Raw genomic sequence first — 576,716 nt, forward strand, 5'->3', positions numbered from 1 at the left:
TATCCCCTTCTAGATTCCTATTCTCCCTGGTCTCCCCATTGAGACAGCAATAAACCTACTATTTCTTTTAATTAGGTTGAGCTGCTACATGGCTGTGTATTCTGCAATATTTTATGGTAATGAATGAGCTTAATTTTTTTAATGCACTCCAGTTGTATTTTTGTGAAGGTTACATTATTTTTAATTGTACAGATCAATAAGAATGTGGATGTTGAGAGGGGAAAAGTCAGAGGTAAGACAGGTGGCATTTAAGCCTTGGGAATGTTCACCTGACCCATGTAGGTTTAGTCAGCAGACTTTATTAAAGACCTGATTTCCAAAGGAAAGGTAAATAATGGTATGAGGAAGGTTGGGAAGATCATCAGAATATTCTAGAGAATACCAAGATAAATTTCTTACCTAGTGAATTTTTTAAAGACTTAATGATGCCATTGTTTGCTGGCAGGGTAGGGCAAACAGAGTTGAAAATTCAAGTCAGAGACCACCCCCCACCCCCACCCCGACCAATTATTACATTATGTTTGGAAGTCTGTTGTGATTGTGTCATTCTAGCAGACAGAATTTAAAACCTGTTCTATAAAATGCATTATAGCCTTCTAGTACCAAGTCCCCAAAGTGTAGTAGATTTGAGTGCTCAGGAAACCTCAGTGTTGTTCAAAAACAGTCTGAGATTTCTTTTGGAAAATTAGCACAAAAATGGTATATTACTGATCATTAGCTCACTGTGAAGATTTTTGTTTTTTGTGTCTGCATCACCTTTCTATCCCATTTCCTAATTCTGTCTGAGGCAGATTTATTAATACTCATCATCTAATGCTCACCAGATTGTGGGCTCCTCGAAGTCAGGGAGAATGTTTGGGTAGTCTTTGTGTTTCCTTCCGTGCCTAGAACAATATACTCCATATTGTTAGGTGCTCTGGAAAGATTTGTGAAATTGAACTGAGACTAATTAAATTTCACGGACTGTTGTTTTCTATTACTTCCTTCCCAGGAACATGTTAGGTAAATATGGCAGCAGGTAAGTTTGCCGTGTCTATGGGACATCAACATTTCCATTTTCTTGTGAAATAGGAACTGTCCAAGATCACCATGCCAGTTATATTTAATGAGCCTTTGAGCTTCCTGCAGCGACTCACTGAATATATGGAGCACACATACCTCATCCACAAGGCCAGTTCATTCTCTGATTCTGTGGAAAGAATGCAGGTATGTGTCAAACTAGCACAGAAAGGGCATGAGTCTTAGAGACTTCTCTGCCATCTCCACCTCCAAAACATACACAGAATTTGTGTTAAATGCAATGTGAGTTTGGGAAATGTTATTAAAATGAGAGTGTTTGGAGTATCCTCTGTGTTCCCTCCCCCTGCCATCCTCTAGCCAGAGTGCCACCACGGTGGAAAGACCAGTGACAATTGCAAGACAAGCAGAAGGTGGTCCATAACCAAATCTGGATGTTAGTGAGCTGTTTCTGAGTCTCCATTTTAGAAAGTAGCATGGTCTTGGGGGAAACAGCTCAACTTTTCTTCTTTCAGACTTTCTTAGGCTGTTCCCAAGAAGGAACGAACACACACATACACACATAAATACGTATATTTATGCTTATGTATGTAAGAAGTGTACACACTGTTACAGGTTTAAACAAAAGACAACAAGCAATTGCACTTCTTAATTTTGTTTTGGGTAGAAGATGCTTCCATGGTGTGTATGGATGGGTTAGTTACAGGCGGAGCAAGTAGACACATTGTTCTCCTTCAGACAAAGCCATGGCATTCTTAACAGAATCTTTCTGTTCTTTCATTTATATCAGTCGGCTTTTCCCAACCTTATGGGACTTGATACCAGTGTTCACTTATGTCTCTTTTTCCCTATCCTAAAAATGTTGTACTTTTTAGAAATTTTAAGAGAATTAAAAGTAATTTGGGGTTTAAGAGTTTTTTTAAAAGTTCTTGAGAGAATCTGTAGCACTCTTAGGGTGTTATAAAAACCATATGGCTCGGAATGACTGGAGTAAGGGACTCAGTCGTTTTCATTTTGAATGCCCACACTGGCATATTAAGTTGCTAGAGCTGTATTAAAAATCCAAAGTAATTAAACTCCTCAAAATAATTTTGTAAATGACTGTCTTCGCAAAATTTCCAGTCCTCAAAGAATGGGGAGCAAGCTAGGCTCTTTTGAACTTCTAATGCTCTGTCCCACAGTGTGTAGCTGCATTTGCCGTGTCTGCCGTGGCTTCTCAGTGGGAACGCACTGGAAAGCCTTTCAACCCGCTTCTCGGAGAGACCTATGAATTAGTTCGGTAAAGATCTTTCACTTTTTGAGATGGGTTTTGTATGATTTATATAGCTTTTCAGATGAAGAGGGACCATTACCAACATTTTGCATTACTGGAGCAAGTTAAGAGTTTTGATGTTTGTTCTGTTTTAGAGACTGTGTCAAAAATGTGGAAATGTACATGTAATGCACCATTATGAAAAATAATTACAAGGATTTCAATATTTCTGATCATGTGGGATTAGTAATTCTTTTCTCCTTCTGTAGATCATAAGATATGATTGGAGTTTTTTTTAATACCCATTTAATATATACTAACATAAATGTATACTGTTGGCATAAAGGCAATGACTGCATCTACAGGTACAATTCTGTGTGCCTATTGTAGCCTGCTTCTTTACCCACAGTTAGGGAATTCATTTGGCTGTAGTTTTTCTGAATCTTCCTTTTCATCTCTGCACAAGTTTTGATATCATTTGTATTGTAGATGTTTGAAAGGGCAGGGACACATTAGATTCCTCTATCTTAATATCAGCGGAATAAGTTTTAAATTTGCATGGCTGATGTTGTCAATTCATTCAGGTTGCCCAAAGTCACGTGCCTGTTCTTTGATCTGTTCAAGTAGCTAGAACCAGTTTAATACTTTAACATCGCCTTTTGACTGAAATGACAGTAATGTACATATTGTATGGTAAGAGTTAATTATAATGCTTTTTTTTTTTTTTTAAATCTTAAGAGATGACCTTGGTTTCAGACTCATCTCCGAGCAGGTCAGCCATCACCCACCCATTAGTGCATTTCATGCTGAAGGATTAAACAATGATTTCATCTTTCATGGCTCAATCTACCCCAAACTGAAGTTCTGGGGCAAGAGTGTGGAAGCAGAACCCAAAGGAACCATCACTTTGGAGCTCCTTGAGTGAGTTGATATCAAGCCATTAAACTCTTTTCATGTATGCCTACTCATAAGTATATAAACTTGCACACAGACCTAACAGTGTTGTTCAAAAGCTGGAGAAAAAGAAACAGCTTTTATACGGTGTAAATTATCTACCTTTCTGTAAAAGAATTGAGAAGCACTGCCATAGCCCTTGTTTATCAATTTAGGTATGTATGAAAAATTGAACTTGATGTTTGACTGTGGTGTTTGGATCTATTTTAAGATAGAATGGAGTCAGTTACTCCATGATAGTTCTTAAGAACCGCTTTCTGTACATCAAGGCAATGTTTTCTTTAACATCTTTCAAAATGAATTCACTTTGAGAAATACTGAAATAATAATTGTGTGACCCATCTTAGACCTTAGGTAAATTTGAAAGTTCTCCTCTTTTGCAATAGGAAAAAAAAAAGATTAGCGTGGAATATCTTTCCATTTATTTATGTCTTCAATTTCTTTCACTAATGTCTTGTAGTTTTCAGCATACAGGTCTTTCACTTCCTTGGCTAAATTTATTCCTAGGTATTTTATTCTTTTTGATGCAATTATAAATGGGATTGTTTTCTTAATTCCATACTCATGGATTGTAAGAGTTAATACTATTAGTATACCCATACTATCCAAAGCAATCTGTAGTTTCAGTGTAATTCCTATCAAAATTCCAATGATGTTTTTCACAGAAACAGAGCAAAGAATTTTAAAATTTGTATGGAACCACAAAAGATACTGAAAAGCCAAAGCAATCTTGATAAAGAAGAAAAAAGCTGGAGGCATCACACTTCTTGATTTCAAACTATACTACAAAGCTATGGTAATGAAAACAGTATAGTATTGGCATAAAAAACAGACACATGATGAGATGGTTGGAGCAGAACAGAGAGCCCAGAAATAAACCCATGCCTATATGGCCAATTTATGAAAAAATGAGGAAAGGACAGTCTCTTCAACAAATGGTGCTGGCAGCTAGCTGCAAGAATGAAACTGGACCACTGTCTTAAACCACATACAAGTTAACTCAAAATGGATTAAAGATTTGAATATAGGACTATAAATTTCCTAGAAGAAAATATAGGTAATGAGGTCCTTGACATAAGTCTTTGTGAGGATTTTTTAAATCTAACACCAAAAGATAAAGCAAAACAGCGTGGGAGGAAAAAAGGAAAAAAAATGTGGGACTACATCAAACTAGAAAGCTTCTGCACAGCAAAGGAAACCATCAACAAAATGAAAAAGCTACCTACAGAATGGGAGAAAGTTTTTGCAAATCTGTATCTGATAAGGGGTTAACATCCAAAATATATAAAGAACTCCTACAACTCAATGGCAAAAAAGCTAAGAATCCAATTTAAAAATGGGCAGAGGATCTGAATAGACATTTTTCCAAAGAAGACATACAGTTTGCCAACAAGTACATGAAAAAGTGCTCAGCATCACTAATCCTCAGGGAAATGCAAATCAAAACCACGATGAGATCTCACCTCACACCTATCAGAATGACTGTTATCAAAAAGACTAGAAATAACAAGTATTGGTGAGGAGAAGGGGGAACACTCATGGCACTGTTGGTGGGGATGCAAACTGGTGCAGCCTCTGTGGAAAACAGTGTGTGGAGGTTCCTCAAGGAATTAAAAATAGAACTACCATGTGATCCTGTAATTCTACTTCTGGATATTTACCCAAAGAAAATGGAAACACTAACTTGAATAGACACCTACACCCTATGTTCATTGCAGCATTATTTACAATATATGGAAACAGCCTAAGTGTCCATCCATGGATGAATAAAGAAAATGTGTATATATACAATGGAATATTATTCAGCCATAAAAACAAATGATATCTTTCTATTTGCCACAACATGGATGGACTTTGAGGGACATTATGCTAAGTGAAATAAGTCAGAAAAAGACAAATACCGTATGACCTCTCTTACATGTGGAAATAAGTAAATAATAAAAAGTAAAAAACAAAATAAGCTCATAGGCACAGAAAACAAATTGGTGGTTACCAGAGGTAGGAGGGAGGAGATGGAAGAAATGAGTGAACTGTTGTTGTTGTTTTTCATTTAAGTAAATTGAATTAATTTTTTAAAAGACAAAAATTAGATTTAAATTCAAAGGTGGTTACTGTTCTAGTTAAAATGGAGTGAGCACCCTGTAGTCTATCTTTCCTATGGATTACAACTGGCCAGAAGACATATAGCAACTATCCAAGGACTCTGAAGAGTAAAGAATCACAGATTGATACAAATGTCAATATTTCTCCCTAATCAAAGACTTTAAAGCAGCTCTTATAACTGTGCTCCATGAGATGCTCCATAAAGATGAACACTCTTAAAATGAATAAAGACATTCTAGCAAAGAAATTGAAGTATTTTTGGAAACTTTAATACTGAAAATTACAGTAACAAATACAAAAACTGGGATAGGCTTAGTAGCAGAATGAAGATGAAAGTATGTACAGGATCTGTTCGCTGAACACCACACAATACTGGTGAAAATAAAGAACAGTTGAGTAATGGAAGACATACTGTGTTTCAGTATATTTGGAAGCCTTAATAAATAGTTGATGTCAGTTCTCCCCTAATTGATCTAAAGTGATCTATATTTGAACACAATCGAGATAAAAAGTTCCAGGATGATTTTTAATATAGAAAAGTTGATTCTAACATTTACATGGAAAGGCAAATGAAATAGAACAGTCAAAATAGTTTTGAAAAGGAAGAACAGAATTGATGGACTCCTACTGCCCAATTTTAAGACTTAACTCTAAAAATCAAGAGATCAAGAAAGTGTGGTAATGGCAAAGGGATAGACACATACATCATTGTAATAGAGAAAGAGAGTCCAGAAATTGATCTACAGAAGTATGGTCAGTTGATTTGTGACAAAGGTGCAAACACAATTCAGTGAAGGATAGTCCTTCCTACAAATGGTATGGGAAAAATTGGACATGCACATTTTAAAAATGAACCTCAATTTCTCCCTCACACCTTACACAAAAATGAACTCAAAATAGATCAGACTAAAATCAAATATACAACTGTGTAAAGCTTTTGAAAGAAAACATAGAAAATCTTTCTGGCTTTGGATTAGGCAGTGGCGTCTTGCAGATACATACCAAAGCACAGTCCAGAAAAGACAAAATTGATAAATTAGATTTTATCAAAATGAAAATCTTTTGCTCTGTGAAAGACACTTCAGAGAATGAAGAAAGAAGCTATAGGTGGGTAAACATTATTTGTAAATCATGTATCCAACAAAGGACTTATATCCAGAATACATAAAGAATTCTCAAAATTCAGCAATAAGAAAACGGAACAATTCGATAAGAAATTGGGCAAATGACACAGATACTTCACCAAAAGATACATAGAGATGGCTAATAAACACAGAAGATCTCAGTAGCATTAGTCGTTAGAGAAATGCAGAATTATAATCACAGTGAGATACCACTACACATCTACTAGAATGGCTAAAATCAAAATAATTTTTTTTTAAAACTGCTAATACCAATGGCTGACAAGGATGCACCATAACTAGAAATATTGTTGGTGGGAATATAAAATAGTAGAGTCACTCTGGAGAGCAGTATGGCAGTTTCTTACAAAGTCAACTGTAGGTTTACCATATAACTCAGCAGTCCCCACCTAGGTATTTATCTAGAGGAATGAAAATTTACATTGTCACAAAAACTTGTCCACAGATGTTTATAGCTGTAGTATTAAAAATCACCAAAAGCTGGAGGTTCCTCAAAAAATTAAAAATAGAACTACTGTATGATCCAGTAATTGCACTACTGGGTATTTACCCAAAGAATACAAAAATACTAATTCAAAAAAATATCTGAGCTTTCAGTGAGTCCTAATCACTGATCACAGATCACAATAACAAATACAGTAATAATGAAAAACTTTGATATCCTGCAAGATTTACCAAAATGAGGCCCAGAGACACGAAGTGAGCAAATGCTGTTGGGAAAAATGGCTCCAGTAGACTTGCCCGATGCAGGGCTGCCACAGGCCTTCAGTTTGTAAAAACACGCAGTATCTGCAAAATACAATGAAACCAGACAGACTGGTGTATACATAGTTTATTTGGAATTTGGTGAAAGTGTAGATTTTTCTCTTAAGTTTCTGTATCCTTTTAAGAAACAGCAAGAGCAATCAGACAATAACCTATTTTATTGTGAGTTAGCATCAATAGAGGTCTTGAAGTTTTAGAGCTTAGTTATGTCCAGCCTTCTGGTTTGTTATCCTCAGTAATGGCATTTGAGACAAATGCACTTTTAAAACAAAATAATGCTTCTCATATATTTTTCTGGGTTTTTGGTTTTTGTTTTTTTTTAGACACAGTGAAGCATACACATGGACAAATCCTACGTGCTGTGTACATAATATCATTGTGGGTAAACTCTGGATTGAGCAGTATGGCAATGTGGAAATCACAAACCACAAGTAAGATGCGTTAGGGTTCTTATCTATCCCTTCAACTGTCATCAACCCATTCCAGTGGACTTCATTTTTTTTTTTTTTTAAAGCCTTAGTAGAGGCCTATGATAATTTAAGAACCAGGCAGTGGGACTCTTGGGTAAATAGAAGCTCATCCATGTAATAAATGGAGTTCATTAAAGTTTCTGATTAGGGAAGACTGGGTGAATTCTGAGTTTTCACAGATAAAATTATAGTTTCATCCTCAGCTCATTTTGTTTATAGTGCTTAGTTTGTATTATTCACAGAGGGGGCTGAGGTGGGAAGAACATGAAAGTTAAAAAGAGCTGGGTTCAAATCCTACTTTGTGCCCTTAGTCAGATATCTTACTCGTCTTGGGCTGCTCTAACAGACCACGACTGATTGGGCAGCTTAAACAGTAGAAATTTATTTTTCCTAGTTCTGGAGGCTAAGAAGTCCAGGGTCAGGGTTCTGGCAGCCTTGATGTCTGGTGGAGGCTCTCTCCCTCGTTTGCAGCGGCGGTCTCCTCATCTCCTCACATGGTGGACACAGAGCTCATGTCTTGTGTCTCTTTAGAAGGGCAGTAGTCTCATTTATGAGGACTCCACCCTCGTGACTGAATTACCTCCAGATACCATCACACTGAGAGTTAGGCCTTCAGCATATGAATTTGGGGAGACACCAACATTGATTCCATAGCAGCATGAGCCTTGCTTACCTTCAGGTCTCTTGTTCTTCATGAGCCTTGCTTACCTTTTCTTGATGGTGAGTCCAGTACTAATTGAGGATCAGCCATGATAACCTCTGTGTGGAGCCTGGCATGTGTTAAAAAATCAGTCCAGAGCAGCTGCCCTAGAAAGGTCACCTTCCTCATTATTCTCTACTGCTGCTTCCATGGTGAATGGTCATCTGAGCTTAATATCTTTTTCACAGGACTGGGGACAAATGTGTGTTGAATTTTAAGCCATGCGGCCTTTTTGGTAAGGAATTACACAAAGTTGAAGGCTACATTCAAGATAAAAGGTAAAGTTTCCATTTTAAATGTTGAGTAGTTAGTATAGGTGTCCTCCACGAAATAAAATGTCAGTATTAAAATCTGCCATAACCTAGGAAACAAGCATTTCAATGAGTTGAAAATTTTTTCTTCTACAAGGAAATAGGTTTCTCTAAAGAATCTGATTCATAAGCATCTTCATAGTAAGATTCAGTTACAGCAAAACATTGGCTTAATTGTTGGCTGAATATCAATTTCTCTTGACAGCAAAAAGAAGCTCTGTGCCCTCTATGGGAAATGGACCGAATGTTTGTACAGTGTTGACCCAGCTACTTTTGATGCCTACAAAAAAAATGATAAGAAGAATACTGAAGAGAAGAAAAACAGCAAACAGGTGAACATCCTGTAAGGTGGTATCGAAGGAATCACTGGGCTCTTGAATTTGTACTAATCCTTTTAGAGGCGCTTGTTACTGGGTCATAGTTTGACTTTATTTTTTTGGCTTGTTGCTAATGCATGTAATTTTTTCTTCCTGCATCATCTTTATTTAATTGAGATATAGTTGAAATGCATCCTTGAATCCTTTTAACAACAGAGAACAGGCCCTGGTGGCGACTGTTTGCCGTTGCCTTCCACGGAGTCCGTGGCTGTGTGCAGTTGTGCGTGAGGCGGTGATTGGAGTCACATGGCTTTGGGAAGTTGGAGTTCAGCTTGGACAACCGTTCTCTTCCTTTGTGTTTACGTGCCTTAGAAGCTGAGATCGGTTGAATGTTTAAAATTGCCTCCCAAATTGTTTCCTGCATTTTCACGCCTGTTGGCAGTTCTGTTGCGCGCTCTCGTGTCTAAACCACAGGAGTGAAGACCCGCGCAGTTGAGGGGGTCCCTGGTGACCCCTCCACGAGACCGTTCACTCCGCACACGCGAGGCGCACAGCCCCTGCCGCAGGCCCCAGGGAGGCTCGTGCTGAGCACGCTGCCGTCCCTCTGCCCCATGCGGGGGAGCTGGGGGCGAAAGAGAGGGCGCCTGTCGGGACAGGAGATACCTGAGGGCTGGTTACTCCCCAGGAGCCAGCGCCGTGGTTAAACGAGCACAAACTCTGGGAAGGAAGCCTGTCTGCCACTGAGGAGCGGGTGGAGTCTTAGGTTTCCCACCTCCTCTCTGGTACCTTCAGTGCCTTCATTTGTAAAACGAGGGGGACAGCCGGAGGAAATGGGGTGTCCTCGGGAGCCTGACATCCTTATAAATCCACTTTGTAGTGATTGCGTTTAGGATCCCTGCTGGCTTTGTGTCATTGATACATGTAGTTAACTGTCCCAAGAATGTAACCTTTTCTTATTCTTACAATGTGCCCGTAAGTATTCCACTGAGTTATTTGGTCTTTAAGAAACAACAAAAGCTTTAAAAACATGCAGACACTGCAGTGAGGAGCGGTGATGACCGTCGTAAGGCCTCGCGCGCGGCCAGTACTGAGTAGCGCAGCGCACACGGCCGCGTGGGCTCACAGCTCCCCGCCAGCAGGCGCTTACGGCTCCGGCCGCCGTGGCGAGGCAGGGGCGAGGCAGGGGCGAGGCAGGGGCGAGGCAGGGGCGAGGCAGGGGCGAGGCAGGGGCGTGGCAGGGGCGTGACGAGAGAGTCGGGCTGCCCCGCCCCCGGCGGCGGACGTGCTCGTGCCGTGCCGTGCCGTGCCGTGCCGTGCCGCGCCGCGCCGCACGCCGTGGCTGTTTTTACAGCACTGAAGTCGTGTCCCTGTGTTGGCTCTTCCAGATGAGCAGTTCTGAGGAGTCGGACGAGATGCCAATGCCCGACTCTGAGAGCATGTCTGTGATCCCTGGAAGTGCTCTTCTGTGGCGAATAGCCCCACGGCCTCCAAATTCCGCCCAGGTGAGGTGGGCCCCGTGGCCGTGGCCTCGCTGCCCGTACTCCGCCCCGAGGGCGCTCTGTGCCCGGCACGTGCGGGGCTGGCCGCAGAGGAGCGCAGCTGGCCGTCAAGATGCCCCTGGGCTGTGCCTCGGCCAGCTCGTGTGTGCCGGTTGCCGTGTCCCCTGCGGTGCCGTGCGTCCGTCCCGTCTGGCGCCTGGCGGGGAACCTGTGGGGGCGGGGGGCCTGGGCGCCTTCTTCAGTCCTAACTTGGAGTAAGACTGGCTCTCAGCAAACATGGTGATGCAGACACTTGAGTCTTGGGGCCCCCAGATCCAGCAAGTACTGACTTTAATGAAGTAAAAAGAATGTTGATTTTGCTTCTAGTTCCACTTCAAGTTGACAGGGCCGGAGGATAGTTATCTGTGTGACCTGCTCTGAGATTTCTTTGAGACCAGCACTCATGGGTGGTGCAGACGTGGGTGAAAACATTAGACTGGTCTGAGAAGGCTGGTCCTCGTCCCCACAAGACGGAGGGAGGCCATGGTCAAGTCCTGCTGTCCTCGGGGGTTTTCAGGGTGCCTTATGCCTTGCTACATGTTAATTTGGACATTTTGCTGCCTTTCAGATGTATAATTTTACTAGCTTTGCAATGGTTTTGAATGAAGTAGACAAAGGCATGGAGAGCGTGATTCCTAAGACAGACTGCAGGTTGCGGCCTGACATCAGAGCTATGGAGAACGGAGAGATAGGTAACGAGTGTCCGAGGGGGTGACGGTGAATGAAGCCTCACTTGGGGGGGAGGAGGAGGTTTTGTGAGTGTTTGCATCTTGTGGTACAAGCATATGTCCTCTCTCCGAGAGATTTTTGTAATTAGCTTTCGTTTAGATTCATTACTTCAGTGACCCTCCCTGACAATTTAATATACTACATATGGCCAGAGACAGATCTTAAATGTCAGAGGGGAATTTGAGAAAAGAATTAGCATCATTATCAACTTGAAACTATATACTAATTAGTTCACTGTATATTTCAGAATTTATTTTTTTTTTTTTATTTTTTTTATTTTTAAATATTTTATTTATTTATCTGACAGAGAGAGACACAGCAAGAGAGGGAACACAAGCAGGGGGGTGGGAGAGGGAGAAGCAGGGTTCCTGCCGAGCAGGGAGCCTGATGCGGGGCTCGATCCCAGGACCCTGGGACCATGACCTGAGCTGAAGGCAGCCGCTTAACTGACTGAGCCACCCAGGTGCCCCTATATTTCAGAATTTAAATACTACCTTGTGAGTCTCAAGGAAGAGCGTGGCCTTGGTTAATTATAACATTTTTACCTGGTGTTACATTTCTAATTCAGTGGTTCTCAAAAGGGAAGCAGTTTTTACCCCCAGGGGATGTGTGGCCGTGTCTGGAGAGTTTGTCATGTCTGGGGATCTGCTGCTGGCATCTAGTGGCTAGAGGCCGGGATGCCGCCAGAGGTCCTGCAGCGCCTGGGACGGCCCCACAAAGAATCAGGCGGTGCGAGGTGTGGGGACACTGAGGTGGAGAGTCCCTATCTGAGTACCTTGGTACTCCTTTTGAATGATCAGTGAGACAGTGCACCAGGATTTTGGAAAACTGTTTGAATTTTTTATGACTGGAATGTGAAGGAGCTCTGTGAGGTCTCACCAAGGATTAAGAAAAATTCTGCATTTATTCAGTTTTTCCACCCAATTTTTCATTGAAGCTTTATAACATAATTTTTTTGACCTTAAGAATAAGCAGGTCGTTTTGGTAAGTACAGAGGTTGTTAAGGGTGAGACTGTAGAAGGAGACGACTGGGTCTTGAGGGCCAGCTCTGCCTCTTACTACCTTGGCTACGTGTTAAAATTTTAATGTAATGTTGGTTTTCTAATAAAACGGAGAGATCATGTGAATGCATGTGGGTGATGCTTCTCTGTAACGTTACTGTGCCCGGCAGTCTCTACTTGTAGAATAACTGGTTTTCCACTCATGTTTGTACCTTAGATCAAGCTAGTGAAGAAAAAAAACGACTGGAGGAAAAGCAAAGAGCAGCCCGCAAGAACAGGTCCAAGTCGGAGGAGGACTGGAAGACGAGGTGCGTGTGGCCCTAGGGTTGCGGGGTGGGGCGGGCGTTGGGCTGCAGAGCTTTCCCAGGACTGGAGAGAAAAGCTACTTCCTCCAGGTCTTCAAGCTGAAAGACTTGCATGTGTGATAAAGGAAAAGGGCTATTTGGAAATGAAGGTTAAAATATTCCCACACGATTAATGCAGGTAAGTGGTTTAAGCAAACCGTCTACCTTCCATGTCTGGCGAAGTCCTGTCCTTTTCTTGTTATAAGAGGGAAAGTAAAATCCAGAATGACAGATTTTGGCACAAAAATAGGTTCAGAGCCACTTGCTTATAGTATAAGTGAGTAAATACACAGAGCCATTTGCTACTATGTGTATCCAGGATATTTAGACAGTGCCTTTACTCTTCCAAACACAAGGGATTTGACATGCAACAGAAATACGATCTGTATAAAGTAACATCTTGAATTCCATTCAGAAATAGAAAGTGGGCCGTAAAATTTCTTAGTTTTGGAAATTTTGTTTTTTTGAGTCAGGAGTTGCATAGTGACTTTTTATTGAGTAATAGAATCACTTGTAAACAGGAATAGAATAAAAACATTTTCTAAATTTATATCACATAATAGAAACCATTGTCCCATTGTAGAGGCAATATGGACATATTTTTGCAAACATTCAGCAGACATTATTTGGTAGCCCTTTTGCATTTTAGGAAAAGATAATTACAGCTAGGAAATGACCTTAGATTTCATCTAATCCAGTGATTCTGGGGCTTGGTTAGTGTTAAAAATCTTTTTCCAGTGAATGCATAAAGAATCTGCAAATACAGAACTCATGGAGGCAGAGCTGCCATGGTTGGAGGGGGGGGAGGGGGATGGGACATGGGACACGCCCAGTCCTCACCTTCTCCTACCCTGCACAGACCCTGGCTCCCTAGACCTGTGCAGAATACCGTTTGAAAGTGGTCTAGAAATCCCTTCATTGTTCAGAGGAAAACAAATGCTGATGTATTTCATTTTGGAGACTTGCTCAAGGACACACAACCAGTGAGCCCTAGACCTCTGACTAGATACATTACTGACCTCCAGCAGTCCTTCAGGCAGAGCTACACGCTCCCCTCCGATCCCTTTGAAAAGATTGGATTCATTTTATCATTATTTCTAGTCTCTTTTGCAGAAACCCCACTTCTGTACTGTATTTCTAATTATTAACTCCTTTATTTTTCTAGTCACATTTTCAGGTGTACAAAGTAAGTGCAAAGTCCACTAAGAGTTTTTACGGTCAGAGTCTTATGTAATTGAGAGAGCAGTGAGCTTCAGACAGCGGGGTGGTAGCGTGGAGCTCCGACCAGGCACTGCGCCCGGGAGCTGCCCCCTCAGGCCTTTCCTCCAAGGCGCGCTCCCAGCATCAGTAGTGCCTGTGTGAATACCCGTGGTTTTGAAATGATCCCACTGACTCTTTGTCAAAAGAATCTGCTTTGAGCTCTTTTTTAGTGGCTGTAAGGAGAGTGCATGTTCACTGACTGGATTCTTCTCAGGATGGATGATGTGTTCAGCTTGAGGTGAGGCAGGGCGGTTTGTAAAGGAACATTTTCTGCTGGTTAGCGCTAACTAGCCTTCGGAGAAATCAAACCCAGAGACTTACTAGAATCTGTCCCAAATTCCTCCACACTTAAAGCTGGTATTCCTGCTAATACAGGATTCACTGGAAGAGTATAGGCTCCAGAATTTTTCAGGCTGGAAACTGTGGTCCCTGCTGTGAAAATGCCACTTGTAATCCTGACCTACTTCCCCAGAGGAATCCTCACTACTGAGTGAGGACAGGGTTTGAAGTGGCGGTGGGGCTGGCGGCGGCGGGGGATGTGTTGAGGCAGAAACGTTGGCGGGGTGTCTCCCGGACAGTCTGAGCAGCGTGCAGAATTCAGACTTGATAGACTGCTGTTTTACTGATACAGACCCACGGACTCTGGAGAGCCAAAAATATTGGAATAAAAGGTGGTAGCAAGGAAATCTTACCCTCCTCTTTGCTGTTACCGTGCTTGTCTCCAATGTGTGCATTTAGAAAGACAAATCAGCTGGACTTTTTGGTATATGTGGGAGGGGTAGGATGATAGCAGCAGAGGTTTCTAGACATGAGTGTTCAAAATTAGAACTAGCAGTTGAAGGAAACTCTGGTCCTCTACATCAGACCATTGACTCTGAGGTGCTCCCCTCTAGTGCAGTATTTGGACTCTCTCCAAGGGCACGCAGCCTCGAAGAGAGGCTGTGGTTGCAGACATGGTCTTTATTTTTTTAGACATGGTCTTTAGAGAACTTTGCTTACACCGTGGCACATGGCCTGAGGCTTGGTTCATTTTTTAAATTATTTTTTATTACCTTGATTTTGATGTTTCTGCTTTTCTGAAGCGCTTGACTTTGCTAAGCCTAACTAACAAAAGTGCTTTTACTCCTTGGACTTTGGGGACCGAAAGGAGTGTAACTGTATACTTCATATTATTAGACAGAATTTTCTGACTTTCTGATAATGGTTTAATATATTTCTAGTCTGGTTAACCAGATCTGATGTATCTTGATCATTTAAAGTAGACTTAAATTTTCTAATTAGGAAAAAGTCCCAAAAGCTAAATAGAGAATTTAGATATTAATATTCTAGAAAATGTGGTCTAATGGGCTTTTACGATGTGATCCTTCAAGGAATCTGCCTTTCTTTCTCTAAGGGCATTTTGTGCTGCTGTAGGGATAATAGAAGCATTGGGGACTTAACAAACACGTCTAACCTCATTTGAATAGTTAAGCTGCTTCTAACATTTTTTTTTTTAGAAAGAATGGAAAACACCTGTGAAACTTTTTCACAAATGTTACTCTGAAAGCAAAATCATACTTAGAAAATGTGACGCAAATTTAATTGTGAACCTTTTGAGCAAGTAATTTTGCATTTCCCTTACCTGAAGGAAGCTGGGACTGTGGGAACTAGGTGGTGTTTTTAAAGGGCAAGGAAATGATTAGAGCAGCTCTTTGCAGGATTAAAGATCGATCGGGATGTTAACAGCAAGGTGCAACCTAAGAAGCCATATTATTAGCATGAGGAAAATGGAGACCCAGGAAGATTAGGAGTAATTTCGGTGGATTCAGTGTAGCATAGTAGATTTAAAAATCATGGTCTTTAAAATCAAACCTGTTTGATAACAGTTACTGGCTTGGGCAAGTTATTTAACTTCTCTGACATTCCACTCCCACTTTGAGTTTAGGGGGCATTAACTCTGAATCCGGTACTTTCCATGTTATTGTAGGTATGTTGTAAAAGTTCATTTCCTTACCCTAACTCCTTACCAAAAAAAAAAAAAAAAGCCTTCTGGTGGAAGATAAGGAATGAGGCTAGAGGACAGTCAGACAAATAGATTGGTTCTTATGCCCCTACTAGACAGAAGATGTTACTTCTGCTGAGTACTCCTGTCAGATGCTGTGGAAAAATCCATAAACCTTTTGTGTGGTATCATTACATCTTTTGGAATATTATTCTACATAGGTGCTCTCTAAAAATGGCAGGACTTCTTTAAAAGTCTCTTTGGAAATCCCTAACTCAAGAGTGAGGTGAATTGCTACAGGAGTTAGTGAAGTGGCAGGAACCCTGTGATTTCAGTTTCCCCCCATGAATCTTGTCCTTTCTCTTCAAACAGGTGGTTCCATCAAGGTCCTAACCCCTATAATGGAGCACAGGACTGGCTTTACTCGGGCAGCTACTGGGACAGAAACTACTTCAATCTGCCTGACATTTATTAAAGTGCAGACAAGTCAGGGTGTTTGGCTAATCTACAAATAAGTCTTAAACCTATGTTTTTAAATTTTTTCCTTGGTTTCTACTCATCTTTTAAGAAAAAAAGCCGCTCATGAGATAACTTGCATTTCACCCAACAAAAGTAGGGCATAAGGTGATATTGGTGATGAAAAGAAAAATGGGTAATTTTGCTATCCAAATAGACTTACTGATTTGAAATACTGTTTTATAGAGGTAAGAGAAACGGTGTGGAGAATATGCTTTTTATGGTTGTTACTGCCATATTTACTGAAGGTTTATACCCAACTGTACCTTTAGCTTTATGGAATTATATAGTAATCCCAAATCAAGTGACTTTGAATATTTTTATGCCGTCATGCTTGAATGTTTTAGATGTAACTTTGAAATGTTTAGAACTCTTCTATACAATGTTTATGTGCTCAAATGCAGAGAAGGTTATGTCATTTTGTAAAGACTACTTTAAAAAGATGGCTTTTCTTCATACTAATCCTCTCCAGTTTACCCCTTCCCACCTCCAAAAAGAAAAAGTACCTGAATATTCAGAACAGGTGTTCCTGATTTGAAAGCTCTTCTAAAGAATTAAACTGGAAAAGGTATTTCACTTATTTTAGTGCTCTAAATTTATTTTTACAATTTTCTGTAATCAAGGTCCTTAGAATTAAAAGGTGTTTGAATTGAAAATTTGTATAAAATCTAGCAATTCACAAAAATGCCCTAGAAATAGATTCTAATCACCATCATTACATAATGACAAACCTTTTTAAATGCGTCAACTTTGTGGCAAATGCCACCAGAGACATTAAGTTGCACTCATGTATTATAAGTACCAAACTATAAAAGGAGGTCTTGTGCATTTCAAGTTTGCAAGGTACCTGTATACTTAAAATATGTATGGAGACCTCCTGTACAGTAGCTTTGCCCCTTTAATTGGGGTACATTAATCTTACGGTATTTATCCATCCAACCCCAGACTGAGATCTTGCTCCAAGGGGCTTTAGGTAGCTGACAGTAAATTATTTTAATTGCCATCTTGAAGTTAACAAGTGTTATAATGAAATAATCTACCTGATGCTAAATAAAGGCTTTAGAATGTTCCCAAAAAGTGTGGTTTTTGTTTTAAGATTTTGTGAGAGAGAACACAAGCAGGGGGTGCAGCAGGCAGAGGGAGAAGCAGGCTCCCCACTGAGCAGGGAGCCTGATGCAGGACCCAATCCCAGGACCCTGGGATCATGACCTGAGCGGAAGGTAGATGCTTAACCAACTGAGCCACCCAGGCGCCCCAAAAGTGTGGTTTCTTAATCTGATCCTCAGTTACCAAGTGTCCTTACCAAGAAGTCCCTGTGCTGCCGTCCGCAGGGCCCCGGAGCCAGCCTGGCAGCTAGCACTTGCTGAGCAAGTGCTGAGTGGTCTCTGGGTGAGTATTCTCGGGAGGGCTCCCCTAGCCGCCTGGCGGGAATGCCACACACAAACTCACCGAGTGGGAAGACCCGCCTAGAAAGCCGAGTAGCTCTGCTAGTAGAGTGGGAATGTTTTCTTCTGCGGTGCATACAGAGTTGGGAAAGGCTACACTGGTCTGAAAAGATTACAGGCCTTTGGTAATCGATTGTCCTAAGTTACAAAATAAGAGCACAGGGTTTTATGCTTGCATGAGGTTTATTGACCAAGTACGCTCGGTGGCGGACTCCACCTTGAACGTTGGCTCAAATGGCATCGTTTCCAGCATCTGTTAGAAATGTAAACAGTGAATTGTTTAGTCACAAAACCGAACACGTAAAGTGAGTGGCAGATCAGAAATGGGAGGTCTACCCTCCCATTAGTAAATTCTTATCTAATCATGTAGCTGTCTGTGCATTTGCACTGAAATATCCCAGCATTTCATGCTGAAAACAGCCATTCTGACAATTCCACTGAAAGTCTACAAAGGCGGAGAAGGGCACATAGAGCTAAGATTTGATATTGGAGTTATCTCCTTAAATACTGTCCGTAGAGTACTTGAGCCTGCCTGTGAAGGAAATCTAGCTTTTGCCCATCGGATATTCAGTGTGAAATTCCCACACATTGAAGTAACTGAACTCGTTGGGGTGTGGGTTTGAGCCTTGCATTGTACCTTCTTGTCTCCCTGCTTCCTCTAGTGACCTCCTCCTGCCTTCTAGGTCTGTCATTCTTCTGGCTTCCTGCTGAGCTGTCAACCCCAGTGTCTGTCCTATGGATCTAGGGGCCCTGAATCATATGGTCCCCCCCTTCACAGCTCCAGCGTCATCTTAGGGGCCGTCCCCAGCTCCTCCCCACCAGCATCATTTTGGCCTCCTTGCCATGTCGGAGTCCTGCTGTTTCCTGCCCTAGGCCCAGTCTGTAGGCTCTCTGCAAGGCTGGTTCCTTCTTGGGACTCGGGTCAGCTGACATCCGGGCCTGAACACCGTAACAAAGGAGGGTCTATGTCAGCATTGTTGTCCTCACCATTCTTCTTAACATGGTGTCCTGAACTCTCCAATCCATTCCCCCACAGAGGGGGAGGTCCGGGCCTTGCTCTGCCCACAGCGGGGAGGTGGGATGAGCACGGGACAGGGCATTAGGTACTGGTGGGACGAAGAACTTAAAGATGATTTGTGATTAAAGGGTCTGATTCAGGTAATGCTAGTTGTTTTAGCTCCCTCAGGTGTTTCCAACCTGCCCGTGCTGTAAATCTTCACTCTCCAAGGGAACAAACCTCCTACAGTGATGGGGTGCTCCACGGCATCTCTGACTTCTCACCTCGCTCTCCAGTTGGCTGCAGTGCTCTCGTCTGGCACCTGCTCCGACCCACCCCTTCACCTACCAATTAGATTAAAAGTTCCTACCTAATGTCTTTTTTCTTATAAAGCCATCCCTTTTTAGCATCTTCCACGGGGCTAGCTGAAGAACCAGGTATTCAAAGGTGATTGGGTGGATGGGTTCATGTCTTAGGCCCCAAGTCCTCAGTGTGAGTCATCCTGGTGACTACACAGACACTGCATGTACTGTGCATTTCTTATTAATCGGGGGTAATGAACTTGGGAACCCAGACTCTGCACATCTCCATTCAACTTCTGTAAATACCTCTATCTCCAGGTCAACAAATCAAAGTACTAGTGTGTTAAGGCCCACATATTATGGTAGGAAAATTTACCTACCATTTTTAGGTTTCTGCTCTGCGAACATGGGCAGTAGTCACGGTTATTTCTCCAGCAATACCGTAACTTCCAAAGGGAGTACGTTTGTCACCCGATCCTGAACCTTTTTTGGCTACATCTTCTACTGGGAATGCAACAGAAAGAAAAACTGGGCTTTGTGGCCTGGGGACATCTTGTCCACTTGGAGGAGGACTACCATTCTGGGGGTTTGGGGTATGTTTCTGGAATTTCTGATCTGCAGGAACAGCAATGGGTACTTGGACTGCAGCGTATCTCTTCAAGGCATCTGACTGAGAAACAACAGCATGTCCAGGAAGAGGTTTCCAATCCTGAGCTTCCTGAACATTCGAGCCTACTAAAATAAAAGGTGGGGCACTGGTCTTCTTGCTGTCGTCCATCATCACGTAAGTTGGAGAAGTAACTTTCGGTGGCTGCTGCAGAAACTTTGGATCCTTAGGATTAGATAAATAGAGGGTTGCTTGGGGGAAAGGCCCAGGTGCAGGTGGCGGTGATGGGCGACTTTGTTGATTCATATCAGTTAGACAATAAAGGGTCCACATGTTAGAGTATGGTGGTGGTTGTCCTGCTTCGCTTGCTGCTATGGCTATAAAAAAAAAAAAATTTGCAGGCATTAAAGGTTGGTCTCTGTATCAGGCGCTATGCACAGAAATGTCTTTGTAAGTTTTCTTTACATATAAACAAACAGCTGCAGTAGTAATGTGTGCCATAAAGCATGCTATAGAGAGGGCTAAATCGTGTTTGGTAATGTGAAAGAAGCGAGGCTCTCCACCGCTGGAAAGTGAGAACAGCGTCGTGCTAGCAGGTGGCAGGGGCACTCGAGTTGTGCCTGAAGCAGCAATCTCATCCGAAGCCGCCGGTCCTGGGGCGGCCAGCTTGAGACATGGCCACCGCAGCGCCCGCACACACGATGTGGAGGATCCACATTTGGGGCTTTACCAAAAGAATCAATTGAAGTGTGTGTGAAGCCAGTGAAAAAGTGTTAATGCATCTGCATAGTGACTTTTTCTTTACTAAAGAAGTCCGCATGGGGGCATCATCTTTTGGTCACGTTATCAGTTATCTTTGCCCCTTCACAGGCCCCACAATCTCACATTAATTGGGCACCACACACAGAACATCACATAATCTAGGACTCAGAACCCCAGAGAGCTCCCTCTGTAGGCAAGGCTTGAAATCACAGGTCCTAGGTGGCAGTAAAAGGCTGGTTGGTCCCAGAGGGGTTCTTTAAGGGCGGGGGGGGGGGGGAAAGCCTTCTAGGAGTGCCACCCGTCTATTTACCACCAAGGCATCTGTGATGGCAAGTTTGACTTGACTAATGAAGACAGTACTGTCTTGGAGAACTAAGTCCCAGAAGATGGGACGGAGGCAAAACTCCTTCCCGACGGAGGAGTGGCATGGGGCCCAAATTGTACTGAGTTCACCGTTTGAACGCTGGGCCTCGCATCCCTGGTGCAGCTTTTCTTCCCCAGAAAAGAACAGCACACTATGCACATGATTAAGCTGGTCAGTTTTCAATAGCTTCAGATGCAGTCAATGGATCCTTCCGCAAGCCAGTTAAAAATACATACAAGCCTAGTCTTCCGTTTGAAATCTCCACGTGGTGCTTTAGAAAAAGGGCAAGGCACTGGGGAGCGGCGACTGGGGAGCCACTGCTGCTCCCGCCACAAGGCGCGTGCCCGTCCCGCGCGCCAGCTCCCAGCGCTGCCCTCGGCCTTTTCAGAGGTGCGGACCCCGCCACACTGCCAGACAGAATTTGATCCCAGAACACCTGCTTTGGTATCACTTGACCGTTCCGGCTCTGGGAAGAGTCAGCGTGGAGAGGGTTTCTGCAAAAGGGAGCGGGGAGGTCGGCTCCATCTAGCCCTCAAGGGGAGGGGGCAAGAGGGGGGCAGGCCTAAGTCCGGAGTTGGAGGGAGGGAGAGATCAAGCCAGGTCTGTGTCACGGGCAAGCCCGGGCGACGTCCGGCAGCGCAGCCGGCGGTGCGGTTTTCGCCCGTCGGGGTTGCTGACCGGAGGCCAGTCGGCTTAGCTGCTGCCGCCTCTGCGCTCACCCGGGGGACAGAAGTGCGGCCGAGCCGTCCCCTCCGTCCAGCTCTGGGGCTGCCCCCACGGCTGCAGGAGCCCCCCCCCCCACCACCCCCCCCACCGCTCCGGCAGGGAGCCAGGGCTCCCCGCACCCGCTTGCAGGGCCCTCTCCCACTGCAGGGCGAAAGCAGGGGCGACACACCACCATGTCTCTCCGGAGGGCGTTGTGTGGTTGGAGGTTTACACTCACAAGTGAGCCATTTCAAAGCAACACCCCGTGGCCCACGTTCGCAACAGCGGATTCGGATCACAGATTTGGGGCCTGACAGGAGGCTCTTCAGGTTTTTCACTCCGTGTGCTGTCCGAAAGTGCTAGGTGACCCAGCTGGGAGGCCAAGCTGTGGTGATGTCACTTTAAAATCACTCCTCTCATAAGAGTAAAATCTCAAGTACGACAAGGCCTTTACAGAGGTTTGCCATCTTACAAGCTATTGAAAATGGAGCCTTTGACCAACCTGGAGGGAGCCCACGTCCGTGGTTACCTGAAATACAGAGGTCACCTGAAAATGTAATCAGTAATTTTGTAAGTATCTGGTTTTCTTACCTGGCTCCATCAAACCTTGTCCGAGTGCTGCTTCCCCTTGTGGTTCGGGTTCTGGAACAGGAGGGGGGGTACCACCAGCTGCCCTTCCCCGCGCAGCCGAGAGCCCTGCGGTGGTAGCTTCCCCAGAGAGCACGAGTTTGGCCTCCATCTCCTGGGCTGCAGAGTTTCCCCGGGACTCCTGCGCAGGGTTGCCAGGGACTAGGGCAGTGAACTCCGTTTCAACGTGCAGAGGTTTTTCAGAGCCTACTGCTTTGGTGGAGCCCTGTGCATCCGGGAACTGTGCAGGCTGACCTTTCAAAGAGGGGTCAGGGAGCAGAATGGCTGCTTCTGCTTCCATATATACTGAGGAATAATTTGCATCCTCCTCCAGCGGTTTTACCGAACCTACAGGTTTCTGGGACATGCCTGTGGCGAGTGCTACATGAATGGGACTAAGTGGTGGCTCATTTGCTTTAAGAGAAGCAACGTGATCAGTAAAAGGGATAACTATGTGTTCTGGTATTTGCTCGACATAAGTAACTCCTTCAGTCACAGGCTCATTGTTATAGATAGACGATATGCGAATGAATGAGGTGACCTCAAGATCAGCCTGCAAAGGGACCTCGGGAGCTTGATCGTAAGCAGGAGGGTCTTGTTCATCCTGCAAGGGGAAGGAGGAAGCCGCTGCTGGTTCAGCTTCATCGTCTTTAAGTTTAGAACCCAAATCTACACGGACAGCTGTTTGGCTCAGAACCTGCAGGGCTGCCCCCTCTGCAGAATACGCAGGAGTGGCCACCCGGGCATCTTCAGCAGCCTCTGAGCTCAGCACCTCGTCGGAAAACACAGGCATACTCGTGGCCACATCCACCATTAACACGTCAGACCGATCAGAATGAACAGATGCAACTTTACCTAACATCTGAGCAGCAAACTGAGCTGGGTCCGCTGGGACATAAGCAAACTCGGGTGACACGGCTGCTGGAGGTGGTGATGAGGGTGGGGCCATCCCCTTAGGGGTAGACGGTTTCGAGCTGGAACCACGAGCTGCTTCGGGTGTCTCCTCGGGTTCCTGGAGCACCTCCAAGTGAACTGATGGGAACTGAGTGGTTTTGTTCATAAACAGTGGTCCAGCGATATTGTCCTCCGCTGTGTCCGTAGATTTCTCCATCCGTGTAGGTTCTTGGGAGACTGTAGATGTTCCTACCTGTTCTTTCATACATTCTGCTTTCTTCTCTTGTGTCGTTCCTTCTGACCACCTCTCTACTAAAAAAGCCAGATGGGTTAATAAGCGGATATCCCCCCCCCCAATTTTAAAGCAGTAATAGGTTGAACTTTCAGATGTCAATACACAGAGAAGCACAGAAGAGTTTTGCCTAATTTCAGCATCTGTGATTTAGAATGGGTACTGAAACTTCCCTGTCCTCACCGACTCAGAAGACACCTCAGCTCATCTCAGAAGTCAGGGACTACATAGCACCGTGACAAAACGGAATCCGATACCACCTTCAGCTGGTCCGCGTCAGGGGGAAAGACCGTAACTCTGCCTAGAACTAAGGAAGCTGGAATCCTCCATGGAAAAAGCTCCTGATCTAAACTTCTACACAAAACCCAAGGGTTCTGGGAAAGGGGGTTCCACCTGAGCAGTAAGTGATCTGATCTTCAGCTGATGGAATAGCTTCTTAATGAAACACATGCTGGCATGTTAATAAAGGCAGTGCTCAAGACAACTGGTATAAAATTTAACAACGAGTGGGAAAACGGGGCCAACAGGAGATTTTGACATTAGGAAACATCCTATAGTTTGACCTAAAAATGGTAGCCCTTGCTGGCGAGGTATGATAACGCAGCAGCCAAAGTTGAACTGACCCAGACCAGAGGGGCAGGAAGAGACCTCCAGATCTGTCAGCAGATGACCTAGAGGAGCTCCTAGGGTGGGGAAGATGCTGTGAAACCCTCTTCTCTGTCTGTGCCCCACCCCCCTCCCTCATCAGCTGCTTTCACAGCTGCTTGCTCTACTGCGCATTTTCTCTTGGGGAAGCATGTCCTGCGTATCACAATGACATCGACAGGAAAAGCAGAAAGTGGGTGTGTTTCAGCTTGGTTCTTACTCCTCGCACAACTGTCTTTATTCCTCAGCTCTGACCTTCCTGGGGTTCACTGCATCGCCAGGGCTTCACAAGCCTCTTCGTGTCAGTTGGGCCCAAACCCACCGCCCCCGACAGCACCCCACTTCCGAAATCCCCACTCAGCTTCTAGTCTCCCACCAGCTCTTCCGTGCTAAGCCTCACACTGTCCTCCACACACAGCTCGGGAGTTGGCCAGCAACCCAAAGGAAATGGCTTGGCAGACTTTGGGGGGCTCCTTCTCTGCAAACACCCCTCTCTGATGCTTTGTTGCCCAAATCCCAGCCATAGTAGTAGCCCCAAACTCTCCATTTTCTCTTCCCAGACACGCTTCCACTCTATGCTGGGTCTTGCTTGCCTTGTGCAAGAAGTTGAGAAATGCTGCTAGGGTGAAGAGGGGGCTCACTTTCCGTGAACTCCTTCTCCCAAGGATCCAGGCACTGGGCTTCGGTTTACAGAATTGCTCCAGCTTTTATGATGGTCAATGAGAGGAGGCTGAGTGTGGTAGCAGCCCCCCCGTCATAGCTGACAGTGAAAGATCCCTTCCTGCACTGACTTTCCCTGGCACAGCGTCTGGCAATGGGGAGGAATTGAAAGATTTGATAAGTGAACTAGTGAATTGGACTTCACAGACAGGTAGGATTTGAAAGGTGCGTAGCGACTCCTGGAGAGGGAAGTAGCAGAAGCCAGAAACCAGGCGATGACAAGCTGGCTGGCTGGTGCAGAGAGAGAGGGCGGCAAAGGGAGGAGAGATTCAGATTGCAGAAAGCTTAGTTCGCACGGCCTGGTCTTGGAAAGGGATCAAAATTTATGACAGAGTTGTCAGCATTACTTGCTCTATTTGCATTAAAATGCTTATCTCCAAATGGCAAAATTTACTTGATATAGGTTAAAAATATTTAGCCCTTCTAGTTTAAAAGTCTCTTTGGTTAATTATTCAATCTTTTGGGGCTATTTATCAAAGATTCGCCCACTTCTAAAGAAGGAAGCCGAATGCTAGAGTCAGCTCTGGCTCTGACCCACGTTGCTCTTCTCTGCTGGCTCTCGGGTGGCCTCGAGGAGAGCCCCCGCTCCTAGTGCTTGCACTCTAGGCGTTGGTCCCTGACGTGGTCATAGTCACTTAAGGATTTCCACTTTGTGGAAAATGAGCCTGTTATTTCCTGGGAGATGCCCTTCCTAATTTAATTTGGTCCTCTTTAGCATCGGAGGCCTAGCTGCCAATTTTTATTTTGTCCCCAGCTTGGGCAGTATGCGCTATAGCGCTCTGCCAGCAGGGTGAGCGACATCACTGTGTCCCAGCCCGATTCCCTGCTAGTCAGCACTCCGGGACCATCGGAACACATCTGGACCAACTACCGGCCACGTGTGGGCCCTGGCACACCAGAAATCTCATCTGTGGCCCACCTGAGAAAGACTCTCCGTGATTTCTAATCTACCTCTTCACATTTAATTCTTTTATTCAACACTTACCGCAGGTCTGATCGTGACAATTACAGCACAGGTGAACATAGCGTAGCATGTGTTATGCTAAATGCAGAGCCATGCTAACCATGCAGCCGCTCTGAGAGGCCCCCGGGAAAGCAAAGCACAAGCCTTTTGGTCAGGGTTTAGAGCATTCCAATCACAGATTCTCCCCACCTTCCTAATAACCACCTTCGGTCTCAGCTAGCACTTGGTGTGCACTCCCCACGCCCCGGTACCACAGTCCCACGCCAGGAAGGACTTCCTATTTCCCTTCCCTTTGCAGCAGGAAATGAGCTTATATCCTATGGCATATATAAAATAAAAACTTGATTCTGGTACCTTTGGCTCTTAAGTTAAAAGTCAGCTCTGGAAATTCCAAGAAAATCTTCTCTCAACAAAAACAGGCTCCTGAAAAACTCCGAAGTGTTTCTTACTATGAACTTTGGAAACTCACTACTGAGTAATGACTTCCTATTCGCATTTCCCCTAAAGCAAATGAATGCTTCAATGGGTGGAGATGGACGGAGCTAACATGAACAATGGGAGGCTATCTGAAATCACTATACACTAGTTTAATATTTTTCAGAAATATCCCTGTGACATTGAAGAGTTTGGATTTTATGAACAATAGGGCGCTATCAATGTTCCCGGAGAGCAAAGAGCTACACTTACCTTCTCAGGTCCAAGATGTTCTTCCTGCTCATACTGACTCTTGTGTCCTAGTGTCCCTGACCCCATTGTCTTCACTTTCCTGGTCTGCCGTATCTGCTTCCTCTCTTAATCCTAACCCTGTATTTCTGTCCTAGGCTGCCAGTCTGACCCCAGCTCTTGCCAATACCATTGACTGGTTCCATGATTTGTCTTCTTTAGTATGGACTATTCCCCAACTGATTAATCCTACCACAGTGTAAAACATAAATGACCCAAGTCCCCCTCCCAATATCACAACCAGATAATCATTTGAACCTTTTTTAAACTTAATGAAATTCTACCTTGGTACAAATTACCACCCTGCCTAGGCAAATACGAGACTTCAAGAAATAAAAAGGATCATTTTGGCACAATACCCATCCCTGTTTAGGGAATCAGTATAGCCTTACTTGACAAAATGCCCAGGAAAGTGCAGAGTAGCACCAGAGCTTCACACAATTTAGTATAGATTGTCCTGAAATTGATACATTTCTCATTTACTTAATAAGAGAGAAGAGCCACAAGTATGTGTAACCAACTGTGAAAATAATGCATAAAAATACAATTTGGCATAAGAATTAAACTAAAAACATTATGAATATTTAATATGAATAACTCAAGACAACATTTAATGATATGCATAACTGCTGTGGTGCTGCATAGAAATTGAAATTGGGCCCAATGATCAGCAGCAGTGTATGATTATAATTACAATTTATGGCCAAGCCAAGAATGTCCAGGATCAGTAAGAAAAGTTAACAGTTTGGGGCACCTGGGTGGCTCAGTCGTTAAGCGTCTGCCTTCAGCTCAGGTCATGATCCCGGGGTCTTGGGATTGAGCCCCACGTTGGGCTCCCTGCTCGGCAGGAACCTGCTTCTCCCTCTCCTCCCAGCTTGTGCTCTTTCTCGCTATCTCTGTCACTATCTGTCTCTCTCAAATAAATAAAATCTTTAAAAAAAAAAAAAGTCAACAGGTTAACTCAGTTGGGCTAGGCCTTCTTGATTTTTCCAAAGAGTTAGCTATGTCCTGCCTTTGTTGGATATGGGACAGGGCTGATACTAGAAACTAGACTCAGTGAAGCTGAGGAGGATGGAAGGGGATGGTGTTGGGATCTCATTTGCCACTCTGCATGGGGAAACCACTGTCCTACCCTCACTGAGTGGTGAAAAAGTGAGAACTAGCACAATCTGGCTTTGGGTTCTACACAAGGTGACCAGAGAGGAAGAAGTGAAAGAGTAGGAGATACTATGGGGAAAGGGAGATAAAATTCTTCTTTACTCTTTCAGTTCAAGAATTTCAAGTTTTTCCAAAGGAATCATAGAATGTTATTTACTATGGGAAGAACATGAGTTATGCTGCTAGGAAGATCTAAGTTTCGATCCTAACCCTACCAATTAATATTTGGAAGTTTACAAGTTTTTTAATCATGCCCAAGCATCAGATTTCTCTTGAGTAAAACTGTAATGATGTCACCTACTTATAAAGTTGCCTTAATTGACAAAATATTTTTAAGTACCTAGGACAAAATATCTCATTTTACTGCATTTCACTTTATTTCACTTCACAAATACTGTATTTTTTACAAATTGAAGGTTTGTGGCAGCCCTATGTCAGGCACAAATGACTGGCTGTTCCCCATCTGTCTCCCTCCCTTAGGGCCTCCCTTATTCGCAGAGACACAACAATATTGAAATTAGGCCAATCGATAACCCTATAATGGCCTCTAAATGTTCAAGTGAAAGGAAGAGCCACATGTCTCGCACATTAAATCAAAAGCTAGAAATGATTAAGCTTAATGAGGAAGGCATTTGAAAACTGAGACAGGCCGAAAGCTAGGCCTCTTCTGCCAACCAGTTAGACAAGTCGTGAATGCAAAGGAAAAGTTCTTAAAGGAAAATGAAAGTGTTAACCCAGTGAACACACAAATGATAAGCAAAACAGCCTTATTGCTGAGATGGAGAGGGTTTGAATGGTCTGGATAGAAGATCAGACCAGCCACAACATTCCCTTAAGCCAAAGCCTAATCCAGAGCCAAGCCCTGACTCTTTTCAATTCTGGGAAGGCTGAGAGAGGTGAGGAAGCTGCAGGAGAAAAGTGTGAAGCTAGCAGAGGGTGGATCATGAGGTTTAAGGAAAGAAGCCGCCTCCACAACATCAAAGTGCAAGGTGAAGCAGCAAGTGCTGATGGAGAAGCTGCAGCCAGTGATTCAGAAGCCCTGAGATCATTAACAAAGGTGACTACACTAAACGATAGATTTTCAACGTAGATGAAACATTCTCATATTAGAAGATGGTATCTAGGACTTGGATAGCTAGAGAGGAGCAGTCAATGCCTGGCTTCAAAGCTTTAAAGGACAGGCTGACTGTCTTGTTAGGGACTACTGCAGCTGGTGACTTTAAGTAGAAGCCAAAGCTCCTTTGCCATTCTGACAATCCTAGGGCCCTGAAGAATTATGCGAAATCTACTCTGCCTGTGTTCTAGAAATGGAACAACAAGGCTTAGAAGACATCATGTCTGTTTACACTACAGGTTACCGAGTAGTTTAAGCCCACTGTTGAGACCTGCTGCTCAGAAAAAAAGACTCCTTTCAAAATATTACTGCTCATTGACAATACACCTGGTCACCCCAAGAGCTCTGACGGAGAGGTACGATGAGCTGAATGTGGTTTCATGCCCGCTAATATGTCGGTACTGCAGTCCATGAATCAAGAAGGAATTTCAACTTTCAAGTCTCATTATTTAAGAAATACGTTTCGTAAGGTTATCATTGTAAAAGATAATGATTCCTTGGATGGATCTGGGTGAAGTCAGATGAAAACCTTCTGGAAAGGATTCACCACTCTTAAGATGCCATTGAAAACATTTGTGATTCAGGGGATGAGGTCAAAATATCAACAGTAACAGGCATCTTGAAAAAGTTGATTCCAAAGTCATGGATGACTTGGAGGGGGGTTCCAGGCTTCAGTGGAGGAAGTCCCTGCAGATGTGGTGGAAACAGCAAGAGAACTAGAATTGGGAGTGGAGCCTGAGGATGGGACTGCACTGCTGCAAGCTCATGATCAAACCTGAACAGATGAGGAGTTGCTTCTTATGGATGAGCAAGGAAAGTCCTTTCTTGAGATGGAATCTACAATCCTGGTGGAGATGTTGTGAAGATTGTTGAAATGACAACAAAGAATGTACAGTATTCTATAAACTTAGTTGATCAAGCAGCAGCAGGGTTGAGATTGACTCTAATTTTGAAAGAAGTTTTGTGTGTAAATGCTGTCAAACAACATTCATGCTACAGAGAAATCGTTCCTGAAAGGAAGCGTCATTCGGTGCAACAAACTTCACTGATGTCTTATTTTAAGAAATTGCCATAGACACCCCAACCTTCAGCAACCACCACCCTGATCAGTCAGCAGCCACCAACATCAAGGCATCTCTCTGGAAGCTCAGATGGTAGTTAGCATTTTTTAGCAATAAAGTATTTTTTAAAATTAAGATACATACACCTTTTTTTTTTAGACATAATATTGCGCACTTAGTAGACTACAGTATAGTATAAACATAACTTTTATGTGCACTGGGAAACCAAAAAACCATTTAACTGGCTTTATTGCAATATTCACTTTATTGTGGTGGTCTGGACCTGAACCAACAGTCTCTCCAAGGTATGCCTGTACTCGATAATTCCATTCCTCTTTCCTTTCCTTTCCTACCTGTGACATAGTAAGTGGTAGAACTTAAGAGACAACTCTTCTGCCTTAAAAGATCACCTGAGTTTCTAAAATCCCCTCAATTAATGATTCAGTGCTATTAATGAAGAAACTCTCCTGAGAAGACTGAAAAATGGGGGCACTTTCTCTGATTTATATGATAGTGCGATCTGGTTCATCCAATTGCAGAATTAAACCAGGAAGTGTTTCACAGCATGAGCTGCTTTGGAAATGGGCATAATGTGGGTCAAAAGCCACAGGGGAGGCCTGGACAGAGCCAGGGCCATCCCAAAATTCCTAGGCTCTGGAAAACGAGGGAAGCGATGAGAGAACAGAAGAAAAGTTTGCTCTCGTGTCTGGTTCTTTCCCTCCTCCCTCTTCCATCATCTGAGTTTACATGAATTTTTAAAGGCACTGGGGAGATGGGTAAACACTACTGGTCCTATAAAGAAGCCTACCAAAAATGGGCTTCATTCCAAGAAAAATCCAGGATGAAGTGTTCAAATAAAACAAATGATATGTGCAGGGATGTACGGTGGACATAAAACAAATTGTCTTTCGTGCTCACATCTGATAGCCGGGAGATGAGAGGGGACCAGGGCACCAGGGATGTGAGTGAGCCTCTGCCCCACATTACCAAGTGCTAATACCTGATGCTGCCTTTAGGTTGACCTCGCCTCATGCTGAAGAGACCAAAAGACCAGAATAAGGGTCAGCAGACATAGTCTTCAAAGAATGGTCCATGTTCCCATATTGCAAATCACGGAAAGCCTGGGAGAGCCACAATCCCTGGGACCGACAGAGCATGTAGGGCATTAAAGGTGCCACCATCCATACCTAACACAGGGATCCACGTAAGGGAAGTGTATTTAGAGGAAGCAAAAGATGCCACCTGTTCTATCCACATTTTTATTGTAGAGAACCGAACCACCATGCAGCCAAATGTGCTTGGCACTCCCACAGGAATAGCAGTTGAGGAATTAAACCAGTTAGAAGATAGGAGGATGTCATTCAGGGGAGGAAAAGCCCTACCAAATGGAAACCTTATGGTGTATATCCCTACATAGTCCCTCTTTAGCCCAGAGTGATGCTTTCCTGGATGTAGATGGGACTCGTGCAGTCTCTCTGATAGGACCTAAGTTAATGGACACTGTTTGCCAATAAGAAACCAGTTGATATGACAATAAAAGGCAGATAAATGAGCCAAACTGGTATTAGACAGTAACAAAGAACTCTGTTTTCTGGTCATCTGGTCATACTTTCATGTTACCTTCCCATCTCCCCAGTAAACTAGAACAAGCAATGTTCATTTCTACTCTACTACCAAAGAGCAGTCTATATCTACAACCATATGGCGAGCTCACTTTTAGGATAATCTGCACGTTATGTAAATTGCCTTGGTATCCGTAGTTACTGGAGGAGAAAAGTATCTCCCTCTTCTTACCTCCATCGGAAGTATAGCTGTTCCATTAGTTCTGTCTGTTAATTAAACTAATCCACATTAGTTTAGTCCACTTGCTAAGTTGAATGGTGGGTAAGTTCCTGAGTAAACAAATTAGCCTCAAAAGCTTCCAGTTAGTTACCTCCCACTATAATGATTCACCAACTTTACCACCATTCTCAAACACAGGAAGCCTGCTCACTCCCAGGCCTCTCAAACATAGCTCCTGGTGTAGAGGGCATGAGTACAAGCCCATAACCTTGACTTCTTGGGAAACCAGCCTAACAGGGAAGGGGAGAATGGTCAGTGTTCTAGCACTTGTCTGCATATCCTGCTGGAGGCAAGCAAATCCCAGACCTAAGTCCCATGGTAAGCTGAGAATGCCATCAGGACCCTGCAGGGAAGCAGTCAGACTAGAGAGTAAAATATTCCTGAACCACAGCGCTTCACTCTCCCTTCAAATGCGGACTCTTGCTGATTTTAGTCTTGTTTTCTGTTTTGGGCATGTCTTTCACTGCGTATCCAAATCCTCAATTTGTACATTTTCCTACATTCTACTGACTTCTCCCCAGCTTGACTAGATATTGGCATCACCAAACTGGCAGAGTTTAAACGTGGCTCAACCTCACCGATCCTACCTTTTCTTTCTCTACAGTCATTCCAAAATATTGGCCAGCCAACGCAGCAAAAATTATTTCCTTATTTCCGTCACTGACCACGAGTCTCCGTTTTCTCCACAGAATTCTGCCAAAAGCTGCTTCTTACCATTCTTTTAGATGTGGATGCCTGTCTTGGGATGACCAATTTAATTGATCTTCCCATCATGTAAACTGTGCCTTTCTCTTTCTCCCTGTCTCTTCTGTCAATGCAATTTCATGCTGTCATGTTCACATAGGTGTTTACACATATACACATAAAACACAACTTCTTTTCTAAGCAGAGGGATGGCCCTAGGCCACAGAGATGGGCTGGAGAAGACCACTTTCTAGGAAAAACTTCTCTTCACTATCTAGAGACTCTTGGAACAGACAAGATGGTCAGTAACCCCTAACTGATCCCCTGCCCTCCAACTGGACTGCAGTTAACCTATCACAGGGAGGAAAAAAGAAAAAAGGATGTTTATTTATTTAATAATATTAAAAAAATCTTCCAAGAAGAATGTTTATATAACTTTCTTAGGTAGTGTAACTCATTATAATTTGAGTCTTCATTACTACAACATCCAATTTTCTTCAAAGTTCAGTGTACTTCCTTAAAGATGGGGACATTGGAAAGGGTTTGAGTCCTAGCTTATCCACACTGTTCGAGGTCTCATTGTACCAAATGGCTTGCAGGAGATGAGTTTTTCCTATTTTTTGTTTTTTAGAGATTTAAAATCCTCCAAACTATCTCCAGATTTTTTTAAAAAATGGATCAAATAATTAAATAATCACACTGATGGCTTATTTTTAACAAACATCAGTGAGATAAAACAGAAAATATTTATGGGCATCATTCTTAAGCTTAAATGTATGGTAACAATGATGCACTAATTTATACCTAATATTATTTAACTGTTACCACTTGTACTTACCTTTAATCTGATGAAATTGTTTAACAAGATCTTTTATATCCAGAGAAGTATTCCCTGAAGGAATAAATACAGGAAATTAGATACATAAAATGCCCAATTTAAAATGCCTTCCTTTTCAAAGCAACAAATATATAATCTAAAGGAATAACAAACCTTCTCTAAACACAATAAGTTCTTTAAAATAAAATGCTGCGAACTGGGTGATGTTTGGCGGGTTGGTTTTGAGAACGGCTCTGCTGATTCCTTCAAGCAGAGTCTTGAGGCCATAAGGTACGACAAGTCTGGGCTTTGAAGAAATCATTTTGGCAGGATGTCTGTAATCTCAACTATAATGAAGAAAAACAAAGTCTTATAGTATATGTTTTTTATTAAAATGTTCATGAGTTAACTATAGTTTCTAAGAATAAAACTATGTCCTATTGAAATTATTAGCTTGAGTTTAATCTCTAGGCATTTATTCTAGCAAAAATGGGGTAATTCCTCACACACACACACACACACACACAACCAAAAGCTTATTATGTGCAGATGAGCAATGTGGTACTATTAAAGAAACCCATGGGAAAGCCCTGCCAAGAACTCTAGGATGATATTAAAAACAAAGAAGGAAAAATCAAACAACCAAACTTGTTCCTGTGAAATTCAGTATTTTACACAGTACAATTTCAAGAAAGATAAATCAAGCTCATGTATCTGTGTCTAAACAAGATCCTTCCAAACTACATGGGCATTGGCTTTTCTGTGCCTTCATCAAATAGAAATGTAGAATTGGGTTTTTCTACAAGAAAATGTCTTTTTCCTCGTCTTTCTAAATCTATCCCTGGACACATTGATCAGCTTTCAGTATACAATTTTTAGCTTTAAATTTAATTTTGCTTTAACATTAATCAGAATAGGATTAAGTTACTTGTGGTATCATACCACCCACCACCATATGCTTTTCTTTTCTCATATCCTCCCTTAACCTCTGCCCTTGTTTTCCTCTCTCTCCCCCTCCTCCTGCCTTTCTGGATTTTAAGTGCTACCAAGGGTATTGCATAGTCTAACCTGCAATGCTCAAGAGTTGCAGAGGCTGCCATTCTAAACTGTGTGTGTGTGTGTTGTTTCATTGTAGAAAATGATTTGAGAAGGTTTATAAATATATGTAAAGAACAAAACTAAGTATTTAAGGAAATGAGTTCAGTGGTAAGGGCAAAATTATGCTAGGAAAATATGATGAAGCTACAGCTAAGGTTGGTATCCCACTACAAGCCATAGGCCCTACACTTTGATAAAGATGGGGTGTCAAATCAGCCCCTGAGCTACCAACCAGACATCACAAAATAGCAAACAGTTGGTTAAATGATTCATGTTTCCTGAGGTTTAAAAAAAAAATCAGTTGCCTGGGAGAATCACAAGTACTCTGAACACTGAGACCCAGGAGAAGTTTCTCCTATGAGTCCTCATAAAGGGGAGAATAGTGTGAGATAATGAATCATGTCAACAACATCCCTACAGTAAAGAGAGTAATGAATTTCATGGGGCTAAGCTGCACAGTTTAGTTATAGCAATTATACAAGAAGCCAACCTCTAATAAAAAGTAATGTGTCATAGCAAAATGCTGAATATTTAAAAGCGCATTTCATCTTCCCAAAGATAAGGGAAAAAATGAATCTCTATTGGCCAAAGCAAACACTTCGAGGATATAATTAAGTGTATTGAATCCTTTAATGAAAACCTACTCTTAGAGTATAAGTCAATGGGACCTTTACTAAATTTAACCATCTTTAAAAAACTACTGTAGCAGCTTTGGCAAGCCCACATGCTAAACGTCAAGGGACATAGGCAGTAATTTTATGTATGATCCATATATATACTTACACTATATTTGTGTGTGTGTGTATATACGTATATCATTTTTTAAGTACACACTTTGCACTCCAGTGAGAGCAGATAGTCGTGTTCGGGTAAGTGGCTTACTAATAGCCATGACGGAGCTACCAAAACACCCTTTCTGCAGGCAGTTAGCAGTTGATGGCGACCAACGGTGGCGAGAATGGCCGTGCAGGGATCCTACTGGTTCTCAGCGCAGGTGGTAGCTGCATCCCCACCCACACCAGACTCTGGGCCTGTGCGGGGCTTTTCTGTGCCCCGGGACCTGGGATGCCGAGCGTCCTACAACACAGTCCCATGCAGGGAACAGTCCTGAGCAAGTTGAGAAATCCTGGGACACCAAGCATGACTACATCAACGGGTACTCTCACACACCTAGGTTAAAGATTGCTTAAAAGTGACTGCGTAATTCTTCCCACATCTCTCCTTTAAAGATTCTCAGAAACAAGTTTTACGACCCCGAACCCCCGCGCTTCCATTTTACCCACTCCCCCAGGGCTAACGCCTGAGGAGGACAACAGTGCTGGAGGCTGACGACGCGCCAGTGGGGGACTGTTGGAAACGTCCAACGCTACACAACCATTCATTCCCTCAAGACCCACGCTGAGATCTGTGCTTGGTCTGCCGTTGGATTTGTTTGGTGGCAAGGGCAGCAAAATGGGGGAGAATGGGCGTCCCGGTTCCGCGTCCACTAGTTCAGGAGGCGCAGGTGGCAGACCCTCCTCCCGGGATCCGGGAGCTCCACCACACTCGCCGGTGTGGGCCTGCCCTTCCCCACCGGCCTCCCACTCCGGAGGCCCTCCGCCTTCCCCAACACTGGAAGAACCGTCCACCACCGCGCGAGGCGCCCCGAGGGCCTAACTGCCTCCGGCGCCGCAGGGTGGGGGCCCTTTTCTCCAGATTCGCCCCACCTTCTCCTTTCCGGCTATGCTCTAAAGAGCTTCCTCGTTGCCCCCTTGCCGGCGGCTCCTGTAGGAGCCCCCGCTCCTAGCGGGGCCTTTATACCCCTGCGGACGTCAGGCCGTGCGTCACAAAGCCCCTCCCTCCCGCTGGGGGCCCCCGGCGGCCACGGAAGGAGGCGGAGCCTCGGCGCCCCCAGCCAATGAGGAGCAGAAGGGGACAAAGGCTGGAACTCCGCTGGGCGGGAGCGCCTCGCGTTTTCGGACAGAATACGAAAGAGCGTAGGGAAACTGGCGTTTTCAAACGGCCAGGAGTCAGTCAAGGCGATGGCCTCTCCGCTTTTGGTCGCTCAATATAAAGTAAGAGCTGTTGTAGAAGGAAAGAGAAATAGATTTATGGCAGTTCTCGCCGTCACCGCCGCGCCTCTTCACACTACTCCCTCAGCCCAACATAATGTTACTTTTCAGTCACCTTTTCGAAGAATTAATGTCACGATATACATAACAAACACTCGTATAAAGACGAGTAATTTCATGCAACACAGTACTTTCTCTTTTGAGAAAAATCCCCTGTGGAAAGAGAATTTGGCCCCAATCCTGAAGCTTCCAGTTCCCGTTAATTCGGGTCTTGCACTACCTGGGGCACGACCCATCCTCCCCAAACCACACCGGCAGCAGCCGGCTGCATTTCAGACCCAAGTGAGGCAAGGCGCACTCCTTTCCAATACCCGCTCTCTCACCAGTCAGGCTCACAGGGTTGTACTGGGCGTTCACCACCACCATAATCATGAGGCCCAAATTCCAAACAGGCTTCATTGTCATCCATTTTCATATATTTAAAAAACAAGAACCACTGGAAATCAACCATCAAATAACATCTTCGGGGCATCTATCTGATAAAAACATTTTTTTTTCTTTTTTTTTAAACTCAAACAGTTAAGGCTCTTAACTTTTATAAGAGCTCTTATAAAAATAAGAGGCAATGTTAAGGCTCTGGTCTACATCTATGATGCACAGAGCACTTTCTATGGATATTAATTCATCCATATAATAATTACTGAATTCCCCTTACGTGGCAGGCTCCCTCTTCTCACGAAAATTATATTTTAAAAGGAGAAATGCTAAGTTTCCACTTTGAGTGTGATGACAGGTCTGCAGATGGTACATTTTTTTGTCCTTCATCCCTACCCCCAGCCCTGCTGTGGTAGATACAAGTGAAATGAAGCTGTCATGATTTCTGATGGTTTGGTTCATAATACATTTAACCATCAAAGATAGAAACTGACCTACTAAAAACCCCAAGTACAAACCCCCTTTATGGTGTCTTCCGGGAATCAGAGACATTTATGCTTATGTAGCCAAACCTTAACAGGCCATCTTGGACACACAGGTGTTAGATACTGCGCAGAATATCTGAGACTCACGTCAAGCCCTTACTCTTTCCACATTTCTTCAATAACTGTTTTGTCCAAGTCCCTCTGAAATGCAAATTGTTACAGTGAAAACATTTAAGCAAACATTTTCCAACGACCATTTGCTGCTTTGATTTCTATCCTAATGATTTCATGTGGTTTTATAATCTTCTTGTCCTTCCCCTTTCAGTCACTAGGGATCTAAAGGCAAAATGCAAATCTACTTCATTTTCCATTGCTCCCTGCTCCCCACACTTAATTTACAGAAGTTCAAGGTTCTCGGTGGGACCTCTGCCTAATTCAAATCTCATTTAGTCCATTTTCACCTGACTACATCCTTCTTTAAAACTCAGCTCACAGGGCACCTAGGTGGTTCAAATGGTTAAGCATCTGCCTTCAGCTCAAGTCATGATCTCCAGTTCCTGGGACTGAGTCCGTGGGGCTCCCAGCTCAGCAGGGAGTCTGCTTCTTCCTCTCCCTCTGACTCCTCCTGCTTGTGTGCTCTCTTTCAAATGAAGAAATAAAATCTTTTAAAAAAATTAAAAAATAAAACTCAGCTCAGGAATATCCTAGTTTAGAAAGCCAATCGGTTAGAAGCATTTCCTCAGTGGCCCCATGATGACATACTCTATGAGCACAGCCTTGCTATAGAATTGTTTGTGTTGGTCTCATCTCTCAGCTTTACAAAATACTTAACAAAAGATGACGACCTAGGGCAGCGTTTCTCTAATTTAGACCACCTGAATTAGAATCATTTTTAGGAGCTTGTTAAAAATGCCTTCCTAAGGTCCATCAAAATCCTAAAGGAGAACACAGGCAGCAACCTCTTCGACCTCAGCCGCAGCAACTTCTTCCTAGAAACATTGCCAAAGGCAAGGGAAGCAAGGGCAAAAATGAACTATTGGGACTTCATCAAGATAAAAAGCTTTTGCACAGCAAAAGAAACAGACAACAAAACCAAAAGAGAACCAACAGAATGGAAGAAGATATTTGCAAATGACATATCAGATAAAGGGTTAGTATCCAAAATCTATAAAGAACTTATCAAACTCAACACCCAAAGAACAAAGAATCCAATCAAGAAATGGGAAGACATGAACAGATATTTTTCCAAAGAAGACATCCAAATGGCCAACAGACACATTAAAAAGTGCTCAACATCGCTCGGCATCAGGGAAATCCAAATCAAAACCTCAATGAGATACCACCTCACACCAGTCAGAATGGCTAAAATTAACAAGTCAGGAAATGACAGATGTTGGCGGGGATGTGGAGAAAGGGGAACCCTCCTACACTGTTGGTGGGAATGCAAGCTGCTACAACCACTCTGGAAAACAGTATGGCGGTTCCTCAAAAAGTTGAAAATAGAGCTACCCTACGATCCTGCAATTGCACTACTGGGTATTTACCCCAAAGATACAAATGTAGGGATCCGAAGGGGTACGTGCACCCCGATGTTTATAGCAGCAATGTCCACAATAGCCAAACTGTGGAAAGAGCCAAGATGTCCATCGACAGATGAATGCATAAAGAAGATGTGGTATATATATACAATGGAATATTATGCAGCCATCAAAAGGAATGAGATCTTGCCATTTGCAACGACGTGGATAGAACTGGAGGGTGTGATGCTGAACGAAATAAGTCAATCAGAGAAAGGCATGTGTCATACAACCTCACTGATATGAGGAATTCTTAATCTCAGGAAACAAAGTGAGGGTTGCTGGAGTGGGGGGAGGCGTGGAAGGGATGGGGTGGCTGGGTGATAGACACTGGGGAGGGTATGTGCTATGGTGAGCGCTGTGAATTGTACAAGACTGTTGAATCACAGATCTGTACCTCTGAAACAAATAATGCAATATATGTTAAGAAAAAAAAAAAAAGAAGAAGGCAGGAGTGGAAGAATGAAGGGGGGGAAATCGGAGGGGGAGACGAACCATGAGAGACGATGGACTCTGAAAAACAAACTGAGGGTTCTAGAGGGGAGGGGGGTGGGAGGATGGGTTAGCCTGGTGATGGGTATTAAAAAAGGCACGTTCTGCATGGAGCACTGGGTGTTATGCACAAACAATGAATCATGGAACACTACATCAAAAACTAATGATGTAATGTATGGTGATTAACATAACAATAAGAAGAAAAAAAAAAAAGCCTTCCTAAGCCCTATCTAGTACCTCCTGAATCAGATTCTCAAAAGAGGGCTGATTTGTAAAACTAGAATTTGTGAATCACTGGCCTGTGATTGGAGAAAGTGTAACCTAGAGCTCACTCAGGTTACAATACTCCCAGGCAACTAGGAGCTACAACTCAGCCCCCTTACTAGTTTTCACAAGAAAGCCAAGTACAATGCACTGGGTGATTTACACTTTACAGAAGAAGGGGCACATCTTCTATGGACGGACTTTCCATTCCCCCCCCCCCCCCCCCGCCACCGCCCAGCTGTCCTTTTCTCTTTCTGGATTTCCTCTTCCTAGCTTCTAAGTCTCCTCCCTCTACTATGTGTCTTCTTAGGATGATTTGAGCTTAACCATTTTTTTTTCTACAAAATATACCACCAACAGGATTCTAAAAAATTTAAGAAATACCAAACAGTACATCATGACTATGAATGTGTATGTTCATAGGTGCAGAGCCATATATATTTGTATCCTTGCCACTACAATTGGCTTAAGGAAGCAGTCAACTAGGAAAGTTATACAGCAAAGAAATACACACGTGTGTGTGTATTTTAGAAATCAGCTATGCGCTGTCCTTTTAGTTGGCAGAAGTAAAAAAGTGGAAATTCTATAAATAATTGACTTGTTCAATATGCAACAATAAATTCCTACTTTTCTGTGACATCTGAAATACTTCTTCACTTGGTCAAATACTTAGCTATCATGTGTTAAAATCAAAAAGATACCTAACCTAATAAAAAAAATCTTAAATATTTTAACCACAATGTTACATATATTACATTAGACCATGCCTCCAAAGTGTGTCAAATCATAAATATGTTCAGAGTACATAAATATACATTAGATATTTCTTTCCTCATAGGCAAAATCTAATACAAAAATACATTTGACACTCATAAATTAGAAGATCCATTTGAGAGCCTCCAAAATAGGAATGGGGAAGGAGTACGTGATGCCAACAAAGCACACATAGATGCAACTTGTTCTGGTTATATGATTATTTTCTTCATCCGCGAGGGGTAAAGAGCAATTTACACCAAGCTAAGTTTCCAGGCAGATCATAGTTCACAGGTTGGATAAGTCATGGCACGCAGGCCAGAGAAATGTCATGAATTACTCAACTCAAAAATGTACTCAGATTTCAGTCAATCTAATGGTACCATATACCTGTACTGTGGTTTTGTTATTTTAGAGACTTTAGAATCATCATCTACCCCATCTCCATACTCTACCACCCTGTTAACACACAGAAACCACAGGACGAACCAGGGGCTACCCTGCACCAAATGTAGGAGACAGTTCATAATCAAACCTACTCTCTGTTAAAGTGGTAGGGCATAGTGGTCTATGCAGAGAAGCGAACTGGACACAAACTTATTTGAAACCCTGAAATCTCTCTGGAGAGATACAAATAAATTTTTAAATCAATTAGTATAGGAACAACTTTTCATTTTAAAATACAGGGCTTTATGTAATCTTTGAATACTGAATAATAGTTCAAACAATATTTGAACTGAAAATTCAAGTACGTATGAACTAAAGCAAGAACTCCATGATTCAGAAGGCGCCGCAACCGTAAGTGGGAAGTTTGGCTCATATATGTTATAGCCAAAGAGGACAAAGTGGCAAGAGCCATATTTTACAGATTCATAATGTTCTTCCCTCAAGCCTTGATGAAATCAGGTATCCAATATTTTTAAACATCATTTTTTTCTCTTCAGAAAGCATCTGCTTGGCTTCTTGATCTACTCATTCACTGAATGTAAGATAGCAATCTTTTCTCTCTGGCTAGTGTCAAAAGTCCTATGCAGGATGCACACCAGAAAGAAAGTCAATGTGAATAAACACTTGGGAAGTGAGGAATCATGAATATAGTTTAGTCAAAGTCAGTGAGGAATAATTATCTCTTCCAAAGAAATGATCATTCCCTCAAAACCAGATTAAGTAGATTAAAGCTGTCAACATTCTAGCTGCTCCTCTGTTTTATTTTGAAAAGAAATATTAAAGTATTAACATCACATGGGATCATGCTTCAGCTAAAAGGATATGTACATGACACCCCAAGATGATACTCTTTAACTCAATATAAATTTTAAAAAGTCTAACCTTAAGCCTGAGCCAAGTTAGTCACACAATTATGGCAGAAATTCTTAAGTGGCTGAGGTATTTAGACTCTTCCAAACCACAGGTGTGCAGTACTGGACAAAGAGGTAAATTAAATGACAATAAAAATTAGCAATGAAGAATTAATAAAAATTAACTTTGAACTCCTTTTATAGAATAACCTGAGCTAAGGAGAAAATGATTAAACCCTGGCAACAGATAGCCCAGCAAAGCCTTCACCAGCAAATATTCTGAGGCAAAAAAACCCTATGTTCATTCAAGAATAACCTTTTCAAGTAATTTGTTAAAAGACTTCCAAAAGCTGGTAATTAGACAATTTATCACAAAGAAAAGGAAACTCCTAAAATGTAGGTATTATTTATCTAGCCTATAGATTAGGCTTTCTAATAAACTAGCAAAATAGTTCTATTTTTGGTTGTAAAACTATCTATTTGCTCCTGCTTGGTTGGCTTTCAAAGGAAGTAAAGTGTTCATTACTTTAAAACATTTTGTAGATAATCTGAAGATAAGCATTTTTTGATGACACAACTTCAGCTGAAGAGCATTTGTGTTTTAATAAGGAAAACAAAATTCTGGGTTAACATTTTTTTAACAAGAATATTCTATCTGGGATCAGGAGATCTGCGTTCTAGTCATTGCTCCACTGCTAACAGGAATAATCAATTGGGACAAGTCAATTAGCCTTTTTGTGCCTGAGTTTCATTGTCTAGACAATGGGGATAAGAATATCTGTGCTATGCTATGCTATTCACAAGTTAGAGGATAAAGGAAAACACTAGAAAGCACTTTTTTTTCAAAACACAATATAAACGCTATGTCATAACACTGTTGATAATTTTACAGGTACTTCCTAGCGTTACCCAGTCAGATGTGTGCTTAAGGTAGGTGTTCCTAGAAGATCACAGGTTGAATATTTAGTTTGATTTTATTTTAAAAATAATAAATCACAAAACTAAAATGTTTGAACAAGGTCACTTAGCCCTCTCCCCAGGTGGTTAGTTATAATTACTAGGATCATCATCATTACTTCTTAGCTATACGTTTAAAAGAGGAGATCTTGAATATGTCAGCCTAAGTGGGAAAATGTGTCCCTGGCACAGGTGGTTTTCAGAAGAAAAGCCGATCTTCGGAAGAGCTGTGTCCTCTGCTTTTATTTTAAAGTGCAGAACCTGGTGGGGAGGGACAGAGCAGAAACCCCGTGTCGTCACTGAGGAACCAGTTCCCTCAGAGAGGCCAGAGCAGCATGGATGCGCACATGCAATCTGTTTTCAAAGTCGTAGCCAGAGAAATCCTCCTGCAAGACCAAAGAAAGAGGGTTATGGACTCTCTTAGCTAAGCTTTCTGAAATACTGCAGGATAAACCACATGGCTTTGTGCTTCCCAAAATAAAATCCCTAACACTCCTACCAACGGCTTCCCATCCACTTGATTTTCTTATTCCCTTAAACCTCAAACTTTGGGTTCATGTTAAACGTCCAGGGGAATGTCATTATTGCCGTCTTTGGAAAATTTTCCTCATGTTATTCCTGAAACGGTAGTCTTAAATTGTGCTCAATCTAAGTTGCTGTTAGAAATTCTTCACTCAAGATTATAGTTATGAAATCGAAGATTATTTTCCCAAACAAGAAGTGTGTTTATAAAGTGGGATAGGCAATTTCATGAGTTTCTTAGGATATTGGTAAATTGCACTTAAAAGATCAAGCGATCATGGGGCACCTGGGTGGCTCAGTTGGTTGGGCGTCCGACTCTTGGTTTTGGCTCAGGTCATGATCTCAGGGTTGTGAGATCAAGCCCTGTGTCGAGCTCCACACTCAGCAGGGAGTCTGCTCAAAATTCTCTCTCCCTCTTCTCCCTCTGCCCCTCCCTCCCACTCTCTCTGGTGCGCTCTCTCTCTCTCTCCAGAATAAATCTTAAAAGAAAAAAAATCAAGTGATCACTGAATCAATTAGTTATTACTTTTCCTTTCCAGAAATATCCATCAGAACAATCATCTCACAAAACTTCTTGAATTCAGACTCAAGAGGACACAACAGAGGGTAAGAAGCACCCCGGAAAGAGGTGGTAGGTACAGTATTTTTACCTTTGCTTGAAGAAGTAGAGTTCTGCCTCTTGCTACAGTCTATGAACGTAAGAAAAACATATTATCTTTTAATACCTACATTTATACATACTCAAGCAGAAAATGCTTATTATAAGAGGATAGGTAAATGAAAACAATTCTCAGTAGACAAAGAGTGAGTCAGCTGCTCATTCAAGTTTAATGACTCCATTTTTCTTTAATGATGCTTACAAGTTCGCATCAAGGCACTGCTAAATAATTGTGCATAATCCTCACAATTCTGTAAGAGAGAACAACTTAGAAGAGTTACGATAGCTTAAGATCTTACTGAACAACCTAAAATTGATGACAATTCAGAAGTTTACTTGACGTCAGTAAGTTAGATCTCCTTTTGAAGGCATTACTGGTTGAGGGCATCAACTTCATCTTTCAAGAAACAGACCAGCCTTGTTATATATTAAGTATATATTTTAAGGCTGCATTAAGCGTAACAATGTTCTTAAAGAATACAGTGTTAGGATTTTCTACCAAAATTCACAAAACTTGCCTTTTCTATTTTGGTAAAATTAGAATTTCAAATGAAAAGACTTACCAATTAAAAGCCTATCCTTGGTGAGATAGGCTACCTGTTTAAGGGTTAGGCTAGCATCCTATTTCTGTTGATTTAGCTCAACTTCTAGAAAGTCCACATACTTGAAAGTGGAAGTGAACTTACTAAAAATTAGAATTTTATAAAGCTAATATTTTATAATTGAGCTTCTGAAAGTATCAACCAAATCGTTTTTTTTTAAAACAACACTGTCCCAGTGTACTTAAATACACAATAGTAACCGTCAACTTAAATTTATATGATATTCTAAAATTTTTGAAGCAATCATCACATCATCCTCATTTATTCTCACCATAATCTCTACTAACTTGGCACGGCAGGTATTTTTTTTATCCTGTTTTATATTATTAGGAGGAAGGTATGCGGTTAACCAGTATCCTATACTGAGTTAAACAGAGAACTGGAACCATAATGCAATTCCATGTTCTTCTGAATAAGCCATACTACACCACGGCATACCATCCTAAAAAAGGCAGTGATTTCCCCCTCAAATGAGTTTTGGTCCAAAAAGTTACATTTATACTTCTAATTCCAGAGAAGAAGTTACTTCCTTCAACACAGTAAGATAGGATTAGCAGCTTCCTGGACTCATCCTACATGAAATCAAGGAAAACAAAACAAACAAACAAACAAAAAACCCCCACTATGTTCAATCAATTGACTTGAAGTGAAGGACGATGCTTTGTGCCTGCTCACTCGCTTTTTTTTTTTTTTTTTTTGCCGAGGAACATCATTTAAGGAACTATATAAGCTCTTACCTCTGGTTTGTCTAATAGAAGGCAGCCAAGCTCATAGCAGGCATATGGCTGAATATATAAGTTATTCTGACGACACAACTCATCTTTAACAGCTCGCTGGAAGAACTAAAAGTAATACAAATGTTATCAGAATTAACTCATTTCCCCACGTAAGCTTCATAACATCTTCAGGGGGCAGGAAGGGGGGACTTATTTCTGTATTCTAGATCAGATCTTCTCTTTTTTTTCTTTGAATCTTTATTTCTTCCTGTCCCTCCTCATCCCTGTCTTAGAAGTTCCCTCCGTGCCTGCCTCCAGGCTATGCTACCACCAGTCAGCCCAATCTGTGCTACTTATTTTTCCAGTGGATACACTAGCCTCTACTGATTGTATTGCCAAAAACATCTTTATCTGCATCTCAAAGTCTGAACATATCATTTTAGTATTTAAAACAGAAAGCCCACAAGCCATCACTTGACATGCGTCTTGCTGATATCTAAGCATATGATCTAAACAGGCTATTTAGAGCTGTAAAATAACTATTATGACCCCACACTGAGAAATTTGAAATTTGTAATACAAGTGCATCAACACCCTAGGATTTAAAAGTCAAAGGCCTCTACTACTGTACATAAACTCTTTCAAAGAGTAATCAAATAACACTAAGGTATACTTCAAAACATCCAACCACACAAAAACCTCAGAAAAACCCAACTATATTGAAAATAATGAAAGGTTCTTTTCCATATAAGATGTACCCCGAAGAGCCTAAGCTAACACCTTTCTCGACCTCACCTCCAGTGCTGCATCAGTAATCTGCTGCTGCAGAGACAAGAAAGGTGAACACACACCTGATCATTTTTGTATTTCTCTAACTATGAAGCTTCATTCTTTTCCTTTAAAACTATCTGCATCCTCATTTCCTTCTCTGAGACTGTCATCTTTGATAAGTGGCTAGTGCCAGAAAAGAAGCCAGTATGTAAAGAAATATTCTAAGAATCTGAAGTTACATTAAAAACTAGTATTAACCATCATCAGCTTCTGGCATCTGAGATGACCTGAATCAGTATGGTGGATAAAACTCACACTGTCGTGGGAGGTTCAGTTTTGTTGAATGCATTTCTCATTGTTCTTATTTCTAAGCACACATACAGGTTTTCAGTTTGTTTTCCTTAGCCACAACAGCAACATTAAACAGTTTACCTGAACAGCATCTTCTGAGTTTCCTAGACATTTGTGTATGGCACCAAGAAGCAAATACTTTAATCCAACGACAGATGAATCATCCACTGCGTGGCAAGCTTAAAGAGAAGTGAAAACAGCAGGAAGAACATACATTCCCTTAATTTCTTAAATATCATCAAGAGTTAAGTATTTCATTATTTAGTGACTTAGTCACAGTTCATGATCCTGCCCCCCGATACTCAGAAGGTTCCTTTTCCTCAACCGGTAGTGAATATCCTTATTCAAAGAAAGGCAAAGATATCAAACGTCATAGCAACAAAAAGACTCGCGATTGCATCCTATTGTTACTAAGAACAAGAAACCAATCTAAAAAGGCTGCATACTGTCTGGTTCCAACTATATGACATTCTGGAAAAGGCAAAACTATGGAGGCAATACAAAAGATCAGTGGTCGTCAGATGTCTGGAGGGGTGAGGAACAGATGGAGGACAGAAGATTTTTAGGTGAAACTACTTGGTATGATACTACCTGTAAGAGTGGATACATGTCATTACACATGTGTCAAATCACATAGAATGTATAAAACAAAGAGTGACCCCTAATAGAAAACTAAACCTAATGATGTGTCCGTGTGGCTCACTGGCTGTAACCGATGTATCGATCGGGTGGGGGATGCTGACGGGGAGGCTGTATGGACGGGGTAGTGAGGGGCATGGCAGGTGGAAACTGTATTTTCTGCTCAGTTTTGCTCTGAACCTAAAACTACTCTAAAAAATTCTTTTAAAAACTCCATATTAATGTCATAAGCCATAGAGTGGGCACCTCCAAATGTTTGTACTGATGCACTGCACTGGTCACTGAGGGGGGATCAGACGTAATCCCCCCAAGAAGCTCCCCATCTCCGGTGCAGGATGCGCACACATACAGGAGGATGTTACCGAAGTTTTCCAAGGACATGAGAAAGGTGGAAATTGGAAACACAGTGGAGCTAATAGGAGAGGAAAGGAAGTAATTGTTTCTGTGGACCAACAAAGATACTGAGATTTGGTAAGATTTTATAGACACATACATATATATATATATATGCACAATCACTTGTATGTGTGTGTATATATGCATATATATTTATATACACATAAAATGTTCAAAGTTCCAGAACAAGTAATTGAAAGAGTTTGGCACTGTAGCAACGAGGTAACTGTGAACAACAGAGTCTGAACTTACAGAAGCAGGAGTTGTCTCAAAAAGCTAGGCTGGGAATACCTCCTTATAAAAAGACCTCAGGGGGCACCTGAATGGTGCAGTTGGTTAAGCATCTGACTCTTGGTTTCAGCTCAGGTCATGATCTCAGGCTCGTGGGATGGAGGCCCGTGTCAGGCTCTGCACTCAGCACAGAATCCACTTAAGATTCTCTTCTCCCTCTGCCCCAACCCCCTCTAAAATAAATAAATCTTTAAAAAAAGATTTTAAGGCAAGAGTATCAAGGAAAGGGGAACACAGTTCATGTGCTCATTCATTCAATATTTACTGAAAATCTACTATGTGCTAGACAGTTCTAGGTGCTTGGAATACAGCAGTGACAAAATAAAAAAAAATTCTGCCCTTAAAAAACCAACGTTTTGTGGAAAAGCTAGATGATACAAAAGACAAATTGGTAAAATACGTATGTTAAAAAAGTGTTAGTGCTAAGGTAAAAAAAATAAAGTCAGGAAGGGGGATGGAGGTATGCATGTATGTCAGAAAGGTACAATTTAAGCCTCAATGTAAAGGTGATATTGAGTAAAGACCTTAAGGAAATGAGTCAAGGAGCCATGTGGATATTGAGAAGAACATTTGCAGGTGGAAAGAAGAGAAAGTGCAAAGGCACCGCGGTCAGCATGTGCCTGGTATGTTCAAGAACAGTAAGGAGTGTGGCTAGAGCCTGGTGAGCAAGGGGGGAGGGCAGTGAGAGGCAATGGGATGGGGAAAGGGGGGTGGCTGGTGGACAGATCACAGAACACTGCAGGCCACTGAATAGACTTGGACATTTACTTTAAATAAGATGAAACCACAGAGGGTTCTGAGCCGCAAAATGACATGTGACTTTAATAGGATCACTCTGGGTGCCGTGCTGAGGATATACAGACACATCCTTGCAACACAGAGGAAGAATGCAGTGCATAGGGGAGGGTGGGTGGGGGGAAGGGCTATGAGTGAAACCACAAGGATGTAAAAATCCAACCACACGTGTTGATGAAGGGAGCTGCAGATGAGGACTCGGAGAAGGTGAATGCACAAAGCTGGGTGGGCATTTAATTAATCATCCACTACCTATTTTTTCTGGAACTACACTATTTCTCTATAAAGATCTTCTGTGTACTCTATACAGCAGAGCAGACTGGGGTCATTACTGCTTAACACTGGGGAATCACAGAAACTAATTAATCGATCTCAAAACTGCACTAATATTTAACAAAGATATTAAAGAATTATATCATGTTTACTCAAGAGCCTCCCTTTCCCCATGACCACATCTTTGCTATTTATTTTGATACCTGGAAAGTGGTTCTGAGAATATTTAGTCACATTAAGTGATAATCGTTCTTGTGCCTGCCGATTACAGCCTATTTTATATTTGCATTTGTGTCTGAATTATCTCTACAGGATCTTGCATTTGCACATTACAAAGAATACTTAAAATTCTGTGTTGTTCCTCTGAATTAGGCATTGGTAGATATTCTAGACTTGCATCAACAACTAGGGATGGGTTTAAAATTATGCATATCCTTTTGAAATGGACATAGCAGAACTTGTGCATCCAAGAAAATTTTGTTTTCTTTCAAGCAATCCCCCTTAGGAGGGTTACACACTCTAATTACAGGGCCTCTGCACACAACTTCTTTTGGACTTGTATTGCTTTGATCTCTAGAATATCAACATTGACAAAAGTTTTTTACTTTTGAGGGGGGACTTTTTTTTTTTTTGAAATAAGCAAAAGGTGCCTGCAAGGAAGTCTGATCATAAAAGTATGTGATACAATGGATAATTCTATATTTGATCAAAAAGTATGATTGTACAGAAATCTGACAAATTTCCTTCAATGCCTAACAAACTAGTTTTGAGTAAGTCCAAATATCAATATTAAACCTCTTTTGAAAAAGGGCAGTATGTATGTGAATAAGAATACATTTCTTTTCTATAAAACCATCTTTCTGGATGTATGTGTTTTTATTTTGACGTAACAGTCTCCTGGTGCAATCGTACTTCTAGCTCCATGACCTAAATCTCGTCATGCTCCTAGAAGATGAAGCTGTAGGAGAGCATAAAGCTCTGCTACTCGATGTGCTCTCCTCAGACCGGGAGCAGGAACACCTGTTTCGATGGGAGCTGGGCACGTCACCTAACTCTTCTGAGCTTTCGTCTCATTTATAAAATGGCCATGACAATACTGTCCGCCTTTCCTATGTATGTAGAAAGCAGTACAGAGCAAACTAAACGATTTGCCAGGTTAGAGAGCATCAAAGGTCTGCCACTAAGCCTTTAAAAAATGCTCTAATATTTCTTTAATAACCAATAAAGCTTTATTTCACTTGAAGATTTAGTTTACTCTTCCTGTCACTTGAAGATTTAGTTTACTCTTCCTGTGAACTTTTCCTACAGCTATAATAAAAATGACTATGAAGACTACATTAGCATAACCTATGGTCCTATGATTTTCTTTTTTTTTTTTTAAGAAGATTTTGAGAGAGAGAGAGATAGCATGAGCGGGGCGAGGGGCAGAGGGAGAGGAACAAACAGACTCCCCGGTGGGCAGGGAACCCGACGTGAGGCTCGATCCCAGGACCTAGAGATCATGACCTGAGCTGAAGGCAGATGCTTAACCAACTTGAGCCACCCAGGCGCCCCAGTCCTATGTTTTTTCTTTCTTTCTTTTTTTCTTAATACATGAGTCAAAAAATCTAGGCTTCTAGTTACATTCCTAGGTATTTACTCCCGAGAAATGAGCATGGGATGTCTGCAGAAAAGACAAGTATACTTAGGTGTGTAGCAGCTTTACTCAGGAGAGCTCAAAAACCAGAAACAAATCAAATGCCCACTAACAGGAGGAAGAATGAACACACTGTGGTAAAGATGTAGGACCACGGATCCAGGCCACCACACAGATCACTCCCACAGAGCCTATGCCGGACAAAGGAAGCCAAGCAATAAAAAGTACACGCGGTCTGAACTTACATGAAGTTCAAGGACAGGCAAAATTAATCTGTGGAGAGAGAAATCAGAACAGTGGTTGCCTTCAGCGGCGGGGGCGGGGGGTGCTGACCAAGAAGGTGCACAAGGGAAATGAAATTACAAGGGTGGTGGAAATGTTCCGGATCTTCACTGTGGTGGTGGATGCCAGCATGTATATATTTGCCAAAACTCAACGAACCACACACTTAATATCTGTGCATCTTAATACATGTGAATCAAACCTGTATGAAACAAAGGGCTTTTGTTGGGGAAAAAAATGTATGCTTTCAGCTACCCCCAGGGCTACAGAATCAAGGACGCTTAGAGTCCGCGTGCCTCAGCACACGCAGCTAACAGCGCAAACAGTCCGTAGGTTCCCGTGCCGCCTGCGCCGATCACCTGAGCGGCGGCCTGGTCTTCATCACTACACCATCTCTCCAAGAACAGCAGATCTGTATTCTCTGAATCAGGTAACATTAATGAGAAACTGAAGAAACCCGGTGTATGGTTTTGTGTTTACCTTGACTCATCCTCTGCAGGTTGGGGAAGGAACAGTTGGGAAGGGCTTTCCACAGGTACAACACCTCGATGGAGGCCAGCACACACAGTGCTCTGGTTGGAGCTTGCTTCCGAAACCTCTCTGCCTGCAGGTGGTCAGAATGATCAGCTAAGTTTGTGCCAACAAATTCAAATAAAAATATATTCTTTGGAGATAGTCAAAAACGCACGGTTCGTGTTTGACACAAACAACCCCCTCCAGCAAAGCTACAAATGAGAACACTCGAAAAAAATGTTTGCTTTCTAACTTTTAATGTATCAGTAGATGTGCCTTTCACTCATTCTTCAACTCAATCTACCATCAGGATCCAGGGTGCATTCAGAGACCGTGGGGATCAAACTAGATTAACTCCAGTTTAAATCAAAGGAATTTAAGTAATAATGAATGGGTTTACATGGAAAATGTAATACTAGATGCCTTTTAGTTATGGTTTTACTGACTTTTTAATTTTCTCTTTAGTCCTAGTGGTCTCAATGGCATTCCACATTACAATCTAGTTTATATTCAAACTAACTCCTTAAATGTTCATTCATTAAAAACAAACTAAGATCATGGAAAATTCAGGATATGACAAGTTGTCATATAATCCACAGTAATTCAGCTAACTTTTATTCTTAGAAGTGTAGAATAAATTAGGGACTTTGTCCCTACAGTCCTGGGCCCTTTCTACTGGTAAATCTGATGCATACTCCTCTTGTTTATTAGGTCAAAATGTGATGTGGTCACTAGATTGAGAAGCAAGAGTCTAGATCTCTTGCCTAGATTCTGCCCATTTCTATTCTTCTGAAATCACCTAACTCTTTAGACAGATGCTTTCCCTCTCTAGATAGGCTCATTAGCTCTGCATGGTCTGTAATGTGTCCACCCACTCAAACAAATAACCACTGCTTTAATTATGTGCAGCAACACAAGCACTTCCCACTCAAAGGAGAAGTGGGACCATGGGAGTATATTTTCTTCCCCGAGGCGAAGCGCGTTCTGCACGGCAAGTCAGTCACCGGCTGTGATTAGGATTTCCTCAAACCAGTCTGAGGTGGCGTCGATTACAAATGCCCATCATAAACACCACACCGGATCAAGGGGCTCCAACATACCTTTTTCACTGAGAACTGTTCAATCTGATTGTTTTTCCTTTTGAAGAGTTTCTGAACCTCTTTGAAGACTATCTGTGCCCCATCCACGTCACCGGTGGCTCCCTGACAAACTGTAAGAAACCATTGTTGCACTCCTTAAGTATCAGGGGGAAAATACCACCGAAAGATACCCAGGTTGACGGTACTTGGAAAATGTTACCAAAGAAAAAATGGGAGCACATATTTTAAAGACTGTTACACTATATCATCCCTGTTGACTGTCATGCCACTGATTCAACTATTTTCCAGCTAACTGGGCTCCCAGAGCTTTGTGGGGACATACAGGGAAAACCACGGTCCTAGTCCTCTTGTTGGGCACTAGTCTCGGATGTGACAAAATTCCCAGCTACTGTCACAGTGTGCCGTCTAGCTGGAGCCCACATGCTCAGCAAGTGGAGTAAAAGGGAGGAGCCAAGAAGATCATAAATCTTCCTGATGGAAGGAGGGTACCCCTGTGTCTGGAAAGAAAGTCATGAAATTTGTCTTACATGTGTTCATTGGCCAGCTACCATCTACAAGCCACCCGCAAGAATGTCAAGAAGAAACACATGCTTGACCCCTAGAGAGGTGTAAATTTCAGCTGGCGAAATAAGACATACACATAGTCCCATAGCTACAATGTATAAGGTGATAAGAGCCTCAAGGGTTGGAAAACCCAAGTGCTTCGGGAAAAGCTCAGGAAGAGAAGGGATCATTTCTCTTTGGAGTGATCAGGAAAACTCTGAGGAGCTAGGAGTCAGGCTGAGCCCTGGAGAAGATTTTGAAAGTCTGTACACAATCTTCATCCCATCCCAATCCCCAGGCAAAGAATTAATCATATATCCTTCACTTCATCTTTGAAGGTGAAACTTTCCCAACTACTCTCTGTCATTCTCTTCTCAACTCCAATGGCACTGAATCCATTTATATCAATTTTTTCTTAGATGTGGTCTTTGGCACATGTTGTTTCTCAATGCCTAGCTGGGAGGACCTAGTTCCTTCTCCTTTATTTGAGCACTCCTAAAACTAGCTGGCCCTCTACTCACAGTTTGGGGCTTGGCCAAGCAGAGCACTGGGCCATCCCATGTGAGAGAATGGACAGCTGCTGACAGGGCCAAAGCAGCAAAAGCACCAAGACTCACAGAAGGCTGCAGGCGTCAAGGTGATGGGAGGGGCAGAAGATTTTCTACTGGAAGCATGAGGGATTAGGCTGAATGTTCAAGGGAAACACAACCACATTCCCAGTTAGGGGAGCAGCCCTGGTCCATAGGTAGGGGTCTGAATCCATCCAAAAAGACCTCATCTCTCACAGCATTTCAAAGCCAGAAGGAAATGCAATGACTGTTTTGTAGACCAACACTATCAGGCTATAGATCAGAGGATGTAAAGTTCCAAGATAGTTAAAGACGTGCCTAAGGTCACAGAGTGAGCCAGTGACAAAAGAGTAATGTCTGTTGCAGCTAAGCCTAAGATCCTCCTCAGATCACTCATAACATTTTTACAGAGTCACAGAATTTAAACAAGAGATGGATGGCGGTCACGGCTGCCTAACGAGGTACCTGTATGTAATGCCACTCAACTGAATGCTTAAACATGGGTACAATGGTAGATTTTACATTACAGATATTTTACTACAACTGAACAGTACCAGAAATGAAGCCTCTGGTGGCAGTGATTCTGGTCCCTGAGTGCGCTTCCTCTCTAGGTCTGCCTGTCGACAAGCACCTGTCCTTCAGGGCCAACTCCAATGGCAGCTTGCAGGACAGAAGTGATCCGTGCCCTTCCCGGGAGCTCCTGACACACCTTACCATCCACACAGGATGCCCTCGAGAAGGCAGAGACAAGGCTGTCGTGCTTTACCAGCTCCTACAGCCTGTGATAATCCTGGGATTTCCAGTATTTGTAGGATAAATGCTCCCGTACACAGCCACACTGTACATTTATTTCTTTGTGTTCTATGCTCCACAGAGAGTAAAAAAAGAAACCGCTGCCCACAACCGACTGTGTGAGTCCGTAACACGTTAACAGTCGATGGCTGGGTTGTCGTGAAGACCTCCGCTTTTCAGTTCACCCACTCCTCGGCGTGCTGGGCACACGGAGGCCACTCCGCAGATAGCTGCCACTGTCATCTGAGAGGCTGTGAGCTCCACGCAACAACTCTTAAGGTGTGAGACACAGTATCCGAACCCATATACAGAAAATAATCCCATTCGAACATCAGCGACAGAGCCATACAAAAACAGATGCCCTGCGGGGACTGCTGTGAAGAGTGTGGGTGTAAACGGTTTCATACTCAGTCCTAATGAACTGCACTTTTTGAACATCCAGGGCATGCATTCTTGCCACTGTTAATTCTCTTATTTTAAATAGATCAGTTAAGGGACTGGAATGACAGGAAATGTTTCATTAATTCCATTCATTAATTCTATTAAGGAATTGAAATTCATTAATTTAATTAAATCCAAATAGAGAAATAAGGAGATACTTAAAATTTAAAATTATGTTTGGATTAGTCTTGAACTTTAAGTAAAGTTATATGGCTGGATAAGGAGAGGTCAGCCTTAGAGGCAAAAAACCTACAGCCGCTGGGTTTCTCGGGTTCCCACCTCTGCAACAGTGCTTTAGGTCCCGCAGGGCACAGACAACCCTTGTGTCCACCAGGTGGCAGCACATCTTTATCTCCTGATGGGAGGACCAAAAAGGCAAAGCTCGCTCATTCAGCTCAGCAAGGACAGATGTTCCTGCTAAAAATGATGGGCAGCATTCAAATACCTCATGCTCTGCAAAATCACACTGTAAACAAGGTTGATAGGTAAAACAGGTTTGGAGCAGACTGCTCAAAATCTATGCAACTTTGTAACCAGGGCACTAACAATCCAAACAGAAATACTAGCACAATTTAAAAGATGTTAAATTCCTTCAAAATTGTTTACAAATTCTTAAAGACTACAAACCATGCTGTAGAAAGCAAAGGATAAAAGTAAGGGTAGGCTGAGGCTGCTGAGGGCAGAACGCACAGAAACCGTCACGATACGCATTTTCAGGACAGAGCCGGTGACCAAACCAGCCCAGGGAGGGAGCTGGTCTGCAGGCCTGCAGGGTTCCGCTGAGTCAGTGAACACTGTAGCACTCCGTAGTACAAAACATCAACATTCTGGGGGAAAAGTGAGGAAGGAGAACACCACGTCCTCCCGCCAGCCGATGTGTGTGGGAGACAGAACTCACAGAAGTGGGCTACTCACCCGCAGTTAGATAGGCGTAATAGCACTGTGACCACCTGGACTCGTTTTTTAGCCTCTCAAAGGAATCAAATGCATCCTTGAAGTTCAGCTCTATCATGCTGCACCAACCTATGAAAGAAATATTTTTAGTAGGCGACCCTGAAGTAGTGATTTGTACCCCATCTTAAGCCAGGAATCTGGTCACTGCTGATTATCTTTGAGTGTTGCATGTATACTACCAGAAAACCTAAAGATGATCTTTTGTCACTTAAGTATTTGGAGTGAGACAAGGCACTTCTGATTTCATAACCCATTAAGCAGGAGAGCAGTATAGCGGGGGGCACCTGGGGGCGCAGTCGGTTGAGTGTCCGACTCTTGGTTTCAGCTCAGGTCATGATCTCAGGGTTGTGCGATGGAGCCCCGCCTTGGCCTGTGTTTAAGACTCTCCCTCTCCCTCTGCCCCTCCCCCCCAATAAATAAATCTTTTTTTTTTTTAAAGCAATATAGAGGGACATAAAGATTTCTATGAAAACACTCTAATTCATATCCTATGCTCCAGTTTGGGTTGTGAGATTAATCTAAGCCCAGCAGTACTTCTCCAAGAGCGGCCCCAGGCACAGAAAAAGCAGCAGTATCGTTAGACTGCATATAGTGACTACCTCAAAAAGTCTTCAAGCACTCACGTGGCTCCTTAATGATTACTATTAATTCTCAAACCCTTGTGAGAAGTGGAGATAAGCCAGTCAGAAATTAAGTACTTGCCCACCTTCCCTCTGCAGGTTGGCAGCGGAGCTGAGAAAGAACCCTATCTTTCCTGGATCAAAACACCATGAGACAGGCATTCTGGCAGCCGCGAAAATGCAAGGAATTCTATCCTCACTTTCAGAAATATACCTCCCCTTGCCTGAGCCCCTCCACGTGCCAAGCCCTGAGCCAGGCACCTGGTATAACTCTAATTCTACTAGGGGCTTCCTGAGGTGGCAGACGGTATCCTCATTTTACCAAGGAGAAATGCTAAGGCACGGAGAGGTAGGTGACTTGCCCAAGTCCACAGAACTAGGAAGAGGAAAGGGCCAAGGAGTGAAGGCCATTGCTCTCTCCTGTCCATAATATCCCCCCCATCATAAATTTTGGTATCTTGTGTCATCTTGGATCTGCCTTTGAAGTACAAGGATGAGAGGGATCCACACTTCTAGAAAATCCAGTGTCAAATTCTATGGGATAGGATATGAAGTCGACATGGTTTCCAGTAAAAATTGGGGCTAATCATGTCCATCCTAGAAGATGGGAGTTAAATGCAAAGTAGGGGAGAAGGTGGCACTGAATATGAATAAGAAGCCTGAGTTAGGATTGTGCTACTTTTTCTTGGGTTAACCTTCCTAAGCCTTGGAGGTTAGGCTTCGATGATCTCCAAGCCTCCTTCAGGTCTAACCCTCCATTCTGCCAGACCTTGAAACGGTGCACCAAGAAAGGCCATCATAATCACTTTGCAATACATGTACGAATCAAATCATTATGTCATACAACTTAAACTAATGCATTATATGTCAATTATATCTCAATAAAAGTGGAAGAAAAAAAAGGCAGCAGTATCTTAAAAACAAAAAAAGGCCACCAAATCTAGGTGTTAATTCAAGTTCTTCGAAATACATTCCATCCTACGTTATGGCTACTACCCAGAGCTCCAGCGGGATGGATGACATAAAAATATATTTTCCATTGGATTACACTTCAGCTCTTTTCCCTAAACCATAAGAGGTGCTTAAAACATTATTTTACTGGGAAGTTCCCAATCTTTTAGTTTGTACTTTTCTTTAAAAAGATTTAAAATCATCCAAGAAGACAATTATGTCCACAGCATATAAGCAAGTGGCAAGCATCATAGGGTCTCAACCTGACAGACGGCAAATGCCCCCCGAGCACTCCCCATTTCTTCTTCCCCTCTCTGCAGAGGGCCTGGGAGTTCCGATCTTCCCGTTGAGTCCATCACTACCGCATCACTTCTCTGCTCCCCGGCTCCTTCATTCCCTTTCTAGGTACCGTATAATGTGACCCTGTCTGATGTGACCCTGTCGTACTGGGCTGAAACCCTAACAACATGAACCCCTTACTACATTGTGTCATGGTTGTTTCAAACCCAACTGTTGTGTTGATTTTCCTCAGCATCATAGAACAACTACTACTTAAAAGGTTGAGGGAATTGCTAATATAACAGGACAGAATTTTAGTGCAGTCAGCAAAGAAACTCATAGTAACAATTTGGGACAGGGAGGAGAAAGTGTAAGCAAATAAATATTTCCATGTCTGCTTATAAATTTGTCTGCAGGAGGGGAAAAGCAGAAGGAAGGGGCTCACACATGTGGAGGGCCTCTGTGTGCCAGGCACCACCTGATGCTCATTCCGACTTCATTTAAACCTCATGACCACTGAGGGCGGGCACCTCAACGCTCATGGTAACCACGAGGCTTACACAGCTCTTCCCAGGTCTCCGAGCTAGTCGGGGGAAGGGCTGGGATTGGGGTGCACACGCCCAACTCTCACCCAGGCCATATTTTTCTTCCCAGGTAGACACTGGTGCAAGGGAGGGAAACATAGTTTAGATTCTAATGTGCAATCAGATAAAGTAGTTACAAAAGTTTTAGTCCATTCCTTTTAAAGAATAAATTCTAAAGCAGTAAGGACAGTCACTGAGATAAGTATCACGGCTTGTGCTATGGTAACAAAGTCTTATTCTCACAAAAGGTAGCAAGCATTTTACAAAGATCCAAACTGAATAGCATTAAAAAGGCAGACGTGCACAAAAATGCATTAAGACCTGCGACAAGAAGCTGGTCATCCAGCCGGACATAAGCTGAATGCATTAATGCCATTTCATGACAAGAAGCTGGACAGACATTTCATATTTACCAATTTCATACAGACAGACATGTTGGATTTCTCGCTGATCTATCGCAAGCTCCAAAGCGGTATGGAAAGAAGTCAAGGCACTGTTGATTTGACACTGAAGAGAAAATGAAAACAGAGTTACTGGCTAAAATCTGTCATTAATATTATAATTATCTTCATTCCAAAGCATCTTCTTCCTTAACAGTTATTTTAAACAGATTAAAACAGCATAGAGGAGAATGATCTCAAAATTTCTGGAACATTCCAATTTGCCTCAGTTGTGAGACGAGCCTTGGCACAGAGCACTTCTTTTGCTCTGGCGGGAAATTCACCCTCCTGTGTATACAACAGGCATACCTTGGAGATAACCATAGGTTTGGTTCCATACCGCAACAAGTGGATATTGCAATAAAGTGAGTCGGAACAATGTTCTGGTTTCCCAGTGCATACAAAAGTTATGTTTATACTATCCTGTAGTCCCTTAAGTGTGCAAGAGCATTGTGTCTAAAAAAATAATGTACATACCTTAATTAAAAAAATACTTTATTGCTAAAAAAATGCTAACCATCTCTGAGCTTTCAGCAAGTTGTAATCACAGATCACCATTCACAAATATAACAATAACAAAAAAGTTCCAAATACTGTGAGAATGACCAAACTGTGACACAGAGACATGAAGTGAGCAAATGCTGTTGGAAAAACAGGTTGCCACAAACCTTCAATTTGTAAAAACAAAACAAAAAAAAACCCCACCCAGTATGTGCAAAGTGCAATAAAGTGAAGTATAATGAGACAGGGTGTGTCTGGACCCACCCCAGGCCAGAAAGAGCCCCGTCAGTGCTGAGTGAGTGTGCGAAGCCTCCTTTAGGCCTGCCCTCAGCACACTCTCCCCGCTGTGACCCACGGACCCTGTCATACAGCCCCTAGTACGAATCTGTATCCAGAATGCTTTGTCTGATTGCTGCTGGTCCTCACATCTCCTCCACTAACACTCACTTCTGACTTTTGGGTTCATCTAGCACTGTCCAGAGCCCAACGGACTCTCCCATGACTGTTCTTACTCCTGAGGAAGTACATTTAGTGTTGCTTTCCACTAAAGACCCCTTTCAAAGTCTCCCAACCTCATGCCAGAACACCTGATAGGAGTACCTGAAAAGCATCAAATTCAATCCTAAATACAGCAATGATAGGTGTTAATAAATGTAAATTCTAAATGCCCTAAAAATTTGTTACAGCCTGCTCTCAGTGATACATGCCCCGGGCCGTACCCTGGCCCCACACTCAGCCCTCTGTGGTCTTCCCTATGTGCCCCCTTCTGCTGCTCCTTGGCCACCCCCTTTCCAGTGCCCCTTCTGCCTCTCCTCCCCACAGCCAGCCAGCCAGGGGCAGAAAGGATCGTAGAAGAAAGGCTACCCCATTCCTTGGCGTCTTCAGTGATGCATGGTCACTGCGTGAGGCCTCTTGCACACCACAGACCACACAGATGAGGCAGGGAGGTCCTTAGGACATCCTGTGACTCAGGAACACCATAAGCCAAATGACTCATTAACCAAGGCCTTGGCTGGATCAGTAACTGTTCATGCCCAAAGTAAGGTTTCATTCTGCCAGGATGGTTCAGACGGCAGCGTTCAATCCCTTGTCCCCATCCACAAAGGCTAAGAGAGGACACGCATCCCCACACCAGTGATTCCTGGTCTCAAGGAGGTTAACATCTAGTTGGAGGGACCCTCCTGGGAATGTGAGACAGGCCCCAACCCCGTCAGACGTTCACACTGGGCTATGAGCACAAAGCCACCAAGGTCCCAAAGAGGTGTAAAAAAAATTTTGTTTTTTGAATTTAAAAATCAATCTTGTATGCAGTGGGTGTGTGCGTGTGCGCCGGCGTGCTGCAGAGTAAGCTAGCTGGACACTCATTACGCCCACCTCTAACTTTTCTCTTTCTGGATCAACCGATTTTTCCCTGCTTCTTACGTGCACTCAGTTTAGCATATCTGCACGAAACCACCATGCTACGGATTCTGCTCTGCACGCGTCTCCTCAGTTTGCTAAGTTCCTGCCACTCAACTATCACGCACAGAATATTTCTGGATGAGCCATCGCCACCAAGCTGTGTCCAACTGCAGGTACCCTGCATGACAATGCAATGCCACACTGCCCTTCAGAAGACCAAAAACTACTTGGGAACGCTAATTAACGGGCAACTACTAAGTCCTGGGACGGTACTGGCTTGAGCTACAAAGACAAATCACAACAAGGCTTTAAAAGCAAGTTTAGAAACAAAAACAAACCAAGGAATATTTGAATCAACACTGTTTCTCTTAGCCCTTTCAAAAAAAAAAAAATCTGAGATTGGCATGTATTAGTTCCATTTTCAGATGGAGAAACCAAAGTTCAAAGAGGTGAAGTAGCTTGGTCAAGGGCAACAGGCTAGCAACGGGGTAGTATTCACTCTGCTCTGACTGCCTCCAGAGTATGTGTCCTTCCAGCAGAGCATAGACACGTATGATTAAATTAAGGGCTTTGAGATGGGGAGATTATCCTGGATTATCGGGGTGGACCCTAAATGCAATCACAAGTGTCCTGATGAGAGGCAGGCAGAGAGAGCTGACGCACGCAGTGGGGAGGCAACGTGGTCACAGAGACACAGACTGCGGACACAGCCACAAGCCCGGGAGCCACCAGAGCTCACAAGAGGCAAGAAATGGACTGTCCTCCGAGCCTCTAGAGGGAGGGCCACCCCCAATCACCTTGACTTCAGCCAGTGAAACGGATTCTGGACTTTTGACTCTCAGAGTGGTATGAGAATAAGGTCTGCTGTTTTAAGCCACCAAGTCTGTGATAATTTGTTCCATGGCCTCAGAAGATGAGCACAGGGTGTTACTTTCAAAATTGAACTGTGAAGAAAGTACGACTGTTCCTTATGTTTGTTATAAGCACTGTGACGGAACTAGAAGGTATGGAGACCATTACAGAGCTTAACGATATTATCCCAAGAGTAATAAGCATAACTACAAAATTAATTCTAGTTCTAGCCTGATTACTCATTAAAGAATTACAATGAACAGCCATCAAACCGGTGAAAACTGATTTCCCCTTCTTTTTCACCAAATAATTTACTTTTTTTTTTTTTTTTAAAGATTTTATTTATTTGACAGAGAGAGACACAAACAGGGGGAGGGGAGAGGGAGAAGCAGGCTTCCCACGGAGCAGGGAGCCCGATGTGGGGCTCGATCCCAGGACCGTGGGACCATGACCTGAGCCGAAGGCAGACGCTTAACGACTGAGCCACCCAGGCGCCCAAATAATTTACTTTTTAACTTTATTACTTTTTTTTTTTTTTAGAGAGAGAGAGATGAAAGAGAGAGAAAGCATGCATGCAGAGGGCAAGCAGGAGAGGGGGGCAGGGGGGTAGTTTGCAGAGGGAGAGGGAGAATCTCCAGCAGACTTCCCAGGGAGCATGGAGCCCAATGCAGGGCTGGATCTCACGACCCTGAGATCATGACCTAAACCAAAATCAAGAGTTGGACACTTAACCACTAAGTCACCCAGGTGCTCCTTCACCAAAATAATTTAAAGTAAAAATGACCTAATAGGAGTTTTTATGATTATAAATTACAATATCCACAACATAATAGAGAAAGAAGAATTATTTTCAATATAATACATTATTCACAGTGTAATTTTTTTGAGGAAATACACACATGCTGGGCTGAAGAGAATACAGAAAACAGGCTAGAATGAAATAGCCATGAAGCCAAGAATTGGAGGTCAAGTACCATCTAGGCTTGTGTCCCATGAATTATGCACGGACACTCGAGATCACAAAAACTACCTGAAGTCTCAGTTTCCTCACTGGTAAAATGAGGAAATAATGTCGGCAAGCATTATCTGCTTCCAGAGGAAGCAATGGAGAACAAAAGCACAAGTCTTTGCCAAATTAAATGGAGTGTATCTGTTGCCGAATTAAAATCAGCACCATGTAGAGCTACCGTTTTGTTGCCACAGAGATACAATGTGTTTTTCTAGTTTTTCAGGGCACCTTTCTTGACAGCTGTGTTCCTAGGCGTTTGATAATACCTGTGGCAACTGTCCATGGGATTTGTTCCTCCGTTTATTCTCTGGGTGAACGTTGCTGGTGTGTCGGAAAACTCTGGATTTTTGCAAGTTGATTTTGCATATGTCACATTATACTCGTGAACCCTCATGATTTTTTTTAAGCTTTTTCTCTAGGAGTTTCTGGGGAGATATTCAAATCATTTGCAAATAATGATAGTGTTGTCTCTTCCTCTACAAGAGACTTCTCTAATTGGTGAGAACCACCAGTTAAGATTCTATTAGCAAGCACCACTCACATCCTTGCTTTATTCCCGTCTTCAATGAGGATGTTCTGATGTTGCACCATTAAATATAGTTTGTGGGGTGTTTTTAGTAGATGCCATCGTTACCAAACAAAGAAGTTCCCTTTCTTTTTTTTTTTTAAAGATTTTATTTATTTATTTGACAGAGAGAGACAGCGAGAGAGGGAACACAAGCAGGGGGAGTGGGAGAGGGAGAAGCAGGCTTCCCGCCTGAGCAGGGAGCCCGATGCGGGGCTCGATCCCAGGACCCTGGGATCATGACCTGAGCCGAAGGCAGACGCTTAACCGACTGAGCCACCCAGGCGCCCATCCCTTTCTATTTCTAATTTGCTAATAGTTTGTTTAGTTTTCAAAGTGGATTTCATTAAATGCCATTTGAGCCATCTAGTGATAGGACTATGTGGTTTTATTAATTACTTCCTTAATGCAGGTTACAACAGAAAGACATTTTCTGAGGCTGAACCATGCTTGCTTTTTTGAAATAAGCCCTACTAAGGTCATAATGTGGCATTTAAAAAATACACTGTTGGATCTGACTTGCTAATATTTATTTAGAGTTTCTAATTTCAGAATGAAGTCAGCCTGCAGTGTTTTGTTCAGTGCTCTCCTCTAGGAGTTTTGGTATCAGGATAATGCCAGAACTTGCAGACTTGTAGGAAATATTTCCATATTTTCTATGCTCTGGAACTATGTAAATAACTAGTTACTATAGAGCCATACCTTTCAACCGAATAATTCATTTAAAATGTTTAAAATACCGGGGTGCCTGGGTGGCTCAGTTGGTTAAGCATCTGCCGACTCTTAGTTTCAACTCAGGTCGTGATCTCAGGGAGATGAGATCGAGCCCCACATCGGGCTCCACACTCAGCACAGAGTCTGCTTGTCCCTCCCCACACCCTGGCCCTGGGCTCTCTCTCAAATAAATAAATCTTTAAAATGTTTAAAATACAATTTAAATTTTTTCTTTTAATGGACATACAACATAACAAAGAGTATTAAACTTTAGTTAATAGTACCAGATTTCAGTGCCAACTTCATAACCAACACAGTTTTGGACCTTGAGAAATTGTTTCATTATAAATGAAAATCTCAGGAGATACTAAAATAAATGAATTAATGCACATAAAATGCTCTTAAGGAAGGTATATTATCTTTAAAAATAGGTGTAGGTCACCTGTTAGTGCTGAGAAATAAATCACAGTATTGTTTTCCAACATTTAGAAAGATTTGCAATTAATAGCAATTAAGTTTCTATATTTTTTTTAGACCACTGGAAGAAATTCTAGATTTTTTCCTGCAGACATAATTAAGAGCTGTTTAAGATTCTACCACAAATACCTAAGTGTGTATTCTTGCCTAAGAGACAGGGACAAAGAAAAAGGAAACATGTAAGCGACCACAAATCACATTTTCCAATTTTAAAAATGTAAAATATTTCTACAACAATGTATTTTTCAAGCCCTTTAGAAAGTAAGTATGAAGACACAAAAAGTCTGAATAATTTTCAGAGTCAGCACAGTGAGCTTGGAGTTTCTAATGTTATACTCTGTTCTACTGGAAGATTCCCACTAGCAATACCAAGCTGGGAGGATACATTAAATTCAGCTACCAAGCAAAAGATTCCCTTTCTAGAATTGCAAAAAAAAGGAAATAGAAACAAAGCCAAGTTCCTCTGGGGGCCTGACCAGACTCTAGTGCCAAAAGGACAGCAAGTTCCAGACTTCCCTGAATCTCTGAGGCAAGATTCCATTTCCCAAGCAGTTTCCTTTGGTGCCCCCTCCCAATCGCATTTAACACCAAATGACACCACTAGCTCACAAACAAAAAGGTCTCAGCTCAGAACCAGTCTCCCGGCATTCAAACAATGTTGGTATCACTCAATTCTGCTGTGTTCCACACCAGAGAGGAGATCACTGTTGCAGGAGCAAATCAAAGAACACGACAGTCCCCGTGGACTCAGCTGCGAGGAGAGGGTGATGCCCACACAGAACACTCTAATACTCACTGGAGAATTTCCAACTCTATAAGATACAGAAGTTTGTAAGATAGAGGCACATTCTTTCGAGAGGTTTTAAATAACCAGTAAGCAGAGTTTTAGACACAGGCCGAATTCCTGAGATGTGTCAAGAATACAATACGTACTCTGCAAGTAGACAGAGACTGTCTGCATGTGTTAGAGCACTAAAGGGCCACGAGGTCTCTAATATTCATGAGGCACCTGGGTACTAAACACCAGGAGACTGAATAGACAAAAAGCACAAAATATTCAAGACACTAACTATACATGAAACATTAATATGTAGGTGGCTTAATGTGACCATCCATTGGTGACACTCATTCTCACACCATGTGTCCTCTACTCAAGAAGCGCTAATAAAACCCCTGAGGGTCCACTGTTTTAGCTGTGGTCAGTGATGCGCAGAGCGAAGCAAGACATTACCCGCTGTGTACCCCAGGACTCAGGTAGCACGGCCTTTCCACCTGCCCCTGCACACTACCCTAAGAGCATTAACCTACGCTATCCTTTTCCCCTTGCTTCTTGCTGTGTTTTACACTGATTTAGTAAAGTGTGTGATTCAAGCTTATTTTAAGTTGGCACATGAATCTTTCTGTTTTGAGACCTCTGGGGGAACTTGCTGGGCCCTGTATTCAGAGGCTACCAGGGTATTGGGGCGTCAATGCGAAAAGAAAGGAAAACCCCAAGTGCCCGTGAGGAGACACTAGGTTGGCACTGACAGCTGTTATGGGCTGAATTGTGTCCCGCACCGCCCCAAATTCAGAGTTTGAGGTCCTAATCCCTAGTATCTCAGAATGTGACTGTATTTGGAGATAAGGTCTCTGAGGAGGTAATCACATTAAAATGAAGTCTTTAAGGCAGGCCCTAATCCAATATAACTGGCGGCCTTAGAGGAGAAGGTGAGCGCGTACGCACACACGCACACGCACACACACACACACACAAACACACACACAGGAGAAAGACCACATGAAGACAGAGGGAGCAGGTGGCTATCTACAAGCCGAGGAGAGATGGCTCAGGAAAAAAAAAATCAACCTGCCAACACCTTGATCTTGGACTTCCAACCTCAGGTCTATAAGAAAACTAATTTCTGTACCCGCTCTGTGGTTCCTTGTTAGGGCAGCCCGAGGAAACTAACACATCAACTGTCAGACGTATCCTTTCCTTGGGGAGCCATTCTCCTATGTGATGAGAATGGGAAGGGTCCTCCTTTTCTGGAAAACCTTTCTGGTCTCAGCAAGGGTATGAGTACCTGACCTAAGCAAGGCAGATCACAGCACCTTCTCCTCCCTCCCACTCAGCATCTACTCCTGGAGTTTCCTCACAGGTGACGAATGAGGGCTGGTTCAGTCTCTGCGTGCACGTGTGTGTATGTATGTTTTCCAATGTGTGTGCATGCGTTTGTGGTACATCTAAGTTATTCCCTATACAAATTGCTTAATTTGTATAAATACTAGACCAGTTGTCCCAAAGGTTTTATCAATGTACATATGTACCAACAGTTTATAAGAGGCTTATTTCCCTAAACCTTTTCCCAACAGAGAATACTTTCAGTATTTGCCAATGATTTTTTTCCCCTTGTTTTAATTTGCATCTCACTGATTCTACCATGAGAGTCATATGTTACTGACCATTTGTGTATCTTATCTTATGGCTTGTCTGTTTAGGTGTTTTGGCTATTTTTCTTTTTGCAGGCTTATCCTTTTGCTATGTTCCAAGTTTGTAAGAGTTCTTCCTATATTAAGGATGCTAATTCTAGCTTTAGTCTTCATTTTTTTTTAACTTTATGATATTTTTTAATATAGAAGTTCATTTTTATGTCAGATTTTGATCCATGTACTATCAATTCTATCAGTCTTTTCCTTACTGTTTTGGTTTCAGAGTTCTGTTTACACAGTCCTTGATGGAGCTTTTAATACCACTACACACATGGAATCTATGAATTATGCATAATGAGGGGAACTTTTCAAAATGCCATAAATATGGCTGCTCTCATTCTGACAAAAATCCAGGGGCTATAGAAATAGAACTATCATCAAAGCACAACCAAAAGAGGCAAAGGGCAAGAGGCCAGAGTATTCACTCAAGGTTTACACAGTTGCGTGCATGCGCACACACAAACACACACACACACACACAAACACGCACACACTCACTCTGAGCCCTGCTGTCTGGGAGCTGGGCACTGGTCGAGGCATTTGAGATACACAGTGACCCAGACAAAGTCCCTGCCTCACAGAGCCTGAATTCTCATTCTGATGGGGGGAAGAGAGAGACAATGAGCCAACAAGAAAAGCACCTTACTCTGTGTGTCCAGTGAATAGGAGTTTCTGGGCAGAAATGAGGAGGGGTGGTGAAGGAGACAGGGAGACCAGTGGCAGGAGCGAGGCCAACACGTCCAATACTATAGTCACAGAAGGTCTCCCTGAGAAGGTAACCGAACAAAGTCAAAGGAGGTGAGGAAGTGGCTCTCTCCTCCCTCAGGTTCCACCTCCTCTGTACCCCCTTCCCTGATCATCTCCACCCACAGTGACCACCAGTTCATCTGGCACTTTTATTGCCTTGAGGTATTACCTTTCATGCATTCAGCATTGCTATTCATAGTTAGATTATAAGTTTCTTTTGGGGCAGGGGCTTTTCCTAGCCCTCTTGGCATCCCCCAGGCGACCTTTTATATCACAGGCAACAAATCTTCGATTATGCACAAGAAATGGAATATGGTAGATCTATTTTCAGCACCTCCACACAGATAGCAATTCCCCTGAAAAAGGAGTTTCGTAACCAAATCCAGCTCTAATGAATGGTAGAACTGAATAATGCACTACTTACAACATTTCCTTGGTCTCTCAACAGTTACACACAAGATGTCAACAAAACCTGTGATGGAAAGTGCTTTATACTGGATTTACAACCTAGACACAATTCTGTCTAAAGAGGAAAAGCCCTGACCAAGCACTGTGTGCTTAGCACTCTGCCATATCCATATTACATTATTTAAGGCTGGCATGGGAGGCACTGTCCTCTTTCTACACACAAGGACACAGGCTCAGAAAGCTCGGCCAGTCAGGAAGTGGAAGAGCCCATTTTGAGCTGAGCCTGATGCTTTTTCAGCTACGCCATGCTGCCTTTTGAAATGACAAGGAATTTATATGAGAAACAGCAGTAAATTTAAAAGAAATGTGTTTATGTCCGGTGGAAAAAAGACAGTCTCTTCAACAAATGGTGTTGGGAAAATTGGACAGCCACATGCAGAAGAATGAAACTGGACCATTTCCTTACACCACATACAAAAATAGACTCAAAATGGTTGAAAGACCTAAATATGAGACAGGAGTCCATCAAAATCCTAAAGGAGAACGCAGGCAGCAACCTCTTCGACCTCAGCCGCAGCAACTTCTTCCTAGAAACATCGCCAAAGGCAAGGGAAGCAAGGGCAAAAATGAACTATTGGGACTTCATCAAGATAAAAAGCTTTTGCACAGCAAAAGAAACAGACAACAAAACCAAAAGAACCGACAGAGTGGGAGAAAATATCTGCAAATGACATATCAGATAAAGGGCTAGTATCCAAAATCTATAAAGAACTTATCAAACTCAACACCCAAAGAACAAAGAATCCTATCAAGAAATGGGCAGAAGACATGAACAGATATTTTTCCAAAGAAGACATCCAAATGGCCAACAGACACATGAAAAAGTGCTCAACATCGCTCGGCATCAGGGAAATACAAATCAAAACCTCAATGAGAGGGGATTAACATAACAATAAAAAAATTAAAAAAAAAAAACCTCAATGAGATACCACCTCATACCAGTCAGAATGGCTAAAATTAACAAGTCAGGAAACGACTGATGTTGGCGGGGATGGGGAGAAAGGGGAACCCTCCTACACTGTTGGTGGGAATGCAAGCTGCTGCAACCACTCTGGAAAACAGTATGGCAGTTCCTCAAAAAGTTGAAAATAGAGCTACCCTACGATCCAGCAATTGCACTACTGGGTATTTACCCCAAAGATACAAATGTAGGGATCCGAAGGGGTACGTGCACCCCGATGTTTATAGCAGCAATGTCCACAATAGCCAAACTGTGGAAAGAGCCAAGATGTCCATCAACAGATGAATGGATAAAGAAGATGTGGTATATATATACAATGGAATATTATGCAGCCATCAAAAGGAATGAGATCTTGCCATTTGCAACGACGTGGATGGAACTGGAGGGTGTTATGCTGAGCGAAATAGGTCAATCAGAGAAAGACATGTATCATATGACCTCACTGATATGAGGAATTCTTAATCTCAGGAAACAAAATGAGGGTTGCTGGAGTGGGGGGTGGGGTGGGAGGGATGGGGTGGCTGGGTGATAGACACTGGGGAGGGTATGTGCTATGGTGAGCGCTGTGAACTGTGCAAGACTGATGAATCACAGATCTGTACCTCTGAAACAAATAATGCAATATATGTTAAGAAAAAAAAAAAGAAGATGGCAGGAGCGGAAAAACGAAGGGGGGGAAATCGGAGGCGGAGACGAACCATGAGAGACGATGGACTCTGAAAAACAAACTGAGGGTTCTAGAGGGGAGGGGAATGGGAGGATGGGTTAGCCTGCTGATGGGTATTAAAGAGGGCACGTTCTGCATGGAGGACTGGGTGTTATGCACAAACAATGAATCATGGAACACTACATCAAAAACTAATGATGTAATATATGGTGATTAACAATAAAAAAATTTTTTTTAATTTTAAAAAAAGATGTTATCAAAGAACTAAAATTAAAAATGCAGAAGGTAATGTAAAGAATTAACTCAGAAAAACAAAGACCATGGAAATACAGATACCCTAATCTACACAAAGTCACACTACTCAAAAGGCAGGAATTCAAGATAAACATACACACCTAGAATATAGATGCAGAAGATCCACTATGCACAGAGATTGGCGTGAGAGAAAGAGAAGCCATAATCAGGAAAGCAACTTTGAGAAGTTTTTCTACAGCTGAATGGCATTCTCTATAAAGAATGGCAAATAGGCAAGCTCCTATATGTTTTTCCCCCAAAGAGGAATTAAAGACAAGCTATAAAAGCTGAGGCAATCCCAGGTAGTTCATTCTGAAGGTTAAAGAACCATAAAAAAATCTTTATGACAGCTTTGTTGACATAGATTTCACATACCAGAAAACTCATCCTTTTAAAATATACAATTAAGTGGCTTTTAGTATATCTACAGAACTATAACATTTGAAAGCTGGAAAAAAAAAAATTAAAAATTATGTAGTCTAGTGTTTCTCAAAGTGTATTCTACTGAACCCTTCAGGTCTCACAGGCTACTGTATAAAAATGAATTTTCCTGGGCAAGTAAGTTGGGTAAACACGGACAGCGTATCTGCACAGTCTAGCCACCTCAACGGTGCAAAACTGAAGTCTCCGAGCAGTCCCAGCATATCTGGATTTGCCTGACACAGAACCTCTTTTCATGGAACACGTCCAAACTAGTCCATCAAATCAGGGCTCTAGGGCAGACGCTTCGGAAAAATCCTAATTCTCCAGGTGAAGAAACAGAGTGCCAGAGAAGGCTGACTGGCTTGACTGAGGTCTTACAGCTCTTTCAAGTTGTCTGGTCTGTGAGCAACCACTTGGAAGGAGACCATGTCTTTACTGTTTATTACAGAGCCAAGCCAGATCCTCAGACTTAGTCCAGTGCTCTTTCTACACAGCACACCCTGAAGCCCCGAAGCAACAGGACAAAAGATTCCCAGAGCTGACAAGCCCTCTATCAGACATCATGGAGAAACGAAGACCATTACAACCAAACAAAGGCACAGATTCAAGAACTCTGTGTGCCCACACGTTAAGAGTCCAAAGTTATAAAGAAAAACAGGAGAACTCAAGATGATGCTATGAGAAAATACAAGATTTCCTACAAGAGCTCTGGACAAGGGGTACGTAAAAGTGAGAAACACTCTTTCCTAAAACCAGACTCTGTCACCCCTCAAGGAGTTTACCATATGCACCTTAGCATCAAGAGTGAGGGACAAAGGACTGGAACACTCTATGGCTATGTGGACCCATGGTTAAAACAGGAGATAAACAAGTAAAACATTAAACTCCTCTTTTCAATCTGATATTAAAGAAAAATCTATTCAAAAACAGGTAAGCAGAAATGAAAACAAGAACAATCAACACAACCAGAAGGGCAAAGGAAAACAACGCACATTCATCACGTACATGATTAAATATGAAAAGGAACTCCTCTATGAGAAAGTAGATTTGGGTTGAGAAACAAAAACAAATGATCTCATTTCCCTAGTCATGCCTCTTCCACCCACCTCTCTCCACCAGATGTTCCAGCCCCGCTGAGCTTCGATCTCCCAGTACATGGCCTCTTCTTGGCTCTGGCCTTGAATGCAGGCTAATCCCCCATGCTCTTATCTCTACGTTCAAACTCCCACATACATTTCAACAGCCTGTCCAAAGAGCCCCACTTCCGTGCTGTCTTTCCCTGCTGTGAGGGCGGCACCATGGGTGAGCCACACTGTGCCTGACCTTCCAGCAGGCCTGTGTGTATGTTGCTCAGGCCTGGCCACATCCCCGTCTGCTTACTGCCTGCCTGCCATGCAGTACTCTCCCCACCCCGTCCCCCGCAGGAGCTCCATCACTGTCCCCACAGCTCTGCAGCCTTCACAGCGGCTCCATCATCATCACAGCCAACGATGACTAGCACTCACTCAGAGTTCCAAGACCAGCACAGGCCTCCCAGATTACCACCTCATTGAATCTTTTCTTTTAAAGATTTATTTATTTGACAGAGAGAGACACAGTGAGAGAGGGAACACAAGCAGTGGGAGTGGGAGAGGGAGAAGCAGGCTTCCCGCGGAGCAGGGAGCCCGATGCGGGGCTCGATCCCAGGACCCCAGGATCATGACCTGAGCTGAAGGCAGACGCTTAACTACTGAGCCACCCAGGCGCCCCCACCACCTCACTGCATCTTAACAGCAAAACTATGCCCTAGGTTCCCTTAGCCCCAGGGCTCCTGCCAGGCAGAGGATGAGGGCCACACTGAGACTCAAACAAACCTACCAGACAGCAGGCCTCACCACACAACTTACATAATAAATGAGATCAATCATAACAATGAAAGACACTAGGCAATGAACATTTTATAGCACTAAACCTTCAGGCGGCCGAAAGGAAAGCCGTTTCTTCTACTCACAACACTGCTGACACCAGCTGTGTGGGGTCTTCCCACAGCAACGAATCCCCCAATTCTCTCCTGACATCAACTGGGTGTCCTACAATTTAATTCAATTCTAACACTAACTCTTTGGAGTGAATATAGTCCCCATCAGTTGGGGTCTCTGTCATACAGGACCCAGGGAAACACTGTACTTATTGTTACTGGTTCATTATAAAGGATATTATAAAGGATACACATGAACAGCCAGAGGAAGAAGTACACAGGGCAAAAAGTAGCTAAAATTAAAAAATAGGTATTTTTGTTTTGTTTTTTTAAAGATTTATTTATTTATTTTTGGGGGGAGGGGCAGAGGGAGAGATAGAAACCATGAGCAGACTCCCAACTGAGTGCAGAGCCTGATGTGGGGCTTGATCTCACAACCCTGAGATCATGACCTGAGCCAAAATCAAGAGTTGACTGAGCCCCCCAGGCGCCCCACTAAGTAGATATTTTTAAAGGCAATAGTGATATATGTTATTCAAAACATTATAAAATCACAATTATCAAAGCTAAGGAACATTCATTTAAATACATCTATAAAAGGCGGAATATACAGACATTTCAATAATAGAATCCATCTGTATCTTTACTGACCACAATACTATGAAACTAGAAATCAACCAGAAGAAAAAATCTGGAAAGAGCACAAATACATGGAGGTTAAATAACATGCTACTAAACAATGAATGGATCACCAAGAAATCAAAGAATAAATCAAGAATTACATGGAAACAAACGAAAATGAAAACACAACAGTCCAAAATCTTTGGGATGCAGCAAAAAGGGTTCTAAGAGAGAATTTCATAGCAATACAGGCCTACCTCAAGAAGCAAGAAAAATCTCCAATAACTTAACCTTACACCTAAAGGAGCTAGAAAAAGAACCCAAACCCAACAAAAGGAAGGAAATAATAAAATTAGAGTAGAAATAAATAATATAGAAACTGGGGAAAAAAAAAAACCAATAGATGGATGAAACCAGAGAGAGCTGGTTCTTTGAAAAGGTCAACAAAATTGATAAACCTCTAGCCACATTCATTTAAAAAAAAAAAAAAGACCCAAATAAACAAAATCACTAATGAAAGAGGAGAAACAACAACCAACACCACAGAAATACAAACAACTCTAACAGAATATTATGAACATCTACATGCCAACAAATTGGACAACCAAAAAGAATTGGATAAATTCCTAGAAACTATAACTTACAAAAACTAAAGCAGAAAGAAAATATGAACAGACCAATCACTAGCAATGAAATGAATTGGTAATCAAAAAACTCCCAAAACACAAAAGTCCAAGATCAGATGGCTTCACAAGCGAATTCTACCGAACATTTCAAGAACAGTTAATACCCATTCTTCTCAAATTATTCCAAAAAATACAAGAGGAAGGAAACCTCCAAATTCATTCTATGAGGCCAGTATTACTCTGATACCAAATCCAGATGAAGACACCACAGAAAAGAGAACTATAGACCAATACCTCTCATGACTACAGATGTCAAGATCCTCAACAAAATATTAGCAAACAGAATCCAACAATACATTAAAAAAAAAATCATACACCATGATCAAGTGGGATTTATTCCCAGGATGCAAGGGTGGTTCAGTATTTGCAAAACAATCAATGTGACATATCACATCAATAAGAGACATATGATCATTTCAATAGATGCAGAAAAAGCATTTAACGAAGTACAATATCCATTCAAGATAAAACCCTCTGCAAGTAGATCTAGAGGGAACATGTCTCAACATAATAAAGGCCTTATATGAAAAACTATAGCCAACATCATACTCAATGGTGAAAAACAGAGCTCTTCCCCTAAGGTCAGAACTAAAACAAAGATGTCCACTCTCCTCACTTTTATTCAACACAGTCCTCGAAGTCCTAGCCACAGCAATCAGACAACAAAAAGAAATAAAAGGCATCCAAATTGGTAAGGAAAAAGTAAAACTCTCACTGTCTGCAGATGACGTGACACTATATATAGAAAACCCTAAAGACCCCACCAAAAAACTACTAGAACTGATAAGTGAATTTGGTAAAGTCAGAGGGTACAAAAATCAATGTACAGAAATCTGCTACATTCCTATACACTAATTATGAAGCAGCAGAGAGTGAAATTAAGAAGACAATCCTATTTACAACTGCATCAAATACAATAAAATACCTAGGATTAAACCTAACCAAAGAGTAAAAGACCTGTACTCTGTAAAGTTTAAGACACTGATTGAAAGACATTCAAATAATCCAATCAAGAAATGTGCAGAAGACATGAACAGACATTTCTGCAAAGAAGACATCCAAATGGCCAACAGACACATGAAAAAGTGCTCAACACCACTCGGCATCAGGGAAATACAAATCAAAACCTCAATGAGATACCACCTCACATTTGGTGAGGATGCGGAGAAAGGGGAACCCTCCTACACTGTTGGTGGGAATGCAAGCTGGGGCAGTCACTCTGGAAAACAGTATGGAGGTTCCTCAAAAAGTTGAAAATAGAGCTACCCTACGACCCAGCAATTGTAATACTGGGTATTTACCCCAAAGATACAAATGTAGTGATCCAAAGGGGCACATGCACCCCAATGTTTTATAGCAGCAATGTCCACAATAGCCAAACTATGGAAAGAGCCGATGTCCATCAATAGATTAATGGATAAAGAAGATGTGGTATATATATATACAATGGAATATTATGCAGCCATCAAAAAAATGAAATCTTGCCATTTGCAAGAACGTGGATGGAACTAGAGGGTATTATGCTAAGCGAAATAAGTCAATCAGAGAAAGACAAGTATCATATGATCTCACTGATATGAGGAATCTGAGAAACAAGACAGAAGATCATAGGGGAAGGGAGGGAAAAATGAAACAAGACGAAACCAGAGAGGGAGACAAACCATAAGAGACTCTTAATCTTAGGAAACAAACTGAGGGTTGCTGGAGTGGTGGGGGGTGGGAGGGATGAGGTGGCTGGGTGATGGACACTGGGGAGGGTATGTGCTATGGTGAGCACTGTGAATTGTGTAAGACTGATGAATCACAGACCTGTACCCCTGAAACAATAATACATTATATGTTAATAAAATAAAAAAATAAAAAAATACCCCCCCCAAAAAAAGACATTCAAGACGACACAAAGAAATGGAAAGACATTCCATGCTCATGGGTTGGAAGAATAAATACTGTTAAAAAAAACTGGAGGTATTACAATTCCAGATTTCAAATTATATTATAAAGCAGTAGTAATTAAAGCAGTAGTAATTAAAACAGTATGATACTGGCATAAAAACAGACACTTAGATTGATGGAGTAAAACAGAAAACCCAGAAAGAGACCCACAATTACATGGTCAATCTTTGACAAAGCAGGAAAGGATATTCAATGGGAAAAAGACCATCTCTTCAACAAATGGTGTTGGGAAAACAGGACAGCCACATACGAAAGTATAAAACTGGACCACTGTCTTTCACCATACACAAAAACAAACTCAAAATGGATTATAGACCTAAATGTGAGACCTGAAACCATAAAAATCCTTGAAGGGAACACAGGCAGTAATCTCTCTGACATTGCCATAGCAGCATTTTTCTAGATATGTCTCCTGAGACAGGAAAGTAAACCTAGAATTCTATAAACTACTGAAACATCAAAATAGGGTGCCTGGGTGGCTCAGTGGGTTAGCATCTACCTTTGGCTCAGGTGACGATCCCAGGAACCTGGGATGGAGCCTCGCATCAGGTTCCCGCTCAGTGGGGAGTCTGCTTCCCTCTGCCCCTCCCCCTGCTCATACTTCCCCCACCCCTTCTCTCTCAAGTAAATAAAATCTTAAAAAAACACACACACACATCAAAATAAAAAGTTTCTGCACAGTGAAGGAAACAATCAACAAAACTAAAAGACAACCTACAGAATGGGAGAACATATTTGCAAATGACATATCTGACAAAGGATTAGTATCCAAAATATATAAAGAACTTATAAAACTCAACACCCCAAAAATGAATAATCTAATTAAAAATGGAGAGAAGACATTAACAGACATTCTTCCAAAGAAGTCATCCAGATGGCTAACAGACACATGAAAAGATGCTCAACATCATTCATCATCAGGGAAATGCAAATCAAAAGTACAATGAGATATTACCTCACACCTGTCAGACTGGCTAAAATCAACAACACAGGAAACAAGTGCTGATGAGGATGTGGAAAAAAAATGCACTGCTAGTGGGAATGCAAACTGGTGCAGTCACTGTGGAAAACAGTATGGAGGTTCCTCAAAAAAATTAAAAATAGGACTACCCTACAATCCAAGAATCACAATAGTATTTACCCCAAAAATACAAAAACACTAATTTAAAGGGATACATGCACCCCTATGTTTATTGCAGCATTATTTACAATAGTCAAATTATGGAAGCAGCCCAAGTGTCCATCGATAGATGAATTAAAGGATAAAAAGGTGTGGTATGTGTATATATATATATACACATATACAAATGGTGTTGGGAAAATAGGACAGCCGCATACGAAAGAATAAAACTGGACCACTGTCTTTCACCATACACAAAAACAAACTCAAAATGGATTATAGACCTAAATGTGAGACCTGAAACCATAAAAATCCTTGAAGGGAACACAGGCAGTAATCTGATATATATATATATAAATAGACACACACACACACACACACACACACTAGAATATTTTTCTACTGTAAAAAAGAATGAAATCTTGCCATTTGCAAGGACATGGATAGAGGTAGAGAGCATCACACTAAGTGAAATAAGTCAGAGAAAGACAAATACCATATGATTTCACTCATATGTGGAATTTAAGAAACAAATGAACAAAGTAAAAAAGACAAACCAAGAAACAGACTCTTTAACTATAGAGAAAAAAGTGATGGTTACCATAGGGGATGTTGGTGGGGGGATGGGTGAAATAGGGGATGGGGATTAAAGAGTAAAAAATTAATGGAGATGATGAAAAAAATTATGGAGATGAAAAAAATTAATGGAGAAAGCAAAAAAGAATTTACAAAAAAAGGAGATTCCATCTGTCTTAAGGGATTTACCTCAATAACAGGAGGAAAAACAAAAGTGTTAATATTCTTGAATTACAGTAAGTATCAGAATTAAACCATATCTTTATCTCATAGATGCAAATAAGTATGAGACTATAATAAGAGTTCTTAAAACATCAGTGTACAATCTCGAAAAAAACAGAATTGTCTGTGTGTCCCAGTTTAGGCAGAAGATACATTTCTGAAGAAATGAAGTCTGTTATAATAAAAATGTGTACATGTTTGAATGTTCAAATTTTCACAACAAAATGCACTAATAGTTTTCAAATCAATGTATTAGAAGAGGGCAAGATAAATGAGTATTCCTTATGATTATATTATATATTAGAATTTGGGCAAATACAGAAGGAAAATATTTTTTATTCAGAAGTCACATTTGGTTGCATCAACAATTTATATCCAAAGGGAAAAAAGAGACAGTAAATATTTATACAAAAAATACCCTCAGTAATTTTTTTGAAACATCTTTGGAAAGAATTCAAGTTCACCCACTTAAAGGATACAATTCAATGATTTTTAGTACAGAGTTGCACAACCACTACCATAATCTAAGTGTAGAATATTTTCATTATCCCAGCAAGAAACCCTGCACCAACAATTACTCCACTCTCCCTCACTCATCCCCACCCCCAAGTAAGCAATAATCTATTATCTACCTCTATAGATTTGCCTGTTCTGGAGATTTTATATAAATGGAAACATATAATATGCACTCTTTTGTGGCTGGCTTTTTTCACTTAACATGCTTTCTAGGTTCACCCACGTGGTAGCATGTATCAGGACTTCATTTCTTTATATTGCTGAATATAATTATTCATTGTATGGATGCACATTTTGTTTATCCATTCATCAACTGATGGACATTTGAGTTGTTTCCAGTCTTTGCTCTAGAAGTACTAACAGGGACATATGTTTTCATTTCTCTTGGGTGTATTCCTAGGAATGGGACTTCTGGGTCATATGGTAAGTCTATGTTTAACATTTTGAGGAACTGCCAAACTTTTCCAAAGTGGTTGTACCATTTTACATCCCCACCAGCAATGAATGAGGTTTCCAATTATACCACATGCTTGTCTGCACTTGTTATTGGCTGTCTTTTTTATTATTATTATAGGTAGCCTGGCAGATAGGAAAATAGCATCTCACTTGGTTTTGATTTGCATTTCTTCATAATGACTTATGATGCTGAGCATCTTTTCAGGTGCTTAATGGTCATCTGCATATTTTCTCTGGAGAAAGGTCTCTTCGGAGCCTTTGCCTATTTTTTTAATTGGGATATTTGTCTTTTAATTGAGTTGTTAGAGTTCCTTACATATTCTGGCTGCAAGTCCCTTGTCCTATCTATAACTCGCAAATATTTTCTCCCATTGCATGGGCTATTTACTTTCTTGATGATACCCTTTGCAGCACAAAGTGTTTGATTTTGACGTAGTTCAATTTATCTGTTTTTCTTTTGCTGTTGTGCCTTTGATGTTATGTCTAAGAAGCTGCTGCCTAACCCAAGAGTTTAATAGTTTTAGCTCTTATGTTTAGGTCTATGATCCATTTGCATTCATTCTTATGGATGGTGTGAAGTAGGAGTCCAACTTCATTTATTTGCGTGTGGATATTCAGCTGTCCCAGCACCATCTGTTGAAAAGACCGTTCTTTGCCTATCTATTTACCCTTGTCAAAAGTCAGCTGATCCGTAAGTGGAAAGGTTTATTTCTTGATGCTCGCTGAACTATAGGTCTACTCTTACGCCATACCACGCTGTCTTGATAACTTTGTGGTAACTTTTGAGGTTAGGAAGTATGACTCTTCCAACTTTGTTCTTCCTTTTCAAGATTGTTTTGGCTGTTCCAGATTCCTTAGATTTAGTATCAGTTTGTCAATTTTGCAAAAAAAAAAAAAAAAGCAAGCTTTGATTTTGAGAGGGATTGTATTGAATCTGGTAACTCAATTAAGGGAGTACCGCCATCTTAACAATACCAAGTCTTCTGATACATGAACATGAGATGTCCTGTCAGTAATATCTTAAGAACTACCTTTAAACTGCTTAAATTTGCCTCATTATGGAAATAAGAAGAAAACTATGCAGCAGAACACGCTGCTGAGACCATACAGAAAATAATGAATGATTATACTCTGGCCCACTATTTGAGTATAATCTCTTACCACGTAACAGGAGCTCCAGAACCATTCATACTCTTTGATTCTAATAATGATACCACTGGAGCTATAACCCAAAGAAATAACTCAAAAAAGAAAAGAAAAGAAAAATATGCTAGCTATTGAAGTACTTACTCTCATAGTGAAATACTGGGAAATAATAGAGAAACAACAATAATCAAATATCTCAACAATTTCCCAACAAGGAAATATCAAATTATTAACACAACAGAAATCTAAATAGCCTGTATACCAGTTACTTAAAAAAAAGATATTAAAACAGATTTGTAAATGAAATTGCATAAAGTCTCATGTGCATATTAAAGATCACAAAATAATTTGAAAACAGCTTAGAATTTAAGTATCACTGGGTTATTTTTATGAAGTTGCTTAACATCTTAAACTATTATGTAGGTGTTTTAAAAGGAGAGGCCTCCCTTGTCACCTGTAGCATGCAGGAGGGCATGCTGTGACAACCCACTCATTATTACCTGTGATTCAGCATTAATGCTGCTGACTAGCAGAATCCGTTTAGCAATACTGTTATCAAGGACACCTAACAATAGATCGTGCTTTTAACCCCTACCCTTAGGACTAGGGCTAATGTAGGCAAGGGAAAGCTCATCCTCTTATGCACACGTAGTGAGCTTAGGGATAAAAATCATTAACCTTCTACGTGCTTTTCAGCCCAACAGCCTGTAATGATAGAGTTGAAAGACCAGCATATGTACTTAACCTATTAGCAATTTGGGTTACTATCCTCTTCTCATTTCAGTGAACAGTTATTAATCTACATGATACAGATTTATCTTGCTGGAAAGTGGAGACAAATATATCCCCCCATCTCTCCTACACCAGCTTGAACCAATCTCTCGTTTTGTGTTCTTCTAAGAATAAATGGCAACTCTATTTTTTGGCGCCTGGAGTAATAAAGAGAACCCATGTAGGATGGAGGAAGGAAGACTACAATTAACAGAACTTCAGGGAATTATTCCTCTTCCTGCATCGCCTTTTTCCTGATCCTATAAATAACAACATGACATCATGCTGGCAAGGCCTGCTGTTCAAATACAAGAGGCAGGCTTGCTCTTCGACAGATGCAAAGAAAACGCTGCTACCGAACAGCTCCCATGATCCTGTCCACACGCCCCAGAGACGAGCGCTCAGGCCCAGGCCCTCCGGGTGTGCGGCACTCCTGCGCTGGCCCCCGCTCTCCACCACCCCTGCGGGCCTCCTGTCTCTTTTCTCTAGCTGATACATTAATCACCAAGGGGATCAACCTCCACTTTTCTGTCCCTGTCACAATCATAAACGGATGGGCTAAAAAGCATCACAGACCTCCCACTGATTCTGGGGAGCATCAGTGAAAAATGTCACTTCATCTTAATAAAAGTACAGAGAGAAAGCACTACAGTCCATTTTTTAAAAGGGGCCTCAGACAGCTGAAGTCACCGAAAACAACGGGCAGAAAGGTCCACAGACAGGACACGCGCTGGCGTAGATGTGTGCAAGCCTTTCCCACAGAACTTCGTAGCCAGTCGAAGGAGAAGAACCCCGACCCTCTTGGAAGGAGATGGGGCGGCAGACTGACGTGAATGTGGAGGGAAGGCCAACCATCAAACCTGTCCCAGCAGGGCTCTGTTCTGGGGAAAGAAACCACATCCTATTGCAGGCCTTCTCAGAAGGAAGGAGAGGGAGGTCAAGTACAACACAGGGGAGCGGACTGCAACAACAAGGCTGCATTTCTCAGCACAAACAAGGTAGTTTCCAATAAGAGAGAGAGGAGATGCTCGGGGGACAGACACACATATGAAAGGTAGGGTTCATTGTAACTTCTTCAGCGTGGCCTCCAGGAGGCCTTGCACAAACTTCCTTTTGTCCTCACAAAGCAGTACTGTGATTGTAATGGTCTGAGAGGCAGTTACAGTCAAATGCCTCGCGGGCTGAGCGGTGGTGGGGGGCGGTGGTGAGGGGGCACGGGGTGGGGGGCACCGGGGCTCACGCCTGCTCATCTGGGCGCTCGCTGCCATAAGCAGAGACTCCATTTCGATCCAATTGCTTTTTACCTCGTTTATTCAGTTCACTTCTTTAGAGTCGTACTTCTCTAGCCAGCACATCAGCACTTAAATACCTGGTTCTGTACCCTCCTTAGGAGGACAATCTCTTTTTTCCAATTGTGAAGACAGTTATGCATCTCCTTTCTTCAGAACTGGTTTCAGAAACAGGCACAGGTTCCACACAAGAGAAGGAGACAGTCCTTGATAATCAACGTTTTTTTTTTTAAAAGATTTTATTTATTTGAGAGCGAGCGAGCGAGAGAGGGAACACAAGCAGGGGGAGTGGGAGAGGGAGAAGCAGGCTTCCCGCGGAGCAGGGAGCCCAATGCGGGGCTCGATCCCAGGACCCTGGGATCATGACCTGAGCCGAAGGCAGACGCTTAACGACTGAGCCATCCAGGCGCCCCGATAATCAACTTATTCTTAAGAAACGACATCACTCTCGTTGATCAGTGGATTTCTCATTGATCGATGGATTCATCTGTTCATTCAACAAACACACTGAGGGCCAATCTTATGCAAGGCCATGACTATTGTTGCCCAAATCCAAACCCAAGGTTTTAAATGCCAGCACTCGGGATATTCAAAAGGTAGGAGTCCCAGATTAGAAGTTTCAAAACAAGAATTCTCAAAATGCTTAACAACCTCATTAGAATGTTTATCAACTTTCATTTATTCAGATATTAAAAATTAGTTTCATTACTAAGTAGTCATGATATAGCATGTGTATATGAAAGTGTATACTTATAAAATCAAATACATATATATATTATATACTAAGCAGATGGTTAAAACTAAAGGGGAGGGAAGCTGTGCAAATCTGTACTGTTTAAGGGAAAAAAGAGGACTAGAGAGAAATAAAAACAATTAAAATGTAGACTTGTGTCAATACTTTTTAAATAACCAAGAAAAATACTCATTCATCACTTGTACGTTAATGGACTTATCACTACCATAGATTTACTGAAAAGTACAAAAATTCAAAAGTAGAGCTATAAATTGACATTTTAAAATTGAGATTACTATACAACATCTAGGACCAACTTCAGGGAAAAGTAAATATAGGTGCCCTATAGTACCTATAGCCCCTCTTGCTACATGCCACCCACTTTGCCAATCATGGGCTCAGTTTTACTGACCACTTTCAACAGCAAAACAATTTTTTTTCCCCTCCTAAAAGGGAAAAAAAAAAAGAAATTTGATAACCCTACTTCCAGGCTTATATAAGAATAATAACAATAATACCCATCACACACTAGTTATATATCATTTATCCCATGCTAAGTACCATAGGAACCCACCTGTGCCTCCCAGCAGCATGACAAGTCACATGGGAGAAGTCAACAGAGACCGGACAGGTAGTGAGAACACAGGAGGGTGGAGAAGGCTGGAGGTGGGAGCACAGAGACATACAGTGGGGAGAAGCAAAGGCAGTAAAGAGAGAAGATTCTTTCTGCAGTCTGGCTGAGCTTCATGCTTCAGCAGCCCCAAAGAGCACAGGGGGCACCCCATCCTGACACACCCCACGTACCACCAAAGGTGTGGAACTCCACTGCTAGGTCAGGTTAGGCCGTAACAGCAGGAAATCATGAAACCACAACAGCAGGGGTTACCAAAGGTCAGGACGGGGTGGTTGTGTCAAAGACCCCCTCCACCCCCCAGACAGACTCCAAATTGTCCCAGAGCACATAAACAGTTGTTCATGAAATTAAAGCGAGAGCGGGCAAGTGCGCAGGATTTGAAAATAACACATACAGAAAATGAAAACTAAGCAGCCCATACTGAGCTCGTCACCCTGCATGACAGCAAGCTTACACAAAAGCAGCTGTTCAAATTATTTTGTAGATTGACTCACTGAACACACTTCGTGTCATATGACGCATCTGCCAAAGTTAAAGCCCGCAGACCGTGTTCTCTCAGTGTTTGTTGATAAAAAGATCTCAGGGGTCCTATCTCTAGCCTAAATGCTTACTGAAAATTAAAAAAAAATTATCTGCAAGCAGATGTGTCAGCAGAGCCCTGTGTTTTCAGAAACCAGGTCTGGGACTTTACAGGCCTTACCGAAAGCCTCCGACAAGAGCGGTGACAGCCTCTCTGGGCTGTCCCCCCTCCGGAAACAAAGCCTTCTCCACCCCCAACCCCACCCCTGGCAGCTTCCTCGGGGTCACCTGGGAAGACAAATGAAATGCTGCTGTCTGGGCACTGTGAGGACAATCCCAATAATACTCCAAGTTAGCCCCAAATCCTTTCATCTTCTGGGCCTGGGGGAAGGGCCGAACAGAAACCACCGGCACATTCCGTTGGGCCTGAGGCTGCAGCTCACTAATTAGAAGCAGAAACAGATCTTTTTTTTTTTTTTTTGAAAACCAAGCATCAGTTCGGCAAGCAAGCTGCTTCACGGTGAAGTGGTCCTAACATCTACCACCCACACTCAGATCACAACTCTCCCCCCTAGAAAGAGCCCGAATGCCTGCCAAGAATTATATAATGCCAGTTATGTACAGCCCCAAACTGTATTTAGAAGGGTCCTCTGACGGTTGTGGCTTCCTCATTTCTAGGAGCATCCCAACAACAGTGAATAACCACTTACTTTTACATCCACTCAGTCCCTGACAGGAATGAACTGTGGCGCAAACTAAAACCATCACAAATTAAGTGCTGGGGGGGGAGGGGTGAGAAGGCATCAGTTTAGCTAAAAGTTAAGCATTTTTGTTTTAAAATTAAAAAATTTACGAAAATAGCAAGCTTAACAAGAGATAAACCCTTACTTTTACATTTCTATTTAACAGCTTCAAAATCCAATTTAGAGCATTCGTTGATCTGGGGGAGTAAAGAGAGAGAATTCTAATAAATGCCCAATGCTAAGGTGGCTTACTGCACACAACTGTAACTTCTGGCTCTCACCCCGGGCGGCAAATCTGTTAACACCGAACCTAGTCTCATCATGTTCAGAGTTATTCAAAATGTATAATGCCTGCCCTTTAAGAAATGGACATTTAATGGGGCACCTGGGTGGCTCTGTTGGTTAAGCGGCCAACTCTTGGTTTCAACTCAGGTCATGATCTCGGGGTTAGGAGTTCCAGCCCCGCACTGGGCTCATGCTCAGTGGGGAGTCTGCTTGAGATTCTCTCTGTCCCTTTCCCTCTGCCCCTCCCCCTGGCTCATGCTCTCTCTCTAAAAATAAATAAATCTTTTTTTTTAAAAAAAAGAAAAGGACATTTAAGAAAGCACTGACCCTGTAACCCAACTTCCATGCAAAAATGGTCACTGAAGTGAGAAGGCTTAGTCAATTTAAAATGTCCTTATACAGTGTGATTTCGTCCTGCACAAACCCAAGGGAGCAGAGAAACTTTAGTAAACTGAACATCCTTCCCTACATGGAAGACCATAACCCTGAGCTTAAAAGGAATGCTAACAAAAAGACTGGGCTGCACAAGAAATTGATCAGAACTATGTTTCTAAGACAGGAGGGGAAAAAAGGGAGAAACAGAACTGAAGGCTCACAGGCCTAACTGCAAAGAAAAACAGTTTCAAAATAATGAGAAAAAAAACAATTCAGACATAGGTGCAAATAATTCAGATCCTGGTGAGCTTTCTGTACTATGTTTCAATTATAAATCATCAGTACAGTCTCTAAAATACAACTTCGATATATAAAGGTGAGGAGTCCTCGGATTTAAGGAGGCACTTCACGAGGGAAAGGAATTATTCGAGAAGTAATATACACTCTGTTGCCAACAAAAAAAATTAATGAATAAATCATCCCTGTGCTCGCAAAAGCATTCCCAGGCAAAAATCTTCAAATGCACTCATGGCGTTTCTTGGGGGCTGACTTCTAGAATCAACTGTGCTGCAGAGCACCGGGTTACCTGGAGGACAGAGGTTGTAGAAAGCTTGCAATGATTCTCTGCAAGCTGCTGGTGCACCTGGCATAACAGATCCCTTTTTCTATAAAACGCAGATGACATTTTGTATCTATGTCCCAGGGTTCCTCTGGGGATTAAATGGGATATCGTGAATAAAGCGCCTGGCACAGGATTGGCCCAAAGGAAGCCCGTGAAAAAGCCACAAAAGCTATAGTGTTTCAAAGCTGATGGGGCCCTTGCTATTTCACACAGTAACTTAATCATAAATCAATTGTTAACCAAGATGAAAATTTAGAAACAGATTATTAGTAACTCCAGAAAAGGAAAAGGATCGTATTTTGTGTTCTTCAACGAAGACATGTGCTCATGCTCCAAGTACGCCAATCTTGTCTAATTACCCGGGAGAGAGTTCACCCCCCTTCCTCGCCCACATCTCCCGAACAGAAGGTTACTGACTAACATCCTGGGTTCCTGGAAGAGGCTTTTGTAGCAACAGTGCAGCGAAAAGCACAAGAACCAAACGTTCCTTGGCCCAATGACATTTGGGCTCATTTTGACAGGAGTACCCGGAGTGAGAATTAAGATCTGACCCACAGAAGGCTTTATTTAAAAACATGCGGAAGGCACAGTACCTCTAATCGTTGTATGCGTCCCTTGAAAAACATGAAGAGGGAAGAATTTGGATAAGCAGCTTCTTTTTTGAGAAGAATTTCCTTCGCTTCGTCCAGGCCTGCTTTGTTATCACTGCCGTCCAAGGCAAAAAACGGACGGACTACAGTATGATACCAGAGCAGAGCCAATCTAAAGAAGAGGGAAAGAAATGTTGAGCAAGACTTTTCTTATAGTGGTTCTACTTTTTAAAAACTCAGTAGGTGCTCTTCCAGAACACTCTCTTTCCAAAAAGCTTACTATGCAGTCTTTGAAGAAGTAAATTCAGAGTATCTTTCTCCATATTATCAATATTTGGGAAAACTGACACTTTGGCACAGCATATAAATCAGCACACTCCCATCAGGTGACAGGAGAACAATATGATAAAAGCAACTAGCTTTTCCGAAACTTCCAGATGGCTCTTGAAAGTATGGACTGATGTAAATCTCTGAATTCTGAACTTCACTCATCAATGCACCAATCAGAAACAGTAACTGGTTACCATGAATTTACTGTCCCCTGATAATAAAAGCATTACTTTTTTGCAAAAGGAAAATGCTGTTTTCTCTTGTGTTCACAAAGTTAGAGTGTAAGCCCCAGAATTCAAATTTAAATATGGGAACCACAGACACAAATTATACTAAAATGGGTTAAAATAAGTAAGAGAACCAGAAAAAAGGCTCTTTCTCTGGCCTTTGAGGATGCTCAATTTGAAAAACAAATAATTACTTAAAATTCCCTTACTTCAAACTCATCCTTTCAAGAAAAATACCATGTTAAATAAACTCGATAACTAAAATAGATTCATTAGGATCTGCTTTAATGAATAGACAAAAATGTTTCACCAACACATCAAATATTATTACGTAAATGCACGCTTCTAGCATGTTTATAAAATTGGTTCTCTTCTGGAGATCACACTAATTTACATTACCAATTCATTTCTTTCCAGAAAATACTAAGATATAAATAGACAAATTATCACATGTTACAAAACTGTTAAATCAAATTAAAATACCACTGTTTATGTAATTTAATGACTTTGGGGAGGCACAGATATTTTTGAAATGAAAATTTAATGATCTTTTTAATAGCTACCAACGGATTAAGAGTGAATATCCAAATTCCTCAATCTTGATAGGAGTAGAAACAGAGCTTACTAAAGTTCTTTGTGATACCAACATTTTTTGGAAAAACTGGTAAGTAGTGTAATGTCAAAGGACATCTAGAGTCTGGTAAAATTACTCAAATTGCAAATGGTAGATATTTACCAGACTGGAAAAAAAAAAAAAATCACACTGTTTTTAACCGATGGAGGAGACGGTGAATCCTTGCTCTGGAGAGTTATACCAGCTTCTCCACACTCCTATTTAAATAACTGTCATTTCAGTTTACTCTAACATGACTCAATTTAGATTAACATGACTCAATTTAGTTGACCAGCACAAAATATCCAAGTCACATATGAGAGACCAATGAACCAACCAGGATCAAAGAAAATTACGCAGTATCAAGATTCTCTGTAAGAATAAAAATTTTAAAATCACCAAAAAGGCTTATCGAATTCCTATTCCTTAAAAAATTCAAAAATCAGGATCATGAATCTCAGTGACTGTGGTCAAGGTCACAAAAACTGCTTATAAAATCATTTGAGGTTGAAAAAGGTGATCATTTTACCTGTTTAAAATAATACAGGACTCATGAGAGTCAGGAACAATGTCCTGCTCTCCTTAACGTCAGCTCCAAAGTCAGCTTATAAATACCACCAAAAATGCAGTTCTCAGGGTTGCATTAAAAGACATAACGCATGGCATCACGTCAACCAATGAAGCTATTTACCTGAAGTTTCCTTTAAAGGCTTTGATTGTCGTTTACTTACTTTCAACACTATATTATCTACCAAAGCATTGCAATACAGCTACTCACGTAGCTAAAGGGGCCTTCATGTCCTTACTTTCGCTTGCATACATCAGTGAAGAAAGCCCTTGCAGGCGGTCTCCAGGAAAACCCAGCAGGTTGATGATTTTGAGCAGGTTGGGGGGCACCATGGATATGCAAAGGTGAAAAAGGCCATATCCAAAGCTAACAGCACCTTTCAGTCTGTTTAGAGACTCCTCAGACACCCCTTCAGCCACAATGTGATTATCATTTGCAGCGTCAGAAGTCAAAGGCTCTTCAGTTAGCTTCTTCTGATACAGCTCCTGAAGGGCACTGATGTCCAGATAGCATTTATTGTAAATCTTCCAGGCTTTCCTAAGGATCCACCCACCTTTTATATAGGCTACAGAGAAGGGGAGAAAGCATGAGAAAAATAAGCATTCAAAATAATTTTCTGTGTTGATAAGGGATATTGAAGAATGACCTGAAATTCAAGCAAAAATTAAAAAAAAACAAACACACAATAAAAATGACCATCTCCCATTGCACCTTGTTTTCTGCAGAGGGCTTAAATTCCTTATTTGTTTCCCTTTACTACACTGGATGACCACTCGGCAAGAACCACGTATCTTTTTTGGTTCACTGTTCTATCAAGCCCCTCATACACAAGCTGGGACGCAGTAGATGATATACACCGCAAGACTAAATGCGTGATGACCAGCCTGCAAGCATCACGTGAACCCGACTTCTGTTCACGTGCTCCGTGAAACATGAACCTCCACCGTGTTTTTCTGAACTACCATGGCAACTTCACTGATAAACCTCTTTTAGAACTCTTACGTTTGTCTACCCCGTGTTTCGTTCCTCCGAAAGAGCAAGTTTTACGTCTAATTCACTGCTAAAAGCACACCCCAGCATCATGCATGGCAACTTGCCAAAAAATAAAACAAGCAAACAAAAAGGATGAATTTGTACTTACTGAGTGAACAAATGGGCAGTTTATTAAGGTGTAAGTCATCGGTGTTAAATGCAGAAATGCAAACTATCCCCCATTCATCTGTATCTAATGCCTACTGTGTGGCTTCAGCGCACCTTACTTAGGATGGCGTTATTTGGTCTATGAGGATGACACTCATCCCCTGTCCCAGCCTACATCTAGACAGATCCAGTGAAGGAAGGTGGCAAAAAGAAGCTACTTCACACCAGAGGTGAGAAGCTGTTATTTATAAAGCTGCTTCCATGATTTCCCGTCAGACCAATTTTTAACACAGCCCTCATAGTCTCTGAAAGAGATTTCACAGATACGACATGGGATTGACCCACCAGTTCCAGGCTCCACTGGCCCCTCTCACACAAGCCCACAGGTCCTGCCTCACCCTCTCCTCCTGTGAACACTTACACCTTCTGATGGAGAAGGGAAGGGGCAGCTGATTTATCTGTGCTCATCTGAGTGTATCATCACCATACTTTTGAGGAAAGATCTTCTATAGGGAATTTTCTGCAGAAAAGAGCTTATACACTCAGCACTGTTACCAATATGGGACCAGTCATCTGAGCCCAATGCACCAATGGAAAACAAAATGAGCTGTCCTGGGTTTCCAGGCCCTTTAGACAGCAGAAAAAGAAGTCCGTAAAAAGTTATTTTTAAATTACAGAAAATACGTAACATAAAATCTGATTTATAAAAGTCTAATCCCTAAGAGTGATCTAAGAACACACGGTATATACAGAAAAGACCTACCAGAGCGGGCCTACTGCTAGCCTTTGAAAGGCCTGCTTACAAGACTGGCCTTTGGCTGGGGTCTGTGAACTTGGACTTGGGAGGGTTCCCAGCATTCTCAGAACTGATAAGAGTGGCTCACTGTGCCTACCACCCTGCTTGTAGAAGTAGTATGTTTTATGTTGAACACCTATGCTTTCCTCCTGGGGCCTGGAATTTGGGTACGTGCAAGACAAGGGTATATCTACGCATGGTCAGCCCCCAACAAAAAGTCTGGGTGCTGCTCTCTAACAAGCTTCTCGATTGAGAACAAAACTCACTGCCCAGAGAATTAAGCATGTCCTATGCAACTCCACTGGGAGAAAACTTTGGGTCACTTGTGCCTGAGTTTTCCTGGACGTCATCCCATGCATCATTTCCCTTTGGTTGTTTTGCTTTGTATCTTTTGCTATAACAAATCACAGCCATGAGCATGATTATATATGGAGTCCTCCTGGAAAATCACTGCACCTGAGGGTCTTAAGGATCCTCAATCCATGGAATCAAGCTAAAATTTAATCAAGCTAATATTTTACTTAACTGTATCAATTTCTTGACAAATGATAACCATATCTCCTATGGGATCACAATTCAAAACACAACCATCCCACAAGTTCCAAGTTCTAGATTGTTAATGTCCTGTAGACTAAGTTCACTGAAAAGAATACTTACTGTAAGAGAGGATGAACAAACAAAAGCTTAATTTAAGGGAACTATTTTTATAACTGTATAAAAGTTATACAAGTAATACACATTTGAATACACATTTAGTTCAATTTAACAAAAAAAAATTTTTTTTTTTTTGAGAGAGAGAGAGAGTGAGAGAGAGAGAGAGAGAGCGTGAGCAGGGGGAGGGGCGAAGGGAGAGAGAGAATCCACGCCCAGCACAAAGCCCAATGCAGGGCTTGATCTCACATCCCTGAGATCATGACTTGAGTCAAAATCAAGAGTCAGAGGCTTAACCAACTGAGCCACCCAGGCGCTCCAATTTAACAAAAATACTTACTGAGCAAATATTACATTTCAGGCACAGTTCTAGGAGAATCAAAGGGAAGTAAGATACAGATCCCAGCTGTAAGAGGCACAATGACTCTTCCCTTCTAAATGGAAGTACTGCGGGAAAACGAAAGGTTGGAGAAAATCCTGAAACCTGTATGCTAACAAAGCACTCAGGTTGATTCAGTATGCCCACAAACTGGAAGCTCAGTTATGATCCAAAAAGCCCAACGCTGAATAGAAAAACAGAGAAAGAGAAAAGAAACACAAAACCAACTGGGATCTAATAAAGAGGAAAACACTGGCTACAGATTTAAAAAATGAAAAAAAGAAAACTCGCAAAACTCTAAAAATGTTAATTAGCTATTATGTTCCTATCATGTGCCTAGCACTGTGCTTGGCAACTGAGGGATACAAAAGGACCAGAAGACATAATCTCAGCCCTTCAAATGCCCACAATAAAACTGAAAAATAAATAAAAAAAATAAGTGCATAAGACTGTATATATCTTATGTGTTTGTTTATGTGCCCCACTGGGGTCCTATGGAGAAAAATGAAAACAAATCATGTAGGGATGATGGGTGAGTTTTTCTTTATTTCCTTTTTGTCACTAAATTTTTCTATGTAATGAATATGTAAATGAATTAGTGCAGAATAAGTATTGCAGGATTTCAGTAGAAAACTTTACTCCCTCCTCCCCCCCAGGCCTAACTGGAAATCTTAAGGAAAAAGTTTAATTCCATTTTCTCCTGCATTTCCAGGCTGCTGAGGCTTCATTCAGGAAGCAGAGCTTCCATCTAGGCAGAGGCAACATTCCAGGAGCGAGGAACACGAGTGTGAGTATGAAGGAACAGGTGAGCAAGCTGTTCAGAGCCAGAGTCCAACAGGGGACACAGGCCAAAGGGGACACAGGGATGGCATGCTCGGGTTATGGGGGCCCCCTGATGTCCAACTAAGGACATGCACAGAAGCAGCAGGCCACTTCTAAGATTGGGGGTGAGGAGACCTGCAGTGTTAGTAATCCAGATCTCAGGTGAAGAGTCATAGCAGAGAATGGTAAGAATAGAAGCAAATGTCAAAATCCATCAGTGCCAACTGCACAGACTCCGTCAACAAAAAATGACAATGGTAAAAACCCTATTTTTATAAAATAAAAATGTAATTCCACATGTCTTTCTTTTCTTGCCTAAGAGAGGAGTTTAGGTGCCAATGTTTAAAGGCATATGTTAAAATCTGTCGTAACAAGTTTTAACACCTTTAATTTGAGCCGGGTAAGTAGAACCCAAAGTTTCGACTAAGTCGAAGACTGTAATTTGTGCAAGACAAAGTTAGCATGCATGTAGGGAAAGATTTTGTTTTTGCTACTTTCTAAGCTCAGAGACACAGCTTCCCCAGGACTCTCACCCTACTTCCCTGTCCCAAATGCTGTGACCAAAACATCTGAGCACAGCCGGACCCTGCCTACGGAGCAAAGGCTGAGTGAGGATCCCGCAGAGCTGGACGCGTGCCCCACGGCAGAAGCGCCGCAGCTCCTGCAGGGGGGACCCTCCGCCGCCTTGAAGCTACAGCAATGCAGCTAATGAGCACACATTTTCCCAAAAGGTAGAGAAACAGTATTCAAGAGCCTCACATCCTGCACAGCCTTCCATATGGCTCCTCTGAAAGGTCAAATATAAATCAGGCAGCCACTGCTCTCTATGCTTTTGGAGACAGCAGAAAACCACAGACCATTTGCCCTCCCTTTTTAGGGCCAGCCTCAGTCAGCTGAGAGATGTAGGGGAGAGAGGAAACTTTGTCCCCATTAAGGGAAGTGTGGCATGGGGGTGGGGGCAGGGAGTGGGAGGCCTTCCCAGGAAAGGGCAAGAATTGTCTAGAAAGTGAAAATACCAAGTCATACTAATTGATGTTGCGATAAATCTTAGAGACTTTTCAGCAGGGGATTGTATCTGGTGGGATCTTCTACCATAGCATTCTGTCTGTTCACTTGTCCTAGATGAGGCTGGTTAACCCTATAATGAGAGACTAGTTCAGGCTTACCTTTTTTATAACCCACATAAGACTTCGGGAGAAAAATGGGTTTCTTTTCACTTCTAAAAGACTTCTGAAAGACTCAACTTTTCCAATCTCAACTATTCTTGGGGCTCAGTGTTGAGCCACTTTTTCCTGAATGGCACCACCCCTCCTTCATCCCTTCAATTCACATATTATACACCCACCATGTGCTAGGGAACAGCGCAGCAGGTGCCAAGGACATAGAGGGGAAAATGGACTTCCGGTTCTTTATCACCCTGCTCAGGATCGTCCTTCATCTTCCCTCCTCAGAGTTTCCCAACTGCTCACTCCCTGTGCACCCAATCTGTGACTAACTTACACGTCTAGTGGGTGAAGTATGACCCTGAATTAGAATTGATGCATTCCTGCTTCTCCTCTACTAAACCTGCAGTCCCCTCAGGGCAAGAGCTACATCCCACTCACCTCTGAGCCCTGGCGCCTATCACCCCACAGTGTGGGATGCAAAGTAGGAGCTCAGTAAGTGTGGGCAGAAAAGACAGCAGGTGGCCACTGTTGCTGCCCTCAAGGAGATTACAGTCAAATACCGTGGGCAGACATGTGCATAAACATTTGTATTACTATGTGATGAATGCTCTGACGAGCCACAGAATACATGGAGAACAGCAAAGGGCAGACGATGAAGTGAGGAAGGAATGCATGAAGGAAGCTGGCCTGGGATGCACCTGGATAGGCAAGAGAAAAAGAAAGGGGCTGAGGGCCCTTCCCAACTGAGAGGGTAGCACACACAAGGGCAGGAGGCAAGCACAGGGCATTCAGGGAAGGGCTAGGAGCTCGGCTTAGCCGGCTGCGGGGCTGGGAAGGCAGGCAGGTTCGCACAGGCCACCTGAGGAAGGAATTCAAACTTCCCCTTGTAGGAGACGTACAACAGCTGAGTGTTTAAAGCACAGGTCTAACGAGCCTGAGGAAGATGGCTCCAACGGAACACAGAGAACACGGCCTGGAGAAGCAGGTGCATCAATGGCAGCCTGTGGCACGATGATGCCAGGGGCGAGCGCCGGGGGTCGGCCTGAGAGCGAGCGAGCACCGCAGGGCGGCCCGGCCTCTCAGAGGGCGCGGGCCCATGGAACCAGGCTGAGGCGACGGGAAAACGGTGAGGACACTGGGAATTCCGGTATGAAACAAGAAACCCATGGCTCCGGCCCGGGTTCTGTCGTCACTAACAAGCTGTGTCAACTGTCCAACCTGATCCAACATGCAGCCTCAGCTGCCTCACCTGTGAAAGCCAGCAAGCAAACTCATCTGAGGACCACGTATCGAGCCTACGTCATGCCACGAACACACAGGTGAGTACAACATAGGGCCTATCCTCAAGTCTAAAAGGAAGGAAAGGAAACAAATGAGGTGGGCAAGCGCCATAAAATAGGTTTTAAAAAGAGCTTCTTTTTGTTATGAAAGTAATGAATATCTGTTCATTGGGAAAAAAAAGCAAACAAGCAGCCCTGGACAACAGAGTAAATTAAAAAGATGATGGGATAATTCATTACAAAGAAGTTCAAATGAGAGAAAGCACAGGAGTTCTTTTACAAGTATGAAGCGTTTACAAATTCACAGACTCATCCCTACCTGGAGCTCAGGTGAGTGTGTGCGCCCCCACCCACTTCGGCACCACCCACTCGGGGTGGGGGAGGGGCACCTATAACAAACATCTCCAAGAAGGCAGCTTTTCCCCAAGAAAATTAACCATCAAGAAAGTTTTCTAAGGGGGACGCCTGGGTGGTTCAGTTGGTGGTCATGATTTAGGGGTCCTGGGAGCGATCCTCCCCCCCCCCCCAAGTTGAGCCCCTTGCTCAGTGGGGACCCTGCTTCTCCCTCTCCCTCTGCCCCTCCCCCTGCTTGTGCTCTCTGGCTCTCTCTCTCTCTCTCTGTCAAATAAATAAATAAAATCTTAAAAAAAAAAAGTCGTTTTCTAAGAAATTTATTCCGGGGGCACCTGGGTGGCTCAGTCATTTAAGTGTCTGCCTTTGGCTCAGGTCATGGTCTCGGGGTTCTGGGACCGAGCCTGCTTCTCCCTCTCCCTCTGCCCCTCAGCTCATGCTCTCTCAAATGAATAAATCTTAAAAAAAAAAAAAAGAAATGGATTCCCACAAAGTAAGTTTTTTAGAGTTTAAAAACTTCTAAAAGGCTAATGAAGAGCCTTTTTGGTTATGTTTGTTTGAAACAAATAAGGAGATATTCATAAAGCAAATGACCACTGTGTATATTTATGTCTGTCAGAATTTCATTTCAATATCAGTATTTGTTCAGTAAATTATATGGCTTCAGGAAAAACCAAGAGCACTGTTCAAAATCCATGATAAATAGGATTAAGTAATTGATTAATATCAACCTATTAGGAGAATGGGAAAAGGCTAAGGCAGCAATTTATGAAAGAAATACAATTAACAAAATATAAAAATAGGTTGACCTCACTAATATCAACAACAACAACAAAAAAGGCAAAGCAAAGAACATTGGTTCTTTAACCAAAGGGAATTGGTTAAATAAATCATGGCACATTCATATGAAAAACTACTGTTACTATTTAGTATTTTGAAACTGAGTAACAGAGAAAATATGTAAAATACAATCTAAGAGGGAAAAGTTGGATACAAAGCACTATAGATTCCATTTTGTAAAAGAGATATGGAGAACATAGAACATTAGACATTAGCATTAAAGAGTAATTTCTCCAAGTGGTAAGATAAGACATGACTTGCTTTCTTTTTCACCCTTCTCTATTTTCCAAGTTTTCTATAACAATGTTCAGTAATTCTTAACCAGAATAATAATTTTAGAAATAAACAGCACGAATTGATGACTCTAAGTTTCATGAGGGCAGGGAGCATAGCTTGTATTGCTCACGTAACACAGTGCTTAGCACATCATCAGTAATTATTTGTCAAATAGACCCACGAATGAGCAAATGAAGGATATACTAACTTTTACAATTTTTATATACTTTGACTTACAGAAGAGTTGTAAGATTAACACAAAGAATTCCCAGATGCCCTTTATCCTGATTCCCCAAACTTTAAACTACATTGGACTTATCCTTCTCTCTAGACAGAGATTTTCTCCTAATAGCTAAAATTAGCTCCTCTAAAGTCCCTCTTGAGTATCAGAAAAAAAGGAATACAAGAAACACAGAAAATGCCAGAGCTCCTATCTTGACCCAAGAAGTCTGACAGCTCTGCCACTTTTAATATATACATGAATGGAGAACTTCAAGTGGGAAACTTCACAGATATTTCACACCAGCTATGAGCCCTCAACCATGTAAGTATTAGGCAAGTCCCAAGAGGAGGATTAGAGAGAAAAACATAGGACAGCGGACCCAAAGCAAAAGGCCAACATATTTTAAAAGAAGGATAAATTCTAGTAAGTCCAAATCTTGGAGGTCAAAATAAAAGTTAAGCTGCATGTCTGACTTGAGCCAAACGGAAACAAAGCATCCTCAAGGATGAGGTAGAGGGAGGGAGAGAGGAAGAGACAGTAGAAAGAGAAGGGAGAGAAAAACCAGTGCCCGGCGGGCTAGAAAGCGTAGTGTACGCTGTAACTCAGCAGCAACAGACCCTGCTTCAGTTAAGGTTTGGAAGGAAATGCTTTTGTGGTTGTGAGTTTTAGTTGATTTCCTTTTGGAATTTTCATTTTTCCCAAGTAAATCCTATCTGCCAAAGCAGCAAATTTTTCCTGGCAGTATCAGACCGATACCCACATAAGCTAAAGAACTGGTGTCTGTGTTAGACAGTCTTCCAGAAGCTGTTAAAGACTCGATTTGAGTCTGTAGCTCACAAGATATCAAAGCTACAGAATCCTGGAAAACAACAGTCTTGGACAAACTAAGAAATTAGTTGACAGCCCTTACTCAAGGTTGTTCAAATGTAGGTCATTCAAGTACTTTAGGAAATATTTGGTACCCATTCAGGCCCTCAATAACAATTTCCTGAAAAATTTAACTTAAACCAGTTATATTTCACTTTAAAGGTTATTCACAACTTGATTCTCACAAAGGAAAAGTAGATCTATCTATCTGGCACTGGTAATTTCTCTAACTATGACAGAATTATCTGTGAAACACTGACTTCAAGTCTAAAACTACTCCCCTAAACACGCATTAGGCACTTGTGGTTCCAATTTCCTAAGTAAAACTCAGTATCATGCCCCAAAGAGGTGCCACATATTTTCAAAGACTGAAATACAAGGCATTGTAAAAAAAAAAAGGGGGGGGGCATTACTTATCGTGCCCACTGAATTTTGAAAGCCATTAAAAGTAATGCTTTGGCATACCTGACAATTCTTGTTTCACAAACGAGAGCACAGCCAGATAAACTTGACAATCGGCTATGATTATCTGCCTCTGAAGCCGATCAACCATAGAGGGGGCAGATTTTCGGACATCAACCTGTTTGGTGGAAGGAAAGTACACATTGATCAACCACACACAAGAACAAGACTCCATCCAAACCACCATTACTTTACTGTGCAAAATAATTTCACGTAGGAACTGTGAAACAGGGCACTAAAAGCCAAGACCAAATTTATACCATATTCCCATGAGATCTGGCTCTGTTTTGTTAACCATACGATGAAGAACATTGTAACTCAAAGACAAATATCCTAAGCGAGAACAATGAAGCTCATGGGAAACCATGAAAGTCAACACGAAAATTTAGAGGTTTACCTTTTTTGAAACAGTTTAAGTTGTTACTTATCCAAAATAAAAACCACTAAAGGTAGAAAACATCCCCCAAAATAGATAACCCGAAAAGCCACTTTGCAGCCATCTACCTTCATTCATATAGGATGAACACTGGGGTTCGTAACTTCTGTGCACACAGAGATGTGAGGGTCGAAAACTGATTACATTTTACTTAAGGATAAAATAGGTTTGAATGAACCACAAACTGAACTCAGAATTTAAGCTATACCTCTAAGGTGACTACCTCTATAAAAGAAGCAAAACATAAAATTAAAAAACCCACTTTTTATAAAATGTTGGTCCTTATGCTAAAGAATGTTTGTAAGTGAAAAAAATTTACCCCAAAATAGAATACTGCATTCTTAATACAAAGTGAACTTGAACAAGATAAGCTAAATAGTTTTCATAGGCTTTCACAGTGATGTAAGAAATGATAGGATCTATGGGGCGCCTGGGTGGCTCAGTCGTTAAGCGTCTGCCTTCAGCTCAGGTCATGATCTCAGGGTCCTGGGATCAAGCCCCACATCGGGCTCCCTGCTCAGCGGGAAGCCTGCTTCTCCCTCTCCCACTCCCCCTGCTTCTGTTCCCTCTCTTCCTGTGTCTCTGTCAAATAAATAAATAAAATCTTAAAAAAAAAAAAAAAGATAGGATCTTTGCAAATACGACAACAGCATATATAGTAGACACAAAAGAATGAACTGTTTTCCTTTTTTCTACATTAGCATAATCTATTATGGTCACTATTGTTGCAAATGTAGTCCCAGAACTCATTACTTTGCTTAGGCAAATGTCAGTCTATTGATGCTCCTGGTTCTTTGTAATAACATCTACTGTGTCGGGTTGTTGGAAGGGCTAATGAGGTACTGTATGTGAAAATGCTTTTTTAAATTGCAAAGACCCATTACCAGTGTTAATTCCTAACATAGGTGGTTAGGCATGGAATTAGATACAGAAAACAAACAAATAACTTATAGTCTAATGAGGGAACGCTGACTTCATTACCATGTAACGTAGTGAGTGCTCTGAAGGGTTGAGTACAGGGTACTATGGGGACAAGGAGGAAACCTACTCAACACAGCTTTGGGGCTCAGGCAAGAGTCCTTGGAGTAAATGATCTAGAAAGAACTCAAGAAAGTGTAGGAACCAGGTCCAGAGGGAGGAGAATGTTCTAGGCAGAGGAAAAGGAAGTGCCAAGTCAGCCACAGTAAGGAGTTCGGCAAGGTGTAATGTAATGGCAAGGGTGGGGTAGGGACACCGAAAATGAAGCCAGCAACCTATTATTTGCATTTTAGAGACTGTATTATGGAGAATGAATTCAAGAACAGTGAGAGTTGTTGCAGGCAAATGGGGATGGTGGCTGACCTAAGGACATGGCAGGAGTGGGGAGAGAAGCGCATGAGAGGCAACAGGACTCCGTCACTGATCAGATGCAGGGTTTGCAGAAGGAGCCAGCAAGGAAAGCTCCGGCCCTTCTGGAGCATCAGGAGACTGTACTTTTGGCCCAACAGTGGCTTCCTCACGGTGGACACCATCAGCAAGAGCAGAGGTGCAGCAACCTGGACACAAACTAGCTGAAGAAAAGATGGGCAGCTTTTGAGGACTATAACCCAAAGACAGGTTTGTCAGTTCAACAGGTAACAGAAGGGAGACCTCTGGGCACTCCAGAAACATCAGGGGTAGAAGGAGGTCTTCCCAAAGACTAGACTTTCGCACTGGAAGATGAAAGCAAAATCAGGAAAAGTGAATTACAATGTTATTGTGACTTTATGTGTAACCAAAGGCTGGTAAGGAAAAATTAGGTAAATAGCTGAATTCCTCAGTAATGCCAAAATGCCACATATCTGAATTACAGATACATGAAAGCCTCATTACAAAAGCTCTTAGCATGTGGCCCATTATGGAAGAAGATAATCTTAAGACAGCAAAAGAATTAATGCACTGAATGGTTTTAATGACAGACAAGCAGGTGGGGGTAGGGTTCCATTGTTTTTAAAAAAATACATTTTACTTAATCAAAAGCCATAAGAAACATGTAGTGCTTTCAGTCATATCTGAAATATTGAAAACCAAGTAAAGGAGCAATGCCCTACGTCAGTGGCACTCCATTCACAACCTAAAGACATAGTGCTTACATTCTTCTTAATTTTATTCTTGATGGTTTCAATTACTCCAGCCTCTTCGCTTTCACACAGTTTCTCTGTCGTCTTTAAGTCATCACACGCCAACTGCATTTTTTCTTCCTCAAATGTCATCATGGCGTTCTTCCAAGAAAGAAATAAGGAAAGAAGGAATGAATCCGTAAGTGTCTGAAAATTTAGGCGATTTAATACAACAAAATCCCAAATTAGGAAGAAAAAAAAACATTCAAATTTTATTTGTCGCAAGTAAAAGAATGTTACAGGATACCCTAATCATTTCCAAGAACTATAATCTCAATATGAAATAAGAATATACCTCTATCACACCTACACGAAAAAATACAGGGTAGTAAACATTCTCACAGTTACTGTTCCAGGACCTTTTTAGTTGTTATGGAACACAGTAACCAAAGCCCTGCATAATTTCTGATTGGTCCACTTCATTCAGTTTTTATAGCAGTGTCTCACTGAAAAGTTCATTCTCCCCACACGTGGACCCCCGGCCCCATCAAGTACTGTACAGAATCGCTAGTAGGTTCACCTTGAAAAGCGTCAGTCTTTTCAGGGACAGCAATTCCAAGGGGTTCCCTTATTTGGAACTCATATCACACCGTCCACAGTGAAAAATTCCACTGGCAGCCTGGTGGAGTTTTCCAGGCCACATCTGAGTGGGTAGGGGCAATCCTTCTCTGCTGAAAACCTGCTACTTTGAACAGTGGCACGGAGGTTTCTGAGGTTATGAATGGGCTGCCGGGGCAGAGACAGAGACACCTGGTTCTTGGAAGGACCTAATGAGCTCTTCGTAGCGAGCTCTCTACCATGCCCTATCCATTCGGCAAGCCCTCCCCTTGGCATTCTAGGTCTCCTTGGTAGGACTCCAATATACTCTCCCCTTGTAGCCAAGCCAGACCACTGCCACCTTTGCCCAAGCCCCCTGCCACACTTGCTTTCCAAGCAGATCCCAGACCTGTCACAGCCTCCCTCCCCACCTTCCTCCTCCACCAGCCAAGCTTTGGCTGGGTCTCCCTCCCTGCCTTTGTAGTGAACCAGGTAATCATGTTGTGATTCCCACAGAGTACTGTTTTCCTTAAAGTCGGATGCTGTGTTTTCTTGTAAATGGCAAGGCTTAAAAATTAGTGTTGTATTCCCCGGCGAGAGGAGGAAATAAATAGCTTGAATGAAAGTCCGTGCCACCAGAAGCTGGCCGGGTACCTGAGGTTGGGCACGGAGAGCCAGCCGGCACAGGACAGGCTGGTTTGCAGAGATCTTCCTAGATCTGAAATCATTTAAATGCTTTCTCTATTTTACTTCACTCGGTCTCTACACATACTGATTATAAATATGTACACACACACACACACACAATTTGCTATTATACCATTCTATGAGTGTTTTTTTTTAATTATGTGTTTGAAAGTGGTTTGTGTGATGTTATACATATTTCTAGAAAAAAAAGCATCCGATTTTTTACATTGCCGAATTTTCTTTAAACACATAACTGCAACCTATTCCTTCAATTCCTAAATACTAATATTTAAAAATATAATAGTAACTAATAAATTTCAACTCTGCTGATTTAAACTTGCTTCCCAGTCCACATTTATTCAATAATTTTAGAGCAAAACCTTTAGTATCCAAAGTCTGGCCTTTTTTTTTTTTTTTTAATCTCAGTTTTATTTTTTGGGAAGGCCTCTGCAATTTTATTTTTATTTAAAAAATTTTTTTGATTGGGAAAAACAATTCTCTGGAAGGTATTAGCATTTTATTTTTTAAATTAAGGGAAAAAGGATGTCTCATAGGTGTTGGCTAATAGGCAAAACTTTACTACACTTTTAAATGCTAAAAGATCTATATCTATAGGGGCACCTGGGTGGCTCAGTTGGTTAAGTACCCGACTCTTGATTTCGGCTCAGGTCATGATCTCAGGGTCATGAGATCGAGCCCCGCATCGGGCTCTGTGTTCTGTGGGTAGTCTACTTAAGATTCTCTCTCTCCTTCTCCCTCTGCCCCACACCCCCCACCCTGTGCACACTCTCTCTAAAATAAATAAATCTTTAAAAAAAAGAAGATCTGTATCCATACAGCTAGTAACTCTAAGACATACTTTATATACTTGTTTCCTTCACGCCAATACCTCTTCCCATACTAACTTACCAAGAAACTGACGAAGCTGGCTCCAAAACTCATTAATGGGCTATGATTTCTGTTAAGGAAACAAAGTAAAAATATTTTTAATATATACTTTTATAAACATTTGATATATTAGGATCACTATATATTTCTTAACGACTGAGCCACCCAGGCGCCCCAGGATCACTATATATTCCTAATAATTGGACAGACAGTAAAGTCTTAAAGCTGATTAAATTACCCTAAGAAAGGGGCACCTGGGTGGCTTAATCAGTTAAGTGTCCGACTCCTGATTTCAGCTCAGGTCACGAACTCAGGGTTGTGAGATCAAGCCCTGTATCAGGCTCCATGCTGGGAGTGGAGCCTGCTTGAGATTCTCTCTCCCTCTCCCTCTGCCCCTTCCCTCCTCTCTCTTGGCTTCTCTCAAAAAAAAAAAAAAAAAAAAAAGAGAGAGAAAGAAAAAAGAAATTATCCTAAGAAAAATGTTGGAGGCAAGGAGGTTCACAGGTCTGTCTGCCAAAATAGAACCTGGCTGATTCTTCAAAGCAAGGCACACAAGAAAATCAAATGATAACAGAGACTGCTTTAGTAAACCAACCTGACATCTGCACACATGTGGCCAAAGGAAGATGATTAATATTCATCTTAAAAATGCAAAACATGTTCAAAACTTTGCACACATAAAATATCATTTTTAATGTAGATCAAAGGGTTTCTACCATGGAGCCAACCTTGAAAGTTCATTAATTCCATCTAAAGAACTTTAAGAATGCCTCACTAGGGCAACACTCTTGGGTCCCCTCCCTCCTCAGGAGCTTTGTACTATCACTTTGCTATTGCTCAACAAACCCTGCTTCGCTGCCCACCTCCCCCCACCCCCCGCAAAAAGGCGCCTTAGTGTCAGACACTCCACCACTGTAATACAGTCATTATGAAATTACATATGTAAGCCAAACAGAAACCAAATCAAACTAATACCAATCCAAGGAATACAGGAATATAAACTTTCCACTTCAAATTCACAACCAGTACAAATTCTAAATTTCTGTAAATTTCACTAAAAGAGAAAACAAGTGGTAAATGCCTTCTTAAAGAAAATAACTTTACTGATTTTTTAATTATGTAAGATAACATATGGTCATTCTAAAAAAGGAGAGAACAATGCATTTAGTCAATCCCCTACAGGAAATTTAGTTTGTGTCCAAAGCGAATGTGTGTTTCGGGGTGGGGGGGGCAGGGAACATGCACATTTGAATGTATATATGTACATACATGCATATATCCAATGTATGTATCAGATGAATATCTTTGTACATGTATCTTCTCAGGCATGTCCAAATATATTCTTGGGATAAATGGCTAGAGATTGCGTTACTGAGTCAAACAGTATGTACATCCATTTTCCTCTTGGAGGCAGGGGGTTGGGCAGGGGAGTGAGTGGAGGGAGCAGGGAAGGAGGAAGGTGGGAGGAAGCGGAAGGGCAGTAAGGAACCTGATTTATTTGGAATATTAACTTTCTGCTACATTCTTCCCCATCTATTTAGTACTTATTTAAATTCTACAATGAATAATAATTTGTTTACCCCCACCTAATAGGATACTAAACCAACAAGAAAAAACGTAGGAAGGTCAACTCATTAGTGATGTATCCCCTACTAGCATTCACATCCATAAACCAAGCTCAAGCAGCACATCTCGAGCCCACTGCCAAGTAAGCTTTCCCCCCACAATGCAGCAGAGCAGATGGCAATTTTCCCAGCCCACGGCTCTGCATGGACATACCATTATAGGCTCCCAACCTAATTTGGTTTGCCTATCAGTGTCCCTTCTAGAATGTTATTTTCTGCTTCTTATCCCTTATCATGCCTTACACACAACAGGCTTTCAACAAATACGCATCAGTGAAGGAATGAAAGACAGAGCCCTGCCTTTTAGGAACAAACACATTTCAGTCAAGTGCTGACGAGTATGGCCTTCCCCTTTCCTTGCTTACATGTTAGCCACTTTGCCGTCTGAAAAATGAAAGGAGTTGAAACTAGGGCCTGGTGTTGCCACATGTGCTTCTTGTTTTGGACTAAAATTGGGTGTCTGGGAGCCAACTATTAATTATTCATGGTATCCTAGCCTGGCCCTCAGTAGTTCACATACCATCGTGGGTGAAAAACCAGCCCAGTGGGAACACTCTTACCTCCCTGATGTACAGTCTCCACAAACCCCACAGCATCTGGTACATTTGACAGTGTACCCAGCACAATAAACTGATCAATAAATACACACCCTCTCATATCCTGCACAAGACCTGTTGTTTTAAGAATTTAACAAGGCTCACTTGACTTTTTAAGCCTACGTTAACTTACGTCATCTTGATCATTTTGGCCCACAGATGTGTTTCTACATAAAACTTACTCATTCAGGGGATTTGGAAATGTTCCCAAAGAGTACAAGTCTCATTACTTTAAAACCGAAGCTAAGGAAGGAGAAGGAAGAGGCTCCTAGCTCACCTCAATATGCTCATATTGGAACCAATAAACAATGACCCAAACTGGAGGGGAGTTGAGGGTATTATATAAAGACTGAGTATAAAAGTAAGCGTTAGAACCGAAACACAAAATACCAGAAGATCTATAAGAACAGAGGTGAGGACAAGTGAAATAGACCACCTGGTAAAAACCTCCCTTATTTAAAAGAAGAGAGGATATAAGTACAGAAATATATACATATTTGCTAATATTGAAAAAAATGGTGGAATAACCTATCATTTAAAAAAATGGATACTACAAGGTGAGAGAAGGAATAGGGAAGAAGAAACAAGGGTAGAAACAAAGCTTCTCTGTGGATTAGACATTGGAACCATGTAAATATTGCACATGATAATACCAAATTTTAATAATGCAACCCCTAAAAATTAATGCAAATCCAGTTGGTAAAATAACCACACAGAATTATTCCAAGTGATGTTAGAACACAATAATCTAACAGTGCACTTTTATTATGAAATACCCTTAAAAACAGACCCCAGAAAATGGCAAAAAAAATTTGTTTCCCGTAATCATATTCTCACCAGTCAACTTGGTATTGTCATTCTAAGGCTGCTGGGGATGTAATTTGTGATAAAGCAACATGTAGGTATGATGGTGTTTGTTGGGACTCAGGGCTTTGTGAAGAGGAAAAAGAATGAAGTTAATTAAAAATCTTATAGCCTAGAATAGGAACTCATCTTTAAAAAATACATATTTTCTGTCTACTGAAAAAGCCTAGAAATAACACCGCCGGTAGCCCTGAGAATGCCTAACACCTTCTCTAAATACATTAGGTAAAAGGGACCGTGGCTCCTTGAAGAAATGACTGATTCCAGGTCAGGGATAAGAAATGTTCGAGAAGAGCCTGGAATATCTTGTTATAGCAGAAAGCAAGGAAACTTAAAAGTTATATTAGTGTCTTAAGAGGTTCCCACTATGCAAATATGGAACAATTTAATCCCTAATGAAGGTAAAAACAGCAATGGATTGAAACATCAAATATGGTTAAACTGTAAGTTCATAATAGTACTTTTAATTTAAAAACAAAACAAACCCTCTCTGGTTGTCTATGAAAGATCCTAAGGAACGAATTCATTATTTTGGAAAAGGATTTAAAAAAAGAGAAGGAATAAGCATTTATCCTGTCTTTCTCTAGGGACTCAGTAATGAATTAGGTGGGTGGGAGGGCAGTCTTTTTACAAAAATATCCTGGGATAATAAATGAAAAGCAAAAGATAGAATCAGTGTTTCATTTTGCAGCTCCCAATGAAGTAATGGATATGGGAAATGACCATAGAGACAAGGGAACATATTAACCACCACCACACTGATATGATCAGCAATATCCAAGCTGTGGAAAACTCTACAGGACAAAAATCCTAGTTTCTTCAATGACAATAAAAAAGTATATGGGGGGGGGTACTGAAATGGAATCTCCAAAATAAAAGGTACAAAATACAACAGACACTTAAAGACACAGACACATCAAACAATACATACACACACACACACACACACACACAATCTACAAACCAGTAACAATTAGAATATGAAACGAAAAATCACAATAGCACCAAATCACTAAGTATCTAAGGATAAATCTAACAAAGATGTGCAATATTGTCACACTGAAAACTCAAAACATTACTAAAAAAAAAAAAATAAAGACCTAAATCAGGGTTTCTTAACATTTTGGGTCAGATAATTTTTTCTTGTGGAGGCTGTCCTAGGATTTGTAGATGTTGGGCAGCATCCCTATCCTCTATCTACAAGTTGCCAGTAACACACAGCCATTCTTCCACCACAGATGTGACAACAAAAATGTCTCCAGACATTGCCAAATGTCCTCCGGGAGTAAACCGAGCCTGCCTGAGAATCACGAATCTCAATACAGAGATATACAATTCTTGTGGGTTGGAATTCAATATTGCTACAATGTTAATTTCTCTTAAACTGAACTATAACTTAAATGCAATCCAAAGCAAAATCCTGGGTGTGTGTGTGTGTGTGTGTGTGTGTGTGTGTGTATTGAAAAGTTGATTCTAAAATCTACATGGAAAAGAAAAATACAATTAAAACTAAGAATTCCTGTTCACTCATTAGAGATTACAAAAGACAAATCACAGACTAGGAAAAGATAGTTAAATATATTTATCCAACAAAAAGCTCATCCTCAGAATATGTAAAGAATTCCCACGAATAAAAAACGTCAACCCAGTAAAAATGGGCAAAAGTCTTTAACAGGCACTTAACAAAAGAGGGTATCTTAAAAGTCAATAAGCATATTAAAAAGTGTTGAAAAGCACTGGTTATCAGAGAAATACAAATTAAAACCACAATGAGATGCCACTATACTCTTATCAGATTGGCCATACTTGCAAGGACTAACACTACCAAGTGTTAATGAGAATGTGGAGCACCTGGAACTCTCACACACTGCTTAGCAATATCTACTAAAGCTAAACACATGCCTACCCTGTGATCCAGTAACTTCACTGTTTGATATATATATATATCGTACACACACACACACACACACACACACCCCAGAACTGAATTATTATTATGCCCACAAAAGATATGTATGGCATGTTAATAGTACTATTCACAGTAACCTCAAACTGGAACCAGTAGAATGATCAAATAATTGCAGTATATTCATTCAATGAAACAGAACAGTCCACAGCTACGAGAAAGAACAGCTCCTGCTAAGTATAACATGAATCAATTTCATAGACAATGTTGAGTGAAAAAAGCCAGACACAAGATTATATGATTCAGTTGATATGAAGTTCAAAACTACTGTTCTGACCTCTGTCTTCAGAGGGGATAATTACTGACTGAGGAGGAGCTCAAGGGAAGATGCTGGAATGCTGGAAACATCCTATAACTTTGTCTGGGCTTAAGTAGTTATACTGTGGTGTTTACACATGTATACATTCTTCACTGTATGTAAGCTTTTCCTTATGAAAAAGAAAAAATTAAAGAGAAAAAAATCAGATAAATGATCATTGAAGGCATTTGATTAGATTGATGAATTATTAATTTATTAGGTATGGCTACATTTTAAAAACTAATTTTTAGAGATGTTTATGAAAGTATTTACAGATGAAATGATGACTGGGACTTGCCTCATATACAAACTGAGGTAAGAGTATTAAAAGTGAGAAGTATAGATAAAACATGATTGGCCATGTCTTAATTCCTAAGGCTGGCTGACCAAAAAATGGGAATTGATTATACTATTTTATGTACTTAAGAAGATGTAGGATATTTTCAAAATAAAAAGTTAAAAAGCAAACAAATCAAAATCCTCTGCAAAAGAGGTCTTTTGGAATTTTTTTTTTTTTTTAAGATTTTATGTATTTGAGAGAGAGAGAAAGAGAGACGAGCTGGAGGGATGGATGGAGAACAGAGAGAGAGAGACAGAAGCAGGCTCCCCGCTAAGCAGGGAGCCCCTATGTGGGGCTTGATCCCAGGACCCTGGGATCATGACCTGAGCCGAAGGCAGACGCTTAACCTACTGAGCCACCCAGGCACCCCTGGAATCCTTTTTGATGAGAAGTCTTATTATGGTCATTGCCACTGTTTGGTTTTTGAAAATGAACCACCAGTAAAAATAAAATGGCTCTAGATTTTTCTCTCTGTATATGGAGACTCCCAAAGGCAGAAAACCTGTTGCAAATACCAAGGAGCAACTGATCATCTTTTCCTCAATTCATCAACACTGCCAAAGTTTAAAACACATTTCTCTAGGATATTAAAACCTGGGATAATGAAAATTTTGTTCCCTGAAATATAGCAGAAGATAATGTATGCATCTGATTTTCAAAAGAGTATTTTTTCCATTTGGGCATAATTACTATAAGTCAGTCCCTAACAGAAAATGCTTTTTCAAACAGGATTTTAACCTCCTAACACAGAGGCAAATGGCTGGAATTTTTTAAACTTTTGATTTTTGTGAAAATGTTCTATATTTATGTAACATTGAGCTCTTAGAAGAATTCTCCAAAAGGACTTTTCTCCCCTTCAAATGTGCAGGAAGATTGGACTTTGTGTGTAAAAAAGGTGATCCAGGACCACCTGAAGCTAATCAGCCATGGCAATCAACTTCACCTTTCATTGCAGCCCCAAGATCCCAGATTGAGGGTCAAAGAAATAATCACATAAATTCACTCCCTGTTGCTCTTTAAGGGGACTGTGCCTTTTCTGTGATCCAGGCTGCTCATGTGACCCATGCCATTTTAAAAAATCACAGTCCCTTGGGGCACCTGGCTGGCTCGGTTAAGCATCTGACTGTTGATTTCGGCTCAGGTCATGAGATCAAGCCCTGCGTCGGGCTCCAAGCTGGGCGTGGAGCCTGCTTAAGATTCTCTCTCCCTCTGCCTCTCTGCTCTTCCTCCCTCTTCTTTCCCCTTCTCTTTAAAAAAAAAAAAAAATCACAGTTCCAAAGAACGATAGGAGCAATTAAGGTATTGAATGCTTCTGTAGATGCTGCTCTCCTTGCCTTCAGAAACAAAATTTTGCTAACAAGACAAGTGATATCTCGTGTCTCCATGGGCTCTAATGGGACAACATTGGTTCAGTACTTCATTTTTCTCTCTGAAAGTAAACAGTGCCAACAGAAGAAAAAAACCTAAGTGCATAAAGCCATTCACTGCAGCATTATCCAGGATAGAAAAAAATCTGTTTAAAAAACTGTCTACATAGGGGGAAAGCTTCATGACATTGGATCTGGAAATGATTTCTTGGATAGGACACCAAAGGCACAGGCAACAAAAGTAAAAAAATAAACTGGACTGTATCAAAATAAAAACTGTACATCAAAGGACATGATCAACAGTGAAAAGGCAACTGCAACCCACAGAATGGGAGAAAATACTTGCAAATTATCTATCTGGTAAGGGGTTAATATCTAGACTATAAAAGTAACTCCTATGAGTCAACAACAACAAAAGACAACCTAATTAAAAGACATTTCTCCAAAGAAGATATACAAACAGCCAGTAAGTACATGAAAAGATGCTCAGTATCACTGATCATTGGAGAAATACAAATCAGAACCATAATGAAATACCACCTTACATCCATTAGGATGGCTATGATGAAAGAAAGAAAATGAAAGTGTTAATGAGGATGTGGACAAATGGGAACCCTTGGGCACTGTGGGTGGGGGTGTAAAATTGTGCAGGCACTGTGGAAAACAGAATGGCAGTTCCTTAAAACATCAGACATGAAATTATCCTGTGGCCCAGCAATTCTGCCTCTGGGTGTATGTCCCAAAGCACTGAAATCAGGAATGCAAACAGATGTTTGTATGCCCATGTTCTAGCACTGTTATTCACAATAACCACTAAAGCACATGAATGGATAAACAAAATGTACACAAAATGAGGCATACACATACAATGGAATATTATTCAGTCTTAAAAAGGAAACTCTGACTCATGCTGCAACACAGATGAGTTATGACGATGTTATGCTACATGAAATAGGGCAGTCACAAAAAAGTACTGTATGATTCCACTTACATGAGGTATTCTCAGTCGTTCAATTCAGAGAGACAGGAAGTATAATGGTGCTTCCCAGGGGCTAGGGTCAGGGAGGAATGAGGAGCTCTTTAATGGGTACAGAGTTTTAGTTTTGCAAGATGAAGAGTTCTGGAGATGGAGTGAACCACAATGTCAATGTATTTAACTAAACAGCACCCTTAAAAGTGGTTCAAATGGAAAATATCACGTTATGTGTATTTTATCATAATCAAAAAATTTCTGAAAATGGACAGAAAGCCTCCAAGAGAATAACCTAGAAAAATGCCTGTGACAGAATGTAATGTAAAAACAAAAGTTCCGTGTACACTATGTTTCAATACATATAGACAATAAAAAAATGAAAATTCTTGTGGGGGAGGGCAATAAAATTAATGGTGATTTTATTCAATGTTAAGTGTATGTATGTGGGATGATAAACAGTCACTAATCATCTGTTTCAATAACGTCATCATAGACACACTCCCTACATTTAGACAACTTTTAGAGAGAAAAAAATGCATCATTTAAGTAAATTTACTTGTTCTAAATACTCCGTGATTTAGTTGTTGCTTTGATAAAATTTCTCAACAGAACAGATCATCCAGCCAACCAAACAGAATAATGGGGGGATTCAAGAGCAAAACAGACAAAGCCTGCTTGCGTGGGAGTGAGTTATTCACTCAGTGGCAACTGAGGTCTGCCTCTGCCCAGCTGTGGCCCAGGGTACTGTGAGCTAGGAGACAAACGGTAGCAAATGGAGAGAGAGATACTTACAGGGGGTGACGCCCCCAAAACAGTCTTTGATTGTTTTCCAAAAATGAACGCAAATGATTTGGAGACTGCTTTTCATAGTATCTATGTAAGTAATGCAAATAAGATTTTTAAATGCATCTTCTTCAAAATATTAAAAAAAAAAAAAAAAGGAAGGAAGGAAGCCAATAGGCCAAATAGAATCACAGGGTTTCTTGCTTTTTGAATTATTTTATTGAAAAATTTTTTTTCCATTTTAACAGTGAAATCTTCCCTCTACCATGCTGACTTCTCCCACCCTGCCAAGAAAAAAGTAACTCCTCACTACAAAGCCTTCTAACAAAAGCAGAGTTAAACTAAAATATGCCAAGGTCAGTACAAAACAGATAAAGCCTGGAAACTGTCTACATTTCACAGCACACTGGCCACCTGAATGTAGACCTCATAACTTGTCCTTCTGGCTCCTGGGCTATTCCCTCAATTTCACTGTCCTGTATTTCAAGTCCTCTTCTGAGTACACTGTGTTAACAATCAATAGAGAAGATTAATGGACTCTTCTGCAATGAACTGTTTTCCCAAAAGACTGAACTTACTTTTCGACACCACTCAGCCAGGGAAACCATTATGGTGAGCTAGTTGAAGGGCTTGATCTTGATCTGAAGATGCTCAGCAGCAACAGAAAGGAATGCCTGGCCTGCCGGGGCCAAAGAGCAGGACAATTTTTACCACTCACCAGCTAAAGAGACTGCAAGATTGATCTCGGCTTCTACTATGACAGTGACCAAGAACAGCAAGGTTTCCAGCCCCTTGTTCTTGTAGAATTTGTTCAAGAAACACGCGTGCGCACGCCTCCCCCCTGTGCAGGGAAGGGAAAGGTGCCTCCGTAGTGATGAGGGAAAGGCTCTAGCCCATGGGTCTAGGAAGAAAAGTGCCCTCTTCCCTCAGATGGTGGCCGAGGAAAATAAAGGTGAAAAAGTTCATTTGAAAGGTTTTTCTTGACATGATTTATAATAGTTATTAAGAACATTTTTCAAAACAGAAAAACCTGATTGATTCTGAAAGTATCTTAGTTAAAAAGTCCTACAAAGGCTTCCTTCACGTACAACACATAGCCCCTACAGGTCTCCTGTATGAATGGAGAGTGTTGGTACAAAGTTCCCTTTTGAAGCTTGTTACAAATCAGATTATAATATAAATTAATTATGTGTCAGGGCACCTGGGTGGCTCAGTCAGTTAAGCGTCCGACTCTGGATTTTGGCTCAGGTCATGATCTCAGGGTTGTGAGATCAAGCCCCGAGTCGGGCTCCATGCTGGGCATGGAGCCTGCTTGGGATTCTCTCTCTCCCTCTGCCCCTTCTCCCCCACCCCCACCCCCCAGGCTCATGCTTGCTCTCTTTAAAAGAAAAAAAAGGAAAAGCAGTGGATCTATCCCATTCACTGTTTCATCCCCCAGGTCCATGCGCCCCACTGCTCCACATCTCCTAAGTCTCCAGGATAAATCTCCTATTTTAAAGCAGCTTCCTGGAGTGTATAGCCAACTCTGAGCCTGTTCAGTGAGGGGTTAAATTGTCAAGCCTATCCAAGTCAAACAATTATGAGAGTGATTAAGAAATCAGGCCCAACCACAAACTATACAATTTACTATCAAAGTCAAATAATAGATGGCTTTCCACAACACTCCTTCCATTCTTCAACAAATTTAGATTATTTGAGAACCATAAATTTTATTTTTAAAAAGCAAAAGTATGTTTTTAAAAAGCAGGCTATTTAGGGACGCCTGGGTGGCTCAGTCAGTTAAGCATCTGCCTTCGGCTCAGGTTATGATCCTAGGGTCCTGGGATAGAGTCCCATATCAGGCTCCTTGCTCAGAGGGGAGCCTGCTTCTCCCTCTGTCTGCCACTCTCCCTGCTTGGGCATGCACGCTGTCTCTCTCTTTCTGACAAATAAATAAAATCTTTTTTAAAAAAAGCAGGATATTTAATTTTAAAATCACACACCCAAGTCTTAACCAGATAATGTTCTGCAGTTTAAAGGAAAATAAATGAAAACTGATGTCTTCTATACATTAGGCAGAAAGAAAAATTCTAACAAATCTACTTTTGTTTCATTCATCCACTCAAAATATACTCACTGTACACCAAGTATACAGTAGGCGCTGTGCCATGCAGTGAAGAAACAAAGATGAGTAAGAACATGCAAGCTCTTCAAGGAAACTAAAAAGTCCAGTTTGGCTGCTGGAAACATTCCAGTAATAATAAATGGAAAGTGGGCAGATGGTTGCTACTCTTACACAAAGTCATCCTGTGTCACCCCATTTTTCATGGATGAGCGAGGCTCCCTCTAACACCATATCTGATGAAATCTGTAAGAAGCTACTTGCCATCTTTGATTTCCTCTTTTCTAGAGTTTTTAAAAAGGGCATATTAAGAAACCTCCACTCTCTTCTACATCTCTATACTTTAAGTCTCTGCAGAGAAATATTTGCTACTTGCCCTGTTATTTGTTTTCATAAATGTAAGTCCCGAGAATGGGAATACCATCTCTGCCATGTGCACCTGTCCTGACCACGCAGGACAGAACCTGGCATATAAACAGGCCCCCGATATAGATCTGTTAACAAACCAACCATCTCCTGCAGAATCCATGCTTCACGACATTTCATCTAATGGACCTTCCTCCACAGGTTCCAAAAAATTACCAAATATAAGGCTGTCCTCAACCCAAGCCCATAAAAACTACTTCCACTAACAAAAAATAAAGGTGCTTGCTTCCTTTATCAGAAAGGAGCAGTGGGGGGAATTTCATGGAAAGTCTCTACTCTTACTTTTCAGACACAGTTCAAAGCATGATCCTTGGGAAACTTTCTATCTAAAGGACAGCATGTGTCTGGAAACCCCGATCATCACAGTCACTTCGTTTATGACAGAGAGTGTTCGGAATAGGTCCAGTCTCCTGTTCAGACTTGTGTTATGGGGGGCCCACTCTTCTTGGGGCTATGGGAGGCTGAAGCGCACCATCAGCTGGCCACTGGCCACTCCACTTCTGGTCAGGGACACCTCCAGGCCACGGGGACGGCAGTCCCCAGGGCGCGGCCGCTCCTGTGTGTGCAGCCTTGTCTGCACTCAGCCACTGGAGTGTCTTACCATTTACTGTTGTTACTGGATGCAGCCTTGCCTCTTATCAGAGAGAGACTTTGTAATTCACCAGCTGGTGCCAGGGAGCCATGAAAGACTCTCCTGTGAGCAGGGAAGCCATCAGCTGTGGCAAGCACGGGAGCACTTGGGGGGCAGGGTGAGACTCAGGCTCCACCCCACATAGGGACAAAATAAGCAGGGGTCTTGGGCATCCCCTACGTCCCTTGACGTAGAAATTATCTACGAGCATGTAATTAATAAGCCACTCTACCCCGCATCTGAAAAGAGTAACTAGGCCCTAGAACCTTACGTCCTACGGACAACTGTTCTGATGGATTCATTTCTAGATATACATACGTATGTTATTATTAAGATGCATCTCATGAATTTGTCAAGATGGCCCTCAAAGCCACTGTGGTAGTGTTTTTAAAATTTTTTTTAAGATTGTATTTATTTATCTGTCAGAGAGAGAGAGAGAGCACATAAGCCAGGGGAGCGGCAGGCAGAGGGAGAAGCAGGCTTCCCGCTGAGTGAGGAGCCCAATATGGGACTCTATCTCAGGACCCTGGGATCATGACCTGAGCTGAAGGCAGACACTTAACCGACTGAACCCCCCAGGGGCCCCCCACTGTGGTAATTTAAAATATAAACAGCTTCTTTAAGTGCACCACAAAACCAGAGTTTCACTTTTTAGGCTTGTCTCTGGTATCCTGCAAAGGAAAAGCTAGCAGATTCAGGGGTACGCCTCTGAACTTGGGGTGGAGGAAGATTTGGGGAACGACTACAAAAGAGAAATGGTGAGCAGGGCAGAGGACACAGAGGGTTTGGCTGGGTCGGAGGCTGAGGAGCCCGAGCCCAGACTGCCAAGTGCCATCTACAGAGCCCCAAATGGTGGCCCGGCCCCCAGCCAGCAAGGCCAGTGAGGATGGAGAGGAGGAAAGCCTGCAAAAGCCAAATAAAAGCCAGAGAAACCACTTTGGCCCTGAGTCCCCATCTTTTAACTTCCAAATGCTTTCCTGAGTTAGAATTAATATGACAGACTATTTAGTAAGCTGATATTTAGAAAATAAAAATAAAGTTTGTCTTGCTACATGCAAAAGAATGAAACTGGGCCACTTTCCTATACCGTACAGAAAAATAAACTCAAAATGGACTAAAGACCTAAATGTAAGACCTGAAACCATAAGACTCCTAGAAGAAAATATAGGCAGTAATCTCTTGGCCTTAGCAATATTTTTCTGGCTCGGTCTTCTCAGGCAAGAAAACAAAAGCAAAAATAAACAAATAGGACTACAACAAAGTAAGAGCAGAAAATCAACAAACAAAAAGGCAACCTACTGAGTGGGAGAAGATACTTGCAAAGGCTATATCCAATAAGGGGTTAATAGCAAAAATAAAGAACTCCTACAACTCAACACCAAAAAAAAAAAAAATCCAAATAAAAAATGGGTAGAGCCCTTGGATATTTTTCAAAGAACACAAATGACCAACAGATGTTCAACATCACTAATCATCAGGGAAATGCAAATCAAAACCATAATGAGATCTCACCGCACACCATGTGGAGAAATGGGAACTCTCATGCACTGTTGGTGGGAATATAAATTGGTGCAGCCACTGTGGAAAAGAGTATGGCAGTTCCTCCAAATATTAAAAAGAGAGGGGTGCCTGGGTGCCTCAGTCACTGAGTGTCTGCCTTTGGCTCAGGTCATGATCCTGGGGTCCTGGGATCGAGCCCCGCATTGGGCTCTCTGCTCAGCGGGAAGCCTGCGCCTCCCTCTCCCACTCCCCCTGCTTGTGTTCCCTCTCTTGCTGTCTCTCTGTCAAATAAAATCTTTTTTTTTTTTTTTTAAAGATTTTATTTATTTATTTGAGAGAGAGAGAATGAGAGAGACAGCAAATGAGAGGGGGGAGGGTCAGAGGGAGAAGCAGACTCCCTGCCGAGCAGGGAGCCCGATGCGGGACTCGATCCAGGGACTCCAGGATCATGACCTGAGCCGAAGGCAGTCGCCCAACCAACTGAGCCACCCAGGCGCCCTCTCTGTCAAATAAAATCTTAAAAAAAAAAAAAAACTTAAAAAGAGAAATACCATACAACCCAGTAATTCCACTTCTTGGTATTTACCCAAATAAAACAAAACACCAATTCAAAAGAGTTATATGCTCCCCTATGTTTACTGCAGCATTATTTACAATAGCCCAGATAGGGAAGCAACCAACTCGTGTCCATCGATAGGTGAGTGAATAAAGAAGATGTGGTGTGTACACACACACACACACACACACACACACACAATTACTCAGCCATAAAAAAGAATGAGAACTTGCCATGTGCAAGATGAACCCAGAGAGCATTACACTGAGATAAATCAGACAGAAAAAAAATACCATATGATTTCACTTATACACGGAATCCGAAAAACAAAACAAATACTCAAATACAGAGAACAAACTGGTGGTTGCCAGAGGGGAGGGGAATGGAGGCATAAGTGAAGGGGATTAAGAGGAAAAAAACTAACAGATATAAAGTAAGCCACAGGAATAAAGAGTACAGCATAGGAAATATAGCCAATAATATTATACGGTGACAGGTGATACCTGCATTTATCATGGTGAGCATTTCATAATGTATATAATTGTTGAATCACTACATTCTACACCTGAAATATAATATTGTACATCAAACATACTTCAACAAAAGTATTTTGTCTTGAGACAAGACAGGGAAAATATAAAAGGTTTCCATTTTATTTCCTTTTTCATTATTACTTTATCCTGTAAAATTTCCAAGTCAAAATGCCAACAATGAGAAAGGAAGATCATGTTCTCTTGCCGTGGGCTTTGGCACATGGGTTCCCCTGCATGAGTCACTGACCTGGTACCTCTTTCCTCACTTAGCAACTGCTCATCCTCCAGGCTTTGGTCCAAAAAGTAGTGGTTCCAGACCTCCCTTCCTGGTCCCTCACATCAGGCTGGAGCCTTCCTCTTCCGTGCTGCTGCTTGGCCTTCACCCCCAGAGCACTACTCATGTACTATTGCTGCTTTTCCCACCTGAATGGTGCCCAGCACAGAGTATGGCATCTAGAACACCTTCGAGGGGTACTTGAATGAATTAAAGAGTGAGTGAATGAATGAGCGGCATGATAAATGAGCAACTAAAAGAAGGTACAGAAAGTGATATCTATAGGTTATTCAAAGTGGCCATGTGATAGGTGAAATTATTTTTTTATGTTGTAAAGCTATTTTACTGAATGAAAAAATTAAATGGTGCCTAACATATAGCAGGTAAAACACGAGTATTTACTGAATGAAGTTAACAAATAATGAATTAGTCTAAATAAAGAAAAAACCTTTTCCATGCCTAAGAAGCTACTCCTGAAAACAGGATTAATAGTTGCATAGTTTCCAGAGTACACAAAATGCTTAAAGCGATTTGCTTTTATTGTTAATTCTCCTTAAAAAATTATTCTCCAAGTATATTTCTTGAATTGTTCATCTATAGGACTCTGAAAATTATTTATGGTGGCATTTTAAAGGCAGCTTCTTAAACTAGGACTCCTTTTATTACATAATTATAAAATTTTCCCTTGAGTTGGCAAACATCTTAAGAACTACATAATTATGGATTGACATGTTCACTTTATAACTATTTTAAATTTTTAATAATTTAAAATTCAAAAAATTACATGTAGAATATATTCTTTGTGAAAAATCACAATAGAAAATAACAAATCTATTTTTCCCAACATACTTACAATCTCAAACTAAAAAGAATTCCCTGCATTTGAAAGTCCACTTAAGAAAAAAATTAACTCAGGGGCGCCTGGGTGGCTCAGTTGGTTAAGCGACTGCCTTCGGCTCAGGTCATGATCCTGGAGTCCCTGGATCGAGTCCCGCATCGGGCTCCCTGCTTGGCAGGGAGTCTGCTTCGCCCTCTGACCCTATCCCCTCTCATGTGTTCTTTCTCTCTCATTCTCTCTCTCTCAAATAAATAAAATCTTTAAAAAAAAAAAAAGAAAAAAATTAACTCAAAATGGCAATCACGGATATTTCTCAGGAAAATAGTATCTTAAGAGATACTGTTATGATTTTTTAATAAACAGGACTGCTATGCACCAAAAGAGAGCAGTAGATGCTCAAAGTTTCACTAAAACTAATTGCTATTCTGGAAGAACAGAGGCAGAAAAAAGTTACCTGTTTTTTGTTTTTTAAGATTTTATTTATTTGACAGAGAGAGACACAGCGAGAGAGGGAACACAAGCAGGGGGAATGGGAGAGGGAGAAGCAGGCTTCCCGCAGAGCAGGGAGCCCGATGCGGGGCTCGATCCCAGGACCCCGGGATCGTGACCTGAGCCGAAGGCAGACACTTAACGACTGAGCCACCCAGGTGCCCCAAAAGTTACCAAAAACTTTACATTTAATTCAAATGTTTATCACATCACTCTTTTTAGAATAAGTAATTCAAAGAGAATGCTCAAGGCCTTCAATTTCCCACTCATACCAGTATGACTGCCTTCAGGCTACGTGCGCCTTGCATAAATGAAGAAGGGCAGCAAGTAGAAACACATTTATCTAAGGAAGTTAGAGTAACTCAACCGAATTTAACAAAGTCTATTCACACTCCCAAGTTCTTAAATGCTTAGGCAACTATCATTGTCTTATAGTTTATCAAGTATTTCAAAATCACAACACGATGGAACATATTTGGGAAAGTACACATATCAAACTCACTGGCTTCTCTGTCTCCCACAAATTATTAAACTATAAAGTTACATTTATTTCTATTCCAGTAGAGGCATTATCAGACCACAAAGTCACAGATACAAGTCACACATGAAACCGATCTACAAGAGATTCTGTTCAATGGAATGAAATTTTTTTCTGCCAGATTCAAGTTGCTGTGATGATATTTGGGAAAGCTACAGTGCAGATAAAAACACAGGCAATGTATCAAATAAACATGGCTAGATGAGTAAGCTCGTGTTCTACTTTCAAACTGTTTATCTTCCTTTAGTGGTCCTGTCTCCAATATAGAGTTATTATATTTTACAACGATCTGTTATGATTCCAAATATTAACACCAGGAGTTATTTCCTTCTTCAGCCACTTTATTAAAAAGTATCAAATATTTCCTGTAAGTCCAGTGTTGAACTACTATGGAAATAGGAAGTGAACCCTTGCTCCAGATTTTCTGAAGAAACGCAGTGTATAAAATATTAATCATTTGCTTCTCTATGAAAATGGGTCTTATTACAAAAAAAAGGTATCAAATTAAGCTACACATAAGCAAGAGTTCATTTGGTTTTGCTGTTGTGATAACACAGGCTTTCCTCTGCACCGTCTTTCTGCTACAAAAAGAAATAAGGAAGGGAGGGAGGGAGATGGGGGAAAAAATACTGTCAGTCTAAGAATGACAGAGATGCCATGATTTCTGAGAAGAAAAAAATGGTATTAAATACATACTAAAGTTGAGTAAGTTGTATAACCATAAAAAACTCACAATTTAAGAAAGAAATTCTGAGCTTAACACATCATTTTAAACTGTGGACTTTACTAAGCTAAGGTTATAAGCAGGGCAGTATGAATGTTATGCTAAAATTCTGTGTAATTTAGAAGCTGATATTGAGACAGCTAAATATTTGGTAACATATATCCATTAAATTTTGTGACATAAAAGTCAAATTATTTAAAATTAAAAGAAAACACATTCAAATGGATTTTTTCTGAAGAAGTACGGTGGACATATTACTTTGCTCCTAGGCATTCAAATATACAACATTACAGTGACTAATGGGAATGAAAACTGGTGCAAACTTTTCAGAAAGTTCTCCATCTTTCAAGAGAATTAAAAATAAGTATGAAAATCTACCCTATGAAAAATGAAATGCAGAAAAATAATTTTACACAAAGTTGTTCACCGTAGTATTTCATATATAGTATTGTCACCAGCAAGACCCGCTGACCCCTGAACTCAGGAATGACCTCCTGAACTCAGGACTGCTCTCCTGAACTCAGAAAACTCCTAGAAGCTTCTGTGTAACTGTCCATTTCACCTTTTAGAAACTAACAAATTGCTGGATAGGAAAAGAAACATTTGAGGACAGAAAGCTCACAGTTACTTCAGCTTCACTATCATGTTAAAATCCCCCACTGAATATCCATCCTGAGCCCCAATAAAAGGAGCCCGCTTACCCCTGGGTAACCCTGCTTACCCCATGTGATGTCCTTATTTGTCAAATAAAGATGACTTTGTGCTGGAACCCCACCCGGTGTAACTCCAGTCTTTGTAACTCACCAAGGGGCGGACCCGCCTTGGTCTGGTAACAAGTATCAAGAAATAAGAATACTAGAATGTTGACCAATAAAGACTGTTAGATAAATTACAATATATTCACCTAGCAAAATATCATTTTATGCAACCCCCCCCAAAAAAGTCCTAACCAAAGAAATGCTTACTCCAGTGTGTATGAGAAAAGTATGGACTTCAGAAAATGGCCCATTAAAAATCTGAATTTGATCGAGGATCGGCAGTGTGCCATCGAGCAGGATATGTGAACTTTTAGCCTGTGTTTCTTTAAAATTTTGATACAATGCCTTATATAGGTGTAATAAGTAAATAAGTATCTAAAATGCCTCTTGTGAAACTTGGCACACAGTAGTCACACAATAAACCAGAGAGTCTGCGATGACAGGTGAAAAGCAGAATTCCAAATAGTATGTGCTTATGACAAACTATGTAAAAACATTCACAATGGGAAATACCCTACAATGTTATCTATGAGTAATGGGAGTAAAGAGGGATTTTTCTTTTTCCTACTTTTCTTTCCTGTCTAAATTATCAATAAATAAGCATCTATCTCCTCTGCAATCTGAAAAGCTTATAATCAATAAAGCATGGTTTAAAAATGTGCACATAAAAGTAATTTAAAATACCATTATTTAGTTAAAATTCATCCATGTATATTTGCAAAACATTACAAATATCTTTTGAGCACCTCTATGTGCCAAGCAGTGTTCAGGCACTAAATAAGACCGCTTTGCATGGAGCTGATGTTCCAGAATGGAAAGACTGACAGAGAACAAATACATATTTATTGCTAAATCATCAGTTCTAGAACTGATCCTAGAAGTACTTTTAAAATGGTATTCTTGACATCTATTACACACTTGCAGAAAAACAAGACAATATATCATAAAAATTTAAGTCACAATTTTTTTTTTTAAGTCACGACAGTGTGTTGGAGCAGTGTTTTTTACTATGCATTCAAATGCCCCCTTGTTAAAATGCAGAATCTCATTCGGGTGATCTGGGGTGAGGCCTGAGCTGCTACCTTGTAAGAGGCCCCTAAATGGTACTGATACTGCTGGGTCCATAAACCATACTTTGAGTAGAAAAGTCTTAGAGGCATGGCGAGGACTTTTGTTTCAAAAAAAGTGCTAAGTTGATAATGCTGGTAACTAATATACCCCATATTCTAATGTAAACCTTTTGGAAAGGAAAATTTGAAGACATTGCTAATATTTTTCTACCTGAAATAAAAAAAAATTCTTATATTTATTAAGGCCAGCTTTGTTGAGCCAAATTTAGGATCCCATTCCCCAAAGTATTTCTGTCTTCCTACTATGATCACTAGCACCACGTCCTGTCAGAGGTGTCTGGGAGCAGAGGGCCCTGTCTTTTCCTTTTCTCCCGTTTCCGTCACGCCAGCCTCCACCTCGGGCCTTGTCTCTCATGTCTGGCCTCCCCCAGACTCCAGTCCACACCAAAATGCCAGGAAAGCAGTGTTCCCTGGGAGACTTTTCCACGCGCAGTCTGTCCCTGACCAGTGCCTCTTCCCAATGCACATCAGGACAAACCATTGCCAAGACCGGGTGTTTACACTGCACCAACAATCGCTTGGTGCCCTTAACCACTCCAACACTGCCGATCTCTTCCTCTCAGACTCTGCATGTTCTCCCCACTCCTCTTCACACCCCCATTCAAATCCTGAAAAAAATCCGACTTCCTCCAGGACGCCTCCCTGTGAGGTGTACCCACACTGTCTGTGTCCAAGGCCAAAACCAAATTCTTGGGTTCACACCACGGAATTGGCAAGATGGGTTATTACACACACACACACACACACACACACACACACACACACACACACTGATCTATCCTTTCCATCAACTTCTGGTACAGCATAGAAATCTCATCCCATAGCTAAAATGAGGTAGGTAAAAATACCCATAGGTAAAAAATCCCATAGCTGGAGATAAAAGACTTTTGGACAGAAGTTATGCTGTCCTGACCTAGGAGATGCTAAAACGTAGAGGCCAAGGTCACAAAAGCCTGGTGAGGGGTTCCTGCAAATGCTGCACAGATGCCAAGCAGCTTCTTCAATCCTCAGCCTGTGGTGATCACCTTAAAGCCAGATGTTTCAGATGTCCCCCCCCCGGGGAGCACCCCCGCATCTCTCCGTGTACCTTGCTCAGGGACTTCTACGGGCCAGAGAGTGACGGCACAGGACCACAACTCCATCAGCTCAGAGTACAAGACAGACAGCAGGAAACATGGAAATGCTGAGTGTGGCACTGCACAGGACGCCGTGAACGCTTGGGGCTTTGTGTGGAGCAGCCACAATCCCAGGTGGCGGACCGGCAGCTGTCGCGTCCCCGGCCTCCCACCCAGCACTTGGTCCCCATGTCTCTGGCTCAGTCCATGCTCGGAAGGCTCTGGTGTTTCTCCATCCTCGTGCTTTTCAGTGTTTTGACTAAGTGCTCTAATAATAACTTGTTTCTCTAAATATTCAGGTCTAAGGTGGGGAGGAGGGGCTAGGAAGAAAAACAATAGTGTCACCCAATAGTTTCTGATTTTACTCTTTTTCAACATACACTGCTTCCATTTAATTTTCAAGCTAGTTCTATAAATTGTATTTCCTGCTACTCTTGGTTTGCTTCATCAATGTCTATCTGTCCTATGTGTATGTTGTATAACCCCAGCTAGACTCTAAATTTCTTGAGGACAGAGACCACGCCTTATTTTGTCCATAGAATTTATTTTATCACTGGCACAGACTCCTCTGCAGGCTCAGCGCACAGGAATCTTTGAGAGGCACGGTACCTGCTCACGAACTGCTCACAGGAGCTCCCACAATGCCTCAGCGCACAGGGGATGCTCGATTCATGACTGGCTAAATGAAAAAACATCCCTGAGACCCTACATGTCATTAGGCACACTCCTTATTTACACTGCATCAGTATAAACAGTATTTTTGTTTTTTCAATCTTTTTAGGTCTTAAAATCAAAATTATATTCTATATGGGAAAGGAGAGGCAGTTAAAGAGAAATCTATAAGCCCCCATAAAGCTCCCAGGAGAGAGATCTGACAATATACAGTAACACTGTCCCTTCCACCCAACAATTCCATGTCTAGACATATACCCACATAACGTTCTGCATGTGTAGGGCGTGTGCAAAGATGTTCACTAAAGCACTGTTAAGGACCGTAAGGAAATGGAACTCATCCATATAGTTATTGGGAATGAATCACTACATCATCTATATATATATATATGATGAAACACTATGTTGAACAGTTAAAATGATTATACTTAATTTACATATATAGTAACAGGGTTAGACTTTGAAAATTTAAAAATTGAGTGTAAATGCAAAGTGCACAAGATACTCATAATGGACACTTAAAAACACAAACCTATATGTTGTTTATGGGGAGAGATGTGTAGTAAATGTGTAAATGTGGATGGCAGAGACCCATGACAACTTGAGGACAGTCGAGCTGCCTCTGGGGAAGGAAAGAGGGAAACGGGAATTGGGCTGGAATACAAAGGGGATCCTAACTGTATCTGTCATGTTTTATTTCTCTGAAACAAATCTGAAGTGAATAGGGTGAATATTAATATTTGTTAACTCTGAGTATGAAGGACATCTACATTTTTATAATATGCTGTACTTTTTTGTATGTTTAAAACATTCAGTGATTTAAAGAGAAAAAGCAATATCATACTTCCATTAAAATTATTAAAAGGTTCAATTTCTCCCCTTGCTAAAAATAACTAAAGCAAACCAGGGAAATAGAAGAGGGAAAAGGTCACTAAGATATTTCACAATTACTAGCCATTCCTAACCTCATAACAAAGGCCAAGATTTCTACTGGACTGTGCATCACAGAACACGTCGCACCTCCATTTGCTCGGTGTCTTTTGAGCTGGCAAAAGCACCCCTGGGTCTTCTGCACTGTTCTACACTGCTAAGCCACTAGTTGGGTGCTTTCTACACTGCTCAGCCATCCACCAGAGCCCCATCAAACACAGGCTCTCTGCAAAGTGGAGCCAAGTGTTCTCAAAAGCCAACAGCCTTCTCTTCCTGTGCTAGCTAATCAATGCTAATCCTGTCATCCAGGGAAATAACCGAGTTTCTGCTATAATGGACTACATGCGCAGGCTGTTTTAGAAGCTACAATTAGCTGTGCTTTTAGCTTTGCTAGAAAGTAGGTGGGCTGATTTTGCAGCAGTGATCATTTTAACTGATGGCATCAGGAATCTAAGAAGTCATCAATTATGAAATGACATCTGTAAATCGAAATTTCCTTTTCCAAAAGAATTACTTCTGCTCATCTCTCTCTGGTAATTCAACAGTCCCTCAGATCCCCCACATTTTTCTTGAACTCAATTCATTTCATTTCACTACTATATTTAATGAGAATTCCACTAACACCAGTTTTGCACAGTGCTTCCTACAATCTACATTTCCTCTTTGTAACTGCTCTAAACATAATCAGAAATTTAGAATGTAGCCCAGAAAAATATGGTGCTATCATTTCAAACTGATGTCTAAAATTATTGTTTTCTATGCATAAGTGCACACAAAATACACACCACAGTAGAAACTCAACCAATATCCACTCACCTAAATCTCCAGATTAACCGATATCAGAGGGAGAAACATGGATGTCCTTCGCCTACTGAACACTCAACCTAGCAGGCTCTTCTCCCGTGCCTACTGAGATTCGCTGGTGACTGTTCCCAAACACATTTGTGCCTACTGATTTTATTACTACAACTATATAATTCATTGTTTACCATGTAAATAGATAAAATAATGGCACGAAAAAAGTATTACGTGGATGAAAAATAATTAAATGTTTTGAAAAGACTGATGAAGGCAGATAACTACAAAGGTTCCTCTTGGATTAATGAGTGTGAGAGAACAATCAATTTGTAAAACTAAGGAGCTTCCACCCAGACCGCTTTGGCCTCAGTGTCTGGCTCTTAAAGCCCCTAATATTGAAAATCACAGGAATGCATTAGAGGTATGGTTTAGGCAAGAAAGCCAATTTGAAAATCCAGAGCCAACTCACAAAGGAAAGGCCCTGGCCTTACATCAGAAGTCAGAACAAAATGTTTACTCTATGTTTTTCCATTTTTATAATCCCAAATTGCATAATCAGTAGTAGTCCAATCATGGTGGGTAAGAGGCCTCCAATACAGTCAACTAGCTACTTCAAGTCCTTTTTCAATATTCAATACCACATACATTTCTTTCCCAAGAGAGTTAAAACACTTGGTGTAACATTTCCCAATTTATGCCAAATTGGTAAAGAAACTCATATTACTTAATCTTTCCAAGGTGTTCCTCTTTCTGTATTCCTACTCTCTCAATGGCAGCACCATCTAGCTAATGACCCCAAACATTCTCAGTGTTCTCAACAACCAAAAAACAAACCAAAGCAAGACAGTTCCATTGCTTATACCTCCTAAAACCTCTTACCTGTATTGTCACTATCCTGGCAGCCCCCACATGGTCTACGGCAACTGCTACCTCACTTGTTTTCTGACCTCCAGATTTAGTGTATACCTTGCCCCCAGAATTAATTTTCTAAAACAAAATCTTGTCACTCTTCTGCTCAAAAACCATCAATGGCTCCCTACTGCCCAAAAGGCAAGGCTAAATTTCCATGGTTCCACCTACTTTACTGGCATCAACCTCTATCACTGCTTATAATACACGTCTCTGTGTGTGGCTAGGGAGCAGCGTGTCCCTGCACATGAAATGTGTGGAGTCAGAGGCTACTCCTCATCCAAGTGCCCCAGGCTACTTCACTCCTTATCCTCAAGGCACCTCCCCTGACACTTTCCTAATTCCAGGGCCCTGGGTTCAAACTCTACTCTGCCAACTGAGCGGGCTTGAAAACCAATCCTTCTGAGCCTCAGTTTCCTCATCTGTAAAAGAGGGGGAAATGGCAGCATCTATCTCACAGGACCGTAGGGATGACTGAATTAGAACACACAGCGTAGTGCCTGGTTCACTGTAAGTCCTCCATAAGGATTGGTGTCCCTGTTACTATGGACCCGTCACACTGTGACTGTATTTGGAGTCAGGGCTTTTAGAAGGTAATTAAGGCTAAATGAGGTCATGAGGGTAGGGTCCTAATCTGATAAAATTGGTGACCTTGTAAGAGAGAGGGATCTCACTCTCCACATGTCCTCAGAGAGCAGACCATGCCAGGACAGAGTGAGAAGGTGGTCCATCTGCAGGCCGGCAAGAGAGCCCTAACCAGAACCTGACCATACACCCTGCTCCTGAACTTCCAGCCTCCAGAACAGCGAGAAAATTTCTATTGTTTATGCCACCAGTCTGTGGTATGACAGCCCGTGCCGCCTAATGTATCTGTTCTCATTTCTAGTTTCATGATGAGACTTCATTTAAAATCAGCTGCTGTATGGATGGATCTTCCTCACCAGATTGGTACTTCTTTCAGGGCAGAGAATGGGTATTATGCACCTTCGTCTCCTCCCTAGCACCTACCATGATTTGAACACAGTGGGTGTTCAATAAACGTCTGATTTATTAATGAAAATAATGAAGATTTGTTTTATGCAAACATTACCCTTCTATAGAACCTGGCGTTGAATTATAAAAGCTAAATGTCATCACTAGATGTGCTTTTGACTATGCAGAGGACATGGATATGCAGTATGGCAAGTGCTGCTTCTTTGTTGTATTTTTACTGGCCTCGAGTGAGGCCCCACCTGCAGGGAAGTCTCTCTATGTAGCCTGAGGAATGAAAAGAAGTTGAATGTCTTTTCTCTTAACCTGACCCATGATGCCTGCCTTCCACAGCTGCACAGCACCACAAAATGCCGTAGTCCCTTCATGACCTCCTTGAAGCACTTCACAAAGCAACCCTGCCACCAACTACACTTTACTACCAACCATACATTTGTACCGAATTTTGTATTTCAAAAATCATGTACCGTGTCCGAGTGCTAAATGGGTAACACCAAAGTGTTACAATAATCCATGAACACGACACACAATGTCTGATAAATGTGAGCATTAAGTGAAAGAAATCCATTCTTATCTAATATATCTTATTCTCCTAGTGAGAGAGTCTTACCTAATTCACCTAGTGAGAGACTTTAGCTCCTAGTAGACCCTGCAACACTCCTTTGCAATAGCCCACACAGATCTACCACAAAGCAGCCACACATTTGAAAGACAGGACCCCAGTGAAACTCATGTTTGAAAATAAGGATCATTCACACAGCATTTAGTGACTAAGCACCTACTACATGCCAGACATTAGGCTAGGTGCTGGGGATGCAATCGTGAGCAAATCACACAATGTTCTTCCATCCCAAGGAGCATGGTCAAACAGAGGGAAGCGTGATGCTAGGGACTTGCTTCACATGCTCATGCAGGATCCCAAAAAGGACCATGCAAGCTGAAACCATGCAAAATTATCTTAATAACTGTGAAAAATTACGATTGTGCTGTGACCTTTAAGTTTTTTTTATCAAAATGAATATTTACCACAAATACTATTCAATGGTTAAAGACTGAACAACATATTCAACATAGTACCAGAAGGCATCCAAAATAGGGATAAGTGAAATTATCTCTAGTCACATATGACATGATCTTATGTGTAGAAAATCCCCAAAATACCACAAAAATGTTATAACAAACAAATTCTGCAAAGTATCAGAATACCAAATCAACACATAAAATTCAGTTGCATTTCTATATACTAACAATGAACAATCTGGAAAGGAAATTACAAAAATAATTCCATTTACTATGGCATCAAAAAGAATAAAATATTTAGGAATAAACTTAACCAAGGAGGTCAGGACTTACATACTAAAACCTACAGAACAATCTGAAAGAAACTGAAGACACCAATTAATGGAAAGGTGCCCTGTGTCATGGATTATATTGCTAAGATGTCAATACTACCCAAAGCTATCTACAGATTCAATGGAATCTCTATTAAAATCCCAATGATGTTTTTCGAATAGAAAAATCCATCTTGAAATTCATAAGGAAAAATCAGTGGATCCTATATAGCCAAAATGATCTTGAAAAAGAATAAAGTTGGAGGTCTCACATTTCTGATTCCAAAACTTACTACAAAGCTACAGTAATCAAAACAGCATGGTACCGGCACAACGACAGACATATAGACCAATGGAATAAAACAGCCCAGAGATAAACCCTCCCATATATGGTCAAATGATTTTCAACAGGGATGACAAGATCATTCAATCAGAAAAGAGTCTTTTCAAGAATCAGTACTGGGAAAAACTAGATATCCACATGCAAAAAAAAAAAAAAAAAAGTAGTTGAATGGCTTACCTTACACCATACACAAAAATTAACTCAAAATGGACATAAGTTTAAGAGCTAAAACTATAAAACTCTTAGAAGAAAAACATTGGGAAAAGCTTCATGTCATTAGATTTGGCAAGGATTTTGGGATGGACAGCAAAAGCACAGATGATTATAAAGAAAAAATAAACTGGACTATGCCAAAATTAAACATTCCTCCATCAAAGGCCACTATCAACAGAGTGAAAAGACAACCGTGACCCACTGATTAGGAGAAAATATGCGCAAATCATAGCTGATAAGGATTAACATCCTGAATATATAAAGAATTCCTATAATTCAACAAGAAAACCAAACAGCTGGATTAAAAATGGGCAAAGGACTTGAATAGATATTTCTCCAAAGTTGCACAAGTGACCAACAGCGCTTGAAAAGAAGCTCAACATCAGAATCATTAGGGAAATGCAAATCCAAGCTATAATGAGATACCACCTTACACCCATTAAGATGGCTATTACGAAAAAAAGAAAGAACAAACGTTGGCAAAGATGCAGAGAAAATTAGAGTCCTTGGGCACTGTTGGTAGGGATGTAAAATGGTGCAGCCACCATGAAAAACAGCATGGTAGCTCCTAGAAATAGAATTATCATATGATCCAGAAATTCTACTTCTGGGTGCATACCCTAAAGAACAAATTAGGACCTCAAATGGACGTCTGTACGCCCATATTTTAGCAGCATCATTCACGATAATCAAAAGGTAGAGGCAACCCAAGTGTCCATCAATGGATGAATGGATACACAAAATGTGGTACATACATAAGACATATGTATATACAAGATGTAGTACATACATACAACAGAATATTATTCAGCCTTAAAAAGTAAGGAAATTCTGATGCTGCAACATGGAGGACCCTTGAGGATATTATGCTAAGTGAAATAAGCCAGTCACAGAAGGACAAATACTGTATGATTCCATTTATACAAGGTACCTAGAGTAGTCAAATTCAGGGAGACAAGAAGTAGAATGGTGGGTGCCAGGGGCGAGGGGAGAAAGGAACAGGGAGTTAGTGTTCAGTGGATATAGAGTTTCAGTTTAGAAGATGAAAAATGTTGTGGAGACGGACTGTGGTTACAGTTGTACAACGTAATTGTACTTAATACCACTAAGCTGTACACTTAAAGATGGTGAAAATGGTATTTTTTCCTGTTTTAGAATTAAAGAATAATTTTAAATATTTTGTCAGTTACAAATATATACAGAAATGAAAAAAACAGTAAAACTCATTTAATAGGCTATAAATTACTTCTTTGTAAAAACCTATCGAGAATATCTGAACAGCACTTGCCTTCTTGTCATGTAACTTATGATGCACATCGAGCATTTCTGCTTTGCCTTGATGAATTGTTATACTTCTTTTTTTTTTTTTTTTTTTTAAGATTTTATTTATTTATTTGAGAGAGAATGAGAGACAGAGAGCATGAGAGGGAGGAGGGTCAGAGGGAGAAGCAGACTCCCTGCTGAGCAGGGAGCCCGATGCGGGACTCGATCCAGGGACTCCAGGATCATGACCTGAGCCGAAGGCAGTCGCTCAACCAACTGAGCCACCCAGGTGCCCCTGAATTGTTATACTTCTTACTAAGTGTGAATCAACGTCCAACATTTTAGTCTATGTTGTGAAATACCTGGCCTTTAATGTGAAATTTTTTGCCTGAATCACCAACTCTGGGACATCATCTTTTTCCTTACATCACTTTCCTCCTTTATGTCGATAAGAATGCCTTCACCAGGGGCGCCTGGGTGGCTCAGCTGGTTAAGCATCTGCCTTCAGCTCAGGTCATGATCCCAGGGTCCTGGGATAAGCTCCTTGTCGGGCTCTCTGCTCAGCTTCTCCCTCTCCCTCTTTGTCCCTCCTTATAGCTCATGCTCTATCTCTAATAAATAAATAAAATCTTAAAAAAAAAAAAAAGAATGCCTTCACTAGGCACCCATGGCTGCACGTGTCATCTTTTTTTTTTTTATCATCTCTTGAAAGGTGGCTGGGACATTCTCACATTAGCTTTTCCTTCTATAGTTCCATTTGTGCTTGATTCACTTCTCAACTCCAACATTACCACTTTTTGTTGCCCTTTCATCTTTGTTGGCCAATTCCCTCTTCTGGTTATCCATTTTAGTACAATGTCCCGTGGGTTTATCGTTATGAGACAAAGAGTCCACACAAGGACACGCTTTGTGGTCTGTGGTCCGAAGAGAAGCACGGTGACCAATCAGAGGCAGACTCTGAGAGAAGTGACGCAGTCACTGATCATGACGTGTGTCTGTCACACCTGTGGTGACTGGCGGGCTGCGCACCTAGCAGCTTGCAAACACCTCCACTCAGGGTTCGAACACAGGCGTAACCGAAACGTGAACCCTGCTACCTGGTCTTCTTTAACTCAACTCTGGTAGCTGAAACCCACGCATATCAGAACCAAGCAAGGCAAATGCTAACTGTATAATTACAAGCCGAGATAAGAAGACCAGAGGAAAGGAACAGGATTCCTAGAGAAACTCTGAGAATCTGAAAGAGGACTATGGTGGTTAAAGGTCAAAGAGTAAGGAAAGAGCGCAACAATGTAAGAGAAGGCTGTAAGAGGATACAACTGGCCAAAGTACTGATACTTTAAATGAAGGTTAATATAGATTCTAAAGCTTAAGACCAAAATCACTGTCAATTTAAAGCTATTTTACTTTTCCATTTTTATATAAAGCGTCATATGAAAAAAGGAGCTACGAGTCTACTTTACAGTGTGAGCTTCCTTGGCTTTGTACAGCTATAGCCTATAAGGAACACAACGAAATTATTTTAAAATATAAGAAAATAAAAAGATAAGTTTGTAGATGGTCAAGGGACAAATCACACAGAGCCAAGCCACACCACAGGGTTCCTGTCAGAGGTTCTGGTCCTAATCCTGAGGGTAGTGGTAGGCTGTACTAGTTTCCTGGGGTTGCTGTGACAAATCACCACAAACTTGGTGGCTTAAAAAGAATTTCTCTCTCCCAGTTCTGGAGGCCAGAAGCCTGAGCTCAGTTCCACTGGGCTGAACTAAGCTGGTGGCAGGGCTGCACCCTCCCCGCCCCAGAGGCTTTAGGGGAGAGAATCCATTCCCTGACTACTCCAGTTTCTGGTGACAGCTGCATTCCTGGGCTTAGGGCAGCCACCAACTCCAATCTTAAGACCTGCATCTCCAAATTTTTCTCTCTGCTCCGTTTTCATTCCGCCTTCTGCATGTAAAATCTCCCCTTGCCTCCCTCTTACAAGGATATGCGTGAGTGCACCGATGTAATCTGGGTGGACCGGAGATCCACCTGGATGATCTTCCCATCTTAAATCTTTAACTTCATCACACCTGCAAAGACTTTTTCTTGGAGGCTGCTAGATAAGGTAACACTCTGAGGTTCCAGGGATTCAGACATGGGTATTCTTTTTTTTTCTTTTTTTAATTTAAATTCAGTTAATTAACATATAACGTATTATTGGTTTCAAAGGTAGAGGTCAGTGATTCATTAGTCTTATATAATAACCAGGGCTCATTACATCACATGCCCTCCTTAATAAGACCTGCGTATTCTTTTGGGGGACCATTTTTCAGAGGCAACATAGTTAGACTCACACACTGAAAAACCACCATGGTGGGGGTGGATGAGGAACAGGGGATATAATGAAGACAGCTGGGCTACTAGTGATCTAAGTCAGAGATGGCTTGGACTAACTAGGTGGTGGTGGAGGGGGGATGAAGAGAAGTGAATGGAGACACTCAGACTAGAAGGTGAGTAAGAGGGAGGTGTCAAGAGGGCCTCCTAGACTTCTGGCATGCATAACCTTGTTTCAAGCGGTGCCATACGCCGAGCCTGGGAGCACCAGAAGGCCGAAATGTGCAGGAGACCATCAAACTAAACAAGGGACCTGCAATAGTGCTGGGTAATGCTAAACAGAACAAGACCGTTTCTTCTGGAGGAAGCAAGGAAATAGCATACTCTGGGGATGGGCCCACCATCTTCCACTCACAATCTTTTTAACTTGGGTTCCGTAAGCCTTCAAGTTGTCACATGCAAAGTTATAACACTACTACTTATCCTCAGGGCCAGGGAGAGAATTGGGATTAAGGAAGAAATGCACAGGACTCAGTGCACATTAACAGTAAGCATTGATTACCCACTTGATTACCATTGACTGATTACCACTTGATTACCATTCACTGTCGCTCTTTGCCTGCACGGTAGTAATGCATAGACCAAGACCTGTATGATTACAAGATTGTAATATGTCTAACTTTATTCCAATTCCTCTCTAGCCTTGCTAATTCATATTCATTTATTGCTCAAGGCCTGAAGCTCATTTAGAGTTACTGATACATTCTGAAAATAACTCTTCAGGCTAAATAAAGTCAACTTTTCTTAGTTTTCCTAATTCTGTCATTAATGTGTATCAAATATCTTCCTAACTCATTAGCATTAATCCCTTCTCTATCTCAAATAAATAACTCAATCATCTCCATGCTCTACCAATAGAGATCACCCAGACACATTTTATCAATTACCTAAAAAGCCTTTCCAACCAATCCTTCAACAGGGGTTATTTTTAAAGTAACAAAATTGCTTAACATGTTTTATTTTCTCATCTTTAAGTCATAATACGGTCCCTTCATTATGTGCGGCAATAATCTACAAACTGCATGAATACTTTAATTGAAGATTAAACACACTCAGCTGTTCATACGAGCAGTTCAAATACTATTTTACATACAGTTAAGAGACAGTTCAAAGTGAAACTAGAGACTTATTTTTCATAAAAAAGTTTTAGTAAATAGTTCTTAGTACACAACTCTGAACTTTATATGGAAGTGTGGGCCTCTCACCAAGGCACCTATGTTTTCCTTCAGTTTTTAGTAGAGCCATAGGTGAAGAAAATTTCATTTGTGTTTTCTTCATCATTCCTAAGCATCCTTAACTATAAATTTAGGCTTGCACAGAAAGCTGTCCAATGAGGTCTGGTTTTATTTTACCCAGATAAAACTCAACATTCTTCTATTAAGAGAAAAGCTCACAGTTTCAAGTTAGACGCAACTGCTCTCTGTTATCAGCCAAGCCCACATCTGAGATACCACACAAGGGCTACAGAGAAACACACAAACCATTCTCTTATTTCTTGCCATTTTTATAATAGCAATGTCACCAGAACAATAATCTCTAAGAATTCCAACATGACTGGTCTTGACACTTGGCTAAACGACTTTAGATAGCCATTTCCCCTCTCCCATGGCCCTTTTTTTTCCTGTGCTACTTCAAGAGGAATAATTCCTAGCTCAATGTGTAATTTTGATAATTCAAAGTAACGAGTGTCTCGTCAATCATCAGTCCGAAAACCATTTGGATCTACGTGGTTGACAGCTGAAGCAAATGGCATTCCAGATAGAAACAAAACTTTCCCGGGCAATTAAACTGACACAGACTTTGCTAAAATGTGGAGGAAAGGGAGAAACCCAATTACTCCAACAACTGCAGGGCTACAAAAAAGCAGCCCCATTCTCGCCTTGAACAGTTCAAGAGTCACAAGTATGCAGGTGAATTCAACCTGTTTCTTATAGACATAAAGAAGAGGGCAAGCATGATTTACAAGATGCAAAGGTAAAGTCTTTTGTTGCACCAGAATTCAACTGACAATACATAACTTGAGATTTTGCAATTCACTGCTCAGAATGGGGGGGGGGAACCACTTGAAGGCTTGACAGTGACTCATTATACCGGGAACAATCCTAAAGAGGTCATGCAGCATGAGCTTAGTTTAATCCAATTGTTTCTCAAAACCTGAATCTCAGTTATTTAGCAAATTAAACTTGGATTCAGATACAAAACACCATTTTCCCTCATTTCCTGGCCTGTTATGATAGCACAATTTTTACTTGCGATAAAGAGAAAATGATACAAACGTTTAAAAATCTGTTTATCTGGTGACGGTTACTTTATGGATGAATAATCTACATGAAGTAAAACCTGGAGGGCTGCTGCAGAGGCACGAAAGCACAATGCCAAGGCACAAGGCCTCAATCTCGACGGCAAGAAGGCTGAAGCAGGAAAGGCAGCAGATCATGCCGTGAACTGTCGGGGCTCGGAGACAGACGCATCATGCCCGGACTCCTGGTTTCCCCAAGCCAAGCCCAGAGAGGAACAGGAGGGTGCGATCAAGCACGTACGAAGAGGTTGAACCAAAATGTATTATGGGATGCAGCTGACGTCATGGTTGAGGGTGGGACCAGGGAGAACCCTTCATCTGTGTATCGAGGCACCCTATCTAAATGGCATACCACTAAATGGTATGTGTGGGTGTTTCCTACTCGCTGCTTCTAAGTACAATGGGACAGAAAATCGTCATGAAGCATTCTGCCGTATTTCCTCCCACTTTAGAAGAACCACTTTTATGGTTTCCTTGGTTATGAAACTTTGGGGTAACTGCATCCTGACTCCTGGGGATTTGGCCTGTGTGTATGTGACCTACTTAGCAAAAAGCCTGCTCACTTCCTGGGAAGGATGTGAACCACGAGCCGGTTTAGACCTGGAGATTTACCGTTAGGAAGACCTGGTTGGGGACAGGGCAGAGAGAGTAGGGCTCTGAAATAAAGTTACCTGAGGCTGGAAAGACACAGGTCCTGCAAGCTGGCCCCACCGTTAAGGGGTTCCTGGGGTTCTGCATACCCACACGGTGAGAGACAGAAGAACCAGTGCTAAGATCCATTCCTGGAGCTCTCTGGGCCCTAGAAACAGGCGTGTGTGTGTGCGTGTGCGTGTGCGAGTGAGCTGGAAAAGCCGGTGTGTAGGAGCAGTCACCCCAGGGGCCCAGCAGTGGAGGAACCCCACCCCTGGGCTCTGCCCTGGTGCCCGTGGTCGCAGAGGCAATGGAGGCCCCGCCTTCACCACACCCCTCCAGCGGCAGCCATATCAGCCTGGGCAGCCCCTCTCCTGCTGTCACCCCTGTGCTGCTCCCGGCAGCCCCAGGATTCCAGCTGCAGAGCCCAAACCTTGTCTTGAGCCTCACGCCCCCCCCCCCCCCCCCCCCCGCCCCGAGCTCAGTGCCTCTCCATGGAGGGGTTCTGGAAATCCGCGGGGCCATCTGGGGATGCCACGATGACAGGAGTGCAAGGGGCCGTGGACGTGAGGCGGCCGGCAATGCGGGAGAGTCCTGCATAGTGCCATGTCCTGCACGACTTCTGAACCCTACTTCCATCGGCACAAGAAGTACAAAGTCATGCCAGCACTGTTTAAATATACCCTTTACTGAGATTCGTTCACAATTTTAGAGAATTATGTCACCAGCAGCAGCACTGCGTGTGGCACTGGGCCTGCCAGCCCGCGACAGCTACCCCAGCCCGCGTGTGCAGCTACCGCAGCCCGAAATGCAGCAGGGATGCCGAACGCTCCTGCAAGCACACGAAGCCAAACACTTCTGAAGAGCCAGGAAATCCCGGATACCAGTTATTTTCATTAATATATTTCATTTTTGCCATCCTATATTGAGAATTTGTCACACACTGAGATTTATCACAAAGACCACATACAGAAACGATTTGGGGTTTTATCTTCATTTTTCTATCCTACTGATACTGTCCTCAGGGGATGCCCATCACCCCCACCCCAACTTCCCCGTAAGCTTTTTAAATTCATCCTCTAATCCTAGACTTCTGTTAAAGGTTTTGGTCTCCAAAGTACTTGGCTTGGTGAGGGATTTAAAGATGGGAGACCTATTTCCTAAGACACGTTGTCAGCACACATCCCAGGTCCTAATGCAGGAAACTAATTATTCCAATGCCACCCTGACACAGGCAGCCTGGCTCATTGCAAAAATGTCACCCTTCCTCATCTGATCGACTTCAACAGTGTTTGGCCTTGGCATATTATCCCTATCTCAAATGAAGGTATTTCCTCACTTTCTCTTAACATAGAGAAGTCTGGTCTGTTACTTCTTTTATTACAAAGTGCGCCTACTCTCTCATTTTTCTACTTTGGAATAGGTTCTGATCTTTTCTTAAATCCAAATGTATTCATTACACACACATGCCAGCACCTAGCTACTTTATCACCTGATGAAGGCATAGTGAGCATTTATATTTTGAAACATATGTAGTTTTTTTATAAATTTCTTTTTACTTCTCCCTTATAATATGGACCTTTAGACTTTTTGTGAGCAGGTTATGTCACCTATGAATTTATTTTAGGATCATAGGAGGGGAATGACAAATTTTTTATAAAAAGAAGGCATGAGATCTGATACAGTTGAGAGCCCCTGCTCTAGAAAGTTTCCCTTCCCATCCACCAAGTTCTTCCAAAGACAGTTCCTTCCTGAAATTCAGGACAGGGATTTTGGAGTAGGGAAGCTAGATTTCTGCCTTCTCAAGCCACAGAGGCAAATAACACCAGCACATGTCATGCCACCACCACCCAGGGGTAGCCCAGAGCCTTGCAGGTGGACTGATAAAAGACCAAAAAGACTGGCCAGTTAGGGTAGGCCGCCTCTCAACCACACACAACACGGAGCAGGGGACAGCGCACTCAAAGGACTGTGACCCCCAGAGCTGCCACTGCTGGGGCCAGGCACAGCTGAGACCCGTGGCCACTTCAGAAGCAGCAGACTTCATCAGAGCACTCCGCATTCCCTTTGATGGCACCTGTCAGGACTAGCATGTGCTCAGTGGCAGCTTTGCTCCCCACTGCCCCACACTAAGCACTGGGAAGCCTGGATGCACCGAAGGGAAGAGGCTGAAAGCCCAGACAGGAGTTCTGAGAAGCAGAGCGTCAATTCAGGGGGCATGCGGGAGCACCTCCATGGGTCAAGAGAGATGCCTGGTGCACATCAGTACGGGGAGCGGGGATGAATAATCAAGCTTTCAGAGCTCCTAAAGGACACTGCCCCTGGGCTATACTTGCCAACTGGCAAATAAAGGGGTGCTGATATGCCCCTAAGACCTCTTGGACCTCACGCTACTCCAGCGACCTCAGGAGAGCCAGGAACCCCTGATCAGGAAGTCCACCTATCTCTACAATCTCAGCTTGCTCATACAGACAGGCAGCCGTGTAAACAACGTGCAGACATCACCAGTGCTGGAGAAAGGGACAGAAAGAGCCTGCAGGGCCACTGAGGCCTCCTACCACCTTGGATAAGTCAGAACAAGTTAGCTGATACAAAATACCCCAGCACGACGAGTGGGGAGGGGACAGACACTGTGTAGGGGTTCTCCCCATAATAACAGATCATCTTCCTGTAAGACAGGAGTAACTACCTGTTGTGTATATATATATATATTTCTTGTGTTCTGAAATCCTTGAGCAAGAAGGAAGAGATGGAGAAAGCAACCCCAGCTGAGGAAAAGGACTGAGACAGCAAATCATCATCCACCTTCACACATGAAAAAATAAAAGCCCCTATTTCAATCTCCAAATCAGTTGCCAAGAAGTCAGGACTTGCAGCAAATTTATGGATAGTTTTATACAAAAATATGTTTTTGTAACTATGTATGGTGAGGGATATCAACTAGACTTATTGTAGTGATTATTTCACAACAGATGCGAATCATTTAGGTTGCATACCTGCAACTAACATCTATGTCAATTACATCTCAATAAAAGAAGAAAAAAAACAAAAACCAGACATGCAGGCAAAGTCACTGACTCAAAAACTGGAATGCATTTCCCCCATTAAAGAAGGCTTTCAGTGGTGACTATGTTCCCAGGCTTGCCCACAAAGGCAATTCAATCTCAAATTGGACCTATGTATGGGTTGAAAGTTTACTAAGAATTCGGGGAATAGAGTAAGTGGTGGAAAAGGTATAAGACAGAGTTGAGTCCCCCCCCCCCCCCAACCGCAGCCCGGGCACTAGGCAGTTTTGAAATAACAGGAAAATTCTTTGCTGCACAGCCATCTACTTTCTGTACCTCGTTTATACTCTTCTCAAGCCCTTCTCAGCATTAGCCTTTCGAAAGTCCCACTGCTGTTGCTGGGGAAGGAGGAGAGTGACCCTGGCAAAAGAGCCTGGGGTGCAAAAAATGGAGCTAAAACAACCTGAGCAAAAAGGTCTAGGCCCCTGAGATATGATGATGTGTTTGGGGATCTCCAAGTGGTTTCATGTAACTAGAACAGGAAGTGTTCTACACTTCAGTATTCTTGCTCTCTTCCTTTGTGTTTTCTTACCTTCACCAAACCTTCATTTCACCCAGTACAAGTCCTCTAACTAGGGTAGTGACGAAGGCAATCTTCCAGAACTTGTTAATGCAGCACGCAGGACTCAGAGCACACAGATTCTTTAAGGGTTCACATCTTTAACTTTGTGTGCTTTTGGGTGCATGCACATGCGCGCGCGCACACACACACACACACACACACACACCTGCAGTATATTCATTTTTTTCCTGTTAATATCCTATACATAAACTCTCCCATTAGTCTACAGGCAGTTGCATTTTTAAGAATCTCAATTAAACAAAATGAATCTTTAATGAATATTCAATCGGGACCTTTCCAGAAAGCACAATAATTGGGGAAAAAAAATATATGAGCCTTTTTTTTTTCTTTTTTAAACAAACGCGGCCCTAAGTTGAGAAGGATAGAAAAAGGCAACAGAGGAGTTTCCTGTCTTTACTGCCAGTTCCCCTACACCATTTCTGCTTTTCATCGCTTCTCCTTTTCTTCCATTTCTGCATCTATGGACTTTCCATAAACTCCAGCAGCAAGACACAGGCATGCTGCTGTCTGGGAACAGCCAGATCATAGAGAAAACACAGGTGTCCTACAAGCTCTTCCGTCCTCTAAAGTACCTGCCACAGCTTTCGGCAAAGAGGCTCAGGCACCTACTGACCCAGGTCTTGTGCACAGGCCTTTTGAGTTTTTCCAGACAGAACTCTGGTTTGTACCAGGGGCCAGTAATTTTTTTTTCTGTAAAGGACCAGAGAGTAAATATTTTAGGCTTTGTAGGCCACATGGTCTCTCAGCTATTCATTACTGTTGCTGTATTGTGCAACAGCCACAGAAAAGACATAATCAAGCAAGAGTGCCTATGTCCCAATAAAACTTTATTTACAAAAACCGACAGTTGGCCAGATTTGGCCCGTAGGCCACCGTTTGCAATCCCTGGATTATACTGAGCCACCTCTATGACAAGACTGGCTTGTAATCAACATGCTCACAAATAAGACACAGGTAATAAGGCCTTGTCATATGTACCATAATTTGTGTTAAATAATTTAGGATCCATACTTGCATTTGAAACCTAAACATATTACCTACCATGAATTTTTCTTGCCTTTTGTTAATAAATTTTTGCCACTTTTACAATTTAAAATAGAAAAGAAAAACAATCCATAACACCAACTATTTACTAGTTCTATAGCAAATCCATATTTATTTGTGCATATTTATCCTCAATGAACATTCTTTATAACCACTATATGCTTCTTGTTTTAGAGGACAATGGTTTTTTAATATGACTTTTTAATAACACCTACAGCCAAAAATTGGTGGTAGTGTTGGCAGGGGAAGAACTGCAGATATTTTAAGGTCAGAAAGAACACAAGGAGTTAAAGCAGGAGGAGATGATGGTGGCACCAAGGAGAGGAGGGAGATAAATGTCCAGTCCGGGAAAGAAGAACAACAAATTTCATTCTGGCCAAGAACTCCAGATGTCTCCTGTCTTCCTCCTAGCTTAATGTGCTTCACCTCTCCGGATAGTTCTCCAATTAAAAAAGTAATATCACAAGCCAAAAAGAGAAAAAGGCGCCAAGAGTCAATTATGGCCGTGAGGGCCACGGTGAGGAACACGGTGGTCATACAAAATGAGTTGACTGGATGACCAGCAGCAAAGTAACCCTGAAAAGCTGCACTGACTCACAGGAAACGCAGACTGACGAGTGATCCGCGAAAATGCCAAGTGCGGAATCAGCCAACCAACGGGACAACCTAATCACATTGATCAGCTTGCTGTGCTCACCCATTTCCACCCCCCTGCCAACGCCCCCCCCCCACCATGATGCTCAGACAGCATTTCCTCCACTAAAGTTTCCTTCCCGCTGAGTTACACTCCAGCTGCTCTCCACTCCCATAGGTCAGAGCGCGCCCTGGGCACATCTCCCATTCGCCACACCGCTGTCAACTGTACCTACACCACAACACCTAAAATCTAGGGCCTGTTCCTTGTGCACGTAACTAGCCCCTATTTTATCGTGTGTCTGAGTACCTAAATCTCTGAGTCTCCGTCACACACGTGAACATCAGTTAAGAGTCGGGGGGGAGGGACGCGCAGAGGGGGAGTGAGCTCAGCTGCATTAGATCACGAAGCCCAAAGGCCAACAATAGGAATTTGATTTCGGGTAGTCAGTCTCATGAAGGTACAAAGTTGTGTCCTCAGGCTCAAAGCAGAATGCCCCCACAGCAGCATCCATCTGTCTCAACCTCTGGGAACACATCCCCAAGTGCATGATGGGGTCTCAGCACCAAGAAAAGGGCACCTTGTTACATTATTACTACAGTTATAATAGAAGTGAGTTATATTCTGAAAATCCCAACTAAGGAGCCTCTTACAGCTCAAAAGAAAGACTCCACTGTGCATATATTTCTAATTCCTATATGTCATATCTAAATTACACAATCCAGGCTTTCCATTAATTCAGAATGGCCTTCTGATAGGTTTCTATGAAGTAACCATTTCTCCTCATTCCATAGCTGTCCATGAAACTTATCATGCTAGTAAGGTGGCATGAGAAAATGATCTTCTTGCTTTAATAAAGATGTTATTGTTACACTAGATGCAAAATATGTTTCTTTTGTTAAACTATGAGGATAAGCTTCTGGAAGGTTTCCTAGTAGGGAAAGGATGGTCTTCTGTGACAAAACAATCCTAAGAAAGGAGAAAACCAAATAGCTTTCTCTTCCATAAACAGAGTAGAGGTGTTCTGGAGTACTTATAATAAAGTCACTAAGTTTTCCAGCAGACCATTCAACTCTGGAACAGAAGACACATTTCCCAATACATAAGAGGATCTAAATCTTTCATACACCCTCTGTGAGGCTAACCTTAAATATAAAAGCTACCTGCAGGGTACCTGGGTGGCTCAGTCGTTAAGCGCCTGCCTTCGGCTCAGGTCATGATCCCAGGGTCCTGGGATCGAGCCCCTCATTGGGCTCCCTGCTCCATGGGAGGCCTGCTTCTCCCTCTCCCACCCCTCTGCTTGTGTTCCCTCTCTTGCTGTGTCTGTCAAATAAATAAATCTTTAAAAAAAAAAAAAATATATATATATATATAAAAGCTACCTGCACACAGGATGTTTCTTCCTTCTACTCAAACTATGCCATCAAGAAGAAAGCACAATAGTGCGGAAGGCATCAAGTATAAAGCTAGCTAGCGTTTACTGAGGGCTTACATTGTGCCAGCTACCATGGATTATTTCTTTTAATCCTAACAACCACATTATGATGTACACTACTCCCATTTTATAAGCAAGGAAGCAAATTTTGAGTAACCAAAGTCAGCAGCTACAAAAAGTGGCAAAACTACAACTGTAACCCTGGTTACAGGATTCTGGTCCACAACCACACATCTACACAAGTTATGTTTGCCAAAATATGGATCAGCAGCACGTTGGGAGGTGGCAAGAATGCAAGGCCATCCCACATCATGGACAAATTAGAGGGATCAAGGGAAAGCTCACCGCATAATGCTACCACTGTCTACACCTTTAAAAAGTTTAAATTACTAGATAATAAGATCAGAAGGCAAATCACAAAATACAGTTGACCCTTGAACAGTGTGAGGGTCAGGGGCACCAACCATATATAAGTTTTGACTCCCCAAAAACTTAACTGCTAGTAGCAAACTGTTGACCAGAAGCCTTATTGATAGTATTTTGTTTGTTGTATTACATACTGTATTCCTATAATAAAGGAAACTAGAGGAAAAATTCTTAAGAAAATCACAAGGAAGGGACGCCTGGGTGGCTCAGTCGGTTAAGCGTCTGCCTTCGGCTCAGGTCATGATCCCAGAGGTCCTGGGATCGAGCCCCACATCAGGCTCCCTGCTCAGCGTGGAGCCTGCTTCTCCCTCTGCCGGCCGCTCTCCCTGCTTATGCTCTCTGACAAAGAAAATCTTAAAAAAAAAAAAACAAAAAACACAAGGACGCAAAAATACATTTACAGTACTATTAAAAAATACATGTGGAAGTAGATCCATGCAGTTCAAACCCATGTTGGCCAAGGGTCAACTGTATAATAATTTTAGTGAGGCAGCAGAATGAGATAATGAAAAGAGCCCTGATTTAGAACCACTGCGCTTGTGTCCTGGTCCAAGCTAAACACAGAGACTCAAGCTCCTCATGATAAAATTGTCATGATAAAAATACAGCTCACCCTTTTGTTGTCACCAGAATAGTGAGAATATAAGAATATAAGCGAGAATATGCCAGCACTGTGCCTGGCAGAAAACAGATACTACAATAGTTTGTTTCATCTTTTATTTCAAAACACAAGTAGGGGCGCCTGTGGGGGGGCTCAGTCGGTTGAGTGGGGAACTCTTGATTTCAACTCAGGCTATGATCTCAGGGTTGTGGGACTGAGCCCTGTGTCTTGGGTGCCCTGGCTCAGTGGGGAGTCTGCTTCTTTCCTTCTCCCTCTGCCCCTCCCCCTGCCTGTCCGCTCTAAAATAAAATGAGTCTCAAACACACACACACACACACACACACACACACAAAGACAGCTCCTGTCTATACTGTAAATCCTCCCTGGACACCTCCCCCTCCTCTACCCTCAACACACTCACCCACAGAGAAACTCCTTTTTAGGTGCATCAGTTTCTCTGAGAAAATAACTCTATCACTCATAATCTGCCTTCTTTTAACGGCACATGAAATAGTCTAGATAACAGTATTTCTGCCTTATTTCATGCTTTCAATATACAGAAACAAGGTGCTATTTAAGTACATGAAAGCAGTTTAGAAAAAAATGTTAAAACAAGTAAGATAACATTTCAAAAGCAAGAAGTATTGAAATAGGCAAGCACAGTATCTTGAGTCAAAGAGTAAATTTGACTCAGGTTTTCTCCAGCCTTCTCTCTCATACAACACAACTGGTAATCTTAAAAAAAAAAAAAAAATCAGAGCACTGTACCAAACACTCACATGTGGTTTTTTCATGAAGTACATTCTCAGACTGAAATCAGCCTGGTAGCCTTTAAAAATAAAATGGCCTGAGTAAAGCTAAGATGTTTCCACTTTGGTTTTTTTTTTTTTTTTTTTAAACAAAAAACTGACTTAAGAGTAAACGGTCTTTAGTGAAGAGTTCATAGTTGTGAGATATTCGCTTTGCCATTAAAAAGTGAAAGCTCCAACCGTAGAACCACCAATCTTTGAAGTCAGAAAACGAAACGCATCTGTCTCTACCTCCCCTATCCCTCCTCTCATTTCCTTACAGACCATGGCTCATAATCACAGATGCACAACGGTCCCTTCATTCCTACCAAACCACCCAGGTCTGAAAAAGTGTGAAGCATCTGTCCCTTAAACATCTACAGGGAAGTTGCTAATCAACATCCTTGAGACTCAACACGGAAGGGCAAATCACAAACTTGTTTCCTAAACCAGAAAGCAGATGCTTCTGGTCCCCAGTGAAACTGAAGGCTCCTCCCACTCACAGAAGAACGATAACGGGTTTCAGTTCTTTTGATTCATTTTTTAGAAGACGAATTTTTAAAAAGCAACTAACTGAGCACACGTGTTCTCCTTTCCACCCTTACATATATTTACAATCCCTCCATTTTCTTCTTCAAGTTAGAGAAGTCCATAATAAGTACACTCGCTTGAAAGGCATTAGGAACTCATTTTGAGGACTGAGGTCTAGAAGACAGGCAGAGAGAGGTGAGCAAGCCGAGTTCGGTTGAGTTTTCTTTCTCATTCCCGCACTAGCAGGCAATTACGCATATGTGTTTTCAAACAAGAAAAGCGTTTGGAACGCACAACCATGCAAAGTAATGCGAGGCACAAGACAAGGGCACGATGCAGCTGGCGTGCTCTGTGTCACAAAGGGGCTCGGGCACAGCACTGAGAGTCTGAGGCTCCCAGCTGCCTCCCATCGCATCCGGTCCCAGGTCCCAAAACCAACGGGCTCGGGACCCGTGAGAGCGAAGCGGACAAGCACTGGGCGCCCCTCTCGGGGGGGGGGGGGGGGAGAGAAAGTGACGGGAGACTGCGGGAGCGCGGGGAGGACGGGTGGCGGGTCCCGCGGGGCGAAAGGACAACGGAACGGGGGTGGAAGGGGGCGATGTGACAAAGGCGCAGAAGCGCCGGTTGCAGCGCAGGCCGAGGGTGGCGACCTGGGCACCGGGGCCGGGGATTAGTGACCCACGGGAGGGGGAGGAGGCTTCTGGGGCCCGCGGCAGATCGCGGCGCGTGAGGCAGCCCGGAGGGGCGCGTGGCCCGGGCGGGGGAGCAGGGCGCGTCAGTCACCTGTATTGTTTGAAAAGCTGGTCCGACTCCCTGAAGCCGTTGTTGAGCAGCATGTTGATGCCAGCCAGGGCCAGTTCCGCGTCCTGCAGGGGTGCCGCCGCCGCCGCCGCCACGGTGGAGTCTCCGTCGTCCTGCCGCCGCGGCCGCTGCTGCTCCGAGCCCGCCATGGGCGCGCGAGGCTGTGCGCAGGGCCGAGGCGAGGTGGGGCGACAGCTGCTGCGGCCCCGGCGCGCCCGCAGCCCGGCTCTACCTGCCCGGAGCGGCGCGCAGCCGAGCGGGGCGGGGGAGGGGCGGCGCGCGGCTGGGCGGGCCGGGGCGGGCCGGGGGGAGGAGCCGGGCCGGCTGCAGCGCGGCGGGGGACGTGAGCGCCCAGGCCGCCACCTCCCGCCGCCGCGGGAATTACTCAGCAGCCGCCCGCCCGCCTGCTCCTCCCGCTCCCTCCGAGACGCTCCCCTCGCGCGGGCACCCAAGTGGAATCCGTTTCCGGGTGTCTCTCACCCCGCCGAGCCAGGGCCCGAGCGGCCGCCGCCCCTGCTTCCTGCAGCCTCCGCGCGGCGCCCGGGTCCCTCCCGGCCTGGGTCCCCACCCCGCACCCCTCGCCCCGCCGCCCTGGGCCAGCGCGCCGAGCCTGCTCGGACACTCGCGAGGCACTGAGGCCCGGACTTTGACTCTTTCCTCCAAAAGAGCCGGACCTGGAGGTAGCGGGGAAGCAAGCGGGCTTGAAAGGGGGACGGGGAACTGCGCCTGGGACGCAGCGAGAGCGCACGGCTGGAGACCACCTGGCCGCACTCGGCGCACTCTACCCTAGTGTGTAGCGCCTGAAACCTGGAGCCGGCGGCGCCCGCGACCCCCAACTTTGTCCCGACCTTGGGGCCGCCCCCCTAGCCCAAGGTAGCCAATCCCCGAGGAGGTGGGAGGCGGGGGCGGGGCCCGAGGGTACCTGCCGGCCAGCTGCCGGGAGCCCCGGGCTGAGGAATAGAGCCGGGAGGATCCTGGATCCTGGTACGCACCCTCTCTGGCCGCCACCAACATTTTTGCCCGATGGGGCAAGAGGACAAATGGAGGCTAATGTGGCAAATACCTAAATATTTAAAGTTTATAAATTAAGCTCTTCAAGTGTTTTCTATTATTACCCTGACAATTATACTTTCATACCAATGAAACAAAAAATAAGTATAAAGCTCTGGTTTATTATATGACCGAATATCAGTAAAATGTCAAAGATGACAGAACTCAGTCATTATTGCATATGTCTGACTGTTCTAATGATGGGCTGGTAATGTCTGCGTGGGTAATATTATGGAGACAATTCACAAGTAATGTTTATGTTTTTCCAGAAATTTCTATTTTTCACCTTTATTTTAGCAAAATCACTAAATATGTTGTGACAATCAAGATTATGTTCTTAATGTCAAATCGGACCACCTTTCTTAAGTCATTGTCGTTCTTATAGTGTGGTTTATTAATTTCAGTTTGGAGAAATGGCTCTGCTGAAGCATTTACAACTGAAACTTTTAAAAAATTAAAGCGATATTCGGGTTTAGAGATTCACCCATTCACATCCAGCATTATAATGAGGTCAATATGATAAATTAGCACAGAAAATACTTCAAAAATATTTTTATTTCATCATACAAGTTGCTATCACTTATTTGTGATTTGTGCCATCCCTTGCAAGAATATCTAAACCCAGAGTATTTCCAACATTCATATACTTAAAATATGTGAATTGCTGTCATTCCTTAGCTGTCTTTTGTCAGAGCACCATGCTAATTCTTGAGTACATCTGGAGCCACAAATTGGAACATCAAAAGAAGAAAATGGATGATTCTCACCTCTGGGAAACAATGCTTTGTACAAAAATACAGGAGTCACTGCGTTCATGTGATCTGAAAGGATAGGTTTGCCAGGTTTTTTATCCAAGTACTTTTGGATGTAAAATAGTGTTAGATTCAAACATAATAATAATAATAATAAAAAGATTCCAATATCAGCAGTGCCACAGATCTATATGGCATTCATAGGCTGTAACCTTTGTTTTTAGGACATTGAGCAAGAGATAAGTCACATTGCCTTGCGGTCTGAACATTGTTAATTGTGAGAATGGGTGTTAAGGGTTCTAAGTTCTTTGAAGCCAGCACCGAGTGCCGGATCCTGAGTGACAGAAGTGCCCATGTGTTCTTTAATACATCTATGTGTGTGTCTGTATCTTTTACTGGGCCATCTAACACACGTCTTAGGTACTGTACTGACCATGGGGCTCTTGACAGAGTGTTCCCTGGTCACACATCCCCAGTGGTAACCAGAGCTGACAACATGCCCAGTACTTATAAGCTGCCTGAACTTTGGATCTGTGGAAACATCTACCCCCTAATCCTGAAACAATCCAGTCAACAAGGGAGAGAAGCCAAGAGGGCAATACCAAACCTAGCAGATAACCTGTCCTCCCCCACCTGGAGAAAGCAGCCAAGCCCAGTTCTCCATGTCCATCAAGGAGTTGATGGCCCCGTGGGCATTAACAAGTTGGATCTGGGACCCAGCATCTCAGAATGGGGGGTGGGGGATGAGCAAAATCAAAGCAATCTGTCTCAGAAACCTAGTACAAATGGTTATACAGACTTAGTGAAATTTAGCTGTTGAGCAATTGGGGCAAGATCCAGTGCAACTGCCCAACACCCCATAATAGGTGATATGGATAGAGAATAACTCCGCCATGTAATTTACACCAGATATGTGCCAAATTGGATCTAACCAAATGCCACAATTAGATTAGCAGCAGCATCTTGAATGGACATTTTCAAATATTTGCTCTGCAACGAGGGATACAAAGAGGATTCAGAACAGGGCTCACAACCCGGAAGCGAGGCAATACCTGACCCAGGAATTAGATCTGTAACAGCTGTGGTTGTCACTGACACCTGCCCAGCGTTTACACCTGGCAGGCAGGGAATGAACGCTGCTCGTGTTTTCTTCACTAGGTAACAATGGCACATAATGATGGATGTTTAAGAGGTCATAGTGTGTATTACCTACAAAAGGAAGGAAAATTTAGATTACCAACACGTTAGGACGCCATACACTTGAAATGGTAAGATTCTCAGCACCCGTTTGTTGCACTAAAGGCAGTCTTCAGTGCACTTGGCTCAGCCTAATAGGATTTACCCAGTGTTCCCTTTGGCAGGAGGAAGGAGCAAAGGAGAGGGAGGGAGAGGAAGAGGAAAAGCTCTCAAATGGAGGAAAAAAATGATTTCCTTTCTACATACTTCTTGTGGGTATTGTCAGTATTTTGTGGTTCTTCATGAGATTTCATTGTGAAAATGAAACTCCAAGTCTAAATTATTTGTGAAAAGTTTTAGATGTGTCTTACTTTTTACACGGTAGATTTTTTGTAAGTTAAGACATCTTGATGGCAAGTAACAGAAAAATCTGACCCAAATGGCCCAGAAAAGCAAATTTATTGGTTCATAAAGGGGATTTCCCAAAAGGAGGCTGGGCCAGGGCTGCAAAACTGTGACTTGGACCCAATTTCTCCACCTTTCTACCACCGTGCTTGGTGGGTCTATTTGTAGGCCCTTCTGTCCTAGTACCCAAAAAGCTGGAAGTTTCCCGGGGCTACCTGCTTGCTTTTTCACATCCAGTAGCAGGGCATTACATTTTCAACGCTTAACCCAAAATCCCCTAACTGAATCTCATTGGCTTTCAGGGTGCTCAATTTTTTTTTTTTTTTTTAAGATTTATTTATTTGAGGGAGGGAGAGAGAGCGAGCAGGGGGCAGGGGAAGAGGGAGATGGAGAGAAGGAGACTCCCAGCTGAGCACGGAGCCCGATAAGGAGCTGCATTCCAGGACCCTGAAATCATGACCTAAGCCAAAATCAAGAGTCCAATGCTCTACCAACTGAACCACCCAGGTACCCCCATGTGCTCATTCTTAAACCAATCAATGTGGTTAGAAGGAGGTGGTTTATTATGACTGGATTAAGCCAATCAGAGCCTGCTCCGGGAATTGGGCAGTGAAACCAATTCCACCACTGGGAAATTCTAGGCCCACTAAGAAAAGGAATGTAGGAAATGGATGTCAGAGGGACAACTAGCAACATTCCCTACTCTTGTCTTCCTAAACATGTTTTGAGTTTTTGGAATTGTTTTAAATGCATTTAGAGAATATACTACCTTAAGAAGTCTTGTATGTGCTTAGGTCATATTAACATTTTTTAGGAATACTAGTAACCATGCCTTGATGTATCTTTCTGTAAACCTGCACCACCAGTTGAAATAAATATAGGTTCCCAGAATGTCTGGAACTCTAAAATGGAGGAGAGCTGGGAAATTAATGTTACTGCATTTTCATGGTATGCTAGCTTTGCTATCAAACTCAGCCCTGTCACTCTACCGGAGGTGAGAGAAGATTGAGTTAACTGCTTTTAATTAAAAAGCACATCAAGTCAAGGGTTGACATGTAAAACTGTAAAGCAGGTTCCTTCCTTTTCTCTGGCCTCTAAGGAGAGAAGCACGTGGTGGACCCAAGGGGATCCACCTGGCTGTTTCTCCAGCAGGGTGGATGCCTCCAACAGTCACTCCCACTGCCCTGCAGACCACAGTGGTGACCATGAAGCAGGAAACTATCCCCTTCAGACTGGATGCCTTTTCATCTGCTTTTCCCCAAACCGAATACCCAATGGACATAATATAGGTTTAAGCAGGTATTTACTAGAGGTGAGAGCATTGTTCTGCTGCTGTATAGATTTGGAGGCACGACTGGGGAAGACATCATGTCCTTCCTCCAGTGGCTTAACCCACCCACCCCCACCCCCCCCCCCCCCCCCCCCCCCCCCCCCCCCCCGGGTAAGTAAGTCAAGCAGTGAGGCCTCCTGCCCAAGTCCTGGATTACGATGTGTTTGAGTGGGAGCTCAGCTCCTCTCTCGGTCTTCACAGAGGTTCTCTCTTTCCTTCTCCTTCTCCCTTCCCGTTCCTTTACGTTTCTGCATCCCTTGCCTTTAACCTGCCTCCTTGCTTTTCACTGACAATTGCTGCTCCCTAGATCTACCACCCTCCCTGCTCCTTACAGAAATAATCAAGTCTCCCTCTCCCTTAGTACCTTCTCATGATTTGCACATTTTTCAGCCTCTGGTGAATGCCCATGACTTCTCTGTCCACTGATTGCTGCTCTGAAAAGGAAGAGGTTATCCCTGGTTTCAAGGTCTGGGTCTGCTGAGTCCCGGGGGTGGGAAGCAAATGGGCTCTGGGCCTATGGAAGAGGACAGGGAAAGGTGTCGAAAGGAGGTTTCGTTTAGTACACTGGTGGATTTTCTTCTGGCGTATCTAAAACCAAACCTAGTGGCATGCCTGGGTGGCTCAGTCGTTTAAGCGTCTGCCTTTGGCTCAGGTCATGATCCTGGAGTCCTGGGATCGAACCCCACACTGAGTCTGCTTCTCCTCTGCCCCTCCCCCGGCTCATGCTCGCATGCTCTCTCTCTCTCTCTCTCTCTCTCTCTCAAATAAATAGAATCTTTAAAAAAAAATCAAACTTATCTTGCCACTATGATACATTTTGATCTGGAATTTCCGTTTTTATCTAAAAAAATTATTTTCCTTCCCTCCATGTAACTTTACCTTGTTACTAACAAGCCTAGCCTTAATATGCTAAGATGTTATTAAACCTTTCCTACATTAACTAATAACAAATGTCATATCCCAGTTCTTCTAACCACCAGGCTTCTCCCTGACTGAAGGAGAAAGGAAGAGATACCTTTCTGTTCACCTAACCACATATGTGAATCTATTTTGGGCAGAAGCAGCAGCCTTGACATTTGCTTCTCAGAGTGGATTTATTTCCAAATCTTCGAGTGTAGTCAGATTCCCTAGGACTGTCTAGAGCACGTAATAGGTGCTCAACACCTGTTTGTAAGTTATGTATGGCGAGGGTGAGCTACCGAGCGGGTGAGTTGGAAGTACAGGGGGAAGGAGATTGTGCCGGGAGTCTAAATCAGAGATTACAATTCTGGTTCTGCAGTGCATTGACTTTGTGACCGAGGGCAATTCTACTTAAACCTCTTTCAGGCTTAGTTCTCCCATTTGTAGTATGAAGACAATCAGTACCTTCAAGGCAAGTAAATGAAATAGTGGACCTGTGTTTCGTAAGCTGTCATGGCAAGATATTATCTGAATCCATACAATTAGTGTTCTAATATAAATTGAAGCCAATTGATCCTTCTGTTCATATATTTACTTGTCAACGGTATTATCTTGAAATATCCAGCCACAAAAAAAAGCCTGTGCAATTAAATAACCAGATGCATCATATGGAGATGATTAATTTAAACCATTTCTACTGTAAACATTACATCTTTGCTGTTATTAATGCAGCCTGAGGAGGAAGTGCAGATTTTCTTCTGAATGTATAAAACATATAAAGTAAAAATATCCAGGTTTTAGACATCTTCATTTGGGTCTGAATTATCTCTGCTTTAATAATCCATTAAAATATTTTTGACACGACCTGAAGGGTTGGACAAGGAAATCAATTAATATTTGGCATGAAGATTTTAAAAATGCATCTTCTGTGTCCTGTGTATGTAACACGTTTTACAGTCAGCTCTTACCTTTGCAAAGAGGGATGCACTGCTAATAAAAAATAGTGCCTTATTTATAAGTCACTTGTGTTTTGCTCTGGGGTTCAGGTAGCAATCTAGGTGTTCCAACCCATAACTCAGCACCACTAAATTCCCCGTGGTAACTTTAGGAACTAGTTGAAGAAAAAGTTTTCTAGCAGTGCAGGCAATCCATACAAGTATTATCTGTGCAAATACTTGGACATCCTGGAGCTGAGTGTCCTGAATCTCTGTTATTTCCCAGGGCCCTCACTGAGTGTTCCCACTGTGCAAGATTTAGACATAGATACAAGCCCTCTCATTACTGCAGATGAGACATGTAGCCAGATACACATTGATAGCACAATATGGTAAGTACCATAGTAGACCTTGGTACAAAGTTTGTCAGAATCCATTTAATTCCGGGCTTTACTCCTTAAATGAGTACAAAAAATGTTTACTTTATAAACTGATAGATGCTGATTTTTCTATTAATTTGTTGACTCTTTCCATCTTTAGAATTAGATATGGACCACACCAGAACAGCTGTCTCACTAGTGTATAAGCCAGTTCTTGAATTTTGAGTCCCAAATAGTATTCGCCGGTTTGAGTTCCCCCATCAGTCGTCAAGGGGAGCTAATCACCATTCCTGATCCCTTTCATGTCTATCTTCAAAAGGGGATCCATCACAACTGCAGATATTTTAAACAATGGGAATAAAATTTTGAAGACAATTCCAGAAAAGGAACTCAAGAGATGAAAAAATAATATCTTAAGAAAGTATTTGTAGTCTCCCAAGGTAGGTAAAGGAAGATATATCTGCTACAGTGTATAATATTGTATATTTTCTTTAAAAGATTCTATTAAAAGAGCTGCTTCCCTAATACACACACACATACATGCGTGCACTCACACGCAAAATTCATCTTGAAAATATTCTAAAATTATATAGTGGTGATGATTGCACAACTTTGTAAATATACTAAAAACCACTGGATTATACGCTGTAGATGGTGAATTTTTCAGTATGTAAATCGTAACTCAATAAAGCTGTTAATTTAAAATTTTTAAAAATCATTCTAAACCACAGGCTGCAAGACAGAGGGAGAAGGGAGTTCATGGTTTGCTTCTTTGATGTCACATATCTGGGACTGAAAAACATAGTTTATTATGCAAAATAAACCCTCATCTTGAAAAGCACCCATAAATCAGAAATGGCCGTTGGCTGCCATCACTACATGTCTGCTGCTAGATTAAGACTTTACATATGTTGTTCTGTTTAATTCTCAAAGTAACCCTGTGCGGTGGGCTTTATCCCAAGTTTACAGACGTGAAAATAAATATGAAGAAGTTGGATAATTTTCCCAGCGCCATGCAGCCAGTGAGGGCTGAAGTGAGGTTTAATTGTAGGTCTCATTGCACATACTGGGTAAGTCCTAGTCGTTAAAGTAAAACCTAGTATTTTCTGGAGGCCTGGCTGAGGGAGTAGAGACACACACGCCCTTATGAGTTTTATTTGATCATCATCATCTCTTCCTGAAAGCAAGAAAGAGTATCACTTACATTTGGAAGGTATTTTGAAGACAGGTAGATATATGATCTCATATATGATCTGAGTCATTAAAACTGAGGTGGGGTCCAGGCATCTGCATTTTATCTGGAATCCCAGGCAGGTCTAATGTCAGCAAACCTCACACAGCCCCAAGAAAGAGTTGTCTAGATGGAAACTCCTAGAAAGCTGAGCCCGTATTGCTCATGTTTGTGTACATGGCCTGATTTCTTAGCCTCAGTGTATGTTATAGAAATATTTCATCAGTAAATGAGTTGAAGGCATAACCTAGTATGTGATTTTGATGGTAAATCATTTTTATATTGTTGGATACGAACAGCTGTATTATTAAACTGAGGATAAAGGTGCATATTTAGACCTTTAAATAGAAGGCATTTTATATAACATCTTAAAAAACGGTATGCATTCCACTGGTTAGTGATTTATACATCCGGAGTTGAAAGAAACACTCTACAGAGGGTAACCAGTCAGAAGAAGACAGGCCCCCATTAAGGAGGGAAGAGGATGTGGACACTAAGAAATCACTTAAAGCCTAACTCTTGACATTTATTTTTAAATGTGGTTGTGAGAGAAGACTCAGAACATTGAGCTGTGTCATGGCTAAAAATACACATTTCTTCACTTCTCTTCACCCTCTTCACCCTGCCATCTTCTTGGAGACAGAAACAGTGAAAACAAGGAGATCTGGGAGACAGCAAAGGGAAAATGAGAACACAGATTATATCCCCAGATAGGGAACTGGATGCCCAGATACCACAGAGACTGGTTTCGTCATTTCTAAAACCAGACCAAAAAACAACAGTTTTCTGAACTCGGGAGCAACCTGACTTCTCTTACCTCTCTGAAAAGGAAATGACCTCTGGTGGGCAGCCCCTCACTTCTGCCTGCGAGCAATGTTACTGTTTCTGCACCCCCACCCCACCATACTTGCCTACGAAGCTAACTAACATTGCCTTGTGATAAACAGAAAAAAAAAATGCTTTCATTCCTCCACACTTAAGATAGCAGTTCTATTGTTTTCCTTTATTCAATTAAGTAATCCAAGCAAATTTTAGAATTATTTGCCTGTATGGAACTCTTTTTCATGCAAGTGTCATACCGAGACAGTAGGATAAGCAAGAGGGACCTAACTCCTATAAAGCCACTGGTCAGAGGCAGGGGTTAAAAGTTTCCACACACTCAGAGACAAATCCCTCCTTCTGGGAAAGCGATCAAACGAGAGATAACAGCCATTAGGGAGTCATGGTTGTCTGGGTAAAATTAGAAGTAACAATTTAAAGACGGCTTGTACCAGTATTTCTATTTTTCAGGAGCCCTAAAAGTATGTCGACCATGGAGAAAGGCATCCTGCGATTGTCTTGTGTCCCCGAAGAGTAACGATCACGAGATAATGACCGTGGGACTGAAGGATGCTTGGCCATTCCCAGCCCCTCACTCCTTGGGAAAAGTGCCTTTATAAGTCTGGCACGCTACCCCTTTGGAGAGTGACTTTCCTTTTTCTTGCTGGCTCCTCTATGTACAAGCTATCTCTAGTAAACTCTGCCTATTTTCTTTCTTTCAAGTTCAGTGTTCATTTCTATGACTTTCAGACTCAAGAACCTGGTCTTGGGGATCCGGTAACAATACAAGTGGTCATAGGTACACTAGTGGTTCACTCCAAGAAGGACACATTACATAACTTGCAGGTTAACCCAGTTGTTGTCCAGGATGACTTAGTTAACATATATATCAGAAAGACTATCATATTTTACTTATGTATAACAAGGTCCAGTTCAGTTCAATGACGTTTTTTTTTCGAGGACTACTATGTGCCAGCCGCTGTAAGCTGGGTGCTGTGGAAGACAAGATTGAAGAAAGTACAACCCCTGAATCTGAGAATCTTCTAGTCTAGTGGATGAGATAGACACATCAACAGATACTCTAATATTAAATGGTCGTAAGATAGAGGTATATGCTGTGTGCTATGGGAGCCCAGAGAGGGGGCAGTAGTCCATCTGGGGGTTCCTGGAAGGCTTTCTGGAAGGGTTATGATAATAAGCTTAGTCTGGAAAAGAGAGGTAGGAAATACATCCTTGGTAAAGGGACCAGCATGAGCGATGGCATGGAGATTTGAAACAGCTGAAATCTGCAAACACCGCAGTTGTTCTAGAGGTAGGAAGTGTCATGGGCTGAGGCTGGGGAGGTAGGTAGGAGTCAGGACACAAGAACTTTCCATGCCTTGCTAAGGAGCGCACAGGCAATGAGGAGCCAGTAAGGAATTTAGAGGCATGGGAATGACATGGTCACATTTGTGGGTAGATGGAAGGCTCACCTGATTTAATATGAAGGGCTAATTTAATGTGAAGAAGACCAGAGACTTACAAGAGCCAGTTGCAGAGAACCAGATCACTTGTTACTCCCTAGTGTGTGAAATTGTAAGTTCCCTTTCTGTCAAACAGGCTTAAATGGAGAAGGTGCAGCCTGAGGTTGGATCTCTGGTATCTGCAGGGCTTGATACATGTGTTCGTTCGGAGACACCAGGACCTCACTCCTCTTTACAGATTGGCATTTTTCTCTCCTGCAGTGAGAGATCAGGTAACAGGACAATTCTTCACTTGGTAGGCCTGTCCTATACATTGCAATAGTCTAGCATTCCTGCTTCCCAACGCTAAAAGCATCTCCCAACATTGTAAAGACTCAGAAATCCTCACACGTTAAAAAGAGAAAGAAAGAAAAAGTCCCGAGACTGGTACTATTCTCCACTTTGAGCCATCACTCTAGGGTATGAATAATTCAAGACCCTTGTTTGCCAGATTTCCATTTTCTCTAACACCCTCAGCCCTTATAACTCTAAATGATTGCTGGTCAACTCGATTTCTGTGACTCTATGAGCTAGTAACCAACATGAAAGATCTTCTCAAGCAGTGGTCTCTGAATCTAGATCCCACTCCCCACTTCTAGGTTTTTTCTGTGAACATTGGTCTCCATGCTCGCTCACTCCTACAGGAAGAGAGACCTTCTCTCTTCAGCTTCTACATACCCATTGCCAAGGATGATTCTGGTTGGTGCTGCTTGAGTCACATGGCAATTCCTGACATAATCACTAGAAGATAGAACACTCTGATTGGCCAGCGTAGGTCATATGGGGAGGCAGCGAGGGGGGTAGAGCACCCCTGTCTAAGAGCCCCACTGGACGCACACGGAATGGGGAAGTTCTTTCCAAAGAAAGGAATGTAGGCACAAACGCATGTCTACCTCAGAGGATGAATAAACAACAACGAAGTATAATTATGGGACACCTCACCCTATGATATTCCATTCTGTGGTAAAGAAAATTTAAAAAAAATCCAAACCTCCTTCTACTTCTTCCAAAAATTTTTGTGGGCTTGGAAAATGATGTTTGCTTGGAATCCAAGAGTAAATTAAGTGCAACTTTATGCAGTGTTTCTTTAGGACATTGGTTATATAACTGACTTGGAAATCTCCAGGGGACGCTGGTGACGCTGGGGACAGAGCTGTGAAGGGTGAAGTGACTATTAGGAAACTATAGTAGGACAGGGCTGCAGGAAAAGGTAGGAACATCAAAGGAGTGTCAAGGGACCAAGTTCATTGGCCTGCTGGAAGAGCACCAGTCAAGTAAGGAGAGAGAGGACAGAGAGAAGATAGACCAGGAGAGATGATGAAACTCTGTACACAGATGAGAAGGGTTGGTTTATCTCAGGAAAGCCAAGAGACTGAATATCTAGAACCAAGGAAGAGGATCATCAATTGATTCTTGAAAGTATTTCTCTAGGTCCTTGACCAAGGGCACAATCCAGTGGCCTGACGTCAGCAGTTTCTGTCTGAACCCCAGCCAGGAGGCCGGCAAGAACTCTGCTTCTTCAGAGATATGGTGTCTAATAGATAAATAAATAAAAGTAGACTAGAGAGGACCAGCAAAAAAAGATGGTACCATCAGTTGAGGCTGGTAGAGGAACTTCTTAACTAGGAGGCCAGGGACATTGAGGGCCACGGAGAAGGTACTGAGCCTGGTTTCACATGTTCCATGTTAGGCAAGATAATGGAGTGAGGGCAGGGCAACAGTGTCAAGGTTTTAGGTCCAAATTGTCTCAGTTTTTACATGAGTTCTAGAGTCGCAGAATCTCAAAACTGGATGGAACACAGAGGTCACTGCATCAGAAACCTCAGTTCCTGATCAAACTCGGGTAGATACTGAGAACATCCCCGTTTACCTGACAGTTTTGCTCTGATAACCAGGTGACAGGATCAGCTATAAAATTTGTAGGGCCCGGTGCAAAATGAAAATGTGGGGCTCCTCCTTAAAAACTATTAAGACTTTTAAGATGGCAACAGCAGACCATTAAACCAAGTGCCAGGTGCTTCTGAGAGCAGAGCTCTGAGTGACGGTACAGGTCTCCGGCCATGAAGTCAGGCCTGCCAGGTAGGATGATGTACATCAAAGCGTTTAGCAATCTACAAAGAGTTCAACAGACTCCTGAGGGGTTTTCTCTTCCCTTGGCTCTCCAGCATTATATTAGTTTGCTAGGGCTGCCATAAAAAAAGGAACCACAAATTGGGGGGCTTACACAACTGAAATTTATTGTCTCACATTTCTGGAAGCCAGAGTCCCAAATCAAGGTGCCAGGAGGGCTGGTTCCTCCCAAGAGTGGTGAGTGAAGGACCCGTTCCAGGCCTTTCTCCTGGGCTTGTATCTCCTTATATCTCTTCACATTGCCTTCCCTCTATGCATGTCTCCAGGGCCAAATTTTTCCTTCTTATAAGGATATCAATCGTATTCGATTAGGGCCCACCCTAATGACCTCATTTTTTTAATGACCTCATTCTAACTTCATTACCTCTGCAAAGACCCTGTCTCCAAATAAGACCACATTTTGAAGCACTGGAGGTAAAAACTTCAACATATGAATTTGGGAGGGAGGACACTATTCAAGTCATAACAAGCATCAACCCCTTCTATTATTTGGAGGCACGCCTGATGGTGTGTGGTCTCATGGGGAGGCAGTGACGTTAGGCTGCGGTGGTAGAGGGAAGGATCTGCCGCCATGACAGGGGTGTGGGGCCACAGTTTCTGCTACCTTGTGCTCATTGCAGCTCTCACTGCTTGGTCTATAAGACCCACTCTTCAGTCGCTTAAAGCTCTTACGTGTACACCCAATAAATTCCTTTCTGGCTTAAGAAAACCAGAGTATGTTCCCGTGGCTTGCACCCAAGAACACTAACTGATACTCAAATATTACATTACAATTGGAAAGGATTTTTTTATTGGACTGGAGTTCTCTGCCTCCCCAGACTGGCTTGGCACCATCTGCCTCCTGGGCCCTGGCAGCTTGTTCACGAGGAGCCCTAGCTTCCCACTGTGGCCTTATTTCTGCCACCCTCTGCAGACACAGCCTCCCCGGCGTGAGGGCCGAGGGCCACGGCACAGACGCCACAGCAGCTTGGCAGTCGGGGCCCCACTGAGGAGACCTGCAGGGGCACCCGCCGGCTCTTCCCAGCACTCCCGTGAAGCACCTTGCCACCTTGCTGGGGGCAGAGAAGATGGCTGCCACACCGCTGCATGGAGGGGCCAAGTGACATCCTGGAACTGAGGCTGGCTGAATCCCCATGGGACCAGCTCTGAACAAACAAGGAGAGTCAGGAGATGGAGGGAACCAGCGGGTCAGCTCCTCTGCCTTCCTCCCTGATGACCGATGACTCCAGCCTGTGGTGGTTCCATTTGGCCTCCCCACAGAGTCCCGCTGGCTCAGCACTGGGTGTGGTTTGTGTGGCACGTGGCCAGCGTTGTCACTCATCACCCTGCATTTGCTCGCATTCTCTCCCTAACACCCTTCCCTCTCCCCTCACTCTTCTGCTCCCGGATAGAGCCTTGGAAACAACCCAAGCTTCGCCTCAGGCTCTGTTTTCTATGGAGCCTGTTTTCCTCTCCAAAGGCAAGGAGACTTGGAGGACGTCCGCCTTGGGTGTAGAGCCCGGGAAGGGAAAAGAGGAAACCAGTTCATCACACCCACGGGGCCGTATGTCAACTTACCTGAGGCTCAAAGACACGAGATGGCAGGCAACCAGGAATTACGAACAATGAGACCAGGCATATTATGAAAACATCCATTATGTCAAAGCTGCTCAGAGAACTGAGGCAATCATTGAAGATGATTCAGAACGTCAGCTGGAGCACAAAAGAGCTTCCACTTGGAACAGCCTTGTAGAGGTGGCTGTGTAAATGGAGGCCAGGACCCCAAGTGTGCATTTAAAGGGCATGGCTTGGGGATGCGTGGGTGGCTCAGTCGTTTAAGCGTCTGCCTTCGGCTCAGGTCATGGTCCCAGGGTCCTGGGATCGAGCCCCGCATCAGGCTCCCTGCTCGGTGGAGAGTCTGCTTCTCCCTCTGCCCCTTCCCTTGCTCATGCTCTCTCTAGCTCTCTCTCTCATGCATGCTCTCTCTCCCAAATAAATAGATAAAATCTTAAAAAATAATAATAATAAAATAAAGGGCATGGCTTCTCTGCCCTTGGTTACAGGCTCCTGAATAGCAGGATGGAAATAATTTTTAACCCTGTACAGTAGACAACTACTTCAGGGCTCCCAAGAGCTGCACTCTCTCTATTTAGACGCAGCTTGACTTTACAGTTCCGGCTGCAGTACCGCTCCAGAGAATTAGGAAGACAGCTTCAGTGTGGCATTGATGCTCACTGCACAAACGGTGACCAGTTAGGCTAGTCGGGCCGTGTAAATATATTCATATGTTCTTTTCTTAAAGTGAGGCTCAAGTAGGTCCTCTAAAACAAACAAAAAACCTTTTTTTGGGGGGTCAACCGAGGACAAAAATAAAGGGAAATTCCAGAAGGAAAGACAGTTCAGTTTTATGACCTTGGGCAAAGAACCAGACCGCCCTGAGCCTCAGTTTCCTCTTCAATAAGATGGAGAATATAATAACACCTTTCTACGTTGTTATAAGAATTAAGGGAGCTAGGGTGTGGGAGAAGCCTAGCACATAATTGGTGCTCCATAAATACTAGTTATTATTATCATTATAGGTTACTACACTTGATTACTTCTCAATATAAAGGTATGATATGCGAGCACTACTTCTGGAAGACCAGTTTGCAAGTAGGCAAGCACACTGTCCTAGCTCTCTTTGTACCCCTTTTTAAAAAAAGATTTATTTATTTATTTGAGAGAGAGAGCATGCATGCACAAGTGGGGGGAGGGGTAGAGGGAGAGGGAGAGAGAGAATCTCAAGCGGACTACCCACTGAGTGGGGAGCCCAACACAGGGCTTGATCTCATGACCCCAACATCATGGCCTGGGCTAAAAGTAAGAGTCGGCCACTTAACCAACTGAGCCACCCAGGCACCTCTGTTCCCTACTTTCTGAAGGAGAACACAAGTCTCTGTGCCCCCAAAGTAGCTCAAGGACATTCCTCTTGAAATGATTTTCTTAATGGAAGGGCATCCACGGGGCACCTGGGTGGCTGAGTTGATTAAGCATCTGCCTTGGGCTCAGGTCATGATCTCAGGGTCCTGGGAACAAGCCCCATGTCAGTCTTCCTACTCAACAGGGAGTCTTCTTCTCCTTCTGCCCCCACCCCCCGTTCTCTCTCTCTCTCTCAAATAAATAAATAAAATCTTTTTAAAAAAATAGAAGGGCACCCACCCATGCCCTGAAGATAAACTCCAGCAGTAGAGAGTGGGGTCACTAGTCTTCCTTGAGTCGACAGACTTCAAGTTTTTGAGAGCATAGGAACCATCTGGTGTGTGTATGCATACTTCTAGGCGCCATCCTCAAAACTTCTCGTTCAGTACTTCTGGGGTTAGGGACCTGGGAATTAACATTTGCACACATGTACACACACACATACACACATACACACACACACACCATGATTGTGAGGTAGAAGGACTCTGGTCCACAGTTCCAGAATTATCCTCTGGAGTTCTCATTCTTCCAGCTCTGAGGTAAGCATATGCAAACAACCTGAGCTCCCAGAAAACACTTGCAGTTCCCTTGCCTTGGACTGCAGGCATGTTTAATTAGCTAGTCCTGCCCACACAGACCTATTTTAATGTTAACACTGGTGCAACAGCTTAAGTTTAGAGTATACCTACATAGAGAGGTTATCACAAGGCATTGCTTCCCAAGCTTAGCGGCATATGAGTAGCATCTGGGGCAGCTTTTAAATTTATTTATTTATTTTATAGAGAAAGAGCACGTGCGTGCAAGCGGGGGGTGGGGGTACAGAGGGAGAGGGAGAAGCAGAAGCAGACTCTTCCCTGAGGGTAGAGCCCAAGGAATCAGGGCCCCATGCCACAACCCCGAGATCATGATGTGAGCCAAAATCAAGAGTTGGACACAACGAACTGAGCCACCCAGGTGCCCCTAGGGAATCTTTTAAATGCCACCTCTCTTATGCCCAAATCCAATCAGAAAATGAGCAAAAGACATAAAGAGACATTTCACTGAGGAGGATATACAGATGGCAAATAAGCTCATGAAAAGATACTGGACATTACTAGCCATGAAGGAAATGAAAATTAAACTGCAAAGAGATATCACTATACACACATCAGAATGGCTAAAATAAAACATACTGATAATACCAAATGCGGACACGCATATAGAGGAACTGGATCTCTTATACATTACTGGTGGGAATGTGAACGGGTACAGCTACTTTGGAAAATAGTTTGGCAATTTCTTAAAAAACTAAACATACACTTCACATATGACCTAGCAATTACACTCCTAACATGTATCCCAGAGAAATGGAAACTTATGTTTACACAAAAACATTTTATACAAATGTTCATGGTAGCTTTATTTTTATTTGAGTATAGTTGACTGACACACAATGTTACATTAGTTTCAGATGAACAACATAGTGAGTCAACAAGTTTATACATTATGCTGTGCTCACCACAAGTGTAGCTCCCATCTGTCACCATACATCCCGATTACAGTATCATTGACTACATTCCTTATGCTGTGCATTTTCTTCCCGTGAATGTCCCACTCCCCTTCACTCATTTTGCCCATCCTCCTCCCCACCTCCCCTCTGACATCCACCAGTTTGTTCTCTATGTTTATAGGTCTGATTCTGCTTTTTGTTTGTTTATTCAGTTTTTTTGTTTTTAGATTCCACATGAGTGAAATCCTGTGGTATTTGTCTTTCTCAGTCTGACTTGTTTCACTTAGCATAATATCTTCCAAGTCCATTCATGTTTTCACAAGTGGTGTGATCTCATCCTTTTTTGTGGCTGAATAATATTTTATACACACACACATACACACACACCACATCTTCCTTATCCATTCACCTACTGATGGACACTTAGGTTGCTTCCATATTTTGGCTATTGTAAATAATGCTGCAATAAACATAGGGGTGCATATATCTTTTCAAATTAGTATTTTCAATTTCTGTGCATAAATACCCAGTAGGGGAATTATTGGGTCATATGGTAGTTCTATTTCTAATTTTTTGAGGAAACTTCATACTGTTTTCCACAATGGCTGCACCAATTTACATTCCTACCAACAGTGCACAGGGATTCCATTTTCTCTACATCGTTGTCAGCACTTGTTTTTTTTTTTTTTAAGTATAGGCTTTTATTTTTATTTTTTTTAAGGATTTTATTTATTTGAGAGAGAGCAAGAGAGATAACAGAGGGAGAGGGAGAGAGAGAAGGAGAAGCAGACTCACCACTGAGTGGAGAGCCCAATGCGGGGCTCGATCCCGGGACCCTGAGATCATGACCTGAGCTGAAGGCAGATGCTTAACTGACTGAGCACACCCAGGCGTCCCAGCACATGTTATTTCTTATCTTTTTTAATTTTAGCCATTCTGACAGGTGTGAGGTGATATCTCACTGTGGTTTTGATTTGTATTTCCCTTATGGTAAATGATGGTGAGCATCATTAGTGTGTCTGTTGGCCATCTGGGTGTCTTCTGTGGGAAAATGTCTATTCAGGTCCTCTCCCCATTTTTTAATCAGTTTGGTTGTTTGGTGTTGGGTTGATAAGTTCTTTGTATATTTTGGATATTAACCCCTTATTGGATATATCATTTGCAAATAATATCTCCCATTCAGTAGGTTGCCTTTTTGTTTTGTTGATGGTTTCCTTAGCTGTGCAGAAGCTTTTTATTTTGACATAGTTCCAATAGTTTATTTTTGCTTTTGTTTCCCTTTCCTGACAGCTGTATTTGTAATAGCCCCAAACTGTAAACAATCAAAATGTCCCATAATAGGTACCATAAACAAACTGTGATACATCCACACCATGGAATACTACTTGGCAATAAAAAGGAATGAACTATTGAGACACACAATAACTTGGATGGATCTCAAGAACATTATGTTAAGTGAAAAAGCCAATCTCAAAGGCTACATACTGTATAATTCCATTAATATAACCTTCCTGAATGACAAAATTAGAGAGATGGAGAACAGAATAGTGTCTGTTGGAATAGTAGGGAGAGGGGGGTAGGTGATAGTATAAAGGCGTGAGTACAAGGGCGATTTTTTGGTGATGAAGCAGTTCTGTATCTTAACTCCAGTGGTGGTTACAGGAATCTACAGGTGTGAGAAAATGACACAGAATATGCACACACATTGTACCAATGCCAATTTCCTGGATTTAATATTGTAACTACATTTACGTATGATGTAGTAATCATTAGGGAAAATTTGAACCTCCTGTGAATCTATAATTATGTAAAAAGAAAAAGAAAGAAAAAGTCCTGATGCCCAAGCTGCCCTCCGTCCCCCAGACCAATGAAATCAGAATCTTGGGGCGGGGAGCAGTCCAGGGATCAGCATGTTTCAAAGCTGTCAGGTGACGGTTAAGGGCAGTCGAAGTAGAGGTCTACTGTAATTGGCATTTCATAGCTTCTGTGGCCACTAGAGTTTCTGCTTAGCATCATACTTAGTAGAAACAGCCATCCAACACACGGCAAGGCTATGAGTGCCAACATGGGTTGCATAGTGATGAGGCTTTTTCAAAGCCTTGACACTGGGCTGGCTGATAATATTCCCTGGGGAATCAGCGTGTGGGGATGAGCTCCAGCAATGGGGAGGGTCGGGATGGGGGCCCATGGTGTTTAACTTAGGCTAAGGAAGACCCAGGATTTCATTACCCTTTGTTCCTCCAGATTTCTGGACAAATGCAAAATGCTCTCTTGGATTTCCATTTTGAAGTTCATAACAGACTCCCCAAGTATTTGTAAAACATCTGCTGACCACTCTGGTGGGTTTCCTCTGGTGACTACAATCGATTTCATCTCCATAACTGTCTTCTCTATCATCTTATTGTAAACAAATGAAAGCCATTGCACCAAATAAAGTGATAGTTCTTGAGGGAAGGCATATTTATATATTTTTCTTTTTTGTACCTTTGGTTGAAATACCTAAGGGCTGATCATAAAACTAATAGAACACCTTTTGCACTGATTGTTTACCCCGTTTTTAGCTTTCACTTATTTCTTGCTATAGTTTCATATTGTTTCAGAGCCTCCTGTGCCTGATGCTTCTAAATGCTTGCCAAAATGAATTTCTCCAGCCGCATTTCAGATATGAAAGCTTTGTTAATTGTAACGGTTCATTTATGATTAATATGAAGCTTTCTGGTTGATTATTGGTGATGTCCCATGAACTCCCCGTAGTTCAAATGGTATCCTTTCCCACTGTATTTCTCGATATAATTAAACTGCTGTATTGTTTTTAAAAGATGGATATTTGGTTTATAATATGTGTAGTGTCTTTGAATAATTACCCGGAATGGTATTGCTAATTGTGATATTATTGAAATATTTATGAAAACAGAACTTTGATCTGCTATTTCACTCACAGTAGCTCAAAGATGGTGAAAGATGAGAGTCCAAACCTCACAGCCGGAGGGCTACATTTTGCTCTTTATACAAGCTTCAGAATGACTTTTTGGGTCATTTTTACATATTCTCAACCAAGTAAAAGCATAAGAGCTATGAGTGGGGGTCTGCTAAATTATTTGATATCAAAAAGGGGCCACTGGGGCGCCTGGGTGGCTCAGTCGTTAAGCGTCTGCCTTCGGCTCAGGTCATGATCCCAGGGTCCTGGGATCGAGCCCCGCATCAGGCTCCCTGCTCGGCGGGAGGCCTGCTTCTCCCTCTCCCACTCCCCCTGCTTGTGTTCCCTCTCTCGCTGTGTCTCTCTCTGTCAAATAAATAAATAAAATCTTAAAAAAAAAAAGGGGGGGCCACTAACTCTATAAGAGTCATTACAAATGCAATGGGCATTTACCGATCTAGTACATATCTCACATGTGCAGACATGATAGTATACCTTTTCTGCTAACCTGACATTAACATATGTCTTTTCACCTGACTCTCCGTGGGAGACCATGGAAATGCTTTAACATCTGGTATCTGTTCAAATATTAGCAGAGATTTTTGAGAATGGCACTTGAGAAAGTCTTATCACGCGATATGAAGTCCATTCTGGAAGCATTTTTTTAACCGCACTTCTTGTCTATTTCATAGTGAAAGGCCTTTTATTGTCCTCAAGTGCTGCAGTGTTGTAACATCAAAGCTCAACTTAACCAGTGCAATGAGATGCATGATCAAAACATAAAATGATAGAAGTGATTCTTCTTACCACTCACGCAGTCTCATTAAGCCACTTACCACAAAAGAAACTTGGGATTTCTTAGGAGCGAGACGGGAGCCTTTCTGAGCTGATGGCAGGATGGTTCTTCCCAGTGACACTGAACATAGCTGCAGGAGGTACTAGGTGTTCAGTAGGGACAAGAAAGGAACCCGAAAATAATTCCACATTCGGCCACTCTTGGAACAAAACTCTCTTTTCTTCCTCAGCGTTGCTCAGAACCCGCTTAGGTGACTGCGACTCACCTGGATGTGGAGGTGGCATTAAAAAGACGGACGCAGTGGCGCCTGGGTGGTTCAGATGGTTAAGCATCTGCCTTCGGCTCGGGTCATGATCCCAGGGTGCTGGGATCGAGCCCCACATCAGGCTCCTGGCTCAGCAGGAAGTCTGCTTCTCCCTCTCCCTCTGCCTCTCCCCCTGCTCATGCTCTCTCTCTCTCTCTGTATCTCTGTGTCTCAAATGAATAAATAAAATCTTTAAAAAAAAAAAAAAAAAGGCAGACACAGCCCAGGCAGTCTTTTCTGTCCCGAGCACCCAGGAGCACAGGCTGTCTGCTGGACGTGGTCGGCTGCTGGTTGGTCCCTGTGTGCCACGCAGCCGGCTGGCCTGCCTGTCCATGACTCAGTGGTTACGCTGAGGGAGAAGCGGGCTGTGCTTGTCAAACAGGTTGTGGCACTCGGAGCACAGAACATATCTATCAAGTGCACGTAGTTACTGCTGATTTGAAAACACACAAAAGCACAATTAAGGGGGCCGTGGGGCAATGTCTTTCCTGTTTCTGGGGAGAACTAAACTTACAGCCAGGCAATATTGTAAGCTTTCTCTGCCACCTAGTATACACACCTCTTTTTTGTTTATTACAATGTGTGATGACATATTTATTTTTTTTTAATTTTTTATTGTTATGTTAATCCCCATACATTACATCATTAGTTTTAGATATAGTGTTCCATGATTCATTGTTTGTGCATAACACCCAGTGCTCCATGCAGATCGTGCCCTCCTCAATACCCATCACCAGGCTAACCCATCCTCCCACCCCCCTCCCCTCTAGAACCCTCAGTTTGTTTTTCAGAGTCCATCGTCTCTCATGGTTCTTCTCCCCCTCCGATTTCCCCCCTTCATTCTTCCCCTCCTGCTACATTCTTCTTCTTTTTTTCTTTCTTAACATATATTGCATTATTTGTTTCAGAGGTACAGATCTGAGATTCAACAGTCTTGCACAATTCACAGCGCTTACCAGAACACATACCCTCCCCAGTGTCCCTCACCCAGTCACCCCCACCCCCCCCCCCCACCCCCCACTCCAGCAACCCTCAGTTTGTTTCCTGAGATTAAGAATCCCTCATATCAGTGAGGTCATATGATACATGTCTTTCTCTGTTTGACTTATTTCGCTCAGCATAATACCCTCCAGTTCCATCCACGTCGTTGCAAATGGCAAGATCTCATTCCTTTTGATGGTTGCATAATATTCCATTGTATATATATACCACATCTTCTTTATCCATTCATCTGTTGATGGACATCTTGGCTCTTTCCACAGTTTGGCTATTGTGGACATTGCTGCTATAAACATCGGGGTGCATGTACCCTTTCGGGTCCCTACTTTTGTATCTTTGGGGTAAATACCCAGGAGTGCAATTGCTGGATCATATGGTAGCTCTATTTTCAACTTTTTGAGGAACCTCCATACTGTTTTCCAGAGTGGCTGCACCAGCTTGCATTCCCACCAACAGTGTAGGAGGGTTCCCTTTTCTCCGCATCCTAGCCAACATCTGTCATTTCCTGACTTGTTAATTTTAGCCATTCTGACTGGTGTGAGGTGGTATCTCATTGAGGTTTTGATTTGGATTTCCCTGATGCCGAGCGATATTGAACACTTTTTCATGTGTCTGTTGGCCGTTTGGATGTCTTCTTTGGAAAAATGTCTGTTCATGTCTTCTGCCCATTTCTTGATTGGATTCTTTGTTCTTTGGGTGTTGAGTTTGATGAGTTCTTTATAGATTTTGGATACTAGCCCTTTATCTGATATGTCATTTGCAAATATCTTCTCCCATTCTGTCAGTTGTCTTTTGGTTTTGTTGACTGTTTCCTTTGCTTTGCAAAAGCTTTTTATCTTGAGGAAGTCCCAATAGTTCATTTTTGCCCTTGCTTCCCTTGCCTTTGGCGATGTTTCTAGGAAGAAGTTGCTGCGGCTGAGGTCGAAGAGGTTGCTGCCTGTGTTCTCCTTTAGGATTTTGATGGACTCCTGTCTCACATTGAGGTCTTTCAACCATTTGGAGTCTATTTTTGTGTGTGGTGTAAGGAAATGATCCAGTTTCATTCTTCTGCATGTGGCTGTCCAATTTTCCCAACACCATTTGTTGAAGAGACTGTCTTTTTTCCATTGGACATGCTTTCCTGCTTTGTCGAAGATTAGTTGACCATAGAGTTGAGGGTCCATTTCTGGGCTCTCTATTCTGTTCCATTGATCTATGTGTCTGTTTTTGTGCCAGGACCATACTGTCTTGATGATGACAGCTTTGTAGTAGAGCTGGAAGTCCGGAATTGTGATGCCGCCAGCTTTGCTTTTCTTTTTCAACATTCCTCTGGCTATGCGGGGTCTTTTCTGGTTCCATACAAATTTTAGGATTATTTGTTCCATTTCTTTGAAGAAAGTGGATGGTATTTTGATGGGGATTGCATTGAATGTGTAGATTGCTCTAGGTAGGATTGACATCTTCACAATATTTGTTCTTCCAATCCATGAGCATGGAACGTTTTTCCGTTTCTTTGTGTCTTCCTCAATTTCTTTCATGAGTATTTTATAGTTTTCTGAGTACAGATCCTTTGCCTCTTTGGTTAGATTTATTCCTAGGTATCTTATGGTTTTGGGTGCAATTGTAAATGGGATCGACTCCTTAATTTCTCTTTCTTCTGACTTGTTGTTGGTGTATAGGAATGCCACTGACTTCTGTGCATTGATTTTATATCCTGCCACTTGACTGAATTCCTGTATGAGTTCTAGCAGTTTTGGGGTGGAGTCTTTGGGATTTTCCACATAAAGTATCATATCATCTGCAAAGAGTGAGAGTTTGACGACATATTTATTTTTTGATCTACCCTCTCCCCATAACCTTCACGAAGGCGGAGACCATATGTCTGTTTTGTCCTCCATTATACACATCCAGGACAGTGGAGGAACTCAGTGATGGTCTGTTTCGTGAACAGATGACCATAGTATTTCATCTGTGGGCAAGAACTTCCAAATACATTCCCCCACATTCATCCCCACAGTCCCTTGTTCAACCATGTTAACTGGACACTCAATATAACCTCTACGTTGTTTATGTTGAATTCTTGGGCCACATGTGGGGGATTGCCGAAGTGGCCTATTGATGTTTTATATAAAGCATGATGGCCATGAAAACTTGCACATAAAAAGTCATAGGCAAGGAGTTCAGTAGCTGATAATATTTCCCATTTCTTTGTCTCTGGAAAGATTGGCACCTCTCTCATGCTATATAGCCGTATTCTGTATCCAAATGATAAAGGCTTCTTAGAGAGATTTCATTGCCTCCTGTAATTTATTCTAATACTTAACAGTCTTAAAGATGACACCAAACTGTTGACACAGAACAGATGTTAAATAAATATTATTGTTTTTGTGAATTGAACTCGGCAGCTAAAATGAAAATCGCAGCTACTAAATATTTGGTGTGAGCTACAGCAGTTCTCTTTAATCTCTGGTTTTAGTTCAGCTACGTTTGCATGAGTTAAATTGCCTTCCTTCTAGCACCCAATCTATATGTGGCTTTTCCACCAGAGGCATGAATTTTCCCCACCATTTTGATTTTGCCCCGCTCAGCATTTCAAGGTAGATGGCTCCAGGCATACGTCGGATCCCAAGTCCCTGACTGCATCGTTGTTCTTGGGACCCCTTGCAGGGTAGGGTTTACTAAGTTGTTCCTTGGTTTTCTTTTGTGTATTTGAAAGAAATACATGCTCTTGTCATGTGCAGTGCTTCATAGATATCACCTCTTAAATACAATTTACTGGAAAATCACATTTTTACAGTTCTTTGGTTAGTAAATTTTTAGACCCATGTAACTATACGCATGAAGTATTATTATTACACACACTTTCTATGAGCCAGGGGCTAGAACTACAGCTATTATTATGATTAAAGCATGTGTTCACCCCTTGGCTTACCTCCAGAAGTGAAGGTGATGTTGCTTCCTCTGCAGAGAATTATATAGGAGAAGTCATCTTGACCAAGGTCAAGGGCTAAAAGGTAGGAGCATTATTTGTGGATAATTTTTAGCTTAATCTTTTTTTTAAATCTTGATTTAGATATAACTGACATATATTGCACATTAAAAATGTACTATTTGATAAGTTTTGACATATGTACAAACCAGTGAAACCATCACCACCAATACAGATAGTGAACATATCTATCACCCCCAAAAGTTTTCTCCTTTGTCATCCCTGCCCCCAACCCCTCCAGGCCCCAACCTAACCTTAGGCAACTACTTATCTGTTTTCTGCCATTATAAATTAGTTTGCATTTTCTAGAATTCCATGTAAGATGGAATCTTACAGTATGTACTTTCTGGCTTCTTTCACTCAACATAATCATGTTGAGATTCACCCAAGTCAGAGCATATATTAATAGTTCATTCCTTTTTGTTGCTGAGTAGCATTCCATTGCACAAATATAGCACCGTTAATTTATTTGTGGATAGAAATTTGGGTTCTTTCTAGTTTCTCTCTTACAAATAAAGCCGTGATGAGAATTCATGCACATGGATTTGTTCATAGACCTATGTTTCCTTTCTTCTTGATTAAACACCTAGAAGCAAAGGGCTGGATTATAGGATAGGTATATGTTTAAGTTTTATTTTTTTTTTTTTAAGATTTTAACTTATTTATTTGACAGAGAGAGAGACAGCAAGAGAGGGAACACAAGCAGGGGGAGTGGGAGAGGGAGAAGCAGGCTTCCTGCTGAGTAAGGAGCCCGATGCGGGGCTCGATCCCAGGACCCCGGGATCATGACCTGAGCCGAAGGCAGGTGCTTAATGACTGAGCCACCCAGGTGCCCCAGTATATGTTTAAGTTTTAAAGAATTTGTCGATTGTCTTCTAAAGTGTATCATTTTCCATTCCCAACAGCAGTATAGGAAAGCTCTGGTTCTTCCACATCCTCACCTACACTCAGCATGGTTAATTTTTTAATTTTAGTCATTCTAATGGGTTTGTAGTGGTTTCTCACTGTGGTTTTAATTTGTATTTCCCTAATGGGTAATGATGTTGAGCATCTTTTCATGTACTTGTTATCGGTCTATCTTCTTTGGTGAAGTGTCTGTTCAAATCTTGTGCCCAAAGTTTCTGTTGAGTTGTTAGTTTTCTTATAATATAGTTTCAAGATTTCTTTATATATTCTGGATACAATTCATTCATCAGTTACGTGATTTGCAAATATTTTTGCCCAGGCTGTGATCTTTTTGTTTTTTTGGAAGAGCAGAAATTTTTAATTTTGATGAAATCTAACTTACCAATTTGTTATTTGGTGGGCTGTACTGTTAGTGTTGTATCCATGAAATCTTTGAGCAACCCAAGGTCAAAAGGTTTTTTCTTATAGAAGTTGTATAATTTTAACTTTCACATTAGGATCTATAATCCATTTTGAATTAATTTTTGTATATTATGTACAGATATGAGTCAAAGTCCTTTTTTTTTTTTTTGCATATGGATATCTAATTGTTCTAGCACCATTTGTTGAACGGTCCTCTTTCTCCACTGCATTGCCTTTGGGCTTTTGCCAAAAGCTCTTGCCCAGGTTTTTGTAGGTCTAGTTCTGGACTATTTTCTTCCATTTCACCTTTTGTCCATCTTTACGCCCATACCACCTCTTTTGACTAGTGTAGCTTTGTAATAAGTCTTGAAATCAGGTCACACTAGTCCTACGACTATGCACTCTTTTTCGAAATTGTTTAGACTATCCTAAATCCCTTGCATTTTGGAATCAGCTTGTCAATTTCTACAAAAACTCAGCCTTCTGTTATTTCAATTGACAGTGAGTTGATCTATAGATCTATAGATCAACTTGGGGAGAATGAAATCTTAATAATACTGATTCTTTTGACCCACGAAGATGCTGTATCTCTTCATTTATTTATTATATATGATACATATATTATACATATATAATACAACATACAATATATCATTATTATATTATTATTATAATTCCTGTCAACAGTTTTGTAGTTTTCAATGTAAAAGATTTTCACATCTTGTGTCAGACATATCTCTGAGTATTTCATATAGTTGATGTACTGTAAATGGTATTGTTTTTTTAAAATTTCAGTTTCTAATTGTTCACCGCTAATAGAAATACAGTTTATTTTTGTGTATTTATCCTATATCCCATGACGTTGGTAAACTCATTTATTAGTTCTAGTGTCTTTGTAGACTCCCTCACATCGACTACATAAACAAACATATTGTCTTAATAAACAGAGCCAAGATTATAAGCAATACTGATCTGTAGTTCTCTTGTAATTTCTACCTTAGGTTTTGGTATCAGGGTAATGCTTGCCTCATCAAGGGATCTTTCAGTACATTTAGAGAGATTATTGCATTGACTTCTCACTCGCATTGTTTCCAGCAAAAAAATGTGCTGTTGTCCTTATGTTTGTTCCTCTGTATGTGTGTTTTTCCCCCATCTGGCTACTTTTAAGATTTCTCTTTCTTTATTATCAAACTTAAAAAATTTTTTTTATTATTATCATTTTTTTTTTAAGATTTATTTATTGATTTGAGAGAGAAAGAGTGTGAGAGCAAGGGGAAGGGCAAAGAGAGAGGGAGACAAGCAGACTCCCTGCTGAGCTTGGAGCTCAACGCGGGGCTCAATCCCAGGATCCCTGAGATCCTCACCTGAGCCGAAACCAAGACTTGGATACTTAACTTACTGAGCCACCCAGGTGTCCCTCTGAGCAATTTAATTATGATGTGCCTTGATGTTGCCTTATTTATGTTTCCTGCATTTGGAGTTCACTGACGTTATTGGATTTGTGGGTTTATAGTTCTACCCAATTTGGAAAGTTTTTAGCCATTATTTCTTCAAACTTTTTTTTCTATGCTTCTATCTTTGTCCTCTTTCAAGGACTACAATTATGCACATATTAGCCCAGCTGAAATTGTCTCACAGTTAACGGATGCTCTGTTCGTTACCAAAATTCTCCCTTCTTTGTTTCATTTTGGATAGCATCTATGTCTTTGAGGTCACTATTCTTTCCATCTGCAATATCTAATTTGCCATTAGAAAGTGGAGGAGGGACAGTAGAACATCCTCCAGACTGAGAAGGCACTTTGAAACTGAAAAATGACCCTTGATACCATTTATACAGAGTTCTATTCAGGTTAACTTCCTGACGGGGGATCTCGTGGACAACAACTCAGGTGTCATGCAGTTCTTCTCCACGAAGTCCAGACGTTACCCCACAGATTTTATAGAGCAAGGGTAGATATCTAAAGTGGCACCATCTACACAGCAGACCGAAGATCAGAACAAGCCCTCCTGCATTCTGGTCAGGCATATATTAACTTCCAAGGGGCCAGGAACATGTGGTCCCTGAGGGAAATTCCTGCACAAACAGGAACAAGATGAAAGGCTAAAGATAGTCAGTTTTAGAGGTACAGGTCTGTGATTTATGTTAAAAAAAAAAGATACTAGGAAGGGAAAAATGAAGGGGGGGAATCGGAGGGGGAGATGAACCATGAGAGACGATGGACTCTGAGAAACAAACTGAGGGTTCTAGAGGGGAGGGGGGTGAAAGGATGGGTTAGCCCAGTGATGGGTATTAAGAAGGGCACGCACTGAATGGAGCACTGGGTGTTATGCACAAACAATGAATCATGGAACACTACATCAAAAACTAATGATGTAATGTATGGTAATTAACATAATAAAATTAAATTTAAAAAAAGATAGAGTGAGTTTTGTCAGTACTCCTATAGCCATTAATAATATTAACTGTACTTAACATCTCACACATTATAGTTTTCATGTCTAGATGTTTGACACGGATCTTTTTTTTTTTTAAAAAAGATTTATTTATTTATTTATTTTTAGAGCGAGAGCTTGGGGTGGGGAGGGGCAGAGGGAGAGGGAGAGAGAATCTCAGGCAGACTCTGTGCTGAGCACAGAGCCCAATGCGGGGCTTGATCTCATGACCCTGAGACCATGACCTGAGCTGAAACCAAGAGTTGGACGCCTAACCGACTGTTCCACCCAGGCACCCCAGGAGAGAAATTTCCAGCAGACTCCCCGCTGAACGAGGAGCCTGATGCAGGGCTCAATCCCACAACCCATAAAGATCACGATCCGAGCCCAAACCAAGAGTGGGTCGCGCCACTGACTGAGCCATCCAGGTGCCCCAGATTTGGATCTTTTTTGATATCTTCCATGCATCTACTTTAGTTTTTTGAACATATAGAAGTGTTATAACTATTTTTTTAAGTTTTTTAAATTTATTTTTCTTAGTAATCTCTATACCTAACATGGGCTCAAACTTACAACCCTGAGATGTAGAGTTGCATGCCCTTCTGACTGAGCCAGCTAAGCAACCTGTTATAACTGTTTTAATATCATTGTCTGCTAACTCTAACATTGGTGTCAGTTCTGAGTTAGTTCAATGGATTGATTTTCTCCTTATCACGAGTCACATTTTCCTGTTTCTTGCATGCCTGGTAATTTTTTTTTTGGATTCCAGACATTGTGGATTTTATCTTCTTGGGTGCTGGATATTTTTGTATTTCTATAAATATTGTTCTGGAATGCAAAGAAGTTACTTAAAAATAAATTGATCTTTTTAGGTCTTGCTTTTAAGATTTGTTAGTGGGTCTGGAGGAATGCTCAGTCCAGGGTTAATAATTATTCCTCACTATTCAGCCAAAGTCTTTTGTACTTTACCAATGGCCTGAGAATCATGAGGTTTTCTGTCTGGCTGTTGGGGACAGAGGAGATTCCTGGACCTTTTTGAGCACTGAGCACTGTTACTTCTCATCCTTTAAGGAGTAGTTTTTTCCCTGGCCTCGGCTAGTTATCTCGTTTGCATGCACTAATCAGTATTTAGCTGAATACGTGAGGGGGCTCCTCTTCAGATCATTGGAATTTTTCCTCCCTGGGCAGCCATCTCCTCTTCTGGACTCTGTCCTGTGAACTCTTGGCACGTTGGTCTCGCCTGACTCAGCGTCACCTCTTCAACTCACAGAATCTGCTGATGTCTACGTGTGTTTCCCGTCACTGCGCTGTGACCTGGAAGCACTCTCAAGGCAATGCTAGGCTCACCTCCTTTGTTTCCTGTCCCTCAGAGACTATAATTCTTTGTTGCCTGATGTCGAATTGCTTCCGACTTTGTTTCACAAATTTTGTCTCAGTGACAGTAAATCCGGTCCTGGTGACTCCATTTTGGTCAGAAACAAGTCTTAAAATTTTTTTGAGTCTCTGAACTTTAAGCCTAAATGGCTAGTTTTGTCTTGGCCTTTCAAATGCCGTTGTCCTAAACTTACCACGTGACATGGTATTTGGACTTCTTGCTTGACTGTATCTTTTAGAAAACTTCAGATTGCTGTGATGGTGTGTATTATGGATGTTGTTCTGAACAGAGTTAGGCAAGAGTCATGTTAATTGGTAAAATAGCTATTTCAGATAATAGCAAAATGTTAACATTGTTATTAAATAGTTATCCTTTTAGTAAGCATTCCTTGAGCCCCACTATAAGCTGGGCATTCTGCCAGACTGAAGATACAGTAATGAATAAACATCATCCCCACCTGCAAGGAGCTGATGCTCTAATGAGGGAGCAGATGGGTAAGGTGGTAGAGTGGGCCACAAGTGCGAGGGCCCCGTGCTGAGAGAAAGCATAGCACCTCTGGAAAAGAGCAACTGGTCCTTCATAGTTCACAATTTAGGAGAGAAAGTTTTACTCTTGTAAAACAACATCCCCCAATAGCGTGAGCCCCGAGGTGGTAGGATTTGATGACGATCATAACAACAGCTAATGTTTATAGAGTTGTCATAATATGTCAGTGACCACTTTATGAGCTTTCTCACTTAATCATCAAAACAACCCCATGAGGGGTAAGGATTGTTATCATGCCCTTTTTATAGATGAGGAAACTGAGACAGAGCAGTTAAGTAAGAAGGCCAAGGCCACACTCACTGCTCTGGTTAAAGGGCAAACTCACTTAAACTCATACTTTGACCACACATCCAGTAACCGTACTTCTCTTTCGGCAGTTAGTGGCGTACTCAGCAGCAGCAGACCTTGCCTTTTGAAGAGTCGGCCACATAGTATGTAAGGTGCAAACCAAATAATCTGTACCTGAAAACTTAGTCCACAATCTTTTTCTCCCTAGAACATCTTCTGGAAAAAGATAAATTCTCGGATGTTTCTATTTTTATTCCAGTTTCCTTTTCTCTGTGTTAAAGCAAAGGTTACCCTTTACTTTCACTGAGTGGTTAGTCCTCTGATTTTCTCTAGCTATGTTACTGGAATAATCACTGGCTTCCGTTCCCCCTCAGAATTTTCCTTTAGTACCTTGGATCTGCTCTGGAAAATACTAAGTTTAAGAGGATGGGGGATTTTACAAACTTCCAGAGTTTTATTAAGTGTTTGAATTTCACTTGGAGAGTGCAATTTGTTTCAAAAGACTTGTAATTTCATTCTTCATGCAACCATTTTTTATTGAGTTCCTACTATGTGCCTGACGCCAATGCAGAAGTGCACAAAATAAAAAATAAAGCATTTCCATATGGAGCTTACATTCATGTGTGTGTGTGAAGGAGGGGGGGAGGGCATACAGACCACACATAATGAAAATATAGTAGGTAAAATGAAAAATACAAAAAAACAAAGAACCAAACAGAATGCCTTCACACATGCCTATAGTTATTTCATTGTAACCTACAAGCATAAATTATTTAGGACGTCTCCTGATCTCATATCTAGTTGAGGTGATCCAAACAAGAACATTTGAGAAATTTCCTTTTGGTAATGCTCTATATTTGATTTACCTTAATATTTACCTTTATATTCTTATTTACCTTGAAATGTTTTGTCGTAAACATTTTATAGACCCTTTTTTGCTAAATTCCCACAATCAGTCTAAAACTCAGTATTTACTTTACAAACATATAATTGAAGACAAATTGCCCCTAGATCACGGTATTGCCAGGATACTTTTGCCTAGATCCGACGGGTCACTTGAATAGGAATTTTCAAGTCGCGACTCAGTTGAGAGTGGCTAGATGTTTACTTTGAGGATGTTCCCTTCTTGAAGATCAAGATCAAGCCTAAGGAAAGGGTTATAAATATGAGTGTGTTTAACCATCCACTTCATCTACGCAAAGACTAAGTCTTCTTGGTTAAAGGAATCAGCCACTTGAGGTAGTCATCTAAATAAAGTTGGCACGAATTCCACTGATATTTGTACTATTTCAAAAAATGACATTAAAAAACCCAAAGTATTCACTACTGGGCAGAGGAAGGAACCCAGATGTGAAGTTAGCGGTTGATGGCATTTGTCTTTGGTATTCTCTTCATCTGTCCCTCCGGCCATGCCCAGAGCCTGCTGTCAGCAGGCATGAGTGGGCATCTGTGTTGTGACCACAGGGGAGACGGGGAGGTGTAATTCTATCCCTCGCCCATCTGTGACTGATGCCCAAGATGCCCATTTGCCGAGTCTCTGCTACGTAGGTACTAAGAATTCAAGCAATAACATTAGTAGCTAGTACTCACATGGTACGTGGTAGGTCCCAGTTGGAGTACTTTACAAATGTTAACCCTTTTAATGATCAATGACCACTACACCCTATTCTCTCCATTATTCTCTCCATTTTACAGAAGTGGAAACTGAGGCACAGTTAGCGACTCAGTGACGGAATGTGGAGTCTGACTCAGGCAGTCTGGCTGTGGAGTCCTGCCTCAACTAGGCTGTATTGCTTTTCAGACTGAAAGGTTAGGAAGACAGCAATGCTGCCTTGGAGGTGCACCAGGCCCCGCAGGGAAAATCCGCATACTTACTCATTTGTTCCTTCCTTTGGTCAGTGTTTACGATGCCTTTGCTCCACGTTGAGAGCTATGCTAGCTTGGAGCTTGGCATATCCCTTGTCCCTATTGAACTCACAAGTACACAACCTATTATAAAATGTGGCACAAGCAAGATGGAGAAATTAGAGTATTAAGGGAGCCCCAACTGGAAGCCATTGACATGGGGTAGGGAGAGCTTGCAAGAAGGTGATACTTGAGCTGCATTTCTAAGGATGGATTTTACATCTCCCATTTAAAATATAACTCCTAGGAGACCAAATGTCTTAAACTGGATCATTGTACAACTGTTTGGATGAATTCTTCTTCCCTGATGCACAGAGGGTGAAGCGGGTGAGTGAGCAGTAGGTGAGAAAGGGATATTTCTGGCTTTGGCAGCTGGGGCCAGGGAGAGGGGTCCCACTGGATGGAGGGGGAGAGGCAGAAACTTCTGAAAGGGACTTCTGTTGCTTCTCAGTTTCCCATTTCTAACGCTTTCTCCAGCTTGTCCTCCAGGGGTCTGATGCTCACCTGCCCTGAGAATGGCTGGAGTTCCAGAGTCACCACACGCCTTGCTCTTTATTCTTGGGCAAATTCTCAGTTCTTGATGGAGAAACCCACTCTTTTAAATCTGTATGTGTTTGTTTAAAAGTAGTTTGTTCTGCAGATATGATCATCCTTGAAATCAGAGTTCTTTTTTCAGAGTTCTTTTTTTTTTAATTTTATTTTATTATGTTATGTTAGTCACCACTATGAAAAGGCAGGAGTTACTCAAGACACCATTTAACCCCAAGCTGTCCATGGGCTGGGGACTTGGGCTGCCGGGAATATTCTTACTTTCCGAGGAAGGGACACCGCCTTGGGGAGTCATCTGCCTGCATAATGGTGTGGTCTCTCTCTTACAGGAAAGCATGGGAAACATGGTTGTCTCTCCTGTACAAAGAGAGCATGTGGGTTGTTATATGGAACTTATATTCTTTATATTCCAGATGGGCTACAAGTAGACCTTTATAGCATGGGCATATTTTATATAAAATTAGGTAGTTAATAAACAGAAGGAAAAGAAAGCATCTTACTAAATATTATAATAAATAATACCCTTACAAATAAAGGGTAAGGGACAACGGATAGACAGGAAGCAATTTGGGGTGGGGTAGACAGGAGAGTACTTTCTGAGGGGGGACACTGAGATAGGAGAGCACAGCCATTGGCAAGATGGGAGAGGGGAGGGATGGGTCAGGCCAGGCCCGAGGTGGAGCCACATTTGATGTAAGGCTGGTCTTTGTCACTTTGCCTGAGGAAAGAAACCAGCTTCTCTGAGAGAGGTATCATCCTAGCCTGTTGCCACCTCTTCTTTTTCTCTCCGTCACCACTCTGGGGTCGGCAGGCAGACATCAGGGCCTGGAGGCCAGATGCTGGGACGCAGGACAGGCTGATTGGGAGAAGGAGGAAAGGTTGCAAGTGGGACCCAACCTGACTCACCTAAGGTTGCCACAGTTACGGACCCTGGGCAGGTTCCAAAACACAATAGAGAAATGGGAAGGCAATGAAGAGAAGCTGCACATAAATTCAAAGTTTTTCCAGATTCAGGAGCAGGGCCTCTCTCCCTGCCTCCTTCCTCCCTCCCTCAGTCCACCTCTCCTTCCCTGTCTTTCCCTTAGGGACACAAGATTTTGTAAGTCCTAACTCTTACTCATAACACTGTCTCATCCTGGTCTATGCAGTGTCTTGGTGCAGAGCATTTTAAAGCCTGGGGATTTCCCTGCTTCTCGCCTCGGGGATCTTGAATCCATTCAGATGGAGGCCCCCAGTTACCGGAAGCTGACAGCAGGCTTGGAAGCTGGCTGCCTGCAGCAGCGCCCAGTGACTGGATGGGGCACGGAGACGGGGCTATTTCTATGCTTACTGACTTGTCATCGGATTCCAGGCAGACCTAAGTCTCCTTTGGACAACCTTTGGTTTCAGAGCCCACGCTTTCCCCAGACACGCCGTACTGAGTTGGGTGCTGCGGTGAGGGAACCTGGGCCATGCCAAGGGCTCCCCTGGGGCAACTTCGTCCGTCACTAATGCAGAGGGGCTGCCGGCCAGAGCGAGCCCCGCAGACAGCTGCCCACCCACCGCCTGCCCGCGGCATCAACTGCAAGAGTCCCAGGTCACAGAGGCATTCGAGCTGAGCCCAGCTAGCTGCTGCCGGGCCTGCTATTTATAGACCTCCCTCTGGGACCGCAGATATATGTACCCAAGAGGATTTCTGAGCTGGAACTAGGTTTCCTGTCACTTACAGCTTCCAGTGGCCCTTTGCTATTAATCCTTCTGGAGGATATGACCTGCGCTTTTTCAGACTTTAGCAGGACAACGAGTAGTTATTAGAAAAGAAACCTCAAGGGGCTAGGGGCTCAGGTATGCAGCTAAGCTCTTGCACACGGCCCACCAGCAGATCTGCCACAGTCTCTCCGAATCCACGCTGCCTTGTGAATCACTGCACAGCTCCCTCACGGGGGTTAGAATACCTTTAAAGATGCACTAACATACTCTTGAGGATTTGAAAATGGAAGGAAGGTGAATAATTGGACAATTGTGTATTGCATAGACATACTTAGTAGGATGCGCAAAGCTCCCTCTGGGGAGATTTTGATGTAGTGGGTTTTTTTGTTTGTTTGTTTTTTAGAGAGAGAGAGAGGATGCCTGAGTGGGAGTGGGAGTGGGGGGGGGAGGGGCAGAGGGAAAGAGAGAGAGAAAATCTTAAGTAGGCTCCATGCTACAGTGTGGAGCCCGACATGGGGCTCGATCCCACGACCCTGAGATCATGACCTGAGCTGAAATCAAGAGTACATGCTTAAAAAAAAAGAGTAGATGCTTAACTGACTGAGACACACTGGTGCCCTGATAATGTTTTTTTTTAATAATACAGATGATATTATATGGGTGACGTAGGTAATATTATTTCCTTACCAGTATCAGTTTAATAAATGTAGTGATACTAACACTGATTAGTATTAGTAATACTAATAAAGGTAGTAATAACAGGTAATAATAATACAGGTAATATTATTTCCTTAACAGTATCAATTCCATCATCAGGCAATACAGACTAATACATTTTCAAAAGGTCTTAGCTCATTAAAATAGCTGAGCTCCATTTCATTTTAATAATATTTAAGGTATTAAATTCCTTCCAAATAGCATAAATCATGGTGACAACACTTAGAAATAATAAATAAAATTTATAATTAAAAAATGATCACATAATCTTAAATTACCAGAAGCCAAGAGCCTGTTAATTATTCATTTGAGAAAGGTATAGGTTTATTACAACTTACAAATTTGCCTAGAAGTCTGCAGTTTCTAGAATTTAACTGCCCTTGAATCCATTCCAGAGTCATCGAAGACTAGGTATACGAGTTCAGTGGGGTGGGGAATATAAGAAATATGGAGGTCAGTAAAAAGTATACCCATTATCTTAGTTTGGGTGTCCCGTAAACAACGCCAGAGACAAGGACTTGGCTATTTGGAATTATCCTGGAGAGTAGGAGTTAGGGAGCGGAGAGAGACAGGGAAGAAGGAAAAAAACAGTATAAGTGCATATTATTAAGGGGATGGAGTGTATTTGTTATCCATTGGAGTTCGTGGTTAGCTATTAACACGACACAATGTAGCACAGTTTAACCGCATTATCTGATAGTTCTGAGAGCAGAAGTCCAACTCAGGTCTCGTGGGCTAAAATCAAGGTCTTGGCAAGGCTGCATTCCTTCCTGGAGGCTCTAGGGGATGATTCTTTTCCCTTCCTTTTCATTTCTAGAAGCTGCTCTCATTCCTTGGCCCTGTCCCCCGTCTTCAAAGCTGGCAACATCCCATCTCCCTGACCCTTTTTCTGTCATCAAGGCTCATTCAGAGCACAGCTGGGAAAAATTCTCTGCTTTCAAGGACCCATGGGATTAGACTGGGTCCATCAGGATTATCCAGGATACTCTCCTGAACTCCAGGTCCTTCACTTACTCCCCTCTGCAAAGTCTCTTTGGCCAGGAAAGGCAACATTCACAGGTTCTGGGGCTCAGGCATGGACATCTTTGGGGATGTTATGCTGCCTCCAACGGGGGCAATTGGCACTAGGCAGGGGCCCGGGGGCAACGGGGAGGGCCCTCTTCCATGGTACTCTGAGGAGCATGCGGAAGGCCAGAGCCATCCACCTAAAATAGAGGCTGGAGCTCTCAGGCCCCATCGGCGGAGGCCTTCTCCTGTAGGAAACTCGCTGCGCCCGCAGCTACACCTGGAGGGGACAAGGGCACTCTGGCGTGTTGGGGCGCAGAGGTCCTGGACCCCATCAGCACAAACTGAGGAGAGCTGGCAAGGAAGGGTCTCCCACAGCTGCTCTGAAAACAGAGGTGGCCGAGAGGATGTGAATTGGGGAACTGCTACATCTGGGGAACGATGGCGCTTGGTGACCTAAGACTCACTTAGGCCTGGAAGTTGGATACTGGAGCTCAAACCAAGCCCGTCACTCACCGTGAAGCCTTCATGGGTGTTAACCCTTCCCTAAGCCTTAGTTCTTCCCGTCTGTCAGAGGAGAGACCACTAAGGACCACACGGAGCAGCAATGTGTATTAAATGCCCTAACATATGTGAAACAGCTGATGTGTGGTGATCGTTCATACATACGGTAGCAGGAATTTTTATTTATCTACCCAAAGACACATATCTTGGTTGCCAGGCACTGGGGATGCATTTGTGAACGAGATCGGCAAGGTCCCTGCCCTCATGCAGCTTCCCTTCCAGTGGGGGACATAGGCAATAGACAAGTAAATAAATAAATATTCAAGGCCTTCCGGATCACAGTTGCTGCAGTAAATGACATGAATAGGGTGACAGTATAGAAAGTAAAGGGGCAGGGATGTGGCAGAAACTGTCCCTCCACTCCCCACCCCCACCTTTCTATTCTAGCAGAACCTAGTGGATTCAGAGGGCATGTGGGGGTTCCTTGATTGTGAGAGCAGAGCCCCTACCCCTGCCCCAGGGGTGAATCACGGCTGGTCTAGATCAGTGATGATCATCCCGTTCCCCTTGGCCAGCGACGGGCATAAAAGCAGACATGAGACTCAGTGAGATTCAAGGGGTTGTGGGGCGTAAGTGAAAAGAAAGCCTTTTGCCTCCCCCCGCCCATTTCTCCCACCTCAAACAAAATGAGTGAGCCATCTGGACTGGAAACAGCTTCTTCAGATCATGAAACAGCAAGCATGAAGATAAAAATCTGACAGAGCAGTTCTGAAGGGCTGAGTCCTTGATGATGCTGAGGAGCTGCTGAAGCAAAGCTCCTAACTACTTCTCAAGAGGGCTCGCGTAGGAAAAAGAAACCTCTCTTTTTTTCCTCTGTTTTTTTTTTTTTTTTTTAATGCTCCAGCTAGTCTGGTTTTCTGTGGCTTGCAACTGAGCATGCTCTTAGTCAACACAGGGATTCCAGAAGTGATTTTAATTGGAGGCAGGAAGGATCCGTTATGGAAAGAGCCAGGGAAGAGCATTGAGGCAGAGGGAAGAAGTGGGGTCTGTGATGAGGTCTGAGGATGGTGGGTGGCCAGAGGGGCACCAAGATAGTGGGGAGAGAGGTGACCGGAGGGCACACTTCCAGGGTTGTGACTTCAGGAAGAGGAGGAGTTTCAGAAGCGAAGTGAGGCTCCACAATGATTCTAAGCAGGAGAGTGACAGGTGGTCACAGGGACTTGTCAATTCCACATTCTTTAACGTGGAAATGGGAAAACGGTGCGACCTATAATTTTGATAGGGCTGTAAAAAAAAAAAAAAGATGATACTGACACCAGAAACGTGCAGGCCTCTAATAATCGGTTGTTAGCAAAGAGTCTTGGGAAGGTAAGAGTCTGATGACTCAGTTGTCTTGGGAAGACAAGGCCCAGAGCTATAAAGCCTTTTACAACTAATTAATTGTTAAGGAGAAAGGCTCCCAATATTAGTAGGATATTCAACTTGGAAAATCTTTAGAATATAATCCTTACCCACGTTGGGGTAAAGGCCCCATTGTGTCAGATTGACTTGTTTTGTATTTGGTTACTATGAAAATGTCTTGGCCAATCTGTAAGAATTATTTTAGAGACATCAGGACTTTAAAAGTGTAATATACTGTCTCCTTTAGAATGAAACCATCAATTCTAAAGCAACATATTAATTGATTGGCATAGAAAATTGCACTCGGCCCACTGTTTATAATTCCTTAGGGACATGAATTCTTCTTTTTATCTTGTTTTTTTTTTGTAAGAAAGTATCAAGGCTTCAGCTTTCTCCCTTCAGGCCTGATTGAGATAAATGACTTTAACACATTCATTGTAATAAGGAGCTCTAACATCTATTTCTTAACAGAGAATTCTCTTGACAGATGTATTTGTCTGGTGCATCACCAAAAATCGCTCTGGCCACAATGGTAAGAATAATGTATAAGGACCTAGAGCTGCTACAGGGTGCCCAGGGAGGAGGCCGTCACAGTAACCAGGGAGAAAGACTGACAGCCTGATTTGGGGCCACAGTGAAGACACAAACATGTGGGCAGATCTGAGGTGTGTGTAGGAGGAGGAACTGAAACGGCAGGCTGAAGGGACCAACGATGAGTCATAGAGTTTTGGCTTGAGCACCGAGATAGACAGTGATACTATTTACTGAAATTGGGACATTCGGGAGATGAATCGTTTTGGGTGAATAAGCAGTATTTAGATTCAGGCATATTTCAGCTTAAGGTGCCTAGTTGGTATCCAAGTGGAGCTACAAAGTTGGAGGAACTTAAGTCTGGGGTTGCACACAGAAGAAATTGTGTGCCCAGAGATCTCAGGTGGGGCTCTGGGGGAAAGCCAGGATTTACAAAAGTAACACCACCCCCATTTACAGATAGGGAGCAATCCGTTACCAAAAAGAATAATGCCAACCAATTTTTCTGGCCCGCTACGCTCAATCGTCTTTTGGAAGCTCTGCAGATGTGAAATCTTGTTTATCCTATGGTAGAATCTGCCACCCCATCCTTCCCGAAAGACCCTCCCCCGATTACTTAGGTACACATACTGGAAGTTCACACTGGCGGTGAGTACCCCGTGTCCGCCGAGGACAGCAAAGCCCCATCAGCTGTGTGACTCAGAGGGTTGAAAGCTAGCCCTATCTTGGGTGACTAAGAGTCCTTTGAAAAGCATGCCTTTGAAAGCAGATGTGGCGTTTGGGTGAAGTTTCAGGGCTTGGATGTTGGAGTGCTCTGAGAATTTTCTATTCACGTGCAGAAGTCACTTGGGGCAAGAGAGGAGGAGCGGGAGGAGGGCTGTGCTGAAGCCCGCGAGCTCACCCATGCGCTAGCGGCTTTTCCTAAACGTGGGATTGGGCTGAGATCAGCTCCACGGAGTGGACAGTCCTGTGTGAGGCGGGAAACAGGCTGAATCAAGTTATTTTGGTGATTAATTACTATTTTCAACTGAAGTCTTTGGCTTAATGATCTAAGTATGCTAATTTGGCCCCCTGGCCCTAGGTAGCTAACTTTACCCCTAAGTGAAAAGCTTCCATCTAGCATGGAAGAACACTTTCTGGAGGAAGAATGCCCACCCACCAGAGGGGAAGGAGGACTGTGTTTTAGTCTCACGTTCTCAGCCTTTTCTTTTCTTTTCTTTTTAAGATTTTATTCATTTATTTGAGAAAGAGAGAGAGCACAAGTAGGCAGAGCGGCAGGCAGAGGGAGAGGGAGAAGCAGGCTTCCCGCTGAGCAGAGAGCCTGATGCGGGGCTCGATCCCAGGACCCTGGGATCATGACCTGAGCTGAAGGCAGACGCTTAACCGACTGAGCCACCCAGGCGCCCTTTTCTAACCCACTCTCGATGGAGTGCAAATCAAGCCCCCCCCCCCCAGATATTCTGACACTTTCCTTCCCTGTCACCACAGTGCCATTGAAACTCAGGGGGAAATGGAAGGCCGCTATGGATTAGTGGGTCTGTGTGGGACTATGCAGGTTGGACTAGTTAGTGGTCCTTCATGTCCTTGGAATATATTCTTGAAGGCCTTCTTTTGTCTTTGAAAACACCAATCCAACTAATAAACAAGACAGGATGTTTCCCTCTTGTGTTTCCTCTTTCATGACTCAGGTTAGTGCAGGGGTGACCCTGGGTGGGTGTATTAAAAAGTAGGTCTTATTATTTTTCAGGTATGGTGAGATCAGAAGACAATCGCCATTGAAAACAGCTTGTTACACTCATGGATCCCAATGGGGGGGACACACCATGCCGTGGGGGGCAGGGGAGCCCATGAGGAGGCATCAGTGCCACTGGGGAGGCAGGAGGAAAGGGTACAGATGAGGGCAAGAGCCTTCCTTGCGGTTTCTGTGGAAGAAATAGGCAAGGCAGGGTAAACAGGATTGGAAGTGGCTGATTTGAATAATTTCGATGGACTGGGGTGGGGGGTTATAGGGCCTCTCCCTAGCTATCTGGTAGGGGGATAGTGGCCCTGAGCGTGAGAGCCACAGAGGAGTGTTGGGGCATGGGCTCTGGACTGCGGGGTGAGCATATGTAGGGCACGTGCTCACAGGTGATTCTTGCACCGTCTCTGCTAATTAGCTAACCCTGGGAGACGCAGTCCCTCCAGGATCAGCAAGCCTGCCCTCCCCCCATGTTGGAGCATCAGAAGCACAGGGTTAATACAATGTGAATCATAGTCCTGCGAGGACTGACCTGCTTCTGATCTTTGACCGGGACAAGCTGGGGCTGCAGAGCACCTTGGGGTAACCTTGGGCCTTACTCCCCAAGTCTGTTTCCTCCTATGCTAAACGGAGGAATAATACCTGACTCTTAAGGTAGTTGTTGAGATTAAATGAGATCGTGCAGTCAAGAGGTTAGCACAGTGTCTGGTACCTGCCTTGTGCTCAATAAGTGGTACACATGTGTTTGGGGTTTTTTTTAATAGTGTCCAGATCCTGAGCTCTGGTTACAGAAGCCTGAGTTGTCTGGTTAGAGAAGCTCTTGGGCAGCTTTGCTCCTGCAACATGTGATTCTCCTTGTTGGAAGGCAGTTCCCATCAGGACCCAGGGGTTTCTTTTCTCTTTTCAATTATTTTAAGTGCCCAGGGAGTTACTCTGCGTGTAGGTGATGGTGTCACTTTGATGAATCCACAGGTGGAACTGAATCCACTTGCTTAGGGAAGCGTTGGACGTAGGAGAGAGGAAGTGGTTCCCTTAGTTTTCACCAAATAGTTGAATAACCAAGCCGTTTCTGAAAGTCTTCCACTGATTGATTAATGGATCAATTTCCCATTAACCCTTAGTAATAGAATACATGATGCTATTGAGAGCGGTGGGGGGGGGGGGGAATCTTTACATTTTAGTTCATCTCCCACTTGTGCAATTTCTTTCTTTCCTTCCTTCAGTGAATATTTATTATGCCTGAAGCACAGGGAGGAAGCAATTTCCAAAGTAGAATTTAATGGGAGGACACAGGGCATAGGAGGCTCAGGGCGCCGCACATTTTCTTGCTATGTAACCAGGTTTGCTTTTATTTTAGATTTCTCTCCATTTTTGTGAGTGTGTCAGTGAAATTATTGAAAGAAGAAAATGAAGTCTGAGGCCAGTGAATGCCTGCCCTGGACAGTAATTAGTTGCCTCTGCTTTAAATTTCCCTTTCCTTTGACGTGAGGGCTTTATCCAGCTTCTAATTATTCTGCCGTGTCTTCAGACCAAATGGTGTTAGCGCTTGGATTTGTGGGACAGCTGACAACGCAAAACAGTGTGGATAAAAGGACCTGAAAGACCCACCTGCCAGCTCACCCTCTCAGCCTTCATCTGCTGCAGCAGCCCCAGCTTGTCTTGGTCAAAGATCAGAAGTAGGTCAGGACCAGATGCGGAGAGATGTTCTTTAAAAAAAAGGCCACAGTCTCTCCAAACCTAGTCCTACTGCCTCTCTTTATGTCCCCCGCAGCTTGGCCTTTCCAGTTTTTGTCCTCTTCTGGGACCCAGTGCCAGCTCTCCGAATCAGAGCTCCCGGTTTGAATCTCCACAGACGCTTAAGCTTGCTGAGCCGGAGCTTCTTGGTCTGTTAGATGGGCCAACGGCGCCCACCCACCGTCAGACGGGTTTCTGGAAGAGATCCCAGCGCTGTCCCTGACCCTTGCGGAGCCTCGTCTGGGGCTGCAGTGGCTTCCCTCAGTGTATGGAGCACAAAGGACCTACCAGGCCAATGCACCCTCTCCCGTACCAGGCAGAGCTTTGACTCAAATCCCCTAAAGTAGGCTGGGTCCCATGTAAAGCTTTTTTTTTTTTTTAAAGATTTTATTTATTTATTTGACAGAGAGAGAGAGAGCACAAGCTGATGGAATGGCAGGCAGAGGGGGAGGGAGAAGCAGGCTCCCTGAGGAGCAGGTCGCCCAACGTGGGGCTCGATCCGAGGACCCTGGGATCATAACCCAAGCCGAAGGCAGATGCTTAACTGACTGAGCCACCCAGGTGCCCCCCATGTGAGTCTTAAGGAGTCTTTGCCCTTTTTATCTTAGGGCTAGGGGTGGGCCAGATGATTTTTCTTTTTCTTTTCTTTTTTTTTTTTTTGGCCAGGTTAGAAAACCTGCACAAGATTGTAGCACCAGGCTGCATCAGACTAGGTCTCCAGCCCATCTGCTGAGTCCAAAACCCACACTCTTTCCTCCGCATTTCTGTTTTATACCGTGGGCATGAAATCCCAAGGGACCCACTTTAGTGGCTGAGAGATTAGCGAGAGCTCAACAACAAAACAAACATAAACAACGCAACAACAAAACAAAATGCTCCAGCTGACACTGGAGAAAGTGCTCGAAGGGCTCTTGGGCTTCCACGCCCTTCAGTGTAGGTCATCATGGCAGGTGGTGCCCACCCCCCTTCCATGGCTTCCTGAGCTTGTCGGATCCCCCTTTGTTACGGAAGCCCCCGTAACTCTGCTCTCCGGCCCCTCGCTGAAGACTAACCTCCTGTGGCCAAGAGTGACAGGTGGGCTCAGACAGGGCAGCATCTACGTGCAGCTTGCTTGCTGTGTGACTCCTGGGTGAAATCAGGATGGATGGGGCGCCTGGGGGGCTCAGTCGGTTAAGCATCTGCCTTCGGCTCAGGTCATGATCCCAGAGTCCTGGGATCGAGCCCCGCATCGGGCTCCCTGCTCAGTGGGGAGCCTGCTTCTCCCTCTCCTCCCCGCTCAGTGTTCTCACTCGCTATCTCTGTCTCTCGCTCTCAAATAAATAAATAAAATCTTAAAAAAAAAAATTAAAAAAAAAATCAGGATGGAGCCAGTGGAGACACGGCTTAATGATGCCAGCAGAGTGCCTCCTACCATCGCGTGTGGGGCACCAGATTCAGCCATGAGAAACCTGGCAAGTCAGCCTGCAGAGCCTCCTGCTCCCCACTGTCCCCATCCCACATGCAGCATCAGTTGTTCCCGGGGCGGGGGGCGGGGGTGTCATGGTGGCAGCTCCTAACGCTCTGTGTCCCTGAGGTAAAAGCAGGACTTTTAATGTGCTACTTTGCAAAGAAGGCCTACAGCAGGCCGCAAATCAGGGTCAAGATCAGAGGAAGGCAAGGGGTCAGCTTCCCCTTTCCTGACCCACAGTAAGGGTCAGCCTATGAAGAGCCTCGGAGGGGAGAAGAGACGTGAGAGGGGCTTGCAAATGGTACCACAAGAGAGAGACCCTGGGAGTTGTTATCCTGGGAGCTTCAACCATACATACCCTGGGCTACGTAGCCACCAGGGGACGTGACAGACACACGGTCCCTAGCAGCTGATTTTATTCAGAGGGCTGTGGAGTTCCTGGACTGCGTCCCTGGTCTGAGGCAAGGGGACGATCTGGCGGTCCTCCACGTACACTGAAACGTCACTGCAAAGGGCACATTTGGCACACCCTCCGCTGGTGAGACCCATCACACACCACCTGTTTCCGATTCCCCTCCACCTTCTCTGGAACACCCACTCTTTGTTGCAGGTTGGGGACTCTGAGAGGGAGAGACAGAGATAGAGGGAGAGACAGAGATAGAAGGAGAGACAGAGATAGAGGGAGAAAGAGTGTGGGCGTGTGTGTGGGTGTGTGAGTGTGTGTGAGAGTGTGTGGGTGTGTGGAGTCTTTAGGACCCACTACCAACTACTTGGGAGCTAGAAACATCTGCCTTGTTCCTTGTGCCTTTTCCTACTTTCTTTCCAGGAGGGGCCCTGCTAGCGTAATGAGCAGCACCCACATTTCAGTCAGGCTGAAGTACCTTCCATCCCACAAGGGATGCTCTCTTCCTGAGAGACTCATGACTGTGACGGTCAGATGTGGTCGTCTGGGTCCAGGTATCGATGTATCACTGCGATCTACGTGCGCATCCACCCCTCCCCGTCTGCCTAAAACAGTATTTAAAGGAGTTCTTCAACCTCAAGACTTTGTAGAAATTCAAAAGGTTTTGTTGAAAAGGACACTGCAAAATGAAAGCTATATTAAGCTGTAATGAAATGAAAACCACAGTTAAGGAAACATGTATAGAACAAAGTTCAAAAGACTTTCAGTGGCCACCTCTTATAACATTCCAGTTGTTGCTCACCAAGCAACTGGAAAGGACTCTTCCCTGAACATGGCTGACATCAGGGGATCTGGATCCCAGCTGTTTTTGGGAATCACTCGGGCTGCTTTAAAAATGACTTGATGTAAAAAAAAAAAAAAAAAATGACTTGATGTCTTTCCTCACACAAGATCAGATCTCTGGGGATGTCTGGGGTATAGACATCTGTATTGAAAAGAACTGCCCAGATGCTTCTGCTGCACAGTGCAGATTGGGAACCCCTGGACGAGCTAAGCCAACCAGGCTGTGAACGGAAGAGGGTAAAGAACCCTTGGCACCCAGAAAATGGAAAATAAAAATTGAAGGAGAAAAAAAAAGCTTTATTCTTTATTTCTCTACCCATCTAAGTATTAGTTATGTGAGTCAGTGCCACCAAAAACCTACCTAAAAACATCCCACGAGAAGCCCCACGTTCTCCGCAGTAACCGTTGTACATATACCTGGCAAGCTGATCCTCATCACGCTCACAATGCCCATTGACATTTTGGTCTCTTGTCCTCAAGCCTCCTCCCCCAGACCACCTTATCTCCTAAATCTCTGGGAAAATAGAAGCTCCCTAAGTTCCCCATGCACATACAGCACCCCTCTCCACCCACCCTCACCACCTCTCCTCTAGGCTCAAGGGAAGAGCGCTCCCTCCTTTTATCAAGGCCACTCCCTCCAAGTCCATTCCCTGCCCCCTTACCTCTTGAGCAGCATCAAATACCCTCCCTCTGCCCTTCATCTTTAACTTCTCCTTATAAACTGACTCTTTGCCAGCCCACAAAACACTCTATTCTGCCTTCTTAAATCAAAACAAAACAAAGCAATCCACCTCAATCATATGTTCCCCGCCCCCAAGTTCTTTCTCTTTTTCATCACCATCAAGCTACCTGAAAGAGCAATTTCCATGAACTGCTGATACTTCCTCACCTCCCGTTCACCCCTCTTGGGTCTCCTAGACTCTGTCACTCCACTGACATTCCCCTCACCCACTACCTCTTTCTTGCATAGTCCAGTCCCTCACAGCAGCTGGCAGAGGTCGCCATGCCCCAGGACTTGGCTCCTGCCCCATCCCCAGCACTCTCTCTTGACCTGCACCTGCCTTCTTATGGTCACACTTTGCCCACGCAAGCTACCCAGGGTTCTCGTCAATCCCCCTAAGCCATGCTCACTCTTTTCTCTGTGCCTCAGCACATGCTCTTCCCTCTGCCTGTAATGTTTTTGCCTACATTTTTTATCCCTGAATTACACACAACTTAGCTTAGATGGCTCCCCATTCTCTTTTGACAGGAAGAGTTATTTCCTAGTTGAGATGAGAGGGAAAAAATGGCTTCCACCACTGGGCAGCCCCATGGGCTCTCTGACACTTTCTGTGCCATGCTGATAGATGTCCCCCAGCTGCAGCAGCTCAGAAGGTTGATTTCATCATTCTACTATAAAATGACACTAGACCCTTCCTTAAATGCAGATTCTCGAGCTGAAGGATAACTGGTTTGGATGCTAGTAATAGGATTATTTTCTAAGCAAACCTACCTATTTGTAGAATCATAATGGAGTGAAATGTGGAGTCCTATTTAACGCAAGTACTTGTTCTATAATTCTGTATTTCCCACATTTGCTTGATTAGGAGAATCACCTGCTATATTGATTAAAAATATAGATTTCTGGGCCCCACTCCTACCTTGGGAATCAGAATCTCCAGGGGAAGAGCTCTCTTACTCATGAGTCTTTAAACATCTCTATCTCCTAGGATGTAGGTTTGTGACTTATGGATAGCACGGCCAATTACCTGCCCATTACCTATTGAAAAAGCAAGAAAGACCTTGCTGGCTGAACTGGAGAAACTGGAACATTTGAGCAACGTATGAGTTCAAGGCAAAACTAAATGCTCATTAAGCTTCCTCCTCATGCATGGGCTCTTGACTGGTACCCCTCACTCCTGCCAGGATTGGGCTTCTCCAAATGCATTATCATTTTGCACAAGGCATGTGGGGGAGTGGGGAGGTGAATCTTTGTGGGTCCCAGTAATCTTTTTCTATCTCAGTGCTGTCATGGCATTGCAAAAACTGTGGTTCGAGTTTTAGGGCATCCGGTTCTGTGGGTTCTTTACACTCACAGAGAGCACAGCTAGAAAACACATAGAGTATGGGCAAAACCTAGGACAAGATCTATGGGGCGCTGGGTGGCTCAGTTGGTTAAGCGTCTGCCTTCAGCTCAGGTCATGATCTCAGGGTCCTGGGATCGAGCCCCCAGTTGGGCTCCCTGCTCCGTGGGAAGCCTGCTTCTCCCTCTCCCACTCCCCCTGCTTGTGTTCTCTCACTCTCTGTCAAATAAATAAATAAAATATTAAAAAAAGAAAACTTAGGACAAGATCTACTCTTTAGAGGGTGCCTAAAGTTTGGGGTCCCCTGAAGCTGAGCTGAGCAAGAATTTGAGTACAGGTAGTTTATTTAGGAGGTGACAGAAACACCAGTAACGAGGGAGGAAAGGGAAGGAGGAAGACACAGAAGGGAAGGCAGCCGATGAAGTGAGCTCTCCAAGCCGGTTTCCATTCTGGGCGATCGGAGAGGAATCCTGCTGGAGAAACTCAGGCAACCAGTATAGAACACGTGCTTCCAACACGGGTGGGAAAAAGACACCAAGTCCCAGGAGTCATTGGTAAGGGGCACACCTGGGGCCTTAATCCCTGCGCAGCTGGCTGCACGAGTGGACACAGCTGACTTCGGCAATCAAAGGAAGGCCTCAAAGAAATAGGGGTGCTGGCATTTGGAAGTCAGGGCGGCTAGCCCTGCAGGGGGGAGAGTGAAGGGATATGAGCTGGCGACAGGCCGCGTCTACTACACTTTCTTCCCCTGAAATATATGCTTGCGTACACAGCAGTGCTAGAAACACAGGGGGAAGTTGACTTCCTCTACTGTCTCCCTGGAATGGCAAATCAGGAAAAGTGATAAACATAAGCCACAAATAGAATAGGAAATTTCCTCATTAGGTTTCTGGCTTCCATACTCTTGGACATTTGAATTCCTTTCCTAGAAAAAAACTAAAGGCATAAGGAAGCATCCAACTTCTGATACGTCTGTTCCCTGTTTTACATTGTTAAGAGTAGGTAACACCCACAACGACGTGCTAAAACAGTTTATATTCATCATCTCATTAAACTTTCTGAAAAGCTTTGTGAAGTAAGGGATATAATTTTTGTCCCTCAAACTTCTAGAATATTCTAAACCATCTGACAGAAAGCTTGCATGCCTGAAACTCCATTGAAATTATAGGCCCAAGAGAGCAAAAAGTGGCTCAGATTCACATGACTTCCAAGAGCAAAGGTTTTTTGTGAAGGGGGGGGGGGGGGTGGCTTTTCCAAGGGGCTTCCCTCTAATTGTGAGGAAGTGGGAAGAGATGGATTATGGGGAATAGTAGAGCAGGAGACAAACCCCACTGGGATCCGGACTTGTCAGGAGCTGTCTCATCAGCAGCTGGACATTTTGGTTCAGGAAGCAACTAGAAGTCCCACGGCGCCTCAGCCCGCAAGAGAGGCCTCCGCCTCACCGAGGACATCCCAAAAACATGACATTAAGGATCGCATTCTCTGTGGACGGCACTGCAGTTGAATGCTAGATATGCTCACTTATTTTTCAGAGCACAGACGGCTTCTGAGGAAGCTTATTTCCTATAGGAATAGTAGTACCCACTGACATTTGTCTTTTGAATGGACAACATGCCAAGCTACGTCACCGGATACCCAGCCCCATTCGATCTGTCCAGGAATGCACGCTCCCTGAGTGTGAAATGATTAACATTACTGATTAATTAGCAAAAGCCTTTTGAGCCAGGGATGGTTTAATCAGTAAGTGTACGCTGTGCTGTGTGCATTCGGGAAGACCAAGAAATGCTGCAGAAAGTTCCAGGCCTTCACCCTCTGAAATTCTCAATTCTCATTTTATCAAGGATTCCATGTAGAGTAAAATAAACCACACATTCAAAATTTATGGGGACTAAAACCTTCTGGCAGTGGAAAGGTACACTTCACATTCTGAGGTCATAGAAGTCTTTATGAACAAAGGAGAAAAAACCATTTTCAGTAAATAGTATTCATCATCTCAGGACCCTGCCCTCTGGGAGAATAATTGTTCCTCACCTCGAGGATGATTAACAGAGATATTCCAATTTGGTCTCTGCTTTCCACACTCAGGCATGCAGACATTATGCTCGCATTTCAATGCTGAGGAATTAAGTTATATTGTTTGGCAAATTAGGGAACTGGAAGCATGACGCATCTGTCACCTACCACTGGTGCTATTATTACCATTATCACTCATGTTAGGAAAAAAGAGTTTCTGTTTTGGATTTCTCCGTTGTGGGGGGAGGGGCAGGGTGAGGAGAGGGATGGGGGCTCGAGCTTCTACCCATTTAAACCCTAGACATTTTGCCTCAGCGAATCCTTATTAAAGTTTCAATCACAACGAAAGCAAACTTACAAGATGGAGGGGAAGTAGCCGCTGGCTGGACCTGTGGCTGAGGTCCGGTGGCTGCCCAGAGAGCACAGTACGTTCTTCAGATCCTCGGATGAGGGCCTTGCTCCTTTCTGGAAGCAGGTGCCAGGCCTGGCCCTGGTTTGGAGCTCTCTGAGAGTAACACGTTCTGCATAGCTGGCTCTCTGCGGCTCAGCACTAGTTCTTAGGGGCAAGTGATAGAACGGCCCGTGTTTTAAGGCTTCAGGTGTTGTGCAGAATTCCCCATCAGAGCCCAGGAGCTGACCGTGCATTTCCAGGTGCTGGGATTTGGGCTCCGATGAGCCTGGAGCACGGTGGCCGTGTGTGAGCTGGCGTGCTCCAACAGCTGCTCCCCGTCTTGAAGGCCAGGGCCAGATGGCGGTGAGTTTATAGTTGGTGGCATCAGACCCTACGGTCAGTTCAAGAAGATGCGAATGTAAGCCGATACATAACCTTTGAGGAAACGACATGGCAACAGTTACAGCCACAAACATAAAAGTGTTCCTCCCCTTTGACCTAGTTCTACTTCTGAGACTAAGAAAACAAATAAATAAGTTTATCTTCCGTGACATCTTCATTCTAGTGTTGCTTATAATCACAAAAAGTTGAAACAACCCCATTGTCTAAGTGGTTGGAGGTTGGTTAAATACATTATGATAAATTCATGTGATGGCATGTCCTATAGTCAAAGACCTGGGAAAATTCACCATATACTTTTTAAAACCATAAAAAAATATATACAGTATGACTGCAATTTTGTAAGGAAATACATGTGCATTTAAAAAGAATACAGATGTCGTACTAAAGACCTACAGATTTCTGAGTGATGAGCTCTGGGTGATTTTCATGCCTTTCTGCCTATTCTGATTTTTCTATAGTGAACATAGATACCATTTGTATTCAATTGCTGGCTTTAGGCCATCATTCCTGAGAAAGAATCTGGTCTATCTGGGCTGGCACCGACCCACCCGAAGTTGGAGACCAGGGAGCTGGGAGAGAGACAGGAGTCCATGTGGTTGGGAGGGCAGAAGATGCGGCCTGGGGATTTTGTGTACAGCATCGCCAGGGGAGTGGGCAGAACGGAACTGAGTCAAAGTTCTCTGTGGGGAAGTGAGACCACTTCCCACCTGGGAGGAAGGAAATGTCAGCATGTTCTGCTCAGGGCCAATGTCCTCTGCCAGGGGGTGACTGCGAATGTGACAAAAGCTCAACAACCCCCGTACTGAGAAGTGAGGTCAGGAGGTGCCCTGGGAGGTGCTAAAGGAAGCAGCCCATGAAGACACGTGACTGCTCCGTAGTCACGTGATGCCCCCGGAAGTGACTGATGTCCAGATTGTTGTGCTGTGCTGTTGGTCTTCTCACAGTCCGGGTTTCTCACCCTCCCCCGCCCTCCTGGACCAAAAGGAAACCAACTGTGGACCTGTCACGGTCAGCGAGCCTACTGTCCCTCCGGAGCCTCCTACCCCAAGGTCGGCCCAATCCGGGAGGGACTTTGAGCCAGGAAGAAGACACCAGTGATAATATTTGTATGGCACTTTACGGTTTACAAAGAATTTCCACGATGGTTCAGTTGAGGAGCTGTAAACATTCCTTTCAGAGAACACGCATGTACAGTCTGGGAAGGGGCACGCCGAGGGCTGTTTCCTTAACTGTAATTCCATCCGTGACACCCTCGGCTGCCTTCTGGTGGCAGGGATGACACTCGGATAAGGCGGGGGGACAGCTGGTCTTCAAGCTCCTACCAAAGGGAAGGAAAACCGGTGGTGTCAGTGGATTCGCTGCCCCTTTCTAATGAACCTAGGAAGTGCTAATGAATGATCAGCACTAGTAAATCACTTTCAGTTAGGTTAACACCGGAAGCCGGAAGAGAGAACCACCCATCTGGTGTAGCTGGTGCCAAGGCAGGTAAAATGGAGGCTCTTCATGCAGACTCAGTGTCTGGTGGTGATCGCCTGATGAAGTTTTCATTGGGAGGTCCAATGTTTTCAGAAAACACCTAACTTAAGGTCGTGCAATTCAATGTCTGAGTCAGCACAGCAACCCTAATGCGCACCAGCCAGCCTCTGTTGAATGCCCTCTGTGATGGGGAACTTGCTACCTCCCCAGGAGAATATTCCACAGTGGCGTAGGTGTGGTAGCTAGAAACCACGCCCGCAGGCCTGCAGTGTGAAGAGCTCGGGGTTGAAAGGAGTGTGGCTCCATTCCAGAGGGGGGAGGGCAGGGAGCAACAAGGATACCATATAGGATTACTATGTCCAAATTTCAGAATTATTATTTTTCTTCTGAGGGGCAAATACCATGGAGAAGACACAAAAATGCTTACATAATCTTCTTCGTTAGGAAGAGTGGTGCTGGGTAATAATAGTGGTCTAGTGCATGGCTCATTATTTTGTCGGTAAAACCAGAAGCAAGTCCTCCTTCTTATCTGTTAGCTTGTCATGCAAAGCTCTAATTATAGGATGTATAGCCACCTCAACTCCCTCCTAGACAGTCTTTGCCCTCAAGGAATTGATAATCATAATTGAGACTTGGTTGGTAGCAGACTATATGTGGGAAACCAAAGGGAAATAGAGGGTCATTAATTCGGTTTGTTAGTTATTTACTATTTTATGAATATTGTGTGTCTCCCCAGTAGGACTGCATATTCCCTCAGGGTAGGAATTACTTTTTCTGCCTGATTGTGTGTCCAACATTGAGCACACACGGTACCTTGCCGGTATGTGCGTAACGATCACCTGCAGAAAACTGTGTTGTAGGGGGCCCACTGAACACGTGCGGAGGAATTAGTACGATTAACAATGCCCATCGAGCCATCGGTTTAATGCTAATAAAACATCATCATTTAAAGAGTACACTGCCTTTATTTAACCCCATAAGTTATAACCCCTTAACACATGTACAATTTTTGTGTTTTTAAAGTGCTTTAAAAGATATTTATTTTTTTTTAACAGGTGGAAGATAATGTTCTTTAAAAGACATTTCATTTTTAGTGGGAAAGGAGATTACCAAAAGCGTGTAACAATTTGTTCATCATCTTCAAGAAATGGGATTTCTATATAAAATACACATGGAGCACTGAGTGCCAAGATGATGAGTATGGGTGGTCAGAATTCAAAATGAGACTTGCTAGCAACCCGGTCTAGAGGGTGTCTTAAGTCAAGAACGATCCTGCGGGGAGAGAGAGAGGTGTGTTGGGGAACTGGGCTCTTGGAGGTGACTTCCCTTGCTGTGTGATGGGTTTGAGTTAGTGGTCAGGACAGCCATTCAGACTGACAGTCCCCTGGGTGCCCACGGCTTCTGTGACAGGGACGGGAACGTGGTTCACTTGAACATTCTTCAGACAGCCAAAAAATGATTTCCACACCGGGAGCTTCAGTGTCTTCAAACCAGCTTCAAGAGAAAAGAAGAGGCATTCAGTGGATAATTCATACTGTCAAGTGAATGTACCCAATTTAAAAAATAGTCTTCTTCGAGCTCAAGGGACCGAGGGTCTCGGGCCACCCGGTCACCTCCTCCTTTGAGCTGGACCCCCACACCCCGGCCTGCTGTGATAAATCAGCAACAAGGCTACTCTTCAAGTTCTTCAAAGGAGCCAATTCCACAGCCCCAATCAATAAATAATAACTCTGAACTCTTGTGCTTTTTAGGGGTCATGGAAGACTCATAAAATTAACAAATCATTTGGAGGAACATAAAAGAAGGAAGAATGACAAGGCTCCTTCCAGGCAAAATTCCAGAACCTGCATGATCCTCCCATTCTGGCCCCCCAAAGCTTAATAACTCACCAGTAAAACTAAACACCTAGAGAGGAGAGACCAGTTTCTCAGCCCCTTTCCTGATTCTTTGCTGATATCAGGCTTCTAGGTTAATGCAGCCTCTTAAGAGGGGCTTATAAATGATAGGCTTGGGACAGAAGAAGCAGCAGTAAGATGGCCTGGGCTAGACAATGTGCCCATTGCTAGCAATTGGGTTTTCCCATGTGTTGGAGCAAAGGGCCTCTCTGTCTCCACCATTCAGCCAACCGCTGCCCAGCTAATCACCCATGGGCAGGGGCACTGGGTTTGCTGGGTTAAGATGGACATGTTAAGAGCTGACGTGGGGCAACACAGGTGTAGAAGAAGCCAAGACGAGAGTTACCTGGGACACCTCCAATGTGTAGTGGCTCAGGAGTGCTGGCAGGTGGGAAGGGGAGCCGTCCAGCTGTGTAGCTATTCTCTGCGTCCAGCTCCAGGTGTAGGATGTGTTGTTTTATGGTGACTGGGGGAAAAGGAAGCTCGTCAGGTCAGTCCCCCGAGGAGAGCCCTGCCCAATGTTTAATGTCTATGCTAGGGTGTCACCACGGGCTTCTGCTCAACTCATTCCCACGAGAGTGCTGTTGGTAGGAATTCGGTCAACCTAGACTCAAATTCAACTGATTTCTCAACACCAAGTGGTATTTAGGTGTTCCACATATATTACAGAACTTAATCCTTAAAATGAATCTGTGAGGAAGATATGATTACTCTTCTTTCCCAGAGAATACACTATGACTCTCAAGCATTGAGGAGCCTGACAAGACAGCTTGGTTGTAAGTTGAATGAGTTGGGAATTCCGACCCTCCGCTCCAGAGGCCATGTTTATTTCATGCGATCTTAGCTTCTTTCCAGGGAGACGCTGACTTCTAAAAACGGAGTCGCTTTTGACCCTCCAAATAAAATTCCTCCAATATTAACAATTGTAACTAATCGCCATGGAGTTAGCATTCCAATTAGACAGGGAGAGACTAGCTTTTTTATAAAAGGTATTTTAGCCAATGTGGTTTAATGTATCTCCAAACTAACGTGCCCAGGTTATTCATAAAACAGCAGATTCGGTTTGGGAGGCTATGCCCGTTCTCCACCCAGTGGTGTATCTACATCGCTTGCTGTAATATTAAATGGTGGTTGGAAAAAACAGCCCAACAATGAACTTCAACAACAGTAAGAGCAAATACCTACTGGGCACTTACTACATATTGGACCCTGCTGCGCACTTTACATACATTATCCCATTTGATTTTCACCCCGGGAGGTGGACGCTACTTTTCCCTCCATTGTGCAGAGAAGGAAACTGAAGATAAAGAGCAATTAAGTGGTTTGCCCAAGGTCACTCAGGTATGGGCTGGAACTGAGATTTGACCTTTGTTCTTTTTGATTTCAGAGCCAAAATCTAAATCATAATGTTATACTGCCTTGAAAACAAACAGAGCTTATCAGTTTTCTGAGCTAAAAAAGAAAGAAAGAAAGAGAGAGAGAGAGAGAGAAAGAAAAGAAAAAAGGAAAGGAAAGAAAAGAAAAAAGCAAATCCTGTGTAGGCGACGGAGGACGGGCTGCAGCGACCCCGAACGGCAGCGGTACGGCTGGGGCTGACAATGGACGTGTTCTCACCGCTGTTAACCCACCGGGGCTGAGCCTGGTCAGATGCTAATGGACTGAGGAGCTGAGGCTGCCTCTGGGACCTTCAAGTCCAGAAGGAAAGGGAGACTGTTTCAGTGTGTGACCAACAGGCCACCGGACATCGTACCTGTCACGGGGTGCCACTGTCCGTCACACAGAGACCGCTTCGGTGTCACCGATGTCAAGATCCCACCTGCCTCGCTGTCCACAGAGGCCGTGACCTGGAACACACGTGCATTTTCCCTTCAGAAGGGCTGGTAGAGCCAACTTCCCTGGCTTCTTCCCTTCCCGACCCCTCCCACCGCGCCAGCCCCGGAGCACTTTAGACATAAGCCCCCGCCCATACCAGGTGACCATACGGGGGCCAGTGTTTGCAAGAATCTCTCGGCTGCATCCCTCCTAGGCAAGCAAGCTGCAAACCCAGGGCCCAGCCTGAAGTTGTTGCCAAAGGCCATGAGCCCTGTCCTCCCAATCCCAACCCCTCCCCTGTCAGGCTGAGCTCAGAGGGCGCTGACGAGCACTGAAGACCCTCCTCAGCTGTTAATACGTGACGGCGGCTCTGTTTAGAAGGATGTGAGATTTGGAAGGCAAAAATGCTGGCTGAGGCGCACACCGTGCTGCAAGGCCCAGACAATTATAATAATTCCATGAATGCATGCCTTACACAGGGGTCTTGTTCAAGGAATTTAGCGAGCTCATGGATGGCATTTGACTGGGCACGCAGCAGGGGTCCGGCACGCATGCTAGGGTGTAGAATTCTGCATGCCCACTCTCTGGGCCAGGGCCAAGGGCTGAAGCAAGGTGAACGAATGCGAGGACAAAAATAAGCGAGCTGGTAACTAATTTGCATTAATTTGCATGTAGCTAGCCCAGGCAACTTTCCAGCTAAACAACGTCACTGCCGTTATGAAGGTCATCAGGTCTCGATTTTTGTGTGCGTGATTGTTTCCTCTCCAGAAGCCCTCCTGGAGCCCCTCCCGTCCCCTGAAAAGCCAGCCTTCTCTCCAGGCCAGCAAGCTGCTCCTGCCTCTGGCCTGAGGCCTTGCTCAGACTTAAAGGCTGCATCTCAAATACAAAGAGTTCTAGGAGTTTGGGCTCTTTTATCTTCTTCTGGGAGTTTTCTCCTCACCGTTAATAAGCTGTGGAAGGGTAGAGGTGAAGGAAAACTGCTTATTATGGCTGAACAGAAAAACACAGGCCCAGAATGGAGCCACTCAAGGCAATTCATCAAACCAGTGCTGAAGACCTAACCTAAGTAACGTCTCAACCTCCCCTAGAAACGTAGTCTTAATAGATCAGTCAGGAATTTTCTGAACAGCACCCATGACATTGTAATCTGTCACATGGACCTTCTCCAGCACCACGCCCCCAACCCCACCCTGAAAGTTAGGTGAGGTAATCCACCTACTAAGACCCCCTGCCCTTCCCCTAATGGAAGGTGACCTTGCCTGGAAGAATCCTTTCTTTTCCTTTTCTAATGACTTCCTTGCCCCACCCTCATTCCTATAAAACCCTTCCATTTTGTACAACTCAGAGCCCTCCTCTACTTGCTAAATGGGATGCTGCCTGATTCATGACTCGATTAATAACGTCAACGAGATCTTCGAATTCACTCAGTTGAATTTTTTCTCTTTAACATTATCATGATTTGCTCTTTGCCTTGAGGCCTTCCTGGAAGGATTTGGTTTTTAAAAGAGGTTTTGAAAAGGAAAGAGATAGGACCCCAGGGGTGAGAGTAGGGTACTGACCAGGCCCATGCGGGATGGGCAGGAGGCCACAGAAGGCTACACTGAAAGAGGATTCCATGCCAAGCCAAAGGAAGCCTGGGGAGCAGACCAAGGGCCCAGGCTGGCTGCAGAGGCCAGAGATGCTGGTGGGTGGTACAGGGACCATAAGGGAAATCTGAAACTGACTCAGTAGACACCAAGCCATGGGCATAGACCTGGTGTAGACAGCTGTTGAGAACATCTATCCCACAACTCCTGGCACTGCCCTTAGGAATAAAAGTAGAGATGTGACAAGGGTGAGGGGGAAGAGAGAAAAATGAACATTTATTGAGTATATGACAGTTCCTATTCTCTTGACAAAAGCCCTAAGATATAAGCATTATCATCCACATTTTAAAGATAAAGAAAGTGAGTCTGAAGTAGGTTAAGTAGCTTCCCTAGGGCCATATAACTAAGTGGTGCAGGTAGAATTCAGCCCGGCTTGTTTGAGTTTTCCCAGTTTTAAAGATGATGAACAGGAAACATGATGACCAACTGACTTGCTAAAGGAAAACACTAAGTTAGCCCTGAAATCAGGTCTCTTAAAACAAGATGGGATCCCACTCCCTCACAACGCCCCCTGCTGTGGTCTCCGGAAATGAAGGTGGTTCTAACGGAAACCCACAGACCCTGTCATCACACGGTACGCACCTTTCCGGCCTCCATATAAACACATAAGTGCCTCCCCGGCTGACTCCCGACGTGTATTAGGATGCCAGTGAGGCTTCTTGGGCGAATGCTGAAGACCAGCTTAAATTCGGGCCCCAACAGCACAGAGTTAGCTTTCAAAAGAAAAAAAAATTAGAACATCATAATTCAAGAAAAAGGACCGAGTTCTTCAGACTCCAAGACATAAACTCTTCCAAACTGCCCCTTACCTAGGATGACATGACCTCCTTCCTGGGAGAAATAAATGCCTTTCTCCAAAGAGCCGCCCACGCAGGGGGACACACCAACGCTCACAGAAGGGGTGTCCAGGGGTTTCAGATCCAACCGAAAGTTCCTCAGGCATCCCACAAAGCTGCTTTGGGGGAGGCTCTGCAACCAAGCGGAAGAGAAAGCAAACTGCATTCAGCCACACCTCCCAGACACACTGGGGCAGCCAAGGTTAAGGGCAGGGCAGTTGTCTGCAAAAGCGGGCAGGTAGGGGGATTCAACTATCCTGCCGGAGACAGGTGGGCCTGACGGTTGTATTTGGCTCCCTGCCCACACTGCCAAGAAAAACCTGCATACCAGATGTCCGGTGGGTGGCTGAAGTTTGAGGGGGCCACCAAACCAAGCGGTGTGTGTGCAGAGGGCAGGGGCGGTGGAGGCTGCTGGCCAGTGCTGGTCAGGGACCTGACCCTGGTCCGCACAGACGGGGCTGTAACAGGGGAAATTTCCGCCTTACGGTGTACTTAGCTCACCGTCTCTTTGCAGGTACAAACCACTTCTGAAGTTTTCATGAGCCTATGTGATTGCTTAATGCAGGGCAGCTGACTGAAAAAGAGGCCAAAACATTCCAAAAATAATAAAGTGTAAAAAAGCTTCCTATATTGTTGGGCTCAGTGCACCACCAACAAATCACGAATGCTGTGGAGTTAAAATAAGACACAATGCGTAGCATCGGGGGCATGCGTGGAGCACCTACAGGTGGCCTGGAACAAGGGCTCCTCACTTGGGGCCCAAGGATGCACCTCTGGGGATTCTGTGATCCCTTAAATTATATACCTATGTTCTCTGTATGTGCATTTTTCTGGGAAGAAAGACTGCAACTTCTAAGAAACTTTCAAAAAAAAAAAAAATGAAAGAATCACTGAATAAAACCCTTAAACTCCCTTCCAGAATAAATGCTTTTAGGACCCTGGAATCCTACACAACAGATACAGTATATGATAATTTTAAGACATGGTGATATTAGAGACGCATATTATCAACGATAAACTACCAAGTGGACTCGGCGATGAAATTTTTAGTTTCTTAAGATTTACCATCTAATACAATGAAGAGCCTGTATCTGAAACCAAGCTCAGACTGTCCAGCGAAGGTCATCACCTAACACTGGATCCCTAATGGCAGACTGCAGATTTTGGTTTCAGAGGCAGACGCTGACTGGATGTTGTCTGCCCTCTGAAAGGATATGGAGGAGAGTAGTCCATGGTTTGTACCCTCAAGGGGGAGGAATGCTGCAAGAAGAAGCTTGGTTTGTAGGAGTGATATACATGGAGTACTATGGGTTGTCCCGTATATTACGATGCTGAGTGTGACTTATTCAGGTCAAAAGAATACCCATATTGTGCTCTTGAATAGCAACCCCACCCTGTGATTTCTCTGAGAGGGAAATAGGTATAGAGGTTACAGAAAAGCAAACATTAACATTGAGGATTCTCTTTGGCAATTAATGTTATCTATTATATATGTATTATACCATATATCACATAGGTATTACACTATATTATGTAATATTCATTACATATAATACATATGTATTATTATGTACAGTATTAATATATACTGATTATATATAACTATATTATATATTATAAATATATATGTATATTATATGTATAATATAAAATAAAGCAAAACAATACTTTCTGACTTGCTGGGGCTTTGGCCCAAACCCCAGTGCAAAACTCAGGTGGGCCAGGCTGAGCCTATGCCCAGGCTGAGACATAGCGGCCGAGGCTAGGCCAGCCTGACCGCCTAGAATCCAAGTTGGCTGAAATTTCCTCTTCTAATTATGTCCATTTCCAGGCCCAGATTTGAGTCTTGGCCCTTCCTCCCTCACTGCAAGCAAACATCACAGCAGGACAGGCCAGCAGCCCCGAGGAAAGGGGCAAGAGGGGCTGAGCGTGGGGCAGCACATTCAGGGGAGGGCGGTCCTAGGCCTGAACTGTCGACAGGACCATCTTCCTTCACTGTGTGGGAGTGAAAGGCAAATCAGGGAGAAGACAGACAGCTGCGTGTGGTGCCCCATGTAAGGCAGGTGAGGTGGGGGCTCTGTTGGCATCGGAGGAGAGAGGAGGGACAGGGCACTCACGGAGCCCAGCCTCGGAGCCATGGCCACATCGAAACCTTGGCACTTTCCTAAGTTTGGTTCTTGAGATAATTTTATTTCAGATACCAAATAACATTAAAACACATATTCACTTATTAAGTTAGTCCTTTTTCACTTCCCTTTCTAACTTTCTGATTAAGACAAGGAACACATTCTAGTTTTGCGTTAATATGTCTTAAATGCCACTTATAATTACCTAATATAACGATCACTTGTCAAACTCTTTTTTTTCTCCAAATGGAGTATAGGCACACTATCTGACCAGACTTTAATAACACTGTTTTGTTTACATATATTTATATTTATGGTTACCTACTCTTTATGATAAAAAATACTGGGTTTCCATTTATGGGGAGACAAAAACATCCTTTAAAAATAAACTTAAATTTGGGGTGCCTGGGTGGCTCAGTTGATTAAGTGTCCCACTGTTGACTTCGGCTAGGTCATGATCTCAGGGTTGTGAGATCGAGCCCTGCCTCTGGCTCTGTGCTGGACGTGGAGCCTGCTGAAGATCCTCTCTCTGCCCCTCTCCCCCCAACAAGCGCATGCAAAAACAAAACAAAACAAAACAAAAACAACAAAACTTAGTGAGTTGACCAAGAGCAAGCCATTAAGTAATTTTTTTACCTGTGTTTGGCAAAGATGATGAAGGTGACACAAATTGCTAAAGTTTGGAAAACATTATCTTAAACAAAAATCGCCATCTACAACCTAAAACCTATGTTTCTGCATTCCCTGGAAGAGAAACTAACAGATTCCCATCTATAAAGCCATGGAGAAGCCCTAGATTCATTCCTCCAGGCCTGTGTGTCAAGCTGAACCTTAAAAGTGAAGGGTTGGGGGGGTGCCTGGGTGGCTCAGTGGCTTAAGCGTCTGCCTTCCCAGGGTCCTGGGATCGAGCCCCACATCAGGCTCCCTGCTCAGCGGGGAGCCTGCTTCTCCCTCTCCATCTCCTTCTGCCTGCCGCCCCCACCGCTTGTGCTCTCTCTCTTGCTATCTCTCTGTGTCAAATAAATAAATAAAATCTTAAAAAAAAAAAAAGTGAAGGGTTAGGAATGGGGATCATTCTCTGTGGGCTTTGGGACATTAATTAGGTATTTTAAAAAATTATTTAAAATATTTCAGATTCTTGAATATCTTGTATCTTATATAATTATAATGATTATATATTAAAATGTTTTTAATTGAGATATAATTGACACATAATGTTATTTTCAGGTATACAACATAGTGATTCTCTCTCTCTTTCTCTCTCTCTCTACATATATATATATTTATGTATATGTATATAGTGGTATGATTACCACAATAAGTCTAGTTAACATCCATTGCTACACATAGTTACAAATCTTTTTCTTCTTGTGATGAGAACTTTTATGATTTACTATCTTGGCAACTTTCAAATATGTAATACAGTATTATTAACTATGGTCACCATGTTGTACCTTATATCCCCAGGACTTAATTATTTTATAACTGAAGTTTGTACCTTTTGACCACCTTCATAATTATATCATAAGGTGAATTATTTTTATATATGGTTTTAAAACGTAACTATTTTCTTTTGCACCAAATGCTCACCATGCTGAGTGTACTTACCGTCCATCACCAAAGTTATTACAATATTATTGACCATGAACCTGCTGTACTTTTCATCCCCATGACTTATTTATTTTACAACTGGAAGTTTGATCTCTTAATCCCTTTCTCCTATTTGGCCCATCCCCACCTCCCCTTCTGCCAACCACCAGTTTGTTCTCTGTATTTATGAGTCTATTTCTTTTTTGCTTGTTTGTTCACATGTTTTGTTTTTTAGATTCTACATATCAGTGAAATTATATGGTATTTGTCTGATTTATTTCATTTGGCAAGATAGCCTCTAGGTCCAGCTCTGTTGTTACGAATGGCAAGATTTCATTCTTTTTTATGGCTGAGTAATATTCCTGTGTGTGTGTGTGTGTGTGTGTGTGTGTATCACACCTTCTTTATCCATTCATCTATCAGTGGACACTTGGGTTACTTTCATATCTTGGCTATTGTGAATAATGCTACAATAAATGTACGGGTGTATATTTCTTTTTGAGTTAGTGTCTTTCTTCATTTTCTTTGGGTAAATACTCATCAGTAGAATTACTGGATTGTATGGAATTCCTATTCTTAATTTTCTGAGGAACCTCCATCCTGTTTTCCAGAGTGGCTGCAGCAGTCTGCATTCCCACCAACAGTGCACGAGGGTCCCTTTCCCCCACATCCTCACCAACACTCATTATTTCTTGTCTTTTTGATAACAGCCATTCTGACAGGGGTGAGGTGAGATCTCATTGTGCTTTAGATTTGCATTTGTCTCATGATTAGTGATGCTGAGCATCTTTCCATGTGTTGATGAAGCATAACTACTTACCTTTGGCTTCCCTGAGGGGGATGATCCCAGGTAAACTGGTGCTCTGAGGCTGATGGTGGTATTTCCAGGCAAACTTCCCTCCTGGGCCCTCAGACCATCCACAACTAAGTGCCCCTTCTCTCCATCTTGCCCAAACACCACCTTAAGAGTAAAGAAAATATATTAATCATGTTTTACCTCTGACAATTGGTGATGTATTTTATTACTGGTCACAGGACATTTTTTAAAACAATGTTTTTCTGTTTCTTCAAGGAGCTTTAAAAGATCAGAAATTTTTTCCCTAGTATTGTCATCATCATCACCATTTTGTGAGATTATGTTAGATATTGAAGACAGTAAGCTAGAAAAGTGAGCTTTATAAGAAGGATTCCTTGGTGCGCCTGGGTGGCTCAGTTGGTTGGGTGTCGGACTCTGGTTTTCAGCTCAGGTCATGATCTCAGGGTCCTGGGATCGAGCCCCACTTTGGGCTCCATGCTCAGTGTGGAGTCTGCTTGTCCCTCTCCCTCCCCCTCTCCTCCTTCCCCCTCATGTTCTCTCTCTCTCATATAAATGGGTAAAATATTAAAAAAATAAAAAATAAAAGTCCTTCGGCAGGGCTCCTGGAGCAAGGGGCCATGGCTACTTCTTCTACTAACAAGGGAGGACACATTTTCAACTCTTTGCTAAAAGTCAAGATCCCTGGGCTCTAGGGTGGACTCCTCCATCTGACGGCTATGAGACCGTTCACTAATGCCTCCCCAACTTATACTCCCAGCTGTGACCTCTGGCCTTTACTATCTAGAATGGTGGGCTTGAATGTCTGACAGGCCACTCAACCCTAGGAGGTTCACAGCAGAACCCTGGCTCTTCCCCAGCTCTAAATTGCTCCTTCCCTGGCCACACGCCCCTTCTCCCCATTTTCTGTGTCTCAGTAGCAGTCCCTCTGCCGTCCCAATGGCTGGCCCCAAACCACAGGACTTGATTCGGACCCCTCTTTCTCTCACGCTCTACATGCGACCCCTAAGCGAGCCCTCTCGGTTTTCGGAGAACATGCTAGACAGTTTACTCCGTGCATGTTCCCCGCGGCCTCTTGAAGCGAAGGCAGCGGCGTCCATCTGGCCACTCGTACCCCCATTTCATCTCTTCAGCTAAAGACAGCTTTGAAAATATCCATCTGTTCCTACAATGCTCCTTATTTAGTTGAAGATTCTTCCGAAGCTTCAGAGACACTCAGAATAAAATCCGAGTCCTCACCTTGGCTTCAACGCTCCTATGATCTGGGCCCTGCCTGTCCCTTGAATCCCAGCTCTTATCCTTTCTTATCCTGTATCTCTTGCAATCTGGGATGCCTTCAGGCAAGATCTGGAAAGCTAGGGATGTGGGTCTTTAATTAGGCTTGTGTTATGCAGAAGGCATTCCGGGCTCAGAGAGGGGTCCCAGAGACCTGGACAGTGTCTTGACGGAGAGAAACGGTCCAGGCAGCAGGGGTGGGAGGGGAAGGGGACAGAGCCCAGGGAGGTATGGCGGGGACTGAAGAAGCAGTGAATAGAGCCCATCTTGGCACCGAGACATCCACGCACGACCTCCTTGCCCGGTGTGCGGAGCGATCTCCGCTGCCAAGGTGCTGGGGTGCTCGGTGCCTCTGGACACACAAGCTCGGCCAGTGTTGGGCTCCACGGCAGGCAGGAGGCTGAGACCCCTCTCCAGGTTAGTCGGGGGGACTCCGCGGCGGTGGCGGCTTCTCACGCAGCCCCGGCTCTCACCGTGTGCCACTGCCCATCGTTGCACTTCTCTTTGCTTTTCAGCCTCAGCTTCTTCCCACCTGCCCCCAAGGCAAAGACGAGCCGTCCCTTGGAGAGATACAGCGCCATGTAGGAGTTCTGAGAGCCCCAGTAGAACACGAGGCCTCTGGGGGAAGCCGTCCGCACGTCCACAGCAAACCGTGACCTGTCGGGAAAAGAAAGCAACAGGCAAAGAAGGAAAATAGAGGGTTTTAGTGTTTTTAGTGTTTTTCTGAGTCCCTGAAGCCGGAAGAGAGGGTGAGGTGCAGACACCCCAACCCCCGTTATTCAAATGAATAAACTAAGGCATGTACTGATTCAATGACGTATCTCTTTGGGAATTTTTAAAAGCTATTAGAGTCCAGCTATTAAACGTTGTGCATATGATTTTCTTACACTATTGGGGAATAATGAGGAAGCTCTATGGCACACTTAGCTGCTGGTGTAAGTGCTGGCACATGGCACGAAAGAAGGTGCCTTACTGTTTAAAAAACATCTACATTTTAAAAAGTCATGGCAAAGTATATACATAACATAAAATTTGCCATTTTAACCTTTTAAAAGTGTATAGTAGGGTTAAGTACACGCACATTGTTGTGCATCCAGTCTCCAGAACTCTTCCCACTTTGCAAAACAGAAATTCTGTACGCATCAAACAACACCTCTGCATTCCCTGTCCCCCAGCCCGCCGTGTCCACCATTCTCCTTCCTGGCTCTCTGAATTTGATTACTCTAGGTCCCTCATATAAGTGCAATTATATAGTATTCGCCTGTCCGTGACTAATGGCTTATTTCACTTAGCAGCCTGTATCTTTTTAACCCGGTGAATATGCATTCCATTTTGTACACATGCAAGGAGAGGAAAGTTCTAAGGGGAAGTGTGTTGGGGGGGCGCAAATGGAATAACAAGGATTTGATTTAAGCATCAGGTAAGCATTTTCTTTCTGCAAGACATAGGCAGAGGCAGAAAAGTACAGATCTACCTTCTCCCACCCGCTTTTATGTTTCTTGGACCTTAATTAAGACCCCACTGACGATGGAACAGGAATTAAGCGAGCACCACGCAGTGAAAGAAGAAAATGAAAGTTAATACTCCTTTGCATGGTGGTTACATATCATATGCACATCTGGCTAAACAAGATTTACTTTGCATGAGAATTTACATTCACTCCTTTACCCAGCCACCCGTGCATCCAACAAATATTTAAGGAGGCTGCAGCACGCATAAGCCTCTGTGGTGAGCCCTGGGAATGCAGCAATGGATGTTTCCCTCTCGAGCTGTTTCTGGTGCACAGGTGCACTGACGAGGGTGCCTAAAAGGACAGCGTGCAAAGGTGGTGGGGGACCCAGGTATCAGCAGGCTGTCATCACCCACTCCTTGGGTGACAGAGGCAGAACCTAGGTCTCTCCTGTTTAAAGCTGCATCCCCAGGGGGTGCCTCATACACAGCAGGCACTCGACAAATAGCTGAGTTGAATTAAGTAGTTAATTGAATAGCTGAATTAAATGGTAAATGGAAAACTTGGAGCAGAATCAGGAAATGAAAGAGAAAATGGCACTGTTACTTCTCTTTGCTTTTTAATATCGTGAGGCTGAGCAAACACTGAGAAAGTTGAATCTTTTAGATTAGGGAGTTTCCTTGAGGGTGATGTTCTTCAAAACGAAAGGGAAATCTATATATGTTAAATTAAACCAACCAGATGGTGACACCGCTCAATATTTCTCTTGGTGTAGCTATGTGCGGAGGCTTGGAGAATGAGGGTTAGCCAATTTAAGGAGGCTATTCGAACTTGCTACAGAATTAAAGTACTTTACGTATGTGGGCTTGCTTATCAGGCTTGACATTTGCTTTCCAGAGTTATTTCTTAAAGCAGCTTTCTTTCATAAAAGGCTAACTGACTAACACCCAAAAAAGATGCCAGTAGATTCAAATCCCAGCATATGATACAGCAGCTCAGACTCTTCATTGCTGGTGGATGGGAGAATAAGGCAGAGAGTGAAGTGGCATTTTTATACATTCACCAAAAAGATAAAATAGTGGTGCAGCATTTTAAAGGAGAGGCAACGAATTGCTAGAATATAAATTAGAATGAAAACAACGGAATAGCCCATATTCTGGACTTGCCTCATCCTGAAAATATACTCCGATGGCTACAATATTTGAGACTTCAATAATTTAAAAATTGTATCTACTAGTGATTGCTTTTTGCCACTTCCCTGTTAAAATGTTCCTTTTCTCATTTATTATGTATATGTTAGTGCTGCAAGGGAAGGTGCTGGGGTTGAATCATCAGAAGAAGCCAGAGAACTCGCCACACTAAGTGTGCTCTGAGAGGAGATGCGAGACAGGAAGGGGCTTTGTGGGGTGAGGGGAGGGCAGCGCTGGTGGGGGAGCGCCAGAGCCCAGGCAGGAGGGCGGGGAGGCTGGGCAGCATCTACACAGAGACTTGGTCTTGACCAAGAGCACGGTGATGGGGAGTGGGCCTTCCTCCCAAGAGGTAGCCCCGGGAAGGGCAAATAACTGAGGGGGACCTCACTTCTCAGTCTCCCTTGGCAAATCAGGGATCCCCAGCCTTTCGGTGGCACAAATAGAGATGGGGGGCTGCTGGCATAGGGTTCTCCTTCTGAATGCCACCCTTCCCTTTTCCGGCCTTCACATCTGCCTGTGAATCGTGCACTTGGCTTATTGAGTGGGCCTCCCAGGGCCAGCTCCTTGCAAGCTACTGCATCCCTCCCTGCAGGGAAAGCATTATCAGCTCCATTTAACTGATGAGAAAACTGAGGTTCAAAGAGATGTAGCAACTTGTGAAAACATTGATGATGTCAAGTTCATGGAGAGAAAGCTGAGGCTTAGAAAAGTTGAACAACAGCCTGTGGTATCCATCGACTTGCTGCTCCAAACCCCCTTTGAGTGAACCGGCTGCAGGGACACCGTGGGTGGCAGCCCCCAGCCCCCATGCCCTCAGATCTGCAGTGGCATATGGGTGACTCCCAGCCAAGGACTGAGCTCAACAGCAAAACTAGAGCCAGGCCATTGATGCCCAACATTGGACTCTTCTAAGGGGTGACCTTTGCTGCGGCGGCCCCATCGTTCACAGGTGCCGGGCCCCAGTCTCAGTGGAAGGCTCTTCCCACCAGCCCCTGCTGCCTCCACCTTTATCTCCCACAGGAACAACTCATCTCTTGCAACATCTAGTCCTATCTTCACGTCTGCATCCCAGAAGACCGATCTGGCAAATGGCCTGAGGTCACACAGCCAGCAAGTGGCTGAGTGGGGATTGAAAGCTTGGTCTTAAAGCCAGGCCATTTCGACCCTGGGAAATTCTTCTGTACATAAATCATAAAGGAATTTTGGCACCTTGTTATTTATGTCTCCAAATCACATGAAAATGACAAGCCTTGTTTCCCTTTTTTTTCTGACATAATTAATATCTCTGTTCACTCCCTCCTCCCCAGAAAAGAGGCAACTTGTTAGCACAAGAAGTCCAAAAGTGCTCTCTAAAAATGATCTATCTGGCACTGAGTCTACTTACAAGAATTATTTTTCTCTGACTATAGAATGTAGAGAAGAAAGGTGATTTATCATAGAAATAAATAGCAGCTTTGAAAGGAAGTATCAGTCATATTTTTGGAACGCCGTCAATTCTACACCAGAGTGGAGCGGATTGTTTCAGCCTCTGAGCAGCGCACGCGTGCTTTCCGGCGGCGGGGACGGAGCGCACTTGGGGCAGTCACGCGCCGTGTCCTGTGCAGGCCAGCACCTCTTTCCACAAAAGTGGTGTTGCCACTTCATTAGTGGCAGGTGCGTGGTGTCCTGCCGGCCGGCCTGCGCTGGGATACGATTGTGGAGTCAGGTTCTGAGTCGGTGTGGGGGCAGGAATATTCAAAATACCTGGGTTTCACCAACTCCTGGGGAATCGTGAATAGCAAGTGGCTGGTGGGCCTGTCCCCAAACCTGAGGGCTCCCTGACTGGCCTGGGCCCGGGGAGGTGGTAGGCAAGACTGGGCCTCTCGCCACATGTCCATGCTCTGTGGGAAGGCCACCGGCGTGTCCTGCAACGGCTGCAAGGTAGAGAAGCACAAACTTAGGACAGCTCATTATCGGGGGAAAGAGTATAGAATACTTATCTTGCTAAGAGCCTTGCTCAGTTTTTACTTCGATCCTAGGAGATTAATTCAATGGAGATGAATTCATCCTTGGGGAGGATGCACCTTCTTCCCATCTGACACAAGTCTGGTCTCTTTCCTGACAGCTGCTGCACCTGGGCCAGTGGGTATCCAGAGCCCCCCCTCCCCCCCCAACCCCCCCCCCCCCCCCCCCCCCCGCCAACACACACACCATGGAGCTGTGGAATAATCATAGTGCCTCTTGAGAGAGCCCGCACTGGGCCCACAGCCTGAGCCTGCACCGCCCAGTCCCCGGGCCATGCAGCCGCCAACCCGCCACCTCTCCTGGAGCCATTCACTTGGGTTTCTGCAGCAGGGCAGTGCAAAAACAGAGAGCAGGAACCAGAAGGGGTGTGTACGGCAGGGCGGGTGTGTGTGTGTGTTGGTGGGGGACCCCAGCCTGTCTCAACTTTAATTAGAATTGAGCCACACACAGAAGTGTGTCCTGAGCTTAGACAATGTGTTGAACTTTTGAACAGAACAAAGTTTTAATGCTGAAAAACAACTGTAATAAATATAAAGTAGGACTAGAAAAAATGTTGTTAGAAACTGAGACTCTCCAGCCATTCCTCCCTTTTTCTCGGCTAGGAAGAACCCAGATTTTGATCCTGCGTCCACGACTCCCACAAGACCAGAGCTCAGCTGGGATCTCTATTTGTTGAAGGGAAGAGTGGGGATTCGCTGTGCCAGGGATTGGATGAGAGAGGAAGATGTGACCTCCCTCTTGGCCAATGAGCCTGGAGGGGACGTAGGGGGCGGGGCCTCTGAGAAATAATATCTTTACTAATAAAGTCAAGCTGATCCGTGGCTCTAGTGCTGGGCATCGTCCCCTGAGTATATGAAGCTCCGAACTACGCAGGGTGGAGCTGAGGTGAGCTGAGACCAGCCAGGCCTTAAGCCTACCTGTCCTCAAGCTGTCCGTTATGTGACTTTATAGATCCTCTTATTGTTTAAGTCATTTTACACTTGGAGCTAATAACTAAAGGCTCCCCAACAAATTTAAATTCCTTCAAGATCAGGTTTTCCTCCCGGACCCAATTCCTGGACAGGGTGCTCAGAATGGAAACCTGATACCAGTTATTTAAAACGTTCTGTGCTTACACATTGCTGAGTGGAGATGAGCAATCATGCCCACGAGAAAGTTAGATGAATTGCTTAAAACCACTTCAAATCCAGCCAAACCTGGATGCTGGTGGAGCTTCCTGCCTGGGGCTCGCAAGAGTGGGGCCTCACTCCCTCCCTGAAAGATTCTTCTTTGTGTATCAAGAGCAGTAACATCAAGATGAGCAGATTTCATAAATAACTTTTGTCACCAACTCTTCCTTCTCATAATGGCTCCCACGTCTTTCGGGGCATCCAGGCCCTACATCCTGGCCATGGTGGACACCCACCTCCCTTGCCTCTTCCCCGAGTTTAGCTTCCGTGTCCTCCTTTGTCTCTGTGACACGATTGCCACTCCTTCCTTTTCAGTCCTAGTCCCTCTGCCCTGAAAGTCAGGCTCCTGACTCTCTTGTCTGGACTTTGTAGTACTTTGCCAGTTTGACTCCTTGTCTCTAGAACTTTCCCTCACCAAACCATCCCACAGGCTCCTGCCAGTTTATTTAAACATGGCTTAAAGCAGGCCTTTCAATGGCTTCATGCTGACTATAGAAAAATGTCAAAATTATGTCAGGCCATCCTATGCCTGATGAGGCTCAAATGTGGAATTCTGAGTTGACCTTGTCACTCTTTCTCCACCCAATTTCCCCTGTTCACCAAGCTTTCCAAGCCTATAGAAGCCACAGGATGTAGTCTGAAGAGAACATCTGAGATCTACAGCCCTAGGTTTGAATTCTGAGTCTACCATTTACTGACTGGGTGCTCTTAGGCAAGTTGTTGTTTTTGTTTTTGTTTTTTTTAAGCCTCTCTGAGACTCAGTTCCCTACCTATAGAGTTGGTAGTTTATTCTGCTCTCCGAGGGGTGTGGTGAAAACTGAGAGAGCCTGCAAACTACTGAAGATGAGAGAGAATGCATGGAAAGGGTCTTGTACCTGAGCTGCACCCACATCCCGCCTCTGGGCTTTGGGCTTCTGCTCACGCAGCAGCGACACTCACTTGTCTAAATCCAACCCATCCTCCAGGCCCAGCTCCTGTGTCACCTCCTGATCTCTGGGGCAGGCAAACTCCTGCCACCCCAGGCCTGTTGCATGTTTTGTGCCTTTCACTTAGGTTATGAGGGTATATAATGATCACAGCTGATGCTTACCATGTGCCAGGCACTTGGCTACATGTTTTGTGTTTAGTACCTCATTTAACTCTCACAACACCACTACAAGATATTACTTTATATATCCTCATTATGTTGCAGGAAATAGACCCACAGAGAGGTTATATAATCACTCAAGGTCACACACCTAGTAAGCCTGATGCAAACCCAGTAAGTCTGATCCCAAAGTCTAGTCCTTCACCACTAAGTTTTGTGGCTTGTTTGCTTTCTTTCTGGCAGTGAGCTTTTGGAGGCAGAATCAATGTCTTATTCCACATAATCTGGGGGCTTGCACGGAACAGGGGTACAATTAAATACAGTGTGTTCATGGCGGCTCCCACATGGATAACTCCAGACCCCGCGCCCGCCATCCACTGAGGCCCACTCAGCGACATCTGACAGGCCCCCACCAGCTTTCTCCCTGTAGATGTCCTGCGGGCACCTGTCACTCAATATAAAACACGCTCCATTCAGTCTCTTCCTCTAAATACTTGTCCTTCTCCTATCTCCATGAACTGCACCTCCATCCATCCAATAACCTGGACTAGATGCTTCGGAATTGTATTAACTCCTGCCTCTCCCTTACCACCCACATTCAATTATTATCTGGGTCCTGTACATTCTGTCTTCTAAATAGCTTTGAATCCATTTCCTTCTCTCCATCTCTACCATCGCTGTGTTAATTTAGTCTCTCCGTAACTTTCAGCCTTCTGATGAAAAAAGTGATTTCATGTGATTTCATTCCTGAAGGAGCCGTCCTAAAGATGTTCTTCTCATAACAGTAAAATGACTCCCCTCTATGAACTATATTTCTTCTTAATAGCGTAGAACATTTCTGATTATGTGCTCTCTATTCAACTCCTCCAAATCACTGTGCCGCAGGGAAAATATTGGCAGGCAAGTGGCATGGGGTTGACGGTGAGCGAAAAGTGTGCTGAACAGAAGCGCGCTGCTTTTAAGAGGGCACAGGCTGTGGGAGGAGGCTGTCTGGTTTTGAATTCCAACTCCACCTTCTAGCTGTGGGAGCTTGGGCAAACTGCTGACCTTTCTACACTGCAGCATCTTGTTCTGTAACACGTGGCTGCTCATATACTCGCTTGCTATTATGACTTTAGTATGATGATACGAAAGTACAGAAGGATAGTACTACTACTTCCTTCACAAGGTTACTTGTCGATTTAGTAAGAAAAGCCACTTAAAGAGCTTAGCGCAATAGCCAGCACATAGGAGGTGCTCAGCCTTATCCATTAATCGTTTTAATTGTAACCTCCAGACATGGGGAGGTCAGACTGTTGACCTCGGGCACAGCGAGGAATTCCTTAAGTCCTAACCCTGTGTCCAATTCATTATGATGCTTCTGCTCCTTCAAACCAGAAACTGTTCTTCCTTTCAGCCTCTCTTAGTGCTGCACATTAGGATCCCCTGGAAGCTTTATCAACTCCTGCCGCTTGGACCCACCTCAAGAGCATCTGACCTAATTGGGTGGGATGCAACCTGAGCATTAGGCTTTTAAAAGCTCCCCAGCTGTTTCTAACGTGCACTCAAGGTCAAACCGCACTGGTCTTGGCAACGCCTGGGTGCGCGCATACGTGCTGTCGTAAGAGGCAGGGTCGGGGGCTGTCTGTGGGCAGGGGAAGGGGCATGACTCCTGTATTCTAGAGAAACTCATTGTGCCTGTTGGAGACACAACAGAAGTGTCAAAAGAGCAAGACATCATCTATAGGACTTGAGAAACCTAGGTTTTAATTTGTTCTGTCTCAAAAATTGCCAAATTTTCACCAAGATACAAAGTAAAAGAGAGGAAACATTTTTTACACTTTGGTATAATCCAACTGTTGCTGACCCATCAATCCCACTTCCTGGAGGCACCGACCACCAAGGGATCAGGCGATCTACACCCCTCCCTCCACTCCCACCCGTTCCCCAACATCTCACATGAGGTAGGATTCGCTTCTGAGAATCCCCAAGGGAGAAGCAAAAGCCAGTGTTGGGTACACTTACCTGGTTGATATTCAAAGTGTGGGATTTGTTAAACCTCGTAGAACCTCTGAGCAACAGGAGGAAAGGTGGTGGGTTTAAACTGCAGCCTCCCAGGGACACATCTCTCTTGAAAGTTTTATTGGCCAAGTCCAGGACCGCAGGGTTCCCTGATTGCCTGGAATGAGGGCGAAGAGGCAAACCACTGTCCAACTCTGAAATCTCAAGGAAGATGCACTGGCAGAGAGAGCTTGCTTCAAAACTACGCATTCTTACTGTCAGGCTTTAGGTGCACTTTCATCTCCTACCCGCGCATTATATCTAGAGGAGACACCAGGCTCAGAGAGGAGGATGGGCTGTGACCCACTTCTGCATTCCCTGTAATACCCAGCACCATGCCTTGCCGGCAGGAAGGCTCAGAAATTTCATTGACTTGAATGGTTAGGGCTGGGGCAAAGCCAGAGTATGATAGTGCTTTCTTTGGAACAGGTGTCATTTAGAAATGTGAAAATGAACTATGCAGAGAGGAGAAAAGTGGGCACCGATGACCTAGAATGATGGTGAACATCAGGAAACCTTAGAGGTGAGTTTGCAGAAAGGTTGATCTTGCTGCATTTGAGCAGGAGAGTCTCACAGATAAATCTGCTTATCTTATGATTGTTGTCTGAGCCTTGATGGACAGCAGGAGCCCCCAAGCTCCCCACAGGTTGCCGAGGTTCCTGACCAGTCCTGGGCCCTCCTTCTGCCCTGGGGAGGGTTTTGGCTTTTATCTAAAAAGCGATCATTTTGAATCATGGGGCGCCTGGGTGGCTCAGTCGTTAAGCGTCTGCCTTCGGCTCAGGTCATGATCCCAGGGTCCTGGGATCGAGCCCCACATCTGGCTCCCTGCTCTGCGGGAAGCCTGCTTCTCCCTCTCCCTCTCCCCCTGCTTGTGTTCCTTCTCTCACTATCTCTCTCTGTCAAATAAATAAATAATTCTTTAAAAAAAATAAAAAAATAAAAAGCGAACATTTTGAATCAAAAGAAAAGAACATCTAAACATTTGCGTGCAAGGACCAGGCTCCTCTCTCTATGAAAAGTCACGGTCGGGTTCGACATGGTAGCGATTTGGCTTCCCAGCAGTGCTGGCCCATGCAAGTCCCCAACCCCCCAAAACAGGGGAGCACTGATGAAATCAAATTGCATGACCTTGATTAAAATGAAGTAAAATTTCAGTATGGAAAATCTTCAGGGCCATAATCTGAAAGTTAACTTTCACTAGACCTTTCCCAAGGTTCTGTGCCAAAGCTGTTCCTACAAAGGGAGGCTGGGCCCAGGTGAGGTGTTCGTGGGAGGTGGTTTCTTTCTAGTGTGTGTATCTTGTCTAAGAAGGCGTTTGAAAGTTGGCGGAATGAGAGCCTCAGGCTGCACGTGGTGACAAATCCAACTCCACTACTAGAGCAAGGGGATGCCCTCCCGGAGGCAGGCCACGCTCATCAGCCGCACACCCGCAACAAGGCACGCACCTCCGGATGAAAACGTTGCTGATGCAACCCTCGAAGTGACTCCCGCCCAGATACAGGGGATGCTGGGAACCCGACAAGTCCTGTAGCCTTTGGTTACTTTTCAGAGTTTGGTCATCAATGAGAAGCCGGAGTCTGGACGAAGAGGAAGGCAAAACAAGAGTGAGAATGGCGGGGAAGAAAAGTTTCTCACCACATGGCCCACTGAGGCTCTTCGATTCGGACTCCATATCTTTAACCTAAAGTAACTTGTTAAACTAGATTTATTTTTAAAGAGCATTTAATTTTTAAAAAATTTTTTTCATGTATTTCTTTTTTATTGTATTTTTATTAAAGCAGTCTATACATACAGAAAGTGCACATATCCTGTGTGCTCAGTGAATTTTTTGCAGCGTGAATACACCAACGACAGGAGCACCCAGCCACAGAAGCAGAACCGACCAGCACCCAGGAACCCTGCCTTGTGCCCCCTTTTCCCCGTCTGAGGGTATAACCCCCGAGTCCTGAATTCTGATAAAAGAAATTAATTTTGCCTGTTTTTGAATTTTATATAAATGAAATCATAGAAGATGAATTCTTCTATGTGCGACCTCTTTCACTCAGCAGGACGCTGCGAGGTTCATCCACGGCATTCTATACAGTTGTAGATCTTCTGTGCTCATTACTCCGGTTTCATTCCCACATTTTGAATAGACCACAGTTGGTTTATCCACCCACCTTTTGGCTGATTGATTTTATTATTATTTTTTTTAATGAGGACATTGATACAGAACCAGGAAGAAGGCTAAGACTTACTAGTAAAATAGTGTTAGCATCAAGGACACATACTTCACAAAAAAGATACTAGAAAATTCCATTAAGCTAAATAAAAGTCTTAGAGCTCTGGCGAAAGTGCCATCGTACTCACCCAGAGTTGTCACTTATTACAGATACATAATGCAGTGAACCATCCGTGTACGTCTGCGGAGATCTAAAAATCGGGCTGTTGCTATCCCTGGTGTTCAGTTCAATGTGACCATCTTCCAGGGAGACCTGCAGGTTCCGTGTCTGAAACCACCACAGAACATACCCATCAATGTCATTAACTTCCACTGAAAGATTAGGACGGTGTCGATACTGAAGTTATGATCAACACTACGGATAAGACAGTCAGGATGTTTTGGCCCAAATGTTTTGACTTCACTATTTCAATCTAAAGATTATTTTTGAATATTCTGACTCTGTGTTTATGAATATAAAAGTGTTATGCAAAGTATTTCAACACTGTTGAATCTGTCAAAAGCATCTTATGGACCTACGTCCGTAAACCATTTTTTTTTTTAAAGATTTTATTTATTTGACAGAGAGAGAGAGAGAGAGAGCACAAGCAGGAGGAAGGGCAGAGAGAGAGGGAGAAGCAGACTCCCCGCTGAGCAGGGAGCCCCATGTAGGGCTCAATCCCAGGACCCTGAGATCATGACCTGAGCTGAAGGCAGACGCCTAACTGACTGAGCCACGCAGGCACCCCCCCTTTTTTTTCTTTTTTTTTTCCATAAACCAATTTAACTTCTCCATAAATGATACAAAACAGTTAAGCCAATCTGTTGAAGTTATTTTCATCAGGATCAATTCTTTTCTGAATCAATTTTGTGATGAAGACTTGATTCATCCATTTTTTAAAATATATGATTATAGCAATGATATCTTCTCTTTAGTCATTATGAATTTTTTATTTTCTGGTCATAATTCCTAGGAAGTTCAATTTTCTGATGTCAAACTCTGCAGATCTAAATTTTGGCACGATGATTCGATTCTGTTAATTCTTAATAAAAAAAATATGTGTAGTTTTTGCAGTTGTCATTTTAATTCTGTTGATTTTTTTTTCTACCAAGTACAATTTTTGCAATTTTCAACAAGATGTGATCATTCAGTGAGCTTTTAGTCTAAAACAATTTTTATATGGCCGCTTGGATGGCTCAGTCGGTTAAGTAGCTGACTCTTGATTTTGGCTCAGGTCACGATCTCAGGGTCCTGGGATCGAGCCCCACATTGGGCTCTGCACTCAGCGGGGAGTCTGCTTGCGGATTCTCTCTCTTCTTCTCCCTCTGCTCCTTCCCCACTCATGCTCCCTCTCTCTCAAATAAATAAATCTTTAAAAAAACTAAATAAAACTATTTTTACAATGTGCGATTGTAGCCACTATCAGTTTAATTTGTTTTTTTTCAGTTGGCAATATTCATTATGAGTTGGGTAAAGGAATGCCAATTTATATGTATGACTTAGCTAACCCATTATGAAGTTGAGGGCAGTGTTCCTGGGGTATTTCTAGGATCCCTCCATTGTCTAGGAGTGATCCCCTCTTTTGCTCAGTCAACTCTTCTGCCAGTTTTTAACCATTTTGTATATTGTGTACTCTGTGCTCCTACCCTTGGCAGGGGAAACAAGCACTGGGTGTCAAAAGAACTAGGTCGAAACATCCTACTTTGATAGAAAAGGCACTCTTGCAGTCAAAATGCTGACACATGTTCCTTCAGGGGGTAGTTTAAAAAAAAAAAAAGATCTCTAAAGGCTGATGAGCAAATATATATCAAGAGAGACAAGGCCTTCTAATATGACATCGCCACAGAGTCGGCTACTCTTCTTTCTTTCGACAAATACTAAATGTCTGTTGTGCTGGCAATCCTAAAGAAACACATCCAAGAATGTCAGTATTCTACTTCTACTTCTGTGTTAAAATCCCCCTCATTCCACAAGGGGATTTCTAAATATTAGTTGACCTCTATACCTACATGACCACACAAATGAAATCCTATGAAGCTATAAAGCGTACCTTGTCGCTCCGTTGTACATGAACAAAGAGCCAAGGACCCTATTTTCTCTCATTCCCCAGATGTAAATATTGTCCAACCAGCTACTGCTGCAAAAAAGGAATCTGAAGAGCTATCTTTTGTGGAATCAAAAAGGAATAGTGGGGACACATTTGGATTTTTTTCTTGGATCTAAAACTTTAGGTTACATTATTACTTATAACAGTTATAATTCACCTTTACTCGTGAAATAAACCTAAGAAGAATGAAAATGAGTCCATGAATACATATGAATTCAACTCTGTAAAGTCTAATGTACTTTCTTAGCCTTATTTCTTTTAGGACTTGCCCCAGGATGAAGAGTAACCTCCATGGTTGAAATATGCAATGTCATTTACCGTGTGATAATGGATAAAATGCCCAACTAGTTTACCATCAAAATCTCTCTACTGTTTTTGACATCAAACTTTGAGTCAGGTTTAAGTCTTATTCAGTATTCATGCAATATTTCATACCTGTGCCTGGAGATTAAACAACATGCCACCCGGTTGAAAGGTCTGAAACCCAAAGGAGGCCTGGAATTCGTTGGGCAAAGGGAGGTCCAAATTGTTGAACCTCAATTGTCCACCCCTGGAGAATGAGGCAGATCGCACGAGCTGAAATGCAAATGTGGAATAAATTACTGGCATTGGAATGATTTGATGGCTGAAATCCAGGATCTTATCCTGTATTGCTTCACCTGAGCTGATTAATGTGGTTTCTGTTGCCTCAGGAAGAAACAGTTTCCTTTTCTGCATGAGTTGTGTGTAGAGTTGGTATTTCTTTTTTCTTACAAATGTAATATGCAAATGTGAAGGGGTTGTGTGTCTTGCAAATATGTGGGAAGTAGAAATGAACCAGTTCGCACACATATGTGGGAAGTAGAAATGAACCGGTTTGCCATAATACTGTGTGCTACCAGAAAAACTCTAGCGCTGGTCTATAAATGACTACAAGATGGGTTGGCCGGGGAGCAGCACTGCTCTGGAAGGTTTTGAATTCTTACCTTCCAGTCTTCTGAGCATTTTTTTGTGACTCCCACAGTGTCATTCAACCTAACAACACCGCTGGTTTTCTTCAGATTTTTCATGCAGCCTCGGAAACCAGGTGTAGAAATGTTAAACCTGATTTGGGGTACAAAAAAGGAAGAGATGTACCAGACCCGGTTTGTCTGAGAATTGGAGCTGAAACTCTGCACTGTCTGGTACTTCTCACCCATAAACGAGTATGTATTTTATGGGTATCTGTTCTCATGGGATTTCTATAACTCTACTTATTTTGTGAAGCTGAGAAAATCGACTTCCTTTCTCTGTGATTCAGCATTCTCAGCTTTAAAAATGAACGTTAATAGTGTTGACAGAAGAATGGCCAGTGTCCTCAAAAAGTACAGTGACAGAAAATGTACGATATCTAATACTATAAATATTATATCAATACATATTAATAAGTACATTATTTAGTAGAGCCAAGAATGCCCTAAAAAACACTTTGCTTTTTCTCCTGTCCACTTTTAAGTTAGTTACTGTTAACTCAGTAGAAACAATCGGTTGCATTCTGGTTCTAGTCAGCGATGGAAAATGTGGCTTGGTATTTAACCAATGCCAGGCTGGAACAATGGAAAGCATTGTGAGGATTAAACAAGTTAATGCACAGGAATTGCTCGGTACCATGTGTGGCCTGCAATTGTGACCGCTCAGGAGCTGCTTCTTTCTTTTTTTTTTTTAAGATTTTATTTATTTATTTGACAGAGAGACACAGCGAGAGAGGGAACACAAGCAGGGGGAGTGGGAGAGGGAGAAGCAGGCTTCCCGCCGAGCAGGGAGCCCGATATGGGACTCGATCCCAGGACCCTGGGATCATGACCTGAGCCGAAGGCAGACGCTTAACGACTGAGCCACCCAAGTGCCCCCCAGGAGCTGTTTCTGAGAGCTGAGGGCTCTGCACCCACATTGCCTGGGTTCAAGCCCTATCCCTGCTGCTTGAGCAGGCGATGTAACTATTCTGTGACTCTGTTTCCTCCTTTCTACAATGGGAATGTGTTAATCTGTTTCATGGGGTTGTTACAAATTTAAACGAGTTAGTAGTATGTGTGACACACTCACATGGTGCCTGGTACAGAGTGAGGACTCCATGTGAGATGGTGGGGTTAGTAACTCTCCCATTATGAGGAGAGTCCTGATAATGAGAGCAATTTCTTTCTACAGCAGTTCTGCCTTTGTGGCTACCTTGGCATTCCGCCCCCTACCCTCTTCTTCTTTTTTTTTTTTTGGCATTTCTCCTTTGATTTGACTTTTGGGTCTGTCTGGAGCTGACTTCCCATAAAACATTAACACAGATGAACTGCCTGGAGTCCAGGCAAATATTTGTGTTTCTTAAACAAGTGAAGTACGACGGAAAACACAAAGCTGATTTCCTTATAAATCCCTAAGGCGGCTCACCTTTCTAAATGGAAAGGTATCTGCATTCATTTTTATTCAAATCATTATAAATAGTTGAGCTACAGGTAATGCGCACGAAATTAAATTTCATTAGAAGGAAAAGGAAGAAATGAATCCTCACTGGCACAGCAGCTTGAGCTTAATTATTTTATAAAGATGGCTTTTTGCCTCAGAAAAGAACGAAAGTTCATATTAATTCCTGGCACTTGTCTGTTTACACATATTTTAAAAATCCATTCTCTCTTGGGTTTCCCCGTGGTTCGGACCCCTCGCCATCCCCTGATGTCCTTCTTTCCAGATAGTCTAGGTCGAAGTTAGAAGAAAAGCAGAGGGGGGAGGAAAGGCAGCAGGCAGAGAGAGATGGAGCCCTATGCTGTGTAAGGCACTGTTATTCTAGCCTCACCATGACCTTCTGAGGGAGGTATTTTGCTCTCTAACGTTCACCGAGCTCTTACCGCGTGCCTGGTGCCTCGCCAACTCCTCGACTCGCTTTGAATCCTCACACAGCCCTGAGAGATGGGTAGCTACTCTGACCCCGTCCCAGAGGTCGCACGAGGAGGCGTGGGGGTGGTTAAGCAACTGGTCTAAGGTCATGTGGCAAGGAAGTGGCAGCTCTGGGATCTGAGTGGTCAGTGTGTCCCACGAACTAGTGTGACTCAAAGTCCCTGCTCTTTACACTTACACAGTCTGTGTGCCCACAGCGCTCAGAAGAATGAGGACCCTTTCCTACAGAAGAACAGTCATCTCCAGCAGAGATGTTAAGATGGAAGATTTATTTCCACTCTTCTCTGGGGTGTTCTGGTTACTCTGGCTCATCGGAGGGCCTAGACTTCCACGTTTGCTCCAGGATGCAAGGGCTGAACACACTTGCTGGAGGAATGGGATCGTGTAGGGGTGCAGGCTGCCGCATGGCAGGGTTAGCACACTGGGGTGTGCATGCGCACCGGGGGCTGGGCCATTCACAAAGGCCCAACTGGTCCAAGCCTGTGGTAGGCAGATTTCAGAGCCCTAGGAGCCAAAGGTAATCCTAAACTGTGTAAATGTCCAATAGACCCCTGACTGATTTTTACTTTTTGAATTATTTTCATTTTAATGGTTTATTGTTACACTGACACAATGGGGTAGGTTCTCAGCAAAGGTGTCCTGTTGGCTTGAGAGCCCCTGGCATTATCGGGGTGATTTTCTCTTCTTATGGGAAGCAGATAGGATTAACAGATTGTGATTTCTGACTGGAATCCTGAAAAAGTCATTCCCAGAGCTGGGCCCCCATTCCTAGAAGACACACTATAGTGAAAGAGGAGAAAACAAGGCATCCACAACATCTCTTGGTCAGAGCTGCTTTAGAGATTGGCTTGCTTTGCCCCAGACTAGGCTTAAGGGCTACATTCTGTAAGGGCCTTCTCCTCATGCCGGGGTCAGAACACCTGCCCCTTTAGGGGGATTGCTTGCTTGCCCCTCAGAGCTCGGTCATGAGTGATCAGTAGGGCTCCTCTCTTCCCCCCCGTCCCGCCCCCGGTGACCCACATCAGAGGGAGTTTCCGAACTCTCTGGACCATCAAAGATGTCACCAGAAGGACGCAGCCAGGCCAGAAACAGCCATTGCTTAGCATTTTATTTGCAAGTGACTAAAAGGCCAGTGAAATCTTTTGACTGGCTTCTACCTCCTACATTTTCCATGTTCTTGTGATTTTAATAAAGAAAACAAAGTATAAACTTGCCCAGAAAAAGGAGTAATCCCTTGTTTGGAAGACTCTAGGACAGATCACTAGGAAAATTCTCTCTGTACATCTATCTGTATATGCATAACTAGATCCATGTATGTATTTCTTAAATGGATAGGGATGACAAGGGAAAGCAAGCCTGAGTGCTGACTTAACTCAAGGTCACATTGCTCTTTGGTGGCTGAGCCAAAACTAGAGCGACTTCTTTTGGTTCGCACCCACTACCCTTTGCTAGGAAACCCTGGCTGACTGGCATCTGCATCGTTATCTGGGGGTCTTGTGCTAACACTGCACAAATTCAAACCACCGGCCAGTGACTTCCTTGTTGCCTCCAGAAATTCCTCAGCCCACCTGCCCTAGAACCTTGACAAGCACCTCTACCTGAGCTGCATTCACCCTTTCTCCAGCCCAGACTTCTCTGCGGAGGGCCAGACCTTTTGTCCTACCGCTCTCCCTCATCTCCATCTGCTATCTCTCGGGCTCCAGGAACTCAGCCTGTCTCAGCCTGAACCAGTCCCCCTGGCCCTCTGCTGGCGCTGTCCACCCGCCCAAGCACTGGAGCAAGCCCCAGGTGTCATCCTTGAGCGCTTTCTACTTTCCTCCCCAAACCCAAGCTATCGCTCAGTAGTACCCAGCCACTGTCCTAAATATATTGAGAATCCATTCCCTTTGCCTTATCTGCACTGCTATTTCCCTGTGACTGCCTTCATCTCTTGCCTCTGTGAAGATGCTCATCTGGATGCTCTACCTGCCTCTGCCTTTTTCCTCTCGAATCCAATCTCTGCCCTGCACCAGCTGAATTTGATAATGTCCTTTCTCTGCTGGTGTCCCCTGAGTGACAGCTTACTGTGACTTTCAAGATCCTCTGTGTTCTGGCCCCTGCTTCCCACACCAGCCCCATGTGGTAATCCCGGCCTGCTTCACTGGTGTCCTGCAGTTCCTTGGAAGGTAACACTTTCTTCAGCTCTTGGTGCTTCCCATATGTTGATTGCTCCTGTTTTTCAGGTCCAAACCAGAGGCCATGTTCCGGATGCCCCAACTGGATTAAATTCCCTCCCTGGGCCCCAGAGGACCTCGAGCTTCCCCTCTTGTCACACCCGCCACACTCTATGGTCTCCCTCCTGCTATGCTTGAGGTTCTGGCCTGTTCACCATCGCCTTCCCCACACCTGCCACACTGCCTGATGTCCCTAGATACTCAATGAGTATTTGTGTAATGAGTAAATAAACGGGAACCTCAGATGGACACAGTAGTGCTGACTTCCTTAAGTTAATCTATTTTATCACATTTAATTGAATAAAATCAAGATTATTGCTCATTCATAACAGCAATTCATGGTTGAATTGATATGATATTGATGATATTAAATATGAATACCACCTCTCTGGTTCTCAATTTCTTCATCTATCAAGGTCAGCGGTTATGTCCCATGCAAGGTCCTTTCTAGTTCAAAAAAAATCTAAGGAATTCACTCCCAAACTCTATTAAATAAAGTGCTGAGCTTTCCCATCTGCATTTTTGTCTTTGAGGGCAACCTTAAGAACTTTAAAACAAATATTAGTTCGTCTTTACTATAGATGGACAGATGCCCAAATACATAAGGATTCTTGAAGACAGACTACCTTTGCACAATACCTTATAAATCACATCTAGTACTCTTTCCAACTGATTTATAAATTAGAAAAAGAGTTAACTAGCCTGAGATCTCATATAAGAATAATCACAATTGGGCACCTGGCTGGCTCTATCATTAAGCGTCTGCCTTCGGCTCAGGTCATGATCCCAGGGTCCTGGGATCGAGCCCCACATCCCTGCTCCACGGGAAGCCTGCTTCTCCCTCTCCCACTCCCCCAGCTTGTGTTCCCTCTCTCACTGTGTCTCTCTCTGTCAAATAAATAAAATCTTTAAAAAAAAAAGAATAATCACAATCAAACAATGTGGAAGTGCTCTTCACTCAGTCACAAGTCTGTACTAACCCTTCCAGAAAATCTTCTTTCCACACATTATCATCAGCTGTTAAAAAGCCTTTTTGGAGGATTCAAACACATTTAAATGTAAAAGTTATTTTTAAGTGCATTCTTGAAGTGGTGTTGTTTTTTACTCATTCAGATTAGGCTTCACTTCCTTTCCAATTAACTTAATTCATCCATGTATTCATTATCCAAGAAGCAGTTATGCACCTGTTCCTTACTTGATAACACGTAAGGGGCAGGTAATGCAGACACGCCTTACATTCTAGAGACAGTTCCTGAAGGCAGCAACCCCAACTTTCAGTGCCCAGCGTTGCTTGTCAGGCCATAGAACTGCCTGCGCTCTCCTATGCTACCGTTAGGGACCCCAGGGCCACAGCTTCCCTTCTTATGAGCAGCATTGTCAACACTAACCATATTCCCTATAGTTTCTCTCTTCCCGAGAATGACACTCGGGGGTGACCCACGGTTCCCTCACTCTTCTTCTTTCAGTGGCCAGTCCCATAATCCAGTGTTTACAACATATTTGACTCTGTTGGCTATCACTGTGAATACTGAAAAGTTAAACTTTTTGTGTTTGTTTCTTGCTAAATTTTATTTTATTTTTTTTTAAGATTTTTTATTTATTTATTTGACACAGAGAGAATGAGAGAGAGAGAGAGACAGAGAGCAAGCACAAGCAGGGGGAATGGCAGGCAGGGGAGAAGCAGGCTCCTGGCTGAGCAGGGAGCCCAATGAGGGACTCGATCCCAGGACCCTGAATCATGACCTGAGCTGAAGGCAGACGCTTAACTGACTGAGCCACCCAGGTGCCCTTCTTGCTGGATTTTAAAAAGTCAAACTAATCAGTAGCAATTGTAACCATAATCACTCAGAGAGGTAATCTGCTTCTTTGTTTTTAAAAAAAAACAAAAAACAAAAAACATCATCTTACCTTTCCCTGATTGAAATTGGAATTCCTCCCAGATAATATGTGCTGAAATCAAATATGTCACCATTAATTATGCTGTTATAAAAATCCACACTTATCCTCATCAATTTTTGGGTTTTTCCGATTATGATCTGTATCTAAAATAAATGAGAGATGAGTCAGTAAGCAATGGGGAATTAAAGAATCCTATTCAGCATGGGTCAGAGCTATTATGTTTTTATTTCCTTCAGATTGATTATATATGTGGTAGGAAGACTTTGAGCAGTAGCACTTCTGGATAAAAATATAATATTAAAACATTTTAATAGAAATGTTTGCATTTGAAATTAATCATGTTTTATATATGCCATATATATATTTCATGCCCAGGTACTCAGATTTTGAAAGGAGGTATCCCTCCTCCTTTAATAACTGTAAGTTAGTCTGGTAATAGAAAAATGTTTTGGGCACTGACTTAATTTTAAAGGACCGAGAATATTTAATAATTCACGCGAACAGACTGAAAGGACATACCGAATGGTCTTTTCCATTGTTGACAACCTGTGTAACTTCATTTTCTTTCGGTGGCTCTGAATTCAGTTTGTATCGCACCAGGAGCTTGCCATCTTCTATATTTAGAGATATGAAGCGATCCTAGGGCATGGAAACAATGTAGATTTACCAGGAGATTCCCCCAAAGAAGACCTAGAGGTCTGGAACACAAATTACTCTCAAGTCACAAACTGCTCTCAGCTGCAGCCCCCTCCTCAGTTAACAGGGACAACAGTGCTGTAATATCCACCTGCCAGGTTGGGCATGATGTGTAAATATTCTAAGTCGTGTTCAACATCATGCTCAGTGGCCGGCACACAGAAAAGACGCAATAAATGCAGCTATGATCACGATTTTGTTTCATACGATCCATAACCAGCATGCACAAATGGGAAGGGAAAAGATACAGGTCATTAGTACCATTTGAAAAGATGACCGCTACCTTTCGGAGAGCGGTATGGTCTTTGTGAAACCCCCGACATTTGCCCCCCTCTGCTCGCCGACTGCTTGCTGTCTCAGCCTCATTTGCTGGCTCATCCCCCCTCCAGCCCCCCTCCTTCCATTCGAATGTGGAGGGTTCCTCGAGGGCCCGCAAAGACCTCTTCTTCCCTCCTACCCTCTCTTTGCTTCAAAGTCACGGTCACTTTTGTAGCCCCAATGCAGGTGTGTGCCCATGAAGCCCAGATGCTTCTCTCCAGCCTAGACGTGTCTTCTCGGGGCCAGGCCCACACATCCGGTAACCTTATTGTTACTGCGGGTGACTCTTGGATCCCTCAAATTTGAATACCACAAGCAGGGCTTGAGATCTACATGCCCCTCAGCTGCCAAGCCTGTCTCTCCACCCTTCCCATTGCTCTCTCTCCTCCTTTCTCTCTCTCACCAGTAAGCACCTTGCTGAGTCAGCCACAAACCTACCAGGAGTCACTCTTAAACGTTCCCTCCTCTCCCTTCCTATCAAATCTTGTCAGTTCCCCCATTTTTTAACTCTCTTTGTTTTGTGCCACCCAGGGTCAGCCACGCTTGTTTAGCCAGACTACACAGCAATAATGCCCCGTCCCCCCCGTCCCCTCCTGAACCCACTTGCCACTCTGCAGCCAGAGTGCTCTGTGGGAAAGGCCAGTGCGAGCTCATTACCCTCCTTTGCTCTCAGGGGGAAGCCCCGGCTCCCCCGTACATGTTGTGGGGCTCTGATCACTCCTTCAGCTTCTTCTGCCTCTCCTTGCCCCAGCCACACGGGCCACCATTTTGTCCCTGAGCGCTCCCTGCCCCTCCCACCTCCAGGCCTTCTTTATGCCCCTCTCCCCACAGCGATCACCCCTCTGCCCTGTCCCCTCCAAATGCTGTCTTCTACTTCCCTCCGGGTCCCAGATTACCCAGACTTTGCTCAAGTCTTTTATACATCTTCATTCACCCCAAACTTTCCCTCTATACCACTCATGGCCATTGTGATGAATTAATTAACCAATTAATGAGTATAGCTTTGTGAAATATTTGTCTTCCGCTCTAGACTAGAAGGTCCTTGAGGACAGCAACAGCTTGTAACTGCATCCCTATCCCTGCATAAAGCACATACTTGAAGCAGGTCTTTCCTTAGTAGAAAGATACACTGAGGAATTTCTGATATAGGGCTTAAAGCCTTATTCTTCCACAGTTCCCTAATGACAAGAAGACCTCTCTTTGACATCTACAGACAGAACCCTTACTTAAAAGTAACATCACTCCTTATCTGGATCCTAAATCTTGTCCTTGGGAGGCAGTTAGGGTTCACCACACTCAACAACAGAGTCACATCAGCTCACTGAGTCATGAGCCACTCTGCCTAATAACAGCGCTCAAAATAATTTTCTCTTATCTGGCTACTAATGGAGTTCCATAAATTTTCTTCTAATATGAGTAGTAGTTCTGGTTCTTGGTCTCCAAAATGTAGTACAAGGAAGACCTTGTTTTGGAAACAACCCCCTTGCCCTGAAGATGCTGTGTGACTTCTTGGCTCCTTGCATGCTGTCGGCAGGTCAGGACCTTCCCAAATCCTCAGAACTGGTTCAGCCTTGGAATCTCCCAGAGGGTCAAGACCAGCCCCAGAGAGGAGAGTTGGATCAGGTCTCTGTCCCCACCCTGCAGGTAGAAGGGGTTGGTCAAATCCCAAGCTCTGTGTCAATCCCATGTTCTCAGACAAAGATCCACACTTCTCCAGAAATGCTACCTGTAAAGTGACCACAAAAGGCCCTGTGCCCAGGAGCGGCCACCCCAGGCCTGTCTCCTGGCAGGCCCTGCGCCCAGGAGCGGTCACCCCAGGCCCGTCTCCCGGCAGGCCCTGTGCCCAGGAGTGGTCACCCCAGGCCCATCTCCCAGCAGACGGCGCTGACCATTACTTGTAGAGTCACTTTGGATTTCTCCAAACTAGACTTAAGAATGGCCTCCAGAAACTTCAGTGGCTTGAAAACTCAGAAGCTTCCAGGTCTTGGAAAGCCAAGGATCAGGCGGAAAAGACATAATTCCACAGAGCCTGGCAAAAGTCGGACCAAGATGCAAACAGCAGGAAGTCAAACAGTCTGACTCTCAGAGACCCTGGGAGGTGGTCACGTGATTTCAGGCCGACTAAGTATATTATCAGGCAAGCCATGATTTTCAAAGAATAAAACTGACAATGACATGTTTGGGTGGCATGTTCTCAAATTCCCAATTACTTGCCTCATTAAAACACACATTCCCATAGCCAAAGACAGCAGAATCGGGCCAAGAGAAAAGATGTAGGTAATATTTGCACACTTTTTCAGACCTAGTTAATTGTTTATAATAACCCAGTTACCCCAAAGTTGCTTAATTGAATGGACATACTTGGTACTATTTGGATGTTTGTTATAGAATACCTTGTTTTCTGCAAAGAACAGCAGTCCTCTATCCACAGTGGTCTGAATTGTCTGTCCAAAGGTTGGGATGGGAGCGTTTGGTTGAGTTGGAATTCGAGCATAACCTGTACCTTCAAAATAATTTTTGTCTGACTCTTCCTTTCTCCTGTCAACGTCAATGATCACACATTAGAACACAGCAAATGACCCCCACTCAAGTGTGCTTATTAATACAAGATGCTGCTATCTGAAAAACAGAGCAAAGCCCATGCAGTGTAGCTGTCATGATTTTGTTCAAGAAAAGGAAACATCTTTAAAAGGTTAAAATAGCCAACCATTTCTCCTGGATGTGCTCTTATGCTCCATGATAATCAAACCCTAACTCAAAAAAGATAATAGTTAAGAGTCCCCTTTGGAAATATCTACTTAGGAAGATGTAGCCTAGCTATTAACTTGAAATATAATTTTATTCTGAGTAATAGTTTGTCCAAATCCTTGTAACTACAGGGAAGGTCAGGAGCTTAAGACAGCAATTTCCAAATAGGTCCAGCTGCCAGAGTACCTAGAAAGTTATGGTACATTTCATGGACTAATATTTTTTTTTTGAAACTTACAGTAAATATGTAACTTTGTGCCTGAATCAGGTACCATCTAATATTGAATATTTTGGGGTAGGAAGCACCAAAAATTGAAGAAAGATTCATTTTTTTCAAAATTGAGAAAACTCTTATCAATCTAATATTTTATACAAATGAGGAAATTTTAGGGGTGGACCAGCAGTATTGCATGCAGTCATAATTTAAGATCTACTGGCCCAAAGCTCTCAGTGACACCAAAATCACATCTCATCGGCTCATCCCTTTATTATATGTAATATAACTGCAAGTTACCAAAAATCACAGTTACAGAGACACTGGTCCCTGGTTGTTTCGTTGTTGTTGTTGTTATTTGTTTTGTTTTGTTTTTACCTTCTACAAGGCTCTACTTCAGTTGTGTTGAGATTGAAAGTTTTTTTGAAGTTGTACAGGCTCAGGACATTTTCATTGAGGTCATCTAATTCAATACAACCTTTGTATAAAGGCAACCTCAGTCTAGCAGGAAGCTGAAAAAAATGAAACAAAAAATCTAATTCAACAAAGGACACTGATCAGGCTGGGCAAGAAATAGTATGAATCCATCACTTTTAACTGTCATTGTAGCATAGGGATTAAGAATGTGGACCCTGGAGCCAGAGACCCTGGCTTTGCTATTTCCCAGCTATCTGACTTTGGACAAGTTATTAAACTGCTCTGTCTCAGTTTCTTTATCCATGAAATGGGAATGGTAATGATGCCTATTTAAATTCATATACTTAAGTCTAGATCACTGCACATAGGAAGTACTCAAAAACGGTTAGTTTTTATCACTGGATATGCTTTAAGAATATATAGTTAAATCCATCTTATATATAATGGATAACTGAAATAGAGACCTGAGGTTCTTATGCCAAATTCAAATGTAAATATTTTCACTCAGTGAAATGACATTCACACTTACTCTAAAGTCAGGTGGGTAACCTCCAACATAAAATACAACATTTTCAGGATCCAGATTGAGGAGCATGTGGCTGTTTCCACCACCCATTTCATGGAATTGGGGTGTTCCGGGTTTACTGGATGTGGCTTTTTTGGTGTAATTTAGACTTGCAAACTGATAAATTCTGTTTAAAAATAAGTTAAAGTTATATTTAAAAATTATACAAACATCGAAGAAGTCAAAGCCAAGATACTGAAAATGGGGTTTAGCAACACATACACTGGGGAGTTTGGTGAGTGTGGGTCAGATTCATAAAGAGCAGAGGTCAATGGGACTTTTACCTCTGAAATTTCACCCGGTCCATTACTGCCTCCTGAGTGTCGCTCTTGGTCACGCTCTGGTCCACTTGGAGTTCAGACTCCTGGTCGCCCAGGTTGTAAACACACGTGAGCTTGCCGTCTACAACTGCCATGCCGATGTAGTCCCTGGAGGCCTGGAGACATCAAGGCCACTTCAGAGCCCTTCGAACACACCCTGGTCCTCTCAACTTCCCATCCCAAGAGAGTGCATTTCAAATAACTAACAGGTTTTACACAATAACCCTTGGGCAGGCAGAATAAATGAGGTACCTCCTTGTACAGAACAATACAGACAGAACACTTAATGTCTGCACTGTCTTCTCTCCCAGATCATTGCACTCATGGATTCACTCCCCCATTTGCTCAATCTGCAAATATTTGCCAAGCACTTGCCATAAAGATGAACCAGATACAGACTCAGGTCTCCACTGGATTTTAGTCTAGAAATAAGCCATTTTTGTTCTCCCTGTACCATATAATGATCTCTTAACACTTCGCACATGCCTTTGTTATAATACCTAGAACCCTCTGTTATCACGGTCAGCTACATATGTATCTTTCTTTGTTAGAATACCAGCACCTGAAGGTACATATGAAGTTTTAAAATTGTGGTAAAATATACATAACATGAAATTTACATTCAAGAATCAAATTTTTGTGTATCATAAATACAGTGTTGGTGCCTTGTAGGTAGATGGTATAAAATTGTTGAAGGAATAAAGTAATGTGCATTTTGTCAAGATACAAAGCAGAAAGTCATGTCATAAGAAAGCTACAAATAAAGTACCAACACTTTAAAGCATTAGAGAGTGATTAATAATAGTGTCAATTTTAGGAATCTTTAAACACCCACATGCACTAATCACAGCCAATTACTTCCTAACTGACCAGAATTTTCCAGAACCATGTTTCAGACATTTTTTTCCCAGCCATTATATCCTAACCTAGCCAGCGATTACTTTTTCCTCTGACACTTAAGTTGAAAAAAATGTATTTTAAGAGGAGGGACTAAAGGCTAAAATGAACTGTTCAAGAGGTGCCAGGGTGGCTCAGTCGGCTGAGCATTGGATTCTTGGTTTCGGCCCAGGTCATGATCTCAGGGTTGTGAGATCAAGCCCTGTGTCGGGCTCTGTGCTGGGCGTGGAGCCTGCTTAAGATTCTTTCTCTCCCTCTTCCTCCGCCCCACCCCACTGCTTGCTCTCTTAAGAAAAAAAGAAAAAAAAAAATGAACTGTTCAAAATGCCTGTAACAGTAGTGGTTTAAAGAACTTAGAATTAGAAAGAGATAGGGCAACTGCATGCCTTATTAATTAGTCAGGAGTGGCTTCATTTCACTCCAGTCCTCACCCACAGATGGTCCCATCCCTGCCGACTTGAGGAAGAGTCTGCAGCTGGGCATTCTGAGGAGGAGGGCAGGGTCACGATTTTGTGAGAAAGAACCACTGATGATTTCCGTGAAGGCTTGATATTGCTGCCCTGGTTTTTTAGGGAGGGGTGCTGAACTTTAACTCCCGGTGTGCATGTGCTCACATGTGTCATGTGCTAAGCCCATTGGGCAAGGTCTCTCCATCAGATAAGGCCAACAGATAACAATTTGCAATTGATGGGTGGCCCCTTGGGATGCCATCAGAGGTGGTGGAGTCTGCTGACATATTGGTGGGATTTCTTCCTGCTGTGCCAATGGCAAGGACACACTTGTGACATGTATCTCAAAAACCATATTCTTTTGGGCCACAATTCAACCCACAAATAGTGGAATTCCCCAAGGTGATGGTAGCATGAGCACTCCAACAGAGTTCCAAGGGAAGCCTGCTGCTGCGTCATGAGGACACTTAACAGCCCTATGGAGAGGACCATGTGGCATGAAAAATGCCTCCTACCAACAACCAGCACTAACTTACAAGACATGTGAGTGAGCCAAACTGAGAGCAAATCTCCAGCCCCAGTCGAGCCTTCAGATGACTGCAGCCCTAGCCAACATCTTGACAGACAGCTCATGAGATCCCCTGAATCAGAACCATCTGGCTAAGCCACTCTTGAACACTGCACCATAGAAACAGTGTGAAATAATAAATATTTACTGTTGCTTTGGGCCACTAAGTTTGGTGGTCATGCAGCAAATATAGAACCAATATTAAAAAAAAAAAAAATCCCCAAACCAAACAAGAGAAATGTCAAAGCGATACCTACATCTTTATTTCCAAGGTACATCACAAACATATTCTCAGTCCTCCCATATTCTCTTGATTCAGGTCTTTGGAGAAACAAAGAAAGAGATGTGTATCCTTTCAAATCTTCTAGGTCATTCGGCAGCCGGACTTCAACTCCAGATTTACCATTGAACCTCATGGGGACAGCAACCTGTAAGGGAAAAGATCTAGGTCATTAAAGATTCTTCTGTGAGGAAAGGGGGTGTGCTCAGAGGGACAACCTGGGACTCTGCCACAACTCCTTTCATCTCTATGTCAGCATTTCCCAGTTGTTATGATAAAGAGCAAAGGAGTGTGTGTGTCTCCTAGGTCTGGGTTATAAACTCATGAAGCTGTTTCAGGAGCTGAGTAGTAAAGCATTCATGTTCTTCCTGTTTACCAGCCAGGGGTCTTTGAGAAGTGCATCTAATTCTCTGCACCAGAAATGATAATCATTATTATAATCATAGTTGCAACCCTACAAGGTTTTTGTACAGATGACCTCACATGTATGGAAGCACTTAGCATGGCGCCTGACGTGGTGTACATATATAATACATCAAAAATATTTTTAAAATAAATTCTTTAAGGAATCATTCCCCATTAATACATTACATGTTGTGGTTGTATTTATTATAGACATTCAGTCCTTAAAAACGAGTGCATCAGGGCTCTCTAAAACAGTGCTTCTTAAACTCAGTGGGTGAAGGACCATTTTTTTCCCCTCTCTAATCTGCCCTGGACCAATACTTTTGTAAATATATTAAAAATCAAATTATTAGAAAAATGAAATAAATAAGGTGTGCAAAATACATGCCTACTATCCCATGCTTGAATTTTGAGGCAATTCAAATTATTGAAAGTTTTTAGACATATACATTCAACTTTATATTTACATATAATGGACCAGTAACAAAATTTCTCTGACTAGTGCTGGTCTGTGGACCAACTTGGGTAGATGGCATTCAAACACAGAAAATAAATGTTCCTTAATAATCTAAAGAATAACACTCCTGGAATGATACTTACACCAACTATATTTTATCTATCAAACTTTAAATATTTATGGAAAACCTGGTTTATGCAAGGTATTATGTTGGAGTGGGGTACTTAGCGATGGTGTGGGCTGTTTCTCGAACGTGCTTGTGACTGAGCACCCCTCATCCATTTTACAGGCTCATTTTATTCCTCTTTCTCTACTCCCCTCCACCCTCCAGTCTACCCAACCACATCCTGAGTCTTTCCTGGCATGCCCTTTGACAAAACCTGGAAAACTCTCAGTCTTTTTAATTAAGAAGCCATCTCATGTATACATAAAAAGAATGGAGAATATACCTGTATATTCATTACATTCCTAAGAAATTAAACATGAGTGGTATAATAGAAGCTCCTTGCATATCTCACCTTGTCCCCATTCCTCTCTCTCATCTCAGAGGTCACCACTACCCTGGATTTAGATTCCCATGCACGGTCCACACATGTTGCAATATTTTTACTAAAATGCATCTATCTATAAACTGTAATTAGTTTTATTACTCATGTTTTAAATACTTTAATATAAATGGTATCTCTACATATCCATCTACAACTTGCTTTCTTGGCCTCACTCTGTTTGTAGATTTATCTGTATTGACACATCTGCTGGCTCCAGCTCATTTATATTTATTGTGGTGTGGTCTTTCATTGTATACATTTATCACAGTTTTATCCATCTCCTATTGATGGACATTTGGCTTTTTTCCAATTATCTTTGTGATGACAAGCTGTGTCGCATTGAACATTCTTCTCTGTGTCCTTTAGTACCATTCTGAGCCTCTCCAGGTAGAAATGAGTATTGTCAAGACAAGCTTAACACAGTTTTATCCAGCTTCTTAGTGTATTCTGCTCACCAGCTGCCGCATGCAGCAGCTGGTGAGTAACCTGAGGTCAGGGTTTTGGCTTACTAATCTCTGTGTCCTGGGCACCCAGGAGAGCGCCACACAACCCAGGCGCTCAAAAGCGCTGGCTTATTTTTAAGTTATATTTTATTATTTTCCACTTACATGGTACTATTAGCCAGGAACTATTTTACATTACCTAGTTTAATCCTAAAAATCTCATGGGGGCAGTCTTATTATGTACCCTGCTCTACAGATGAACAAAGTGAGGCACAGAGAGGTGAAGTGGCTGGCCCAAAGTCCCACAGCTCATAAGTGACAGAGCTAGGATCAAAACCAAGGCAATCTGGTTTTGTTAACAAGCTCTTAACCATGGTGTTATTACATGCTTCAAATTCTGTTGGATAAATTAGTGAATGAACATAGAAGGGCAAAAGCTAGAAACATTAATATTTTTCATTTGGTTTATATAAAGCATGAATGGGTGTGAAAAAGTAGTGTCTTCCAACTGTGCCTTATGCTCTTTGTTTTCCTGTTAAAGGTTTTTTTTTTTTTTTAAGATTTTGTTTATTTATTTGACACACAGAGAGAGAGAGCACAAGCAGGAGGAGTGGCAGGCAGAAGGAGAGGGAGAAGCAGGGTCCCTGTGGAGTGCAGAGCCCAATGTGGGGCTCCATCCCAGGACCCCGGGATCATGACCTGAGCTGAAGGCAGACACTTAACTGACTGAGCCACCCAGACACCCCGCTGCTAAAGGTTTTACGTTGGGAGTATTTCTCTTTCCCAGATGTAAGGGCTCAAAAGAAGTAATAGTGAGCCTTGGAATCAACCACAGTGTCCTTAGGGCAGTGATACTCTGAATTGGTTTCCCAACCCTCTGTCTCCGAGTATCTCGCAGGGGGTGGATGAAAAATGCAAGATGTTTCATTAATATTATTTTAGGACAAAACAAATTCTTAAGAGCGAAGTGTCAGGAATTCAGGTAAATACTGTCAGGTGAAAATGAGAAAGGCTGATGAATTTGTGTTCCAATGACGAAAATCTGCTATAATCCTCTGTCCTCAGGAAAGGTGGATTCTACAACTTTCAAGCTATAATAAGAAACTAGGGCTTGTGAAGTATCACATCAGCACATTCTGATGGATAGAACCCTTACTTGAACTTGCAATAACACTTCCCAACGAGGGTCTGGAGGAGAACCCTTCTTCCCGCCTGCATAAACTCAATGGGGAGGAAACTGCTTCAGGTCTCTGACATACCAGATCATTTAGGGCATGAACGTAACGTGCACTTTTGAAGGTTGACAGGAGGAAGTCAACTTTCACATTCCAAACCACCAAAGAATTAGAGCAAGAAGGACAACGAGTTCATGTGTAAACAAATGCCTTCCCTTTCTTGATGAATGTGGTGACTTCTCAAAGATGGAGGCTTAGTGCCTGGCAATGTGGGGACACACCTACCTTATTTGCAGCATCTCTGGCCTGCTGAATTAGCTCCCGGATGCGGTCCACATTATCAGAGATGTTGCCCAGTGGCAAGAGCTGTTGGTTGATACTTTCAATCTTGCTCAAAAGACCGGGCAGTTTGTTGGTTAATTTCTTTACTGTGGGTGAGATTACAAAACAAATTTATAATTGTGAGTTGAGAAAAGGTTAAATACAGATCTTCTCATTGACACTATTTGTCAAGTGTTATGTTTGGTTCCCAAATATTGGATAGGATGGCTCAGAGTCAGGTAATACCTTTCCTAAATACATCATGGATTTTAGCTTGCGATCTAGTTATCAGATCATCTTTCTTGACCACTACAGAAGAAAATAAATCTTTGTTTTTTGATCCTTAATATCAATTATACTTTAATACCTCATGATTAAGGGATCTGTATCTCCACTCTATAACCGGAAAAATCAATAACAATGTTAATGGGTTAAAAAAAATTCTACCTAGTCTTTCCAATTAATAGAATGCCCATATTCTTTGAATGTATTGCATGAAGCTGCTTTCTAATATTTTAATTTCTAATTTTGGGCTTTACCAGGGAAGAATTTAAATAAATCAACCAAAGCACATAACAATGCAGAAACTGGATAAGATGTCCTGGCCAAAGGATGCCTGATACCTGAGTTATCCGCGTCGGTGAGAGCCTCGTTGAAGTCTTCACTCTGTGTGCTCCCATAGGTATCCTTAATTCTTGTCACATCTGTCTGAATGGGGCCGAGCCCGTCGAGCACCTCATTTGTGATGTCATTGGCATTTCTGACCATGCTCTTTGTGCTACTGATCACACCACTGATGTCATCTAATGCACACACACAGAGGGAGGTGTAAGTATCTGAAATGCTCGACAAAAGAAGCCAAGTCTGGTGGGTAGGGAGATGCTGACCTCTCTGTATCCCACGAAGGTCATCACGGATAGCAGTGAGATTGGTGTCAATCAGCCCTTTCTGAACTGTCAGAACTTTCAGAGTCTGCTGTAGGTTGTTGAGAGCCGGGCTGATTTCTACAATAAAGCATCATGAGGCAATTACCTATGGATTTTGATCTTCCATTGGTATTGGTGGCGCCTGAAGTAGCCAGCATCGGCAGATCACTGAGCAGACCTGCATCTCAGAGATGCCCACTGTGTGTGCCTAGACCCACAGCTCCCCCGGACTCTGGTTACAGAGGTCAGGAGCATTCCCAAGCCTGTGGTCCCAGGCTCCTCAGAAATGCCCATGAAGAGAGGGAGAGGCTTCATCATTTAGGGGAGGTTTAACTTCCACTCTGCTCAGGGCAATTGTCTCTGCTCAGGGAAGGAAAGGGAGGTGACTGTCTTATTCACTGCTGTGTCACAGTGCATTGTCTGGTACTAGTCTGGGCTTAGTATTAGTACATACTCACTGAATGAGTGAATAATGCAGAAAGGATGCCTCTTCAGTCAGAATATAATAAAGAAGTGCCATTGAGAGAACCTTATCCAAGCAAATAGACACACAAAGTAGGCATTGTTTGTTTCTGTTCATTTCCAGACTGACACATTTAAGGCGATTCAGTGAAAGGGAGGGAGTTCACAGACATTCCTAGCTGATAATATTACCACTTCAGGATCATGCAACATGACCAGTGAATGCTTTAAGACCCAAGTGATGATATATGGCTTAAATTATGATTCCAGGGCTGATTTAAATAACAATGTAGACAAATACCATATGATCTCTCTTATATGTAGAATCTAGAAACATGCCCAAAATGAAAACAACAAGCTCATAGATACAGGGAACATATTAGTGGCTGCCTGAACCCGGGGGTGGGGGTGGGAAAAATGGGTGAAGGGGATCAAAAGGTAAAAAGAAGCAAGCAAGCAAGCAAGCTGGCAGAAAACGAAAGAAAAAAATACCAACAAAGTTAGTATCCTTAACCCTATTTAAAACACCAATCCTCACCTCTTAGCTCAGATTCTGTAAAGGGAATAGATGTTATACCAGGAAATTTTAATTCCTGCAATTTGCTAATCAAATCATTCTAGGTCACTACACATTTTTTTGGATGTAATTTTTCATGCATTGAGTTTTTTTAAATAAAAAAGAAAAGATAAATACATTTATTTACTGTCAGAAGGCATCTAATCACTAAAGGGCCTAAGATAACTTCTTGGCCATGGAGGAACAGGAGAGACCAGAGAAAAATCAAGAGACAGCATTTTCAGAACACTGGAATTTGGTGAGATTGAGATGGTTTAATTGTTTTGTAAAAAATTAAATAAATGGGAAATTTTCAAAGATAAAATGTGTGATTCAAAAATTCTCATGCTTCACAATGGTAGTGATTTTGGTACTTTTACTTACTAAGGTTCTAGGACTTAAGAAATTTTGAAGCACCAGTGACCTGGAACTATTATCTGGGCCTTGAAAGAGAAACCACACCTGCACACGCCTCTATGCTGTGTGGGTCTCCAATACCATGGTCACATGTGGATTAAATGAAACAGGCCCCCAAGTCCAGGCCCAAACAGGCCTGTCGCCTTCAAGATTTATGTATACTCATGAGGTTCTAGTTAATTTAGTACATGTGAGAATGTTGGGTGGAAACATTAAATCTATAAAATAGACCATGAATTTCCAGAGTGTCGTCTGCATTGACACTGAGGTTCAAGAAGAGCATTTGCTGCTAGAATTTGCTGCTTCTCCTGGTCTTATCAGTCATTTTCAAGCCCTTGGCTATCCCAGCCACCCCCTACCCACCAACCCTAATACCTTGCCGGAGCTGCTTCTGTGTTATCTTGGCTTGCTTTAAGAGTTTATCACTGTCAAAACTCAGAGTTTTCGCTTTTCTTGGAAGATCTTCCTTTATCACTGTCTGAAAGCAAAGCATTTATCAGCCTTGAGCATGTGGCATGCCTTAGGAAATGTGAAGTGAGATTTTCATCCTACTCTGAAAACCTTTATCTTCAGCCTTTAAAGGATGAGGTTCAAAGGTGGGGAGGAGCCTTAAGACTGTTTCTTAAAAGATACAGTTAGGGCTGTAGGTAGATACTCGTCACTTGGGGAGGTGGACCCTTCCCTGGTGACAGACTGACAAATTATGTGACACCTGTCTCATTTTTCTGCCTGTTGTTTGCACAATACCCTCTACAATAACTGAGACAGAACTGAATTGCTTTTAGGTTTTCAATATTTGGGAGAGAAACATCTTTAACCTTCCAAGAAGGCCTGTCCCCTAATTCTTTGATGTCTAATATTTTGTTCACTTTTAGGTATAGGAATATTATATGGTGCAGAGAAGATCCCACAGGACTCCAAGACATGCCTAGGTGTTAAGACAAATGGCAGGAAATAAATGTTTACCAAACTGTATATAAAATCTTTTTTGGGAAATGTCAATACTTAATCACAGCCTATATCATTCCTAGAAAGGGGCAGGATATACTACTCATCATTGATAATCAGTGTCATTTCCATTTGGTTTTACAAATGGTTCTTTCAACTATGCTACATATATCAACATGGTCAAGTGAATACAGAAACGGTCCACATCTAGAGCAAGTTCAAGTCTATTCCATACAAGTTCTGATTTAAAATAATGCTTGGTTATCGTCCTCAGTGTTTACAAAAAAGAAAAGGTGCCAGTGCAGGTGCCCACCTGGAGGGCAGCCTCGGACGCGCTGGTGGCCTTGTTGGCGGCATCCTCAGCCGCTTTGATCGCGTTGAGGATGTTCTCATAGGCGGTGGCGGCATCCACCGCACAGCGCACCAGCTCGTTCCCACTGGTGTTCCTCTTGATCCTGGAAGACAATGTGGCTGAAGGACTCCAGCAGCCCCCACTGCTTGCAGCTGAGGCCCCCTCCATCACCGCGCCCCGCCCCCCCCTCGGATTCAGTGCGCAAATGGGAGACCAGAGGTGGCGAGGACGCATCTGGGAATCAAGCCCCTCTTGCAGGTGGGGTTGGGCCCTGGGCCCTGGGTCCCACCCTCCACCCTGTTCTGGAGACCCAGCTGTCGGGGAGGCTTTCACGCTAGGCTCCAGCTACCCGTTCAGTTAGACCTCGGGGGTCACTCACTCCTCCAGCTGCTTCGCCAACACTTGTAAAGACTGCGCATGCGCTTCTGCCTCCGCCACCAGGGACGCTTTGCTGGCGGACTGGGAAAGTTCTCTCACTTTGCCACTTAGCCCCTGTCTTTCTTCATTTAAAGTGGCAGCTAACTTTTCATATTCCTATGTTTTCAGGTAAACAGAGACAGTGTCAATTTAAGCAAAGAATGTACATGCCGTTTTCTTGAACTCTGTCATAAACTTCAGGCTCCCGGGATGCATTACTTCAGTAGTGGTGCTGATAATATTTTTCTAAGTTTTCCCACCATTTGAACATTTTTCTTATGGTGGGTAGCCCCTTTGATAAATTTTATAAAAGCACACAGTTATCATTAGTGTAAAGTTGTTTTTTTCTGGTTTAAAAGTTTTTTCTTATTTAAAAATAGCTATTATAAAAGATATTTTCCAAATACCTGTTGGGCTGCTAATGTGGTCAATCTTTGATCAGTCCTAAATAGGTCCCACTAATAAAAGTAGGCTTGATATTTTAAAAACAGCATTCCAATTTTGTTTTGTTATCACAAAAGCAACATTTGCTCACTGTGGGCTAATTAGGTGGTACGAATAGACACAGGGAGGACACTTCATTCGCACCCCTGCACCCCAAGGGTAAACACTTTGGTTTATTTCCTTCCATCTAAAAGACATACGTTGCAGAAAAAACACAGGCTAGCCTATCTCCTAGTTTCCTCGGATATGATCTGAACGTTTTTTCAATTTTCTGGAGAACGAGTTTTGTCTCTACCTCCTGGCTTTTCCCTATCCGCTGCAAAAGCATGTTGGTCTGCAGTAAGGAAGAGTCCGCGGTGGCTAGGTACTTGGAGAAATCACTCTGCAGGGAATTCATTTCTTGAACCTGTGTCTGGAGAGAATAAAAAGAATATCTGCTTGAACTACATGATATGTTTTCGGAAGGCAGAGGCATAACTAGACCACAGCATAGAAGTAATTTCAGAGCCAGAACGTTCTCTTGAACTTAAAGATCATCTAGGCAGCCTCCGAGTGAGGGGAAATCAGTTCACTTTGCTGTGTGGGTGTGTTGTCATGGTTTCATGGTTTCCTCAAACTCCATGCCCGGGAAACAATAGTTAGCACTGTAGAAGAAGCTTTCTATACCAGTGCGACTCAGCCAGTGAGATGAGTCAGCTCTGGGTTGTGAAGCAGAACGAGGGATTGTCACTAAACAAATCAGCACCAACCACCACCATGCTCTACGTGCCAGGCCCCATGAGGACGCAGAGGTGCTTCAACGTCCTCAACAAGAGGGCACACAGGACCTGGGAAGGCCAGGCAAGGAGCCGCCAAAGCTCCGAGACCCACAAAATTGGATCACACTCCATCATCATCAGTGACTTCCAACAGCAGAGTCGCTGTCTAAAGAGGCTTCGGGAGTTAAGGGTATTGCCATCTACTAAGATATTATTTATTTTCTTTTACCAAATTCTTCCTGTTGGGGGTCAGTCCTGTGTTATTCCACTCTGACCTTACTGCCATTTTGTAACGCCTCACACTCGTGTTGCTATCTCAGCATACAATGTGCACCACTGGAAAAATACATATACTATGAAATCTCGAGCCCCAAACCCTGTCTCTGCAGCTCCTGCATGAGGCCCGTATTTTAATCTACTTCCTGTAAGGCAGATAATGGCTTAAAATGCCTTTGCCGGTGACTATGATAATGATGTTTACCCAGCTGACACAAAAAGCCAGTTATTTAAAACATATATTATATACTTGGATTTAATTATAGCAATATTGGTTTCATTTCTCATCTACTTGGCAACATTATTCCTCCAGTACTCCATTAGCCCGGGCCAGGGGTAAAGCAATTTGTTCCGCTTTCTCTGTGGTTTAAGTTCACAATCTTTTCTGGTGGCTGAGGAGTAGGAATGACTTTGGTGTTGCCTTTAATTCCTGATTCCTGTTTGATGAGCATCTGTTGGACGGACAGGTGCGCACAGACTCAATGTACAGATGGGCCCCCGGCCAGGCCGCTTTGTTAATGATAAAGATCCCCGCTCCCTCAGCCTTGTCATTAATGAAAGCGTGCAGATGCTGACCGTGGACCCACCTTGATGGATTCCAAAGCCTCCTCGTTTTCTCGGTTGAGGCCAGTGGCCTGCTTGGCTTGCGCAGCCGCCTCCTGTTCAGCGGCATGCAGGTCACGGAGTTTGGCTTCGTAGTCATGTAGAGAATCCCGTATACTCTTAACAAGTGCCCTGTTCTCCCCTTGGTGCTCTTCCAGCCAGCTCTTTATCCGATTCAGCACTGGAATACATCACGTTTTTTCACTTGAGAGATGAGTACCTTGAAGCTCAACTATAAAGACTACAGAAGATTGAGTTTCCAATCATTTTCATGGTTTTCCTTGAACTTGCAAGTGAACAGGAAAGGAAACTAACATTTATGCAGTGCCTGCTGTCTGCGCACACATAACCCACAGGAAAACAGTCCCACCGGTCTGAGGTTTCATATACGGAAAAGGACAGCCCGCGAAACTCAGTTGTATGGCCAGTCAGTCTCGGCACTTGAATAAGACCTGCAAAGTATAAAGCACACGCTCCGAACACTACTACTAACACTACCAACTAACTACTACTACTAACTACTACTACTAACTACTACTAACTGCAAACTAACCCTGTCTCCTCAGGCAAAAGCAAAGATTAAGATTAAATTTGAACACCACAAATGCTAAAAGAAAACTGTTACCTTCTGCATATTAACCATTGACATACCATTTTACTAGAGAAGAAAGATCAGTATTTGAAAAACTATGCAACAGACTTATATTTCTCACAGTTTTGAACTAATGAGGCATTTTCCCTAAGCAGAACCTTTAGATATATTCAGTATCTATGCCCAGTGTTTGGTTTCTGCAATAGTAGTGTTAATATCAATTTGTGATTCCAAACCCCGACGGTGGTGAGGTGACCATTAAAAAATGGTATCATGACAAAGTTGGGTGGAGCTGAATGAAGGAAGAATCAAGATGTAGTTAAAAAGGAAAAGGAGGTCCCAGTGTCTAATGTCTTAGGAGAAGAATCTTTTTTTCTTGCATGATGGTAAGATGTTATATTCTTACCACCTCTTGGAAGCGTGGAAGGGCTACCCATTTTCACGTGATGCTCTAAAAGTCGTGTATGCTGGGGCTCATGGGTGGCTCAGTGAGGTGAGCGTCCAACTCTTGATTTTGGCTCAGCACAGAGTCTGCTTGAGATTCTCTCCCTCTCTCTCTGCCCCCCCACCTCTAAAATAAATAAATAAATCTTTAAAATAAATAAAGTCCTGTACGGTAAAATGACGAGCCTCTCCACCCGTACCCGGGGACCTGAAATTGTACTTAGCACGCTGTATTTCAAGCCCATTAGAATGGACTGCAAGCAAGGATTTGGGAATGTCCTTACAGAGCCGAGCCTCTGTTTTTTCAGCTTCTGCTTCTCTCAGGTGCTTTCCAAAGTTGCGGTTCCGTAGCTCTGTCATCATGCGCTCTGCTTCAGCCCACTCTCTGGAAAAATCCCCTGAAGGCAGGTTGTTTCCTTCCCCACTTGTCCCAGAGATCTGCTTCAAGAGAACTAGAAAACATTGAGTAGTTTATTAAACTGGGAATTCTGGACTCCAGTCGACTACTAAAAAACAAAAAAACACTGAGATTTTTATGGAGGGTTCATATTAGTTTTTTAGTGTCACTACAGGATCTTTTTCATAATGTTGAACTCTTAAGGAGAAATTCTTTCAGGGCACAGAACAGGCTATGTAATAAAAAACATATTTAATTGGACTGAGTAACTCCTTACTGTGCACATTCTGGATGACATTTTTAATCTTGGTGTCCAGCTCTTTTGCACTTTGGGTTGTCCGATCAACATTGTTCTGTAATGCTTGTGCTTTTCTAGAATTTACTTGAACCTATATGAAAAATACATTGATTAGCAACAAACCATGTTGATGGCGGAATACAAACAATATTTTGGGGACAACAACAACAGTTAACGTTATTGACTTAACATTACCTTTTCTTGCAAAGTTTCAAATTCGCGATTCAAACTACCCAGTTCCTTTTCTAGACCATCCATTTTTAATCCATGATTTGAAATGGCAGAACGGTAGGTGAGTAACTGATTCTGAAAGTAACATGCAAAGTTATTCTCACATTAGAGCAGAAATTTGGCATCAGTCCTATCCACTTGGTAATCCTGGTAATGATACACAAAGATTCATTTAGCAAGCCCAATGCTGGTCCACAGGAAAAGACTGGATTCTTTGAAATCGGCTACTTGAAGAATCTACTTTTTTTTAAAGATTTTATTTATTTATGTATTTATCTATTTATGAATTTAGAGATAGAGAGTGTGGGGAAGGGGCAGAAGGAGAGGGAGAGAGAGAATCTTAAGCAGAGTCAGCGCTAAGTGCAGAGCCCGACACGGGGCTCCATCTCACAACCCTGAGATCATGACCTGAGCCGAAATCAAGAGTCAGACGCCCAACCGACTGAGCCAACCAGGTGCCCCAAGAATCTACTTTATGACGCAAATTGTGACAAGGCTCTAAAATAAACTTAAAAACATAAGGAGACAAGAGATACTTTACTTGAGTTAGTGACCTAACCTTAAAGAAATGAGGGTGGTACCACCTACCTGATGTATTACTTTCCAGACTATAATACATTCCGTTGCTTTGAACCTATATTCAACTTTATGATACTAAAAGCAGTGCCTAAGGTTACTTTAATGAAGGACCCATTCGATTCAAAGAACCTAATGGCAGGAAGGGAACTGAGAGCTCATTTAATCAAATGCTGTCATATTACAAATGAGAAAATGGAAGCCCAAAGAAATTGGGTGACTTGTTCATGCCACAGCTGTAGAGCTGATCAGTGATTGCTTAGGGACCAGAATCCAGGTTCCCTGTCATTTTGTGCATTGTTGCACATAATATCTAGAGTAGTGATTGTTTTCATTTTTTTGGAAAAAAAACTTGTTAATATCTTAAAGAAATGTACAGGAAAAAGCAATACTATTACCTCCACTTGCATGTGAGAGAGCCAATGTTGGGGGGAAAACACAGGCTTTACAGCTTAGGTCCAAACCCGAGGTCTGCCACTTTGTAGATAAGCCTTACTGAGTTTTACCTCCTTCATCGGTAAATTGGGGAGTATAATATTAAGCTGCAGGGTTGTTTTGATGATATTCTAAAGTGTCACGTACACATGAACATTCAAAAATGTTATTCCCCTTCTCACACTTATTCCTAGGGAATTTTCACAGTGTATGTGTGATCCAGCAAGAAGACAGTTCTATTTTAATTTTACTATGGGAAAGCTGAGGCATATCATTATATAGACCTGGATAAGTACAGTGGGTAAAGCGTGGTCTTTGGAATTTGATCTTGGTTCAAATTCTAGAACCACCTTGTACTAGCTGTGTGATGGTGGGCAAGTTACTTAGCTTTAACATGCCTGGTAAATGAAGATAACACTATTTTCCTCATAGGACACTGTGAGAATTCAATAAAGCACTTATCACAGAGTCTGGCTCGTAAGACCGGCACTAAAATGCTGGATCCCTGTCCTTCATTGAAGAAGTGCAGGGTTATATTGATGACATCAAAGTGACTCCAGCGACTTCTTTTTCTCTCAAAACAAAATGGCCTTTTTCCTCTCTATATTAAACCTGTAAATCACGGGCTAAAATTTACCCTGATGGGATGGAAAAGAGCCATTTTTCTAGCATGATTTTTTGCCATATAAAGTTCACCCTTGAACAACATAGGTTTGAACTGCATATGTCCACTTACAACTGGATTTTTTTTCAATAAATATTTTGGAAAATTTTTTGGAGATTTGTAACAATTTGAAAAAACTCAAAGATAAACCATGTAGCCTAGAAATAACAAAAAAAATTAGAAAAAGTTAGGTATTATTATAAGAATACAGTATATAATACATACACAAAATATGTGTTAACTATTTTTGCTATTGCTAAGGCTTCTGGTCATCAGTAGCCTACTAATAGTTAAGTTTTTGAGGAATCAGAATTTATATGCAGATTTTCAATTGTGCAGGGGGTCGGTGTCTCAAACCTCCACATTGTTCAAGGGTCAACTGTATACTCAGTTATAAGCACTAATGGGTTTAGAATCAGCCATTTCAAGAGCACTTATTAAACTTTCCCCAAAGCCTCTTTCACTATGTCTAGTTTAGGGTTTATCTCCTCTACTGAATTCTTTCACTTCAATGAGTAAATTTTTTTTCATTTCCATGATTTTTAACTGGATCTTTTCATATCTACCCCTCTTGTTTGGTTTCTAGTGTTTTTAACAATTTTCTAATTTCTTGTTCTTTCAATTGAGTCATTATTCTTCAAAGTAATTTTCAGATTGTCTTAGGATTTTCATTTTATCTAGAGGGACCTCATCTCTTTTTTTTTTTTTTAAAGATTTTATTTATTTATTTGAGAGAGAGAGAATGAGAGACAGAGAGCATGAGAGGGAGGAGGGTCAGAGGGAGAAGCAGACTCCCTGCTGAGCAGGGAGCCCGATGCAGGACTCGATCCCAGGACTCCAGGATCATGACCTGAGCTGAAGGCAGTTGCTTAACCAACTGAGCCACCCAGGCGCCCAAGGGACCTCATCTCTTAATGGTTGCTTCTGTTGGATGTCTTTTGTGTTGATATTTGTCTATTCCAATGTCTGCAGGTAAATATTGTCTCCCTTTCTCTCTGCACTCTCTGTGCCCTGACCAGTGATCTTATGGTCATCACCACTCCCACCTATGATCCCCAAGGCCAGAACCAGGTCTTACATTGGCAGCTTAGGACTGTGATGTTGAGGATGTCACATTCCAGTACAGACCCTGGTTTGTGAATCATGTCCAGGTCTGTAGCTTTTCTAGTTTCTCATATACTCATTGTTCAACAATGAACACTGGGCAGTTTCAAGGTTTTGTTTTTTTTTTTTTTAAGGTTCCATTCATAGGCAGAAGTGCCCTCAGTTTCCCCCAGGGAGCCTGACTCTGGCTCTGTGGGGCACTTCAGGCCCTATTACTTCTCCTCTTGGATATCCTCTGAGTTACCTTCTTTCCAAGTGCACATAGAATATTGTCCCAGATGAACCATATCCTGGGCTATGAAACAAACCTCAACACATTTTTAAAAACTGGAATCATATAAAGTATGTTCTTTGAACACAACGGAATTAAATTAGAAATCGATAACAAGAAGTTACCTGGAAAATGCCCAGTTTGGAAATTAAACAACACATTTCCAAATAATTCAGGGATCAAAGATATGACATAAGGAAATTAGAAAATCTTTTGAACTGAACAAAAATGGAAAACACAACACTTCAAAATGTGTGCAATATAGCCGAGGTAGTGCTTTGGGGGAAATTCATAACATTAAATGCTTATATTGGAAACAAGAAAGGTTTGAATCAGTAAGATAAGCTTTCATCTTAAGAATCTAGAAAATGAATAGCTAATTAAACCCCAAAGCAAGCAGGAGGAAGAAAATAACAGCAGAAATCAATGAAATCAAAACCAGAAAAATAATGGGGAAAATCAATGAAATAAGAAGATCATTAAAACTGATAAACCTCTAGCCAGAATAATCAAGAAAAAGAGCTAAGACATAAATTATCAGTATCAGGAATGCAGGAGAGGGTATTACTACAGATTTTGCAGATATTAAAAGGATAAGATGGAAAAACTATGAACAGTTTTATGTCAATACATTTGATAATTTAGATGAAATGAAAAAATTATTTGAAAGGCACAAATTACCAAATATCACTCAAGAAGAAATAGATAACCCCAATAGTCCCATATCTATTTTTTAAAGATTGGACTTACGGTTTATTGAAAGAAAAAAACAAAACTCAAAAAACAAAAAAATCTTCCAACAAAGAAAATCCCAGGCCCACAGGGCTTCATTGGAGATTTCCATCAAACATTTAAAGAATGAATACCAATGTAATACAAATCTGTTTTTGATTCTTCTGAATGCAAGATACTTAGCTAAGGGTTCTAGAAGAAAAATTAGCCCAGAAACATGCAGTAAGTAAAGAATGTTCACTTAGAAGTATCAGTTTTGTGTGTTCACTAGTACTTTCCAGCAGTAAAAACCTAGTCATCATTTGGATCAGGGGAAGGAAAGCCCCCCGAGCCTTAAACAGTCAACATCTCCCCCTCTCCTGCTTGAGGGGCACTCATGCATGCAGCATCTATGCACCAAAGAGCTATTCTGGGCCTGGCATTTGTGCTGGGTGCCCAGGGTATTTACCCTCAGGTCCTTGATCTGGGTCTCCAAGTGCTTCATCTGCTCCAGCGAGCCAGCACTGGCTCTCAGGCCGTGCAGCTGAGACTTGACCAGGTGGAGTTCATCACCCATGGTGGCCAGGTCGTTCAAGAGTGTCATCACACAGCTGTCACAATCTGTAGGGGCCACAGTCAAAGGCAAACGTGCTGCAGGCTGGTGCCACAGGAATGCTAACAGAACACAAGAGCTGTAGAGCCCAGTTAATATGCACATAGGACATGACAGGCAAAAATCACAACCCTGGACTTCTTGGTAGGGATGCAGATTCTGCAAAAGAGAGATCTCTAGACTGGGAGCATTTTTAAAAAGAAGTGGTGGAGTGGGGGAAATGGGTAAAGGGAGTCAAAAGGTACAAACTTCCAGTTATAAGATAAATAAGTCCTGGGGATGTAATAATGTACAACAGGGTGACTATAATTAACAACACTGTATTGTATATTTGGAAGTTGCTAAGACAGTCTGTCTTAAAAGTTCTTATCACTAGGAAAAAAATTTGTTTAACTATGTGAGGCTATTAACTAAACTTACTGTGATAATCATTTCACAATATATACAGATATCAAATCATTATGTGGCACACTTTAACACATGTTGCATGTCAATTATATCTCAATAAAACTGGGAACCATGGTGATTCTATGCAACATGTTACTCATTTTGTATGTGGAAAAATAATAATAAATAGCTTTTATTTATCAAGAGCTTGCTATTTACCAGGCACTGGGATAAGAGATTTATCAACATTTTTCCAGCAAATCTGTGAGGTACGTATAGTTATTATGTCCATTTTACAAATGATGAAACTGAGGTTTGGAGAAATCAGGTCACTTGCCCAGGGTCATACAGCTATGAGTTGACAGAGGCTGGACTTGACCCTAAGAAGTCCTCCCCCCACTTCCTCCCACCTTTGCTTTCCCAGCCTGGAAATTGCACGTCCCAGCATGAAGCTCACATATCTTAAACTAAACCCCGCAAGTCAGAAAGGAGAGGGGGCTTTCTTTTCTCACCATCACATTCTTCTCCAGGGCTGCTGTCTTTGGGCTCTTGGTTTATGCAGTCTGAAAAGAGGGATAACCAAAGAAGATATTATTATTAAACTTCCGCTTCATCTGCTTTTTAACTTGGCTTTCAGAAAAGCTAATTTGGGAAGATTTTAGTCACCCAACTATCCAGCATTGCTGGCTCTTCCCTTTTCCCTTCTTTACCCATACCATTGTTCCAGGAGCTTTCCCATCTCCCACCAGTCTTGCTGCAGGAACTTCTCTCGTGACCTCCCTGACTGTATATTCAGTTTCTTCTCTAAAGGGTCATGATATTCTTATCTAATTAAAACCCTTAATCATTAGTGTTAAGGCTTTCTTCATTTGATAGCTTCCTATATAACTGCTGACATCTCTTCCAGTGGTATTCAAGAACATTCAATAAACATTGAATGAGCACCTTTGGGCGTCCACGGTGTGCCATGGTGTTGTGCCACATACAGGAAATACGAAGCTACTAAGACAAAAATCCCTGCTGTACTGTAGTTCCCTGGTGCCATGGGAGAGGCAGAAAAATCACACAACAGCGTGACAGATACTGAGATAGAGAGATATGCACACAATGTTAGTGGACCCAAACAGCTAATTACCAGAGATATAAGCTAGATTTGAGGTTCTCAATTATAGTCAGGAAAGCCTACTGGTCATCCTTGGACATTCTTTATTCTTTCAATTTCTACTCTTTCTCCCATACCATGCATTGTTACAATGAACTGTCCTGTCCCTTCCCTCTAGAAAAATAATCTAACTTCACCACAGGAAATCTCAAAGCTCAAAATTTTCCTAGACATGCTACAAGGAGACTTTCATGTTTTGTCTTCTCAGCAGCAGGCAATAATCCACACTTTGTGTGTATATACATATATTTTAAACCATATTTATTTTTAATTGTAAAATAAATAATGTAAGTTCACCATGGAAAATTTGGGAAAATCAGAAAAATAATATAAAGACATCACCTTTGATCCCACCACTCAAAGACAATGTCTCCTTTCTATATATTTGTAGACTTTTAAATTTATTATATATATAATCATAGGTTTTTCTTACTCATCCTTTTTTTAAACTCATTATTATGTGTATGTATTGTTACGTCACTTCCATTTTCTCGATTAGACTAAAAATGCCTTAGGGCCAGGAAACATGGTTTTATTTTCTTCACAATCTCCCACAGCATCTCAAATAGTCTAGGGGGGGACTTGGCTCATGCAGAGGATTGATTTATCAGTGCAATTTTCTCAACAAGTTTGAGTTTTTAGGTTATTATTTAAAATATGAGTTTTGGGTTATTAATTAAAAGAAAAAGAAAGAATGAAAAAGAGAAAAAAAAAAGCTCACAGGAACAAAAAGTCTCATGTGTGAGCATTTTGTTCCATTTGGGAAACACATAGTTATCATCCTCCCTTCAGGTTGCTTTCGTTGTTGTTGTTGTTGTTGTTAGAGTAGGAGACAAAGAGGGTTGAAAAGATATTAATCTCATGAGTATGCTGTGTGTGATGTTGAAGCTTCTCTTTGAATACCTACAGTCATAGTAGAAACTCATTTTTTCTAAAACAGTCCTTTTCATCTTTAAACCCCTGACACATCTTCCTTAGGATGAGTTAAAGTAGATCTCCCTCTAGCTTCCACTCCTTGGGTTCTACCTCTTATGCCACATGAATAAAACCAACCCTTCTCCCACACATCAGCCTTTCAAACATGTCCTTTCCAAGTCTTCTTTTCACGGTCCTGGTTTGTTGATCCTTCATGTGACATGGCTCCGAGTTTTTTCAAAGTCTTACCCTCTTTCTGAACAAACTGTAGCTTGTCTATTGTCTTCTAGAGACATAAGCCTCAAATGACGACTTACATGAGCAGCATACCAGGGAACGGCAGACCACTTGGTTTTAGACTAAGATCATATGAGGCGTCCTAGGGGCCACCTTACTCTCCTGAACCATATTGAACTTGGGGCCGATTAAGACCTCAGTCTTTTTCACCTGTTGCTACTAAGCCACATCTCCCTTATCACACACTTATTTTTATGCCATTCAATTATAGGACCACGTGCTTATCCCTAACATAATGGTATCTTGTTAGAATTGGCCCATTGTTTCAGACTGTTGAGTCCCTTAAGTATTCTAAATGTGCCATAGGAGGCATTTTCTGTCTCTCCCAACTTTGTGTCATCTGATAACTGGATGAGCATGCCTTTTATATTTCCATTTAGGTCAACAGTGTTGAACAAGATGGAGCCAAGAATTAAGTCCCAGTGCATGTCAATAGATACCTCATTCTAGACTGATAATAATGCATTTACTCTACATTCCTTTGGAACAGTCACTTGAACAGATCTAATCCACACATTCTGGGTTTAGTTCTTCATCCTGTCCATAACCATAAAACAAGATATTTAATCTAAGGTTTGGCATTACATATATCCGTGATATTTTCTTGGTAAATCATGTTAATATTCTCTGTCAAAGAAAGAAGAAAACCATCTTCCTTTTTCTTCCAAGTTATTCCTAATGAACCCATACTAACTCCTAATAATTGTCTTTTCCTTGGCATGTGAAATCCATCCCAACTATACCACCCACATCCCAGACATTTACTGCTATCCGAGAAAGAACGTGTTGACTTCTTTAGTTATATACATGAAGAAAACTGATGTGATGATAATCTTATAATGCCAAGGGAGATCTTAGCAAAATCACCAAAGTAGGAGCTGAGGTTAGTTTGGCTATAATTAGTTGAGTTTTAAAACAATTTATCTTTTTAAAAAAAGCTGACTTGAAGTAAGTTATTTACCAAACTGTAAATACTACCTAAGCATTCCCAAGGTTGTCAAAACAAGGAGACAATCTGACAATTTGTTCACTGGACTTGTGTATTAGGCCTCCTGGAAATATGTGCCAGGGTTCTTTGCCTGCTATTTTATACCACATTGATAAACGCAGGTTAACAAAGGTGTGAGTCCATCTTACCTCCAGTCAGGGGGTGACAACTGCCCGACTGGCCATTGCTGTTACAATTGCATGGTTGGCAGCTACCTCCAAGCTTCTGGGGATTCCCAAAATATCCTGGTGCACACCTACCCAAAATAAAGAAGAAGAGGAGAAACACCCAAAGAACTCATCATTTGTTCCATCCAATTTTCTTCATCTTCTAACTCCCTGTTTGGGACACTGCAACCCTACAACAGGATGGCTGACACTGACTTGCAGGAATGAATGGGTCTCAATACAGAGAGATTTATGACTTGAATGAGAACAGAGAAAGTGGAAGGCGGGCAGAGCTTGGTCCCTCCTCCTTGATATCAGGACAATAAAATCCTCAATTACCCCTAGAGTTGAAGGGCAAATGAACAAAATACACACAGGATCCAGTGGTTTGACCAATATGGAAATCAGGGGTGGATGAATTTTATGCAAGAGTTATGTTCCTGAAGATATCACACAATGAAATATTGCTTACTTTATGGCTAACTTCCTCAAAGAAAAATTTAAAGTAAAATTCATGTAATTTCAAAATTTGTTCAAAAGGGGATTTTATTAATATTTCCTACTGGACTATTTCAAGCCTGCATAATCCATATTTGCACTAATTAATTGCTGCAGTGCTATATTTAACCACCTTAAATAACTGAGAGCAGTTACAGTGCCTACCCTTGGCTTGGAGCCTTTATTATTCTAGATAATTTAGTGATGAGAACTCAGTTCCTTATTTAAGTTAAAAGACATTTCCTTGATTCTGAGTTTCTATTTAAAAAAAAAAAAAACGACAAACAGGGGTGCCTGGGTGGCTCAGTCAGTCAAGCGTCTGCCTTCGGCTCAGGTCATGATCTCAGGGTCCTGGGATCAAGCCCTGCAGCAGGCTCCCTGCTCAGTGGGGAATCTGCTTCTCCGTCTCCCTCTGCCCCTCCCCACGCTCGTGCTCTCTCTCTCATAAATAAATAAAATCTTAGAAAAACAAAAGACACATGTTAATTTTCTGGAATTGGGATGGAAACTAAAATATTTCCGTCTATTAGCAAAGTTCCACACCCACTCTATCCCCCCAAAATTGTCATTAACTCAATGTGTGTGTGGTATCTTATCATCAGTGGAATTGATAGAATCAAGAGAATGTGGTATTTGACTCTCTTCCCCAAAGTTAAGCTTTGCATCAAAGCACTGTTAGGTAATTTACACAGGCTTCACCAATGGGGACACTGGTGATACAGAGCAAAGGACATAGGCTCGCAGTCTGGAAGACCTGGCTGGACCCCCACCTCCACCATGGGCTGTGTAGCCGTGGGCTGTCATCTTCACCCTTCAAGCTTTGGTGCCTTCATCTCCTCCTGTCATGAAAATGTAAACCCCACAGGGGCATGGATTCTCTGGCTGATACATCGCTAGCACCTGGGAGAGTGCCTGCGCCCATATTAGGTGCCAGATAAGTATATGCAGAAGGAATAAGTGAATAATTGCATTAACAATACCTGTTCTGATGGATGAATATGAGATAAAAATGTAGTGAAGAATCTAATACAATGCCTGCACATAATAGACACTCAATAAAAAGTAGCTACCATTTTAAGACATGATGAAATATTCATGTACATATGCATCTCTATATAATCGGTATCATTTGGAATTATTACATTTCAGAAAGTAGACCAGAAGCAGAAAACCCATGTATTCCCTAATTATCAAGAAGGTAACTACGCAGAGGTGGCTTATCTAAGTCTACTGAGTAAGTTGGCATAAGGCTTTACTTTGTGTGACAGGCCCCGTATTCTACTTAACAAACCATCCTATGCAAAAGATCTATGTTTTTTTTTTAAGATTTCATTTATTTATTTGAGAAAGAGGTAGTGAGAGTGATAGAGATGACATGAGTGGTGGGGGGAGAGGCAGAGGGAGAAGGAGAAGCAGACTCCCCGAGGAGCAGAGAGCCTGACACGGGGCTCAATCCCAGGATCCTGGGATCATGACCTGAGCTGAAGGCAGACGCTTAACCGACTGAGCCACCGAGGCCAAAGATCTATGTTTTGAATACTTTATTTTTAGATGGCTCACCTATATCTAAACTTTCCACGTAAAAGATACATAATTTCAAAATCCTTCATATTAAAGTCACATAAATACTCAGGAAGTTTGATTCCACCTTTCCCTTACTCTTGCCAAAAGCGTTAATTACCCATTACAGAAATAACTGGTTGCCTTATTCTCATTTTAAGGTAGTGTCCAAACACAATGGAGTGAAGTGAAACTTCCTGATTTCCTAAATGGCATTGGGACAACAAATAAAGAGCAGAGAACATATTTGTCATCTGTGGCTCTGAGGGGCCGAGGGAGAAACGTGCCCCAGAGCACAGTACGAGCTGGGAAGCCTTTCCTACCCCAGTCCTCAGATTGGCTGCTCCCTCCTCTGCCCCGCCGGCTCCTGCTTATATTTTTCCTTTTCACCCTACCCTGTCCTTGTACCTACCACTGCATCGCTAATGACTAGTGCCGGGATGATGTCTGGCACAGAGTGGGTCCTCAAGAAATGTTTAACAAATGAAAAAATTTGACATTAATATGGCATTTACCTGTGGAAAAGTTTAAAAAAAAAAAATAAGAAGGACTCGTTTGCTTTCCTGAGACAGCAAATGTAACAAACATAAGCTGTGAGAACTGTTAATTAAGAATTTCTCTTTTCAAATCTGCAGCCTGCCGAACGGATGTCTCAGCCAGTCTGTTGTCGCTTTCTGCTTCATTGTTTGTGAAGAACCTTAAGGAGGATTACACTAGGATGCCTCTCCCAGGTGGGAGTCTCACAGCTTTTCAACCGCAGAGCCTGGAAGAAACTTCCCATCGTCCATCCCACCCACCATCCTTCCTGCCTCAGTATAGCAGCCCCTTCCGTCCCTCAACCTCACCCCTCGAGGCTGGTTGGAGGCCCCTCCCACAGCAGCCCCACCCAGCCCGGTCATGGTCATGTTCTTGGTCACTGTTTCAGCAGCGGGTTTGTGTACCTGCCCGCCTCGGGACTGTAAAACCCGGAGGGCAGAGTCTCTGCCCCAGCTGCTGCCGTCTCTCTAGTGCTTAGCCCAATGCCAGGCATATACTAGGATCTCCATACATTTTTCATTGAAAGAAAGAATGAATAATAGATGTGAGGCAATTGTGGGCAATGTTCCTCCTGCGGAAATGGAAAATAGAACCTTGAAATTGCTTCTTTTTATCACAGGACAGTGCCCAGCCCCGAAGCTGATGCTCAGGGATCCCCATGATAAGGCAGTCTGCCCCTTCCTCCCATGCCAAGTATCCTAGAGGCCCTTGGGTTTTCTTGCATTACTTCGCTGACTTGAGCCACCTTCCAGCCCCACCGGGCTCTTGTTATCCCTTAGATCTACCTAGATCCCACACTGTCCATCAAATGTCTCAGATAACCCCAGTCTAGAGTGGCCCTGCCTTCTTCCTATGAAATCCAGCTGAATACGTTTTCTGGTTATTAAAATTAGGTAAAACTCTTCTAAAGTTTATCCAGGAAAATAACATGCCAGAATGGCCAAGGAAAACATTTTAAATAAGGGTTATGGGGGAAGCCTTGCTCAATCAAATATCGAAAGGTCTTTTACACTTTCAGAAATGACATGGAAATGATAATGGCACAAAGATCAAATAAAATGTACAGAAACGAGTCTAAGTTCATGTTGAAATTTTGTAAATGCACATTGACCTTTAGTGAATTCAACTACATGTACTTGACAAAAGAGAGAGAGGTGGGGGAGAGAACAAGAGTGTGACAGCCTGAGAGGAAGAGAGGGAAAAGCTGCCCCATTTACTCCATGAGCACACATCGTGAAGTGAGTGTGACATGAGGGCTGGGAATCTGCCAGGCCCCTAATTGGCCTACTTTCCTTGTGCCTCCCCTAGTGTGAACATCTCACCCTACTGAGTTTGGTTCTGGGATGCAGCCGATTACTATGTGTATTTCATGCAGCCTGGGCCCCAGGTCATGTGATGGGATCCTGGGATAGTCAGAGTTACTTGGACCCTGGCCGATTCTGGCTGTACGTGCTGACCCTAACTCCACCTGCCATGTGAGATGCCATGACACCACCAAAAGGCTAGCTTCCAAATCTTCACCAACATGAAGAAATAAAACCATAAAAGTACCAAAAAACTGCATAAACATTTTTATAACCTCCCTAAGCATAACTCCAATGACTGACCACCTGAAGAATACAAGAATAGATACATGTAACAAAACAGAAAGCCAAAAAAAAAATACAAACAAAAAACAAACTGAGAAAAATATCTGCAACATCTAGTATGAAAGGTTCATTTCTTTCCAAAGAATTTGTACAAACCAATAAAAAAAAGGAAAGAACATTCCACTAGAGAAAAAAAATGAGTAAAAGACCCAGAAAGCGATCCAATAAGATCTACAAATGGTCAATAAGCACATGAAAAAAATCCAATCTAATTATTAAAAAAAGAAATGCAAATTAAATGATAAACACTTGCCCCCAACACCTGGGGATCATGACCTGAGCCGAAGGCAGACGCTTAACGACTGAGCCACCCAGGTGTCCCAAACTGGCAAATATTTTAAAATTTGATCATTTCGGGCGCCTGGGTGGCTCAGTCGTTAAACGTCTGCCTTCGGCTCAAGTCATGATCCCAGGGTCCTGGGATCGAGCCCCGCATCGGGCTCCCTGCTCTGCGGGAAGCCTACCTTCTCCCTCTCCCAGTCCCCCTGCTTGTGTTCCTGCTCTCGCTGTCTCTCTCTCTCTCTGTCAAATAAATAAATAAAATCTTTAATAAAAAATAAAATTTGATCATTTCTAGTATCACTGGCAGCAGCACTTGCTCTTTTGCTACTGGTAGGAATAGAAACAAGGATGACTTTTCTGGAAGGCAATTTGGCTAAATGTATCAAAAGCCTGAAAAACGCACCTATCCTTTGATCCAAGGGACCCACTTCTGTTAATTATATCTTGAGGATTTACGCACACAAATAATTCGCTGCAAGGATTTCCTTTTAGCGCAGCTTTGAATGGAAAACAGTAAAACTATCTCAAAGGCCAGCAGTAGATTCCAGAACTTCTTGGTTCTGACACAATGTTATGAGTGAATACTTACTGATATGGAAAGATAGTGCTAACCTTCCACTAGATGAGAAAGCAAGTCGAAACAAAGTAAAACGACAATCTATTCTTGTTTTTAAGAAAACATCTGTGCACACAGATTGATTAGTAAGAATATACAAGTTTTAACTGGGGTTTTCCGTAAATAAAATGATGATAAGTAGGATTATGTGGGCATGCACAAGTATATAGGGCCACAGAGGTGTAGTGGGCCTCCCATCCAAGTACTAGCCAGGCCCGACCCTCGCTGGTTCTTTGCTCACCTGTATGACATCATTTTTATAAGTAGTTATTTTAAATTTAAAAATATGTTGTCCATATGATTCAAATGCTACACTGTTACTTTTTCAAATATGTATGTGCTCTCTTCCCCGGGTAGACTGTGAACACCTTTTATAGCCCTTACAATGCTTGGCATTGCCCTATGTATGGTAGCTAATCATGAAAATTTATTCCCGAATAACTAAAGCTTGGCTCCACGGCGCTTCATACTTAAGTTCATAGTTTCCATTTTGCAACATTTATTCTTTTGTTTCATTACTGAACACCTGTTACATGAACAGTGCCGAGGTAGGTAGTAGTGATTCAGAAATGAATGCCACAGACTGTCCTGCAGGTGTTCATAATGGGTGGGGATAGAGAGGGGATGATGTGTAGGGATAGGTGTGTGTGTGTGTAGGAATATTTAGGGCTGTGGATATGTGTGTGCATATAGGAGTATGACGAGTTGTATGTGTGTGTCCAGGCAAGTAGGGTTGTATGTGGGGTAGGGGTATGTAGGGATGCATCTGTAGGGCAAGGAGTATGTAGGGATGAGTTTCTACGGAACTAGGGCTAGGTAGGGATGTGTGCCAGGAAGGGATATATAAGGACACGTGTGTGGTGGGTGGGGATATGTAGGGATGTGTATAGTGGGGTAGGAGTATGTAAGGAAGAATTTCTATGAAGGTAGGGGTAAGTAAGGACACGTAGGGGGTATAAGTCTGTAGGGATGTGGAGGGGGAGGGGTACGAGGGAGTGTGCAGGGGGAGAGGAGTATGTAGGGATGTGTGTTAGGGGTATATAGGGCTATGGTATGTTGGGCCTCATTCTCAAATTTCTGAAACATGTAAAAAGAAAGAGAAGGAAGTTAATGATTTATTAAGTGAGCAGTCTTGTATTTTCCCCTAGGGACCTTTTTCCAGCCTCAGTGAACCAACAGCCCCACCCAGCTCCGAGCCCTGACCCAGCACAGCCCCACCCACAGCCCGAGCCTGCTGCAGCCTGACTGCAGAGCCCACCCTCCCCTGGGCTGGGGGGATGAGGGAGGCGAGGGGTGGGAGTGGGGGGAGGGGCCGCACCCACCTTTCGCACTGTGTGCCTGTGTATCCGGGTTTGCAGAAGCACCTCATGTTTCCCCCATTCACAACACAGCCAGTGGCAAAACTTGAAGGAAGACAGAAAAAAGCCTCAGTAAAAACATAAATCGATAGGCTTCCTGCTCATTATTTTTTTGCCACAAAGCACTGACTTGCATTAAGTGGAAATAGACACCAAGAGTCTGGTTGCTTTTTATGTGAAGAAAACTGTGTCCATTAAGACTTGTTAGATAATGATGTACTATTTCAGCTCACATTGGGCGTATCTTGGTAAATAAGGACTGAAGGCATTTATCTGGTTTTATTTTTGGCTTAGAGAAATACATTCCTTCGCTTGAGACAGCAAAGTAACTCACTTTGGAAGAGATGATTACAACAGCATTTTTTCCAGGAATAACAAGGAAGGAATAAAACAAGTCTAGGCAGAAAAAAAGAACACAGAGTTCTGATTCTTCAAAAAATTTTCCTCCTTGTTTATTCTAGTTCCTTCATATTGGGGGTATTATCTCCCAGGAAGAAAAAGGGCCAGGCCAGAGGGACCAAGGTACAGAGCAGGCTTGCCCATCTAGGTATTTCTGTGGGCACAATCATTGGTGATTTTTACATTTTTCAAATCAAGTTGTGGCATTCTGATTCTCTCTTTTCATCCTAAACTAGTGCATATTTGAGAAGCTTTTTTTTTTTTTTAAATTAAGTGAGCAGATCATGAAAAAACTGTTGCCTTGGGAAATGTCTATGAACATTACACTGAGTAAATCTGAGGGAAAATAACTCCATTTATCATTTGCTGATAAGAGAATTCTTATCTAGGAAGCTTCTCTTGGCCTAATAGATGGATAGAGTTATACTTCTAAAGGGACAGTTAGAAATTCATCAACAGGGGCGCCTGGGTGGCTCAGTTGGTTGGGCGACTGCCTTCGGCTCGGGTCGTGATCCTGGAGTCCCGGGATCGAGTCCCGCATCGGGCTCCCTGCTCAGCGGGGAGGTCTGCTTTTCCCTCTGACCTTCCCCCATCTTGTGCTCTTTCTCACTCTCTCTCAAATAAATAAATTAATTAAATTAAATATATATATAAAAAAGAAATCATCAACAGTACAAATATCGCTGGAGGGAGAATTAGATAAAAATAGTGTTTTATTGATAAATCTGAGGAACTGTGCGTTACTTCGACTGCATGAAAGCCAGAAGCTGGCCTTCGTGATAACAATACGTTTTGCAACCAAAGATGAAAACTTTCCCCGAGCACCCCGTGAAAATCTTGTTTCTACTCCCTCTGGCTTCTGTTCCAACAAGTCTAGGCAAGTATCAAGTGATAAATCCCTTTGCAAATAAAGCCGCAGGACTGGGCAGGTTTAAGGAGTATCAAATACACAGAGAGCACAGCAGGGGCACATATCAAATACACATCTTCAGAAAAGCCACAGCTGGGCAGGGACTTCTGGCAACGTGGCCAATTTGTCGGATACTGGCCTGATATTAATCAGCCTTGTGGTCTGCACTTGTTCCTGAGCCAGTGTGCTGCTGATACTCTTCGAGGTAGCTTCCTGACTTTCAAATCAACTCTTGCTTCGTTTAGTTACATGTTATATTTTGCTTGGACCCACTGCGAACGTGTCACAATGAGCAAGAACAGGACGAGGTACCAAGCCCAAATAGAATATGAGTTACCATGAAATGTAAGTGGCAGGTTGCGAGCTACGTAACGTATCTGCCGTGCTGGAGTCTGAATGACAACTCAGGTCACATCACTCCGTGGCTCAGGACTGGCCTGTGGCTTCCATCACACTGAGGATAAATCCAGTGTCCTACTAGAGCCTGCGAGGTCCTATGGGGTCTGAACCCTGGGTGCCTTGGCCCCCTTGCCTCCTGGCCCTCTCTCCCACACAGCGCTCCAGCCACCTCCTTAACTCCACGAACACATAATCACAGGGGCTGTCTCTTGTCTTTTCCTGGCCTCAGACCCTCATTGCTGAGATATTGCCTGGTTTATTCCATTTCATTGTTCCCTGGTCCTTGCCCAGAGAACCCTCCTACTCCTCTGTAAAGAGTCTGCTCACTCGCTACCAATCACATAACCCTGTTATCAACCGCATAGCCCATCTCTATCTGAAATTATGCTTATTTATTTGTGCATTTACTTCCTGAGTGTGACAACCGCCTCCGCCCACATTTTCCAGGTGAAGCCTCATGAGATCAGAGACTTTGCCAGTCTTCTTTACTTTAGTTGCCCCAGCACCTAGAGAAGGCTAACTCCCAGCCCCGTATTGGGTGCTCAGTAAATAATTTTGTTTAGCCATTGAATGAAGAGTGAAAGGAGAGAGGAAAAGGAAAAACGCACAAATGTATGCTTGAAAAAACTGTTCTTGTTGGTTTTGCTTTTGTTTTGCACTTTTGTGTGTTCTTTTTAAAATATAACTGCTTTATTGAGCTATAATTCACATACCATGCCACTCGCCCATTTTGAGTGTACAATTCGATGGCGTTTAGTAGATTCAGAGTTGTACAAACTGTCAGCATGATCGATTTTAGAACATTTTCATCACCCCAAAAAGAGATCCCACACCCTTAGCAGTCACTTCCCCTATCCCCCCACTCTCCACCCCCAGTCCCAGGCAACCACCAAAAACTACTTCCTGTCTCTACCGATCATTTTCAAGCTCCTATAGTACCTGTTTGAATGAGGACACATGCAGACGCTACAGGACCCCTGGATGGCGTTCCCGTAGTGACCCTCTCTGCAGCGCTCACAGTGTTCTCCCGCAGTGTTGTGCTGGCAGTTCTTGGGACAGATGAACATACAATTAATAGCAGCCAATTACATTTATTATTACTAACATCATTATCACCTTCATTACTCACACAATTATAACTCAAGTCCTCTGACTCTGTACGGTGATATCAGTCCATGAATGGTATATTTTTTCCTGTCTATCCAATTATTGTTGGTGCTAAAAAAAAAATATAAGTGCCCTTCCATCAGCTGTTTGGTGCTTGCATCGGGAGGATGAAATGGAGGATCCAAACTCACGCCAATGTTTCATAGCTGTGCTGTCTTGGGCAAGAATCTTCACCTCTCTGAGCCTCCGTGTTTTTTACAAATCAGTTTTATAGATGTATGATTTACATACATCTATAAAATGATGGCAAAGGATGAAGGGCAAAGAATGCTAATTCTCTTAAGATGTATAGTTGAAATAATACCCACGTTCCAAGGTTGCTGGGAGCATTTTAAAAAGCATACTAGAGCCTCAGCAAAATGTAAACCCCCTTCCTCTCCCCCTAAGAATACCTTCTATGGAAATTAGCTTGATATTGCTTCGTAATTCACTTAATGGTGATATACTAAAGAGGAATATAGTTGCAGTAAGTTTTTAATATGTGGAATTTGTTAAAACAATGAAAAGTTGCACCGTATCTGAAGAAAGCCCTCAGTTTAATTCCAGTGTCACAAACAAGCAAGATAAGTTTATCTATGTTGTATGTTTACATAAATCCAATTATTTTCATGTCAGAGTCAAAGTCTGTTGAAAGTTGTTCTTCAATAAAGCACTGAGATGAGACAACTTTTCAACCGAGCAGTCCAATGAGACAAATCCTAGCAAACTGTATCAAATTTATTTTGTGGAATTTTTAGCCCTGTGTGACATTTCTTGGTTTTACTCTAGTGATAAATATCTAAATGAACAAAACTATCCAGGAAAACTCCCCTTACTATGGGCATTTGAAAATGCGGAGATACTCTGTGTTAATTATACGGCCTGGAATAAGTATAATATTTTAAAAATTGCTCATAAATCTTACCTCTGTATGTAGAGATGGGGCTTGGTAGGAAACTTTAATGGATGTGAGTTTTCAATAATATCTGAAGCCAGGTTGCAAAAAACAACCCACACGTATATCCTAAGTGGGTGTGGTCCTGCTCAGAATGTGAAGCTGTCCCTTTCTCATCATGTCATCAGTTTCTTTAGCTTAAACAGATCCATCCTTCACAAACCTTTGAATAACGGCCAATTACACAAGCCACTAAGATGTTAAGAGATCTTTTCATATCTTTTCTAGATATGAAATCGTGCTATACACACAAGGGAGGCTGCTCACCCATTAACATGGGATCATCACCAGAAAACTCATCCCCGCCCTGAATCCTTCCCTCTTGCCCCAAATGTCCCCACCGTGGAGGTTTCTCCTGTAGGCCTGGAGGCTAGGAACAAATCCACGCTGCAAGTGCAGATCCACAGAGGGGTCTCTCCTTCACCTTCACCTTGCTCCACTGTCCTCACTTGCTCACAAAACAGTCATTCTTTTGAACCAATTATTTACCTCTCCACTTTAGTTTCCTTTCTTTTTAACTCTAAATGGCAATCTTAAGGAAGAATATAGCTGCTGAATAGATATATGTTAATCCTATATCTATTTAATTCTGAGCTGATAACATTGGGACCCAGCAAGGACGTGGAGAAACAAGAATTGAGATGTGGCCATCTGTGACCTACCGGAAATGCCCTGAACTCTGGTCCTCCTCAGGAGTGGGGAGAGGACTGTAGAAAGGGGTGAGAACCTGTGTTGCTTGATAAGGTCCCATAAGAGTGTCTGAAATACCCCCACCCTCAGTTGAGAGCATCTACCCTGGAAGATGTCTTTTTCAGTCCTGCAAATTTGAGACATCTGCCTATCAAGTTTCCTTGTGGTTTACTGCAAATGAATGACTGGATAGATAGATGAATTAATGAATGAGTCTACATCCACTCCCACAGCATGTGCTCTCCTAGCTCCATCTGACACCAAACATCCACTGGGCATTTACTATGTGTCCACCCATGCTAAGTACCAGGAATGCAAAGATGGATCAGCACCCTGACCAGGGGGCAGACAGAACCCTGTGAGTGGACACGTTCAATATAATGTGGAAAATATGATGACCAACGTGTGCTGGCACCTCATAAGAGCAAGAGGAACCTCCGGGAAGAGCCTCTGGAGGCCATGATGCCTCCTGCGTGGAGGAGAAAAGGAGAGGAATTGGCTGGGTAGAGAAGGGAGGGGAGGGCCCACCAGGCACGGGGAACAGTGTACACAGGAGCTCAGTCTGGCAGGAGCCTAGCAGTGTATGTAGGCAATGTGAAGCAACCGGTATTCTGGAGGGTGAAGGGCAAAGCGGGGCGGGATGCAGCTGGATGCAGCTGGATGCAGCACGCACCGGGGAGTGTGGACATCTGGCCGTGAGCCTCAGGAGAGCACTGTGTCAGCTGTGAGCCTCAGATAAGTCATGCTGGGGGCTCAAGAGGCAGGGAGTAAAAAATGAAGGAAAACCAAAGGCAGAGGAAGGGACATGGGAATAGAGAAGTAGATGAGGGGTGACGGAGACAGTGGAAGGTGAAGGGAATAGGGGAGAGGTGGAGATATGGGGAGAAAGCTGGCAAGGAGAAGAGGGAGAGGCAGGGCCTCGGCAAAGAGAAGGGGCCTGTCCCTGCAGGTCCTTCGGGCCGATGGCGCCCACGCAGCACATGACCTGCTGTTCCTGGACGCACACGGCTTTGCTGGCAAGGACCCGGGCTTTACAACTTCAAAGTTTGTTCTTGAAACAACATAGAGATTTGTGCATGTGTGAAGGTCCCAGATTTCAGAAATTGACTTGGGACGTTGAGCGGCGAAGGCCAGTCTGCAGAGGAACCAGCCCATTCGATGGTGACAAGTACTTGGTCTCGTCATTCCTGTTCTTTGAGAATGAGGGCTGCATTCTTGGCTCCCATGCAGTGGCCCCCCCCCCCCCCCCCGAGAGAGCAATGACAGCACTCAGGGCCTGCCACTGAGCAGCTAAGTGAGTGCAGGCAGGCGTTCCGTGCCTGTGTGTGTGTGTGTGTGTGTGCGCGCGCGCATGCACAGACACATTCCCCACCGGAGAGCAGGCCTCGTGAGAGTGGGGATTATGTCGAATGGTCTTAACCACAGCATTTAGCTCAGTACCTCCCACAATAGCAAATGCTCAGTAAGGGTTTCCTGAATGAATTCTTTCTAGAGGCCATATGGCCATTAGGGACAAGTGAAGACAGAGCTACAAAGAAAGGAAATGGGAAAGAAAATCTTCCTGTTTGATTAAAACGGATGAATTATGACTCACCAGTGATCCTTTCACTGGGTGAATGGACTACAGAGAATGCCTACGTTGTTCTTTGGCAGCTTTTGTAAAATGGACTCGACATCTAGCAATGGGTCGGTGACAAGATAAATATTTATTTTAAAAGAAAGCATCTACCTGTGGTACATACAACATACAGTACAAAGCATAAACTTATATAAGAATACTTCTGAGCTGAAAAATCGTCTTTCCCAATGTCTTTTATTCCTTTTGAATTTACAAGGTTAAAGTCCTACAGAATATTCTACCAGGCTCTGTACAACAATGTCCTGTCCTGGCCTGTCCCATCTTGCAGAGGAAACAGTTCCCTGGGACATGCTGAACTTGGCTTAATACAGTCTAGGAACTCAAAGAGTTGAAACACACTCTCTATGCATTACACAATGCAAAGGAAATCTGTGCAAGAATGTATTTCCAAATAGCACCGCATAAGTAGGGGCTTGTGTTTCTGGGGGGTACTGATGCTCTCTCCTTTTCTCTGTCACTGTCCATTCTCCTTCAAGGTAGGGAGGCCCTGGTTCCCAGGGATGAAAGAGAGGAAGGCAGAATAAAAAATGTCCAAAAAGGATACAAAAGAAAAATTTCCTGAAAATCTAATTTTCTATGGGAAATATTTTTTTTTTAAATATTGTTAAAGAAGATTGTTTTCCAGGGGATAAGCCATAGACAGCAAGGACTCACTTCAGCCGTCTTCCTATATAAGCCCACTTTTTCTCAGCAGCCATGGAAGATTGGTGTTTGAGTGATTGAGAACGCCCCTTGAGTCTTTCTTAGCATCTTCTCCCCCATTACTTGCTTGAGTCTATGGCTCATCTAACAGCTACAACGCTCCCCTCCTGCAACTTCCTGCCACTCCAACAAAATGGGGGCCCAAAGTGGTGGTTCTGATTTGCTATCTTCCGGCAAGAATTAAGTCCCAGGATGCACCCATTAGCAATATTCAATGAAGCAGAGATTTAGAAGCTAATGTGTAATTTCACTGTTCACAGACAGAACTTCTCCGATGGCACATGTTAAAATGGAGGAAAAAGAAGAATGTACAATATTTCGGCCTGATCACACTGGAGCCTCCTACGTTTACATAGCAACCTCTATTTAGGGTTTGGTTGGAAATGTGACATTTGATGTCTCAGGGCCCAGGAGAGAGGGGGTGGGCGGAGGGAGGGGACAGAGAGACACAGATTGCCTGCTAGTAGCACTAGAGTATCAGTTTACTCACGATACATATTCCCGAGCCATCCTGACATCGACTGGAATGTCCGTTGCAATTGCAGGGAACACATCGTCCGGTATACGGGCCTTTGTTATCGCGATAGTACCCAGGGCTACAACCCTATTTTTCAAACAAAGCATTTAGTCAATATAAAGAAAGAATTATTATCCAAAGCATGTGACAATTCTGTCAAGCATTCGCTTGTTCAATCTTTTCTCCTTTAGTTGGTGTGTGGATTTCTACTTTCAAACACTAGCCAGTCCACTGGCTCTTTTTGTCAGGTTCTACCTTGTTTCCACACCACGGCAGGAATGTGTGCTTGTGCCAGAGTGGTAGATGGGGGGGGGGGGACATCAGAGAAAGGGGAGGAGTGGAAATGGCTTCCTCTCCTTCAACTGATTTAGGGCGAGTGGAGGGGTAAAGAGGGTCAGGATATCAGTCTTTAGCAGGGAGGGTCTCTAAGCAAATCCCTTCAAGTTCTCTTTGGGTAGGCATTTCATCTCCAAGGGTGGGTTTGGACTGGAGGCGGAGGCGGTATGGGAAGAAGGGGGACTAAAGAGTCTTCACTGGGATCGACACAATAATGGCAGAAGCAGAGGAATCATGTCACTGCCACTCACTGTTCTATGGACAACAGGGAACCCCGGGGAGAGGAACACGCTTGCGTTCTCTACAGAACCCTGCAGGGATGTTCGGTTCTGATGGGACACACAGAGATGCAGCTGGAGGGAATCTCACTGGGCGTGGTCTTCTTCTCTAGTGCAATACTGCTTTGATTATTTCTATCTCTAGCACATTGTCTCTTTCCAGTATGAGTAATTATTTTTCATATGGATGAAAGGAATTACAGTTTTCTTTTGATGAACTGATATTAAAAAAAAAGATTCTAGTTAAGAATGCTCCCAAAAGAAAAGAAACAATTCTTCCAACACCAGCCATTAAAAATTACTTAGATATTTTTCTGTCTTTAAAGAGAATCACAGACATTTTGCTTATTTTGGCAGAGTGCATCAGTGCACTGATCAACACCAAATGCTGCCCCCAGTTTCTTTAATTGACCTCCTCCCATGCCCTATCTAAGACATCCAGAAAAAAATAATATTTCAAGATAGAAAATCATCTTTTATTTAATCCTCTTTAAACAGTACTATGTCTGTAAGACTCTGAAGCTAAAATCAAGGGAAATTTTTAAATGAACAGTCCATTGTAATTTATTCAAAGGCTCTACCTGGTCACGTGGGAAAGAAGAAGCAGCCAACCTGATAGGGCTGGCGAGAGAAGCCTCATGTACTCCCCAGAGTAGAATATCCCAGTTTCTGATTGGAGCTTCTCCCCAAATTACCAATTACTACATATTGTACACAATAACAAGATTATAATTTCCAATATATTTTTCCCTTCAGCTATTAGAAACCATGTTTGGGCAAAAGAAGCTATTGCAGAAAATGAGATTGCTTTACGTGGTATATGAATAGGCTTGTCTACAGGAGAATCGAAGTATGAAAGGAATGTTCTTTAATTGAAAACATGACTGAGAGATACGTTCAAACAAAATTCAGCCACTGGTGGTGTGATCGTATCTACAAGCAAATATTCTCTACTACTAAGAGGTACTACTGAGTACCTCTTAATTACTACCATATATCATGTTACATGCTTATGAAACAACCATATTTGGTAAAGGACAAATTACCCAAATAAATATATGTGGTTCATTTATGACAACATGCCTCAGTAAAAAGCCTTAATTAAACATGCTTTGGAGGGAAGATAGTCCATCCTGATTAAAATTAAACCACCCACCCTAATTTGCTTTTGATTAGAAACAGAAAAAGTCCCCTGCAAGAATTATGTACCTATCACGTGACTCTTCGGTAGAACATTTGTCAGTTACTGAAATATAATCATTCTCTCACCTCTGTAAAGCGCACGGATTGTACGGAAGACTTACCCTACACGAAAATGAATGTATCCTAGTATACAATTTCAGTAAAGCGGTTTAGCAACTAACCATTTTTTTAAGTGACAATTTTTCAGGATAACTTTTCCAATAAACTTTTGTAGTACAAATGAGAAAATCATGTCCCTGTCAGGTTTTCAGGGCTATTTCAGTAGCCATAGGATCTATTTCTCTGAGTATACATGTAAATATCCAGAAAGTTGAGAGACAGAGAGAGAGAGAGAGAGAGAGAGATCGAGTGCACAGAATTTATGAGTGTTTAATGCCTGGCAAATTGAAGCATGTCTTGTTAGGTGTTCTACAAACTTGATCTCATCACTTTTCTTAAACACGGATTTCACTGATTCTCGTGGTTTACTTTATAGGTAAATTTTCTTCTAAGCAGAATTTGGAGATCTGCTGGGGCTTGGATTACTCTCCAAAGGGCACAAAGTTTCATAGTGTACTAACATCCCACAAACATTCAAACTCTGGCCTGTCTGGGCATTTCTAGGTGGGCTGATGTTTATAGGGTTTGTGGTTAACAGCTCAGGAGAGCAATCTGTCAGACTCCGTAATAAACCCTGCCAGTCAACCGGACAGGGAGGCTCTGGGCCCCTCCCCCAGCCCACCCATAACTCATTCATCCCCTTAACATCAAATGTCACAAAGCTCGGAACCCTTCCCCATCCCAAACCAGAATGTAAAAGGGATGTTACCTGGCTGGGTTTAAAGTCCACATAAGTTGCTTGCAGATGGCTTTGACCTGGAGGCTGAAGAAACGCTAACTTCTGCTGCTGTGAATTATATCCCAGACACTGCCCCAGGGCTGCCCCCAAGATCCACAGCCATCCGGCGCTCCTGGCTGACCACCTCACTGCTGGGGGCATCCTGGTCCCTGGGCGTCCTGCTGGCTGCGCGCAGACCTCTGCCTCTTCCTCTTATACCTGCCCTTCCTGCTCGGGGCCCAGGCCCGCCTGACTCAGGTGAGGCAGGCTGTCTGCGGCAGGAGGCCCCACCTGTAAACTTCACCCATGAGTCAGCCTGTGAGAGAGCACACATAACAGTCCCACAGGGAAGCATGCCGCTCTGTAATTCCTGCGAGGTAGGGCAGGCATCACCTTCTACCCACCTTACCCTGCAGACGGCACTAGCCGATTAGAGCCGCTGTAAATCACAGGCTGAGTCATGCGCAAAGAACACGCCCTGGGCAGGAGGCTGGTAATGGAGAGCTTCCACTCCTTCCCTGGGGCTAGGATTTTATTTAGGCGGGCTAGAAAAGAGATAGGAGGAAGAGGGAAAGAAGAAGGAAGGCACCTGTGGACTAAAGGTTACAAGACCGAAGTCTCCAGAAAACCAGGACAGGTCATCTATTTGCAGGTTAAAAAAGGAACTTGCGCGCAGATCCCCTGGGGGCTTCCTGCAATGGGGGGGTGAGGACAGAAAGGGAAGGATGTTGCTGAATGTACACACACCAGGTGTAGGGAATACGCTGAGCGACAATGTTTGCTATTTCCTAATAACCGCACTAAACATCGTGCTTTCTTTCCCTCCCATTAGGAAGAGAACATACTTACAGCTTGAGATATGAAACAGTTTCATTTTATGGCACATTTTAATCATCTGAGGCCAAGTCAGGCTGGCTGAGCCTCACATGAAGGTCTGCTGGGAGCTAGGAAATTGGGCCGCAACTTCCCCTGGAAGGATCAGGACATTCTCTGGGCTCTGAGTCTATCAGCAGCAGGTGTTGGAGGGATCCTCCATTCGAGAACAGCCTGAGAATCCCAGGTCACCTAATGGGAAGGCAGTGGCTCAAATCCTGGGATGCCCACTGGCGGGCTCCTTCCTACTTCCTGGAAAGTCCCGATTTTAACAACCCCCAGGACCCATCATCGAGTGCCGGTGGCTTTCCTGCGGAATTTGAATGTTTGTGATTTCTTTCTCCTATGTAAGACCTGGAGGTGGTCCAGGGACGATAGAAGGTAGAGCCCAGCAGACACCCGTCCGATGGGTGGAGTGCCGCAGACCATCCAGCAGTGCCGGGCACCACACGAGCCCCGGGGCGAATTTTACGGGCGAGGAGAACTTCCTACCTGGCATGAGTCACCAGTGTAGTCAGGGGGGCAGGCACACATCTCGACGTTATGTGCTCTGCGTCCACTTCCTGTGTCAGAGGCCTCCTCCAGCCCCACCCCGCTCAGAGAGAGCCGCTGGGTCTCAGTGAAGTAGAGGCCTCGGAGGCGCACATCTTCCAGTCTAGACAGTACCATCATCAGCTCTTCCCGGGACACCGGGGCACCGCTGCTGGCCTGTCGGAAGTTTCCCTACGTGTGAAAACAGAGAGGCATGGTTTCCCTTCGGCAAGCTCACTTCCGGGGGTTTCAGAGAGGCAGACACCCGGCACAAGTCAAAGGAAAGACATTTACAATGCATATGGGAGAACAGAATAGAATAGAATAGAATAGAATAGAATAGAATAGAATAGAATAGAATAAGAAGATAGTGGATTTGTATTCAGAAGTCAGGTGTCCTAGGTTATTCCCAAGAAGAGAGTGCCACATGAAAGGGGAAAAATGAAGTCAGGAAATAAGGAACAGTAAAATGAAATGAGATTTCCCAGTGTTATACTTATTTTAAAATGTACTTTTGTGAGGGGTGCCTGGGTGGCTCAGTCATTAAGTGTCTGCCTTTGGCTCAGGTCATGATCCCGGGGTCCTGGGATCGAGCCCCACATCGGGTTCCTTGCTCGGCGGGAGCTTGCTTCTCCCTCTCCCACTCCCCCTACTTGTGTTCCCTCTCTAGCTGTCTCTCTCTCTCTGTGTCAAATAAATAAAATCTTTAAAAAAAAAAAAAATAAGTAAAATGTACCTTTGTGGGTGCAAGCACACACTGAGTGAGAATGATATGGGAGAGAGGCACATGGAAACCCATTGGGTCATGCTGTTAGATCATTCATTAAATGTAAATAATTGGGACAGAAAGCTCAATCTTTTCTTGCATACGCACATTTATATTATTTTATTTTACTTTTACAATGGTAAAAAAACACATAATGTAAAATTTACTATCTCAACCATTTTTAAGTGTACAGTATAATAGTGTTAATTTTATTCACATTGTTGTGCAACAGATCTCTAGAACTTTATCACCTGGCAAAACAGAAACTCTGTACCTATTAAGCATTAACTCCCATTTCCTCCCTCTTCCCCCATTCCTGGCAACCACCATTCTACTTTCTGATTTTAAGAATTTGACTACTTTAAATACCTCATATAAGTGGAATCATGCAGTATTTGTCTTTTTGTGACTGGCTTATTTCGCTTAGCATAATGTCATCACATTATTCTCTACCATCTACCTACCTAGAACTGTCATATTCTAGGAAGTGACAGGATTATAGAATATTCCAATATATGTATATATCATATTTGTTTTATTCATTCATCTGTCAATAGACATTTCAGTTGTTTCCACCTCTGATCTACTGTGAACAGTGCTGCAATGAATATGGGTATGCAAATAGCTCTTCAAAACCCTGTTTTCAATTCTTTTGGATATATACCCAGAAGCGGGATTGCTGGACCATATGGTCATTCTATCTTTAAATTTTTGAGGAGCCTCAATACTGTTTTCCACAGTGGTTACACTGTCTTATAGTCTCACCAACAGTACACAGATGTTCCAATTTCTGTACATCCTCCCCAACACCTGTTATTCTGTCTTTTTATTTTTATTTTTATTTTTTTAAAGATTTTATTTATTTATTTGACAGAGAGAGACACAGCGAGAGAGGGAACACAAGCAGGGGAAGTGGGAGAGGGAGAAGCAGGCCTCCCTTGGAGCAGGGAGCCCGATGCAGGGCTCGATCCCAGGACCCTGAGATGATGACCTGAGCCGGAGGCAGATGCTTAATGACTGAGCCACCCAGGCGCCTCTGTTTTTTATTTTTTTAATAGTAGCCATTTCAATGACTATAAGGTAGTATCTCATTGTGGTTTTAATTTGCATTTCTCTAATGATTAGTGATGTTGAGATCTTTTCATATATAACTTTATATTCTGCTGCCTCCTTTAAACTTGGTTTCCACATCTCTTAAATGGGCATAGTAATACCTAATCTCTCAGGACTATGATGAATATTAAAGCAAATTAAATAATATAATGTATATAAAGTGTTCAGCTCAGTGCCTAGCACATAGTCAACATTCAGTAAATGGTGACTACTGTTATTTACATATAAATATGATAGTAATATGATTTTAGTTTAAATTTTTAACAGCTTGAGGTATGATTTACATACAGTAATAGTCCCTTACTTTAAGTATACAATTTTTAGTAAATTTATAGAAGTATACAACCATCACCACAATATAGTTTTACATTTTCATCCCCCAGAAAAAAGACCCTTTGTGCCCATTTGTATTTACTACCGAGTCCCACCCAGAGCCCCAGGCAACCACCAATCTATATTCTGCCTTTATAGATTTGCCCATGCTGGGCCATTTATGTAAATATGAACTGGATTTCAATAGTCCACAAAAACTTTGCTTCTATTCACTTCATTTCCTTCCCCTCTCTATTGTGCTATTATTGTCATATACATTACGTCTTTATAAATTGTATGCCGATCCACACAGAACAATAATTATTGCTTTAAGCCATTATCTTTTAAATCAGAAGAAAAAAAAGTTACAAACAAAAGATGTATTTTTACTACCTTTTATATTTACTTATATAGTTACCTTTACTAGTGCTCTTCATTTCTAATATGTATTGAAGCCATTGTCTATAGTGTCCTTTCATTTCAGTCTAAAGATTCCTATTATTATTTCTTAGAAGGAGGGTTGGTTAGCACTGAATTCTCTCGGTTTTGTTTATAATGTAATGTTTTCCTTTCTCCTCCATTTTGGAAGGACATTTTGCTGTTTATGTAATTCTTTGTTGACAGTGTGTTTCTTTCAGCACATTGAATGCCATCCATTGTCTTCCAATTTCCATGGTTTCCAGTGAATTGTCAGATGTCAACCTTATTGAGAACCCTTGGATGTGAAGTGCTTCTCTCCCACTGCTTTTAAGATTCTTTGTCTTTGTCTTTCAGAATCTTTACTATGATGTTTCTGTATGTGGATCTCTTGCATTTATCCTAGTTGGAGATTGTTGAGCTTGGATGTATAGATTAATGATTTTCATCAAATCTGAGAAGTGTTCAGCCATTATTTCTTCAAATATTGTTTCTCTCCCCTTCTCTCCTTCTGCTACTCCAATTATGCATATGTTGTACAGTTGATTGGATCTCACATGTCTTTGAGGGTCTTTGTTTTTCTTCATTCTTTGTACTTTCTGTTCCTCAGACTGGATAATCTCAGTTGACCTTCAAATTTGCTGCTCCTTTCTTTTGCGTGCTCAACTTTGTTGCTGAGCCCTTGTCTTAGCTCTGGCTGCCATAAGAAAATACCATAGACTCAATGGCTTAAACAAGAGAAATATATTTTCTCACAGTTCAGGAGGCTAGAAATCCCAGATCAAGATGCCAGCCAGTTTGGTCCCTGGTGAGAACTCTCTTGCTAGCTTACAGATGCTTGCCTTCTCACTGTGACCTTAGTTGGTGGACAGAGAGAGTTTTCTGGGATCTCCTCTTATAAGGACATTAATTCTATCAGATCACATCTCTACCCTCATGATCTTATTTAACCTTAATTACTTCTTTGTTCCAAATACACTCAAACTAGAGATCAGGGCTTCAACACATAAATTTGGAGAGGACACAATTCAGTCCATAGCAGCCCTTCTAGTGAATTCTTCATTTTGGTTATTGTAATTTTCAACCCCAGAACTTCTATTTGGTTCTTTTTAATAATTTCTATTTCATTATTGGTATTTTCTATTTGGTGAGATATTATTCTCATATTTTCTTAAGTTCTTTAGACATGGTGTTCTTTAGTTCTTTGATGTATGTTGATTTAAAGTCTTTGTGTAGTAAGTCCAATGTCTGGGCTTCCTCAGGGACGGTTTACATTTATTGCCTTTCTCCCCTGTGTATGGACCAGGCTTTCCTGTTTCTTTTTCAAGTCTCAAAAAAAATTTTATTGTTTGTTTATTTATTTATTTATGACAACTGGACATTTAACATAATGTAATGTGGCAATTCAGGGAATCATATTTCTTCCCCTCCCCAGAATTTGTTGCTGTTACTGTTTACTGTTGTTGTTTGTGTCTTTGCTTAGTGACTTTTCTGAACTAATTCTGTAAAAGCTGTATTCTTTGTCATGTATGGCCACTAAAGTCTCTGCTTGGTTAGCTTAGTGGTCAGCTAGTGATTGGACAGAGATTTCTTTAAATGCCTAAAACCAAAGTCTCCTAGTCATTGCAAAAGTGTTCTGTGGGTATGTTGAGGGACCCCTCAACACTCAGCCAGGCAGCTAACAACTCTACTTTAGCCTTCACTTCCTGCTTGCTCAGAGCCTCAAGGTGAGTCAGAGGTGAAGGCTTAGGGTCTTGTCAGGTGAGTCAGAGGTGTGTGGCCTTCTACCTTTCCATGATTGTGTTGGAGCTTTTCAAAGCCCCTATGTATACCTCATTCCCAGATTTTTATTTTAAGCTTTGTGATTAGCCTATTATTAGCCCCAACTGTTATCCATCACCTCAGCCAGCTATGAAGTTAAGCAACTACCTCTAAAAGTTTTCAGTGACACCCCTAGGGAAAAGGCTTTTAATTTTGGGAAAGCTCCAAGTTAGGTCAAACAAAGACAGTCTTGGAAGTAGCGTCTTCCAGAAAACCTCCAGACAGGTCAAATCATGACGATTCTCTGGGAGTGAGGCTTTGCATAAGTTCCAATACCATTCTGTCTCCCTTGGTGGCCACTGGGCTACTGGCTTTCACCTTGCTGGTGGGCTATTGCTTTTCAAGGCTACTGTGGAGGTATGGGTGGGGGATGGGAACAGAGCAAGCTGACTGCCACAGGGCCTGAGGTTCTTACCAAGATTCAGCCAGTTTTCTTGATTAAACACTCTTCAGATTGCTGCAAGCCTATGGTCAATTTCCAGAGTTCTAAATAGTCGATTCTGACCATTTTTGCCAGTTTTCTCATTGCTTTAACGAAAGAGAATTTCTGGGGGTTCCTACACTACCATTTTTGCTGGCATGGCCACTCTCATATAAACAGAATCACACACTATGTGGTCTGTGTCTTGCTTCTTTCACTTAGTATATTGCTTTTGGGGTTCATCCATGTTGTCCTAGGTATCAATACTTTGTTTCATTTATTGCCAAATAGTATTCCATTGTATGGATGGACCGGTGCAGAAATGTTAAAATAGGTCTACAAGTTCAAAGTACTTGAAAAGTATCACCTTGAGGTATTGGACATATTTAATAATACAAACGGAACACTATTTTAAAGAAGTTGTCATAACCAAGTAAATGTAATATAATGTTTTATGATTTGATAAGCTTTCCTTTATTTATCTATGTTAATCCTACTTCTTTTGGTGTTAGACGTTTTTGTGGCTTTTCTATCCGTTCGTCCCAAGCATTTGTTGCCCACTGAGGAAGGCATGAGGATGAGAGGGAGCTACATAATAGCATTTACAAGCTCACAGGGTTTATAAGACAAGGCTAATTACCTCTAAGACAGGGGAGACTATGTTAAGTGCCATACAGATAATATAAACAAAGCCCTGTGAGGATGAAACTCTGTATATTTTATGTAACTTATATTTTAAATTTATATATACGAATTGTATGTATATAAATATAATTAACATTTTAAATTCATAAAATAAATAAAAAATCATAATTGCTTGAAAGAACTAAGGCGTAGAACAAAAGAGGATCAACAAGAACGATTTTATGTACGTTTTTCCTTTACCTCCACCACCTGCACACGCACATGAAACAGCCGGTCTGGTCGCGGGTTACTTGGTTCCTCGTAGATGACGGACATGTGCTGACCCTGTGTAAAGAAAAACATCAATGCCATGGTTGAGATATTCTGAGGTTTATAACTGATAAGAACAAATTTCTATGGATCTGCATTATTTGGAATGCCTGATTCTAATAAATAGTGAAATGAACAGACTGGCAAAAGGATTAGTGAATGGAAACAGAAAAATGATATCTAATATAGTACATGTTCACAGATAGGAAACCAGGAAAATCCCCTTGACTGAAAGTGGCCAAAAAGATGGATGATGATGATGATGATGATGATTTACAAAAACCATCCTTGGCAGTCAGTGTATTAGGTGCATTCCATTACAGCTGACAGAACCAGACTTTGGTAGCAAGAAACTGCTTTGGTGGCTGAGTTCGTGAGGAGGGTGGGGTGGGAGGAAGGGCTGTGTAGACAGGGAGCCACAGAGCGGCCACATGCAAGAGGGAGAGCCCTGCAGCTCACTCCCTGTGGGATCCAGCCTTGCTCACTCTCAGCCTCTGAACTCCCCCTCTCTATAGCAGGAGTTCTTTAGGGACTTGTAACAGGGCATAATGGGAAGGTCAGCCCACACCATCAGCACCTCCACCCCAAACCCATGCAAAAAAACCTCGGCTTTTCTGTTGTAGCCCCAAACCCAAAAGGGTTCCATACACTAGCACTGGTGTTTCAGAAAGAAGACCATTATCTGCCATCACAAATCACTGAAAACCTTCATTTAAGAAACATGCCCCATAGGCTTTTAATTACAGTGGTTTGGAACAAAGCAGCAGAGTGAATGTTTCATGAGCCTAAATTATTTTCCATGTTCGGAGGTAAAATTAAGGAGAAATTCTGGTCATCGCTTTTCCATGAATTCCAACCGTTTGTGTAATAAACTCTTTGGCAATAAATATACTGGTACACTAACGGCCGGAGCTTGAGATATTCTGAAAAAAATAGGAAACTGAAATACAGCCCTGCCAGGATGGTATTTTTACGGTGGAGCTATTTTTCCTCTAAAATCTCTGGTGCTTCATTTTCAAGATGTTTTACAAAGGTTCCTTGTAGTTTTTAAAACAACAGTTCAACAAATTTGGGTGCCAGTAACAACGAAACACAACACAGCAGTGCCTAATCACAAAAATCTACCAGAATGCAAGGCTCTCAGCTAGTCCCTACCCTACGGTGAAGGACACACAAACAGGAAACTTCAGGAAGCTGTAATTGCACTGCATTAACCAAGCACTTAAGCCAGAGACAGAATCAAGTTCAGGCTTGGGCACCTCAACCTGTGTTCAAGACACTGGGCCCTGGACTGTTGGAGATTCAAAGCAGAATGTGACATGGACACGGAATGTGACACGGAATTTTCTAGATTGCTGTTCTAGATTATGTGGCTGGTACATAGTGTATAGATGTCACTTCTCTTCTCAAAAAACCAAAGTGGCTCCCTGCTGTCTACATGAACTCAAATTCCTTAGCATAGCATTAGACATCCTCTTTTCTACCCTTCCAGGCTTGTTTTCTATGACTCGGGAATCACTGATAACACAGCCAAGTTGGACAGGTCACCCCTTGGGCACTGCCCCTCTGCCGTGGTTTATCTTCTTCTTTGCCCCTGGGAGGGCGCTTCTCCTGTCATGCCCATGCTGAAAGGTCTGGCTCAAAATTAACCCTTTCCACGAAGCCTTCTGAGGGTTTCTCAACTACATAAGCCCGCACTTGGACCCCAGCTCCAACAGAGCCTTGGTTGAACTGCACCTCAAATACATATTGTTCAGTGGATTGTAGCTACATGCATATTTCTTCCATCACCTCTCTTAGCTCACACTTTAGCGAAGGACAGGAATCACCTGTCCTTTATGAGCCCAGCAATGTGGTCTTGCCAGCAGGAGGTCTCAAAAACACTGGTGAGACTAAATTGAAAGAGACATTACATGAAGCAATAACTTAGGAGAAGCAAGCATGAGATATAGGTATGCTCTTTGGGAAGGGGAGACAAGAGAAACAATGGAGGCTGGATGGGCAGGGGAAACAGAATCTTGAGGAGGGGTTTACCTGCTCTCAACTTCCCTTTCAATTTCTACAAAGTATTGGACATGACTTAATCCAATCTTTTTATAGGCCTTTTATTAAGATGTCCTAAAGCTGACTCAGCAACCAACTACCACTGCCACTTCCGGCCACTTGGGCTGTGTTCCAATACCTACAGTGAGCTGCACATCTGGCATCTTTTCCAGAAGAACCATGTCACCAGGCAGGCCAAACGACTTGATTTGGTAGGTGAGGTAGCCACCATATGAAGAAACCTAAAATTGAAATGACAGGATCAAGAGCACAAGCATGAGAAGAGCCTACGGCAACATTAATCCGCATAAAAAGCACACAGGCATGAAAGATCCGGAAAGATACCAACAACCTGTTAGTAGTCATCTTGGGAGCGAAGAATTGAAGATGGTATTTTAACTTTCTACTTTGTACCATTTTATATTATTTAAAATGTTTAGCGTGAACATGATTGTTTTACAAGCAAGAAGATGCTTCTCTTAAAAAGAAAAAAACTAGTCACACAGAAAGAAGTAAGATCCTCCTATTCCCGACGACTACTAAACCAGTGTTCATTTAACCTATAGCTATCCTAAGAAATCTAGGTCATTTGTTTCTTATTTCACTGAGAGAATTGGTTAATATCTATCTGTTACAAAATGAACCTCTAGAAATAATTTTTTTTTAAAAAAAAACTTCCCGAGAGCAGATGGTGAGTCTTTCCTACGTGATCATACGTAAGCCATGTCCAACTGCGCCAGCATGTATGCGACCCTTTCTCAATGCCACCTTCGTAGCACGATCATGGTGGAGGCCTAAGGTTATAGTTTTGTGACGGCTACTTCACCTCCGGTCCTGACACTTCCCACCCTCAAGGTAAAAAAAACCAGTCAAGAAAGGAGTAATTGAGAGATGAAAGTGAGAGGCACTATCACCTCAGAGTGGTAGTGAAGGACAGAAGGCCCTTCATGAAAAACACAAATAACTTGGAGCAGGGGAGAGGGAGTAGCATTTCTGGGCCCCCAATTTACTGAAGTCCCCTAGAAACTGCAACCTGACAAAGTCATAGAGTTATGATCGTAGAGTCTGGAAGTATTCCAGGATAACATCTTAAATCATCCTATGGAGATTAAATATTGCCTTTCTGATGGGCAAAGGTGGTTTTTAAAATATGTCCACAAATTCTTTGATACTCTTGCCTTCAAGAGGTGGAGCTTCATTCTCCTCCTCAAGTACGGACTAGACTTAGTGACTGGCTTCTAATGAATAGAATATGGCTGAAGTGAGGGTATGTTATTTCTGAAATTAGGTCCTAAAAAGACTGTGGTTTCTATTTTGAGTTTCTTTCTTTTTTTTTTTTAAGATTTTATTTATTTATTTGAGAAAGAGAGAGAATGAGAGAGAGAGAGAGAGCATGAGAGGGGGAGGGTCAGAGGCAGAAGCAGGCTTCCCGCCGAGCAGGGAGCCCAATGTGGGACTCGATCCCAGGACTCCAGGATCATGACCTGAGCCAAAGGCAGTTGCTTAACCAACTGAGCCACACAGGCGCCCCTATTTTGAGTTTCTTTCTTTTTCTCTCTCTTTCTATTGGTTATTTTAAGGGAAGCCAGGTGCCCTGTCAGGAGGACCCTCAGGCACCACCTGGGGGCCTCGTCTGATGAGGCCCTGAGACCTCGGCTCAGCAGGCATCGAGGAACAGAGGCCTATAACAACCACATGACTGGGCTTAGAGGTGGACCCTCCAGTTCTGGTGACTCCAGCCCTGGCTGACATCTTGCCCACGACCCTAGGAGAGACCTTGAGCCATCCACTCCCGAATTCCTGATCCACAGAAACTGGGCAAGAGGACTGTTGCTTTAAGCTGCACCGTTTTGGGGTAATTGTTTGCATAGTGATAGATGAGCTGTATGTGGACTCGCCATGTGGAGGTGAATACGGGCATTAAGTGAGGGAGGAGAGGGGTTATACGAGAGGAGCAACATTGCCCACACTCAAAGGTCAAAACCCAAAGTCCTTCAACCAGAAGATAGAATTACAGACCTCAGGCTGACAAGGCCCTAATATTTAGTGATTCTAAGAGAATACGGTGCCTCCTGAGCTGGGCCCTGTGAAATCTACACCTTCTAGAACACTCTACCCTCTGCTACCCAGGTGCATATGTTACCTGATGATGTTTCTACAGGAAGCCCACACGTCTATCCTCCAAAATGAGTGTAGGGGGCCAGGCTATGCCAATTTATGCAGCAAAGGAAGAGTAACTCGTTTATAAGCTCCCCGAGGAGCGTCTTGCTAACTGCATGTGATTCAGCTAATGGCAGCCAAGCTGCCTCCGGATCCTGCGCTTCTTTTAATAAGCTCGTGAGTCACTTTTCAGCTTTTGTTTTCCTGACAAGGAGCCTTTCTTCTCCTTTAAAACAAAGAATTCTTAGCACTGACGTTTAAAAGCACACATGTCCCATTTGCAACAGATATTATTTAAATGGTAAAGTAAAAATGGAGAAAAACATGGTGCCTGATTTCCTTCGCTGGGGAGCTAATGCCTGTCGGGTACATGAGGCTCCTAGGCCCTCAGCCCCTCCCAGGGGAGGGCAGCATCTTTTCTGCATTTGTAGCTCATCTAATTTCTTCAGCTTTAGTAACCTGAACTTCCTGATGCTTCCTTCGGGACAGGAAATGATGCTCACGCCATGACGGAGGAGGCGCGACGAGGGCTCAGGAGAACAACAGGACGTCCTTACCTTGTCTCCCAGGTAGGAGAGAGGTGCGACCCAGGATGCACTGTGGACTGTGGAGGGCAGCTCCTGGAGGTCTGCAACCATGCTGCTGCCGCCCGGGTTGAAGGAGACGAGGATGTCGGCTCTGTCTGCCGTCTCCAGGCGCCAACCCATCATGTCCACAAACTGGAACACAACAGCAAATGATGGAAACATGTGTGTGCCTGCAGCGTCTCTGGTGATGGCTGAATTATGCAGAACAGAAAGAATCTTGGGGCAGCCATCTTGTTCCAGAGGCTTCCTTTATATGCCTCCTCCTGAGCTTGCACAGAACTCTCAGCCAGCACTGCCTCCCAATGACCCATGACAACTAGGAGTTCTCAGACAGTGGTGACCAAACGTATGTGGGATTTATCTTTGTATCCCAGCACACAACCTGGTTTTGACATTTAGTAGGTGTTCAGTAAATGTCCGAGCAATAGATATAAATAAGTGTGGGAATAATAACTAGGACTGTGGGCACATTTTAATGGTAAGCTCCTTAGGGAGCAAATGTGAGGGGGAATACAATGGCCTGCTATCATTACTTTTCTCAAAATAAATCCTCATAACTAAATATTTCCCTGATCATCAAGGAAGCCAAGAGTTAAATAATGAGGGGGGAAATAAAAGGAACTGACAGGACATTGATTAGGAATAATGCTTCCAGGTTCCCCTGGGCGTAGAAGACTTCCGTGGATTTACAAACTAATTTTTTTTCCTTAACTACAAGCCTACATTCCTTTTGGGAATGGAATATATAAAATAATCTTTCCTTGACTATCTGTTGGACATAAGACATTACTCATACAAAGAAAGCAAGCACGAGACTGCTGGTTCATGGAATAATGGAGGCAACAAAAGTTTTAGTTTCGTGGAGTTAATTTAAAAACTCACGTAAATAATTTAAAAATTTAACTTAAATATTCATGTAAAGTAGATGAGACAGAAAGAAAACAAGCAGATAAGAAGAAGCGAGGGGGAAGATCAATCAACTCCATTTAGCTGATGAGTGTTTATTGAGCACCTACTATATTCTGGATCCTGCTGTAGGCACCAGGAATGTATCAGGAGTTTACATGCTAGTGTTGGAGGAAGACACATAATAAACAAACTTTATAACTAAATGTATAGTATGTCAGGGAGGGATAAATGCTAGAGTACATTAAGAAGGGTGAGGTATAGAGTGACGAGGGTGAGCTTCATAGTGAGTGGTGAGGGAAGGCCCCTCTGAGCCGGGGACACTTGAGCCCACCAGACAAACTGAGGCACTGAGCATGAGAACATCTGTGGGAAGAACACTGCAAACAGAGGAATGGTGCAGGTGAAGCTTAACCCTTTAACAAAGTAAGATATAAAATCTCCACAAGCCCTTCATGCTTCATGACAATCCACTTCTTCCCCATTCGGAAGTACTAACTAAAAACAAAACTTCTAATCCCTTGCATACCTTAGCTCTTCTTTTATGTGTACTGTGACAATGATTATTTATCCCAAAACAAAAGCAGCTGGTACAACCCTTGGGATTTGCTGGGTCCAAGTAGAACGATCCTTCTCGACACACATTACATTCTGTACCCTCCACATTCTCCTATTGAAATAAAACATGAAACAAGAGATCATTTCCTCTAAAGTTTCCCTGATTGCAGTTAGCTTAAGTGCCAATACAAGATGTTAGAACATGGATGCTAACAAAACATGAATAGTTACATCATTATTAAGATTTCTGTCACATTAATTGTTTAAACTCTTCTACCACACTCAAGTGAAAAGAGAGAATTTTCTAGATCTCACAAGATGCCCCTTGGAATCTTGAAGGTAGAGAAATAGCAGCATGAGGATTCACAATATGGGGGTCTTGGTTCACCCCACTTACCACCACCTCAGAACATCTGCTGGGACTTAGAAGCTCTCCTACCACCTGACAGAACACCCTGGAGCAGATTATTAACCTGGAGTCTACGAGCTGGGAATAAGCTTCCGGGGAATCTATGAACATCTTAAAATTGTAGACTAAGGTTTGTGTCAGTTTTTCTGGAAAGGGTCCGTACCTGTCTTGTGATTCTCCAAAGGATAAGAGGGGTCTTCCCTTCTAACTATTTCTATCAAATGAGCTAAGAACTATTAAATGCTACGTGCATTTTGGAAATCGATTACAGTTCAGTCCCACTTCCCATATATTTTTATATGTGGACTCAACACGGAGAACTTCCTCACTGACCAGTGGCTGACGTCCCTGGTATTGCATGTTCTGTCTTACCTTGCAGAGGCAAGCTCCAGTCACTGGGTCACAGATTCCTGGCTCGGTCCCATCCCTGTTGCAATGGCAGGGAAGGCAGTCGGGGAAGCGGTGAAACCCGGAAGCACACCGGTCACACTGTCGCCCTGTGACTCTGGGTTTGCACCTATATTCAAAGCAAAGGAGGCAAAAGCTTTCATCATTTTTCCCACATAGTTCTGAGGTCCACCTGCGCTGTAGCAGAGCAGCTCTGACCCTGCTTCCCTGGGGGAGGTGATGCCTGAGCTGAGCCTAGAAGGACAAGTATTGTGGGGGTGGGTGTCCCAGACAGAAGGAACAGAGGGTGGATGAGTGGAAAAAGCTGACCCGTGAACTGAAGAGGGAGGCAGGAGGCAGCTCATGTGGATGGATGGAGATGCTGGCCCTTCTGACACTGTCCAGTGGCAATGGAGCGAGGTAGCTGAGCCCTGGGCACTGAAGGCCCTCTGGCCGGAGTACCGAGCAGCTCTGGCACACAACAGCTACAGTATCTTAATAACTTGCTAAGGCCTCAGATTCTCATCTGTGAAAGGGAAAAATTGCTAGCTGCTGCCTCGCAGGACCCCCGTGGAGTCAGATGAGGCTATGCCTGGCACATGGCAAGCTCTTGGACAAGGAATCGCCATCTTGAAAAGTTTTAAGTAGGAAAGAGTGTGGCTGGAGTCAAGAAGGAGCAGGGAGTGAACTAGGGCAAAGACACTTGGGATGGAGAGGAAGGATGGGTTCTAAGCTATTTTGGGGTGAGGTTGCTGGGGCTTATAATGTTCTGGACGAGGGAACAGAAGAGGGGAAGGCAAGAAAGACCCTTGGTCATCCAGCCTGAGCCCCAGAGTGGATGCTGGAGTGGGCAGGGCTGTGCCTGGGCTCCAAGGAAGGCTCTGTGGGGAGCGAGGAGCCATCCACATGTCTGTGCACTTGAACCACAAGAGTAGAGGGGAAAGCACAGAAGCTGACAGAGGGAGAAGAGCAGCGGGCTGCTAGCAGAACAGAGAAGCTCACCACCCTGTGGGGTGAGGAGAGAAAGAGGAAGTGGGGGCCAGCCTTCCGAAGCTCAATCACAGAGCTCCACGGCTGACGTCTGGTGGGACCCACATGCTGATCTTTTCTTTTGTGGGTCTAAAGAAAGTACTAGGAAATGTGCTTTATATCAGAACGTTGGGAGTATATTCTTTAAGAGATTTTTTTTTTAAAGATTTTATTTATTTATTTGACAGAGAGATAGAGAGAGAACACAAGTACAGAGAGGCAGGCAGAGGGAGAGGGAGAAGCAGGCTCTCCGCCAAGCAGGGAGCCGGATGTGGGGCTCGATCCCAAGACCCCAGGATCACGACTGAGCTGAAGGCAGCCGCTTAACCGACTGAGCCACCCAGGCACCCTGGGAGTATATTCTGATACGAAATATTTTATCATCAACTTCTACCAATACCTGTTAAAATATCTTACCCAAGGGACCATCCTGAAAAAGAGAAATCTAACTTGATTTCCCACTAAGTTTGTCTTTGGCAAATATCTGCTTATAACGAGTACAGAATTTTGTGTTTGATTAAGAACACACACTGGAGACCAGGCAGCCTACCTTTGAATCCCAGCTTTGCTACTTACTAGATACAGAACCTTGAGCAAATGAACTTCTTTACAGCTGAGTTTACTTATCTGTAAACATGGAGACAATAATATCGACTTTGTAGGATTATTGTGAAAATTAAATAAAATAATATATGGAAAAGCCTTAGAGCAGGGCCATGCACACATATAAGAATTTGCTATTATTACTCTTGCGATGGCATTGGCTAAGGGGAGTGAATGGGACTCCCTTTATCCCACTTTGCACACCTAAAAAGACACAGTGTTTTACCTGCAAGGCCTATTGGCTGGTCAAATGTCATTTCAGGTGCAGGCCCATCCCCTTGTCTTCCTCCCCACCTGATACCTGTAGAAATTCTTTTTGTAAGGAAGTAAATGGTCTCCAAATCATACATATGGCAATATAGATAGAAAGGGTCAACATTCTGCTTGAAGTGATCACTCCAGTGTGGTGGATGGAAACTTTGGAAGGGGGTCAGAGACTCTTCTGGGAAGCTGGATAAACTATGGGCCACTCACAGATTTTTCTTTCTTTCTTTTTCTTTCTTTCTTTCTTTTTTTCTTTTTCTTTTCTTTTCTTTCATTCATTCATTCATTCATTCATTCTCTTCCTCTCTCTCCAACACACACAAATTTGCATTCACTCTCAGAGGGTTCCTAGGCCCTGATTGATAATACCTGCTCTCTTCTTGTGAATCTCAGACTAAATGCAATCAGACAGTCCAGCAAAAAATAAAAAAAAAAAAAAGAAGACCATTGCCAGATGACTATTTCTGGAGGGAGTAGAGAGGGTGGAGCACAAGACTCCGGTGGTCTAGAGATGGGAATGAGGAGAGTACAGACAGCCCCGCCCAACCAAAATTGTCAGAAAGAGGAACCTTCGATCAGGAGAGGAACTTGGAGATGGCCTGACTTAGCCTGAGCAGGCTCCACTCCTCTCACCCGGCTGGAAGGAAAGGATGTTGTGCAGACTGTGCTATTGTCACCAACAGCCAACTGAGCAGCTTGTCGAACCAAAGTCCATGTTTCTTTTAGCAAACACGCAGGGCTTCTGGCTTACAGGTGCCTTAACTGAATGCTGGTGCCAAGGGAGCCACTCACATACTGAATGCCCTGGGTGGACAAGGCCGAAAGGGGCCCCTGGAGCAAATGACCTGGACCCGGGCCTTGAAGGCGAGGACAGGCATACGGGAGCCTATTTTTTATATTTTCACTTGAGTGGAAAAGAAAGGAACTGGAGTGTTTTGTAGGGAGGGCAGCGTGGAAGCTGCTTGTTGAGATGAGGAGAAATGGAAGCAAAATCATTCCTCGCCTCTGTATTTCAGCATGCTGTGATGGTGTTGGTGAAGACAGGTGGGCTGAGGCCATGTGGCCACGTCAGTGACGTAAGCTCAAGCTCTGGACCTCACTCCATACCCAAGTAGCAACTGAGCGCATAGGAGTGGATGAGAAAAAGCAAAAAGCCGAGCAGAGTGAGGAGAGCGGGGACCTATGAGTTGACCCTGAGGACCCCAGATGGGACTGACAGGGAAGGGTTAACCAAAACACAGAGAATATAACCTCAGGATTCCTGAGCACTGAGTATATGAATCCTGGGCAAAAAAACAAGCAACCAAAGGACTTTTTGGTGGTACCATGACAACAGGGAATAAAACTGTAAAGTCTGGCTGAACATCTCTTAGAAACTACCTGAAGTCAGCCTGACCTCGACACATTTCTCCAGAGAGATGCTGCCCAAGGATCTGCCCTCAGTGCAAAGAAAAGAAGTTTCCATCAGAAGCTGCCTCTAGGAGCAGAGTGGCAGAGCTGGGGGTACAAGTCAAGTGGATTCATCTCCAAGGCAATGGGCTCATGGCCAAGCCTTATGTAATAACATCTGTGCATGTGTGGGTGCTCTCCATGTGCACAGACAACTAGAAAATCGAGTGTTAGAGTGAACTCTACCCTTTGCTCGTTAAGTACACTGGGTCTCTTAATATCACACTCCCATCAACTCCAGTCGTAATCTAGAATCCAAAGTCTACTTCTGCATTCATCGATTCATTCAATAATCCCCGAGTGCTTCCTACACACATATCCTTGTGTTAGGGGATGCAGGAGGGAGGGGAAAAGTAGAGTAAGTCCATCTTGACCTTGGCACATTCTCACTGAGAACACAGGACAGAGAGATGCAGGAAGTGAGGTAATCATGTGAGAAATGGGAAGACTAGCTTGAGGCATTGAAATGAGGAGGATGTCCCTGTGGACGCACAGGCTTCATGCCTTCCAGAGTTTGTGCTTTTCACACATAATCCTTGAAGGATATGCAGAATTTGGGGTAACAGTAGAGCGGGGAGGAGAACTGATACCTGGAGAACTGAACATATGTAAAGTGTTTAAAGAAAGTAAGAAAACCAAGCCAGAGAAGAAAGCTGAAAAAAGGCTTAAGTTAGGGAAGGGGGTGGCCATATTACCACGAAAGCTGGTCTTTATTCTACCAGGGAGTTGAGACAGGTTCTTGTGCAGAGAGATGTGATGGAAGTGGCACCTGGCAGACCCAGGTGCCCCCAAGGCAGCCTGCACACAACATGGTGCTCGCCATGCCACATTGCCATTGGTGGCTAGTACAACTTCCCCTGCCAGACCGTGACCTCTGATGCATGAGGCACAGCACCCAAACTGGAGCAGGTGCTAGATATAGTTTGAGCAATAAAACATGCTGGTATCTGACACCATAGAATTTAAGGCAAAAATAAAAAATCACAGTAACTGAGAAAAATGTTTCACCCTAGTTAAATAAAAATACTGAGAAGATAAAATCATAAACCTATATGCATTTATCAACATTGCCTCAAGTTCTGTAGACTAGATTAATAGTTCTATGTATTAGCGCCAAACTTATGGGGAAAAGAGATTTTTAAATCCCAGGATAATTGTGTACTTGGCATACTCCCTTTCAATTAAGGGGCCAAAAAAAAAAAAAAAAAAGGAATGAATGAATGCATGAGTAAACCAGGAAAAGGAAGGTCAATTAGGAAACCACCAATATCATTCAAAGATGAGGGAGTCAAAGAACTTAACCAAGGTGGCAGCAGAGAGCAGAGAGCCATGGAAAGAAAAGGGATAATACATACCTTGCCAGAAGTTGACACCTGATCAACTGTAGGGAAAAGGGGTTGATTCTAAGATGATACTGGGATTTCAGGCTTTGGGGACTGGAAAGAGACTGTCACCAGTAAGTAGAATTAAAAAAAAAAAGTCAAAGAGAGAAATGGTTTGAAAGGCAAGACAATGACATGGGTTTCCGCTATGGAATCAGAGTTGGAAGAATTTTGGAGTTGTGAGGGCCCTTCAAGGTCATCTACTACTTCATCATACATGTGAGGGGACAGGTGCTCAAAGAGTTTAGGGGACTTGTCCAAGGTCCCTTAGGTAAAACCTATAAAAGAACCCAGGTTGAATTGATTTGCAATGAAGGTGGGATAAGCTAGCCATCAAGGGTCGGGACCAGAGCTCTGGATCTGGAATCATCCAGGAGTGGGGGTGGTTGAAGCCAGGAGAATGGTCGTGGTTTCAGGGGGACAAAGTATAGAGGGAAGAAGGCAGACAGCCAAGTACTTGGCAAATAGTAATAATAGCTAACACGTACTGGGTGCTAGTGTGTCAGATACTGTTCTAAGGTCTCCTGCACAGCATAATCTTCTAAAGAACTTTATGAGATAGGTGCCTCTACCATCTCTATTTTATAGATGAAGAAATAAGGCAAAGAGAGAAGAACTGTACTCCGATCACCCAGACAGTGAGAGGCCATGACTGATGCAACCTTGTGCAAACTCACACCACTCATCCTCCCAGTCTTCAGGAGACTGAACCAGGGACATAGCCACAGAGAGACATGGAGAAAGACACTGTTATTTCAGAAGATGAAGGAAGACAGAGAAAATGTAGGTAAGAACTCTGAGTTCCATCCCTGTGGCAGGAGCCCCATCCACCCTGCTCACCACCATGGCCCAGTGTCCCCCCGACACTGCCTGGAATTTACCATTCCTATTAATAGATGAAGTGCATCAAAGGAATTGCTTCTCCAAGTTGGTAGGGCTGATGGAACTATGCCTATAGCTGGAAGCACTTCGTCCCAAGAATGCCAATTCTATGACCTTTCTGGGTATTTTATTTTTACATCTAACACAAACATTTAGTAAATCTGTGAGGATTCTCGGAGATAGAGGTCCCCCCCAAAAGGCATTCCTCTTGCTACTGCTCTTCTGAAAAGGTACATTTGTACATATGGCTTCACTGAAAGATCCAGGTGGATCACCATCTCCTTTACTTGAGCTCAAAATAGACTGAAAGTGGTCGGTATCACGCTAGTTTTTAAAGCAGTGATTCCCAGCTTCTCATATCTGTCAATGATTGACGAAATCTTCAGAGGATATTCTAGCACTTTTGTTTGTTCACAGAACCCAATGACATAATCTTCCATTATTAAAAGCAAGGCAAAGTACTTTTTCCATCGGCCTTCTATCAAATTGGATTAGTGTTGCTATTAAAAACAAAATCTTGATCAATATAAGGAACTTTAGGACCTCAGCCTAGCGTTGACCAAAATAATGGACTCTTTGGCATTTGTACAATTTTGCAATATTTTGTGTGTTACAGAGATTGAAGAGGAAATAGAACAGAATTTTAAATGTAGGTAGGAAGGTAGAGATAATTTTACCAAACGTTTAATGGCTTAGGAAACTGAGACCCAGGAAGGCAGAATAACTTGCCCAGTCTTCTAGGTAGTTTATGACAAAGGTGAGTCAAGGACTCAGTTTTATAGCCCCAACTTAATTTATTCCCAATTGCCTCTAAAATTACACCAGTTTTAATTAGGTAGAGATTGAATATTGTGGATTGCTACAATTATTTTTGTAACTTATTTTAAAGTAGATTAATATTTATAACAGTTTCATTTTCTTTTAGTATGATAAACTTGAACACCTATAAACAGTGAAATAAAATTTGAAAATTCCAATTTTTAAGCTTTGTGATCTGTGACAATTTGTACAACTGCAAGAGAATCTGTTGTATCTGAGAAAGTATGTGTTTTTCTTCTTGTTGCAAGTTCCAGGTAGCTTTGATCATTTCTTTCCCATGAACTTTAGTTTCCTCTAAACACATTCTTCATTTTTATTAGGAAATTTCCTTTGGGGTGGGGGAAGAACATTCTTTCTTCTAATTTTTTTTTTTTTTTGCATTTTTGCCCAAAGGGTTTTCTTAATTTTATATTTTAAAATATCATATGGTAAAATTGACATTTTCTTTTGTTGTAGAGTTCTATGAATTTTAACACACATAGAAATTCATGTAACCACCACCATAATCTAGGATACAAAATAGCTCCATGACTTCAAAAATCTCTCTTCATAGTCAGATCCTCCCTCTACTTCTTACCCCTGGCAATCTCATATCTGTTCTCCGTATAAATCTGTCTTTCTAGTATTTCCTAAAGAAATAACCCTTTGGGTAATCAAAAGCTTTTTCGGCATCAACAGTGGAATTAACACGAGCAATTTGTGTAATTTATAGTCATAATAAACTGAAAGTTTTTCTTACATTATCTAAGGGCCTTTTCATGACAAATCTACTTTGATCATGGAGAGATAAGTCATCCCATCAGATTATTATAGTCTCCTTGGTAATGTCAAGATAAACAATTTCACATCTTGATTTAGGTGTGGTACAGGATAATGAGATTCCATTCCTGTTGATGTTTCCTTGGGTTTGGGCAAAACTATGCAGCATGCCTTGGTCCTGAGTTAGGACTTTTCTAGTCTACTGAATTGTCATTGCTATTTGCAACTAATCAATCACTGAACACTACAAAAAAACTAATGATGTACTATATGTTGGCTAATTGAATTTAAATTTTAAAAAAATGAAAAACAAATTGTCATTGACTAGTGAGAGTTTGTTAAACACCCCTTATGATTTCTACCTAAGATACTATAGTAAATCTATGTATCTATCACAGATGGCACCCCAATGCATTTTTACGATTTTTAATGCATTCTTGATTTCCTTTTTCTGTGGCAGCAGAATTCAGAAACAATGTGTGAGGCTGTGTTTGCAGCAATTTATTCTGTTGACCAGTTTTTACCTCTTAAAATTCTCCCATTATTTCTCAGACAGAGAATTCCTCTCTGTCTCCTGCCTGAAAACTGTTTCTCCATCTCCTTGGTTCCTTTGCCTCCTACAGTTAAACAAAGGTACCCCCGCAGAACACACACCTGCTGTTTCCTCCTGCGTGTCCACACCTACTCCTTGGGGTCCTCATTAGTCTAACCTATTCCCAAACTTCCATCCCAGCCCCAAGCTCTTCACTTGGATGTTCTGCTTTCAAAAGAAAAACCGAAGTAGTCATTATGGAAAAACAGCACTCTGTTGGTCTGCCTTACACTTATTTTTGTGGCTTCATTTTTATTTTAATTATATATGGGAGTACTGTAATGTGTTCAGTATTTAGGGCTTTAAGTTTCTTCCTGCAGATGTGATGGAGTCTACTACAGAATCCTGGGCTCCATCCTCTGCCAGGACTCCCACTCCCTCATAACCGTTCCATGCACACTTGTTGATCTTCCTCCCTTGCTCCTCCCAGAGTTTTTCATCCTCCAGGTTAGGCATTGCTTATTCTGCTGTTCAAATGGAACCTGTTCTTTTGGCCTTTTTTTTTTTTTTTTAAGATTTTACTTACTTATTTGAGAGAGAGCATGCGCACAAGTGGGGGGGGGCAGAAAGAGAGGGAGAAGCAGACTCCCCTCTGAGCAGGGAGCCCCATGCTGATGTGGGGCTCGATCCCAGAACCTGAGATCATGACCTGAGCCAAAGGTGGACACTTAAACGACTGAGCCACCCCGGTGCCCCTCTTTCAGCCTTTCTATACCCAGATTCCTGCTATGATACCTCTTGAATGAGCAGAGGATTTTAATGGTAAGGCCTCCCCTTCTGTTCATCCTGCATTTTCATCAGACTATTCTTTATGCTGAAGGATTCACACAAACCAATTCCACATAAAGACACTGAATTATTTCCTCTGATTTGTTCTTCAAATATATTAAAATGAAAACAATTATTCCTAATTCAATCTGTTTGCCTTTTTAGTAACACCCTGGATTTCCTTTTCTGAAGCCAGTTCTAATTCCACGGTTTCCTTGGTCTGCTAGATATACTAGGGGAGCTCTCAGGATGTTTGTGTGTTTTTTAATTTATTTTTTATTATATATATATATATATTAGGTGGGAGGGGCAGGGGGAGAGGGAGAAAGAGAATCTTTTTTTTTTAATGTTATGTTAGTCACCATACATTACATCATTAGTTTTTGATGTAGTGTTCCATGACTCATTGTTTGCGTATAACACCCAGTGGTCCATGCAGTACGTGCTCTCTTTAATACCCATCACCAGGCTAACCCATCCCCCCACCCCCCTCCCCTCTAGAACCCTCAGTTTGTTTCTCAGAGTCCATAGTCTCTCATGGTTCATCTCCCCCTCCGATTTCCCCCCTTCATCTTTCCCTTCCTACTATCTTTTTTTTTTTTTTAACATGTAATGTATTATTTGTTTCAGAGGTACAGGTCTGTGATTCATCAGTCTTACATAATTCACAGCGCTCACCATAGCACATACCCTCCCCAATGTCTATCACCCAGCCACCCCATCCCTCCCACCTCCCACCACTCCAGCAACCCTCAGTTTATTTCCTGAGATTAAGAATTCCTCGTATCAGTGAGATCATATGATATTTGTCTTTCTCTGATTGACTTATTTCGCTCAGCATAATACCCTCTAGTTCCATCCACGTCATTGCAAATGGCAAGATCTCATTCCTTTTGATGGCTGCATAATATTCCATTGTATATATATATACCACATCTTCTTTATCCATTCATCTGTTGATGGACACCTTGGCTCTTTCCACAGTTTGGCTATTGTGGACATTGCTGCTATAAACATCGGGGTGCACGTACCCCTTCGGATCCCTACATTTGTATCTTTGGGGTAAATACCCAGTAGTGCAATTGCTGGGTTGTAGGGTAGCTCTATTTTCAACTTACTGAGGAACCTCCATACTGTTTTCCAGAGTGGCTGCCCAACTTGCATTCCCACCAACAGTGTAGGAGGGTTCCGAGAAAAAGAATCTTAAGCAGGCTCCACACCCACTGCGGAGCCCAAAGCGGGGCTCGGTCTCATGACCCTGAGACCATGACCTGGGCCGAAATCAAGGGTTGGACATTTAACTGACTGAGCCACCCAGGCGCCCCATGTTTGTGTGTGTTTTAGACAGAGGTACTGCTGACATGTTTCAACAGCAACAGAACGGCTTGGCTGACTGTTTCAACTGTTGTTCTAACTCTCCCGTGACCACCTTTTCATACCCGAGATGGAAGACCTTGTTGGTGTTGCTCTCTTGGCTTCCTGGAGAGAAATATTCCATCCTCCTTAACCTTGTGTCTGTTTCCATTGAGAGCCACACATTTTATTTACAAACACTCTGGAGCTCTGGTGTCAAATATTCATGACTGGCTACCAGTTTGCTGTCTCTAAGAGGGTACTGATTTTCAAGAAAGGGAGACTGGTACCTCTGGGAACATGAAAAGGGAGAGGTTCAGTGGTAAGGGAGTGACGGAAAATAATAGTGCACGTTCGCCATTTGAGGGAAGAAGACCCTGGTAGAGACAGAAAAGAACAAGATGAAAAGCATAGTGGGGCTGATAGCCCCCAGACGGAAAGTGATACCCATCCATGAAAGAACAGAAGGAAAAAAAGACAGCTCTGTGAAATGAAGAAGTCGGGAGAGGAGATGCCAAGAGGAATACCAGACAGCCCAGCTGCTATGAGGCAGCATGGCCGTGTGATAGACCAAATCCACGGGATTCTGGCATTTGTCCAGCTACTGTTTTGGACCAAGGGCTCAAAGAGAGGGAATGGAGGCAATTGTCCCTGGGGAGGCAAATCTAGGTCAGTAATGAAGTCACAGGATCACACACATCTTGTCTTTCTCTCTCCCTTCTATACAGTTGATTGCGTCTTGATCGGCACAGCCAGGTTCTCTTAGCCTCCCAATCCTCCACCCTCTGCAGCCACAAGCCTGCAAGCATCTCCTGGGCACGGTGCATCTCTGCTCCTAAGCATTCCTGCAGGTCTGTGCTTCCAGCCCAGGTGCCATTGTCTTTCTCCATCAGTTACTAACTGAAAATAAGCTAGACGTTTTCATGGACCCATGGGTGCATTCGAGACCCAATGTAGCATCTTCAGTAATGAGCTCTAAGAGCCTGACTTCCATCCGGAGAATAGCTTAAGCATCGGAGGGAACAGAACCTGATATATGTTAACTAGTGGTGATGAAATAATTCTGGATATCACCTCAAAATCCTCTGTGCAAATCGCCTTCAGTGTAGGCTCACAGTTTGAGAAGGATGAGCAACTGAGCTGACTCAGGGCGGACTCACACCTGTGGTTTTAAAGACTCGGAAGGTTTCATGACTCAAGTTGTTACTCAGCTTCCTTTCCTGTGGCACAAAGGGGCTGTGAGGACCCCGGCAACAATTAAAGGTGTGGTGAGGTGTCCTTCCTTAGGAAAAGTGAACGTTGCTGTTACAGAGAGTTAAATTTTGTCCCCAAAAAGATATGTTCAAGTTCTAATCTCCAGTACCTGAGAAGGTAATCTTATTTGGAAAGAGGGTGTTTGCAGATATAATCAAGTTAAGATGAGGTCATGCTGGAGTAAGGCGGGCCCTAATCCAATATGACCGGTGTCCTTCTAAGAAGAGACACACAGAGAGAGGAGAATGCCATGTAAGGACAGAGACACACCAGGAGGATCCATGTGATGGCGGAGCAGAGACTGGAGTGACGCGTCTATGAGCAAAGCAACGCCAAGGATTGCTGGCAGCACTAGAAGGTAAGAGAAAAGCATGGAACAGATTGTCTCCCAGGGACTTTAGAAGGGCACGGCACTGTCAACACCTTGATTTCAGGCTTTTAGCCTTTAGGACTATGAGAAAATAAATCTCTATTGCTTTAAGTCATCCTGTTCGTGGTAATTTGTTAGAGCAGCCACAGGAAATGAATACAGCCGCCCTTGAACTCGAGTCGCGGATGCCTGCCACCCGCAGTAACGGCCCTCCACCCCCCCACCCCGGCTGTCACACCCAGATCACCCACACAGACCCCAGAACGTCTACCCCCCAGAGGTAGGGGGAGTGCAGGGCGGGCGGTGACCCTCACACTTGCTCCTGCACACTGCCATATGCCAAAGCCCCGGCTCAGTTTCCCCCCCCCCAACATAAGCCCCTTGCCGACTCCTTCCAGCCTCTTTTCCTAGAAGACTAGATCCATTCTGCATCCCCGGGGGCCATTCTCCAGTCCTGCTGAGATCAGGCTGATCACCTGCAATCGTGTGACATTGGCCTCTAGTTCCCCACGCAGAGCTCAACCCACAGAGCTGAACCTCTTAGCGACACAGCATCTGTGGGAGCCGACCTTTGCCACTGTCCCTTACCAGTCGTGCCCTGGGCCTCTCAGTCAGTCCCAATGGCAGCCCCACTCTCAGGTCGGGCTCTCCAGCGTGTACCTTCTTCCCTTGCCTGCCCACCGCCAGCCAAGGCCCACCGTGGACGCCCCAGCACCCCTTCGAGTTGCCTGTCTGAGGGCGGCAGGCCTGAGGCCTGCGGACTTTGTCACGCACTGTCCTCAACAAAAACACCATGAAGACTTAGAGCCCAAACCTAAATACCGATAGACAGGTGCTCACCACACAGGGACACAGTCAAAGAAAGGATAACTTAATTATGCATACATATGGGCCACCCCGAGAACAATGCTGCAGGGCATGGGCAAAGCGGTTTATGACCCCAGGCGCCTGGCCGTCCACCTGCCCTGGCTCTGCCAGGCTACCCTGAGCCTGAGGGGCCCAGCTACTCCACACACCACACAGCCCATCCAGGGTGGGGAGCTCCACCCTGAGGTGAGCCCAGTGCTGGCCTTGAACCCGTGAGACACAGGAAGGAATGGTGACTGGTGTGTGCAGAGGACATCTTCCGTTCCCATAAGACGACCTAACAGGGCAATCCCCCCGGGCTCACCTGCACTGCCCGTGGTCCCTGTCGCACTCCGGGGTGGCGGCCCCAACGGTGCCCCTCCTGGAACAGTTGCAGCCTTCGCAGCCAGCCAGGGGGTGGAAGCTGAAGGAATGCGTGTCACACACCTCACACTGGGGCCTGACCGTGTGGGGAGGGCAGAGGCACTTCCCCGTCATCTCTTCACAAAGGCGTGGGCCACAGTTGCATGCTGGCCAGGGAATCAAGAGACACGGTGTAAGGGAGAGACGCCACCTGGCCTCCAGCAGGACTTCACCAACTGCCAACATTTCCAGAAGCTTCCAAGGGGTCTGGGAGAAACGTCTTGCTTTTTCTTCATTATGCCATTATTGAGTGTGGCTGATCTGAAAGGTACCTCTCTTGGGGCCCAGACCAACTATACCAAATGCTCACAGCAGACACAGCGTGTGAACGCTGACTGAGGCACAGCTGCGCCCACTGGCACCAAGACAGGAACTCAAAGGAAGCCACCCAGCTGTAGTTACAGGCCATTCTAATGAGACGCCTCTCATCTGTCAGAGGGGCCTCTTCTTACAGGCCCCCTGCAGGGGCTCCACGTCACCTTAGCGCAACGGAGCTCCAGGTCAGGGCATAATGCAGCAGCAGGACCCTCATTAGACAAAGGCTGGTCTCCAGGTGAAGACTCTGTTTGCACCACACGTGCACCCCTCACTGCCACCCATGGCCTGTGCTGACCCTATGTCTCAGGCCACAGCATGTTCTTCGATAAAAGTCCCCAGGCTTCCCCTTCAGAAAGCACTATGCTCCTGTGACCCTGGCTCTCCTCCTATTTCAATTGAGTTTTGGTTAGGCTGAACAAATTGAAGGGGCTTCCATGAGGAAGAGGGATGGAGGAGTCCAATAGTTTGATCCTTAAGGCTCTTTAAATTCACCTGCTCTGCCAAGCACATGGGTCACATAGCACGGGAAACACAAATTTTTATCTTCTAGAACCTACCTACTCAGACTGTGGTCCATAGACCACTGGCATGGACATCATCTGAGTGATCAAAAGAAATGCAGACTCTCAGGCCCCAGCCCAGGCCTCCTAAATCAGAATCTGCTCTTTCACAAGACCCCTGGGTGAGTCTCCAGCACAGTGAAACTCAAGAAGGTCCACCCTAGATGAGCAGCACCCACCTGGGACCAGAGACAACCTTGGATGCGCCGAACGTGCACTTACGCTTGCAGTGTGGGAATCCGTAGTAGCCCATTCGACAGCGAGTGCACTGCCGCCCAATGACACTGGGCCGGCACGGGCACTGCCCGCCCTCTGGGTTGCAGTGATGGCCAACGGCCCCAGTAGGGTGGCACTCACAAGGCAGTGCGCCCTTGTGGTAAAGGGCCACCAGGGACCTGGCGGAGTTCTTGCAGAATCCAGAGGCCGTCTGGGGGCTATGAAAACAAAAACAGCTCATGGCATTATCCCGGGAGGCATGCCCCACAGTAAAAGTCCCAAACTTCTCCTTCCCATTTGCTCCACCAACTGGTGTTTTGGGGGAGGGACTCTGGCTGTGGAGTCTGGGAAGAAATGAGAGAATACCCCACTCCTGGATTCACAGTCAGTGACAGCCAGCCTTCCTTCCACCCATCCACTCCAGAACACATCCCAGGACTGGTGGGTGGGAGCTTTTGGTGGCTGAAATAAAAGGGTGAAAATTCACCTATAGGATGAATTCTATGGTATGTGAATTATGTCTCAAGCAGTTACAAAAAAATTATACCTAGATGTGTATGCACCAATAACAGTAACAATGGGAGGGGGAGGCAGCAAAGTGTCTACTTTTATTGAATGCTGTGTATTAGAAGTTTTGCCTACATCTCACTGAACCTCACAACCATCCAACCAGTTAGGCCTAAGCCTCATCTCATAGGTAAGACAACAGAGGCTTCTAGAAGTTAAACAACACATCCAAGGCCACAGAGCTACAGAGTGGCCAAGCAGACTTTCAAACCCCCTAGCTATTGGACTTCAGAGCTTTTACTCTTAATGTTTTCTATACAGGAGACTTCTGCTCACCAGGGCCCCCTGGAGCTCCTGGGTCCCTCAGGAAATCTGCAAGGGGACAGGGTGGGTCTGCAGAAGAGAAGAGCAGGAGCCCACACGCAGGGCTATCCTAGGCTCTTGGCATTCAAGGATCCAGGGAGAGGGGACAGGGAGGTCCGCCTCTCTGTGACACTCCCCACTCAATCAGATGGCAAAGGAGAGGGAGAATCTAGGCTGATGTGCTTCCCGGAGGAGGGCACCCCACATGGTATCTTTTAGGAATCTGAGTTGGATAATAGGATGCAGCAAAGAGGCCAAGAAACTCCTAAGCAGCCCATGAATCCCAGCTCAGAGGGTGAACATCTGGAGGGATCAAAGTTGAGGACAGTAATCTTGCCCAAATGGGCAGCACAAGGTCTGGTGTAGGATGGTGAATGCAGAGGAAAAGCATCTCCCTCCCCGGACCCAGGACGCACTGCCACTCCCATGGGCCCTAGGAGGAAGAAGACAGACCCAAAGGCCAAGCCCACCCTGGACCTTGTGCTGAGCGTGAACGTGGGAGAGGCTGAGGAAGCTCCACAAAGTGATACTTACTCAATATAAAAACTGTTTCCTCCACAATTGGTGATAAACTCAAATGACTTGTCCACTGATTTTTTGTGAAGTATTTGGTAGTCGTAATCCTCCGCAGGCACCACTAGAACACGGACCTAAAGGAAACCTGTCAGCATGGCTTTGGATTTCCAACAGCAGGGCACACCTACGGCTATTTATTATACTTTCTCTTCACTACGACCAGCGTTCTTTATTGTGAAGCCCAAGACCACATGAAACAGGATTTATGAGAAAAGAATCGCAAGAACAACCCTAAGCCAGTGTTAAAGGTTCAACCCACATTCCTATGTTAGAAATGGAGTGTGCTGGGGCAGATCCCTCAGAGCACCTGCTCAGAGAAGCAGCAGCCTCAAGTGCTTGGTGGCGACAGGACATCTAAGGGGTCATCAGGGGCCTGTTAGGAGGGCCAGGGCCCCATGTGATCTATACCGGGGATGACCCTGGATCACCAAAGGTCACATTTTGTATTTTTAAAGGTGAACAAACCAAAATGGCAGAACCAATGGGGGAAACTCATACCATGGCTTGCCCTGAAGCTTATATCATGTCAGATATTCCGTTATGAATAACTGCAGCCCTAGTCTTTAACAGTGCTGCTCGGCTCTCTGTGCCAGTTTCACTCAGACTATTCCAGTAACAAATGCTATAGGAAATTTCAAATGTCTTTGTCAACTAGTCACCAACTTATAGCTTACAGAGAGCTCACTGCTCTCGTGTTATTCGATCAGTAAGCATTTGCCGAGCACCGTGTGCCAGGTGGTATCCTAGGCACGGGGGATACAAAATGCATCAAGTCAGGCCCCTGTCTCTAGGAAGATGGCCTCCTCCCAGACAGAAGGGAGCATGAGCAAGAAACTATAGGCTCACACAGCAGGGCCTGGACAATGTTACCTGGCTCTCTGGAAAGCTTTACAGGCTTTGAGTGACCTTGATTCCATCAACCAAGATCATGAACAGGGTAGAGGATACTTGGGGTTGTGCAGGTAACAGGCTTACATTTGAGGGACTCATGAGGTCCCCAGCTAGGCAGATATGCAGTAGATGGTCCCATACTGGGCCCAGAGCTCAGGAAATATCAGAGATGAATTCAGAGATGTGGTGTCATCCCCCCACCCACAAGAGAGAACAGAATCAACGGATACAGATGATGTTATCCAAAGAGTAATGACAGAACAAGGGGCCTCAGCATCACACCCAAGGGAACGCCACCATATGTGGACAAAAGGAAAGAGAAATCACTGAAGGAGCACTCCAGAAAGTGGGAACAAAATGAGAGAAAGCAGCTATGGAAGCTCAAAAAAGAAAGTTGCAAGAACAAAGGAAGACTAAATGCTTCAGAAAGAGACCAGTCAGGTGAGGTGTGAGGAGGGACTGATGCAGAGTGAGACCCTGGTTCACCAGAGCTTCCTGCCAGGGAGTTTTTTCTTCCTAAACACTTACTCATTATGCCAACTTCCCTTGACCTTAATTGTCACCTGCTTCTTTTTTTTTTTTTTTTGCAAAAGGTAGCTATAAAATTTAAACATTTTTCTATAAGACTTCAATTCCTTGGAGGAATTACTGTCATGAGCCAAACAGGTACAGAGAATGGCTGGCCAAGGCAAGCACATGAAGAGCAAGCTGAGGGAGAAGTAGACCATACCAATACTAAGGACTTTCCTTCTGGAACCTTCACAGTCACAGCCACCTCTGGCTCTGAGATGTCAAACTCAACTTGATCTTCAGCAATGACTTGGTCCCGGCAGCCAAGCACATGGGGGCAAAAAGAGGCACGGAAGACACCTGGAGGCAGAGCGAGAGGAGTTCCTGTCATGGTCCCGGAAGGCCCAGCTGGGTACGCAGCTATGGCGTCTGCTCCCCGATGCTCACCTGGCCACAGCCGCCCTCCGTCCACAAAGACCTGTGTGGGAAATGTTGGGTGTGCTGCTTGATAAAAATGGATGACAATGACATACCGGCCTAGGTGTGGTACAAGTCCTCGCAGGGTCACTTGGTTCTAGGTAGGAAAAAGAGGATAAAATAACTTCTCAAGTTGCAGAGCTATGAACATTTAGAGTTTAAAAACCAAAACCATCTAGATATTTAACCAGGTGAAATGAAAACCTATGGTCACACAAAACTTTCACTTGAATGTTGACAGCTGCACTCTTTGTAATCAGAAATCCTGGAAACAAACCAAATGACCTGCAACTCAGAATGGATGAACCAACAGTGTGGTCAGCCATAAATGATGTTGGAGGGAATGTAATTTGGTACAATTACTTTGGAAAACTGTCTGGCAGCTTTTACCAAAGTCAAACATGTCACTGAGCAATTGCACTGTTAGGTACGTACCCAGTAGAAATGCATAATGTTTGCCAAAAGGCTGTGCGAGAATGTTCCCAGCGTCCACATACTGCTTGGAATAACCGAGTAAGAAAGACTCAGGCTCCATTTCGGATGCTTGACTGATAGGTGTCAAGCCCCATCACTCATCTTTAATCTTTTGCCCCACACGTGCACAAGCCAAGAAGGCCCAGGTGCACATCCCTTGTCACAGGCAGGAAGTTCAAGCCACACTAATTCTAGCACATGGGAAGGGAGTCCTCACCTTGCGCTCCTCCACCTTCCCCTCACCCCTGTCCAACCACAGTGAAAACCAGAGTCATGCTCCCACTTTTGCTCTAGCTTGAGTGTGAGCCCTGCTCTCTCCAGAAAACCTCACTCTGTGAGATGTAAGTCTTTTCAAACCCTCAAAAAAACAAGAAAAACAGCAGCAATAAAAGATTATCTTCATCTTTCAGTTGAGAACTGCGACTTGAAGAAAGCAAATAATTTGATAAACGTCATAGTCTAATTTAAGAGCAAAACCAGGACTAGAACTCCCTTGTCATAATTTCAATTCATCACCCCCTATGATTCTGGGTGGACTTCCCCATACAGGCTCTTATTAAATTTTCTCTCTCAGATCCTGTTCGTTTTCTAACTTGATGCAATGTGAATGGATATGAGCCATCTCTAGGATTAAAAGGATATAATATCATCAGGGCAAATTGTAAGTCCTGCAATTTCATAGTTTACGGTGAAAAAAATACAGTCCCTTACTATATTTCACCTTCATGCTATTGATTATTAATCAATAAATGTTTATTGAGAATTTCCTGCCTGCAAAGCATTTTGCTGGTAGTTGGGGATGCAAAAACTCTGTTAGCCAGAGCAGCTTTTGCAAGTGCTTACATTCCAACTTGGGAAGATAAGTGATCATCTCAACAATGTTACGTAGCAGTAGCCCATGAAAATATGACCTATGACAAAATGGGCCACGAGAAGTTGCCAAATGACTGTGTAGGTAGAGATACAGAAAGAAAAGAGAACATCAGGATGGGGTAGTCATAGACAAGATTAGCCAGATGCCTCACATCCAGGATTCTCCACAGTTGAGAGCAGAGGGCCTCAAACTTCAGGGGCATCCAAATCCCCTGGAGGGTTTATTAAAACACAGATTCCTGGGCCCCACCTCCAGAGTTTCTGATTCAGTAATTCTGGGGTGGGCTTGTAAACATGCATTTCTAACAAGTTCCCAGGTGATGAGGATGCTTCTGGTGAGGGCCATGCTTTGAGAACCGTAATTCAGAAACAACACCCTTGAGGGGAGTCCCACCTGTGGCGCCTTCAAGGTGACTCCAGTAACAACATCTGCAGAAGGCGAAGGATCCTGGGGCAGGAAAGGGGAAGACTCACCACTCGGGACCTCCAAAATTAATGCTGTTGGAGGAGTTTCAGGGACCAGGGAGACACAAGAGGCACTGAAAAAAAAGAATATTAAAAAACAACCGAAAATGGAAGAACCATCCATTGGTGAAGATAGCGACTGTGAGCAAAAGACTGTGTGACATCAAAAGGATCTAGTCTCGAGAGAACCACAGGACTGTGGAGGGATCTTTATACAAAGACACTCAGTGTAGTCAATTGGTCAAGTGTATTCCAGCAAACCTGCTCAATACAATGAGCTAAAACAGAAAGAAAATCTTAATTTTGAAAAATAGTAACCAGACAGAAACTTTCCCTCCTAGAACTAAAATTCATGTTAAATGGGGTCAATGCAATGAAACATTATTATTCACCTCTAAATATAAATGTCAACATAAAATCATATAAAAACAAAGAAGACAAATGCACATCACTTCTTTCAGGCACAGGCAGATTTCACTGTCTTGGTGGCTTCTATAGGCCTAACCATATGCCCAAGATTTCACGACTGTGTCTATAAATTATTTTTGAATCTACAACGAAACAACCCTCCTGAAACCCCGATAATCACTGGTTAGCTAATCCTCATAACACAGTGATGAGATGGGTCATTATTTTCACGGTTTTTTAAATGAGGAGCCTCAGACACAGAGATTAAAGGATTGGAACAAAGTGAGTCTTTGGGAGGGCTCAGAACAGCACTCAGTAACTGCCCTTGAGGGCAAAGCTTAACCATTCCCCCCTGTTGCTACTGTGTCAGCTTCCTGATATTATGGAATCCTGGAAAGACTGCTGGGGGAAATGATTTAACTGATTTTTTATTTTAACCCATCATCAGCCTTTAGTACCTTGGCCTACGATCCCTTCTGACATTAAGCATAAAGTCGCAGCCTTACGAGCATTATAGTACCACTCAGAGCACAAACAAGGGAGAAAGGAAGGAAAGCCATTACCTTTGATTAACATAACCGCAGTAAGTGGCAATGCATTTGACTTGAGGTCTCAAGTACTCAGCTGCGAATTCTTCACTGGGTATGATACAAACCTGATGCTGTTGAACAAACACAACGCAAAAAGGTAACATCACGTTATCGGCAAAGCCGACGGTCTGGTCAAACGTACTCTTAAAAAAGCTGTTAAGTAAAGAAATTACAATAGCTATTTTAAAGTAGAAAAAACTGCAGAATGGCACTCCCTATTGCATCATTATGTGCCACAAATCCTTTTTACTGTCACACAGGATCAATGCGTGAATGTTCTTGGAATAGCAATATGAATAAATAAAATCATGAAGTTCAAAAACAGTGACTCTTGGTGCCTGTTTTTCTCTCCTACCCTGGGCTGATGCTGGCTTTTCAAACCCCTCGGCAGGGAGAGGGGGTACGTGGTAGGCAGCCAGGGAGCCTGCCTTTCAGAGCCTGTTGTCTGTAGCTCCTGCCACAAATACTCTTTCTTAATAGAGGACGACCTAAATCTCAGGCACATTTGGACTTCACTGAAGGAAGTGTCTCCAGAGCTAGTTTTTGAGTCACACCAGAAACTCAGTTATTAACTTATCAGTACATTTTATTTTCATCAAAACTATATTACCAGCTTGATCACAAACCCATTCAGTAACAACAAAACTTTTTATTGAACACCTACTACATGCCAGGCACTAAGACTAAGGGATCCCACAAGACCAGGATGGAAAACACCCCTGCCCTCATGAGCTTATATTCTAGTTAGACATCCAAATGATATTAGAGTATTTCAAAAAGGGCAAACTTATGCTTAAAAGATGAAAACTGGGTCACTACATCAAAAACTAATGATCTTTGTATGGTGACTAATATAACGTAATAAATAAAATTAAAAAAAAAAAAAAAAGATAAAGACTCAGCCCTGTTATAATTCCCAAAGATGAAGAGGTTAGATTCACTCGGATTGTTATCTTTAAAAAGAGAGCCACAATTTTTAAAAGAAAGTCTTAAGCTATTATATAATTTATGTAATAACTTTTAAAAACTCAATTCCAGATAATTCTTAAGAGAAGGCTCAAAGTTTTTAATACTGTCAAGCACGAATATTTAAAACACATTAGAACAAGCTGGCCTAGCATTTCTCAGAGTGTGATACATGCTTAATATTAGCAGTGACAGGAAGTTGCTTCATACTTAGATAATCTTCTGTTCTCTGAGACATTTATTATAAATCTGGCCACCCTTTCCTAGCCCAGTCCCACTGCCTGTGTTTATCACAATTCTCAATATTTAAGTTGTGCTATTAAAAGGGAGGCATGAAGACATTTAATCTGCCAAACTTGGTATTTTTAACTCTTAATGGTATATATCTAATTAACTGAAAAATATGCTTTTTGAGATAGAGTAACAATAGTCTGGAAAAGAAATACTAGGTCATTGCAACCTTGAAAATTCTGAAGGAGTCTGCCAAGAAGCTAATAGACATAATAAAATAGTAAAATGGGCAAGAAAATAAACAGTAACTAATGGCATTTCTATACACCAGCATAAAAATAAACTAGGAACTATAATGACAAAAGAGATTTCACTCATAATAGTAACAATGAATAAACAATAATGAAATAGAGTTCTGTGAGATGTGTTCAAACTTAATGAGCAAACTTTACTGGGTGCTATAAAAAAAAGGCTCAAACAAATGAAGAGACAAGATAAGAGTTCCAGATGGGAAGAAAACACATCATTAAACTGCCAATTCTTCACAGGTTCATTTTATAGATGGAATACAAACCCAGTCAAAGTTTTCGTAAGTTTTAAAATATAGAGATATCACCAAAATGCTTCTAAAATTCAAAGGGCAAAAGAGAAGCATACCAGAAGGAACTGGGCCCTGTGCGCTTTGAGCCGAATGCCTGCATCTGCTAACAGCTCAAACACAGCGAGGCGACTCCTGCCATCAGTCACGACACTCCGGCAGAGGACACTGTGAGAGGAAAGAGTGTGCTTAGCCTGACTCCTCTTTGGTCTCCCTGACTCCGTGCCTCCCTGTGCGGTAGCTGATTGCTCTTCTGTTTCTCCTGTTTATAACCAGGTCACTGACAGTACGTTTTCCGGCACAATGAGTTTAAGAGAGATGCAGTCCACAATCAGTACAAGAAAAAGAACCTTCTGACTGGGGCACATCTCAGGGCTAAAGGCCTTGTTCACTTTTTCCACCCAGCTTTATGCAATACTTTGTCTAATCATTGGGAGAAAAAGCCCCCCCGCCAGGGTCAATAATGTCTGATCTCCAAGACACAACCTTCTTGGAAATTTATCAATATTCTTGGTACCGTCAGTGATTAAAGTTGCCTATTGGCCTCAAAATGACCAATGATATACCACACCACTCAGCACTGGGGCTGGCCTTACTCCAGTCATGAGAAACCAGAGTTTGCCACTGGAAGCTCAGTCTGCTCCTCCCATCCCTCCTTCCTTGTTGTACCAGCTGCGCTCCTTCCTTCCACCCCATCAGGTGAAATAGAGTTCAGAAAAAAAAAAGAAAGAAATATGGAGTTCAGGAACATTTAAAAGGCCACGGTTTGAAACCAAAGAATACACCCTAACCCATTAAGGAAGTATTTTTTGAGGAATGTTTCTGATTTCATATCCTGTAGCAACTTTTCTGTCTGTAGATATAATTTGGAAAATAGTTCGGAGGCAAACTGAAAGAAATGACCATCTCTGGGAAATATTTGAAATAATTTATGCAATGACTTTTTGGTAAGGATTAAAATGAGATAGTATATAAAGAGCCACAGTCAGAAACTCAAAGAACAGCTGTTTTCTTTTCCCTTTTGAGCACGTGTGTGTGTGTGTGTGTGTGTGTGTGTGTGAAATTAAAATGCATTCCTTTTGGTTCAAGCATAATCCTGGGAGTTAAATATATTAGGTGATTGACTAAGATTTGGTTTTATCCATATCCTTTTAAAATTCTTACTAAGAATAGACTAATGATAATAACTGGATTGATTTAATCATGAGTGAACATCTCTTACAGAAGGGCGATCAGATTTATCACAACACTGTTTTGAAAAGTGGTATTTTAATTAGCACCACTACTCTTCTGTTGGGATATTTTTTTAAATAACACCATTAGAACTCACTTGAGAAATGCTAAGAAAGGTTCAACCCTCAGCAGGAGAAGCTGCAATGTTGAAAGGGCCTGTCATTTGAAATAGGCTTTTATGGGTCAAATACTTTCCAAATGCACCACATTTTTGGACTACAGTACTTACAGCCTGTTCATTTTCACTTGTCCACGTGACAGCCAAAGTAGAGAAGGAAGAAATATTTTAGACTAGTGAAACAGTATCACGGGGCGTTCCTGGAAATAGTTAAATACAATAAAAGGGAGTCCTAGTCTAATACAACCCTGTCTTGGAATTCTAATGTCCCTGGTAAAGAAGAACTTGGTGCTGTCGTGTCCAGAGCCAAAGTGATCTACAGAATACCGCACAGTTGTCTGCCCCAAAAGCCATTCAGACAGAGGTCATGAAACCAAGCTCATGGTTTATGGAATCCTGGAAGGGTGCCCTTTCTTTCTTTAGCTTTGAAACCACTCCTCTGCTTGGTCTAGATGTTCTCAGACTCTTCTGAGATGGGTCAGAGAGCCACCAGGGACATTAGGAGTGTTTCCTCCTGGGCCCTTAGCCATCGGCACCTTGTATCCTGTGGAGCAGGGATCAAGCGACATAATCTGGAAGGTGGAAAGAGTCAGAGGGCTGAACCAGAGGGTGAACAGGGTCTGGAGAAGCCCTGCCCCAGCCCTGTGGCCAACAGTCTCCAGGACTTGGGTGGTGAGGTGACTCACCCACCCGGGAGTGTACATTCCAGTGGTTGCTGATGTCATCCACAGATGAAACTAACATTTTTAGGTAATGAAAGAACATTCTGGGGCACTTTTTTGCCCCATTAAAAGTCCAAATGCAATTATATTCTTTGTTGTTGTTTTTTTAAATCATCACCCCAGAAAAAGGGGCTGATTAGATTTTTTTAAAGATTCTTAAAAGAAGCCCTCACAGTTTCCTTTTTAAGGTTGCTGAGAGCATGATGTTAACTCAATAACCATTTCATTAAGTCTCATAAAAGTTTCCATTCTAAGCCCCTAAAAGTAACTCTTTCCATAAGTTCTTTTATTCGCAAAACAGGGAAAATGTCCAACTACTTCAGGTCATTTGGAGTTTGACAAAAAGTCATAGGCAAGTCGTGGTAACAAAATTGTTTAAGGCCTTGGCCAAGAACTGGGTGCGTTCACTGCAGTTCTCCACCTGCTGTCTAAAGGGACAGACTCCCAGTGCCATTTATTATACAATTAATTTCATGTTGAAAACACCCCTTGCACAGATTCTTAAATTAAAGCATATTCTGGACATTTGCATAGATCTTGAAAGAGTATACAAAGAAAACAATTTTTAATAAATCTTTGTCAAAGTTCTTGGAAGAGAGTAACTGAATCAGGGTGAATTTTTAAATACAGCAATCAGGGTTAATTCTTTTTCACCTGATGATCATCAAACATTAAGTATTCCCAGTCTCCTAAGGGCGTGTTGTGAAGGCAGTTGTGACGGAGTCTTTTCTCCTTTCCCATGCGCCCATGTGCTCTACCCAGCATTTGAGGCGAGAGCACTGAGTTCCCTGAACGACTCAGGGTTGTGGTTGCTTCATGGGAATCTGAGCCAAAGTGGTGAGTGGAACACCCAGCTTTTCAAGAAAATGCAACATTTTCAAGATGTCCACAGAGAAGCCTTCCAATACTACACTGGGGGTGACACCCGAGAGCATAGTCTCCTGCTTGTTTTCAAGATCGGCCTCAAAAAGAACACAACTTCCCAATCCAGATAAAAACCAAAGTTCCCAAGGCTGACCTCCGGATTGTTCCAGTACAAAGGAATCCCCCATGACAGGACTGATTACCTGTACTTGCAGCTGTAGATGTTCACCTGGCTGACCAGAACAGACCCAGAGCTCTCCATGTGCACATCAACCACAGACAGCTGGTCTACCTCTGTGGCATACTCGACCACGACCACGTAGTTACCGACCTGTGGGACCTGCAGCCGCAGGTGCAGGTCCACCTGTGAGAGAACCCGAGCACATGGACGTGAAATGTACTGGATGCATTTACATAGGCGACAGTGAAACCAGGGCTAAGCAGACACCAGGAAATAGTTTTATATGTTATCATAGTAAGGAACGTGGTCCTCTAGGTAGGAATGCCAGATAAAATACAGGATGTGCCATTAAATTTGAAATGCAGATAAGCAACACATAACTATTATTTATCTGCAATTCAAATTTAAATGGAGCATTCGTAGTTTTATTTTCTAAATCCAGCAACCCTAATTATAGGGGCTTCTACTCCTTTCACCCATATATTTTTCTTGTTTCTCAAGGCAAAAGACACTCTAAAACTTGAGGTAAAAAAGAATCTCCAGTGGGTGATAAGAGGAATAGAAGTATGCCTTGAGGCTCTTCTGCTGTTCTTCAATTTAAAAAATGAACTTAAAATTTTGTGGATGCAGATAATGAGAAGTGATACATGCACCCCACTCCTGGGACAGTAACTAATAATAGTTTGGTTTCCATACTTCCAAACCATTGTCCATGTCTGAAAATACACACGCGTGTACTTTTCTTTTTTTTTAAAGAAAACTGCTCATAGGGGCGCCTGGGTGGCTCAGATGGTTAAGCGTCTGCCTTCAGCTCAGGTCATGATCCCAGGGTCCTGGGATCAAGCCCCATGTCAGGGTCCCAGCTGGGCGGGGAGTCTGCTTCTCCCTCTCCCTCTGCCTCTCTCCCTGCTTGTGCTCTCTCTGTCTCTCTCTCTCTCTGATGAATAAATAAAATCTTTAAAAAAAAGAAAAAAAGAAAAGAAAACTGCTCATAATAAGCAATCATGGATGCTTTCGTGCCATCACGGCAGAGCTGAGTAGCTCCGACAGAGGCCATACGACTCTCAAAGCCAAAAATATTTACTATCTGGCCTTTTACCAAAAAAAAAAAAAAAAAAAAAAAAAATGCCCACACATGGTTAGGAGCTTGGAGTCTGGAATCAAACTGCCTCCAGCCGTGTGACTTTGAGCAAGTTACTTAATGTCTACACGCCTCCGTGTCCTCCAGTGTATGAATGAAGGTAACAACAGTACCCACCTCTTAAAGTTATTATGAGCATTAAATGAATTAATATATGAAGAACTCTTAGAAATGTATTTGGCATGTCACAAACACTACATAAACACTACATACTATGATGATTATAATTGTGATTATTGCCTTTTGCCATGACTTGCTTTTTTTTACTCAACAATATTTTCGCTGTTCACAGCAGCACAAGCAGATAAACTTCATTTTCCTAATGGCTTCCTACCATTCCATTTGGTATGAGCATAAAATGATTTAACTAATCCCCAACTGATGGACACTTAGGTTGTCCCTAATTTTCCCTATAACATATAAAGCTATATGATGATATATATACATCATCATATATATGCATATATATATGCATATCCTTAGGCTAGTATTTCTGTAAGATTCCTAGAAGTAGAATTGCTGAGTCAAAGTATATTTGCATATTGAATGTCTGAGCCAATATTAGAACTACATTCTGTAGCAGTTTAACCCCCTTCAGTCTGTAAGCTCAGGCTCAGCCAAGTTTTACCACACTTAATTAAAATCCTCCTGCCCCTTGCCTTCAGGAAATTCACATTTACTGTTCTCTCTGCACAGCCCTGAGCCACACAACTAATATTTTCCACAGTGATTTTTCTATCACTTAAATAATAGAAAGACTTCCCTCAGGGATAAAAAAAAAAAATGGATTATCCACACCACTTTTCCACTCTGTTACAGAGTGAAATATTGGTCCATGTGTGCAGGTTATTACCAGCATTTCTCCCCTGGGCATCTCCAAACAAGGGTTTGTCTGTCTTCACCCACCATAAAGCCCACACAGGCCAATGATGTATTCACTTTTCTCCCAGAAGTTATTATTGGCTGCCAGTTTTATCACAGCACTCTATTATAAATTTCTATTGTTCTTTCCACTCTGAGTCCTATAGATTGATTTTTTGGAAGACTTGTAGGAAGGCTTTTGAATACATCTGTTGGTAAAAGTAGGTTTTGGGAAACTCAGATAAAAGACAAATCATGGCAAGTAGAAATTTTATTATTTGCTGTTTGTTATCAGTGATTTATCTTAGTAAAAGGAAACTTCATCAGAACCAGTGTCAAACTGGAAGGATCCTTCTGGTTTTATGGCATAGAACAGCCCTCACCTAGTTGTGAGTGTTTCAGATAAAGACATAAAATGTGGGCATATCAAATCTGATGCTTACACAAAGCTAAGAGGGATGGTGAACATATCTGATGTCAAAATGAGTCTTCAAAATGATTTGGTCAACCTATACTTATTAAACACCTACCCTATGCCAGCTCACCTGATGGGCATACAATGGGAAACAATACAGACCTGGTCTCTATCCTCAGACAGACTTTAATCAAATACTTAGATAATTAGACCAACACACTGTAAAATTATATGTATGACAAATGTTCTGACTAGGTGCTCAGGAGGCTGCCTGAGCTGTTCAGGAAGACTAGGGAAGGGGGGAGACTTCCTGAAGAAGCAACAACTTAGTTGAGTCCTTGAGGACAAGGAACAGATAGCCAGGCCCCAAGGGGAGGGAAGAGCATTCAGGCAGAGGGAATATCCTGCAGTAGGAGGTTACCCTATGACATACAGTGCTGTAGGGTAGCAGATATGTAAGTCCCAGAGACTGAAGGCAGGCCACAGTGGTGAGGAACAGAGAGCAAGAAGAGCTATGATAAAACTGGGAGGTAAGAGGGGTAGCCTTAGAGACCACTAAAATCTTTTATCTCTATTCTAACAGCAGTAAGATGTTATTGAAATTTTCCAATTATGTATGGATTAGGATGGGGTGAGAGGGTCAGTGATGATTAGATATTTCTATCAACATGAGTATGCTGACAATCGTATGGAGTCAAGATTGTGATATGCAATGGGCAAGAGCCAGTGTGAATGAGCTAATTAAGAGGTTACTACAGAGATCCTTATTAAGGTGATCATATATTGGGCAAGAAAGATACATGGAGAGAAGTAGAGACATTTAAGAAAAGTTTGGGATGTAGATTCAGAGATGGGTTGTCTTTGGTGAGGGAGGGAACAGAAGAAGTCATGGATGACCCTAAGGATTCTGATTTATACAATCTGATGGATGGTGGTACCATTTACTTAGGTAGGGACACTGAAATGTAATTTGAGATCCCTCTGAGACACCTAAGAGGTAATGTCAGGAAGGAAGCTGGCTATGCTGTTCTGCATCTGAAAGGACAAGTATGACTAGACGTACCAATCTGGCAGTTATCTATGTAGAGTTGGTATCTAACACAACAGGCACAGAGGAGGCTGCTTAGGCAGAGAATATAAGGTAAAAAGACAAAGGCTAAGACTGAGCCTGAACAAATTCCAATATTCAATGGCTAGACAGAGGTTAAGCCTGTAAATGATATTCTGAGGAAGAAGACAGAGAGGTAGGAAGAGATCCAGACCACTCTTAAATTATGGAAAACAAAGTAAGAGAGTATTTTAAGATGTAAGGGGTATTCAACAAGTATTGAAAGCTGCTGAGAAGTTAAATAGATGAATAGGTGAGGAATGAAAAATATCCACTGGATTTAGTGACAAGAACATCATTGGAAACCCTGGGAAAGAAAGAAAAGATGGAAGGAAGGAAGGAAGGAAGGAAGGAAGGAAGGAAGGGAGGGAGGGAGGGAAGGAGGGAGGGAGGGAGGGAGGGAAGGTGGGAGGGTGAGAGGAAGCAAGCCAGCCAGACTGGTGTGGGTTGAGGTGTGAATGGAAGTGAAAGAATTAGAAACGGTATAGAATTATCTAATTCTTTGGAGAAGTTTGGTTGTGAAGGAGGGAAGCGTTATGGCTGAGGGACTGTGGGAAGGGAAAGGAGGGTTTTGTTAAAAAAGAGGACAGAATTTAGCATCTTTAAAAGGTGACAGTGACTTCCAGCTCAGATGGCACAGTGAATTCACTTTTTTTGCGCCCCTTCTGCTCCAAGAGATAGCAACTATGGATAAAATGTTTTAAAAGGAAAACAAAAAGATATGTTTGAGATTAAAAGTGATGGAATATAAGTAAAAAAAAAAATTCAAAATGTATGGCGGCTGAAGTCAGGGGCCTGTTGTCCTCCAAGTCTGGAAGCACGCTGTTTTGGTCAGCAGTTCAGCTCATGCAGAGTAAAGAAAACTAGAGATGCCTCATATGAGACAGTGGTCAGATCCAGGCTCATTTTTTTAAGACAAAGATAAGTGTTCCCTCAAATCATGAAAAGCTGAAAAAGTTGCTGACAATCTGCCACTTAGATTTCAGCATTATAAGAAGCTGTAGAATTTGGGAATCAAATATCAAAAATGTAGCCTCATGACCAAGAACTGATTTAAGCCACCCACTGACTCAGCATCTGAATCTGTGCTAATACTAATATCACAACAATAGAAGTGGCACATTTTAATGCTTGCCTCTGAGCTTATGGTCCAGAGGACTGGTAAGACGTTGCAAAACTACGAGGCTGAGATGGGTATAAAGAAAAAGGGAGAGGATAAAAACCTTCCATTCAAAATAAGCCAATAAGCCTGCAAACAAGATAAGCCTCCAAAACACATAAAGAAATCTAATGTTAGAAACAGGCAACAATATCAGCAATCAGAAGATGAGTTTACTTCAGATGAAATGAATTTTATGGGACAGTCTGATAAAGACTTTAAAATGAATATACTGGTCCCTAACCTGAAATCTTCAAACTTGGAAAAGGAAATTATTTTGGATCTTGTTTGGTGGCAAAACCTAATCTCACCTAACCAATTATCACTTGGTGGCAAAATCTGACTTGAATTAAGTCCATGTACACAGTCTTCATGTATTTCTCTTGGAGTGCCTACTCATGCTTTTCATTGGGGAAATATTAACATGTTTGGTTATAGGGTGTTGGCCAGGACCCCCGTGGAGATGGTGTGTGTGTGTGTGTGTGTGTGTGCACAGAATCTTAAAAATTCTGAATTCTGAAACATACCTGTCTCCAAGGACATTAAGACACTCAAAAATATAAATGAAAGAGGAATGTCTTTAAAAAGTAAATAGTTATGAAACTAAATTGACAAAAAAAACAAACAAACAAGGAAAAGTAAATATGAGGAAGAGCCAATTAGAAATCTTTGAGATTAACAGTATAAATTAAACTGAATCAATAGGCTAGATAAAATCTAGACTGGAGATAGCGAAATATTCATGCATTCTAAGGAAGTCTTGAGGAATTCACCCACAAAGTAGCACAAAGATCCAAAGAGATATAAAAATATGAAAGAGCAGTTTGGAGATTGATTGTGAGGCTCCAACATTCATCCAGTCTGATTTCCAGAAAAGAAGAATGTAAGGAATGGCAGCAAAATTATATTTGAAGTGATAACATAATGAGAATTTCCCAGGGTGAAAGATATGAATCTTCATTCTGAAAGTGTACCTGAGGATTAAATAGATAAATAGAAATAAATCTACACCTAAGCATATCATAATGAAACTTTAGAATGTCACAAATAAAAGTCCATCTTAGGATTTCTGGTTAAACATAATGGATTAAACACTTATATTTACTGATCTTCCCTCTCAGAACTCTGCAAAAATTAGAGTCAGTGTTTTTAAAATCATAAACCCACAAAGAAGAAGAGAATAGGGAAGAGGGATAAAAACCCAACAGACCAGAGAAATCAACAAAATTTTGGAAGCTGGAAAGCAGATGAATGTCAACTAATTAGACCAGAGAAAGCTGAAACCTAAGTGTCTGTATGAGCAGAGCTGGGGTGAGGGTTGGAAGAAAAGATTGAAGAAATCTCCCAAAGCATAAAACAAGATCAAGAGATTGTAAATATTGATTAAAGATAAAGAAATAAATTATCAAAGAAATAACTCAAGAAAGTTTCCCAGAATGATGGATAGAAGTTTCCAGGCTAAAAGACTGAGAGCCCAGCACACTGGCCAAAACATTATCTATATCAAGGCACATCCTTGTGAAATTTCAGAACACAAGAAATAAAGAAATGACCTCAAAAGCTTTGAGAAAGGAAAACCAGATTGCAGTCAAAGCACTGGGAACCACAATGTAACTTCTCAAGAACAGGACTTGAAGCTAGAAGTCAATGAGGAAACATTATCAAATTCTGGGGAGAAATGACTTCTAATCTAAAATCCTATATCTAACCAAGTAAAAAATCAAGATTGAGAGTAGAATAAAGATAGTTTCAGATATACAAGTTCTTAACAACAACAAAAAGTAGCTCCTATGTGACCTTTCACAGGAAGCCTCTGGAGGATATAATCTACCAAAATGAGGAAGGAAAAAAAAAAAAAAAAAAGGGAAGTTCCAATAGTCAGAAAAAAGAAGATTCAATACAACGAAGGTTAAAAAGAGAATATTTAAGACGGTGGGTGTGGTGATGAAAAATTTCAGGAAATGGCTGTACCTCAAGCCCAGAGACTATATTCCACGGTAAAGAAGAGAGATGAAAGATTCCAGGAGAGATATCTCCACGAAGAAATGGAGAAGAGAAAAAAGAAGAAAGGAAAGGAGAAGAGAGGGAGGGATGGTATGTGGTGTATTTGAATTAAGATGAAACTTACAATCTATCTGAAAGTCTGGGGAAAGGGTAAAAATAAAATTTCTAGACAACAACAAGTTGGAGATTGGTTTACAATTGGTAAATAAGAATTCTAAAGTCTGCTTTGTGTAAAAGAAGAGATCAGAATTACTGAATAACTTTAGACTTTTCTGGAAAATATATACTTAAGAGCATATGTTAAAATATTAAGGGTAACCACTAAAATATCAGAAAACAATCTATACCTATCAAAGAAGGAAAAGATAGAGAAAACTGTCTCAATCAAACAGAAGTAAGGGCACCTGGCTGGCTCAGTTGGTAGAGCATGCTACCCTTGATCTCAGGTTCATGAGTTCAAGCCCCATGTTGGGCCTAGAGCTTACTTCAAAAAAAACAAAAACACAACAACAACAACAAAAAACAGAAGTAGGAAAATTAGTTTTAAGAAGGTAAATTAAAAGCTAGTAATCATTGGATGATGGGCGTTAAGGAGGGCACTTGATGGGATGAGCACTGGGTGTTGCATGCAACTGATGAATCACTAAATTCTACCTCTGAAACTAATAATATAGTATATGTTAATTAAATTGAATTTTAAAAAGCTAATAAAATAAATAAGATGATAAAAATAAGTCCAAATATGTCTGAAATCACAAGTATTCAATAGAGGCTAAATGAATGTTTAATAAGGATAATTTAGAAAGGATTCCTAAACAGGAAGGGAAATCAAATGATTTCTAAGACCTCTTCTAAAGCATTAGTCTTTGAATTTTAGCACAATGATCTATTATAGCACTGTCCAATAGAACTTTCTGTGATAGCAAAAAAAAAAAAAAATCCTATAATCTGTGTTTTCCAATAAGGTAGCCACTAGACATATGTGAGTATTGAGCCCTTGAAATGTGGCTAGTGCAATTGAGGAACTGGATGTTTAGCTCTACTTAGCTTTAATTAATTTAAATTTATATATAGGCACATGGGCTAGTCACTGCTGTACTAGACAGCACAAGTCTGTAAGCATTTAGATAAAATGGTAAAACAGACTGTTAAATAAAACTGGACAGCCCAGGGCTGTATGTGTGTGTGCATATTTATGTATGTATATGCATATGTGTGTATGTACACAGCATGGGTTGGGAGGGACACAGAAGACTGTTAGAATGGAGTGGAAATGAGATCATTTGTTTTTCTTTATGCATATCTGTATTGCTTCACTTGTTACAACAAGTATACATATATATATTTTTTGCAAAACAAAAACTCAAATAAAAAAATGAAATGAGGACTAAAGAAATATCCTTAAAATCCTATAACAGCTACCCTGGAAATGTTAGTAATATAGTTTACAAAAAGGTACACATCTAAATATTCAGTGAGAATTAATACCATATATGTTATCAGTCTACACATTTAAGCATGAACATTGGACTCGAAGGTACAAACAGAGAATGCTGTAAAAAGTCAGGAATGGAAATATAGTAAAGGAAGTTTTTTTTTTCAGTGTCTTTTTTCTTTTTGAGGTGTTGCACTGTGTGTTCTTAGTGTTGATATACAGGATTTCTAACCCAAATCTTAAATCAGTAGAGTCTTAGATTGTTTTGAGGCTTACAAAACTCAGGGAAGAAAAGCAATGCCCAAACCTGTAGTAACCTGTCCTCTAAGCTACGAGGGAGGTGCATTCGGATGCAGCAGTTCCAGATTCTGAGCTCCAAGAAATCAGCCCTTACAAACTGCTCAGCCTGAGGGGCTGAACAGTCGGTGAGCATTGCATCCTTTTAGGGTAAGCTGTGTAGTTTCTGGAGGCCATTTAGAAAGATCTTGCCCCAAATCAGGTAGAGCAAGACACACCCTTATAAGTCTAGGGAATAAAAAGGAGAGGCTTCTGTGATTGCCCACATTCCCTGCCCTGTCTAGAAAGTGCTCAAAGACGAACCTTACTATGCTCCGTGTGGCGTAGCGCCCAGCCGCAACCTGGATCAGAGAACTCAGTACACCTATAATTAACACCTCTGAGAAATTCTTCCAGGTTCCCCTGAATTTGAGAAGCAACTGCGGCCAAGGGTTTTCAGCAGACACAGACAGAGAGGTAGTAATAGCTTTGACAATAAATAAAAGGCTGCCCCACCTCTCTCCCACTGAGGTCCGCCAGGACTGGGTGTGCGGGGGTGGGCTGCCTCACTGCCAAGGGTCTTGGCTCCCCGTCAAGCAGGAAGTGTCTGGCCTCACAAGCCAGGGCACAGGGGAATCGGGTCACTGGCAAATGCTGGTAAAGCAAGCAACTTCAACAACAACAACAAAATACAACAGTTACAACTGAGAACAAAACACAACATCAAAGTGCAATCCCCAAAGGACTCTTTCCATTCCATTCACTCCTCACTCCTTCAGCAAACTCCTACCATGTGCCTACTGGAGGAATCGGGTAGTAAACTGTCATCTGCATGAACAATAAGAAAAGGAAAGGTCCATAAACCCAGATTCTATGTTAAGCCCTTTCCCTCAGCAGATGCACAACCTTGAGGGTATTACTTGGTCAAGCATCAGTATTTCCACATACTAGAGGGTGGACGTCACTCTAAATGCCAACCACAGGGTGCAAAGTGCTCTGTGATTCTTGTATATAAGACAGTTGACGGCCTCAGAGAAAGACCACAATTAAATAATTATCCAACGCATCTTGCTGCAGTTGTGATGCTGAGGCCTCTCTCAAATCCTTGCACCAAAGGTTCCTAATTCAGAGGACCCCAATGACGCCCCACTGCCCATACTAACTTCTCTTGGGGAGGTCCTGAGTCGGCACACGGCTGGGTGACTGGCAGCTGCAGGGAGGGGGCCTCGTAGTAGTCTCTGGGAAGCAGCACCAGGTAGTCCTAGGAAATGAAGACCAAGAGGACAATTATTCAGATGATGGTGGCCTTTCTTGAGTAATAAAACAGTCAAGCATGCCAGCTCGGTTACTAATAACCAGGTGAAGCTCACTAAGTTAAACTCTCCCCAGCAGCTGCTTTGTTCTGCCCCCTGACTCACCAAAACACACAAAGCAACTTGTCCCAGGTGGGCTCCAAGCATCGGAGATAAGGGTCTCAAGGTGGACGTTTTTGTATTCACAACTCGGGGAAATTTTACCCTCCCTTCTGGATTGTGTATAAATTCAAAAATAAACAAAGATAATAAACTATCAGCTGATAATCTGGTCCTTTGAAATACCGGTTGCTTTCATCACCACACATCAGAACTCTGAATTGTGGGTCGGGCATTTCGGTTTTATTATTCCCACACCAAAGCAACGCTCGCCTGGCATGGTATAAAAAACGATGTTTTGTGATCCTGGTGAATCACAGGCTGAGACTGGCTGACTGCCTGTCCTAAGAGATGAGCGGAAGAACGTGTTCCACGGAGTGTGCCAAATGAAGCCCACAGCGTAAATCCAGCTAAACAGATCTTCAGGAAAGAGCAGAGCTCCAGGTTTCTGAGACGCTGATGGTTTGACAGCTTCAGAAGAAGGTTGGCACCACTGGCTGTGTGTGGAGGGAAGGAGGGGGGATGTCTGCCACAACTGTGAAGAGACTCATACACCGGCCATAAGGCTTTTTCTCTTGTCAGGGCCCTTAATTTGTCTATAATGGAGAAGAAGAGAAACACATGGAGAGGAAAAGTAGCAGATGGTGGCCCAGGGGGCTCCGTGGTCTACCACGGGGGTCTCACTACCTCAGTGGGCTTTAATTTAACAGTGGTTATTGTTCTCTTACTGAGTTTCCTTAGGTTGGGACCATAGCTCCTCATTGGTTTATGGTCCCATAGATCTTAGAGCAGTAAAGGTTGATAGCAGGTGTTCAATAAAATGTCTCTAGAGAAAACGGGATCATAACATGGAAGCATATATATGAGTCGCTGTACAACTGCACTAAATGTCATCAAGCATCTTCCATGCCTGTGGAGTAACATAATGACCTTCTTCCCATTAATCCAACTTTGTACCCATTATTGGCACCAATGGGATTTTCCTTGTCCTCATTTCTAATGTCTATGAAAAATTCTAAAATTTTTGTAAAGCAACAAAGCTTGCTACCAAGAAGATGCAAGAAAAATAGGGACTGGATCAATAGCATAAACTGTCACATTATCCTCATAAGATCCCAGATTTGGAAAGGACCTATCTGGATAAACATTGTCCCTATTACAAGGAAGAGGCAACTGAGGCAGGCTTGGAGTTAAAGAACTTGCCTAAGATTTGCTAACATAGCCAATCAAAAGGATTGTGCCAGAAGGAAAGGCTTACTGTTTTCCACTCTGGCCAAAACCAAGCTTTTGCCAAAGACTTCATTTTCAGAAGACTTTTTATAAGATATCAATATCTCAGATAGCAGTTTTCATCTCTTAATTCCCCATGGTTTCTCTGGCTATTCTATTAGTGTGCAGGGACAGAGCTTTGCCCCTGATGCGGGATTCTTTGTCCAAGATCATCTGTGTGGAGACTATTGCCTACGTTTGAGGTAGAAGGAGGGAATGTCAGAGAAGCACGGGCTCTCCCTTCCCTTTCTGCCACCACCAACTTCACTGATATTAGGATCTGCTCTTCTCGTAGCTTCTTCTGATTCATTCTGCACAATTCCCAGAGAGGCTAATTTTCGAAGATGTCCTTCTGATTCATAATGAAAAATCCCAAAGAAGCTTTTGAAGGGTGAGGACATATGCACATTAAGGTTTTGCATTTATTCTGATATCTTTGAGTCATTATGAGTTATGGTTGGTCTGGTTTTTTTGTCTGGGATGAGCTGGCTGAAGAATACAAAAGATATTTTAGGGGCGCCTGGGTGGCTCAGTCAGTTAAGCGTCTGCCTTCAGCTCAGGTCATGAACCTGGGGTCCTGGGATTGAGCCCTGCCTCGGGGTCCCTGCTCAGCGGGAAGCTTGCTTCTCCCTCCCCCACCCCCTTGTGCTCTTTCTCGCTCTCTCTCTCTCAAATAAATACTTTTAAAAAAAAGATATTTTAAGTTGGCTTCTCTGTCATTTGAGGGCAAATGTCACCATAGTTTCTTATGTCTAAAAGGGAGCTGCCTGTGATTTTGATATCTTATGGTCACTGTGGGTCACTGTGGGTGGGACCATGCTAAGGGGGGGGAAGAATCCCACAGAACTCTCCATGCAGGAGGTCTCTTACCAGAAGGACTCCCTCTGATTTGATACAAGCAATCCATGTCCCTGGTGCAATCGAAAATGGGTCTGCCAAACCATATCTGGGGACGGCGACAAAGGCTGGCTCCCTACTTGGTGGGAAGATGACTTCTTTGCTTTGAGCAGCACCTATCAGAAATAAAAAAAGAACTGCTTAAGGCACTTGTCTAGCAGTCACTCTTAGGATTTTGGATATTCAGTTTTAAACATTCAATTTACATCTGAAAAAGTTTAAGGTGGTTACTCATCATACTTACTGATCAGATTTATTTATTTTATATTTTTTAATTGTATGCTTGCATCGCATATGTGTAAAACAGACCAGAAAGATATTGATGTTAGCAGTGATTATACATCCTGGGATTGTGAGTACTTCTTAAATTTGTTAAGTGATTAAGTATATTAATACATGTAAACTGTCTAGAGACGTTCATTGCACATAGTAAGCGTTCAATTCATTACATTTGATATTAAATTATTTTATTCTTTTAATTTCTATTGAAGAACATGTGTTCGTTCTGACATAAGAAAAAGTTTTGGTTTTCTGTTTGTTTGTTTTCAGGATGCAAAGGTTTTCTTCTGCGTGAAACACAGAGAGGACCTCCTATAGAAGGTTCAGAAACAAACCAAACTGCTGTATCTGAGCCCACCTGAGCCTTTTTCTTCAGAAGAAACATTTGCTCCAAATCCTTGCATTTTCTCTACGAACATTCATGAGATCTAGGTTCAGGACAGGAGGCCGTGCACACAGCCAGCACGGCCTTTGTTCCCCGATGGTGGGCCAGGATGGTGGGCCGGGAACGGGAGGGATGACAGGCCAGCCAACAGGAGAACTCAGCAGAGCGCCAACAGTCATACTCAGGAGGAGGCATAGGTTACCACAGGAATACACAACCAAGGCCCCTGACTCAGATGTGGGGGCTTAGGAAAGATGTGCCAGGGGACGGGAAAACAAACCACAATGTCCTCCACCTGTTTGAGTTAACAGAGAGCAAACTGCTGACGAAACTGTCATCTAGGAGGGATTGGTGTCTATGAGAAAGAGTTTGGGGTCAGAAGATTCCAACTTGTCTACAAAGACCAGGTGTGCACTTAGGCAATTTACTAAACTTCTCAGCTCTGTTTCCTCTTCAACCCTCATCAGTTCACAAACTTGTCTTGTGAGTAAATCAATGCCAAAATACTTTGTATATGATAAGGCAAGCTTGCTAGTTCTTCATATTATTCATCATCGTCCAGCCTCACGACCTGGCTGACACAACTCAGGAGCATCATCACTGCCCCCGATGACTTTGCCATGGATGCTGAACAAAGATGCTTGTATTTTGATCTTAAATTAGATTTCTACGGGCACCATTTTGTGTCCATGTGGGATTCCTAGTGCTTCCTGGAATCTGTTGCCACGAATGGTAGAAACTCTAATTCTTGCAGAACAGACTTCCAGGCCTCAGCTCTGATGAGATCTGCCTTCTAACAGATTTCTCCTCTGCCCTCAGGAATCCTTCACCCCTCAGTGAAGTTTGCATGTTCCTCTCTGGAGTTCTTTTGGGCTTCATGCTGTACAGCATTCACCTTAAAAATTCCTCTCCTCACCCATTTCTCCTTGACCTATTTGGGGTGCCTGAAAACAATGGGAAAATTTAGGGCAGTAGGCCAAGCTCCATCCAATACCACCCCAAAGGTGACACCCACTCTACCATGAATTAGTGATAAATTAGCTTTACCTTGTGGTGATATCATAACCCCTGGGGTTCAGCCAAGACACACAGGTTGTTATATCAATTTTTTAAAAAGACAGTTAGTGATAAACTTAACAGCAAAATTTGAATAAGCAGAATGTTTACAGATTGAAAAGGTAGCAAAGACAGGGCACCTAGGACACCACCCTCATCAGACTATGCATCAGACTTCAACTTTCCTCAGAAGGTAACTCTGAAAATTGGAGAAAATATTTCACTAATTAATTATTTCTTAATCCAAAAGAGGCTTGAAAATTTACCTACCTGCCTCAGCCCAGGATGGATAAATAGACACGCGACCAGATACGGCTTCAGTTCCAGGGTTAATGTATTTCAGAATAACACGAAACAAAGAGAGACTTGACTTCCCCACATTCAACATGATCCTCACTTCATTCTGAAAAATACCAAAAAGTCATACAGTATAAGAGACAACTGGCTAAAAGAAATGCTAGCCAAACAGTGAGTATACTCCATTCAGGTTTCACTAGTGGACTTGTAATGTGCACACACACTCACTCTCTCTCACTCTCTCTCACTCACTCATTCACTCTCTCACACTCAGCAAGCACCAAATAACTACCTCTATGGAAGATGGAAATAGGCAGGCCTAACAATAAATTAAAGACACTTACAATTAAAGTTACAGTGGAAACCTGTTCCCTCAGCAACTGAGATCCTCTCTGGGCCCTTCTGGAATCAGGCAGACAGAGTGAATAGTAGCTGGACTAGTTTAAGGAAAGCAATAGTGACAGGGCAACCACCATGGGCTGGGAGAAACAAAAAGGCAGAAGAGAAGGAAAGGACAGTATTATTGGACACCACCACCCCTGTAGAAGGACCTCTCCAGGGTCCAATTCACATACCTAAAATTCTAATTTGTCACAGAAACCTATGTTGGCTGAACAAAGGTTAAAATACCCCAAACACATTAGTGATAAAATCTGGATGTAACTAAAATATGCTTAAGTCATATGCAATTGTTCTCAATATCTATCCGAAGAGAATGTGGGCTTTTTAAAAAAAATTTTATTTTTTTTTATTGTGATGAGTGTACTCTTTCAACCCCATCACCTACTTCCCCCATCCCTCTCACCCACCTCCCCTCTGGTAACCACCAGTTTGTTCTCTATAGTTAAGAGTCTGTTTCTTAGTTTGTCTCTCTCTCTCCTTTTTTTCCTTTGCTTGTTTGTTTTGTTTCTTAAATTCCACATGTAAGTGAGATCATATGGTATTTATCGTTCTCTGTCTTATTTTGCTTAGCATTATACTCTCTAGATCCATCCACGTTGTTACAAATGGCAAGATTTCATTCTTTTTATGGCTGAATAATATTCCATTCCAATAATAAAGGGGACAATCCAACAAAAGGATATAACAATTATAAATATTTATGCACCCAACATGGGGGCACCCAAATAAATAAAACAGTTATTAATAAGTATAAAGGAAATAATCAATAGGAACACAATAATAGGGGACTTTAACACCCCACTTACACTGATGGACAGATCACTCAAACAGAAAATCAACAAGGAAACAGTGGCTTTGAATGACACACTGGACTGGATGGATTTAATAGACATGTTCAGAACATTCCATCCTAAAACAACAGAATACACATTCTTTTCAAGTGCACACAGAACAGTCTCCAGAATAGATCACATATCAGGCCACAAAACAAGCCTCAACAAATTAAAAAAGATCGAAGGGATACCAGGCATCTTTTCTGACCACAACACTATGAAACTATAAATCAACCACAAGAAAAAAATCTGGAAAGAACACAAATACATGGAGGTTAAATAACATGCTACTAAACAATGAATGGGTCACTCAAGAAATCAAAGAAGAAATATTGTGTGAAGACAAAGAAAGTGAAAATACAAAGGTCCAAAATCTTTGGGATGCAGCAAAATCTGTTCTAAGAAGGAAGTTTATAGCAACACAGGCCTACCTCAAGAAGCAAGAAAAATCTGAGTAACCTAACCTTACACCTCAAGATGCTAAAATAAGAACAAACAAAATCCAAACCCAGCAAAAAGAAGGACATAATAAAGATCAGAGCAGAAATAAATGATACAGAAACTAAACAAACAAAAAAAGCCCCCCCAAACAATAGAACAGATCAATGAAACAAGGAGCTGGTTTTTTGAAAAGATCAACAAAATTGATTAACTCTCTAGCCAGACTCTTCAAAAAATAAGAGAGAGAGAGAGAGAGAGAGAGAACAAAATCACTAATAAAAGCGGAGAAATAACAACAAACACCACAGAAATACAAACAGTTGTAACAGAATATTATGAAAACCTGTATGCCAACAAATTGGACAGCTTAGAAGAAATGGATAAATTCCTAGAAACATATAACTTACCAAAATGAAAGTAGGAATAGAAATTTTGAACAAATTACCAGCAATAAAACTGAATCAGTAATAAATAAACTCCCAAAAAAACAAAAGTCTAGAACCAGACGGCTTCACAGGTGAATTCTACCAAACATTTCAAGAACAGTTAATACCCATTCTTCTCAAACTATTCCAAAAAATAAAATAGGAAGGAAAGCTTCCAAATTCATTCTATGAAGCCAGCATTACCCTGATACCACAACCAGGTAAAGAAACTAGACACACACACACACACACACACACACAGAGCTGCAGGCCAAAATCTCTGATGAACATAGATGCAAAAATCCTCAATAAAATATTAGCAAACAGAATCCAAGAATACATTAAAATAGCCATTCAGCACAATCAAGTGGGATTTATTCCTGGGATGCAAAGGTGGTTCAGTATTTGCAAATCAATCAATGTGATATGTCACATCAATAAGAGAAAGGATAAAAACCATATGATCATTTCAATAGGTCCAGAAAAAGCATTGGACAAAGTACAACATCCATTCATGATAAAAACCTTTAACAAAGTAGGTTTACAGGGAACATACCTCAACATAATAGAGGCCTTATATGAAAAACAAACAGTTAACATCATATTCACTGGTGAAAAACTGAGAGCTTTTCCCCCTTAGGTCAGAATAAGACAAGGATGTCCACTCTCACCACATTTATTCAACACAGTACTAGACATCTTAGCCACCGTAATCAGATAAGAAAAGGGAATAAAAGGCATCCAAATTGGCAAGGAAGAAGTAAAACTCTATTTGGAAATGACATGATACCATACATAGAAAACCCTAAGATTCCACTCAATGTGGGCTTTTTAACTTGACAGAATCCATCTCTAAGTGTTAGTTCCATACTGGAAAATAAAAATGCAAAAATGTATAAGGAACAAAGTTAGAGGTGATTTGACAGACACCACCAAGTTCTGTTGTTGAAAAATACTTAGAGAAACTCCATCATTTGAAATTAATTTCCTTTGCAGGACGCCTGGGTGGCTCAGTTGGTTGAGTGTCTGCCTCTGGCTCAGGTCATGATCTCAGGGTCCTGGGATCAAGCCCCGTGTCAGGCTCCCTCCTCAGCGGAGAGCCTGCTTCTCCCATCTCCCTTTGCCCCTCCCCACCACTCGTTCTCTCTCTCTCTCTCTCTGTGTCAAATAAATAAATAAAATCTTTAAAAAAGAATTCATTTCCTTTATGTTAACTTAGTCATTCTTTCAAACTGTAAACACCTGTGAGAAGGTATCCACCTTGACTGGACTCTAATTCACATCCTATTATGACTTAATAGACTCCACTGCTTTTTTCTGAATCATGAAGATTGGGATGCTAAAGAAACTGAATTTTATATTGGGGAGAAGGAGAAAGCAGTGAGGTCTTAAGATCCTAGGTACTGTTGGGGCGACTGGGTGGCTCAGTCAGTTAAGCATCTGACTCAGTTTCAGCTCAGGACTTGATCTCAGGGTTGTGAGATCGAGCCCTGCGTTGGGCTCCATGTTTAGCATGGAATCTGCTTGAGATTCCCTCTCCCTCATCCTCTGCTCCTCCCCCCGCTCACACACTCTCTCTCTCTCAAATAAATAAGTATATTAAAAAAAAAAAAAAAGATCCCAGGTAGTGTTTGAGAAAGCAGCCTGATGGAGGACCCTGGTCAGGCAAGAAGCAACATTAGAACCAATAATGGCTCCAAGAGAACTGTGACCCTGTCCCTGTTTCTAAGGGGTGACTTAAAGGAAACATAACAAGTATTAGTCCTGGGTCTGCTAAGGACAAATATTGGGTTACCATGGTCATCAATTTACCTCTTTTGTTCCGAATTTCTCCACTGAGAAACACAGTTTAAAGAGACCAACCTCAAAGAGAAATCCTGAGAACAAAACTTCTCAATGGCTATACAGAAATTGTTGGTTTGTAAATATTGCATAAGTTCTAAAGGTAACGAGAAAATGTGAAAATTCCATTACTATTCCAACACAAAGCCAAGAGAGGTGGATACAGTAGAGAAGAATGAAGGAAAGGAGAAGCACAGGAAAGAAAAATTAAATAGCACTAAAATTCCTCATTTATCTTAGTTTCTATTCATAGAGTAATTCAGGGTTTAAAAAAGCAAAAAAAAAAAAAAAACAGCACTGGTCAAATATCAACAACACACACACCATTGGAATTATTTAATTCTACTCATTTTTATTCTCTACAAATGTCTTTGAAGAAAAGTGTCTCTTGTTTTAAAATATAGACTAACCCCGCTTGGGAAACAACTTCTTATAAAAAGTCTCTAGAAATAAATACTAGTTTTCTTTAACCCCTTCTTTGTTTGATTTGGTGACCAAATTAACAATAAACTGTGAAACTGATACATATACTTATTAGTTAAAATCCAGTCCTACCCCAAACCCCGTCCATAGTCTGGAGAAAAAGAATCCTGGAGTCAGTTTTGGGGACAGTTCACCTTCTGGGGGGACTCACTGAGAGTGCTGTGGGTCAGCATATGCCCTGCCCTGCCATGAAGCAATTTCTTGCTGGCTACATACCTGTACTGAGGTCATCTGAGCGTATCCTCTCCAGCTAAACTCAGGGAACTCCAGTGGATCAAATCCAAACCGAAGTTCTCTTCCATTAGGTGTGGTGCCATCTTCAATCTCATACTTCATATGATGCAAATCCGGGAAATAGTAGTTGTTTTCAGGTCTTTTGTAAATAAAAAGTAAACATGGATACAGCAAGTTAGGTTCACTGATAATCCAAATATTCAATCTCAATAGCTACTTCTAAAAGAACTCCTACCCAACCAATAGAATACAATAAATGAGAAGAAATGAAAGAGCCACCCCCCTGCTTTTTCTTTAAATTATTGCTTTCATTCATGTAAACATTCACATAAAACACACCAACACCTATAAGTCTAAGTAATTAAAATGAGAAAATCACTTAGCACAACCCATGGCAGTAGCATCTTTTAATTCCAAATGTTCTAAATGGTTGCCAACAACTTAACAAAATCAAATTAGGTTATTTACTATAAATCCATTCATTCATGTATTCATTCATTCATTTATGTACTCATATTCTCTTTTTTTTTTTTAAAGATTTTATTTATTTATTTGACAGAGAGATAGAGAGAGAGCACAAGTAGGCAGAGAGAGAGGGAGAAGCAGACTCTCCACTGAGCAGGGAGCCTGACGCAGGGCTCGATCCCAGGACCCTGGGATCATGACCTGAGCCGAAGGCAGCCACTTAACTGACTGAGCCACCCAGGCGCCCCCATATTCACTCTTTATACAAGTATTAATATATATGTGCCAGGCACTGTTGCTAAGTACCATATATGCAATAGTGAATGTGACATAAAATATTTCATATGCTAAGTTTACAAGTTAGATACATTTTTCTATATATATATATTTTTTAATCATTAGAATGACTTTTTTATGCCTTGTATTTTTTAAATTTTTTTAATTTTTTTTAAAGATTTTATTTATTTATTTGACAGAGAGAGAAAGACAGTGAGAGAAGGAACACAAGCAGGGAGAGTGTGAGAGGGAGAAGCAGGCTTCCCGCCGAGCAGGGAGCCTGATGCGGGACTCGATCCCAGGACCCTGGGATCATGACCTGAGCCCAAGGCAGATGCTTAATGACTGAGCCACCCAGGGGCCCCTGCCTTGTATTTTCTTAAACTATAAGTCTATAGATGGATTCCTTTCAAGAGTCCAATAATGGCAATCACAGAGAAGGATCAAAAACACTATACACCACTTGTGTGACATCTCATATTCAAAGAATTTGAAGTTCTTCAAAATGACAAATTTGACAATCCAGTCACAAACTAATAGCAGCTAGTGGATTTAAAGCCATAAAGATCATTTAGGCAAAGGAAATAAAAGGTCATGGCCCTATACTGCAAGCAGAATTACAAAGGCTTACAATTTCTCTGGAAGTGATATACAAAGGTCCTTAAAAACGTTCATACCCATTGACCAGTAATTCTACTTCCAGGAATATGTTCTAAAGAATAATTTTATATATAGTATAGAAAAATTAACATAAAAGAATGCTTATAATAGTGAAACCTTAGAAACAATCTAAATGTACAATTATGAAATAATTTTTAAAAATATGAAATATTATGCAACCATTAATATTTCTGAAGACTAATGATAATGGAAAATGTCTGCAATATCATGTGAAGTGAAGAAATGGATACAAATTTTATGAAGAAAATATACTAATTTGTATTCATAGAAAAAGCCTAGAAAAAATATACAAACAAATATTAAAAGGGGTTATCTCTGGGTGGTGGAATAGGTAGGTCTTTTTTTCCTTTTACTTTTCGGTACTTATTAAAACTTTACGATGAACATATATTACACTTATTATCACAAAAATTATTTAGAAAACAAAGTGAAAGTGAATGCCTTCTAAACTTGTAAGAAAAATGAACAATGCTCAGATAATATCATAAACAAACATTTGGCAGGAATTTAGTACAAAAGGACAAAAGGTTTACCAACCCAGAGAAAAGGCGATATGGCATCTTTGATGCTGGTTTCCTATCCTTGTATCCTAGTTACAATTTACCACTAAATCAAAGGACATGTTCTAAATTTCATATGTACGTAATGGCTGTAATGTAAAAAATCAGTATTTCCGTCTCAGGGTGGTTAATGTAATTCCTATTTGGTTGCATTATTTTTACCTGAAAAATAGCCAATTGCCTTACATAGGTGGAAGGAGAAAAACTTAGCTGGTTAAGTGGGGGAAAGCTCACTTTATCCACAGGAAGGTGGAAAGAGATAAAACATGGGTGGAAAATATTTCTGAACCTATTTACAAAATTCCTCTGGTCCATCATGTGCCTCGTTAGTCTGCAGGGAAACATACCCACAGATGTGTCCTCCTTCACAGACCCTGTTATGTGGCCCAGCAGAGACTGACATTTAGAAATGACTGAAGAGAGCTCAGCTGGGTTGCTGACTTTTAGAATTCAAATGCTGAAAATATCAAGGGAAAGGGGAGAAGTGCCATGCTAACTAAATATAGACAATTTACTTTAACTACACTAAAGATTTCTTTATTAATCTGTTGATAATGCAGAAGCAGTGAAGATACTTGCAATTTAGAAGCTGCACTTCACAGTTTCCAATGTATGATTAAAAGCCAGAATATTAAAAATTAGCTTTTTCTTCACTGAGAGAAAATTATGATGGATCATCGTTTCAAAAAAAATCTATATTGATCTAACAGACATATTCAGAACATTCCACCCTAAAACAACAGAATACACATTCTTTTCGAGTGCACACAGAACAGTCTCCAGAATAGATCACATATCAGGCCACAAAACTAGTCTCAACAAATTCAAAAAGATTGAAGTCATACCATGCACCTTTTCTGACCACAACACTATGAAACTAGAAATCAACCACAAGAAAAAAATCTGGAAAGAACACAAATACATTGAGGTTAAATAACATGCTACTAAACAATGAATGGGTCACTTAAGAAATCAAAGAAGAAATAAAATATTACATGGAGACAAAGGAAAATGAAAACACAAAAGGTCCAAAATCTTTGGGATGCAGCAAAAGCTGTTCTAAGAGGGAAGTTATAGTAACACAGGCCTACCTCAGGAAGCAAGAAAAATCTCAAATAAACAACCTAACATTACACCTAAAGAAGCTAGAAAAAGAAGAACAAACAAAACCCAAACCCAGCAAAAGGAAGGAAATACTAAAGATCAGAGCAGAAATAAATGAAATAGAAACAAAAAAACAATAGAACAGATCAATGAAACCAGGAGCTGGTTCTGTGAAAAGATCAATGAAACTGATAAACCTTAACCAGAATCATCGAAGAGAGAGAGAGAAGTCAAATAAACAAAATCAGAAATGAAAGAGGAGAAAAAGCAACCAACGCCACTGAAATACAAAGGATTATATGAGAATATTGTGACAAATTTTATGCCAACAAATTGGGCAACCTAGAAGAAATGGATAAATTCCTAGAAACATATAACCTCTTAAAACAGAATCAGGAAGAAATAGAAAATTTGAACAGACTGATTACCAGCCATGAAATTGAATCAGTAATCAAAATAAACTCCCAACAAACAAAAGTCCAGGACCAGATGGATTCACAGATGAATTCTACCAAACATTTCAAAAACAGTTAATACCCATTCTTCTCAAACTATTCCAAAAAATAAAATAGGAAGGAAAGCTTCCAAATTCATTCTATGAAGCCAGCATTACCCTGATACCAAAACCAGGTAAAGAAACTACACACACACACACACACACACACACACACACACACACACACACAGAGCTGCAGGCCAAAATCTCTGATGAACATAGATGCAAAAATCCTCAATAAAATATTAGCAAACAGAATCCAAGAATACATTAAAATAGCCATTCAGCACAATCAAGTGGGATTTATTCCTGGGATGCAAAGGTGGTTCAGTATTTGCAAATCAATCAATGTGATATGTCACATCAATAAGAGAAAGGATAAAAACCATATGATCATTTCAATAGGTCCAGAAAAAAGCATTGGACAAAGTACAACATCCATTCATGATAAAAACCTTTAACAAAGTAGGTTTACAGGGAACATACCTCAACATAATAAGGCCTTATATATAAAGAAAAAAAAAACAACCCACAGCAAACATCATATTCAATGGGGAGAAACGCTTTCCCCCTAAGATCAGGAACAAGACAAGGATGTCCACTCTCACCACTTTAATTCAACATAGTACTGGAAGTCCTAGCCACAGCAATCAGACAACAAAAATGGACTAAAAGTCATCCAGATTGGTAAGGAAGAGGTAAAAACTTTCACTATTTGCAGATGACATGATACTAGACATAGAAACCCCTAAAAATTCCACCAAAAACTACTGGAACTAATAAATGAATTCAGTAAAGTTGCATTGCATTTCTGTACACTAATAATAAAGTAGCAGAAATAGAAATTAAGAAAACAGTCCCATTTACAATTACACCAAAAATAATAAAATATGTAGGAATAACCTTAACCAAAGAGATAAAGACCTGTGCTCTGAAAACTATAAAACATTAATGAAAGAAATTGAAGAGGACACAAAGAAATGGAAAGACATTCCATGCCCATGGATAGAAAAAACAAATATTGTTAAAATGTCCATATTACCCAAAGCAGTCTACACATTTAATGCAATCCCTATCAAAATACCAACAGCATTTTTCACAAAACTAAAACAAATAATCCTAAAATGTGTAGGGAACCACAAAAGACCCCAAATTGCCAAAGCAATCTTGAAAAAGAACGAAACTGGAGGTACCACAATCCCAGATTTCAACATATACTACAAAGCTGTAGTAATCAAAAACAGTGTGGTACCTGCCCAAAAATAGACACATAGTTCAATAGAACATAATAGAGAGCCAGAAATAAAACCACAATTATATGGCCAATTAATCTTCAACAAAGGAGGCAAGAATATGCAATGGGAAAAAAAACAGTCTCCGACAAATGGTGTTGGGAAAACTGGACACCTACATGCAAAAGAACAAAACTGGACCACTTTCTTACACCATATACAAAAATAAACTCAAAATGGATTAAGGACCTAAATGTGAGACCTGAAACCATAAAAATCCTTGAAGAGAGCACAGGCAGTAATTTCTCTGACATCGGCTGTAGCAATTTGTCTAGTTATGTCTCCTGAGGCAGGGAAAACAAAAGCAAAAATAAACTACTAGGACTACATCAAAATAAAAAGCTTCTGCACAGCAGAGGAAGCAATCAACAAAACTAAAATACAACCTGTGGAATGGGAGAAGATATTTGAAAATGACCTATCTGATCAATGGATAGTATTCAAAATTTATAAATAACTTATACAACTCAACACCAAAAAACACATAATCCAACTTAAAAATAGGAAGAAGACATCAAGAGGCATTTCTCCAAAGGAGACCTGCAGACAGCCAACATGCTCAACATCACTCATCATCAGGAAAATGCAAATCAAAACCACAATAAGACTCATACCTGTCAGAATGGCTAAAATCAACAACACAAGAAACAACAGGTGTTGGCGAGGATGTGGAGAAAGGAGAACCCTTATGCACTGTTGGTGGGAACGTAAACTGGAGCAGCCAATGTGGAAAACAGTATGGAGGTTCCTTGAAAAATTAAAAATAGAACTACCATATAATCCAGTAATTCCACTTCTGGCTATTTATCCAAAAAATAGGAAAACATTAACTTGAAAAGACACATGCACCCCTATGTTTATAGCAACATTACTTAAAATAGCCAAATTATGGAAGCAGCCCAAGTGTCCCTCAACAGAAGAATAGGTAAAGAAGATGTGTTGTGTGTGTATAAATATAGCAATATTATTCAGGCATAAAAAAGAATGAAATCGGGGCGCCTGGGTGGCTCAGTTGGTTAAGCAGCTGCCTTCGGCCCAGGTCATGATCCCAGGGTCCTGGGATCAAGCCCCGCATCGGGCTCCCTGCTCGGCGGGGAGCCTGCTTCTCCCTCTCCCTCTGCCTGCCTCTCTGCCTACTTGTTCTCTCTCTCTATCTCTATGTCAAATAAATAAATAAAATCTTTAAAAAAAAAAAAGAATGAAATCTTGCCATTTGCAACAACATGGATAGATCTAGAGGATAAGATATAACGCTAAGTGAAATAAGTCAGTCAGAAAAATACAAACACCATATGATGTTAATTTAAGAAACAAAACAAATAAATAAAGGAAAAAGAGACAAAAAAAACAGACAACTACAGAGAAGAAACTGGTGGTGACCAGAGGGGAGATGGGTGGGGGGATGGGTAAAACAGGTGAAGGAGATTAAGAGTACACTTATCATGATGAGCAGAGTAATGTATAAAATTGTTCAATCACTATATTTTACATCTGAAACTCATATAACATTGTATGTTAATTATACTGGAATTAAATTTTTTTTTAAATCTAGAAATTGTTAAATATGACAGGACACGGAGACAGGATGCTGCCGTACCTGTGACAGCCCCTCTTGGAGCTCAGTCTCCACTCGCTCCCTTGTTCCTATAGTTCATTTTAATTAGCTTCTGCATGAGAGGAGGGACTTCGTCCGGCTTCTAGAGTTTTCTTCCCCTTCCCTCCCACCACACCCAGTGTAATGCACGTGGCCTCTCCACGCCTTCCATCATGGGTCCCAAGGGAGAAGCTGGACCTGAATCTCCTGGGCCCAGGAGCCTGCCCATTTGCTGGGTCCCTCCGAGCTGCAACTTTGACATGGAGGTTTGGCCACGGGAACCCACCTCAAGCACCCAGCTCTTGTCCTGTCCACCTGGCTTTTTGTACCTGTGGGAACTTTCCAGTGAGGCAGCTCTGTGACCTCCAAAGTGGATGTCTTTAGAGCAACCTTACCTTTAACTGGGCCCCCTGACAAGTGTCCAGATTTCAAATGACAGTACAGCCTCATCTGCCCTCTCTCCTTAGGACGGCCTGTCTCCTCACAGACAGGACTCTCCGAGAATCTCCCACCACATCAGTACGGGAGGAGACCTCCCGGGAGACTCACCGTTGGCACGCCTTCCCCACGACATGCTCTCGGCAATGGCATGTTCCCGAGGGCCCGCCGCACAGGGGGGTGACAGCTCCACCGATGTCACACTGACACCCTGCAGGTCAAGGAACAGTAGCAGTGACCCATCATAGCATCTCCACGCTGAAGCTTTCCCTCCTTCTCTGACAAGCAGAAATCAGTAAGGACAGGGCTGCTTCTTAGCCCTGCCACATCTCATAGCCTGCGGATGTTAGAAACATGTAGGGAGGTGGGAGGTGCCCCCCAAAGCCCACTTGTAAGCTGGGGGTACGCCTGGACGTCAGCCCCAACACTGCTGTCCAGCGTAAGGGGCCAGGAGCCCGGGAGCTAAACACGATGTAGCAACATAGTGCTCTTGTAACCAACCTCTGCTACTGAGAGTCCGTGGGAGAGATCCAACAGCAGCCTTGTGGGGCCACACGCCTGCAGGTGTACTTAACACAGTATTACCTCTAAAATCGGGTGCGAGCTGTTTGGATAATACAAAACACATCTTCCAAATGACCAAGTCTTGATGCTGTCTACGAAATTAACAGACGCCTCCCCCTCCGTCCCAATGATGTTTTCTCTAATTAAACCAACAGCGTGCTGGGAGAAGAGAAGTAGAAGCAGCCCCAACTGCAATTTATTACTCGTCTCGACTGAGTATTTGGCCAAATTCCCTGGAAAAGAATTTTTTAGCCCCATCCCATCAGAAAGACTGCAGGAAGACAAAACTGAGACGAGAGATTATCCCGGCAGTCTTTGCCCATCAACACTGGCTTTCCTCAGGAGCCACTGGAACTATTTACCTTGACACCCAAAGTAATTGCTCTTTTCCAAAGCAAAATATCCATCTTCACACGTATCACAGGAATCGCCAATGACATGGGACTTGCAGTGACAGTCACCATCTCGCTGCAGAATAAGCCAGATGACACAATTTGGTAAGATCGCACAATTCGCTCATCTTCAAGATTTAAAACTGACTCGCTGTGTAACATGAGCAGTTAGCGAGGATCTGAAAACGTCCAGAGCGATTAGCACACCCCATACAATCACAGAGGCACTAATCCCCTCCCACAGACACCCCACCATCCGCTGTTCTAACGTTGCCCTGGTTTACGGACGATGGGCCGCGTTACCTGCCCACACTCTCCGATTCCACTCACTGTTCCTGCCACGTGGCACTGGCATTCTGTGAAGAGAAGAGAGTGTTCTTGGACCAAGGCCGCCCAGAGGACAGCCCTTGGCTCTGGAAACATGACACAGCAGCTACGTGACATGCGGGGTCACTGTCAGGCACACCTCAGCAGAATTCCCGTTGGCTCCGTTGAAGCCTAAAATGGGACTGCTTTTTGCGGTCAGCAGAACCACCAGATCAATACCATCCACCTACAAGGAGTAATGGCTAGTTGATGACCGCTCTAAGACAAAGGCTGCAACATCATGGGATTTTTAAATGATTCTAATGTCAAGGTCATTACTGATATGCTTACATGAAAACATACTCTAGGGGTCCCTGGGTGGCTCAGTTGGTTAAGCGTCTGCCTTTGGCTCAGGTCATGATCCTGGGGTCCTGGGATCGAGCCCCATGCCCCAGTGGGGCTCCCTGCTCAGCGGGGAGTCTGCTTCTCCCTCTGCCTCTGCCCCTCCCCCCTGCTTGTGCACTCGCACTTTCTCTCTCTCAAATAAATAAATAAAATCTTTAAAAAAAAAAAAAGAAAGAAGAAGAAGAAAACATTATTTAAGGACATATCCATTCCACTTAACCACCTTTAGCTTGGTGTTTTTAAGTTCCTGTCCTGGCTTCAATCTAAGCATAAAATGAAAATAAAATCAAACCCAAAAGAGGGGTTATAAAAAACAAGGCAATATAAACCATTTATCAAGTAGCTGCCTTTGCAAACAACAAAATGCATATGGAAACGGGATATAAATCCCTTGCTGAGATTTTCAAAATGACAGAAGTTCTGCCAAAAGCAGGGGAAAAAACATCAAAACATTTACACGAGATTTCAGACAAATTGAACTTATTAAATAAATAGCTCTTTTGTGGGTTTAGTCACTGAAGTAGAGAAAATTAAAAGGAATTTGCAATATAGTAAATTATTATGTGTAAAAACCTCACCTGAACATCCATTGGGGTTTTCTTTGGCCAGATTCCAATATAATGGTTTGCAGATGCTACAAGAAGGACTTTCAACATGAGCTTTGCATTGGCAATATCCCTTTAAAAGAAAATCAAATTAACACTTGACATCTCAAAATTAAGACATGTTTTCAAACATATGTTCTGAACAAAGCTTGTCACAGAATTATATTTCGGCCGTGAAAAGTAAATTAAGTGTACCCAGAGGGGAAAAAAAGTACTCTGTTGATTTCAACAGACTGCTCATGGCTTTAGTTTTATTCTTCATTTATTTTTTTCTACACATAATCCATATTTGTGGTTAAAACAAAATTGGAAAATACAGAAAAAGAAACATTTAAAAATCACTTTTATTGTTAACATTGTCATTATCTGTTGATTCTGGGACAGCAAGAACAACTCCTTTAAATGGAAAAGTATCTGAATACTTAACATGTTGAGGATCAGTAGAGAATGATGTTTATCTGAAAGTACTTTTGTAAGATGCAAGGGTCACTGCCTCATTGTAAGGACGCAGAACCTCTCTTCCTCAGTCCCTCGAATGCCTGGAGGTCCACCATCTCCAGGCTTTGAAGCTAAGAAGACAGAGCATTTCTAAAGCACTTAGAAACCTCCTCGGAATACCATGGTATTCACAATATCACATATGCACTTTGAACAAGAACAGTGACCTCTTTTGCAATTTGGCTTCGGGTCTTATTTTAACTGACTTTTTATTTCGGGAAGCTCCCAAATGTGTTAGTCTGTAATATGTATCCAAATACATCAGTTAGAATTGTAACCCTTTTATAATCCTCTACTTACCGAACTGGAGTCCAGGGTACCAGCTGGGTCACAGGCACTGCTGGAACCTGCACATGATTTAGAAATACGGCTTGTCTTAGTGTTTTCAAGTTTTAAAAGTTTTATTTGTTTTTAAAAACAATGCACCTACATTTGTATTTCTTGATAGATGGGTGGCAAGGACTGTGTGTGCAATTCAGAAAAAGGCACACCTCGAATAACCTTTAGAGTCCTTAATCCCCAAAACACTCCTTTTGCCACTTACCTCCATCCCCCTGCCTACTACTCATTTCTGACTGATCATGAAGGAGATTGGGGAAAAGAGATTCCAGAATTTTGAACGACTTTAGGATTGTCCAGAAGAGGGCAATATTGTACCAAGAGACTTTTTAATTGTCCACTAAATAGAAGCTACAGATTTGTTTAAGTACATTTTTTGGTCAACCAAGACTTAATTCTTTAATTATCACAATCCCCTTGCTACCCACTTGTACTAAAATTATTTCTAAAATGAATTAGCTTGTTTTCCTGCCTTAGTCAATACAGTATTACAAGCCCAATAGAATCTCTCTTCAATAAAGGGGGATCTTGCAAAGTCTCAGCATTACTATTATACAGTAGTATGGCTATTAGAAGGAAGAGGGTTTGGGTAAGAATGCCCTAGCCTTCTCAAACGCAAAATGTCCCCTCTGACTACTGGCTACAATTTCTACCGGCAAGAAAACCGGTCCCTTGAGGATTCTGGTGAGTGAGGTTCTGGGGAATCAGGTTGGCGCTGGGGCCCTGTCTTCAGACAGCTCGGAATGCAGAGCTCAGAGCGCTACCAAGAGCAGGAAGGAGTCAGAGAAAGCTATAATCTCCAAGTGCAAGTCTGGTGCAGCCTTCCTCAAATACCTCTTCTCAACAGGGAAAGGGACCTCTAAAGCCGTTGCCGGAGCTCCTCGCCCCTGGAGGCTGCATGTCCCCAAGAGCACAGGGAGATGCGACAGGCATCTTATTTCTGTGCCCCCTGCTGCAGAGTACGGCAGACTCTCAACGTCTCCTCCGGGGGGGGGGGGGGGGAAGGGTATTAACCAAACAGACTCTAGGTCACCCCCCACCCCTTGCACCTGTGCTGTGTGAGGACAATGCCCCCAGGAGGTGGGGCAGCGACACAGCATAGGTCGTGCTCTGCCTGCTAGCAAGGGGACCTGCTAGAGTCACCCCTCAGGGGATTACGGAACAGCCAGCACCAGTGCTGCGAGCCTGGAACCAGAGAGAAGCCAGGGTGCCTTGGGAAGGGGTCAAGGAACACTTGGTGTAGCTCAAAGGGGTCACCTTGGCCACATTGTTATACACAGGAATTGACATGCAAATCAAGAAATATAAATTTATAATACATGGGAATTTAAAAAAATTTGTAGGAATAAATCATCTCTGATTTCCTTTGAGGACGCATTATCTGATACATGCATTTTCAACAGACACGAACTGGGGAGGAACCAGGCAGATGAGGGTCAAATGTGTAGAGGCGACCAGTGGTGGGTCCCCTAGGCTTGTCTGGGAGTCTGGCTGCACACATTTCAGAGAGGAACCCACCCTCTGGCATTCGGATGTCCTCCCTACCTTGGCAGTGAGGGAAATCATAGGCTCCTGAGAGACACCTGTCACACCGCTGTCCTGTAATCCCCGGAAAGCATTCACATTGTCCCGTCACCGGGTTGCAGGGCGTCTGGTAGGCGCCAAGGACTGAACACTGGCAGGCTGAATGAAAAGACATCTGTCAGACCCAGGGCAGCGGGGTGTGGGGCCTGGATAGAGCACGGCGGTGGGCCAGAGAGACCCAAATGCAAGTTCCCGCTGTGGGATTGGTTCAGAGAGGCACGGCTAGGTAGTGACAGACCCAGAGCATTTACCACCACTCCACCCTCCCACTTTTTATTCCTCCATCCAGCAGACTTGGATCAAAGGCCTACTACGCTCAGTGGCACCAAGACTAGATGTGGGGGTGGAGGTAATTAGGAAAAACACACTTTCCCTGACCTCAAAGAGCTCAAAACCCAGAAGAGGGGCCAGGGAGTTATTGACATAGTATGAAGCACCTCCCCCGCCCCCACCACTGCCAAGAAACTGTAAGAGAAATGAAGACTCGTGCCCAGTGCCACTCAGCCGACTCTTGGCAGACAGCAGGACAAGGACTCCGATCTCCTACTGCCTTCTGGGTCAGAGCTCTTTCATAGCCCCTCGTTACCCAGCCCCGCCCCGGGGCCTATCTGCAGAGATCATGTCCCCACCGAGGGGCACATTATTGAGGAAACGTTCCTGGGTTCTGTGATGGTTAATTTTTATAATGCCAACTTGTCTACACTATGAGGCTCAGATGTGTGGCCAGCACCAATCTAGATACTGCTGTGAACATTGTTTCTTCTTTTAAGATATAATTAATAACTTAATCAGTTACGATTGATAAGCTTGAGTCAAGCAGATCACCTTCCACAATGAGGGTAAGACCTCATCTAATCAGTTGAAAGCCTTAAGAGAAAGACAGACGGTCCCAAGGAAGAAGGAACTCTGCCCTCGGATTTGAGCTGCAACATCAGTTCTTCCCTGGGTCTCCAGCCCACCAGCCTGCCCTGCAGATTTTAGACTCGCCAGCCCCCACAATCATGTAAGCCAATTCCTTAAAATAAATCTCTCCCCATACACACACACACATACACACACACACACACACCTACATCCTATTGGTTCTGTTTCTCTGGAGAGCCCTGATTAACATAAGCTCTTTCTGCTATTTCTGTCTTAAAGGTAAGTGAATACAAAAACACTGGCCCAGTGCCCTAACCAGCCCAGCCATGGCAGCTCCAGCCAGCATAATGTGGGGGACATGGCCCCTGGCTCCTTGGGCCACAGATGTTGTCCAGGGAGCCTCAGGAAACACAGTTACCCTCCAGAGGTGAAAACAAAGACCCAGGCTTAAAGGCACATACATTGTTTTAAATCACGAATTCCTCAATCTGGCATCACACGTCTCACTTCAATCCAGCTAGCAGGGACAGCTGCCAAATACCAAACCCAAACGTCAACACTGGTAGCCCCTCCTCCCTCTTGGAAATACTATAATGTCTTACAAACACTTTCATGCTGCTCTTTGTGTCAGTCCAGGTCCTTTGAAGTTTCTGGAGTATTTTTACCTCTTGCCTCCTCCTCATTGTTTCAGCTTTAAGACATTTTTACCCCCAAAGAGTATAAAAACTAAGGACAGTAAAGCTCCAAAGGGACAGGAGTGTGTCTGTTGTGCTCCCCAATGTCTTCCAGCATCACATACAGCCCTGGTCCCAGTATATGTTCCTATTTGTTCATTGAAAGACTACATAACTACTGAAATCTTCCTGAGGTCCACCCTGTGCGGGCATGCATTCCCTTACTGAATCCTGCAGCATTGCCAAGAGACAGGTATTTTATGAGTAACGCCGTCCTCTTCATCAGTAAAGAAGCTCATCGGATGAGATGAGGCTTCCCCGACACCATGTAAATCACAAGGTAAACATTGCTCCTTATTGCTTCCAGGATGCAGACACTGCCCAGGACTTTGGAGCTTTTCCTTCTGTTGGAAAAGCAGGCTGGCACCTTCTCCAGTCTAAGCCACAAAGCCGGCAGCTGGTAACACAGCACCTGCTACCACCCACCTTTCTGGTTACCTGGGCATCGGGCAGATTCAATCTATAGAAAATTCTCAGGTTTCTTCCAACCAACCACCTCGATATTCTCCTAGACAAAAACTGAATTACAAAGTGAAGGGCCAGTTCAAGACCCAATTGCACTGAACGTGGCTTCAGACTTCTCCCCACACCCAGCCCTAGGGTTTTGTCTCCCCTCTTGGGTAAGTGGGGAGGGGTCTCCTGGGAGCATCCTGAGCCATAAACCTTCCCTGCAGCAGCATCCATCATTAGCTGGGCCCATTTGGCCTCTTCTCTTATTTGGTTTGTCTGATTCATGGGACTATGCTGACAGGAAGAAGGAGGTTAATCTTGCACTGGCAACCTATTTATAGTTTTCTAAGGAAAGATCTGTCACCACAACCCAAGGACTACAGCAAACTCCAATAGGGACAGTTCCTGGCCCTGGGTCAGGTCAGTGTGGTTGAGGTTTGGGGGCAGCTCCACTTGGCACCCCTTCGGTTCCTAGTCATGGGAGAACCACTTGTTTCCACAACCCACACCTTCCTAGCCTCTGTTCTAAGTGCTGACTAGTTGCTGCCCAGCAAACTGTACCAGGGAAGGAGGGGAGAGGGAGGAGGAGAAGCATGAAGGACAGGAAAACAGGAATGAGGAATGGAGGGGAGAGGAAAAGCTGGGGGTGTGGTGGGAGGAGGAAAAGGGGGGAGTAAACCCCCCCAAATGACCAAGTTAACTGAGAGAATTACAGTTGTATGCTGTAATTGAAGATAAAGAGGTGAACCAGATATCAACATAAACACAAGTTTTAAATACATATAGACAATTCTCCAATGGGGTCTCCTATCTATGATTTGACTTTCACCTATGAAAAAGAAAACTGCAGGGCACTTGCGTGAGTCGAAATTAAAATAAGAATACGGCACTGTACTTAGAGAAGTCTGGAGCAAATTAAGTTAAGGCGAAACATGAATGCAGAACCGCTGTTGGCAAGAACAACTTAGAAGGGTTTTAAAATTCCTCCTCAAGAAGATTTTTTAAATCTTTGAAACAATATAAAGCAAAGCCATAAGAACATTTTTTTGGCTAGAATATACTGGACCATCTGATGCAGCATTTGGGGTCATGTTGATTTTATTCTAAAATTCAGTGGCCAAGCAATCAGTTTTGTCTTAAGAAAAAAAATATCAGATATTAAAATACTGTGTTGGACCTCACTGTTAGACTAAGCTCAGATTTCAGTGAGTCTGAGTCTCAGGCACTAGCCGCAAAGCCGCCCCCAAGGGAAAACTGTAAAAAGATCACAAAAGCTGTTAGAAAAAGGAAAGAGCAAGAGAAGAGAGACTATCACAGACAGAATTCTTCCAGAACCTAGCGGTCCAAATGGAACCGCAAGCTTCAAGGTGCACGCTTACACCATGCCAGGAATACGATGGATGGTGCATTTCCTGCAAAACTTGGCAAACAGTGGTGGTAGGCTCCTCTGAGGCTGGATGTGCTCTGGCAGGGTCCACTGAGACAGGACTTGAGGTGATCTGCTCCCTCTCACCCCCTGCTGGAGTTCCAAAGCCTGAACAACGCTTTCTCCCGCAAGGGCATGGGACTAGTGTACCCAGTGAACCTGCCCCTCTGCCTCATTATGTGAGCCTTTCCCTCCACTTGAGCCACGACTTTGAACCACAGCCAGAACCCAAAAGAGGCTGGCCGCACACAGTCACCCAGGGAGCCAGGGAGCACCTGCTCCTCTCCCCCAGCCCCTCTCTGCAGCCCTCGGCACACCTTCTCAGCCTTGTGTTTTCGTGGTCTGCCTTTTGGCCAGTGAGCTCAGATGACTTTGGTTGACCTTTGGAAGCAGAGCTCCAAACCAGCTGTACCAAAAATATAAATGAGAAGATACATTCTTATTTTTCTTAAAACCAGACTCTATCATTTAAACAAGGAATGTTGCATCATGCACAGTGGCTGATCGAAGAGTTTTCATGTCAAGTGTCATCTTCTTAGGAAAGAAAGATGCTACAGTTAAACCTCATAGGTCTTCCTAATCTCTTAGAGGACTGGTCACTTTGGGGAACTAGGTTTTCTCCGATTGCTGATGATTTTAGCAACACACAGTTCTGCCACCCTGTTTCGGTTACGGCATCCTGATTTTTGCGGTGGCAGGACGGGGGTGGGGGTGGGGCAGCTCTTCTCCTTCCTCCATCCGCGCTGTTCAGACTATGGACTTCACTGTGGTTCCCTGGATGTGGGGAGACTCGGGCTTGGCCAGTCAGAGCATGGAATGCCACGGCCATGGGCTTGGTTCAGGAATGGGCACAGGATCCAGTCAGAACAGACTTGGCCTGGAGGAATGCACGCTCTTTTCCCTAGACTTGAACCTGGAAGGATGAATGTCAGTCTGGTCAGGCTGCTGTAATAAAATACCATAGGCTTGAACATTCTCACTGTTCCAGAGGTTGGGAAGTCCAAGAGCAAGGTACCAGCTGCCAGCAGATTCGGTTCCTGGGCACTCTCTTCCTGGCTTTCGGACAACTGCCTTCCTGCTGTGCCCTCACATGGCAGAGAGAGTGTCTGTAAAACTCACTGGTGTCTCTTAGAATGACACCAACCCTATCAGATCAGTGTTCCAACCTTTGACCTCATTTAGCCTTAATTACTTCCTTACTCCAAATACAGCCACCTTGGAGGTTAGGGCTTCAACGTATGAATTTGAAGGGGACACAATTCAGTCCACAGCGACGTATGTCTAAGAAGTGTCAGCTACCATCTTACCACCGCCTGAGACCTCAAAATGAAGCCAACCTACAAGAGAGCAGGCTTGAGAGATAGAGAAAAACAGACCCTGCCAACATCTTTTGAGGATCAACCTGTTCCTGAAACCAAATATGCCCAGAACTATTCAATCACAGCCAATAAATTCTTTTTGCCTTAAGCCCGTTTAGGTTAAGTTTTCTGTCACATGAAACTATGGAGTCAAAATTGACGCTTTAATCACCAAAATGTTCTCATTTTAAAAGTACTCTTACCAAATAGTGCTCTTACCAAAATGTATGATGTATCTTCCTTCCTCCTGAAACACATATTCAGACATAATTTCACGACTACACCGTGATCCAGAGCCATTATTATGGTATTCATATCCTTATTCCAATTTTTTTTTTTAAGATTTTTTATTTATTTATTTGACAGAGAGAGACACAGTGAGAGAGGGAACACAAGCAGGGGGAGTGGGAGAGGGAGAAGCAGGCTTCCCGCCGAGCAGGGAGCCCGATGCGGGGCTCGATCCCAGGACCCTGGGATCATGACCTGAGCCGAAGGCAGAGGCTTAACCACTGAGCCACCCAGGCGCCCCTCATATCCTTATTCTAGCAGTGACGTCTTCGGTACCTCCTGAGTTGAGGAGGATTATCTGCTCTTCATCAAATGGTCCCAAGCTGCTATATGGCCTCAGTTTCACGTCTGCTTTGGTTTCTTCCCTTACTGTCAGTGTGTTGTCTTAGCAATCTTCCCCTCCCTTCTAATTTTATGTTTCTAATTCACCATGGGTGTGCCTTAGAAAACAACCAAAGTTAGCACAATTATTAAAAAAAAAAAAGAGGCATAGGTAAGAGAGGGCCTATGGGATTCTTCTAGTAGTGAAATGCATGGATTTTAGCACAGATCTTTGGAAGTGTCCTTTTTCACTTTACAGAGGCAATGGGGGTTGAGGGGTCTTATTGCCTTGTTCTCTCATTTTAGCTCCAGATGCATGAGCCAGATGAACAAATTCCATCTAGATGGAATAATACTGTACTGCTGTTCAAAGAATGAGGGCATATATTTAAAAAGTCATTTTTTTTAAGTGGGAAAAAAATGACCAGGGATGCCTGGGTGGCTCAGTTGGTTAAGCGACTGCCTTCGGCTCAGGTCCTGATCCTGGAGTTCCAGGAATGAGTCCCGCATCGGGCTCCCTGCTCGGCGGGGAGTGGGCTTCTCCCTCTGATTCTCCCCCTCTCATGCTCTCTCTCTCTCTCTCTCTCTCTCAAATAAATAAATAAATAAATAAGAAAAAAAATGACCAGAGTTTGAGGTTTATTATAGAAATCCATGTTTCAATAGGCAGAGCATTAAAAATAATCACAGCTCCTATAAGCAAATCAGAATCATGGCATCCCTTTAAGGAAACTGTGCAGATTAAGCCACATTAAGGTGCAACTGAATGTCATATAATTCATGTATTGAAAAAGCACAGCTCCTGCTGTAATTAAACCCGTGGCTCTTTTCGACTTCACTCAGTGCTGGTGATTATCCCCCTGCACCTACATGAATACACTAGCAAGTTCTAGGCTTTTCAGCACTCTCTTAGGTAAGAGAGCAATCATTAAGTCAAAACCCAGTTTAAGGTCAAATCTCAGGACATTAACATTTATATCCTCCTTCCTTCTTCCTGGGTTTAAGGCAGAAGAGTAAAGGAAGACTACGGATTAAAGATGAAACAGGGGGGCACCTGGGTGGCTCAGTTGGTTGAGCGGCTGCCTTCGGCTCAGGTCATGATCCTGGAGTCCCGGGATTGAGTCCCACATCGGGCTCCCTGCTCAGCAGGGAGTCTGCTTCCTCCTCTGACCCTCCTCCCTCTCATGCTCTCTGTCTCTCATTCTCTCTCTCTCAAATAAATAAATAAAATCTTTAAAAAAATAAAATAAAATAAAATAAAATAAAGATGAAACAGGGGATGCATCTCAGATGAGTTCCTCATGCCCTTTGGTCCTTACTCCTGTCCTATAGAGAAAGTATAAAAGATAAGACAGAGTGGTTGCTTGCCCCCTGAACAGGTTTAGGAAGGAATTATGCAATGTAAACTGGCCCAGGTGAAACGGATTTATCAGATGATTGCTGCAATCTACTGAGCAACAGTTTCCAGGTGAAAGAGGGATCCTAAATTCACCCAAATACTCCATGATTTTCAGACAGTAACTATTTGAAAGTCTGAAGCCACAAAACCAAAGAGTAGAATGAAAGAAAAGTGACCAACTACTCAGAATCATAGACAAAATCCTCCAGGATTACATAACACAGTAGCTTTCAAATTTTTTTTAGCTACATCCACAGTAAAAAATAAATTTTATGATGTACTGTATGGTGACTAAAATAACATAATTTAAAAAAATAAAAATAAATTCAAAAATTTTTTAAAAAGAAATAAATTTTACACTGTAACCCAATAAACAGGCTACACATACACAGAGATTGACAGATGATAAAGATGTAGAAACAATGATATTTATTATTATAGGAGATAACTACGAACAACAAGAACTTTGCAAAACAATTCTTTACTGCTTAGAATGCATATTCTATTCTATTCTATTCTATTCTATTCTATTCTATTCTATTCTATTCTATTCTAATTCTATTTCATTTTAATGCTGGTCCATACTCACTGAATTGATTTCTCCGTGCACTGATGGTGACCTGCAGTGTGAAAAATGCAGTCTGGGAAGCACAGTCCTCATGCTTTTTGAGGTCTTGGGACCTCTAGCTGCTGCAGATATGAAGGAAGAGAATATAATTCCTAAAGGTACACCAGGGTGAGGGTGAAGAAATGTGGTGTTACTCATCACCCTGCAACTACCTAGCTTTCCCTGCATCTCAGATTAGTAAAATAGGTAATTTCAATTTCTTTTAACTCCAAAATTCCAATGCATATCATTTTATCACTGTTGTAAATAAAATACCAGGAGAGATGGGCGCAAATTTCCAGAAAGATAAGGCTGATGTGTGTCTGGAGAGGCAATACCCTGCTTTCATGTGCTGGATTCCCCCACCCGTATCTTTTTGAAAAAGAGGTTTATTGAAATATAATTCATATACCATACAATTTATCCATTTAAAATGTACAATTCAATGTTTTTTAATGTATTCAAAAGGTTGTGCAACCCTCAGCACAATCTAATTTTAGAATCATTTTTGTCCCCCCCAAAAGAAACCCCATACTCATTATCAGTCAATCCCCATTGCCCCATCTCCGCCGCCCCACCCACCTCGACCCCAGCCCTAAGCAACCACTAATCTACTTCCTGTCTCTATGAATTTGTCTGTTCTTGACATTTCATATAATGGAATCATGCAATATGTAGTCTTCTGTGACTAGCTTCTTTCACTTAGCATCACGTTTTCAAGGTTCATCCAAGTTGTGGCATGTATCCATACTTCTTTCTTTTTTTCCCAATAATATTCCATAATATGGAGAGACTACATTTTTATCCATTCATCAGCTCATGAACATGTAGCTCGTTTCCCCTTCTTGGCTACTCTGACTAATGCTGCTTCAGACATTGGTATACAAGCTACTGTGTGGTTGTGTGTTCTCATTGCCTTTGGATATATATCTAGGAGTAGACTTCCTGGATCATATGGTAACCTTAGGCTTAACATTTTGAGAAATAGCAAAACTGTTTGCAAAATGGCTGTATCGTCGTGCATTCCCACTAGCACTGTAAGGAGGGCTCAAATTTCCCCACATCCTTGTCAACCTTTGTTACAGCTTGCCTTTATAGTGGATAGGAAATGGTATTTCATTGTGCTTTTAATTTGCATTTACCTAATAACCGATGATGTGGAACATCTTTTCATGTGCTTATTGGTCCACTGTAGATCTTCTTTGGAGAACTATTTATTCAAATACTCTGTCCATTTTTTAATTAGGTTGTCTTTTAATTAGAGTGTTATAAGAGCTCTTTTGATATTCTTGATATTATATATCTGTGCCTTATCAGACACATGATTTGCACATGCTTTCCTTCATTCAATGGGTTGTTTTTTCACTTTCTTGAGAGTGTCCTTTGAAACACAAAGGTTTTTGAAGTCCAGTATCTGTTTTTTTTCTTTTGTTACCTGCGCTTTTGGTGTCAAATCTAAAAAATAATTGCCTAACCTAAAGTCACAAAGATTTACATCTATGCTTTCTTCTAGGGGCTTTACAGGCTAAGCTCTTATATTTGGGCTCTTGATCCATTGGGGTTATTATTGGTATATGGTATGCTGTAGAATCCACTCACATTTAATGTTGTTATTGATACAGTTGGGTTTACTTCTGCCATTTTGCATTTTGTTTTCTACATGTTTTGTATCTTTTTGTTTTGCTATTCCCCTTTTATTGCCTTCTTTTGTATTAAATGAATATTTTCTAGCATCACATTTTACTTCCTTTAACGTTTTTAATTTTTTGTTATTGTCTTAGTGGTTGCTCTAGAAGTTGCAAAATACATCTTAAAAGCATCTACTTCAGATTTATACTAACTTAGTTCCAGTGACATATAGACCTTACTCCTACATAACTCCATTCTTTCTCTGCTTTTGTGCTGTTATTGCTATACGTATTATGTCTAAATATGTCAAAACCCAACAATACATTGTTATACTTATTTATATAATCTATATCTTCTAAAGAAGCCAATAGAAGAAAAGAGAGAACATACATATATATAGAGTATCTTAATAAACTTTCTTATTTATCCTTTCTGGTTCTCTTCATTTCTTGCCATAGATTTGATGTCACTTCCTCATTCGAATTCGTAGCTTTGTTCTCACCCATCTCCTTTGTGCTATTATTGTTAAACATATTACATTTCTGTACGGGATAGGCATACACACACACACACACACACACGTGTGTGTGTGTTTATGTATATATATGCTATGTATGTTATAAGCCCACCTAACATACATACGTGTATGTGTGTGTGTGTACAGTCTTGTGCAATTTCTTTTAAAATCAATCAAGACAAGAAAGGATAAAAAATATGCAATTATACTATATTTTGTAATACTTACTATTATGGACTGAATTATGTGCCTCCCAAATTCATATGTTGAAGCTCTAACCGCTGATGTGACTGTAATTGGATACAGGACCTTTAAGGGGGTAATTAAAGTTAAATGAGATCATAAAAGTGGGGTCCTAATCCTACAGGACCGATATTCTGTTTAAAAAGGCAGAAATATCGGAGATTTCTCTCTCTCTTTCTTTCTGCCCACACAGAGAGGAAAGAACATGTGAGGATACAAGGAGAAGGCAGCTGTCTGCAAGCCAGGAAGAGAGTACTCACCAGAAATCAATTTTCTAGCACCCTGATCTTAGAATTCTAGCCTCCAAAACCATGAGAAAATGAATGACTGTTGTTTGGGCCACACAGTCTGCAGGATCCTGTTACGGAAGCCCAAGCAGACCAATACACCTACCTAATTACCTTTACCAACACTCTATATTTGCAGGTGGACTCCAACTACTGTCTGGTGTCACCTGCTTTCAGCCTTGAAGAACCTCCTTTACTATTTCTTATAAGGCAGGTAGGCTAGCCTCAAATTCTCTCTTTTTGTTCATCTGGGAATATCTTTATTTGGATTTCATTTTGAAAGATAATTTTGATGGATATAAAATTCTTGGTTGACCAAATTTTACTTTCAGTTCTTAGACTGTGTGGTCCCACTGCCTTCTAGCCTGTGTTGTTTCAGATGAGAAATCAGGTGGCATTCTAACGGATGCCCTGGCTTGGACTGAGTCATTTTTCTTTTGCTCTTGCAAGACTTTTTTCTGTCTTTCAACATTTAAACCATGAAGTCTGAGTAGGCCTCTCTTTGCAGGTATCCTGCTTGGAATTCATTAAACTTCTTCAGTGTGTAGATTGTTTTTCATTAGATTTGGGGAGTTTTCTGCCATTATTTCTTAGACTACGTTTTCTGGCCCTTCCTCTGTCCTCTCTTTCCAGTACTCCCATTACATGGATGTTGGTGCACTTTGGTGTCTCCTGTTTCTCTGAGGCTCTGTCCATTTATCTTCATTCTTCTTTTCTCTGTTTTTCAGACTGAATAATCTTTATTGATCTGTCATCAAGTTTGCTGATTCTTCTGCTGGCTCAAATCTACTACCAAATCACTTTGATGAATTCTTCATTTCAATTACACTTTTCAACTCCAGAATTTCCATTTGGTTCTTTTATACAGTATCTATCTCTTCATTGATATTCTCCATTTGATTAGACATTATCATTACACTTTCCTTTAATTCATTAAGCATGGTTTCCATTACCTCTGTACATATTTATAACAGGTATTTTGGTCACAGCGAAATCTACCATCTGAGCCCATTCAAAAGCTGTTTCTATTGGCTGCTTTTTACCTGTGTATGGGTCATACTTTCCTGATTCTTTGCATATCTCTCTTTTTATTTTTGAAAACTGGACATTCTAGGTGACATATTATAGAACGCTGGCTACCACCAGAATTATTCTTTGTTTGCTTAGTTGGTTGGTTGTTTAATGATGTGGATGAATTAGTTTTGCAAGGCCTGCTTCCCCTCCAATGTCCAGCCTCTGATGTTCCCACTCAGACGTTCCCCCTTGTGTTTATCTGCTGGCCTGGTTACCCCAGCGGCACCCCTGGGTCCATACAAGCAACTGATTGGTTGAACGTTGTGCTTGAACCTGCTTGTCTAGTCAGATTTTTACCCTTTCCCATTGCATATGTGTATAGCTTGGAGGCTGCTACCACAGTGTGGAGAATTCACATTTTCCCCTTACATTCAGCCAGGGACTACTAGTTTCGATTCTTCCTCTCTGGTCACTCCTGAGAGGGTACAGACTTGGGCACCACACAGTTCTAGATAACCAGCGATGACTAAGGTATCCTTTTAAAGCCTGGTTCCTTAGGAGTTACCCTGTGTCAGAGCAGCTTGTTTGGTCAATGTTTGATTAGAGGTTGTGCTTAAATCCCTTCTGCCAGTGTGGCTACGACCCTAAGGTAATGGATTTGTGCGCAGCATGGGGATGTTTCTGAGTCTTCCCCCCCGATCTGATTGGACTCCTCCTGAAGAGGTGAGATCTAGCACGCACACACAACCTTCCCAACCTGCAGACTTATCTGTGACATCAGAAGGGCTCTTCTTGGCTGAACTTCCTCTGATTCTCTCTACTAAACTTCCCGCTGCTCTGCCATCATGCTTATACCAGAGCTACCAGCCTCCTCGTAATTGCTCCACACCAGAATCTACAATGTTTTCTGCAACACCCTCCGGCCCCTTCTGTTAAAATAATTCCCTCAGATAGAGCTTCCAAACTCTTTATCATTATGACCTCCCTGTCCTCCAGGCTGTGCAGAGCTCCTGGACCACCAGACTTGAAGATGAGGACCCACTCTTCCTGGCATGACACCCCTGCTCTATGAGCAGGCAACGGGCATAGGAGTGGTAGCTCCTGGTCATCTCAGCTTGCCTCTCCTAGCTTGGGACCTCCACTCTATGAGCTAAATGGGGTGCAGGTGATCGGGTTCTAGTATTTTCAGCCTGCAGGGCTTGGTGTAGAGTCTCCACCATACAGGTGGGGCTGGGTGGAGAAAGAGAAGACATGGTCCTCTCTGCTGAGCCTGCCTGGAATAGAGCTTCTATAACACAAGCCAGGGGGCAATGAGAAATGCCAGCAGCCTGCCCCTCCTCGGGTGAAACTGTAGCCCCAGAACAGGAATTTAGAAGAAGGTGAACCCCCATCTTCTTGGCTGTCCATGCCCAGGGCAGAGCTTCTACAACACACAGTTGGGGTGGAGGGGGTAACGGAGCTCAAATGTCAGACTTGATCTTACCGATATTTAGATTTTTTTAAGTAAATGTTTCTTCATTTGCTCTTAGGACAATTTCCAGAGATTTTAAATGATTATTAAAAATTCTTTACCAGCTGAAGTTTTGTTTTGTTGGAGAGAGGGTCCCACTGAGCTCCCTACTCTGCCATTCTAGAAGTCCCACCTTCCTCTGCTCTGTCATGAATACACCTTTGTATTTTCTACCTGTCTTAAAATGAATTAGTTCTAGTAGTGAAGAAGTGTGGAAAAAAGAGCATTCTTAAAATTAATGTATTACTCTTCACCTTTATATCCATAGACACAAAGGCACAATCTGACAGCCTTGCTCAAGGGAATGACTAGGTTGGAATATTTGTAATTCATTCTAGCAGAATGAGGCTGGAGTTGGGGCTGATAAGGAGGAGGAAAAAAGAAAACCTTTGGGATACTTTCAACCACAAGCATGGCAGCTGAAGCAGAACTAACCTGAATGTCAGCAGATTAATAGAAAATTAACATGAGACATTCTGTCCACGCCTTGCCCCCAAACAGCTTACGTCTACAATATAATTGGGGGAGTGTCGACAAAACAAAGAGCAACTAGAAAATGCTTGCCTGTTACAGGAGGGGAGTGAGATAAACTACCTGGCTGCCCCAACCCTTCTCCTGCTTTTGGTGAAAAGACCTCATTTTCACTGCTCATCGTCTTGCCTTCTCCCACCATGAGCTCCTCTGGGCTTGGCCCTCATGGACAGCTGAAATGGAGGGTCTCCACTCCCTCTCCCTCCCACTGGTTCCCCACGTGGGGTTTCCAGCTTAAAACAGAAATGTAATCATCCCCAACTTGTGCACGGAACTTCATGATTTAGGATATCTTTCCACAGAAATAATACCAGGAGCAAGGGCGAGGTTACCCTGCAAGACTGTGGAGCCAGTTGAACAGAACTTGCCTCTAGTAGGATTCACACAATTTGAACATGAGCATCACCCGTACTGATATTTCCATGGGAAACGTATTGGGCATTCCAACCACTAATACTGAATTTCTCTGGTTGAGGGTGAGCTTCTGTGGCTCCCAGTGGCAAAGGCTGAGACAGCTGCAGCAGAGGATAGAGGTCTGTGAACAGAGTGCGACAGGGGACCAAGAGGAGAAGGAAGCCGTTTCCTTTTCCATACAAGTTAGTGCTTCCCAGGCACTAAGAGCTTCACAGTCAGTGTGTCTGTAACCTGCACGATTACGAGGCAATTGAGAAAAAGAGGGGCTAAGCAACTTGCCCCAAGGGACACCTAGTACGAACCCGGTGCTTCACCACTTTAGCCTCCAGCTCCGGGAGTGGGGAAGGTCGGCCCTGCCTGCACCTGCCTCCCTGGTTTTCTAGCGACTGACGTGGCAGATGAGATTGCTCAATACTGACTGTAGCTTCCAACTGTGCTCAGGGGCTGGCAAGCTCCAAACAGCACTTTCCAGATTCTCCTGGAGCTGGGTTCTGGATGTCTGGATGCCAACTTGGTTTTGCAAATAATTAGTACTCAAATAAGATTAGAAAGGTGGAAGTGAAGAGAAGGCTGCCTTCCGCACCTACTGAGCATTTCCGCAGCTGAGCCCCATCTAGCTGCCCCCGGACCAAGCGATGGCTGTGGAGGCAGCAGGACTGCAGTCCTTCTGTCCTGGAGCTGTGCTACCGCAATCCTGGCTTAACGCTCAGCCTTTCTATTGGGAGCCTCCTTGGAAGCCCCGCCTGGAGCCTGCCCTCCAGCCCTTAACGACTGAGCTGAGCACCTAAGGACCGAGAGCAAGTCCCTGTCTGTTTATAACACCCGGAGGGGTATTCAGTTCCTGCCTTGAGCCCCGACCGGTAATCCTCTCTTCTTCTCTTCCCTCCCTTTCCCTGCTGGGGGAAGAAAAACGGCAGGCAGTGGATCGGGAGGCAGAGGAACACTTGGACAAGTTCATTCATTCATTCGTTCATTCACCCAACACTCTCTACATTCGTCTTTTGCTCTAGGGACTGGGTCAGACACCTCCTCTTCCCACCTTCCATCTCCTTCGGTGACTCTTACCAGGACACAGAACAAGTAGTGGGGAGAAGTTAGTGGTTTCATGCTTGCTGGTCCCTTTCCCTGGAATCCCACCTCCTCTCCTCATCTGCCCGGCAGGCTCCTAAACACTGTTCAGCTACCATGTCCTTTCCAGAGTCAGGATTCCCACCCGGGGAAGCTCCAGAGCCCATGTGCTTACCACCGGGGAGGAGGAGGAGTAGGGTGGGAAAGACAAAAGAAGGGAGGTGACATGGCCCAGGTAGGGGGACAGTCACCTATAACATGCATATATAAGCCAGGGGCTCACTGGCTAACCTTCAGGCCACACAGCTGTGCCAGCAAGTGCCTCCACATTTCCTCAAGAGGAAACTGACCTCGAGGGACGGACGATCACTGTGCTGTGCGCTGCCCCCTTACCTTGGCAAATAGGGAATGAGTAGAAACCCAAGCGGCAGGCATCACACTGCGGGCCCTCGACCCCAGGGCGGCAAAGGCACCTTCCGTAGGCATCACATATTTGGGGGAGAACGCCTTCCAAGTCACAGTCACACCCTGCAAGGAGAAAGGACTCTCAGAAGGGGGCCTCCAGTCTCCTTCCTTTCTCAGTTCCTGCCTTCCCTCGGGTGTCCGTCATGGAAACATAGATATAAGGAGTCATCTGTGCCTTCTAGACACCCTTGACCGAGAACACTACACGTTAAAGGGAAATAAACAAACTTGAAGGAAAGGTCTGGGATGCCATTAAGAAACATCTAGGGTGGGCACTCGTTTGCAAAGCAGCTACAATCTTTCAACATCTACCCCTGGGGAAATACTTTGCTTTTTTTTCCAAATCAGAGCCTTATGCAGTAAAACTTCAATTTAATAGATTCCTATCTCACGACCATTAACGTATTTTACCAAATTAACATATTTCTACCTTCCACCATTTTTTAGAAGAAAAGAAACTAACATAAATTCAGCCCTACTATGTGCCAGCCGTGGCTTTCAGGGGGCTACGCTTGAGTTGTCTTGCTTAACCCTCCAGGCACAAGGCCTTCCCCGCAGCCAGGCTGCTTCCTATCCCTCCAACCACCACTTCCCTGCCTCAGGACCTTTGCTCTGGCTGTTCCCTCTGCCTGTAATGCCCTCTCCTGGTTCTTTCTCGTCCCTTAGGTCTTAGTTCAGAGTCAACTCCTAGGAACACCTTCCCCAACCCATCTGCACGAGCAGGCTCCCTCTTTCCTTCTCCTCTTCTCTATCTTAGCTGTGCTGGTCTTTCACAACACTTTTTTTTTTTTTAATTTTATTTATTTATTTTGAGAGAGAGAGAGAGCATGAGCGGAGGCAGAGGTAGAGGGGGGGAGAGAATCTCAAGCAGACTCCACGCTCTGTGCAGAGCCCAGCATGGGGCTCCATCCCAGGACCCTGAGATCATGACCTGAGCTGAAACCAAGAGTCGGACGCTTAACAGACTGAGCCACCCAAGCGCCCCTTTCACAACACTTTAATTACTGAAATCACTTAATGGCCTCATGACTTGTGCTTTGACCCATAGAAGCAAGTGAAAGTGCTCTGGTGTGACTTCTGAGCCCAGGTCACAACAGGTTTTGCAGTTTCCATTCTCACTTTCCAGGAACCCTGAGACAACTGTGTGAGTCCACAGGAAAGAGAAAATTTGACTGTCAGTTACAGTCTGGGCATTAAAACCAAGCATTGGAATTCAATAAGATACTTGGACTTTACATTGGCTTCAAGGCCCGAAGAATCCTGATTTACAACCACCTATAAACAGAAAAGAAAGCATCTAGTACCTATGCATTTTTTTAAGTTGTTTCTGAAATTCACTTTTCAACACTTCTTCTTCCTTACCTAGCAAATCATCCCACACAGAGTCAGAAACCTGGAGGCCCCCCTCACGGCTCCCTGACCCTCACTTCCCCATACCTCACCATCAGGTCATAGTGATATAGCTCAGGAAAGTCTCTGGAATCTTCCCCTGCTTCCAGAGTTCTAGAGCCTTTGTTCAGGGCCTCATCCTCGTTTGTCTAGATTATTTTGAGAGCCTCCTAACCAGGCTGACTGCTTCCCATCTTGCCCCTTCCAATCCATTCTCCATACCGGTGTCGAGAGTGATCTTTCTAAAACACCAACCTTCTCATACCATTTTCCAGTTTAAATTCCTCAAAGGTAACACAATGCCTTCAGGACACAATGTAACGTCTTTGACATGTGTGACATCGTAAGCCTAGGAAAAGCGTCCCTTCTCAAGATGCTTTTCTGACACTTGCCGTACAATGGTCACCATAAAGATACAAATCTTCGGCGTCCTCCATGGAAATGGCGCCCCTGCAGATGGGGTGCAGCCGCGCCCTTCAACCCACACAGCCGAGCCTGGCTGCCGGCTCTCGTCTTTCCCTAATCCTCTCCCCTTCCTGAACTTCTCCCCCCTACCCCTGACAGCCCCAGTGACCTACCTGCCATCCCACTCCTGCCCCCATGCCTTCTCTCAGCTGTCCCTCTGCCTGGCTAACTCCGTCACGCCCCACGACTCAGCGCCGTCTCCCGCTCTGGGGAAGCTCTCCCACAGCTCCCACCCTCCTCCTTCCTGCCTGCCTCCCTCCCTCCCTTCATTCTGTAAGGACGCCCCTCCTGCTGGCTTCCCCAGCTCCGTGCTCTCGCCCAGGCGTAGTGTTAGCTCCTGCTGTTTTAACAGTTTACCTGCCTGTGTCTTCCCCAGGAAGGAGCTTCCAGGGAGCAGGGAGTGTGCCTAGTACAGAGGAGGCACTTAGGGAACGTTTAATGAATGAAAAACACACTCAATATACTCTTGAATACGTTCAATTCTTTTTAGTAAACACCACTCCTTGAATTCTATTGTATAGGCATCCACACAGAGCCTCCAACGGAGATACCAGGATTTTCCTGTCCGTCTTTAAGCCTTATCTGACACGTCTCTGTGACAACAGCGACTGGCTCACCTGCCAAGCAGATGACATGCCTGGCCCCGGGGAAGGACACAGCCAGGGAAGCATGTCCTAGCGGCTGTGGCCCCCACCTCTGAGTTCCCATGGTGAGCATGTCCTCCAGCCCCAACCACACTGACCTCAAAGCTCTGGCAAAGGCAAGTAGCTAATTATAAAGTGACTGGGGGGGACTCAAACCCTTTTCATGATATTTGTCAAGAAACCTCCTGGGTATCCATGTCTTCAGGCCCCATGGGCGGCTTTACATAATCATCCCCAGATCGCCTCGATCTCCTAGGTCAAGTTTCTGCAGCTGCTGTTTTGCTGGTCCCCACTGTTTGTTTGAACTTGGAGGCATAAATGTGTGCACGCGCCTAGAGTGTATGTTTTGCATACGCTGTCGTTTTCAAAAGGGAGCCCCTGAAGATGTGTCCGTGATACACTGACTTCCTAGAAATAAATCTTAAGTGGATATAAATGATCCCTTGGACCCAGAAAACCTCAATGATATCCAAGGTCATGAAATATAATGAAAACAACCTGAAAACATTCTGATCTGCAAAACTGCTCTGTTCTTTTGCTTCAAGTCATCCTGTCTGGAACTGAGCATATGGATTTTCCAGTAATGTGGTTCTCAATCTTGGCTGCACTTCCGAATCTCCTGGTAAAATACATTGCCTGGGTACAGAATCCTAAACCCTGAAATTCTGATATAATCTCACAATCTGTAAAGTATGGTCTGAGAACCAAATCCATCCTGTTTTAGTAAATAAAATTTTACCGGGACACAGCCAAGATCTTTCATGTACATGCTGTCTACGGTCGCTTTCCTGGTACAACAGCAACGTTGAGTATTTGCAACTTCACCTACAAATCCAAAAATTTATCATCTGACCATTTGGGGGAAACGGTTTGTCAACCCCTAAATGGGATTTCCAGTAACGAGAGCAGTGGTTCTTAACAAGAGACATACATCAGAATCATCTGGAAAACTTGTTCAAAATACAAGCCTGGACCTCATTCTGGAAAACTAATCTGGGGTGCTACAGAGGAATTTCTACTTTGTAAAAGCAAGGGATTCTAAAACACAGCCCTGTTTAAGAACCACTGTACTTGGGGTGCCTGGGTGGCTCAGTCGGTTAAGTGTTTGTCTTCAGCTCATGTCGTGATCTCAGGGTCCTGGGATCGAGCCCCATGTTGGGCTCTGTGCTCAGCGGGGAGCCCGCTTCTCCCTCTCCCTCTGCCTGCTTCTCCCCCTGCTTGTGTTCTCTCTCTCTCTGTCAAATAAATAAATAACATCTAAAAAAAAAAAAAAGAACCACTGTACTAGAAAACATGGAAACATGAAACACCAATGGGCCTTAATGAATTAAAATTCTCAGGGGTAGGAGGGTGCTCAGTATTAGCCAGTGTTCTGCACCTTCTGATGTTTGAGCTTCTTTTTGTTTTGCTTTTAAGATTTATTTATTTGAGAGAGAGAGAGAGAGCAAGCATGAGTAGGAGGGGCAGAGGGAGAAAGAGAGAGAATCTCAAGCAGACTCCCCGCTGAGCAGGGAGTCCGAGGTGGGGCTCGATCTCAGGACCCTGAGATCACGACATGAGCTGAAACCAAGAGTCAGATCTTCAACCAACTGAGCCACCTAGGTGCCCCAAGATGTTTGAGCTTCTAATGTTCACTGCTGGGAGTCAGGCCCCAAAGTGTGTGTTTTTAAAATGCAATAACAAAAGACCAAATTGAAGTGATATGTGTGCATTCAAATTCCCAAAGAGATCTTACTGCATTCTTTGAAACTTCTTTTCCCTGAGGTGGTGTTCTAAGACTTCCCTTGTATTTTGTAACAGATGTCTGAACATCCCTTCAAATTCAATTAGATTTCTTCCCCCGGCGCTGCCCCCGAAAGTCACCGCCAGTCTACTTGGGGAGAAAAAGGAATTGAATAACAAAAGGATTACTGGAAACAGTAAATGGGAGGTCTAAGACATTCTTGTGGAAGAAAACCCAAGATGTGTGGTGTAATCAAGGCTCAAAAGCTGAGTTCCACTCTAGTCAATGAAGAAACATTAAGGAAACATTTGCAGACAGCCACTATGGTCAGGATACCACCCGCTACGGGCAGGGTAGATACTGTGGGAATTAGAAGCATAGCTGCTGTCCTCAGGGACCAAGTGTCTGGTAAAGGCTTCCGACAATAACTCCGCATAATGACACAGAGCACCGTGGTTTGGCCAGAGGAGCTGGCTGTGCGCAGGTGAGCCCTCTGTGCTGCCCCCAAATCCTACGACATTCCCCAAGCCCATTCTCTCCCCCACATCCCAGGATGACTCTTTCATACCTTCTATCTCTTCAACCCCACAGCTTCCTCCCCAACCTCACCTCCTGCCCTGACCTTGATACTTATTTCACAGAGAGAAAAAAGGAACAGCCAGAAGAGAGGGTCCCTAAGTTCCCATCACCGCGTCGGCCTGTCCCTCCCCCAGCCCCGCACTTCGCCTTGTCTTCTGCAGCCTTTCCCGCCTCAACAAATGGCACCTCTTCCTCCTGTTTGCTCCATCCAGGAGCCTCGGAGTCACCGCAGTGGCCTCTCTCTCTCTCATATCCCACTTCTAGGCCAGCCACCCCCTGGCAGGCCTTGTTGGTTCTAACTTCAGATTATACCCACAATCTGTCCTCTTCGTGTCACCTCCACCGACACCTCCTGGGTCCGAGCCACCATCACCTCTCCCTCACGGATGATCGCAATAGCTTTCCAGGGCATCTCCCTGCTTCCTCTTTTCTCCTCCTACAGCTGGTTTTCAACACAGTAGCCACAGAGTTTCGTATGCAACATCATTTCTCTGGGCAAACGGTCCTTGGCTCCTCTCTCATTGAGAATAGAAGGTTATGTCTTTGCAGCGGCTGACAGGGCCCTGCCATCTGGTCCCCGGCACTTCCCTTTACCTCTCTTGCCTGTGCTCACTCCGCTTTCACAGCCCGGTCTCCCGTTTGTTCAGTGAACACCCCAGCATGCGTCCCGAAGACTTCACACTGGCTCTTTCCTGGCTCTGGATGCTTGTCCCTAGACACCTGCAGAGCTCACCCCTCACGCCCCCAGGTCCTTGCTTATCTCCTCAATGAGGTCCCCCCTGACGACCCTATTGAAATCTGCAAACCTCACATTCCCCCCTCTCTCTCAGACTTACATTCTGCACAGCACTCATGGCCCAGGCTGCCGGCAGCACATCCCTTGAGCTGCTATATTGTTGCAGAAGAAATGGAAGTCTTCTGTGGAAAAGAGCTCTCTAGAGACCATCTTCTTGTCTGGTCCCAAGTGCCCCTTCTCTGCCCACCCACACCCTGGACACACCAGGAGGAGGGGCAGGTGTGCTCACACACCCCTGGTACTCACTCCCTTCCCCCGTCATGTGACCGTCAGGCTATTGGCGCCCTGGAGGGGGTGAGAAGCAAGCTCAGTGGGTGAGGTCAACACGGTCCAGATGGGGCACAGTCATGGGCTGTGCGCGCGTGCTGTGCCCGGATGTTGGAGCAGTGTGCCTTCCTGAGTGCATGTGTCCCTGCGTGCGCTATTGTGGGCTTACCTAGAACACCGCCCCCAGCTCCAGAATCAAACCTCAAGACCTAGAATATTCCTCGTATGGGTTAGTTTATATCTACGATGTGAAAGGCTCCCCCGCCCCTTAAAAGTAGCACCCTTGTGCAGGACACAACCCTGCATATCATAATCTAACATATTAGAGATCTCATTTTTTAGCAGTTTGTATATTATTTTTGTTATTGTATGAGTCCCTCCACTGGAATATAAGCTATAGGAGAGCGGGGGACTTTTCTCTGTTCTGTTCGCTGACAAGTCCCCAGCAGCCAGAATGGTGCTGGACACGTACCAGGTGATCCTAAAACACGTGCAGAATGAGTGATGAGGCACGTGTAGCACCCACACCCTCTCAGCACTCACCTCTCTACCCCAAAGGCTGCTCCCTGCACACCTCTGCCCAGGGGAACCTGTCTGGCTGCCGGAGCTCCTCAGCCTCCCAGCGCACCAAGCCCCAGAAGCAGCCCTCCGTCAGTGGCAGGTAACTGAAGTTATCCCGTCAGCTGGGATAATGCCGAGCGAGTTCTACGTTGTCTCCTAGAGTTGCCCAGAGGGATGGAGCTCCAGGTGCTATGAGGACCTTGCTTGCTAATGCCTCTTCATACCGGATCCCTTCACTCCCTGACTCACCCCCTTACTGATGTCTCCTGGGATCACCTCCAGAACCGACTGCTTGGGCTCAAATCCTTTCTCAGGGTCTCTGTACGTAGACCCCAAACAAGACAATAGGCAACTGACTGCCACTGGAAGTTTCTGAGCAAGCAAGTGACATACACTTCAAACTCTGTTTAGTCTCCTTAATCAGGGAGCATCATGCAAAAGACAGACTGGCATAGAGAATGATACCTGCAAGGCGCCCGCCAGGCTGCACTAAGGAACACTTGAACTTGGGCATAGTAGCAGGCATAGGAAGTAGGAAAATAATATGGAGCACATTTCCACTGAAGTTAAACCAAAAGAGAGGGTACTTGCCTTTTATATCTCCAGCTACTGGATCTTCTGGACTTGGAGTAGAAACAGGGAAAATGGGAATTCCTAGAAAAATCGTTTTTAAAAAAATACAGAGAAAGATTAAAGAGACAGTAAAGTAAAATATTAAATCGCATGAACTAGAAAAAAGCCCTTCTAACTTCGTGAAAAGTAGCATGTGGAGCCTAATTTAGAGAAAGGCAATACTGCTATATTGAACATGCAACTGAAACCAGAGTGGTCAGACATTCTGATTTGTCTGTCAAACGAACAGAAATGGATATTTTGTGCTCACAATAGCTATGTCTCAGGCTAAGCAGGGACAAGCTTGGTTTTTTTAATGTAAAATTGAGAACAGTTTTTTTAATTTTTTTTTCAAGTTTTTTTTTTCCCCATAAAATTTGGTTTATGCCATAAAATTGTTTCAGGTTTCTTTTTGTCACTAAAAAAGCAAGTGCAGTTTCTGCTTAGCCTGTATCTAATAGTTACAGATTCTAAGTGGATTGAGCTTCAATTCAGTGTTAACTGAATACTGCTGCTTAAAAAATTAGTTTCTTTAAATATAAGATGATCATGTAATTCATCCTCCAAACTAGGCTACTGGATGGTGAAAGTGGGAGCTAGTTTAATGATTCCCCTGGGACAGCAGGTGTGAGCCAGGACATAAAATCACCCCATTCACATGTGTCCTGCCCCCATGTCCCTACAACACACGATGCTTTCCCTGCCCCACAAAGCTGGGAATGCAAGAACCAATTCAGCAAGGGGGGGGAGGGGGTTGAGACAGTGTTTCTTTGTCCTAACACAAAAGTGCAGTTTTTACACTTTAGCGGAACAAACAGAACCATGGCTCTTGTTACAATTTGCAGGGCTGCTTTCAGACTCTCCTGTTTCATGTTCTGTGGTGCTTCTACCAGATACCTATTTTCTCTCTCCGAGATGCTGAGACATTCCCTCCGATCACTGCAGTAGGGGAGGTGGGGGCCCACGGTAACCTGGCCGATGGCACAGTGGGCAAGGGGCAACACATCCCCCAGCCACCCAAAACACTGACACACACTATGTGTGTGCACACGGACATCTGGCACCCTTGACACTTCTTCCAAGTTCTTTTGTGAAGAGAAATCACACACACGGATCACTGTTTTCTGACCTCCTGGGATGGCAGTCCCTATGGTACAACCTAACCTAATCATCGGGCACAAACAAGATTCTAAAATGTAGTCATATAAATGTTACGCTCTGAACTTCTGCAAACCCTTTCATGGGAAGACAGCCTATGTGGTCCCGTGTCTGTGGCGCCTCCACCCTGCCCGCCGTGCCCTCGGGTGTGAATGCACCGGCTACGTGCCAGGAACGGACGCCTCTCCACCTGCCGGGGCTACTTACGCAGGCAAAAGGGGAAGTGATAGTATCCAACTGCACACTTCTCACAGTCGTCTCCGCGGAAATTCGGCTTGCAGGTGCAGCGGCCTGAGCCCGGCTCGCAGGCTTCCGCGTGCTCGGGGTTACAGCGACAAGCTAGGAGAGGCGCAGCCGTCAGTGTGCTCAGGAAGGCGGCCCTGTCCCCAGCATCTCTCACGCAGTGTGTACTACTTTCCTGTTGGCCCCTGGTTATTCTTGAAAGGGCACAACCTGTTTTCCACTTCATACCTGCTTAATCGTTTGCATCGACCAAACCCCAGGGACCCTCAGAGATAAGCTTTAAAAGGCATCCACGCTGAGTTATCGAGAATACAGTTTATTACACTGAGCACTGTCCGGCTCATGCACCGGAAGCAAGGTGTGCACAGACTCCAATCAGAGGGGCTGGGGGGGGCGGGGGTGGTGCTGCAGCCCCTGGTAGGTCTGCTGGGCACAGCCCCCCGCTCCCCCTCCCCCGGGCCACAAGCCAACTGTGAATGTCCACGTGGTGGTCATCATTACCTAGGTGCGATGTGGTCATGAGTGCAGGATGCGCAGACATTGATATATAACATGTGGACAGCACAGCAAGATTGTGCCCATAACCCAAATGTTAGATTCCAGTGACAGGACTTACTGAAGGCAGTTTTGCAACCAACACAACTGTTAGGTTTGCATTCCAGACAGACATACTTGGGGTACAAGAGGCTTGGTAACCCCTCCCTTGGGAGCTTCCCCTGACCTGGCAAGTCCTGACCCTGGACAGCAAAAATACTGTCAGAACACAGCGAAGTACATGCCCCGTGAGGAACTGGGAAGCTGGGGAAGCTGTGGGCAGCAAGCATCACCCCAGGCTAGCTTCTTCTGGTGTCCTTTGCTTAACTTGCTTAGGACTGATGCATCCTGTGGATTCTCTATGCTGTCTGTAACATCTTTACAAGACTGCAAGACCACTTCAGTGATGAAGAAAGAACCTAGAACAGTCATGGAGAGCCGAGAATCACCGAGAACAGTGATTCCGGGGAACGGATTCATGATGCATTCACCATGTCCTGGTCTCCTTTGCTAAGGCCTGTTCTTCGTGGGCCCAAGAAAAGTGATGGACATACCTTGTGGGATGATGTGGGAGAGGGAGGGAAAACAGGAACACTCCTTGAACAAGGATGAATGCCCAACAGAGAGGCAAATCAGAGTTCACACATTCTTTGGGCTTTGATGCCCTCCAATGTTAATGATATGATGAGTGAATCTGGGGGGACAGTGGGCACAGCGGCCAACTTCAGGCCTGAACTGTTTCCAACGGTGACAGCCAGAGAGCATAAAACAGATGACACAGGTAAGGCAAAGTCCATAGTCTGACCTGTGACTGATAATTCCCCAGGGAAAACCCGGGGGCATTCTGCTCTATCATGGATGCAGTATGGCACAGAGCCATCAGACAGACAGGACCTGGATCCTGGAGCTACCAGTTAGTGGTTTTGGCAGCTGGGCCAACATAGTGAACTACTCAGAACCTTTGGTTTCCCCATATCTAAAAATGAAAATAATAATACAGTGTCCTAAGTTGGTTGTGATAATCACACATCTGTGACATTACTTCACAATGCCTTGCATACAGCAAGTGCCCAGTAAATCACAACTGTTTTAGATAGCATGACCATTATTAAATCCTTGTGAATCCTTGTGAAATCATTACTATGTTGTCCGGATGCTAATGCAGACAAAAATTTGAAATTATTGGAGATCATAGAAACATGTCAAAACGACAGAAAACAGAGGAACTATCATTTGTTAGATGGCTGGTGTGTGACAAGCCCAAAGCTTAGTGTTCCCCAGGTGCTTCTGACAGCATGTCATTACATCTTAGGGAATACGCAGGCACATCTCATTTTATTTTCGTCATTGTGCTTTGCAGATATTACGGGTTTTTTTATGAATTGAAGGTTGGTGGCATCCCTGCGTCGAGCAAGCCTATCAGCACACTTTTTCCAACAGCATTTGCTCACTTTGTGTCCCTGTCACATTTTGATAATTCTCACACTATTTCAAACTTTTTCACTATCACATTTGGAGCAGAATCAACAATGTGAAGAAAGAGGGAAGGAAGGAAACGACTAGCCCATCAGAGTTTAGCCCAATGAGCGCCCTGAAACACTATAATACAGACAGTCCAAGACACTCCAAGTCAAAAATGAAACTTACGGATGCAGCCGTGAGGGGCATCAACTGGAACACCATAAGGGCGGTAGAAACCGTTAGCACAGTTTTCACAGTTTATACCAGCTGTGTTATGCTAGAAAGAAATGAAAGAAACTTAGAAAGAAGAGTCCTGGAAAAGTCCATACTTTGTGTTATTCATCCAGTGAAACCATTTCAAAGTCAAAAAACTAAGCATTGACCTTGAGTCTCCAAGATTTACCACAGGGCACTGGCTTACAGGTGGCTCTGGATTTTTTTTTCCCCATTGAAAGAGGAAATGAGGGTCAGTTCCATGAACTAGACAGCCCGGGTTTTCCCTTCTACCCCAGAATCTGCTCCATGAAGCACCTGACATTTCAGTGAGGAAAAAATTCAAGAGCACTATGCTTCCTAGTTTCAATCAGAAGGAGTGAGTGGATAACAAATCATCCTTAGGTTTAACCCAGGGAATAAAGGGCCATGTGTGTATTTTTATCTTCCCCGATTTTGGAAGAGATCGCACACAAAGATTTTACTTGTGCTTTAGTCCTGAAACCATTCCCAACACTTCTGTTACGTGAATGGGAAATGTAGGTGCGAGTCTCATGTGCAGAGCTCATTTTAAAGTACAATACTAGGCAGGTTTTTTTATTTCATGGTTAATCCTTGTAATTGTCACAAATCAAATTGCCTGACATGCATCATCAGTTTCCAAGAACTGCACACCATGGATCTAACTCAAGTCTGCCTCTCTTGCTCTTTAACTTGGAAACAATTAGAAGGCCAGTGTTCTCTCAATGCAAAGGAAGGCAATAGGAAGTTAAAATGAAAACACAAATATAACACACTTTGATCCAAAAGGAGTCTACATAGAATCAGAGTGGAGAACAAAGACCCTTTTTTGAATCCTCTCCCCCATTTTAGATGGTTTTATTAATTACAGATTTTTATTTATTACCACTCCTTGTCCTGTGGGCTAAAATCTGAATTCACTTTAACACTGAGGTCTAAAACCGCACTGGCCACTTCTCTGACTTAACATTTGCATGCATAAACATTTGGGCAAATAAGGAACAGCTGTAGTCCACCTCTCTTCGATCAAGTGCCAATTAACCTCTCAACTCTATTGCTTGCCACTGTGACTCATAATAGACAGGACATCAGGTTGACCTTGGCTCCCAATTTTTCCCCATTGAAGAAGGAAAATTTTTCTGAAGTGGGCAGCCCCACCTCTCCCTTCTACCACAAATTTTGGTTAATAAAGCACCTGCCACAGAGAACTTATATTTTTAAGATGCAAAGAACAGCAACAAGTGACCAAAAGAGAGCCACAAATCACTGCGGATGGGATAGTGCCTGTAGTTTGCCTCCAAATCTTGAGTATTCTCTAGGACCCTCACCTTCCCCTGAGGGCAACGACACACCACTTTACCCATGGATACTATCGCCATGGCTGGACCAAGGCCAGATGGAGCCCGAGGACAGTGGTGGCTCCGTATTTCTATATAGGGGCTGCTGGAGAAGCAACCTCACTGGGAGGAACGGGTACCTGAATTTGCATTTGCCTGACACTTCACACAAGATGAGAAAACCTCAAACCAAGGAGTGAGGTGGGCGCTGATGGAATCTCTGCAGGAAATAAGCCTACTCCACCCCACTTACCCCTTCTTTTGGTACCACCTAGAGAGGCTTTCTCCAGAAGGCTCACCTAAAAACCCCAGGCTCTGATCATTGACAATAATCTAATTCCTCCAAGCATAACTTTTCCAAGATGCTTTTCCAAGATGCTTTTCCATCTCTCCCTTTTCCTCTCAATTCCTTGACCACATCTACAACACCGCTGCTGGCTTCCATTTCTGTGAACCTCAAGCACATTGAGACTATTAGGCTACTCATTGGCCACACTCTCCCAGGAAGCCCCCTACCTGATTTTTCTTCCAAAGGCCAACATGATCTGGCCTCTGTGACCTCTCCAAACTGTCTATCCCTGCTTTCTCCTCTCCAGCCACTTGGCCCCCTTTCTCCTCAGGGCCTTTGCCCTGCCATCCCCTCTGCCTGGAATGCTCTCCCCCACACAGACGCCTGACTCATTCTCTGGCTTCTTTTGGGTCTTTACTCCAATACCACATCCTAAGGAACTGGTCACCCTAATTTAAACTTCACATACCCCAAAACCAATACTTAAAATAGTAAACTCAAGAAATAAAAATAAAATCAATAACATATGAGAATGTGGCCATCTTTGACAACTGCTTGCCCTGCAGGATAATGACCTGGCTCTCTTACGGGCTCTCTGATTGGCCACCTGAGCGTCTCCAGGCGCAGCCCAGAGCTGCTGGTGGATATTTCTCATTCTGCCATTACCGGCACTCCTTAGAAAAGGTGGGAGACGGCCAGGTTAGCTGGTACCATGGACTGAATGATGGTGTCCCCCCTCCCCAAAATGCATATGCTGAAGCCTAATCTCCAATATGATGGTATTTGAAGATGAAGCCTTTGGGAGATAATCAGATCACGAGGGTGGAGCCCTGATGATGGGACTGGTGCCCTTAAAAGAAGAGAGATGATCTCTCTCCACCACGTGAGGATACAATGAGAAGGCAGTCATTTGCGAACCAGAAAGTGGGCTCTTACCAGATACTGGATCTGCCAGCACCTTGATCTTAGACTTCCCAGCCTCCAAAACTGTGAGAGGTAACTGTTTATTGTTTAAGCCACTATGCTATGGTACATCTGGGATAGCAGCCTGAACAGCTGGGTTTCTGATGGGCATACCTTGCCATAGGGCATGTGTCTTCTACCAGCACATTCAAACTTCATCTTGAAGCATCACCTTGCAGCTCACCAAGCCAACTGACTCTGCTATGGCAGCAACCCCCTCTTCCCTTCCTAGTTAAGACTCCCCATATCCCTCTATATATGACATAGGATAGGTTACATTTTTTTCCTCAAATGAAGAGCCAATTGTCCCAACATCATTTATGTAACATCCTCTTTCTCTTCCACTAGAAACGTCAATTTTACTGTAAACCAAATTTAAACATCTACATGAATGTGTATCTGGATTCTCATTAGAGAACATTTTGCTATCTTGGGAGATAAATTTCCCTCATAACTCTTCGTCTTTTGTCTATCCTCTCATATTCTTTTATTGATAAGAACTTTAGAATCACTCTGTCAATTTTCATTAAAAAAATCCTATAGGAATTCTGATAACAATTGCACTTAATTTATAGGTTGGTTTTGAAGAAATGGTATATTTATATATTGAGTCTGGAAACACATGATGCCTCTCCGTATAGGTCTTCTTTTATAAACTCCAATAAGGTTTCATAGATTTGGATGCAGCCCCACAGTTAATTCTTCTGTTGTTTCTTGGAGTACTTCCAAACCATTCCATCTGTTTGTAGCTATGTTCTCCTGCATGGATGTGTTTCTACTTTGTATCTTTCTGGAATCTCCTGAAATTCCTGGTCTGTTGGTGACACTTTTTCTTACTTTTCATGCTATTGTAGATCCCGGAAGGAGAGGCTATTTTGCTTGTTTACCATCTCTTCTGTCATATTGTGGGGATTTGGTGCAGGAGGGAATGTGGCTGCATGTGCAGTTCTTGGTGCCATCTCTTAGCTTTATGAGGTATACGTACGTGGAGGAGACAATTTGGAAATAGGACAACCAACACATCAAGAACAACAGCTAGGGAGTAAGCTCAAGACTTAGATCATAATTTGGGGAGAATTGATATCTTAATAGTATCGAGAATATGTTACAACTTTCCATTTATTTAAGTTTTTCTAAATTTCTCTCAGCAGTGTTTTTTTAGCTTTAGTATAAAAGTCTTGCATGCCTGGGGCACCTGGGTGGCTCAGTCGTTAGGCGTCTGCCTTCGGCTCAGGTCATGATCCCAGGGTCCTGGGATCGAGCCCCACATCGGGCTCTCTGCTCCGCGGGACGCCTGCTTCTCCCTCTCCCACTCCCCCTGCTTGTGTTCCCTCTCTCGCTGTGTCTCTCTCTGTCAAATAAATAAAATCTTAAAAAAAAAAAAAAAAAGTCTTGCATGCCTTTTGTTAAATATATTCCTAAGCATTTTATGCTGTTGACATGATTTTATTTTTTTTTAAGATTTTATTTATTTATTTGACACAGAGAGAGACAGAGAGAGAGAGAGCACAAGCAGGGGGAATGGCAGGCAGAGAGAGAGGGAGAAGCAGACTCCCCGCTGAGCAGGGAGCCCGATGTGGGGCTCGAGCCCAGGACCCTGGGATCATGACCTGAGCCAAAGGCAGACGCTTAACCAACTGAGCCACCCAGGCGCCCCTGACATGATTTTAAATTGTGTTTTTATTCCATTTTCCTATTGATTGCTGCTAGAATATAAAAATACAATTAATTCTTATATATCATCCTGTATCCCACAACCTTACTAAATTCACTTATTAGTTCTAGTAGTTGTTTTGTATATTGTCTAAGATTTTTTACATAAATAGTTATGTCATCTGCAAATACAGGCAGTACTATTTTTTCTTTCCAATAGTAATGCCTTTTATTTCTTTTTGATTAAGGCATGCAATGGTTAGGACCTCCAGGGCACTGTTTAATAGAATTGGTGAAAAGCAAGCATCCTTACCTTATTCCTAATCTTTAGAAGGAAATAGTTTAGTATTTCACGGCTAATATTTTGTTAGTTGCATGTTTTTCATAAATGCCATTTATCAGATTGCACAGTTTCACTTCTTTTCTAGTTTGCTAAGAGCTTTTATTGTAAAATGGGAATTGGTTTTGTCTGATGGTATTTCACATGATCCTTCTCTTTTATTCTGTTAATATGATTAATTATGCAGATTGATTTTTTAATTTATTAAGTTTTTATTTTATTTCCAGTATAGTTAACATACAGTGTCATATTAGTTTCAGGTGTACAATACAGTGATTCAACACTTCCATACATCACCCAGTGCTCATCACAACGTGTGCCCTCCTTAATCCCCATCCCCTATTGTACCCATCTCCCCACTCACGTCACTTCTGGTAACTATCAGTTTGTTCTCTATAGTTAAGAGTCTGTTTCCTGGTTTGTCTCTCTCTCTTTTTTTCTTCTTTACTCATTTGTTTTGTTTCTTAAATTCCACATGAGTGAAATCATATGATACTTGTCTTTCTCTGACTGACTTATTTCACTTAGCTTAATACCCTCTAGTTCCATTCACCTCATTGCAAATGGCAAGATTTCATTCTTTTTGATGGCTGAGTAATATTCCATTGTGTATATATACCACATCTTCCTTATCCTTAATTTGCCTATTGTAATGCTGCTATAAACTTCAGGGTCATGTATCTCTTTGAATTAGTGTTTTTGTATTTTGGGGGGGGTAAATAACCAGTAGTGAGATTACTGGATTGTAGGGTAGTTCCATTTTTAACTTTTTGAGGAACCTCCATACTGTCTTCCACAGTAGCTGCACCAGTTTGCATTCCCACCAACAATGTAAGAGAGTTCCTTTTTTTCCACATCTTCACCAACACTTGTTTCTTGTGTTTTTTATTTTAGCCATTCTGACAGGTGTGAGGTAATATCTCATTGTACTTTTGATTTGCATTTCCCTGATGATGAGTGATATTGAGCATGTTTTCATGTGTCTATTGGCCATCCGTAGGTCTGAAATGTCTGTTCATGTCCTCTGCCCATTTTTCAATTGTATTACTTGTTTTTTGGGTGTTGATGTATTTTGGATACTAACCCTTTATCAGGTATGTCATTTGCAAATACCTTCTCCCATTCTGCAGGCTGTTTTTAGTTTTGTTGATTATTTCCTTTGCTGTGCAGAAGCTTTTTATTTTCATATACTCTGAATACTTTATTTTTGCCTTTATTTCCCTTGCCTCAGGAGACACATCTATAAAAATATTGCTACCAGGAGTACCTGGGTGCCTCAGTTGGTTAAACATCTGACTCTTGATTTCAGTTCAGGTTGTGACCTCAGGGTCACGAGATCAAGCCCCATGTCAGGCTCCATGCTAGGCATGGAGCCTGCTTAAGATTCTCTCTCCCTCTCCCTCTGCTTCTCCCCCCACTTGTATGCTCTCTCTCTCTCTCTCTCTCTCTCTCTCTCACACACACACACACACACACACAAATTGTTACTATAGTCAACATCAAATAAATTACTACCTGTGCTCTCTTCTAGGGTTTTTATTGGTTTCAGGTCTCACATTTAGGTTTTTAATCCACTTTGAGTCTATTTTTGTGTATGGTGTGTAAGTGTCCACTTTCATTCTTTTGCATGTAGCCATCCAGTTTTCCCAACACCATTTGTTAAAGATAAATTCTGTGGTGTTGGTTGTTATTTCTCCTCTGTCATTTGTAATTTTGTTTATGTGAGTCCTTTTTCTTTTTTTCTTCCTTTCTTTCTTTCTTTTTTTTTTTTTTTTTTTTTGGATAATTCTGGATAGAGGTTTATCAATTTTGATTTTTTTCAAAGAACCAGTTCCTGGTCTCATTGATCTGTTCTATTTGTTTTGTTTGTTTGTTTTAGTTTCTATATCATTTAGTTCTTCTCCAATCTTTATTATTTCATTCCTTCTTCTGGTTTTGGGTTTTGTTTGTTCTTTTTCTAGTTCCATTCAGTATAAGGTTAAGTTGTTTATTTGAAATTTTTCTTGCTTCTTAAAGTAGGCCTCCCTCTTAGGACAGCTTTTGCTGCATCCCAAAGATTTTGGACCTTTGTGTTTTCATTTTCATTTGTTTCTACATAATTTTTATTTATTCTTTGATTTCTTAGTTGACCCATTCATTGTTTAGTAGCATATTATTTAACTTCTATGTATTTGTGCTCTTTCCAGACTTTTGATTTCTAGTTTCATAGTGTTGTGGTCAGAAAAGATGTATGGCATGACTTCAATCTTTTTTAATTTGTTGAGACTTGTTTTGTGGCCTACCATGTGATCTATCTAGAGACTGCTCCACGTGCACTCGAAAAGATTGTATATTCTGCCATTTTAAGATCGAATGTTCTGAATATATCTGTTAAATCAATTTGATCCAGTATGTCATTCCTTGTTGATTTTCTGTTTGGATGATCTGTCCATTGAGGTAAGTAGGGTGGTAAAGTCTCCCCTACTATTATTGTATTATTATCAATTAGTTTCTTAATGTTTGTTATTACCTGTTTTATGTATTTGAGTGCTCCCATGTTGGGTGCATAAATATTTACAATTAGTATACCTTCTTATTGGATTGTCCCTTTATTATTATATAGTGGCCTTCTTTGTCTCTTGTTATAGTCTATTTCTTTAAGTCTACTTTGTCTGATGTAAGTATTGCTACCCAGGCTTTCTTTTGACATCTATTTGCATGATAAATGTTTCTCCGTCTCCTCACTTTCAATCTGCAGGTGTCTTTTGATCTGAAATGAGTCTTATGTAGGCAGCATATACATGGGTCCTGTTTTTTTATCCACTCTGTCACCCTATGTCTTTTGATTGGATCATTAGTCCATTTATATGCAAAGTAATTACTGATAGGTATATATTTGTTGCCATTTTGTTACTTGTTTTGTGGTTATTTCTACAGTTTTTCTCTGATCCTTTTTTCTCTTGCTCTCTTTCATGGTTTGCTGACTTTCTTTAGTGATCTACCTAAATTCCTTTCTCTTTATTCTTTGCATATCTAATTTTAATGTCATTACCATTAGGGTTTTTTTAAAGATTTTATTTATTTGAGAGAGAGAGAGATAGCGAGAGCAGGAACACAAGCAGGGGGAGTGGGAGAGGGAGAAGCAGGCTTCCAGCTGAGCAGGGAGCCTAATGGGGGGCTCAATCCCAGGACCCTTGGATCATGACCTGAGCCGAAGGCAGACACTTAACGACTGAGCCACCCAGGTGTCCCACCATTAGGTTTGTATATAACATCCTTTGCATATAGTAGTCTACATGAAGTTGATGGTCCTTAAATTTGAACCCATTCTTTACTCCTCTCCCACACTTCACATTTTAGATATATGGAATCATATTTTACATCCTTTTATTTTGTGAATCCCTTGACTGATTTTTAAAAATATACTTATTTTTCATATTCTAATTTATGGTCTTTCCTTTCTACTCAAATAGCCTTCTTCAATATTTCTTGTAAGTTATGAACTCCTTTAGTTTTTGTTTGCCTGAGAAACTATCTTTCCTTCTATTCTGAATGATAGCCTTGAGGGCTGCAGATTTATCTCTTTCAGCACTTTGAATATATCATGCCACTTTCTTCTGGCCTGCAAGGTTTCTGCTGAAAAATTCACTGATAACCTTATGGGATTTCTCTTGTATGTAACTGTCTTCTTTTCTCTTGCTGCTTTTAAAATTCTCTCTTTATCACTATTTTTTTTCCAGTTTAATTACTATGTGTCTTGACGTGGACCTCCTTGGGTTGATTTTGTTGGGGGATCTCTGTGTCTCTTGGATCTGGATATCTGTTTCCTTCCCCAGATTTGGTAAGTTTTCAGCTATTGTTTCTTCAGATAAATTTTATGCCCTCTTTTCTATCTCTTCTTCTGGGATCCCTATAATGCAAATGTTATTATGCCTGATGGAGTCACTGAGTTCCCTAAGTCTATTCTGGCTGTTTTTTGTTTTTTTTTTTAAGATTTTTATTTATTCATTTGACAGAGGGAGACACAGTGAGAGAGGGAACACAAGCAGGGGGAGTGGGAGAGGGAGAAGCAGGCTTCCCGCGGAGTAGGGAGCCCAACGCAGGGCTCAATCCCAGGACCCTGGGATCATGACCTGAGCCAAAGGCAGACGCCCAACAACTGAGCTACCCAGGCACCCCAAGTCTATTCTCGTTTTGCATAATTCTTGTTTTTCTCATTTGCTCAGCTTGATTAATTTCCATTACTCTGTCTTCCAGGTCATTAATTCATTCCTCTGCTTCCTCTAGCCTGCTATTTGTTCCATGTAGTGTATTTTTAATTTTATTTATTATGTTCTTCATCTCTGATTGGTCCTTTTTTATTTCTTCCATCTCTTTCTTAAGGGTCTCACTAATGTCCTCCACTCTTTTCTCAAGTCCTGTGAGCATCTTCATGATCATTGCTTTAAATTCTCCATCCACCATATTACTTACATCCATTTTGCTTAGGTCTCTTGCTATGGTTTTGTCCTGTTCTTTCATTTAGGACATATTTCTCTGTCTCTTCATTTTGTCGAGCTCTGTCTATTTCTGTGTGTTAGGAAAGTCAGCTACTTCTCCTGCACTTGAATTAATGGCCTTATGAGGAAGAGGTTCTGTAGTGCCCTGCAATGCAGTGTCCCCCTTTCACCTGAACCTGGCACTTCATGGATATCTCCTATGTGTGATGCATGCACCCTGCTATTGTGGCTGAGTTGCTTTTTCCTTCAGCCCAGGCATCTGCAGTGGCTCTCTTTGCTCTTTTGGGCAGTGCTTCATCCTAGTGGGTTAGGGGGTCAGTCTGGGGCCACCCTGACCTTGAGTTTAGTCAGGCTAGGCATTTGCCAGAGATGCAGTAGCACCAAACTGCAGGGTGCTTTCCCTGTGTTGTCCCCTGAGAAGCTTTCGTTGGTGGGCAGGGCCTGCAGTCAGAGCAGGTGTCTGCCCTCAGCCAACTGTTGGGGCCTCCATCTGACTGGCATGTGTAGTTATCTTTCCCACTCTCCAGGGCAAGAGTCACTTTGGAGTGGTGCTGGCCATTGTAGGGGCTGCTTGCATACTGCCAAGCCTACAGCACCATCCTGTATGGGCTCTGGACAAAAGCGTATTGGAGGAGGCGGATCGCCCAAAGCACAGTGTGGGGACAGTGTTAGCAAGCTTTGCATGCCCTGAGAGGAACCCTGCAGCATCAGGACTAAAGCAGCCCATCTGGCTCCATGGAAGCCAAGTGTGGGGTTGGGGGTGTGGGGGTTATAGTGCCAGTAAGCTTTGTGCCCCCCTGTCTTTTACAGGAGGGGCCCAGCAACGCTGGAACTGAGGCACCATCCAAAGGGGTGGATCCTTGGAAGCACAGAACAGGGTGGGTGTGACAGCCAGGTGCTGGTGCCAGCAAACCTTGCATCCCCATCTGGTGCAAGAGGGGCCCTGCCAGGCCAGACTGAGGTGGGCTATCCAGAGGGGTGGATTGGTGGAAGCACAGCGAATGGGGGTGGGGCAGCAGTGCTAGCAAGTTAGGTAGCCAGTCCCTCTGGTGCCCATGTGTTTACACTGGGGGGCAAGGGAGAAAAATGGCATCTGCCAATTTCTTCGTTCATGGAGGAGTTCCCCAGTGATTTCTGTCAGCCTCCTGGACAGGCTCTGAGATGAGTAAATCACTCTCCCTCCCATGTGCCCCAGGCTCCTTTCAAACTGCTGTTTCTCTGCTGTATCTCCACAGATGTTTGTTGTGCTGTCTCTTTAAGGGCAGGGATTCGGTTTCCTATTGCCCTTGGCACTCCCAGAACAGAGCCTACTGATTTTTTTTAAATTCCAGGCTTTAAGCCCTGCTGATTGTAAGAACTCATGAAATCCAGCCCCTCTGGTTTTCAAAGCCAAACGTTAAAGGGGATTCAGGTGTCCCTATGCCCCTCCCCCAACCGATAGTCCTGTGAGTCCATTTAGCTCCCTATCTCTGCCCTTCCTACCCTTTTGAGTGTGACCTCTTCTCTACACTGAGTTGTGGAGTTTATTCTGCCAGTCTTCAGGTTGTTTTCTGAGTTATTTACACTGTTGTGAGTGTTCTCTAGTTATATCCGTGGATTGAGGTGAGGCTAGGGTCCTCCTACTCCACCATTTTCCTCAGCCTGCAGATTGATTTTTGAATGTTCAATCAACCTTGCTTTCCTGGGATAAACCTTACTCATCTTAATATACTATATTGCTGAAGATCTGAGTTTCCATCTGGTATCATTTCTCTATAACCTGAAGAATTCCCTTTACCATTTCTGATAGTGCTAATCTCTCAAGTAACAAATTCTTTCAGTTTTATTTTATCAGAAATATTTGCCCTTTTGCTTTTCTTGTCGAAGGACATTTTTGCTAAATATAGAAATCTTGGTTAACAGTTCCTTCTTTTTTTGGTTAGCACATTTAAGGTATTTTCCACTGTCTTGTGGCCTCCACATTTCTAATAAGAACTTCACAGTCATTGTTATGTGTTGTTTTTCTCTACTTTCAAGATTTTCACTTTTTCTTTGGTTTTCAGCAGTTTGACTCTGCTAGGCCCAGGAGTGGTTTTCCTTGTATTTATCTGGCTTGGGAGTCACTAAGTTTCTTGAATCCTAATCTACTGAAAAATTTGAGAAATTTCTTGCCATTCCTTGCTACCATCACCACTGCTGATGCTGCTTCTGCTTCTTCTTCTCCTGCTCCTCCTCCTCTCTTTCTTCCTTTTCTTCCTTTTTTGCTACATTCTCTCTCCTCTCTTCTGGGACTCCAATTACATGTATGTTAGATCTGATATTGTCCCACAAGTCTGCAAGTTTCTGTTAATGAATTTTTTAAAAAAATCTTTTTCTTTCTTTTCTTAAGACTGGATAATTTCTATTGATACATCTTCAAATTTAGTGAATCTTTCTTCTATTACCTCCATTCTGATATTAGCCCCATCCATAATCTAACATATTCTATGTTTTAGTTCTAGAATTTTCATTAAGTTCCTTTTATAGTTTCTAGTTCTCTCCTGATACTTCTTATCTTTTCATTCATTGTGAACATATTTTTATATATATTCTTAAGCAAAGTTATAATAGCAGCTCTAAAATCTTTAACTGCTCATTTCAACATCTGGATCATTTCAGGATTGTCTCTATTGATTATTTTTTTTCCTGAGAATGGGTCACAATTTTTGGTTCTTCAAGTGTCAAAAAAATTTTGGCTTGTATCCTGGACATAATAAATATTATGTTGTAGAGACTCTGGGTTATGTAATATTTCTCTAAAGAATAACAAGTTTGTTTTGTTTTGTGACATAATTAACTTGACTTTTCCCAAACTGAAAACTGTAACTCTTTGTGTTCTAATTCAAATCTCAAATAAATTATTTTACTCTTAGCTGAAAGCCTTTCTGTGCATAGATGGCTCAGGAGTCAGTGAGAAACTTGGGACGATTCTATACACAGAATCAGAGATTCTTTTCTCTCTTGATTTCTTTTTTCCTGGACTCCCCAGTCACTTTCCAAAAATTGTGGTTGTTCCATCCAAGGTCTGCACTCTTCTACTTCAGGGCAGAAGGACTCTAGATTTTCTAGAGGAATTTTAGCTACACCACAAGGCACCAACTTTGATCTGTCCTCTGGCTAAATGTCAAAAATATATGCAGCTCACCCTATACTGATCCTTTTTGCCAAGCAGCAGCTTCCCTCCAGTACCTTCCTGCTCATATGTACTCCCCAGTGCCTTCAGATCATTGGTTGGGGGAAAAGGGACTTCCTGTTTTTTTGTTTTTTTATTTTGTCTATAGTCTATAATTATTATCTGTGGAAAGTTTGGGTCCTGTTGGAGCTAAACCATAACAGAGGCAGAATTCTCTACTTGTTCATGGATTATGAATATAATATAAAAGTTAATTATGCAGAGATATACACTTACAATGGCTAAAATGGTAGATTTTATGTTATGTAGATTTCACCACAATAAAAAAATTTAAGTTACTTATGCTAAGTATCTAACTTAAACAAGGCATTTTAAGTTTAAGTTGGAAAAAAATGCAATGAACCTAAGCAAATTTCAATAATTTCTTATGCAAAAGAAAAATGCTTTCACAGAGCCACTAAAAAAAAGGACTATATTGATGGTTTTCTGGAACAGCAAGGTACAAAACAGAATATCTCTGAGAGAAGGAAGAGGAAGAACAAGGTGTTTTAAAGACATATGGAAGTGGCGTACTCCTTCATCTGGAGAAAGGATTCTACCTACTCATCCCAGTCCAGTGCTTCTGCAACTTTAATGTGCCTATGAATCACCCGAGGGTCTTATAGAGCACAGTCTTAAGAAGATCCTGGGATCTTTCATTTGTGCATAAAATCTATCATTTGTAAGAAACTTATGACTTATATTTTACTTGTAGTTAATTACCTGCATTGACAAATGATACAAAATGGAGTGGGAGAAAGGTGGAGGATGGTGGGTCCCTAAGGAGTTGTGGCCCTGGTTCCATATAAATGGGCATCTCATGAAAAGAGTACCTTCTTAAAGGCAACATTAACAAAACATCACTTTAAAAGCACACAACACAAAGTGATAATATGGACCAAATTTATGAACATTATATCTTCCTCTACCATATGTTCCTCTTGGCTAATTTCTAGTGAACCCAACTGTCCTACAGAAGGGATGAAAAATCAGTGTTTCTTATTAAGTGTCAATGGCAAACTTCATTAATTGATCATGATGTACTTCCTCATGGAGTCTAGATTCAGAATCTGTCTGAAAACAGGATTTAGGATCAGCACAGAAGTTGACACCTATTTGCCCTACTATCTTAGACCCTTCCTACCACAAGATGGATAGCATCCATGGTGACAGCCAGCAATTTTCCTCCCTATTTAGGCAAAGACCTAAATGAAGAATCTAATCAATAAAATTTGGACAAACATGTCTCAGTCCATTTTCCGTACAACCCCGAAATTATATCCAGCTAACAAGGACTTTTGTGTACAAAAGTAGAGAAATGTTTACAGAAAATACTTTCAATTGCATATCACTTTATTGATACCTCTCTGGGAGCCTGGCTTAATGAATGCTCCTTTCCTACAGTGACATATGAAAGGATTTGACCTAAATTTTGACTCACCTGACAATTAATGCAGACTCCTCCACCTGCATAGATGCCGTGGATATTCAAGCTGGCCTGCTGCCTCTCAACATCTGGATCATAGTAACAGTCGAGGGCGTGACCATGGCAGTTGCATGCTGAAAAAGGCATTCTAAGTTAGTATTCCATCATTACTATGAGACATTTCGTCAATTCCCCTAGATAGTATTACCACTCATTGCACCACTTTATTAAGTCTATTCTGGAACACCATATTCTCAGTGGAAACTTTTAGGGATTTTTTACACAAAGACTCACCTATAACAATATGCAATTAACACCTTCTTTCATTTGGTATTAAATGGGAGAGGCTTCCCTCTCTCTCTCTCTCTCTCTATATATATATATATACGTATATACATATATATACGTATATATATGTATATATATATATTTACAACAAATTAAGATAAACCAAAATGCCAATTAGGCTTCATGCACAATGCGAATATACTTCTACCGCTATTACTACTATTACCAAGAATAATTGAGCTCTTGGTACACTGTGAAAAGTGTTTTACGTGCATTATTTCATTTAATCTATGCAACAAGTCTCTAACATAGATACTATTATCCCCAGAGCCTAGATGGGGAGGCTGAGAATGAGGCTTTGAGAGGTTAAAGCATGTCTCCAATAAGAGAGGCAGAATCCTGACTTGTATTTGACTCCAAAACCTATTCTTTCAGCCAATATTCTAAGTTTCTCATCTCAGCACTATTTACAGTAGCAATAAACTGGAAATAATCTTAATGTCTAATTCTAGGGAAATGGTAAATAAACAACAGCATCTTTGCTTGACTGTCAGTTCTATGAAGGCAGGGACACCTTGTGTTTTGTTTGCAGTAGAACCCAGTCTGCAGCATATAGTGAATACTCAGCAAACACTTGCTGGATACGCCTGACTCCCCAGAATGACAACACTGTGGGCCATCAAGAAGGATGTTGAAGGGTTCTTGGGGCGCCTGGGTGGCTCAGTCGTTAAGCGTCTGCCTTCGGCTCAGGTCATGATCCCAGGGTCCTGGGATCGAGCCCCACATCGGGCTCCCTGCTCCGCGGGAAGCCTGCTTCTCCCTCTCCCACTCCCCTTGCTTGTGTTCCCTCTCTCACTTTGTCTCTCTCTGTCAAATAAATAAAATCTTTAAAAAAAAAAAAAAGAAGGATGTTGAAGGGTTCTTAATAAAATGGGAAAATATCTAAAAGTATAAAGTGAAAAAGAGCTGGACATAAAATTATATAAATAATTGTATAAGTAATTACATAAATAATCTAATATATATTAAATAATATTAAAGTATGCATGAAGAAAACACTAAAATACCTAACAAAATGTTAATAGTGGTTCTCTCTGGGTAACAAAATAATCAGTGATTCTATTTTTTTTATAATGTCCAAGTTATCTACAAGTAATGTATAATAATTCTAAAATTTAAGAACAAAATTTAAAAGCCATCTAGGATTTTCATCATTGCCAAGATGGAAAAGATCTAACATGAGTAAAATTCTTACTCTCTTTTAGAGAGAATATATATTCATTGCATTCCATGTAGATCAAATCTTCCAGGTCTTTCTAGTAATTTGTATGTTTTAATCAAGTTTCCAGATAAATCCATTAGGGAAGAAGAGTGAGTTAGAATTTCAAGTTGCCCTGTTTGTAACAGGCTGAGTACCTTCTTATTTTCATTTCTCCAGTGGTGCCATGATTTAAAAAATTCAAGGCATTTATATTAACTAAATCAGTTATTTCTCAAGAAATCCATTCATTTTGAATTGCACTAATTCAAATGGAATTGAGAAAGCACCTAACGAATGGATCTTAACTGGTCCGATTTCCATATGCTATTTTTTTTGTAATTTGTAATCACTTTGACAAGTTTACAAAGCTTAAACTCTTATGAAAGGAAATTTTTAAAATTTTCCTATGTGCTGGAGTTAAGCATGTCGTTCACTGAAAGGTTCCATTAACCTGGAAAACTAACCAAATTGCTAATGTTGGAGTTCATGTGATAACACTCATTCAATCAAAATAGCCTAAACCGGTACTCGAAAGCACTGGAAGAAACAATTCCTGATTATTACCTTTCCTTCTTTCTGGTCCCATTGTCCAGGGAGAGGGATGAGGACGTCACTGAGAAGGAACCTGTTAGCTATGACTATAAAGTGAGAACAGCCAACCAGCTAACACTCCTGGACACCCGGACAGCCCTGGACCTAGAGATGCTGCTTGGGCAGCATCAACATGTCACAACAGTGTTAGGAACTCTCAAAGTGCCCTCAGAACTCCTCAGGAAAAATCCTTTTGAGTGTTTGCTAGTCATAGAAATCATATCAGTCTTATCTCTTAGTTACAAAAACCATTTGGCCAAAAACTATAAAGTACAGATTCTTTCTTACCCACTTAGTTCATCAAACCTGAATCCAAATACCTTTTGGTCGTTTAAAAAAAGCAAATCCCTCTCCAAATGCTAAAAATATTCAAAAAAATCAATCAATAAATAAAATAAAATAAAAATATTTAGGAAAAAATAGGCCACAGTCTCCAAAGCCAATAACTAAAACTTACAAAAGTGTTTTCAGCAACTGGAATAAATGTGTGGCTTCCTAAGATCAGTTTACAAGGGAATCTTCAGTTGGATGTCTGAGGGCTTATTTGTTAAAAATAACAGTTTTCTTACTTTATATTACACCATAATTAAAAGCAGCCTCTCATCTTTGTTCCTTCCTTCTCTGGTCCCCTCCACCCTGCAGCCGCCCTGATTCTACTGCAGTATTCCCACCCCCACCCTCCGGTCATTGCTTCCAGCTCTCTGTTCAGACACCAATCTCAAAACCTTCTCCCGACCTCCGTCCTCGCAAGAGTTAGGATTCCGATCCAGTATCACATCCTAAGAAATGGTAAGGGTTTACAGTTTAATAGTGGCTACATGATATTTTAGACTACTAAAAAGAGAGGCCAGCATTAAGTGAATGCTTAATACATATTAGCAATTATTACTAGCTATTATTTTTTGTTCTCCTGTTTATATCTGAATTTAGAATGGGGCACTTTTACCTCCAGGCTGTGAGTTTTTCATTACAATAGACAGACCTGAGTCCCTAAGACTGACACAACCCCACCCTCTTCAGAAGCACAGGGAAAATCTAGCATCAGGGAGACATGGGGTGAAAGCATGGGCGGGGCCTCGCTCCCTGGCGCACACACACACACACACACACACACACCCGCCGCGCTCACCTTCACACTCATTGCTCTGCTCCCACGTGGCGGGTCGCCAGCGCCTCTGGTTGTATCCGGCACAACAGTGATCACACGTCCTCCCACAGGTGTGGTGCTGGCATTCACACCGGAACCTGGGCATGGGACCAAGCACATCTCAGTTATTCAAAAGTTTTGATTAAGATCAGTTGTTCCTGTATGAGAAACTGACAGTCATGGTGCTTACCCAAGGCACCATTCATGGACTAATTATGAGAACAAAGCACTTTGCATACATCATTAGTTCAAGTCTGCTTACTGTCTCTACTTTGTAGATGGTGACACTGAGATTCTGAGATACTAAAACACTTGCCAAAGGTCAAGTGATGATAAATGGAGAGCCAGACTTCAAACCTAAGTTTGTCTTGACTCCAAAGTTCCAGCTTTCTTCTCTACCACCTTCCAGAACAGGAAATGGACACAGGAGCAAGTGTTGAGTTTACTGGGAGGTGTTGAGTATCACATCTTGAGGAAGATCTGGAGCAGTCCCGTGAGAAAGGTCTGCTCAGGTCTCGTTGCTCTCAGCCTGGGGTCATGCACAGAGATTCACCAAACCCAAGAGCCAGTTCCTAACAAGTTCTCAGAGGACCCTGCTCCAGAAGGCTGCCCCAGCTCTAACAAACAGCTCCTTGCAAGGCCAAAAACAGATTACTCAGCAAGGCATAGGGGTAACAATCTAAAAATCTACCTTCAAAGAATTATACATCTGCACTAAAACCATTCCAGGGTAAAATGAAATTGTTGCCACGGCACTGGATTAGAACTCCTGAGCTCTTAGTTCTCACTCCTCTGTGCTTAAAAGAGGATTCAAAACAGTTGTCTAAGGCTGTGCCTGTGGGGATTCGCTCAACTCTTCGGAGGGGGCGGTGGGGGGCGGCATATATTCAGTTACATCCCGGAGGGAAGGTACCATCCCTCTCCCAGCTCAGCTGCCTGTTACAGCAAAAGGACACAGATTTTCCTGAGAGCCCAGAACAGCTGGTATCCAAATGGACTTTTGTCAGAGAGACAATTTCACCTCATTGCCAATAAAGTATATGCATAAGCTGAACTGAAAGAATTATTTAGGGAATATTGCTTGAAGAACATATAGTCCAGCTACTCTCATAGAAAGATTAAAATTGAAAGCATAAAAAAAGATGGGTACTAGTCTGAATTATATTGGTATCACCCACAAATAATTGCTTTTTCTGATTCTTTCTCAGCCTAGGCTGCTGGTTGTTGATATAGAAAACTCATCCTTGCCTCTGCTGTAAGGATGTTATTGAAGAGGTTCCTGACTAGAGAATCCTCTTCATGATGATCACCCCACACTACTCCCAGAGAAATTTCTTATCTGATCCTAGTGTCAATAGTCATGCTTCTCCTAAACAACTGATCACTTCTTAGATTATGATCATAGTGAGAAACTAGGCAGTTTCCCTTTTGAGCTGACTGCTAGGAAGCTCAGAATTAAATGTGTGATCCTCCCACATTTCCATGAACCAAGTCATAATGGTAGAAATGCTTAATTCAAGCCCTCTTCCGCCTCTTCATGGGTTCTACTTGATTAACAACTAAATTTTCTGATTGCCAGGCTTTGCATCGCCTTAAATATGTTATAAGATTTTTTCCTTTGACCTTAGCCTAACAACTTCTTGCTAGACGTGTCTCCAAAGGCAAGAGAAACAAAAGCAAAAATGAACTATTGGGACCTCGTCAAAATAAAAAGATTTTGCACAGCAAAGGAAACAGTCAGCAAAACTAAAAAGCAACCTACAGAATGGGAGAAGATATTTGCAAATATCTTATCAGATAAAGGGCTAGTATCCAAAACCTATAAAGAATTTATCAAACTCAACACCCCAAAAAACAAAAAATCCAGTTATGAAATGGGCAGAAGACATGAACAGACATTTCTCCAAAGAAGACGTACAAATGGCCAACAGACACACGAAAAAATACTCAGTATCATTTGGCATCAGGGAAATACATATCAAAAGCACAATGAGATACCACCTCACACTAGTCAGAATGGCTAAAATTAACAAGTCAGGAAACAACGGATGTTGGTGAGGCTGCGGAGAAAGGGGAACCCTCCTACACTGTTGGTGGGAATGCAAGCTGGTGCAGCCACTCTGGAAACCAGTATGGAAGTTCCTCAAAAAGTTGAAAATAGAGCTACCCTACGATCCAGCACTTGCACTACTGGGTATTTATCCAAAGGATATGAACATAGTGAATCAAAGGGGCACATGCACCCCAATGTTTATAGCAGCAATGTCGACAATAGCCTAAATATGGAAAGAGCCCAGATGTCCATCGACAGATGAATGGATAAAGAAGATGTGGTATATATACACAATGGAATATTATGCAGCCATCAAAAAGAATGAAATCTTGCCATTTGCAATGAGGTGGATGGAACTAGAGGGTATTATGCGGAGCTAAATAAGTCAGTCAGAGAAAGACAAATACCATATGATTTCACTCATATGTGGAATTTAAGAAACAAAACAGATGAACAGGGGAAGGGAAGGAAAAATAAAATAAGATGAAAATTGGGAGGGAGGCAAACCATAAGAAAGTGTGAACTCTAGAAAACAAACTGAGGGTTGCTGGAGCAGAGAGGGGTAGGGGGTGAGATAACTGGGTGATGGGCATTAAGGAGGGCACTTGATGTAATGACCACTGGGTGTTATATGCAACTGATGAATCACTAAATTCTACCTCTGAAACTAATTTAAAAAACATTTTTAAAAGATTTTTTTCCTATTTGTGGGTGTGGATTTCCTCAGCATTTGCATGAATACGCCTGTTGGGCAGAAGCAAACCAGCAAGCAGTGGGAGGCAAGGCTGTTGTGTTGGTGTAAACTGAGGCTAGGGGAAACAGTTCGTCTACTCACCTTGGTTTCTCACTCTGTACCACCCAGTATAGAACCCTTCCAGGTCTGCCAAGGTCAACAGGGCTTGGCAGCCCTTCCAAGCAGGAAGCTCAGACCTTCTCCAAGGATTTCAACTCCTCTCCCATGTGGTGCCATTTTGTCTCAGGCTAAGGGATATTAGACCGACCTCTTTTCTCCCCTCTCTCTCCAACTCAGGACTTCTCTGGTCTGACTTCCAATGTCTTAGGTCCCTACCCTCCAGGAGGCAATGGATTAATCATTAATAAACTAGTGCTTGCCAGTCAAAGGCTAGTCAGTGGATGGATTCGCGTTGCCGTCTCAGCACCGCCTGATCTCTGAAGCAGGGCTGACGGCATTAGGGATTGCTGCTGCTCAGGGACAGGGCTCTACGCTACCTAAGCTGGTAGCTGCCACCTGTGCCTGAGCATGAAGCCTCATGATGTACAAACCTCATCTGATTAAAAATAAAACATCTCTGGTAGGGCGCCTGGGTGGCTCAGTTGGTTAAGCGACTGCCTTCGGCTCAGGTCATGATCCTGGAGTCCCGGGATCGAGTCCCACATCAGGCTCCCTGCTCAGCAGGGAGTCTGCTTCTCCCTCTGACCCTCCTCCCTCTCATGCTCTCTGCTTCTCATTCTCTCTCTCGCAAATAAATAAAATATTAAAAAAAATTTAAAAAAAAAAAAAAAAAAAAAAAAAAAAACATCTCTGGTAAATGTTGCTCATGGGGAATCATAGACTCTAAACAGAACATTGAGAGACAATTACTGCTGTATCTCGCATCCAGTCATTTCCAGCCACAACAGCATCCCGCTTGTGTTGATGACATGAGTGTGTACAGTTGCTGAACACTTACTAGTTAATATCCACACATCTTATTGTATGTAAAACAGACCTCAATAAAAAACAAAAATGGGTACACCCATGTTCATAGCAGCATCCTTCACTATAACCGAAAGGTGGCAGTAACCTAAAAGTCCATCAACAGATGAATGGATAAGCAAAATATGGTATATACATAACAAAATATTATTCAGCCTTAAAAAAGAAGGAGATTCTGACACATGCTACAACACAGATGAACCTTGAGAACATTATGTTAAGTGAAAGAAACCAGTTGCAAAAAGATAAATGTCAGGTGATTCCGCTTATATGAAATACCTAGAGTAGTCAATTTTTTTGAATTTTATTTTATTATCTTATGTTAGTCACCATACATTACATCATTAGTTTTTGATGTATAGAGTAGTCAAATTGATAGAGAAAAGAGGATGGTGGTTGCCAGGAGCTGGGAAAGGAAGGAATGGGGAGCTGTTGTTTAACAGGAATAGAGTTTCAATTTTGCAAGATGAAATGAGTTCTGGAGATTGTTTGCACAACAATGAGAATGTACCTAATCCTACTGAATTTAAACCACTACCACTTAAAAATGGTTAAGATAGCAAACTTTATATCATGTGTATTTTACCACAATGAAAAAAAAGAAGAAAAATATTTGAAAATGTATACCCTCTGACATCATTAGACCAGGAATAACAAACAAGTTTGTTTTTTTTTTTCTCTTGCTAACTCTAATCAATTATTCATGGATGCCTGGGGCACCATCTGGGGATGGGGTTCGGGAGGATTTGGTGGCTTCATCCTAGATCATCCATAGAGCACTGTGATTGATTAGCCATGTCTGCTATGGGCTGGTTGGGGCATGTAGAAGCAAGTGCAGGGCCAGAGGAGGGGAGAAATATACACACCATTTATTTCTTGACAATGAAACATTCCTATTGAGGGCAAGAACTTAGAAATATTTAATGGGATGCAAACATTTACTGAAACAATGAGACTTATTCACAGCAAGGCTAAAAAATGTATACAGTGTACTTACAATTTTTCAGGATTGTTTGCATTGCACTTTTGGGCATGGCCATTGCAAACACATCGCCCACCAATGCTGATATCCTTTATGCTGTAATAATACTATATAACAGAAGACACAAGTGTCAGTTTTACTGAAGAACAACAAACTTTGCTTTACTAATCTGTAACTCACATCTGTATTGACCCTCTTCCCTTTCATCCTGTATTCTTGAGCCTACCTTAACACAAAAGGGAGCAGCATTTGGATGTAACTTCTCTTACAAAAAGAATGCATTCCTCAATCAAATGTAATAGCATACTGCCAAATTTGTGCGTTTTAAAAAAGTCAAATGCTTTAAATTCATGGAAGGAAATTGCCTTGGAAAACAGGCATGCCCTATAGCCTTTTGGAATAGGATTAAGTGATTCCCAGACTACTTTTTTTATGTAAGTCTGGGTTTCATAAGTCGAACATATTTATTTACCAAAAATAAATTTTTATATCAAATTTTGCCTACTACGTGCAGGCTCCAGGAAGGGAGAAAATATTTACAATGACAGAGCAGATACAGTGCCGAGACTGGCAGGGTCCACCAGCAGTTGTAGAAGCCTTGCTAGCTCACGGTTAATAAGGCCAAAGGCACAGGGCAAGCTCCAAAGGGCCAGACAGAGCGAGCTTCAGACTCAGCTGAGGAACAGCCCCTACACCAGGCCACAGCTATGGGAAACCAAGTCATCCGCCAGGCGCACCTCCAGTCCGTGGGAGACCTCCCCACTAGCAACAACAGGTGCCAGTGACCACCAGCCACCTTACTTCTCAGACTCGGCAGGAGAAGCGCAGAGCCCAGAGAGAAATCTGGGGGGTGTAGAAGGATCTTTCTCATGAGGTCGTGCTGCCAATGAGAATACCTGTCAGCGAGGAAGTCTTCGAACTCACAAGGACAAGAAGGTTTTTGTATCTTTTTGTGGTTGCTGTTGCATCAGTCACCTTAAAGCACTCTAGTCCCTCAACGTAAGTGCTCTGTTCTGATTTCCACACTAAAAACTGTTGGAGTCTAAGCGTCCTGACAACGTCTTACTTAGTCTGAAGACATTCACAACCCCTCTTGTTAAAGATTTTATTTATTTATTTGAGAGAGAGAGAAAGAGAGCGAGCACGAGCAGGGAGGAGGGGCAGGCAGAGGGAGAAGCAGACTCCGCACTGAGCAGGGAGCCCGACATGGGGCTCGATCCCAGGACCCTGGGATCATGACCTGAGCTGAAGGTAGATGCTTAACGAACTGAGCCACCCAGCGCCTAACAACACCTCTTGTTAATATGGATAAATTCAGTATTAGAGGACTTTGTATAACAAGTTAACCCTGGAAGCTCTCATGCTGATCACCATAGAAGTTTCTCCTGTGCATTGTATTAAGGACAGCAGCGGCAGAAAGAGAGAGAGAGCACTCAGACTTCATCCCAGCAGCACACAGGGTGTGACAGGACAGCTAGTATGCTGTTCCTTCCCTTAAAGAAGCCACCTAGATTGGGATGAGGGGTCTCCAGATTATATGTGAGATGAGCCCCATAAAAACTTACTTCATAGAGAAGACTACATTCACCTAAGTGAAAAATATACATACATACAAGTACAAATCTTGTAACCGCCCCCCCAAAAAAAACAACGAAAGGAAAAAAAAGATGGTGAGGTACATTTGTGGCAAGGCTCCGAAATACCTGGGGAATGGAAACCCAGTCTGGCTACGGTTTACCAGAAAGCCCAGCACTCCCCTATAAATTTCATTCTGGGATCCAAGGTAGTCACCGCCTACAGTAGCTCAGAGAGAGCTAAAGGGGCAGAAAATGCAGAAGACAAGCCACCTACACCCAAGATGACTGGCCTTTCTGGAAAATGCTCAAAACTGTAGTAAAACCTGCTTTTCTCTTTGCCTTCCTCTTCCAGCTCTCTGATATCACCTACAGAAGAAGCCAAACTCTATAAGGTACACTGGGCATCTTCTATTCACCCTTCCAGGTCCACTCTCCAGGACCCCCTTTCTCTTTCTCTTTCTGCCCTTTGCTCAGGGGCTGAACTTTATGGGCTGCAACAGGATCTCTTGCCCACTGGCTTCCCATTGGGTTTGGCCAAATGGGAGGCACCAGCAGGAGATTAGAGGTTAGGAGAAGAGTGAGTTTAAGACATTTATTCTGCTGGCTCCCCCTCTGCCCAGGAGACAGGGTCTCCTGTCAGACTGTCCTGATACTGAGAGTGACAGATGTTCACCCAATGCAGTAGACAGCACTGGTGCTCACCAATACCTATGTGTCCTCCACTGTGGCGACATTACACTACCCAGCCTCCTGCACAGAGGTGGGCCTACACCGCCAATTCCTGCCAGTGGAGGTGACCTGTGTGGTCAGGAGCAGGCGGGTCTTCTCTAGGCTCTCATTCTTTCCTCATCTACTGACCATGTACAGGGGATATAGAGGAGAACTCTGAGGTCCTACAGGATGGCTGCACCTCTAGAGAGAAAGAGCCTGGTCCCCTGAATGACCACATAGAACTGATCCCACCTGCTAACCCACACTGGACTGAGACATGAGCAAGAAATCGACCTTTTATTTTGTTAAGCCTCCGAGACTTGGGGATTATTTGTTATAATAGCAGTAATATAATAACACATCTTTGCCTTTCATCCTCTTTGAATATCATAATTTTTCTTCAACAACCTTCAAAATTACATCTAGTATTTCATACAAGAACAACTCCTATGCCTACACCATTACTGGCCATAAAGATTACTTGAAAGGCAATGAATTTGATAAGCAAAAATAAGTTTAAAAAGCTGCTCTGTAGGCATGCAGAAACACTACTCACCCGCCGAGTGACAGTTGGATCTCTCTGTGCTTTGGAGATGAGGTGTCCAAGAAGGGTATTGGTTCGGAGAAAACACAGGCGGATGTTTGTAGCTTTGGTGAACTCCCTCAGGGTGTGAGAGAAAGTAAAATTTTTTGCACCTGGTCGACCATTTATCAAGGACACCACAACCTAAAATAACCACACAACACACACACAGGAGGAAAAAAGTCCCTTCATGAAAATATAGCCACAAGTAACTAAAAATAACTCACATGCCCGAAAGCACTTGGTTTCTTTGAGCCATTAGATGTTTGTAGGTGGTCTTGGATCTTGTTTATGTCTAAAAATATCATTGCTAGTTCTGTCTTCCCTTCTCGTTCCTAGTTCCAAATTCTGGCAATCTCTCTGTAAGACCTGGGCTCTCAAAAAATGTTATTTCATTTTCAAACCCTTTGTTCTATCAGTGTAGTTATGGTGTTGTAATACTATGAAATGTTGAAAATATAATGTTAAAATCTATAAATATAAGAAAACAACTTTTGGTTACATCAAAGAAACAAAGCTAAAGTTATCTAAAAACCTAAATGAGGTTGAAGAAAAGAAGTCTCTTGATATAGAATTGACTGTGGAGAAGACAAAAAAAGATCTATACAAAACCCAGGTTTTGTTTTAATGCTTTAAGTGATGAAGTCCAAGTGCCAAACAATTAGAGACACTCATCAATCACTGGAAGGTACTGGAGAGAGCTGCTCAAGAAAGTTCTCCCCACCTAAAACAGGGAGACTGACACCCTTAAAGAAGTTCATTTGAAACTCACTTCATGCTCATGATGGCCTCACAACTTCCATGGAATTCTTCTCCGATTTTCCCCATTCTGTTTTCCCAGGTCCCATAACCATAGCCTAGCCAATTGTACCAGAACCAAATGCAACCCCAAAGGGACAGCAATTCTTTTCTCCCTTACAGATGATGCCCACCCTGCCCGGAGGGACCAGGGATTTGTGCTATCACCTACCCCTCATCTCCTCACCCTTATGGGGGATATGTATTTGTGAAGCAGTGGGAGGAATCTTCACCTCAATCACCAGCAGCCCACTTTCTAAACATTCCAACAGAAAAGACAGTTCAAGACCTGTGGGCCTTGAATCCAGAATCCTGACTTCCAGAAAAGAAGTTGAGACCTCAAATAGAATTTCCGATGTCAATTATGCCTCAATTAAAAAAAAATAAAATAAATAAAAATTAATTAATTAATTAATTAATTAATTAAAAATTTAACAGAATTTCCAACCCAACTCATTCTGGGAGTCTTTGATATGATTCCTTTACTAGTTAGTTCCAAGTTCTGGTTTCTGTTGTGATCTATCTTAGATCTTGAAAGTGCAAGTTTCACAATTATGCAAAATTTTATATCCTCGCGTTGATTTCTGAGTCTCATCTCTCCCTTCCCCCCATATCAGCTTACCTCACCATTTTCCAAAGGTACAATCCGGGAATATTCAGTAGTACAAAGTACATCGTCATCTTGGGTGACAGCCATATTTGCCTCCTGCCCAAATTGTTCCAAACAATCTACTTTAGAGTCTAGGAAGAAAACATTTTAACACTATAAAGTAAAATATTATCATCTTGTCATAAATCTTTTAAGGAACCTTATGTTTCCTTAAGAAAATACATCAGAAGGAAAGAACAGAGAAGAATTTAAGATTTTTAGACAAAAGCTAAGAATAAAGTTTTAATTCACGAAAGAAAATACCAAGCCATTTTAGGCCACTTACTTTCAATAGCAATGTTTGGAGATGTGGTTCTAACTCCTCCCCCCTCATTAGGCAAATTTACCCTCTAAGGAGCATTTATGGAAAGCCCAGTGCCTTTGTAAGCAAAACTCCCATCACCTCAATTCATCATAGGGTTCAGAGACACTGACATTCCTCATTAGTTGAAGATGACAGGGTCAAGGTAAATAATGTGAAATGCAGGATCCATAAAGATGGAACTTAGTCCCTAATTCTACATAAAAGGAAAAGGACTAGAGCTATGGCCCAGTTGCAGGTACCCCGCTTCTTCCTAAATAGTGGCAAAAACTGTTACCATAAAAGGTATTTCAACTTCAGTTCTGCATGTGTATCCTCGGAATTAATGCACACAGGCTTGAGAAATAGGGATGTTCTGAGAGTAACCTAGAGAGTTAAAATTGGCCAGTCCTTAATCTGCCAAACTGAGAGACTAATTTTCCAGTTAAATCCAGTGTTGATCTGTTGCAAATAATTAAAGCCCTGCATAACATGGCAAGCAAGATTACTTACGAGCAAAATATTGCCAAGGTGAGTAGGTGCTTCCAAAGTCTACAGATCTTTCTAAGACCCAAAGATCAGGGCGAGGAGAATTTGCAAATTTGATGATAAGATAGGCCACATGGAAAAGCTGTTAAAGCAAAGGAGATACAGTTATTAAAGTCACCTCGTCTATCTGCAACCTTGACCATCTTTACATGATGCTGATCTGAAGGCAACAAGCATCTATCCACCCCTCTCCCAAGATCCAGATTCTATTTCTAACTGCCTATTGGACAACTCTCTCTGGGTGCAGACTCTCAAGCTTACCATGTTCAAAACCAAATAATCACTTTTCTTTCTCCTCCAGATCTATTCATTAACCTTTGTCACATCTTAATCATTATACCCTTGATTTTTAACCAACCTACAGAGCATCTTAAAGTCTGTATCTTCGAGAAATCTGATTTCGAGCAACAAGCATCATGTGCTAAGCCTTCCCAGGACCAAAAGCCAAGAGTGTCTCCTGGGAGTGTCATGGCCTTTGGTTGGATCCAGGTCTTAGAGAGCTCACAGCTGCAGAACTGAGAGCAGAGCAGCTATTCGGTAGACAGCACCTCCTTCCCCTGCACCATCTCCACTGTCTCCTTTTATCCTGATTATTCTCCCTCTTTTTAATTTTCTCATTCATCCTGATCACTCTTTTGCCCATGGCCAAGACAGTACAGAAGTATGGAAGAGACACGGGGAGACTTTGGTCCCTTCTTCACCCTACCACTCATGAATCCCAGCATGTCTCCCACAGTGGACCCCAGGAGCTCCTACCCCTTCCCTCAAGAGTTATCTGGCTTGGATTTTGAACCCTGAGAGTCTATATATTTCCCAAAGATCCTGGTATGATAACAAATACAGGTGTTAAATGTGTTAACGTGTTAATGAGTGAGGATTATCTCTACCCCCACATTCTCTCCACCTCCCACATTCCCTGACCCCAAGTAACAGATCCAACAGTGACTTTCAGAAGAGGACTCCCCCACCTTATTAACTAGCCCAGTAGAGCCATTTGGACGATGAGCGCATCTAGTTAGAGAGAGAGGCAGTACTCAGATTCTGTGAGATCCTTTCATTTCTTGGGGAAAAAAATAAGGGAGTTTCCTCTTCATATTTTTTACATACCATAATATGGTAAGAGTCATATATTTAAAAAAATAAATTCTGAGAACTAGTAGCTACTTGTAAATGTTCCAAACCTGGTACCAGAAGCCAAAATCTCTGGGACAATGATTCTCAAATTTTAGTCTCAGGACCCCTTCACACTTGTAATAGTAATTGAGAACCTCTAAAAGCTTTTGTTTATGTGGATTATATCTGTTGGGATGTGTCTATATTAAATATAAAAGTTGAGAAAATTTAAAAATATGTATCACTAATTCATTTAAAATAATAATAAACCCACCTGTTTAAACATAAACACCATATTTTTGTGAAATATTACTATATTTTCCAAAACTTAAAAATTGTACAGAGAATAGTGGCTTTACTTTACATCTTTAAAGTTTCTTTAAAAGTGTGCATTGATAAAGACAGCTGGATTCTCCTATCTGCTTCTGCATTTAATTTGTTGTGACATATTGTTTTGATTGAAGTATTTAAAGAAAATCTGGCATCACATAGATCTGTTATGGGGAAAAGGAGGATCTCAAAGCTTGTGGACCTCCTGAAAGGTCTTGGGTACCTCAATGGGTTCTCAACCACATTTTGAGAACCAGTAGTCTTGGTCACAGAGGTTCCTCTTTGCTCTAAGAAGCCCCTTGGCTTATTCTCTGCAGAAGGAAGAATTGTCACACCAATTACTGAAAAAGTTCAGCCAGTTCTATCCCAGTCAAACACTGGCTCTTTGATGTTGAGAAAAAAACTTCTCCCTGGGCTCAGATTAATGTTCCCAGATTGTTTACCAATCCTTGGAAAAAATGATCCAACCTCATGGAGAAAATCTAATTAGGAATTGTAAGGTAGTCTGAAAACCATAAGGCAATACCTAAAGGTAGGAGAAATAATTTCCAAAAGACACATACTATTATCGCATAGTGAAGGAATTCATAGGAAATCCCAGAACTCCAAATTTGGAAAAATCAGAACAAATGTATTTCCCTGAAAACTGTTTGCATATCTGTCTTAGACCACATCAAAATAAGGCCACCTTTAGATATGAGTAAGATAGAATACAAAGGAAACATTTTTGGATACAGGAATCATTCAAAGCAGTCTTAACCTCTTCCATCAAAATTCTACAATCATAGCATACACACAGACCCCAAAAAACCTATTTACCTAATAGTTTATGATTTAGGGGCACCTGGGTGGCTCAGTTGGTTAAGCGACTGCCTTCGGCTCAGGTCATGATCCTGGAGTCCCGGGATCGAGCCCCGCATCAGGCTGCCTGCTCAGCGGGGAGTCTGCTTCTCCCTCTGCCCCTCCCCCCTCTCATGTGCTTTCTCTCTCTCTCTCATTCTCACTCTTTCAAATAAATAAATAAATAAATAAAATCTTTAAAAAAAAATAGTTTATGACCTAATGGTTACTATGTTCTAGGTACTGTCAGACACCTCACAAACATTCTCTCTCAAGAGGTTAAGTAACACGTCCAAGTATTCTAGGCATAAAAATCCTGAGCCTGTGTGTATTCTACTCACTGATCATTAGCTAGGCCACAGAAACTAAGAGATACTTGATATTTGACCTGTTTTATCCCAGGGGAAATAAATTGTCAGAAAACTTCCAAACACCATTATTTCTGAATATACTATGATTGCATTACGGGGAGCCTGGAGATGGGGAGCTATATTATAGTACATTTTGAGGATTATTTGAGTGCATTGATTTTCCAAAGTTACACTTCCTGCTACTGAAAAATCCAAATACATGAAATAGCCTCAGTGGCTCAGAAGGGATACTCTTTTTGTTTCACTTCATCCTGTTCCAAGGTAATATGTGATTCTTTTGAGGCAGGCACAGCAGTTAAAAATTCCAACTCTAGGAGCAGGTGCAGACAGGCCTGTGTGCCCCCGTCCCCACCACCTATGTGAGCCTGCCACCTGGTCTAATTTAATAAGCCCACTGATTCCACCAACTCATCTTCCAGTGTCCATAGGATGGGACATTCCAGCAAAATGCTTCCCTCCTTTTCGTCATTGGGAACTTGTTTCTGATGTTCCTCAACACACATCTGAGTGCCCTGACTACTGCTAGGGTGCACTTCCTTTCTTCTGACTCCAGACCCTATGGATTCTCCATCACCACCACTGCTATGGAACTTGCAGCCGATTCTTGCCAAGTACTCCAGCTGAGACCTGCAGATTCAAAATGTTGCAGAGTGAGTGGTCCCCAAAGTGGATTTGCAGCCCGGCTCATGCAAGTCAAACCAATAGGTATGAATTTATTCTTTTCTACTTGATCATTTAAAATTATGCACCTTTTAAATGGCTCCTTCTGTTAAACTCTCATTATCAGTTATTAATGTTTGCTTTTTGATCACTCAAAATTCTTCAAAGCACTCATGAATGACGCATGAGATTCACCAATCTAAACAAGGGCCCTTCATGAGGCTAGAAAGCGCCAGACTATGGAATCACTAGAAGCAGAAAAGCAAAGGCAGAGTTGTGCATTTTCAGAGAAATAACATTTGGGAATCAAACATAAGGAGGAAGAAATGCCCAGGAAGGACTGAGTTGTCATGTTCTCTCCACATGCTTTTGGACTGAGCTGAAGATGGCTTGAACTTTGTTCATGATCAATCAGGTAGATACAAAGTAATCTTTCAAATAATGTTTTAAGAAGCAGATAATAATCATAATAGGTGGAGTGTGAGGCACTTTGACTTCAAAAGCCTTCAAGGTGAGCAGGTGAGAAGAGATGGCATCATGTGACCCGGGCTTCTCTGCCAATGCTCACCATTCTGAAACCTCTGAGATTCCAGCCCATCATTTCAGGACTTTCCCAGATGGCATAGTATGTGTTCAGTAAATGTCATGGATGGATGGATGGATGGATGGATAGATGGACGGATGAGTGGATGGATGAATATTACAGTTGTGCAGTTGCCTCCAAGTTCAGGAGGCAGAGATGAACCCCCAAGTCGTCCTGTCTGGTGCCCAGGCTTGGTGGGGGACTTTTAAGGCTGTAGGAGAACCAATCCCCTGTAGTAAATCCTTGCCCTGCCACCCACCAGGCATGTGACTCTTAAGTGTCTCACTGAACCACTTTGAGATTTTATTTCCTTGCCCACAAAATAATAACATAAAATGATCATAAAAATTATTTGTTAGGTAAATACAAAGTTTACATTCTCCATCTCAAAGAGTATCATGCCCTGTGGCACATATTCATTTTCATGTGTTGTTCCCACATTTGTATCTTAATCATTCCTGTATCCTCAGAGTAGGTGCTTAATAAATGTTGTTGAATTGAAATGAAATTAATAAATGGGACACATGAAATTGCAAAATGTTATGCAAATGTATTTAAAGTCATATCCAGAATAAGCTTCTTACTCAACTAAATAATATACCCTCCACCAAAAAGTCTTAACTTTATGATGTGAGATTAGTCTGCTTTATAATTTGATAAACATATCATTCCACAAAGTGGCATTTTCTAATTTACTTTTTCCGACGTTTTATTTTGCATCATTTTCAAACCTACAGGAGAGCTCAAACAGCAGTACAATGAATATCCATATACTTTTCATTAGACTCACCAAACGTTAACATTTTGCCACATTTGTGCACTCTCTCATGCATGCTTTCTCTGCTCATACATGCATGCGCACGCTCACACACACACACACTTTTTATTTTTTTGAGTTTTTGAAAGTAAGTTTCAGACATCATTATGCTTCAACTCTAAATATTTCAGCAGGTATATCCCAAAAACATGGGCTTTTCTACAGAAACTCAACATTTTGATGCTTAAGAAATTTTACCATTTGTACAAAAATCTTATCTAACACACTGTCCATATTCAAATTTCCTTGATTCTCCTAATAATGCCCATTGGGTTCCAATCCAAGATTACATGGAGCATTTACTTGTCAAGTTAGAGTCTCCTATAACCTAGAGCAGCCCCCGCCCATGGTTTTTGTCTTTCCTGATATTGACATTTAGAAGAGTCCAGGTCCTTTCTATCACAGAATGTTCCACTATCTGAATTTGCCTGATTTTTTCATAATCTGATTCAGAATAAGCATTCTGGCAAGATTACTTTCTGTGGGACCCCTTCTTCCCATGGCATCATGCTGGATGTCAGGTGGTCCTATTATCAGTGATGCTATGTTTGATCCTATGTCTAAAAAGTTGTCCACCAGATTTCCCCATTATTAAGTTACCTTTTAACTCGGTCATTAATCAGTAACCTGTGGAGAGGCACTCTGAAACATTTTTATTAACTAAATTATAAACATTCCCACTATCCATGTAAAAATACAAACACAAGTTATGAAAAATAAGTCCCCAAATATGGAACCAAACAATTAAACTTCTTCTGTGCCTGGTGCCCATTTGAAAAACTTACTAAGGAGCTAATTTTATCACAAAAATTTTAATTGAGAAAGAAAAATGCAGATCGAGTGAAATTAAACTCTATTTTAGTAACCTTGTTTGAAAACTTTTTACAAAATGAAATACAATCCTCATAAAACAATCAAGGCACAGTGATAAAAATACAACTCAACTGGCCTGAAAAAGGATCCTTTTAATCCTGGCCCAAAGAGCACATCTGCCAATGGCATTCATAGCAAAGGCCTATCTTTCTTGTAGGTTTATCATCACCTGGGCTGAAAAAGCCAGTCCGTGGCACCATCAAAAAAGACTGTGCTCAGGAGGAAAGTCACTTTGTCCCTCAGTGTGTCTTACTGTGTCCCAGAAGCACCTGCTCACCTGTGAGGAGGGAAGATGGATCATTCCAGAAACTTACAGGAAGGGACTCAAGAGTCCCTAGGTCAACCTTTCACCCAGGTTAAGAACCTTTACCCAAGAATCTTTTTTTTTTGAGAGGAAACCCCCTGCATTGCTGACAAGTTGTGGCCATTATGTTGCCTTGGTGTTTTGTCAAAAAACTGTCTCTCACAGGTCCACCTCCCCTGCCTCAGAGAAGCACAGATTTCTACTCTTTATTCCCCGTGACAACCTGCCCAGGATTTAAATACCAACACCACTCCCTAGGTGCCCTTTAAGGAATTAAGATTCAAGTCAGCAGGAGGCCAAGATTAGGGTAGAAAGTGGAAAGGAGAGGAGAATTAGAGTCTCTTGCTTCCTCATTAAAAATAACTACAATAGTCTGAGAAATAAAAACCCTAAAGCAAAAATGAGTCTAAAGGTTTGGATCACTCCAATAGCTTGGAAAATGACAAGCCCATTATTTTTTTTTAATGGAAGATTTCAAGAAAAAAAAAATTGAAAGAGAAAAGGTGAAACACTTGAATCTATATTTTATTATTGATGAATTCTTAACTCTGGAGGAAAAAATGATTAATGACATAGAGTGTGATTTTCGGTCCTTGTGGACTTTAATCATTATTCCCTAAGCAGATTCAAAATGCAGAATTTGAGACTAGCATATGTTACTCAAGAGCACTTCATCTACAATTAACAATTTACAAATAGATTTGGTGATGGTTTTAAAATAAGCTAAAGCCCACTGGAATCCAAGAACTCTTGGGTACAATTTCCTAACGAAGTCTTCTATTTTATCTTACTCTGTGTGATTGCTCTAACTGTCTGAGAATTTTTTTTGTCTAGGCCCTGATTCTCCCTGTAACACTCACTTTTTCTCATTCACGCTTTTTTTGCTAATTTGTAAGAAAACTGCCTATGACATTTGGTTCACTCACTGAACTGAAAAGTCGCCTAAGAATTTGTCTGACAAACTGTACAGAACAAGGGAAATTATACAGTCATGTTCTTTCGAGGCAAAGAGGCTTCACTAACTCAACTTTAAGAACCAGCAACTAAGTTATGTAAATCCTCCTTGAATCGATCTAAAATTTTTTCAACTCAATGATTCCTAAAAATAGATTGATTTCTATAAATGGCTTACACCAGGCTTCAACAAAATATTTCTCAGTGATGGTGACTGGTCCTAAATCAGATTCCAAATGGTGTGACTGCCATTTCTCATTAATAGGACCACACCCTCCATAATGTTCCAGACCCCTCCTCTTGACCAGTATCTTTCGACCGAAACAGTTGTAGCATTTCTGACCTGCGTTCCTAAGAGTCCTTTCCTACTTTTATTTTTTTTATTTATTTATTTTTAAAGATTTTATTTATTTATTTGACAGAGAGAGAGAGAGCGAGAGCAGGAACACAAGCAGGGGGAGAGGGAGAAGCAGGCTTCCCATGGAGCAGGGAGCCCGATGCGGGACTCGATCCCAGGACCCTGGGATCATGACCCAAGCTGAAGGCAGACGCCTAATGACTGAGCCACCCAGGCGCCCCACCTTTCCTACTATTAATTGGCATATCTATTTTCCTTTTTCTTCTGTTACCTCTTTCTTAAGTTCACCAACCATGGCTAAATCTGAGTTTTACCTAAGGCTAAAATAATCCTTTTGGCTGTGTATCCAATGCCCTTCAATGACAGGCACTTCAGAGACCTTCTCAACAACAGCTGTGCATGTCTGCAGGGCATAAATAAATTTTATTAGTCAGCATATTCTTTTTTTTTAATAATGAACTTTAAGCTAATGTGTCATTTCAGATCAGCTGGGCGGCATATTAAATATTCTCGGAATTTATCCTTTGGCCAAAAGTGGTCTTCCCCTCCTGAACACTAAATCCTCTAGTGTGGTTCTCCAAAGGGATGGCCCCACCACCTGGGGTGTTCGGAAAATTTAAGGAGACATTTAATTGGTTGTCACAATAACACACCCAAATAAGGAAAGAGACCATGCTTCTGCAGCACTACCATCTCCACCCTGAGAAAGATCCCAGGCAGCTCCGGGGGAGGAGCTGGCCTCTGGGTGTCTGGATCTGCCATCCAGAGTATGGCTGGACAGGGGGCCATGTCACGGAGGTGTCTGTCTTTTGTTTATTGGACTTTCGAGGGCCTGAATGCCCTTCCCACCTTATGAATATTGCTGGGAACAGAACGCATCTTCCAACTTTAGCAGCTGAAAATGCCAGCTTCCTGGCTCCCGTGGCAGGTAAGGCAACGTGAATATGTGACCTGGGCTCAGCAAATCAGATGTCTCCTTCCATGATTTTGCTTCCAGAGCAGGTGATACAAAAAGGTAGAAACACGGACACTGAAGAATTCTTTCTAGAAGCAACAAAGATGGCAGCAGCATCTGGCTTCTTGGGACAGCAGCCGACCCCAGCAGGGCTGCACCGAGTCCAGAGTCCAGGCTCGGGGCGGACTGTGTCGCCAGTTCCTACAGCTGTGTCCTTGCAGACCAGCCTATGGTCTGGACTGTGCACAACCTTTGCTTCCGCCCTTTTTCTGAGCCTGATTCTCCATGCTCCTCAAACCCCCTCCCACTACCCTACCTCTGCCCCTTCCACCCTCGGAGGTGACTTTCTCTCTTTCATCAGAACTACCAGAAAGGAACGGCCTTCCCTCCCCTTTGCAGATCTATGAGCCATTTGCAACTACACATCCTCTCCTTCTTTCCCTGGACTGATGGAGCGAAGAGCCTCGTCTTGTCAAAAGCCAATCCCTCCGTCGGCACTCTGGGTCCCCTCCTGCCTTCTGTTGGATCCTTCCCGTCAGCTTTGAAAGTCCCTTCCTTCCCAAAGATAAGAAGAGCCTCTCCTCCATCCAAACCCCCTCCTCCCCTCACAGACTTGCTTCTTCCAAGAGTGTGCACTGGCCTGTGCCCCTCCACCTCTCCCTCACTCCCAGTTCCCCCAGAGTTCAGTTCTCAGCCTTTCCTCACCTCGTGCCACGCTCTCCCCACCTTACACCATGACTCCCGATTTCTCTCTCTCGCCCAGACGTTCACAGAAGCTTCGACCCACATGACAGCTATCTGCTTCATCTCCACTTGAAATACCTCACATCCTTCTCAACTCGACAGGACCCAGGGAAGCCTCATCCCAGCCCCCAGAGCCTGCTAACTCCTATTTAATCCCTGGGGCTCAGCGAAGCCTTCTCTCTGGGTAGTCCTCTGTGTTCTATGCTTTCTGGAGCGTCGTGCTTTTCCTTTAAAACACTGCCCACAGGATAATTACATAAATATTCACAGCTGGAGTGCTCATGGCCTCGTGGATACGGACGTGCGCCTGACTATCCTGCCCACTCGTGAGCTGCATCAGGAATCCGCTGGCTACATGTAGCCGGAGGCCAGGGCAGCGCCCGCACTCTGCCTGGATGAGGGCGAGGTTGGGAGGCGGCCAAAACCTAAGGATTGCACTTACTTGGCATTGAACAGGACAGCTCAAAGTCACTCTCACTGTAATGAAAAGATGCCTCCGGGCTGAGCTCTCAGACCTGGACATGAGGTGGTCTCTAGTGTCCCAAATGCTCCCACTTAAATGCCCTGGCTCTCGAGGACCCTAGCAGACACTTTCGTAGTCAGACAAATGTAGGGAAAATGGTGAAGCCATAGGGTAGGCGGAGGCCTGGGTCTGAAGGGTCAGAGTGGAATGGGGTGAAGGGAGGTGTGGGGCAGCAGATGCCGTGTGGACGGGCTCCATGCCTGATGGCTATCAGGAAAAGTGGGTTCCGTGCGCATCTCAGCATCTGCCAGAGTCAGGTGACCTGGGGTCAGTTTTCTGAAATCCAGCCCCAGGCAAGACACTGTCAGGAACGAGAGCAGGGATTCAAGGCTGCCCCAGACAGGATGTGGCGTGGAACCTGCGGGGAGTGGGCAGGGTGACCAGACATGTCCACTACGGCAGATGCGGGTTAAACCGAGAACCTGGGGGCAGTGGCCCCAAGCTAACAGGCTCTAGCTGGATGTGGGAGCAGCAACAGTCCACCCTGCCCGTTGGCAGAGAAGGGTCTGTGGTGGGGGAGGGGGACAGCTTCTATGCCCATGGGAACTGTCCCACTAAATGCCATCCACCACCTTGCTGGAATGAGGTCTAGGTCTGAAGATGGTAGATGAGACTAGTGGCTAGGTATAAATGAGGTGTGTGCAGTGCAGCCAGTCTATCCTAACTGGCTAGAAAGGTGGGTCTGGGGTTGGAGGGTGGGGGGAGCCCCAATTTCCATCATCCAACCTCCACACAATGACCCACTCCCTCTCTCACTTCCCTTGAACCTATCTCTACCCTCCCCCATTCCCTTACTTCCTGGTCTTCCTTCCCAAAGCCTCTCCCCAGGGCAGGGCACCTTTTGTCCTCGTACCCCAAAAGCTACACAGAAAGGGAGGATTATACCATAATGTTTACACCATTCCATCCTGCAAATGTGGCATATGATAGTTGTTACAGCTTCGCAAGGTACTAAATGGGTTTTTAAGACCTAGCTTAGGAAGTCCTTCCTTCTATAACATTTTTCTGGAAGAAAATGCAATAGGAGTTCTAAATATCTGATGCAATTTTTGGCACACACCTCATTTATACCTATATATGACTTCTCCCAAGGCAATATTCCATGAAATAAATCAATGTGAAAGATCATCTCACTAACAACCATACAAATACCTCATGGTGGTCAGAAGCAAGGAAATAGATACACATATGTTATCAATGATCTTTCCTAACATAAAGTGCATGAATATGGCAGACATCAAACCAGATGTTACAGCACATTTATATAAAGTATATGTATATATTGATATAAATATATATTCATACACATGTCCACACAGCCATACTCATTAGAATGGAGTCTGTGTCTCGTTAGGATAGACTGGCTGCACTGCAGTTGACAATCAACACAAAATCTCAGGGATTAAATTTGTTTGTATCTCAATCACGCTACAGGTCTATTGACAGTGGGCTCTGCTCTGCATCCTCCTAACACAGCGACACAAACTGATGGAACACCTACTCTCTGGAAACATCAATGAAGCAGGAAAGGAATGTGGTGCCTCATACACCAAATCAGGTCCCAGGACCAGCCTTTCCTTCAAAGACATGACCAAGTGCAGCCCTACTTTGAGCCTGGAAAGAGAAGAACCTGGAATCCTGGTGAGCTAGAAATGCAGAGGTGCTGATGCTTACAGGACCCCATTTCATCCCAGTTTGGACCCACTGCCCCGCTAAGTTGGAAATCAATGGTAGAAGTTGAAATTTCAGAGGAGTTGACTTCTCTCTTTTTTCACCCACACTGCCCAGGGTGGGCACAGAACACAACTGAGGCAGAGAGAAGATGTATTCAGCCCTGTGCACTCAGCCAAGCTAGGGGACAAAAGGACCCTGCAGCACTCTCAAACTTAGGGGTGCATTCGAAGCAGCTGGGGAGCATGTTGAAATGCAGATTCCCAGGCTACGATTCCAGAAACTCAAATTCAACGATGAGGCCTAGAAACAGGGACAACTAAATTTGCAGCGCTTAGAGCAAAATGAAAACACAGGGACCCTTGTATAAAATACACTTTTTCCTTCCCTTCCGTAGTTTCTTTCTTGGCCAATCATGATGTTTTTTATTTGCTACTTAATGTTGTACTCCCTTGGGCCAGAGGATTCTCCGTGGGTGAGTGCAGACCCTCACGGGCCCCAGGGGACTTCGCCTTGCCACCAGCTGCGTACGTGCCAGGACCCTCCTCCCTAAAGCTGCTGGGTTGATGCAACACACCACACTGTGCCCTGGCCAGGGGCAAGAGGTCCATCTCCCCTTCCTATGGATCCACCACCTCAACCCACCCAGACAGGTGACTCCTGAGGGATTAGAATCTCCACACAGAAACTTCGTACCTGGATGCGGGATGAGTGAGAGGCTCATTCTTGTCAGGCTGCCCATGGCTCCACTAGCTTGAGATGGGGGTGGCACTACCATGTCCCTCCTCGGCATGGTGTGCATGCCGCCAAACCTCCATGAACCTGCTCTCAGAGCCCAGCCAGGGGCAAAGGATGGCAGGGTGGAGGCCGGGAGGAAGGGGAGGATGGATGGATTGAGGCACCAGGGCTTAGGGGAGCAGATGGCCGAGAACCTGTCTGGGCAGGAGGACAACTCATGAGCTGGCGTATGCTCCATTGTCCTACTGGACTTCAATTACAAAACACAAACTCAAACATGACATTATTAAGACTTTCAAGATGGCATTAAGCCCCAAGCATGGGTCCCACTTCTGAGCACAGAGATTCAAGGACTAAGTTTGGGAAACACTGACCAAAAGATAGACTCATCCAGGAGAAGAAGGTAATCGAGAAAGGTCCCAACAACAAAGAGTAGAATAAAAAGGTGGAGACTCTGACAGCCAGCACTACTCCAGGCAGGGAGACCCTCCATGTTCTAGAATTTGACATCAGAGTCCCAGCCACAGACTACAGGTCTCATAACTGGTAAGAGAAAACAAGACTCTAAGATCCAGACAGATGATCATGATGGACTGGTAGGGATGACCAACCATTCGGGTTTGTCCGGGACTGTCCTTCAGTTTCCCTCCGTCTATATCTGCTTTCTCTGTTATCTTCAGTAAACTCTACTCTCACTTCCTGCTGGCTCGAGTTTGATTCCATCCTACTCAAGGCCAAGGACCCTCTTGGCTGGTCCTGCAGGACCCCTTGTGGGTCCCCAGACCCAGCCTGCCGGCACCACCTCTGCAGTAGTTATATTTATCAGGACGCACACTGTTTCTTTAAAAAAAAAAAAAAAAGATTTTATTTATTTATTTGACAGAGAGAGACACAGCAAGAGAGGGAACACAAGCAGGGGAAGTGGGAGAGGGAGAAGCAGGCTTTCCGCCGAGCAGGGAGCCCGATGCAGGGCTCGATCCCAGGACCCCGGGATCATGACCTGAGCCGAAGGCAGATGCTTAACGACTGAGCCACCCAGGCGCCCCTGCACACTGATTCTTTACTCATGCATTTGACTCCCCAAGAAGAATGTGAAGTCCCAGAAGACAAGGAAGGATCCTATGGTATTGTCATTTATAAGAAATATATAGTTGGTCTTGTCCCATTTCTGGCACACAGCTCTGAAAATCTTTGGAGTTTCCTAAATGATAAGAGTGCTAAATGTGCCTTTTGTTATATTAATAAGATTTCTTGGAAAGCCCCTCGGCCACCTAAGGGTGGGGGCCAGCTGCCAGAGCCACCAACCCCAGTGTTTATAGGGTTGTAACTCTCAGTCCCACCCCCTGACCTTCCTAGAGGGAAAAGGGCTGGAGGTTGAATCAATCACCAATGGCCAATGATTTAATCAGTCATGCCTGTGTAATAGAGCTTCCATAAAAATCCAAAAGGACAAAGTTCAGAGAGCTTCGGGGTGGGTGAGCACATGAGGATTTGGGGAGAGTGGTGCGCCCCGAGAGGTCAGGGAAGCTCCAGGTCCTTTCCCACACACCTGGTCCGAGGCATCCCTTTCATCCAGCTGTTCCTACGAGTTCGACCCTTTTTTAATAAACTGGTCGTCTAGTAAATAAAAGGTTTCTCTGAGTTCTGTGAGCCACTCTGGCAAATTAATCAAACCAGAGGAGGAGCTTGCAGGGACTTCCAATCTATCACTGGGTAGGTCAGAAGCACAGGGGATAGCCCGGACTGGCCGCTGGGGTCTGAAGTGAGGGTGGGGTGGAGTCTGCCAGGACTGAGCCCTTAATCTGTGGGATCTGATGCTATTTCCAGGTAGACTGTGTCAAAATAGAGCTGAATTGTAGGATGCCCAGCTAGTGTCCAAGAGTTGCTTGGATGTGTGGGGGAAACCGCACACATTGGAACTGGCGTTAGAATCGGAGATCCCATCCCAAATGCCTGGGAAGGAGAAGGGGGACAGAGAGGCCCCAGCTGCTAAGGGATGATGCAGGGGCCTGATGGCAGTGGGGCACTGGGCCAGCTCAAAGCCAGCCAAGTGCCGCTCACTGAGCTGGAAGCCCCAGGTTCCTTTGCTCTGCTCCCTGAGCTGCGGCTTAGTCCCAGAACCCGAAGGTCTGTCCCTGCTGGGATTAGTGCCCTGAGCGTGAGGAAATGCAGGGTCAAGAAATAGAAGAACCGGGCAAGTGGTTGCAGCAGCAAGTGAAAGGACAAAAAGGTGCCACCTTCAAGAAGGATCGGGCGAGTAGAATCACTAAGATAATAGTAAGAAGAAGGAGAAGGAAGAGGAAAAAATAGCATTTACTGAGGATTTAGATGTGCTTATATGTTTCAGTAGCCGTTACCACACATAACCCTGGCCTATTGGTACTAATATTATCTCTGCTTCATAGATGCAGAAACCAAAGTTTGGAGAAGATGAAGAACATGTCTGTAGTCACACAGTGAGTAAGTAACAAAGCACAGACCTGAGCCCACATCTGTCTGTTCCAAAAACCTGGACTTTCATACAATTGATGACCCTGCTGTGGGGGACAGTTAAGGGCCCAAGTGGGCTAAAGCTGAGGGAGCTTGGTCCTTTGTTTGAGGAGCCTCTCCTCCTTGGTGGTTCTGCCTGTGCCAGAAGTTGCTGCACAGCCTGATTTTCCAGCCCCTGTGTGTACCATGCTCTAGAAGGCCAGGAACAACAGGAATATAATGAGTTACTTGGCTGCCAGGATGCTTTGCCCTAATCCCTGGGTCAGTGTGTCCCTAGCATCGTGTGCCTTTGGGAGGTTTTGCCTACTCCTCCCAGACTTCATCTTGCATCTTCTCCACCGCATGCCCTGCTTCCAGCTCATCCTAGCCTTGCTCTTCGCCTCCCAGGGAGGCCTGATGACAAGTAGGGTGTCCTCCAGCCCCCTGCTGCTCAGAGTGTGGCCCACGGGCCAGCAACTGGAACATCAATGGAGCGCATCTCAGAAATACAGAATCTAAGGGCACGCCTGCAGCCTTCTGAGTCAGAAATGTTATTTGAATAGATGACTCAGATGTCCATTAAAGTTTGAGAAGCCCTGGCCCCGCCCATAATATACATCCTTTTTCCCATCAGGAGTGCATTGCCAGTGTTTCTGTTCCTCCTATGGAAACCTGATCTCAAGCGAATTGTAAGTCGGTGTTTGTTTCCTCTCTCATCATTGGCCTTTTGACAGCTTTAGCCTCAGCTAAAGGAATTCCAGGCTTGGTGAACAGCCTGCTCTACATCCGGAAATCACACCATGCCCACGGCTGCCAAACCATCTCTACAGAAAGCTGAGCGTGTTTCTCTTGCAACGGACTCTATGTCTTCTCCATGCCGTGATTACAGACCAGTTTGGGGAGCAAAATAAGTATCTTCAAGAAGCCAAATTACAATCTATTTGTGCAAGCCTATCTTCTATGGGATAACATGTCGAGTAAGAAAATTCAGCATAGAACATACTCTATTAAGCCCCAAATGTTCTCCAAAGTAAGCAATAACTCTTAACAAAAACAGAAATAATGGCTAGGAAGAGGTACAACGTGGGTGGCAAGGGGTCTTTGGAAAGAATGCTTTGAGGAGACATTATGAGTCATGATCTGACTGCTTAGGATGAATCCCTATGTATTTAGAAATGAACCCACACTCTGCTATCAACACACCCATTATTTTTCCTACTGTTACTGGAAACATTTAAGAGTAAAAAAAAAAAATCTGGGAGTGAAACAGTACAATAGCTATGGTGAGGCCTTATAATTAAAAGATATATTTGCCCTAAAGGGAGGAGGTGCGAATCAGTAATAAAAGAAAATAGCTGAGTAAGAGCAGGCTCTTTGTCCATTATGTATTATTAAAGGAACATTATAACCTGGCATGCTCGCCACAGGCCCTGGTGCTTGGTCATTCAGCTTGACGTTGCGTATTGCTGGAACAATTCACTTAGAAAGAAACAAAATCCAAAACTGAGCCACACCAGCTAACAAAGCTTGAATGGTTTCTACAGAATTGCAGTGTGCTTCCCGAAATGACTCAAAAATATCATTTAACACTATAAAATAGGAAACATTTCTATATGAATATACAAATATACAATGTTTCAGGCTTTGGAGAATCATTAAGTAAGGTAAAATATGTCTTGACAGTTTATTCTAAGTGGCAACCAAATGTATGACTAGAATGAAAACAGAGATTTTATTTTACTGTTTCATTAATCTATTGCATGTACTCATCTACAGCCTTTTTGTTTAAGAAAAAAAAAAAAAGGTGGAGGGGCGCCTGGGTGGGTCAGTCGGTTTAGACATCTGACTCTTGATTTCAGCTCTGGTCATGATCTCAGGATAGTGAGATCGAGCCCAGAGTCGGGCTCCATGATCATCATGGATTCCCTCTCTCTCTCTCTCTCTCTCTAATAAATAAATAAATAAAATCTTTTAGAAAAAAGAGAAAAGATAGGGAGGGTTATAAAGCTCTAAATCCTAAAGGATGTAAAGAAATTAATAAAAATGAAAAACAAACAGACATAAATGAGTAAAAGGAAAATTGTTGGTAGGGATGAACTGTTAAGCCCATAATGCAGTTGGCACACAAAATGCAGGTCAGGACGCTCTACGCACTCGCATGGCAAAATGCAGGTCATGACGCTCTACGCACTCGCTCCAGTGATGTAAATTTGCCTCTAGTAGCCAATATAAAGAAGGAAACTGGACCCCAGGATCCATATGCTTCGTTTCGGTTTTTAATGCCACTTAGAAGTACAACTATTGGGGGGACTAAAATAGTCCCCCAAATAGTTGGGGGAATCTCAAATGGATCCTCACAAGGGGACACTGTGGAAAGTGATGGACAACATTCTGAGCAAGGGACAGCAGTTACAAGCAAACACCGAAAATGACCGAAAGCCCAACTTTTCATTATGTCTTCAATATGCTCCAAGTTACAAGTGATACATATTTTAGTATCTATTTCATATGTATTGCTTTTGGTATGTGAGGGACATCTGCAAATCAGGCAGATAGGAGAAAGGGACTTTCTGCATCCCCAATTCATTCATACATTAAACATACATTCACTGAATTATTTCAATGCACCAGGCATCCTCCATAACAAGGAACAGAACGCCTTGCTTATTTCATAGTCATAATTCAGTTAAGCTTGGGAGCTTCCTCTCTCTCTCTCTCTCTCTCTCTCTCTCACACACACACACACACACATTATATGTACTTTTTGAAAAACTTCTTAGTCACCTCCTCAGTAATTCCCTTTCATTCTTTCAGAGATGACAATTGAGGGATTTGGGTAAATTTCAGTCACTTGAAAAGCCTCCTTCACAAGTCAGAGTGCTGGGTGTCACTCAGAGCTCAGCGGGAGACAGAGGACTCTACTAGAATGAAGTCATTGGGTAGAGTTTAATCAATCAGCTGTTTACAAAGGAGTGGGCAGGGGTGATGGTGAAGCCCCTCGGAGCTAACGACATCTGAGAGCTCTCCCCACCATGGATCTCAAGGGCAAGGAGAGGAAGCAGAGCCTGGAGCCAAGACAGGGCTGTTGCTGTAAGAGCAAGTTGCCAGCCAGGAGCCAAGAGCCTCAGTAGAAGACCTGCAATCCTGCAATGGCAGGGCTGGGGGGGGGGGGGGGCGGTGGGGAGGAAAGGGGACCATCTAGGTCACAAGAGGGCTCGGGGCCACATCTTAAATAATTAATAAATGTATCTGGAACGGCACAACCAAATTCAAGCCAGGGAAGAGTCTTAAGGTCACAGAAATGAGAGGCAGACTTTTCAGGAGGGGACACAATGGGCATTAATATCATTGAAGAAAAATTGCCGTCCGGGGTCTAGAGTGTGGCCCGTGGGCTGTTTGGTACTCGTCTACAATGAAACAAGGACAGAAATGCGGAGGAAGCATGTCAAAGCCTTTCTAACAATTCGGAAGAATAAGTTGTTTTGTATCTAGGTTTTTTTAAGATTTTATTTATTTATTTATTTGGGACAGAGAGCACGTGCACACTTGAGCAGGGGGAGGGGCAGAGGGAGAATCTCAAGCAGACTCAGTGCTCTGAGCTCAGAGCCCACGGTGGCAGGGCTCAATCTCAGGACCCTGAGATCATGACCTGAGCCGAAATCAAGAGTCGGGAGGCTCAACGGAGCAGCAAGGGTGGGAGCTGCCCAGGCTGAAAATGAGCAGGATTTTCAGGGACAGGGATGTGAACAGGCCGTGGGTTGGGTGGTGGTTTGTGTAGCTGTGTGGACAGTGGGGGTGGGGAGGCATGCATGCACAAAGGTGGGCAGGAAAGCAGCGTCCAGGACTGCGTGGATGGCTGGCCAGGAGAGTAAGGAAATGAGTTTAAACGGGCATGTGTGCAAGCCATAGCAACCCCACTAACCGGGGCAAGCCAGGGCAGCCCGGGGAAGGTGTCAGACCCACCTGTCCTAAACGCCAGGACTTTCAGGTCCAGCCCTGCCCAGGCCTGAGCAGTGTGAGGGAGATGCCCTCACCCTGAAATGCAGGAATTTGCAAAATTGCTGCCCTCCACCCCGGTCCCTCAGCCCTCACTCCCCAGGCCGGCGGGAGGGGGCCGGATGCTGCCTTCCACGCCCTCCAGCTCCCCTCGGCCGGGCCCTGCGGCCTGCTCTCTCACCCTGCGCTAGCTGCCCCACGGCTCCGCCCGCCTGCACCCTCTGGCAGAGACTCCAGCCTGAATTCCCGCCGCTGGGGATCTCAGATATCCCCAACCGGAAGAGAGCGCTGCCACCTCTCCCAGCCCCCGGGGGCCCTGGCCGTAGGCCGCCCCCTCCATCCCTCCAGGGGGCTCAGGACACTGTGTGCTTGTAACAGGCCCTGTGGGAGGGATGAGGGATGAGAGTCTGCTGAGCTAGGACAACTGTGAGAGGCAGGCGAAAGAACCAAATGTTCCACCCCAGTTATTCTATGAGGTTGAGAAACGACAGAGGTAAACATACCATCTCGTTGCTCAAGGTGCTTGAAACCTATGGAACGGAGCATGTCATGGAGGATGGACTGAGTCGGGAATTCCTCAACTGTAGAATGTTCACAAGGGTGGTTTGAGAGTCAAAGAGAGAAGTGCAAATAGCCCAGGAGCTTGCTGTTGAGTCAGAGAGACAGGAGCCTGAAGCATCCTTGTCTGCAGGCTACACGGCCAAGGAATCCACCTGTGTAAGCGCAGCGGGAACTGCACGACCGCTGGGACCTAGGGAAACGGGACCGGCCCCTCTGGTCTGGAGGGCACTGCAGGACCCCTGGGGAGGTACGCCGTCCACACCGCCTGCACCAGGAGGCCACCCGTAGGTCCGGCTGTGGCCAGGCAGACAGCCTGGTCTTCATGGAACCGAGCCTCCTTGGGGAGCCCTAACCTTCCCAACCAGCTCCATGGGGCACCACTCTGGGGCTGGACGGGGACAGCCAGGGACACACACGCACAGCACCCCTCCTGAAGGCCGGTAGTGACCACGAGAAGAGGTGCTGGTTTGATTCGGCTTAAGTTTTTCCCTAAAGGAAAGAAACACATGGGGCGCCTGGGTGGCTCAGGTGGTTAAGCATCTGCCTTCGGCTCAGGTCATGATCTCCAGGTCGTGGGATCGAGCCCCACGTCAGGCTCCCAGCTCAGCGGGGAGTCTGCTTCTCCCTCTCCCTCTGCTTGTGCTCTGTCTCTCTCTCAAATGAATAAATAAAATCTTTAAAAACAAAAAAAAAGGGGGCGCCTGGGTGGCTCAGTCGTTAAGCGTCTGCCTTCGGCTCAGGTCATGATCTCCGGGTCGTGGGATAGAGCCCCGCATCGGGCTCCCTGCTCACCGGGAAGCCTGATTCTCCCTCTCCCACTCCCCCTGCTTGTGCTCTCTCTCTCTCTCGCTGTCTCTCTCTCTGCCAAATAAATGAATAAAATCTTTAAAGAACAAAAAAAAAAAAAAAAGGAAAGAAACACAATGGGAGAATGTAAAGTGAAAAAGCAAAAGTGAAAAAGCAAAAGTGAAGCGAAACATAGAAATTGGAATAGGGAAAGAAGGGCCTTCAGGAAGACAAGAGTAAAGGAAGGTCGTTGGGTTGCATACAGGGGCTCCAGGGTCACTGAGTGGAGGCAGGAGCCGGGCTCTATGGGGCTGGAAGTCAGCAGGCAGAGGGAGGGGGCATTGGGCCCAAGGACTCCCCCGAGACATTGTATTTAACTTGAGCTTTCGTTGGAACCGTGGTGAAGAATTTGTGAAATTCAGTTTTTCTTTAAATATGCTTGCCAATAATAGTAATAGGAAAACTGCCATGATTTAAAGCCAAAATATGCCTGAAATCACAGAAGGTTCACAAGGGAAGAACATAAAATAGTTTTCAAGATTAGCTGAGGAATAAAATAGGCTCTTAAAAAAAAATCAATTTCCATTTACTGGGCATTTTTCTGGTTCTGTTGACTTTTAAAGATCTCTAGCAGGCCGACCTCACTCAGGATGAAGTGGTCAGAAGTTTGTATTGGGGGATGGAGGGCATCAAGAAAATGCCAAGTAAGCTTTTTCGTCAATACCTCAAATCTCACCAAGAATAATTGTTCCTTTTGTCTTCTCTATACCGAACTCTTCTGTTTTTCCCAAAAAGGAAATATCTTCCCAATTAGCTTTATTATCTTTATGTACAAGCTCATTGAAAAAAATAGACATAATAACTAATATGGACTGAGCTCTTACAGCATGTGAGGCATAATTTTAAAAGTTTTTTCTATATTACCTTCGTAATTCCTCCCGACAACCCTACGGGGGTGGTACTAGGTTCATCCCCAAATTTCAGATGAAGACATTAGAGAAGCCCTGGAGACAGTAACTAGACGGTCTAGTGTCACACAGCTTGAAAGGTGTGAAGCCAGATTTGTACCTAAGAAATAATCCAGAGCATCAATATGAACTACACTGTAAATGGGATTTACAGAGGAAAGTAAAAATCACCAAATAATCCCACCATCCAGAGAAAAGCATTCTTAGCATTTTAGATTCTCTCTTTTCTGACTTTTTTCTGTGCTTATATACACAAAGAAAATGAAATCATACCATACTATATATGCAGCTTACATAACAGTTTGATTTCTCTTCTTCACGACTTAGCACAGACATTTGTGTCAGTAAAAATCCCGTCAGTGGCATCATTCTGATGGCTGACAATCCACTGCATGAATCAGTCCCCTTTTATTGGACCTGAGATTGTTTCCCAGTTATGTTATATGAACAATGCTCCCGAGAATACCCTTGCTCAAATATTTTGAGCATTTATCTCATTGTTTCCTTAGGTTAAACTCCTAGCAGTAGTTCCATGACAAAAATAGAGAGTAATTTTTTTTTTAAAATGTAAACATTCTCGGATGATACAACATCAGCACAGAGTTTCCAGAACTTTAGAGTGAATATATTTATATACTTCACTCGCTTAGAAGAAATAAAGCAGTGTAAGCTTATTGGAAGCACAGAAAAGGAGAGAAGGAAGTGTGTCGATAATGATTTCTCTAAGTAATAATAATAATATTCCACATTTGTCTCATGCTTTTTGAGGGTCAGAGCACATTCACAAACATCATTCACAAGCATCTCTAACCATAAGTTTCACTCAGGGGTCAAGGCCTGATTTCCCAGACATTATTTCCTTTAATAGTGTTTAAATATCTTGGAACCTACTGACTTACATATATTATCGGTGCTATTTGAGATAGTGATCCACAGAGCTAAACAAAGTTGGCATCTCAGGGATTCCAGTCTATTGCTCTGGATCCACGCAGCTTCCTTGAATTTTTCACATATAAAGAGAAAATTCCAGATTGCAAGCCTCTTCTTAATGTATAAATCCCTTAAAAGGCACTTTAAAGGCAATTAACATTGTTTAGGTTACTAAGCAATTAACATTTTTAGGTTACTACATAAAGAATAAAGAAATAGCATAAAGAATAAAAATGAAAAAAATGAAAAAATTCAGAAAAAGAATAAAATTGCATCCCCAGTAGCCCAGGAGATTTTGTTGGTCCCTATTCTATCCACTAACAAATAATTTGCTTTCAAAGGTTGAGTCTCATGATTATATATGTCTGTTAATAGAATACAAATTACAAATTTGTTCTGAGTAAAATCTTTATCTTCTAATGATGTTATAGCTGTAGAACACTTAAATGGTGTTGCAAAGAGACCCAAATGTCGTAAGTGGGACCAACCATACAGTTAATTACAGAGCCAAGGCTAGTCTACCCTATCCTAGAGATTTGGTCTCACAGCAACATACTTTCACTAGCACTATACTCTGGGAAGTTCAGACTAACCCTGAGTCATCCTTGTTTCATTCTACATTCACTTGGTATATTTACTGAGCATCTACTATGTGCTGAAAATTGTGCAAGATGCTGGCAGCAGGACACCATATAGTGAACAAAACAAGACACAGTCCCTGTCTTTCTGAAGCTCTTGGTCTAGACAATTCCTGGAATCTAGAAGTTCGGGTCAAATCTAAGAGTCATCCACTTTCTGGATGGAACTACATCCACCCAGAGACCCAACTGAGTCCGACTTTTAGTGACCTCGTCCACCTGGCATCCCTAGAACCAATTTAATCTCCAAAATGCCTTAGCCCAAGAAGAGGCAGAAACCAACCCAGGTCTTCCTCCCATCTGAGTCAGAACTGACAAGGGCTACAAAGAATGTTTTGGATTCATCCGCCAAAGTCTCATAAAAGTTAAAAGAAGGCAAGGGAAAAAAAGATCCTAGGCCTTCTACATACTAAATTCACTCTCAGATGGTTGGATACTGTATTTGCCCTTGGCCCCTGGGGACTTCACCAACTATGCTGAGTTCATGAAAAAAGAGAGTAATGGCACGTTTCTGTGTGACCTATTTTTTCTTTTAAAGTTATAATGCTTTTTCCTTTGTTACTCTTAATCTGAAAGCATTAGAACCATTTTCTGAATTTTCTACTTATTGCATTCTAAATACCTTTTTCCTAGTGTTCACTTGTGCAGACACCTATAGGGTGCTCAGAGTCTCAGCCTAAGCCCCCTTTCTTCCCTGCCTTCATTCGGGTCCTCTCTAAACCCAGCTCTGAGACAAAGACTGGGTAGTTTATTTGGGAGTAGATCTCAAGAAGCATAAATGGGAAGCAAGGGGGACACAGAGGAGGGAGAAAAGCCAGTGGCTGATAATTCTAGTGGAGATACTCTAAAGAACTGTCCCTTGGAGAGGCAGAGAAATAGGGAATTTTTCCACCAATTCCTCTTCCTCCTGAGTTGAGGGATGCCCCTGGGGACATTAAATCCTGTACTTCCCAGCTGGTCTGTACGCAGGCTCAGAAGCTGAACTCATTATATTTGGCCAGATGAGATGAAAGTTTCCTATAAAACACTGTGTTCTGATTCTAAAACTGATGAGTACAGCATCATTGAATGAACTTCAACAGCCTGAGAAAATATAACTATCTCTAGTGAATCACAGAAACTTCCTACGTTTGCCTCCTTGTAAGGGGGACACTGTCCTTCAAGACCGAGTCCGGAAAGTGATGCTTTTTTTATTTGCCAAACTGTGTTGTCCAAGAAAAACGACCAGGAAAACCACCAACTAGTCCAAAAGGACATGGAGAAAAGTGACAACAGAAGCTGCCAAATTGACTACAGCACATCGAAATCAAATGTCAGTTCTCAGTAGCTGGAAAAAAAAAAAGTGACATGGTAATAACAAATTTAGGGCCTATAGTTTATGTCCCAATCATGCATCAAAATTCACACTTCCAAAAAAAAAATTCACACTTCCCTACATCTAAGGTCTGTAGGTCACTATTCAGTTATTCAGCGACACTTTCATGGCTAATTTCAGCAAAAAGAAGAAAATACAGATCTCGCCAAGAAGGCATACATTATGAATCTTACTAGACCAAACCTACTTGTTAGAGCACACATTGCTTCAACACCAAGAGGAAAGAAATGTCTTCAGTCTGACATCATTGATGTTGCTCTTCCTATTTCTGGGCTTTTCTAGAGTATTTTCTACAGTACTGTATATAGTGTTTTCTAGAGGAGCAGAAGTAATGAGTCTGCTTAATAATGAGCATTTATTGAAATTCACTTTATTTTACTAAATAAAAATTTATTTCAAAACCACTGGCCTAAAGAGGTTTAAAAGTGAAGCAGTTCACTTGTTCAAACCTCAGAGCAATCCCATGGGGTAAGTATAATTATTATCTCCCTTTCAAAGGAGGAAACTGCAGCACAGAGCACACAAGCATGTTGCTCAGGGTCACACAGCGAGTAAGCAGTGCACCAGAGCGCAAACCAGCACAGGCTGACTCCAGGACCCACCATCAACCCCCACTCAGAGCAGCCTCCCCAGTCTGCTGACCCAGTCGGTCAGGCGTTGGGTGAGCACAATCTTCATGCAGAAGGAGGCATGGCTAATGTCTGTCAGCAACCAGAAAGTTACTAAATTGTTCCCACGTTGATATTTTTTTTAATTCAACTGTCTTGATTAGAGATTTTTCAGTATATCAAAAGGGTGCTTTTAAAAGGTAAGTTTTTAAAAAAAAAAAAATAGCTTTAGGGGAGAAAAAGGAAATCCAACAGGCATATTGGTATGATAGCTACACATCGTTTTGATGGGTTAAAATTCCCAGCTAAGTACAGAAATCTTCAGTGTAATAACTGGTATAATAGGTAAATTCGGGTCATTATAGGCAAAATCTCTAATGAATTAAGGACAGAGGTGAGTTATTAGAGGGAGAAGACTAATTCATAGTTGAAATTGGACTTAGATGAAAATTGTTGGTGAAAATATTCTTAGAAGAGGGCTAATTTCACATAACATATGAGTTGAAGAGGTGGACCGCCCTTCTATCACCAAACTATCCCCAACCAAAATGAAGATAACACACTCATTTGAAGAAATCTCACTATCATCGATTTCCAGTCTTTGGGATGCATTGCCTTTTTGATTGCTTTCAAGCAATACTGTTTTGGGAGAAATTTTTTCTTTCTTTTCAATTGAAGTATAGTTAACATACAATGTTATATCAGTTTCAGGTGTACAATATAATGATTCAACAATTCAATACATGACTCAGTGCTCATCACGATAAGTGTATTCTTAATCCCATTCATCTATTTTACCCATCCCCCCCACCTCCCCTCTGGTAACCATCAGTGTGTTGTTCCCTATAGTTGAGAGTCTGTTTTTTGGTTTGTCGCTTTTTTTCTTTGTTCATTTGTTTTGTTTCTTAAATTCCACGTATGAGTGAAATCATATGGTATTTGTCTTTCTCTGACTTATTGCACTTAGCATAATATCCTCTAACTCTATCCATGTTGTTGCAAATGGCGAGATTTCATTCTTGTTATGGCTGAGTAATATTCCATTGTATGTATATACACCACATCTTCTTTATCCAATCATGGATCAGTGGACACTTAGGTTGCTTCCATAATTTGGCTATTGTAAATAATGCTGCGATAAACCTAGGGGTGCATATAGGTTTTCAAACTAGTGTTTCCGTTTTCTTTGGGTAAATACCCAGAAGTGGAATTACTGGATCATATGGTGATTCTATTTTTCATTTCTTGAGGCACCTCCATACTGTTTTCCAGAGTGGCTGCACCAGTCTGCATTCCCACCCACAGTGCACGAGGCTTCTTGCAGCCCCACCCACCAACAAAAGCCTCTCAAGAAAACCACCCTGCAGGTCGATGTGATTACAGCCACAGCAGACGGGCTGAGGGCAGGCATCTGGTCAAGCAGTATTTCCTATATGAACCGTACTCTGTGCACCACTATGGCCAGCAGAAAGACTGGCTTAAACATCAGTATTAGTACTATTATCAGTATTGGTGTTAATGTTGTTGTGTATCTCCTATTATGAATCAGTTACTAGCCTCTTCTTTACCCGACTTTCAATAGCTCTTCCCCCATTTCTTCTCTCCTCATTGCTTAGGAACTCTCCAAATTAGATTTCTGTACTCCAAGCTTCATTTCCTTTCCCATTCTCTCTTAATCTCCCTGCAGTCAGGTTTTCAATCAGAGCCACCAGGAACCTCCATATGAGTGAATCCAATGGCGAATTATCAGTCATTACCTGTCCTATGTGACTTGACCCTGTACTTGACACCGTCACTCTCTCTTTTTTTTTCCTTGGAACACTCTCTTTCATGAACTCTTTGTTGATGTGTTCGAGTTCTACTGAGGTGTATCTCACACACCATTCAATTCACTCATCTAAATGTACAGTCCAAAGGTTTGTAGTATGTTCACAAAGTTGTCCAATCAATCACATTCAATTTTCATCTGTCCCCCCCAAAACAAGCCATACCTCCCAGGAGTCATCCCTCACTTCCGTCCAAAACCCCCAGCCCTAGGCAGCCACTAAGCTACTATTGTTCTGCATCTATAGAGTTTCCTATCTGTAGATTTCATATCCGTGGAAGCATATGATGCATGCTCTTTTGTGACTGGCTTCTCTCAAGCATCATGTTTTCAAGGTTCACCCGTGTTGTAGCATTCATCAGAAATTCACTCCTTTTTATTGTTGAATAATATTCCATTGTGTGGATATGGATATTTGGCTTATTTATTCATACACTGATGGACATTTGAGTTGTTCCCACTTTTTGGCTATTACGAATAATGATATTACGTACATTGATGAACAAGTTTTTCTGTGTATGTTTTCATTTTTCTTAAAAACATAACTAGGAATGGAATTGCTGGGTCATATGGTAACTCTGTGTTTAACCTTTTTTTTAAAAGAAAGATTTTATTTATTTATTTGAGAGAGAGCATGCGCATGCATGCGCATAAGAGCCAGGGGAAGGGTAGAGAGGGAGAAGCAGATTCCCTGCTGAGCAGGGAGCCTGATGCAGAGCTTAATCCCCGGACCCTGGGATCATGACCTGAGCCGAAGGCAGACGCTTAACCAACTGAGCCACCCAGGAACTACCAAACTGTTTTCCAAAGCAGCTATGCCATTTTATTCTGACATTAACAATGTATTAGAGTTCCAATCTCTCCAGAGCCTCACCAATACTTGTATTACCTATCTCTTTGATTATAGCCACCCAACTGAGTGTAAAGTGGTATCTCATTGTGGTTTAAACTTACATTTCCCTGATGGCTAATGATATTGAGCATCTTTTCATATGCTTTTTGGCCATTCGTGTATCTTCTTTGGAGAACTGCCTATTCAGATCCTTTGACCATTTTTTTAAATTAGGCTCTCTGTCTTTGTATTACAGAGCTATAAGACAGCCTCCCTTTTGATATACTTCACCTAGCTTCAGGACACCACACTCTCTTATTTCTTCCCATCTGTCATTCCATACCAGTCTTCTTTACTGGTTCCTTCTCTTTTCCAGGACTTCTTAATATTGGAGAGCCTATGGCTCAGCCTTAGATCCTCTTCTCTTCTCACTCTCATGCAGTCTCGTAGGTTAACACAATCTACGTGCCATTGATTTCCAAATGTCTATTTCAGTAGGAGCTTCACCTGCATGAGGCAGCCTCGGACAATGCACTGGGGAAGCACTCTCTGCCCTGAAGATCCAGTGTGTCTCAACCCCTACTAAGTGTCACTGGATAAGGAGAAGTTCATTCTGGCTCCAGAGGCAGCAGCACTAATGGGAACCAAGCAGGAGCCCAGAAACCAGATGAACACAGCAGATTAGATAGTATGCACCAGCTCTGAAAACAAAATTGTCATTGGAACCACAAGTTGCAAAAGCAGGCCAGAACCTACATATTAAACCTAAACAGGGTGACCATCTGCTAAGTTGGGAGATTTAAATAGGATTTAGAGTCTCCTAATATAATATCTAAAATGTCCAGAACACAATTGGAAATCACTCATCATACCAAAAACCAGGGGAAAATAACAACTTGAATGAGAAAAAACAATCAACAGACCCCAACATGAGATGATGAAACAGATGATAGAATTATCTGACCAAAACTTTAAAGTAGCAAAATGTTTCAGTGAGTAAGTATAAATATTCTTGAAGTAAATTAAAATATATAAAATCTCAGCCAAGGAATAGAAGATTTAAAAAAAAAACAAGTGGTAATTACATAACTGAAAAAAATATAATAACTAAAATTTAAAACTCACTAAATGGGCTAGATAGGAGAACAAATATGAAAGAGAAAGGAATCATGGAATTTCAAGATAGAACAATACAATTACCTAATCTGAAAAACAGACAGAAAAGCAACTGAAAAAAATAAATGAACAGAGCCTCAGGGACCTGTGGAACAATAATAAAAGATCTAACAATATCATCAATATTCCAGAAAGAGAGAAGTTGAACTCGTGGAAACAGAGGGTAGATTGGTGGTTAGCAGGGGCTAGGGAGTGGGAGAAATGAGGAGATGCTGCTCAGACAAGCTCCCACCTTAGAGACTTTGCAGAGCTGTTCCCTTGTCTGGGTGACTGATATCTGCATGATGAATGCCTTTACCCGCTTCTAGTCTTTGTTCAATAAGCTCTCTCCTGACCATCCTACCTAAAACTGCAAACCCGCCTTGTCCTGGGCCTTATGATCCTCTTACCCTGATCTACTTTTTCATTTTTTCCATAGCTGCTATCAGCTTCTAACATATTATATTTACTGATATATATTTTTGTTGGCTGTCTCCCATGAGGGAAGGAATCTCCATCTCGTTGTTCTTTTATGTAACACAAATACCTAGAACAGCGCCTGACATATAGAATAGTCAACAAATAAATACTTGTTGAAGGAATAGGGTGAAACAGATAGGAGGCACTCCCAAGTCTGAAAGAGGAAAGAAGGTGCATTCGTTTTTCTATTGCTGCTTAACAAATGAACACAAATTTAGTGGCTTAAAACAAAGCCCTTTACGATCTTTCAGTTCTGTATTTCGGGAGTCTGGGCATGGTGGCTGCAATCAGGCTTTCGCCAGATGCCTGGAAAGACCCACTTCCAAGTTTGCACATGTTGTTGGCAGAATCCAGTTTCTTATGGTTGTAGGATTGAGGTTCCTGCTTTTTTCCTGGCTGTTGGCTGAGGCTGCTCTCAGCTTTTAGAACCCATTCTTAGATCCTTGCTGTATGGCCATCTCCATAGGTAGTTTATAATATGGTAGTTTTCCCCTTCAAGGTCAGCAGGAAATTTTCTCATGCTTCAGATCTCTTCCTTCCGGTAGGGCCCAGTCCCTTTTAAGAGCCCCCCCTAATTAGGGAGAAATCCTCCAAGATAATCTCCCTTTTGATCAACTGACTTGAGACCTTAAACACATGAGCAAAATCCCTTCATTTTTGTCATGTAATGCCACCTTACTAAGGGAGTGACTTCCATCATAGTCTCACCACACTGGAAACAGAGGGGATCACACTGGGCATGTACACTTAAGAGGAAGGCATCCCAGGGGCCATTTTAGCATACCACAGGAGGATAGGTCTAAAGTTGGGTTTTCTTGTGCACGAGCTGGTCAAACAAAGCCAAAAACTATGGTAGTCAGTGTTCATAGAATCAGGATTTCCGGGAAAGAGAATGCCATAAAAATATCTTAGTCATACCCATGTTCATAGCAGCATTACTCACAAGAGCCAAAACATGGAAGCAACTCAAGTGTCACTTGACAGATGACTAAATAAATAAATGTGAGGCATACATACAATGGAATGTTATTTAGGCTTAAAAAGGAAGGAAATTCAGACACATGCTGCGACATAGAGGAACCCTGGAGACAGGACGCTAAGTGAAGTAAGCCAGTCACAAAGGACAGATACTGTAGGATTCCACTTCTATGAGGTGTCTAGGGTCGCCCAATTCACAGAGAGAGTAGAATGATGGTTGCCTGGGGCTGGGGACAAAGGAGAATAAGGAGTTGTCGTGTAATGGGCACAGAGTGCCAGTTTTGCAAGATGAAAAAGAGTTCTCGTGACTGGTTGCACAACAATGTGAACTTAAGGCTACCGAACTGTACACTTAAACATGTCTAAGATGGGGAGCGCCTGGGTGACTCAGTCGGTTAAGTGTCCGACTCTTGATTTCAGCTCAGGTCATGATCTCAGGGTCATGGGATCAAACCCCATGTCGGGCTCCACGTTCAGCACGGAGTCGGCTTGAGATTCTCTCTCTCCCTCTGCCCCTCCCCCCACTCATGCTCTCTTTAAATAAATAAATAAAATCTTTTTAAAAAATAAAAATAAAATGTCTAAGATGGTACTTTTTTAAAATTTTATTTTATTATGTTATGTTAGTCACCATACAGTATATCACTAGTTTTTGATGTAGTGTTCCATGATTCATTGTTTGCATATAACACCCAGTGCTCCGTGCAATACATGCCCTCCTTAATATCCATCACTAGGCTAACCCATCACCCCCCCAAACCCTCAGTTTTTTTCTCAGAGTCCATAGTCTCTCATGGTTCATCTCCCCCTCTGATTTCCCCCCCCTTCATTTTTCCCTTCTTACTATCTTCTTTTTTTTTTTTAACATATAATGTATTATTTGTTTCAGAGGTACAGGTCTGTGATTCATCAGTCTTACACAATTCACAGCGCTCACCATAGCACATACCCTCCCCAATGTCTATCACCCAGCCACCCCATCCTTCCCATCCCCCACCACTCCAGCAACCCTCAGTTTGTTTCCTGAGATTAAGAGTCTCTATGGTTTGTCTCCCTCTCTGGTTTTGTCTTGTTTCATTTTTTCCTCCCTTCCCCTATGGTCCTCTGTCTTGTTTCTCAAATTCCTCATATCAGTGAGATCATATGATACTTGTCTTTCTCTAATTGACTTATTTCCCTTAGCATAATACCCTCTAGTTCCAAGATGGTACATTTTATGTCGTGTGTACTTTATCATAATAAAAAATAATAATAATAGGGGTGCCTGGGTGGTTCAGTCGTTAAGCGTCTGCCTTCAGCTCAGGTCATGATCCCGGGGTCCTGGGATGGAGCCCCACGTCGGGCTCCCTGCTTGGCGGGAAGCCTGCTTCTCCCTCTCCCACTCCCCCTGCTTGTGTTCCCTCTCTGGCTGTCTCTCTGTCAAATAAATAAAATCTAAATAATAATAATAATATCTTTGCCAGTAAAACTATTTTTGACTATTTTTAACTCTTGATAAACAAGTATGGGTGTCTGCATCATGACAGGCTGAGCTGGAGGAATGCAAATATTAATGTAACAGGCTTCACAACGATTAGAGAATTAAAACTGATGTTTGGTTTTTAATATAATTATTATTATTTCAGAAATAACCACAGAAACAATGATCCAAACTACCTTCCCCCTTTCCGGTTGGAAGCATCACTCACCTGCCCTAGATCCAAGGTGACATTGACTTTGTTGTACTGTGTGCCCGAGGAGAGAGGAGGACTTTGCCACCATCGCTCGGATCCATCAACTGCGTTGGTGACTGGATGTGCTTTCCTGGGGTCCTCAGAATTGCAATAGTCACAGAACTGGCCCTGGAGAAGAAAAAAAAAAAAAGCTCTTTTTTTATTTTCAAGTAATTTTTCCTATCAATTTAGTAAAGAGCTAACTGAAACAAGAGACCACTTTACACAGCTTAGAGATGTCAGCTGTTGACATTGATCATAATGTATTCTGAAGACAGTAGTAAGGCTTTTTCTTTTTCACTTAATCTTAAACCGTATCACCTGTTTATACCTCTGTTTATAATGTTTCTAGGACACATATCATATTTATCTTCCATGTGTAACAGCTATGTTTTCCTCGTCCTATATGACATTTTAAGAAGAACCTGTTGTACCTGAGATGCAAAGATGTTTTCCTTCAGCAAATCCTTTTTACTCTTTACGTTTTCCTCTGCAATTTCCGGGTCAGGCACTAGGATACAAAGAGAATCCCTGTCCGCAGTCCCAGTGGAGGTGATAAGGAGACAAATAATAGTAAGGAAAGCGGGATACGGCAAGAGTATAGAGGTCCGGGTCTCAGGTGATACGTATGCCACGGGCTCAGGAAATAGGGTGCAAGAGGTGGGATTAAGTCGCCGGTGAGGATGGACAGGGCTCTGGTAACTGTCAGTGACCAGCAAACAGGGAAGGGGTTCCAGGGGGAGGCACGGGCATGAGCAAAGGCACGGAGGCCAGTTGGTCCAGTTTAACAACAGCGTAAGTAATCGAAGACTAGGCTTGAAAGGTAAGTGGGGAGATCGTGTCTTGGCTGAGGATACCAAAGTGAGAAGTTGAGAGTTAACCCCATAGATAAATGAGAATCCATCTTCACCTGGAGTGATATCTATTTGGTATTATCATCTTTACTAAATTCTTATGCTACTGATATCATCTCATCTTCTTACTGAATTATTCTTCTTGGTAGGCAAATTCTTGATTGTTTTGTTTTGTTTGTGATGCAGAATTTTACAGCCATTACCACCTAAAAAGCCTTACCTATATATTGATTACATTTTAACTGGGTCAAAAGATCATGCTTAACCAGCCGTGGGCTTCACACACTGAACTGCTTTGCTCCCCAGTTAAATCACCTCAGAGCATCACCACCATCTAGGAGGGCGTTTAAAGAAGCAAACTTACAGCCACAGTCTTCCCAGGAATGTTCTGTGACACAATGGTAGATCTGTCCCTGGCAAGCCTCTTGAAAGTTAATTAAGTGTTCAAAGATAAATTTGATCCTGGTGTGTAACCAAATGTGCAACCAAATGTTTTCATCGAGTGTGTAACTGAGGAGTCTCTCGTACGTGGAGACATATTATGTACAACTTTATCTCTTGACATTCTATAAAGAGACTTATGTAACTCAGAAGCCGCACATTGGGCTAAGCAGCCCCCTGCGTTCCTGAGATCAGAGACCATGTGGGTCCTGCTTATCACCACACTTCAGCCAGCACATTGCCTCACACCACCTAGAAGCCCAATAAAAGAATGATCCCATCAGCAATTCTTAAAAAAAAAAGGGGGGGTTCTTTCTATAAAAATTTTATCATAATAAAGTGTAATAACTAAGCTAAGACATCTAAACATTTATGAATTTTTTCCTTTCAATGATCTTTATTTTTCCCATTCTTTCCCAGAGGGAATTTTACCAATTTAATTATTTAATAAGGGAATTATATTATTGCTCCTCCAAGGTTAGAAGATTTACATGTAGTTAGAAGCAAATCTCTTCCAAGGATGTGGCTGCTTATGATCTACATTTATTTCCATCTCCATAATGAAGATATAAGGAATAGAAATGTTGCTTTTTGTGTTGTTTCGGTGATTCTCAATTTTCAAATAATTACATTAACAAATAAAGTGAGGATTTATAGAGCACCGATTATGCACCGGGCACCATGTACTTCACATTTGCACCCTAAGGCCATCACCTCTATTTTACAGTTGAGGAAACACAGTGAATAAGTTAAGTAATTTTCCCAAGAATCACCCAACTGTAAATAGTAAGAACCAAGACCCAAGCCTGGGGCCCCAGAAATAGTATGTCAGCCACCACCTTGTAACTGTCCTCCCCATCTAGCAGCTACTATCTACTCCAGTTTATTAGACATTGTGGATAGTCAGTAACATACATTCTTTCCTGCCATTGGTCTAAGAAAAAGAGGTCCCGTGGTGCCCTATAGTGCGATACCCCGTTCACCAGAACCAGGTGCTGCAGGGATGTCTCCTACCGGGGGCTACATACAGCCTCCTGTTGTGGCTGAACCGCATCTGTCTTCAGTCCAGTCAGCTGCAATGGCCCGCTTTGCCTGTTGGGGGCATGCCTGGCAGGGCTTGGTCCCTGTGCTGGTAGGAGGCCTATCTGGGGATGCTGCAGGCTCCTAGGTGGGCAGTGTCAGCCGTCAGACCAGATGTCTGCTGTCAGTCCATCTGCCGGGATTGCGATCACACCGAACTGCAGGGCATGCTTCCTGTGATGTCCCCTGAGAGGTTTTTGTTGGTGGGCAGCGCACGCAGTCACACCAGCTGCCTGCCCCCGTCTGTGAGGCCATAGTCACACTGATGACCAGGGTGCTCTCTCTCTGCTGCTAGTTATAAGGAGCGGCTGCTGGGACCGCAGATGCATCGGTGTATGTGGTTATCTTCCCCCCTCCCCAGGGCAGGAGTCACTTTGGAGTGGTGCTGGTCCCTGCTCAGGTTGTTTGCAGGGTATGTCAGGGCAGAAGTGGCTTTGGAGGGACACATGCCAAATGGGGTGGTGTGGATGGGACACATCTGCAGGGGAACACAAGGGTGGGGCACATGGTGTTAGCAAGATAAGTGGAGAGGGTTCCCACTGGTTCCCAAAAGTGCCTGGCTATCTAGACTGGGAGGGGAGGGGGTGAAGAGAAATGTCACCACCAGCACCCTGTCAGAATGGTTAGACTCAAAAAGACTAGAAATCCAAGTGTTGGCGAGGATGTGGAGAAAAAGGGACCCTCATGCACTGTTGGTGGGTATGCAAATTGGTGTAGCCACTTTGGAAAACAATATGGAGGTTCCTCAAGAAATTAAAAATAGAATTATCATATGATTCAGTAATTCCACTACTGGGTATCTATCCAAAGAAAAAAAACACTAATGTGAAAAGATATATGCACCCCTGAGCTTATTACAGCATTATTTACAATAGCCAAGATATGGAAGCCACTCAAGTGTCCATCAATAGATGAATGGATAAAGAAGATGTGGTATGTATATACAATGGAATGTTTCTCAGCCACAAAAAAGAACAAGATCTTGTCATTTGCAACAACATGGACAGACCTACAGGGTATTATGCTAAGTGAAATATGTCAGACAGAGAAAGACAAATACCATATGATTTCACTCATATAGGGAATTTAAGAAACAAAATTAATTAAAAGAATTTCTAAAATCTAAATAAATGAAATGACTGTTTTCTTGGGTAGGATAATATAAAAAACTTATCAATTCTCCCCCAAAGTTGATCTATAAAGTCAATACAAGTCCAATAAAAATCTCAATAGAGATTCTCTTGGAGCACGATAATTCTAAAAGTTATATGGACTAGTAAAGAACCAAGAAAAGCCAGGATATTGCTGAACAGGAAGACCAGGAAGGAGGAAACTTGCCCTTCAAGGTATCAGGGCTTATTATGAAGCTGTCATAATTAAAACAGAGCAAGATGAGAGAAACAGCCCTACAGGACAGAAAAGAGCCCCAAACAGACCCATGCATCTTGGAAACCTTAGTATATAACAGAGGTGGTACATCAGATCAGTGGGAAAAGCTAATCCATATCCAATAGAAAACAATAAAATCAAATTCCTACTCAAGCCACAGACAAAAATCAGCTTCAGATAAATTAAGGACTTAATGTCAGAAATAAACTTTAAAACCAATTAGTGCAAAATATCAGGGAATATCTTTTAGAATGCGGAGCAAGGAAAGATTTCTTAAACAAGAAAGCATTGGTTACAAAAGAAGAAGAATGTTGGTTCACCTTAGGGGCACGTGCGTGGCTCAGTTGGTTAAGTGTTCAACTCCTGATTTTGGCTCAGCTCATGATCTCAGGGTCACGAGATCGAGCCCCACACTGGGCTCCATGCTGGGCTTGGAGCCTGCTTAAGATTCTCTCTCTCCCTCTGCCCCTCCCCCACCCACTTTCTCACTCTCTCTCTCTCTCTCTCTGATATAAAATAAAATAATATAAAATTTTAAAATAATAAGAATTTTAAAAAAAGAATATTGGTTCACCTTAAAGAAGTAGAAAGAAAAGTTACAAAGTGGAAGATATTCACAGCATACAAGTGGCAGACAGTGTCTCATGATGGCTGCCATCAATTCCTTCTCCATGTGTGTGTCCACCACCTCACATATCAAGAAGTGGAGGCTATTTTCCCTGGAGGTTATTCTCTCCTCTTGAATCCAGACTGGCTTTATTATTTGCAGAAGTATCATTCTGGAGTTTTTGAGCAGAGGCTTTAAAAGGACTGGCAGATTCTGCTTCTTGCAAGCCAGCCTCCAGGTAAAAAGCCCAGCTACCCCCAAATCACCATGCTATGAGAAAGCCCATGCTAACCAAATGGTGTGGATGCATGGAAGAGCACTGAGACACCAGACACATTAGTGAAGCCTTCTTGGATCCCCCAGTCCTATGTAGGCACCTACTGAGTACAACTGAGTTATTCCAGCTGACACCACATGGGGCAGAAGAACCACCCAGCTGAGCCCAATCAGCCCAAGTTTTGGGTTGTTGTTACATAAGAATCAATACCTAAACAAAGAACATAAAATCAACAAAGAACTCTCGTCAGAAATACATACCAAACTTCTGCAGATCAATAAGGAAAGTATAAACAGATCAATAGAAAAAAGGGTGAAAGTAGGAATGGGCATTTTACAGAAGAGGAAACACATACATCCATAAACATTCAAAGAAATGTTCACTCTCACCATCATTAGTGATCAGGGTAGACCACAGTGTAATACTCTTTTATATCCATTCAAAAGGCCCAAGTTCAAAATTTGAGGATAACTAGCACTGGAAAGGATGTGGTAAGAGTATGAATTGGTGTAGAGACTTTGGAAGCTATTTTGGCATTATCTTATAACTTTGAAAATTCACATTTCCTATGACCCAGTAATTCTACCTTCAAGCTCATAACCCATAAACTCTTGCACAACTTGATGACATCATGTTCAAGAATATTCATAGACGCACTGTTCACAAGAGCAAAATCCTGGGAATAACCTAATGACCCAGCCCCATCAATGTGGATGAATCATGGCAGTATATTCCCACAATGGATGAATAAATGACCAATAATGAATAAATGAATATATTTTACAACATGAAAGAATATGGATGAATCTTAGCAATATAACAAATGGGGGGAGCATGATATAAAGTTAAGAGCAATCAAAATGAGAAACACTTTTTAGGAAGATAGATAGATATAATAAAACTATATAAAAAGGAAAGCAAAGGAAAAATTAATAAAGGATTCAGGATGATGGCTACCCCAGACTGTGAGAAACAGAGGGATGGGAAGTGAGGGAACCATATGGTTAGACATAAATTATTATCAAGGCCCTAATCTGGTTTTGGTGGCAAGTACATGGGGGCTTGTTATATTATTTAAAATCCATCCATCCACACATACATTAAAGCAGACGACACAAGGACCAATGATAAAAGCAATGAAAAAACCCTCATAAACTGAGGGTTGTGAATAATCCATAATCCAACTCTGCATCTGAGGTCCAGTATTTTAAAAATAGCCATAAATAAATAAAACAGGACCAAAACTGAGAGAAGTCAGAGAAGAGGAGGACAGAGAGAACAGAGGATTCTTTCACACTTGTGTTCGATTATTCACCCATCCGTGCGACAAACCTGTGCTGGTCACCTACTCTGTATTCCAGACAGAGATGAGAATACTAAAAGACAAGGACAAGGGACTTATCTTGGAAATAAGGACAAGGGACGCATGCTCTGAATTGTGTCAAGACTATTATTAGCCTAGCCATATGGGAAATAGCAAATATAACAGAAGGGGCTAGAAGGAAAGGGGACAGAACTGTTCAAATAAATAACAAGACAGAGTTTAGATCTAAGGTTGGAAGGCCCTGGAAGATAAGCCAATGTTTCAGAGACCCACGAAAGAACCTATGCTTTTTCAGAAGGATGGAAAAAAGTCTCTCCTAGTTCCTAACATTGTTGATGATTCTCCTTAACTGAAAATCTCTCATATATAATGCTTCCCATCTCAATCCACAGTATAAAACTGTATTGTTCTAAGAAACTAGAGGTTGATTACAGCAGTGCTCCCTAATATAATTTTATTGTGTGAACCCTCATTCATTTATTCAACTTCTTAGAATTGCTTACAATGTGTAGAGCACTAATTTGGATTCGGAGATAAAAACAAGCAAACAAACACTAAGAGTTGGCCCCTGGCCCTAAAGAAATGTAGCAAGAGAGAAGAGAAGTAGCTCAAACACCACATAATACCAAAAGGTGCTGGAATCAAGCTAGCCCAGGGATATTTAAACCCAGGAGAGGCATGCCATGCTTTACTTTGCTTAATCTTCACAACACTCTCAGGCTTATATCAAGGTATTCAAAACTTAAAGGCGAAGAAGGGAAGGCTCAGAGAGGTGAAGTGCCTCACCTCAAATCTCACAGCCAGGACAGGCCGGAACCAGGACCCGTGTGTGGTCTGGTGATGTTTCTCCCAGCCAGAACGCCTTCCATCCTGATCCAGCTGCGAGCTCCGTCCTACACTTGGATGGAAGGTGAGGCCACACTGAAACAGCACTTACGTAACTTTCCACACACCTGCCCACGACCTGGGAAAGAGACCCAGCTCGGGAAAGCACCCTGTCTGACGGAAGCGTGGATGCACGCCCTCATGGCAGGCTCAGAAAACCCAGCAACGGCAGCCTCGAACCACACTCGGCCGCCAACAGCCCTATGATGTATTAGCACATTCATGCCACCCTGAACCTTCCTCCCAGCCATCACTCGCCAAGGTTCCTGAGGCCATGTGCCTTAAAGGCACTGTCTCAAGTGCCCCAACCCAAGCCAGCTGGAGCCCTGATGTGGAGAACATTCTGGAGTGCACCCATTCCAAACTTAAGATTGCTCCTTCCCAGACCTTGTTCAGAACATCGTCCCTTCTGAGAGGCCCACAAGCACATCAGCATGGTCACCAATGATTAAGACAGGCAGTTCTGCCCGTTTCCTGCAGACCTGTACATCTGACAGATGGGTGAAGGGCCATTACACAGCCCAGGAGAGTGCCCAGCTCTGCGGGGCCCCCAACAGATTTCACCCCATGGTGGGCGGAGCACGCATCTCTAGCATGCGGGGCTCCTGGAGGCAAGGATTGGAGAGATCCATAGGACTCAAGCTTGATTCCAGGTATTTTTTTTTTTTAAGGCAAATAAGAAAATGTCTGCAAAATTTACATTTATTACTAGAAAACTGTGTCCCTCCAAGCCAAATTCTGGGGTTTTTTTTGCTTTTAACTCATATCAAAGAGATACATTTTGGAGTAAAATCTTGGGGTTTAAATCCTACTTGGATGGATAGATAGATAGATAGATAGATAGATTGATAGATAGATGATAGATACCTTTATATATTGGTTGACTTATTTAGTTTCCCTTTAGCTCCTTTTTCCCTTTGTTAAAATGGGCTAATCCTCCAATTGTATGTAGTGGCTGTGAAAATTCAATGAGATCATCATCCATAAAGTGATCACATTGCCATCTGACCCCCGGGTTGTTTGTTTAAAATGCAGATTTCAGGTCCTGAATCCCTATATCAAGGCTGTGTCTCTGGTGGGGGGAAGAATCGGAATTTTTAGCAAGCCCCTCAGCTGATTCTTCCGGCCCCTGCAGTCGGGGACCACAGAGGCAGCGGTGACAGGCACAGGCGGAGTGTGCCGCTAGAGACACATCTTATAGCCGCAGTCACAGAAGAAGCTACATTGATGGTGGTGATGACAAAAGGAAACATCCACCCGCCAGACAGAGCACCTTGCACTTGGCACATGGTGACTGGACTTTCATGATAAATCTATTAAGATGAGTTCAATCATTTGGCCCTTTTACAGATAAGGAGACAGAGGCTCAAAGAGGTTGAGCAGCTTGCCTAAGTGGTGTAGCCAAGACAGGAAACCTGGGAGGGATGCTGGGGGGTGGGAGGTGGGGGCGGGAAGGAGGAGTCCGGGGGGAGGGGCAGTAGCTGTCCTGCAGCAGCAAGAAACCTGTGGGCACCTCAGAGATTTGGCCTTGGCTAGAGAAACGTGTCCCACTGGCTCACGCCTGCCTGTGAGTCAGGTCTGACCAGGTAAAGGAAGATGCTTCTCTCTACCCCCAGACAACTGAGAATTGTGTTTTTTCTATATTGGCACAGTGTTTCACTGTATTCCCTCTTTTACTCTCCTAGGAATTATTTCATACATTCTCGATGCTCCTCAAACCTCCTCCTTCCTCTTCCCTTCTCCGGATGAATTCGCTGAATTCGCTCATCTTCCTAATCCACAAACTTCCCTGCATGTGTGCCCACACACCTGCCTTGTCTCCCATGGCTGTGGAGAAGCTGTCTGTGCTCCAAAGTCTGCCCCTGCCTGCCCCCTTCCTCCCCACACACTGAATCTGCCCCTCCTGCCTGCTCTAGGGCTTTGCGTCTGCAATTTCACCCCCTAAACACACACACTCTCCTGCATCTCTACGTAGCCCTCTACTGGATCACTCCCAGCAGGAGACAAACAGCCCTCCACTTTCCCCTCACTCACTCCCCCCAACCCACACTGATGCTCTTGCTGTTCCTCATTCACGCCAAGCACGGTCCTGCCTGAGGGTCTTTGCACTTGCTCTTCCCTCTCCTGAGAATATGCTTTTCCCGGACTTAAGTCCCTTTTCCGAGAGGCCTTCCCTGTCCTCTCCAACAAAAGCCATGCTGCACTCTGCCATCTCTTTCTACCGTCTTTGCTTTCTCTTCTTCTGAGCAGGAAGCACTTATTTGCTGGTTTTGCTGTCTATCATCCTTATTGCATTGCAAGTGCCTTGAGCGCAGGGACTTGCTCACCACCTAGAACACAAGGTTCTGGCTCAAGGTAGGCACTTAATATTTGTTCATTTAGTTAAGAAATAAAAATGGCATAAACTATTTTGTTACTCACTTCAGGAAATATAGTAGAAAGCGATAAACGAGTTAATTAGTGATAAGGAGGAGCAGTAATCCCAAACTATGGCCCTCTCTCCCCAGAGGGAAAAGGTGTGTGTGTGTGTGTGTGTGTGTGTGTGTGTGTGATTTTAACTTTTATGTCAGAAGCTAAACTCCTGATATTCAAGAACAACAGGAAATTGCAGACTTACACTCTTGTCACTGAACTCATTAGAAAGCACAGTGTAGGGGCACCTGGGTGGCTCAGTCGGTTGGGCTTCTGCCTTTCGGCTCAGGTCCTGATCTCGGGGTCCTGGGATAGAGCCCAGTGTCGGGCTCCCTGCTCAGCGGGGAGTCTGCTTCTCCCTCTGCCTCTCACTCGTGCTCTCTCTCTCAAATAATAAATAAAATCTTAAAAAAAAAAAAAAAGCACAGTGTAACTAAATCTAGACCACCTTTTTCTCCTCTAATGGAAATCTACTTGTTCCACCCATCAGGGTGCCCAGAGCCCATTCCCAGCTCCTAACCTCTAACCACTTATCTGCTCTGGCCAGGAAGCACCACTCATGCTCAACTCAGCTCTCCCATCTTTAGATGGTGCCTCTCCCATTTCAGAGACTCCTCAGGTACCAACCTTCCTTGCTTATCTTCCCATTGTGGCCAAATCAGAGAGCAAAGAAAGAAAATGATGGTCATTCCACTGGCCACAAAAGGCTTCTTGCTTATTTCCTTCCATTCAAAAGAGGTTTCACCAGAACTATGTCTCCCTCTCCTAATCCACATTTGGCCTCTTTATCAAGGCCTTGATATTTCTACTTCCCCAACCACCTTTATTAGAGTTACCATTTATTAAACATTAACTGTGTCCCAGGTACATATGGTTTACTTCATATAATCCTCAGAATAACCTTGTGAACTAAATGGTATTATATCCCCATTTTACAGAAGATGACACCAAGGCTCACAGAGGTAACATAACTCATTCAGGATCACATCCTGAGGAAGAGATGCTTTCAAAGCAAGCTCTATTAATTCCAAAGCCCATGCTCTTAATTCTGACACCATACAATCTACTTTTGGGGATTCCAGGACCAACTGGTTCCTTCTTGAAAGAACCCAAGAAATTCCTTCTGGAAGTCTTTAAACTCATATTTTAATGGTCTCCATACATTCCTCTTCTTTCTACTTCTCCCTCTATCCTCTTGTTCTCTGTACACTGTGTTGGCATTTCACTTGCAAGAAGGGGTCCCTCAGTACCTGTACTTGCATGTAAGTGGCCTGCTCTAACACAAGTTCAGGTTTACAAAGTAGGCCAGGTCACATTTACGCCTGCCCCCTCGAGGCCCCAAACCCAAAGTACTTCCTCCTGAGAGTTTCATACCAAAGCCTAGATTTATGAGAACACATCTGCGCTAATAGTGTATTCATTCAACCACCAACTACTGACCTGCTAAGAGCCAGATACTGCCCTTGGGGGACACAGTCTGACCCTGACCTGATTCATTCCTCAAGCCAAGCTTTTCCCTTTCAATTCCCTTTCAGTTATTAATCTCCTTCTGAAGTAATTATACTCTTCATGGCTTTATTTTCCCATTGTCCCATTCCCTCCACTCTTTTGTTCAAAGTTTTTAAATTTCATCAGTCCCCTAAATTCTTTTGAGGACCGGAAAGGGTATAAATACACACAAAAATAAAACGAAGCATTTATAAATTCTGGAAAGGCTACAGAGATCTCACTCGGGCATAACATTCAAAATACGTAACAACGAGGGCAGCACGGCTTTCTGAATTCTTAGAACACGCCATGCATTTTCCCACCTCACAGCCCCTGTACCTGTTGGTCCCTCTAAATGGAACCCTCTTCATGGGGCTGATTTCTTCTCAACCCCCAGCTGCTGTACCAATAACACCTCCTTAGAAAAGCTTCTCCATCTACTGAACCTAGAGAAGCTTCCCTTCATCAATCACTTTAACAAAATCCTGCTTATTCTCTCCAAGACACAACCACAATCCATAATTATTGTGTATATTTATTCACTGGTTGCAGTCTCCCCATAGAATGTCACCTCCATGTAGGTAGAGCCCTTTCTTGCCTTGTTCAGATTTGTATTCCCAGTCTCCTCTGTGCCCGGCACATACATGTCAATAATATTTGTTCAATACAGGAGTGGATGAATATCACACACATGTGTGTGTACACACACATCCCCAGGTAGCAGTTCTTGCCTTCGTTGATAAGAATCTACATTAACAATCATCCAGGGGCGCCTGGGTGGCTCAGTCGGTGAAGCATCTGACTCTTGATTTTGGCTCAGGTCGTGATCTCAGGGTCATGGGATCGAGCCCTGCATCGCGCTCCGTGCTCAGTGAGGAGTCGGCTTGAGGATTCTCTCTCCCTCTCCCTCTCCCTCCGCTCCTCCCCAACTCTGCACTTGCTCCCTCTCTCTCTTTCCCTCTCTCAAATAAATAAATAAATCTTTTAAAAATATCATCCACAAAAGTTCTACCAACTCCAGTTGAGCTTCCAGGTGCTGAGATGGTCAATGAGGACAACAAGCCAATCTGAAAGTAACACTCGAGACCTTACTCATTCACTGCAACAGGGAAGGCAAGAGGCAAAGATGCCAGCATCCCAGTGTTCTGTTTTTCCCCCATGGAACAGCACCAGGCAGGGGTCAGATGACAGGAGAAGTATCCCACTACCCAAACAAAAGGCTCCTGCCTTTTTACGAGCCCAGAGGATTGAGGGTAAGCAGGAGAGAGCGGGAGTAGAAAAATACCCAGTCAGCGTGGGGAAAAGGGCCTCAGCCAGAGCAGCCCGTAAGTCTCAGGGCAGGCACCTGGGAAGTACCAGGTACCTCCACTGGAGGCCTCGGATTCAAGGCTCCTGGGCTAGGAATGCAGAGACGCGTACGAGCATGGCTGGTCCAGGGGTACCTGAACCCTTGGTTCTAACTCCCTGCAGAAAAGTGCAACGTACTCACTGTGTACAGGTCCGGTGTGGGGAGGGCAGCTTCCGCCAGGAGGCCTGCCAGTCAAAGCCTTCTAATGATCTGCAGATGGGCCTACAAGATGACACACGGGATTTTGACCTAGTAAAGGACTCTCATCCCCTCCTTTAAAAGCCCTTTCAGTGATGCAGTGCACTCTGCATAGGCAGTTCTGCCCACAGCTGATCCCAATCCTTTGTGCTGCAACATTACACATCCCCTTCTATTTGTCTTCAGTGAAGATGGAGAGCCACTGGTTGCAAACATCTCCGTCATGATTCTGAAAGCCCCCGGCCTCATCTTCCTTGTGGTTGGTCGAGCAGTTCTAAATGTGATTTATTTCAGCTCCAATCCTCCTAAGCTAGAGTGACAATCATTGTACGTAATAGCCAGAGAGAACAACACCCAGAACTGAGGCAGGCAAGTGATCAAAGAAAATGGAGGCTGCAGGTAACACCAAGTGTATGGGAGGTACGAAGAGTTACATGGTGCTCAGAGAGAGGGAACGAAGATTTTATTACTGTTAGAAAGAGTAACCTCAATATTTTTATATTTTTACTCAGATAAAAGACTACTAAGTTAACCTAAAAGATAATGAAAGAAAACGAAAGAAAAAAAAAAAAAACCTCAACTAGTTTATGGCCCTCTTACTAAGAGATTTTCCTAATGAGGTCTCCCACCATTTTCTAATTTTTCTGGTTCATTAAAAACATTCAAGATCACATTAAAGATACATTAAGTGATCAGTTGTCACCATGAAATAGGGAAGCCACCCGGAAACAGAGAAGACAACAGGAAAATTTGAAAGTCTGAAATTTTTGTACTCTTCACATCACTATGCAAATGACCTTGATTAGAATCTTGGCCACCGATGTCTTCTGGTGCACACAAATCCTCAGCAATATTTAGTCTCCGCAGAGCAAATCCCAGGACATGGGGAATTGGGCCTTTCATTTCACAATCCCACCCCATCCTTCCCCTGATGCAGCCCCTCAGCCCTCACTAGTGGTGAAGGAATCATCCAACCACCAGGCTCTGTGCAAAAGGGATCCAAGGCTCACAGTATCCATGTATCCATTGTTCCCAAACTCCCAGAGTCTCACCTGCATTAGTCAATCCTTACTTTATGCCCTTCTGATACGTTCTTCATACTTAAAGATGACTTGGGGCGCCTGGGTGGCTCAGTCGTTAAGCATCTGCCTTCGGCTCAGGTCATGATCCCAGGGTCCTGGGATCGAGCCCCGCATAGGGCTCCCTGCTCTGCAGGAAGCCTGCTTCTCCCTCTCCCTCTCCCCCTGCTTGTGTTCCCTCCCTAGCTGTGTCTCTTTCCGCCAAATAAATAAAATCTTTAAATAAATAAATAAATATGCCTCAAGGTGGGTGATCCCTAAATATTTGTTCAGCCAAGAGCAATCCTCATTCTATTTCGAGACTACATTTTGAGTTGCCAGATTGCGAAGTCTCAAGAACAGAGAGCCTAGAACTACCCCGGGGGCCTCATACAGTGCCCTTCATCCTCACTCTCCCACACACAGATAACTCACACACTGAATAGTCAGTAAGTACAGCTGACTGATTAAGAGACTGGTTATCTGATTTAAAGTTAAATGACTGCAATGGACCGCATATTTGTGTGTCCCCCTTCCCGCAATTCCATATGTTAAGTCCTAACCCCCAAGATGATGGTATGAGGATGAGCTGAATGGGATGAGTGCCTTTATAAGAGAGGACCCAGAGAGATCGCTCACCTCTCCTACCATGTGAGGACACAGCGAAAAAACATGAACTAGAAGTGGGTCTTCACCAGACACTGAACCTGCCCACACCTTGACCTTGGATTTCCCAGCCTCCAGAACTGTGAGAAATAAATTTCTGTTGTTTATAGGTGACCCAATCTATACTACTTTGTTATGGCAGCCCAAAAGACAAACAGTTACTGTATTAGCCTCCCAGGGCTGCCATAGCAAAGTACCATAAACCGGGTGGCTGAGAACAACAGAAATGTCTTGTCTTGATTCTGGAAGCTAGAAGTCTGAAATCAAGGTGTTGGCAGGGCCCGGCTTCCTCTGAAATCTGTAGAGGAAGGAACCTTTCTTGTCTCTTGGAGCTTCTTGGTCTTGGCCGCTGTATCAGATACCTCTACTTTGAAATTCAACACATCAGGGCCACACCTGCCTTCCAAAGGCAGGTTGTCGAAGTTCAGGTATTTTTTTTGTCAAACAGCACTTCTATCCAGGTGTTGCTCCAATGGGAAAATTCTATGATGGTGTTGTCCTTTGAAAGTTTCTTCAAAAATCATCTATGGAGTACCCGTGACATGCTGCTACAGGGAAGACAGACACGAGCAGGAAACTGTGGCCCCACCCTCAGAGAGCTCAAGATCTAGCTAATAAGGACACCGGACATGAAGATAAATGGCTCCAAGATAATGAATGGAATTAGCAAGATGGTGCACTGTTTGGCTGCAACTCTGAGGAAAGAATAGTTAGTAGATGGGTATGAGCATGAACTCTGCAGCTGGAGTCCCTGGCCATACCACGTAGTAGCATTCTGATCTTAAACAAATCACTTAACCTCTCTGTGCTTCAGTTTTCTCATCTGTAAAATGAGCACACTAAGAGTAGCCCCTTCATAAGTGGTTGTGAGGATGAAGAAGTCAGTACATGTAAGGTGCTTTAGAACAGTGCCAAGCATCAGTAAGTGTTATATAAGTGTGTGTTAAACTAATACCTTGCACTGAGCAGGGGAGTAAGTCCCCTGATCACTAGGCTGTTCTCCCTGCTCACCCTTCTGCCTCTTTATTTGTATCATTTCTGTACACAGTATATGCGGTAGATGGCATAACTTGAAAGTAGTGGAGAATTCTTTTTCCCACTTCTCACAGTTAAGCTCTGCATAAATAATCTCATTAAAACCCATATTTCTCTCTAGCTAATGTTCATTTATTAATTTCACATGTGTTTTCTGAGCATCTAGGATGGGAAAACCACTAAGAAAATACAATAACATTGAAAAAAATGGCAGGACACATGAGATTCAATGAGTTGGCTTTCCCCAGGGCATTTTCCACCCTGTTGGCATGAGGGATCTAATAAAAGCCCTGCTAGCTCATGCAAAAAGCTCTTTTTTTTATGAAGCAGAAAAAAGTCTCACTGCCTCTGAGCAGATAGAGCCTTGCCCAGGCTGGATTTCAGCCCCCACATGTCCCTTGGCCAGGAGCCCATGTATACAGTCAATTCCACTGACTAAGACCACTGAGGTACCATTTAATGAAACTTTTTCCTCACTAGGCAAATGGTTCCAGAATGGAATGGAATGGTTACTTTTTTTGGAATGCTAAAAAGTTGTTTAATGTTTGATAGACAAATTCAAGTTCATAAAGAGTTTCCTTGAATTTAATAAAGATGCTAAAAATGTTCTTTGCATTTTTTAAAATATTTACAGTTTCTTTTTTCCAAAGTTCTGTACATAACAATAAATATGTAGAAACAACCCCATCATCTGTCTGCATCAGAAATCCTCACTGGTGGGCTCACCATTTACAAGAAAGACATCATTCAGCACAACCTGTCACAGAGACTCTCGTACCAGCTGGGGCTTCTAACTTGAAGAACCATTACTAGATCTCTTTTATCAAGACTGTTAATCACCCAGAGGCCTTTATCTACCAACTAGCAATTACCTATGAAATCAGTGAACGCAGTCACTGGCTTTAGTGAAGTGTGACCAACTGCCCCTACTGCTGGTGGTGATGTCTATGTCCTATGCTGACATCAACCATTAAAGGTACAGGTGTAGTAAAGAAAAGAAATAAACCTCCCCCCCATGGCTAGTCACTGTGAAAAACGTGCATCAGGCAACCGAATTGAGGGTTAAGGATTCATCTTGCTAACGTCAAAGGCGTCACTAACAAGATTCTCAGCCTCATCTACCTGATGATGTGCCTCTGCCCAGGTCTCCAGGAGCAGGTTCCACCTCCTTCACCAAAGGGTGGTAACCACCTCCCCGCAAAGGCTTTCTGTCAGATTTTCATTTCACAATGACCGATGAGATTGAAAGCCCAGCACTCTCTTCTTCTGGGGGCTTTCTTACATTTCCATTGTACGTTTTTCCTTCTTGCATGCTGTCCCACATTCCAATCTTCTGTCTCCTTTTTTTGTTCTTCGAACTGTCTTAGTTTTTCCTTATACTTTTCACCCTGTGCCTTTAATTCCTCTTGCATTTTCAAACAAGCAGCTGCTACAGCCTCTTGTCCTTTAATGACATCAGGTTCCACAGCCGTCCGGTTGCCTCTGCCTCAAGGCCCTCAGCTGGATGGAAAGCTTCTGAAACACCACACAGAGAAGGATGCAGCTGAACACCTTCAGCAGGTGATGTGCCAGCCATAGGGACTAGCAGGGGGCTCACTGTGACCTGCAGGAAGTGCAACCCCTTGGTCTCCAAGGCTGGCTGTGTGGACAGCTGTTCCTTGTCCAATTCCATGGCTGCCCTCCCCCCAAAATAACTCTTTAATTGCCATAAAAATGTGTCCCTGTGTAAACAAATAATATCTAAATTAGTTATCAACACAGTACCAAAACAATTTAACATTGTTATCCTAGAAGAGTCACTTTGCCTGTGGATAATTTAGCATGCCAAACATGTTCAGTACATAATGCACTGTACACTTCATTATCAAAATAATATTTTAGGGGTGCCTGGATGGCTCGCTCAGTTAAGTGTCTGATTCTTGATTTTGGCTCAGGTCATGATCTCAGGGTCCTGAGATTGAGCCCTGTGTAGGGCTCCATGATCAGTGAGGAGTCTGCTTGGGATTCTCCCTCCCTCTCCCTTTGCTCCTCCCACCACTCATTCACATTCTCTCTCCAAATAAATAAGATCTTAAAAAATAAAAAAAAAGGGCGCCTGGGTGGCTCAGTCGTTAAGCGTCTGCCTTCAGCTCAGGTCATGATCCCAGGGTTCTGGGATTGAATCCCACATTGGGATCCCTGCTCGGCGGGAAGCCTGCTTCTCCCTCTCCCACTCCCCCACTTGTGTTCCTGCTCTCACTATCTCTGTCTCTGTTAAATAAATAAATAAAATCTTAAAAAAAAAAAAGAATTTTTTACTCAAAAATTTTAAATGACTATTGTGGAAAATCATTGTTGTAGTTCACCACTTTAGAAATCTTACCTAACAATTTTTTCATACCATGAAAAAACACATTTACTGAGCACTATGTGCCACAATATATGCTGAGTGCTTTTTATCCTCCCAATACATGTGTGAGATAGACACTATTATTAATTCTGTTTTATATATGCGGAAACTGAGATTATGCAATTTTCCAAGGTCAAAGAGCTTTAGAGTTAGAATTCAAACTCGGGTCTACATGATTGTAGAGCCACAGTTAGTCACCTCTAAATGAGAGTAATTTGAAGATATATACAATGAGATGATATCCTATTTTCCCTCATAGGAGTTTCCCTGGTCTTTTAAGAAAATTAGGCCATAAAAACACTAGTCATCTACAGAAAGATCATGTCTGGATCATTTTTGCATCCTCAGCATCAAACATGATGCCTGGCATGTAAGACCCACTTAATAAGTGTTTGTGATGAATGAATGAGTTAAAAAAAAAAAAAAAAGAAATTAAAGGCATACAGATTGGAAACGAAAAAATAAAACACATGTAATTCTGTATGTAGAAAATACTGAAGAGTTTACAAAAAAACTACAGCAAGGTCATAGGATACAAGACCCATATGCAAAAATCAATTGCATCTCCAGTGTAGATGTGTGTGCATATATAAATTAGTAGATATTCATATATTTCCTAGCTCTGTCCACTGAAAGGGTCTAAAAGCAATGATACACTAGTAACAATGAGCATTTACCTGATACCCACATCTTGGTTTCTAAATACCACACCCATAATAAATAAACAATAATAATAAATAATAATAATAATAAATAAACAAACAATGCTCCTTGAAAGACCAGTTGGTTCCAAGTCAGGAGCAAAAAAAATTAAAAATGGCCCTGGAACATGTTATAGTACCAGAAAGCAAGGATGCACTCAAAAAGAAGATGTAAGGATGTCAACAAAAATGGCAGAGGGAAGAGCTTCAAGGATCTGTTCCTCCACTAAAGCAACAATTAATTTCACAAAAAAAGCTGTCAAAATGAACATTTTCAGAACTCTGGAATCTATTCAAAAACCTACAACAATTTATAATCAGTGAGCTTAAAGATAAGTTGGTTGAAAATATCTAGCCTGAGAATAAGAAAGAAAAAAGAATGAACAAAAATAAACAAAGCTCAAAGCACCTGTAAGACCTTGACCTATGGACCAATATACACATTATGGGAGTCTCACAGAAGAACGAGAAAGAGGCAGAAAGGATACTGGAAGAAATGAAACATCCCAAATCTGATTAAAGACATGAATCTACACATCCAAGAAACTTAACAAACTCCAAGAAGGACAAACTCAAAGAGATCCACACCAAGACACATTACAATGAAACTGTCAAAAGACAAAGAGAAAATCTTGAAAACAGAAAAAGAGAAGCAATTTATCACATACAAGGGATCCTCAATAAGATTAACAGCCTATTTTTCATCAGAAACCATGGAAGCCAGAAGGCATTGAGATGATATATTTAAAATGTTGAAAGGAAAAAACTGTCGTCTAGAATGCCATACCTGGTAAAATTATCCTTCAAAAATGAGGGAGAAATTAGGACATTCCCAAATAAACAAAAGCTGAAGGAGTTTGTTGCTGGTAGACCTGCCCTATTGAAGGCTAAAAGGCTAGAGATGCTAAAGGAGTCCTTTAGCTGAGATGAAAGGATACTAGACAATAACTAAAAGCCATACAAAGAAATAAAAAACACCAGTATAGTTAACTACATAGATAAATACAAAAGCCAGAATTATTGGATTTTTGGTTTTTCCCATACAATTTACAAAACAAATGCACAGAACAATAATTATATATTTATGTCAATGGGCAACAGTGTGTAAAGATCTAATTTGTGACAATAACATCATAAAGAGGGGGGACAGACCTGTATAGAAGCAGAGTTTTAGATGCTACTGAAGCTAATCTGATATCAATTCAAACTGGACTGTTACAAACTTAGGGTGTTAATTGTAATCCCCAGAGTAACCACTATGAAAATAATTTTAAAATATATAGAAAAGTAAATGAGGAGGAAATGAAAATCGTTCATTAGAAAAAGAAATTAGGGGCGGCTAGGTGGCTCAGTCGTTAAGTGTCTGCCTTTGGCTCAGGTCATGATCTCAGGGCCCTGGGATCAAGCCCCGCATCAGGCTCCCTGCTCAGTGGAAAGCCTGCTTCTCCCTCTCTCACTCCCCTTGCTTGTGTTCCTTCTCTCGCTGTGTCTCTGTCAAATAAATAAATAAAATCTTAAAAAAAAAAAAAAGAAAAAGAAATTAAACACAAAAGAAGGTAGTAACAGAGGAATTGAGGAACCAAAAAATATAAGACATATAGAAAACAAATAGCAAAATAGCAGAAGTAAGACCCTCCTTATAGTAATCACTTTAATGTAAATGGATTAGACTTACCAACGGAAAGGCAAAAATTTGCAGAATGGATTTAAAAAAAAAAAAGCCACAATGCAGATCTACAAAAGATTCACTTTAGATCCAAAGACACAAATAAATTGAAAATTGAAGGACAAAAAAAGATATTCTATGCAAATGATAATCCAGAGAGATGGGGTGGTTATACTAATATCAGACAAAATGAACTTTAAGTCAAAAATTGTTACAAAAGATAAAGACACACATGACACATTGATAGAAGGGCCAATCGTTCAAGAAGATATAACAGTGTAAATATATCTATACCAAACAAAAAAAGCCTCAAATATACATGAAGCAAAAATTGACAGAACTGAAGGGACAAATAGTTCCATAACATTAATTGGAGACATCAGTACTCCATTTCAATAATTGGTAGTTTCTCAAAAACTTAAACATAAATTTACTATGTGATCCAGCAATTCCACTCCTAGGAATCAACCCAAGAAAACTGAAAACTTATGTCCACACAAAGATTTGTTTGTGAATGTTCATAGCAGCACTACTTATAGTAGCCAAAACCTAAAAACAGTCCAAATGTCCATGATTTGGATAAAGAAAATGAGGTATAGCTATACAATGGCATACTATTTTCTGCAATAAAAAGAAGCAAACTACTAAATCATACAACAATATTAACAACCTCAAAATCATTATGCCTAGTGAAAGAAGTCAGACACAAAAGGGGCGCTCAGGTGGCTCAGTCACTTAAGCATCCAACTATTGATTTCGGCTCAGGTCTTGGTCTCAGGGTCGTGAGATCAAGCCCCGCGTCCAGCTCCTCGCTGGGTGTGGAGTCAGCTTAAGACTCTCTACCTCTCCCTCTGCCCCTACCACCCTCCTCCCCCTCTTAAAAAAAAGTTAGACACAAAAGACCGCATATTGTATAATTCCATTTATATGAAATTTACAGAAATGAGAAATTTTTAGAGACAGAAATCATAGTAGTGGAAATAGATGCAGAAATTGAGTGTGTAGACACAAGAGAAAATTTGGAGCTGATGGAAATGTTCTAAAACTGGATTCTAGTGATAGTTGCACAACTCTATAAATTTATTTTAAAATATTTAAGTCACACCTACAATGGATGCATGTTATAGTATTTAAATTATGCCTCAATAAAACTGTTAAAAATGACTCACATACTTCAATCTAGTTTTGGTAAAAAAAAAAAAAATATGAAGAAAATGTGTAGTTTTCACATTCATATATGCATTAAAGATGTAAAATGCACACAGCTAACTTTCTGTAATGGGTTAAGTAAGTATAGTTTTCTCATAAGTGAGGGGCTGAAATTAATAACCTTTTGTCTTTCTCTTTCCTTATGACTATTTACTTCTTTTTCTCAGATTAAATGATCCATGTTCTCAACGGCACAGGTAATTCAGAGCATGAAGTAAAATCCTGCAATTCAAGGACTGAACATCCCCATTTCCAACTATTCACCTTCCACAACCCTGAAGATCCATGAGCTCCAGTAATCTGTGATTTGTTGAAGCAAAAATTTAAATTGCTGACATTCTGGTGTGTGGAACCATGTTCCTTTGCTGGTGGGTGAACATGGCTCTCCAAAGGAAAACATTTATGTTTGTCTTCTTTGAATGATTTGCACATAAACTTTCATTGCTAAACTTCAGCTAATGTTTACACGGAACTATTAGGAAAATCATTTTTAAAAAGGATCATTCATCTTTAAATTGCTGACTGTAGTCATTTGTCTGAAGTCTCAAAATGACTCTTATCGCTAAGAATTGTTACAAATATATCAACGGAATAGTATATGTCTTTGATTTCTCAGCCTTTGCTCAAGACTTTCCTATCAGTTTCACAAAGGAAAAGGCCCTTGTTGAAGCTAACAAATGGTTTCTCTTTCACAATGGTTCTATAAACAGCCTTAGTGAAATTGAGTTTCCTGTTTATGGCCATTAGTCCAAGTTACACAAACACACAACCTAGACCGCTTTGTGGCAAGCATTCTTGCTCTTGGCTGTAATTCACATGTGTGCACTTCTCTACCACTTTCATTCAGACTAGATACACATTCCTGTGCATAAATTATAATGTAATGAAGGAACATAACGAAAGATGTGTTGAACAAAATCGACATCGTATGTTTGGTAAATATGTTCACGTCACTCCTTTTGAGTGTAGTGTTTATGCCAAGCTAAACCAAACACAAGGTTGTATTTTCAATACCGCCTTCCACTTACATTTTACCATCATCTTTATCAGATGTCAGTAAATAATAATAATCATACCTATGATTCCATAGATAAGGAAACATTTAAAATTGAAGCATAAAGTGTGGTAGATTTCAGTCATACTTAACTTCTTAGCAGAATAGAATTAATTTATGCATTTTTCTTGTCTATTCTTTACATTAACTTCTTTACAGTCCTTAGCTGTGTCTTCATTACACTATCTTTTCCTTCAGTATTTTCTAAGCACATATACTGTTCCAGGCTTTGTGCTAAGCACAGGATACAGCTATGAACCAGACAGACAAAATCCCTGAATCAAAGAACTCTCAAACACCAAAAACTTAATGTCTGAGCAGTAACAAGTATATAAAATCTTATTTAATGAATTTTAAATCCAGAGAAACCACAGTGAACATTTTTCACACAATAAACAAAATTCAGACTTTTAAAATGCCCTACCTATTGACACATGCTACCATTCAAGAATCAGCATTATTATTATAGAGTCAGGACCATAAACCCAGGTTTTATTCTAAGATGTGATTTTTACTCATTTTTTTTACATCTTTTTGCAAAATCCTTCCAGCTTGGAATTCTGAATCCTGGCTGGCCCTAAAGATTTATTTTTAGAAAGCTCAAAGAAACAGAACTGTTTTAGTTAACTCTTCTCCATTTCCCAACTTGAGCATAAACAGATTCAAGATAATCATCATTCGGGTACAACCAACTGATCAGTCATAACCTCCCACCCTTCTCCTATCACCCCTCAGTTTCCTGAAAGGTGGGTCTGCACCAGCAGCTGCCAACACTGGGCTAGAGTGAGCATCTAATAGCCCAGCTTCTAGAACTCCCTTTCCCCGTCTCATCTCCAACACACTTCTGTCCTCATGAGGTAAGAGCCTCTCACATCAGCAATCAGTACATCTTTTCAAGCCCTCAGCTGTGAAAGCAGAAAGCACTATTCAGCAGAGCTCTTGTTCACCCTTTATTTTTAGGGAAGAATAAGGTATAACACCAGATGGCATCCTTTGTCCACAGGCTATAGCTTGGCCTAGAAATACAGTCTGCTGAATGACCTCAGAAAAGCCACTTCCTACTCTTATCTAGGACTGTGAACCAAGGTTTGAGGACCTATCCTGGAAACTCAATCAGAACAGAAAATATGACTTTTCTGCACCTCCAAGACAGTAGTACCAACCTATGAGCACTCAAAAGAAAATGCAAGTTGCAGAGAATGAAGGTTGGCCCATTCCTTGGCAAATCTAGGGGAGAGGAGACAGTTGAAAATTTCTTCCCCTTGCATTTACTCTTCCCATAGTCAGAACAGCTCTCTCCAAAGTTGGATGTGCCAGGCAATCCAATGCAGTGGCCAGAAGGGACTATCAAAACGTCATTTCTTCAAAAATGAAGAAATTCAGTTTGACTAGTATTTAATGTGCAGACTGCTTAGGGCCTTTACCCCGTCCACAAGTCAGCTGGTCACAATGGTCCTGAGTGTCTGTCTGCCCAAGGGAAGAGGAGGAGGGGTTCCATCAGGCTGTCATCTGACCATGACACAGCGAAGCTTACGTGGGCCTGGTTAAGTGGACATGGGGATTCTATTCCCCTAGACAGCAGAACAGTTCCAATCTTGTACTAAAATGAGGAGTGACAAAGAAATTCTTTTGATGACACAGATCTACTGCTTATCTCATGGTAAAGTACTTAAAAGACTTTGAAATTTAAAGATGAGTCACAATTTTTTTTCACAAAAAATTCCAAATTTGCTTTTTCTGGGATGACAAGTAGCTGCCAGTAATACACCACCTGATAAATATTTACCAAAAAATAGAGGTACCTACCAAAGTAAAGGTGTTGTTTCAACAATGTGTGAAAAAGCAAATACTATTCTAAAGAAATGTACGCTTTTGAAAAGAGTGTTTTGGAAAATAGATGTTTGGAAATGTTTCATTTTTTTGTTGCTGAAAAGACGGAACTGGGTTACTCTAAAAGTTCTCCTATTTGCACAGTTTAAAAACCTGGACACATAATTTTGTAATGTATTTTAATATTTTCCAGAAAACTACTTGCAGTGAGTTTTGAATCTATTTTTTTAAACCATTAAAACATAATACCTTCCCACCAGGAAGTACTGAATGCCACCTGAAAAGCAAACATTGACTGGTCAAGTGTCTACTTTAAAAAATTTTTAGAATGATTGAAGGATGGGGCAGAAATATGAGTACCATGATTTAGTGAATTCAGACAGTATCAGACCTGTGCAGTTACACAGAACCCCATGCTCTGAAAGGCCCCTCATTTAATTTGATGCTCTGCTATCACCATCTTGAAATTCATAATCTTTGAACAAGGGGCTCAGATTTTCATTTTGCACTGGGCTCTGTGAATTATGTAGCTGGTTCTGGAGCTCACTGGTCAATGCAGTGGTCCTTCTCCTTGAATCTACAGATTTTTGAGGTATCTTTTCAGCTATGACAACTACTAATTTCAACTATTAATGTAAAACCAACCTTGAATTGCCAGATCGTAAGTGCTAAGCTAAACTTGTCAAAAATAATGATATACATAATTACATTTGTATATTTATAAATAGTTACAATCAGAAATTAAATATTTAGAGAAAGCAAAATTATTTGGCACTGTTAATAAAGAAAATTTAAAAGTATTTTCATCATTGTTATTTTATCTTTTTATTTCTATTCTTGCCTGTCTTCTAGTACACACAATATATTAATAAAGCAATACATGCATATAATTTATAAGTAAATAAGCACTTACTGGCATTGCATGTTCAACAATTTGTCATTTATGGAAGTGCGCAACCAAGAGTTTCTAAACCATGACCTAGATTCTCAACGACAATCTTTTGCTTTTGCAGCCCAAGCTCCAAAATTACTCCCTCTTCCGGCAGCACTTTCCCATTCCTCAGCAATAGTTCCCAGTAGAACAAGGGAGGCAATTATGAATCACCGCTCAGTGTAAAGAGAATTTCCAGTCAGGACTGGGTTCAAATCCCGCTGCCCTACGTTAAGACTCTGGCACGTTTCCTAACCTGCTCACCCGCTCCGGTTCCCAGCGCTGTTGTGAGGGGCCCTGTGTAAAGACCTGGCACACCTCCAGATGCTGATTAAGCACCAGCAACACTATCATTTACACCAGGTGTTCGCGGGATGAGTCTGATGGCCCCTGAGCGCCGCGTCCATCTCTGCCCATTTCAAGTCTCATTCGCCCCAGTGACCCTGAGCGGTGGCGCTTCGGGCAGTGCCGTGAGGGGCACCATCGGAGTGATGCTGTAGATATAACCTAAAAGTTCTCTCCCAACACGCCACGGAAACCCACTGCTACCAACTTCTCCGAATAAGGTCGGGGAGACAGAAGGGCCTGGAAGGAGGCGCGCCAGTGAAGCTGGGGGGGGAGGGGCACTCATGGCCTGGCCGGGCGCTACCTGAGTGACGGAGGCAGGATGGGGCGACGGTTCCATGCACCCCGGAGCGCACCTCGGGACTTTCTCTGCTGCGCCCGCAAACTTAACCTCAGCCTTCACTTAGCTCGCGCGCTCTACCGGTCCCGGCCTCGGGCGGCGAACTGGCAAGAGAGGAGCTCCCGCAGGATCGCTCCGGGGCACCGAGCCCACCTCCCAGGGTCGCCGGCCCGCGCGGGGCCTGGGGGAGCCCTTCCCGGTCGCCTGGGATCCCTAGCGCTCGCGGGGAAAGGGCCCCCTCCTTCTGCTCCGGGTCGCTGGCCAGCGCGGGGAGGGGGCCCGCCCCTCGCCCCCCGCCCCCTTCGCTCGCTCCCAGGACCGTACCTGGATGGTGTGGCCGCTGCCCGGGGCGGTGGGGCCCCCCACCAACTTGCAGTAGAGCTCGGGCCGGGGCCGCGCGCCGCCCGGTTCCCGCTCTCCGCAGGTGGCGGTGGCCCAAATCCTCGCCGCCTCGGCCAGGTTGAAGTAGGGCGGGTGCAGGCTGAGCCGGGCCGCGGCGCGGGGCTCCCGAGCGGGGCTCACGGCGGGCGGCGGCAGCAGCAGCAGGAGCAGCAGGACTAGCCTGGATGCCCAGCCTGGAGCCCGCGTGGCCGCCGCCATCCTGCAGCGCACGATCCTCTCGGGAGGGGCGAGCTCAGCCCCTGGGCGTGGGCGGCGGCCGATGCGCGCCCCCGCCCCACGCGCCGGGAGCCCGCGGCGTGCGGGCGGCTTCTCTGGTGTGGAACCTGCCGCGGCTGGAGCAGGAACTGACAGCGCCCAGCCTCGGGCCGGCAGGCCAGCTCTCTGCAGCGCGCTGCGCCCTGCAAACTTCGCGGGCGGGGAGAGCGAAAGGCGTTCCCGGGCTCTCACCCGGGCGGCTGAGGCGGGGGCCGCGACCGCCCCACCTTCCCACGCCCCGCTCAGAAATCAGAGTTCTCCTCTCCAGCGACTCACGGTCTCAGACCAGTCATGAAAGCCAGCTCTGGACCTCGGACAAGGGGGAAGGCTTGGGTGAGAGAGACGTCAGAGCAAATTGGCACTGCCTGCAGAGCTTACATCAAAGGCATTGTGGTTTCCCGGACGTCTCAATTGTCAAAAGACAGGTCGCGTCAATTTCTCCAACTCTGTGCGCCAATAATATCTGTGGCACTACAACCACATTCGGAGTCTGGGGTCGAAGGAGCTCATGGGGAATGGGGAGTGGCGGAACGTGCACATTTAAAAGACAACCGCTAGCGCAGGTTGTAGTTTGCCAAGCTGCGAAAACACCTTGGAGGAAAGTCTTTAGATGCCCGATCTGCTAAATTTTACAGATAAACTGAGAGATGTTGAGCGAATTACTGGAGCTGTCGCCCTGGCGTCTGAGCAGAGGACACACCCATCCCGGGGCCGAGATTTGGTCTTCTTTGCAGGATGTCTCCCCAAAACCGAGCCCTCTTAAGGGGCTCTAAGCATTTCAGGGAGAGTGTCCCTGCTGCCGGCCAGGACTGACCGGAGTGCCTCTGAGAAGTAGGGTTGGAGCTGTCGAGGAAGGAGAAGGGGAAAAGAGGGAGGGTGTGAGAACATTGCTTGAGCAAAGATTGAGATAGCCATAAAAGACCGTACAGTTGAAAGGAGTGAGAAGTGACCAGCATATTTATTAAATACTGGGATATGTGCTAGGAAGAAGGCTTAATCTTGTTCGTTCTTCAAAAATAAAAAGAGGGGGAAAGGAATTTGTGAGTATAACACCAAAAGGAGAAACCACAAGGACTGATAAGTTGACAGAGAAACTGAAAGTTTTGTATATCCAAAAGCACCATAACTAAACAAAAATGGCAAACACATGAGGAGAGAATGTCTACCAGAAAGGACATAGGATTTATAACTTTAACATACAAATTGCTTTCACAAAACTATAAACAGTGGAATACTCAAGGCTAGGAAACCTAAGATAGTTAGCAGGGGGAATAAACATATGAAAATTTTTTTGACTTTCCTAGGAATTGAAATGCAAGCAAAGCACCAATGAGACTAATCTTTCACCTATCAAACTAGGAAAGCTTTTTTAAAAATAAATAAATAAATAAAATAAAACAGAATTAAGGGAATCAAATATCACAGCCTTGGTTGAAAACAAAAACAAAAACAAAATGTATAACTTTTCAGGTGGGCAATGTTTGCAGCACTTAGCAAATGACTTCAATGTGCATATATTTTGCCCTAAAAACTCCACTTGTGGACATTTATATCCAGAAAATAATTAAGAAAGTTTGCAAAAATTTAGTGGCAAGTATGTATCAGAGTTATTTTAGTTTGTTTTTTAATTTAAAATAACCTAAATGTCTAATAGTAAAGAGCTGGTTAGATAAAATATTACAGTGGATTTCTATTAAATATTTTTATTAAATAAAATATTAAAGTGAAATATTACAGGGTCACCAAAATGATGTTATAGAACTATATTTTCTGACATAGAAAGATGTTCACAATATTTTAACAGAAAAAATGGATATAAAATAATACATGTACAAGAATCAATTGTATTTCTAAACACTAGCAATGAGGAATCCAAAAATTAAATTAAGAGCAATTCCATTTACTATAGAATCAGAAAGAATAGTATCTTAGGAATAAATTTAACAAAAGAAGTGCAAGACCTATACAATGAAAACTAAAAAAATCTTGGAAAGAAAGAAGATCTAAAGAAATGGAAAGACATCCCATGTTTATGGATTGAGAGACAATATTGTTAAGATGGCAGTATTCCCTAAAGCACTCTACAGATTCAACAGAATCCTTACCAAAATCCCAGGCAATATTTTTGCAGATCACACTGACAAGGTGATCTTAAAATTCATGTGGAAATGTGAAGAATCCAGAACAGCGAAAACAATCCTGAAAAAGATGAACGAAATTGGAGGACTCACACTTCCCCAATTTCAAAACTTAACACAAACCTACAGTAATCAAGAGAGTGTGGTACTAGCCTAAGGATAAACATATAGATCAATGGAATGGAAGTGGGAGTCCAGAAATAAACCTTTACATTTATGGTCACTCAATTTTCACCATTTTTATAGTGCCAAGGCCACTCAATGGGGAAAGAGTAATCTTTTCAATAAACGGTGCTAGGACAGCTGGCTATCCACATGCAAATGAATCAAGTTGGATGCCTACCTCACACCATATACAAAAATTAACTCAAAATGGATCAAAGACCTAAATGTAAGAGCTAACACTATAAAACTCTTAGACAAAAACATAAGAGTAAATCTTTGTGGTTTTGGATTAGATAATGGTTTCTTAGATATGAAATCAAAAGCACATGCAACAAAAGAAAAAATAATTGAAACTCATCAAATTTTAAAACTTTTGTACTTCAAAGGACACCATTAAAAGAAGTGTAGAGACAACCCAAAGGTGGAAGAAAATATTTGCAAATAATATATCTGATAAGAGAGTCATATCCAGAATAAAGTACTCTACTAAGCCATTAAAAAAAAAAATTAGATGACTGAAAAAAATTTTTTGAATAGACAGTTCTTCAAAGAAGATATAAAAATTGACCAATAAGCACATGGAAAGATGCTCAACATCATTAGTCATCAAAGAAATGCAAATCAAACCCACAATGAGGTACCACTTCACACCCACTAGGATGGCTGTAATCAAAAAGACAAATAATAACAAGTGTTGGTGAGGGTATGGAAAAATTGGAACCCTCATACATTGCTGAGGGGATGTAATATGGTGCAGACACTTTAGAAAACACTTGGGCAGTTTCTCAAAAATTTAAACATAGGGGCACCTAGGTGGCTCAGTCATTAAGCCTCTGCCTTTGGCTCAGGTCATGATCCCAGAGTCCTGGGATCGAGCCCTGCGTCGGGCTCCCTGCTCAGCTGGAAGCCTGCTTCTCCCTCTCCCACTCCCCCTGCTTGTGTTCCTGCTCTTGCTATCTCTCTCTCTGTCAAATAAATAAATAAAATCTTTTTTAAAAAATCTAAACATAATGTTACCATGTGACCCAGCAAGTCCAATCCTAAGTATTTACTCAAGAGAACTGAACATCCACACAAAAACTTGTGCATTAATGTTCATAGCAGTGTTTATAATAGCCAAAAGTGAAAACAACACAATGTTCACCAGCTGATGAATGAATTAACAAATGTGGTATATCCATACAATGGAATATCATTCTGTCATAAAAATGAATGAAGTTCCAATATATGCTATAATGTAGGTGAACCTTGAAAACATTACACTAGGTGAAAGAAGCCAGACACGAATGTCTACATACTGTATGGGGAGTAACTGCTAAGGGATCTGGGATTTCCTTTTGCAATGATAAAAATGTTCTGGAATTAGGGGCGCCTGGGTGGCCCGGTCGGTTAAGCGTCTGCCTTCGGCTCAGGTCATGATCTCGGAGTCCCCGGATCAAGCCCCTTGTGGGGCTCCCAGCTCAGCAGGGAGTCTGCCTCTCCCTCTCCATCTGCCTCTTCCTCTGCTCATGCTCTCTTTCGCTCTCTCTCTCTCAAATAAATAAATAAAACCTTAAAAACAGCAACAACAACATTTTTTTTTAAAGTTCTGGAATTTGAGAGTGCTGATGGATGTACAACCCTGTGAATATGCTAAAAAGCACTGAATTGTGCACTTTCAAAGTGAACTTATGGTATGTGAATTATATCTTAATGCAGCTGTTATTTAAAAAGAATTTTGCAGAACTGAAATATATCTTAAATATAAAAAGTACATATGAACGTATGCCTACGTGTGCACATGCACTTGTGTGTGTGAAAGCAGACTCAAAGAGATTTTGAAAATTATACAACGGAATGTTCAAGAGTGGATAGATGGGATGGAGAGAAGGGAATTTTTGTTTATATTCTTCTTTTTGCTTGTCTGTATTTTTTTTTCATTTTTTCAATAATAAGCTTGTATTGCTTTGCCCTAATAAGAACTTTCATATTTTAATAAATCAACCGAATAAATGCCCAGTACTACCTGGACTGGTCCAGCCCAAGGTAGTATGGTCCTACCGTAGTTGACAAAAGAAGACAGAAAGTGAGAGAGTTTGCATCCTTTTATGAAGTCCTTCCAGACACAAGATTATTTGAAGGAAAATATCCAACAAATGACTAAGATTCCAAAATTATTTTATTAACATGCAAATGTAAAGCAAAATTTAAACTGAAGGAGCTGTTCTCCAGCCAGCCAGGAACTCTCCCACGATGCCAGCCCATTTCACTGAGATGTTCTGCCGTCAGAATCCTCAGCATCAGAACTGACCAACCGTGGATTCAAATCAAGGCTTCTTCCTCACAGAACCTCACATTTTGCTGTAAAAGCCAACAATGAAGAGCATGACTTGCAAATTTTCTTTATTGTACAGGGACAGCAGTTCTCCTTGATCTTTTATTACATTCCTTAGTCAAAAGATACATATCATTGACTTTACATTGTCAGTCACACTGTTTAAAAATAACTTTGTAACATCAGAATACAAGTGCCTTTGCCCCCTGAGAAGAGCTTGGAGTATGACCAAATAAAAACTGCATATCTGAAATTCGTATTTGTTAGTTATCTTTCTAAAGATTATGTATCCGGGGTGCCTGGGAGGCCCAGTTGGTTAAGTGTCTGCCTTCGGCTCAGGTCATGATCTTAGGGTCCTGGGATGAGTCCCACCTGGGGAAATCCCTGCTCAGCGGGGAGTCTCCTTCTCCCTCAGCTTCTGCCCCTCCCCCTGCTTGTGCGCGTGCTCTCTCTCTCTCCCTCTCCCTGTCAAATAAATTTTAAAAATCTTTAAAAAAAAGATTATGTATCCAAAATGAACATCTCAGGAGCACCTACCCTCACAGTCCCAGATATCAGAGATATGATGAGATTAATGACACTTTGGTTGGGGGAGGGGAGAGAGGGTGCTCTGGAGTTTAAATGAAGGCATATACGAGCAAAGGGCTTGTAAACACGAAAGCAGCAGATTTAAGGCACACTTGTGTTTTTACGGCAAGATGGGGCTGTTCTGTTCTAATGGGGAAAGATGATGCTTGAGGAAATTAAAAGTCTTGTTCATGTTTTAAGAAAAGTAGGACTAGGATGCCTGGGTGGCTCAGTTGGTTACGCGTCTGCCTTCGGCTCAGGTCATGATCCCAGGGTCCTGGGATCAAGCCCCGTGTCGGGTTCCCTGCTCAGTGGGGCGTCTGCTTCTCCCTCTCCCTCTCTCCCCTCTCATGCTCTCTCTCTCCCTCACTTACTCTCTCTCTCAAATAAATAAATAAAATCAGAAAGAAAGCAAGGAAGAAAGGAAGGAAGGAAGGAAGGAAGGAAAGAAAGAAAGTAGAAATAATGAGCAGGACATAGGACTGCTGATGCCCAGTTCCAGCTCCTAGGAGGACTCTGGGAGGACAGAGGAAAAAGCTCCCAGGGGAGGCCCGTGTGAGGTGTGAAGGCTACAGAAGGCTGGTACACAAGGGGAGCCGCTGGGTTACTTAGTCCTACAGGGGTGGGTGCCACAGACATGCATAGTTGGTTATGAACAAACCCAAACGAACACAAGTGAATTTGGGGTTTGGCTGGCCTCCCAATACTTCAGAAGTGATTCATGCATAGTTACGTCCTTCAGATTTTAAGATGGAAATGCAACTCACCATACCACTGTTGAAAAGAATTTCCCCAGAGTCAAGAACCTAAACATGCAAGGGTGATAAACTCACCGTGTCTTGCAAGGACGTAATCAAACTCAGTCATGTTCCTTTAGCACAGGGATGAGCCTAACATCAGATTCAGGCTGATGCTCCCATAAGCAAAGCATAAGTTTTCTCCTTCTCCTTCCTTTTACCCGCCTCCCCGCCCAATGTGGCAACTTTGTCCTTCTGTCCTCCCAAGCCCTTCTGGGAATATGAACTGGGATCAGAAATCTTGGATCGTCCTTATTATTGCCATTCTTCTTTGAAGTGTATTGTTAAATACAACAACTTGCCTTTGGCTCGGCTTAAGGAGCAGGTTGCAGTTTTCCTTTTCATCATCACTTCATAGAGAAAACAGTGTTGTTGTTCTAGGCCAATAGTGGTGTATGTATTGCCAATAGCAATGAAAAGAATACAAACAAAGCAGAAAAACAAAGGCATTTCTTACTTCTTGTACTACCACACACCTGGTGAGGCCTCCCCCTTAAAAGCCAGAGGCAACTAGATAATAAAGAAAGTTCTGCCATCCAACTGGTTAGCTTCATTGCAAACCCTAAGATAGAAAGTATCTTTTGGAACCCAACTATCCCATCATTAAAAAAAAAAAAAATTACAGGGCGCCTGGGTGGCTCAGTTAGTTAAGCGACTGCCTTCAGCTCAGGTCATGATCCTGGAGTCCCTGGATCGAGGCCTGCATCAGGCTCCTTGCTCAGCAGGGAGTCTACTTCTCCCTCTGACCCTCCCCCCTCTCATGTGCTCTCTCTCTCTCATTCTCTCTCTCAGATAAATAAAATCTTTAAAAAAAAATTACATATATATGTAGATGTGTCTGTGTGCATGCACGTGCATGTGTGTGTGCACTTCTATTGTGCTTCTCTCATGACCTCCTGCTTTGAAAGAATTTCACTAACTGTATTTCTGTTATTTTTACTTTTCTTTGTATTTTTATTTTTAATTGAAGTACTGTTGACATACAACATTATATAGTTTCAGGTGTACAAAATACTGATTTGACAACTACATACATTATGAAATGCTCAGCACAGTAAATATTGTTGGGGCACCTGGGTGGCTCAGTCTGTTAAGTGTCTGCCTTCGGCTCAGGTCATGATCCCAGGGTCCTGGGATCGAGCCCTGCATCAGGCTCCCTGCTCAGTGGGGAGTCTGCTTCTCCCTCTCCCACTCCCCCTGCTTGTGTTCCCTCTCTCGCTGTGTCTCTCTCTGTCAAAATAAATATATAAAATCTTTAAAAAAAATAAGTATTGTTACCATCTGTCACCATATAAAATTATGAAAATATCATTGACAGCATTTCCTATGCTGTACCGCTGCCCATTTTTATTTGTAGATAAGAAGCCAAGGTTAAGGGAGTGGCCCACGTCTCCATTACCATGAAATGGTCTCCAGAACCCAGCTGTCTGCCGGCATAGGATTCCAGCACATCTCACCCCCACTGCCCTTCACTGTGGGCCTGCCCGCTCCAGGCCTGTAGATCTAAGAGCTCCTTGGAAAACAGTCATGCTCCCTTGGCACATGGCTGGTGTCTGGCTCATCTTCGGAGCTCAGAATCCCCAGCGTTAAGCAAACCAGAGTAGAAATCTCAGTATCCAGTTTTTCTGCTCACTGCAGGCAGAGTCCAGCTTTGGTTGGAGCCCTAACACTGGTACCTCCCATTAGGGCACTCCCTGGTAGTTAGTTCTGCCAAAGACCCTATGAAGAATTCACATTCCAATCGCATGAATTTCCTCTCCAGCCCTTGCTTCACACACTCCAGTTTGGCCTTTATGTGAAATATGCAGTTGGGCAGAGCCAGTAATTTTATACATTTGTTATTAAGGAAGATGCCTTCTTTCCACCCCAGGTGTATGTTATTACAAGCAGTAGTGCTAGGATAAAAGAACTAGTACCTCCTCTTTATAATGAAATTTGTTCCTACCAGCCCAGAGCTAACCCTGAGAGGTAAGCAGGAAACCATCATTCATATTTGATGATGAATAAAAATAAGCTAGTGGGTAATTAAACCATCTTACTCAGACTTAGTGAAGATTTAAGGAATGGAAACTTCATTCTCTTGACATGAAGTTTAGCAATTTATCTGGCAGAGATTTTGAGTGAAAATCAGAAAGTAGACTCTACATACTCTCTTGGATCATTTTTACATTGGTCACCCTATGTTTTAGGATTTGAATAGTCTCTATGACGGCAAGAAATATCACTACTGGCAAGTTTAAAATATGTCACCAGCTAGTGTTTGACCTCACTACACTTTGCTGCTGTGTTCAAAATACATCATTTCAGAGACGTGCATTTGGTTAGAATTTGCCTAATAGACACAGTAAATGAGCTATTTAACAATACAGAAGGAAAATGCTTAAGGACAAAGGCTAATCCAAGGATTTTTCTTTTTCTTTGTGTCTTTTTTTTTTTTAAGATTTTATTTATTTATTTGACAGAAAGAGACACAGCGAGAGCAGGAACACAAGCAGGGGGAGTCGGACAGGGAGAAGCAGGCTTCCCGCAGGGCAGGGAGCCCGATGCGGGGCTCGATCCCAGGACCCCGGGATCATGACCTGAGCCGACGGCAGATGCTTAACGACTGAGCCACCCAGGCGCCCCTCTTTGTGTCTTTTAAGATCTCTATAGAAGGGCCTCATATAGAGCAGCAGGTTGATAAATATTTGTCACAATTCTGATTGAATTCATTTCACATGAGCCCTAGAACATAGGTCTAATAAACAATTTTTAAACCAAATCTCTGGTCACTTAATACTTCTTTAAAAAGATTTATTTATTGATTTTAGCTAGAGAGAGGGCACAAGTGGGAAGGGCAGAGGGAGAAAGAATCTCAAGCAGACTCCTGCTGAGCGCAGAGCCAGATGCGGGGCTCGATCTCATGACCCTGAGGTCACAACCTGAGCTGAAACCAAGAGTCGGTCGCTTAACCGACTGTGCCACCCAGGTGCCCCATCTGATCACTTAATTCTTTTTAGCAATCCTCTTAATGCTGGGCATTTCACAGAACAAATGGAGTGTGAACTTCAATACTTACTTCTTAAGAAGGCAGTGTGAATCCAACCTGCTCATTTCTGTAAAGGTTTACTGTAGATTTGTACAGTATCTAGTTTTGTTTATGGGACTTACCAGTTACTTCCTTATCTCATGCAGTGTTTTTCATAGAAGTAAATTCCAAAGAGGATTCTGAGAATGGCTAGATAGCCAGGCCTATAAAACAACTGGAAAATATGAGTAAACTACATGTATAGCCCTGAGGAGGTAGGAGGAGATGCGAGAGGGACAGAGTCAGTGGTATGTAAATAATATGAAGAGATGGAGACAAGAAATATCAGAGTCATGAGGACTATCAACATAATCTAGCCTGTTGTGATGGAAACGACTAGTTTCCTACCAAGGATTGGTGCTCCCCTTCCATAGTGTAGAGTCATTCTGAGAAGGGGCCCCTGCTCTAGGAATACATTTCTCATGCTACATGCATCTAAGTGGGGTCATATGGCGGATTCTGAGCCAATGAAAAGTGAGGATAAACGGCACATCAAAACCTCTTGTGTGATTTTTTTATGTTTTATCTCTTCCTGCCTAGAGGCAAAGGACTCCAAGGCCCTAGAAGATGGAAATCCACAACATGGAAAGAGCCTGTGTCCCCTCTGGAAGGTTGCACTCCACACACCTGCACTGGATTGTTATGTAAATAAGAAATAGACTTTCATTAGACTAAGCCACCAAGGTTGGGGGGATTATCTGTTAAAGTAGTTAGTATTATCTTAACTAGTACCTTTCATTGAATTATTATTGTTGTAATATTTTTACTATATAAGGGAGCAAAAAGAACACCCTCATGATCAAGTGTTCAATGAGAAATTAGAAGCTAGCCCAAGCCCTAAAACCAAGCTATTACTTGAGCCATGCATCTTGACAAACCTCCAGTTTTCTCACCTCACAACCTAAGAAAGATTATTGTTTTATTTTAAAGTTATGTTGGGATATTGAAGTGGGTTTATTTGGGTTTAGCTGGGCTAATAATATTAGGCACTTGTTTTGCTGAGCTGTTGTTTGCTGCTTGTGCTTTTCTATGCTTAACGTTCTTTAAAGTATTTTCCTATTGACTTTGAAGGACAAAGTCCTTTTAGCTATTAAAATAATAGCTAAGGGCGCCTGGGTGGCTCAGTCGTTAAGCATCTGCCTTCGGCTCAGGTCATGGTCTCAGGGTCCTGGGATCAAGCCCCACGTCGGGCTCCCTGCTCAGCAGGAAGCCTGCTTCTCCCTCTCCCACTCCCCCTGCTTGTGTTCCCTCTCTCTCTGTCTCTCTCTCTCTGTGTCAAATAAATAAATAAAATCTTTTAAAAAATAAAATAAAATAAAATAATAGCTAAAAAAATAATATCAGATCCTGAGAGGACAAAGCATCAGGCCAAAGAGGATCATTCTAAAGCCTTAAAACTGAATAGAGGGGGTGGGAGGATGGGTTAGCCTGGTGATGGGTATTGAGGAGGGCACGTTCTGCATGGAGCACTGGGTGTTATGCACAAACAATGAATCATGGAACACTATATCTAAAACTAATGATGTAATGTATGGGGATTAACATAACAATAAAAAAATTTAAAAAAAAAAACTGAATAGAATTTGCCCTGCTAGGTTTCAGATATGCTTGGGACCCATGACCCTTTTTCTCCCGTCCAATTTCTCCCTTTTAGAATAGGAATGTCTATCCTATGTTTGTTCTATCACTGTACTTTAGAAGCAGATAACTTGTTGTCTGAGTTCACAGATGGAAAAGAGTTTACCCCAGGATGAATCATATGCCCCATCTCATCCATTCCTAATATAGATGAGATTTTGGGCTTACAGTTGATGCTGGAATGAGATAAGACTTTGGGGAGTATTGGGATGGGGTGAATATATTTTCATGTGAGAGGACAAAAGGGAAGACTGTTATTGGTTAAACTGTGTCCTCCCCCAAAATTCATAGGTTGAAGTCTTAACCCCCAGCACCTCAGAATGTGGAAATGGGGTCATTGCAGACATAATTAGCTAAGATGATGTCCTACTGGGGTAAAATGACCCCTTAATCCAATATTACTCATATCCTCATAAAAGAGAGAAAGCTGGACACAGACACACACGGGAAGAACACCCTATGAACATGAAATTAGAGATCAGATGATGTATCTTTCAGCCAACGTGTGCCAAAGTTGGCCGGCAAACCACCAGAAACAGACAAAGGCATGGAACAGATTCTTTATCCCATCCTTCAGACAGAAGCAACCCTGCTGACCCCTTGATTTCAGTGTCTAGTCTCCAGAACTCTAAGGCAATGTCCTTTGTTTAAGCCAAGAGAATAATAATATCAGGTCTATTACCATGAAACTACCCATTAACAAAATCTCTTAAAAATGTTCATTAATCAGGGCGCCTGGGTGGCTCAGTCGTTAAGCGTCTGCCTTCGGCTCAGGTCATGATCCCAGGGTCCTGGGATCGAGTCCCACATCCAGCTCCCTGGTCTGCAGGAAGCCTGCTTCTCCCTCTCCCACTCCCCCTGCTTGTGTTCCTGCTCTCGCTATGTCTCTCTCTGTCAAATAAATAAATAAAATCTTTTAAAAAAAAAAATGTTCATTAATCAAATAAACTATGTAAGTAGGTAGTAGGTGTATTTTTTAAAATCCCACTGCCTATACATCCTTAATTCTCTTTTCTCACCTCCTCAACACAAATACATATAGAAAAGTAGATCTTCCACTTAAGATACAAGTCACATTCAAAATCTATGCAGTGGAACAATACGAACTATGCCCTTTTCTTGGCCAGTGCATTTCCATCAGTGACAACACCAGTTTGTCTAGCATCCCACAGAGAAGGTTTTTGTGAAATTATCTAGCATAGGGCTTAATCCAAAGGTGCTTAAGAATCATGAATTCACTTTTCCCTTTCCTTTCCCCTGTCAGACTGGAAAACATGGATTTCTCATTGACTGTTCTCTTTCCGTTATGGTCAAATGATGCTGGGGCATCTGGGTGGCTCAGTGGGTTAAGCGCCTGCCTTCAGCTCAGGTCATGATCCCAGGGTCCTGGGGTCGAGCCCCGCATCAGGCTACTTGCTCAGCAGGGAGCCTGCTTCTCCCTCTCCCTCTGCAGCTCCCCCTGCTTGTGCGCTCTCTCTCTTTCTCTCTCTGTCAAATAAATAAGTAAAATCTTAAAACTAAATAAATAAATAAATGACGCTGGTTATCATTAGCCTGAGTTCACCCATTCATCCACCCTCTAGCTATCTCCACCTTGTCCAGACCACTCTCAACCACGGCAAGGTCAACTTCCCAGCTGTTCTCTCTGCCTGCAGCCTCTCTCACTTACAACCTATCTTGCATAGTAATGGAAGACCAGCATTATATGCCAGATCAAGGCGTTATCACAACTTCCTACCATATCAATCCCAGTTCTGCTGCTCCACAGCCTCTGGACTTGGCTTTATCCTCTTAAGTATACTTAGTTGTCCCTACTCCTTGGTACCCATCTTGTTCTCATGATCAGGGCTGCTCCCTCATGTCAGATAAGATCCCAAATTCTACCCATTTCATTTCCTAAGTAGTTCTCAGGTTGGTCACCTCCATCCATTCCCATGGCCCCAGCCTTAATTTGGGATCACATTATTTCACACCTGAATTTGCAGAATCTTCCAAGTCCCTCTAGTCATGCCCTCATCCAATCCATCCTCCACGCCACTGCTCTGGGGATTTTTCTAGAGCTGAGCTGTCGAATATGGTAGCCAAGAGCCACATGTGGCTATCTAAATTCAAATTAAAAAAATTAAAAATTTAGTTCCTCAGTCACACTGGCTGCCATTTCAAGTGCTCAGCAGCCGCATCTGGTTAGCAGTTATCACACTGAACGGAGGAGATTATAGAACACTTTCGTCATCTGGGCAGTGCCATTTCTAAGATGTGAATGTGATCATGTGTCTGCTCTGCTCAACATCACTTAATATTTCTTAGTGCTTAGGATAAAAATCTGAACTCCTTAGTAGAGCGGTTTATAAGTTGGCCTTAGCTTTCTTTTCTGCCCTATCTCCTTCACCTGCCTGCACGGTACCTTATTCTCCAGGCTACACAAATGATTTCCTATTCCTGAGTGTGTCTCCATGCCTTTGCTCATGGCTATATCTTCTGTCAGGACTGCCCTTTCCCATCTTAACAACCTAACTCCAATTAACTCTTCAAAATTCACCTCGGGCATCACCTTATTTGGCAGGCTTTCCCAACTGCGAACTCTTCTGTTCCTCTCCCAGCCAGCCACGCCTGTCCCTGCGCTTGCACGCTGTATTATTCATGCCCCTATTGTAGCATTTAGACCTGCCTACTTATTAGACTGTGGGATTTGGGGAGGCTGGCACCAGGTTTAGTTCATTTTTATCCCCAGAGTCTAAGCAGAGTGTCTGGAATACAAGCTGGTGCTAGAATCGAATCTCTGTTTTTTCTTCTGGTTCTTCGGTATCTCATATCTGGGATAATTTGCGGCTCCTGATGCCATCACATTCCTCACCATTCAGCACAACTACTCAGCTGCCATCCCTTCCCAAAGCAGCTGAATGTAGCACCATGGATAGATCGTAGATTACTAACGAAAGGAGAACCAGGCAGATGCTGACAAATTGTCTTGCGAGGCATCTGCTTTCTCAAAAGAAGGACAAAGACTCAAGTTCGAGAAAGTTTAATCACCTTTCTTTAAGTGGCTGATTTCCCGTGTTCTCTGCATTCACGAAGCCAGGTTCTTCGACCCCTGAGAGGAGGATCAGTAGAATCAGACAGCGTAGTCAAGTCTACATGCGCAGACTTGGATTATTAACGGATTATTATGACTCTTAGACCATGTCTCTGTGTTGAAAGCCTCATCAGAACAAGGCATAACTAAAAGTTTGAAATTCTTTACTTCTTAATATTCTATATGGCACAATTTGGCACTTCGTTGTATTCTGTCTTACATTGTTTGCAACATTGTTACATTACTATTACTATTTGTATTCTCCAACTCTGTTACAAGGACCCCGAATGCAAGAAAAATGTATCTTCCATACCACTTTGCATAGTGATAATGGTTTGATAGGTGCTTGATAGATATTTATGAATTGATCAGCTGGCTTGGGTGATCTAATCTGGTGAGGTTTTATAGCCCTACAAGTCATTAAGAGCATCCCCAAATACCAGTGCCATCTTACAAAGCTCTAGAATGTGAGCTGGATTTTCCAAGTAACTTAATTCTGTCTTATTAAGAAAAACAGATTTTACATTTATATAATTTCAAAAAAATTTTTTAATTTTATGATGGACCATTACATTAGTGGCCCTCAATGAACCATGCCTCTGAGAATTCCTGCCCTTGTGTTGCTCCTTCCCACACTGAGTCTGCGTTTGGTCATGTGACTTGCTTTGGCAAATGAGACATTAGCAAGCGTGATGCAAACAGAGATTTGAAAAGCACTTGTCATCTTAGAATTCTCCCTCTTGGAACCCAGATTCCATGCCACAAGGAAGTCCAACTGCCCTGCTGGAGAAAGGAGGGATGTAGAAAGAGATCCTGTGAGACCATGCAAGGCACGTTGTGAAGCTAGCTTAGTTATTACAGCCCATCAGATAACGGCACCTGCATAAGAGACCCCAGGCAAGACCGGCAGAACTGCCCAGCTGATCCCAGCCCAGACTGCTGAATCATGAATAAAGCAATACAGATCCTCCTTGACTTACAACGTGACTGCATCCCAATAAACCCATCATAAATTGAAAGTATCATAAGTCTAAAAGGCATTTAATATACTTAAACTACCGAACACCACAGCTTAGCCTAGCCTACCTCAAACGTGCTCAGAACATTTACATTAGCCAATAGTTGGGCAAAATCAGCTGACACAGAGCCTGTTTTATAATAAAGCATTGAATAGCTCATGTAATTTATTGAATGCTGTACTGAAAGTAAGAAACAGAATGGTTGTCCAGAACGGTTGCGAGTGTATCAGTTGTTTACCCACACGATGGTGTGGCTGACTGGGCAGATGCAGCTGTCACTGCCCAGCATCACGTGGGAGGATGGTACCTGCACATTGCTAGCCCTGGAAAAGATCAAAATTCAAAATTCCAAGTGCAGGTCCTACTGAATGCATATCACTTTCACACCATCATAAAGTCAAAAAATCACAAGTCAAAACATTTTAAGTCAGGGACCGTCTGTAGTTGTTTTAAGCCACTGGATTTTAAGGTGATCTATTAGGCATCAACAAACAACAACAATACCCAGAATCTTGTCTCTTCTTATTCATCAATATGACTGATAAATATCACCTACTATTTGCATGTTCCATTCTTAAATGCCTTGAGTGAGCGTTAGAAGTGAAATACAGAAAACACTCTTCCCAATTAGGGTGAGGAAGTTTTTACTTCAAGACACTTCTAAGAAATTGAGATTTTAGAAAGTGACTTTTGTATTTCGAATATTTTTCTATGAAGTTAATGTCTTTAAGATAAATTAAGTCAATCTCTTCTTACTTTTTCTTTTCTGGCTCTTGCTCATGGGTAAGTATCTAGGGAAAAGAAAAATTTGATCTCGTGAGTTTCATGCCCTGTTTTTCGCTCTTGCCAAAATTCTCTGTCAACTTCATTCCAAGTCAAAAAAAGAAAAAAAAGTTCTTGTGAATATGCCTTCTGCCACGGCATCAAGAACAGTGCCAGAAAGAACAATTCTATAAAAATAGATTTCTGCATTCTGTATCTATGTGAATCCACACAGTTAGATACTCTTTTTGTAGCTATCTTATGAGTCATAGTTTTCCTCTGAAAGCAACTTTTTGACCATTTGTGATCCTCCTTTGCAAGCATAGCCTTAGCCTCATTTTTTTTCCCCTCAGCTTGGTGTTATATTTTATATTTCTTTCTTTCATTCTTTATGTACTTTTTATAGGTCGGTCTTTGAAGGAAGCTTTCCCCCTTATCTCTCGGGTGGGGAAAGTGTGGTTTACCTTGAAACAAAGAGTTTCTTTAAAAATTATCATCAAGCATTGGAAATTCCACTAACATGATAAGCAAAAAGGAAAAAAAATGGAAAGAAACAGCAACAAAAACTGGTTTTTCAGTTGTTGAGATGGCTGCAGAGTGGTCAAGCCTTGTTTAAATCAGTGCTGCTCAAACTGTGGTCTGTGGATCAGTGCCATTCCACGAACTGTTTGTAATGAAAAAGTACAAAAATTGAGAGTGTTTATAAACTTTTTAGCAATTTGATATTGCCATGACATCCAACTATGCGATCATTTTTCTTATAACCCAGTTTTATTGTACATTATGAAATATTGGTCAACAATGGATTAAAAATTTTTTTAATGGTCTTTCTTCACAGATAGCTAAAGATGCACTAGTCTAAATGACCTCTCCAAATGACCTTACAAACTAATGCCTAAAACAGTGCAGGACCCAGAGTGGGCAGTCAAAAAACATTTGTTGATTGGTTGATTGTTACTTGATGGATAATTTCTAAGCCTCTGATTCTCCAATATTATGTTGTCTTTACCCTTCTCTCAACTGTACATACAACAAATATAAAGAGTCAAATTTTCACAATCTTTTTTAAAAGGGCATGAAACAACCTGCCTAATTCTCTTCGCTTAGTATGAGTAATAATTGCACCCAGGTTTAGAGAACTCAAAAGAAATGACACATAGCTGAAGTTAAAATTAGCTTTCACTTATTCTATAATAGTACCTACCCGATTTAGCCGCCTTTGAGCAGAGAGATGAGTGTAAGGTGTTGAACTCAATGTAAGGACTAAATCCATGACTCATTCGTTCTGGTGACAAACTGCATCATTGGGTTATATCAGGTGAAACCCACTCCTTACACTTAGAACAGGAAGTCAGACTCCTTGAAGTTAGGTAGGTTCGCAATTGCTCTCTACCCTAGAGAACATTTAGGAGCTCAGCCTTCGGATTAAGGAGGCCTGGATGTGTAGCAGGTATTACATCCTGAATTCCTTTCCTGTGGCCGGTCAGCCTCAGGGCAGTCTTGCTGCTGGCTTTGCAGTCCCATTAATTGGGCTATTGCCTTTTTCCTGTGTGGTTTTAGGCCAGCCAGTTTGTCTTTATGTGTTTGGATCCCTCATCTGGAAAACAAAAACGAAACGAGGACAAGGACATCATAAAGGTTAAAGGACACAATGTATGTGAACACGTCTGCTGCAGGGTTGGAATGAGCCCCAGCTGGTGCTCATTATCATTGCCCTTCACCTTGTCCCTGCTCCCTGACCAAGCTTCTACCATGCAGTGTACTAGCATTAAACCCGTAGGCGGTAGAGTTACAGACATGGGGTTAAGTCCCAGGTCCCCCATCTACTACCTTCTGTGACCTTGTGACTTTGGGAAAATTAAATAACCTCTCTCGGTCTCAGTTTCTTCATCTGAAAAACTTTACCCTTGGTGTGAGCTTTGTGAATGTTGAATGAAGTCATCATTATAAAGGGTCCAATGCAATGCCAGCTCATAGTATGCCTCCAATTATCTAGCTATTGTTATTTTTATGCCCTGTTTTAGAAATAGTCTTGACGCATTGTGTCTGAATTTCTGTCCAGGGTCCTTCCTGGGATCTTGGTTTCTCAGAACCTGGAAACCTTCCTTGCTCTTGCCATCAAATGCCAGTCCTGAGCAATTGCATTTCTGCTTCTACCTGCTGCCCCACTTTTTACCTTGCCAGAGCCCCAGGGTCTTAGAGGGCCTTTTCAGGACTTCTGTAGAAGCTCTCACTGCCCTAAGATCCTCTAGTTAGCTGGTCTACCTTGCACACCACCTACTCTCTTCCCCCAGCCCTGCAGGACACTGTACCAGCCTCCAGGCTTCTTCGCTTTCTGTAGAGAGCTCGATGGATCCCAACCCCTCAGTGAGCCTGACTAGCCCCAGGAATGAGCCAGAGTAGACTCTGGACCACCTGCTGAGCCCCAGCTCTGACAGGACTTACTATGGAAAAACTCAGGGCATTGATCCCATCCTGGGCTGGGCATATCACTGTGGTATTATAATGCTGGTACCAGATGAAAGGCAGATGTTCTAAGAACAATTTTGTCTAGAAATTGTGTTTGATTGTGACTCTTCCCAGTGCTTTTGCTTACATTTCTCCTTCTAATGAAATCACTTGGACTTCTCCCCCATACCCTTCCACTTTCTGCTTGTGGTTCCTTCTTCTGCCCCATTTCATTTGTTGTGGGAACTGAGAATCCTACACCTACACAAAATGCCCCAAACCTGGAAGTGTTTGAATGAAGGGCTGTGATCTAAGCTTAGCTTGATCTGCACCTCTTGGGGAGTGGGGAGTGGGAGGGGACATTGTGTGTACAAGGACAAGGTCCCTCATTCAACGTCATAATTCCAGAGCACCCACACACACACACACACATTCACACATATACATACATGGAGCACCAGCTAATTTAAAATACATACAAACACACAAAAAGATGGAGTCACAGACACTTAGCAGTAATTTTCAGGACCCTCAGGTTTTTTCCAGCCCCATGTTGGGACCAGTGATGATAGGTCTTTGGGGGGTGGGTGGGGAGGCTCTGTTTTCAGTGAAGCCCTGATGGTGGCCTTCATGCGACAATAGGATAATGCCCTTTATTGTTGCCGGTTCAGTGGCCTCCCTTACAAACTAGTAGCACGTGCCTTAGATTCCTGAATAAAAGAACCACACAAACATAGACTCCAAATCTCATGAAAGAAAAGAGCAGCAGAAGCTTTGGTTCTATATCTGAGAAGCTTGTGGATCCTCAGATAATCTGTGACCATTCATTCATTCATTCATTCAAAAATATTCAGTGAGTACCTACTATGTGCTAGGCCTGGACATGACATGACTGGGAAGAGAATGAGGCAAACACAGTTTCTGATTCCACGTGGCTCCCGCTGTAATGTTCAGTCTCACTGAAGTTCCTGTAAGCCATCCCACCTCTCAGCTGTAAGAAGCCCACCAGGAACCCTCGCTGAAATAATGAACCTCCTGCCACACTTGAGATTTGCACAATTTTTAAGATACAGTTGGGCACATGACATCTAATGGCCAAACAAGAGCCCCCAAAGCCAAATGTGAATAAAAACATTATATTCTGCATTTTCAACTGTGGAGGGAAGGAATCTGTTTTTCTTCACAAACAAAATTAAATTTGAAGTCCATTCTCACTCCCATGTAAGGCTGTGAGAGAATGTCCATAGCATGGGAGCTTTCTAGTCCATTTTCCCTACGGACTGAACTCAGCTTTTTTTGGCTTCTCTTAATGGCTTTGGTGCAATTAAAGATTAAGTGAAACAATTGCCAACTTTGCAAATAATTTGGAACTAAGTCTGTGTGTATGTGTCTGCTACACTTTTGCCCTTTATGGGTTTAGCAAGTGGGTAATAAAATGTAAGGAGTCAGCGTAGGTACATTAAAAGAGAATGCTCTCACACGGCCCCTCCTCAACCCCAGTGGAATGCTAAAAGCAGCTCCAGTTAGGATGCACCTCTTCTGGGCGCATCCATAATAGAAGCGTTTATTCCCCAGGGCCAGATCAGTGAGAGGGTACTTTTCAATCATTAACCCAACTGTCTTTAAATAAATGTTAGATGCCGAGGAAGCTGGGAGAGACACAATCATGCTAAGCTTCCAAATGAAAATCCAACACTTCAAGCAAAAATCTAGGCATCTGGCTAGGAGGTGAAAGCTGCGGGGCTGGCTTTTCTACCACAGTGCTTGGTCCACTGAGTCACAGATGAGGCTCCCAGAAATCCTGCCATGTAGAGCTCACGGTTCACCACGAATTTTAACCCATGCAACTGCAAGTATTTGATGGAACTGTGCCAAAGGCAACTGGCCCCCAAGAAAGCATCGTCAAACCCTATCGTGGAAGTGAGGGAAACCTAACATTTTGTTACATCACTACAATGAATAATAAATGCAAAATTACTAGAGTATACCAAAAAGCAAAGTATAAAAAAGGCCTGGGTGGCTCTTGGTTTCTCAGGGGAAAGTGGGGCCATTTTGCAAAGTTCCTCTACATCAGCATGGCCCTCCTCTCTTTGGGGAAAAGAAGTACAGTGGAATCTTCATACAAAGACAAGCCAGGACCAGGACTCCAAGCGCCACTTGACCTGAGACAACATTCAGATGCCTCACGCAGAAGGAGAGAGAGCTCGCTTCAGCAAGCATGCAGAGCCAACTTTATTAATTCATCAATGAACACTAGAAAAATTTTAGCAAATGAGATCCCAAAGAACATTCTTTTCAGAAAATATGATAAAGAAGAATAGATTGTCAAAGGAGGAATCTCTTAAGAAATGGATTCAGAGGAAATATAGTTAAATCAACAGCATTATCTACAATATACTAATTACAATGAAAAGACCCTGCAAAGTAGATACAGCATACCAATAGCATCCCTGGCATACTTTAATATCAGACTCAACATTTTTTTTAAAGATTTATTTACTTATTTTAGAGGGAGGGAGAGAGAGAGAGAGGGAGAGAGCGAGCGAGTGAGCAGGAGGGAGGGGCAGAAGAAGGGGGAGAGCGCCCCAAGGAGACTCCGAGCTAAGCCCAGAGCCCAATGCAGGGCTTGATTTCAAGACCGAGATCACTACCTGAGCTGAAACCAAGAGTTAGTCATTTAACCAACTGAGCACCCAGGCACCCCCAGACTCAACCTTTTAAAAATTATTTTCACCAGTAAGAATGGCATTAATTTTTCCCTTTTTTTATTAAGGTATAATTGACATAACATTATATTAAGTTCAGGTGTTCAATGTCATGAATCAATATTTGTATATATTACAAAATGATTACCACATCTGTCCAGTTAACCTTCATCACCATACATAGTTACAAATCTTTTTTCTCCTGATGAGAACTTTGAAGATCCACTTTCCTAAGTACTTTCAAATATGCAGTACAGTATTATTAACTAGAGCCACCACACGGTATATTACATCCCCATGACTTATTCATTTTATAACTGGAAATTTGTACCTTTTGACCTACCTCACCCATTTTACCCACCCCCACTGCAGGCAACCACCAATCTGTTCTCTGTGTCTATGAGCTTGGGTGTTGCTTGTTTGGTTTGGTTTGGTTGGTTTTTAGATTTCGCATATAAGTGGGATCATACAGTATTTATCTTTTCCTGCCTGATTTATTTCACTTAGAACAATGCCCTCAAGCTTCATTCATGTTGTTACAAATGGCAGGATTTCATTCTTCTTTATGGATGAGTAATAGTCCAGTGCGTGTGTATGTGTGTTTGTGTGTGTGTGTGTGTCATATGTTCCTTATCCATTCACCCATTGATGGACATTTAGGTGGTCTCCATGTCTTGGCTATTATAAATAATGCTGCAATGAACATGGGGGTGCATGTATGTTTCCAACTTAGTGTTTTGATTTCCTTCAGATGAATACCAGAAGTGGAATTGCTGGAGCATATGGTAGTTCTATTTTTAATTTTTTGATGAACCACCATATTGTTTTTCACAGCAGCTTCTCCAATTTACATTCCCACCAACAGTGTGCAAGGGTTATCTTTTTTCCACATCCTTGCTAACACTTATTATTTCTTGTCTTTTTGATCATAGCCATTCTAATAGGTGTGAAGTGATATCTCCTTGTGGTTTTCACTTGCATTTCCCTGATGATTAGTGATGTTGAGCATCTTCTCATGTACTTGTTGGCCATCTCTATGTCTTTGGAAAAATGTCTATTCAGATATTCAGCCCATTTTTTAACCAGATTATTTGGTTTTTGCTTTGAGTTGCATGAGTTCTTTATATATTTTGGATATTAATGGATTAATGGATAATTCTTTCTGTTTATTCTCCCTTCTCCTAGTCTCCATGTCAAATAAGACAAGCTAATGGGTTCTGTTATAATCGTCATTCAATTTAGAGTAACAATGCACCACAATGTTCAAAAGTCACTTTGTTTTTTTGCAGTTTGGTTTTTATTGTTGTCACTACTGATGGTGTCATTCTAATTTCCCTTGGTCTTCTCCGAAACACACCCAGCTCAATCCCAGGACAAGCACCATGGTCTTAGGCACATCCCACCTGGATGTGTTGGGACAAAAATTGTGTACTTATGTCTTGGAGTAATTCTGCTTTTCCCTTCCTGGGGTTCATAAGCAAAAAGTTCAAGAACATAAAATTCATAAAGCCAACTATGGGCAGTACTTGGGGTCCACAAATATTCCCTCTGCCCCACTGTGTAACAATGTCTCCCTCCTCCTGATGACCAAGGTCAATTACCTTGATCACTGCCAAGATGGTGACTCATCTTTTCACTTGCTGCCCCTATACACATGTGCCCATCATGCCAGCACTGGGGAGGCCAATGATAGAGGATGGTTGATGTCAACTGGTTAAGTCATTTTGTCTATTTGGTCATTTAGCACCTCTCTTATGGTGAATGCTCTTCACTGAGAATTAGGATGCAATACAAAACTCTTCACATTTTCTGCCTACTCCAATACGTTCACCACAGGCCTCTACCCCAGAGCTTCTTCTCCCCCATCTTCCAATCTAACTCCTTCCTAGGACCTGAGCACAGGTCAAGCCGTTCTCCTCTGCCCATGAGTCATATATAGTCTAACCTTTTGCCACTTCTCTCCATACAAAGTGGATGACCACATCTTCCAGCTGAAGTTCTGTTTTTCCAACCACCATCAAGTCTTAAGTGGGACTGTTGTGCAGCCACCATCCATTTTCAGCTTACACCCATATCCATCCCCCCATTGTAACAGGAAAGCCACTAACCAAGCCCCAGCTCTTCCCTTCTCCATCGGGTTGTCTAAGGGCTTGCCACAAAGAGCAAGTGCGAACTGGAAGAGAGGTGCTGGTGACCTGCTCATGCAGGCTTGCTTGTGCCCTCTGACCCTGCTCAGACTTGACCCCAGAGAGGCCACTCCCTTCTCATGGTGGACTGTTTCTGGGTCCACCAACCTTATGACAGAACCTAGTTCAGAATGGGAAGTTCTAGCCATGTGGCCACTTGATGTCCACGGTCAAGCACTCTGTCTATCAGGGCTCCATAGCATCCTGCCATGGGTTCTTCCTGGGCTCTATCTACCCCCTGGCTGTGTGGGTAGTCTCCCATTTAAGTTCATGTCAGGCTTCCGAACTATTATAAGAGGAGAGTTCTAATTCCTAGTTCTACCGTTGTTTACATGATTTAACCTCACACTTAAGCTAACTCTGCTCCAGGTACCCGCTGGAGAATAAACCTCAAACTGAGCCACTTGATGACTCAAGGAGAACGGTACTTATACAGGACCACCCACGTGTCAGGAATCCACCTATTCTCCTGAAAGCCAGCCCAGCAGATGTTGTCCATAAACTGCACTATTTTGAGTTTTCCTGAAGTCCTTTCATGTTAGGTTGTCAGTTTACATAAAGGAATGTCCCCAAAACAGCTCCATGAAATTCACCGATGCATTTGCCATTAAGATGTTATTGAGGAACAGAAAGTTAAAAATAGAACTACCCTATGATCCAGTAATTGCACTACTAGGTATTTACCCAAAGGATACAAAAATACAGATTCAAAGGGGTTTATGCACCCTTATGTTTGTAGCAGCAATGTCCACAATAGCCAAACTGTGGAAAGAGCCCAGGTGTCCATCAACTGATGAATAGATAAAGAAGATGTGGTATATATACACAATGGAATATTACTCAGCCATCAAAAAAAATGAAATCTTGCCATTTGCAATGAGGTGGATGGAGTTAGAGTATATTATGCTAAGCAAAACAAGTCAGTCAAAGAAAGACAAATACCATACGATTTCACTCACATATGGAATTTAAGAAACAAAACAGATGAACATAGGGGGAGGGGGAAAGAGAGAGAGAGAGAGAAGGAGGGAAACAAACCATAAGAGGCTCTTAAAGATAGAGAACAAACTGAGGGTTGCTAGAGGATGGTGGGTGGGGGGATGGACTAGATGGGGGATGGGCATTAACGAGGGCACTTGTTATGATGAGCACTGGGTGTTATACGTAAGTGACAAATCACTGAATTCTACTCCTGGAACCAATATTGCACTATGTTAACTAACTAGAATTTAAATAAAAATTTGAAGAAAAAAAAAGATTATTGAGGAAACTGTGCATTGTTCTATATGGTTTCATTTTCCTCTACTATAGCGGGCCTTCTGTCATGCAACCGGAGAGTTTTGATCTTAGGGACACTGGTGATCCTGTCCCTCTCCTACATTGGTTGCTAAAAAGCTTAGAGCCAAGTGTGTGTCCTTCCTGCTTCCATTTTTATGTTTTCCCTCATTCATGGCTTTCTATTATCTTTCCTATTTTCAATTTTCTCCATCCCATTTTTAAATTTTTTATTTTATTTTTACCATTCTATTCTATATATTTATTTAAGAGAATTTGAATATTGTCTGGCAGGAGTATAAAAAAGCAAACAGAGCTTAGTGCATATAAAGTCTGCTTACACAGAATCATTGAGAGCTTTGAGAAAAATCTCAAATAATAATTTAACCAGCCTGAATGGAAGTATAAAATTGGCATAGCATTTCTGAAAAGGAATTTGTACTTAGGTATTAGCAGCTTTCACAATTATTTCATATGTTATGGCTCTGGAATTCCAGAAATGTGTCCTAAGGAAATAATAAGAAATGTGGATAAAACTTAGGTACAAAATAATTATTAGCACTATTTTTAATAACAAAAACTAAAAGGAATTTATACCAAGAGAAAGGTCACAACAGGAGAAAAGACTTAAAGGTGTTATAATAGGAGAAAGGCTAAATAAACCACACTATAGCCAATTTTAAATGCAGGATTTTCAAAGACTTTTTAATGCCAGAGGATAATGCCCACATGATTATGTTTAATAATTTTTTAAAAAGCAGAGTACACATAATTCCAGTTATGTTACTACGTGCTTAAGAAAAGATCAGGGGTGTATTTAACCCCGATGACTCTGGGAAATTGTATTACAGGTCATTGTTGTCTTTTGCTTTTTTCTCTTCTTTTTGTATTCTGGATTGATAATCAGAAAAAAAATTCATCTGACTAGGCTAAAGTTTCCACCTCAAGAAATTTATTGAGTAGACAGGCAAGGATATTGTCTATCAACGGCAAAAATCAAAATCTATGTCTATCACTTGGATTTAGTTATAGGTTGGGATATTGCCTATCAACAGCAGAGAAAATGCCTATCAAAAGTAATCAGAATCTATGTGTATCATTTGGACACATTGCTCCAGCCCCTTCTCACAACTCCCTGTCAGCAATTCATATACTTTGAGGAATATTATCTGTAACCTTAAGGTTGTAAAATGCAGAACCGGAAACTTCATTCCGACATTTACTCAAATATTTGCATACAAACCCAGTAAGACAGCATGGTGGAAAGAGGAGTTCTATTCCCTTTGCCTGGGTTCAAATACCACTTTCCTACTTCCAGTCCTTGTGATCATGAATAAGTTTTGCATCCACCCTGAGTCTCAATTTCATCATCAATAATAGCTTTCACAGGAGGTTGGAATAAGAATAAATCAGTGACACATTCAAAATGCTAGCACATAATGAGCATTAATCAATGTGGGTGAAGTTCCTGACCCCCTGTCCCCCACCCCTTGTCTCCATTCTCACCCTGTATCAGAATACTTGCAACAGAAAGTGGCTTACAATCCTAAAAACAAACAAACAACAAAACAATATATGGGCACACAGGCATGTCTATACTACATGACATAATGATGTCATCAGATGCTTGCATCTACTTATAATGGTTTTACAGAATATAATATTAAACGTTTTTCTCATTTACATTTGGCATTTCAAAATAAGGACTAAGTATATTGGGCATAAATATATATCACGAAGGCATATATATGAAAATGCACATACCTAATATGATATATATGCCATGGGTGGAGACTAATAAAAATGTATTGATGACTCAAAAAAAAAAAAAAACCCAAAACCAAAACAAAACAACAACAACAAAAGAAAGTGTCTTACACAGCAAGAAGTCCAGGGGCAGGGCAGCCCCCTTTTGTCAACATAGACCTTAGTGACACCATCTGTTTGCCCTGCTACCCTCAGGGAATAGCTTCCCTCATGGTCACAAGGTGGCTGCAGCATTCCAGGCATCATATCCATACAGGACAGTGCCCCAAGGAAGAGAGGACCTTCTCCAGGGTATCTCTCTTGGAAGTAAGGAAATCTTTCTTAGCAGCCCCCAGCACACCTCCTCTCATGTCTCAGAGGTCAGGATTTGTCACATGCCCACACCTAACCCAGGCACTACCACCAGCTTAGATCAGAGAGCTTTGGACAGAAAAGGAGGCTGGGCTCCCCTGAAGCATATCGTAAGATGGAGTCTGGTAGATGCCTGAGCAAAATTAGTGTTCTGATAGGGAAAAGGAAAGGGGTCATGGATGCTGGGGCACATTATTAATTTCACGTATTAGGCCTGTTAAGTTTTGGAGGGGGCCTCTTTCGATGGAGTCGCCTGGTGGTGATTATGAGGGTATTGTTCTGCTTGGGGGCTTTATTGTGAAAATGAACTTAGCGAGGCGTGTGAGCTGATCTACAGGCACATTCTTTCCTGTGACTTCGACAAGAATCCCATCAGCAGCCAGGCCAGGGACTCACTGCCAAAACCAGCTTCGAGCAGCAAGTGTGGTAGTGGAAAGGAAACAGGCTTTGGAGCCAGACAGACTTCATGAAAGGTCTAGCGCTATCACTCATTAGCAAATTACTTCATCGCTCAGAATCTTAGTTGTTCCAGCTGTGCAATGGGCATAATAGCTACCCCACAGACAGGACTCAAAATACATTCTCTTCCCTCCTTTTGCTTAACAAAACTATTAAAGCAAAACCTCCTGTGCTCACTCTTACATAATAGTGCTGCATGGCAACTTCAAAACTGTCTCATCCATAAACACCTAAGGCAGGGAAAAGTTTCGAGTCTTTCTTGATTTAAAAACTTGAAATTTTCTATCAAATTTTGGAATATTTTTATTTTAAAATTAAGCAGAAAGCGGGGCAGCTGGGTGGCTCAGTCGGTTAAGTGGCCAACTCTTGGTTTCAGCTCAGGTCATGATCTCAGGGTGGTAAGATGGTGCCCCACGTTGGGCTCCATGCTCAGTGCAGTGTCTGCTTGAGATTCTCTGCCTCTACTTCTCCCTCTGCCCCTACCCCTGCTTGTGCACTCTTTCTCTCTTTCTCAAATAAATAAATACAATATTTAAAACAAATTAAGCACAAAGTAATATGATTTATCTATAACAGATAAACATTTTATTTCATCCTGAACTTTTGTTTTATTTTTCTACTTTTGAATTAAATGTTCATTACCAATTGAACTGAGAAGAGAGAAAGAGGCACAGAGGTGAGGGGAGAATGAGTAGATGCTTACAGTGTGAGCATGTGAGACATCTACTTTTACTTTAGCATTTGAATTTTCTAAAAAGGCTATTATTGCCTTTTATACTTTAAAAACAATATTTTTTAAAAGGTTTTATTTATTTATTTGACAGACAGAAACACAGCTAAAGAGGGAATACAAGCAGGGGGAGTGGGAGAAGGAGAAGCAGGCCTCCCACTGAGCAGGGAGCCCCATGTGGGGCTTGATCCCAGGACCCTGGGATCATAACCTGAGCTGAAGGCAGACGCTTAAGGACTGAACCACCCAGGCGCCCCTAAAAATAATATATTTTTTAACTTAAAAAAGTGTGATTCTTCCGCTTTTACTTCCCCCAAACCAACCCTGGGCAAGCAGCAAGGCAGTATGCATGAGGGAGTGAACAGCTCCTGAGATACTCCAGCTGTTCAGCAAAAGGCCCAAAAGGAACGGCGACTGGTGTAACCAAAAGGAGGGGGCCATGAGTAACATTCCCAATTTTGCCCTTCACCTTCAAAAAGGAAAATACCACATATCACTCATTCAATCAAAAGGCTTGTTTCCCAGCTCTTTCCCAGGAGGAAAACAAAACAAAAAACACATTATTAGAAAAGAAAAGGAAGAGAAAGAAAAGAAAACCTAAAACGACAGAAATAAAAATGAAAACTATTTGGAAGGGTGGTGGGAGGATGGGTGAATTTTTTTCTCCTGTTTCATCTACATCATCAATGTCTGCTGTAATGAAGGTTGGGAGTCCTCTGATGCAGACCATGCTCTTTTGGAAGATGTGTGAGGTGTGGGATGGGGGTAGGTGTGTAGTGTGTATACGGGGATGTGAGTGTGGGAGTATTACGTGTAAATCTGTGTGTGTGTATGTGTAACAGGAATGCGGATGTGCATGGAATGTGTGTACGAGAAAGCGTGGGTGCGTGCTGGGGAGTGTGGACCGCTTGTGTGTGGAACGTGAAGAATGTGCGCAGTGTGGCGTGTACCCTGGTGTGTGTGAGACTGCGGATGTGGATGTGCGAGCAGTGCGGCGTGTTGGTGTGTGCGTGCAGAGTGCGCGCGGTGCCAGCGGAGTAGAGCGTGTGCGGGCTGGGGGCGGGGCGGGCGCGGGCAGGTGCGTGCGCCCCGCGCAGCCGGCCCTCGCCCCAGCGCCCCCGGCGGCCCCGCCTCCGCCCCCGCGCCCGCCCCGCCCCCGGTGGTCCCGACCCCGCCTTCCCCGCGTGGCCCCCTCTGAGGCTGGAGCGCGCGGCGCGGGAGGCCTCCCCACTGCGGAACCCGGCGGGGAGGGGAGGGCGGCCTGGGGCGGGCGCCCCGCGCCGGAAGCGTGCCGGTCGCGCTGGGGTGGCCGCGGACATGTGGAGGATGTCCTTCAAGGTGAGCGCCGCGGGCTCCGGGAGGGAATGCCGGGCCGGGCGGCAGACATGCGGCGGCGGGCCCGCACCTGCGGAGCTCCCGGGGTCGCCGCCGCCGGCGCCGCGGGGCCCGCAGGGTGGAGTGAGCGCTGCCCTGGGTGCTGGCGGGGGACGGGAGGAAGCGACCGGGCTGGGATGGCTCCTGTGGTTTGTGGTTTGGTTGTGTGGGCTTTGCTTGAAAGGCTTTCGGTACTTACGGCCGCAGGTCCGGGGAGCCCGCCGCGGGGCGAAGGGGCGGCGGGGACTGTCGCCGGGGTAACGGGCGGGGGCGGGGCGGGGAAGAAGCCCGCGGTCTGCGCTGTCCTGCGGCCGCGCCCCGGGAGAGACCCGGGCTGCGGCACCGATTCCCGATTCTGCGTCCTCGTTTCGGAATGCTAGCGGCACCACTGTCGCCTCCTCTCCAGAGCACTTTTCGGACGCCGAAGCTGAGTGCCCCAGCAGAGTGCAGCTGCAGCTGATTACCAGGCTGCAGGGTCCAAAGGAGTCTTGTCTTAAAAGAGTTTAAAGTCATCCCATTGAATCCTCACATTTCAGTATGAAAGTGATGATCCTTGATTTGCCTCTATTGGAAGGTCTTAATACAAATAATTAAAATGTATTGAGCACTTAAAATGTGCCTGACTCTGAGCCAAGGGCATCTGGGCGCATCTTCTGAATCCTCAGGAAGATCCATGAAATGGTACGTTCGTGTGTGTCTCTCCTTTTTTTTAATTTTTTATTTTTTTAAAGCAAGAAGACTAAAACATGGTGGAGTTAAGTAATTCATCACGGTCTTGCAGCCAGTACGTGAATGGTGTTAACATTGAAACCCTAATGTGTCTGGCTTCCGTCTCTTACAGTAGCTCATGTAAACAGAGGGATGATATGTTGAGATTTGCATGTTAGAAAGATCTCTGGCCACAGTTTGGAGAAGGCAGTGGAACTGGGGTCATCTTGTTAAGTGGTAGGGACTAGGGAACAGGGGTCTGGAATGGAAGGAAGTAAACAAATGTGAGTGACTTAAAAATTTTTTAATCTATGGAATTCTGTAACTGATGTTATTCCCTGAGTTAGGGAAGGCTAGAGAGGTAAAGATATAATGTTTGTTTGGGACATGTAAAGTTTAAGGATGGATGGAAGTCCAGGTAGAGATGTTGATTAGACAGATCTACAAACTGGGAACCCCGGGAGTATAGTCTAGGCGGGAGATAGAGATGAGATGTAGGAGTGAGCAGTGTTAAGTGGTAATTAAACCCATGAGAATGAATGCAGTTGCCCTGTGAGACTGTGTAAAAGTGGAAAACAGAGGACTGAAGACAAAATCTTGAGAATGAACAGAATAAGAGAAGCCCATTGAGAAAACTGAAGAGCAGCCAGCGATGTATGAGAACAATCTGAAGCGTGTGCTGATATTTAAGCCAAGGATCTCTAATCCTTTGATAAAGATGGGGAGGAACTCAAAGATAAATACTACAGAGAAATCAAGCTGGGAATTCAGAAGTGTCCATTGTATTTAGTAACAAACGGCCACTGCTGACCTTGCTCAGAGCAGTTTCAGTGAAGTGCTGGCTTCAGAAGCCTGATTGCAACAGCTTCAAAAGAGAGTGGGTGGCAACCACCAGTGTCCAGAGCTGTTTCAAAAAATTCTGCAAGAAACAGTGGCCGCAGCAAGGATTTGGAGCAGGCCAACGGTTTGTTTGCTTTAAAATGGTAGAGACTTGACCATCTTTAAATGATGACAAATATCTCAGCAATAAAAAGACAAATAACCCAATTTAAAAATGGGCAAAGGAGATGAATAGACATTTCTCCCAAGAAAATATACAAATGGCCAATAAGCACCTGAAAATATGCTCAACACCCTTAGTCATCGGGGAAAGGCAAATCAAAACCCTAATGAGACACCACTTCACACCCACTAGGATGACTATAATCAACAAGACAGACGGTGTCAGGTGTTGGCAAGGATGTGAGGAAATTCAAGTCTTCATACCTTGCTGTTTAGGAATGTAAAATAACGCAGTCATATTAGGAAACAGTCTGGTGGTTACCATCTGACCCAGCAATTCCACTCCTACATATATACCCAAAAGAAATGAAAACACCTGTTTACACAAAAACTTGTACACAAATGTTCATTTTGTTATTCATAATAGCCAAAAAGTGGAAACAACCCAAGTGTCCATCATTTGTTTATCATTGATAATAAACAAAATGTATGTATTAGCTTGAGCTGCCATAACAAAATACTATAGACTGGGCAGCTTAAACAGCAGGCATTTAATTTCTCACAGTTCTAGAGGTTGGGAAGTCCAAGATCAAGGTGCCAGCAGATTCAGTCTGGTGAGAGCTCTCTTCCTGGCTTGTAAACAACCACATTCTTACTGGATCCTCATAAGGAGAAAGGAATCTCTGGTGTCTCTTCCTTTTCTTGTAAGAACACCGATCCCATCATGGGGACTGTACCCTCTTGATCTCATCTAACCTAATTACCTCCCAAAGACCTCACCTCCAAATACTATCACATTGGGAATTAGGGCTTCAACATGAGTTTGGGGGGGGGGACACAAATCTTCAGTCCATACCATGGTGTATCCACACAATGGAATATCATTCAAAAGAAGGAAGCTCTGAAACATGCTACAATGTGGATGAACCTTGATAATATTATGTTGAGTAAAAGAAGCCAGACCCAAATGATGCCATTTATATGAAATGTTCAGAATAGGCAAATCCATAGAGATAGAAAGCAGATTCTTGGTTGCCTAGAGCTAGGGAAGAATCGGGGGATGGGGAGCAACTGTTAATAGGTATGAGATGATGAAAATGTTTTGGAATTGTGACAGTTATGCAGCCTTAGGAATACACTAAAAACCACTGAATTATATGCTTTAAAAGGGTGAACTTTATATGTAAATCAGAATCTCAATAAATAAGTATTTGAAATGATAGGGAGGCTTGATAGAGGGGATGACTGAGCTGAGTGAGGAAGCATGGAGGAGGTGGGCGAGGCAGAGCGTGTGAGCAGGGTTTCATTAGTTGTAGGGGTTCCCACTAGACAGGTGGGGAGGAAACCCTCTTTCATTGGGGTTAGGGGAAAGGAGGTGTGGTTGAGCAACGGTACCTACGTTTTATAAAAGTGAAGGCCAGGATGAGATCAGAATTTGGGGTGGGTAGGAAAGAAGGTGTCAGAATTTGCCATCAAGAAAGGAGAATGACCAGGAGGTGACAGCTAGTAGGTGAGGTGAGGACAAGCAGGTGGGATGGCCTGAGTCGTGTATACCTGACAGGAAGGGCAGCGTCTCTAAGACAAGTGAGGAGAGCCTAACTGTATTTTCCACTCCAGGGCTGATGTGGGAGAAGGTCCAGCCCCCACCAGCTGGGAGGTGCCGGGGAGCTCACAGCAGGGAGACAGAAGTGCTCTGAGCCAGGTTAAGGACGGGAAGTTGATTTTCCATGAAGCAGACTTCCAAAGAGCACACAGGGAAGGCCTGAGGACAAAGGGAGCAGAGATGCAGGCCCGTTGATTGAGCCTCCACTAACCCTAGCTAGCATACTATCAGACATATCAAAAGGTACCCACAGCCCGAGATAATAGACTTTTTATTGTACATTTTTGGAAAGGTTTTTACTATATTGCTATTAAAACGATTTAGCCATGAATACCATTTAATTTATATTGGCCCATGATTTTTCTGCAACTTTCATATATAGTAATTCTTGTGCAGGGAGAAAATCAGACCTACAAATTATTTTCATATGCCATCAATATTTTATGAATATCAAATTCAGCAGTGAATAGAGTTGACAAAGATGATACATTTTGTAACTATTTCATTCATTCACTTTGATTTTAGAGCCATAGATTAACTGTTTATTTTCACGGGCCTCTGAAAGTCTCATAGGCCCTCTTACCTGGTACCAAAGCCGTTTTTAAAAAGCCCTGGCATTGTTGGCTGAGTCTGTGGGAGAATAAACAGCCTCTTATTGATGACTGAGAGTCACCGCATGTAGGGCTGTTTGCTTCTGAGCCACACGGACCCCTTTGTAGCTACTTCTCCTTGCTCCATTAAGCTATCAGCAGTCACTGGTATGCCTCCAGTAAACCAGGAAACTTCCTCTTCCAAAATTGGCAAGTCCTCATTTGTTCTGGTTGGGAAAACAGACACATGTTTGTTAGAATTATTTTTAAAGTAAAAGCAAACTCAGTAAAAGCAGACGCAGGTCTGAGCCTTTTTGTGGAATAAAGGTCACGCATTTCAGTACACTGACTTGTGACTCTCAACAGCTGTTTCAGGACTTAGTCTTCAGGCCTGAGGTTGCCAAAAGCCTAACACAATGAGAAAGGAGACTTTTAACGTGGTGAAGGAGGTCACCACAGTAGAGGAAACATTGCTAGAGGAAGAACAATGCCTGTATCTTTCTTGAGCACATTTTCCCTAAGAGGACAAAGGGCTCAATACCATGTTTCACCTTGGTGATAGAAACTGCTCATGGCTGGGCTAAAAGTAGGGGAACTTGTATTTTCCATCCTTGCTCTGAAAGTGCATAAATTATCTCATAATTGGCTTCAATTCACCAGTCAGCTAAAATTATTTGATTTACAGGAAAATAAATTTACAAAGCCACATATGTTTTTCAACAGCTTTATTGAAATACAGATCACATACCATGTAACTCACCCATGGAAAATATTCATTTCAGTGGTTTTTGGTATATTCAGAGTTGTGCAACCATCAGCACAATCAATTTTAGGATATTTTAATCATCCCCCCAAATAAATCACATTGCCATTAGCAGTCACTCTCTATCCCCCACCCAGCTTTAGACAACTGCTACTGTACTTTCTATCTCTATAGAGATGCCTATTTTTTTTTTTTTTTGAGAGAGAGAGAGAATGAGTGAGAGAGAGAACACAAGAGTGGGGAGGGTCAGAGGGAGAAGCAGACTCCCCACCGAGCAGGGAACCCAATGCAGGACTCGATCCCAGGACTCCAGGATCAAGACCCAAGCCGAAGGCAGTCGTCCAACCAACTGAGCCACCCTGGCGCCCCTAGATATGCCTATTTTTGACATATATGTCTTAAACAGACTTTCCAGATGGTCTCGAGTTCTGAGTTTGGAAATGCTGGTGTTAAATGATTCTACCTCTAAGGCAGAATGCTTGGGGCAAATCACTTACTTTTTCTCTTTCAGTCTCCTATCACCTTCAGAAGTGTAACAATACTGACAACATAGGGTTTAGGCTTCTCTAATGTTTATCAAGCATTCTGAAATTTTCAAGTACTTAGCATGAAGGGGACAATGAATTAGAATAGCCAGTGACAGGGCTCCTGGATGGCTCAGGTGGTTAAGCATCTGACTCTTAGTTTCGGCTCACGCCATGGTCTCAGGGTCCTGAGATCAAGCCCCATGTCGGGCTCCGCACTCAGCACAGAGTCTGCTTGTCCTTCTCTCTCTGCTCCTACCCCTGCCCTCACTCTCTCACTCTCTCAAATAAATAAATTTAAAAATCTTAAAAAAAAAAAAAAAGAATAGCCAGTGACATCTCAGAAGTGTCCTTCTGCACATGGCTTCTCAGTCCTGCATTCTATCCTTATTTAATGTGGCCTCTAACATCAAAAATTCATTACTAATGTTCTCTTGATTGAATTAGTAAGTACACAATCAAAACCCACAGTATTCTAAACCCTTTTAAAACTAATGGTTTAGGGCGCCTGGGTGGCTCAGTTGGTTAAGCATCTGCCTTTGGCTCAGGTCATGATCCCAGGGTCCTGGGATCGAGTCCCGCATTGGGCTCCCTGCTCTGTGGGGAGCCTGCTTCTCCCTCTCCTCCCCAGTTGTGCTCTCTCTCTCACTATCTCTGTCTCTCTCTCTCAAATAAATAAAATCTAAAAAAAAAACAAAAAACTAATGGTTTAAATCTCTCCCTCTCTTAGCTTTTAATCAGAATTCCAGTTCTGTACAAGTAACAGTTTCCCTTCTGTGTTTCCTCTCCCCTTCCTTCCTGTAACGAATTGCTGGTAGTGTAGTAATGAGCAGTGTATGAGCCAAAATCCTGGCAGTAAAGGGGAGAAAAAGAGAAGAAAATATGGCATATGTAGAAGTTTACACTGTTTTTCTCCCAAGAAATGAGATATAAGACCTCAGACTCTGGACTCGGAGTTGGGTTTGAATGCTGGTTCTATTACTTCCTAACTCTATGACCTTGAGTGATTCATTTGTGCCTCAGTTAACTCATCTTGAGAATGGGAATAATATGGGTGCTTGGGTGGCTCAGTCGGTTAAGCATCTGCCTTCAGCTCAGGTCATGAAACCAGGGTCCTGGGATCGAGCCCCACGTCAGGCTCCCTGCTCCGCGGGAAGCCTGCTTCTTCTCCCTCTCCCTCTAACCCTTCCCCTGCTTGTACTCTTGAGCACTCTTTCTCAAATAAATAAATAAAATCTTAAAAAAAAAAAGAATGGGAATAATAAAAACACCTATGTCGTGAGGCTGTTCTGGGAATTAATGCATCAGAGCAATGAAAGTGCTTAGCACGCCCGATACAGAGCGAGATCTCAGCGTTGGCTGGTGTTGTTTCTCATAATATCGCGACCAACAAGCCTGCCTGAGGGAGGCTCACTGGCCTCATTGTAGAGATCAGAAAGATCAAGAAAGAAGTTAAAGAGTAAAGCATTTCCACGTGCATCATCTTCAAAGGCTAAAGGGCTTGCCCCTGTTTCACTCTTAGCACTTACGATGATGTGCGAATTGTACCCGGAAGAGGATTGGAAGTTATCCAGGCAACATGGGGTGTATCAACCCCAAAGAGAAGGAAGGTCAGGGGACTTTCCGTCTTGGCAGGAGCCGAGCTTGGAATGAGGATAGGAAGGAGGCCATCGGGGTCAGTGCTGCCTTATTCCTTGGTGTCTACAGAATTCCTCCAGAGGCCGAACAGTGGGATGGCTACGAGGGCAGCCCCGAGCACCAGACTGCCTGGGTCTGAAGCCTGCCTGTCCTCTGTCCCTTACCTCACCTGTGCAGCGGCAGAGTGACAGTGCCCACCTCACTGAGCTCTGATGGGGATTCAGTGAGGTAGTATGCAGAGCAGATACCAAGTGGTACAGAACAAGCACTTAGTATTAGCGCAAGATACCTGCCCTGCCCTGTGTCCGCCGCAGCGTGGTAGAGAAATTACCCATGTTTAATGATAGTCGTTTCCCCCTGGAAGCCCCTTAGGCACTGAAAGTCCGTGTGTTCACAGCCGAACTCATCACTTCTTCCCAAAGCCTGCCCCTCTTACAGAGTTTCCCACTCTCGGGAATGGCACCACCTCAACCAGGCACTCAAACCAGAAACCTGGGAGTCAGTCCAGGCTCCTTCTCCCACCTTCTCCTGCATATACGGTTGCAGACCAAAACTGTTTAGTTTGGTTCCTTAAAATTTCTCCAGTCTGTCTCATCCTTCAGCCCCACAATTGTTGCTTGAGCTCGGGCCCTCATCTTCTCGTGCCCTGTCTATACGATAGTCCCCTAACCCTTGTAGACACCGACCTCAGTCCGGCTCCAGGCATCAATCCATTCTCCCTGCTGCCACAGGGACCTTTCTAAAACACAAAACCAATAGTATCTCCCCACCTTATAACCCTGCCTTGGCTCCCCAGTGCCCAGGCAAACCCCATAGCATGGCACAGCAGATCCTTTGGGATCTGGCCCTGCCTGCTTTCAGCCCCACAGTGTCCCTTGACCTCTTTCCACTCCCATCCTTCAATCCAGCCCTTCCAAGCTCATGACAGTTCCCAGAATGCTGTGACGAGCCTCCATGTCTTTGCTTCACTGCCCCGTCTGCCTGGGATGCTCCTTACCCAGTTTCCTGCTCATCTTTTGAGACTCTTCTCGAGAATTCCTTATCTTTGAAGCCATTCCTGGCTACCCCCCCCCCCCCCAATATAGGCTTGGCCATTCTCTGCTCTCACAAGTAATCCGCATTCCTGTTCTAGCACCTGTAATTAACTTATGCCTATTGGCATGACTTACTTTCCTACTGGGCCATAAAGCCATTAGAGCAGAAATCAAGGTTGACTTGTACTTCTTGTCCTAGGCCCTGGCCAGTACCACTGTCCCTATTACAGGCCAGTGACCAGGCATATGAATTTCCAAGAGCTGTGAGGACTGTGCATTTATAGCTAGCATTTCTTGAGTGTTCACCATCAAACTGAGTTGATATGTATTCTGTCCTTTAATTCTCTAACAACACATGGCAGAGGTACTACTCCTGGCATTATTTATTTATTTATTTATTTATTTAAAGATTTTATTTATTTATTTGACAGAGAGAAACACAGCGAGAGAGGGAACACAAGCAGAGGGAGTGGGAGAGGGAGAAGCAGACTCCCTGCTGAGCAGGGAGCCCGATGCGGGGCTCGATCCCAGGACCCTGAGATCATGACCCGAGCCGAAGGCAGACACTTAACGACTGAGCCACCCAGGCGCCCCTACTCCTGGCATTATTATGCCCTTTTACTGGGACAGAGAGCAGTTAACCTGCCCGAGTCACAGAGCTGAGAAGTAGCAGGCTTAGGACTGGAACTCAGCTCTTTCTTACCCCAAATCGACTCTCTTGCCTCCACCTCCCAGTAAATCAGGCACTTGAGGGAGAATGAAATCTGTATGTCTTTTCACAAAGTTCAGTTTCTAAAACCTTGTGGGAAACCAGGAAATCTAGCCCTGACAGGAGAGAAAGCCCTGAAGCCATCCTCAGGGCAGGAGAGCTTATTATGACAATACAAGTTTGTGGTTTCCAGATGGTTTTTGAAAATAATTTGGGGTTAAAGAGAAACAACAAAATCACTAAAAATGATTTACAATTTATTACTCTCAAGTCTTCATGTTTCAGGAAAAGCCAACAGAGCTGTTCCGTGGTGATACTAAGTTCTCTTCCTAATTCACCCTCCAGACTTCATTTTGGCCTTGTGCAATCTCCCTACTGAAAGGGCATTGTTTCGTGATTTCTGATACAAGTCAGGCCTGCCTGGCCGTCGCTTCAGCCAGTCACCGACAGCTGTAATGGAGGACCCAGCCCAGTACAAACCCGCCAACCCTGGGTGTGAACATCACCATTGCATTTTGGACTGAAAACTCCTGGGACCATAATATTTACGCCTTTGGGGAAAGCAAATTGTTCATCTGGAATTTGAGGGGATTTTTGTTTTCCTCCTACTGGAGCCAGGAAACTATTCAAAGTATGTTTGCAACCTGCTTAGCACTCCCCACTTGGCCACGCTCTCCTCCAAGAACACACGAGAGCACTAAGCCGTGGGTGAGCTGAAGGGCGGCAGAAAAGAAATCCTCATACCAACAGATGCCCCCTTCACTCTCACTGAGCTTTCACTTTAGATGGCTCTGTGGACAGGCGCCTGGCTGGCTCAGGGAGTAGAGCATGAGACTCTTGATCTCGGGGTTGTGAGTTTGAGCCCTGCACTGGGTGTGGACATAACTTAAAAATTAAAAAAAAAAAAAAGTTAATCTTTAGATGGCTCCTTGTTGTGGGTGACATTGTTTTGTTTTCTTTTTAACTTTGCATAGGTAGGTAAGACATTGAATTTAATACCTTATCAGTATACTTAAAAGACATATCGTTTAAAAGGGCCTTGGGGTCAGATAGGTGTTTTAAGCCCACCCAAAACATGCTTTTGTTAAACAATTTGAACGCTAGAAATTTCCTGAGACCAGCAAAATTCTTTATAGTACCAATACTCGATTTAATTTTGCCTACTGATTCTAACTTTGTAAAGAAAAGTGGACAGAGGGGGAGAAGCTAGCATCTATAAGCATTTATGATGTGTTGGGTACCGTATTTGCCAATTAACTTACATCATTTAATCCTTACCAAAAACTTCAAGGCAGGTAGTATAAGACTCACCAAAGCCAAGTCATTTGCCCAGGGCTGGGGTTGAAACCCAGAGCTGTCTGGTTCCAGAGCCTCCCCTCCACCCCCACCCTCCCCTGTCACGGACTGTTGTCTATAGATCCAAATTGATGTGTTTTAGGGAAGGCAGCTGTACTGCAGTCAATTCTGCCACTCTGATTCTTGAAGAACTGTTTGCCAGCTCTATTCCTTCCGTAGGATGGTTCCCACATTAACTTTGCAACTTTAAAATGACGCAGCCGTGGAAAGAAGGATCCATATGAGGACACGTTAACAGTGTTTTCTGCCCAGAGTTCCTCATTCTTAACTGAATCCTCTGGCAAGTTTCCAGCAAAGGAAATTAGGTGGAGGGGAGGGGAGGCCTTGACCCAGAAAGCTGGAATCAGGTAGAAAGTTGAGGGCATAGAAAAAATGTGCGTTGGGGAGGTCAGAATCGGGAGAGATTTCTCTCTGCTTAGAGATGAAGAGGGATTTGGGAACGTTTCAGGGAGGAAATAGCATTTAAGCAGAGCCTTGGCCTTGAAGGATGGGGGAGCACTCCTTTCAAGCAAAAAGGAAACTGTGAACAAAGACACAGAGGCAGGAAAGGGAGAACATTGGTGGAAAATAAGGTATTAATAGTGCTATATTATCAACAGCACTGCTTTTCATAACGGCACTCCGGTATCTGGTATAAAACAGAATGTGTTCCATGACCAAGTATATCACCATCATCTGTTGCTGGAGGAGCAGCAGTCTTTCCATGCTACGACACATCTGGAAATTCTGCTTTTTGAATGGCATATATTTGCGTAGAGACGGTCACATTAACTGATGTCAAGTTTAAGAGCCTGTCTCATTTTGCTTCTGCAGAAGGAAACTCCACTTGCCAACGCCGCATTCTGGGCAGCAAGAAGAGGCAACCTGGCTCTGCTCAGGCTGTTGTTGAACAGCGGTCGGGTGGATGTGGACTGCAGGGACAGTGTACGGATGGATTCTTTCGGTATATGCATGCCAAGGGCACGCCATTTCCCCTGCCGGCATGAGAACAGCTCCTGAATACATTTCCCTGTACAGTGCTAATCTACTCTTTCTGTATGCCTGCTTTATCCTTTTAAAAAGTCCAAGGTACCCTGGTGAATGTAAAAACTTTTTGGGGGCTGGAGGGAGCGCCTGGGTGGCTCAGTTGGTTAAGGGTCCAACTCTTGATTTCTGCTCAGGTCGTGATTTCACCGTGTGAGATTGACCCCCGAGTCAGGCTCTATGCTCAGTGGGGAGTCTGCTCGGGATTCTTTCCCTCTGCCTCTCCCCCTCCACTCACACACACTTGTACACACATGCATGCTGTCTCCTCTCTCAAATAAATACTAAAAAAAATTAAAAACATATTAGGGAAACCATTACATGCATAAAACGGAAGGCAGCCACAATAAGGAAAGAGGCACTTCACTGGGAATTACAATTAGCAAATTCCAAGAAGGAAAGTGTTTTTAGTCAGAGAATTCAAACCAACTGCTTCCATGGAAAGTGGAGATAATTCAGAGCAGAAGAGGACTGCCATGAATGTGTAAGTTGGGTTTTTCTGTAAGGATATGAGAACTGAGAATGGAAGTCACCACCCAGCCTCTTACCTTTCACTATCGTTGCAAACATCAGTACACGCACTGACAAGTGAGGGGTCTAAAAATAAATACTCCTGCCCACTGGCAGGCATCCTTTGGGGAGCCCTCCCCCCGCAGAGAGAATCAGTGATTTGTCTGTACTCAGCAGGATGATGCATCTCTGGGGATCAGGAAGACCTCAAATGAGAGAGAGACAACAGAAATACTTTGATTTTAGTTTTCAAGGGAGCCTTATTGTTTTCCAAAAAGCGGGATGTGCCATTTCCAGCTTTTATTGCACAAATTTGGTAAGTGAGATCAGCCGCCCGCCTGAGATATCCAGGTTTGTTCGCTTTGCCCACTAGGGGCATCGGTGAGCAGTGTCTTGGGTTTGCACCTCCAGATCCACCCAGACCCTTCTTCAATTTGCTCTGTGTCACAGAGCGCTGCTGCTGCCAACTCCCAGTCCAACATTGCTCTTGTAATGGCACAGTTTTATACATCACCACACTTTCTTCCAGCCATCCAGTGTGACTATGCCATCTGCTCCTTTCGCTGGGGCCCAGGCTGATAGGAGGTCAGGCATCTATGAACTGGCCATCCCAGTCTTACGTGGGTCTCCTCGGCAGCCGTGGGCCACACTGGAGTAGGAGTGCTGGTTTTCCCTGTGGCCTCACCCCCTGATCACACTGATGACCATTTTTCCTCTTTTTCTTGAAGTCACCCTTTCTCAGCCACCCCTATAAATCTTTCCTGACTTTCAGTTTCCTAGGGGCCGCCTCACAGTGCCACGCACATCTGCCCCCCAGATAGTAAGTACCCCGTATGCTCAGCCTTCCCAGCGCCCTTCCCTCCTCAATGTGACCTGCTACCTTCTTTCCACTCAGAGCTCATCCTCTGTCTCTCTTGGTCTGCTATCTCAACCAGAAATTTTGCTTCTATGAACAGATACTAATATGTTTACTTCTCCTCGCTTAAACTAAAAACTCATTTTATTAATAGCTCTCTGGAGAAATGGTTCCTTAAGCCAAAGAAGGGAGTCTAATTGCTGGGTGGTAGGGTAGCTCTGTTTTTAAATTTTTGAGGAACCTCCATACTGTTCTCCAGAGTGGCTGCACCAGCTTGCATTCCCACCAACAGTGTAAGAAGGTTCCCCTTTCTTTGCATCCTTGCCAACATCTGTTTCCTGTGTTGTTAATTTTAGCCATTCTGACAGGTGTGAGGTGGTATCTCCACCATGGTTTTGATTTGTATTTCCCTGATGATGAGTGGTGTTGAGCATTTTCTTATGCACTACTAGGTATTTACCCAAAGGATACAAAAATACAGATTCAAAGGGACACATGCATCCCGATGTTGATAGCAGCATTATCAACAATAGCCAAACTGTGGAGAGAGCTCAAATGTCCATCGGCTGATGAATGGATAAAGAAGATGTGGTGTGTGTGTGTGTGTGTGTGTGTGTGTAATGGAATATTACTCAGCCATCAAAAAAATGAAGTCTTGCCATATGCAACAACATGGATGGAGCTACAGTGTATTTTGCTAAGTGAAATAAGTCAGAGAAAGACAAATACCATCTTGATCTCACTCATATCTGGGATTTAAGAAAGAAAACTGATGAACATATGGGAAGGGGAAAAAGAGAAAAAGGAGAGAGGGAAATAAGCCATAAGATGCTCTTTTTAAAAAGATTTTATTTATTTATTTGAGAGAGAGAGCACAAGTGGAGAGGAGGGGCAGAGGGAGAGGGAGAAGCAGGCTCCACACTGATCAGGGAGCCTGATGCGGGACTCGATCACAGGACCCTAGGATCATGACTTGAGCTGAAGGCAGACACTTAACCAACTGAACCACCCCGGCACCCCAAGAGACTCTTAGCCGTAGAGAACAAACTGAGGGTTGATGGAGGGAGGTGGGGTGGGGGATGGACTAGCTGGGCGATGGGTATTAAGGAGGGCACTTGTTATGATGAGCACTGGGTGTTGTATGTAAGTGATGAATCACTGAATTCTACTCCAGAAACCAATATTGCACTATATGTTAACTACCTAAAATTTAAATTAAAAAATTAATTAAAAATTTAAAAAACAAAGGAGAAAGTCTAAATGATGGTAAGACAGCTTGTTGATTTTGAAAGCGTCTTTAAGATTGGTGGTAACAGAGAACAGAAAGATGTTTGGGAATAGTACAGGTCTTAGTTCCCCTCAAAATTTCACTGGGAGGATTTCCACCTCCTTCAGGTGCCACCTGAACATGGAGTCTGGGTTCCAGGATGACCCTGGTGGTGAATGACCTCTGACCAGTCCTACCCTGGCCGATGGGGCCCGGCCTCTGGTTCACCTGGAACTCCTAGGAGAGTTGATGGAATGCAAGGAGAGGCCCTAGGGCTCTCTTGGGAACTGCTCCCAACCTCGAGTTCATGACCATGTTCTAACTTCCAACAAATAGCATTTAAAGAATGAATACATTATCTCTAGGCTACCCACCACACAGCAAAGCTTTGATTTGCTAACATTCACCTTCTTTCCTAGATTAATGTTGTCTTCACATGATATTTACATTTTTTGCTTTCTTCATCTCTCTGATGCACATTTACCACCTCATTCCCCCACACCCACCTCCCCTCTGGTAACCATCAGTTTGTTCTCTATAGTTAAGAGTCTGTTTCTTGCTTTATCTCTTTTTGCCCCCTTTGTTTTGTTTCTTAAATTCCACATATGAGTGAAATCATATTGTACTTGTCTTTCTCTGACTGCCTTATTTCGCTTAACGTTATACTCTCTAGATCCATCCATGTTGTTGCAAATGGCAAGATTTCATTTTTTATGGCTGAATAATATTCCTGTGTGTGTGTGTGTGTGTGTGTGTGTGTGTGTGTGTATGTGTGTGTGTGTAGATAGATAGACGAACAGACAGATAGATATCCTCTTTATCCATTCATCTGTTGATGGACACTTGGGCTGCTTGCATATCTTGGCTATTGTAAATAATGCTGCAATAAACATAGAGGTGCATGTATCCCTTCAAATTAGTGTTTTCGTATTCTTAGGTCAAATACACTATAGTGCAATTACTGGATCATAGGGTCTTTCTAATTTCTTGAGGAACCTCCATACTGTCTTCTACAGTGGCTGCACCAATTTGCATTCCCACCAACTGTGCACGAGGTTCCTTTTTCTCCACATCCTCACCAGTACTTGTTATTTCTTGTGGTTTTAATTTTAGCCATTCTGACAGGAGTGAGGTGATATCTCATTGTGGTTTTCATTTGCATTTCCCTGAGGATGAATGATGTTGAGCATCTTTTCATGTGTCTGTTGGCCATCTGGATGTCTTCTTTGGAAAAATATCTGCTCATGTCTTCTGCCTATTTTCAAATTGGATTATTTGGTTTTTTGGTGTTGAGTTGTATAACTTCTTTATATATTTGGATACTAACTCTTTATCAGATTTGTAATTTGCAAATATCTTCTCCAATTCAGTAGGCTTTTAGTTTTCTTGGTTGTTTCCTTTGCTGTGCAGAAACATTTTATTTTTATGTAGTCCCACTACTTTATTTTTGTTTTTGTTTCCCTTGCCTCAGGAGACATATGTAGAAAGATGTTATGGCTGATGTCACAGAAATTACTGTCTGTGCTCTCTTCTAGAACTTTTATGGTTTGAAGTCTCAATTTAGGTTCTTAATCCATTTTGAGTTTATTTCTGTGTATGATATAAGAAGGTGGTCCAGTTTCATTCTTTTGCTTGTAGCTGTCTGGTTTTCCCAACATCATTCGTTGAAGAGACTGCCTTTTTCCCATTGCATATTCTTGACTCCTTCATCAAAGATTATTGACCATAACACCATGGGTTTATTTCTGGACTCTCTATTCTGTTCCATTGACCTAATGTGTCTATTTTTGTGCCAGTACCATTACTGTTTTGATTCCTACAACTTTGTAATATAACTTAAAATCTGGAATTGTGATACCTCCAGCTTTGTTTTTCTTTTTTAAGATTTCTTGGGCTATTCTGGGTCTTTTGAGATTCCATACAAATTTTAGGATTATTTGTTCTAGTTCTATGAAAAATGCTCTTGATGTTTTGATAGGGATTACATTCAATCTGTAAATTGTTTTGGGAAGTATGGGCATTTTAACAATATTTTTTCTTCCAATTCATGAGCATGGAATGTCTTTCTGTTTCTTTGTGTCCTCTTCAATATCTTTCATCAGTGCTTTATAGTTTTCAGAGTACAGGTCTTTCACCTCCTTGGTTAAGTTTATTCCTAGGTATTTTATTATTTTTGGTGCAATTGTAAGTGAGACTGTTTTCTTAATTTCTCCTTCTGCTACTTCGTTATTAGTGTATAGAAATGCAAGGGAGTTCTGTACATTGATTTTGTATCCTGCAAATTTACTGAATTCATTTATCAGTTCTAGTAGTTTTTCACTGGAGTCTTTAGGGTTTTCTATGCATAGTAGTATGTCATCTGCAAATAGTGAAAGTTTTATTGCTTCCTTACCAATTTGATGCCTTTTATTTCCTTTTCTTGTCTGATTGCTGTGGCTAAGATTTCTAGTACTATGTTGAATAAAAGTTATGAGAGTGGACATCCTTGTGTTGTTCCTGATCTTAGGGGAAAAGCTCTCAGTTTTCCCCATTGAGTATGATGTGCACTGTGGGTTTTTCATATATGGCCTTGATTATGTTGAATATGTTCCCTCTGTTCCTGCTTTGCAGAAGGTTTTTATCATGAATGGATGTTGTACTCATCAAATGCTTTTTCTGCATCTATTAAAATGATCATATGGTTTTTATTCTTTCTCTTATTGATATGACATGTCACATTGATTGATTTGCAAATATTGAACCACCCTTGCATCTAGGAATAAAGCCCACTTGATTGTAGTGAATGATTGTTTTACTGTATTATTGAATTCTGTTTGCTAATATTTTGTTGAAGATTTTTGCATCTATGTTCATCAGACATTTTGGCCTGTAGTTCTCTTTTTCTATAGTGTCTTTATCTGGTTTTGGTACCAGGGTAATGCTGGCCTCACAGAATGAATTTGAAAGTTTTCCTTCTTCTTATATTTTTTTGGAATAATTTGAGAATAGGTATTAATGCGTCTTGAAATGTTTAGTAGAATTCACCTGTGAGGCCATCTGGTCTTGGATTTTTATTTGTTGGGAGTTTTTTGATTACCAATTTAATTTCATTCCTAGTAACTGGTCTGTTCAAATTTTCTATTTCTTCCTGATTCAGTTTTGGTAAGGTTATATATTTCTAGGAATTTAAAGAATTATTTGTATTTCAGTGGTGTTCATTGTTATTGCTCCTCTTTCATTTCTGATTTTGTTTACTTGAATCCTCTCTTTTCTTTTTGATGAGTCTGGCTGGAAGTTTATCGATTTTGTTGATCTTTTCAAAGAACCAGCTCCTGGTTTCATTGATCTGTTCTGTTGTTTTTTTAGTTTCTATATCATCTATTTCTGCTCTAATCTTTATTATTTTCTTCCTTCTACTGGTTTTGGGTTTTTTTGTTGTTGTTGTTTCCTAGCTCCTTTAAATGTTAGGTTAGGTTGTTTATTTGAGATTTTTCTTCTCAGGATAGGCCTATATTGCTGTGTACTCACTTCTTAGAACCACTTTTGCTGCATCCCAAAGATTTTGGACCTTTGTGTTTTCATTTTCATTTGTCTCCATGTATTTTTTAAATTTCTTCTTTGATTTCTTCATTGACCCATTCATTTTTTAGTAGCATGTTATTAACTTCCATGTATTTGTGCTCTTTCCAGATTTTTTTCTTATAGTTGATTTCTAGTTTCATAGCATTTTGGTCAGAAAAGACGCATAATATGACTACAATCTTTTTCAATTTGTTGATACTTGTTTTGTGGTGTAATAAGTGATCTATTCTGGAGAATGTTCCATGTGCGCTTGAAAAGAATGTGTATTCTGTTTTAGGATGGAATATTCAGACTATATCTGTTAAACCCAACTGGTCCAATGTTTCATTCAAAGCCATCATTTCTTTGTTGATTTTCTGTTTTTATAAATCTGTCCATGATGTAAGTGGGCTGTTAAAGTCCCCTACTCTTATCGTATTACTATCAGTTAGTTCCTTTATGTTTGTTATTAACCGTCTTATATATTTGGGTGCTCCCATGTTGGGTGCATAAATATTTACAATTATTATATCTTCTTGTTGGATTGTCTCTTTTTTATTATACGGTATCCTTCTTTGTTTCTTGTTATAGTCTTTTTTTCAAAGTCTACTTTGTCTGATATAAGAATTGCTCCCCAGGCTTTCTTTTGACATCGATTTGCATGATAAATGTTTTTCCATCCCCTCAATTTCAATCTGCAGTTGTCTTTTGGTCTGAAATGAGTCTTGTAGGCACTAGATATATGGGTCTTGTTGTTTGGGTTTTTGTTTTTGTTTTTAAGATTTATTCATTCATTTGAGAGAGAGAAAGAGAGAGAGCAAAGGGGGAGGGGTAGAGGGAGAGAGAGAATTTTAAGTAGGTTCCATGCCCAGTGCAGAGCCTGACACAGGGCCCGATCTCACGATCCTGAGATTCTCAAGTCCAGTGAGTATCTTTATGACCATTACTTTAAATTCTCTATCAGGCATATGACTTATATCCATTTTGCTTAGATCTGTTGCTGTGGTTTTGTCCCATTCTTCCATTTGGGACGTATTCCTCTGTCTCCTCATTTTGTCTAATTCTCTGTGTCCGTTTCTGTGTTAGGTAGGAAAGTCAGCTACGTCTCCCACTCTTGAAAGTAGTGGCCTTGTGAAGAAGAGGTCCTGTAGGGCCCTGTGTTGCAGTGTCCCCTGTTCCCCAGAACCTGGCACTTTAGGGGGTCTCCCATGTGTGTTGTGTGCCCTGCTGTTGTGGCTGAGCCACTTTTCCCTTCAGTTCAGGCCCCTGCAGTGGCTCCCCTTGCTGTTTTGGGCAGTGTTTGGTCCTGGTGGTGTTAGTGGGCCAGTCTGGGGCCACCCTGGGCTTGAGTTGAGTCAGACCAGGTGTTTGCCAGAGATGCAGTAGCACCAAACTGCAGGGTGCTTTCCCTGTGTTGCCCTTTGAGAAGCTTTCATTGGCAAGTGGGGCCTGCAATCAGACCAGCTGTCTGCACCCAGCCCACTGCTGGGGCCACAGTATGATTGCTTGTGTGGTTATCTTTCCTTCTCCCCAAGGCAGGAGTCACTTTGGAGTGGTGCTGACCCTTGTTGGGGCTGCCTGCACACTACCAGGCTTATGGCCCTGGTTTGAATGGGCTCCAGCCAAGAACACATTGGAGGGGGCAGAGCCGCAACATGCCCGGGTGTTAGGTAAGCGGGGAGTGGTGTTAGCCAGTTAGGTAGGGAATATCCGTGCTGCGCTGGTTCCTGCAGGTGGTCGTGTGTTTCTGCTGGGGGGCAGGGGAAGGAAATGGTGCCTACCAGCTCCTTTGTTCCTAGAGAAGTCTTCCAATGATCGCTGCCCCTCCAGCACATCTCCGAGACTAGTAAACAAATGTCCCTCCCATACACACCAGGCATTTTTTAAACTGCTGCTTCTATGCTGTATTTCTGTGGGCTCTTTGTGGTGCTGTCTCTTTAAGGATAAGGACTCAGTTTCCTCTTGTCCTCCATCCTCTCCCAGAGCTGAGCCACTGATTTTTTAAAATTCCAGGGGCACCTGTCTGGGTCAGTCAATAGAGCATGTTTAACTCTTGATCTTGGTGTTGTGAGTTCGAGCCCCACGCTGGGTGTAGAGATTACTTAAAATAAAAATCTTAGGGACTCCTGGGTGGCTCAGTCGGTTAACCATCAAACTCTTGATTTCAGCTCAGGTCATGATCTCAGGATCATAAGAGGGAGAAGCAGACTCCCTGCTGAGCAGGGAACCCAATGTTGGGCTCGATCCCAGGACCCTGATATCATGACCTGAGCTAAGGCAGAGGCTTTACTGACTGAGCCACCCAGGCATCCCTCTCTCCCTATCCCTCTGCTCCTCCTCCCCTGTCCCCCCCCCACACACACACACATGCTCTCTCTCTCAAAATAATAATGAAATTTAAAAATAAAATAAAAATCTTAAAAAATAAATAAAAAATAAAACTCCAGGCTTTAAGTCCTGCTGGTTGTAAGAACTCATGAAATTTGGCTCCTCTAGTTTTCAGAACCAAATATTATGGGGATTCATCTGCCCCCATGCGGGCTCCCCGGTGTAATATTCTGTTTCCCTCCCTTCTCCACAGCTCCCTCCCCACCCAACCCCCCTCTCCCTGCATACAGCAGTGGTCCGTTCACCTCCCCACTGCATCTCTGCCCTTCCTACCCTCTTCAGTGTGACCTCTTCTCTACCTTCAGGTATGGAGTTTGTTATTCCAGTCTTCAGGTCATTTCCTGGGTTATTTAACACTGATGAGAGTGTCATCTATTGTAACTCCCATTGTATATCTATTGATACTCCCATTGTATCTATCAGACAAGGTGAGCTTAGGGTCCTCCTACTTCGCTATCTTCCCAGCAATCTTCCAGATTGGTTTTTAAATCAAAGATTCTTCTATCTGCAATCTAAATAAAAATTGTTCACATTCAGGAGGAAGTTAGTAATACCAACTTCCACAGGCCATTCTAATCCTGGAAAATACAGAGGAAGGTGTTCAACTCAATAATGGATGGTACAGCCTAATGAATGTCTAACATTCAAATACCAAATGCGGTCACATGGAAGTAGAGAAAATATTATAGAACACTTCTATGAAGCCATTAGTTTTTGTTTTTTTTTACTCTACCTGTACTTTTCATACATAGCAAACAAGACTTTCCCAAAATTAGTATTGAGATTCACAAAAATCAACAAAAGCCAGATGAAAACCTAACATTTACTGAAGTATCATAATATTTCCATATCTAACACTTACTGAATTAATATCTAACATTACTATGTTAAGCACGTTGCCTGCATTATCTCGTTTACCCATTTGATTTAATCCAGCCGATGCTTTTATTATTCCCTGTTTTGCGGATAAGGAGGGTGAGCCTTGGAAAGATTCCATAACTAGCCCAAGATCATAGTGTCAGTGACCACTCAATTCTACTGCCTTCCTACAAAATGCCACCAATGAAATTAAAATGAGGCTTGTAAGAGTCACTTATTACCCTGTACCTAGCAAGCCTTCCTCCTATGCAGAACCATCTCTCTCCCTCTGGTCCACCCTAGAAAGGCAGGCTGCTGCATATGCAGGGGTAGTGGTCAAGATCACAATTCCAAGCCCTCGAAAACAACTGTAAATTAAACTCTAAACCCCAGGAATTATAAGCAACCTGCCCCCAGGTGACACAGTTGATTGATGATAGAGGCCGAAGTGAACCCCTGGGCTCCTGGCTGACTACTATGATTTCCCATTTCATTGAGGTACCTTGCATCTTTACCTGAATCAGTTTTAAGATAAAGACTTCTAAACTCAGAAAACCAACAGGTACCACTTAACCCATTTTTTACATGAAAAGTAGTGTTTGGGCTCAGGAATCATTTACTATGAATCATAAAATGAGACCATTATATCCCTACTGCTTTAAAATGCAGTAATCATAAGTTCACTTGGACTGCATTTCTGAAGGTAATGGAATTAAGTGAGTTTTTAAGTTGAAAACTCCACCCTCAGCAATCTGTTGCTTTGCTTTTTCCTTGTCTACTCTGTGTTATAAGGTTATTCATGAGACACTTATTACTGTGGGAAATTTTGCACTTGGACGTGTCTTGAGTGGACCTGAGATCCCTTCAGCCTCTTCTCCAGGACCCTCTCTGACATATGATGGCCTAACCGTTATCTGTCTGTCCTCCATCTAGCATGGCACCACGCTCCTCATGGTCGCCTCCTATGCCGGTCACATAGACTGTGTGAGGGAACTGGTTCTGCAAGGAGCAGACATCAATCTCCAGAGAGAGGTAGGTCAGGTTTACACTTGAATAAGAATGACCCAGGTGGCAGAGAGTCGAAATTTTTACAGTAGTGAATTGGTAAGGAAGACAAGAGTAATCATTGCTTTTTTCCTACATGACATCGAAGCCCAGATTGCAGACTTTACTGTGCCTAAAATAAGGCCCAGGAATGGACCATTGGTTCTACTTCAATTGAATGAATGTTCTCAAGCATGTGTTGTAGTCTGAGGTAACCAAACCTCTAACCACATTCCCTAAGCACTCCTACATTTCCTCCCAAGCTTAAATCAGGTCTTCCTTCTTCCCTTGGGATGAGGTGCTATAGAAGTTATAGGATTTTCACAGAGATCATTGTATTTTTAGAAGGATTGGGTCACCAACCTATTCTGAATGAGGCTCACTTGCTAGACTCTCTCAGCCTTCTTCATCAAACCATGATTTCAAAGGACTTCTCTGATTGGCCACATATTAAATATGCTCTCCCCAAAAAGGCCATGTGGTGAACATTGAACTAAAATGTGAGCCTGTCCCCATGCTTCATTCAAAAGCCATCTTGGGAGTTCAGTCTGGCTAGAGGATCCATTCTTGGTCCAATGAAGAAGAGTGGTGGGAGGCTGGGCCTTTTAACATACTTTGGGAGTCTGATCTGAGGGAGGTCCATTTATTTCCAAGCTGATCTAGGGCCTCTAGGTCATCCCTAAAGTGAATCTGACCTCTCAGTCCACACTAACTCAGACCCAAGATGGCATCCTGGGGCAAACTCCAAACCAAACTGGAGCTCTTGATTTTCCTTGATCCAGTCTTATTCGGGGTCCTGCCCTACAATTGTTTCAGAAAAGATGAGTCATCAACCAAACTTTCATCAATCAGTACACCCCATCTTCCAGGCTGGACTGCTCCCTCTGAGTGGAACAAATTAGGAAACCCCAGGTGTGAGGGCTGGATATTCCGTGGGGCATGTAAAGTCCCTCCCCTTTCCCCTCTGGGTGTCACCTTGGCTGTGGACCATGGAAGAGTGACACTTGATGGATAGAATCTGGAGTCTGGTTCTCCGTAGCCCTGGACCAGCAAGTCTGATCTATCAAGAGGAGCCATACAGACTATAGCAAATCCAATCTCACAGACAGATTCTTCTGAGCAATTTTCACAACACTGGAGCATTGTTTTAGTCCCTTTTTCACATCAGCAGCTAATTTCCTTCTGGGAGGAAAATGTTTGGGCCCATTTAGAATTATAGTTTGAAATTACCCTAATCTTTTTGTTTTTCCTTTATGCTTCACAGTCTTGGTTTATTATAACTTTAAAGAATAGACAGATTTTACTCTAATAAAAACAATATGATTTAGATCTGCTTACTCAAAAAACTTTATCCTGAAGGGCAAGTTCAACACACACAAAAATATCTTCAGAACAACTGTGAAAAGCTGAGAGAAAAGGAACATTTGTTTGCTTTCCAGCCAATGTATGGTTTATATGGTTTTATATTTATCTGTTTGGTTCCAACTGCTCAACTAATATTCTTGGATATGAAAACTATTGTGCATTGAACAAAATGGCCCTCAAGGACTTACCAAAGTGCACCCAATTTAGAGGTAACCTTGTGGCTCAAATAATGATGCTATGTGAGTTCCCAGTGGTCTCCTGAATTTCCCGAGGCCACGTCAGCCTCCAGTGATAGAGCTGCCAAAGAGAGGCCCCAGCCTCACCTCAACTGTTTTGCAATCAGAGAGTACCTAGCCGTGCTCTGGAAGTTACTCATATAGCAGGCTTCTACCTGGGTTCATTCTTAATCCACTTTTCCAATTAACCCATATCAAAATACTTTGTTTCCTAAAAAAAAACAACAAACAAACAAACAAACAAACAAAAACTTTGTTTCCTGAAAAAGTACCTGTCATTGTTTTCTTTGGGTGGCTATCTAGGTACACAGAGCTTGCAAGAACAGGAGGCTAATGATCCAGAGAGACCATTGCTCTAAAGAACCAGCAATATTGGCTAAAATTCTCAGGGATAGGAACTATGTGTGCAGTTGTCATGAAGCCCTGGGTTACAATAGTAAAGCACATGCTTTTAAGACTTTTATTCACATTCCAGACTGAAGTCTGGTTCTTTTGTCCACAGATTGCCACATTCATGTGCACAATGATTAATGGTACGTGTATGTTCCAAAATTGACTCAAACTGCTATGATATGATTTTTTAATTAATATATCACAAAATCTTAGTGAAAAATCCTTTTTCTTAGTGAAGAAACAATTTCTAGAAATTATCTCTGGTAGTGTCTAAAATTTAATGTCTATTAAGAAGATGAGAGTTTTCCTATGCTAGCCAAGTTTCTTCATCCAGACCTGTTTACATCTTCAGGTTTCTGGATCTCAATGTTCTCCACCGTAAGAAAGCAATAAGAGGATACTTCCCACTTGTTTCTGTGGGAACCAAGGAGAAAATCACGCCTGAAAGGCTCTGGAAATGGTCACATGCCCTGTGCCTCCCCAGGGCAGCATCTCGTTGGGGGCATAACCTGAGATAGAAGGTCATGACTGGGAAGGTATCGGCTTGTGTTCTGCCACAGTGGTTGGGCTAATTGTTCCCTGTCTCATACACACGCACACACGCATACACATGTACACACACACGTAAGAGCAAGCTTCAGAGTCATCAGTAATCCTTAGGGCCTGCTCCTCCTGGCTTCTCCCACCTGGGTGAGAACCTACCACTTTAAGACTTCTGGGTAAGTCATGGAAGGTGTTTCTCCTCACTGTGCCTGGCAAAGCGTAATGTTAGCTTCATCCTTGCTCAAAGCACTGGAGTAATGAGCATCTTTATATGAAAAATATATATTGCCCACAAGAGCAGTATGATGAATTTGCTCCTATCACACAACGATTTGGCTACCAATCTTTGAGTAGGCTTGTAAAAATGGCTGGGAAGAGAGGGTGCTAAAACTTGTGTCTCCGAGTAACACTGATCCGGTTTAAAATTTGGAACCAGGCTGTTTCTTGTTCCTGTGTCCTTTTTTGAGAAATATTTTGAATCCATTTGAGTGAATTACTTGGATTCATTCTACTCTGGGGTGCTTAACTTTGTAACCAGAACTCTGCCGGAATTCTTTCCTCTATGAATGAATGCCCATGTTAGCAAGCATGGTGGTTAGTTCCCTGGGCCACTGTAACAAATTACCACCAACTAGGTGGCTTCGAAGATCAGAAATTTATACTTTTAGGATTCTGGAGGCCAGAAGATTCCAGGTGTGTCCCTCTGGAGGCCCCAGGGGAGAACCCATTCTTTACCTCTTTCAACTTCTAGTAGCTGCGGGCATTCCTTGACTTATGGCCGCAACTCCCTAATGTCCACCTCTGTGGTCACATTGCTTCTTCCTCTCTTCTGTGTCAAATGGGTCTCTACCTCACTGTTATAAAGACAGTTGTCACTGGAGTTAGGGCTCACCAGGATAAACCAGGATAAGTGCCTCTTCTCAAAATCCTTAATCACGTCACATGCCACAGAAGGTAATATTCACAAGTTCCAAAAATTAGGACAAGGACATACCTTTTGGGTCCACCATTCATCCCATTATACCAACAATAAAGTTCTCCTTTCATATTCTCACTTCTCTGAACAAGAAATATAATCAGTTCAAATGTAGCCCCCTCCTATGTTAGAAGGCTTATATACAAGGATATTTTGTTTAGTTTGCAAATGTATAAATCAAATGTAATGTAACTAAATGTCTTAAAACCAGCTGCTTGTTCTCTCCTAGTCAGGTACAACTGCCCTGTTCTTTGCTGCCCAGCAAGGACATAATGACGTCGTGAGATTTCTCTTTGAATTTGGAGCATCCAGTGAATTTAGGACCAAAGTAAGAGAACTTTCTTGATTTCATACCCTGTTGAAGAATGTTAGCAATCATGAGTATTCATGTCTCTCCATCCATAGTGTGAATTTGTGCTTCTCTCTTTTTTTTCTAAAGATTTTATTTATTTATTAGAGAGAGAGAAAGAGAGAGAGAGCACAAGCAGGGGGAGGGGCAGAGGGAGAGGGAGAAGCAGGTTCCCCGCTGAGCAGGGAACCTGACACGGGGCTCAATCCCAGGACCCTGGGATCATGATCTGAGCCAAAGGCAGATGCTTAACTGACTGAACCACCCAGGTGCCCCACTCTTTTTATAAGATTTTCAAGCCTAAGAAGGTGGGTTTCACAAAGTTACTTGTAATGGCTCAGAGGTAGTCCTAGGGAATCAATTCAAAACATGACATTTTTTGATGAATCACAGACCTGTACCCATGAAACAAATAATACATCATATGTTAATTAAAAAAAGTAAAAAAAACGATATTTTTACTCTGGGTTTGTAATTTTATGGGGAATTCTTTAGATTCTGTCTTGCACTGTAGCTTTCTACTTTTTGTTATCAGGATGGATACAGTAGCAGGTGTTTTGTAACCCCCTGTTTTCATGGGCTTTTTTTTACTTCAAGGTTAATCCCAGTGCTCTGATAGGAACTGTCAAAGTATTTAAGCCACTCTTAGTGAATCTTAGAGATTTCTAAGGAGGGCGATTTGACAGGCAGTTTACTTTCTGAGATGTCCTCACTGAACTATGTAATACATGATTATACTTTATATAGTTGGGCAAGGAAATATGATTCTTCCTTTAAAGAAGTCATTGAATCTTCATGTTCAACACACAGATAAGAAAACTTAGGTTGCAGAAAGATCAATTTTGTGTTCATGATATCATTTTACATGATAATGGTTTATAGTAGGAGAATTTGAACTTCTTTAACATTTTTGGAATTATCAACTTATTTAGAGCCTAATCATAACCAAAAAAATTCCTGGAAATTTGCCTTACTTGGAATTTTTTAGGCTTTCTTAATCCTTTGTATGTGATATTTGCATATCAGGGGAGTTTCCAGTGTTTTTTTTTCTTTTCCTGTTAAGATACTATTAAGTAGATTTGAATTTCAGATAGGATCAGTCTGTTCTGAATGTGCCATTGGATGGTACACATGCCTCCATACATGCTGAATATAATATACAATAATCCAAAATATATGTGTATGTATATTTTTATATTATCATTTTATTTGTCATTATAAAAGTAATACAACTAAAAATAGAAAGTTCGACAAATGTAAATCTCAACTCTTTGAACTAAGTCAGAATGATCATGCAGCACCATATGGCTGCTTCAGTCTTCTTGGTTAACAAGTTAATGCTGGCTTAAAGCCTTTGTCCCTGCACCACGGGGCCCAGAGCGCAATTCCAAATGTTTCCATTAGGTCAACTGCAGGTGTCCGAGAACTTTCCATGGGAAGAAGAGAATGTCGAGAGGCGTTGAGTTTTTATATGATCCTGTCATCAAAACTGCCTTTGTTTCAACAATTGCTCTCAACGTTATTAAAGCTATATCCCACAAAATGTGTTTTTAAAAATAAGGTACAAAGATACCTGGGTGGCTCAGTTATAAAGCGTCTGCCTTCGGCTCAGATCATGATCTCAGGGTCCTGAGATCGAGCCCCACATCGGGCTCCCTGCTCAGCGGGAAGCCTGCTTCTCCCTCTGCCTGCCACTCTCCCTGCTTATACACATACACACACACGCATGCAGGTGCGTGCACTCTCTCTCAAATAAATAAAATCTTTAAAAATAAGTAAATAAGTAAAAGGTACAGGGGCACCTGGGTGGCTCGGTTGGTTAAATGTCTGACTCTGGACCTCTGCTCAGGTCATGATCTCAGTGTCATGAGTTCAAGCCCCACATTGGGCTCCATGCTGGGTATGGAGCCTACTTAAAAAATAAATAAATAAAACAATAAAAATAAAAGGTACCAGCTCTTCTATGACAATCACCATATTTTATCTACTCTCTTACCTCATTAGGCAAAGAGAAAAGTCGACAGAACGAAAGTTGGAAATGTTGGTGCTCATTGCTACTATTGCAATTTTTGTTGCCCCACACCCCACCCACACTGGCCCCCACCACCAGCCTCAGCCCTCACAGCGCAAGTGCCCCCCTGCCACAGCCTGTGTACAAGGGAGCTCTTACGACGGTGTTTCTCCAAGTGAGGCCCACCTGCCACCTTCACACCATAGTCCCCTCACGTGACTGGTCAGAAAGCCTGTTTCTGGGCCTCATCAGAATCAGACCCTGTGAGGGTGGGAGACGGAGGGCAGGCATTTTGGATAAACACTCTATGCCCCAAATTTAGACACCACACTATCTTAGAGTTATGATTTGTATTTCAGAACCAGATGACATGTTCCTGCATTATTTACAATTAGGACAGATGTCCACAGACCAATTCACAGAGCCAAACAAACAGCTCCCTAGCTGTAGATGGGAAAAGATAATGCCTTGGCTGCAGCACCTGAGAAAAACCATCAAGGGTTTCAGTTGACCACAGACTCAGTGAGTCAGTAGTGTGATGTGGTTGACATAAAAGCTAATTCTCATTTAGGCTGTCGAAATGAAAGTAGAGTAGTAGACGGAACAAAGGAATGTCCCATTCCCCGTCAGACCACATCTACTCTTCTGGGCTCTGATCCGTTCTAGGGCCCACATTTTAAAAGAGATCTGGACAAACTGGCACATGTTCAAAGGAAAACGCTAAGTAGGATGGTGAGAGGCTCACAGTGCAGCAGTTATCCACTCTTAATGGACGCACACCTTGTTCCTTGAAGACTATGGCCCCAGACAGTTAAACCATAAATCACCTTAATCTCAGAGGCCCGCAGCTGGAGGGGAAACCACAGGGAGAAGCCATCCTTTGTCAAGCGGGTCTCTAGCCAGAAGACACAGGAGACTATTCGGGTAATTCCAAGACAAAACTGACTGGCACAGACTTTCTATGCTTCATTTCCTTTATTGAGAGGCAAATAGATGATTCTGCATTTGACCTGGGGAATTACTCACAATAACATTGTCCAGTAACTGTAATGTATCCCAAGCGAGTCATCCACATGTACAACGTGATGCCTTTAGGAGGAATCTTGTCATGAATATAAAGAGAACAAGATGAAAAAGGAAAAGTGAGTTTGTTGTTATCTATGGGGAAAGTCTTTTCCAAAGCTCTCCCTCTGTAAGGAGCATCTGCTTGGTAAACATGTGCCTGCACCCTTTCTAACGCATTGCCACTTTGCAGGATGGGGGCACGGCCCTGTTGGCTGCCAGTCAGTACGGGCACATGCAGGTGGTGGAGACGTTGCTGAAGCATGGAGCCAACATCCACGACCAACTCTACGTGAGTGCGTTTTCAAGGGCACATTAGGTGGACCCTTGCCTATCCCCTCCTCACACACAGCACTGCAGTCTAAATTCAGAGGCCGGAAATGCCACCTTCAAAAATGTTTTTAATGAACAGTAGGACTTTAATCTGAGACATCAAAGAAAAAGATTTAACCAGATGAGCTTTTTCTGTGGAGAAACACACAATCTTGTTTACCCATCTTTGTTCTACCCTCTTAAATCTCTTGTACATATGAAATATTCATATAATGTATGTACTTAGGATCTTCAAAAATCATGTGACACGTACTTACCCATAAGATAACCAGCCCAGCATATGGACTTGCTGAAAAGCAAAATAATGCTCCTGTTGTAGAGTTATCCAGGAGGAAGAGAACACATGAAGGAGAAATCAAGTCATTTGGAAGAGAAGTGAGGTTGGGGTGGTGAAGAACTGTAAAGTACATGCACACCATCGGCCTTCAAGAGGCATCTACCGCGAGTGTGGGTCTGTTGCAGCTAATTAACGATTAGCTGATTGCCTAAAGGCTCTTTTAATTGTCACTGTCATTCCAAAGGATTTATGGCAAATGTTATCCTGGTTTTGGACAACAACAACAACAAAAAATAAAACATGAGGAGATGAAGTGACTTGATAGAGTATCTTCATGAGGAGTGAAAGAACCTACTGCCAGTTACGTAGGAATCGTATTTTAGGCTATCCCACCACCAGATATTTAGCACTATGGCACCATACTTTCACAGACAAGTAGTGAGATGTGTCCATGTGAACTTTTCCATTTGCACACCTTTCCTGAGTTTACACAATTGACTGCCACATCAGAGACCTCTTTGAAGTACATAGCAACGAGCATTACCCTTTTGCACTTCAAAATTTGTAACGCCATTTGAACGTGTGGCTTTCCCATGTGAATGACTGAATTACTTGATTCAGGTCTGAAAGAGTGATTCTCAGCTCTGGCTGCCATCAGAATCACGTAGGGAACTGGAAAAAAAAGGGGGGGGTCTTCCAGGCCCATTCCAGACTAATCCGGAATCTCTGAGGGCACAGCTGGGCAGCAGCTGGTTCTGATGGGTGGCCAAGTCTAAGGAACATGGGTCTGCAGCTTTGGCTATTTCTTTGCCTGCATATAATGAAGTGTATCTGAGAGCATGAATGAGTCTCTGTGTGTGTGTGTGTGTGTGTGTGGTTGAACAGAAAGAGCCCAAGTCTTTGGAAAAGGAAAATGAGTTGTGATTTTCATCCCATTACCACTGATAGTCAGCAATCCAGATTGACTGGCATAGTTGTACTGTTAGATAACATTCCATCCAAAAGGCTCACCCAGGGTGGCACATCATCCTAGAAATGCAGAGTTTGGGGAGAGCCCATTCCTGTACTAAATTCCTCTCTATTATGAAGTGACTCAAGAAATTTCATGCACTGAAACTTCCATTTTATGTAAGATGTTTACTCTTACCCAAACCATCCAAATATAATTGTTTCCACTAAAAACAATTGAAACATGGAGGATCCCTGGTCAATGACTCCTGAAAGCTTCTAGGAACAGAAGAAATGTGTCATGTGCTGTAAAAACTGCAATGCTTGGATATCCATCTTAGAAAATTTCTAAGAGTTACCAGCTGCTAAGAGCACCGTGGACTTTCTGTGACAACACAGTAAGGAGCAGCTGAACATTTCATCCCCATATCAAACATCTGCTTAAAGATCTATACAGGCTGAGTGATTTTTTAATGATTGCCTTAAGAGGAGTCTGGCAGCTCAGCTGACACCCACCAGAAATCCAGCACCCTCCACCTGGTTGGACTTGTAGGGAAAAGCGCTTTGAATTTTAACTTGTGGTTAATGTTCCTGATGGGAGGGGTGGTAATTAACTGGGTTAGTGAGGTGTTTTCCACTAGGATGTGCTCGGGTTTTCCACTGTGGTCTAAAAATAATGAAGCTCAGCACGCTCTGTGAATGCTGTCTATGTGAAGTGAGCATCTGGGGAGGATGCATGCTCTGAGCTGATTGCTGTCTTTGCTGCCATTACCAATGACATGTCTTTAAGAAAAAAATGCCCAGAAGACATAGACACTCATTTAAAAAGAAAAAAAAAAAACACTAAAGATAAATGGAAGCAAGCGCTTGCTTTGAGCTTTTCTGTAGGACTGCTTCGTTGTTTGTAGGTGTAGTTGCTGTGTCCTGGCTGTCAGGGAGCAAGCTCATGGATAGTCTCACCAGGGCAGTTTTTCTAGAAGCATCTTTTGTTTCAAAGCTTGGAAAAACGGCGCGTTGGGGGAACGTGGATAAAGGGGCAATAAAGAGAAAGGGGTAGGAAAGATCTAATTAAAAGGACACCTTTATTTCTGATTCATAAAACATACCAAACAGGTTTGGGGGACTTGTTTGTTGTTTTTATTAATAGATTTTATTCTGTGTTTGTTTTTAAACTAACACTGAGGCCTTACTTGACAAAAGAATTGAAGTGGAAAACCATATTAAATGTACGTATTTGTTAAACTAATCAAAAGGGGGTTAACCCCGAGATCCCACAACGAAAGCAGGTGGCCGCTAACGAGAAGTCTGGGCAGACAAGAGAAAAATGATGACTGGCTATTTGGACAAGCCTGGAGGCTGCTGCCAAGGGGGTGGATCATAAGCTCCATGATCAAGATTGTGTAGAGTGAACAGTCATTACATTTATTATAACTTATCTTTATAAGACTCTTTGAAATGTTACCTTTCCACCTGACTTACTATGATATTTTAGACTATTCTTCAAAGAATAAAACACTAACCATGAATATGAAAACAAAGTGGGGGACAGAAATGGAAAGTTGTATTAAATGGATGCATTTTTAATTGGATTTCTTTTAAAATAAACGTGAAAGATGATTCAAACCCTTTCATTTTGACCTCTCTCAGGATGGAGCCACTTCTCTCTTCCTCGCTGCCCAAGGTGGCTACTTGGATGTGATTCGATTATTGTTGTCTTCAGGAGCAAAAGTCAACCAGCCAAGGCAGGTAATGTCCGCGTGCGCAGAGCGGTGGGGCAGGGAGGGCCTGCCGTCCTGCAGCAGCTCCTGAGATAACTGGTCAACTCTGGGCGTCATTCAACTCTTTCGCCTCGGTGATGAAGCTAATCTTGGATTAGGGCTTCTCTTGTCCTTAGCTTTGGGCTCACCTGCAAGCCTGTGATACCAGGCTGACTTCACCATTTACTGTTTTGGAAACTTGGGTGTTTGGTGTCTGAGGTCAAGTACATACTCAGCCACCTCCTGTTCAAATAAATTATGGCTGCACTGAGGTTAGGAGAGTGGGCTAGCCTGGGACATAGGTAAATAGAGGTGAGTCAGGTAGCCTTGCCCCTGCCCCGTCTCTCCACTGATATGCTGCCTCATCTCTTACCCCCTTTTCTTCTTCGACCACACCAAAGAGGAGCCCATTACCCACTGGGAATCATTAGTAGGTTCCACACCTTCATCTCTCACAGTTATAACACCACTGAGAATTAATTTACCAACAGCAAGCTAACACCTAGCAAATCAGTTGATACTTAAAGGAACAGAACTACCAGGTAATATAGGTCACACTTTATGAATAGTAAAGAACCATCCAAATCTAAGGCATTATAATTAGCTTCTCTTATATTGGAATGATTTCTGCACTAATTAATTTGTTTTTAACAAAACATTTCAGATTAAAATAACATTACTTTAAAGGTAGTTTTCTCGGGAAAAGTCAAGCTGATTTCTTCCCAGTAAATGAAACCCAGGCAGATCCCCACTGTAATGTAACCTAATACATAATGTAACATATGCCTATATGTTCACATAGGGAAGGTTGGTCTGAGCTCTTGGCCCCAGGCTTCTTCAGTCTTTAGAAATCCAAGCACATAGGAAGCTGAGAAAGGGCCTTTGGGCAAAGTGGGTTTGAGGTCAGGAATCCTGAGTTCTAGATCCAGCTCTGCCAATAACTAGCTGTGTGGCTTGGAACTAGTGAATCAACCTCTCTGGACTTCTCTTCCTTCATCTGAAAATTAGGAGGTTGGACAGGATGATCCTGACAATCTCTTCAAGATCCCCCTTTTTAATAACTGTTTTATTCAGTATTCAGATTTCTTAAGCACTTAGCATATGCCAGATACTGCTATGAATGTGAGATTAAATTTTTAGAATTTTAAAGATATTCTTAGATTTAGATGGCCCAGGAATACTCTTGGGAAAGGAAAGCTTTTAGAAAAAGCTGCACTTCTATACCTGCCAGAGTTGACATTTGGGGATTGGAGCTTAATATTTTCTTGTTGGTCCTTCTTATTTTGAAAGTATTGATTGGTTCTGAATCAGACGCTTCATTTTGCCAAAATTAATAAACAGAGCTGGTCATTTTTAGATTGCAGAACTTTGACTTGGAGGCCATTATTGAGGGTACCACCGTGAATTTAGAAATGAAAGATTGTCAAGATTATTAGGCCTCTCCGTCTGTACGTCTTTCTGAAATAAACTCTGGCACTTTGACAAATCTATTTGTAAAATAAATTGTATTAACCATATGCCTAAGGTACTATTCATAAAAAAGACAAGTTGATATAAGAGATTATATTTCAGGAGGGGGGGAAAGATGGCGGAGGAGTAGGGGACCCTATTTCAACTGGTCCCCAGAATTGAGCTGGATATCTACCAGACCACTCTGAGCACCCACAAAACCAGCCTGAGATGTAAGAAGATCTGGATCTCTACAAACAGAATATCGCAGGCGGTTGGTTTTGAGGTATGAAGCGGGGAGCCCTGATTCCGCGGGCAGATATCGGAGGATAAACGGCAGCGGGAGGGTGCCCAGCCATGAGGATCCTACATCGCCGGTGAGTGACAGCCTCGTGCGCGGGAGACGGGGCAGACTCACAGACCGGTAGCGGCGGGGAAAGGACTTTAGGGCAGCCCCCGGGGTGGGAACCCGGAGCGGCGGGGTCACGTGGGCGAACTGCAGCCCCCGGGGTGGAAACCAGAGTGGCGGGGTCTCGCACTTGTGAACTGGGAGCGGCTGGCGGTTTTAGAAGCACAAAGGGCAGAGACTTGCTCCGACCTGGAGGCATGACTGGGAGCACTGCGGAGGGGTGCACAACCCAGGACGCTGCCGTTTATAGCAGCACGGACAGAAACGGAGACAGTGTGGCCTGGAGAGCTCACTGAAGAACAGACTGCGATCTCTCTGCTCTGAGGCAGAGGGTTGGAAACAGTCTCTTCTGCTCTGACTCGCGGAAGAGATGCAGAAAGCCGCCAGGGAAAGCTGCCAGAGAATAAAAGCCCCAAAAACTGATTCCCGCTGAGCCCATCCCCCACCACAGGGGGGCAGGGCAACTCCGCCCAAACAGGGTTGCCTGAGTAACAGCGCGGCAGGCCCCTCCCGCAGAAGACAGGCTGGGAAAACAAGAGGCCAGCAACTCTAAGGTCCCAAGAAAACAGGTGCATCTTGCTTGGGTTCTGGTCAATAATTTGGACTCTATACATTCCCTCAAACACCCATCAACAGAATGACTAGGAGGAAGAGCCCCCAAAATAGAAAAGACTCAGAGATTATGACTTATGCTGCAGATTTACAAATGGATGCAGATATAACCAAGATGTCGGAGATGGAATTCAGGCTAGCAATTGTGAAGACAATGGCTAGAATGGAGAAATCAATTAATGGCAACATCGAGTCTCTAAGGGCAGAAATAAAAGGTGAATTGGCAGAACTTAAAAATGCTATCAATGAGATCCAATCCAATCTAGATAATCTAACAGCTAGGGTAACTGAGGCAGAAGAGCGAATAAGCGACCTAGAAGACAATATAATAGATAAAAAGGAAAAGAGGAGGCCAGAGAAAAACAACTCAGAATCCATGAAAATAGAATCAGAGAAATAAGTGACACCATGAAGCGTTCCAATGTCAGAACAATTGGAATCCCGGAGGGAGGGGAGAGAGAGAGAGGACTAGAAGATGTATTTGAGCAAATCATAGCTGAGAACTTCCCTAATCTGGGGAATGAAACAACATTCGAGTCCTAGAGGCAGAGAGGACCTCTCCTAAGATCAAGGAAAACAGGCCAACACCCCGGCATGTAATAGTAAAACTTGCAAATCTTAGAACCAAGGAAACCATCTTAAGGGCAGTTGGGGGAAGAGATTCCTTACGTACAGGGGGAGGAACATCAGAATAACGTCAGACCTATCCACAGAGACCTGGCAAGCCAGAAAGGCCTGGCAAGACATATTCAGAGTACTAAATGAGAAGAACATGCAGCCAAGAATACTTTATCCGGCAAGGCTTTCATTTAGAATGGATGGAGAGATGCAGAGCTTCCACGACTGGCAGAAACTGAAAGAATATGTGACCACTAAGCCGGCCCTGCAAGAAATATTAAGGGGGGTTCTATAAAAGGAGAAGGACCCCAAGAGTGATCTACAACAGAAATTTACAGGGACAATCTATAAAAACAACGTCTTCACAGGCAACATGATGACAATTAATTCATATCTTTCAATAATCACTCTCAACGTGAATGGCCTAAACGCTCCCATAAAACAGCACAGGGTTGCAGATTGGATAAAAAGACAGGACCCATCCATATGCTGTCTACAAGAGACTCATTTTGAACCTAAAGATACTTCCAGACTGAAAGTGAAGGGATGGAGATCCATCTTCCATGCCAGCAGACCTCAAAAGAAAGCTGGGGTAGCAATTCTTATATCAGACAAATTAGATTTTAAACTAAAGTCTGTAATTAGAGACACAGAAGGACACTATATCGTTCTTAAAGGGTCTATCCAACAAGAAGATCTAACAATTGTAAATATCTATGCCCCCAACATGGGAGCAGCCATCTATATAAGCCAACTGTTAACCAAAATAAAGAGTCATATTGATAACAATACGTTAATTGTAGGAGACCTCAATACTCCACTCTCAGCAATGGACAGATCATCTAAGCAGAAAATCAACAAGGAAACAAGAGCTTTGAATGATACATTGGACCAGATGGACCTCATAGATATTTACAGAACATTCCACCCTAAAACAACAGAATACTCATTCTTCTCAAGCGCACATGGAACTTTCTCCAGAATAGACCATATACTGGGTCACAAATCAGGTCTCAACGGATACCAAAAGATTGAGATTATTCCCTGTATATTCTCAGACCACAATGCTCTAAAACTGGAACTCAATCACAAGAAAAAATTTGGCAGAAATTCAAACACTTGGAAGCTAAAGACCACTCTGCTCAAGAAGGTTTGGGTCAACCAGGAAATCAAAGAACTTAAACAATTCATGGAAATCAATGAGAACGAAAACACATCGGTCCAAAACCTATGGGATACTGCAAAGGCCGTCCTAAGGGGGAAATAAATAGCCATCCAAGCCTCACTCAAAAAAATAGAAAAATCCCGAATTCACCAACTAACTCTACACCTTAAAGAACTAGAGAAAAAGCAACAAATGATGCCTAAGCCACACATTAGAAGAGAAATAATTAAAATTAGAGCAGAAATCAATGAATTAGAAACCAGAAACACAGTAGATCAGATCAATGAAACTAGAAGTTGGCTCTTTGAAAGAATTAATAAGATCGATAAACCACTGGCCAGACTTATCCAAAAGAAAAGAGAAAGGACCCAAATTAATAAAATTATGAATGAAAGGAGAGAGATCACGACTAACACCAAGGAAATAGAAACAATTATTAGAAATTATTATCAACAACTATATGCCAATAAACTGAGCAGTCTGGATGAAATGGAGGCCTTCCTGGAAACCTATAAGCTGCCAAGACTGAAACAGGAAGAAATTGACAACCTGAATAGGCCAATAACGAGTAACGAGATTGAAGCAGTGATCAAAAACCTCCCAAAAAACAGGAGTCCAGGGCCTGATGGATTCCCTGGGGAATTCTACCAAACACTCAAAGAAGAATTAATACCTATTCTACTGAAGCTGTTTCAAAACATAGAAACAGAAGGAAAACTTCCAAACTCATTCTATGAGGCCAGCATTACCTTAATCCCCAAACCAGGCAAAGACCCCATCAAAAAGGAGAATCTCAGACCGATATCCCTGATGAATATGGATTCCAAAATCCTCAACAAAATCCTAGCTAATAGGATCCAACAATACATTAAAAGGATCATCCACCACGACCAAGTGGGATTTATCCCCGGGATGCAAGGGTGGTTCAACATTCGCAAATCAATCAATGTGATAGAACACATTAATAAGAGGAGGGAGAAGAACCATATGGTCCTCTCAATTGATGCAGAAAAAGCATTTGACAAAATACAACATCCTTTCCTGATTAAAACTCTTCAGAGTATAGGGATAGAGGGAACATTCCTCAAGTTCATAAAATCCATCTATGAAAAACCCACAGCGAATATCATCCTCAATGGGGAAAAGCTGAGAGCCTTTCGCTTAAGATCAGGAACACGTCAAGGATGCCCACTCTCACCACTATTGTTCAACATAGCACTAGAAGTCCTAGCAACAGCAATCAGATAACAAAAAGAAGTAAAAGGTATTCAAATTGGCAAAGAAGAAGTCAAACTCTCTCTTTTCGCAGACGACATGATACTTTATGTGGAAAACCCAAAAGACTCCACCCCCAAATTACTAGAACTCATACAGCAATTCAGGAATGTGGCAGGATACAAAATCAATGCACAGAAATCAGTTGCTTTCTTATACACTAACAACGCAACTATAGAAAGAGAAATTAGAGAAATGATTCCATTTACAATAGCACCAAAAACCATAAGATACCTCGGAATAAACCTAACCAAAGAGGTAAAGGATCTATACTCTAGGAACTACAAAACACTCATGAAAGAAATTGAAGAAGACACAAAAAGATGGAAAAATATTCCATGCTCATGGATCGGAAGAATAAACATTGCTAAAATGTCTATGCTACCCAGAGCAATCTATACCTTTAGTGCCATCCCGATCAAAATTCCAATGACATTTTTCAAAGTGCTGGAACAAACAATCCTAAAACTTGTATGGAATCAGAAAAGACCCTGAATCGCCAAGGAGATGTTGAAAAAGAAAAACAAAGCTGGGGGCATCATGTTGCCCGATTTCAAGCTATATTACAAAGCTGTGATCACCAAGACAGCACGGTACTGGCACAAAAACAGACATATAGACCAATGGAACAGAATAGAGAACCCAGATATGGACCCTCAACTCTATGGTCAAATAATCTTTGACAAAGCAGGAAAAAACATGCAATGGAAAAAAGACAGTCTCTTCAATAAATGGTGCTGGGAAAATTGGACAGCCACATGCAGAAGAATGAAACTCGACCATTCTCTAACACCATTCACAAAGATAAACTCAAAGTGGATGAAAGACCTCAATGTGAGACAGGAATCCATCAAAATCCTAGAGGAGAACATAGGCAGTAACCTCTTTGACATCGCCCACAGCAACTTCTTTCAAGATACATCTCCAAAAGCTAGTGAAACAAAAGCAAAAATGAACTTTTGGGACTTCATCAAGGTAAAAAGCTTCTGCACAGCAAAGGAAACAGTCAACAAAACAAAGAGGCAACCCACAGAATGGGAGAAGATATTTGCAAATGACACTACAGATAAAGGGCTGGTATCCAAGATCTATAAAGAACTTCTCAAACTCAACACCCAAAAAACAAATAATCAAGTCAAAAAGTGGGCAGAAGATATGAAAAGACACTTCTCTGAAGAAGACATACAAATGGCTAACAGACACATGAAAAAATGTTCATCATCATTAACCATCAGGGAAATCCAAATCAAAACCACATTGAGATACCACCTTACACCAGTTAGAATGGCAAAAATGGACAGGGAAAGAAACAACAAATGTTGGAGAGGTTGTGGAGAAAGGGGAACCCTCTTACACTGTTGGTGGGAATGCAAGTTGGTACAGCCACTTTGGAAAACAGTGTGGGGGTTCCTCAAAAATTTAAAAATAGAGCTACCCTATGACCCAGCAATTGCACTCCTGGGTATTTACCCCAAAGACACAGATGTAGTGAAAAGAAGGGCCATATGCACCCCAATGTTCATAGCAGCAATGTCTGCAATAGCCAAACTGTGGAAAGAGCCGAAATGCCCTTCAACAGATGAATGGATAAAGAAGATGTGGTCCATATATACAATGGAATATTACTCAGCCATCAGAAAGGATGAATACCCAACTTTTACATCAACATGGATGGGACTGGAGGAGATTATGCTAAGCGAAATAAGTCAAGCAGAGAAAGTCAATTATCATATGGTTTCACTTATTTGTGGAACATAAGGAATAGCATGGAGGATGTTAGGAGAAGGAAGGGAAAAATGGAGGGGGGGAATTGGAGGGAGAGATGAACCATGAGAGACTATGGACTCTGAGAAACAAACAGGGTTTTAGAGGGGAGGGGGGAGGGGGGGTTGGTTAGCCCGGTGATGGGTATTAAGGAGGGCACGTACTGCATGGAGCACTGGGTGTTATACGAAAACAATGGATCGTGGATCACCACATCAAAAACCAATGATGTATTTTATGGTGACTAACATAACATAATAAAATTAAAAAAAAAAAAGAGAGATTATATTTCAAATAGTGCATGGATTGTGACCACTCGAACCCAAGTTGAGTCATAGGATGACGCCGAAGCCAAGAAATTAAAGAGTGTGCTAACAGTACCATGGTGGCCCCACCCCACAGCTGCTTTCATTCCTCACAGTGAGGATGACCTGGTCAAAGCAGATGACCTAGTCCGGCCGTGGGAGGACCCCTCCCTCGGATCAAAGAGCAAGTGACATGCCTTTCAAAGACTGCATCTAATGCAGTTGTTTGGAATTATGAATCCAACTCTGAAAAGATGGTTATTCAGGAAAACGGTGTTTTATAAAATAAGAATAGCTTTGAAGGAAAAAAAGCAATGGAATTTTTCCTTTTTATAGGGTACATTCACCCCACTCTACCTTCAAGCCATAATCTTTTTATTACCTGCCATGAGCTAATAATGAAAGGTCGTCTAGTCAGGTCAGACTAGCCCAAGTTCTGTCTTCTTTGAAACTGTAAACTCTGCAAAAAAAAAAAAAAAAAAAAAAGTAAACTCTGCATATTTAATTCCCTTCCTAGAAAACAAGCAGTGTCATAAATATGGCAAAAGTGATAGCAGTCCTGGCTGACTTTGTCAAAAGTTATGAGGAGGTTAAAAAAAAGTATAATTAAAAGTTTCCATTAAAATGGCCCATGAATGGTAGAATATGACATCGGCAGGGCATTTGGACACCAGTGTATTCTGAAATCTCAGCTGACAAACGGAGTCCCTGTCAGAAAATTCTTGAATTTATAAAACAAAGACAAGGATGTTTGCCCGATTTCATTTCTTAATGTTTTTAGAAAAATCTGATTTATGATTTTTTTTTTCCTTGCCATTCTCTGGGGTCCCTACATTTTATGGTACCCTGGGCAACATGTTAACGGAGTTGCACTGAAATTATTCAGCTGACCTTTGATCTGAGCTGCAGGGAATCTGAACAGTAGTAGGAATGGTCTTCCTTGTAACTATCATGGATGAACTAACTGAAAACCTCTCTAGGGCTTTTGTGAGAAGGAATCAGAATCTCAAATCCATAGGCAGACTTTGGAAAGACTAAGCTCTTGATTTGAAACTTGAAAAATATTTCCTCCTTGTTCATCCTAAAGAGGTCAAGAGTCACTGAGATCATTGTACTCTATAGTCAAGCTAAAAACTCATCTTCAGTTCTTTCTATGTGACTGCAGCATGTAGAGTTGATACACACGTCAAGCCTTTTTAATCACGAGCTAAGATAGCTAGTTTGTTTTTCTATCAACAAAATTCTTTGATATATACTTTTCCCAACGCAATTCATCCACCTTATTAAACAGTACTTTCATAGAGTGGCAAAGGTCTGAGTGTTTACCCAGGGCTGAGTCTGGCCTGTCATCACTCATCTCTAACTTGTCCTCTCAGTGTGCTAATCAGGCTCTCTTTGAAGCCTGACAGAAAGGTCATGTCATAAAATGTCTTCTTTAGCCTTGGTTTGCACTGTATGCAGAGATGCTGGGGCCCGGATAGTGCTGGTCGTCCCAGGTTGCAAGCTTGGAGGGGCAGACCCAGTGGTGGGCAATGGGAGAAAGTAGGGCTAATTGATTGATGCAGTGTCCTGAGGGCTTGGGGTGGAAGCAGACAGCAACAGGGAGGCCCCATTGCTTGCATGCCCTCTGCACATGGTAGGACCTCTGAAAAGGTATATTGACTCCAGAAGATACCCCATGGTTTGAGCAGAGCTCCAGTGAGGCCTAGAAGGTCAAAGACATAGTGATTGGTGGCTGCAAACTAGAACAAGGCTCAGATGCAGGGCCTGGGCTCATGGCCAGGACACCAGTCCCAGGAAGACTATAAGAGCCAGCTGGGGAACCACAGCCACGTCTCTGGGTGGGGAGCAACTTGTGAGTTATGGGGATATGGATAACTTAAGGAAATGAAACACAGTCCATTTTGCTTATTAAGTGCATGACCTTGAGCAAGTCACTTACACTCCCTGAATTCCAGGGGTTCTTTGGGGGGTTCTGTTATTATTACTTTAATTCCAGTACAGTTAACATACAGTGTTATATTAGTTTCAGGTATATAATATAGTGATTCAACAGTTCTATATATGTGTTTCATATAGGACTAGAAGCAGCAGAAACAAAGAACTAGTGCCACTAAATATATTCATTCCCATGGAACAAAATGGTTTTAATACTTTTTCTAAATAATCTTTAGGACCCTAACTAAAATGATCCAACATTTAGTTTCTAATACAAATCATGTCATAAGCTCCGTCTCATGATATGATCTATCTATAAAAATGTATTAGAGCATACTTGAAAATATTATCTCAGATGGAAGGAGGGGATATAACCCTGTCAGAAGGAACCGTACAAGTCACCTGTGTAACCATCTATCAGATACATAAATCCTCTAACAGTCCTGCTGAGTGGTAGTCAGCCACTGCTGAACCCCTCCAGGCGTGGGGGACTCATTACTACTATTGAGTCTTTAACCAGCCCTCATCACCACCTCTGTCTTACACTGAGCCAAAGTCTTGCATAGCTTTTACCCATCAGCCCTCTTTGTGCCACTTGGTATGCGAAATCGGTCTAAATCCTTTTCTGCTTGGTTTGCACACAAATAGTAAATGACAGCGGTCATAACCCTGTGAATCTCATGTTCTTCAAGCTAAGTGTCCTATTTCCTTTTCTTAAAAAGGTACCAGAGAGGTCCTAACTTCCTGTAATTTATTTCACTGTGATTTATTTGTTTTAACATATTTTAAAACTATATATTTTTGTCAGGAAGTATTCAAAAGCATAAATTTTTAAATGTTTTTCCTACTCCAATTCTCTCAAAACTCAACAAAAAGGAGCCAAGTTGACTTAATTTCTATCATTTTCATAGGAAAAAACAAGAGAAAACAGGAACTGAGGTGTACAGAAGAAGGGAAAAACCTCTCTCCACAAACCAGATAATCAAATAATAAGTACTTTGATTTGACAGTAACGCCCCAACTCACATTCAAGTTCCTGGGTTTAACCACAAATCTCATTTTACCAATCATTCCCACCTGTTCAATCAGTTATCTCACAGGAAAATTAGGAAAATCAAATAAAGCATGTGGAGTGTTTTCTAAACAAAAGTACAAATTAAGGTGCTTATTGTTTTTCATGATAAATACGCAGATTCAGTGACTGTATTTTCTAAGCACGCACTCGCCAGTCCTGTGCTCAGCACCTTCCTACATGTTTCCATGAGTATCTCTGGGGGGCTAACATTTTTGCAGAAGAGAACAGAGGCTCAGGGTGATTTGCCTAAGGTCTCATACCCCGAAAATGGCAGCTTCTTTTTCCATCTACCATGACTATTGCAGTTAAAGTGATAAAAGTTCAGTGTTGGCATTACTGTTATGAATTGATGCTATTAATATTTGTTCCCAATATACCACCTCTCAACACTTCTCCACATGTTAGTATCAATTAAGATCATTTTACTAGCAAGCAAGCCCTTGGAAGGCACATTGAACAAGCCACTGGCTGGCCTCTTTGCGGCCAGCTGCCTTTCCTTGCCTGCCCTCTAGTGGAGATAGTGACAAAGAACAAGTGAGCCCAGAGCAGGCAAGGAGGGAGAAGAGCTTCCAGCACCCTGCCTCCGCCCCGCCCCGCCCCTGTTCCAGCGCACACCCCCTGGGCCGCAATCTGCTGGATTTCCCACCCTGCCTGAACCAACCACATCTGTCCAAGCCGCTGCGACTGCAAATGCTCTTCCTTCTACATGGAATGTCCTCCCCCACCCCCCACCTGGCAAAATTCTAGTCCTCCTTTAAGGCCCAGCTCAGATATCACCCCAACTGACCGCCATAACCCCCACACAGTAAGCAGGCCCCTCTCCTGGCTCATCTTGGGCACTTTTGTCCATACTTTATTATAGCACTGTAGTCATCCTGAAATGTCCATGTCTCTTCTCCACTAGACTGAGTTCCTTTGAGACCAGAGACCATACCATGTCTTCCTTAGTATTCTGCCGGAGACTTAGAAGATACTTAATAATTGTTGGTTGGTTGAATGAATGAAGGAATGAATGATTCTAAATTGGGAAAATCAAATTAAGTAATGAATGTAGACATGCTTTGTAAATGAAAGTACAAAGTAAGGTATTATTTCTATTGCTAATAATAAATAATCAGATACAAAGCCCTTGTAAAAGCATAAAGTGGCTCCAGGTGTTTGTCCTTCTTCATTCAGCACCTCTTCCCCATCTCTCCCAAGACACAGGGGTGCCAGTGTCCTCCTACCATCCCTCAGCACCCCTGGATCCTTCTAGGCTCCTGATTTGTCATCCCCCACCACCCCACTCAGGCCTCTTTGTCCTCTGTCCCTTTGCCAGGACAGCAATGGGCAAGAATCCTGTGTCTGCTGTGGCTAGTAGACTGGAGTTGAAATTATATACTACAGCAGAAAATGAAACTTTATGTTCTCTAATGAATCATCCTGCTCTTCAGCCCCCATTCCCACTGATGAGTAATTCAGTCTTATCTGACCAAAACAGTCCCAGGGGGCCATATTACCTTCATTACCTCAGAGCCCAAGTTTAGTGAGTTATGGTTCCTCCGCCCTCCTCCTTGCCGTTCCCTCCAAAGTGGCCTAAGTTCTCAGAGGTCAGACTACCACCCAGGCATTAAGGTGGGGTGGGGACACTCATGTCTGGTCCTTGGGCTGGTTTGTCCAGCCTTTCCTGTCTGTGAGCATCCTGCACTGGTATCTTGTTGGCCTGTCATGTGAAATCATGACCTTCTATGGCCTTATCTTCCCATCCCCAGGCTGACTCCAGGCCACTGTTTACCCAGCACTTCCAGTTTCTCCTGGGTGCACAGATGTCTCATTGATGAGGACCAGGGGTACTGGGGGATGTCTCGGGCCCATTGGCCCAGACTCCTTCACCCATTTCTGTTCTCTCTCTCAGGCACCAGCCAGGAGCAGAGCTTCTCTAAGAGGCTTGCAGTTTTCCTGGGTTTTATCCCAAGAACAGGAGAAAATCCTTTTCCATCTGGAATTCACCATAATTTACCTGGTTGCTTACCTAACCCAGATTCAAGCCAGGAGGAAAACGCAGACGCACACGTCTGACCTCCATCTCCCTCACGCCCTCTCTAGAGCTTCCTTCCAGCACTAGAAGGGTTTTCTGTTTTCCTTTCTGTCTGGCAGGAGCCACCCTCCTATTAAATCCTTCTCCCTCCCTTGGATGTTTCACCTTTTCTTCTCTGGAGCAACACCTCTCTGCTTCATGGCCTCATGCTCACAGAACAGGCTCTTTGGGGGCACAATACTCAGGAAATATTACCAATAAATGTCACCCTGCTATAACTCGCTAGTGTGCATCCCCTCCCAAAAGAAATCGTATCACATCCTGCATAAAACTAAAGTCCCTAAAAATGACTGGCTGTGGGGGATTCTAGACACCAGAATAGAAGAGTGGGAGAAATGTCTTTAGTTCTTTGACCCTCACACATCTCCAAGAAAACTGCCCTCTCTCCTGTGGGAACGAGGGCCCACGCTAAGCAGAGTGTGTTGTGTGAACCCACCAGTAAAGCAAACAAACTGACAGAATCTGGGGGAAATAAACACATTCTGGCCTCTCCTCGCTGGGTTTGTCAAATCTGGTTCTGCCTTGGTGAGCAACTCAACCGCTTTCCCACTCCGTGTTCCCTGAAGTCCCGCACCATACTGTGGGCCAAAAGATCCTGCCATAAAATGGCTGTTATAAGCCCAAACCCGAATATTGGCAATCACGCAAGTGTTCCAGGCACTACCAAATGCCCGTCTGTGTAAATGCGTTAAAATCTCCGTCCTCATGTGTCGTCGGGAGGTTGTTTGTGGGTGCTACCTTGCTGCTCGGCGGCTGCTGGGTGGCCCGGTGGGAGCAAGCGTGTCCCCTCACCGGCAGGACGGGACGGCGCCGCTGTGGATCGCGTCGCAGATGGGCCACAGCCAGGTGGTGAGGGTGATGCTGCTGCGCGGAGCCGACCGGGACGCCGCCCGCAACGTGAGTCTGAGCCTCAGCTGCGGCACGTGGGGGCTGGGGCGGGGGGGGGGGGGGGGGGGGGGGGGGGGGGGGGGGGGGGGGTAGGGCGCGGGTAGTGCAGGTACCCACGAAGCTCCAAAGTTCAACCGTGACGTGCGGAGAAAACGCGCCTTTATTTGATCTGTATCTCCCCTGGGTTTTCTCCCAACGTCCACCGGCTCTTCAGCAGGAAAACAAAGTAAATGTCCGAGTCAGCTGAAACTTAGCAAGTGCTACCCAGTCTCCCTAAGGGAAAGATGTTTCATCCTCGGAGATCCTCCTCCACCTGAGCTGACTCCTGGATGAACCCGGGAGGATGCGGGAGGTAGGAGCCCGGGCCTCGGGCTGTCCTTGGGGTTGTCCCTAGCGGCTGCGCGTACGCCTGAGCTGGGCCTCCTGCTGGCCCTGGACCGCAGTGCAGGTCGGGGCGCAACCTCTGTGTTTTGGGGTCCAGCAGTGCTCCTGGGGCTCCACCTCATCCGGCTTCCCCAGCTGCAGACCCCTGCACCACATCGGCCATTGGCCTCCACCTAATAATGCTAATATCACCTAAGTCTGCCTCGATGGGCCCCACAGCAGGCTCTGTGGCCCGTAGAAACTAAGGGCAGCTTGGGGAGACCCTGCTGCCTGACCACACTATGCCATCTGCTTTTTGGGTTTGGTTTGGTTTGGTTCTTACAGTGTCTGTAAGTATTACCCTTGCGTATGTGACCCACCTCCCTTCTTCATGTCTGAGCCCAGAAAGGGGTAAAGACACATTCCTGCCTACTTCACTGTCCTCTCTCCCACTCTATCTCTTCTTCCCACATCTCTGAAACCAGAAAAGAAAAACCCTCTAATCTCATTTTCTTTCTTCCTGATTCCAGCTAAACGTTTAGAGCAGACTGGGATATTTCCTGTACTACAGAATTCTGTGAGCTGAATCCTCCAAATACAGCAATTGATATGTAAAAGCAGGGGGGAAAAACGGAATTTGGAAAATCTCTTCCCAGGCCAAAAAGTGATGACAGAAGCTGAATATAAATTTTTGCGTTTTTGCATTTTTTTTAAACAGATTTCAATCTATCCCTTTCCTACTGACCACCTACCCACCCCCAACCCCCAAAGACAGATACCTAGGGCACAGTAAAGCAAGGTTGTGTATAAGACAAAGCAAAAAGAAAAGCAGATTCAAAATGTAAAACAGTAAATACAGTTCGGTAATTATTTAAGTCATTAAAAATAGTTTAACATTAATTTCCACTAAGTCACGAACTGCAGACAATGCCTCTTTGGTCCATCTGTGTCCTAAAATATACTCTTGATATTCCCCTCGCCCCTTACCCAGTGTCCTAAGGGACTGGAAGAGTCTGAATTCCCAAATGGCAGGGTTCTAAGATAATAAGTCACATATTTCCTCTAGCATTCTTTCATGCAGAACTGAATATGCTCTAAAATGCTCCTAGATTAAGAGACGTGGCCCGCTCATACTTTGGTTTACTCCTTTCACCTGTTCTGACAAGCATATTCCCGGTTCTCAACTAACATTTAGTTCTTAGCCAACACACGTTAATAGGCAACTTTTCTTTTCCTCTCTGTTAAGGATGGTACAACAGCATTACTCAAAGCAGCCAACAAAGGCTATAACGATGTTATAGAAGAGTTGCTGAAATTCTCACCCACCCTTGGCATTTTGAAGGTAAGACTTAAAGAGAAATTTTACCAATCTGTAAAAGAGAGGCTAAAAATTAAGAAGCCCATACCTGAGCACTGCAGGAGAAGCTGAGTGTAATTCACATGGTTAGTTGCATTCTTGAAAGAACTTACCTACAACTTCTTAATGTTGGAGATTCATTAGCACTGGTTGAAATGGCAGGGTGGTAAGAAGAGTGAACCAGAGTCTGTTGCTACTTAGTTTCCCAGAAAAAAAAAAAAAAAATTAGTAGTAATTAAATCACTACCTTGGAAAGTAAACTATCTTGATATATATATCATTGGACTAAAATCTTCCACCACTCATGAAACACATGATTTGTGTCCCATGAAACATGGGGGACAGGTGCTCATGTTTCTTCCCTTCGTTATCTGCAGCAAAGAACCACATTGTTATCTTAGGTGAAAGAAAATAAGCCTCACGTATCTGGACACCTCAAAGAATGTGTCATTCTGGAGAGCTGGGTCTGCCAGGAAACAGAGCCCCAAAACCCTTTTTTAAATTTTAACCCTTTCAGACTAAGATATTTCTCAGTTACAGTGTATACCAGGGGTTGGCAATCTTTTTCAATAAAGGGCCAGGGAGTAAATATTTTAGGCTTCATGGGCCATAGAGTCTCTGTTGGAACTGTTCAACTCTACTCTTGTAGCATGAAAGCAGCCATGGGGGCAAAGGATGGCTGCATTCCACTAACACACTATTTATGGACATTGGATTTCTGGAATTTCATATTTTCATGTAGTATTCTTTTATTTATTTATTTTTTTAAATCTTATCTTGTTAGGACGTAGAAAAACAGGTGGCAGGCTCGATTTGGCCCACAGGCTGTAGTTTGCGGACCCCTAGTTTACACTATTGTTTTCTTAAATTGAGGACAGGAAACCTGTTCTAAACTTGGAACAGTGGCTTAGCATTTTGGGGGATGTTTCCTTGGACTTTATTGATGTATAAAAAGTCAACCTGTCCTTGAATGATCCCAGAGGCTTTTTGGACATTCTGCATCGGATCTTTATATATTTAGGCTCTAGCCTCGTGATCAGCTGACACAGGACTGCTGTTGTCAGAATGCTGGCCCCTCTCTCCGTCCCACTGAGCGACTTCTGATCTTCCATGAGCTTGGAAGCGGGAAACCTACATTCATTAACACTGTTTGTAAAGTAAGAATAAATGGTCTATGAAAGGGAACTCTCTATGAATAAAAGAAATGAGCTTCAGAAATGGACTTTGTAATACCTATCTCGTTTCAAAGAGCTCTTTCTCGGCTTGGTATTTTATTCTTAGCCATGTTGCAAATAGATGAAGTTGACAAGTTGGTGAAAATTTAGATGGGTGAAATGTTACCAGACAAGTGAGTTGTCATACATGTTAAAAAGCAAACATGCTGCTTCGGAAAGGAAAATGCTACTTTGCTGGAATTTTTTTATGGGCATTATATTTTAGTCTTTTATAAAATAAAGTAGCTTATTATTATTATTATAAGTAGCTAATGTGGAAAATAAGCTTGCATTTAGATGCTTTTGTAGACATATGCATGTCTACAGAACAGATGTCATGTGACTGCCCATCATTCTTATATCAGGCTTGTTATATTCTCTTCCTCTCCCCTCCCAGAATCTGGCTACGTGCTGCACATAGATGCTTCCTTAGTTCAATAAATATTTGCGGTACATTTCATAAAATGTCAGCAACCCATCCAACGGACCCTTCTATGCTCAAAAATTCTCCACCTCAGGGCTTGGGGGTTTCCTTACCCCACATGCTCATGCCCTGTAACCCCACAGTGGTGCTCCCACCCACCTGAGTGAGTGGAGTGCAGGTAGCTGGGCTGACAGGTCAGCCTTTTGGCTTGCCAGCCATTTCTCCAGCCTCGCTGGAAGCATGAAAACTATATGTTGTCCTTGAAGAAAAAGGCAAAATGTTTGACATAGCATTACTGCTTTTGCTGCAGCAAATTCTAATATATTTAAAACTGATGGACTGATCCTGAAGTCACATGCACCCCGGGCCAGATTTCTGGCTTCACTTGCCAAAGGACGTTGGCAGTATGTGTACTGACCATATGCTGTGGACCTGAGGACACTATTAGATGCCGATGTGCCTTGGAAAGGGACTGTGAGGAAGAGCAAAGCTCCAACCTGGGTCTCCTCACTCAGGCTGGTTTATGATGAAAGCCAGGCTCGGTGCTGATGGCTGTGAGCCCACTCCTGACACACACTGTCGTTTTCTCTTAGAATGGGACATCGGCCCTCCACGCGGCAGTACTCAGTGGGAATATTAAAACAGTTGCGCTGCTCCTGGAAGCAGGGGCGGACCCAGCCCTGAGAAACAAGGTACCAGCCTTTCCTTCCCTATGTTTTAACTCCTCTGGGCACCTGTGCAAAGAGATAGGCAGTTTCTACCTAAGCCAAGATAACCCGTCCCATGCACCCTGAGCCAGATTTCTTGTTTCACTTGGAAAAAAAACATTGGCAGTACTTAGACTGAGTGCTGTGTGCTGTGGACCTGAGGACACTCTATTAGATGCTGACGTGCCTTTGAAAGGGACTGGGAGGAAGAGCAAAGCTCCGACAGGAGTCTCATCCCTCAGGCTGGCCCCAGCCCCTCTCTTCATACCTCGGCATAGTGAGGGCATGCAGGCTGTCAGTAGTAGGAATGAGCGGTGCATCTGGATCCAGAGAATTATGCTAAAAACCATGTGTCTATCGTCCGTGGTTGTGAGCTAACAATGGTGCAGCCTCCCAAGACGGAGTGGGGAGTAGTAGTTGCGGGGAGTAGAGTTATGGGGTTCCATCATCAGAGAAGTGTCCTAAAAAAGTCAAAGCCCTGGTAGTTTATTGCTATCCTACATACGTCAGATGTGCATATCTTGACAACTGCTTGAGCTTTCTTTGGAGAGTAGAAGAGAAAGGGGGAAATGTTGCTCTTACACTGTTAACAGGACTTTGCGCCGCTGTTCTGAACCAACCCATATTTTTATAGGCCAAAATCCTTAGTTTACAGTTAGGTCAGACGTGGAGGTGGGAAGATGCCCAATACCCATTTTTTCCTATTCGACATCTGCATTAGCAGTCAAGTGTAGAACCTGGAGGAGGAGGGCAGCATCTCTGGGGGAGGGAAGGTCTTGAGAGAACACTAAAATATGAACTTTTAAAGGAGGAAGTAGGGGCACCTGGGTGGCTTGATCGGTTAAGCATCTTCCGCTCAGGTCATGATCCCAGGGTCCTGGGATCGAGCCCTGGGTCGGGCTCCCTGCTCAGCGGGAAGCCTGCTTCTTCCTCTCCCACTCCCTCTGCTTGTGTTCCCTCTCTCTCTGTGTCTCTCTCTGTCAAATAAATAAATAAAATCTTTAAAAAAAATAATAAAGGAGGAAGTAGGGGCGCCTGGGTGGCTCAGTCGTTAAGTGTCTGCCTTCGGCTCAGGTCATGATCCCAGGGTCCTGGGATCGAGCCCCGCATCAGGCTCTCTGCTCTGCAGGAGGCCTGCTTCTCCCTCTCCCACTCCCTCTGCTTGTGTTCCCTCTCTCTCTGTGTCTCTCTCTGTCAAATAAATAAATAAAATCTTGAAAAAAAAAATAAAGGAGGAAGTAGGAGCGGTTCTTATCAATAAAGGAAGGTATGAAAAGCAATTTTCACTTTATACGTATATGCTATTTGAGCTTTTATAAGTATCTATTGCTGTGTTAATTTCTTTAATAATAAAAGCAAACACATAGAACCTTTTTCATGACATTTTGAAAAGGAACCATTAAGAGGTGCAATTAGACAACATGCCAAGAGTCTTTTTTATTTTCATTTTCTTAGCATGTGGAGTTATTATTTCCTTGTTCTTACCATTAGAGTGCTTGATCTGCTTATCTCTTCCGGAGATACTCCGATTTGTCTTCCATTAGCTGGCCTGGCTGTGTGATAAGGCAGCTGAAATCAGCTGTGCTCTTATCTTTAGACCCTGGACACAGACTTCCTAAAGAGATTGATCTTTCTTGCTAAGCCATCCAGTAGCTATGGAAACTGAAACAACATGCAATTCTTTGTCTGTCTCCTGGGATTTCAGCAATAAGGTTTATGGGGAAATTCCAGTGACCAAAATGCTGGACTTTGGATTGTCCCTAAAGTTACTTGAATATATAGAGCTATATAGAGAGACTGCTCACGCCGGAGTTTCGTACACCAGCAGCGCTTAGAGAGCTGGGAGTTGTTGCCAGGGAACCCCACCCCCATCCCACCCATCCACTGGCCACCCCAAAGAAGCCAGCCTCTTAGAGGCAGCTCTGGAAGCAAGGGTGCTAGGATTCGGGCAGCCACCCAGGACTCTTGAAGGGGGTATTCTTCGCCTTCATTCATTCAACACATGCTGAGTACCTACTAGATAACACACACGGTGCTGTGTACTGGGGAGACAGTGGTGAATGGAGTTCCCATTGTCTCTGCCTTCAAAGAGCTCAGAGTTTACTGCGGAATAAAGACAATTAAACAAGAATTTGCAATACAGGGTGCCTGGGTGGCTCAGTCGGTTAAGCGTCTGCCTTCAGCTCAGGTCCTGATCTCAGGGTCCTGGGATCGAGCCCCACATCAGGCTCCCTGCTCAGCGGGGAGCCTGCTTCTCCCTCTCCCTCTGCTGCTCCCCCTGCTTGTGCTCTCTGGCTCTCTCTATCTCTCTCTATCAAATAAATAAAATCTTAAAAAAAAAAAGAAATTGCAATACAGTCCCGAGCTATCAGTAGGGAGTAATGGATGCTACGGGAGGCTTCCCAGTGGACATGACTTCTAAGCTAATACAGAAGCAATCTTCTGCTCCAGGGGTGGAGTTCTGCTCTGGGACTGCGACACTGATGCCTCAGGAGGGGGTAACCAACGGCCCCAGTGGCCACTCCCCACACTGTAGCTGTCCCCATGGGTGCCAGCCCATGTTCCCGATACTCCCAACTGAGGACTCAGAACACAGCTTCTCCCAGGAGCAGTGGGGAAAGAGAGTGTTTTGATGCTGTGATATCATGAATAAGGGCCTGTGGTCCTGCTCCATAATGAATAAGATGGCCTTTGGGGGCTAGCCTAGGGCACTAGCCATCATAATAGTCCATACAACCTCAGCAACCTGAGAATTCAGTGGGGACCAACCTGGAGAGAGGAGGCATGAGACCAGGTTTTTAGAACTACATGGATGACACATGGAGCAGCAATGCGATTGACCAAACCGTGACAACAGGGTTTGAGGATATAAAGCCTTTTTCAGTGGTAAAGGTTACACACGGGAGCTGTAACTCAGCAAGCTTGTAGATAAAGTACAGCTTCTTAGATCTCCTCTTCCTCCTGACCATAGAGGATCCTCTGGCTACCTGCCAACCTGCTCACCAAGGACCAGTAACCCACATGAAACAGCTCCGTTATTCCTGAATATACTCCAAGACTAGATGGAGCTTACGTCTATCTACCAGGGGCATTTCCGTGCAGGCCCAGGCAGGAGGCCTGTGCAATGTCTGTTCCTGCAGGAACTAATAATAGAATCTGAAGCCTCTCGAGAGGCCTCTGGTCTATAGCAACATAGCATAGTCATTTCCTGCTCAATTCAATCCAGCATCAGCATCAAGGGTCCCTTGTGGGGGGCTGGGGTGTAGCCACAGGACATGCTGTGCAGCAGACCACCTTTTGTGGCAAACGTAATTCCCAGCAACTCTGTGCATAATTCCCGACAAGTGAGGGCCCAGCTAGCAGGTGGGGGTCAAAGAGCAGGACCCAACCTAGAAGGTAGGGAATTCAGGAGTTTCATCTAGGATCGGGGTCCCAGATAAAGCAGGGGGGGTTCCAGGTGTGGCCATGGGAGGAAAAAATATGTGAGACAGGTAACATCTGCATCCAAGCCCTCTCCCCTATTCAGGGTGCCTTTCTACCCTTTAACTGCCTCCCCTGAAATCCCAAGAACATCCTGTGATTCATCTATAACAACAGCTCTCAAAGTATGGTCTGTGGACCCCTAAGGGTCTGCAAAACCCTTTCAAGAGGTTTAAGAAGTCAAAACAGCACACTTAATAATACAAAGATATTATTTGCCCTTTTCACTGTGCTGGCATTTGCTTTAATGGTGTAAAAGCAATGGTGGGTGAAACTATTGGCACCTTGCACATCAAAGCAGGGGTATAAACCATACCAGCGAATGATTTTACAAAACTCTGTGGGTTATTTTACAGATTTTGTAAATTATTTTACACAAATACCAGACTTACTTAAGAACATCTTTGATGAAGCAGTAAACAGTTTCAATTTTATTAAATCTGGACCCTTGTTATACATCTTTTTAATATTCTACATAACGAAATGGAAGTATGCATCCAGCCCTTCTGCCGTATACTGAGGTGCAATGGTTGTCTCAGGGAAAAGCACTCACGCCATTGTCTGAATAGCAAAGTGGGCCAGTTGCTTTTTCATAGAGCGCCATTTTTTCTTCAAAGAACAACTGGTATCCACCACATGAGTCTGACAGCTTCTTAATACAGGCTTTTCTGATGAATCAGCGCTAATATTAATGAAGGTGATCTTTTGAGATTGTATAATGCAATGTGTCAACATTTGGCATATCTCACTGAACTAATATTTTCCAAATGGCCAGTGTGTGATGTTACAAATCATACATGGGGAAAGATTCTAGCTGTAGATAATTAGATCTATGGATTTTTAATGTAAAAACCTTGATATGGTTTCAGATTCCGCACTGCGGTTACCTTTAAGAAACTACCCCTTGTTTAGTATGGGTGTAGCATCAAAGGAGGATATCTACAATGATCTGAAGAGGCTGTTAAAATGTTTCTCCCTTTTCCAACTACCTATCTGTGCAAAGCTGAATTTTCTTCATATGCTTTAACCAAAACAATGTATCACAATAGATTGGATACAGAAGCAGATAAGAAAATCCAAATGTCTTCAATTAAGCTACACACTCAGGAAATATGCAAATCTATTAAACAATGCTACTCTTGTCACTAGCTTTTTTGTTTTTGAAAATTTGGTTGTTTTTCGTAAGTATTATTTATGTTACCCTAGTGCATTTACAATTTTTAATGAATTATGGTATTTTTAAATGTTCTTCTTTTCATCTCTAAGAAGTTAAAAGCAAAAGCTCATTGGGATCCTCAATAATTTTTAAGAGTGTAAAAAGGTCCTGAGAACAAAAAGTTTGAGAACCACTGCCCCATAACGTCGATTGCATGGGGTAAGGACCCACTCATGAAATAAATGCGTAAAGAATGTGTCTCAGCAGCATGATGAGAAGAAAGGACATTCAGTGAAACCCAGGGACAGGGGGAAGTGGTGACCACAGAAGCTGCTCTTAACCAGGTATCTCTTATTCTCTGAATGCCTCCTAACTCTGTTTTCTCAACAGATACCTGTCCTGAATCTCAGGTCCCTAGCGGACACACTGCCCCATACTAATTAAATATAAAGTATCAAATTTAACATTACCAGTATTCATTGAGGACATACTAGATGCACCAGGCATTGTGCTGGAAATGAGGATACGATGATTAATCATACATGGACCCTGGCCTCCAGGGGATCACAATATACTAGAGATATGGCTTAGAAAAATAACTCTTAACGATGAGATAAGAAAATAACAGATGATATTTATATGATTAAAGGAGACCTTTAAGGCCTTAAAACAAGAGTGAGTCCAGTGGGGTTTTTCACCAGCAGAGATGCAAGTTTGGGTGAGGGGCCCCTCTTTGGAGTCCCTAAAACCATCCCAACTGTGAGAATTCACCAATGCCTGTCTTGTCTTCTTTCAGGCCAATGAACTTCCGGCAGAACTAACCAAAAATGAACGTATACTGCGTCTCCTCCGAAGTAAAGAAGGACACAGGAAGAGCTAACTTAGTTCCATATTTTACTGAAAGATAGAAACCCCATTGCCCAAAAAGAAATTGCTTTTCAAATAGTGTTGGAAATTCCTTTAAGCAAGGAAATGCCCAGAATGCCCGCCCACCCTGGGTCCCTGACCAAGGAGAGCTGGGCTCTGTGCCCAGAGTCAAGAACAGAAAGGCTCAGGGACCCCTTGCCCTCACTTACATGGGCTTCTCATGCTGGCCAGTAACCCCAATGCTGTGGGGCCTGCCAGATTCGTGGAGTCCACAGAAACTCATTTTAAACCACACTAAGTTGGGTCTCTCCGTTAAACTCTAAGAGTTAAACCCTGGAAGAGGTTTAAGCAAGATGATGAAAGCCTTTAAAAGACTGAAAGTGTGATCTTCAGTGAATCAAAGCACTTCTGCTTTTGTGTTAATTGTAAGTGTGCTAAGAGATATAGCTCCCTCATATTTTACACATAGATGTATGTCCTTCCAGCATAAAATGTTTTCTTCTACCCAAAGATCGTAACCACGATTCTGAAGCAATGATGTGTAAATTTACATTAAAGAGCCACTTCTGACATTCCACCATGTGATTTTCCAAGATGGACTGTTGAACTATAAAAAAGAGAAATTGTTTATTTGCGAGGTGATCCTCATCTCATTCCTAACACATAAAAAATCATTTTTACCTAGAATCAATATGGTAGGTACGGTAGGATGCAAGTGGCAAATTTGGAAACTCAGAAAATTACAAACCACAGGAAATTTAGGCTTGTCTCTTTGAACTTTTATTTTGGTTCTATTGTTGGGAATCCGCTTCCCATGCCATAACTAAGTAACTTAATATGCTGTGTAATCCTATTGCTTGACCCAATGACTTTGAGGTCCTTGGATAAAATGTGACATATGCAAGTACAATATGTTGCTATTCTATTGCAGGAGTATAAGTAATAAAAGACTGTTATTAGTATTTAATAAGTGTTCATCTATGCATGTTCTTGAGCTGATTGATTCCAAGAAAGAAACCCGAGTTTTATTGAATTATTCCTTGGAGGGGAGTCAAAATTTATGTTCAATGCACTTTATAATCAATGGTGTCTAAATGCCTCAGTCAGTGCCTAATTGCACACACACAAATTAGACCATCTTTCTATAATCTACCATAATAAACACTGATGGTATTTCTGTTATTTAAATATTCTTTAGTTTTCTTTTCATGTTCTGTTCTGGTTTCCAGCCAATGTTCTGTGTAAAGACATGTTAAGATGGAAAGAAATGCAGTCCCCAAAGTTGGGTTTTTTTTAACCAACTTGCAGTGGTACTAAAAGCATTATCTTTAAGTCAGTAAGCGATGGAATATAATTTTTGAAATTAGAATATATTCTCTTAAAGTTTGTTATGATCAATAAAATAATCAATCAACAAAAATCAGCTTATTTTAGTCAATAAAGGCAGTAATGAGCAAGCCACAGAGCCCCCAGAGATGTCTACAGCCTAACTATGCAACAAGTCTGTAATCTAATTTCTGGATAAAAAATTAAAGAAAGTTCTGTCTGTATTGCTAAAATACCCGGATATAAACCTTTTAGTAGCTAAAAAGCAGTGCCAGTTTCTTCACTGACTTTCTTTTACTTAGCGAAGTAGTACAAATACACTTCCCCCACGGGAATTTCATAAAACTATGTTCATTTTGAAAAGGAAATAGTGTGGTCTTAAATGTTTTCCATTTTTTCCCCCCTTGTTAGCCCTTAGGCCAAAACTGGTTGCTCATCACTGATATAAATCAAAACAGTATGATGGACACTAATAACAAAGTTCTAAAAGACAAAATGGGATGAAATCACAAACTTAGTGTTTTCACTAAGATAGGTTGTCCTTGGCCTATTGTTTTAAGTGGAAAATGTTGATCAATTCTAGGACCATAAAAATGGATCCAGTAGCTTTAACAATACTTAATGGAGGTTTTCCTACTATAGGTAAGAGGTCTCTAGCTTAGAAGGATCACATTCGGTCTGGTGAGATTATGACATTATCCATAGCAGGGAAGATGATTATATTAACCACTCACCAAAGACTGAACAGAAATCTGCTATTTGAAGTAAAATTGCATTTATTTGGCACACAGGTAAATGGTTATTTTTTTATTCTTGTTTTATGTTAATCTAATTCACAATTCAATGAGCTCTGCATCCTAAGACAGAACTAGCAATTCCTATGCAAATCATTTGTTAATTGAACTAAAAAAGTTTTCAATACATCCATTTGTTTGATGACATATTCCATGTTTTAATTCAAAATAAAGTTAATGTACTACCCAACTTGCCTTTGGTCTTTTTTCCTGTTTGTTTTTAATCAGAAGTGAGTTATTTCTATGTGATTTTTAATAGCATGGAACTTTAGAGTGAGTAATTCAGCTTTGTTGGTAAATATATTGATACTTGGAAGCCTGAGTAGATCTTTAAGCTTTATGATTTCATTATTTCAACTATGGAGAACTTTTGTAATGATCCCACAAGGTTTCTCATTCAGACAAAAATTCCTGGGAGAGTCATGGAAGATACTTAAAACAGAAACTTTGAAAACAGAAATGTACACTGTGATGATTCGCTATCCATAGACATTGTGGAAGGATTCCCCCTTCTAGTTGACACATCCATCACCATATACTGATCTGTGTGTGTCTTAATTTCTATTTTTATTACCCGTGGTCCTGCTGGCTCTTCAGTCCCATGCAGTAGCTTTGTTGTCTGCAATAACTGATGGTTTTGCACAACTGTAAATATTTGCATCGATAACATCAGGTATCTGGAGAACTCCATGGCCATTCTGGCTTCCCCCCTCCCCTGCTGCCCCCACCCTTGGCAACCACAAGAAAGTTTTGTCTCATCATTCTCCCACACAGGAGACCTAGTCAGAGGACAAGAGCACTCCCCCAGATGGCAGGCTACTTGGGATCCCACAGAGATGCACTTTGGGGTGGGCCTGCACTGCAGATTAGAGGGTAAGAAATTGAGGTCCTAATTGCACAAAGTGGTTTCAATGCTAGAACTGGCTGAGCCTCAGGGGTAGTGACCGGTGGGGTCTGCGGGTCATGAATAACATCAATAGAAATAGAAGGATTGTTATGTGCTAAGCACTTTACATAGAGAGTCTCATAAAAGTTCATATGCATTTTCTCATTTTCCCCTGACAGCCACGCTATGAAATAGGCATTATCATTATCCACATCTTGCACCTGAGGAAACTGGCTTTGAGAGAGAACCTCCTCATAGCGTTGGCCTGGTGCTGTTCTCCAATCTTGGGGTTTTGCTTTCTGTAGTGGAGGAAAGCAAGGGGAGTAATGCCCAGATGCAGTCACAGTTGTAGCCTCAAGGCAATGAGGGTGGTGAACACAGGATATATTTTAAATATTTAGAGGTAGAGGGATGCCTGGCTGGCTCAGTCCATAGAGCATGTGACTCTTGACCTCGGGGTTGAGTTTGAGCCCCACGTTGGGCGTAGAGATTACTTTAAAAACAGAAAAAAAATTTGGGGGGTGCCTGGGTGGCTCAGTTGTTAAGCGGCTGACTTCGGCTCAGGTCATGATCCCAGGGTCCTGGGATCGAGCCCCACATCGGGCTCCCTGCTCCGCGGGAAGCCTGTGTCTCCCTCTCCCACTCCCCCTGCTTGTGTTCCCTCTCTCACTGTGTCTCTCTCTGTCAAATAAATAAAATCTTTAAAAAAAAAATTAAAAATAAATTTTAAAAAATTTTTAATTAAAATTTAAAATTAGGGGTAGATCTAGTGATAATTGGTGATTAATTGAACATAGAGAGCAAGGAAAAGAGGGTTAGGATTATACTAAGATGTGTCGGGGACCCTAGGACCTCCCCCAGGTTGGGTGATTTGCTAAAAAGACTCCCAGGGCGCATCTTGTGGTCATACCCATGGTTAAGTTTACAACAAAAGGGTAGATAGCAAAATCAGCAAAGGGAAAGAGAAATGGAGAGAAGATGGAGGAACCAAGCTTCTAGTGGATTCACACAGGAGGAGCTCAATTCCTCTTGCAACGAGATGTGGCAACATTGACAAGTATTGTCTACTGAGGGAAGCTCATTAGAGACTCGCCCAGGCTTTCAACTGGGAGCTGGTCACATAGGTACCCTCTGCCTAGCATTTACCAAAATTCCAGACTTCCAGAAGGAAAACAGGCATTCAGCATAAACCACATTGTTGTGTACAAACAGGTCAGACACAGTGAGCCATTGTCATTTCAGGAAGGCTTTAGATCAGTGTAGGGAACGGTTTACTAGCCAAGTCCCCAGATGCCAGCCAATGGTTAATCTCATAAGCAAAACTTTCTAACATTAGTGGTCTCCGGTCTGCTAGGTTAATTCTTTTCCACACCCAAGGTTTACATGGTGGATGGTGACAATAACTGTGTTAGAAAGAAGGAAGCAGAACTGGAGTGGGGACAGAGAGAGAGGGCACATCTGGACAGGTGCAGTTTAAAGAATGTGTGAAATAGATTCCAGAAGGCAGTTGGAAGCTGCAGCTTGATGTTTAGGACAAGACTGTTGCTACTGATTCAGGCATCACGTATGTAGAAGTGATGGTCAAAGTCATGGGTGAATGAAGTCCCCAGGGAGACTCTGGGGGAGAGAGGAAAAAACTGAGAAGTGATTTTGAAGGATAAAGTGAAATCAGCCAAGGAGGTGAGATGACAGGGACAGGAGCAGGAAGTGAAACACATATCAAGGGAGGAGAAAGTCAAGGGAGGCGAGGAGGGTGGGCAGCAAACCCCTTGAAACGTGACCACGTAACACAAGGGCTGACAAATTCCAGACTTCTGCTCCACAGCTTTGCCTTGGTGAGCTTGTTCAGCCATCAAAGAACTCTAGCCCTGAGTTGGAAAGGACAAGGATGGTGACTGGTCAGGACCCGGAGCTAATGTTAAATGAAAAGAAATGGTTGTCTAGAAATGATTCTAGTTGTGATCGGTAGGATTGTATTTGTGACGCCAATCCTAACATTTTCTAGGAGCTGCTGGCATCAGAAAGCACTTGTCTCTGCTTTGTCACCGAGAAAGAAAGTACAGGCAGCGTCAGAGATACTCAGATCCGGTTCCAGACTGCGGCAAAAAAGTGCATATCACAATTAAGTGAGTCACTGAATTGTTTTATTTCCCAATGCATATCAAAGCTATGTTTACATTATACGGTGGTCTATTAAGTGTGCAATAGCATTCTATCCTTAAAAATAATGTACATGCCTTAAATTAAAAATACTCTTGCTGGGGTGCCTGGGTGGCTCAGTGGGTTGGAGTCGGCCTTCAGCTCAGGTCGTGATTCCAGGGCCCTGGGATCGAGCCCCGCATCGGGCTCCCTGCTCCGCGGGAAGCCTGCTTCTCCCTCTCCCACTCCCACTACTTGTGTTCTCTCTCTCGCTGTGTCTCTCTCTGTCAAATGAGTAAATAAAATCTTAAAAAAAATAAAATAAAAATACTCTTGCTAAAAAAAAATGTTAAGCAGCATCTGAGCTTTTGCTAGGGTCTTGCCTCCATGTTTCTGGCTGCTGACTGATCAGGGTGGTGGTTGGTTGCTGAAGGTTGGGGTGTCTGTGGTGATTTCTTAAATAAGACAACAGTGAAGTTTGCTGCACCAGTTGACTCTTCCTTTCACGAACGATTTCTCTGTAGCATGTGATGCCGTTTTACAGCATTTTACCAACGGAACTTCTTTCAAAATTGGAGTCAATCTTCTCAAACCCTGCTGGTGCTTGATCAACTAAGTTCATGTAATATTCTAAATCCTTTGTTGTCATTTCAACAATCATCCCAGCATCTCCACCAGGATTGTAGATTCCATCTCAAGAAAGGACTTTCCTTGCTCATCCATAAGAAGCAACTCCTCATCCATTCAAGTTTGATCATGAGCTTGCAGCAGTGCAGTCCCATCCTCAGGCTCCGCTCCCAATTCTAGTTCTCTTGCTGTTTCCACCACATCTGCAGGGACTTCCTCCACTGAAGTCTGGAACCCCCCAAAGTCATGCATGAGGCTGGAATCAACTTCTTACATTAACTCCTGTTAATGTTGATATTTTGACCTCTTCCCATGAATCACAAATGTTCCTAATGCCATCTAAAATGGTGAATCCTTTCCAGAAGATTTTCAATATACTTTGCCCAGATCCATCAGAATCACTATCTTGGCAGCTACGGCCTTATGAAATGTATTTCGTCAACAATAAGACTTAAAAGTCAAAATGACTCCTTGATCCATGGGCTGCAGAATGGATGTTGTCTTAGCAGGCATGAAAACCACATTCATCGTGTTATAGAACCAATGTGCGTCCGCTCTTTGGTGAGTTATAGACAGAAACTGCACCCGGTGGGGTTCCCTCACAAAGTCATCTTTATTTGTACAAATGAGGAGATCATGTGGAATGACTCTCCAAACAGGGGTGAGCAGACTCGTTTTATGAGGGTGGGGAGGGGGGTGGGGTGGAATACTCAGAGGAGATTTTAACATTAAAATAAAGATGACAGGGTGCCTGGGTGGCTCAGATGGTTAAACGTCTGCCTTCGGCTCAGGTCATGATCTCAGGGTCCTGGGATCGAGTCCCACATCGGGCTCACTGCTCCTTGGGAGCCTGCTTCTCCCTCTGCCTTTCTCTCTCTCTCTGTCTCTCATGAATAAATAAAATCTTTAAAAAATAAATAAATAAATAAATAAAATAAAATAAAATAAAGATGACAAAGCTGAGGTAACTTGGTAGGGCACTTTCTGATTCATCTGAGCAGGCATGGTCCTGAGATCTATTCAAGTGTTTCTCTTCCTGTTCCAGCCATTTGTTGGTTAGTTTCTAAAAGATGAAATTGATAGTTAGAAGCTTCTAGGAGTTTCCTGAGTCCAGGGGGGTTAGGGGTCACACTGGTGACAACCTCATAGTCCATCAGAGCTCTTGGCTGACCAGGTGCATTGCCGATGAACAGTAATATTTTTAAAGGTATCTTTTTTTATTTTGCCCCCTGGAGCAGTAGGTCTCAACATCAGGCTTAAAATATACAGTAAACTATGTTGTAAACAAACAGGCTGTCATCCAGGATTTGCTGTTCCATTTCTAGAGCACAGGCAGAGTAGATTTAGCATAATTCTTAAGAGCCCTAGGATCTTTAGAATGGTCAGTGACATTGGCTTCTACTTAAAGTCACCAGCTGCAATAGCCCCCAACAAGACAGTCAGCCTGTCCTTTGAAGCTTTGAAGCCAGGCACTGACTTCTCTCTAACTGGGAAAGTCCTAGATGGCACCTTCTTCCATAGAAGGCTGTTTCATCTACATTGAAAATCTGTTCTTCAGTTAGCCACTTCATCCGTTGTTCTAGTTCGATCTTCTGGATCACTGGCTGCAGCTTCTCCATCAGCACTTGCTGCTTCACCTTGCACTTTGATGTCATGGAGATGGCTTCTTTCCTTAAACCTCATGATCCACCCTCTCCCAGCTTCAGACTTTTCTCCTGCAGCTTCCTCACCTCTCTCAGCCTTCCCAGAATTGAAGAGAGTCAGGGCCTGGCTCTGGATTCGGCTTTGGCTTAAGGGGATGTTGTAGCTGGTCTGATCTTCTATCCAGACCACTCAAACTTTCTCTGTATCAGCGATAAGGCTGTTTTGGCTTTCTTATCATTCATGTGTTCACGGAAGTAGTACTTTTCATTTCCTTCAAGAACTTTACCTTTGCATTCACAACTTGGCTAACTGGCGCAAGAAGCCTCGCTTTCAGCCTGCCTCAGTTTTCAACATCCCTTCCTCGCTAAGTTTAATCATTTCTAGCTTTTGATTTAAAGTGAGAGACGTGCAACTCTTTCTTTCATGTGAACACTTAGAGGCCATTGTAGGATTACGAATTGGCCTAGTTTCAATATTGTTGTGTCTCAGGGACTAGGGAGGCCCGAGGAGAGGGAGTGGGACAGGGAACGGCCAGTGGGTGGAACAGTCAGAGTACACATCTATCAGCTAAGTTCATTGCCTCACAGGAGAACAATTCGTGGTGCCCCCAAGCAATGACAATAGCAGCACCAAGATCACTGATTGCAAATCACCATAACAGATAGAATAACAGTGCAGAAGTTTGAACTATTGCAAGCATTTATTACCAAATTGCGACGCAGAGACGCGAAGTGAGCGAATGTGGGAAAAACCGTGCCAGCGGACTTGCTTGGGGCAGGGTTGCCACAGACCTTCGTTTTGTAAAAAAAAAAAAAAAAAAAAAGAAAGAGGAAAAAAAATGCAGTATCTGCAAAGCACAATAAAGCAAAGCACAATAAAATGAGGTGTTCCTGCACTTGGTGCCGCACTATAGAGATTCAAGATCTGTGTGGCGCAGTGTCGATGGGCCTGTGAGTTAATGTTTTATTACCTTCCTGGGAAAATGAGAGAAACTACATTTATCTCTGCTGGTCAATTGGTTTAGTGAGTGTTATTTCACTGTGATAAGATGCTCAAAAATCAGTGCATAGAACTATGTGGGGGCCCGGGGCACCTAGGTGGCTCAGTCAGTTAAGCGTCTGCCTTCGGCTCAGGTCATGATCCCAGGATCCTGGGATCAAGTCCCGCATCGGTGGGCTCCCTGCTCGGAGGGAAGCCTGCTTCTCCCTCTCCCACTCCCCCTGCTTGTGTTCCCTCTCTCGCTGTGTCTGTTTGTCAAATAAATAAATAAAATCTTAAAAAAAAGAACTATGTGGGACCCCACAGTAACAGAGCCAACCATATTGGGATTTCACATGCCTTTGTCCATGTCAGCTCAGGCTCTTGTACTTACCTGTGCTTCAAAATATGGAGAAAAACAGAAAAAAAAAAAAAAAAACAAGCCATGTGCTCTCTAGAAAAAATTAGAATACTTTATTTCACATTCCACTGGCTGACAGCCCAGCTTCTGTCTTTAGTCTGCTTAACATACCAAACACAGTGAGATAAATAAACCAAGGCAAGAGGTGTTTCTCCAGGCTCTCCAACTAGACTTAGCCCTCAGTTACGTAACTGATGCATTAGTGGGTCTGGAAAGTCTTAAGAATCTTTTCCTGGTGCCCTCACCCTTATTTTTAGTAAAACTTTAAGATGATTTTAAAATCTGAATGAAGTCATGCTTTTATCAATTGAAGGAAGCTAATTAAAGATCTTCAAGTCTTGGATGCCTTGTCAGCTTTGTCTCTGCTAACAGACAGAGTCGTTGTCCTCCCCCAGCCCCCGTCGTCTGTCCTCCCTTCACTAGGATTTCACCCTTTGATTTTTAACAAGGGAAAGGCTGCTATTGTGCTATTGCTCTCACTTTCCCAGAGTTCAACTTTTAAGAATAGCCGTAGAAAGAAAGTCTTCAGGGCACCTGCGTGGCTCAGTTGGTTAAGTGACCGCCTTCAGCTCAGGTCATGATCCCGGAGTCCCTGGATGGTGTCCCGCATCAGGCTGAGCCTGCTTCTCCCTCTGACCCTCCCCTCTCTCATGCTCTCTCTCTCTCATTCTCTCTCAAATAAATAAAATCTTAAAAAGAAAGAAAGTCTTCGGTTTAGAGGAGTTGGACTCCCTATTGTAGGGAAGATCAGACCCCAAACACCTCAGGCGAAGGAAATTGCGTCGTGTGACTGAATCCTACAGAGAAGGGCATGCCAGTGTGAGACACCGACGGCCAAGTTTCAAGTTATTCCCGCGTTGGTAGCATCCTCTCTGAGCGGAAGTCACACGCAACCCACAGCTGGATCGATCAGCAACTCAAGTGTCCTTACTAAGGAGAATGTTTTACCGCAAGTCTGACCAATGAACCCCCATTTCTGAGTCAGTCCTAATCACTGGCACCAAAGTCATGAGTGATAGCTGTCAGCTATTTTAAATGAGGATGTCTATAAAATTCGGCTTAAGTATGGAGTTTTAAAAGTCTATTGCAGAATCCAAAAGAACTGAGTGCATATTTCAAACAAAAGACATGTTCATAGTAAGTTTATTTATAAAAGCTTAAACTGGGAACAACCCAAATGTTTGCCATGGTATTTTTATACCATGGAATACTACTCAGCAATAAAAAGGGTGAATTAGTGCTCTGAGCAATGTGGATGAGTCTCACACCCACACATCTGACAAGGCTGAGTGAAAGAAACCAGACACAGACACTATGATTCCATGACATGAAGTTCAAGAGCTGGCAAAACCAATTTATAGTGAGAGAAGTCAGAATTGTGGCTACCTCTTGGTTGGAGGGGGGTGATGATGTTGACTGGGAAAAGGCCTAAAGAAGCCTTTGCAGTGCTAAAAATGTTCTATAGCATTTCTCTGCGTAGTGGCTGCATGGATCTGTGGCAACTAGCCGCCAAGAAGGCCTCCTATGCTCTCCTCCTCTGGTGTTCTTGTGCTTATGCACTTCTCCTCCTGCCCTGGATCAGGACTCGTCTGTGTGATCGGGGGACAATGGCAAAGCATAGTCCGACAGAAGAAGAGTGTTGTGAGGGGGTTACCTGCTCCTATTATCTGTGTTCAGCTAGGTAACCTCCTACTATCTACAGGGGCTTCTTTTAGGGCCAGCACTTGCTGGCCCTGGACCTCTTTTTTTTTTTTAGGCAGTCCATCAGCAAAACTTACAATGTCTGTGAATGCTGCAGGGAGTTCTATGACGTTAGCAACGGGCCAGCTTCTCCATCAGGCACAGGAAACACAGTGCCTCGGGCCCCTGATACTGCTAAATTCACACAAAAATGTTTTAATTTCTATTTTAAAATTAGAAGAAAAATAAGAATGTAATAATAATGAATATGCAATAATGAAGGCAGCCTGTATTATATTCATTTTTATACCCATGCAGTTTTAAAATGTACTTTTAAGTGGTTGTTTTGGAAGGAGGAAGGGGCACCCAAAAGCAAAGGTGCCTAGGGCCCCAAAAGTCATAATGCAGCCCTGAGCAAAAGGTGGGGTGCTATGGGCTGAATCGTGCACCCCAGATCCATAAGTGTTTAAGCAACCCAGTCTATGGTATTTTGTTCTGGCGGCCTGAGCTACTACAAAGGGAAAAAGTGAAAAAAGTAAGCAAAGAAGGGCTGGGTCCATCAGCACGGGCTCAGATATCACCGGGTGAAGTCAGTTGCATCCTACTACCCCAAAGGCCCAGCTCTGTCTTCATTTCCTATTATTGAACTTCAGCCTTCAAATTAGAAACCAGGCAAGTTCGCAACCTGTGCCAAAGTTAGGCATTCTTTTTTCTTTGCCCACTTGTATCACGGCCTGTTTTGAAGTTTCCAAGTCAGCAGGAAAAAAAAAATCTTCTGTATTGGAAGGATTCAAAGGCATTTTGTTGTAATAAAATTTTATTAACATGAATATACTGCTCAACGCGCATCCCGAGTCTAGAAGATGAGGTACAGTCAATGTTTAGTCAATGAGGTAACCCATGAGAGGGTTAAAGAACCTGTTTTATGGAGGACGGTGTGATCATCTGGGTTGAATACACTAAGAGGTCAAGTGAGATGACAGGAAAGGGGTTGTCATTAGATTGGGCAACACAAGAACCGATGATAACTTTAACGAGAGCAGGTATCCCTGTGATTATCCAGGCTTTGTAAGGAGGAGGGGAGCTGGACCCTTACATCACTCCTTGCAGCAAAATAATTCCAGATCATGATTTCCATGGAATCATTAAAACTCTAGAGGAAAATATGGGATATTTTTTTATTACCCTACAAACTATTGTAAATTAGTAAAAGTATCTGCAACATATATGCTAGACAAACGGGTTAATTTTATTAGAGAACTTTTACAAGTTAATATGAAAAAGAAAATAATAGAAAATAAAAAACACAGAAAAAGAAATAAATCATTTATAAATGTACGAAGATGCTTAATCTCACTTATAATTAATCTCTTATAATTAATAAAATACAAATTAAAGCATCACCATTTTTAAAAAATAAGAAATAAAATAAGTAGGGGCGCCTGGGTGGCTCATCAGTTAAGCATCTGCCTTTGGCTCAGGTCATGATCCCAGGGTCCTGGGATTGAGCCCCACATCTGGCCCCCTGCTCAGCAGGGTGTCTGCTTCTCCCTCTGCCCCTCCCCCCCAGGTCCTGCGTGTGCGCGTGCTCGCTCTCTCTCTCTCTCCCTCTCTCCATTTCTTTGTCTCAAATAAATAAAATCTTTTTTTAAAAAAGAGAAATAAAATAAGTAAAATCACAGATGCCATTTTTCACCTATCAGGATGGCAAAGAAAAGTGTTGCCAAGGAGGTGGGAATCAGGCACTTCCACATGTTGTTAGCAAAGGAGTAAATTGCAATCTCTTTGGAGGGCAATTTAGCCAGAATGAAAATTAAAATGAACATTTCCTTTGAGCCAATGATAATTTTTTCCAACAGTTCTACTTGTACACAATTGCAAGGATTTAGGCACAAGGATGTTCATTGCATTATTGTTTCCAGTAACCAAAGTGACAAACCAAATGTCCAAAAGGATATTGATTAGGTAATGGATCAAAACTATTAACATGAGTATTTCTAGACTTCCCCTTCTATCTGCAAGGCAAAGAGAATTTTGTTTTGGGTCAACTTTCCCATCTCCCTCCCTACAGTAAATGTTCAATAGCTTTTAGACTTTTGTGATACGATATCATGAGGAAAGCAGAGGACACAGAAAGATGCAAAGCTTTGTGGAATCCAGACAAGCTCAGGAATGTGAGGAAGCATATGGAAGAAAAAAGGTGAATTTTTGCAGTATTACTGGAACCATACAAACCCTTCATATATACCAGAAATGCAATTTGAGACTTGAGTAATTTGGAAGTATTGCCGGATGGTGAACTATATTTTACTGACTTAGGTACTGCCCTGACACTGGCCTCCATCACTCCGGCTTCAGGACTGTTATATACACAGAATGAAATCCCATAGAGCTAGCAGAAGTAGTGAGGTGGAAAAAAACATACGGCTTAATGTAAAAAAAAAAAAAAAAAAGCAAGCTTCAAACTGTGCTCACTATGTCCCGCTTATTTTAAAAGTCCATATATTATATTCACATATATGCTTTCAAATGCAGAGTCTTCCAAGGATGTTTCTGCATATTTATAAAGATGTGTGTTTAATAATTTCATATTCCCTCTTATTTTCTCCTTTATTATTATGCAGTCAATGTTCAATGGTGTTTATAATGATAGTGGTATTAAGTATTACCTAAACTAACAAAAAGTCTCTCCTAGGATCTCAACCATGTTAAAACCATTTTTATAGAAAGAAAAAATATACCACAGTGTGACTGATTACCCAGGATGGAATTATAAATGGTTTTTTATTCTGTCCCTAAACTTTTGTGTATTTTCAAAGTTTCTACTATAAGTATGAATTACTTCATCAGGGGGAAAAAAAATACACATTTCTCTTAGAAATATTATAGTTTATTTTAAAAATATTTCCTAGGCATTTGGGTATTATTGAAGTCGTACAAAAGAACTAGAAAAAAAATAGCTAAAGGTCTTTTTGTTATCCTTTTGGTGAATAGTGAACATAATAATGTGTGGGGCATCAAAATTTCTGCCCATCCCAGACATTTCTCGTATTTCCTTTACTCAAGTTAATTATTTAGTGAAGGCTTTTTTTTTTTCCTTTTTTCCATTAGGACTTTGCTAAAATTGGAAGGGTAACTAATCCACCACGATCCCAGGAATCCATTAGAACAGTTAAGTTTAGAATTTGAGTGTGCATTGGAACCACCTGGAGGGCTTATTAAAACTCAAAGAGGGCGCCTGGGTGGCTCAGTTGGTTAAGCGACTGCCTTCGGCTCAGGTCATGATCCTGGAGTCCCGGGATCGCGTCCCGCATCGGGCTCCCTGCTCAGCGGGGAGTCTGCTTCTCCCTCTGACCTTCCTCCCTCTCATGCTCTCTGTCTCTCATTCTCTCTCAAATAAATAAATAAATAAATCTTAAAAAAAAAAAACTCAAAGAGCTGGCTCATCCTGAGTTTCTGATTCAGTGGGTCTAGGGTGGAACATCCAATTTGCAGTTCAAACAAGTTCCCAGGTGATTGCCGATACTGCTGGTTCAGTGACAACAGTTTGAGTTCCTGCGGAACTAAGAAACACTACTTGATCTCAAATGAATCACCAGGGCGGGAGAACGCACAGTTGCAAGAGGGCCAGGAAGCCTTCACGTAAGATCTAGGACTGAAGGTCTAGAGGAAATCCCTATAGTTTCAACGCCCAGCTGGCCTGGTGGACATCCCAGGGCTGAGGAGGTGGGGAGGCAAGACAGTAACCAAAGCAGACGCTTTGTAAGCGACGCTGGGAATATCACCTGCATCATGGTCCTACCTAGGACTGGGTTTGATCATTGCTACAGACGTATATTTAGTCTTTTCATTGTAAATTGGCTTCCACATTGGGAAAAGAGATCCTTACTTACATTTCCTTAACTTCAAAATGATAATGACTGATGCTTTTGAGCGGTCTCAATAAATGAAATCTGAGGGAAAATGTTACTAGAAATGCATATAATAAAAATAAGTGCAAGAGCAAAAACGATAGTATGTGCAAGGCTCAAAAATGAAGACGCTTCTTTATCTTACCTGACTTCACCTAGAAATTAAAAATGGACTCTGGCCCCACCTCTGGGTCAACCTTGCGAGGGAGGGAGGTTGGGTTGGGGGGAGGGGGGTCTTCTCCCGCGGACCGGTCCAAAGTCACGCTACGCGCAGCTCCACCAGCGGGTGGTGTTCTAGAGCTTTTCCAAACGTGGGCCGAGAAGCCACCAAGCGGCGATTGGCTGGCTCGGGAGCATCGCCCACCACCGCGCTCCGCCCCTCGCGCTGCCGGATCACAACGCGGTCAGGCCACCGCGCGGCACCGCCCCGGGCGTCGCTGAAGCCCGGGCACCGATTCCTTTTTCGTGGCTGAGTCTGGGGCGGAGAATTTGCTCGGAGTGCTAATCGGGGCCGAAATACCTATTCCGCTGAGGAGTGGGATCGGAATTGGGAAAACAGTCTCCAAGCGCTCCCATTTACTAAAACCTTCTCGCCCATCGTCCCCAGCTCAGGAAAGACAAAAAGGGGGAAAAGAGTTAAAACATCAAAACCACACACTTTCGACATAACTCCAGAAATATCCTCCCCAGCCGGGTTCCAGAAGTTCGGCTGCCCCAGTCTGGGATACCTACCCTATGCCGCACCCCCACGGCCGCAGGACCGCGAGAGGTAGAGCTGATAACCGCAGAGGAAGCCCAGCCAAAGCCGCGCTGCCCAGTCAGGCCCTGCCCCCGCCCCCGCCCCGCCCCCGCCCCCGCCCCGCCCCCGCCCCGCCCCCGGCCGGGGCCCGCCCCGGCCCCGCCCCCCCCAGGGTCGGCCCCGCCCCAGAACGGGTCTCGGGCGACCCGGCCGCGGCACCGCCCAGAAAGGGGAGGAGTCGACAACGCCTTCCTCTTTCCTGACCTGCGCTCACCGCCCGCCGCCGGCGTCTGCACCCTCCCTCGGCTGGCACGGGATCCTGAGCCCGCCCAGCGCGCCGAGCCGGGGCGAGCCGAGCCGAGCCGAGTCCAGCCGTTGTGCGCAGCCCGGCACCGCGGCAGCATGACCGCGCGCGGCCCAGCCCTCGGCTTCCTCCTGCTGCTGCTCTGTCCCGCGCAGGTAAGCGGACGTCCGCGACCCGGGAGGGCTCTGGGTGGGGGGAAGAGGCGAGGCGGCGAGGGCGCCCGGTTCCCCGAGCCGGCGCGGGTCCAGCCGGTCCTGGGGAAGTTGGTTCAGCGTTGGAGCCCCGGGCGTCCCCCGCCCGCTCCGGTTTCTTTCCCTGGCCACGCATTCTTCTCTGTGGTCTGGAAGAGGTGGCAACTGGAAACAGCTCGCTTGACCTCTTTTGAGCTCATTTCAGCTGTGGTCACCTAATTTCTGGGTTTAGGATGTGGACTCAGAGGGAAGGACGAAAGTGGGTAGAGAGGGGGCGGGATCTTATTTATTTAACCTGCCTTTAAAAAAAAAAAATCCGGCCACAGGCGTACGAACTCTTTATGAATTTGTTTAGAATATCCTACCACTTTATTTCCCCTTCTCCCGAAGGTGGAGGTGGGAGGGGAGGTAAAGAAAGGAAACAAATTGCCAAGCGCCAAATTGAAACCGTCCTAAGTCAGTCAGCTTGGTCTTCTCGAGAGTGCAAGTTACTTGTTGTTAACTCTCTTTTACACCTTTAGAAACTGAGACCCAGCAGGGGATCATTGAGTTTCCCCTTGTCACAATATTAGCTAGCTACAGAGTGGGGCCTGGAACTCAGTGGCCTAACTCTCTGGGTCAGCTTTTCTTTGGTTCAGTAGCCTAGGGCATGAATGCCTCACTGCTATTTATTATTGTTATTACATAAGTTTCAGGTGCACAGCTTTATAATTTAAACATCTGTATACACTACAAAATGATCACCACAAGCCTACTTACTATTCATCACCATACAGTTGACCCTTCACCCATTTTGCCCAATCCCCAACCTCCTTCCCCTCTGGTAACTACTAGTCTGTTATCTGTATCTGTCAGTTTGGTTTGGTTTGTTGGATTCCATATATCAGTGAAATCACCCGTATTTGTCTTTCTTCATCTGACTTATTTTACTTAGTTAGCATAATCCCCTCAAAAGTCCATCTGTGTTGTCACAAATAGCAAGATCTCATTCTTTTTTATAGCTGAGTAATATTCCACTGTATAAATATATCACATCTTTATTCATTCATCTGTCATTGGACATTTAGGTTGTTTACATACCTTGATTATTGTGAATAAGGCTGTTGTGAATGTAGGGTGCATATGTCTTTTCGAATTAGTGTTTTCATTTTCTTTGTGTAACTATTCAGAGGTAGAAAAGCTGGTTCATATGGTATTTCTATTCTCAATTTTTTGAGGAATCACAGAGTGTTTTCCACAATGGTTGTACCAATTTACAATGCCACCATCGGTGTACAAGTGTTTTCCTTTCTCCATACCCTCACCAACACTTGTCATTTCTTGTCTCTTTGATAATATTCACTGTAACAGGTTCGAGGTGATCCCTCATTGTGATTTTGATTTGCATTTCCCTAATAGTGATCTTGAGCATCTTTTCATGTAGCTATTGTATGTCTTGTGTGATGTCTGTATGTCTTTGAGGAAATGTCTGTTCAGATTTTCTGCCCACGGGCACCTGGGTGGCTTAGTTAGTTAAGCGACTGCCTTCGGCTCAGGTCTTAATTCTGGAGTCCAGGGATCGAGTTCCGCATCAGGCTCCCTGCTCAGCAGGGAGTCTGCTTCTCCCTCTGACCCTCCCCCCTCTCATGTGCTCTCTTGCTCTCTCTCATTCTCTCTCTCAAATAAATAAATAAAATCTTAAAAAAAAAAAAGAAATATTTGTTCCTGTTCTGTGAAGTGTGCCATTGGAATTTTGATAGGTATTTCACTGAATCTGTAGATTGCTTTAGGTGGTATGGACATTTTAACAATATTCTTCCAATTCATGAGCACAGATTATCTTTCCATTTCTTTGTGTCTTCTTCAATTTATTTCATCAGTGTCTTATGGTTTTCACCTCCTTGGTTAAATTTATTCCTAGATATTTTATTCTTTTTGATGTAATTGTAAATGGAATTGTTTTCTTAATTTCTCTTTATGTTGTTTCATTGTTAGTGTGTAGAAACGCCACAGATTTCTGTGTACTGATTTTGTATCCTGCGATTTTACTGAATTCATGTATCATGTCATCTGCAAATAGTGACTGTTTTACTTTTTCCTTTCTGATTTGGATGCCTTTTATTTATTTTGCCTAATTGCCATGGCTAGGACTTCCAGTACTATGTTGAACAAAAGTGACAAGAATAGGCATCCTGTTCTTAGATGAAGAACTTTCAGCTTTTCCCCACTGAGTATGATATTAGCTGTAGGATTGTCATGATGGCCTTTATTACATTGAGGTATGTTCCTTCTATATCCACTTTGTTGAGAGAGGGTATATCCATCATAAGTGGATGTTGAATTTTGTCAGCTGCTTTTTCTGCATTTATCGAGATGATCATATGATTTTTATCTGTCATCTTGTTGATGTGATGTATCACATTGATTGATCTACAGATGTTGAACCATCCTTGAATCCATAAGTAAATCCCACTTGATCATGGTGTATGATCCTTTTAATGTATTATTGGATTCAGTGTGCTAATATTTTATTGAGGATTTTTGCATCTGTGTTCATCAAGGATATTGGACTAATTTTTTTTTTAATAGCACCCTGGTCTGGTTTTAGTACAAGGGTAATGCTGGCCTCATAAAATGTTTGAAAGTTTCCTCCTCTTCGATTTTTTGGAAGACTTTGAGTGTAGGTATTAAATCTTCTTTTAATGTTTGGTGGAATTTGCCAGTGAATCCATCTGGTTGGTCCCTGAACTTTTGTTTGTTGGGAGATTTTTGATTACTATTTCAATCTCCTTACTAGTAATCGGTCTATTCACATTTCCTATTTCTTCATCATTCAGTCTTGCAAGATTGTGTGTTTCTAGGAATTTATCCATTTCTTCTAGGTTGTCCAGTTTGTTGGTTTGTAATTTTTCATAGTAATCTCTTATGATCCTTTGTATTTCTGTGGAATTAATTGTAACTTCTCTTTCATTTCTGATTTTGAGCCCTCTCTCTTTTTTCCTAGTCAAAGACTGAAAGTGAAGAGATGGAAAAAAAATATTCCATACAAATGGAAATGGAAAGAATACTGAAGTAACTATACTCATATCAGACAAAGTAGACCCTAAAACAAAGACTGTAATAAAAGACAAAGAAGGGCATTCATTACATAATGAGAAAGAGGTCGATCCAGCAAGAAGATACAACATTTTTAAAGATATATGCACCCAACATTGGAGCATCAAAATCTGTAACACAAATATTAACAGACCTAAAGGGAGAAATTGAAAGCAATACAGTAGTAGTAGGAGATTTTATTTATTTTATTTTTTAAATTTTTTTTTTTTTTTGTAGTAGGAGATTTTAATAGCCCACTTTCATCAGTGGATGAAAAATCAATAAGGAAACATCAGCCTTAAATGACACAGTAGACCAGGTGGACTTAATGGATATAGACAGAGCACTCCCTCTAAAAGCAGCAGAATACACATTCTTCTCAAGTGTACATGGAACATTCTGTAGGATAAAGCACGTGGGGTCACAAAATAAGTTTCAGTAACTTCAAGAAGGTTGAAATCATACGAAGCATTTTTTTCCCATCACTTTAGTATGAAACTAGAAATTAATTACAAGAGGAAAACCCACAAAAATGAGATTAAATAACATGCTGCTGATCAACCAATGGGTCACTGAAGAAAATCAAAGGAGAAATTAAAAAATACCTAGAGACAAATTAAAACAAATATGACCTACTGATATCTATGGGATGCAGCAAAAGCAGTTCTTAGAGCAAAGTTCATAGCAATACAGGCCTACTTCAAGGAAGAAGAAAAATCTCAAACAATGTAACTGTAACTTTATACCTAAAGGACCTAGAAAAAGTAAAAACAAAGCCCCAAGTAAGGAAGGGAATAATAAATCAGAGCAGAAATAAATGAATTAGAGAAACTAAAAAGACAAGAGAAAGGATCAATGAAATTAAGAGCTGCCTCTTTGAACAGAGAAAATTGACAAACCCTTAGCTGCATTCACTGCTCTTTCTGCGTCTACGGTTTTCTCTTCTAAAACCAGGAATTGGGGGAGAAAGTCTAAGGTAATAGTGCTGATTAAACTTAAACTAGATGAGGATGCAGGAGTGGAGCTCTGGGATCCTGTGCCCTTGTGCCCACTCATGTACATGTCAGTAACGAGGAGGTAGTAAATCAGAGGGGAAAGCAGATTCGGGTGCTTCCCTGGATTAGGAAACCTCTCCTTAAATTTCTGGGTAGTTGTTAGAAGCAGGTAGGTTTTGCTGACCCAGGAAGGGTCCAAGAGCCAGGAGAAGAGCTGTGGCTCCCTCCTCTATGTATGTAAAGGGGATCCCCAGCTGTGTGGGCTTGTGGGAGACCACACCTCTGGTGCCTGGTTGGGAGGGGAGACAGGAGAGCAGGGAGGTGGTTTGGAATGGGGTCAGTGGGTAGATTACAGCTCTTGGTGTGGGCATGTTACTCTGTCAAGCCTCAGGGGTTGTTTTTTTGAAGACCAACGATACCTTGTAGGATTATTGGGGTTACTAGGTAACATGATATATGGAGAGACCTTACCACTGTAGTAAAAACTCAAGAAACAGGAGTAATTCTGTGCCTTAAAGAAAATACAGCTATTCAATTTGCAAGTTTTAGGTCAGGATCTGGTAGACAGGCTTTACACTGGTAAGTAGCTTTAACTGACCTCTGAAATCCTTTCACCTCAAGGTAATATCCAAGACTGATGGCCAACAAGTGCCTCTCTTCCCAAGACTTTTGAGATAGGTCAGAGGTTCATCATGAGTCTCTTGCAAAATGCTTGGAAAGGTCTGTAAATCTTAACTGGAAATACGCCTTTGTTATTTTACAAATTAGCTCCCTTGCGTGGGCAGAGGCTTCCAGTACCCCTGAACACACTGGGGGGAAAGAGAGGGTCTGCTTTTAGAATTCTTTCCAGTGATAGCACCTTGTCTGGGTTCAGCCTGAGCACTCAGGAAGTTCTGTCACAGAATTAACAGACCTAACTGTCCTTTGTAAGGTCTGATAGACATTTGGGGGGGATTTTTGCCTTTCTTAATTTTTAGTTTTTACAGATGATGAAATATCACTAGCCTGCCTGGCTTGTAAACCTTGTGGTCATCCAAATAATGTGTGCGGTTTTGAGAAATCATACGTCTCTCTCCTGTCTGTAATTTTTACAAGCTTTTTCTTGAGGAACTTCGAACATAGTGAGGTCTGGGTAGGAATTAAGCAATTAAAATGGTTTTTTCCTAAAGAGATCAGCAGTAGTTTAATCTTTTGACCTAAGGGCATTGAAGAAAACCCACATTCGCCCCAATTTCAGATGGTTAATATTTCCCAGTCTCTCCTACTCCTTGATTGATGCTGCGCTCAGATATCTTATTAACATAAGTAATCAAGGGAAAATGAGGATTTTATTTTAGCAAGTGGGCAGAAAGAAAACGACTTGCTGAATAGGTCTTTGTATTGCTTCAGTGTTTGTCATGTTACCCAGAACAAAGAATCCCTCTGGTCTGAAGACAGTATGATCTCTTTTTCCTGGGTAACCCTTCCCCACCCTGCACTACTCCCAAAAGGGAGGCTTTTCAGGGTGTTTTAAGGATGACACATTATCTACTGCGGAAGCCAGGGTTAGACGAATCTCTAATCTGATCATGGTTGCCCCTTTCTGCCCTGTCACCCATAGCTCTATGAAGGGCATCAGCTCTCCAGCCAAATAAACTACTAGCTATCGAAACCCTTCCCGTCTTCCAAGGCCCAGTTCAAATACTGCATTATCCATGGTATTTGTTATCCTGTTCCCCAACTAGAATGCCTTCTCTCTGAGGCTCTAAATCCGTGTTTATACTGCAATAGCCAGTCTTACCCTGGGTGTGGGTCTGGACTCTCCTTCTCACCAAGAGTGATATCGGGTAAGCCAGTGATCCCCAGAGCCTCTGTCTCTTCCTCTGTAAAATCGGGTTAGCATATATGCCTACTTCTCACCGTTCTCATGAAAAGAGAAGTATTGCTTGAATTGAAGTAGTAGATTGTAGGCTTCTTGAGGGCGAGAACTGTATTTTACCGTTTCCAATATGGCCAGGACTCTCTTTTCTGAGTCACCAGATAATTGGGCCTTCGTGGGTTTAGGTGTGGGGATAAGATGGAAGGATGCAGAGGCTGGTAGAAACCAGAATTGCATTGCTTTCTGGGTGATAATCAATAAGCAGCTCTGGCCCCACAAGTTTTTCTTTGCTCGGACTATGCCTCTTATTTTCGGTCTTCGGAATATTTGCTTTGGCAACAAAACTTAGGGGAAAAAAAGAAAAAAAACTGTTTACCGTTTGTTTTATTTTTTACATTCTACCCAAACCTGTTTCTGATGCAAGTGTACTGTTGGGGGATTTGAGAGGGAAGTTTTAAAATTTGTTCTTTGTCTTGTTATTGTCCCTTAGGCCACAGAGGAACTCAAAGTTCCTGTCATTCACTAGTTTCATAAATATAAAGTGGTTGCTGTGGGCACAGTGTAGATACAAAAGTAGACCAAAAGAATTACCTGTATAGAAAGCATTCTTTAAACTGTAAATGTTAGTAGTCTCTGTCCCTGGCTTGTTCATAGTGACGGGGAGAAGGGGGAATACATAAAATTACCATGCAGTGCAAAATGTGCTCTAACAAAGGGAAGAACAAAATGTTATGGGGAGTCCGTTTTTGAACTGACCTGTGGAGGGTGAATTAATGCTTACCAGGTAGACAAGAGGAAAACTGGAGAAAGTAGGGGGGAGTTACCTATTTGTTACGAAAAACCATTCAACTGTATACTTGAAAAGGGAGAATTGTATGGTATGTAGGTTAACTCAAAAGTTTTTTGAAGTGAAGTTCTAGATTACAGGAAACCAAAAAAAGAGTTACCTAATTTGTGTGTAGTACTCCATTGCTAGGACACCTCTGGTCTCGTTTTAACATCACAGGACCCCTCTAAGATACATGGGATGCTGTTTCCTGTTTTCCAGGAAATTAAGCATACTAAGGCTCAAGTGTGTCCCAAAGTCACATAGCTAGTAAATGGCAGACTGGGGGCTTGAACCACGGTCTTGTGACTTGTGCTCTAATTTATTCAAATTCAAAATCTTGCTACCAGATTCTGCATGTTTAGCAAGCGAAATTGAATGAGTGTTCAGCTGTTCCAGATGGCCAGTAGGGCATCTCCTTCAGGGCTTGCTCCTAGCTCCAGTCCATCCCATCCTGCGTTGTCCTGACTGGCCAGGCCAGCCCTTCTGCTCCCTGCAGAGGCCTCTCCCTACCCCCTACCCGACCCGCCTTGCTGGAGCTGGAGCTGGTGTGGCTCCAGGTGCTGCCATGGGCTCTACCCATCCAGGACAGTGGCAGAGGTGAGAGGACCCGGCCCTGCACTCCACGTGCTGTGGGGTGGCCAGCGCAGGCCTGGAGCTGAGGATGGTCAGTGGTCAGTAGTGCGATTTGACAGCTGCCTGGAGACGTCCTTAAGAAGATGTAAATAGTAGCCATTATTTCCGCAGGTGAACATGTTTGTGTAGAAAGAGGGACTCTCTGTATCAGACGCTCTGAGGATACATCTGTACAAATGGAGCTGGAGTTTGAGCAGTCCAGCAGCTGGGGAGTGGGGACTGGGGAGACGATGGAGAATGTTTAATTCACTTGGCCTTCAAAATCTTCATTCTCCTTACTGGTTTTGTCACGTAGGAGCCACGTGACCTCAGAGAGTCTTCCCTGAGCCTTAGTTTCCTTACCTGTAAAATGCCGCCTACCACCCTAGAGGGTATCTGAGAAGTATGCGAGGCAGGAAGGAAGAAATCACTTAACTTCGTGCCCGGCACACAGTTGATGTCCACGAAGCATTTTATGCTGAGTTAGTTGAGATTTACTGCAGGCAGCCTGGAGTGTAGGACTCTGTTGCTGACGTGCAGGGCCTCTTCTCCATATGACCAGACGTGCTTTTATAGAGTTCCCCATCAGGGTCTCTTCCGCAGTTGCTATAGTTGCCGACATATAGCGGAAAGGGCATTTTTTTTTTTAACTTGCTGAACTATTATTATTGGAAGAAACTTCCCTGTCCAGTCATATACCCTATCATTAAGCTCTGGAGCATGTTGTGAAATAGCCATATGACCTAACCTTTAAAAGCAGACACACTGTAGCGTTGTAACTCCTAAATTCTGGTGGAAAGCCAAAACCAGCAGTAGTTCTCGTTTCTAACTTCTTATATAATCCATTTGAACTCCTTCAACACATGGAGAGATTTGATGGTTTCTGAATCGGTGAACACTGGGTCAGGTACTGCAGAGACTTTCAGAGGAAATAGAACAGCTGGGCTCTGCGCTTGATGATTTTGCAGTCTTCCTAGGGAGTTGAGACAATAGCCAAAAACTACCCCTGGAACCTCTTCCCACATACCCAACTTTGTGATTCTCATAAATTCTGCTTCATCCTAGGGCAGGAGCCCACAGATCACGGCCTGGCCAGAGCCTGTCATTGTGAATAAAGTTTTCTCCCTCACCCCTACACCCATCACGTACCTGTTGTCTGTGGTTGCTTTTGAGCTACAACAGGCTAGTTGAGTGTTTTCCACAAAGACCTTATGGCCCATAAGCCTACAGTATTTCATATGTGGCCCTCTACGGAAAAGACCCAGATGAATATAGTGAAGGGCAGTTCAAGTTGAGCCGAAAGCCAGTCTGTGCAGGGTTGTTGAGACTTATTTGTGAAAAAGCTATTTAAAAGTTACTGCACTTGTCCGTCTCTACAGGTTACCTGTTGGGAGGAATTAAAAGCCTAGAAGACCCAGATCTAATACAGTAGCATTGGTTAAATCTGAGAAGGGGGGTGGTTACTTCACATATACCTGTGATGTTTGCAGATTTGTGATGAGTGGGTATGGAGTCCGTAGTTAGAGGACATAAATCCTACAGTCATTTATTTTTTTTAACGTTTTAGGAATCGGTAAAATTTTAAAATGCTCCAGTAAGATGGTTCTTGTGGTTATAAATAGCTCTGTATGACTGGTCGGGGTCCACGAGACCTGCTGTGAAGAATGGTTATCCTTTAGCTTCGGATCCGGGGGACTGGAGCGCAGCTTTAACGAGACGTGTCGCGGCTCGCACACCTGCAGCTTCTGATTCTGGTCGGTCTGAATGTGATGACAACGTGCTCGCTCTCTGCAGTCCTTGCCACTGGGCTTTTCTCTGACATGAAGGGCGTCTGAGCTCATGTCTCATGGTAAAACACAGAGGGTATAAAACGGACAGCTTTTTGGTGTACAGCTCAGTGACCTGAAGGACGGCTGGTTCTGTGCAGCCACCATCCGTCTCCAGCCCTGAGCTCAGGTTTGGTCAGACCGCAGACGTTGCTAGGTTTTATTTCTGCCTGGGTGTTACTGATGTGAAGTCAGCAGCAGGCCTTCTGGTATCCCAGTAAAGGCAGCATCCGGCCACACCTTATATTTTGGAAAGCAGGTGCTTTGCTTAGAAAGGAAGCGAGTGCCCTGTGTGCGGGCTGTTGTACGGCGCACCCTTGATCTTGGCGTCAGCTCGTGCTGCCCTGACATCCCAGGGACCCTGAGGTGCACCTGTCATCTTTGTCCAGAAAGTCCTGACCACCCGCTGTGCTGCGGCGGTTTGGAGACCCTCAGGCCAGTCATTCCAACGCCAGCTAGGTTCTTGGTGGGATACCAAGATGAGCATGACCCAGCCAGGAGTGACCCTCGGTGTAGCCTGGGGAGTACGGAGCTCTGGCTTCCGAACCAGCCAGGAAGCAGCCAGGCCTCGGGTGGGGTTTGGCTCTGCCGTTTTTAGGTGTGGCCTCAGATGAGTCACTCTACCTGTGTAACCGGCATGAGGAATGGTGTTATTCCGGTACCAGCCTCCCAGATCTGAGGATTGAGATGAGGGATCCAGTGCCTGGATGCTGGGAGAGGTGGCCGCATTACCCTCAGGGGAGCCCTTGGAATGAAGGAGCTCAGGATGGGGAGGGGCTGTGCTTGCCCGGTCCTGCCCCCGGTAGGCCCACGGGGGAGATGGTGGTTGAAGAGTGGCCTTGGCAGGTAGCAGGAGTGTAGGGGAGGGAGGCACGAACAGCAGGGGGGCAGGCAGGTCCCATTCAGTGTGGGACAGAAGGTAAGGAGGGGTGGGAGATGAGCGTGCACATTGGAACCAGGTGAGGCATCTGGAGCTTGCCTCACCGGCAGCGGGAAGGTGGATTGTAGGGTTCTGAGCACCTGAAAGCTTTGGAGCCCCTGCTCAGGAAGAGCCCAGCCTGCGGCTGTGTAGGAGACTTGCCGGGTCTGCAGGAGAGGTGGCCGGGCCGTCTCTAGGGGAGTAGTGCCCAGGTGAACAAAGGATGGCAGTGGGCTCTGCAGGAAGGGGATGCAGGGAAGGAAGGGGCACCAGAAAGTGCACCTGCACTGGGAGCTTCCCCAGGAGGAGAGATGGGCGGTGGAGGAAGGATTGGTTTCCTTTGGAGCTCTTGGGATTGTGGGGCAGGTAACCGGAAGTGCAGCTGGAGAGAAATTGGGGTCGTTTGACCAAAGGGAGATGAAATCGGAGAGTGTTTATTGGTAGGAGCAGGTGAAGGGATGCACAAAGAGATGAGGTTAAGAAGGTAGAGGAGAGGGGTCGGGTGGTGGAGGTCCCTGCCCGGCCAGCTCCATGGCGTTTTCAGCTAAGGGTGATCAGAGGGAGGTGAGCCGAAAGAGAGCTGAGGTGGAAAAGAGTGCACACATGCCCATGCCTCGTGCAAGGTGGGGAGGGGGTGTGGTGCTAGAGTGAGGACCTTAGTTATACAGTTGATTATACTCGATTCAGAGTCTGTTTCTGGAACTGGAATGTTCTGGTTTGAATCCTGGCTCTGCCACTCCTGGACAAATTAGCCTCTCTGTGCCTCCCATTTCCTCATCTGTAAAATGGGTGTAATAGCACCTTCTTCATCAACTTGTTGTGAGGATTAATTGGATTAATATATGAAGAGCAGTGAAACAGTGCCTAGCACACAAGTTAAATGGCTTGTAAGTGCCTTTGGGCCCCACTGGGTTGGGGCTGCTTCTAGAGGCAGGATGACCTTGGGAAGCAAACCTACAAGCATTGAGTCAAGCACAGTTTTCCTGGGCCCAAAGAAATTTCAGGTATTTTACTTCAGGTCTTTGGGACCTCTTTGCTAAGGTCCCAACAATTGGAAGACAATAATTCTTTGCATTTGATTGCATAGTGCTCCACATAATATTCCTCTTTCCGATCTTCACAGCAAACCTGTAAGATTGGTGACGGTTATGAGCCGCCATTCACAGAGAGCAGAACTGCTCAGCACAGTTAAGGAACCTGCTCCACGTGCAGTCAGGCTCAGTGTGCACATTGATTGACAGCCTCGTGAGTTCTGAGGATCAGAACCTGGGACTCCTGACCTCTCCCCCACACCCTGCCCCACCTCTATTCTACCTGACCGTGGAAACTTGGCATTGAAGTAAGAGATGTGGGTTATAAAGGATGAATGGGAACCACACTGCGTAGGGCCTTTACTTTCTATCATAGCACTGAGGGCTAAGGAAAGGGAACTGAGACTCCAGACCCCGTCCTGTTAGTCCATGCTGGAGTTGTGATTTGTTGACTGGGTTTCTGTTACTCCAGTGGGTGACTTGCCAGAGTGCCCCAGGCCTGGACCTGCTTGCTCTTTGGGTCTGTTGAGCATTCTGTGAAGTCTAGGGTGGGGTCACTTACATTTAAATGACATGTATCAGCAGTTATGCCCCCTTCTTAGCAAAAAAGGCAAAAAAGCCTTTTCAAACATCAGTAGATGAATAACTCCTTTTAGTTGGAAAACTGAAGTTTTGGAAAGAGCAGTACTTTCCCTGGAATCGCTAGGTTCATGGCATAATTGCTGCAATTCTTTGTAAATAAAAATGGTGGTGGAATTTTGCAACTTCTTGCCAAAGGTTTGATATGTGGCATTGTTGACTACTTGTCACTTGCTCCTTTGTATAATTTCCCTTTCTTGTGACCTAAACATATGACTTTTAATGAGTCCAGATAGGATTAAGTCATAGTTTCTGTTTTAAAATATCTGAAGAACGAGGGGTGGCTCAGTTGGTTAGGCCCCTGACTCCTGGTTTCAGCTCGGGTCGTGCTCTCAGGGCTGTGGGCTGGAGCCCCACGGCGGGCTGCACAGGCAGTGCGGAGTTGGCGTGGGATGCTCTCCCTCTCCTCGGACCTTCCTGCGCTCGCGCTCTCTCTCTCTCAAATAAATAAATAAATCTTAAAATATCTAAAGAATGAATTCAAAGTAATCCTGACCCCTTCAGTTCCCCACACATACACACCCCAGCCTCCTGCGAGCTGTTTTTTCCTTTCATGTTTTTAGCATTTCAGGGGCCTGTGGTGAGATTTGTATCTTGTTGCTGGGGACCAGCAGACAGACTGACCTCCTTGCATACGTGTTGGTCCTGTGCCGCTATGCTGGAGGGAATTCACTCTGTTGCTTCTATTCAGATTTCTTTTTAAGGGCTTTTCCATGGGGTGCCTTGGGAGTCATGATTGCTTCTTGACAGCTTTTGTTTCCCTGTGGGACAGATGATTGCAAGCCCCTGCTGGCCCGTGGCCCTGGCCAACGTGGCCGACCTCGCCGATGTGCTGATTCACACTGCACCCTCCTCCCCTTCCAGCCTTGTGACTCTCACGTGGGAAATATGAGTGACTCTTGAGAAACCTCTACTGAAGAGTTGAACATTTTTCTTTTGAGATTGCTGAGGTGGTTTTCCTTAAAGTTAGCACATGCCTTGCTTTCTACTTAAATCTCAAGGACGAGGTGTTTATTCTTGTTCCTTCTTAGGGTTTGTGGGTGTTTTGGGTTTTGCTTTTCATGTTACTCATGATGTGCTGATATTAATAACCTAAATATATATGGAAATGTTCCTTCGTTATTTGGAGCTTATATAGTTTCTTATGCATATGTACAAAAATAGTGCCTTAATAATTGCAGATTCACATATTATCTTGCTTTCTTTCCTCTACACTGATTCTTAGTGATCCCTACAGGGAGCTTCGCTTCATCAGCAAATTAGCAGGAAGTAGAAATCATGTCAATAATTTCTGGGACCTTCCTTCCCTGACTGACTTGACAAGCCCATTTTGGGCATCTGGTCTATTTTAATATTTTTTCAAAACGTTAACTACCAGCGCCTCTTGCTGCCACTTCATTTTACGGGTAACGTTGGAAGGTCGTGTACTGGTGCTTTCGCTGTTGAAATTTCCTTTAGCCTTTGAGGCCCTGATGGATGGCATTTTGTGTCGGCTCTGTAGGTGTTGGCACGGTCCTGCGTGTGGTATGGAGAGTGTGGAATTGCATCTGGAGACAAGAGGTACAACTGCCGGTACTCGGGGCCACCAAAACCCTTGCCGAAGGACGGGTATGACTTAATGCAGGTAAGTTTGTCATCCCAGGCACTGGGAACACAAAATGCTAATCCAAGATCCTCTGTAATGATCCCGTAAATATCTCAGTGGGGTGGGGCTGAAACTAACAGGCTTAAGTCTTATCCCAAATGCTTATCTGGGGCACACAATGGCACAGAAGGTAACATAACTCCGGGGCTGGAATTTCTCTGGGGCTGACTTTTTGCCTTTCTCATAGTTTCCTCATAGCAGGTTACTATTTAGGGACTGACCTTGGTACCTCAAATGTTGCTCTTTGCAACTTCTTATTCTTTTTTTTTTTTTAAGATTTTATTTATTTGACAGAGACACAGCGAGAGAGGGAACACAAGCAGGGGGAGTGGGAGAGGGAGAAGCAGATTCCCTGCTGAGCAGGGAGCCCGACCCGGGCTCGATCCCAGGACCCTGAGGTCATGACTTGAGCCCAAGACAGACACTTAACTGACTGAGCCACCCAGGGGCCCCAAATTTGAAAACCTTTTAAAAGAATCCTGCAAGAACTTTGCAAACACGTTTCTTACCCTTGCGTACCTAAAAAAGGACTGTGTGAATAAAATTGCCTTATTTCATTGAGGAATGTGTGTCCTTATTTGACTTTCTGCTGTGATAACCATGCTTTCTCACCCAAAAGGAGCTCTGCCCAGGATTCTTCTTTGACAACGTCAGCGTGTGCTGTGACGTGCAGCAGCTGCAGACCCTGAAGGACAGCCTGCAGCTGCCCCTGCAGTTTCTGTCCAGGTAGGCTGGCCGCCCGGCACGCACACAGAAACGGGTTTGGAGCGCTTGTTAACCAGGGACATTCTGATTTCCTCCTAAAAGTTAGTTTTCATGTTATTTCAAGAAAGCAATCTTAGGACTTCTCAGAAATCAAGGATAATTTCTCGATAAAGTAATAGTTGGCTGACATCGTTTTCTTCCCAGTTCCATGCAGAGCTGAGGCGTGGGCTTCCAAGGGTGTCTGCACTGTGGAGTGGGTCCTTTCACTCTCGAGCCTCTGGGTGCTCTGCAGAGGAGGAGAGGTTGTTCTGGTGGTCCTGCCATGTCTGTGACCCGAGACCCTCCTCTGCGAGGTCCTCTGTGTGGCCGTCCTCCCCTCCCCACCCCTGGATGGCACGTGGTTCTCTCCCCCTGCAGTGACATGAGATGCTAGAATCCCAGTCCTCCTTAGAGCTGGCCTTTGGTAGCTGTTAACAAGATTGTTCTGGCAGAGTTGGCTGGGTTTATCAAAATTAGTCCACTGTCCAGACCATTCTCTATGACCAGGGCCGTGAAAAGGGTTGCATGATAGGTGTTCTTCTCGAAGCTTAGCCAGCAATTCTCAGATGTGCAGAAGAACAAGCTGGTGGGGGTCTGTAGAATAGCACCTCATGGTATCGTTCTAAATTTTTCACTGAAGCATCCTGATAAAGGTGGGTGGGAGGGACATGGGAAGAGGGGAAGCCCTTCTCTGTGCACATATCATGGCGGGTGACAGGACAGTCGGCATCCACTAAGGAAACCCTGCTTCTTCCCAGAAGTTTAAATTGGCAATACAGGGTGGAAACCACCCTTAAACTGTCCTTTCAGGACAGCATACCATATAGGAGATCAATAAGTTGAGAATCTAATCAGTCCAGCATACCCCCTGGAGGGCTAGTGGATATTGATGGAACCATCATTCAGTCAGGATACATTTATTTAGCACCCACTCTAGATGAGGCATTATGGACATAAGGATAACCAAGATCAGAAGATAACCAAATTTTCCCCATGTCATCAGCTCTATTTTTAATAGCAAATAATGAGAAGCTAAGGAATATTGTGCATCTGTCGAAATTGATGATTGCGGAGATTAAACGTAGTAACATGGCAAGAGTTTGTAATCCATAGAACGTGGTAGAAATCTGCACCCCAGGAGCAGTTTCCATTAGGATGGTGTAATTGTGGTTCCTGTGCTTGTCACGGTAAAGCACGGGACTCCTAAAAGCGGGTCAGTGTGCATGTCTGCTCCCTCACTAGACCAGGGGCATTGAAGGCTGGGACCACCTTCCCTGTTCTGTGTCCCTGGCACCTGCACGGGATCAGTCAAGAGTGACTGCGATTTGGTTGTGCTGCGGGAATGCAGGTCTAATGAAGCAGCAGCTTTTGCAGATAACAGTGAACCCAACTGGGGAGACAGTTCTGCCACCCAATAAGTCAACATTAGGAGCTTCAGCCATGAACCTGAAGGAGAGCAGACAGCTTGTAGTTCTCATGAAAATCCGTGTGCTTCTGTAGTGCATACAGCCAGAGAACACCACCACTGTCCTTTAGCCTCTCAAGCCCTGGGGAAATCCTCTTGTGTTTAGAGAGGGCCAACGGATTACCTGGGGCTTGAAGAAAGCCCTTCAGTAGGAAGGTGAACATTCTAACGTGTGAATCTCATTTTTCCCTTGTTTTTCTTCTTCGTAAGAATTGTCAGCGTGACGGTCCCTAGTCCCTTTAGCTTCAACACAAAACATGTCCATAAATTACAAAGCACAGAATTCAGAAAAGCATTTTTCTCTTTCTGAAATTATACCTCGACAACATATGTGTAGTAATTAGGGCAGTTTTTTAAAGAGATCTCTGATTTTAGGTTTAGAATGGCTGGGTTAAAGATGTCTTGTAGGTAATTTGTCACTTTATAATAAATTTTAAATGTTCTTTATCGTAAATCATGTTTTTGCTGGCCCTGTTTGTGAGATCAGACAAAATACAGTTTACTTTTTCTTTAGATGTGCATCCTGTTTTTATAACCTAATGAACCTGTTTTGCGAGCTGACATGTAGCCCCCGGCAAAGTCAGTTTCTGAATGTTACAGAAACTGAAGATTATGTTGATCCTGTTACAAACCAGACGAAAACAAACGTAAAAGAATTACAGTACTATGTCGGAGAGAGTTTTGCCAATGGTGAGTAAACTTCTAATTATTTCTTTTTTTGTAGTTGGTATCAGGACAGTGGATTCAGTTCCTTTCAGTTGTCAGCTGTATGAAAATGATAATTTTTAGTTCTGTTGGCCATGAAACACGAGTTGCTGCTTCATGCGTATCTAGGACTTGAGCTACAGCCCATAAAACAATCTCTTTAAAGTATTTGCTTAGCTCCTTCCTAACTGTAAGTTCCCACATAGAAATTTTTAGTGCATGTGTGTTTATTTCTGTACATTTTGGAAGCCATTAGAACTTTGTTTCTAGTGGATGTGAATTGTGTAACTTCACGAGTTTTTGCAAAACCTGAGAAGAGGGTGTGGAAGGGTAAAGTAGAGGAGGGGAGATTTGACTCTGAAGAAACACATTACCATAAGGGAGAAAGAGAAGAGAAGAAACACATTACCAGCAGGGGAAAGAGATCTGTAACACCTAGAAATCATAGGACAATCTGAGAAAGACCATCTAGCGTTTGTTGAAAATGATTGAAATGAAAGAGTTCTGATGTTAAGGATGTTAAGGGCAGCGAGGCTTGTTTTATACTGTAATGGTGGGTACAAGTCATGATACATTTGCCAAAACTCATAGAATGTACTACACCTAGTGTGAACCCTAAAATAGACTATGGACTTCGGGTGACAGTGATGTGTTTTCATAGGTTCTTCAGGTAACAAATGCACCGCTCGGGTGCTGTTGATAGTGGGGAGGTTGTGCTTGTGTTGAGGCAGGAGTTATATGAGAATTCTGCTCGATTTTGTGAATCTAAAACTGTGAATCTAAAACAACTCTTTAAGAAGTCCATTAAAAAATAAAGAAATAGGGGCACCTGGGTGGCTCATCAGTTGAGCGTCTGACTTGGGCTCAGGTCATGATCCCAGGGTCCTGGGATTGAGCCCTGCCTCAGGCTCCACACTCAGAGGGGAGTCTGCTTCTCCCTCTGCCCCTCCCCCAACTCATGCTCGCTTGCTCTCTCAAATAAATAAATAAAATCTTTAAAAAATAAAAAATAAGTAATTGGAGGCACTAAATGCTAACTAAGAGGAGAATGGATAAATACAATGGAGCATAGTCACAGTCTATAATAGAATACTTAAAACTGTTAAAATGTATGAATTATGTCACTCAACTTGAATGACTTAAAAAATTGAAAATAAGTTACAGGATATATGTAGCATGTTGTTTACATTAAATAGTACTGAATATCTATGGATACAACATATCATGAAAGTGTACAAACCTGCATAGGAAAGATAAACAAATTCAGGTTGTGGTTTACCTTCAGGAAGGGTGAGTATTCGTAGGGAAGGGTATTCGGGGGAACTTCAAATAGGTGAATTGTATGGTAGGTGAATTATATTTCAGTAAAGTTGTTAAAAAAATCCATATGTAAGTATAGCATGGAAAAACTATAAAACTCCAAGACAAGTATCTTAAAAAGAAGTAGAAAAAAGATAGAAATCGTTTTAAAAGAATGGCATTTGGAGATTTTCTTACCAGCAGTGACAGAGGCCAGAAGGCAACGGAATCATCATAGTTCTAAGTCACTCTACCCGAACTGCGTTTCAGGAGTGAGGGTAAAACACGATGAATTTATTAAGTATCTCCTTAAAGTTTAGGGAGGAAGATCCTGGGAGGTTTCTAACAAGTAGGTGTGGTGTCTAAATGGGGTGTCTCTTGATCGGATGGGGGCCCTCAAATGTGGGACAAGGACCAGCTGGAAGCTGGTGGCACGGGCAGTGAAAAAAAAAATCACCTGAGGCAGAACAAAGGGGAGGGTGGGGGGAGTAGGGGAACAGCAGGCTGGGCGGCCGAGGAGAGGCTGTCTGCAATGAGGCAGTGGGTGGGGGCTGTTTTTAGAGGGGGAACATGAGGAGGTATGGCAAGTATGGAATTCTCCCTTTTTTGGTAACTGTGCCTGGTTGTAAGTAGCCCATTGGTCAGTTAGGGTTTATGGATATTTGGAGGTGGGTCACCTGATGGGCCCTTTCTACTTGCCACTGCTCAAGCCTGTGTGCCTGAAGGCGGCCTCTGCAGTAGGGACTGGTAAATGAATGTTAATACAGGACCCATTTCTACTACTTTTTAATGTGCAAAAGATCATTGACATTGTCCATATTTTGTGTATTGTCTTTACGTGTACTAAAATGGAGCCAAAAGGGAGAGTCCATATTAGGTCATTCACATGTGGCCTCTGCCCTAAAACCAGTTTCCTCCTGTAAGTTCCAAACTCTTCAGCCATAGGGCTTCCTGCCTCAGATTTCTGGAACCAGCTTCACTGGCTAAAAAGGCACCAAGGTTCGTTCTTCTCCTTTCTCAGCCTTCGTACATTCGTCTCTGCAGTGGTGATAAGACCTCTCTGAGCTATGTGGGATGATGTAAAGCCTTTCCCGTGTATTTTCTCTGTTTGAGTTACTTGGAATCTAGCCCAGCATATTACGGGCAGGGTGATAAGTCTGTGTCAGGGGTAATCTCCACTCCTGCCCCGAGTGTTTACTGTGTCTCGCCCACCAGCCCATGACCCATGACTTCTGAGCGCCGTGCACATGGCCGCGCCCGCATTCAAGGAACCTTTTGTAAGTTCTCCCCCAGTGACTAAAGCAATGTGGTGTTTCAGCCCTTTCCCCTCCTTCCCCTGCCAGCCATGTACAACGCCTGCCGGGACGTGGAGGCCCCCTCCAGTAATGACAAAGCCCTGGGGCTCCTGTGTGGGAAGGACGCTGAAGCCTGCAACGCCACCAACTGGATCGAGTACATGTTCAATAAGGACAACGGCCAGGCGCCTTTCACCATCACACCCATTTTCTCAGGTAGACTCCCAAGTTTGGCACATTTATGATGTGGCTTTAGAGCCCAGGAACCTTAGTCTGCGACAGGAAGATAAACAAATTCAGATAACTAGTTCCTGGACTTTGTCTCCAGTGAGAGAGGTAACTAGAACATTCTCTCCCCACCCCCTGGTTAATTTAGGGGCTGGCAGTGAGCACGGAGGAGGAGGAATTGCCTTCAGGTGCTGCCACCCAATTGAAAGAATGAGCCTGGGTTTTTGTTTTGTATTTTTTAAAAGCCAGAGCATTAGGGAGGCCTTTTAAGGAGCCCCGCAATCCTGTTAGACTCACTCCTCGATGGAGGTTTACTGTGGAATGTGGGGTACTCCGATCTCAGGGACTTGTGCCCGAAGTTATTGGAAGGAACTCAGACTTTTACAGGACGAGGCAGCAAAACATCGTGTGATCAGATGGAAGCCTCTGATCCTTTTTGCTCTTGCGGTGGTGGTCCCGTGTGTCGTCAGTGTGCTCCATCACTGGGTTCCAATATCATCGAACGCAGACTTTGTCACTTGTTTTACTGAGCTATTCACTCGAGCCCATGCTCCCCGCAGATCTTCCGGCCCATGGGATGGAGCCCATGAACAATGCCACCAAGGGCTGTGATGAGTCTGTGGACGAAGTCACGGGGCCATGCAGCTGCCAGGACTGCTCGGCCGTGTGTGGCCCCAAGCCCCAGCCGCCGCCCACTCCAGCTCCCTGGACACTCTTGGGCCTGGACGCCATGTACGTCATCATGTGGACCGCCTACATGGCGTTCTTGCTCGTGTTTTTTGGAGCATTTTTTGCCGTGTGGTGCTACAGGTGAGCGGTTCTGTGATCCCCAGGGCGAGGAGAGCAAGGTGCCCAGGTGGCACGCCCAGCTTTCGCCTGGCGGTCCTTGGTTAACTAAACCGAGAAACAAGGATCACGTGAATGCACTCCATGATTGCTTATGTCCTGTAGTTAATCAGTAAGCAGTCAAAGATCTGCTTAGACATTTGAACATTTGAAGTTGGTTTCATTGATTTATTCAAAACGATGAGTGAGTTTTATTTTTATTTATTTATTTTTTTAAGATTTTATTTATTTATTTGACAGAGAGACACAGTGAGAGAGGGAACACAAGTAGAGGGAGTGGGAGAGGGAGAAGCAGATTTCCCGCGGAGCAGGGAGCCCGATGTGGGGCTCGATCCCAGGACCCTGGGATCATGACCTGAGCCAAAGGCAGACGCTTAACGACTGAGCCACCCAGGCGCCCACGATGAGTGATTTTTAAAGCACTGTGCATTACCCACCCATTCTTTAACAGAAAGTCTTAAGAGCTGAATCTGATTCAAATCTAATTAAATGCAGTACTGTCTGCAGTCCTTTTAGATACTCGCATCTTGATTAGGAAGTACGTTTTATCTTTTTGTTTTGAAATAATGTTAGAATTACCAGGAAGTTGCAAAAATAATAGAATTTATATGTACCCTTTACGCAGCTTCCCCTAATGTTATGACTTATGTCACTCACAGTATGTAATTACCAGAACCCCAAAAATGACGTTGGTGTAGTAGTATTAGCTAAAGCACACACTTTGTTCAAGTATCACCAGGAAAACCTTCCTCTGCTGCCCTTGTTCTGTTCAGGACCCCACTCCACATTCACCTTCTGTTCATTACTTTCCCCCAGTCCGTGACAGATTTTCTGGAATTTTTTTATGGCCTGGACACTTTTGATAAGTACTGGAGAGTTATTTTGTAAAATGTCCCTCAGGCTTTATCTGATCAGATCTTTATCTGATCTCGCGATCAGATTGAGGTTACGTGTTTGTGACAAGAGTATCAGAGAAGTGATGGGTCTTTCTCAGCATCTCGTTTCGGTGCTACACGATCTCGATAGGTCTCTTCACTGGTGATATTAACTTTCGTCACTGGGTGAAGAGGGTGTCTGCTGGGTTTCTTTCCTGTAGAATTGCGGCTTCTCCCTTTGGAGTTGATCAATATCCTAAGGGAGATAGGTCAAAACTGGGCTGATACCTTGTTTCTCCTAAAACTGTCCACTGATTGTAGCATCCACTGGTGGCTCTTGTCTGTGGCGGTTACTGCTGTGTTGTTTGCCCGATGGTGATTTGGTGGTTTGGTTGTATTTCTTCTACCTTTACTAGTTGGACTTACTCTGTACACACAGTTATCCTTCCTGCTCTACTTCATTATTGATTCAATTATATTTATATCATGGACTTTTTTTTTTTAGTTTTGTCGGCTCTATTCAACACTGTCCTTTGTTTTGTTGCTCAGATTTTTCCAGTTTTGACCATTGAGAGCGCCTTCTGGTTGACTCCTGTGTTTTGTTTTGTTTTTAACATGCCCCACCTTTCTCAAGTGTGTACTTAGTTTCTGGAATCACAAGATGTTCCAGACTCATCTTGTATTTTCCCTGCCCCAGCCCTGGAATCCACCTCTTCCACAGGGAGCCCTCGTTCCTTGTGTTGTAGACGGATGTAGACTGATGTTTAGAACGATGCTCTAGGCACTAGGTATGCGAATTGCCGTTCGCTGCTTTTAAAGGACCTAAAGTTTTAAACCTAAATGAAGGCTACAAGGTGAAACTATCCTTTATTAATCTGTTTTTTAAATACCTTCTTAGGGGTGCCTGGGTGGCACAGTCGGTTAAGCATATGACTCTTGATTTCAGCTCAGGTCGTGACCTCAGGGTGGTGAGGTTGAGCCCTGCATCGGGCTCCGCCCTCAGTGTGGAGTCTGCCAAAGTTTCTCTCTCCCTCTGCCCTTCCCCCTGTCTCTGTGCTCACGCTCTCTCTTGCACTCTCTCTCTCAAATAAATAAATTCCCCCCCCCCAAAAAAAATACCTTCTTAAATTTTCTCCTGAGACTGGTGAGCAGGACTTAGAGCAAGGGAACCTGGCGGGGAGGGGGGTGTGGGTAGTGGTTCAGGAGGAAGAGGACAGAATGAGGAAGTAAGCTTTTAATGGGGTTACAGGACTGTTAGAAAAACAGCCTCATTATGTCAGAGGTCCACTGATACTACTTATGTGCTTTTATTTTTCAGAAAGCACTATTTTGTCTCCGAGTACACGCCCATTGATAGCAACATCGCTTTCTCTGTAAATGCCAGTGACAAAGGTAGGCGCATCTGTACTTACACGGTTAGGAGTGCGTGGGCTCCAGTGTTGGTTTCCTCCGCAAGCATCTCTGCACCGGTCTGGGCCAGGCAGTGTGCCCATGTCAAGGACACGGCTGTGATCCAGACAGATGGGTCCTGGCCGAGCTGGCAGACAGGAGCAAGTCCTGAGTAACCGTAGTAGGACAGTTAGGCACGGGGGCAAGAGCCGGAGGGGCTGGTGGAACAGGCGGAGGGCAGGTGTAGCCGGAAAGCTGGCTGGGACCCGCTGTGGACAGAGCGCTCAGAGCACTGTGCCCCTGAGCGAGCATCGCTCCTCGGGCAGGGGGGGACGGCTGTCACGGTGGGCAGGCAAGCAGGGTGACTTCCTGAGCAGGTAGGTGCTGAGGGTCGGGGTGGGGGGAGCAGCGCAGGACCCCGTGCCACCCCCGGTGCGGGCACAGTGCCCGCCCATGTGGCAGTAGCTAACGCTTTCCCTGTTCCGGCTTTCAGGAATGGCCTGGCCCTTAACCTCCACCCTCCCTTCCTCTCCCGCTCTTCCAGGGGAGGCGTCGTGCTGCGACGCGCTCGGTGCGGCATTCGAGGGCAGTCTGAGGCGGCTCTTCTCCCAGTGGGGCTCTTTCTGCGTCCGAAACCCAGGCTGCGTCATCTTCTTCTCCCTGGCCTTCATCGCCGCCTGTTCGTCAGGCCTGGTGTTTGTGCAGGTCACGACCAACCCAGTGGACCTGTGGTCCGCCCCCGGCAGCCGGGCGCGCCTGGAGAAAGAGTACTTTGACACGCACTTTGGGCCCTTCTTCCGCACGGAGCAGCTCATCATCCAGGCCCCCCACACCAGTGTGCACACTTACCAGCCGTACCCCTCGGGGTCCGACGTGCCCTTCGGGCCCCCGCTCGACGTAGGGATCTTGCACCAGGTAATGTGCTCTTAGCAGAAATCAGTCCCGGGAGTCCAGGGGTGTGCTAGCTGGCTTTTCCATGTGGACCAGTTCTACCTGATGTCAGAATGAGGCTGAACGTAGTGGGAAAGCTTGAAAATCTCAACAGTGAGAAAAGGAAAGGTGCTTTTCGTTTACTTTTTCAAGAAAGTAAACGGTGGATGTTGAACTTAATGAGAAATTGACTGTAGACTGCTTGTGTATTTACTTCATATAGCAGGTTGGCTTCTTTCTTGAAATTGAGATGAACATTTCTCCATTGAAGCAGAATGTATAATTTACCTTAGTCAATTTTTCCCTTGGTAATTGAAAAGTAATGTGCCAGGACCCCAAGGAATGAAGCCTCTTATGCTGTGCTGGGGGTCCAGGAAGGAGCTACTGCTGACCCCCCCTGCAGGAATGAATTTATCATTGCCTGAATGTGGGCCCCAGCCTGCTTTTGGTAAGAGGTGCATTCGGAATGAGATCCGTCCCGTTCTCTTACAGAGGCCTTGAAGCCTTCCCATTTTCCCTGGTCACACTTGCCCTGGAGAACGCTGTCTATGAATAAATGGCATCCCATGGATTTTTTTTGATGAGCAGTTGCACAATCACGTGATTTTTCTTTGAAATATGGCTCTTGCCTACAGAAAGTCTTTTATCTCGAGAAACATCAAAATGGTCTCAAGACTTCAGAATTTTTCCTTTTTTTTTTTTTTTTTTTTAAGATTTTGTTTATTTGACAGAGTGAGAGAGTATAAGCAGGGGGAGTGGCAGGGAGAGGGAGAAGCAGACTCTCCGCTGAGGCTGAGCAGGGAGCCCCATATGGGATCATGACCTGAGCCAAAGGCAGACGCTTAGCCGACTGAGCCACCCAGGCGCCCTGTAGCAGAATCTTTTCTCCACCCAATGACTGTTGCTTTTTCCCAACTTGTTCTAAAAGATGCACAATGTAGTCATTTATCTCCCGAAACGTATTCTGTGTTAGGAAATATGGGCATATATGTAAACGACTAGCACAGAGCAAGGAGTAGCGGGCGTTTTGTTGGTAAGAGGGTGCGATCGGGAGGTCCGGGCACATAGGCCCTGTGGTTCACCGCTGCGGGGGGGGCGGGGAAGGGCGGATGTTTGTGTGTCCTGCACTGAGTTCTGTCCTGGTGACAGTGTCCCCTGCCGCCTCTCGGACGCCTCTCAGCAGGGTCTCTCTCCCAGCTAGCTGTCTCTGAGAGGGGGCTCCTGGTGCTGTCAGATACATTACCACAGCACGTCTTAGTCCTCTTCCTTGTGTGAGGAAGCATTTTCCCCAAATACTTTTTATCTTCTGACCTGTCAGGGCAATAACGATTAGTCACAATCTGAGAGAAATCTGATGTGTTTCTGGATTTGTTTTTAAAATCTTCTTTCAGGTTCTTGACTTACAAACCGCCATTGAAAATATCACCGCATTTTATAACAATGAGACCGTGACACTTGAAGACATCTGCGTGGCCCCCCTCTCACCCTATAACAAGAACTGCACCATTATGAGCGTGTTAAATTACTTCCAGAACAGCCATTCCATGCTGGACCACAAAATAGGCGATGACTTCTTTGTGTATGCAGATTACCACACGCACTTGCTATACTGTGTACGGTATGTGGCGGGAGATGGTCATTCATTCATCCCACTGACCTGGGAGCACTTGCTGTCGCTACACACGGTTGTTGGTGCCAGAGACCCAGCAGTGAGCACACAGCATGTCCCTGCCCTGCGAAGCACACGTTCGAAAGCAGGGAGACCGGCACTGAATAAATAGATGTATGCTCGTGCCAGGTAGAGATGAGAGCTTTGGAGAAGTTCAGCCCGGCAAGGAGATGAGTGCAGTGGGGGTGTGCCGCTTTAGATGGAGTGGACACCTGCTCACACGGAAAGGAGAGGAGGGAGCCTGTGAATATTGGAGGGAAAAGTGTTCCAAGTACACAGGCCGCAAGTACAAAGGTCCTGGGGTGGGAGTGTTCATAGTGTATAAACTGAGCCTTTAACTCATGCCTGGAATGAAAACACATAGTTGCATCTGCCATACCACCAGTGGCATCGTAGTACAAAAACAGAAGCCTGTAGTGCTTTTTCCTGTCTTAAAAATATGAATTTATACCATGATACCAGATTGTTTTTAAAATGTTGGGGCACCTGGGTGGCTCCGTCAGTTAAGCTTCCGGCTCTTGGTTTCAGCTCAGGTCATGATCTTGGGGTTGTGAGAAGAAGCCTCACGTCAGGCTCCACATTCAGCGTGGAGTCTGCTGGAGCTTCTCTTCCTTTCCCTCCGCCCCTCTCATGCATTCATGTACACACATACACCCTGTCTCTCTCAAAATAAATGAACGAAAACGTGCAGTGTCCCCTTGAGAAGTGAGGGTAGGATTGGTGCGCAGTTCAGACTGGAGGGCGCTGAAGCGGCTTCCCATTGGAGGCCCATCTAGCTGGGCAGGCTGCAATTATCATTTGCATTAGTCACAGTGCTTGGTGACTGTGACGTGATGTTTAGGTCTATGCCCATGGCAGGGAGAGCAGCCTGCACTTGATAGGCCTGCTGTCCCTGAATGCCCTCACGTGGCCTGGAGACAGTCGTTCAGCCAGTCAAACAGCCACCGTGGCTGTTGGGTCACTTTGGGGACAGAG

The 576,716-nt window shown here is 43.0% G+C and overlaps 6 protein-coding genes across 20 annotated transcripts in view; 3 read left to right on the forward strand and 3 right to left on the reverse strand.

Moving 5' to 3' along the window:
• OSBPL1A (oxysterol binding protein like 1A) overlaps positions 1–17,520 on the forward strand; it is a 218,802-nt gene extending 201,282 nt beyond the window's left edge. For 4 of the 8 annotated variants that reach the window (XM_032421388.1, XM_032421389.1, XM_032421386.1 and 1 more), the window contains exons 19-28: positions 1,072–1,206; positions 2,199–2,296; positions 3,008–3,190; positions 7,557–7,664; positions 8,592–8,681; positions 8,920–9,046; positions 10,417–10,533; positions 11,138–11,261; positions 12,517–12,607; positions 16,257–17,520. In XM_032421388.1, coding sequence (XP_032277279.1) covers positions 1,072–1,206; positions 2,199–2,296; positions 3,008–3,190; positions 7,557–7,664; positions 8,592–8,681; positions 8,920–9,046; positions 10,417–10,533; positions 11,138–11,261; positions 12,517–12,607; positions 16,257–16,359 — 1,176 coding nt within the window. In that variant the 3' untranslated portion in view covers positions 16,360–17,520. The remainder of the gene's footprint in view (positions 1–1,071; positions 1,207–2,198; positions 2,297–3,007; positions 3,191–7,556; positions 7,665–8,591; positions 8,682–8,919; positions 9,047–10,416; positions 10,534–11,137; positions 11,262–12,516; positions 12,608–16,256) is intronic. The other 4 variants (XM_032421393.1, XM_032421391.1, XM_032421394.1 and 1 more) reach the window with 2 other exon arrangements.
• Positions 17,521–17,602: 82 nt separating this feature from the next.
• Positions 17,603–37,756, reverse strand: CABYR (calcium binding tyrosine phosphorylation regulated). Of its 3 annotated transcripts, none has more exons than XM_032421309.1 (5): positions 35,928–37,756; positions 33,298–33,470; positions 33,145–33,198; positions 23,065–23,415; positions 17,603–20,128 (listed from the first exon to the last, which is right to left on the reverse strand). In XM_032421309.1, exons 2-5 carry the CDS (start codon positions 33,443–33,445, stop codon positions 19,530–19,532), a joined length of 1,152 nt encoding a protein of 383 aa, XP_032277200.1. In that variant the 5' UTR covers positions 33,446–33,470; positions 35,928–37,756; the 3' UTR covers positions 17,603–19,529. The 3 variants fall into 3 exon arrangements, with proteins under 3 accessions (XP_032277200.1, XP_032277201.1, XP_032277199.1); XM_032421310.1 differs by having other exon boundaries at positions 17,603–18,098; positions 19,525–20,128; positions 33,298–37,756; XM_032421308.1 differs by having other exon boundaries at positions 17,603–18,098; positions 19,525–20,128; positions 22,174–23,415; positions 33,298–37,756.
• Positions 37,757–39,767: 2,011 nt separating this feature from the next.
• On the reverse strand, positions 39,768–144,586 carry TTC39C (tetratricopeptide repeat domain 39C). The gene is made up of 14 exons (XM_032421175.1): positions 144,357–144,586; positions 101,315–101,363; positions 99,155–99,283; positions 96,611–96,725; positions 87,565–87,919; positions 85,620–85,788; positions 58,228–58,321; positions 55,342–55,449; positions 52,082–52,191; positions 50,949–51,072; positions 46,238–46,335; positions 45,056–45,160; positions 43,709–43,747; positions 39,768–42,922 (listed from the first exon to the last, which is right to left on the reverse strand). The coding sequence occupies exons 1-14, from the start codon at positions 144,521–144,523 to the stop codon at positions 42,833–42,835; spliced, it is 1,752 nt and encodes a 583-aa protein (XP_032277066.1). The 5' UTR covers positions 144,524–144,586; the 3' UTR covers positions 39,768–42,832.
• A 52,514-nt stretch (positions 144,587–197,100) lies between these two features.
• On the reverse strand, positions 197,101–451,897 carry LAMA3 (laminin subunit alpha 3). 5 transcript variants are annotated; one of them, XM_032421296.1, is made up of 75 exons: positions 451,254–451,897; positions 425,379–425,531; positions 394,220–394,337; positions 393,379–393,497; positions 391,932–392,102; positions 389,103–389,194; positions 384,318–384,433; positions 381,064–381,182; positions 367,325–367,415; positions 365,108–365,239; positions 363,722–363,784; positions 356,635–356,769; positions 341,543–341,680; positions 339,959–340,005; positions 339,134–339,233; positions 338,148–338,200; positions 337,815–337,920; positions 337,000–337,099; positions 329,965–330,121; positions 325,296–325,428; positions 323,279–323,421; positions 320,891–320,988; positions 320,244–320,397; positions 311,351–311,511; positions 308,270–308,378; positions 306,389–306,486; positions 305,347–305,491; positions 303,576–303,702; positions 303,349–303,488; positions 301,686–301,801; positions 300,288–300,499; positions 299,090–299,294; positions 286,380–286,524; positions 285,570–285,710; positions 284,105–284,266; positions 281,531–281,629; positions 279,276–279,359; positions 273,502–273,732; positions 269,476–269,589; positions 264,793–264,902; positions 262,110–262,190; positions 255,628–255,734; positions 252,629–252,679; positions 251,586–251,737; positions 247,320–247,430; positions 247,104–247,215; positions 246,714–246,881; positions 245,378–245,574; positions 244,052–244,168; positions 243,275–243,429; positions 242,857–242,998; positions 241,971–242,073; positions 240,122–240,238; positions 239,858–240,037; positions 239,199–239,341; positions 235,863–236,033; positions 233,656–233,807; positions 233,336–233,498; positions 232,768–232,901; positions 231,821–231,965; positions 228,933–229,052; positions 228,423–228,556; positions 222,366–222,483; positions 221,836–221,976; positions 219,442–219,581; positions 218,538–218,669; positions 217,057–217,210; positions 212,536–212,705; positions 208,626–208,809; positions 206,884–207,024; positions 202,321–202,480; positions 202,094–202,224; positions 199,804–199,897; positions 198,400–198,519; positions 197,101–197,652 (listed from the first exon to the last, which is right to left on the reverse strand). In XM_032421296.1, the coding sequence occupies exons 1-75, from the start codon at positions 451,527–451,529 to the stop codon at positions 197,507–197,509; spliced, it is 9,999 nt and encodes a 3,332-aa protein (XP_032277187.1). In that variant the 5' UTR covers positions 451,530–451,897; the 3' UTR covers positions 197,101–197,506. The 5 variants fall into 5 exon arrangements, with proteins under 5 accessions (XP_032277187.1, XP_032277189.1, XP_032277191.1 ...); XM_032421298.1 differs by lacking the exons at positions 273,502–273,732; positions 279,276–279,359; positions 281,531–281,629; ... (33 more) ...; positions 425,379–425,531; positions 451,254–451,897 and adding exons at positions 272,128–272,681; positions 272,986–273,109; XM_032421300.1 differs by lacking the exons at positions 273,502–273,732; positions 279,276–279,359; positions 281,531–281,629; ... (33 more) ...; positions 425,379–425,531; positions 451,254–451,897 and adding exons at positions 272,128–272,452; positions 272,546–273,109.
• A 28,334-nt stretch (positions 451,898–480,231) lies between these two features.
• On the forward strand, positions 480,232–537,530 carry ANKRD29 (ankyrin repeat domain 29). 2 transcript variants are annotated; one of them, XM_032421301.1, is made up of 10 exons: positions 480,232–480,385; positions 491,162–491,272; positions 501,724–501,822; positions 505,577–505,675; positions 508,963–509,061; positions 511,975–512,073; positions 525,570–525,668; positions 527,269–527,364; positions 529,611–529,709; positions 535,157–537,530. In XM_032421301.1, the coding sequence occupies exons 1-10, from the start codon at positions 480,365–480,367 to the stop codon at positions 535,238–535,240; spliced, it is 906 nt and encodes a 301-aa protein (XP_032277192.1). In that variant the 5' UTR covers positions 480,232–480,364; the 3' UTR covers positions 535,241–537,530. The 2 variants fall into 2 exon arrangements, with proteins under 2 accessions (XP_032277192.1, XP_032277193.1); XM_032421302.1 differs by lacking the exon at positions 529,611–529,709.
• A 13,131-nt stretch (positions 537,531–550,661) lies between these two features.
• NPC1 (NPC intracellular cholesterol transporter 1) overlaps positions 550,662–576,716 on the forward strand; it is a 48,011-nt gene continuing 21,956 nt past the window's right edge. The window contains exons 1-9 of the mRNA XM_032421235.1: positions 550,662–550,831; positions 564,153–564,275; positions 564,916–565,022; positions 567,020–567,195; positions 569,853–570,020; positions 570,593–570,842; positions 573,072–573,145; positions 573,687–574,057; positions 575,464–575,690. Of these exons, the coding sequence (XP_032277126.1) occupies positions 550,775–550,831; positions 564,153–564,275; positions 564,916–565,022; positions 567,020–567,195; positions 569,853–570,020; positions 570,593–570,842; positions 573,072–573,145; positions 573,687–574,057; positions 575,464–575,690 (1,553 nt within the window). The 5' untranslated portion in view covers positions 550,662–550,774. The remainder of the gene's footprint in view (positions 550,832–564,152; positions 564,276–564,915; positions 565,023–567,019; positions 567,196–569,852; positions 570,021–570,592; positions 570,843–573,071; positions 573,146–573,686; positions 574,058–575,463; positions 575,691–576,716) is intronic.

Source organism: Phoca vitulina, unplaced genomic scaffold (genome assembly GCF_004348235.1).
Source record: "Phoca vitulina isolate PV1807 unplaced genomic scaffold, GSC_HSeal_1.0 scaffold24, whole genome shotgun sequence".
In the NCBI taxonomy this organism is placed as follows: Eukaryota; Metazoa; Chordata; class Mammalia; order Carnivora; family Phocidae; genus Phoca; species Phoca vitulina.

Bases quoted from the DNA above. Each gene is read 5' to 3' on its own strand.
- CABYR (XM_032421308.1), bottom strand. From the start codon at position 33,445: ATGATTTCTTCAAAGCCCAGACTTGTCGTACCTTATGGCCTCAAGACT. The intron at 23,416-33,144 runs GTAAGTACAAGT...TGGCTTTTTTAG, and splicing joins ACAATTTCATCAGATTAAAG to TAGAGAGGTGGTCAGAAGGA. The intron at 20,129-22,173 runs GTAAGAAAACCA...TTTTTTTTATAG, and splicing joins ACAAGGTTTGATGGAGCCAG to CCATAGCAGCAAGCGAAGCA.
- LAMA3 (XM_032421296.1), bottom strand. From the start codon at position 451,529: ATGGCGGCGGCCACGCGGGCTCCAGGCTGGGCATCCAGGCTAGTCCTG. The intron at 337,921-338,147 runs GTAACGCGGCCC...CTTATTCTGCAG, and splicing joins GAATCGGAGAGTGTGGGCAG to CGAGATGGTGACTGTCACTG. The intron at 202,481-206,883 runs GTAAGTAGTTAT...GCTTGGTTGCAG, and splicing joins CCCCCTCAGGGAAGCCAAAG to AGCCTCCCCCAAAGCAGCTT.
- TTC39C (XM_032421175.1), bottom strand. From the start codon at position 144,523: ATGGCGGGCTCGGAGCAGCAGCGGCCGCGGCGGCAGGACGACGGAGAC. The intron at 85,789-87,564 runs GTGAGTAGCTGT...CCTCTTCTTTAG, and splicing joins ATGAAGGCCCCTTTAGCTAC to ATTGGCTCTGCTCTGGTATC. The intron at 42,923-43,708 runs GTAAAAATACTG...TTGGTCTTGCAG, and splicing joins CTCTACTTCTTCAAGCAAAG to GAGGATTTCTCTGGCTACGA.
- ANKRD29 (XM_032421301.1), top strand. From the start codon at position 480,365: ATGTGGAGGATGTCCTTCAAG. The intron at 525,669-527,268 runs GTGAGTCTGAGC...CTCTCTGTTAAG, and splicing joins ACCGGGACGCCGCCCGCAAC to GATGGTACAACAGCATTACT. The intron at 527,365-529,610 runs GTAAGACTTAAA...GTTTTCTCTTAG, and splicing joins CCACCCTTGGCATTTTGAAG to AATGGGACATCGGCCCTCCA.